This window comes from Homo sapiens, chromosome 12 (genome assembly GCF_000001405.40).
Source record: "Homo sapiens chromosome 12, GRCh38.p14 Primary Assembly".
NCBI lineage: Eukaryota > Metazoa > Chordata > Mammalia > Primates > Hominidae > Homo > Homo sapiens.
Genome location: NC_000012.12, coordinates 50,398,898 through 50,897,807, shown reverse-complemented (window position 1 = coordinate 50,897,807; position 498,910 = coordinate 50,398,898). Strand labels below are relative to the sequence as shown.

The following is a 498,910-nucleotide window of genomic DNA, read 5'->3' as shown; positions in this document are numbered from 1 at the left end:
CAAAGTTGATTTCTGAGTATTAAATCAATCTTACATATCAATGAATAAACCTACTTGCAAATGATGTTTTATCATTTTATTTTTACACTTGATTGTTAATATTTTGTTAAGGATTTTTACATCTGTGTTCATGAGAGATGTTGGCCTGTAGTTTTCTTTTTTTTCTAACATCTTTGGTTTGGTATCTGAATAATGCTGGCCTCATAAAATATGCCAGGAAGTGTTCTCTTCTTTTTTTTCTTAAGGAATTTGTGTAGGATTGTTACTATTTCTTCCTTTAAGAAATTCACCAGTGTAGCACTCTTAGCTTAAAGTTTTTGGTATGAGATTTTTAAATTATATTTAATTTTTTTTAGACAGGGTCTCACTCTGTCACGCAGGTGGGAGTGCAGTGGCATGATCATGGCTCACTGCAGCCTTGACTTCCGGGGCTCAAGCAATTCCCCTACCTCAGCCTCCTGAGTAGCTGGACTACAGGTGCTAATCACCATGCCCAGCTAATGTTTTTGCATTTTTTTAAAGATGGGGTCTTGCTATGTTGCCCAGGCTGGTCTCCAACTCCTGGGCTCAAGTGATCCTCCTGCCTCATCCTCCCAAAATACTGGGATTATAGGCGTGAACCACCATGCCCGGCCTGAGAATGCTTTTAATTACAAGTTTAGCTACTTTAGTAAATATAGGAATATTAAGATTTTCTATTTCTTTTCGTGTCTGTTTTGGTAATTGGTGTTTCAGGAATTTGCCACCCATTGATTCTACATTGTTGCATTTATTGACATAGAGTTGTTCATAACAGCCTCTTATTTTCCTTTTAATGTCTGTAGGATATGTAGAAGTGTCCCCTCTTAAATACTGATATTGATAGCTTGCATCTTTTTTCTGTCAGTTTATCTGGTTTATCAATTTTATTCATTTTTTTTTTCTGTCACCCAGGCTGGAGTTCAGTGGCACAATCATGGCTTACTGCAGCCTTGACCTCCTGGGGTCAGGTGATCCTCCCACCTCAGCCTCCCAAAGGGCTAGGATTACAGGCGTGAGCTACTGCGCTCAGCCAATTTTATAGATCTAGAACTAGACTTGGTGTCATTGATTTTCCTTGAGTGTTTGTCCTTCTGTTTTATTATTTTTTTCCTTCTATTTTCATTGAGTTTAATTTGGTCTTCTTTTACCTTCTTGAAGTGAAAGCTATGATCATTAATATGATCCTTTTCCTCTGTTTCAATGTAAGAATTTGAAGCTACAAATTTCTTACAGCACTGTTTTTGGTGGATAGTTTGATGTGCTGTATTTTCATTTTCATTCAATTTAAAATATTTTCCGAATTTCCTTGTGATTTTTTTCTTTGACTTATGGGGTACTTAGAAGTTGTTTAAATATTTGGGGTTTCATAAGTATCTGCTGATAGATATTTTAATTTAATTTTAATTCTGTTTCCATCACAGAACATACTGTGTAAGGTTTCAGTCATTTGAAATTGAGACTTGTTTTATGGTGCAGAATAGTCTTTCTTGGGAAATGATCCATGTACTCTTGAAAGTAATTCTTTTTCTTAAACTTTTTTTCTTTCTTTCTTTTTTTTTTTTTTTTTAATGGAAATGGTCTCTCACTATGTTGCCCAGGCTGGTCTCAAACTCCTGGGCTCAAACTTGAAAGTAATTCTATTCAGAAGTTGTTAGGGCCAGGCATGGTGGCTCATGCCTGCAATCGCAGCACTTTGGGAATCCAAGGCTGGAGGATTGCTTGAGGGCGGGAGTTCAAGACCAGTCTGGATAACATAGTGAGACCCTGGCTCTTAATATATAGAGTAAGATTTTTAAAAAGAGGTTGTTAAATGTGAATTAGTTATTAAGCCAGAAGTATATTGTTATTTTATGTTTATCTTATATTTGTAACCTGAATTTCACCTGGATGTAATTTTTACATATTGATTCCTCTAAAGTGAATGGTGTTGAGCATCTTTTTGTGTGCTTTTTGGCCAGTTGTATATGTGTTGTTTGTGTGTGCAGTATGAATTAAATGTGAATTAGGTTAAAGTAATCGATAGTGTCATTCAGATCTTCTGTATCCCTATTATCAGTTATTGAGAGAGGTGATACATCTATAATTATTTATAGAGTGTGAGTTTGTTTCTCCTTTGAGTTATTTCCATTTTCGCTTTGTGTATTTCAAGGCTCTGTTAGTAGGCATGAGTATATTTTTATGGTCATAGCTGCCTGATATATTCATTTTTTTATTATTATGTAGTGTCCCTCTTTGTCTTTAGTGATCTTCTGTGTCCTGAAGTCTATTTTGTCTGTTAGGCACTTAGCCACTCTTTATACTTTCTTATGCTCTTTCCAACTTTTAAAATTCAACCTATTTGTGTCTTTATGTTTAAAATGTGTCTTGTAGACAGCATGTGTGATTGGTTTGTGTTTTTTGTTCATTTGTTTTTGAGACAGAGTCTCACTCTGTTGCCCAGGCTGGAGTGCAGTGGCGCGATCTCAGCCCACTGCATCCTCCACCTCTTGGATTCTTGTGCCTCAGCCTCCCGGGTAGCTGGGATTACAGGTGTGTACCACCACACCCAGCTAATTTTTGTATTTTTAGTAGAGACAGGGTTTCACCATGTTGGCCAGTTGGGTCTCAAACGCCTAACTTTAAATAATCCACCTGCCTCGGCCTCCCAAGATGCTGGAATTACAGGCGTGAGTCACTATGCCTAGTCTGGGTCTTGTTTTTTATATCATCTGATAATTACTGGATTAAAAAAACTTTTAAAATAATGTAGTAAAATGCACGTAACATAAAATTTACCATCTTAACCATTTTTAAGTATACAGTTCGTGACATTAAGTACATTCACGTCATCATACTAACCATTCATTCGCAGGACTCTTTCATCTTACAAAACTGAAACTCTGTATCTATTAAACAATAATTCCCCATTCCTACCTACCCCAGTACCTGACAACTACCATGCTTTCTATCTCTATGAACTGGACTTTGCCAGGTCCTCATATAAGTAGAGTCATACTATATTTGTTCATTTGTGACTGGCTTATTTAATTTAATATAATGTCCTCAAGGTTCATCCAGTTTGTAGCATGCGACAGGATTTTCTTACTTTTTAAGGCTGGATAATATTCCATTGTCCATATATCCCATATTTTGTTTGTCCCTTCATCCATTGTTGGACACTTGGGTTGTTTCCATCTTTTGGCTTTTGTGAATAATGCTGTTGTGAACGTTGGTGTGCAAATGTCTCTGAGATCCTGTGTTCAATTATTTTGGCTGTATGTCAAAAGAAGTGGAATTGCTGGATCATATGGTAATTCTATTTTTAATTTTTCTAGGAACTGCCATGCAGTTTTCCACAGCAGCTGCACCATTTTACATTCCAGCCAACAGTGCATAAGAGTTCCAATTTCTCCACATCATCATCAGCGTTTGTTATTTTGTTTCTTTGATATTATTAGCCATCCTAATGGACGTGAGGTTATATTCTCATGGTGGTTTTGATTTTCATTTTCCCAGTGGTTAATGGTATTGAACACCTGTTTTTGTGCTTACTAGCCATTTGTACATCTTATTTGGAGAAATATCTATTCCAGTTTTTGTTTATTTTAAACTCAGGTTTTTTATTGTTGTAGAACTTTTTAAAATATATATTTTGTATATTCACTCTTTATCAAATGTATTACTTGCAAATATTTTCTCCCATTTCGTAGGTTTTCACTTTGTTGAATTATCCTTTGATGAACAGAAGTGTTTAATTTTGATGTAGTTTGATTAATCTGTATTTACTTTTGTTGCTATGATGTGGGTGTTAATTACCATCTTTTTGGAAATGTTTGATCCAATATATTTAATTTGATTATTCACATGCTTAGATTTAAGTCTTCCATTTTGCTATTTGCTCTCTATTTGACTCATCTGCTTTTTATTTCCCCTTTTTTCATGCTTATTTTTGGTATTATTTTTAGCATTTCATTTTAATATCTCAATTGGTGTTTTAACTACATCCTTTTTATTTTATTTTTTATTTTTTCACCCAGGCTGCAGTAAGGTGGCACGATCTCGGCTCACTGCAACCTCCGCCTCCTGGGTTCAAGCGATTCTCCTGCCTCAGCCTCTCAAGCAGCTGGGACTACAGGCACGTGCCACCACGCCCGGCTAATTTTTTTTTTTAGTAGAGATGGCGTTTGGGTTTCACCTTGTTAGCCAGGATGATCTCGATCTCCTGATGTCTTGATCTGCCTGCCTCGGCCTCCAAAAGTGCTGGGATTACAGGCGTGAGCCACCACGCCCGGCCAACTACATCCTTTTTAATTTTTGTGAGTACATAGTAGGTATATATGTTTATGGAGTACATGAGATACTTTGATACAGACTTGCAATGTGTAATAATGACATCATGGAAAATAGGGTATCTATCCTCTCAGGCATTTATCCTTTGTGTTATAAACAATCCAGTTATATTCTTTAAGTTATTTTTAAATATACAATTAAATTATTTTGACTATAATCACCCTGTTGTGCTATCAAATACTAGGTCTTCAGCTACATCTTTTTTATTTTTACTGATTGCTAGAGGTTACAACATGCATCCGAATTTATTACAATCTAATAATCATTAATATGAAATTATTTTAGATAAAAGAACCTTGAAATAATATCATTCCATTTATTCTTATCATTATTATATGTTTTACATCTACAGATGTTATAACTCAACAATATAGTGTCATAATTTTTACTTTAAATAGTCATAGGTATTTTAAGTAATTTAAGAGAAGAAAAGAAATATAGTCCTTTATATTTACCCACTAAGATTTCTCATGTCATATTCCTTCCTGTAAATGCAAGGTGCCACCCTGTGTCCTTTCCCTTCAGTCTGAAAAACTTCCTTTGGCATTTTTGACGATGCAGGTCTGCTGGCAATTTATTCTCTCAGTTTTCATTTATCTGAAAATGTCCTTGTTCACCTTTATTTTTTGGAGATTAATTTTTTTGGATATGGAATTTTGTGTTAATAATTGTTTTTTCTCTGTTAGCACTTTGAATATGTCACTTAGATTTTTTTTTTTTTTTTTTTTTTTTTTTTTTTTTTTGGAGATGGGGTCTCGCTCTGTCACTCAGACTGGAGTGCAGTGGTGCGATCTGGGCTCACTGCAACCTCCGCTTCCTGGGTTCAAGCGATTCTCCTGCCTCAGCCTCCTGAGTAGCTGGGATTACAGGTGCACTCCACCATGCCTGGCTAATTTTTTTTATTTTTAGTAGAGACGGGGTTTCACCATGTTGGTCAGGCTGGTCTTGAACTCCTGACCTTGTGATCCACCCACCTTGGCCTCCCAAAGTGCTGGGATTACAGGCGTGAGCCACTGCGCCTGGTCGTCACTCAGATTTTTTCTGGTTGCCATTGTGTCTGATGAGAAGTCAATCAATAATATCATTATATCGTAATATGTAATTTGTTTCCCCACCTTCTAGTGACTGTTTTCAATATTTTTAAAGCAGTTTGACTATCTAGTCTTTGATAACTTCCATGTTATCAAAGATTTATCTGAGATTTATCCCATATATTTCCTGCCCTAGACCTGAAATCATTCATATCTCTAAGGAGCCTTGGATCGTTTTATAGGGGAATGACATTGAGAGACTAGAATCTGGGTGCTAGGGTACATGTTATTATTGGTTGTTTGTTGCATCTAGGCCTTTCCAGTGGATAGATTAAGGAAATACTATTACTGATTTTAAAATAAATATAATACTCTCAAATTAGGAATGTGGAACAGGAAGGTGGCTAGAACATGTGTTCAGTCTGTGGTTTTGACTTAATTCCTAAAATTTTACTTAAAAAGTACTATGATTTGAATGTTTGTGGCCACCTAAAATTCATGTTGGGAAGCTAATCATCAATGTGATGCTATTAGGAGGTGAGGCCTTTGGGAGGTGATTTCATTATGAGAATGGAGCCCTCGTGAATGGGGTTAGTGTTCCTTTATAAAGTGGCTCCAGAGAGTGGCCTGGCCCCTTTTGCCATGTGAGGACACAGTTTGAAGATGCCTTCTGTGAAGGTGAAAGTGGGACCTCAGAAGACACCGAAATAGCTGGCGCCTTGCCCAGCTTCCAGAACTGTGAGAAATAAATTTCTGTTGTTTATAAGCCAGCATTTTATTATATTTTGTTATAGCAGCCCAAATAGTTTCTGTAATAGTTGTGCTTTTTCTTTATAGTGAACATATACTGTACTTTTATAATCAGAATGAAACAATATAAAATAATGGAATATCTATGCAATAGATTAATAAACCAAAGAAATGAGTGCACAATTTATAAAATAGAACAAATCTGTGTTAAATTTCTTTGGTGTGATGATGGTGTTGTGATTATGTCACTGTTCTTAGGAGATACATGCTGAAGTATTAGGGATGAAGTAACATGATGCCAGCAATTTACTTTCAAATTTTTCAACCAGAAAACAAAAGAGAGAGAGTTTGTGTGTGTATAATATGTCTGTGTAAGTCTGTGTGTGTTTGTGTTTGGAGAGAGAGAGTATGAGTGTAAACGGCAAAATGTTAATATTTGGGGGAAAAAGGTAAAGTATATACAGGTAATCATAGTACTATTTTTCAACTTTCAGTAGGTTTGAAATTTTTCAAAATAGTTGGGGTAAAATAATGTTTAATAAAGGTTTGTAAAAATACCCATTATAGTAACTGAAAAAGGTAGGATTTCATGGCAGCTGTCTTTACATAATAGGGTTATGGATGATTTTCTTTTCATTCTTCTGAGACAGGGTCTGGCTCTGTCACCCAGGCTGGAGTGCAGTGGCATGATCTCAGCTCACTGCATCCTCTACCTCCTGGGCTCAAGCATCCTCCCACCTCCGCCTCCGCAGTAACTGGGACTACAGGCATACCACCACACCTGGCTAATTTAATTCTTTTTGTAGAGATGGGGTTTTGCCATGTTTCCCAGGCTGGTCTCGAACTCCTGGGCTCAAGCAATCTGTCCCCACCTCAGCCTCCCAAGGATTACAGGTGTAAGCCATCACGCTCAGCTGATGATTTTCTTTCTACTTGTCGGTGCTTTCTCAATTTTATTTATGTATTTATTTATTTTTGAGACAGGTTCTCACTCTGTTGCCCAGGCTGGAGTGTAGTGGTGTGATCACGGCTCACTGCAGCCTTGAACTCCTGGGCTCAGGTGATTCTCCTACCTCAGCCTCCCAGGTAGATAGGACTACAGGCGCATGCCAACATGCCTGACTAATTTTTGCATTTTTTGTAGAGACGAGGTTTCACCCAGGAGTCTCAAACTCCTGGGCTCAAGCTATCTGTCTGCCTTGGCCTCCCAAAGTGCTGGGATTATAGGCATGAGCCACCATGCTTGGCCCTTTCTCAGTTTAAATAATAAGGATATAATATTTGGGGAATTATGAAAATTATTTTTAAAATAGCATATTTTAAAATTTGAATTTATAAGCAGAAAAGGATCCTTTGTTTCAGTAATTTTGGGGGATGATATATGAGACATCCAATAGGATAGTGATCTTTGTAATGAGAAAGAGTGTGTGAATGATAGATGGGATATTAATATAATAATAGAAACCTGTTACTGGCATCTTTCAAATGTTAAGAATTTCATATACTCAACTTTTGTAGTCATCACAACAATGTTGTAAATAGGTATTAATAATTATCTAAACTTTTATAGATACTAAATAACAGAGTGAAAATGGAAACAAAGGCCAAGCAACTTGGTGCATGTATGTTATTCCAGTACCTTGGGAGGCTGAGGTGGGTGGATGGCTGGAGGCCAGAAGTTTAAGACCATCCTGGTCAATATAGTGAGACTCCATCTCTATGAAAAATTTAAAAATTAGTTGAGCATGGTGGTCTGGGCCCTATAGTCCTAGCTACTTGGGAGGCTGAGGCCAGAGGATTTCTTGAGCCCAGGAGTGAGCTATGATCATGCCACAGCACCCTAGGCAGCCTGAGTGACAGAGCCTCTTAAAAAAAAAAAAAAAAAAAAAAAGGACACAATGTTAAAACAAAAGTTGAAACAAAGTCTGTCTTAGATTTCCAAAGTTTATACTCTGGTAGTTTCTTGTGATAGAGAGAAATTTTATAATTGGATTCCAGCTGGCTGACATAGTAAACTAAGCTGGGCAAAAAGATAAATAGCAGATAATAGCTCTCCCCGATCAGAAATGTAATCTAATCTGTCATGAGATTAGAATTAAAAGGAGGAAAAAAAAAAAAAAGAATAGAATTGTAAACCTAGGCTGGGAGTGGTGGCTCACCCCTGTAATCCCAGCACTTTGGGAGGCTGAGGTGGGCAGATCACTTGAGCCCAGGAGTTCAAGATCAGCCTAGGCAGCATGGTAAAACCCTGTCTCTACAAAAAATGCAAAAACAGTTGGATGTGGTGGGGTACACCTGTAGTCTCAGCTATGCAGGAGGCTGGGGTGGGAGGGTTGCTTGAGCCCAGGAGATTGAAGCTGCAGGGAGCAATGATTGTGCCATTGCACTCTAGCCTGGGCAACAGAGAGACTCCACCTCCAAAATAAATACATAGATAAGAAACGTAAACCTAAAGAGTAATTAGAAGATGCCTTTAAAGTGAAAAGCAAAGGTTTCTCCTCTAATTCTGGCAGTACATTTTAGAAGAATTTCTTTTTATTAACATTCAGAGCTTTCAAGTGAATCTGAGTGATATTCAGGTAGTATAAATAGGAAAAGACTAGTGCATCATGCTAATTGCTATATAAGCATTACCATCTGTGAGACCTTGTCGATGGATAAACTAGGAGCTCTTTCAAGAAAGAACAACCAACATTCCATCAGTGTTGCTTCGTCTATAAAAAGCATAGTCATATATTCCTTGAGTGGGATAGATAACCCCAATATTAAACCAATAAACAATATCCCAATATTAGCAATATTAACCCAATATTAAATGTTAATATTAAACAACATTAACCCAATATTAAACCAATAAACAATAATCCCAGTGTCAAACCAGTAATGAAAGAAATTAATACATGGGATATTCATGCTTAATTTCATTTAAATCCTGAAATTAGGTTGACACAAAACAACAACAAAGAACACTTGGTTTTAGATGTTGAATGTAAAAAGAAGGATAAGAAAATAACTATTTCTCCTTTGCTAAATGGATTCTCCTAAGTTCAAGGGAAATGAGAGTTGACTAATAGTAGATATAATTCAATCAACATTTTCTTTTGTTTCATTTTTTGTGTGTGTATGATACAGAGTCCAGCTCTGTCGCCCAAGCTGCAGTGGTGCAATCTTGGCTCACTGCAACCTCCACCTCTCGGGTTCAAGCAATTCTCGTGCCTCAGCCTCCCAAGTAGCTGGGATTACAGGCATGCACCACCATGCCTCGCTAATTTTTGTATTTATAGTAGAGACAGGGTTTCACCATGTTGGCCAAGCTGATCTTGAACTCCTGACCTAAGTGATTCTGCCCACCTCGGCCTCCCAAAGTGCTGGGATTACAGGTGAGAGCCACCATGCCTGGCCCTCATTTTCTTTTGTTTCTTTTAATTCATTTTATACATTAGTTATCATAAAGTTTATCCCAGGTTGGCGTCCCTCTTTTACCCGGCATGCTTTCCAGTTGCTGCTCACAGTTAATTCAGAGGCCCCATGGGATACAAAATTTTAGCATGGGCTTCAAGAAAATAAAGTTTAGAAAGTAGGTTATACTCCTGAAAAAAAGTCATAAATTTCTAAATAAAAAGTAAATTATTTGGGGGTGTGTATACCATAGCTCTCTTGGCAGAGGAAATGAAGTACTGATATTAAATAAATGGTTTTAATTAGAATTTAAATAACAGATAAATACTTGTTTCTCTAAATATACTTTGAGAATTGGAAACAAGATTATAATTTAAAAAAATCATACAAACATTTTTTAGAATAAAATCTAAGAAAGAATTTTTATTAATTTAACCAAATGACAGCTTTCATTTTAATTATAAACTATTATTTGGCATTTATACACATAAAATATATGTTTAACTGAATATTTTGTACAAACTCTATGAGTATTCCAGATACAGAATTATGATTATAAAATAATCAAGATATTTCAAGGAGACATGTGATTCAGTGCCAAAATTACAATTGTATATCTGTCACAATACTTATAGCCCATAAAATGTTCACATGAAATCTCTAATGTAGGCAATTAATTGCTAGAAGAATAAATGATGTTCATTATATAGAACATAGAAAGGGACACAATGCAAAATAAAGATATGAAAGCCTTCAGAATTTCTTTATGTTGTTGCTAGTAAGATGACAAAACATAAAGCTATGAGGATCTGGCCACGTAAAATATTTATAGTAAGTATGCCTTGAGTGCTTGCATGGAAGAAATGCTCTGTCAGCCACTTTTGGTAGAAGGATGGCCCAATATAGACACCAGGAAAACCTCTTCGACCACAGCCATGTCCGTAACTGGTAATTCCCATTACAAAAAATCTTTTATATTCTGGTAAGTAGCACATTAATGGTCCCCCACTGTCACCCTGTCAAAAAAGTCCCAAAATAGTGTTTGTTACTTCTAGTATTCTTCAAGCAACAGTAACACTGGAATAAATTATTTACATCAAACATACATTTATATAAATACACATTTTCAATATACCCCCAATTTATAAAGATCACTAGATTTTGAGCTTAAACTTCCAACTCAAACAGGAGGAATTCAATTTTACCCAGGTATTTGGAGGAACCATATAGCTGGTAGATAAATTTCTCATCTGCCTGGTTTTGAGCCAGAATACTATAAATCAAATTGTTTGGATTTTTAAATATAATTACTTAGGAGAAATATAATTTAGGAAGTGTGCAAAATATTGTCAAAACTGTCTATTATTAGAATATTCTCTTGCTGAATACTGCGTGTGGAAAGGATAACTTTAAGATGTATGAAGGATTCTTTTAGGCACGTGTGTGGTTTGCTTGCCAGGGAGAGGAGTAAACTGGCATCTTGCAATAGAAGACAAGTTTCTAAGTGTTGACAATAGCTAGTGCAGGAAAATGAGCATAAATGGCAAAGCCTCTCAGTAGTATTATAAATGACAGGTCACTTTCATAGTCTATACAAAATTAGGAATGCACCCAAATGCTGTTACTAAGGCCTGTTAATGCACTGAAAACAACAAGGACACTGAGATAACTGTTTCCGATTCTCTATATAAGGCAGGCATTGAATAATTATTTTTTGATGATGAGGATGTTTGGCCTAGGAATGCAATTCACTTAGATTGGATTCTTTACTATTTCATTCAGCAAGATTTTTAAGGAAAAGGACACAGAAAAGATAAACTTTAGATTGCAGAAATGAGAATGAGTAGGAAAAGGTGAGAGCATGGGTTACTCAGGAGTGAAGGACTAGTAGCTTTGGAAATAGTGAAGAAAAGAGGAATAAAGGAAGAGTAAAAAAGCATGAGACAAAACAAAAAATGGATCAATTGTACTTCATTAAAAAAATTAACATTTGTGCTGCAAATGATAACCTCAGAAAAGTGAAAAAACAGTCTACAGAATGGGAGAAAAATTTTGTACATTATGTATCTGGTAAGGGACTTGTATCCAGAATATATGAAAAATGCTTATAACTCAGTGATAAAAAGACAACTCAATTTAAAAATGAGGAAGGGATCCAAATAGACATTCTGTAAAGAAGATATATAAATGGCTAATAAATACATGCAAAAATGCTCAACATCATTAGTCATTAAGGAAATGCAAATTAAAACCACTATGAGATACCACTGCGCACCCACAAGGATGGTTATAATAAAAAAGACAGTAACAGGCTGGGCGCAGTGGCTCACCCCTGTAATCCCAGCACTTTGGGAGGCCAAGGTGGGCAGATCACTTGAGGTCAGGAGTTCAAGACCAGCCTGGTCAACAAGGTGAAGCCCTGTCTCTACTGAAAATACAAAAAAAAAAAAAAAGAATGGCCGGGCATAGTGATGTGTGCCTGTAATTCCAGCTACCTAGGAGGCTGAGGGATGAGAATCGCTTGAACCTGGGAGGCAGAGGTTGCAGTGAACAGAGATTGTGTCACTGCACTCCAGCATGGGTGACAAAGCGAGACTATCTCAAATAAAAAAAAAATTGAGCTGTACACTTTTAACTAGGTGAATTATATCTCAAAGGTAATGATTAAAAAAAAGAATTCAAGGTAAATTCTGCCTACTGATGACAGCAGAAACCATGGAATCAGGAACCAAGAAGATTTGGATTGTTGAAATAGTTAAAAAGGAGAAAAAATGATTTATTATTTTTAGGCCTGATAATTAAGACCACCAGAAAGTTATCAAAGGCCTTGTTTGACAAGTTCCCTTCTGGCTTCAGAAAATATTTTAAAGGAAAATTACTTGGTCTTACCCTGCAAGTATCAAAAGCTCCATCTTCATCACCTGCACAAAATGAAGTGTTAGGAATTATTCCCCCATAACTCCTCTCAGAATTACACATCTCTCGAGAAATATAATGCACTTCTGCATCTTGTAAAATATTTGTAGCGTTACCTGTTAACAAAAAATACCAGTAAGTTATCTTGGAGCAGACATTTTTACAGTGATTTAAATGTTAGTGTTTTATGTTTTCTTTCCAAAGTGACTGATGCAATAATTATGTAAAATTATATTCATATATATGTGTATGAATATGTATGTATGCCTAGGAAGATTGTAGAAGAATGTTTACCTAAATGTTTGTTTGTTCGTTTTTGAGATAGAGTCTTGATCTATTGCCCAGGCTGGAGTGCAGTGACGTGATCTCGGCTCACTGCAACCTCTGCCTCCTGGGTTCAAGCAACTCTTGTGCCTCAGCTTCCTGAGTAACTGGGATTACAGGTGTGCAACACCACACCTGGCTAATTTTTTTTTTTTTTTTAATTTTTGAGATGGCGTCTCACTCTGTCACCCAGGCTGCAGTGCAGTGGCGTGATCTCGGCTCACTACAACCTCTGCCTCCCAGGTTCAAGCAATCCTCCTGCCTCAGCCTCCTGAGTAGCTGGGATTACAGGCACTCACCACCATGCCCAGCTAATTTTTGTGTTTTTAGTAGAGATGGGGTTTCACCATGTTGGCCAGGCTGTTCTCGAACTCCTGACTTCAAGTGATCCACTCATCTCGGCCTCCCAAAGTGCTAGGATTACAGGTGTGAGCCACCATGCCTGGCCAGATGTGCCTTTTTATATTCCCACTAGCAAAGTACGAGGGTTTCAAATTCTTCACATCCTCATCAATGCTTGTTATTGTCTAACTTTTTAATTATAGTCATCCTTGTGTGTCATCCCAGCACTTTGGGAGGCTGTTTTAAAATTACTGCTAGTGTATAGAAATGGAGTAGATTTTGTATATGGTCTTATGCTGGCTGTATTACTAAACTCTGTTAATTCCAATGGATTTTAGAGCCTATTTTAGTTACATCATCTGTGACTAATGAATATTTTGTTATTTCCTTTGTAAGTTGTGTGTGTACCTTCTTCTAGTATTAACACACTTGGTAGTACTTCTACAGTATTGAATACAAGTGGAGAAGTTGTTCTTGATTTTAAAGGAATGTTTTACTGTAATGATGTTTGCTGTAGGTTAGAGGTCATTAACCTTAATTAGGTTAAGGAAATTCCCTTCTATGTCTAGACTGTTAAGAGTTTCTAACAATGCTTCTACTGCATTTATTCAGAAAATATTTTTTATCCTTTAACCAATCTGTGATGAATTCCATCAAGAGACTTCTAATTTTATTTATTTATATTATTATTTTTGAGACAGGGTCTTGCCCTCTTGCCTGGGTCCCAGAGTGCAGTGGCACAATTAGCTCACTGCAGCCTCAAACTCCTGGGCTCAAGCAATCCTCCCACCTCAACCTCCCGAGTGCCTGGGACTATGGGCATGTGCCATCATGCCCAGCTAATTGTTATTTTTGGTAGGGATGGGGTCTTGCTGTGTTGCCCAGGCTGCTCTCAAACTCCTGGCTTCAAGTGATCTTCCCACCTTGGCCTCCTAAAGTGCTTGGATTGCAAGCATGAGCCACTGCACCCAGCTGAGACTTCTCATTTTATTTTATTTCATTATTATTTATTTACTTTTTGAGACAGAATCTTGCTGTGTCACCCAGGCTGGAGTGCAGTGACGTACTCACTGCAACCTCTGCTTCTTGGGTTCAAGTAATCCTCCCTCCTTAGTTTCCAAGTAGCTGGGATTACAGGTGTGTACCACCACACCCAGCTAATTTTTAAATTTTTTGTAGAGTTGAGGTCTTGCTATATTGCCCAGGCCATTCTTGAATGGGCCCAAGCAATTCTCCTGCCTTGGCCTCTCAAAGTGTTCGAATTACAGGTGTGAACCACCACAGCTGGCTGACTTCTAATTTTAAACCCTTGGATTCCTGAGATAAACCTAATTTGGTTATGATTAATTCTATTTTTTTTGAGTCAGCGTCCTGCTCTGTTGCCTAGGCTGGTGCCTAGTGTAGTGGCACAGTCATAGGTTGCCACAGCCTCAACCTCCTGGGCTCATGTGATCCTTCTGCCTCAGCCTCTTGAGTAGCTAGGACTACAGGTGTGCACCACTATGCCCAGATAATTTTTTGGTTTTTTTTGTAGCAACAGTGTCTCAGTATGTTGCTCAGGCTGATCTTGAACTCCTGGCCTCAAGCAAGCCTCCTAATTTGGCCTCCCAGAGTGCTGAGATGACAGATGTGAGCCACTGTACCTGACCATCAATTCTATCTATAATATACTTTGTAGATTTAGTGTGTTATTACTAATAATTTGTTTGAAATGCCTGCATTTATAACGTTGGGCTTTCTCTTACTGCGTTTACTTGATTTTGGAATCAATAATATGATTATTTCATACACTGAGCTGGAGTATATTCCTTCCTTTTGTATTCTTTGGAAGCGTATGTATAGGATTTAGATGATCTGTCTCTGGTATTATGGTAGAACTCACTTGTTCTGAGTTCTGGTTTTTTATTTTTGAAAAAGAAATCTACTGATTCAATTCCTTTACACTCTATAGGACTATAGAGGATTTCCATTTCTTCTTTGGTCAGTTTTGGTTAGTTACCATTTTCATATTTAGTCAATTTATTAATTTCAGTTTGGGTTATTTACAAAGGAATTTATTCGTTTTGTCTAAGTACTAAAATTTACAGCATAACATTTTAAAAAGTACTGTGCTATATGTTAGTTCATAATATTAATTTGTATTTGTGCCTTCTTTCCTTTTGTCACCAGTCTTACCAGTGGTTTGTTGTTTTTTCAGAAAACTGGATTTTGGCTTGTTGGTTTTCTCTTTTCTATCTTTATTTTCTGTTCATTAACTGCAGTGCTTACCTTTATGTCTTTTTTTCTGCTTTCTATGGGTTTAGAATGTTCTTTCTTTTTTTAGCCTCCCTCCATAGTAGCTGAGACTACAGACATGTACCACCATGTCTGGCTGTAATATTCTTTTTTTTTTTTTTTTTTTTTTTTTTTAGAGAGATGGGGTCTTGCTCTGTTGCCTAGGCTGGTCTTGAACTCCTGGGCCCAAGCAATTCTCCCACATTGGCCTCCCAAAGTGTTGGGATTACAGGTGTGAACAACTGTGCTTGGCCAGTGCAATGTTTATTTAAACTTTAAAAAAGCTAGACTTTGAATTCATAGTGTTCAGACTTTATTCTTCAATATTAGGTCAAATGTTTGCTCTTCCGTATGATTCAAACTAACTAACTAAATAAACATATATATATATATATATATATATATATATATATATATATATATTTTTTTTTTTTTTTTTTTTTTTTTTTTTTTTTTTTTTGAAGTGGTCTCGCCCTGGGCTGGAGTGCAGTGGCGTTATCTTGGCTCACTGCAACCTCTGCCTCAGGGGTTCAAGTGATTCTCCTGCCCCAGCCTCCCAAGTAGCTGGGATTACAGGCTCACGCCACCACGCCCAGCTAATTTTTTGTATTTTTGGTGGAGACAGGTTTTTTACCATGTTGGCCAGGCTGGTCTCGGACTCTTGACCTCGTGATCTGCCCGTCTCAGCCTCCCAAAGTGCTGGGATTACAGGCGTGAGCCACAGCACCTAGACTCAAACTAAAAATATATATTTCTAAAACTTTAAATTTTATGTTTTACCTCTATCTGCAGCTCTCAAGTTTTGTTATGTACCATATACATTATTGTTCAATTCTAAGTATTTAAAATTATTATGATTTCCTCTTTGACATATGAGTCATTTAGTAGTGTGTTTTGAATTCTCCAAATGTGTGATGTTAAAAAGCTTACCCTTTTGTCATTTTTTTACAGCTTTATTAGGGTTTAATTTACATAACATGAATATCACACATTGTACCAATGCAGTTGAGTGATTTCTGCTAAATTTACACCAGCACCACAATCCAGTTTTAGAGTATTTCCTTCACCTCACAGAGTCCTCCTATGCTCACTTGTAATCAATTCCCAGCTCCAGCCCCACACTTAAGAAATGACTGATGGGCTGGGCTCAGTGGCTCACGCCTATAATTCCAGCACTTTGGGAGGCTGAGGCGGGCAGATTACCTGAGGTCAGGAGTTCAAGACCAGCCTGACCATCATGGAGAAACCCCGTCTCTACTAAAAATATAAAAAATTAGCCAGGCATGGAGGTACATGCCTGTAATCCCAGCTACTCGGGAGGCTGAGGCAGAAGGATTGCTTGAACCCGGGAGGCAGAGGTTGTGGTGAGCTGAGATTGTGCCATGGTACACAGCCTGGGCAACAAGAGCAAAACTCTGTCTCAAAAAAAAAAAAAAAAAAAAAAAAAAAAAAAAAGAAATTACTGATTCCTGTCTCTATAGGTTTGCCTTTTCTTGAAATTTTATATAAATGGAATCACACATTTGTAGTCTTTTGTATATAGCTTCCTTCATTTAGCTATATACCAAGGTTTTCAAGGTTCATCTATATTGCAGGATAGCTTTCTTCCTTTTTGTTGTGGGATAGTGTTCTGTTGAATGGATATATCATGTTTTGTATATCCATTCACTAGTTGGTGGACTTTGAATTGTTTCCTGTTTGGTGTATTATTAATAATGCTATGATGAGCGTTCATAAGTTTTTGTGTGGACATGTTTTCATTTGTCTTTGGTAGATATCCAGGAATGGAATTGCTAGGTCATATGGTAACTATGCTTAACAGGGTAAGTGCATATTTAACTTTCCCAGAAACCGTCAAACTGTTTTCCTAAGTGGCTTTACCATTTTACATTCTCCTCAGCAATGTATAAGGGCTCCAGTTTCTCCACATCCTTACTAACACTTGATTTGTTAGTCTTTTGGATTATCATTCTAGCAGTTGCATAGTGGCATCTCATTGAGGTTTCAAGGATATTAACATAAATATATATTTGAAATGAGGTCTTGCTGTGTCACCCATGCTGGAGTGTAGTACAGCGATCATAGCTCACTGCAGCCTTGAGCTCCTAGGCTCAAGTGACCCTCCTGTGTGTTAGCCTCTCAAGTAGCTGGGACTACAGGCATGTACCACTGTGCCTAGCTAATTTTTGTAGCAATGAGATCTTGCTTTGTTGCTCAGGCTGGTCTCAAACTCCTGGTTGCAAGTGATCCTTTCACCTTGGCCTCCCAAAGCACTGAGATTACAGGTGTGAGCCACTGTACCCAGCCAGTGTTAACAGCTTTTCATGTACTATTAGCCATTTGTATACCTACCTTGGTGAAATGTGTTTTCAAATCTTTTTTGTTTCTGCAAACACTATGGTGACTTATCTTTTCAAATCTTTATCCAATTTTTTATTTTTTAATGTTTTTGTGACAGGCTCTTGCTTTGTTGCTCAGGCTGGAGTGCAGTGACACAATCACAGTTTACTACAGTCTCAACCTCGTGGGCCTCAAGTGATCCTCCCACTTCAGCCTCCTGAGTAGCTGGGACTACAGGCATATACCACCATGCCCTGCTAATTTTTTGGTATTTTTTGTGGAGACGGGGTTTTGCCATGTTGCCCAGGCTGGTCTCAAACTCCTGAGCTCAAGTGATCCACCTGCCTCAGACTCCCAAAGTTTAGGGATTACAGGCATTAGCCTCTTTGCCTGGCCTTAAAACAAATTTTTCCTTAAAAATTCTCGTTAATGATAACAATTTACACATGACTACTTTCAGCCTTCTTTTCTAGTCAGACCCTTCTTAATAAACCATATATTTTGCTTTACATCATTTTGGTTCAGGGAGGCCAATAAAATTACTAATATCATATTGAAATGGAAATGCATGCAACAAAAACGTAATAAGGAAAGGGTTTTCAGAATGATAATAATATGTCAAATTAGCATTTACATTCCTGGCAAAAAGCCAGTTGGTTATGATGTATTATCTTTTTTTATACACTGCTGGAGATATTTGCAGCTCTTTTTCCATTGATTTTCTTAATGGTGGCTTTTGAAGAGGATACATGTTTAAATTTTGATGAAGTCCAATTTATCATTTTTATTTTTATTAATGGTTGTGCTTTTGGTGTCCTAAGAAATCATCGCCTAATCCAATGACTCAAGGACTTTCTCTTTGCTTTTTTCTAGAAGTCTTGCAACTGTAGCTCTTATACTTAGGTCTATGATCCATTTTGAGTTAATTATTTCTCTAAGTCTCTTTGTGCTGCTAAAATATGTCATAGACTGCTTATAAACAGTTGCTTAATAAACAACAGGAATTTATTTCTCACAATTCTGGATGCTGAAATTGAAGATCAAGGCACTGGCAGATTCGGTGTCTGATTAGGGCCATTTTCTGGTTCATAAGTTGTGACTTCCAGCTGTATCCTTACGTGGTGGAAGGGCAAGGCAGCTTTTTGGGGCCTCTCATATAAGGGCACTAATCTCGCTGATGAGAGCTCTGCCCTCTCAAAAGGCCCTACTTCCTAATATCATACCTTGGGAGTGAGGATTTCAACATATGAATTTTGGATGGACACAAACATTCAGATTGTACCACTATTGAATATAGTACGGAGAAAAGCTCCAAGGGTTTTTTTTCGCGGCGTAAGGATATCCAGTTGTCCCAGCATCATTTGTTGAAAAGACTGTTTTCCATTATATTGCCTTGGCACTGTTGTGAAAATCAACTGGCCATAAATATAAGGTTTTTTTTCCCCCTCCATGTTGTGTTCCATTAATCTACAGTCTATCTTTCAAAAATTAAATTAATTTTTTTAGAGATGGTCTCATTGTGTTACCCAAGACTGAAGTGCAGTGACATGATCATGGCTCACTGAAGCCTCAAACTCTTGAGCTCAAGTGACCTTCTTGCCTCAACCTTCCAAGTAGCTGGGACTATAGCTGCGTACCACCACACCTGTTTTTTTTTATTTTTGCAGAGATAGGGGCTCACCGTATTGCGCAGGCTGGTCTTTAAATTCCTGGGCTCAAGCCATTCTCTTGCCTTGGTCTCCCAAAATGCTGGGATTACAGGCATGAGCCACCACTCCCAGCCTCTACAGGTCTGTCTTTATCCCAATGTGTTGATTGCTGTGGTTTTATAATACGTTTTGAAATCAGACAGTCTAACTCCTTCAGTTTTTTTTTTTTTTTCCCCAAAATAATTTTGGCTATTCTAGATCCCTTGCCTTTCCATATACATTTTAGGATCGGCTTGTTAGTTTGCACGAAAAATCCTACTGGCATTTTGATAGGCCAATCTGTGAATAATTGCCGTATTAACAACATTGAGTCTTCTAACCCATGAATGCAGTATGAGTCTCCATTTAGTTTAAGTCTTCTTTAATTTCTCTAAGTGATGTTTTTGTAGTTTTCAGTGTACAAGTCTTACACATCTTTTGTTAAATCTGTTCCTAATTATTCATTATTTTAAATGCTATTATGGGCCGGGCATGGTGGCTAATGTCTGTAATCCCAGCACTTTGGGATGCCAAGGCAGGCGGATCACTTGAGGCCAGGAGTTTGAGACCAGCCTGGCCAACATAGTGAAACCCCGTCTCTACTAAAAATACAAAACTTAGCCACGCGTGGCGGCGCATGCCTGTAATCCCAGCTACTCAGGAAGCTCAGGAGGCTGAGGCATGAGAATCGCTTGAACCTGGGAGGCAGAGATTGCAGTGAGCTGAGATTGCACCATTGCACTCCACCCTGGGTGAAAGAGTGAGACTGTCTCAAAAAATAAAAATAAATAAATAAACGCTATTATGAATGGAATTGTGTTCTTAAATTTTGTTTTCAGATAGTTTATTGCAAGTATAGACATATTGATTTTTGTCTTCCTATAACCTCAACGAACTTGTTTTACTAGATTGTTTTGTAGATTCCTTAAGCATTTCTACATTTACATAATCATGTCATCTGTGAATAAAGTTTCCCTTTTTGATTTCCAATTTGTGTGCCTTTAATGTCTTTTTCTTGCCCATTGCACAGGCTAAAATCCTTGCTTTGTTCCTGATTTTATAGGGAAAGCATTCATTATTTTACCATTAGGTAGGATGGTTAGCTTATTCTTTATAGATGCTCTTTATCAGTTTAAGCTTCCTTCTACTGCTATTTTTTTAAAAAAAGAATTTCAACTTTTATTTCAGATTCAGGGGATACGTGTTACCTAGATATATGCATGATGCTGAGGTTTTGGGTACAACTGATCCTGTCACCCAGGGTATAATTGAACCCATATACTGAGCATAGTACCCCCAAATTAGCTTTTTAGCCCTTGGCCCCTCCCTCCCATCCTCTTTTAGTAGTCCCTGGTGTCTTTTGTGACCACCTTTATGTCCATGAGTACCCACTATTTACCTCCCACTTATAAGTGAGAACATGCAGTATTTGGTTTTCTGTTCCTGTGTTAATTCACTTAGGATAATGGCCTCCAACTCCATTCATGCTGCTGCAAAGGACATGATTCTGTTTTTTTATGGCTGTATAGTATTCCATGGTGCATATGTACCACACTTTCTTTATCCAGTCTTTTTTTTTTTTTTTTTTTTGAGACAGAGTCTTGATCTGTCACCCAGGCTGGAGTGCAGTGGCACGATCTCTGCTCCTTGGAAGCTCCGCCTCCCAGGTTCACGCCATTCTCCTGCCTCAGCCTCCTGAGTAGCTGGGACTACAGGCGCCCGCCACCACACCCAGCTAATTTTTTGTATATTTAGTAGAGACGGGGTTTCGCCGTGTTAGCCAGGATGGTCTCGATCTCCTGACCTCATGATCTGCCCGCCTCAGCCTCCCACAGTGCTGGGATTACAGGCGTGAGCCACCGCACCCGGCCTATCCAGTCTATTGTTGATGGGCACCTTGGTTGATTCCATGTCTTTGCTATTACAAACAGTGCTGCGATGAACATAGGAGTGCATGCGTCTTTTTGGTAGAATGATTTATATTCCTTTGGATAGATACAGAGTAATAGGATTGCTGGGTGCAGCGGTGATTCTGGTTTAAGTTCTTTGAGAAATCTCCAAACTGCTTTCCACAGAAGCTGAACTAATTTCTATTCCCACCAGCAGTGTGTAAGCATTCCTTTCTCTCACAGCCTTGGCAGCATGTTTTTTGGTTTTTTTAGCAATAGCCATTCTGATTAGTGTGAGATAGTATCTCATTATGGTTTTGATTTGCATTTCTCTGATGATTAGTGATGTTTAACATTTTTTCATGTGTTGTTGGCTGCTTGTATGTCTTTTGAGAAGTATCTGTTCATGTCTTTTGCCCGTGTTTTAATGGGGTTAATTGGTTTTGGCCTGTTCAATTGTTTAAGTTCTTTATAGATCCTGGATAGTAGACCTTTGTAGGATATGTAGCTTGCAAGTATTTTCTCTCATTCTGTAGGTTGTCTGTTTCCTCTGTTGATAGTTTCTTTTGCTGTGCAGAGGTTTTTCAGTTTAATTAGTTCCCACTTGTCAATTTTTGTTTTTGTTGCAGTTGCTTTTGAGGACTTAGTCATAAACTCTTTCCCAAGGCCAATGTCCAGAATGGCGTTTCTTGGGTTTTCTTCTAGGATTCTTGTAGCTTGAGCTCTTACATTTAAATCTTTAACCCATCTTGAGTTAATTTTTGCATATGGTGATAGGATAGAGGTCTGGTTTCATTCTTCTGCATATGGCTAGCCAGCTATCCCAGCACCATTTATTGAATAGGGAGTTCTTTGCCCATTGTCTTTGTCAAAGATCAGATGGTGTGTGGCTTTATTTCTGGGATGTCTATTCTGTTCTATTGGTCTATGTGTCTGTTTTTGTAACAATACCATGCTGTTTTGGTAACAATACCATGTTGTTTTGGTTACTGTAGTCTTTTTTTTTTTTTTTTTTGAGATGGAGTCTTGCTCTGTCGCCCAGGCTTGAGTACAGTGGCATGATCTCAGCTCACTGCAACCTCCCCTTCCACGTTCAAGCGATTCTCCTGCCTCAGCCTCCCAAGTAGCTGGGATTACAGGTGTGTGCCACCACACCTGGCTAATTTTTGTATTTTTAGTAGAGACGAGGTTAGAACCATATTGGCCAGGCTAGTCTCAAACTCCTGACCACAAGTGATCCGCCCACCTTGGCCTCCCAAAGTGCTGAGATTATAGGCAAGAGTCACCATGTCCAATGTTACTGTAATCTTATAGTATAGTTTGAAGTTGGGTAATGTGATGCTTCCAGCTTTGTTCTTTTTGCTTAAGATTGCTTTGGCTACTTGGGCTCTTTTTGGGTTCCATATACATTTTAGAAAAGTTTTTTCTAGACCTGTGAAAAAACAACATTGGTAGCTTGATAGCAATATCATTGAATCTATAGACTGATTTGGGCAGTATGGACATTATAATGATATTGATTTTTCCTGTCTATGAACATGAAATGTTTTCGCATTTGTTTGTGTCATCTATGATTTCTTTCAGCAGCATTTTGTAGTTCTCCTTGTAGAGATCTTTCGCCTCCTTGGTGAGATGTATTCCTAGGGATTTTTTTGTATGTTTGTTTTTTGTTTTTTTGGTGTGTGTGGCTATTTTAAATGACATCGCATTCTTGATTTGGCTCTCAACTTGAATGTTATTGATGTATAGAAATGCTACTGATTTTTGTACATTTATTTTGTATCCTGGAACTTTACCAAAGTCATTTATCAGTTCCAGGAGCCTTTGGTGGAGTCTTTAGGGTTTTCTAGGCATAGAATCATACCATTAGTGAAGACAGATAGTTTGGCTGCTTTTCCTATTTGGTTACCTTTTATTTCTTTCTCTTGCCTAATTGCTATGGCTAGGACTTCTTATTGCTATTTCTTTTGAGAATTTTTAAACTTAGAATGGTGTTGGATTTTATCAAATACATTTTCCACATTATTTGCAGTGATCTTGTCATTTTTATCTTTTATTAATATAGGCTTTATTTTATTTTATTGATTTTCAGATGTAAAACCAAACTTGCATTTTTTGAAGAAATTCCACTAGGTAGTGTATATAATCCTTTTTTATATGTTGCTGTATTCAGTTTGCTAACATTTTGTTGATGATTTTTGAGTCTTTATTCATGAAAGCTGTTTCTCTGTAGTTTTCTTGTAATGTTTTTGGTTTGGTGTCAGGATAATAATACTAGGCTTATATAATTATCTGGGAAATACTCCCTTCTCTATTTTCTGAGTGTGTAATATTAGAACTATCTCTTCCTAAAATATTTGATGTAATTCACCTGTGAAGTGAACTGGGCTTGGGTTTTTTTTAAATGGGAAGACTTTAAATTACTAATTATATTTATGTACTTGTTACAAGTTTATTCAGATATTCATTTCTTCTTGAGCCAGTTATAATTTTTTTCCTTTTAGGAATTTATTGCTATTACTAAAATTTGACCATTTATGTGTAACAAATATAATGTTAATCAGTATTTAAATACTTCTCCTGAATAATACAGGGACCTGAAACCAGTTTGACTCTGATCACCCCTCCTGAAATACCTGCCTTTCCTCCACAACTTAGACATTATTTTTATGATTTTAAGGTTTCTGTCTTGCTACTACTGACATTTTGGGCCTAACAATTCTTTGTGTGGGAGATGGGAGAACTATACTATGCATTGAAGGATGTTGAGCAGATGCCAGTAGCAAACTTATCCGCTTGCCCAGTTTTAACATCCAAAAATTTTCTCCAGATATGTTACCAAATGTTCCCTGGGGGCAAAATTATGCCCAAGTGAGAACAACTGTTGTGTACGGAGAATGTTTATTTACATTTACCTATATATTATCCATGTCTTTTTTTGTTCCTTCTTACGTCTTATACTTCCCTTTTAGCATCATTTACATTCTTTCTGATATTTCTTTTACTTCCTTGGTGAAAGACTGTTGGTAGTAAATTCACTTTTTGTTCACAGATATTATTGAATGATAGTTTTGCTGGATACACAATTGTAGGCTCATAGTTACTTTCTCTCAGCATTTTGAAGATATTTCATTGTCTTTTGGCTTTCTTTTTTATTTTATTTATTTTTCCATAGGTTATTGGAGTACAGGTGGTGTTTGGTTACAAGAGTAAATTCTTTACTGGTGATTTGTGAGATTTTGGTGCAACCATCACCTGAGAAGTATACACTGCACCCTATTTGTAGACTTTTATCCCTCGCCCCCCTCCCACCCTTTCCCCTGAGTCCCCCAAGTCCATTGCATCATTCATATGCCTTTGCATCCTCATAGTTTAGCTCCCACATATCAGCGAGAATATATGATGTTTGGTTTTCCATTCCTGAGTTACTTCACTTAGAATAATAGTCTCCAATCTCATCCAGGTCGCTGCGAATGCCGTTAATTCATTCTTTTTTATGGCTGAGTAGTATTCCATCATATATATACGTCATATATATGTACATATATATACGTCATATATATGTACATATATACATCATATATGTACATATATAGTCATATATATGTACATATATACGTCATATATATGTACATATATAGTCATATATATGTACATATATAGACGTCATATATATGTACATATATACGTCATATATATGTACATATATACGTCATATATATGTACATATATACGTCATATATATGTACATATATAGACGTATATATATGTACATATATACGTCATATATATGTACACATATACGTCATATATATGTGCATATACGTCATATATATGTACATATACGTCATATATGTACATATACGTCATATATATGTACATATATACGTCATATATATGTACATATACGTCATATATATGTACATATATATGGCATATATATATATTTTTTTCACAGTTCCTTTTTTTTTTTTTTTTTTTTTTTGAGACGGAGTCTCGCTCTGTCGCCCAGGCCAGACTGCGGACTGCAGTGGCGCAATCTCGGCTCACTGCAAGCTCCGCTTCCCGGGTTCACGCCATTCTCCTGCCTCAGCCTCCCGAGTAGCTGGGACTACAGGCGCCCGCCACCGCGCCCGGCTAATTTTTTGTATTTTTAGTAGAGACGGGGTTTCACCTTGTTAGCCAGGATGGTCTCGATCTCCTGACCTCATGATCCACCCGCCTCGGCCTCCCAAAGTGCTGGGATTACAGGCGTGAGCCACCGCGCCCGGCCTTCACAGTTTCTTTAACCACTAGTTGATTGATGGGCATTTGGGTTGGTTCCACGATTCTGCAATTGCGAATTGTGCTGCTATAAACACGCGTGTGCAAGTTTCTTTTTTGAATAATGACTTCTTTTCTTCTGGGTAGATACCCAGTAGTGGGATTGCTGGATCAAATGGCAGTTCTACTTTCAGTTCTTTAAGGAATCTCCACACTGTTTTCCATAGTGGCTGTACTAGTTTACATTCCCACCAGCAGTGTAGAAGCATTCCCTGATCACTACATCCATGCCAACATCTACTGTTTTTTTTTTTAATTTTTTGATTATGACCACTCTTGAAGGAGTAAGGTGGTATTGCATTGTGGTTTTGATTTGCATTTCCCTGATCATTAGTGATGTTGAGCATTTTTTCATATGTTTGTTGGCCATTTACATATTTTCTTTTGAGAATTGCCTATTCATGTCTTTAACCTATTTTTTGATGGGATTTTTTTTGCTTGCTGATTTGTCTAAGTTTGTTGCAGATTCTGGATATTAGTCCTTTGTCAAATGTATAGATTGTGAAGATTTTCTCTCACTCTGTGGGTTGTCTGTTTACTCTGCTGACTGTTCCTTTTGCCATGCAAAATCTCTTTAATTAAGTCCCAGCTATTTATCTTTGTTTGTATTGCGTTTGCTTTTGGCTTCTTGGTCATGAAATCCTTGCCTAAGCCAATATCTAGAAGGGTTTTTCCAGTTATCTTCTAGAATTTTTATACTTTCAGGTCTTAGATTTAAGTCCCTAATCCATCTTGAGTTGATTTTTGTACAAAGTGAGCGACAAGAATCCAGTTTCATTCTCCTACATGTGGCTTGCCAATTATCCCAGCCCCATTTGTTGAAAGGGGTGTCCTTTCCCCATTTTACGTTTTTGTTTGCTTTGTTGAAGATCAGTTGGCTGCAAGTATTTGGGTTTATTTCTGGGTTCTCTATTCTGTTCCATTGGTCTATGTGCCTATTTTTATACCAGTACCATGCTGTTTGGGTGACAATGGGCTTATAGTATAGTTTGAAATCAGGTTGTTTGATGCCTCTAGATTTGTTCTTTTTGCTTAATCTTGCTTTGGCTTTGTGGGCTCTTTTTTGGTTCCATATGAATTTTAGAATTCTTTTTTATAATTCTTTGAAGAATGATGGTGGTATTTTGATGGGGATTGCATCGAATTTATAGATTGCTTTTGACAGTATGGTCATTTTCACAATATTGACTCTACCCATCCATGAGCATGGGATGTGTTTCCATTTGTTTGTGTCATCTATGATTTCTTTCAGCAGTGTTTTGTAGTTTTCCCTGTAGAGGTCTTTTGCCTCCTTTGTTAGGTATATTCCTAAGTATTTTTTTTTTTTTTTGCAACTATCATGAAAAGGGTTGAGTTCTTGATTTGATTCTCTGCTGTTAGTATATAGGAGAGCTACTGATTTGTGTACATTAATCTTGTATCTGGAAACTTTGCTGAATTCTTTTATCAGTTCTAGGAGCTTTCTGGAGGAGTCTTTAGGGTTTTCAAGGAAAATAATCATATTGTCAGCAAACAGTGACACTTTGACTTCCTCTTTACTGATTTGGATGCCCTTTATTTTTTTCTCTTGTCTGATTCCTCTGGCTAGGACTTCCAGTACTATGTTGAAGAGGAGAGGTGACAGTGGGCATCCTTGTCTTGTTCCAGTTCTCAGAGGGAATGCTTTCAACTTTTCCCCATTCAGTATTATGTTGGCTGTGGGTTTGTCATAGATGGCTTTTATTACATTGAGGTATATCCCTTGTATGTTGATTTTGCTGAGAGTTTTAATCATAAAACGATGCTGGATTTTGCCGAATGCCTCTTCTGCATCTATTGAGATGATCATGTGATTTTTTTTTTTAATTCTGTGTATGTAGTGTTTCACATTTATTGACTTGTGTATGTTAAACCATCCCTGGATCCCTGATATGAAACCCACTTGATCATGGTGGATTATCATGGTTTTTGTTTTGTTTTGTTTTGTTTTTTGTTGTTGTTGTTGTTTTGAGATGGAATCTCCCTCTGTTGCCCAGGCTGGAGTGCAGTGGCACAATCTTGGCTCACTGCAACATCTGCCTCCCGGGTTCAAGCAATTCTCCTGCCTTAGCCCCCTGAGTAGCTGGGAGTCTCCCTCTGTCGCCCAGGCTGGAGTGCAGTGGCACGATCTCAGCTCACTGCAACCTCCGCCTCCTGGGTTCAAGCAGTTCTCCTGCCTCAGCCTCCTAAGCAGCTGGGATTACAGGCGCCTGCAACCATGCCCAGCTAATTTTTCTAATTTTAGTAGGGACAGGGTTTCACCAAGTTGGCCAGGCTGGTCTCAAACTCCTGACCTCAGGTGATCTGCCCACCTTGGCCTTCCAAAGTGCTGGGATTACAGGTGTGAGCCACTGTGCCCAGCTGGTGGATTATCTTTTTGATATGTTGTTGGATTTTGTTAACTAGTATTTTGTTATGGGTTTTAGCACCTATGTTCATCAGGAATAGTGGTCTGTAGTTTTCTTTTTTGGTTATGTCCTTTCCTGGTTTTGGTATTAGGGTGATGATGGCTTCATAGAAAGAATTAGGGAGGAATCTGTCTTTCTCTATCTTGTGGAATATTGTCAAAAGGATTGGTAGCAATTTTTCTTTGAATGTCTGGTAGAATTCTGCCATGAATCCATCTGATCCTGGATTTTTATGGTTGGTAATTTTTAAATTACCATTTCAATCTCGCTACTTTTTATTGGTCTGTTCAGGGTATCTATTTCTTCCTGATTTAAGCTAGGAGGGTTGTATTTTTCCAGGAATTTATCCACTCCTTCTAGATTTTCTAGTTTATGTGCATAAAGGTGTTCATAGTAGCACTGAATGATCTTTTGTATTTCTGTAGTGTCAGTTGTAATATCTCCTGTTACGTTTCTTATTGAGGTTATTTGGATTTTCTTTCTTCGTTTCTTGGTTAATCCTGCTAATGGCCTATCAATTTTATTTATCTTTTCAAAGAACCAGCTTTTTGTTTCACTTATCTTTTGTATTTTTTTTTTGTTTCAATTTCATTTAGTTCTGCTCTGATCTTCGTTGTTTCCTTTCTTCTGCTGGGTTTGGGTTTGTTTTTTTTTCTTGTTTCTCTAGTTCCTTGAAGTATAACCTTAGAATGTCAGTTTGTGTCCTTTCAATCTTTTTGATGTAGGCATTTAGGGTTATGAACTTTCCTCTTAGCACCACCTTTGCTGTATTTCAGAGGTTTTGATAGGTTGCCTCATTATTGTCATTCAGTTTGAAGAACTTTTTAATTTCCATCTTGATGTTGTTTTTGACCCAATGATTATTCAGGAGCAAGTTATTTAATTTCCATATATTTGCATGGTTTTGAAAGTTCCTTTTGGAGTTGATTTCCAATTTTATTCCACTGTGGTCCAAGAGAGTTCTTGATATAATTTTAATTTTCTTAAATTTATTGAGGTCATTATGTGGCCTATCAGATGGTCTATCTTGGAGAAAGTTCCATGCAGTGTTGAATAGAAAGTGTATTCTGCAGTTGTTAGATGCAATGTTCTGTATATATCTGTTAAGTCTATTTGTTCCAAGGTATAGTTTAAATCCATTGTTTCTTTGTTGACTTTCTGTCTTGATGACCTATCTAGTGCTGTCAGTAGAGTATTGAGGTCCACCACTATTATTGTGTTGCTGTTTATCTCATTCCTTAGGTCTATTAGTAATTGTTTTATAAATGTGGGAACTCCAGTGTTAGGTGCATATATGTTTAGGATTGTGTTATTTTCCTGTTGGACAAGGCCTTTTACCATTATATAATGTCCCTCTTTGTCTTTTTTAACTGCTATTGCATTAAAGTTTGTTTTGTCTGACATGAAAATAGCTATCCCTGCTCTCTTTTGGTGTCCATTTGCATGAAATGCCTTTTTCCACTCCTTTACTTTAAGTTTATGCAAGTCCTTATGTGTTAGGTGAGTCTCTTGAAGGCAGCAGATAGTTGGTTGGTGAGTTCTCATCCAGTCTGCAGTTCTGTATCTTTTAAGTGGAGCATTTAGGTCATTTATATTCAATGTTAGTATTGAGATGTGAGGTACCATTGCATTCATCGTGCTATTTGTTGCCTTGTACCTTGGTTTTCGATTTTTTGTTTATGCTTTTTAAACTGTATTTTTGTTTTATAGGTCCTGTGAGATTTATGCTTTAAAGAGGTTCCATCTTGATGTGTTTCCAGGATTTGTTTCAAGATTTAGAGCTCCTTCTAGCAGTTCTTGTAGTGGTGGCTTGTTAGTGGCAAATTGTCTTAGCATTTGTTTGTCTGAAAAAGACTCTATCTCTCCTTTACACGTGATGGTTAGTTTCACGGGATACAAAATTCTTGGCGATAATTGTTTTGTTTGAGGAGGCTGAAGATAGGGCCCCAATCCCCTCTAGCTTGTAGGGTTCCTGCTGAAAAATTTGCTGTTAATCTGATAGGTTTTCCTTTATAGGTTACCTAGTGCTTTTGTCTCACGGCTCTTAAGATTCTTTCCTTCACCTTAACTTTAGATAACCTGATGACAGTGTGCCTAGATGATGATCTTTTTGCAAAGAATTTCTCAAGTGTTCTTTGTGCTTCTTGTATTTGGATGTCTAGGTCTCTAGCAAGGCTGGGGAAGTTTTCCTCGATTATTCCCCCAAATATATTTTCCAAACTTTAGGTTTCTCTTCTTCCTCAGGAACACCAATTATTCTTAGGTTTGGTTGTTTAACATAATCCCAGACTTCTTGGAGGCTTTGTTCATATTTTCTTATTCTTTTTTCTTTGTCTTTGTTGGATTGGGTTAATTCAAAGACTTTGAGCTCTGAATTTCTTTCTTCTATTTGCTCAATTCTATTGCAGAGACTTTCCAGAGCATTTTGCATTTCTGTAAGTGTGTCCAATGTTTCCTGAAGTTTTGTTTTTTCTTGATGCTATCTATTTCCTTGAATATTTCTCCCTCCACTTCTTGTACCAGTTTTTGGATTTCCTTGCATTGGGCTTCGCCTTTCTCTGGAGCCTCCATGATTAGCTTAATAACTAACCTCCTGAATTCTTTTTCAGTTAAATCAGGGATTTCTTCTTGGTTTGGCCCCAATGCTGGTGAGCTAGTGTGATTTTTTGGGGAGTGTTAAAGAGCCTTGTTTTGTCGTATTACCAGAGTTGGTTTCCTGGTTCCATCTCATTTGGGTAGGCTCTGTCAGAAGGAAAGTCTAGGGCTGAAGGCTGTTGTTTACATTCTTTTATCCATTGAGTGTTCCTTTGATGTAGTACTCTCCCCACCTTTCTTATGGATGTGGCTTCCTGAGAACCGAGCTGCAGCGATTGTTATCTTTCTTCTGGGTCTAGCCACCCAGCAAGTCTACCAGGCTCTGGGCTGGTACTGGGGGCTGTCTGCACAGAGTCCCGTGATGTGAACTATCTATGGGTCTCTCGGCCGTGAATACCAGCACCTGTTCCAGTGGAGATGGCAGGGGGTTGAAATGGACTCTGTGAAGGTTCTTAGCTTTGGTGGTTTAATGTCCTATTTTTGTGCTTGTTGGCCTCCTGCTGGGAGGTGGTGCTTTCCAGAGAGCATCAGCTGTGGTATTATGGAGAGAAACCAGTGGTGGACAGGGCCCTAGAACTCTCAAGGGTATATGCCCTTTGTCTTCAGCAACCAGGGTGGGTAGGGAAGGACCATCAGGTGGGGGTGGGGCTAGGCATGTCTGAGCTCAGACTCTCCTTGGGTGGGTCTTGCTGAGGCTGCTGTGAGGGATGGGGGTGAGGTGCCCAGGTCAATGGAGTTGTATACCAAGTGATTATGGCTGCCTCTGCTGAGTCATGCAGGTTGTCAGGGAAGTGGGGAAAAGCTGGCAATCACAGGCCTCATCCAGCTCCCACACAATCCAAAGGGCCAGTCTCACTCCCACCATGCCCCTCAACAGCACCAAGTCTCTTTCCAGACAGTGGGCAAGCAGGGCTGAGAACTTGCCCCAGGCTACCCACCTCCCAGAGTATTTGGGGTGTCTCCCAAGTCCTGCAGGAGCAGTCTGCTTCCTTCAGAGGGTCTGTGGGTTGTCTTGGGATTCTCGATTTATTTCTGCAGTCATTCTGGAGCTAAAATTCATGATGCCAGCCTCCACACGCTGCTCTGTCCATCCACATTAGAGCTGCAATCTAGTTCTGGCTCCCATCTGCCATGATAATCTGAATAATCAGCTCTGCAGTCTGTACAGAAGCTCCATGTTGGAGCTGCAATCTAGTTCTGCCTCCCATCTGCCATGATAATCTGAGTAATCAGTTCTGCAGTCTGTACTCAAGCTATGTTTCTTGAGGGTAGGCCTCAAGAAACCTACAATCATGGCAGAAGGCAAAGGGGAGGCAAGCACATCTTCACACGGCAACAGGAGAGGGTGTCTTTTGGCTTTCATTATTCCTACTGAGAAGTCTGAAAACTAATCTGTAATTCTATTATAAAGATTTTTCTTTTATCTCTGGCTACATTTCAGATCTTCTGTTTTTTTTTTTTCTTTGTTGTTCAACTTCAGTATAATGTATGAAAGGGGATTACGTTTTGTTTTGGCTAATATTGTGCCTATTAATATTTTATCTGGATTCATGTCTTTCATCAATTTTTAAGAAATTTCAACCCAAATCCATTGAATATTGCCTCTCCTCTATCCTCTTTATTCCTTCCTCTCTGGCACTCACATTAGATGTATATTAGATTTTCTCATTCTATCCTTCTTATACCTTATTTCATGTTTTCTCTTTTTTCCCTTCGGTGCTACAGTCTAGGAAGTTCCTTCAGATATATCTTCTGGTTCACAAATCCTCTCTTCAGCTGTGTCTAATATGATATCTAGTTTATCCAATGAGTTTTGTTTTTGTTTTTTGAGACAGAGTCTTGCTCTCGTTGCCCAGGCTGGAGTGCAAAGATATGATCTTGGCTCACTGCAACCTCTGCCTCCTGGTTCAAGTGATTCTCCTGCCTCAGCCTCCCAAGTAGCTGGGATTACAGGCACCCACCACCATGCCTGGCTAATTTTTTGTATTTTTAGTGGATTGGGGGTTTCACCATGTTGGCTAGGCTGGTCTCAAACTCCTGGTCTCAGGTGATCCACCTGCCTTGGCTTCCCAAAGTGCTAGGATTACAGGCATGGGCCACCGCACCCAGCCTATCCAATGAGTTTTAAATACTAGCAATTACGTTTTTCATTTTTAAAGATTCTAGTGCCTAGTCCTTCTAAATAGTCTATTGCTGATTTTTGGCCGGGCCCTGTGGCTCATACCTGTAATCCCAGCACTTTAGGAGGCCGAGGTGGGTGGATCACGAGGTCAGGAGATCGAGACCATCCTGGCTAACACGGTGAAACCCTGTCTCTACTAAAAACACACAAAAAATTAGCTGGGTGTGGTGGTGGGCGCCTGTAGTCCCAGCTACTCAGGAGGCTGAGGCAGGAGAATGGCGTGAACCCTGGAGGTGGAGCTTGCAGTGAGCCAAGATCTCGCCACTGCACTCCAGCTGGGTGACAGAGCAAGACTCCGTCTCAAAAAAACAAAACAAAACAAAACAATAGTCTATTGCTCATTTTTAATTCTACCTTTTAGTTCTTTAAACAATTTACATATTTTTTTATTCTATACCTAAAAATATTAATATCTGAAGTCCTTGGGAGGCTTAATATGTTTGTTGTTTCTGTTGGCTTTCACTATTAATGGTTTGTTTCCTTATGTGTTTGGTGATCTTTGAACTGATATTTGGTTGATTTTAATCTGTGGGATCTTAAGTGCTTCTAAACTTTAGCCCATTGAATTAATTTCAGTTATTATATTTAATTATATTAGATATGTATGTTAAATATATTAATTATTTGTGATCTTTTTATTGTAATCCATTCGATTTCACTGCAACTTTATCTGGTTATATTCTTTGAAGCCTTAGATGAAGTTGGGTTTCTATATAAATAATTTGCATTTGATGTTGTCAGGATCAAATCTTGGGATGTTACTAAGCTAGAACCTGTTTTAAACTAAATTCTCAGCTTGAAGCTTTGTAGTCTACTCAGTGTTACTTTGGATAGCAAATCCGTGTGAGTGGTATTTATAGTTACATATTTTGGGGAGAGGGAATTTCTAGCTTTTCCCCCTTCCATTAGGCAGTTTTCCCAGTAAACATGGGGATGGCGATAGGAGGTGAGGATTTGTTGGTTATATGTGGTTCATTTAAAAAGCTTTTTATTTTAAAATAATTATGGAGTTATTGGTAGTTGCAAAGATAGCACTAAAAAGTCAAGTGTACATTTTATGCAGTTTCCTACAATGGTTACATCTCTGTCACTGAAATACAGTATCAAAATCTGGAGACTGACATTAATACAATGTGTGTGTAGATTCATGAAACCACCACAAAAAAACAGGGCATAGAGTTATTCCATCAGGACAAAAATCTCCTTCATGCTACCTAACCTTCTTAACCCTAGCAACTACTAATCTATTCTCTGTCTGCATAATTTTGTCATTTCATTGTTATATACTTGGAATCATATATGACATTTTAAAATTGGCTTCTTTTCACTCAACATAATGCCCTTGTCCATCTAACTTGTTGCATCTATCAATCGTTCATACCTTTTAACTGCTTAGTTATATTCTATGGTAAGGCTATACTAGTTTATTTAAGCATTCTCCTATTGAAGGACATTTTGGTTGTTTTTAGTTTTTGGCTTTTAAAATAAAGCTTTCATGAACATCTGTAAATAGTTTTTTTGTGTGTGGACATTTGTATTTCTCTGGGATAAATATCTAGGGGTACAATTGCTGGGTCATATGGTAAGTGTATGTTCACATGTATGTTTTTAAGAAACCATATGTCTGTTTTTTGGTGTACACACGTTTAGCATTGCTATGTCTTCTTGGTGGACTGAGGGCCTTTTATTATTATGTAATGTCTCTCACCATCCTTGTAATCTTCTCTGCTGTAAGTCTACTTTATCTGATATTTATATAGCCATTCCTACTTTCTCTTTTTTCCATTCCAGCTTCCTTTTTTTGTCTGGATACAGGGTCTTTCTCTGTTACCCAGGCTGGAGTGCAGTGGTGCTATCATAGCTCACCATAACCTCGAACTCCTGGGCTCAAGTGATCCTCCCACATAGCTGGGACTATAGACATGCACTACCATACCTGGCTAATTTTTTTAGCGACGAGGTCTCCCTATGTTGCTCAGGCTGGTCTCGAACTCCTGGCCTCAAGCAGTCCTCCCACCTCAGCCCCTCAAAGTGCTAGGATTACACGTGTAATCCAGCTTTCTTTTGATTAATGTAGCCATGTGTATTTTTCCCTCCTTTTTTTTTTAACCTACCTAGATCACATTTGAAGTATACTATATATATAAGAACAAGGCGGGTGCAGGGGCTCACGCCTGTAGTCCTAGCACTTTGGGAGGCCAAGGTGGGCAGATGACTTGAGGCCAGGAGTTTTGAGACCAGCCTGGCCAACATGGCGAAATTCCATCTCTACTAAAAATACAAAAATTAACTGGGCGTGGTGGTACACCTCTGTAATCCCAGCTACTGGAGACGCTGAGGCACAAGAATTGTTTGAATCCAGGAGGCGGAAGATGCAGTGAGCTGAGATCGCATCACCACCTTCCAGCCTGGGTGACAGAGCAAGACTCTGTCTTTAAAAAAAAAAAAATTATATGCTGGGTCATGAGTGTGACTCATTTTTAAAGTATAGCCATGGGACAGACTCCAGCTTTATGGGAGTGTCTTCCCTACTTCCCAACTTGGACAAGTTTTATTCTTTAACCATTTCCTTCCAAGGCCTATGAAACCACTGAAGTCAATATTAAAAGTTAACATTTTGGCGAATACCCTCAAGATCAAAGTCAACTTCCGTGTTCCAGTTCCCTGTCTAAGTTTCTATCGTCACACCGAGTCCTTAACCTATGTATTCTCCCTCTTTAATAGTTTTCAGTGGGGAGCTTGGTATGTACATGTAAACTACCATGTTGCTGGAGAACTAATTTAATTCTCAAAACAACTCTCTGATGGGTATCATTGCTCTCACTTTAAAGATCATGAAACTGTATGACATTGTGAAAGATGATATATTAGGCCGGGTGCACCTGGCTCACGCCTGTAATCCCAGCACTTTGGGAGGCCGAGGCAGGTGGATCACGAGGTCAGGAGATCAAGACCATCCTGGCCAACATGGTGAAACCCCGTCTCTACTAAAATACAAAAAATTAGCCGAGTGTGGTGGCACGTGCCCGTAGTCCCAGCTACTGGGGAGGCTGAGGCAGAGGAATCACTTGAACCCAAGAGGCAAAGGTTGCAATGAGCCGAGATTGCGCCACTGCACTCCAGCCTGGAGACAGAGCAAGACTCCCTCTCAAAAAAAAAAAAAAGATATATTAATAATACAGTGGAAATACATGAGATTTGCAACAGGCAGAACTGGGCTTGAATTCTGACTTCATCGTTTAGTTATTTTATTAGTTTAAGCAACTTATTTAACCTCTTTAAGCTTTATTTTACTCATTCATTTTATAGTATTTTCTGTAGTGTTGCTGGGGGTATTAAATGAGATAATGCATTGCAATGCTTAGCATTTTATTAAGTACTGGGCCCTAAACAAACGGTAGTTGCTTCTATTATTGTTCTAATTATTATTAAAGAGTCAATAACATGCCCATGGTCATTCAGCTAGCACAGAGCAGCAGGCTGGGATTCAGAATTAAGTCCGTGAATCTAAAGCCCATGTTCCTTTCCCTACACCATGTTGCTTTCCTTATCTTCTTTAAAAAGTATTCACAGATGGAAAAAAAAAAAAGAAAAATAATAATTCACAGGTCTTTCGTACATTTATCTACATCCTAGCTAAATAATCCACAAATATTTAAATGGCTAGGGCCTGTGGGGAATAGGAAGAAAAAAGAAGTCTTAGTACTTAACCTCATATATTCCTAACAGGACAATGATTCCCTCAAGAGCAGTTTAATATAGTTATTAAATATTCAGGCTTTAGAATAAAAGACTTGGGACTTGGATTTGAGTTCCAACTTCTTAACCTCTAAGATTCTCAATTACTGGTCTGTTAAATGGGGTAAAAATAACATTAACTCCCTTTTAGGAATATTGGGGGCATAAGATAAAGCAGTATATTTAAAACAGGACCCAGGACAGGCATGGTGCTCATGCCTATAAACCCAGCTACTCAGGAGACCGAAGCGGCTAGATTGCTTGAGGCCAGGAGTTTGAGACCAGCCTGAGCAACACAGCAAGACCATCTCTTAAAAACAAACAAACAAAAGCTGGGCACAATGGCTCATACCTGTAATCTCAGCACTTTGGGAGGCTGAAGCAGGAGGATTTCTTAAGACTAGGAGTTCAAGACCAGTCTAGGAAACATGGCAAGACCCTGTCTCTACAAAAAAATGAAAAAATTAGCTGGGCATGGTGGCACATGCCTGTAGTCCTAGCTACTTGGGAGGCTGAGGCAGGAGGATTACTTGAGACCAGGAGGTAAAGGTTACAGTGAGCCATGATCGTGTCCCTGCACTCCAGCTTGAGTGACACAGCAAGACCATGTCTCTTAAAAAACCAAAACATACATCTATACATACATAATACGTTTTAAAAAGCTGGGCGTGGTGGCACATGCCTGTAGTCCCAGCTATTGGAGAGGCTGAAGCAGGAGAATTGCTTGAGCCCAGGAGTTTGAGGCTGCAGTGAGCTATAATTATACCACTGCACTCCAGCCTGAGAGACAGAGTGAGACCCCCATCTCTAAAAAAAAAGTGTTTTAAATAACAACAAGAACAGAAACAGGGCCTGAAACATGGTAAATGCTCCCAAATGGTGGTAGCTCTTATTACCAAAGAGACTGTGTCGTCTATGTTTTTATTCCTCCCATTAGTTGGGTCAGTTAACATTTACTGCCCCTAAGTACACTAAAAAAATATATCGCAATCATCTTGCCTGATACTAAACAAGGCATTAAATTAAAAGGAAACTAAATATGATTCTTCATAGCCAGAAGCTTATTACTTAAAATAGAGAACTCTGCTGCAGAGCTGGCTTCACCATCTGTGAGTTCAAACTACAGAAACACTTGGAACTATCATTCTATCTTAACGTTCAAGTATCTTGGCATGTACAATCAGAGAAAGTCTCTATTTCTGCTTTGGAAAAGAATTTTCTCTCCTATCCCACAAGGAAAAATAGACCCCTCAAAAAGTTGTTTTCAGTGTTTTATAAGAACCTATAATACTTTTCAATCTCATGGCATAAAGTGATAAAAAAATACACAGAGTGAAACACAGTCAGGCATCACTTAATGATGGAGAACATTCTGAGAAATACATCGTTAGGCAATTTTGTTGTGCAACCATGATAAGAGTGCACTTACATAAACCTAGATGGTATAGTCTGCTGCACACCTAGGGTAGATGGTATAGCCTGTTACTTCTAGGCTACACACCTGTTCCGCTGTACTAAGTATTGTAGACAGCTGTGATACAGTAGAAAGCATTTGTATATCTAAACACAGAAAAGGTACAGTAGGCCAGGCTTAGTGGCTCATGCCTGTAATCTCAACACTTTGGGAGGCTGAGGCGGGTGGATCACAGGAGGCCAGGAGTTCGAGACCAGCCTGGTCAACATGGTGAAACCCTGTCTTTACTACAAATACAAAAATTAGCTGAATGCCAGGTGCGGTGGCTCATGCCTGTAATCCCAGCACTTTGGGAGGCCGATGTGGGCAGATCACCTGAGGTTGGGAGTTCAAGACCAGCCTGACCAACATGGAGAAACCCCGTCTCTACTAAAAATACAAAAATTAGCAGGGCATGGTGGCGCATGTCTGTAATCCCAGCTACTTGGGAGGCTGAGGCAGGAGAATCACTTGAACTTGGGAGGTGGAGGCTGCAGTGAGCCGAGATCGTGCCACTGCACTCCATCCTGGGCAACAGAGCAAGACTCTGTCTGGAAAAAAAAAAAAAGGTACCATAAAAATACGGAAAAATAATCTTATAGACCACCATCGTGTGTGTGGTCTGTCATTAACTTAAATGTCATTATGTGGCACATGAATGTATATAAAAGGTTTGACCTTCCTCTGCCCATAATCAGGAAAATGTGTATCAGTAAAATTCAGACCATAATTACCTTCTTCTTTTGTTCTTCCCCAGCCACTTATAAAACACTTTGTGTTTCCGTCCAGGATTTGGAAAACATCAAAAGGTAGGCAAATAGGCTGAATATAGTCATTATACCTCACTGCTTTTTTTAAGTGAAAAAGTGCAATATCATTTACATAAGATTCCAAAATGAAGTTTGGATGAATAATGATTGCTTTAATTTTTATCTTCTTGGTATGAGGATAGCGTCCATGTATATTATTAGTTCCAATCACAGCTGTCCACATTAAAGGATCGCTGAAAGAAAGTAAACATTCTTATTATAAATATCTTTAATTAACTAAGTACATATTCTTAATCTCCCACTAGTTTTCTTCTCATGTTAGATTAATAAAAAACTTTAATTCCAGTTTCATGTGACATAAAATATCAAATAACACAAATATCATGATCTAGGGAAGGAGAAAAAGACCAATGGGACAGAAAATCCAGAAACTGATTCAAGTACATGAGAATTTAATATGTTATTAAGGCAGCATTTTGTACCAATGGACAAAAGAATGAATTATTCAATATGTGGTATTGGGGCAACTAGCTGTTTGAAAAGAGAAATAAAACTAGATCCCTGAAATAACACTAAACACCAAAATAAACTCCAAATGGATTAAATATTTAAATGTACAAATCTATTTAGTAAAGAGTTCCCATCTTTTAGAGATACACAAAGAGATATGTCTGAGTTTTGCTTCAAAATAATTGGAGGGAGAATGGTGAGGGTATAGGTGAAACAAGATCAGGTATCAGTTGATAACGGGAAGCTAGGTGATGGGTACATGGGAGATCGATAAAATATTCCCTCTACTTTTATAATTTTTTTGAAACTTACTGGAATGAAACATTTGGATATTAACTTAGCATGTGAATTAAAAAACTAAACCAGGGCTGGGTGCAGTGGCTCACGCCTGTAATCCCAGCACTTTGGGAGGCCAAGGCAGGCAGATCACGAGGTCAGGAGATCGAGACCATCCTGGCTAACATGGTGAAACCCTGTCTCTACTAAAAATACAAAAAACAACAACAAAAAAATTAGCCGGGCGTGATGGCGGACACCTGTAGTTCCAGCTACTCGGGAGGCTGAGGCAGGAGAATGGCATGAACCCGGGAGGCGGGGCTTGCAGTGAGCCGAGATCGTGCCACTGCACTCCAGCCTGGGCGACAGAGCGAGCCTCTGTCTCAAAACAACAACAACAACAACAACAACAACGACAACAACGACAACAACAACAACAACAAAAAACTAAACCAGAAAAAAATCTAGATGAATATATAACATTGACGCAAGAAAGGATTTGATAAAGCATGACACTAAAGGTAAAAACAAGAAGCAACTCATCGATCTTGGCCATCTTAAAGCAAGCAAGCAAGCAAGCAAAAAACTAAACCCAAAACAATTGAAACAATCAACAATTAAAACCACGAGAGGTTAACAGTAGTTAACTTCTGGAATCAAATTAGGAAGGAAGAACTTTCACTTTATACACTGTTGCTTACAGATAACTTTTCATCCTTCAAATTGGCAATGTTTATGTGAGTGCATGCATATGTGTGTGTGTGTTCGATGATAACAGTGCAGACGAGTTAGAGGAACAAGGGTACTCTTATTCATGGCAGAAAGTGTAAATAGATGGGCAATTTGGCAACGTGTATCAATAGCCTAAAAAAGCTGCATTTGCATTTGACTCTGCAATTCTGCTTCCTAGAATTTATCCCAAGGAAATAAAAGATGAACACAAAAATTTAGCTATAAAAATATTTACCACAGAAATTTTGGCATATCTACAAAGTGGAATACAGGAGCAAAATACATATGTTGACAAGGAAAAATGCTTATGTTATATAATTTAATGTAAAAGGCTATTTCACAGTTTAGCTATATAAGCCTGTTATATAAAATAATTTGCATATATGGCTAGAAAAATCTAGAAAACTATGTAAAAAAAATTAACAGCTATTATTTCTAGGAAGTGTAATAAATGATTCTTATTTTTTTCTCATTTCTGTTTTCTCATTTTCTTACATTAAATATGTTCTAGGCCGGGCATGGTGGCTCATGCCTGTAATCCCAACACTTTGGGAGGCCGAGACAGGCAGATTGCTTGAGCCCAGGAGTTTGAGCCCACCCTGGGCAACATGGCGAAACCCTGTCTCTGTAAAAAAAAAATACAAAAATTAGCCGGATGTCGTGGCACATGCCTGTAGTCCCACCTACTTGAGAGGCTAAGGTGGGAGGATTGCTTGAGCCCAGGAGGTTAAGGCTGCAGTGAGCCATGACTATGCCACTGCACTCAAGCCTGAGCAACAGAGTGAGACCCTGTCTCAAAAACAAACAAGTAACAACAACAACAAAAAAACCACAAAAATGTTCTACTTATTTTTTTTTTAATATAAAACAGCAGATACACTTATCATTTGACAAGGTAGTCTCACTCTTGGGTATTTACAGAAGTGAAATGAAAACCTAGATTCACACAAATGTTTATAGTGGTTTTACTCATAATTGACCAAATTGGAAACAAATATCCTTCAAATAGTAGATGGATTAACAAACAGTGGTACATTCATATGTATTTGGCCATTCTTGCTTTGTTATAAAGAAATACTTGAGGCTGGGTAATTTATAAAGAAAAGAGATTTAATTGGCTCACAGTTCTGCAGGCTGCACAGGAACCATCGTGCTGGCATTGCTTGTGGTGAGGGCTTCAGGGAACTTACAATCATGAGGTAAGGGGAAAGGGGAACAGGAGCATTGCATGATGAGAAGGAGCAAGATAGCAAGTGGGGAGGTGCCAAACACTTTTATTTATATCTTTTCCCTAACTTTTATTTTAGGTTCGGGGGTACACGTGCTGGTTTGTTACATGGGTAAACTGTGTGTGGCAGGGTTTTGGTGTACAGATTATTTCACCACCCATGTAATGAGCATAGTACCCAATAGTTAGTTTTTCAATCCACTTCTCCACCCTCAAGTAGGCCCCAGTGTCTGTTATTCCCTTCTTCATGTCCATGTGTACTCAATGTTGGGCTCCCACTTATGAGAGATAACAACATGTAATATTCGGTTTTCTGTTCCTGTATTAATTTACTTAGGGTAATGGCCTCTAGCTCCAGCCAAGTTGCTACAAAGGAGATGATTTCATTCTTTTTCATGACTGCGTAGTATTCCATGGTGTATATGTACCACATTTTCTTTATCCAGTCCATCATTGATGAGCATCTAGGTTGATTCCATGTCTTTGCTATTGTGAATAGTGCTGCAATAAACATATGCATGCATGTGTCTTTATGGTAGAATTATTTATATTTCTTTAGGTGTATATCCAGTAATGGGATTGCTGGGTCAAACAATAGCTCTGTTTTAAGTTATCTGAGAAATCTCCGTACTGGTTTCCACGGGGACTGAACTAATTTCCATTCCCAACAGCAGTGTATAAGCATTTGCTTTCTCCATAGCCTTGCTAGAATCTGTTATTTTTTTACTTTTTAAGAATAGCCATTCTGACTGGTGTGGGATAGTATCTCATTGTGGTTTTGATTTGCATTTCTCTGATGATTAGTGATGTTGAGCATTTTTTCATATGTTTCTTGGCCATATGTATGTCTTTTGAGAAGTGTCTGTTCATGTCCTTCGCTCATTTTAAAATGGGGTTGTCTGGTTTTTGCTTGCTAATTTAAGTTCCTTATAGATCCTAGATATTAGACCTTTACTGAATGCATAGTTCATAAATATTCTGTAGGTTATCTGTTTACTCTGTTGATAGTTTCTTTTACTGTGCAGAAGCTCTTTAGTTTTATTAGGTTCCACTTGTCAATTTTTGTTTTTGTTGCAATTGCTTTTGGAGTCTTTGTCATGATGTCCTTGCCAGCAGCTTTGTTTCTGGGTTCTCTAACCTGTTCCATTGGTCTGTGTGTCTGTTTTTGTACCAGTACTGTGCTGTTTTAGTTACTGTAGCCTTCCAGTACAGTTTGAAGTCAGGTAGTATGATGCCTCCAGCTTTGTTCTTTATGCTTAGGATTCCTTTGGCTATTTGGGCTCTCTTTTGGTTCCACGTGAATTTTAGAATAGTTTTTAAAATTCTGTGTAAAATGTTGTCGGTAATTTGACTGGAATAGTGTTGAATCTGTAAGTTGCTTTGGACAGTATGGCCATTTTAACAATAATGATTCTTCCTATCCATGAGCATGGAATGTTTCTCCATTTGTTTTTATCATCTATGATTTCTTTCAGAAGTGTTTTATAATTCTTTTTGTAGAGAGCTTTCACATCCCTGGTTAGATGTATCCTTAGATATTTTATTCTTTTTTTGGCTATTGAGAATGGGATTGCATTCTTGATTTGACTGTCAGCTTAGACTTCATTGGTGTATAGAAATGCTGCTGATTTTTGTACATTGACTTTTTTTTTATCCTGAAGTTTTGCTGAAGTTGTTTATCAAATCTGGGAGCCTTTGGCCAGAGACTATAGGGTTTTCTAGGTATAGAATCGTAGTGTCTACAAACAGAGATAGTTTGACTTCCTCTCTTCCTATTTGGATGCCTTTTATTTCTCTCTCTTGCCTGGTTGCTCTGGTTAGGACTTCCAGTACTATGTTGAATAAGAGTGGTGATAGTGGGCATCCTTGTCTTGTTCCAGTTCTCAAGGGCATTTCCAGCTTTTGCCTGTTCAGTATGATATTGGCTGAGGGTTTGTCATAGATGGCTCTTATTATTTTGAGGTATGTTCCTTTAATGCCCAGTTTGTTGAGGGTTTTTAACATGAAGAGATGTTGAATTTTATCAAAAGCCTTTTCTGTATCTATTGAGATGATGTGGTTTTTGTTTTTAGTTTGTTTAGTTCTGTTTTAGTCCAGCATATGTTGAACCAATTTTGCATCCCAGGAATAAAGCCTACTTGATCATGGTGGATTAGTTTTTGATGTGCTGCTGGATTCAGTTTGCCAGTATTTTGTTGAGTATTTCTGCATCTGTGTTTATGAGGAATATTGGCCTGAAATTTTCTTTTAGATTGTGTCTCTGGCAGGTTTCAGTTATCAAAATGATGCTGGCTTTGTAGAATGAATTAGGGAGGAGTCCCTAATTCCAATTTTTTTGAATAGTTTTAGTAGGACTGGTACCACCTCTTTTATACACCTGGTAGAATTTGACTGTGAATCCTTCTGGTCCAGGACTTTTTCCAGTTAGTACTTTTTTTATTACTGATTTAGTGTTGGAACTTGTTATTGGTCTGTTCAGGGTTTCAATTTCTTCCTGGTTCTATTTTTTGAGGTTGTATGTTCCAGGAATTTATCCACTAGGTTTTCTAGTTTGTGTACATTCAGATGTTCATAATAGTCTCTGAAGGTATTTTATATTTCTGTGGGGTTGGTGGTACTGTCCCCTTTGTCATTTCTGATTTTGTTTATTTGGATCTTCTCTCTCCTTCTTCTTTTTTTTTTTTTTTTTTGTTAGTCTAGCTAGTGGTCTATCAATCTTATTTATTCTTTCAAAAAACTTTTGGTTTTGTTGATCTTTTGTATGTTTTTTTGTGTCACAATTTCATTCAATTCAGCTGTGATTTTGGTTAATTCTTTTCTTCTGCTAGCTTTGGGGTTGGTTTGTTCATTTTTCTCATTCCTCTAGGTATGATGTTAGGTTGTTAGTTTGAGATCTTTCTAATTTTGGTGTGGGCATTTAGCACCATAAACTTTCCTCTTAACATTGCTTTAGCTGTTTGCCAGAGATTCTGGTATGTTGTATCCTTGTTTTTGTTAGTTTCAAAGAATTTCTTGATTTCTACCTTAATTTCAGCATTTACCCGAAAATCATTCAAGAGAAGATTGTTTAATTTCCATGTTATTATATGGTTTTGAGAGATGGTGGCATTGATTTCTATTTTTATCACGTTGTGATCCAAGAGTGTGGATGGTATGATTTTGGGTTTTAAAAATTTGTTAAGAATTGTCTTATGGCTGAGTGTGTGGTCTATTTTAGAGTATGTGTTATGTGTGGATTACAAAAATGTATATTCTGTTGTTTTTGGGTGGAGTGTCTGTAGATAGCTATTAGGTCCATTTTGTCAAGCGTCAAGTTTAGATCTCAAATATCTTTGTAAGTGTTCTACCTCAGTGATCTGTCTAATACTGTCAGTGGGGTGTTAAAGTCTCCCACTATTATTGTGTGGTTATCTAAGTCTCTTCATAGGTCTCCAATAACTTGTTTTATGAATCTAGGTCCTCCAGTGTTAGGATAGGTAAGTCTTCTTGTTGAATTGAACCCTTTATCATTATGTAATGCTCTTTTTTGTCCCTTTTGGTCATTTTGGTTTAAAGTCTATTTTGTCAGACTGGGTGTGGTGGCTCATGCCTGTAATTCCGGTACTTTGGAAGGCCAAGATGGTTCACGAAGTCAGGAGTTCAAGACGAACCTGATCAAGATGGTGAAACCCCGTCTCTACTAAAAATACAAAAATTAGCTGGGTGTGGTGGCAGGCGCCTATAATCCCAGCTACTGGGGAGGCTGATGTAGGAGAATTGCTTGAACCTGGGCGGCAGAGGTTGCAGTGAGTCAAGATTGTGCCACTGCACTCCAGCCTGGGCGACAGAGAAAGACTCCATCTCAAAAAAATAAATAAAGTCTATTTTGTCTAAAATAAGAATAGCAACCCCTGCTCTTTTTTGTTTTCCATTTACTTGATAGATTTTGCTCCATCCCTCTACTTTGAGCATATGGATGTCATTGCATGTGAGATGTGCCTCTCTTAAAGACAATGTACAGGTGGGTCTTGTTTTTTATCCAACTTGCCACTCTGTGCCTTATAAATGGGGTGTTTAACCTTTTTACATTAAAAGTTGATATATGCAGATTTGATATTGTCATTGTGTTGTTAGCTTGTTTATGTAAACTTGATTGTGTAGTTGCTTTATAGTGTCAATGGTCTATGTATTTAAGTGTGTTTTTGTGGTGGCTGGTAATGGTCTTTCATTTCCATTTTTAGTACTCACTTAAGGATCTCTTGTAAGGCAGGTCTGGTGGTAATTAATTCCCTTAGCATTTGCTTGTCTGAAAAGGATATTATTTCTCCTTCACTTACAAAGCTTAGTTTGGCTGGATATGAAATTCTTGGTTGGAATTAATTTTCTTTAAGGATGCTAAATATAGACTGCCCCGATCTTTTCTGGCTTGTAGAGTTTCTGCTGAAAGGTCTGCTGTTAGCCTGATGGGGATTCCTGTTGTAAGCAACCTGCCCTTTCTCTCTAGTTGCCTTTAATATTTTTTCTTTTACATTAACCTTGGAGAATCTGATGACTATATGTCTTGGGGATGGTATTCTTGTATAATATTTCACAGGGCTTCTCTGAATTTCCTGAATTTGAATGTCAACCTCTCCAGCAAGGTTGCAGAAATTTTTATGGACAGTATCCTCAAATAGGTTTTCCAAGTTTCTTGCTCTCTGTCCCTCTTTTAGGGATGTCAATGAGTTGTAGGTTTGGTCTCTTTACATAATCCCCTATTTCTTGGAAGTTTTGTTTATTCTTTTTTCTTTATTTCTGTCTGAGTTGATTTGAAGAACTAGTCTTCCAGCTCTGAGATTCTTTTCTCAGCTTGGCCTTTTCTGCTGTTAATACTTCTAATTGTATTATTAAATTCTTGTGAGTTCTTTTTTTAACTCTATAGATCAGTTTGGTTCTTTCTTAAAATGGCTGTTTCATCTTTCAGCTCTTGTATTATTTTACTGGATTTCTTAGATTCCTTGGATTGGGTTTCAGATTTCTCTGGAATCTTGTTTATCTTCATTGCCATCCAGATTCTGAATTCTGTGTCTCTCATTCCAGCCATTTCAGTCTGGTTAAGAACCATCACTTGGGAGCTATTGTAGTCATTTGGAGATAAGAAGAAACTCTGGCTTTTTGGGTTGCCAGGGTTCTTGTGCTGGTTCTTTCTCATCTGTGTGGACTGTTATTCCTTTAATCTTTGAAGTTGCTGTCCTTTGGATGGGGCTTTTTGCTTTTATATTCTTTGATGCCCTTGAGGGTTTGACTGTGTTATAAGTTGGGTTTAGTCAACTGGCATCATTTCTAAGTGATTTTAGGGGGACAAGACTCAGCTCAGCATGCCTGGGCTATAAGGTCTAATCCTGGGGGACTGGGACAGGCTCATGGCTTTGTACTCTGGCCTCTCATGGTCGGGCATCTGCTGCACTGGAAGACCTGAGGTGTTCCTGGTCCACCGGCAACAAGGCTGCAATGAGGGATGCTGGCAAAAGCACTTTGTCCGGGCAGTGGCAGCAGGGTTCATGCTTGTGTGCATGTGCCAGCAGTAGCAGGGCAGCAGTGCAGCTGGGTCCATGTGTGTGTGCACTGGTGGTGGAAGTGCAGTGGAGTCTGCACATGTGCCAGCAGTGGTGGGGCACAGGCATGGCAGGGTCCACATGTGTGCACTGGTGGCAGTAGTGCTACACACTTTTTTTAGACAGGGTTTTGCTTTGTCACCCAGGCTGAAGTACAGTGGAGTGAACATGGCTCACTGCAGCGTCAACCCCCTAGGCTCAAGCAATCCTCTCACTTCAGCATCCTTAGTAGCTGGGACCACAGGCATAAGCCACCATACCGGGCTAATTTTTAAAATTTTTTGTAGAGACAGGGTCTCGCCATTTTGCCTAGGCTGGTCTTGAACTCCTGGCCTTAAGAGATCCTTCTGCCTCAGCCTCCCAAAGTGCTGGTATTACAGGTGTGAGCCAATGCACTTAGCTGGTGCTATCCATTATGAAACAAACAGATCTCATGAGAACTCACTTATCACCAAGGGAATGGTTGTAAGCCATTCATGAGGGATCTGCCCCCACAATCCAGTCACCTCCTACCAGGCCCCACCTCCAATACTGGGGATTACATTCCAACATGAGATTTGGAGGGGACACTCAAACTATATCATCGTACAATGCAATACTGTTCAGCAATAAAAACAAATAGTAGTGACACACATAATAACATGGATGAATCTCAAATGCATTATGCTAAGTGAAACCAAACTCATAAGGCTCCATACCATATGATTCCATTTATATGGCACTCTGGAAAAAGAAAAACTATAAAGACAGAAAATAGATCAGTGGTTGCCTGGCAATGAAGGAGGGAGGGGGTTTACCTGAAAGGGGTATGGGGGAATTTTTGGAGGTGAAGAAATTTGTTCTGTGCCTTCTATTGGTAATCACATGACTGTATGCGTTTGTCCAATTCACAGAACTGTACTTTAAGAATAATGAATTTTACTACATGTTAAGTTATATCTTAATAAAATTATTTTTGTCTTTTTTTTTTTTTAAAAAGGAATGATCTACTGACACACAAAACAGCATGGATGAATTTCAAATGCATTCTGCTAGGTAAACAAGCCAAGCTCAAATGGCTATACATTGCATGACTCTCTTTATATCACATCCTGGAAATGGAAAAACTGTAAGGGATAGACAACAGATCAATGGCTGCCAAGGGCTGGATGCAGGGGCAGGGGTTGGCTACAAAGGGTCATGAGAGGATTTAAGGTTATGGAACTGTTCTAAATCTTGATTGTAGTAATTACATGACTATCTACACTGTCAAAAGTTGTAGAACAGAACATTTTTTAAAAGGTGAATTTTACTGCATGTAAATTATGCCTTAACTTTAAAAAGAAAATAAGTGCATAAGTGAGAAAACTGAGAAAAGAAAAATAGATCCAACAGGTCATTTCTACTAATGTGAGTTAGGACTGGCTGTACGAAAAAGCCTCTAGGTTTTAGTAGATATCAGTGGGCTGCTGGACTACAACATATTCTTTCTCAGTTCCAGTTACATAGAGATAATTAAAACAGTATCCTCTTTCCCTTTTCTAAAAATATCCATTGGTGGCTGTATGCAGTGTCTCATGCCTGTAATCCCAGCCCTTTGGAAGGCCGAGGTAGGAAAATAGCTTGAGCTTAGGAGTTAGAGACCAGCCTGGGCAATATAGCAAAACCCCATCTCTACAAAAAACACAAAAATTAGACATGGTAGCACATGCCTGTAGTCCCAGCTACTGGGGAGGCTGAAGTGGGAGGACCAATTTATCCTGGGAGATTGATGCTGCAGTGAGCCAAGACTGTGCTACTGCACTCCAGCCTAGGTGATAGAGCAAGACCCTGTCTCAAACAAACAAAAAGAAATATCCATTGGTGCTTATATACTCATATCCATATCCTATGCAAGGATGAGTGCCCTGCCCACTCTGTTGTCAAGGTGCTCTCATTTAATACATGACCCCAGATCCCCTGACCACAGCTCTCTGGGAAAGGGGTGGGCCTCTAATAAAGGTTTATTCATAAATTGAGCAATGGTGGTATCACCTGATTGAAAAGCTGGGTTGGGATAATCAGATAATTCACCATGAAAATTGATGAGAAGGCCAGTTGGCAATAGGAGCTGAAACTGAAAGATTATGAGGTAGAATGATAACACATCATATGTAAGTTCATGTTATAAGGAAGCCATTCAGTGAAAGGGAGAAAAAGGGCAGACAAAAAACAAAACAACAACGACAAAAACAATCCCTTCAGAGACACCTAGCTATAGACAGCTCCGCCCCAAATATCATTCCTCATGTGATGAATCTGGCTGCATATCAGAATCCAGTGCTTTGAAAAGGAGTAAAGACCATGACTGGTTCTTAGAGACTAAACCGATTTCTGGGTGGGAAGTGGGGAAGGCAAATCCAACACAGTGGCCAGCAGGAAGTCGATGAGGGAGCTTGAAGATATCTACCAATGTGAAATTAAATACTTTATAATAACAAGCATCCAACTTGATAAATCTCATTTATTGACTTGGCAAGGCTTTTTTTTTTTTTCCTGACAACCTTTTATTTGATAAAGGGGCCTTCAAAATAGAAATCAACTTTCCAACAGAGTTTCCAAACCTGCAAAAAATACTTAAAACATAAAGTTATCACCATAAACTTGATGAAAAAGGACAAGCCTGTCTTCCAGTAACTAGTGTAAAAAACTAGACACTAATAACTAAACTTGGCCAAGTAGTCCCGTACCTCATATTACTGGTGAAAGAACTCAGACCTAAGCATCTCCCTCACGCTGATCTAGTTGAAGAATATATATGTGTATATATATATATATATTTTTTCTCTTTTTTTGAGATGAAGTCTCGCTCTTTCGCCCAGGCTGGAGTTCAGTGGCATGATCTAGCTCACTGCAACCTCCGCCTCCCAGGTTCAAGTGATTGTCCTGCCGAGTAGCTGGGATCACAGGCACCCACCACCACGCCTGGCTAATATTTTGTATTTCTAGTAGAGACAGGGTTTCACCATGTTGGCCAGGCTGGTCTCAAACTTCTGACCTCAGGTGATCCTCCTGCCTCAGCCTCCCAAAGTGCTGGGATTACAGGTGTGAGCCACCACACCCAGCAGGTTCTGTCATCTTATAATACTGTCCTCCAATCCATGAACACAGGATGTATTTTCATTTATTCATTTATGTCTTCTTGTAGCACTCCAGCCTAGGCAACAAGAGCGAAACTCCCTCTCATAAAAAATAAAAATAAATAAAAATAAAAAAAACAAAAGGATGACAGAACCACCCAAAGCAATCTTTTCCCCAATATGGGAAAAAGTGGACTTCCCCATATTGCTCTGTAGACTGTAAACTTTTTAAAGAGTTTTTAGGGGCCGGGCACAGTGGCTCACGCCTGTAATCCCAGCACTTTGGGAGGCCGAGACGGGCGGATCACGAGGTCAGGAGATGGAGACCATCCTGGCTAACACGGTGAAACCCCGTCTCTACTAAAAATACAAAAATTAGCCAGGCATGGTGGGGGGCGCCTGTAGTCCCAGCTACGCGGGAGGCTGAGGCAGGAGAATGGCCTGAACCCGGGAGGCGGAGCTTGCAGTGAGCCGAGATCGCGCCACTGCACTCCAGCCTGGGCAACAGAGCGAGACTCCGTCTCAAAAAAAAAAAAAAAAAAAGTTTTTAGACTGAATGCAATCCCTATCAAAATCCCAATGACATTTTTTTTTTTGCAGAAACAGAAAAACCCATCCTAAAATTCATATGGAATATTAAGAGACTCCAAATAGCTAAAATAATCTTGAAAAATAAGAACAAAGTTGGAGGGCTCACATTTCCTGATTTCAAAACTTACTGCAGGCCGGATGCAGTTGCTCACACCTGCAGTTACCACTTTGGGAGGCCAAACTGGGAAGATCACTTGAGCCCAGGAGTTTCAGACCAGCCTGGGCAACATAGTGAAACTCTGTCTCTACAAAAAAATACAAAAATTAGTCAGACATGGTGGTGCACACCTGTAGTCCCAGCTATTCAGGAGGCTGAGGTGGGAGGATCACCTGAGCCTGGGAGGTGGAGGTTGCAGTGAGCTGAGATCATGCCACTGCATGCCAACCTGGGTGACAAAGCAAGGCTCTGTCTAAAAAACAAAACAAAAAACAAAAACACCACCAAGAAAAAATACTTACTATAGATCCATACTAATCCAAAGAGTGTGTGATACTAGCATAAGGACAGATATATACATCAGTGGAGAAGAATTGAGAGCCCAGAAATACACCCTCTCTATATGATCAATTGATTTTCAATGAAGATGCCAATACCATCTAATGGGGAAAGGACAAACTTTTCAATAGATGGTGCTGGGGAAACTTGATAGCTGCACGTAAAACAATGAAATTGTACCCTTACCTGATACCTTATGCAAAAATGGACTCAAAATGAATCAAAGACCTAAATCTAAGAGCTAAAGCTATAAAACTCTTAGAAGAAAACATAGGGGAAAAGCTTCGTGATACTGGATTTGATATAATGATTTCTTACATATTACACCAGAAACACAGGCAACAAAAGAAAAAAAATAGATAAATTTGACTTCATCAAAATTAAAAGCTTTTGTGTATCAAAGGACAATATCGAGAGTGAAAAGATGACCCACAGAATGGGAGAAAATATTTGCAAATAATGTGTCTGACAACAGATTAATATCCAGAATACATAAAGAACTCCTACAACTCAACAACAAAAAAGCAAAGAGCCCAGTTCAAAAATGGACAAAGGACTTGAATAGACATTCCTCCAAAGAAGATATACAAATGGCCAATAAGCACATAGAAAGATGCCTAACATCACTAGTAATTTGGGAAATGGAAATAAAAGCCACAATGAGCTACCATTTCATATTAATTAGGATAGTTATTATCAAAGTAGTAGTGTAAATATAAGTATGATAAGTCATAAGCTAGGAATATAGAGACTGATATTCTGGATGTACTTTTAATCAGTAGGGAGGGTGGAGGGACAGAAGAAGCAAATGTAAGATACTGCACAGAGAGCCTTCACAGGCCTTGGAGACTACTTGGATAGCTGAAGTGGGAGAAATTAGATAACTCTCTGGGTAATGGAGCTGTTGATGATGCTATCAACTGAGAAAATAGAGAAGAAATAGTATCAGAGGAAAGTAAATTCCATTTTGGACTTATTTAAAATGTGACTCCAATAAAGCTGGAAATATGACTCATCAGGAGAGACCTAGGAGTTGACAGCACATGGTGATTGCTGAAACAGAGGTAGATTAGACATCTCTAGGAAAGAGTACAGAATGACAGAGGGCAGAGGGCAAACTCTAGAAAACACTGCAATGTAAAGGATGACAAAGACTCATCAAAGAAGCAGGAGAAAAAAGTAGAGAATGGTGTCTTAGAAATCAAGAAAAGAGATAATTTCAAGAAGAGAATGTGGTCAACATTGCCAAAGGCTGTAGAGGTCAAAAAGGATGGGAACTGAGATGAAGTCATTGGATTTGGCATGGAAGTGGATCTTTAACAGCATTTGGCCACAAAAATCAGACTGCAGTTGGATTTTATGGGTCAATGGAGATGAAGCAAAGAGAGTCTCTTTTTCAAAGAGTCTAATAGTGAAGGCCAAATCTGGCATGTCTCTTGTTTTCATACAGTCCATAAAGCATGTTTTTTACATTAACAATTTTTTTAAATATAGAGACAGGGTCTCGCTATATTTCCCAGGCTGGTCTCAAACTCCTGGCCTCAAGTGATCCTCCCGTCTTGGCTTCCCAAAGCATTGGGATAACAAATATGAGCCAACATGCCCTACTCTACATTTTTAAATGGCTGAATCAACCACAATATTTCATGACACGTTAAACATATGAAATTCAGATTTCAGTGTTCATAAAGTTTTATTGGATTATAGCCACACTCATTCAATTACTTATTTTCAGTGCTGGTTTTCATGCAATTGTGAGAGAGACCATATGACCTTCAAAGTGTAAAATATTTACTACCTTTATAGGAAGTTTACCAGCCTCTAATTTAAAAGATCCATGATCGAGCATGGTGGCTTACACCTGTAATCCCAGAACTTTGGGAGGCTGAGGCGGGCAGATCACGTGAGGTTAAGAGTTCAAGACCAGCCTGGCCAACATGGTGAAACCCCCTTTTCTACTAAAAATACAAAAATTAGCTGGACATGATGGCAGGCATCTGTAATTCCAGCTACTCCGGGGGCTGAGGCAGAAGAATCGCATGAACCCAGGAGGCGGAGGTTGCAGTGAGCCAAGATTGCACCACTGCACTCCAGCCTGGGTAACAGAGTGACACTCCATTTCAAAAAAAAAAAAGTAAAAAATAAAGGATTCCTGGGTAGGGGGCTAGGGGAGGGATAGCATTAAGAGAAATACCTAATGTAGTTAGATGATGGGTTGATGGGTGCAGCAAACCACCATGGACATGTATACCTATGTAACAAACCTGCACGTTCTGCACATGTACCCCAGAACTTAAAGTATAATAATAATAATAATAAATAAAGGATTCCTTTCAACAAATACACTGTACTATATATAAGGCATTATGGCTATTTGCAAACATAGCTTAGCTGAAAATGGCTGAAGTTAAATGGTCCTCTATCACTTCAAAATATCCCCTAAGAGCATAAAAATAGTTGTGTTCTGAATACGTACCTAGCGTCTTTAGTGCAGTGGGCAGCTGTGAGGACCCACCTCTCTCTCACTAGGGTTCCCCCACATACATGAACAAGAACACGGCCATATTTAATCTGCAGGCTCACCACCCACGGCCATGCGCCAGCTTGTGCTTCGGTGCCCCCTATAATCCGAGACCCTTGCAACACATCCTTAAGCGGTGCTGTTCCACAATCTAAAAATAAAAATGATATATTATTTGGACTGAGCATCTATAGTATGTGTTACTTCCTAAGCTGAACATATTAATGCAATCCTTTAAATTCCTATGTTAAAAACACAAAGCAAGCTAACATACCGGAGACACGCCCATATTTTGAAAGAAACTTGGAGAGTTAAGACAAATATGCCATAATCGATTACTTACAAATAGACATGAAGTCAACACAATTCATTAATTTTAAAACTCTATTCCCCAAAAATATAAAAATAAAAATTTTTGGCCACGTATCACATTCTTCCCTGTGTGAAATAGCAGTTAAAGAGCCTGGGAACGGTGAGTCGAGAGCCGCAAATTCTAATGCTCACCATTTCACTTGTTGGGCTAATTTTTCTCAACTATAGTATGAAATGGTCACCTAATAGCCCTCCCTTTCAACTCTTTATCCCCTGACTTATTAATCTATAAAATGGGGATGATAAAACCCAGAATGTTTTGAGGAGAAAATACAGATTCACAATACAAATGTGTCATTTCACTATTACAACTACTGTTATTACAGCCGGTCTAGAAACTGCTTAGGTATGTAAAATTTTGGTTAAAGGCCATTGGGACAACAGAAAAGGAGAAACCCGAATTCAAAGACTATAGCGGTGGGGAAAAGGTAAGAGAGGCTCCCCAGAGACAGGCACGAACAGGTACTGCCCTCTGCATGCGCCCCTCCCTCCCTCCGCCGCCGGAGCCTCTTGCGGACGGCCTCAGCCTGCTGGGAACTAGCCGCCGGTTCCGGCGAGGGGCCGAGCCTGTGCCTTCCAGAGGGCGAGTAGTGGTCTGAGTATAAGTGAGAGCTCCCCACAAACAACAGCGCCACGCTCAGGAGCCCCAGCCGCATTTTGGAGGCTGGTGAGCAAGATGGCGGCAGGTACTTCCCACCCGCCCTGGGCACGCGGGGCGCACGGCCTGGCGGGGAGGCGCGAGTGAGGCCCGGAGGTGTGGGAGGCGGCCGAGGAATAGGTAGGTCAGTTTAGAAAGAACCCCTCACCCTCAAGGTCTGATCGGCTTCCTCATCCACCACTATCCCCCAGGTGATGTCTGATCACCCTGGCCTGTCCAGCAAGAATCCTGTTAGGTCGGTTAGCCGGAATGCCATTACTCCTGATGCTACCTCTTAGTAATTTTCCATCCACTGACACGTCTCTCCTGCTCCGTGGCTGTAAATTCTCCCTTGGCTCTGCTCTGTTTGGATTTTAGCCCAGTCCCTCTACCCATTACAAAATCCCATTGCCATGGTCCCTATCCCTATCTGGATGGTCCTGAATAAAGTCTGCCTTGCTGTGCTTTAATGAGTATCACTGAATAATTTTTCTTTAACATAACCCAGAGTTTTTAAGAGTGATACCTAATGTTCAGTTTTAAATTGTTCTGTCATTCCTATCTTGACCTATACTGAACTTTGCCTTTGTTAACCCAACACCTTCAGTAATAAGAAGACCGTGTGGGCTGTGGGAAGTTGGTGAGGTGGTGGAGAGTTAACGTAGAGGTCAATAAAAGGACAGTTGCCTTGCTCATACCATCCTTCCGAGGCTGGTGCAGTTGGCAGCATTAGATAAAAGGAGTATATGAGTTTGGGGCTTACACATGGTAACATGTGGGGAAGGGAGCAGAGTCTCAGAGCTGTGCCGAAATTGGGGTGGAGGAGGTGATATTGGAGAAACAAATTGCAGCATGAGCTGATCTCTGAGGGCTGACAAGAAACAAAGTCCTTATTCCCCAGATATTTTAGTGGAAGGTGATATTAGGAGGAGAAAAACACAGTTGGGGTGTGTGTATTTCTGTGTGTGTGAGATGTGGTCAGATTGTGTATGCCTTTGTAAACAAGGCAAGATGACTTTTTTTTTCTTTTTTTAAACCCATAGCCAACGTGATAAGGATGACGGGTCTTGCTATGACAGATAGTAGAGGTTTAACATACTCATAAAGCAAGTATATGCAGCCAAGTCATCAAATAGCAGTGACACAGGCAGTGGGCTGGGCACGGTGGCACATGCCTGTAGTTCTATTATACAGCACTGCTTTAAACAATATATTTTTTAGTTTTACTACTCAGGAGGCTGAGGCAGGAGGATTGCTTGAGCCCAGGAGTTCTGGACTGTAGTATGCTATGTCAACTGGTCAACTAAGTTTGGCATCAATATGGTGACCTTCGGGTAGTGGGGAACCACCAGGTTGCCTAAGGAGGGGTAACTGGCCCAGACTGGAAATGGAGTTGATCAAAATTCCTGTGTTGATTGGTAGTGAGATCATGCCTGTGAATAGCCACAGTACTCCAGCCTGGGCAACAAAGCAAGACCCCATCTCTCCAAATAAAATGAAAAAGGCAGTGGATCAATAACTGCAGAGGTCTTCTTCCTGGATTTCCTCTGCCTTTTCTCCTCTCCTGCATTGTCATTTCCTGTCTTTGGTGGGATCACTCCTATCTGCAGACAAATATCCTCTGGTATGGTAGGTAGCCTACAAAATGCCCGCCAATGAACCCTGTCTCCTGGTATTCACAGCCTTAGTCAGTTCCCTCTCCTTTAGTGTTGGCTGGATTTCGTGACTCACTTCTAGTAAATAGAAAGTAGAGGTGATGGGCTACCACTTTCAAGATTAGGTTATAAAAAGATTGTGACTTCTGTCCTGAGCACTCTCTGCAGTCCTGTTGCTCTAAGGTAAAGCTGCTGCCATGTTGTAAGCTGCCCTGTGGCCCTGTAGAGAGGCTGCCAGCAAGAGCCATTGAGGAACTGAAGTCCTCAGTTGAACAGCCACGAAAAGCTGAATCATGCAACACCGCATGATCTGCTTAGAGGCAGATCTTCCCCGATCACACCTTCAGATGAGACCACAGTGCTGGCTGACACCCTAACTGCAACCTCATGAGAGACCTTAAGTCAGAGACACCCAGCCAAACTACACTTAAAAGTTCTGACCCACAGAAAATACGAGATAAATTTTTGTTGTTCTAAGCTACTGCATTTTGGGATAATTTGTTACGCAGCAACAGATAATACATCTGGTTTCTCCCACCTTAGAAAAATCTTCAATTGACTTTATATCCCCTACTTTCCTCTATAGCAAAATTTCACCCAAGAAGTTGTTTACAATTACAGTTTCTACTTTCCACTTCCTCAACTTTTTTTCTTTTAGTAGAGACAAGGTCTACATTGCCCAGGCTGGTTTCAAACTCCTGGCCTGAAGAAATCCATCCACCTCAGCCTCCCAAAGTGTTGGGATTACAGGTGTGAGCCACCGCACCCAGCCTACTTCTTCACCTTTTATTCCCATCTTTGTTTTTTAAAAATTTTGTTGGTTTTTGTTAATTTTTAAGAATAGAAGCAGGACTTTATTTCTCCTCTCAGAAAAAGAGACCTTGTCCACAGAAGCTCTCTTAGCTTAACCAACTTCATCCCATTACATTTTTTGTTTCTTTGTTTTGAGTCTCACTCTGTCACTGAGGCTGCAGTAGTGCAGTGGCATGATCTCAGCTCACTGTAATGTCTGCCTCCCAGGCTCAAGTGATTCTCCTGCCTCAGCCTCCCAAGTAGCTGGGACTACAGGCATGTGCCACCTTACCTGGCTAACTTTTTTTTTTTTTGTATTTTTTGGTAGAGACAGGGTTTCACTGTGTTTCCCAGGCTGGTCTCGAACTCCTGAGTCAAGCGATCAGCCCACCTCAGCCTCCCAAAATGCGGGGATTACAGGCATGAGTCACTGCGCCTTGACCCCATTAAAATTTTTTAGAGAAAATTAAGTGAGCCTCAAAACAAAACATCCTACCTCTCCTTTCCAAGTGAAAGCTTAAGATCCATGGTTATGGAGGACAAGAGCATTAGTACCAGGGCTTGGGGCCTGGGCTTTGGGGAGGCTTTATCCTCCCACCTGGGGCATGTCTCAGTGCTAGCAATTATGAAAATAAAACTATTTGATTACACAGAATTTAATAACAGTACAAACATCCATGTATACACCACCCCATTCACTACATTTGTTTTACTGAATATTTAATACATATAAAAGGATATTTATAAAATATATGCTCAGTTTAAAGAATAACAGTAGAAGAATACCCATTTAAGAAAAAGAAGATTATTTTTGCTTTTGAAATCCCCTGTGTATCTCTCCCTCATTCTGTCTTTATTTTTCTCTCAGAAGTAACCAATATTCTGGATTTTGTATTTATTTCATTTATTCTCGTTATAAACCTTGCCGTACAGTATGGTAGCCCCTCACCACATGTGACAATTTAAGTTCAAATTTAAATTAAATAAAAATTCAGTTCCTCAGTCACATTAGCCATATTTTAAGTGCTCAGTAGCCACATGACACTTGTTACCATACTGGGCAGCATAGTTGTAGAATATTTCCACCGTTGTGAAGAGTTCTATTATACAGCACTGCTTTAAACAATATATTTTTTAGTTTTGCATGTTTTTGAACTTTATTACTCAGGGTTCTCCAGAGAAACAGAACCAACAGGAGAGTGAGGAAAAAAAAAGAGAAAGAGAGATTTTAGGGATTGGCTCACATAATTACGGAGGCTGAGAAATCCCACAGTCTGCCATCTGCAAGCTGGAGAAACAGGAAAAGCTGGCAGTGTGATTCAGTCTGAGTCTGAAGGCCTGAGACCCAGGAGTGTTGATGTCTGAGGACAAGAGAAGATGTCCCAGCTCAAGAGAAATAATTTGTTCTTCTTTCACCTTTTTGTTCTGCTGGGGACATCAACAGATTAGATGATGCCCACCTACAGTGGCGAGAACAATCTTCTTTGCTCATTCTCCTGATTCCAATGCACATCTCTTACGGAAACACCCTCACAGATACTCCCAGAAGTTGTGATTACCAGCCATCTGGATATCCCTTAGCCCCATTAGGTTGACACATAAGATTAATCATTACATGAGCTTTATATAAATGGAATCATATGATAAATTTTCTTTTGCAGCTAGTTTTTGTTTTTTTACTCAGCATTAGGTTCTTTACATTCATTTCTGTGGTTATCTAACTGCAATTCATTTACTCTCTCCCACACATCATATGCATATGCCACAATGTATTTATCTACTTTGGAATCTATTATTGATGGATATTTGCATTATTTCCAGGTTTTTTCTATTACAACTAATACTACTATGCATATGAGATGAGTCTCTCTGGACTACATACTAGTGGTAGGATTACTGAGTCATAAAGAATACCATCATCTTCTCCAAATAATGCCAAATTGTTTTCCAGAATGTTTCACCAATATTCTCTTCAAGCCAGGCATGGTGGCTCACACCTGTAATCCCAGCACTTTGGGAGGCTGAGGTGGGAGGATTGCATGAAGCCAGGAGTTCAAGACCAGCCTGGGCAACATAGCAAGACCTCATCTCTACAAAAAATTTAAAAAATTAGCTGGGCATGGTGACACATGCCTGTAATCACAGCCGCTTGGGAAACTGAGGTGGGAGGATCACTTGAGCCTAGGAGGAGCTCAAGGCTGCAGTGAACCATGATCATGCCACTGTACTCCAGCCTAGGTGATAGAGTGAGACCCTGTCCCTAAAAATAATAATTATTATATATATACAGATATATACACACACCCATATATACGTATACACACATATATATACACATATACATACTCATCAACTAGCAACATATAAATGTTCCCATTGCTCATGTCTTCACCGATGCTTTTTCTTTGTGTGTGTGTGTGACGGAGTCTCACTCTGTCACCCAGGCTGGAGTGCAGTGGTGCAATCTCGGCTCACTGCAGCCTTCATCTCCCAGGTTCAAGTGATTCTCCTGCCTCAGCCTCCCGAGTAGGTGGGATCACAGCCGCCCACCACCACACCTGGCTAATTTTTGTGTTTTTAATAGAGATGGGGTTTCACCATGTTGGCCAGGCTGGTCTTGAACTCCTGACCTCAAATGATCCACCCGCCTCGGCCTCCCAAAGTGCTGGGATTACAGATATGAGCCACCACGCCTGGCCTTTAGGCATTGTTTTTCTTTTCTTTCGCTTTTTCTATAGGTTCTGCCAGGTTGTAACAAATGCTTTTTAATTTTTTACCTATCTTGTGGGCAGGAGTTGGGAATTGTGGTTTTAGTTTGCGTTTTTCTGATTTTGAATGAGTTTGAGTATTTGAATATCTTTTCATATTTTAGGGAACATTCATTGACTATTTCATGTTGAGTACCAATTTATGTCATTTATTTGCTCATCTTTGTCTTTGCATGTTGATTTCATTGACTGCCTTCTCCATGCCAGACCCTGTTGTAAGAGCTTAGGCTATAACAGAACACAAAACAAAAGTCCTTGCCATCATGAGATTCACATATTGAATCATAAGAGATTTTTATAGGTCCGGATAATAATCCTGTTCCTGTTCCATGGTGAGCAGGTCTATGCAAACCTACCCCCAAAGGCTTGAGGGAGCCAATAGGACAAGGAAAGAGGCTGACAAATCCAGTTTCTCAGAAATATTTAATAGGGACTTAGAAGTAATGTCTCTGGTAGCTGAGAGAGGGCACCCAACCTCCAGAAAGTATAGATAGCAAGCTTTTAGGGTTAAGATGTGCAGCTGGTCACATCTGACTTTCTTATGGAACTTGTGACAACTGGGTAGGTTAGATATACATCTTTATGAGGAGTTATCTCTACTAAGGGTATTGTTTAAAGACATTGCTGCAGAATACCTTGGCATGCAGGAGTCAAATATCAGTCATTATGGTGGTTTTGCTTCAAGATGACATCACTCTTGCCATTCAACAGCTGTTTTCCTACAAATCCTTTGTCAATTTTTGTTATAAATATTTCCTGGCCAGGCCCAGTGGCTGACACCTGTAATCCCAGCAATTTGAGAGGCTGAGGTGGGAGGATCACTTGAGGTCAGGAGTTCAAGATCAGCCTGGGCAACAAAACGAGACCCCATCTCTACAAAAAGAAAGAACGAAAAGAAAATTAGCCAGACATGGTGACATACACCTGTGGTCCCAGCACCATGGGAGGCTGAGGCAGGAGGATCACTTGAGCCCAGGAGATTGAGGCTGCAGTGAGCCATATTCACACCACTGCACTCCAGCCTGGGTGACAGAGCGAGGCATTGTCTTAAAAAAAAAAAAAAATCTACTCTGTAGCTTACCTTTCACATCCTTTATGGTAGCTTCTCATGAAGCTACCATAAAGAATGTGGTATCTTCTTAAGAAATTCTTTTAAATTTTAAATTTATTTTTATTTCAACAGTTTGGGAGGAACAGGTGGTGTTTGGTTGCATGGAAAAGTTCTTTAGTGGTGATTTCTGAGATTTTGGTGCAGCCATCACCTGAGCAGGGTACACTGTACCCAACGTGTAGTCTTTTTATTCCTCACCCCTCTCCCACCCTTCCCCCTGAGTCCCAAACTCCATTTTATCATTCTTATGCCTTCTGTCCTCATAGCTTAGCTTCTGCTTGTAAGTGAGAACATCATGATGTTTGGTCTTCCATTCCTGAGTTACTTCACTTAGAATAATAGTCTCCAGTTTCATCCAGGTTGCAGCAAATGCCATTATTTTGTTCATTTTTATGGCTGAGTAGGATTCCATGGTGTGTGTGTGTGTGTGTATGTATGTATGTATGTATGTATATATATATATATGTACCACATTTTCTTTATTCACTTGGTTGATGGATAGTTAGGCTGGTTCCATATTTTTGCAATTGCAAATTGTGCTGCTATAAACATGCATGTGCAAGTGTTTTGTTGTTGTTGTTGTTGTTGTTGTTGTTGTTGTTGTTTTCTTATAATGACATATTTTCCCCTGGGTAGATACCTCTGGGATTGCTAGACCAAATAGTGGTTCTATTCTTAGTTCTTTAAAGAATCTCCATACTGTTTTCCATACTGGTCATATTAGTTTACATTCCCACCACCAGTGTAAAGGTGTTCCCTTTTCACCACACCCATGCCGACATCTATTATTTTTTATTGTTTTATTAAGACCATTCTTGCAGCAGTAAGGTGGTATTTATTGTGGTTTTAATTTGCATTTCCCTGATAATTTGTGATGTTTAGCATTTTTTCATATGTTTGTTGGCCATTTGTATATTCTTTTGAGAATTGTCTATTCATATCCTTTGCCCAATTTTTGATGGAATTATTTGCTTTTTTTCTTGCTGATTTATTTGATTTTATTGTAGATTCTGGATATTAGTCCTTTGTCAGATGCGTAGTTTGCAGATATTTTCTCCCACTCTGTAGGTTGTCTATTTACTCTGATGATTATTTCTTTTGCTGTGCAGAAGCTTTTTAGTTTAATCAGGTCCCATCTATTTATCTTTGTTTTTGTTGTATTTGCTTTTGGTTTCCTGGTCATGAACTCTTTGCCTAAGCCAATGTCTACAAGAGTTTTTCCAATGTTATCTTCCAGAAGTTTTACAGTTTCAGGTCTTAGGTTTAAGTCATTGATCCATCTTAGGTTGATTTTTGAATAAGGTGAGACATGAGGATCTAGCTCTGTATTAGTCTGTTTTCATAAATGGACTATAAAGTGCTTTATCAGTCCATTTTCATAAATGGACTAAAACAGTGTTATAAAGCACTGCTGGAGACTAGGTAATTTATAAAAGAAAGAGATTTAATTGACTCACAGTTCAGCATGGCTGGGGAAGCCTCAGGAAACTTACAATTATGGTGGAAGGGGAAGGGGAAGCAAAGCACCTTCTTCACAAGGCAGCAGGAAGGAGAAGTGTTGAGTGAAAAGGGAGGAATCTCTTATAAAACCATCAGATCTCATGAAAAGTCACTCACTATCATGAGAACAGCATGGGGGAACCACCCCTTTGATCCAGTTACCTCCACCTGGTCTCTCCCTTGACACATGCGGATTATGGGGATTATAATTCAAGATGAGATTTGGGTGGGACACAAAGCCTAACTGTATCTATCATTCCACCACTGGCCCCTCCCAAATCTCATGTCCCTTTCACATTTCAAAACCAATCATGCCTTCCCAACGGTCCCCCAAAGTCTTATTTCAGCATTAACCCAAAAGTCCAAGTCCAAAGTCTTATCTGAGACAAGGCAAGTCCCTTCTGCCTATGAGTCTGTAAAATCAGAAGCAAGTTAGTTACTTCCTAGATACAATGGGGGTATGGGCATTGGGTAAATGCCACCCATTGCAAATAGGAGAAATCGGCCAAAACAAAGGGGCTGCAGGCTACAAGCCAGTCTGAAATCCAGTAGGACAGTCAAATCATGGAGTCAAATCAGCTCCAAAATGATGTCCTTTGACTCCGTGTCTCACATCCAGGTCACGCTGATGCAAGAGTTGGGTTCCCACATCCTTGGGCAAGTCTGCCCCTGTGGCTTTGCAGCATACAGTCACCTCCCCCACCCTGCCCCTCAGCTGCTTTCACAGGGTGGCATTGAGTGTCTGCAGCTTTTCCAGGTGCATGGTGCAAGCTGTCAGTGGATCTACCATTCTGGGGTCTAGAGGATGGTGGCCCTCTTCTCACAGCTCCACTAGGCAGTGCACCTGTGGGGAGTCTGTCTGGGGGCTCTAACCCCACATTTCCCTTCTGCACTGCTCTAGCATAATTTCTCCATGAGGGCTTCACCCCTGCAGCAAACGTCTGCCTGGGCATCTAGGCATTTCCACACATCTTCTGAAATCCAGGCAGAGGTTCCCAAACCTCAATTATTAACTTCTTTGCACTTACAGGCCCAAAACCACATGGAAGCCACCAAGGCTTGAGGCTTGCACCCTCTGAAGCCACAGCCTGAGCTGTACATTGGCCCCTTTTAGTCACAGTTGGGAAACAGGGCACCAAGTCCCAAGACAGCACAAAGTAGCAAGGCCCTGGGCCTGGCCCACAAAACCATTTTTTCCTCCTAGGCCTCTGGACCTGTGATGGGAGGGGCTGCTGTAAAGACATCTGACATGCCCTGGAGACATTTTCCCCATTGTTTTGACTATTAACATTTGGCTCCTTGTTACTTATGCAAATTTCTGCAGCTGGCTTGAATTTCTTCTCAGAAAATGGATTTTTCTTTTCTATCGCATTGTCAGGCTGCAAATTTTCCAAACTTGTATGCTCTGCTTTCCTTTTAAACATAAGTTCCAGTTTCAAAACGTCTCTTCGTGAATGCATAAAACTGAGTGCTTTTAAGAGCACCCAAGTGACATCTTGAACACTTTGCTGCTTAGAAATTTCTTCTGCCAGATACCCTAAATCATCTCAATCAAGTTCAAAGTTCCACAGTTCTCTAGGGCAGGGGCAAAATACTACTAGCCTCTTTGCTAAAGCATAGCAAGAGTCACCTTTATTCCAGTTCACAACAAGTTCCTCATCTCCATCAGAGACCACCTTGCCTAGACTTCTTTGTCCATATCATTATCAGCATTTTGGTCAGAGCCATTCAACAAGTCCCTAGGAAGTTCTAAACTTTCCCACATCCTTCTATCTTTGTCTGAGCCCTCCAAACTCTTTTAGTCTCTGCCTGTTACCCAGTTCTAAAGTTGCTTCCACATTTTTGGGTATCTTTATAGAAGTGCCTCACTATCTCAATACCAATTTACTGTATTCATCCGTTTTCATACTGCTATAAAGATCTGCCTGAGGTTGGGTAATTTATAAGGGAAAGAGGTTTAATTGACTCAGTTCAGCATGGCTGGGGAGGCCTCAGGAAACTTATAATCATGGCAGAAGGCAAAGGGGAAGCAAGGCACCTTCTTTAGAAGACAGCAGAAAGGAGAAGTATCAAGCAAAGGGGGATACGTCTTATAAAACCATTTTATAAGGGGGATACCCTTATAAAACCATCAGATCTTGTGAAAACTCACTATCTCGAGAACAGCATGGGGCCAACCACCCTCATGATTCAGTTACCTCCACCTGGTCTCTCCCATGACATGTGGGGATTATGGGGATTGTGGAGACTACAATTCAAGATGAGATTTGGGTGGGGACACAAAGCCTAACCATATCAAGCTCAATTCTTCTACATGTGGTTTGTCAATTATCCCAGCACTATTTGTTGAATAGGGTGTCCTTTCCCGACTTTATGTTTTTGTTTGCTTTGTCCAAGGTCAGTTAGCTGTAAATATCTGGCTCTATTTCTGGGTTTTCTATTCTGTTCCATTGGTCTATTTGCCTATTTTTATACCAGAATCATGCTGTTTTGGTAACTATAGCCTTGTAGCATAGTTTGAAGTCAGGTAATGTGATGCCTCCAGATTTGTTCTTTTTGCTTAGTCTTGCCTTGGCTATGCAGGGTCTTCTCTGGTTCCATATGAATTTGAGGTTTGTTTTTTCTAGTTCTGTTAAGAACAATGTTAGAATTTTGATGGGAATTGCAGTGAATTTGTGGATTGCTTTTGGCAGTATCACCATTTTCACAATATTGATTCTACCCATCCATGAACATGGGATGTGTTTCCATTTGTTTGTGTTGTCTATGATTTCTTTCAGCAGTGCTTTGTAGTTTTCCTTGTAGAGACCTTTCATCTCCTTGATTAGGTATATTACTAAATATTTTATTTTTTTTGCAGCTGTTGTAAAAGGGGTTGAGTTCTTGATTTGATTCTCAACTTGGCCGTTGGTGTATAGTAGTGCTACTGATTTGTGTACATCGATTTTGTATCCTGAAACTTTGCTGAACTCATTTATCAGATCTAGGAGCTTTTTGGATGAGTCTTTAGGGTTTTCTAGGTATACAATAATATCATCAACAAACAGCAACACTTTGACTTCTTGTTTACCAATTTGGATGCCCTTTATTTGTGTCTCTTGTCTGATTGCTCTGGCTAGGAGGAAATTCTTAATTTTAACATAATTGAATCTAACAGTATTTTCCTTTGTTTTTTACTTTTTGTGACTTAAGAAATCCTTCTCTAAGTTGAGGTCATAAAGCTATTCCTTACAATATCTTATAAAGGTTTTATAGTTTTTGTCTTTCATATTTCTTTCTTCCATCTACCTGGAATTGATTTTTGTGTATGGTGTAAGGTAGAAATCCAATTTTCTTATTTTCCTATATGAATAACTAATTGTTCCAATGCCATTTAGCTTTTAAACTTTTCTGTATGGAAAATGTCAAATATATACAAAAATAGAATAATAAACCACATGTACCCATCACCTAGCTTTGACAATTAACATTTCATGCCCAATCTTACTACATTTTATCTCCATCTACTTTCCCCAACTTCCAAAATTATTTGGAAGTAAATTCTAAGAATCAGGCTGGGAGAGGTGGCTCACGCCTGTAATCCTAGCATTTTGGAAAGCCAGGGTGGGTGGATTACTTGAGTCCAGGAGTTTGAGACCAGCCTGGCCAACATGGTGAAACCCTATCTCTACTAAAAATACAAAAATTAGCCAAGTGTGGTGGCCATGCTTGTAGTCCCAGCCACTCAGGAGGCTGAGGCAGGAGAATCGCTTGAACCTGGGAGGCAGAGGTTGCAGTGAGCTGAGACTGTGCCACTGTGCTCCAGATAGAGTGAGACTCCATCTCAAAAAAAAAAAAAAAGTTTAGTTCAATCTGTCCTGTCTAGTTCTAAAATATATTGTGTTTGATTCCTTAGTGAAGAAATACTTCATTTGTGCTCTGATTCACTGAAGTAACAACATCAACACTTTAATAGCATCCATTGGTGTAGCTGATGCCAAGCCTCAGATGCTGTTGCCCAGGCTCTTTACCATCACCTCCTGACTGTTTTTGTCTCCTGGTTTCATTTTCATGCTGGCCCTCTCCACATAATGGGTCAACGTCAGATACAAGTCCACATCCTTACCATCCATGACTCAAAAGGGAGAGAGAGAACGTCCTTTTCCAGGGTCCACAAATCAAATCCTATAAAAGGACTCTGGTCTTCCCAGGATCTTCTGCCCTTGCATTGGACCAGTCCCTGTGGAAGAAGGGATGGGAGCCTGTGATTTTAGCCAGGCCTGGGCCATATGCACTGTCATTGATAACTCCTGTCAGAATCACATTGGATGAGTAGTGGGCCTGATCCCCAAAGGAAAGGGGTTTAGAGCAAATAGAAACAACAGATGTTCACTATAGAAAGCAGGAGTGAAAAACATGAAGTGGTTGAAGATTAGCCTTACCATAATTTTATTCTGATCACTTAATACAGTAGAGTCAAACAGGAATCCAAGTTTCCAACTTTATTTTTGGCATTGAAGAATCACAAAGAACCCTAGCTTCTTTATAACTCCACGGTTCACTGGAGTTAAAGCAATGAAGGTGTCGTACAGCTCACTTGAGTTTTTAAAGGTTCTACTAAAAAGTGAGAATTCTACACCAGCATGGGTCATTGTTGCAGAATATCACCGAGGTATGTTTTGTGTGCTCCTGTACACTGGAAAAGGGACAATAATGTTTTTTTCACTAACCGTTTGTATACATATATAAGTAATATAACTTTTATTAATAAAAGTAAATTTGATAAGAAAATCTAAGAATAATATAAGTATTTTAATACTTATTTTGAAAACATAAGATCTTTTAAAAATCACACTATTATACTTTAATATGAATTATAATTATTTAATAGCAACTCATTAAATGAAGCCAGCATTACATTAATACCAAAAATCAAAGACATTACAAGGACAGAAGACTGTAGAAAAATATCCTTTATGAAGAGGGATGCAAAAATCTTCAATAAAATATTGCAGATTAAGTCCAGCATTATATAAAAGGATAATATATCATGACCAAGTAGTGGTTATTCTGAGAATACAAGACTGGTGGTTCAATATTAGAAAATAAGGCCAGGCAGGTAGCTCATACCTATAATCCCAGCACTTCAGGAGGCCAAGGCAGGCAGATCACTTGAGCCCAGAAGTTCGAGACCAGCCTGAGGAACATGCTGAAACCCTATCTCTACAAAATACGAAAACATTAGCTGGGTGTGGTGACACGTGCCTGTAGTCTCAGCTACTTGGGAGGCTGAGGTAGGAGGAACGCTTGAGGCTGGGGAGGTTGAGGCTGCAGTGAGCTGTGATGGCACCACTGCACTCCAGCCTGAGTGACAGCGTGAGACCCTGTCTCAAAGATCTAAATAAATGGAGAGAGGCACAGAGCAAGATGGCAGAATAGAAGCCTAAACTGTTCATCTCCCATCCACTGGAGCACCAAATTTAACAACTAACTGCACACAGAAAAGCACTGTCACAAGAAATAAAAATTGGGTGAGCAGTCACAGTACCTGGTTTTAACTTCGCATTGCCAAAAGAGGCATTAGGAGGGCAGGAGAGACAATCTTGAGTCTAACACCCCTCCAGAGTCCCCTGGCAGTGGCCTTGCAGCGCACAGAGAGCATCTGTGTGCTTTGGGGAGTGACAGTGACTTTACACTGAACTCAGTGCTGACCTGTGAGAGTGGAACCAGTGCCCATGCATAGAGGGGGCATTTGGACCAGCCCTAGCCGGGGCTAGGAAAAATTGCCCATCCCAGCAGTTGGAATTTGAGTTTCACAGCAAGCCTCACCACCGCGGGCTGTAGTGCTCTGGAGTCCCAGGTATACTTGAAAGGCAGTCTAGGACACAAGGACTGCAATTCCTAGGCAACCCCTAGTGCTAGGCTGGGCTTAGAGACAGTGAACTAGGGTGGCACATGACCTCAGGTGACACCAGCTGGCACAGCTAAGGGAGGGCTAGCACCATCCCTCCCCCAGCCCCAGGCAGTACATCTCATAGCAACGAAAGTGAGTCCTTCCTTTGTTTAAGGAGAGGAGAGCGGAGAGTAAAGAGGACTTTGTCTTGCATCTTGGATACCAGCTCAGTCACAGAAGGGTAGGGCACTGGGCAGAGTCATGAGGCCTCCATTTAGGCCTGAGCTCCCAGACAACATTTCTAGACACACCCTGAGCCAAAAGGGAACCTGCTGCCTTGAAGAGAAGGATCCAATCTTGGCAGGATTTATCACCTGCTGACTAAAGAAACATGCTGGCTTCAAGGGAGACCCAGCACATTCCCAGCTGTGGTGGCTATGGTGAAAGACTCCTTGTGTTTGAGAAAAGTAGAGGGGAAAGCAAAGGGGACTTTTTCTTGCACCCGAGGTACCAGCTCGGCCACAGTAGGCTAGAGCAACAAGCAAGCTCTTGGGGTTCCCTGAATCCGGGGCTAGGCTCTTGGATAGCATTTCTGGACCTGTCCTGGGCCAGAGGGGGACCCACTGCCCTGAAGGGTGAGTCCCAGACCTGGCAGCATTGACCACAAGCTGATAGAAGAGCCCTTGGGCTTTAAGCAAACATCGGCAGTGGCCTGGCAGAACCACCCATGGGCCAGTGGTGGTGGTGGCCACAGGGAGAGGCTCCGTTGCCTGTGGAAAATGGAGGGAAGAGTGGGAAGGACTTTGTATTGTGGTTTGAGTACCAGCTTAGCCACAGTAGAATAGGACATCAGGTAAATTGCTAAAGTTTTTGACTCCAATCCCTGGCTCCCAGACAGCATCTCTGGACATGCCTGGGCTTAGGGAAACTTGCCACCTTGAAGGGAAGGGCCTTGGGCAAAGCCCAATGCTGTGCTGGCATCAGGTCTGACCCAGTGCAGTTCCAGTGGTGGTGGTCACAGAGGTGCTTGCATCACCACAGCCCCAGTTCCAGATGCCTCAGCACAGAGAGACAGACTCTGTGTGTTTGGGAGAAAGTAAGGGAGGAGAACAAGAGTCTGCCTGGTAATCCAGAGAATTCTTCTGGATCTTATCGAAGACTACCAAGGCGGTACCTCTGTAAGCCTACAAAAACCACGGCGTTATTGTGCTTGGGGTCCAAGTCCCTTCAAATATCTAGAAAGCCTTACCAAGAAGGAAGGGCACAAACAAGCCCAGACTGTGAAGACTACAATAAATACCTAACTCTTCAATGCCCAGATAGCAAAGAACATCTACAAGCATCAACACCATCCAGGAACACATGACCTCACCAAATAAACTAAATAAATGGAGAGAGAGAGATTGTGTTCATGGGAAACACTCAATATTGTTAAGATACCAGTTCTTCCCAAATTGTACATAGGTTTAAAGCAATTCTAATCAAAATCCCAGCAGGCTTTTTTTTTGTGAATATAGACAAGCTGATTCTAAAATTTATATAAAAAGACAAAGGAACTAGAATAGCCAAGATAATTTTTTTAAAAACAACAAAATTTAAAGAACTTACATAACTGGACTTCAAGACTTTTTATGAAGCTCCAGTAATCAAGATAGTATGATTTTGTTGAAAGGATAAACACATATAAATCGGCGGGATATGGTCTCTGTGAAACCAATCCTTTGAAAATTATTTGTTGAGACTTACTTTATTGTCCAATATGTGGTATGTTTTCATAAACACTCGTGTTTGAAAAGAACTATCTGAAGTTGTGTAGTGTATTCTGCCTCGAATTTCACTGATTATAGGTGCACACAGATCACATTTAAACATCTCTGGAATCAGCATGCATCTTACCACAATGACAATGGCATAGTTTACTTGGCAGTGGTTTTTCTTTCTTAGTGGTATTTAAAATAATAGTGTGCCTTACAATCAGTGGTGCCTTACAATTGATGAAATTCAGTATATCTATTAGGTCAAGTTTACTCATTGTTCAACTCCCCATCTTAGCTGATATTTTCCTGCCTTTTATATCAATTATAAGAGAGCTATGTTAAAAATCTACTAAGATTGTAGTTTTAAAAAAATTTCTCATATTTATTTTGCTTAACATCCAGGTCCTGTATTAGGTGTGCTGAAGTTTAGATGTGTTTTATCTTCTAGGTTAATTGAATCTTTTATTTTTATTTTTAAATTTTTTTTTTTGAGGCAGTTTCACTCTTGTCCAGGCTGGAATGCAATGGCATTATCTTGGCTCACTGCAACCTCTGCCTCCTGGGTTCAAGCAATTCTCCTGTCTCAGCCTCCTGAGTAGCTGGGATTATAGGCATATGCCACCATGCCTGCCTAATTTTTGTATTTTTTATTTATTTATTGTTTTAGTAGAGATGGGGTTTCATTATATTGGTCAGGCTGATCTCGAACTCCTGACCTCAGGTGATCCGCCCACCTCGGCCTCCCAAAGTGCTATGATTACAGGTGTGAGCCATGACGCCAGACCTGAGTCTTTTATTTTTTTTAGTGGCTGATTTTGTCCCAAGTAATTATTTTTGCTTTAAAGTCTATCTTGTTCAATATAGTTATGCCAGCTTGCTTTTGGCTAATATTTGGTATAACTTTTTCCATGTTTTTACTTAAAGTACCAAGTCTTCAGCCCTGCTGTTTCCTTATATTTTAGATTTACCTCTTATAAGTACCATATAGTTAGATATTATTTCCTAATTCAACCTGACAATCTTTGTCATTTAACTAAAATGCCCAGTTTGTTTACATTTATTATGATTATTGATACATATGGATTGATTTCTACCATCTTATTTTGGGCTGTTTGTCCCACCTGTTTCTTTCTTTTTCTCTCCTTTCTTGTCTTTTGGATTGATGAGTGTTTTTACTGGGTATAGAATTCTAGGTGTTTGTGCACAATGATAAAGTGAAAAGTTGAGGGCCCTTTTGTTCTCTTTTGTCATCTCCAGAAGCAGAGTTTGAGCTTGTGAAAAACCATGGTTCATATGTATTTGGCATCCTTCACCTACCACAATACTTAGTACATAGTTAATTCATAGGAATTCCATTTATTTTGATTATCTTTGACTACAGCTGGCAAGATGTGGCCTTTTCCTTTTAAAAAATTTATTGCTAAGAACTCTAAGGCAGTTTTTGTTTAAATGTTTTGTAAACTTAGCCTATGTTATTTGCAGCTTTTCTGAATTAAAAAAAAAAATTGGCAAGCCTTTTCCCCAGATGCGGCATTAAATTCTAAGAGCTGTCAGTTGGGCAAAACTTTGATCATTTTGTTCCAAAATTAATTATTAAATCACCATACCTACGTTCCTCACTAAATTTCCTCTGGTCTACTTGATCGTTCATTTATGGAATGATACAGTATTAAGGTACCATTTATAAACTTCTAAAAAAAATACTGCAATCCAGCATGCATTATTTATGGATCTGTGTAAATATTAAAACAGGGACTGGGCTGGGCATGGTGGCTCATGCCTCTAATCTCAGCACTTTGGGAGGCCAAGGTAGGTGGACTGCTTGAGCTCACTAGTTCAAGGTCAACCTGGGCAACATGGCAAGACCATGTTTCAAAAAAAAAAAAAAAAAAAACAGGAAAGAAAAAAAGTAATTTTGGAGTTAGAGCTGTGTAAATCAGTGTGTAAAACTTCTGTGATTTTAAAATGGAGGGTTGCCATCTAGTGGACACATTTAAATAAAACCTTTAAAGTCTTTCATAATAGGTTATGACGCAATGGAATAAAGTTTTTCAGACTCTTCCACACCACACGTAAGAAAGAAGGTATATTCTGATAGTTAAAACAACTTTGGAGTTTATCAGACCTAGGTATGAACCCTGGTTTTCTTATTTACTGTGTAACCTTGGGCAAAGTTTCAAACCTGTCTGTACCTTAGTGAGTTTGAACTCAGACCTTCATTGATTTAACAAAGTTCCCAACTTACAATGGTTCAACTTACAATTTTTTGACTTTATGATGGTGTGAAAACGATACTCATTCATTAGGAAACACGCTTCAAATTTTGATCTTTTCCTGGGCTGGTGATATTCAGTATAATACTCTGGCAATGCTGGGCAGTGGCAGAGAGCCGCAGCTCCCAGTCAGCCATGTGATCAAGAGGGTTAACAACTGTTACTCTGCAGTCTACTGTGTTGCCAGATGATTTACCTATAGGGTAATCTAAGCATTCTGAGCACGTCTAAGGTAGGCCAGGCTAAGCTATGATGTTTGCTAGGTTAGGTGTATTAAATGAATTTTTAATTTACAATACTTTCAACTTACCATGGGTTTATCAGGATATAACTCCATCATTAACAGTAGAGGAGGTCAGGCGTGCACACCTGTAATCCCAGCACTTTGGGAGACCAAGGCGGGTGGGTCACCTGAGGTCACGAGTTCGAGAACAGCCTGACCAAGGTGAAACCCCATCTCTACTAAAAATACAAAAATTAGCCAGGCGTGGTGGCACGTGCCTGTAATCCCAGCTACTCCGGAGGCTGAGGCAGGAGAATCATTTGAACCCGGGAGGCGGAGGTTGCAGTGAGCTGAGATCACGCCATTGCACTCCAGCCTGGGCAACAAGAGCAAAGCTCCGTCTCAAATAAACAACAGCAACAACAACAACAAAAACCACAAACAATAAAACAGTAAAGGAGCATCTGCATTATGAAGCCCTCCAGTGAACTAGATTAGACTGTGGGGATGGTTTCCTAGACTGTGGGGAGATAGCAGAGCACAAAATTAGACAGTCTCCTCCTAGAGTTTAATAAGGGTTGTGTTAGGGGTACTGGGGAGGGACTACTATTAATATTTTAGAGTGGGCAGTTAGAAATTGGGTTTAAATCTTAGATCCCTTAATAATGCTTATATAACCTTAGGCAAATACCAGTCTCAAGGATGACATTAAGACCTAAGTTCAACACGAGCTGTAACACGGCTTCGTTCATCACTTTTTTCCTAGTAATGCTTGGAATAGAAAAGGCCTTCGATAAGTATCTGCTGAATGTATGAATGGCACTACTTTAGCATTACCTGAACACATTTCCTGGCGCCTAAGCACTCAATAAATTTTAGTATTAAGGAAATTACATGACTATGTATATTATGTACATAGGGAACCTTGGACTTAAAACAATTTTAGATTGATACATAATTTACCAGTTAAAAATTGTTATATACACTTACTGAAGGCAGCAAACTGCTGCATGTAACCCTATCAATATTGAGGGAAGGCCAGGCACAGTGGCTGACGCCTGTATTCCCAGCCAAGATCGCCTGAGGTCAGGAGGTCGAGACTAGCCTGGCCAACATGGCAGAACCGTCTCTAATAAAAATACAAAAATTAGACAGGCATGGTTGCGCACGTCTGTAATCCCAGATACTCGAGAGGCTGAGGCAGGAGAATCGCTTGAACTCGGGAGGCAGAGATTACAGTGAGCCAAGATCGTGCCACTGCACTTCAGCCTGGGCGACAGAGTGAGACTCCACCTCAAAAAAAGAAAATATATATATATTTATATATATATTATATAATTTAATTATATATTTTTATTATATATATAATTAAAATATATATTATATATAATATAATATATATTATATATAATATAATATAGATTATATATATAAAATCTATATTATATATAATATAGATTATATAATATAGATTATATAATCTATATTATATATAATAGATTATATATATAAAAATATACATATATTTATATATTTCCTCTATATAGAGAGAGGAAAAGGATCTCAACCACGCAATGGCAGAGAGATACGGTCTCTAATGCCTACCTATGTCTGCTACAAAAAAATTTACACCAATAAAGGGAGATGGTTATCAGAATCTCTCTCTCAAAAGTGGGAGGAGGGGATGGCAGGCACAGTGGCTCATGCCTATAATCCCAGCACTTTGGGAGGCCGAGGTGGGTGGATCACTTGAGGCCAGGAGTTCGAGACTAGCCTGGCCAACATGAGAAACCTCACCTCTACTAAAAACTACAAAAATTAGCCGGGTGTGGTGGCACAGGCCTATAAACCCCAGCTACTCGGGAGGCTGAGGCACGAGAATCACTTAAGCCTGGGAGATGGAGGTTGCAGTGAGCCAAGATTGCACCACTGCACTCCAGTCTGGGCAACAGAGCAGAGCAAGACTGTGTCTCCAGAAGAAAAAAAAAAAAGTGGGAGGAGGGGGTGTTAAATGGCCTAAACCTCCTCCAAATGACTGTCCCTCAAAAATTCCTGCCAAACTCTCCTAGAACAGCCTTCTGAATTCTACTACCTTGAGGTATGCGTTCCTTCACTTTTATAGTAAAACAAACAGTACTTATTAAAAACAGGCCAGGCGAGGTGGCTCACACCTGTAATCACAGCACTTTGGGAGGCCAAGGTGGGCGGATCACTTGAGGTCAGGAGTTCGAGATCAGCCTGGCCAACATGATGAAGCCCCGCCTCTACTAAAAATACAAAAATTAGCTTGGCGTGGTGACGCACGCCTGTAATCCCAGCTACTTGGGAGGCTGAGGCAGAATTGCTTGAACCCAGGAGGCGGAGGTTGCAGTGAGCCAAGAGTGGGACACTGCACTCCAGCCTGGGTGATAGAGCGAGACTCTGTCTCAAAAAAACAACAAACAAACGACAAAAAAACTCTACTTTGTACAACAGAGTAAATAATGTAATGATTATTATGATTAGGTTTTGATGTACTTCGTAAAGCTATGAAATAATTTTTGTTTTACTATAACCTGTGATTTTTCCTTTAAAGTAGCTGTCAAGCCCTTAGTCTAATTCACTTTTTATCAGCTTTATAGCATCTTTTGTGGGAATTTGAACTGCCATCATGACAACTCATTATATAATTCCAAGCCATAATACACATTTTTTGAGACATGGTCTTGCTCTGTCATCTAGGCTGGTGTGCAGTTGTGCAATCACAGCTCACAGTAGCCTTGACCTCCTGGGCTTAAGCTATCCTCCTACCTCAGCCTCCCGAGTAGCTGAGACTACAGGTTCCTGCCACCTTGCCCAGCTAATTTTTGCACATTTTGTAGAGGCAGGGTTTCACCATGTTGCCCATGCTGGTCCCAAACTCCTGGTGCCACACAATCCCAATGCCTCAGCCTCCCAAAGTGCTGGGACTACAGGTGTGAGCCACCCGCCTGGCCTAATACACATTTTTATATCACTACTGTGACCTCATATTTTAATTGGAGAATGCAGGTTTAACCTAGTAGTTGCAATATAATAATTGCTGAATGAATAAATACAGTAAGAATTCCAAAATGCTAACAAATGCCCATTCTTCCTGCTCTGTTCAATATTAAAGGAATATCTTATATGCCCTATATGTGTTTGTGGACAATAATCTATTTCTATCAATATAATATATAAATGAGTAAATTGATAAGTAAAATAGCAAGTTGAACTAAGGAAATAATTTGATTAGTCTTTTGCATTTTGGAAGTCTAATTTCATGTTTGGACTATAATCACTTAAAAATTTGATAAGCCCCACATTGGATTCCAATTAGAAAAACACCCAGGAAAATAATTTGTTATGCATTTATGGAACCATTAATGGTTTGCCCTGACCTGTTTCATACAGCTAGAGTAAGTAACTGGGTCTAGTTAGCAAGGCCCTACACCAGAAGTCTGAAGGCAGCAGAGTTTACAAATATTTGCAGATGTCCAGCTGTTAAGGCACTAAGAGCTAGGCTACCTCTGTTGTAAACAAGCACGGTGTCTACCCAATAATATATTATCATCTGTTGAAAAAGTCTTTTGACATAACCCAGTGACCTCATACCTCCTCATATTCTTAGGCCTAACGGGCCACCAGTTTGAGATTCTGGCTTTACACAAGGTAGTAAGTGATATAAGTAATCCCCCTGGCGATCAAACTTTTTTTTCTTTTCATAAAGTGCTGCCAAGTCAACAGAGTCCCATTTTAAAAGACCCTTCTAATGAGAAATTTCATCAGGAGGGTCAAACACAAATGTATCAGTTAAGTGAAGATTTCTACGTAGCATTAGGATAATTAACAGCATGGCCAGGAGCAAGCTTATCATTCATATACCAAGCATTATATTTTACATTCAGTAGACTATCAAATGTCCTTTAATTTCACAGACAACAATATGATGCATACTGTGTAAGAGCACACAATAGTTTTGCAGTACAATTTTAAACTGTATACAAATTGGAATATAGATGTTAAACGCTGGTGTACTGACAGTATTTTTGAATTTTAGATAAACTGCATACAAAATTTACAATGCAAATATTAGCCAATCTGAAAACGTCCCATAATATAAAAATGATACTTTGAGATGCAAATTTTACTAAACTATATAAACATTTAAAATAATCATTAAAAACTCAACATTAGAATTTATAAAGATCAGCTATAAAAATATATTGGCAGTCACTTTTCTTATAAAGGTACCACTCACTACATTACAAAATAGTCTCTAACATAAAATTGCCTTAATAACTATACTATTATAGAATCTGATAAACCTTACATTATTAAATTGATTATAAAATCTTCTTGGAAAAACTTTGGTATGTATCTTCAGAAGGTTTTTTAAAAATAATATTTTAAGGGCCTGTAAACATTCCATTCTATTAAAGCACAGCAGAATAAGTAATGGATATTCAACTGCATACAGAATATAGACTCAAAAAAACAATTTATTATGTATTTGTAGAAAATCATTACCAGAGTAAGCAAAAAAACCAACTATTTAAAAGTATCAAACTTTTAAACAGTTCTTTTTCCATTCTGATAAAAAATGTTATAAAATCACCATACTCCATTCATGTACCTTAGATGCCTTTTAGGATAAGACCTCAAAAATAATTAACCTAGTCTCAAAAATCCATTCAAGTCCAATAACAAACTTTTAAAAACCCACTTAAAAAGACTTGACACTAGAACAAGTATACATAATCAGAACATATACTTTATATATTTAGTAATGTACTAGGTTTTCTCTTACCTTTGTAATTTAGAATTTATTGGCAGAAATTACACACACACACACACATATATATAACTAAAAAAAGGTAAATTTCAGCAAACAAATGCAAACCTGTAGGGTAAATGGATTTTTAAAAAAAATTCAGTTTATCAAATTTCATCTTCTCTGCCATTTTAGATTGGCAACTATTGGTTATTTAGAAAATTTAGACTGCTGAAAGTTCATTTCTTGCTCCTTGAATATGTTTAATTTCTACAAAGCTTCCAGTTGTGCCCGTAGCTTCCTTGAGGTCATTTTCCACTTTCTCCTCTGTCACTAGATATCGTGCGTAAGATATTTATCCTTGATTTGGAAAAGCCTAAATAAAAAGCTTCAGTTTTGACCTTTTAATTTATAAAACTCCACTAGGAAATCCATTTAATTTTTATGCATGTCCACAAAAATATTTTCTTTCTTAGGAATCAAACACTTTTATTGGAATAAAGATCCTTCAAAGTTTTTAACTCTTCTATTAGAGTTTTATTTTGATTTTCCAGGACTGCAACTCGGTTTTCCAGGCATTTCACATATTCTTTCTTCTTTCTGCGACATTCTCGAGCAGCTTCTCTAAATATGAGCATTAAAAAAACAATGTTAGAAAAAACTTCACATTCTTTAAATGGTAAATGTTCTTCAGTAATTTTCCGTGGTCACCTTTTTTTCTCTTTAAAGTATCATCTACACACAGAGAATACATAGATCTTAAGTGTAGAATTCAGTCAGTTTTGGCAATTGTGTATACCTGTATAACCCACACCTCTGTCAAGACAACAGAACATTCCCACTGTCCCAGAAAGTTCCCTCATGCCCCTTCCTGGTCAGCCCCCTTCCAAGCAACTATCGTTTTGATTTTTATCACCAGAGATTAGTTTTTTTCCTATTCTAGAACCTCATGTAAGAGTGTCATACACTATGTACTCTGGTGTCCCTTCACTCAGCCCATCTGAGGTTCATCCATGTTGCTGCATGGGGGTTTGTTCCTTCACACTGCTGGACATAGTTCACTGTATGAATATAACCACCATTTGTGTATCCAGTCTCTTGCGATGTTTCTAGGGTTAGCTGCATAGGCATGTTTTTGTGCCAGTCTTTTTGTAGAAAGGTTTCATTTCTCTTGAATAAATACCAAAGAGTGAAATTATGGGTCCTCTGGTTAACTTCTGACACATGACTTCTTTTATTTAAGTTCAAATTACAAACAATGCTTGAGCAAATACTCAGTTCTGTGCATGTCCTCTTAAAACATTTCTGTGAAGTCATATGTAAGTTTATATACATATAGAAATCGGAAGTATTGGCCAGGCATGGTGGCTCATGCCTGTAATCCCAGCACTTTAAGAGGCCAAGGCGGGCAGATCACCTGAGGTCAGGAGTTCGAGACCAGCCTGGCCAACATGGCAAAACCTCATCTCTACTAAAAATACAAAAATTAGCTGTGGTGGCACATGCCTGTAATCCCAGCTACTTGGGAGTCTGACCCAGGAGGATCACTTGAAGCTGGGAGGTGGAGGTTGCAGTGAGCCAAGATCGCGCCACTGCACTCCACCCTGGGCAACAGAGCAAGACTCTGTCTCAGAAAAAGAAAGAAAGAAAGAAACAGTACTATTTTAAGATTTTTATGCTATATATGTAGATACTATTTGCAACTTGCTTTTTAGTACACATCTTTAAAAGGACTGTACAAAATCTTTCCCCTCACAAAAAGACTTTATTTTTACCTTTAAGCTCTGTTTGTTTGTTTGTTTTAAGTGGTTTCCAGTAAACATTCTTTTTCTTTTTTCTTCTTTTGTTTTGAGACAGGGTCTCACTCTGTCAACCAGGCTGAGTGCAGTGGCACAATCACAGCTCATTGCAACCTTGACCTCCTGGACTCAAGATATCCCCACTTCAGCCTCTCAAGTAGCTGGGACTACAGGTGTACACCACCACACCAGCTAATTTTATTTTTGTAGAGATGAGGTCTCAGTATGTTGCCTAGGCTGGTCTCACTCCTGGTCACGGTGTCGGGATTATGGGCATGAGCCACCCACTCAGCCTCCATTCTTTACGTGTATTTCTACACATGTATTTCTTGAAGGATCACAAGCTATATTCACTTAAAGTCAAGAGATAGTGCCAATTTATATTCATTGAAGTACAGAGAAATAAGGGGGGAAAAAAGGAAGGAAAAAAATCCCAGAGTCAAACCAGAAAGAAAAAAGGGAAAAAATGCCAGAATGTCCTCCAGAGTATTTGTACCATTTACATTCCCAGGGGCAGTACATGAGAGTGCCTGTTATGAACATTTTAAAATGGTTGTCAGTCTAGCGGCTGACAAAAAGCGAACCTCACTGCTTTAACATTTCCCTCATTATGCACAAAGTTTGGAATAATTTCATGTTTACAAGGCCATCTTTCACAGACCGGTTTCCTTCTGTTAGGTCTCTTATTTACAGAAATAAATCTTTATATAACCTATACATCTCGTAATTCTTTCTCTTTATATAAAAGTTGCAAATATTTTTCCCAGTTAACAGACTTATTTTTAAGTTTCTTTATGGTATCTTTTGTCACATACAAGTAGAAATGTTGGGGCAAGTAGATACCATAAAACTCCGTACTTCCCTCAGTAATGTATGTGAGGTACCCTTTTCCTTATATGCCCAATGACAGACAGTATTACCACTTTATAATTTTTGCTACGTGACATCTCATTTCTTATTTTTATAGTTGTAGTATATACGTATATGACCCTAAAACTGCTATCATTTATTTTCTAAAATTATAAAATATCATACTTTGTGTATTCTGTTGCAACTTGTTTTTTCATTCAATTTTTCTAAGATTTATTCATGTTGAAATGATTATTCATTCAGTCATTACAAATAAACATTCCATTCTATAAATACAGTCACAATTTATGTACCTATTCTTTTTTCCCCCCATTTTTATGTTTAGGCTCAATATGTACCTATTCTGTTATCAATGAATCTTGAGGTTGTTTCCTGATTTTTTGCTGCTATGAAAATTCTTATACATACTTCCTCCAAGTTCCTCTCAGTCACACAGACTAAAACAGCTGGGTCACAGAGTATACCCACGTCAACTGTACAAGATAAGGCCTAATTTCCAAAATGGCTGCATCAATTTACACTCCTATAGTAGTATCTATGAATTCCTGACCATTGTTCCAAATCCTTGCCAACTCTTGGTTAGACTTTAAAATTTTTGCCAATTGGGTGGGTATAAAGGGTATCTAAATGTGTAGCATTAATGTGTATTTCTTTGATTACTAATAAGGCTGAGTAGTCTTTTATATGATTATTAACTACTTGTGTGTTTTTTTTTGTTTGTTTTATTTTTGAGACAAGAGTCTTGCTCTGTTGCCCAGGCTGAAGTACAATGGCGTGATCATGGCTCACTGCAACCTCTGCCTCCAGGTTCAAGTGATTCTCCTGCCTCTACCACATCTAGCTAATGTTTTAAATTTTTTTTAGAGATGGGGTCTCCCTATATTGCCCAGGCTGGTCTCAAACTCCTGGGCTCAAGTGATCCTCCTGCCTTGGCCTCCGAAAATGCTGGGATTACACGTGTGAGCCACCACGCCTGGCCTGTATGGTTTTTTCCATTAAAATGTTTCTGTGCATATTTATGGAGCACATGAGAAAATCTGTTACATGTATATAATGTGTAGCGATCAAGTCAGGGGATTCAGGGTGTCCATCACCTGAGTATTAATAGGTTTTTGTTAAGGGTGGTCATCCTACTCTGCTATGAAACACTGAATTTATTCCTTTTATCTTACTGTGTATGGGTTTGTACCCTTTAACTCTCTTCATCCTCCTCCTTGCCCCTCACCGTTCCCAGTCTCTGTTACCTATTTTTCCATTCTCTCTTTTTTCTTGAGATAGGGTCTTGCTCTGTTGCCCAGGCTGAAGTGCAGTGGTGCGATCATGCTGCCTCAACCCCCTGGGCTCAAGCAATCCTCCCACCTCAGCCTCCCGAGTAGCTGGGATTTTAGGCACACGCCACCATGCCTGGCTAATTTTTTATCTTTTGTAGCAATGGGTATGTTGCCCAGGCTTGCATTGAACTCCTAGGCTCAAGTGATCCTCCCGCCTCGGCCTCCCAAAGTGCTGGGATTACAGGCATAAGCCACCACGCCCAGCCCTATTTTTCCACTCTCTACTTCCATGTGTTCAAATATTTTAGCTCCCACATATAAGTGAGAATGTGATATTTTTTCTTTTTGTGCCTGGCTTATTTCACTTAAGATACTGACCTTCAATTCCATCCATGTTGCTGCAAATGACATGATTTAATTCTTTCTTATCCATTTATCCACTGATGGACACATAGTTGATTCTATTAGCTATTGTGCGTGAATAGTGCTGCAAGTAAACTTATGAGTACAGGTATCCCTCTGATATATTGATTTCTTTTCCTTTGGGTAGATTTCTATTTTTCGTTTTTTGAGAAGTCTCCATACTGGTTTTCATAGTGGTTGTACTAGCTAATTTTAAATTTTTGGGGGCTGGGTGCAGTGGTTCATGCCTGTAATCCCAGCACTTTGGGAGGCTGAGGCAGGTGGATGGATCACTTGAGCCCAGGTCTGAGACCAGCCTAAGCAACATGGCAAAACCCCACCTCTACAAGAAAAAAAAAAAAAATTAGCTGGGTGTGGTGGTATACATCTGTAGTCTCAGCTACTTGGGAGGCCGAGCTGGGAGGATCACTTGAGCCCTGGAGGCAGAGGTTGCAGTAAGCCAAGATTGTGCCACTGCACTCCAGTGTGGGTGACACAGTGAGACCTTGTCTTAAAAAAAAAAATCACAAAAACCAAATATAACTTTTCTACTTTTTGAACTTTTTTGTTAAAAATTAAGACACCAACACCAACATTAGCCTAGGCTAACTAGCCTAGGGTCAGGATCATCAATATCATTGTCTTCCACCTCCATACCTTATCCCACTGGAAGGTCTTTAGGGGCAATAACACACAGGGAGCTGTTATCTCCTATGATAACAATGCCTTCTTCTGGAATACCTCCTGTAGGGGCTGCCTTGAGGCTGTTTTACAGTTAAAAAAATTTTTTTTTTTGAGACAGAGTCTCACTCTGTTGCCCAGGCTGGAGTGCAGTGGCGCAATCTCAGCTTACTGCAAGCTTCGGCTCCCAGATTCATGCCATTCTCCTGCCTCAGCCTCCCGGGTAGCTGGGACTACAGGCGCCCGCCACCACGCCCAGCTAATTTTTTTGTATTTTCAGTAGAGATGGAGTTTCACCACGTTAGCCAGGATGGTCTCGATCTCCTGACCTCGTGATCTGCCCGCCTCAGCTGGGATTACAGGCGTGAGCCACCATGCCTGGCCTACAGTTAACTTTAAAAAAAAAAAAAAAAAAGTAGAAGGTATACACTTTAAAATAATGATTAAAAGTATAGTAAATTCATAAACCAGTAACATATTAACTTATTATAGTATCAAGTATTATGTTCTATACATAATTGCATGTGCTACACTTTTATATGATTGGCAGCACAATAGGTTTGTTTATACCAGCATTGCCACAAACGTGAGTAATGTGTTGCACTATGACATTAGCACAGGACTTTTTAGCTCCATTATAATTTTATGGGACCACCGTCATTCATTTATGTGGTCCATTGTTTACTTAAACATTGTCATGCAGCCCATGACTGTATACAGTTCCAGTTAACATCTGGTTATGTTGTGAGATTTGTAAAAACATTACCCATTCTGGTACTACGATTTTACTACCTACCTGTTTTTCATTAACCTTATTTCTCTTTTCAATTGGGGGTCATCTGTCTTAGTTGTCTGAGAGGTGAGAGTCACAGGAGATGTCATCACCACAGTTTGTGGCAGAGAAGTAGCTGAAGGTGTAGTTCGGATCTGATATGTTTGCATATCTCCTGATGCAGCTAGATGGTAAACAAGAGTGAATGAGTTAGTTAGTAAGTGTCTCTGACAGTGTTAGGAGACTTTCTGTAGACAGAAAGCATACTTACTTTGTACGACCACCTGATTGCTGGGCACAAGTATCTGCTGTCCATCAGAGGTCTGTGCATACTGAAGAATAGTTGTACCTTGCTGAGTACTGCCTGAATTTGTCATGGTTAATGTCTGAAGTCCCTGTACTCCATCTGTGCCTGGACTTGCCAACTGTAAGGCTCCATTTGGGGCAATGGCAACTTTAATCAAAAAGAGAAAATAGCTATTGTAAGGTTATATAATACACTAATTCAAAGGAGTGGCAAAAAGCCCACAAACACTATTTACTAAAACAGGTATGAATGCACTTCTACTTGGTAACTGCAGACTACTTTACTTTAGGTGAACTACATGTAAAAGGAATAAAACAGCATTTCTTTTTTTTTTTTCTTTTTTGAGATGGAGTCTCGCTCTACCGCCCAGGCTGGAGTGCAGTGGCACGATCTCGGCTGGCTGCAACCTCTGCCTCCTGGGTTCAAGCCATTCTTGTGCCTCAGCCTCCCAAGGAGCTGGGATTACAGGTGTGCGCCACCATGCCCAGCTGATTTTTATATTTTTAGTAGAGACGGAGCTTCTCCATGTTGGCCAGGCTGGTCTCAAATTCCTGACCCCAGGTGATTCACCCGCCTCAGCCTCCCAAAGTGCTGGGATTACAGGCATGAGCCACTGCACTTGGCCCCATGATAGTTAATTTTTAAGAAAAAATAAAAAGGAAACATAAACATAGTTTGTAATTTTGAGTCAAAAGCATTAAAAATATTATTACTTTAAAATATTTCTGAATAGATAACATGCTTATGGAAAAAATTCAATAGAATAAAAGGTTATATAATGAGAAAATAAGTCATCTTTATATGGTTTCTTAGCTTCATTTTCTAGTGGTACCACTGTTAAATGTATTACATGTTATTAAGATATTTACTTAAGTGATAGTTAAGAAATGTAATCTATTCATTTACTTCCTAGTGAAAATCACTAATAAAGATAGCAGAAAGCCACTGTGTAGAAAATACTACTTAGCTCCCCACAAACATTTTTTCACTGAATTATACCTGTGTTCATGCTTTCTCCTCAGCCCTTAAATGCCCATAAGGCATGATCAAATAGAAAACATTTTAGCATTATTCAATTCCCATATACTCTTCAGAATCGAATGCCTCATCTCTGTACCCTCTTTTCAGATTACAGTTATGAAACATTTTTTTTTCCTTTTATGCTTTGGCTACCAGGAAGCCAAAATACATGTATATGTATATGTGTGTGATGGAAAAATATTTTTTTTCACGCATTCATAATTATCCCTCCCCAACTGCCCCAACTTTAATTTATGAGTTTCAAAATATTTTTTTAAATGTTAGATACAGGGATATGTTGGCTATTTTTTTTGAGACAGGGTCTCACTTGTCACCCAGGCTGGAGTGCAGTGGTGTGGTCCTGGTTCACCACTGCACTCTACCTCCTGGGCTCAAGCAATCCTCCTACCTCAGCCTCCCAAGTAGCTGGAACTATAGATGCACACGGACATGCTCAGCTAATTTTTAAATTTTTTATAGAGATAGGGTCTCCCTATATTGCCCAGTCTGGTCTTGAAATCAAGTGATCCTCCCACTTTGGCCTCCCAAAGTGCAGGGATTACAGGCGTGATCCAACACGCCAGGCTGAGATTTGCTGTGAAGTTATATTAGCAATTAGTTTCAATCTTCTTCCCTGCAACACATTATTATATACATATATACACATACACATTTATTTATATAAGTATCAACATAAATAAAATTAAAGGTCCCATTATCTATCTCTATTTCATTTTCCCCCTTTTACCGCCATCCTGAGATAATTATTGTTTTTGGTGCACATCCTTCCCATTATTTTCCTGTGCTTATACAGACTTATATACTTTTGCCATTATGTTCAGTGGTGAAAACTGCAATTTCTTTTACACCAACCTAATATATCAAAATACATACCTGTAGATGCAAATGTTTTGATATTAAATATGTGTGAATACATATTTTCATTTTTGCAACATATCTTCCTGTTCTTAACATGTGTATTTACCTGTTAATGTGCTGTATTTATTCTAAAACTGAGCTGTCTGATAGGGTATTAGCTCCATGTGGCTATTTAAATTAACTAAAATTAAACAAAATTAAAATTTCAGTTTCTCAGTCCCACCAGCCATATTTCAAGCACTCAACAGTCACACATGGTTTAGTGGCTACTATTCTGGGACAATGCAGATATAAACATTCCCATTATCATACGAAGTTCTATTGGCCTATGTTGCCCTAAATACTAGTTTGTACTACACTTATTTCAGTGATAACATGTGAACCTCCCCACTACCTCTGATCTCTGCTCCCAAGCTTCTTTCCTTGCAACCACTGCTCCCAGTTTCTTTCTTTCTTTCTTCTTTTTCTGAGACTGGTCTTGCTCTATTGCCCAGGCTGGAGTGCGGTGGTACGATCACGGTTCACGGTAACTTCGAACTCCCAGACTCAAGAGATCCCATTTCAGCCTCCCGAGTAGATGGGACTAGTCACATGCCATGATGCCCGGCTTTTTTTTTTTTTTTTTTTCTTCATTTTTCTGTGAAGACACAGTCTTGCTATGTTGCCAAGGCTGGTCCTGAATGTGGCTTCAAGCAATCCTCCAGCCTCAGCCTCTCAACGTACTGAGATTACGGACATGAACTACAGTGCCTGGCCCCCAGTTTCTCAAGAGGTATTCTATATATATATTATTTAATTAATTCATAACAAACAACTGAAAGCCTACTATATGCCAGGTCCTATATGTCAAGGATGTAGTTGTGAATGAAACAAAAGGTTCTTTCCCTTAAGGATCTTATATTCTAGTGGGGAAAACAGATCATGAATAAGCTAATCTATAATTACATACATACAATCTATAATTAAACTAATATGTACTGACTTAGTTATATGTAAATGCTATAAAGAAAAATATAGGAGGTTAAGGGAAACTAAAGGGAGGAGCCACATATTTGAAGAGAGTGGTCTCTTTGTGGAGGTGACACTTAAGCAGAGTAGCCACATAAGGATCTGGGGGAAGAACATGCCAGGCATGAGCAATGACAACTCCAGAGATCCTGAGGCAGAAACAAGCTCGTGTGTCTGAGGTACAGTAAGGAAGTCTGGGGTGGTCAGAATGCCACCAAGTGGCAGGAGATGAGGTCAGAGTGGTAGGCAGATCCTAAATGTAATGCCTTGTAAGATCCGGATTTTATTCTAAGTGTGATAAAATGTCACTAGAGGATTTTGGGCAGGAGCGATGTGATCTAGTTGACATCTTAAATAAATCACTTTGGCCACAGTATGGAAAACTGATTATTAGAGCAAGAATGGAAGCAAGATGACCAACTGGATGCCTACTTCAGTAATTAAGATGAGAGCCTAAACCAAGGCGGTGGTGGTTGGAGACGGCAAGAGGTGGTCAGATGGGACATATATTTTGTGGCAAGACTGAATGAAACAGATTAATGTTAGGAGTGGAGGGGGAGATAACAAATGGGCAGCACAAGTAAATTCGTTAGGGTGACAGAACTCAATCTTGATTGGCGGTGTTATACTATTCTACACATTTGTCAAAACTCATAGACTTAAACTCCCCAAAGAGTGAATTTTACTGTATATAAATCAAACAATAAATATTTTTAACGAATAGGCAGGGGCCAGGCGTGGTGGCTCACGCCTGTAATCCCAGCACTTTGGGAGGCCAAGGTGGGTGAATCACTTCAGGTCAGGAGGAGTTTGAGACCAGCCTGGCCAACATGGTGAAACCCCGTCTCTACTAAAAATGCAAAAATTAGCCAAGCGAAGTGGTACACGCCTGTAATCCCAGCTACTTGGGAGGCTGAGGCAGGAGAATCACTTGAACCCGGGAGGTGGAAGTTGCAGTGAGCCGAGATCATGGCACTGCACTCTAATCTGGGCAACAGAGCGAAACTCCACCTCAAAAAAAAAAAAAAAAGCCAGGAATGTTCTGAAAGGAATTATACTAATATAATATACAGCAATTATGTACGGAACTACATAGATATAAGAATGAACAAAATAAGGCCAGGCGCAGTGGCTCATGTCTATAATCCCAGCACTTTGGGAGGCCAAGGTGGACGGATCACCTGAGGTCAAAGTTCGAGACCAGCCTGGCCAATATGGTGAAACCTCCTCTCTACTAAAAATACAAAAATTAGCCGGGCGTGGTGGCACACGCCTGTAATCCCAGCTACTCCGGAGGCTGAGGCAGGAGAATCACTTGAATCGGGAAGGCAGAGGTTGCAGTGAGCCAAGATTGTGCCACTGCACTCCGGCCTGGGCAACAAGAGCGAGACTCTGTCTCAAAACAAAACAAAACAAAACAAAACAAAACAGTATCTAATGTTGTAGGTCTCAGTTCCCTCATACATTGATAATTGCCTATGTCACAAAGTTGTTATAAGGAGTAAATAATGCTGAAACAGTACTTCGCATTATTCCTGGCTGAAAACATCCTTTAATAATCATCACTATCAAAGTATTACAGTTTTCCTAACACCATTTCTTTCTACAGAAAAGTCAGGTTTTGTGTGTTTATAATGTGGAAACTGATTCCTATACATACTGTACTGTCCGCTGCTAGTCTGATAGATGGGAGTTGGAACAGACATAGAAGTGACAGCAGCAGAAACTCCAGAATTTTCTCCGTCTCCTTTTCTGCCCCGTGTATCTTCAGAAGATAAGTCTTTCAAAATTTTTCTGTAAAAAAAACCAGAACTCTATTAAACATTGGTAATGTGAATGACTTCACAAAAATAATTTTTTTTTTTTTTTTTTTTTTGAGACAAGATCTTGCTTTGTCACCCAGGCTGGAGTACAGTGGCGCCATCATGGCTCACTGCAACCTCTGCTTCCCTGGCTTAAGAGAGTCTTGTGCCCCAGCCTCCCAAGTAGCTGAGACCAGAAGTGTGAGCCACCACACCCAGCTAATTTTTGTATTTTCAGTAGACACGGGGTTTCACCATGTTGGCCAGGCTGGTCTTGATCTCCTGGCTTCAAGTGATCCACTCATCTCCTCTTCCCAAAGTGCTGGGATTACAGGCATGTGCCACCATGCCCGGCCACAAAAAGAAATTCCTAAAACTTTTTCAATCTCAGGTAAAAGTTATAATAATCGGGCCAGTCATGGTGGCTCACACCTGTAATCCCAGCATTTTGGGAGGCCGAGACCAGCGGATCACAAGGTCAGGAGTTTGAGACCAGGCTGGCCAATATGGTGAAACCCTGTCTCTACTAAAAATACAAAAATTAGCTGGGCATGGTGGCAGGCGCCTGTAATCCCAGCTACTTGGGAGGCTGAGGCAGGAGGATCGCTTGAATTCCGGAGGCGGAGGTTGCAGTGAGTCGAGGTCGCGCCACTGCACTCCAGCCTGGGCGACAGAGTGAGAGTCTGCCTCAAAAAAAAAAAAAATTACAATAATCTACCAGACACTTAAACTATTACACCAAAGAATGCTTTTATTTAGCATATATTATTATAATGATGTGCTCCAGGCTGATTACATATTAGTTTAAAGAGTAAAGAGGGCTGGGCATGTGGCTCCCATCTGTAATCCCAACACTTTGGGAGGCTGAGGTGGGCGAATGACTTGAGGTCAGGAGTTTGGAGACCAGCCTGGCCAACATGGTGATACCCAATCCCTGCTAAAAATACAATAATTAGCTGGACATGGTGGTGCGAGCCTGTAATCCCAGCTACTCGGGGGGCTGAGGTAGAAGAATTGCTTGAACCTGGGAGGCGGAGGTTGCAGTGAGCCAAGATGGTGCCACTGTACCCCCAGCCTGGGCGACAGAGTGAGATTCCATCTCAAAAGAAACAAAAACAAACAAAAAAAAACAATAAAACAGTTCTCCAAACGAAGTAGGTAAGAAAAACTATAAAATGCACAGCGTATCAATGATGAATAAAATTGCTTATTTTAACAAAAAGAGGTAAATATGATCCCATGGGTATCCCTCAGACTTGGTGAAATGGCACTAATGACAGGAATAAGGGATGGAAAAAGTATTCCTTGCTGAAAAGAAAGGTCTTTCAAGACAATTGGGGATGGGCACAGTGGCTGACGCCTATAATCCCAGCACTGTGGGAGGCCAAGGCAGGCGGATCACCTGAGGTCCGGAGTTCAAGACCAGCCTGGCCAACTTGGCAAAACCCCATCTCTACTAAAAATGCAAAAATTAGCTGGGCATGGTGGCTCACGCCTGTAATTCCAGCTACTTGGGAGGCTGAGGCAGGAGAATTGCTTGAACCCGGGAGGTGGAGGCTCCAATGAGTGGAATTCATGCCACTGCACTCCAGCCTGGGCGACAGAGTGAGACTCTCTCAAAAAAAAAAAAAAAACAAAAAAAAAACACACACACAATTGGGGGTAGAGGAAAGAGTAGGCAATATGCATTGTTTGCTTCTGAAAAAAGAAAAAAGAAATGCTTAAGAATTCTATGTTCACTGTAGAAAAATGAGAAAACTGAAATACTTACGTGAAAACAACAACAAAAAATAATCCACAAAGGAAAAAGAAAGCCCTTAGAATGAAAATGGCTATTTTATTTTATCTATGCCAACTTCCCAGCCCATGGAGAAATTCTCTAACATTCCTGAAAACCTCTACTTCCAGGAAAAAGGCACCCACTATTTCCAAAAAGTAAACCATTCTATTATTGAATAGTTAGAGCCTTTCCTTCTTTGGGTCCAAAACTGGTTCCATCCAGTGAAACTAAAGAAATTTATTTATTATTTTTTTCTTTTCTTTTGAGACAGAGCCTCACTCTGTTGCCCAGGCTGGAGTACAGTGGCATGATCATGGCTCACCCCACCGTGACTTCTCAGGCTCAAGCGATCCTCCTGCCTCAGCCTCCCAAGCAGCTGGGAATATAGGTACACGCCATCATACCTGGCTAATTTTTTATTTTTTTAGTAGAGATGGGGCCTATGTTGCCCAGGCTGTTCTTGAACTCCTGGGCTCAAGTGATTCTCCCACCTAGGCCTCCTTAAGTGTTGGGACTACAGGCATGAGTCACAGCAAGAAATTTAAGCCTAATCCCAATTCTATATCCATGCCCTACTTTGCGATATTTGATAATTGCTACATGTCTTCCTTATTCTAGGCCAAATACTTTCAGTTTTTTCACGTGTTCTTCTATAACATGTTGAAGATCCTTCTCCAGTTTGTCTCCTTTCTGTGGACTGTCGTCCCACCAAGAGCTAATACAACTGTAGACTATATTAAGAGAAGTTCCACAGGAAGCACAATGGAGGTGTCAGTCCTATAGGACTCTGTTTTAGGCATTTCTGTAGAATAGTCAGAGTGCTTCCTAAACCTGCCTATGTAACAGAATCATTCTGGAGAGGTTTGTTGAATCTAGATTCCCATCTGGTGGCCATAATCATTGAGTAAGTAGGTCTAGAGTAGAGCTCCAGATCCATTTAACAAACTGCCTGCATGGTCTTTTTTTTTTTTTCACAAGTACACCTCTGTCCAATGCCTGCATGGTCCTACAGCCAGTCTATCATGAGACTGTGGAATGCTGCACCCATTTATTTTTCCATTTTAAATTATGAAACACTTTGAGTATAAAGAAAAGTACAGGGGAAGATGCTGCATCTGGCGTTGCCGTGGCTGTGCCTTGGCCTGTGCAGCCTCCTGGTGGGGCAGGCAGAGGCCCTGAGCCCCATGGATCTGCTGGAGCAAAGCCCGCCCTGTGTGGTGCTGTGCAGGCAGAACCTGGTGTTGATGGGAACCATTGTCAGCATCCTGCTGATAACTGTCATCCTTATGGCATTTTGTGTCTACAAGCCCATCTGGTGTCAATGACAGCCAAGTAAACAAGTTCTTCAATGAGTACTTGGGAACAGGATAAGTTGTGCTGCGTATGGGCCAATGGAGAGGTTGAAATCAGAACTTTCCTAGCTGAAAATGACCTTTGGTCTGGACAGTTGGTAAATGCTAAATGATTTAGGAAAAAACATCTACTAGCAATTATTTTTTTCTTTTTTTTTTTTTTCTTTGAGACAGTTTCGCTTTTGTTGCCCAAGCTGGAGTCAGTGGTGCAATCTCGGCTCAATGCAACCTCTGCCTCCCAGGTTCGAGCAATTCTCCTGCCTCAGCCTCCTGAGTAGCTGGGATTACAGGCGTGCGCCACCACACCCGGCTAATTTTTGTATTGTTAGTGGAGACGGGGTTTCACCATGTTGGCCAGGCTGGTGTTGAACTCCCGACCTCAGGTGATCTGCCCACCTGGGCCTCCCAAAGTGCTGGGATTACAGATGTGAGCCACTGTGCCTGGCTTTATTTTTTTTCTCAACACTGTAATGCAAATAATTGGCCACCAAGTCTGCTTCTCAGTCTTTCTTTTGATATCTGACTTAAGAGCAAGACCTGAAAACTCCAAATTCAGTGTAAAGATGGGAGTGTTCATAAGGAAGGAAAACATGGTAACCCTGCAAATGTCTGTAAGAACCACACTGGAAAGAACTAATTATTCATGCTTGAAAATATTAATAAGGAGACTTACTACATAGACATTCCCTACCTAAGAACCATTTGGTCACAATGGGTTAAGAATCACAAAAGGTTTTTTTTTTTTTTTTTTTTTGAGACAGACAGGGTCTCACTCTGTCACCTAGGCTGGAGTAAAGTGGCACAATCACGGCTCACTGCAGCCTTGATCTCCCAGGCTCAAGTGATCCTCCCACCTCAGCCTCCCGAGTGGCTGGGACTACAGGCATGCACTACCACACTCAGCTAATTTTTTGTATTTTTTTGTAGTGACAAGGTATCCCTATGTTGCCCAGGCTGGTCTCAAACTCTTGGGCTCAAGCAATCTGGCCACCTCGGCCTCCCACAGTGCTGGGATTACAGGCATGAGCCACCGTGCCTAGCCTTCCTGTACCTATTATTCTACTCTAATTCCAGTATGATCACAGAGCATACTGTGCATGATTTCAGTTCTTTTAAATTTGTTAAGATTTGTTATGACCCAGAATGTGGTACTTTTTGGCAGATTTTCTTCATTCTACAGCTGCTGGGTCAAGTGTTATAAAAATGTCAATTAGGCCAAGCTCATGCCTGTAATCCCAGCACTTTGGGAGACCGAGGTAGGCAGATCACAAGAACAGGAGCTCGAAACCAGCCTGGACAATATAGTGAAACCCTGTCTCTACTAAAAATACAAAAAAAGTTAGCTGGGCGTGGTGGTGGGCGCCTGTAGTCCCCACTACTTGAGGCTGAGGCAGGAGAATTGCTTGAACCTGGAAGGCGGAGGTTGCAGTAAGCCAAGATCGCGCCACTGCACTCCAGCCTGGGTGACAGCGTGAGACTCCGTCTCGGGAAAAAAAAAAAAAAAAGATCTTGTTGGCTTCTGATATCATCTGGCATTAGGTTCTTCTATAATCTTTCTGATTTTCTGACTGTAAGTTCTAATGTATCCTGAGACAGGTTTACTGAAATCATCAACTGCAACTGTGGACCTGTTTATTTCTCTTTTCAGTTCTGTTAGTTTCTTTTTAGAGATAGGGTCTTGCTGTCACCCACACTAGAGTGTAGTGGCTCAATCATAGCTCACTGCAGCCTCCAACTCCTGGGCAGCTGGGACCAGAGGCACACATCACCACGCCTGGCTAACTTTAATTTTGTGAAGAGACAGGGTCTCACTATGTTGCCCTGGCTGGTCTTGAACTCCTGGGCTCATACAATCCTCCCTCCTTGGCCTCTGGAAGGGCTGAGATCACAGGTGTGAGCCACTGGGCTCTGCCCTACTAGTTTTTGATAAATATATTTTAAAGCTCTTTTGTTAGATGCATACACATTTGGATTATGTCTTCTTGGTGAACTCTTATCATTATGTAATGTCCTTTATCTCTGCAGATTTTCCTTATTCTGAAGTCTATCTTATATGACATTAATATAGCCATGTTAGTTTTTTTCATTAGTGTTTTCGTGGTATGTCTTTAACCATCCTTTTACTTTAGACTAGCTATATAATTTTTGAAGTGAATCATTTTTAAAATCCATTCTAATAATCTTTGTCTTTTTAAAGAAAAGTGGCTTTGAGATATAATTCACATACCAAACAATTCATTTAAGCATACAATTCAGTGTTTTTAGTATATTAACAGTTGTGCAACCACCACTATAATCTAATTTTAGAACACTTTTGTCCCCCTAAAAGAAACTTGGTACCCATTAGCAGTCAATCCATTCTTCTGTCCTCTCTCCCAAGCGCTAACCAACCACTTGCCTACTTTGTTTCTATAAATTTGTCTATTTTGGACGTTTCATATAAATGGAATCATACAATATGCAATCTTTTGCAAATGACTTCTTTTAGTTTAATATTTTCAAGGTTTATCCATGTTGTAGCATGTATTAGCACTTCATTGCTTTTTAATTGCTAAGTAAAAATATTCCATTTTATGAATACACCACATTTTGTTTATCCATTCATCACTTAATGGACATTTGGGTTGTTTCCATGTTTTGGCTATTATAAACAATGCTGCTATAAACATTCATGAACAAGTTTTCATATAAATGTATGTTTTTATTTCTCTTGGGTATATAAGTAGCATAGGAAGCAGTGGGTCATATGGTAACTTAGTATTCTGAAGAACTGCCAGACTGTTTTCCATAGCAACTGTACTATTTTTTTTTTTTTTTACATTCTTACCAGCAGTGTATGAGAGGTTTAATTTCTCCATATCATCACCAACACTTATTATTGGTCTTTTTTTTCTATTTTAGTCATCCTAGTGGGTTTGAAGCAGTATTTCACAATTTTGATTTGCAATTCCCTTAACGATAAATGTTGAACTTTTCATAGGTTTATTAGTCATTTGTTTATCTTCTTTGGAGAAATTTTTATTCAAATCCCTTGCTTTTTTTTTTTTGAGACAGAGTTTCGCTCTTGTCACCCAAGCTGGAGCACAGTGGTGCGATCTCGGCTCACTACAACCTCTGCCTCCCAGTTCAAGCGATTCTCCTGCCTCAGCCTCCCTAGTAGCTGGGATTACAAGTGCCCGCCACCATGCCTGACTAATTTTTTGTATTTTTTTTTTTTAGTAGAGACGGGGTTTCACCATGTTGGCCATGCTGGTCTTGAACTCCTAACTTCAGGTGATCCACCCACCTTGGCCTCCCAAAGTGCTGGGATTACATGCATAAGCCACCATGCCCAGCCCCCTCCTTGCTCATTTTTTAATTTGGTCTTAATATTTAGTCTTCTGATCAATCAACATGAGATGTCTTTTCACTTATTTAGATCTTTTTTTTTTTTTTTTTTTTTTTGAGATGGAGTCTCCTTCTGATACCCAGGCTGGAGTACAGTGGTGCATTCTCAGTTCACTGCAAACTCTGCCTTCTGGGTTCAAGTGAATCTTCTGCCTCAGCCTCCCGAGTAGCTGGGACTACAGGTGCGGGCCACCACACCCAGCTAATTTTTGTATTTTTAGTAGAGACAGGGTTTCACCATATTGGCCAGGCTGGTCCCGAACTCCTGACCTCGTGATCTGCCCCACCTTGACCTCCCAAAGTGCTGGAATTACAGATGTGAGCCACCGCTCCCAGCCTTACTTAGATCTTTTAAAATTTCTTTCAACAAGGTTTTATAGTTTCCAGTATATGTATTCTTTTTGAGATGGAGTTTTGCTCTTGTCACCCAGGCTGGAGTGCAATGGCACAATCTCAGCTCACTGCAACCTCTGCCTCCCAGGTTCAAGCGATTATCCCGCCTCAGCATCCTGAGGAGCTGGAACTACAGGCGCGTGCCACCAGGCCTGGCTAATTTTTGTATTTTTAGAAGAGATGGGGTTTCACCATGTTGGCCGGGCAGGTCTCAAACTCCTGACCTCAGGTGATCGCCTGCCTCGGCCTCCCAAAGTGTTGGGATTACAGGCATGAGCCACTGTGCCTGGCCTCCAGTATATGTGTTCTGTTTCTTTTGTTAAATTCATATCTAAGTATAATTTAAATTTATAAATTTAATTTTAAACCTTTTATACTTTGTTATTGTAAATAGAATTGTTTTTAAGTTTCATTTTTGGATTAGTCATTGCTAGTATATGGAAATACAGTTGATTTTTGTTATATTGATCTTATATCCTACAACCTTGCTGGAACTTGTTGATTAGTTCTATTTTAATAATTCTTTAGGATTTTGTATATATAAGATACTGTCATGTACAAAGTGTTTTACTTAGTCCTTTCCAATCAGGATGCCTTTTATTTAATTTATTGACTAATTCCCTGAGTGCAATGTTTAGAAGTGGTGAGAGGGGATATCCACATTATTTTCTTATTAGGATGTTAGTTGTGGGTTTTTCGTAGACCCTTTTTATTAGGTTGAGGAAGCAGCCTTCTATGTATTTGTTGAGCAGTTTTATCATGAAATGGTAACTGGATTTTTGTCAAATGCTTTTTCTGTGTCTTGCGATGATCATATGTTTTTTGTTTTGATTCTATTAATATGATGTATTACATTAATTGATTTTCAATTATTAAACCAATTTTGCATTTCAGGGATAAATCCTGTTTGGTCATGGCATATACTACCTTTTACATGTTGTTGGATTTGGTTTGCTAATATGTTGTCGAGGATTTTTTGTGTCTATATTCATGAAGGATATTGGTCTAGTTTTACAATTGCCTTTTAATTGGTGAGTGTAGGCCATCTTCAGTATTGGCTGATCTTCCACTTTATTATTTGCTTTCTGTTTATTCTGTTTTTAAAATTCTTCTGTGTTCCTGCACCTGCATTATTTTGGATTATTTGAAGACTTTTCAAAATTTAATTTTTAAGCAACTGTATATTTGACTAAATCTTTTTGTGTAGTTTTTTTTTAGTAGTTGCTCTAGGGGTATATAGATACCTAGCTTTTTATAGTCTACATAGAATCACTATTTTACCACTTCAGGTGGAATGTAGAAACCTTACCACCATATTAGAACTGTTTATATTTCCCTCTTTATGTTGTAGATGTCTTATATATTACCTCTGCACACATTAAAAACCCCATCAGAATTTCATAATTTGTTTTCAGCCATCAAATTGATTGATGGATTGATTGAAACAGAGTCTCGCTCTGTCGCCCAGGCTGGAGTGCAGTGGCATGATCTCGGCTCACTGCAACCTCCCAGGTTCAAGTGATTCTCCTGCCTCAGCCTCCCGAGTAGCTGGGATTACAGGCGCCTGCCACCATGCCCAGCTAAGTTTTTATCTTTGTAATAGAGACGGGGTTTTGCTATGTTGGTCAGGCTGGTCTCAAACTCCTGACCTCAGGTGATCTACCTGCCTCAGCCTCCCAAAGTGCTGGGATTACAGGCATGAGCCACCGCGCCCAGCCATCAAATATATTTTAAAGCAGCAGTTCCCAACCCTTTTGGCACCAGGGACCAGTTTCGTGGAAGACAATTTTTCCATGGATAGGGAAGTCAGGGGATGGTTTCAGGATGAAACTGTTCCATCTCAGATCATCAGATATTAGATTCTCATGAAGAGCATGCAACCTAGATCCCTCGCATGGTCACAACACGGTTCACATTCCTATGAGAATCTAATATGCCACTGATTTGACAGGAGGCAGAGCTTGGGTGCTAAGGCTCGCTCACCCGCTGCTCACCTCCTGCTGTGCAGCCTGGTTCCTAATAGGCCACAGACAGGTACCAATCCACGGCCTGGGGTTTGGGGACCCCTATTTTAAAGAATTCAATAGGAGAGGAACTGTCCATTATATTTGCCCAGATATTTCTGTTGCTGTTTCTTCATTCCTTAACTTTCTTTCGTCTTAAGAATTTTCTTAGCAGTTGTTTTACAGCAGGTCTGCTGGCAATTATTTCCCTTAGTTTCCCTTGATGAGAATATTTATTTGACCTCCAAGTCTGAAGGATGTTTTCAGTAGACATAGAATTTTGGGTGCCAAGACCCAGGAGATAATTCTTTTTTCTTTTAGCACTTTAAAAATGCTATTCCATTATCTTCTCACCTCCATAGTTTCTGATGAGCACTCTGTAGTCATTCACAATGTTCTCTTGTAAGTAATGTGCCATTATTCTCTGGCTACTCACAAGATTTCTTTAACTTTAGCTTTCAGCAGTTTGATTATGGTAAGTCTGGGCAATGATTTATTTGTGTTTATCCTGTTTAGAGTTTGCTGAGGTTTTTGAACCTGTAGGTTTACGTCTTTCACCAAATTTGGTAATTTTTCAGCCATTATTTTTTCAAGTATTTTTTCTGCGCTATACTTTTTTCCTCTCTTTCTGAGACTCTAATGACATAAATCTTAGATCTTTAATTATTGTCGCACAGGTCGCTGAGAATTAGATAATTTTCCAATCTCTTTTCTATGTTCAGATTGGATAATATCCATTGAATAATCTTCAAAGTTGATCGTTTTTTCTCTCATTTCCATTCTACTATTGAACCCATCCAATGAGGTTTTATCTCTGTTACTGTGTTTCTTAGCTCTGAAATCTCTATTTTATTCTCTTTATATGCTCTATTTTTGGCCGAGAGTTTATACCTTTCATTTCAAGAAAATTCACTTACTTGTTGGAACAGTTTAATAATAGCTTCTTTAAAGTCCTTGTCATATAATTCCAACATTTGTATCATCTAGGAGTTGGCTTCTGTCAACAGTCTTTTCCCGTGCAAGTTGAGATTTTTCCTTGTTCTTTGATACCAAGTAATTTTGGACTCTTTGAATATTATGCTATCAGACTCTGGGTCTTGTTTAATAAAAAATGTTTTATATTCTTGTTGCATGTGCATGTGTGTATTTGGGACAGGGACTCGTTCTGTCACTCAGGTTGGAGTGCATGGCACAATCATGGCTCACTGAAGCATCAACCTCCTGGGCTCAAGTGATCCTCTGCCCTCAGCCTCCTGAGTAACTGGGACTACAGGTACACACCACCATACCTAGCTAATTTTTGTATTTTTTGTAGAGACAGGATCTCCTTATGTTACACAGATTGGTCTTAAATTCCTGGACTCAAGTAGTCCTCCCACCTCAGCCTCCCAAAGTGCTGGGATTACAGGCATGAGCCACAGACCTAGACTATATTCTTGTTTTAGAAGGTATCAATCTGGTTGTGTCCAGGCCACAAGTTCTGATCAGCCTTCTGTGGGTTGTGGTTCCAATGTCAGTTCAGTTTCCAAAGTCTTTGCAATGCTATTCATATCTATTACACATGTGCACCAGGTAGTGGCCAGTCTAGAATTTGGGCAATGGTGATCTGTCCTATACATAGTTAAGTTCTAAAAGTCTACATATGCTAGGGAAGCCCATTTTTATTCATTTTTGGTAGAAATGTATGAGGTGCTGGATTTAATCAAATACTTTTTTTCCCAGCATTTATTGAGTTGACTGTATTGTTTCTGCCAATTCTCACTTACGTGGTTTATGTCCTTGCACGTTTGATGATTTTTGAGTGAATTCGTATTTGATTTATACTAATCTGTGGCAATCCAGAAAGCTTAACTTTGAGAAGTTTCTTTTCAGATGTTATAGCCTTCCTGAGAGACCCCTACTTAATAAAGAAATCTCAGGTTCAGGCTGGGCATGGTGACTCACGCCTGTAATCCCAGCACTTTGGGAGGCCAAGGTGGGCAGATCACGAGGTCAGGAGATTGAGACCATCATGGCTAACACAGTGAAACCCCGTCTCTACTAAAAAATACAAAAAATTAGCCAGGTGTGGTGGCGGGCGCCTGTAGTCCCAGCTACTCGGAAGACTGAGGCAGGAGAATGGCATGAACCCAGGAGGCGGAGCTTGCAGTGAGCCGAGATTACTCCACTGCACTCCAGCCTGGATGACAGAGCGAGACTCCATCTCAAAAAAAAAACAACAACCATGAAACTACCCAAATTAATCATTATTACTATTGTTCTAAAAAGCCAATGCTAACTGAAATGAATTGTCTTTGTTCACCATACTTTCTCACATTTATATTCCTTTCATTTTCTTCTTCCTGAAGTATACACTTAAGTAGTTTCTTTTTTCTTTTTTTTTAGAGATGGAGTCTCACTCTGTCACCCAGGCTGGAGTGCAGTGGCACGATCTCAGCTCACTGCAGCCTCCGCCCCCTGGGTTCAAGCTGGGACTACACGCATGTGCCACCATGCCTACCTAATTTTTTTATTTTTAGTAGAGATAGGGTTTCTCCATGTTGGCCAGGCTCGTTTCGAACTCCTGACCTCAAGTGATCCACCCGCCTCGGCCTCCCAAAGTGCTGGGATTACAGGCGTGAGCCACTGTACCCAGCCTCCTTAAGTAGTTTCTTAAATCAGTTTGAAAATGATTATTATTTCACCGTCATTTTTGAAAGACTGTTCAGTAGGCACAGAATTCCAGGTCAAAAGTTACTTTCTCTTTGAATTTAAATATTGGAGCCTGAGTACAGTGGCTCATGCCTGTAATAGCAACACTTTGGGAGGCTGAGGTGGGAGGATCACTTGAGCCCAAGAGTTTGACACCAGCCTGGTCAACATAGTGGGACTCTATCTCTACCAAAAATTAAAAAAAATTAGGTGGGCATCATGGCATATGCCTATAGTCCCAGGTACTCAGGAGGCTGAGGAGCTGACCCCAGGAGGTTGAGGCTGCAGTGAGCTGTGATCACACCACTGCACTCCAGCCCAGGCAACAGGGTGAGACCTCCGTCTCAAAAAAACATGTAATAATTTAAAGATAAAAATAAGGATTTTAGTTCATTGTCTTATACTGTACTTCAAAAATCTGTTGTCAGCTTACTGGTCCTTCCTTTCTAGGTAATTGGTCTTTTCACTTGGAAGCTTTTAGCTTTTAAGATCTCAGGTTTATCCTTGGTGTTCTCCAGTTTTACTTTACAACATACACCTAGATGTAGGTTTCTATTAATTTATCTTGTTTGGGACCTTGCTTTCTTATGCTGAGAAATTCATATCCTGGAAATTGCAGTCATTATCATTTTCTCTCCTGGAGAGACTAGAAGCTGGAAGTGCCCTTCCCTCTTCTCTCCTTTTATCTATGTATGTTGTGTACTGGACCTTCTCATTCTGTGTTCTATCTTAACTTTGTCTTTCTGTGTTCCATTCTAGGTAATCTACTCAGAGCTGTATCCTCAGGTTCTCTCATTTTGTCTTCAGTTACGGGTATTAACCCCTTATCAGATAAGTGGTTTGCAAATAATTTTTTCCCAGTCCGTAAGTTGCCTTTTCATTTTGTTGCTTTGTTTCCTTTGCTACACAGACACGTTTTTTAGTTTGACGTAGTCCCATTTATTTATTTTTTTGTAGCCTAAGCTTTTGGTGTGATATCCAAAAAATCATTGCCAAGGTCAATGTCGAAGAGCTTATCGCCTATGTTCTCTTCTAGGATTTTTATGGTTTCAGGTCTTAACATTTAGGTCTCTTATCCATTTGGTGTTGATTTGTGTAATGGTGTAAGATAAAGATTAAATTTACATTTTTTTTTTTTTTTGAGACAGAGTCTTGCTCTGTTGCCCAGGCTGCAGTGCAGTGGCACAATCTCGGCTCACTGCAACCTCCGCCTCCCAGGTTCAAGTGATTCTCCTGCCTCAGCCTCCCAAGTAGCTGGGATTACAGGTGTGCACTACCACACCCGGCTAATTTTTCTATTTTTATTAGAGACGGGGTTTCACCATGTTGGCCAGGCTGGTCTCAAACTCCTAACCTCAGGTGATCTGCCCGCCTCAGCCTCCCAAAGTGCTGGGATTACAGGCATAAGCCACTGCATCCGGCCAAAGGTCCAATTTCATTTTTTCTTGGAGACAGGATCTTGCTCTATCACCCAGGCTGGAGCACAGTGACACAATCACAGATCATTGTAACTTCAAACTCCTGGGCTCAAGCCATCTTCCCGCCTTAGCCTCTAAGTAGATGGGACTACAGGCGTGCGCCACTATGTCCAGCTAAGGTTTGTATTTTTTGAAGAGACAGGGTCTTGCCATGTTGCCCAGGCTGGTCTTGAACTCCTGGGCTCAAGCAATCCTACCTCGGCCTCCGAAAGGGTTGGGATTATAGGCGAGGGCCAACCAATTTCATTCTTAACACTGACGCGTGCTAACTTCTTTAGTGTACTTTGCACAGCACCTCTTGAACTCATTTGGTACTATCATAACATGCAGGGCTTCATACAAGAGAGTACTCACCTGTAAGATGGGCGCCGTGCTAGGATCCCGTGGGCTTTCTGTGAGGAGCCTATGCTGTCGGATGAGTCCTGGGACTCCTCACTTTCTGATAAAGATGATACCTAAAAAAGAACTGGCATTAACATGATGAACAATGCAGGTGGGAAAAGAAACAACTGAATTTTTACTTTTAGAAAAAAATGATCTGTCTCCTGCCACTCCAATTCATTTGTACATTAAATCTAAAGTCTAAAAGAAAGGAACAAAAGGAAAAGGAAAAATGAGAAAGTTTATTCCAGGAGCCCAACCTATTAAAGGAATATCAAATATAGCAGGCCCAGAGCTGAGAATAAAGTCTGTCCCCCAAATGAAGCAGTACTATTTTACCAGAGTTAAAAAGACCAGGCTCTGATGTCATTCTCCACCCTATTTCTACACTGATGCACATTACTTAAAAGTGTTGTTTTATTACTAATCTACCTGACATGCTAAGTTTGAAAAACCTGTTATATATTCAACTGCTGACATTGAGACGAATATTAAATATACAAGCCTGTAGGTCTGGGAAGAGGTCTGGGCTAGATACATAAATTTTGGAGGTCTAGCTTTTTAGAGTCCTTAAAGCCATGAGACTGGATGAGCTCATAGGGGTAAATAGAAGAGGACTGAGGACTAACCTCAGGAACACTAAGAGACTGGATGAAGAGGAGGAACCAGCAAATGAGACTAAGGAGTCACCAGTAAAGAAGAGAACCAAATGATTGAGCTGTCCATGGAAAACTAGTGAAGACAGCATACTGAGGAGAAAAGAATGATCAACCATGTCCAATGCTGTTTACAAGCTGAGATAAAATAAAGACTGAGAACAGACCATTCGATTTAGCAAGGTGGAGGTCACTGGCAATGGCAGGTATAAATATATGCCATTTTAAAATCTGTATGATTCAATTTTATCTCATTTCACAAGTTAATACATGCAACACTTGGCATGCATACAATGTTAATTTTTATAAACTACATCAATATAATATGCAAGTTATAGCAATATTTTACAATTGAGAAAACAAGTTGTTTTCAATTTTTTTTTAAATATTTTTAATTTTTTTATTTTTGAGACAGGGTCTCACTCTGTCACCCAGGCTGAAGTGCAGTGGTGCAATGACAGCTCACTGTAGCGTCGCCTTCCTGGGCTCAAGCAATCTTCCAGCCTGAGCCTCCTGAGTAGCTAGGATTACAGGTGCACACCACCATGCCCAGCTAATTCATTTTTTTTTATTCTGACAGGGTCTCATTATGTTACCCTGGCTGGTGTCAAACTCCTGGGCTCAAGCAGGCCTCCCAAAGTGCTGGGATTACAGGTATGGGTCACCATGTCTGGCCTCAATTTTTTAAGCGTATTAAAACTTTCCAACATTTGTCCAAAGTTAGATTGTGATATCCGACTTCATCTGAATTTTTTTTTTTTTGAGATGGAGTATCACTGTGTCGCCCAGGCTGGAGTGCAGTGGCACGATCTTGGCTCACTGCAACCTCCACCTCCTGGGTTCAAGTGATTCTCCTGCCTCAGCCTCCTGAGTAGCTGGGATTACAGCCACGTGCCACCACGCCCAGCTAATTTTTGTATTTTTAGTAGAGATGGGGTTTCACCATGTTGGTCAGGCTGGTCTCAAACTCCTGACCTCATGATCCACCTGCCTCAGCCTCCCAAAGTGCTGGGATTGCAAGTGTGAGCCACTGTGCCTGGCCGACTTCATCTTAATTTTTAAAAATAAAATAACCCAGGCCAGGCGCGGTGGCTCACGCCTGTAATCCCAGCACTTTGGGAGGCCGAGGTGGGTGGATCACGAGGTCAGGAGATTGAGAACATCCTGGCTAACACGGTGAAACCCCGTCTCTACTAAAAATACAAAAAATTAGCCGGGCCTGGTGGTAGGCGCCTGTAGTCCCAGCTACTCGGGAGGCTGAGGCAGGAGAAGGGCGTGAACCTGGGAGGTGGAGCTTGCAGTAAGCCGAGATCGCGCCACTGCACTCCAGCCTGGGCAACACAGCGAGGCTCCCGCTCAAAAAAAATAAAAATAAAAATAAATAAAAAATAACCCAAACAGGCCTTTAGAAGGGACATAAGAAATCAATTCTCCACATTAGTTACTATCTATAGAAAGCCTTCCCCTAAACTATTTAGACATGAAATTTCCAGAGAGGCTTCTTTTATATGTTATTTCCTTCAAAAATGAGTTCTAGTATATAACTACTCATTTATATTTCATATTAAATCTATATCATTATACAGAAAAGAATTAGTCATAACCCAATAATAATTAAGAAATAACCAATAATTAAGAAAAATCTGTCACTTTTCTTTTCCTCAAGCATCATAAATTTTTTTTTTTTTTTTTTGAGATGGAGTCTTGCTCTTGTCGCCCAGGCTGGAGTGCAATAGCACAATCTTGGCTCACTGCAGCTTCTGCCTCCCGGGTTCAAGCGATTCTCCTGCCTCAGCCTCCCAAGTAGCTGGGTAGCTGGGATTACAGGCACCTGCCACCATGCCTTGCTCATTTTTGTATTTTTTAGTAGAGATGGGGTTTCACCATGTTGGCCAGGCTGGTCTCGAACTCCTGACCTCGTGATCCGCCCACCTCAGCATCCCAAAGTGCTGGGATTACAGGTATGAGCCACCGCACCTGGCCATAAAATACTTCATTTCTAATCTAATTCTTTAACTACACTGTCTGTTCCTAAGCTTACTCCAAAGCCTTCCACTGAACTTAAGAAAATAAATTGTAAAACTAAGGAATTACTTGTAATTAAAATCAAAAATTTATCTTTAATAACAGCACCAGCAAATAAGACTAAAATTTCCATATAAACACTAAAAAAATCCATGCAGCCACCTCCTTTCACATGGGAGTACCACATAAAGATGCAGCTCTAGTTTTTACAACATTGCCATAATCAGGAGAAGAAAGGAGGAATATAGCTTTTCTTCTAGGAGAGCTGCTTCTAAAAACGAGAGATGACCAAAGGTATTCTGGGACTATAAAATGGGAAAAGTAGAAAGAAAAGGAATCTAGGATGGCTCTTTCTTTCGTACTTTTGTAAGGTGTTAATATGAAGGTAGATAAATACAAATAAGAACTTTCCTCTACTACAAGAGAACTCTTTTATTTGACCTCCATAAAGCATGTGGTAGGTAGGTACTAACTCCATAAAGCATATAGAAAATACCTGGGATAAAAGGGTGCTTTCCCTTTAAAAAAAAAAAGTCCCTCATTTCCTTAAATCATAAGCAATAACTTTCCCTAAAATTGTCTTCTATTTTCACTAGGTATTATATACATGAAACTAGAAATTCTAAAACTTTTCTATTTGCCTGATTTGGTCTGCAGTCTAATTTGTAAGACAACTTTATCTTGGTTTATATATTATAGGTACAGCAACTGAAATGTATCTGAAGACTCAGGGTATAAAAGTTCCAACTCTCGACCACTAAGTCTTCAAATTTCTGTATCATTTGCACATGTGGTGGGTGAATTACAGAAGACTGGGCTGTCTGGATGACCCCCTGAATCTGTACTTGCTCTCCAGGAAGACGTATAATTGTCACTGGCGCAGATCCATTTAATGACATCAATAGAACAAATACAAATTCAATTAACAAAATATATATTGTACCTATGCACATAAGATAGCTGAGTTCTTAACACTGGAAACACATTTCAGAGCTGATTATATTTAATCGCATCATTAACCAAACATTAGGTACCTTCTATTGACCAGAGGCTGAACTAGGGATTGAGAGTACAAACTAACTATAACAAATAGAGTAAGAGTTATAATAGAGGAAAATTACAAAGTACTGTTCTGTGGGAGCAAAGAAAGGGTGTTATTTCATCTGGGTTTTGAATAATTAACAATTACCTGAGGGTATGTATGGAGGGGCAGGAGTTAGGGGACTGGAAGGTATTTTAGGCAGAGGAACTGATTGTGCAAAAACATGGAGAATCTTTAGCACATGCTATTCTGAAGAGATATGGTTGAAAACTAACCAAGAAACCAAGAGACAAAAAGTGAGTGAAACACCAACTTCGGGCAGCATCTTGAAAAAATATATATATATATTTCAAGTAAATGACTGAATCATGAAATTGTAATTTATTTCTGTTGAAATCAGATGCGGTTTCATGGAAATACCATGATAAAATGCTAAACTAAGAAAAGTCCACTCATCATCCCTCCAGGCTCACCTCAGGTCCTACCTCTTCCAAAAAGCTTTCTCAAATATTTTCAGTTAACAGAGATCTCATGCCTTCCTCTGGACTACTCTGGTCCATACCATTACTCTTGGATTTAAATCACAAAATAAAATCCTGGACTACTTCTCAGGACTTGAAAGTAAGCTTCCTTCCTGCTCCCCTGTTCTCCTTCTTCACATTGGGCTCCAAGAATACTGCTTTCCCTGTTTTTCTTTTTTTTTTTTTGAGACTGAGTTTCACTCCTTCCCAGGCTGAAGTGAAGTAGCACGATCTAGACTCACTGCAACCTCCACCCCTGGGTTCAAACGATTCTCCTACCTCAGCCTCCAGAGTAGCTGGGATTACAGGCATGCGTGACCACGCCCAGCTAATTTTTGTATTTTTAGTAGAGACGGGGTTTCCCCATGTTGGCCAGGCTGGTCTCGAACTCCTGACCTCAGGTGATCCGCCCACCTCCGCCTCCCAAAGTGCTAGGATTACAGGCGTGAGCCACCGCACCCAGCCTTCCTGTTCCCTTTCTTCTTTCACTGAAAGTTCTTTTCCTCATCCCAAGACTAGATTAAACAAACCCCAGTCTCATCATCCCTCAAAATGCCTAGGGTCATGAAATTCTGTATAAAATTTATCCAGCCACTAAGAACTGTAAACTCCATTTGTAGCACAAACAATGCCATTCTAACTGACCAAATTCTTGACCAATGGCTTTTGTCATGCCAAGGTTGTGTCCCTAGAATGACACCAGAGCCCCCTTAAAACACCTGCCTGAGAAAGTTCAATTCTACCAAAAAATTTTACTGTTTGTTCCAGCCAAAACTTGACTATAGGCCCCATCCTCACTTTTCTTACAGCATTTTAGAAAACTTGCTGTTATGAATCCTTTCTCTGTCCCATGAGATGTAGACATTCTAAAACCTAGAAATCTTTCTTTGGGCCTGTAAATGTAGTAACCAAGAAAGAAAAGATTTGGTCCCTGTCTCCCAGTCTGTGGGAGAGTAGGAGCCAACTTTGACAAGTGCCAATGAGCAAGCAGGACGGCTAATCATAGTGACAATTCCTTCCCTCCCCCAAACATCTTATGTACTTTTCCTTTAGAACACCCCAATATTTAAAAAGCTTTCCATCTGTTTCAGTGGAGCTGAGCTCAGTTTATGTTGGAGTTTCTCTCCTATACTGCAGTAATCTGATAAAATCTGTCTTGCTGCCTTTAACATATGTCCAGCTCTGTTCCTCTTTGACAGTACCCCAATATGGGCATAGAGAAATTGAAGAATAAGAATAAACAAAGAGCTGGGTGCAGGGACTCACACCTATAATCCCAGCACTTTAGGAGGACAAGAGAAGCCCAGGAGTTCAAGACCAGCCTGGGCAACATAGGTAAAATGCAGTCTCTACAAAAAATACAAAAATTAGCCAGGTTTGGCAGCGCATGCCTATCGTCACAGCTATGTGGGAGGCTAAGCTGGGAGGATTGCTTGAGCCCAGGAGGTGGAGGTTGTGGTGAGCTGTGATTGCGCCACTGCACTCCAACTCTAGCCTGGGTGACAAAGTAATAACTGTCTCAAAAAAAAAAAAAAAAAAAATAGAACCCACAAGTCTTGAGAGTCCAGCTCTAGAGTTACCATTACACTTGGAAAACATTAACAAAACGTCTCCCCACCTTTCAATAACTGAAGCCACTCAGCTAATGGAGAGAGCGTATGATAGGATTAATCTACATTTCTAAAAGACTAAGGGCCATCATTCCTCAAAGGTTTCTGGCAATCCATGTGATTTAATGCAGGCTATGGGTCTGTCAGGTTGAAAAGGAAAATAGGCACCAGATTTTGATTTAGCTAGTGGTAGTCCCTATCCCTTATTACTACGGTTCGTCTAACCTCACAAAATGCTCATTACTCAGGGTCTCAAAGTCCTGATTCTCTTCCCAACCCCACTCTCAAACCTGATAATCTAAATATTGAGAGACCTTTCAAAGGAGGAAAGGGAGGACCTGGTCCCCCAATCTTTTTTTTTTGGTGGGAGGGCGCAGGCAGGGTCTCACTCTGTCAACCAGGCTGGAGTGCAGTGGCACAATCTCGGCTCCCTGCAACCTCTGCCTCCTGCGTTCAAGCGATTCTCCTGCCTCAGCCTCCCGAGTAGCTGGGATGACAGGCGCCCACTACTTCCGGCTAATTTTTGTATTTTTAGTACACATGGGGTTTCACCATGTTGGCCAGGCTGGTCTCAAACTCCAGGCCTCATGTGATCCGCCCGCCTCCCAAAGTGCTAGGATTACAGGTGTGAGCCACTGCACTCTGCCAGAACTTCATACTACTTCTCTGTCCACTGGTTCACTTACATTATAAAGATTCTAGATTCTAAATTATCAGTCCAAAATCTAAAATAGAGCAGGAACAAATAAAAATAAATAGTAAACAGGCCAGGCATGGTGGCTCACACCTGTAATCACTTTGGGAGGCCGAGGTGGGCAGATCACCTGAAGTCAGAAGTTCAAGACCAGCCTGGCCAACATGGCGAAACCCCCGTCTCTACTAAAATTACAAAAATTAGCGGGGCATGGTGGCGCACGCCTGTAGTCCCAGCTACCCAAACTGCTTGAACCCAGGAAGTGGAGGTGGAAGTTGTAGTGAGTTGAGATTGCACCACTGCACTCCAGCCTAGGCAACAGAGCAAGACTCTGTCTCCGAAAAAAAAAAACAACAAAAAAAACCTCATTTAATATACATTAACACTGAACTACGTATCAGTCGCTAGCACTGTAACGCATGCCTGAATGAAACTTATCTAACACATGTATTTCCTCCATAAGGCACATCACAGCCTTCTTGCACTTAGAACACAAGATAGCACTTTGTACTACACTTGGGAGTCAATTTTAAATAGCAAAATCACCAACAAAAAGGAGAAAAATGCAAAAAATGTAGTTATACTAACTAGACCGCAAAGAGGCCAATTGTTTATACTATGAGAGCTGATGCAAGAAGACACAGCATCACCTTGTTTGACCTCAGCCAGGAATATAGGAGTGACTCAAATTTTTTGCCACTTTGCACATGTCCATGAATGACCGCAAAAGTGCCGTGAGTGTTTTTGGAGTTAGAAATAAATTTTATCAAGTAGGCAAATTTGCAAATACAGAATCTGTGAATAATAGGAACCAGCTCTAGCTACTCAGGAGGCAAAGGCAGGAGGATCACTGGAGGGCAGGAATTTGAGGCCAAAGAAATATGATCATGCCACTGCACTCCAGCTTAAGCAACAGAATAATACTCGGTTTCCAAAAAAAAAAAAACAGGGCCAGGTGCAGTGGCTCACGCATACCAGCACTGCACTTTGGGAGGCTGAGGTGGGCAGATTATTTGAGCTTAGGAGTTTGAGACCAGCCTGGGCAACACTGCAAAACCCCATCTCTACAAAAAAATACAAAAAGTTTAGCCGGATGTGATGGCACACACCTGTGGTCCCTGCTACTTGGGGAGCTGAGGCAGGAGGATTGCTTGAGCACAGGAGGTCAAGGCTGCAGTGAGCTATGTTCACACTACTGCACACCAGTCTGGGTGACAGAGTGAGACCCTATGTCAAAAAAAAAAAAAGATTGGCTATAAAATAGTTAATTTTTATTCCTCATCTTATTTGACCTATCAGCCACATTTTACACAGCTGACCATCACTCATTCTGATTTCCAATATTTGAGTTACTCTTGATTTTCCTCCTACCTCACTGACAATCCCTCTTCAATGTCCCCAAACTCCAAATGCTAAAGAAGCCCAGATCCATTGACTCATCTCTACAATACTTACCTCTCAGTAATCCCATCTAGTCACATGACTTTGATCACACTACACCTATGTTAAAGAGATATTATTCCACAGTTCTTGGATGCTCTATTTTTCTCCCTGCCCTTTCCTTTGTTCTCTGTTTTCGTTGTGGGTAATTTCTACTGACCTATCTTCAAGTTCACTGATTCTTTTCTTAGCTGTGTCAAGTCTACTAATAAACCCAAACATATACTTCACCTGTGTCACCATTTTTTTTTTTTAGACAAGGCCTCACTCTGACACCTAGGCTGGAGTGCAGTGGTGCGATGTTGGCTCACTGCAACCTCTGCCCACTGGGCTCAAGCAATCCTCCCACTTCAGCCTCCTGAGTAGCTGGGACCACAGGGTGTGCACCACCATGCCTGGCTTTTTTTTTTTCTTTTGTATTTTTAGTAGAAATGGAGGCTTGCCATGTTGCCCAGGCTGGTCTTGAACTCTTGAGCTCAAGCAATCTGTCTGCCTCGGCCTCCTAAATTGCTGGGATTACAGGCGTGAGCCACCACACCATTTTTATTTCTAACATTTCCATTTGACTTTTTCATATAGTTTCTAACCCTCTGCTGAAATTCCCCAGCTGTCTGTGCATGTTTTCTACCTTTCCCACTGGAGCCTTTAACATATTATTCATTCTTATTTGAAATTCACTCTCTGATAGTTCCAACAGCTGGGTTATCCTGAGTCTGGTTCTGTTTATTGTTTTGGTTTTTGACAGTGAGTTGCTTCTTTGTGTGCTTTTGGTATGTGTTTTATAATTTTTGCCTGAATGACAGACATCATGGGTAAGACACTAGAGACTAAAGTAAATAGTATTTATCTTCAGAAATGGGAAAACAAGAGAGTACACCTCTTCACTAGGGTGTGTGTGTGCGTAGGGAAGGGGTTGAGTCATCTATTCAGGAACTGAGCTGGGTTTGGATTTTGTTGTTGTTTGGATTACCTTAAGTGTACTACCAGCTTCAAATTCCTCTAGTATGACTTTCTGCTTAGGGTGGGGCTGGTATGTCAGAGGGTTTTTCTCATTGTTCTTGCCACACACTCAGCCTTAGGCTTCATCTCTGCATCTGCCCCAAAGAGGCTCTTTCCATACTCTTGTCCCTCCCCCAGGGGTAGATTGCTGTTGCTTGACTTGACAGCACCAACAGGGAGGTTCTTTGTTGTCCTGGCCCAGTCTCAGTCTCAGGTAGGCCCTATGTCCCTGGGTTACAGGGGTTGGGGCTTTCTCCCAGTGGCAGAAAAACTCTAATAGTCTAAGCCCTTAACAGTTTCCTGCCGTTCCCTCAGGGTTTGTGGGTTTTCTTTTTCTTTTTACTTTTCCCAGACACAATGGAAAACTGGGTTTATTTCCTTTTTCCCAGCGGCTTAAAGCCTTTTTTTCCAAAGGAAAAAAAGGTCCAAGTGGGCCTGTACCACCTACCAAGGCATTCTCTGGTCTCCCTTGTGTCCCCAGCCCCATTTTTCTCCTAAGCAACTGCTGGAGGTCCTTGGAGAAAAACCTACAAGAGGGTATGAACTGTCTTTGTGTCTGCAGCTCCCAAGGATTCTATACGCTCACGCTTGCCTACACTTGGACTTTAGCAATTCATTAATTTTCCTGCTAGTACGCAGCCCTGCTTATTTTCTGTGCTCTGCCACAGGTGAGCCATGCCCACACCCCACCTCTATGAGTTTATTATTTTATAGAACATACAACTTATTCTTGTTTCAGGGTAAGAGTAACATTCTTTCCAGCTTTCTGCATCTTGGGGGAGTCTGGAAATCATCCCATAATTATAAATACCACCTATATAGCCACAACTCCTAAATTTAGATTTCTAGTCTGGACCTCTCTCCTGGACCCCAGACTCATATATCTAGCTGCCTACTGGATAAATCTACTTGGATGGTCTGCCCAACAGATTTTAGGGTGGCCCCCATGATCTGCAGCTCCTGGTGTTTGGGACTTTGTCTAATCCTCTCCCCTTGAGAGTGGGAGGGACTTGTGACTTGCTTCTAACCAACCTTATTAAGCAAAGATGATGGGATGTCATGTTTTATCACAAGGAAATGGGATGTCATTCCTTTGATTATATTATGTATAAGACTGTCTTGCTAGCAGACTTGCTCTCACTCTCCTGCTGGACTTGAAGCAGGCTGCTATGCTGTGAACTGCATACGGAGAGGATCACGTGGCAGGGAGTTACTGGTGGCCTTTAGGAGCTATGGGCAGCCTCCAGCCAAGAACCAACCAAAAAACTGAAGCACTCAGTCCTACAGCCACAGTGAAAAGAATTCTGCCAACAAACTAAGTGACCTTGGAAGTAGATTCTTCTCTAGTCTAGCCTCCTGCTAAGAACTCAGCCCTAGCCAATGCCTCAGTTGCAGTTTGGTGTGAGACCGCAAAGCAAAGAACCCAGTTAAGATATGCCTGACCCCACACAAACTGTGAGATAATAAATGTGTGTTGTTTTAAGCTATTAGCTTTGTGGTGATTTGTTCTGCAGCACAGAAAACCAACACAGATAATATTACAGACATAACATGCCTAAAAACCAAATTCCTGATTGCCAACATTCCCCCAAAAAGAAATGGAAAACATCATCCAGCATTGTCCATCTCAATAAATGGCAATTATATATATACGTCTGTGTGTGTGTGTGTGTGTGTGTGTGTGTGTGTGTGTGTGTGTGTGTGTGTGTGTATGTATATATATAATTTTTTTTTTGAGATGGGGTGAGTCTACACTATGTTGCCCAGGCTGGTCTGGAACTCCTGGGCTCAAGGAGTCCTCCCACCTGAGCCTCCCAAGCAGAGGGGATTATAGGCATGCACTACCACGCCCGGGTCAAGTAATTTCATTCTTAACAGTTGCTCAAACCAAAACTGTGACGTCAATCTTGGCTCGTTCCTTTATTTAAAACTCCACATCCAGCGGGGAGGGGGGAGGGATAGCATTAGGAGATATACCTAATGCTAAATGATGAGTTAATGGGTGCAGCACACCAGCATGGAACATGTATACATATGTAACTAACCTGCACATTGTGCACATGTACCCTAAAACTTAAAGTATAATAATAATAAATAATAAATAAATAAATAAATAAAAAATAAAACTCCACATCCAATCCAAAAGCAAATACTATTGGCTTTACAACCAATATATATCCAGAATCTAACTTTGTCTCATCACTACCCCAGCTACCACACTGGTCCAAGCCATTGTCATCTCCCATGTACATTACTGTAATGCCTTCTAACTAGTTTCCTGTTTCTATTCCACAAAGCAGTCTGAGTGATTCTTTTAAGATACGCCAGATAACGTTTCTACTCAAAACACTCTAAAGGTTCCCCACGTCACCCAGATCAAAACACAAAAATTTTACAGTGGTATATGGCCTACATTATCTGGCACTCTCCCCTCTTCGCACCCCAACCCTCTCTGCCTCATCCTCTATCCATCCCTCTCCCAACACACTGGCCACCTCAGTGTTCCTTGACCATATCAAGCACATATTAGTCTCACAGTTTTACAACTGTTGGTCCATATAATTGAACAAGTATTTCCTCAGACAAATGTCTCTGTCTACCTTGTATAAAAAGAGAAGTCCCCTGTCCCCACCACCAACTCCCTATCTCTCCTATCCTGCTTTATTTGTCTCCATGGCACATATTACCAACTGATAGGTTTTGTTGCCTGTCTCTCCAAAATTAGAATATAAGATACATGAAAGCTGAGAATTTTGTTCACTGCTATATCCCCAGTTTATACTGAATTATTATAAAATACTGTTTCCTTTACATAATTTTTTTCTTTTTTTTTTTGAGACAGGATCATGCTGTGACCCAGCCTGGAGTGCAATGGTGCAATCACGGCTCACTGCAGCCTTGACCTCTGGGGCTCAGGTGGTCCTCTCCCTTCTGCCTCCTGAGTAGTTGGGACTGCAGACAAACGCCACCACACCTGGCTAAATTTTTTTATTTTTTAGTAGAGACAGAGTCTCACTATGTTGCCCAGGCTGGTGTCAAACTCCTGGGCTCAAGTGATCCTCAGCATCCCAAAGTGCTGGGATTATAGGTGTGAGCCACCGTGGCCAGCCATTTTTTTTTTTTTTTTTTCAGACGGAGTTTTGCGCTGTCGCCCAGTCTGGAGTACAGTGGTATGATCTCGGCTCACTGCAACCTCCACCTCCCCAGTTCAAGCAGTTCTCTATCCCAGCCTCCCGAGTAGCTGGGATTAAAGGTGCATGCCACCATGCCCAGCTAATTTTTGTATTTTTAGTAGAGACGGGGTTTCACCATCTTGGCCAGGCTGGTCTTGAACTCCTGCCCTCGTGATCTACCCGCCTCGGCCTCCCAAAGTGCTGGGATTACAGGCATGAGCCACTGTGCCCAGCCTGCCAACCATATTATTTTTAAAAATCACTATAAAATGATTTACTATCTAGAAATGTATTTATTCCACTTCACCGTAAATATGCTTCTGAGGAAATTTGAAGAGTCACATCTAACTAAAATAACTGAAATATAGATATAAGTAAGCCAACTGAATTAGAACATTTCTGTAAAGTGCTCTATTAACAGAAAAATAATCAAAGAAAGACTCCACCTTATTTTTCTAGCACCATCTGGAGAAGACACTGCTATTCTTCACAGATATAGCCAAATAAGGCAGAAGGATATATCAAGCTTAAAGGACTAACCCCTTTGGGTCACTGGTTTTCAAACCTTTTGGTCACAAATCCTTTTGACATTCTCAAACTTATTGAGGACCCCCCAAAATTATTATTTCAGTTATATTTATTAATACTTACCATATTTAAAATTAAATTTAAAAAATTAGCAGTTCATTTCAAAATACAATAACAATCCATTACACGTTACCATACCTATTTCCATTAATACATTTTCAAAAAAAATTAGTGAGAGAAATGGCATTGTTTTACATTTCTGCAAATTTCCTTAATATCTGGCTTAATAGAAAACAGCTGAAATCAGCCGGGTGCAGTGGCTCATGCCTGTAATCCCAGCACTTTGGGAGGCCAAGGTGGGTGGATCACTTGACGTCAGGAGTTCAAGACCAGCCTGGTCAATATGGTGAAACCCCACCTCTACTAAAAATACACAAATTAGCTGGTCGTGGCAGTGGGCACCTGTATTCCCAGCTACTCGGGAGGGTGAGGCAGGAGAATCACTTGAACCCAAGAGGCAGAGGTTGCAGTGAGCCAAGATCGCACCACTGCACTCCAGTCTGGGCGACAGAGCAAGACTCCGTCTCAAAAAAAAAAAAAAAAAAAAGGCTGGCCACAGTGGCTCACACCTATAATCCCAGCACTTTGGGATGCTGAGGATCACTTGAGCCCAGGAGTTTGACACCAGCCTGGGCAACATAGTGAGACTCTGTCTCTACTAAAAAAAAAAAAAAAAAAAAGGCCGGGTGTGGTGGCTCAGGCCTGTAATCCTAGCACTTTGGAAGGCTGAGGCGGGTGGATCACGAGGTCAGGAGATCAAGACCATCCTGGCTAACACGATGAAACCCTGTCTCTAGTAAAAATACAAAAAATTAGCCGGGCGTGGTGGCGGGCGCCTGTAGTCCCAGCTACTCGGGAGGCTGAGGCAGGAGAATGGCGTGAACCTGGAAGGCGGAGGTTGCAGTGAGCCGAGATCGCGCCACTGCACTCCAGCCTGGGCGACAGAGCGAGACACTGTCTCAAAAAACAAACAAACAAATAAACAAACAAACAAAAAAAACAGAAAAAGAAAACAGCTGAAATCTCTTATCTGATTCTACATTAATTATGTTATCATACATTGTTTTGGTTGAATTATATGAAGAAAATCTGCCCTCACATAGATATGCAATTAGAAAAGATGTGTAGTGTTTTAAAAGCCTTTTCATTTCATTGTATTCTTTGATACAGCAGCAAAACTCAGCAAGTTATAGTTTCTTAAAGGTTATTTGCCATGTACAGTCTGAACTTTGTGTATTGTTAACATTAAAATCCGTTAGTCTCATCTTGCACTTTAAATGGCTCTTACACTCATGCATGATTTTTTTTTTTTTTTTTTTGGAGATAGGGTCTCACTCTGTCACCCAGGCTGGAGTGCAGTGGCATGATTATAGCTCACTGCTGCCTTGAACTCCTGGGCTCAAACAATCCTCCTGCTTCAGCCAAGTAGCTGTTACTACAGGTGTTGTAGTGCCACCACACCCAGCTAATTTTTAAAATTTTTTGGCCGGGCACGGTGGCTCACGCCTGTAATCCCAGCATTTTGGGAGGCTGAGGTGGGTGGATCACCTGAGGTCAGGAGTTTGAGACCAGTCTGGCCAACAGGTGAAACCCCGTCTCTACCAAAAATACAAAAAATTAGCTGGGTGTGGTGGTGGGCGCCTGTAATCCCAGCTACTCGGGAGGCTGAAGCAGGAGAATCGTTTGAACCCGGGAGGCGGAGGTTGTAGTGACCCGAGATCGTACCACTGCACTCCAGCCTGAGCGACAGAGCGAAACCCTGCCTTGAAAAACAAAAACAAAAACAAAGAAAACAACTCTAAATACAGTTAGGCCTCTTTATTCATGGGTTCTGCATCCATGAGTTTCACATCTGTGGATTCAACCAACCACAGATTGAAAATATTCAGGAAAAAAAATTTCTCTATACTGAACATGTACCGACTGTTTTTCTTGTCATATAGTATAACTATTCACATAGCATTTACATAGTATTAGGTATTAAAAGTAATCTAGAAATGATTTAAAGTATACAGGAAAATATGTAGGTTATATATAAATACCATGCCGTTTTCTATCAGGGGCTTTAAGCATCACAGATCTTGGTATCTGTGGACGTCCTGGAACCAGTCTCCCACAGATACTGAGAGATGACTATATACTTCGTTTAAAAGAAAATAAAACTAAATGATCTTGACAAGATATTTAAAGTCCACCTTCTTTTCTTATATTTTAACATTTTATACAGTCTTTTTTGCTTGTTTTTCTATTTTATTTTTTATTTATTTATTTTTATGATATGGAGTCTCGTTCTATTGCCCAGGCTGGAGTGCAGTGGCATAGTCTGTGCTCACTGCAACCTCCACCTCCCAGGCTCAAGCGATTCTCCTGCCTCAGCCTCCCGAGCAGCTGGGATTACAGGCAACCGCCACTGCACCTGGCTAATTTTTGATTTTTATTAGAGACAGGGTTTCGCCATGTTGGTCAGGCTAGTCTTGAACTCTTGACCTCGTGATCCGCCCGCCCTGACTTCCCAAAGTGCTAGGATTACAGGCGTGAGCCACTGCGCCTGGCCTTTGCTTGTTTTGTTTTTTTTTTTTTTTAACATTAATGCCAGGTCTGGTGGCTCACACCTGTAATCCCAGCATTTTGGGAGGCCAAGGTGGGTGGGTTACCTGCGGTCAGGAGTTCGAGACCAGCCTGGCCAACATGGTAAAACCCCATCTCTACTAAAAATACAAAAAATAGCCAGGCGTGGTGGCAGATGCCTGTAGTCCCAGCTACTTGGGAGGCTGCGGTAGGAGAATTGTTTGAACCCAGGAGGTGGAGGTTGCAGTGAGCCGAGATCATGCCACTGCACTCCAGCCTGGGCAACTAGAGCAAAAATCTGCCTCGAAAAAAAAAACCCAAAAAACAAAAACCAAAATAAAACACATTAATAATCAGTCTGAAACGAGATTAATCTGCATATAAAATATTCCTAACAAGCTCAGTATTTTGGCCAGTCCCTCCCTTACCTGTTGAGCAATATGAGAAATGTGAGCTCCCTGAACTGCTGAACCAGGTTGAGGTGCTGTCTCTGACGTGGTACTCTTGTGGGAATCTTCCATAATCAACTATAAGGGGGAAAAAAGTCCGTTAAAATTAAATATGATACAGAATGTTTACAGTATACTATAGAATCATATAAAAATTGATCATTTAGTTGCCTCAATGGAAAAGAACTGGTAGCAATGGTATAGAGATAGAAAGGGGACTGTGCATTTTCTTTAAATTTTTTGAATTTTGGCCCACAAAAACATGTTTAAGTTTAATAAAAGGCACATATAAACATAAATTATGATGACTAAGTTTGCAAACGTTATCCCATTGAAGAATGATGACAGTCCTCCTGTCTATGGACACAAACATATCTGTCTCTAGTCTAGGGAAGTTTCTAAGTGTACATATAGTTTTTTATATAGAGAATTTACTGAGTAAAAGTTGAACAAATAAATAAAACTATACCTAAGGAGGTTCTAAATAAGTTCTAGAAAACTTAGATAATCAACTTCAGGATATGTAGGCTAGGTAAGAATGAGAATAAATGAGCTATGAGAGATCAAATACGGCAAATAGGGAGAGAACCACTAACAAGCTGGTAAAAGATTTAGACAGAATTTAATGTTTTTAAAGGTTACCTGGAAAGGCCAAAAAAAAAAAAAAGAGAGAGGGCTAGCCAGAAAGCTTATGAAAAGATGCTCAATATCACTATTAAGGAAATGCACTGAAAACTACAACGAAATATCACCTCATACATACCCATTAGAATGGGTAATATCAAGACACAGAAAATACTAAGTGTTGGCAAGGATGTGGAGAAACTGGAACCCTGGTACACTACTGTGCTGGTGGGAATGTAAAGTGGTACAGCTATTATGGAAAACGCTATGGCAGTTCCTCAAACAAAAATAGAGCAATTTCACTTGGTGGTGTATATATCCAGAAGAATTGAAAGCACGGTCTCAAGGAGAAGAATATTTGTACACCTATGTTCATGGCAGCATTATTATTCACAATAGCCAAAAGGTGGAAGCAACCCAAATATTCATCAGTGGATGAATTGATAAATAAAATAGTGACTGTACATACAATGGAATATTGTTCAGCCTTAGGAAGAAACTCCTGTCACATGCTACAGCATGGATGAACCTTGAGCATATTGTGCTAAGTCAAATAACCCAGTCATAAAAATACAAAAACTTTATGATTCCACTAACTTGACGTATCTAGAGTAGCAAAACTCCACAGAAACAGGAAGTAGAATGGTGGCTATCAGGGACTAAGGGAAGGAGCAAATGGAGAGCTGCTGTTTAATGGGCATGAAAAAGTTCTGGGCTGGGCATGGTGGCTCAAGGCCGTAATCCTAGCACTTTGGAAGGCCAATATGGGCGGACTGCCTGAGCTGAAGAGCTCAAGACCAGCCCTGGGCAACATGGTTTCTACTAAAATACAAAAAAAATTAGCCAGGGGTGGTGGCAAGCACCTGTAATCCCAGCTACTTGGGAGGCTAAGGCACGAGAATTGCTTGAACCCGGGAGGTGGAGGTTGCAGTGAGTGGATTGTGCCACTGCACTCCAGCCTGAGTGACAGAGGGAGATTGTCTCAAAAAAAAAAAAAGTTCTGGACATTGGTTGTACACACTGTGAATGTACTTAACACTATAGAACTGTATGTTTAAAAATGGTTAATATGGCCAGGCGCGGTGGCTCACGCCTGTAATCTCAGCACTTTGGGAGGCCGAGGTGGGTGGATCACGAGGTCAAGAGATCGAGACCATCCTGGCCAACATGGTGAAACCATGTCTCTACTAAAAATAAAAAATTAGCTCGGCACGGGGGCAGGTGCCTGCAGTCCCAGCTACTCAGGAGGCTGAGGCAGGAGAATCATTTGAACCCGGGAGGTGGAGGTTGCAGTGAGCTGAGATCGTACCACTGCACTCCAGCCTAGTGACAGAGTGAGACTCTGTCTCAAAAAAAAAAAAAAAAAAAAGGTTAATATGGCCAGGTGTGGTGGCTCACGCCCATGATCTCAACACATTGGGAGGCTGAGGCACAAGAATAACATGAGCCCAGGAGTTTGAGACCAGACCTGGCAACATAGTGAGAGCCCGTCTCTACAAAAAATAAAAAATTAGCTGGGCGTGGTAGTATGCCCCTGTAGTCTCAGCTACTCAGGAGGCTGAGGCGAGAGGATTGCTGCAGCCCAGGAGTCAAGGCTGCAGTAAACTGAGATCACACTACCGCACTTCAGCCTTGTCTCAAAAAAAAAAAAAAAAAAGATAGTAAATTCCACGGTACGTATATTTCTCCACAATTAGAGAGAGAGAGGGCAGCTAGGTAGCTGCCAGGCTTCATTGAATTAATAACTGTGGAGTTTAAGCCTACATATTTTCTTCTTCCTTTTTTCTAAGTCAGAAAACATTTTTTTTTTTTTGAGACAGGGTCTCACACTGTTGCCCAGGCTGGAGTGTAGTGGTGCAACCTCGGCTCACTGCAGCCTTGACCTCGCAGGCTCAACCCATCCTTCCACCTCAGCCTCCTGAGTAGCTGGGACTACAGGTGCATACCACCATGCCTTGTTAATTTGGGGGGGGTCTTTTCTGTACAGATGGGGTTTTGCCATGTTGCCCAGGCTGGTCTTGAATGCGTAGGCTCAAGTAATTACTGTCTGCCTCGGCCTCCCAAAGTGCTGGGATTACAGGTATAAGTAAACATGCCCAGCCCAAATTCATTTTTAACAAATGAATTGAAGCTCTTGTTTTTAGTCAATGGAGAAAAGCATGAAATCGCTTCAGACAGAAAGTAGTTTAAATTTTTTTTCCCCTCAAATACACCACTAGTCTTTTTCTTCTTACATGGAAAATACACAATAGAAAGAAAAAAGGATGACAGATATTAATCACATTATTGTCTAATTTCTTTTAGTCTTCTATTTCCACAACTTCTTAAAGTCATAACCATACTACATGTACTACTTTGTATCCTCATATTTTGTATCCTGTTTTCATTTATCATACATATTTTCTAGGTTTTAAATAGAAACATATTTAAAGGCTACATAGGCTGGGCAGTGTGGCTCATGCCTGTAATCCCAGCATTTTGGGAGGCCGAGGTGGGCAGATCATCTGAGGTCAGGAGTTCGAGATCAGTCTGGCCATCACAGTGAAACCCCATCTCTACTAAAATTACAAAAAATCAGCTGGGTATGGTGTCGCATGCCTGTAATCCCAGCTACTCAGCAGGAGAATCGCTTGAACCCGGGAGGCAGAGGTTGCAGTAAACTGGGATTGCCCACTGCCCTCCAGCCTGGGCAACAGAGCCAGACTCCATCTCAAAAATAAATAAATAAAGGCTTTATAATACAGCATCCAGGGAATGTGCATAAATTGTATTTTTTACTAAAACAATACTGTCATGAACATCTTTGGTGCATAAACCTTTCTCTGTAATTAAGATTTTTTTCTGTAAGTTCCAAAAAAGAGAATTACTTAATGTAAGGGAATTGGAAATATTTAAAGTTTTCTGAATGAATTGTAGTTTATCAAAAGCACGTAAGAAAGCAATAGAAATTTTTTTAAAATAATTAATGATAGGTAAAAAATATACATTGTTTCATATTTCTTTAATTCTCCATTAGTTGTATGAGTTATCTGGTCATATCATTTGTCCATCCATTTACCAGAGTCTCAAGTGTTTTCCTTCTTTTTTTTTTTTTTTTTTTAAAGACAGGGTGTTGCTCTGTGACCCTGGCTGGAGTGCAGTGGTGTGATCACAGCTCACTGCAGTCTCAATCTACTGGGCTCAAGTGATCTTCACACCTCAGCCTCCCAAGCAGCTAGGACCACAGGCATGCATCACCATATCTGGCTAATTAAAAAAAAATTTTTTTTTTCTTTTTTGAGACAGAGTCTCACTCTGTCACCCAGGCTGGAGTGCAGTGGGACGATCTCGGCTCACTGCAAGCTCCACCTCCCGGGTTCACACCATTCTCCCTCCTGCCTCAGCCTCCTGAGTAGCTGGGACTACAGGCGCCCGCCACCATGCCCAGCTAATTTTTTGTATTTTTAGTAAAGACGGGGTTTCACTGTGTTAGCCAGGATGGTCTTGATCTCCTGACCTCATGATCCGCCCTCCTCGGCCTCCCAAAGTGCTGGCATTACAGGCGTGAGCCACCGTGCCCAGCCTAATTTTTAAAATTTTTTGTCGAGACGAGGTTTTGGCCTTGAACTCCTAAGCTCAAACGATCCACCTACCTTGGCCTCCTAAAGTGTTGCGATTACAGGCCATCAGCCACACTGGCCAATTCAGTGCTTTTTAATCTACACTAATACAAGGTAATCCCACAGACTAATATAAAAACAGAAAAGACAAAATCATGTACCTTCTGCAAATATCTCTACTAAAAATACCTTTTAAATACTCCACTTCAGAAGACATAAATTAGAATACAGAGCAAAGAAGAAAAAAGATGTAATCCTAAAGCACTGAAACTATAAAAGAGTTTTTATAATCTTGTTAATTACTAGAAATGATACTTTTGTTTTGCTCTGACTCACTGATTTTTTTCCCTCCATAACAATATCCTTAAGAATTCCTACTTCTCCATCCTGGACAATGTAGCAAGACCTCGTCTCTACAAAAAAAAAAAACAATTTTAATTAGCAAGGTGTGGTGGCGCATGCCTGTGGTCCCAGATACTGCAGGAGGTGGGGGTGCTGGAGATGGGGGTGCCCACTGATACTGGAGGATCACTTGAGCCCAGGAGGTTGAGGTTGCAGTGGGCCATTATCATGCCACTAACATTCCAGCCTGGGTGACAGCAAGACCCTGTTTCAGAAAAGTAAGATACATTCCTACTTCTAATAGAAACTAATATGATCAAAAAAAAAACACACATATCAACAGTAAAAGCCACTATAATCAGCAAGTAACATTTTAGACAATAATTATAACCACCTTTCCTACAAAAAAGATAACTAACAGGGTGCATACTTGTAATTCCAGCTACTTAGGAGGTTGAGGCAGGAGGATTGCTTGAGTCCCCCAGGAGTTCGAGACCAGCCTGGGGAACACAGAGACAGCCCATTATCTCAATTAAAAAAAAAAAACAAAAGATAACATATTTTCCATTATTGTATACATGAAGAATCAACATATCAAATAAAGCTCTTGGCCAGGCACGGTGGCTCAGGCCTGTAATCCCAGCACTTTGGGAGGCCGAGGCAGGCGGATCACAAGGTCAGGAGATCGACACCATTCTGTGAATGGTGAAACTCCGTCTCTACTAAAAATACAAAAAATTAGCTGGGCGTGGTGGCGGGCGCCTGTAGTCCCAGCTACTCGGGAGGCTGAGGAGGGAGAATGGCGTGAACCCGGGAGGCGGAGCTTGCAATGAGCCGAGATCAAGCCACTGGACTCCAGCCTGGGCGACAGAGTGAGACTCCGTCTCAAAAAAAAAAAAACAAAAACAAAAACAAAAAACTCTTTTTTCCAAAATAAAAATTTTATAGTTTCATCTCATAAACAACAGTACATACTGTTTTACTGATGTTATCAGAATGTAACCTTTATTTGTTCACTTTTTTAAAGCTATTATTTCTAAAATTAAGGTTAAGATTAACAATGTGTTAAAAACTTGTTCAATACAGAATAAATTTTATATGTACGAATGCATTTTCTGTAAAAATAAAGTAAGCCCCCAGTTAGCATATATAAGCTTAACAGGAGATAACCCAAAGTCAGGCAGAAACAAGGGAGTAGTGAAACACCGCTTCAAAAGCACCATCAATGGGAATAGAAGGAACTGAGAAATGGTGGGCTGAGATCTTGCTGACATAGAGAGAATGTCAGGGAAGGCAGGGCCCTTTTAAGAAAACTTGCAGCCGGGCGCGGTGGCTCACGCCTGTAATCCCAACACTTTGGGAGGCCGAGGTGGGTGAAACACCTGAGGTCAGGAGTTCAAGACCAGCCTGGCCAACATGGAGAAACCCCGTCTCTACTAAATATAAAAAAGAAATTAGCCAGGCATGGTGGCACATGCCTGTAATTCCAGCTACTCGGGAGGCTGAGGCAGGAGAATTGCTTGAACCCAGGAAGCAAAGGTTGCAGTGAGCTGAGATAGTGCCAATGCACTCCAGCCTGGGCAACAAGAGTGAAACTCCATCTCCAAAAAAAGAAAAAAGAAAAGAAAACTTGCAAAGAAAGAAACATTATATGTTAGGCAATAAACTAAGAGCTTTTTAAGCTCAACATTACTGATCATTAGAGAAATGTAAATCAAAACCGCAATGAGATACCATCTCACGTCAGTCAAATGGCGATTACCGGCCTGGCATGGTGACTCACACCTGTAATCCTAGCGCTTTGGGAGATCGAGGCGGGCAGATCACTTGAGGTCAGGAGCTTGAGACCAGCCTGGCCAATATGGCAAAACCCCATTTCTACTAAAAATACAAAAATTAGCCAGGCGTGGTGGTGGGCACCTGTAGTCCCAGCTACTTGGAAGGCTGAGGCAGGAGAATCGCCTGAACCCAGGAGGCGGAAACGATGCAGTGAACAGAAATTGCACCACTGCACTCCAACGTGGGCAAGAGAGCAAGACTCAGTCTCAAGAAAAAAAAAAATAGCTGGCATCGTGGGTGACTGTGGTCCCAGCTACTTGGGAGGCTGCCCAGGAGGCGGAGGTTGTAGTGAGCCAAGATTGTGCCACTGCACTCTAACCTGGGCAATAGAATGAGACTTTGTCTCGAAAAAAAAAAAAAAAAAAAAAAGAATGGCAATTAAAAAGTCAACAGTTGGCGAGGTTTGGAGAATAAGGAATGCTTTTACGTTGTTGGTGGGAGTGTAAATTAGTTCAACCATTGTGGAAGACAGTGCAGCAATTTCTCAAAGACCTACAGGTAGAAATACCATTTGACCCAGCAATACCATTATTGGTATATACCCAAAGGAATATAAATCATTCTATTATAAAGATACATGCCCACATATGTTCACTGCAGCACTATTCACAATAGCAAAGACATGCAATCAACCCATATGCCCATCAATGAGAGACTGGATAAAGAACATGTACATATATATCATGGAATACTATGCAGCCATAAAAAGGAAAGAGATAATGTCCTCTGCAGGGTCATGGATGGAGCTGGAAGCTGTTATCCTCAGCAAACTAACAAAGGAACAGAACATCAAACACTGCATGTTCTCACTTATAAGTAGGAGCTGAATGGTGAGAACACGGGGACACATGGTGGGAGAACAACACACACTGGGGCCTGTGGAGGAGGGTGCGGTGGGGGAAGGGAGAGCATCAGGAAGAACAGCTAATGGATGCTGCGCTTAATACCTAGGTGATGGGTTGTTCTGTGCAGCAAACCATCATGGCACATGTTTACCTATGCAGTAAACCTGCACATCCTGTGCATGTACCCTGGAACTTAAAAGTTGAAGGGAAAAAAAAAGGCTAGGCGCACTCCAGCCTGGGTAACAAAGTGAGACACCCGTCTCTTAAAATAAAAGAGAGAGAGAGAGAGAGAAAAATATATTTAGACAGTTACCTCACCCCAGCTTTAGAAATGGGACAACTTGGCCAGGCACAGTGGGTCACACCTGTAATCCCAGAACTTTGGGAGGCCGAGGTGGGTGGATCACTTGAGGTCAGGAGTTCGAGACCAACCTGACCAACATGGTGAAACTCGGTCTCTACTAAAACTACAAAATTAGCCAGGGGTGGTGGCACATGCCTATAATCCCAGCTACTTGGGAGGCTGAGGAAGGAGAATCGCTTAAATCCAGGAGGCGTAGGTTGCGGTGAGCCGAGACCATGCCATTGCACTCCAGCCTGGGCAACAACAGTGAAACTCCATCTCAAAAAAGAAAAAAAAAAAAAAAAAAGGAATGGAGCAATTCAGGCACAACAAAACTTGCAAAAATATAGCCAAGTGCGATGGCTCATTCCTGTAATCCCAGCACTTTGGGAGACACTTTGTACCCTTAAGCGATAGGATCGCTTGAGCCCAGGAGTTTGAGACCAATCTGAGCAACACAGTGAGACGCTATTGTTACAGGACAGGGTCCCAATCCAGACCCCAACAGAGGGTTCTTGGATCTCGCACAAGAAATAATGGGTCAAGTCCACAGTGTGAAGTAAAAGCAAGTTTATTAAGAAAGTAAAGGAATAAAAGAACGGCTACTCCATAGACAGAGCAGCCCCGAGGGCTGCTGGTTGTCCATTTTTATGGTTATTTGTCGATGATATGCTAAACAAGGGGTGGATTTTTCATGCCTCCCCTTTTTAAACCATACAGGGTAACTTCCTGACTTTGCCATGGCATTTGTGAACTGTCATGGCGCTGGTGGGAGCACAGCAGTGACGACGACCAGAGGTCACTCTCGTGGCCATTTTGGTTTTGGTGGGTTTTGGCCGGCTCCTTTACTGCAACTGTTTTATCATCAAGGTCTTTATGACCTGTATTTTGTGCTGACCTCCTATCTCATCCCGTGACTTAGAATGCCTTAATCATCTGGGAATGCAGGCCAGTAGGTTTTAGCCTCATTTTACCCAGCCTGTTTAAGATGGAGTTGCTCTGGTTCATACGCCTCTGACATTTCCCCCCGTCTAAGAGAACCCTTAATCCTAAGGGTTGCAGAGGGACGAAGATCCATCTTCTATAACTTCTTCAGGCTAAATAGGGCAATGATATTCCTGCCTGCCTATGAGGGTCTCTTGCATTCAGGGTAAAAAGGAGCTCAGTCAGAAAGCATCAGTATGGTAAGGTTCATTCATAACTCAAGTTTCAACAAAAGGTGGTATCTGGAAAATTAGTAAGAAAACGTTCAGTAAGCTTGTCCTGTATTCCTACACAAAAAGTATAACAGCAATATATTCCACAAGAGTAAAGCAAAATAGGCTGGGTACAGTGGCTCACACCTGTAATCCAGCACTTTGGGAGGCCGAGGCAGGTGGATTACCTGAGGTCAGGAGTTCGAGGCCAGCCTGGCCAACATGGTGAAACCCTATCTCTACTAAAAATATAAAAGTCAGCTGGGCGTTGTGATGTGTGCCTGTAATTCTAGCTACTTGGGAGGCTGAGGCAGGAGAATCACTTGAACCCAGGAGGCGGAGGCTGCAGTGAGCCAAGATGGTGTCACTGCAGTCCAGCCTGGGCGACAGAACAAGACTCTGTCTCAAAAAGAAAGAAAGAAAAAAAAAAGAGTAAAGCAAAATAAGTAAAGTTATTCCAAATAAACTAAATTAGAAGACTTTTCATGAACCAGGCAACCACTGGAACTAAGCTGATATCGGGTTGTTAGCTGATTGTAATGTGCCCAGAATCAGAATACTGATCCAGATTTTTAAATTACCCATCCCTCTTATTTCTTCTGAGCAACAATTAGAGATTACTGGTTGGTTTACAAGAATACGCAGGGTTAGCCTAAATTGCAGAAACAAACTTAAAAACAATTAATGAGACCAGAATTTAATAACAAGTGTACCATAGTTTTTGAAACATAGTATTTCTCTCTCCAGTTTCCCATTTTTACTAAAGACAAATTATGGTAAGACTGACTTGCTTTATTATACTTGGCCTGATTGTTTGTATAAAGTGCAGCAAGAATAATAATTTTTCACATAGGCTTTTTAATTGGCTTTGATGGAACTCTGTTTCATAAGGAATCTCAGATAAGACTTTTTTAAAAGCCAAGCCCTGACATGGGTTTGTACCCTTAAATACCTATAACTTGGGTAAATTTCTCTCCTTTTGAGGTCCCAAGATAACTTGGGGCTCCTGGACAGGTGAGAAAGTGACATTCTTTACTTACCATAGGTCAGAAACCCTGTACAGGCACTGTGTAGGCAAGGTATGAGGCCAGTTCCCCAAAGGGCTTTTATTGGCTCTACAAGTCAAGTTTGATTCCTTAAAGAAAAGCACACCATTTCAGTCAAAGCCTTGGTAAAATAACCACTTTCTCCAATTGTATTCTGTTACAAAAGAAAACAGATTCTTATTGCACTTATGCAAATAATTACATTGCCATAAGTTAAGAATACTCACAACTAGTTTCCAAATTCTGGAGAAATCTGATATAGAGAAACAAATATGTTCCAAATTTCGTTCACAGCAGTATACTTTACTCAATTGCTATGAACTGTAAATAGCTCAAATGAAAAGTTTCCTTGACTCTGAAAAACAAAACAAAGGATCAGCAACATTTTAATCAAAGATTACTTCAGTTTTCTATTGGTTCAGTTGATTCAATTAACTCATGTTTCATTTGATATTCATGAACATTCTAGCTCTTCATGAGTTCTGAAAGTTGTTTCCTCTATTCTAATGTTACAATTTCCAAAGTTATTAGAAACCTGCATTTAAGAACACCTGCTAGAGTTCTATAGCTGATTATAAATCATCTTCTAAACAGGATTAAAACAAGACAACAATTGTCTGTGGATGATAAAAAGTTTTAGGAGAGCCACTATTAAAGCCAGAAATGATAAGGAAATTTGGTTACTTCTGTGGCACACAATATTTTGCATAACAATTATAATTATTAATAACATACACTAAATCATATTAGAATTATAGGAGTTTCCCATAACTTTGGAACATATACCAATAATACAGTTATGTAAATATAATCCAAAGAAAGCAAAACACCATTTGACATTTGATAATGCTTCCTGTATGAATTTTTTTTTTTTTTGAGATGGAGTCTCGCTCTGTCACCCAGGCTGGATAGAGTGCAGTGGTGCAATCTCAGATCACTGCAACCTCCCCCTCCCAGGTTCAAGCGCTTCTCCTGCCTCAGCCTCGAGTAGCTGTGACTACAGGTGTGCGCCACCATGCCCGGCTAACTTTTGTATTTTTTGATAGAGATGGGGTTTCACCATGTTGGCCAGACTGGTCTCAAACTCCTAACCTCAGGTGATCCATCTGCCTCGACCTCCCTAAGTGCTGGGATTACAGGTTTGAGCCACTGTGCCCGGCCAACTTAGAATAATTATTTAACTCTTTAGCCAAAAAACCCCACATTTCCATGCCTTCTTATAATCTTTTACCAAAAGTACATTCTATTTTCCTTACTACACACCTTACATGTAAAACTGTCTCTTCAATAGTCTCAGTTACATGTTCCAATTTTAACTTTTAGCGACTTTTACTTTTGGTGAAAACCCTGGTTAGTAAGCAATTTTAATTATGTACTAGGTGTGGAGCCTAGCCTAGGACACACCAGGCAGAAGTGCAGATAAGAGCTGACTCTCCAGCACAGCTTAGGGGCGTGGCTAACTCCACATGTCCCCAGGCCTTATCTAGAATCTAATGGCTTTAAGGTAGGGTAAATTGAACAATTTTTAAAAGTCAAAGAAACAGTTTATGACCTCAAATCATTTAACAAACTTAATATCTGACCTGCATAATTAAGATTAACATTTTTATCAATTTTAAAGATGTGTTTATTTCCTAAAGATTACTAAAGTTACATGAACTAAAAGGCATTAGTTATTTTGCTTTCAAAATATTTGATTTAAATGTTTATTTTTGTTTAAGCTGATTAATCAGAGCTCTTTTATATAAATATTACACACGACACCTATATAGCTACACAGAAAGACAGATGATGATGATAACAGTGGTTGTAAGATTTTTCATTTGCCAGTTTTTAAGTTTCTTAATTGGATTACCGGCTTCAGGGTGGAGCCCTTGGAAGAACAGGGCCACGAAAGGGGTCTCTGGTGCCTCTTGTTTTTCCCAAGGAGTCCAGGCTGTTAGAGCTTGAATATCCACTTTTAATTAAACTTATTTTAACCATAGCACTCTTTAATAAAGTCCTTTTAGAAGTTTTTATGCCAAACGGCTGGTATTTCTGGCTTTTGAATTTTATCAAAGGTAACCTCCCAGGTGCTTAGAAAAAGGAAAATATAAGACAGTTCACAGAGGAGAAGAGAATAGACAAAGTCATGCAGATATTAAACCAGAAACGACTTACTTCCTAGGTGGGTAATTGAACCTGGACTGTTGCCACGGAAGTGCAAAAGCTGGCTGGGTGCGGTGGCTCATGCCTGTAATCCCATCAGTTTAGGAGGCTGAGGCAGGTGGATCACCTGAGGTCAGGAGTTCGAGACCAGCCTGCCCAATATGATGAAACCCCATCTCTACTAAAAATACAAAAATTAGCTGGGCGTAGTGGCACACACCTGTAATCCCAGCTACTTGGGAAGATGACGCAGGCAAATCACTTGAACTCGGGAGGCGGAGGTTGCAGTGAGCTGAGATCGCACCACTGCACTCCAGCCTGGGCGACAGAGCAAGACTCCATCTCAAAAAAAAAAAAAAAGAAAGTGCAAAAGCTTAGCTACTGAGCTACAGCACAGGGCAGTCTCTGTTGACCTTCCCAGAAGGAGTCTAGAGTAGTTAATTTTGAGCTTATAAGGGCTTTTAACTATTTAATATTATTTTTAGAGCTAACTATGACATGAATCCTGAAATTCCTGTTCTCTGAAGGTGGGGACCAAAAGAAAGTACCACCACATGGTTAAAAGGTCAAGCTCCCAAGGACGTAAAACAAGGTGGAGACTTCATCCAGTCTTTTATTTGTTACAGGGACCTGCAGCCAAGTATCTTACTGACCAGCTTGCTGGGTCATCTTGAAAAGCGAGCTTACAGGTGTTCTTTTTTTTCTTTTTTTGAGATGGACATGGAGTCTCGCTCTGTTGCCAGGCTGGAGTGCAGTGGCACGATCTCGGCTCACTGCAACCTCCGCCTCCCGGGTTCAAGTGATTATCCTGCCTCAGCCTCCCAAGTAGCTGGGACTACAGGCGCACGCCACCACACCCAGCTAATTTTTTGTATTTTTAGTAGAGATAGGGTTTCACCATGTTGGCCACGGCTGGTCTCAAACTCCTGACCTCAGGGGATCCACCAGCCTCAGCCTCCCAAAGTGCTGGGATTACAGGCCTGAGCCACCGTGCCAGGCTGATTTTTTTTTTTTTAACCATTCACTTAACCATTTGTACAGTGAGAGAGAAGCCAGAAATCTGACTGGTAATACATTCTTACCCTTTTGCCAGCATCCCAGGCTTCTGGGTTCCCTTTCCCTTAGTGGTCCTAGTGTTCAAGCTTGCAGCATCATTGCCCTGGGGGCCAAGCCGTATCATAAAGGAAAATTATGTTTTTTCCATTCTGGCCAGAGCAAAATACGTGTGATAAAACAAAGACATTAGCCACTCCGCTTAGCACCCAATATCAAACTAGCAAGGCTTAAATTTGCCCCCAGATGGGCCTGTCATCTTTAATTCAACCTCCGACTTGGAGTTTCAACATGTGGCCTCTAGGTAAGATGGTTGCCCTGAGTAATAGAAAAAATAAGAAACGCAAAGTAGATAAGAAAAGTATTGCCTGTGGCAGGGTGGGGAAGCTGAAGAGCTTAGGGAGGCCAGAGAAAAGACCCACTCATTGCAGCCGACAATGAAAACCTCAGGCAGCCGCTTGTACGCAGCAAAGGGACCTTTTCCAGCAGTCCCATCAGCTCTCAAGATTCCCCTTTTATGGGGGGAGGGGGGAGGGATAGCATTGGGAGATATACCTAATGCTAGATGACGAGTTAGTGGGTGAAGTGCACCAGCATGGCACATGTATACATATGTAACTAACCTGCAAAATGTGCACATGTACCCTAAAACTTAAATTAAAAAAAAAAAAGACTCCCCTTTTAGAGAGGAAAAAGCTCCCCATGTCCCACGATCCTGTTCATGCCTAACTCTGTCACCCACAGCCATCAGCAAAGAGCGCAAGGCAGATTAATCCAAAGAGAACAGCAGTTAATATCCCATAGTGCCAAACCTGTTCTTAGCTGAGAGGGAGTTACCTGAGAGGGACTCTAACTCCCTATATCTTAGAAGGGCCTCCAACCCAAGGTCAGTCAAGCTTAAGCGTCCTTGCCTTTTATTAAGAGGGGCCTCGAACCCACTGTCTTAGGAGAGACTCCTAAACATAAATACTGGGTTTCCGCAGTATAGTCGCTTCTGTGGCCACCACAAATACGTTACAGGACCCCAACACTTACCCAAAGGTAGCCGTTGGGTCAGGGTTTCTGCACTATAGTCCCTTTGTGGTCGCCAGAAATATGTTACAGGACAGGCGTCCTGATCCAGGCCCCAACTGAGGGTTCTTGGATCTCGCGCAAGAAATAATTCAGGGCAAGTCCACAGTGCGATGTAAAAGTAACATTATGAAGAAAGTAAAGGAATAAAAAGAACGGCTACTCCATAGACAGAGCAGCCCCAAGGGCTGCTGGTTACCCCTTTTTACTGTTATTTCTCAATGATAGGCTAAACAAGGGGTGGATTAATCACGCCTCCCCTTTTTAGACCATATAGGGTAACTTCCTGACATTGCCATGGGATTTGTAAATGGCGCTGATGGGAGTGTAGCAGTGAGGATGACCAGGGGTCACTCTTGTGGCCATTTCAGTTTTGGCCGGCTTCTTTACTGCAACCTGTTTTATCAGCAAGGTCTTCATGACCTGTATTTTGTGCTGACTTGTCTCATCCTGTGACTTAGAATGCCTTAACTGTCTGGGAATGCAGCCCAGTAGGTTTCAGCCTCATTTTACCCAGCTCCTGTTTAAGATGGAGTTGTTCTAGTTCACACGCCTCTGACACCATCTCTATTTAAAAACAAACAAACAAACAAACAAAACAAAACAAAAACTGGCAAAGATAGCACACCCTATATTTAAAGTCAGAAGGGACTGCCACCTGCTGGTGATCGGGTAGGAATGGACAGATAGCTCACAGACCAAACCTAACCCTAAAAGATAACGGCAAGTATTAAAGAGCTAATACATTCGACTTTAGGGCAACAGTATTGATTCTAATTAAGACACGGAGATAACTGCATATGATAAACTCCAAGAAAAAAGAGCATTTTAGAAGAACGCATTTCTGTTAACAAAAACCTCAGGTTAAAATGCATTCTGAGACATAAATGCCTACGAACTCATCACAGGTGAGGCCAGTTTGACAAAGATGCCTGCCAGATCCACGCCGAGCTTCTGAACCCTAAAGGTTCTCAAAGACTACCAGTTGCCCAATCTCTTCAAAACACTAGCGCCACAACCAGACATTATTTCACATTGCAATCATTTCAAAGCGATTCAGCCGCCAGCTGCACGGCGTCGATCAAAGTGAGAAATGCCAGGCTTCGTTTTTTGACATACAAGATCAAAGAGAAAGTCACCCTCGGCTGGGTCGCCCATCCCAAAGGGTACAGACGCCCTTGTGTCATTCCTAGCCAGGGGTAAAGCCGCCTACTGTCCCCACTCTGTCTCCGCTGCCAGGCGCATCTCTCCAGGACTGTCTGGGGCGTGCGCAATGCCCGTGCGTCGGTTGCCCGCTAGACTGCAAGCTCCAGGAGGGTAAGGGGCGCGCCTCTTCCCTCAGGGTCGCCAGCGCCGACGCGCTTCGAGGACCCTGTCGCGGGGTTAACCAGACCCGGGCTCCGCTCGGCGGACACCGCGCCGAGGCCATATCCGCGCCGCCCTCCGCCCGGCTCCGGGCCCAACCTCGAGACCTCCCACGGAGAGCTAGCGCCTGCGACTGCAAAGGGCGGCTTCTGAGGCGAAAGCCACCCCGCGGCGGGCGGTTTCGGGCTTTACTTTTATTTGGGGGCGAGGGAAAGGAGGAGACGCACGACTGGAAGGGCGCAGCGCAGCTCTGCACCGAGGCGCGGAGGCCGGAAGCGCGGGCGGCCCCTCCCCCTGCCGCTGCGCCCCTCCCCCACCGCCACCACCGCGCGCGACCCCCACCAGGCGCGCGACCCGCGCTGCGTCCCCGCCGGCGCCACGTTCCCGCGTCCTTCCCCGCCCGGGCCACGGGGCACGTCCCTCCCCGCCCCCCACTTACCTGTGGCTGCCGCCTCGCCGCTCTCCGGGGCGGGAACTTCCACTCCCCCCTCCCAGGTAGATCCGAATTCACTACCCACTTCCCCACCCCCTCACGCAGCGGGGGACAAGCCTCCTTCTCGGGGGTCAGGCGGGGCGGGGAGAATCAGTGTCACTTAACAGCCAACTGTCCTAAGCTACCGTTTCCTCGGCAGTCAGGGCCGCTACTGGCGGCATGATCTACACAAGCCTGGGGGCGGGGGCGGGGGCGGGGGAGGGGAGGGGGGCAAAACTGAGCACTAGTGTGCGTTTGGGGTAGGCTATGGCGCTGCCTCCGCGCGGGCCGCCGTCCTGCGTCACCGCGCTGCCCACGTGACGCGCCGCCATCTTGTACGCGGTCCTGACTTGTGGCTAGGGGTTCCTCGGAACGCGTTCCTCAGGCTGCAGCGGGAGAGGGACGGTGCCTGCGGTTCCGTTTCTCCTTAGGAGCTGTACCCCACCCGCCCTACGTCCGCTTCCGGAGGCCATGAGCAGCTGGGTGCTCGCGGGGGGCGTTTTCATCGATTAGTGGCGGCGCTGTCAACTCACCTGCCAATTGACCTTGACCGACGCCGGCCCTGTCCTCTTGGAAGGAGAAATGAAGAGTGAAGGCTTTGACTTCCTCAGCTTTTTTTTTTTTTTTTTTTTTTTAGATGGAGTCTCTTTTTTTTTTCCGAGATTGAGACGGGGGTCTGTGGCCCAGGCTGTAGTGCAGTGGTTCGATCTCGACTCACTGCAGCCTCCAACCCCGGGATTCAAGCGATTCTCCAACCTCAGCCTATGGGGCAGCTGGGACCACAGGCGCGCGCTACCACGCTCGGCTTGAAGAGATGAGGACTCTATGTTGCTCAGGCTGGTCTTGAACTCCTGGGCTCAAGTGATCCTCCGCCTCGGCCTCTCAAAGTTCTGGGATTACAGGCGTGAGCCACCGTGCCCGGCCTTACTCAGATTTTTCTTAATCCCATAAAGTAACAATGAGTTGTGTCCTTTAACCCATGTGGAAGGATTTTCTACAGAAACGGATTTACAATGAGACATAACGATGTGGCCGGGCGCGGTGGCTCATGCCTGTAATCCCAGCACTTTGGGAGGCCCAGGAGGGCGGATCACCTGAGATCGGGAGTTCGAAACCAGCCTGACCAACATGGAGAAACCCCGTCTCTACTAAAAAATACAAAAGTAGCCGGGTGTGGTGGCGAATGCCTGTAATCCAAGCTACTTGGGAGGCTGAGGCAGGAGAATCGCTTGAACCCGGGAGGCGGAGGTTGCGGTGAGCCGAGATCGCACCGTTGCACTCCAGCCTGGGCAACAAGAGCAAAACTGTCTCAAAAAAAAAGAAAAAAGAAACGTAACAGAGTGTTAATAAAATGTTATGCCGTCATTTTAATGCATTACAAAAACTTCAGAATATTTTTGGGTCTACCTCTCTGGAAGGGAGTTATGCCTTATTCTTAATTTTTAAAATTTCCTTGTAAAATGCTGTTTTATGGCTTTAATGATAGTAAACGACAAAAGATAAACTTTTTTAGTATGCTCTTGACAAAAGTTCCGAAAGTTTTCTGAAATTTTACTAGTTTGAGATCCCCAATTTAGGAAACCGATTTAGTGGAGAGAGCTTTGCCTATTTTTGGCCCTTTGGGTCGGAGAATGTGATATAAAGCCGAAGATTTACTCTGCCAGACAGTCTTAAGAGGTCACTAACGTTTAGCTATTGACATTCAGCAAAAATTGTGGATTACCTATTAAATGCTAGACCAGGGGACAACTGTTATTAAGTCAGTGTTTCAGCATTACTGAAAGAAAAGTGGCCTATAAAGGTAAGGGAGAGGAAGAGTTTCTCAGATACCAGCCTTCGATGATTAACAAAGTCCAGCCTCAATCATTCTGGAATCCAGAATATTGATGGCTGGAAGGCTGGTTGTACAAGTTTATTGTTCTTTGGTGTTTGGTTTTTTCTTCCGTGGACCACAGAATGCTTAACAAAAGTTGATCAGTAAAAAGCGGGGGAGGGGCTAGGCGTCGTGGTTCATGACTGTAATTCCAGCACTTTGGGAGGTGGGGGAGGGCAGATCACCTGAGGTCAGGAGTTCGAGACCAGCCTGGCCAACATGGTGAAACCCCGTCTCTACTAAAAATACAAAAATTAGCCAGGTGTGGTGGCACACACCTGTAATCCCAGCCTCTCAGGAGGCTGAAGCATGAGAATCGCTTGAACCTGGGAGGCAGATGTTGCAGTGAGCCAAGATCACGCCACTGCACTCCAGCCTGAGCCACAGAGGGAGACTGTCTCCAAAGAAAAAAAATAAAAACCTGGAAATTTTATTGAAAAATGAAACCTTCAAAATGTGCCTTGACTACTTCTTTAGCTCCTCTTCCTTAGTGCCTTAGGTCTAAATCAAATGTTACGCTCGACCAGTCCTGGTGGCATGCGCCTGTAATCCCATCTACTGGGGAGGCTGAGGCAGGAGGATCATTTGAGCTCGGGAGTTTGAGGATACAGTGAGCTGTGATCATGCCACTGCACTCAAGCCTACATGACAGATGAGACACTGTCTCTAATTTTTTTTTTTTTTTTGAGATGGAGTCTGCCTCTGTCGCCCAGGCTGGAGTGCACTGGTGCAATCTTGGCTCGTTGCAACCTCCACCTCCCGGATTTCAGTGATTCTCCTGCCTCAGCCTCCAAGTAGCTGAGAGATTACAGGTGTGTGCCATCACAGCTGGCTAATTTTTGTAGTTTTTTAAGTAGGGACGGGGTTTCACCATGTTAGCCAGTCTTGGTCTCGAACTGCTGACCTCAAATGATCCGCCTGCTCAGCCTCACAAAGTGCTGGGATTACGAGCATGAGCCACGGCACCTAGCCTCTAAAATAATTTTTTTTAAAATTGTTTAAAAAACAACTCAGGCCGGGCACGGTGGCTTACGCATGTAATCCCAGCACTTTGGAGGGCGCGGTGGGTGGATCACCTGAGGTCAGGAGTTCGAGACCAGCCTGGCAAATATGACGAAACTCCGTCTCTACTGAAAATACAAAAGTTAGCCAGACGTGATGGCGTGAGCCTACAGTCCCAGCTACTCGGGAGGCTGAGACAGGAGAATCGCTTGAACCCAGGAGGCGGAATTTGTGGTGAGCCGAGATCGTGCCACTGCACTCCAGGCTGGGCAACAGTGAGACTCCATCTCAAAAAAAAAAAACAAAAACAAAAAACCACGACTCAGTTGACAGAGGAAAAGAAGAAAAAAAGTTATGCTTGTTCAACACTGCCCCTCAAAAATACTTCTGCTTTTCTTGTCTCTTTCTCATTGAAGTATCATAAACTGTGCCTACCAGTCTTCTGAACTGTGATAACTAGATGAAAAAAAAAAAGAGGTCTTGGTTCTGATGCATGCAGTTTATCTGAATAGTAAGTTTCATAAATCAGATGGACAGATCTTTAATATTAGAAGCAAGGAAAGTGAAACAAAGAAACTTAGAGCCATGGCCGGGCAGGGTGGCTCACGTCCTCCGTAATCCCAGCACTTTGGGAGGCCAAGGTGGGTGGATCACTTGAGGTCAGGAATTCAAGACCAGTATGGCAAAACCCTGCCTCTACCAAAAATACAAAAAATTAGCTGAGCGTGGTGGAGCACACCTGTGGTCCCAGCTACTTGGGAGGCTGCGGCAGGAGAATCCCTTGAACCCAGGAGGTGAAGGTTGCAGTAAGTCGAGATCGTGCCACTGCACTCTAGACTGGGTGACAGAGCAAGACTCCACCTCAAAAAAAAAAAAAGAAAAAGAAAAAGAAACTTAGAGCCGAAAGTAATTTTTTTTTTTTTTTTGAGACAGAGTCTTGCTCTGTCGCCCAGGCTGGAGTGCAGTGGGGGTATCTTGGCTCACTGCAACCTCTGCCTCCTGGGTTCAAGGGATTCTCCTGCCTCAGCCTCCTGAGTAGCTGGGATTACAGGCGCCTACCACTACGTCTGGCTAATTTTTGTATTTTTAGTAGAGATGGGGTTTCACCATGTTAGGCTGGTCTCGAACTCCTGACCTAAGGTGATCCGCCCGCCTCAGCCTCCCAAAGTGCTGGGATTACAGGTGTGAGCCACCGTGTCTGGCCAAAAGTAATTGTTTTTTTTAAAATAAACTGGGCAAGCCTGTGGTAGCACCACTTTGGCTCTTCTGGCACACTTTTTTGTTGTTAGAAAAGAGAGATGTGGCCAGGCATTGGCTCACACCTGTAATCCCAGCACCTTGGGAGGCCGAGGCGGGTGGATACCTGAGGTCAGGAGTTTGAGACTAGCCTGGACAACATGGTGAAACTCCGTCTCTACTGAAAATACAAAAATTAGCCAGGCGTGGTAGTGTGCACCTGTAATCCCAGCTACTCAGGAGGCTGAGGCAGGAGAATCGCTTGAACCTGGGAGGCAGAGGTTGCAGTGAGCTGAGATTGTGCCACTGCATTCCAGCCTGGGTGATGGTGCAAGACTCTGTCTCAAAAAAAAAAGAAAAAAAATTAACCAGGTGTGGTGGCATGCACCTGTAATCCCAGCTACTCGGGAGGTTGAGGCAGGAGAATCACTTGAACTCAGGAGGCAGAGGTTGCAGTGAGCTGAGATCACTCCATGGCACTCCAGCTTGGGCAACAGAAGGAGACTCCATCCCATTAAAAAAAAATTTTAAAAAAAGAGGTTATAATGAAATGGATTTAATAACACTGCCTATCCCATAGGGTTTTGTAGACTGAATTACTTTGATACACGTAAAGTTAGAGCTGTGCCTAGTATATAGTAAGCACTAAATAAATGTTGGATTTTTTTTTAGACGGTCTTGCTGTGTCGCCCAGGCTGGAGTGCAGTGGTGCACGATCTCAGCTTACTGCAGCCTTGACCTCCTAGGCTCAAGCCATCCTCCCACCTTAGCCTCCCAGGTACCTGGGACTATAGATGTGCAGCACCACGCCCAGCTAATTTTTTTTTTCTTTTTCTTTTTTTTTTTTTTTGAGATGGAGTCTCGCTCTGTCACCCAGGCTGGAGTGCAGTGGCGCGATCTTGGCTCACTGCAACCTCTGCCTCCCAGGTTCACGCCGTTCTCCTGCCTCAGCCTCCGGAGTACCTGGGACTACAGGCGCCCGCCACCACGCCCGGCTGTTTCTTTTTTGTACTTTTAGTAGAGACGGGGTTTCACCATGTTAGCCAGGATGGTCTCGATCTCCTGACCTCGTGATCCGCCTGCCTTGGCCTCCCAAAGTGCTGAGATTACAGGCATGAGCCACCGTGCCCGGCCAATTTTAAAAGTTTTCTGTAGAGATAGGGTCCCTCTATGTTGCCCAGGCTGGTCTCGAGCTCCTGAGCTCAAGTTATCCACCTTAGCCTCCCAAAGTGTAGAGATTGCAGGCGTGAGCCACAGAGCCTGGCCAGAACCTTCTTGATGTTGGTCAGAGCAGCCTGCAGGTTTCACACACCTTTCTAAGCCCCCAGGTAGTGATGGTGACTGAAGCTATGAGGGCAGAAGAGTCAAACCCTTACCCAGAAAAAGTAAATCTGTTCACGTGAGAACAAATCACTGGCCCTTCTACTATGAAAGAAGCCCGATGTTGTCAGCTTGCTATGAAGTGGCCTAGTAGTTTTCTGAAGAAACAGTGCAACATTGGGAGCTCACTGTTGGTCTCGGTCAGTGTTTAGTTAAGGTTTCAGAGACAGTAGTTATTAAATCAGTTTTAGGAGTCCATGCGTAGCCTCCACCTCTGCCACTGTGGCTGCTCCATTCATATGCTCATTGTACCAGTTCCAAGAAGTCAATAGGTGGCTGACATCAACCAGCCAAGTCCGGCCCAGGCTGGAGTGCAGTGCTGCGATCTCAGCTCACTGCAACCTCCGACTCCTTGGTTCAAGCAATTCTCCTGCCTCAGCCTCCTGAGTAGCTGGGATTACAGGTATGTGCCACGACGCCCAGCTAATTTTCATATTTTTAGTAGAGATGGGGTTTCACCATGTTGACCAGGATGGTCTCGATCTCCTGACCTCGTGATCCGCCTGCCTTGGCCTCCCAAAGTGCGGGGATTACAGGCGTGAGCCACCATGCCCCACCATGACTTTTCTTTAATTTGGATCTCATTCAATTTCACAGCGTTTTGTGGTTTTCAGTGTATGAATTTGCACTGATTAAATTTATTTATTTATTTATTATTTATTTATTTATTTATTTATTTATTTATTTATTTATTTATATAAATGTTATCCAGGCTAGTCTCCCTTGAGATTCTTGTGACTTAGCCTCCTGAGTAGCTGGGATTACAGGCGTGCACCACCATACCCAGCTGATATATATATATATTTTTTGAGACAGAGTCTCACTCCATTGCCCAGGTTGGAGTGCAGTGGTGCGATCTCAGCTCACTGCAACCTCTGCCTCCCAGGTTCAAGCGATTCTCCTGCCTCAGTCTCCTGACTAGCTGGGATTACAGGCATGCACCACCATGCCTGGCTAATTTTTGTATTTTTAGTAGAGACGGGGTTTCACCATGTTGGCTAGGCTGGTCTCCAACTCCTGACCTCAGGTGATCCACCTGCCTCAGCCTCCCAAAGTGCTGGGATTACAGTTATGAACCACCACGCCCAGCTCTGATTTTTATATTTTTAGTAGAGATGGGGTTTCACCATGTTGGCCAGGCTGGTCTCGAACTCCTGGCCTCACGCAATACACCCACCTCGGCTTCCCAAAGTGCTGGGATTACAGGTGTGAACCACTGTGCCCAGCCTATTTTTTTTTGAATAGCACTGTTACAGAAGAATGTCAGTTTACTCCAGGGCACTTCAGTATTCCTGAGGAATAAACACAGTTTCTCTTTTCCTCCCACTGGGATGTTGTCAGGTGAAGTCACTGCTCCTGCTGTTTGACATATTTTCCATGTAGAAGATATGGACCTGGAAATCATGCTGACAGTTGGAGTAAGCCATTTCTAATCCCATGCCAGAACCGAAGGCTAATGGCCACACTCGTCTTTTAAAGAAGGTAAGTAGGCCGGGCACGGTGGCTCACGCCTGTAATCCCAGCACTTTGGGAGGCCAAGGTGGGTGGATCACCTGAGGTCAGGAGTTCGAGACCAGCCTGACCAACATGGAGAAACCCCATCTCTACTAAAAATACAAAATTAGCCAGGCATGGTGGCAGGTGCCTGTAATCCCAGTTACTTGGGAGGCTGAGGCAGGAGAATTGCTTGAACCTGGGAGGCAGAGGTTGCAGTGAGCTGAGATTGCGCCATTGCACTCCAGCCTGGGCAACAAGAGCGAAACTCAGTCAAGAAGGAGGGAGGGAGGAAGGGAGGGAGGGAGAGAAGGAAGGAGGGAGGGAAGGGAAGGAAGGCTAATTCAAAACTAGTACTTATCATCATGGCCACATCTGCCAGGCACCGATCCCACTTCCTGTCAAGCCTCCACTCCAACATCTCCCCACCCATGGCTCCCTATCTCATTTAATTTATTGAATATTACACTGAAAGTGAAAAACAGAATGGTTTTATGGGTACTCAAAGTATGGTTTCTACTGACTGCATCACTTTTGCACCATTGTAAAGTTGAAAAATTGTTAAGTTGAACCATCATAAGTCACAGACTGTATTTTATTCCTTTTGATGCTATTTCAAATGGAATTGTTTTGTGTATTTTATTTTTGGAAAGTTCATTGCTAGTGAATAGAAATAAAATTGACTTATGTTGCTCTTGTATTCTTCAACCTTGTGAAAGTCACTTATTCCTTTTAGTGTTTTCTTAAATTTTAAAAAATTTTTGTAGGTACATAGTAGGTGTATATATTTCTGGGGTACTTGAGATGTGTTGATACAGGCATCCAATATGAAATAAGCACGTCATGGAGAATGGATATCCATCCCCTCAAGCATTTATCCTGATACAAATAATCCAATTATATTATTTAAAAATATACAATTAAGTTATTACTGACTATAGTCACCCTATTTAAATTCTAATTGTGTATTCTTTAGGATTTTCTATGTACAAGTCATTTTATCTGTGAATAGAGATAGCTTTTATTCCTCTTTTCCTCTGGATGCCTTTTATTTCTTTTTCTTGCCTAATCGCTTTGGATAGACCTTTAGTACAACATTGAATAGAAGAGGTGAGAACAGACTTTCTCTTCCCTTGTTTCCAATGTTAGGGAGAGAGCATTCAGTTTTTCACTATTAAGTGGGGTGTTTGTTAGTGAGTTTTTCACAGATGGTCTTTAACAGATTTAGAATTCACCTTCATCTTTTTTTTTTTTTTTTTTTTTAGAGATGCAGTCTCACTATATTGCCCAGGCTGGTCTCAAACTTCTGGGCTCAAGCGATCCTCCTGCCTCAGCCTCCCAAAGTGCTGGGATTACAGGTGTGAGCCACTGTGTCAGGCCCACCTTCATTTTTGAAGACTAGTTTCACTGGATATAGAATTCTGAATTGACAGTCTTTAACTCCTAGTAGCCTAAACGTATTCTGTGTTCTTCTGGCTTCCATAGTGTTTAATGAGAAGTTGGCTATCATTTGTATCATTGTTATCTGCTATGTAACATGTCATTTTCTCAGGCTTCTTTGAAGACTTTTGCTTTATTTAAAAGTTTAGCAGTTTGCCCATGACTCTGCCTAAGTGATTTTCTTTGTATTTATACTGCTTGCTGCTTCTTGAACTTCTTCAGTCAGTAAATGTATGTCTTTCCAAATCTGGGAAGCTTTTGCCATTATTTCTTCACATATTTTTATGTCCCATTCTCTCTCTCCTCCATCTGGAACTGCAATTACAATATGTCAGACCACTTAATATTTTCCCACAGGTCTCTGAGGCACTATTTTTTTCTCCAATCTTTTTTCTCTTTGTTCTTCAGATTAGATAATCTATTGATCTATCTATCTTAAAGTTCAGTTATTCTTTTTCACCTGAGGTCAGGAGTTTGAGACCAGTCTGGCCAACAAACCTCATCTCTACTAAAAATACAAAACTAGCTGGGCGTGGTGGCGGGTGCCTGGAATCCCAGGTACTCGGGAGGTTCACTTATTTTTCCCTAACTATGCTAGCTATAATCTCATCTGAGACCCAGGCTAGGATAATTCGCAGACTGGGCTCAGCTGGGACTATTGACCAAAGAACCTAAACATAGCGCCTCTTCAGAGCTTGGGCCTCTTACAGTATAGCGCTGGGTTCTAAAAGGGAGCATCAGGAAAGTCAGCATTTTAAGCTCAAGCTGCTGCTCATCCACACCAAAAGTCATGCACATTATTTCTGCCACATTCTATTGATCAGACCATATTTGAGGGGAAAGGACTGTACCTCTTGAGGGAATGTCAGGGTAACATTGCAAAGAGCACATGGGATGGAAGATAATATGTGAAGATATATTGGAAAATACAGTCGTCTCCACATTAGCAAAGCAAACCCAGTGGTGTATAAGAAATAGTAGATGACGATCAAAAGGGGTCAAATCAAGGATGGTTCAATATTAGAATCATCTCTGGCTGCTACAGATACGTTAAAAAATTAGTAAAATCTATTTATATAATACATCTTAACAGCTTAAAGGAAAAAACTATGTGATCCTCTCATAGACCCAGTGGGGAGGAAAAGATAAACTTCAACACTAATGAAAAAAATCCAGCAGGCACGGAATAGACTTTCTTTTTTTTTTGAGACGGAGTCTTCCTCTGTCACCCAGGCTGGAGCGCAGTGGGGCAATCTCAGCTGACTGCAACCTCTGCCTCCCGGGTTCAAGCAATTCTCCTGCCTCAGCCTCCCGAGTAGCTGGGATTACAGGCACCCGCTACCACACCCGGCTAACTTTTGTAATTTTTGGTGGAGACGGGTTTCATCATGTTGGCCAGGCTGGTCTTGAACTCCTTGCCTCAAGCGATCCATCCGCCTCGGTTCCCAAAGTGCTGGGATTACAGGTGTGAGCCGCCGCGCCCAGCCAGAATAGACTTTTTTTTTTTTTTTTTTGACACGGAGTCTTGCTCTGTCGCCCAGGCTGGAGTGCAGTGGTGCAATCTCGGCTCACTGCAAGCTCCGCCTCCCGGGTTCACGCCATTCTCCCGCCTCAGCCTCCCGAGTAGCTGGGACTACAGAAGCCCGCCACCACGCCCAGCTAATTTTGTTTTTGTATTTTTAGTAGAGACGGGGTTTCACTGTGTTAGCCAGGATGGTCTCGGTCTCCGGACCTCGTGATCCGCCCACCTTGGCCTCCCAAAGTGCTGGGATTACAGGCGCGAGCCACCACGCCCGGCCTTTTTTTTTTTTTTTTTTTTAACGATGGGTTCTTGCTCTTGTCACCCAGGTTGGAGTGCAGGGGCGTGATCTCAGTTCACTGCAACCTCTGCCTCCCAGGTTCAAGTGATTCTCCTGCCTTAGCCTCCCAAGTAGCTGGGATCACAGGCGCCTGCCACCAAGCCCAGCTATTTTTTTTGTATTTTTAGTAGAGATGGGGTTTCACTGTGTTGGCCAGGCCGGTCTCAAACTCCTGACCTCAGGTGATCCGCCCACCTTGGCCTCCTGAAGTGTTGGGATTACAGGCGTGAGCCACTGCACCTGGCCTAGAATTCTTTAACTGACAAAGCACATCTATCAACAACATATAGTAAGAAGAATACACAATGGTGATACTTCAGAAGCACTACTAGAAAAGTCAAGACTGTGAGGAGGATGCTCACTTTATATCACTTTCTACTCAGCTGTGGTTTATGCCACTAAGTTGGGGTGGTTTGTTACACAGCAATAAATCACTGAAACACTGAGATTTTTATTTTTATGAGACAGGATCTCATTCTGCTGCCCAGGCTGGAGTACAGTTGCACAATCATGGCTCACTGCAGCCTCAAACTCCTGGGCTCAAGTGATCCTCCGCCTTAGTCTCCTAAGTAGCTGGGATCACAGACGCGTGCTATCATGCCCAGCTATTTTTAATTTTTTTTTTCTTAGAGATAGGGTCCCGTTAAGTTCCCCAGCCTTGTCTCCAACTCCTGGTATCAAGCCATCCTCCTACCTTGGCCTGAAGAGTATAGGTGTGAGCCACCATGCCTGGCCTAGACTTTATCATTTTGTGTCTTTTCTCAAGTGAGATTGATTTAGAATTTTTAAAAACTGCCTTAGTGTGACTTTGGTATCTGCCTTATACTAAGTTGGTAAGATTAGTTGGATGGCTTTTTCTTTTATATATGAAAATAGGATTTTTATTTGCTTTGTGAGTGTGGTGAAATTCAGATTTTCTATTTCTTGAGTGAATTTTCAAAGTTACATAATTTTTAGAAAATTATCCATTTAAAACGGAAATTTACTGAAAAAATAATCCCTTGAAATAGAAGCCCAAGGGCTGTATCTGTAGTTATGTTCCCTTTTGTGTTTCCTACTTTTTGTGTACATGTGCGCATGCCTTTTGTTAAATGGATTTTACTGTGATTAGAATAGTTGTAAGAAATCAGTTTCTGGTTCTGTTGAACCTTTTTCTGTTTTCTGTTTTCTTCCTTTTTTATTAATGTCTGCTTTTGTCTTTGTTATTTCCTTCTTTCAACTTTCTTAGTGGGTTTTATTCTTTTCCTAGATTCTGAAATTGAATACAACTAATTCATTTTGTTTGTTCTTTAATGCATGCACTATGAACTCCCTCTTACCTGCTTCTTTAGTAACCACCATCATTTCCAGAGTCTATGTTCTGCTTTGTCAGGTCTGTCTGACCATGGGAGTTATTTATTTATAGAAATGATCTCAGAAATGAGTGTTCATCTTTGGAGACTGAGAATGGAGATTCAGAGAAGTGAATGAGGTCATCAGGTAGACTTTTATTAATAGCAACTTCTATTAGGATCTTGCTCATACTCAGTTTTATTTGAAAAAGTGTGCTTCCTCCCTTGCTGCCAATCCTTCCACCTGCTCACTGGAGTCCGTCCGCTCCAGCTTCCTCAGTGACAGTGACCTTGCTTTGTCAGTTGTCCCTTACTGCTATATTTAGAAACTTTCCCTCTATTCTGGCTTTTTCTCCGACATGTTTATTTCTTCCATATTCAAAACAGACCCCCCTTGATTTTACATCCTTCTTCTAACTACTGTCCCCTCTTTCTCCTTCCTACGTGCAGTTGCAGATAAAGCCTCTGGAGAGGGGCCTCTGTTCAGTCTCACCTCCCAGCAGTTCTCTCCTGAACCAGTTTTCAGGCTTCTGCCCATACAGCTGCACTAAAACTCTCTCATCAACGCTACCAGGGACTCCCTTGTTGACAGGTCCAGCAGATGCCATCCAATCCCTGTTCTACTCAGCTTTGTTGTGGCCTTTGGGTTGTTGAGCACTCCCTCCTCTTTTAATTTTGTTTTTGAGATGGAATCTCACTCTTTCGCCCAGGCTGGAGTGCAATGGTGCGATCTCGGCTCACTGCAACCTCCACCTCCGGGGTCCAAGCGATTCTCGTGCCTCAGCCTCCCAAGTAGCTGGGACTACAGACGCCCACCACCAGGCCCAGCTGAATTTGTATTTTCAGTAGAGACTGGGTTTCACCATGTTGGCCAGGCTGGTCTTGAACTCCTGATCTCAGGTGATCCGCCCGCCTCGCCCTCCCAAAGTGCTGGGATTACAGGCATGAGCCATTGTGCCCGGCCCTCACGAACCTTTAAATGCTGTTGTTTGCCATGACTCTGATCTTTTTCTCACTCTACATGTTCTTCCTTGACAGTATCATCCACTTTGAAATGTTGTCTCCTAAATCTACAGTTTTAGGCCAGAGCTCTCCTGAGGCAAATACCTCAGTATTCAGCTGTCTGTTGGACCTCTTCTCCTGCATGTTCCACAGCACCTCAAAGGAACATGACCAATATGGAACACAGTGTCTTCTTTCCCAAATCTATTCCTCCTGTTTTCTCCCCTGCCTTGGTAAATGGCCCCACATCCACCTAACCCCCAAGCCAGAAATCTAGGAGTTATTTTGGATTCCCTCTTCCTTACCCTGAATATTCAGCAGTTGGAATCTTTTTTTTTTTTTTTTTTTTTTTTGAGACAGAGTCTCACTCTGTCGCTCAGGCTGGAGTGCAGTGGCACAATCTCAGCTCACTGCAATCTCTGCCTCCCAGGTTCAAGCGATTGTCCTGCCTCAGCCTCCCCAGTAGCTGGGATTACAGGTATGCGCCACCACCACATCCAGCTAATTTTTGTATTTTTAGTACAGATGGGGTTTCACCACATTGATCAGGCTGGTCTTGAACACCTGACCTCAGGTGATCCACCCACCTCAGCCTCCCAAGGTGCTGGGATTACAGGCATGAGCCACCGCGCCCGGCCAGCAGTTGGAATCTTAATGCCACCAAAGTTCTCATGCATGGCCTCTCTTCTCCATTCTTACTGCCTTGAAGTACCCTTGCTCTATGTCTTAGTCTGTTTTGTGCTGCTGTAACAAAGATATCTGAACCTGGGTAGTTTATAAAGAACAGAAATGTATTTCTCACACTTCTGGAGGCCAGGAAGTTCAACATCAAGGCACTGGCAGGTTGGCTTGTATGGTGAGGGCTGCTCTCTTTCCAAGAGAGTGCTGTGTTGCTGTGTCCTCCAGAGGGGAGGAACACTGGTGGTAAAGGGCAGAAGGTAAGCGAGTCAAGTGCTGCTGCATGAAGCCTTTCATAAGAGCTCTAAGTCCATTTGTGAGGGAGGAGCCATCATGACCTAATGATCTCTTAAAACTATCACCTTGGCCATTAAGTTTCAACAGAAGAATCTGGAGGGAACACATTCAAATCGTAGCACTCTATCACTGTGGTTACTGCAAAGGTCTCCCAACTAGTCTTTCCAGTTTTATCTCCTTTTCCCTATCTATTCCTATCTATTTTTTTCTTTTTCTTTTTCTTCAGAGACAGGGTCTTGCTCTGTCACCCAGCCTGGAGTGCCGTGGCGCAGTTGTAACTCATTGTAGCCCTGAACTCCTGGGCTCAAGAGATCTTCCGCCTTAGCTTCCCAAAGTACTGGGATCACAGGCGCGAGCCACCATGCCCAGCCCCAATTTATTTTCTATATGACTGCCAGAATAATCTTCTACATTGTGAATCTGAGCATGTTATCCCCCTGCTTTAAATCCCTCACTAACTCTCCTTTGCCCCTTTGATAAAAGTCCAAAATTCTTAGCATGATATACAAGACCGTCAGTGATCTGTCCCTGGCTCAAGCCTCCATAATTATCTTTTACTTTTCTCCCCTCAAACCTTGTATCCTTATCTTAGTCCTTTTGTGTTGCTACAACAAAATACCTAAGCCTGGATAATTTATAAACAGCTTAAATTTACTGCTCATGGTTATGGAGGCTGGGAAGTCCAAGATTAAGGTGCTGACAGTTTCAGTGTCTGGTGAGGGCCTGGTCTCTACTTCCAAAATGGTACCTTAAATGCTGCTTCTTCTGGAGTGGACGAACACCATGTCCTCGCATGGGAGGAGGGACAGAAAGGCAAAAGGGCCTCACCAGTTCTCTCTAGTACTTTTACAAGGGCACTAATCCATTCACCAGGGCACAGCTCTCGTAACTTGATCACTTCCCAAAAGGCCCCACCTCTTAAAACTATCACATTGGGTCTTAACTTCTAACATGAATTTTGGGCAGACACATACATTCAAACCACAGTAATCCCAATAATGAATTCTAGTTCCCAGAATATGCGACTCTGCCTTCCTGCTCACTATCTTATCTGGCTGTCTTATCCTCTGAAACCCAGGTCAGAGGTTCCCTACTCCTCACTATCCTCCCTTACCATCAGACTATGTGCCTTGCCTGCCTGCTCTCACAATGCATGTCTGCTCTTAACCCTTGTATTGTATTGTGATTGTTATCCTATATCTCCTTGAGAGCAGTGACTTGATATTTTTTTCTCTCTGGCTTCAGCTCTTATCACAGTGCTGTGACATGAAAAAATGTTCTCAGCTGCCAGAGTAGTCTGGATCAATGAAATAATTCAAGGACCACTTTCGGTGTCTGAAAACATGCACAATTTGATGGGCTCCCACCAAGTTTCTTGAAACCAGGAATTGGAAGAGCAAATGAAATCTCATTTTAGGAAAAGCTAAAATCCAGCCTAATTACAGATTAGAAAAAATTCAAATTTAGGCCAGGCATGGTGGGTCACGCCTGTAATCCCAGCACTTTGGGAGGCTGAGAAGGGCAGATCACTTGAGGTCAGGAGTTTGAGACCAGCCTGGCCAACATGATGAAACCCTGTCTCTACTAAAAATATAAAAATTAGCTAGGCATGTTGGCGCATGCCTGTAATCTCAGCTACTGGGGATTACTTTGGGAGAATCGCTTGAACCCAGGAGGCGGAGGCTGCAGTGAGCTGAGATTGTGCCACTGCACTCCAGCCTGGGTGACAGAGTGAGACTCTGTCTCAAAAAATTAAAAAAGAAAATACAACTACCAAATGCTACATGAGTGGGAGGAAGACTAAACTATAATTATTACCTTGAAGAGTCCTGACAACAGGCTCCTTAGTTTTCAAAGTGACACCCTGATTCCCTGACCTAGTATCCTTTAATAGCACTGACTCTGGATCTCTGTGTTCACTTTCCTTAGACTACCCCAGCTATCACTGGGTCTTACCATCTAAAGTTAAATTTAAAATCTATCAATTCCCTAGCCTCCACCCAATGTGTGAAGGATTAAACAGAATCAGGCATCAATATTTATTAACACAAGACAAAGGAAACACATTCAATGAGTTAATAGAACACTGTCCAGCCAGATGTTAAATTTAAAAACGTATATCTAGTCTAACTTCAAATAAATAAAAAAACTTTATACATAATTACACAGTACTGTAGTTTGAATTTGACACGGGTAAATATCTTGACAGAAAGTAAACAAAACAGCATTTAGGACTAAAAAATTATTCTTATATCTTTAGTCTCTTCCTCTGGACAAGTAACATGGCCCAACTACATACACCTAAACCAGAAATGTCGTATGAATGATAAAGAAAAGGCCTATTGTGTATTTGGCGCATTGCAGCTTCTTGCTCCAAATACTCTTGCTTTTACATCAAAGCAGACAACAAAAACAACACTAAGGCATAGATCTTGTTGGAGTTTGAGGATGAGGTGATAACTCCTCATTGCTTTAGACTAAAAGATTCCTGGATATTCAAGGAAAGTAATTTATTTGGCCAAGATATAGAGCACCATGCCTGGGGCAGAGACCTTAATAGAAAACCTAAGGCCTCGGGCCCTTGTTGAGTCAACAAAAGCATTAAGCAAGGATTGCCCAGGGACTAAAGTAAGGAGACAGACTCATGTGACCAAGACAGGCAATGGTCCCTAAACAGCCTGAGGCAACACAACTTCATGAGGAAAGGACTTGGTACTGGGGAGACCTGGCCCTTTATGAGGCAGGAAGTAAAGACTGTGGATTCACTGACACTGATTAGCATGCTGGTCCTTCCCAGGGTCTCACTGAATTCCTAGGATCTAGGAATTTTCCTGAGGCAGCCCCTTCCTGATCTACTTCAGTTACTTCTGCTGAGAACCAGAAAGAGGTTCAGAAACCTTCAGACCAATAGATTTCTCTTAACTGAGACAGAGACTTGTTTAGTTTTTTTCCACAGACATTAAAAACCCAGACAGAATATGTTCCAGAGGATTGGAAAGGCTGTGTTTCTATTAGTAATGGCCTTTCAGGCCTGCCTTAAGAATCAGTTCTACCACAAAAGTGCTACTTAATGTGGATAGAGTAGGAGCACTGTGTCATCAAGAGAACATTTTCTTACTCGAGTCTGTGGCAGAGTAGGCTTTAAATCTGCAGGTGATCCCACAAACACCATCTAAGCAAATGACTGGGCTCTCCTCTCCCTCCACAGGATGCTTTACCAGAGTTACTGATGAAGTTCCTCAAGGACAGTTCTTAGCCTTCCTTCCTCCATGAGCAGATTCTGGCTTTGGGGGACATGCAAAAGATCAATAAAGCAGAAAGCAAAAAATAAATTAGAGGCCTGAGGAACTACAAAACTAGATAATCAGCCTCTAAGTAAATGGGAGTTGGCCACACTTTGAGATTAACAGAGTAATGTATTTGAAGGAATGAGTATAGATCTGCACTGTCTAATATGGTAGCCACTAGTCACATTTGGCTACAAAGACTTGAAATATGGTGATGGTTTGAATTGAGATGTGTTTAATACACACTGAATTTCAAAGGCCTAATATGAAAAAAAGTAAAATAACTCATTAATAATTTTTATATTGATCCTATGTTGAAATGATAGTGTTTTTGAGCTATTGGGTTAAATAAAATATATTTAAATCAATACCATGGGTTTCTTTTTACTTTTAAAAAAATGTGGTTACTAGAAACATTTAAATTACAGATGTGGCTCTCATTATAGTATTTACAGTGGACAGTGCATCTCTAGATGCCTATACCCTAATCTGTGTTAGTAAGAATTATCAAAGCAACCCACAGAATAGCATCTAACCATAACTTTTAGAACTTGGGGATTATAGAGCTAGACTTATTTATATCAGCTTCAGGATCCCCTGCTTTGTTTAGTGGATCATTAAAAATAGTTTTAAGAAAATTAAGTATCAGGCTGTGTTCTCTGCAAACCAAACCATTGCTAGACACTGGGATTTCCTGTGTGCCCCAATGTAAGTGCTTTTTTTCTATCCATCCTAGGACTTCCCTCATTACGTGTAAATTAATTCCATGAAAATGCTGAAAAAGAGATCTGGAACTGGCAAATGTCCTGAGCTCTGCCCTCTGTGGAGGAGTGGGGAGGAAAAGAGGATTACATGAAGGGAGTCACAAAGTGGCTTTTAGTCACATCACAAGACCGTGTAATGGCAGCCCTAGAGCACTGCCACCGCAAAGGAGCTGGTCTTTGCATTATAAACCTTATTTTCAGGGTAATTACAAGTCTTAAAAATTGTTTAAAAACATACTTAGTTTACATGATGTTACAGTGGGGTAAATAATATGTATTATTAAAATAGTCTAAATAAATATTTACACAATAGACCAGAGTGGGTCAAAGAGAACCATTCTGCTTTGACAAGTTAACTCTTCTCACTTTTGAGTACTTTTTCATTTTTAAAAATATTTCTGTTAAGAAAAAAATAATACGATTTAACTATATTCAAATACATGAAGTATCAGACCAAAGAAAGGAAACCGAGCCAGAGGCCAAACTCAGTCTCATCTCATTCTACTTGGCCTGGGCACCAAAGTTATTTCAAAAGAGTTTCCTGCATATGTCAGACTTCCCCGGTTTCAGCATAAGCCTGGCTGCTTTGGCAACCCAGATTGGTCAGTTTTGTGTAGTTATATGGCCTTACAGTTCCATGTGATGGTGGATCCCCACTGCCTTCCTGGCCTATCATTCTTGTTTTAAACCCCCTGCCCTCGTGAACTGGAAGAACAGAGGACACTCCTCAGTTTTCAGAAGAGAAGTTATATGGATAAACTGTAGACACAGTTTACAATGTGCCTGGAAAAGAGGAAATCCTAAATTCTTACATAGTCACTCTAAATCTGAAAGATCGTTTTAACACTGGGGCCAGAGTAAGTTATTGTGGTTCCTTAGAATAGGGTGGGCTCTGATGAATCTTAGCTTTGTGTTAACATTTTGATTTTTAAACTGAGATTTTCAGCTTTTAGAAACAGGCTGAATTCATAGAAGCCTAAGCTGATTCTGGGAATGCGAGCTTTAAAAAGAAACATAGGCAGCTTTAGTTTATAAAATACACCAGCCAACAAAGACATAGAACAATGTGCAGCAAAACCTGCCAACAATTTGCGCTTTTTAGTTACCTAATCAATTACACAACATTAAGAGAATATTGAAATTCTCTCAAAGTAGAAATGTTTCTACTGTGGTTGTTATAACTATACAAGCCAATTCTTCAAATCTCTAGTTGAATTATGTGTATTCTTATGTACATGTTGTAAAACACTGGTCAAAATGTTTTACAGTCAAGAATTATCTATATAAAGTAATTCTCATAGTCAGTGGGTTATCTGATTTGCTTATGGGTTGACTGAAAGAAAGCTGAGTAGTTCCATGTTAACAAACCCCACAGAACATCTAGCTACGGCAGAATGGCAAAATACAGTACGGAGTGGGGAACTGTGTCACTCAGACTACCCCTTTCATGTGAATTCATTAAATTCCCTTAGAAAATTCTAAAATGGCATTAGATAAAAATACAACTATGTACAACAGATGAAAAAAATGCAACATGCATGTAATTGCTTTAGTAATGTGCTGCTCACGCTATGTCAAAGCACATGTCTACCAAATGTTAACATTTTTTTCATTTGCCATCACAGAATTCCCCTTTCCTGTGTTTTATGATTGCAGAATCCCACAGGATGAGATGAAGAATATCATGTAGCCATCTCAGCTTATTTCACATCGTTTGAAGCCTGCTCTTAGCCAGAGGTCTTCTGTCTTTGTGATTCTTCAGAATGGCCCACTGCAGTCCCCACAAGGCTGGTTACATGTTATAAGCCACGTAGATGGGGTCTAACTGGTCAGCTAGGAAGCTATCACGGAGGTGCATCCTCTGCTTCTCTCCTCTGGAGTTGATCGGGATGACACCTGGGTCCACCACAACCACGACGCCAACGATGAGGTAATGCTCTTCCAGGACCACGTTGGTCACTAATGGGACCAGATCTAGGGCTTCCTGTTCAGAGCCGCACAGTTCCACAACCACCACAAGCAAGTTGGTCCATGTGAACACGGCACTGAAATTTCAATGACAATTCATTAACTTGTCACTACATTTTTCAGTTATCTTTTATAGCATCTGTCCCAGACTTAGCCCATTTCCCCGCCTTCTCCCCTCAATCCCAACCAGAACGTCAGCAGTCATGTCTACCATATATGACACCTTTCAATTTTACCTGATAAGACTGAGGGAAAAATTATATAATGAATATATATATATATGAGAGACATCTTGCCCCTGTGAACACAGCTGAGTTGTCCAGAATCTCCTGGGAGTTTGAAAGTGGAATTTAAAGTTGTCAGGCCAGGCGCGGTGGCTCACACCTATAATCCCAGCACTTTGGGAGGCCGACATGGGCGGATCACCTGAGGTCAGGAGTTCGAGACCAGCCTGGCCAACATGGCGAAATCCCGCCTCTACTAAAAATACAAAAATTAGCCAGACTTGGTGGTGAGCACCCGTAGTCCCAGCTACTCAGGAGGCTGAGGGAGGAGAATAATTTGAACCCAGGAGGCGGAGGTTGCAGTGAGCCAAGTTTGCGCCACTACACTCCAGCCTGGGCAACAGAGTGAGACTCTGTCTCAAAAAAAAAGTTGTTAACTGGTCATTTGAACCAGTGACATGGATTTGAATATTCTGGGGTAGCCCAGGGCACAGAGAAGCAGAGAGAATCCCTCTTCAGGGAGGCGAAAAAGAAAGAAGGGAATGCCCATATGGCTCTAGAAAGTAAGGCGACAGTGATTCCTGATGGCCTTACCATTCCCTTGTTTCTACCTTTCCTGAGACCCAGAGTTAGTTTTTTTGGAATGTCTGAGATAGCCAGGTATTCTTTCCATTAATTCTTTCACTTAAGCTTTTTTGAAGGGAGCCTGTTATTTGCCCCATAAGAGCTTTGACTAATAAAATATTCTTTTGTTTTTTAGACTAGTCAAGTGCAGTAGTGAGAAAGAGGGAAAGAGTAGAACGAATAGTTTGATTGATTTGTAATTGACTATTAACAATCAATTAAATTAACTCACTACCTTCAGACCACCCTAAGGCAGTATTCTTAAACCCAACAGGAAGAGTGTCTGTCTGACTCACATGAGTTATTAGTGCCCCACGCAAGTGTCTCCTATTGTATAAAAGAGCCATAAGCCACTTTCCACCGAGTGGTGTTACTGGGTTAGAAGGTAGGGCCTGACTTGGTATGCAGGGCTAAATTGCTTTAAAAACAGATTTCAGTTGGGTGCGGTGGCTCACGCCTGTAATCCCAGCACTTTGGGAGGCCGAGGTGGGCGGATCACGAGGTCAGGAATTCAAGACTAGCCTGGCCAATATGGTGAAACCCCGTCTCTACTAAAAATACAAAAATTAGCCGGGCATGGTTGAGTGTGCCTGTAGTCCCAGCTACCCGGGAGGCTGAGGCAGAAGAATCGCTTGAACCCAGGAGGCAGAGGTTGCAGTGAGCCGGGATCGCACCGCTGCACTCCAGCCTGGGGAGACTCTGTCTCACAAAAAAAACAAACAAAACCAAATTCCAGTAATTAAAAATGTACACAATATTTGGTTCCATTAAGAGTCAAATGTCTAAAATGACAAAGTAACCACAGCACCCAGCTTCCCTGGATGCTTTCCAGATGTCTAAAGATGTTCTTGTCTTGGTCAGAGTCTTGTTCAGGTCTGGGGAGAGACTCCTATGAAAACAAGAGCATCTTTTTTTTTTTTGAGACAGAGTTTCGCTCTGTTGCCCAGGCTGGAGTACAGTGGCGCAATCTTGGCCCATTGCAACCTCCGCCTCCCAGGTTCAAGCAATTTTCCTGCCTCAGCCTCCCGAGCAGCTAGGATTACGGGTGCCTGCCACTGCGTCCAGCTAATTTTTGTATTTTTAGTAGAGACAGGGTTTTGCCATGTTGGCCAGGCTGGTCTTGAACTCCTGACCTCAGGTGATCCACCCACCTCAGCCTCCCAAAGTGCTGGGATTATAGGCGTGAGCCACCACTTCCGGCCGACAAGAGCATTTTTAGACAAAGAAGTATCTGGAAAGCATGAGCAACCATCAAAAGAACTGTGGCTGTTTAGCATGGGGAAAAGTGGTGAAGAAGGACATATTCACTAAAATAGGTAGAAACAAACCGAACGGATTCTGTGTTGGTTAAGAACCCAGAATGAAAGCCAGTAGGTAAACACTACAGAGGTGGTTTTTTTTTTTTTTTTTTTTTTTTTTTTGAGACAGTCTCAGTCTGTCACCAGGGCTGGAGTGCAGTGGCACAATCTTGGCTCACTGTAGCCTCAACCTCCCAGGCTCAAGTGATCCTCCCACCTCAGCCTCCTGAGTAGCTGGGACTACAGGCATGCCACCACACCTGGCTATTTTTTTAATTTTTTTGTAGAGATGGGGTTTTACCATGTTACCCAGGATGGTCTTGGATTCCTGGGCTTAAGCGATCCGCCCGCCTTGGCCTCCCAAAGTTCTGGGATTATAGATGTGAGCCACTGTGGCCGGCCAAACCACAGTTTTAATTTTACAGATTTTAAGTCAATATGTGGTTGGACGATCCTTTATCAGGGAAAATGTAGGGGGAATTCCTGCAAAGAGCAGGAAACTGGATGAGATAATATCAACTACCCTTTTCATCTGCTTACCATTTAATAGTTTACAAAGCACATTCTCATTTGATGCTTCTGATAATTAGGAAGTAGCAGAGAGAGTGTTTTACAGATGAGGAGAGCCTTTAAGCTGGTTCTTTCCACCATATTATGCTGACTTTCAAGAGATCAATGATCTGTTAGTCCCTTCCCATTATGAGAGTCTATCACTAAAAAAGGACTCAGTTCCAGCATTCCACAGAAGGTATCAGAGTATTCCCCAGGGGCCTCATGGCCTCATCTGGCTCCTGTGGATAGGCTTTGTTGGCCACAGCAGATTGCACACCCAAGACAAGAATCAGTCTATTTCCTTACTCCTCCCATGGAGCTCTATGTTTCAAGGTAGGTATGTGGTCCCAATGACCAATTAATTAGATCAGTTGAGATTATGACTAAAGCTGAAGTGGGAAGCACAGTGTATGCTGAGGGAGTTACCATTCAGCAATGCTTCTGTGGATCCGGGACACCGAGGTCTCAATATCAATTGGGTGGTATCGTAATCCTCTCAGCTCCAGTGTTTCATCCAGCGCTCCCACCACATACAATGCATCATGACGCTCTGACAGAAAGAAAAAGAGAGAAATGTGGCTTGGACATATACTGAGTGCAACATAACACTGGAGTCCACAGCACAGGGGTCAGACTGCCTGTCACCTGGCTCTGCCCCTACCAACTGTGTAACTCTGGGCAAATTCCTTAAGGCTCTGAATCCTGCTGCTCCTCTGTGAGATGGGAATAATAATCAATGGCTGCTGTGAGGATTTGTGAGTTAATCCATGCACAGTAGTTAATATGGTATGTGGTATTTTGTAAATGATACCAGAAATTAGCTGTTAGTATTATTACATGTTAGGAACTGTGTTATGTGCTGGGGAGACAAAACTGACAAAACCCAATTCCTTCTCTGAAGATCCTTACAGCTGAGGTGGGGGAAAAGATACACAAAGAGGCATTCCGTTGTAATGTAACAAGCCCAGCGACAGGAGTGTGCATGAGGTTCGGAGGGGCAGAGGACATCACTGAGTCTAGCTCAAAGGTTCAGGGAAGGCACCTGGAAAAGCTGAGGGCAGAGCTGAGCTTTTAAGGACAAACAGGACTGAGCCAGAGGGGAGGGACAGAGGAAAGACAGGACTTGAGAGGGAGAGGAGATGAACAAGTGTCATTTTTTCTAGGTAGCTTCATGGAATACACATATAAGAAGGAGGGTTGTAGAACATGGAGGAAACTAGTCCTGGTTTCTAACAGGCTTGTAATCCAGCTAGGATACAGAAGGAAGGAAGATTATTTTGCAGTAATTTCTGGAAAAACGCAGATTTCTGAAAAATTCAGCAAAACAAAGTGATTGAAGCTGTTGGAGTGAAAAGGATCAGGAGGTGCAGCAGAGGCTCCCATCACCTGGTGAGCTCATGAAGACTGATGACAAAAACAAGAGAAACATAGCAGTGAATGACTAATGGGTGCTTCCTGTGTGCCAGGCACCGTTCTTGGCATCTAAATGCATCATGTCCTTTAATCTCACATCATTTCCATGAGGCAAGAAACACAGTCATCCCCATTTTCTAAGTAGGAAACAGAGGCTAAGTGATTGCTCAAGGTCACCCAGCAAGTGGCAGAGGTGGGCTGCAAAACCAGGGCACCAGGCAGGGATGCCACCCTCTGCTCCCCTGGGTTGCCCCTGCCTCTCCATGAAATCTGGGGAACTATGGATGCTGGTCAGTATGGAACTATGGAGAATTTAGGACTTTAAAATCCAGTGAGTTATATATCTATCACTTCTTCAAGTGCAGGATATAGTCAGTGTTGGGTATTTTTAAATGGCTATAAGTGTCAGTCTGGAAGAAAGAGTGATGGCGGGCAGCAGTGAAGCTGTGACAATCAACTGGGCAGAGGGTGATGGGAGGGAATCCTCATACCAGAGGCCTGGCCAGGAAGCAGGCTGTGTCCAACGCAAGACACTGAGGCACTGCCATGCCTCAGCAAGATGGCTCCTTGGAACTGACGCCCCTCTCAGGGAATAGGGCCATTCCTCCTGCTCCCCAAGTGGTGTGCAGGGTAGAAGAGCTATAAGATGTAATGCTTGTCCCGGATGTGAATCAGCCCTGCAGGGACTGAAAGTCTGTTTAGCCAGGGACGCTCACTTGCCATCAGGCACATCTCTCTGACTCACAGCTCGGGATGCTCCTGGGCTTGCCCCAAGCGCTCACCTCTTAGACACTCTTCATGGGGCAAGGCATGACTCCAAATGAAGAGAGAGTCACTTATGGGTTTAAGAGTCACCGAAGGGAGTAACTAAATAGACACACTCCACAATCCAACGCAGGCTGAAGGAGGTCAGCTAGTGCTACAGAAACACAAAGCAGGGTCAATGGGGAGTTGTTGCAGAAGTACCTCCAGTGGCCGCTGTGAGCTCGGTCCGGCGGACAAAACCAAGGTATCCTGTCCGAGCCCAGAGTGTCTGAGCTGCATCTCCAAAGCTGAGGCGAGTGTTGAAATGATCAGCTTGAAGAGTCTCGCTATCATAGATGGTGTAGTAGCCGCTGGCTGTATGGGGACTGTTCACCCAAATCTACAAGAAAAGTGCTTTGATCACAACTCACTGGGGACACACAACTGTATTAATTCTCTTGGATCAGGTTATTTTGATTTTTTAAATCTCATTTTTATATTAACAACAACACAACTGCATCAATAAAGGCAGCTGACATTTACCACGTGCTCATCATGTACCTAATCTCCATCCATCCTGATATATATGACATGACAACATAGTTCATACAATGTTGTTCCCATTTTACGGATGAAAAAACAAGGAGTTAACTAATTCACCTAACATGCAGAAATGAGGAGACTCGCACCCATGCCCGTGTGGCTCCGGAGGCCGTGCTCTCACCCACAAGGCTACCCTGCCTCCCTGGCTCATTTCTCACTCTCCTCCAGAGTCCCACGAACACATCAGGGATCGTTTCTGTGCTTCCGGGATAACTGTGGAAGCCCACAGGGAAACACCATGGGGTGTTTTGAGTTTATAATATAAACAGAGCGATAGCTAACAATAATGTTACTAAGAATCATTATGTGACAGACACTGTTCCATGTACACTACAGATGCAGGTGTTAATACATTTAATTGTTATAATGATTCTACTCAGGAGGTGAGGTAGGTGCTACTACTAACATTTAAAAATTTTTAAAATAGGCTGGGCGTGGTGGCTCACGCTTGTAATCCCAGCACTTTGGGAGGCCAAGGCAGGTGGATCACTTGAGGCCAGGAGTTCAAGACCAGCCTGGCCAACATGGTGAAACCCCCTACTAAAAATACAAAATTAGCCAGGCGTGGTGGTGTGCGCCTGGTAATGCCAGCTACACAGGAGGCTGAGGCAGGAGAATCACTTGAACTGGGGAGATGGAGGTTGCAGGGAGCCAAGATGGCACCACTGCATTCCAGCCTGGGTGACAGAGCAATACACTGTCTCAGAAAAAAAAAATTTTTCGAAGTAGAGATGGGGTCTTTGCTATGTTGCCCAGTTGGCCTCAAACTCCTGGCCTCAAAGTGGAGTGGCCTCAAACTCCTGCTTCAGCCTCCCAAAGTGTTGGGATTACAGGCCTGAGCCACTGCACCTGGATGGTGCTATTATTATTATTATTATTTTTGAGAGTCTTGCTCTGTCATCAGGCTGGAGTGCAGTGACGTGATCTCGGCTCACTGCAACCTCTGCTTCCCAGGTTCAAGCCTCAGCCTCCTGAGTAGCTGGGACTACGGGCACACGCCACCATGTCCAGCTAATTTTTGTATTTTTAGTAGAGACGGAGTTTCCTCATGTTGGCCAGGATGGTCTCGATCTCTTGACCTCGTGATTCACCCGCCTTGGCCTCCCAAAGTGCTGGGATTACAGATGTGAGCCACTGCGCCCGGCCACCAGTGCTATTATTATTTATGGATGAGGAAACTGAGGCCCCAAGAAATTAACCTGTCCAATACTGAGAAGCTTGTAAGTGGCAGAGCCGAGGTCATCTGGCTCCTGCACTTACAGGACTCCTCCCATTCAGCTACGTAATGAAATATCAGCATCCTTCAAAGATTTGGGGAGGCTGGGCATGGGGGCTCATGCCTGTAATCCTAGTATTTTGGGAGGCTAAGGCAGGCGGATCACCTGAACTCATGAGTTCGAGACCAGCCTGGGCAACATAGTAAAACCCTATCTCTACTAAAAATACAAAAAGTTAGCCAGACATGGTGGCACGTGCCTGTAGTCCCAGCTACTTGGGAAGGCCGAGGCACAAGAATCACTTGAACCCGGGAGGCGGAGGTTGCAGTAAGCCCAGCCTGGGCAACAGAGTGAGACTGTCTCAAATAAACAAACAAAAACAAAGATTTGGGGGAAGAAAAATTAACTATTTTATATAGTTAATTTTTATATACTTATATACAAATAATATGTATTTATATATAAATATTTTTTGTTAAAGGGCTGGGCCTAGAATTTTTTTGTTAATGCAAACATGGATACATTTTAGAATACAATATAACATCTGAATGACCTTAAAAATTTGTAAGTATGTGACTCCTTTCAGTTTCATACCTTAATAGGTGGGAATATGTAGGATTTGCTCACTTTCCTTTCTAGCTAAGGGCATGTCAGTGGACAAATCTGGTACCATTTCCAGTTTGGGTGCCTAAATCTTCCCTGGATCCCAGTTTCAATCTCCCTCTTCTGTCAATTTCAGTCTCATGCCTTACAGAAAAAAATTAACTCCATTCACAACGGGGGAAAGCTAAATCCACAGTTTTACTGATTTCTAAAATGTGAACCCTAGAGATTTTTACTGCTGACTTTTCAGAGTAAAAATGAAAATTATTACAAACCTCTCCAAGGTGAGAGTCTCCAACCGGCCCTTTGGTCTCAGGATTAACAATAACCACTTTCACTCCAGGTAAAATCTAAGAATCAAAGGGAAAATACAAAGATTGAGTTCAGTGAAATCTAATGACCTCCAGGAAACGCACGGTTAGTTACCTGCTGGAGAGGTGAGAGAGGCACACATGGCGAGCCAGCTGTAGCGGCATCACAGCAGCTACCCTGAGGGGATCATGGCAGAGACCTTGTGTCTTGCTCTCACTGAACCTTCCTCAGTTCATTGAAGACGAAAGGTCTAATAAAACTCAGCCTCAAAAATAAAATGGGAGCCAGTCTGCCATCTCTTCAAAGGGATGAGAAATTGCAGATCAGGACCTTAACAGTAGAATTTGTAGAATAACCTTTCCCTTTTCATGTTCTTTCTCATTCACTGGAATGATGGCAGTGAAACCCTTTAAAACAGAAAGGGCAGCAGGCAGGGACAGCCTAAGTCACTCCACTCCAGACTCCAGCTGGTGCTAGAGTTGGAGGAATGTGAAGAGTGACAGAGGACAGCAGCAGCTTTGCAGGACAGAAGGATATCCTTGACCCTAGGATCTTCCTCAGGAAGGAAAAGGAAGACACATACGCTGGCTGAGGGAATGGCTCAGCCATTCTAACAAAAGAAGGGCCTCTCTGGTTACCCATATTCTGCCCCCTTCAAACTCCCTTTTTATCTTGGGTTTCTAAAGTATGAGGTTACTTGAGAAGCCCTCAATAATTATCTGGGTGCAAACATCTAAAACCTCAAGGAAGAGATGAGACGGTTCCCTTAGTCCAGGGTGGGCACAGGCTAATGCTCGTGAGGTGTGCTTGGCTGCTGAGGCAAGTGAAGATGTGACAAGGCAGTGACAAAATCAGCCAAATCCCCCTCTGCTCGCAGATGCAAACGGAAAGTGAGACTGGAGTAAGCGCCCCATGGGGTGATACACCACCAAGTAGGTTTGGCAGGGATTCTTTTTTTCCCTCCACAATTTTTTCACTGCCCTTCAGAATTACTAGACAGGATTCTGAGGTATCATCATTATCTCATCAAAGGGCAGAGAAATTCCCACTTGTCTTGACAATGCATGTGGGTTTCCTATCATCCTTAGTAAATTGCTTCTCACTAAATCTCTCTTTTGACGTTTTATAGCCTCATTCTAATCTAAGAAATCTTACTCCCACAGATGTTAACTCTCAAATATCTTTAATCTCATCCCCATTTTTATTTTCCTTTCAACTTTAAATGCATGTGTGTCTTCCCTGACCTTAAACCACACTCCCATCTCGGCCTCTCCTAGCTTTCTCCTTGTGACGTTTGTAAGATAGAACCGGGCCGGGCATAGTGGCTCATGCCTGTAATCCCAGCACTTTGGGAGGCCGAGGCAGGTGATCACCTGATGTCAGGAGTTCAAGACCAGCCTGGCCAACATGGTGAAACCCCATCTTTACTAAAAACACAAAAATTAGCTGGGCGTGGGGGCAGGTGCCTGTAACCCCGGCTACTCGGAGGCTGAGGCAAGTTCTCCTTGAATCTGGGAGGCAGAGGTTGCAGTGAGCCGAGATCGCGCCACTGCACTCTAGCCTGGGTGGCAGAGTGAGACTCCATCTCAAAAAAAACAAAAAACAAAAAACAAAAAAACAAAAAAAACCATGAAAAAAAAACATAGAACCAGCTCTTCTATCCACCTTTCATACAATGAGCACTGCATTTTGCTGGTCTGTCAATAAGAATAACATGTCAGTTGGATTTTTAAAAATCGATGGAAATTAAGAGAGTTCAAATTTACTATTCTTCTTATCTATGTACCCATATGAATTTGAAAGTATTAGCCAAGCTGAAATTATCTCCAGATTTCAATTAAGGCTTGCCCTGGACACTAATATATTATATGGCTTCTGGTTTCTTTAAACTGAACCACTTCTCCACACAGCCCACCTTCCCCATGGTCAACAGAACAAATTACCTTTCCAGACTCTGAGAGAAGCAAACTCTGAGGGGCGCCACGTTCCACGAGACGAACCCTGCAGAAGAACGGTATTTACTATATATAGGGCTTTTAAGAGGAGAAGTCGCCATGTTCCTGCAGCTCGGTGCTGCCTTCCCACAACCTCTAACTTGTCTCTCTTCCTCATACTACAGAGGGGTTTCTCAAACTCAGCACTACTAACATTTTGGCCAGATAATTTTTTGTTGAAAGGGGCTATCCTGTGCATTGCGGTGTTTACCAACACCTCTGGCCTCTGCCCACTAGATGTCAGTAGCAAGCCCCCTTTTATGACAACCCAAAATGTTTCCAGACATTGTCAAATCTCCTCTAGGGTGGCAAAATCTTCCCAGGTTTCAAACTGCTGCATGAGAGAGATGTTCCACCTATGCAGGCTAGGTCAGTGCAGTGGGGCACTCCAGATAACACATCCAGGGTAGTGGGGCTTGGGAAGAGAAGTCTTAGAGCCCTGGGCCAGCGCTCACTGCCGGACACAGCTAAAATTCCCTTCTGGGCTAAGGAGGCAGGCTTTTACCCATGGGGCTCAGATAAAGTGTTGTTTCAAAAACCCTACTCTGACTCATTTATCTTATCTGTCCTATTATTTTTAAACTCTTAGAGGAAAGAGACTATCCATTTTAGTTTAATTTATATCAAATGTCACAAAATACTTTTATATGGGCAATAACTATTATACTTTAATATTAAAGAACAGTGTAGCAACTGAGAGAATTAAAGCTTTCTTATAAATGTAAATCTTATGTATTAATGATAAAAACAAATTCCTTCCCTCTTCCCATTCCCCTCCTGGAATATATGAACAAAAGGAATGAGGGAAAATGCTGGCTTTGAGGTTCCGAATTTGTTATGCTTAGGAACTAGTAGGAAAGGAGCATTAATAAATCTGTTGTACCTGTCATGTCTTAGTGATTTCAGATCCACATACACAGTAGTCGGATCAGGCCCTGAGGTTCCCTAAAGAAAGACAAATCAATGCGTTGTTTAGAATTTCGATAAACTGTATTTCACATTTTCAAACCAAGAAATAATTTAGCCATATACATGAAAAATCCACACTCTTTTCACCTCTCCTCCCCTTGAGAGTAGGCCCCCTGCTCTCACTCTTATCACGGGGACTGTGGCAGCACTGAAACATTTCCATGCTGAGGAGGGCTTTCATCCCTGGATTCAAAGCAGAGGTGACACAGGTCGGCAACCCAGGGACTTGCAAAACCAGTATTGGCCACAGTGACAGCAAGAGGGCTATGATGGGGCTCAAGTTTAAACCATCAAGACCCTTCTGAAAGAAGAAGGTCACAGAAGACCTGAAATAATCCACCCATGTGTGCTATCTTCTTTCACTCACTTTGTCCATGCCTATATTTGCCTTATTATTTTTTTAAGAGACAGGGTCTCAATCTGTTGCCCAGGTTGCTGGAGTGCAGCGGTACAATCACAGCTCACTGCAGCCTCAACCTCCTGGGCTCAAGCAATCCCCTTGCCTCAGACTTCCAGGTAGCTGGGACTAGAGGCATGTACCACTAAGCCCATCTATATTTTTTGCAGGTGAGTGGTGGGGGTAGGGGAGAGATGAGGTCTCAACTATGTTGCCCAGGCTGGTCTCAAACTTCAGGGCTCAAGCAATCCTCCTGCCTTGGCCTCACAAAGTGTTGGGATTATAGCCATGAACCACCACACCTGGCGCTATATTTGCCTTATTACACATTAATACATAAAATTAGTCTCAGTTCTAGTCCCTTTTCTGTTATTTACCCATCAAGAATAACATGACAAAGTTGCCATCTGGGTAGAGAAGAGAATACAAGGTTATTGTTTGGAAAAAAAAAAAAAAAAAGAAAGAAAAAAAATGGTATAGAATATAGAGACAGAAAAACAGAAGGTCAGACCGGGCGCGGTGGCTCATGTCTGTAATCCCAGCACTTTGGGAGGCTGAGGCGGCTGGATCACTTGAGGTCAGGAGTTTGAGACCAGCCTGGTCAACAGGGCGAAACCCTGTCTCTACTAAAAATACAAAAAATAGCCGGGCGTGGTGGTACACGCCTGTAATCCCAGCTACTCTGGAGGCTGACGTGAGAGAACCGCTTGAACCCAGGAGGTGGAGGTTGCAGTAAGCTGAGACTGCACCACTACACTCCAGCTGGGGTGACAGAGCAAGGCTCCGTCTCAAATAAAAAAAAAAAGAAAAAGGAAAAACAGGTCAGATACAAGTAAAATCCAAATAGGACTCAAATCTTTGTGACTCGTCATCATGACCACACGACGATGACTCAAGTAAACACCAACACTGCGCTCACTGTCAGCACTGCTCCAAGAACTCCGAGTTGGCAGCTCAGTGATTGTGCAAGCTGCCTGGGGAAGCACAGTACTGCTACCTTCACCTTACAGATGAGCAAAATGAGACACAAAGAAATCGAGATTTAAAAGCCCGAAGTTCCAAAGCAAGTAAGTGCGGCTGGGGCCCAAGCCCAGGCAGCCTGGCTCCAAAGCCCATGCTCTGGGATACTCCATATTCCTCTCCCATTTGTCAACAGACAAGATTTCATGAGGGTCACCTGTAAACATATTGCTACATTGACTCTTGATCCAAAAGTGGTGCTGACAGCCCGCGGGGACAGCCCGATGTCTTTGAAGAGCTTAGAGAAGGACTGCTGGAGTGCAACGCGGGGCCTCTCCTCCGCCACCACCACACAGGTCCGGACGCAGGAGAGGTTGATCCCTCTGGTCTGCAAGACACCATTATATGGGAGCCAAGTCAGTAGGATCATAAAAGAACTGAACAGGTAAGGCCACTGTTCTAGCTCCTTGGTCAGGAAAAGCCAAGCAATTGTGTATTCTCACCTCAGGCACACAGAGAAAAAAGCAGCTTTCAGAAAAGAAGAAACGGACAAGGCATCCCATTAAAATCACTATCTGCTGGTAAATTTGCTCATTCTCTAGTTCTTTCCTCTTTCTTCTAAAAATCTAAGGCTCTTCAGCAATGTTTTTATCCCTCCTCATTTCTGTACCTTAGATGTCCCCCTATTTGATGAGACTGAGAGAAAAATTAATCTAGAACTCTGGCGATCTAATCTCATCTCTTTTTGCATTCCAAAGATATTTTTCTATCAAAGAAAATTCAGTATCTTCTGACTTTCTCATCTGCAAGTCAGACAGATCATCATTTGACACACACATGAATCAATGAGTTACCCTTATCTTTGGAGATATTCTGAATTCCTAATATTTTGAGGTTTCAAATTCTATTAGGAAAAAAAAGTATTGGAAGCCACAGTTCCCTTTTATGTTTACATAAAGTCTTTCCAGTTAGCCTCCCAACCAGTTTCCGCTTCTTGTCCACAAAGTAAGAATCATATTAAACTGTGGAAGAGTGCACTAAATTAGGAAGGTGGAAGAGATAAACTTGCCAAAGTTTAAAATACACCCTTTTTTAACTGAGTGACTTGAAAAAGGCAAGCAAACATGTCTGTTAGCCCCTGCTCTGGCCCTGTTACGTCCTGGCGCATTTCTTCAGAACCTTTTGGGACTGGCCACCTGCTGGAGCTGCTTCTTACCTTTAGCACTTCCACTTGGTTCCCAAGACCTTTGGTGCAGAGCTCCATCACTGAATAGGAGCAGAAAGTGTCCCTTATTTTGTACTGGTTGACTGTGGAGAGCCAGAGGAAAAGGTTGTTCTCTAACTCCATAGGAGGAATTAAGACAGACTGGTGGCCTGAATAGACACTGCAGTGAAAGAGACAAGAGCTGGAATCATCAATTCATCCTGGATACCTGATGCTTCAGAACCCCACCAATTCCACAGATATTTACTGAGTGTAAAGGACAGTGTAGGGACATATGAGATATAAAGCTCTAAGAATCAGTCTTGTTCCTATGCAACTCGCAAAAGGAGCAACTATGAAATAAAGCAGACTGTGGTAGGTCACTTAAGTCTACATAACATTCTTACAGCTGCCCTCAAGCTAATTAATATGGTCAAGATGATACTAAACATTCTGGAAAGGTAATTCCTAATAACTAATCTTTAAAACCCTGATGGAGTAGCATTTTTTCCTCTTTCTATTCAGAAACCTTATGTGTGGACTGGATTTTATTCCTATGGTTTCTTTTAAAGATGTTTATAGCCATTTTATTGATGCTCTGAATATGAGATGTGAATCAAGAACACTGACATCACAGAATAAAGAGCAGTTCATTCAAGCTCGATAAGCCAGGGTAGGGGAGTGGTAGTGCTTCACTGAGCTGGTGACACTTGAGCTGCAGCTTGAAGAATGAGTATGAATTTGGCAGTGGCCAGAAGAAGTGGGGACGGTAGTGAGGGTGTTCTAAGCAGAGGAACAACATTTACAAAGGCCGATAATTACAGCATGTTTGAAGCGATCAGAAATATTAATAGTATTCAAGTGGCCAGGCACGGTGGCTCACGCCTGTAATCCCAGTACTTTGGGAGGCCATGATGGGAGGATCGCTGGAGCCCAGAAGGTGAAGACCAGCCTGGGTAATAGAGCAAAACTCATGCCTCTACAAAAAAAATTTTTTTAACAATTAGCCAGGCGTGGTGGCACACACCTGTAGTCCCAGCTACTTGGGAGGCTGAGGTGGGAGGATCACTTGAGCCCGAGAGGCTGCAGTGAGCTGTGATTTGTGCCACTGCACTCCAGCCTGGGTGACAGATTGAGACCCTGTCTCCTTTAAAAAAAAAAAAAAAAGAGAGAGAGAGAAAGAAAGAAACAAAAAAAGAAAGAGAGAGAAAGAAAAAGAAGAAAAAGAAAGAGTATTCAACTGAAATCGTAGCATACAGGGTGAATGGAGAAGTAAGGCCAGAAGGGCTAAGGCCAAACTGTGAAAGGGCTTAACCATCCTATGAAGGAGTTTAGACTTCACCCAGCAGGCAGTCATTGCCACTTTAAGTTGGGGCAACACTGACAATATGGACATACGGAGTAGGGATTGGTGATACGAGCCACTGAAACTTGAGAGACAGTTAGGAGAGGCTGCAATAGTTCAGGTGAGAGGTGATAACAGGCTTGAACCCAATAGTGTATCCCAGGATAAAAAGGAAGGAATGGGACTGGGTGTGGTGGCTCACACCTATAATCCTAGCACTTTGGGAGGTCGAGGCAGGCGGACTGCCTGAGTCCAGGAGTTCAAGACCAGCCTGGGCAACATGACGAAACGCTGTCTCTACAAAACAATTAGCCAGGTGTGGTGGTGTGCACCTGTAGTCCCAGCTACTCAGGAGGCTGAGATGGGAGGATCGCTTGAGCTTGGGAGGTGGAGGTTGCAGTGAGCCGAGACTGCACCACTGCACTCCAGCCTGGGCAACAGAGCAAGACACTGATTAAAAAAAAAAAAGAAAAAGAAAAAAAAGAAAAAAGGACAGAAAGGAAATATGGATCCTCATATCCATATTCAGTCCATCACAGGAAGAACTATCAACACAATGTTTTTTTTTGTTTTTAAGCAAGAAAAAACAGGAAGGAACAGAGTTCCTATCATGTCTCATCTATAGCCACAAAGCTTAAACTCTTGGCTCATACAAAATGGCAGTGATTTTATGCCTAAACCTGTTTATAGATCAGAGTCACTAGAAGCTCAGGAATCCTGTATTTAAAAATACTGGTGGTGTGGTCTCCACCTCTGGAGATGAAGGTTAATAAGTCTTGGGGAGTCCCATTAATTTTTGTTAAAAGACCCCCAGGTGATTCTTATGTACATACAGGTGTAGCACAACCGAGCCAAAGGACATACATTTGATTAGACACAAGACATAAAGATACAGAATCTGAAGATAAGACCCATGTTTCTAGTGTGGGCCCCTACATGGATGATCCTATCCTAACAAAGAGAGAACAGGAGGAGAACGTTGAGCTTGAGCTGCAGGCATCTGTGAAGCATTCATGATGTACACCAAGGAGGTGAAAATGCAGGTCTGAGATGAGGTTCCCTGGGGGAATGGTGAGAGGAGCTGGGATCTGTATTCTGCAAGGAGCAACCTGGCCAGGGCAAATGTGCTACTTTCCATCCACATGCTGTCATCCCATCCCATTGTGCTCCTTCCTGCCAAGCCGAGGGGGTACGTGCTGGCTGTCAAAGCATGACATATTTCATCCGAGAATCATCCTTCTACTTGGCTTTGCTTCTAAAGCAAGGATTACATGGTGGAGCAGAGAGCAAGTAACAGGATCACTGCCATTTTGTATGAGGAATAAAATTAACAGAAAATAACAAAGGGAATACAGACAAAACTGTTTTTAAACAAACTTCAGAGACACAGTAGATCCATAAATTCTGGAAACACTAGCATTTTACTGAAACTTTACCAAATTAAGGGAGCAAAGGGAAGGATGAGATGGCCATGGCCACAAAGTATACCCCCACACATTCTGTCTCCTTGGCTTTTCCATCCCTACCTGCAGAGACACCAGAGCGCGAAGCCAAGTCCACAGTAAGGGTCAAGGCAGATGGCGATCTGCCGAGAAGAGTACAACTCACACTGGAGCTTGATGGCTCGACACAGAGCGTTCACTGCAGAGTGGGACATCTGGAAAGTATGGAAAATGGAACAGGCTGGGACTGTTATCCCACAGGCAGAGTAACAGCTCTGACGACAGCTTTGAGGAGTTTCAATTCCCTAAACTCCTCAAAACAATGCATAATTTTTAGTGCTTCAAAGCCTAATCTAAGACTCCATTAAGGGAACATATTTCTGTTCATTAGTTAATAATGAATTTTTTTTTTTTTTAGATGGAGTTTCACTCCTGTTGCCCAGGCTGCGGTGCAATGGCACGATCTCAGCTCACCGCAACCTCAGCCTCCTGAGTAGCTGGGATTACAGGCACGCACCACCACGCCCAGCTGATTTTCTATTTTTAGTAGAGACGGGGTTTTCCATGTTGTTCAGGCTGGTCTCGAACTCCTGACCTCAGGTGATCTGCCCGCCTTGGCCTCCCAAGGAGCTGGGATAACAGGCGTGAGCCACCGTGCCCAGCGAATACTGCATTTTATGATATCTAAATATCAGATTTCATACATATTTTAACTAAAACTCTTTTTCTTTCAGCTTCTATGCTAGGTTCAGACGCTTAATAATACAAATTCCTTGTGATAACTCATTCCAGAGGAGCCAATGCCTTTATTTAAATAGAGCAGCGACTTAGATCTTCACTCTGCCTACCGGTCTCTGGTACAACCACTTGGCCTCTGCATCTATAGTTTCTGGGGCAGTGGTCATCTCTATTTTTTGGCAGATGTGGCATTTTTCCAGCATGCACCTTACCTTCACTCCTGTAAGCATGCCAGTTGTGGAGACACTAAAATCAAGATATGCCAACATCTCAGGAGTGGGCGGTTTATACAGCTGAGGTAACCTTTTCCTGGGTAAATCATCTGCCATGAAAAGAAAAAACCTGATGTCAATCCAACATGCTGGAACATGAAAATCATTGCTCTTCTGTGGCTTTGCTATGGCCAAATTTAGCTTCGCAGATTTGCTAAAGCTTAGGCCTCTCATATTTAACCAAGTAGCTCACATATGTCATTCTTAGAGGTGGGCTGGGGTTGAGGACAACACTAGACAACACAGGCAAGCAAATCTACATCAGGTAAATGTATCTGCTAGCAGCTTAGTAAGGGGAAACAGAACACAGTAGGAAGCAGACTGCTGTTCAAATGCCAGCTCTACCCTCAGCTACGTGACCTTGGAGTTATTTCACCTCTTTGTGTCTGTTTTCTTTTTCTCTAAAATGAATCTCTAAAATAATACCTACCCTCATAGAACTGTTGGGAAGTTAATTCACATAAAGCACTTTTAAAGCAACTGACTGAAGAAATGCTCAAAAAGCATTAGCTGTTATGCTGGTTTCAAGTTAAAGTTCATTATTTACACTTTAGTATGTGTTATATTAATCATGTATGGATTTAAAAGTTGGAAAGTATTTCTCTAAGTTAAATTAGCAGATTTTTTCTTTTTTTGAGACAGAGTCTTGCTCTATTGCCAAGGTTGGAGTGCAGTGGCTCGATCTCGGGTCACTGCAACCTCCATCTGCTGAGTTCAAATGATCCTCCCACCTCAGCCTCCTGAGCAGCTGGGACTACAGGTCCATGCCACCATGCCTAGCTAATTAAATAAAAATTTTTTTTGTAGAGGTGAGGTCTCACTGTATTGCCCAGGCTAGTCTCCAACTCCTGAGCCCAAGTGATCCTCCTGCCTCAGCCTCTCAGAGTGCTGGCATTACAACCATGAGCCACTGCACCTGGCTAACCTGGCAGAATTTTAAGAATAGTAATCTATCTGGGTGCAGTGACTCAGGCCTGTAGTCCCAGCTACTTGGGAGGCTGAGGCAGGAGGGTTGTGTGAACCCAGGAGTTTGAGACCAACCTGGGTAACATATCAAGATCATGTCTCTTTAAAAAAAAAAAAAGAAAGAAAGAAAAATGGTGGCCAGGTGCGGTGGCTCACACTTGTAATCCTAGCACTCTGGAAGGCCGAGGCAGGTAGACCACTTGAGGACTGGGGTTCGAGACCAGCCTGGCCAACATGGCAAAACCCTGTCTCTACTAAAAATACAAAAATTAGCCAGGCATGGTGGTTCATGCCTGTAATCCCAGCTACTCGGGAGGCTGAGGCAGGAGAATCCCTTGAACCCAGGAGGTGGAGGTTGCAGTGAGCCGAGATCGCGCCACTGCACTCCAGCCTGGATGACAGAGTGAGGGCCCCGTCTCCAAAAGAGAATGGTAGCCAAGAACTGGGAATTCGCTGCTTTCACTCATTTATGATACCTCCTCTGCTTCCCCCCATGTGCTTTATAAGTATGCCAAAACCAGGGATGTCAAAGATTTCCTCTGGCTCCAGCCATACCTCTTCAATGGCTCCTTTGGCTTTCTGGATCAAGAAGGATGTCTGACTCTGAGTTTTAAATCACCATAACATGGGGCACCCATTTCTGGTCAAATGAAAGACTAACACCTTTGACCTCCCTTTGTGCAGGGAAGGGTCACTCCTATGACCACTCAAGTGCCTAAAGAAACCTTCCTGTTGTGATTGAGCCCATTAACCATAGACCTACCAGCATCATTAACACCAACACAATCCATTTGTGATAAATATTGTATATAACTGTGCTTCTATCCTTCAGTAACAAATATTTAAAAAACCCAGTTCAGCATCTGGTACACAATAACCACAAATACATGTCATTCCTGCATTTGAATCCAGAGTTAAAAAAAAAAAAAAAGGGTAGGGAGGACATTAATGGTTAAGAGGCTGGGAATGGAGCCAAACTGGCTGGATTTGAATTTCAGTTCTGCTGCTTATTTAACTTCCCTCAGTTTTCTAATCTGCAAAATGAGGATAAAAATAGCAACTTACAGGGTTATTGTAAGGATAAAATTATATAACACATTAAATGACTGACATATCATAAGGGCTCAATGAAGATTAGATGTTATCATTATGATTACATGCTAGAAGCTTTGTGTTACATCATTTAATCTTTACAACTCCCACTTTATAGACAGGTTAGTACGGATACTCAGAGAGTAGCAGATACAGCAGGACTTAAACCCTACCTGCCTGACTCCAACACCCACACTCTTCCTATACCACAGCTTTTTCAGCTATTCCCTTATCTTATCCCCTTCTTTAATACGAATACTATCTAAAAATTCTGCACTTTATGGCTTTCGAAGTATAGCATTTTCATATTATACTGCATTTCATCTTCTCAATAAATATTCAAGTCAGGCAGGGGTAGGCAGTAGCTTAGGAAAGGGTAATTTCAGTCAAGATTACACAAGCAGTAGGTAATGAAGCTTGAGCCAGAACCCAAATCACCTGACTCCTAGTCCAGTATTGTTTCAACAATATCACATCTCGAACGAAAGGATCAGATTGTCTCAATATTTTACTTGGCCCTACATGTACATAGTCACATGTAGCATAAAAACCTAACCACCTTTTTATGATGCCAAGAGTAACAGCAAAACAATTTTGTTTGGAGAGCTCTTAGCAGACTGTGATCTGGCTCTTTGCATCTGCTGTCAGTGTCTAGTCCTGCACAAGCTTACTGATCCTAGGTTTTGCCTCTGTCTTAGCAGGCAGAAGACATAAAGGCAGGGTAAACACGTCTGGCATGAGAATGGAGGAGATCTCAGGTATTGTGAGCTCTCAGTCCCTCCACCCTCAGAAGAAGTCTCCCTTTCACCTGTGTCAATGATGGTTGGCCAGGTTTTCACATCCACAGCTGCTGCTGCCTCTCGGGACCTCAGTAGCCTCATTAGGGTCTGACTGGTGAGAATACAGGCTGCTTTGCTGACCTAGAAAACAAATGGACAGCAATAAGCATCAGGAGGCTCAGCCCCAACATGGCACCACAGGCCCTGGCTGCTGCTAAAAGCCACTCATGTACCACACTGGACAGGACAGTTTCAAAGAACACATGTGAGACAGACGAGGTCAGTGTTACTCCCTTGCATGTTTCCTTCTGGAAATGTGTGACATTTAATTCTCTCAGAATGATGGACCTGTTCACAATACACTGTATCATTTATAACAGTGATTCTCAAAGTATTTCAGTTATAATCTCAGTATAGATCCCACAATCCCAAGATTTCATGAAGACCACAATTAAATAAAGATGTGGGTTTTGTAGTGCTCAGGAAATGAGAAGAATCGGATAACCATGTTTGAAGGAGACTGCCCCAGTCTCTAGTGAATGATGAGACTTACTACACCTAGCCCATACACTGAACCTAAGGAACCCTGATGCTGATATAAGCTCTCACAGAAACTAGGTTCTCTTGCCCAGCTATACACAGAAATGCAAAGTGACCTATGACCTACTTTGCCCACGAACTGCATCAACAGCAACTCCCCTCCCTGCTTTTCTGGCCCACTTTGTAGAATATAACAAGGGCATTTTGCTGAATTACACTTTGTAATAAAATCATCTATGGTGATCATGGCTTTTATACTGTGGGCTCCATTTTTGCTGACAGAGCAGCAGTTCTCAGAGAAGCAAATGCTACATGAACTGGAATTTTGTAATCTGTCAGCACTGGCCAAGGCTTCCCCTTGCTGTAAACACTAGGATCTCATGCAATACACACTTATCTTATTTTCTTTAACTCTCATATCCTATAAAAACTTCTATCATCTCCAGAGCAAGTTCTGGACACCTTTTAATGCTATACCAAGTAAATTCACAAAAGTAACTAAAATAGAAGTGACTTGACACTGGGGATAATTCAGTTTGGCATTTAAAATCGCCTAGATAATTTTGCAGGAAAAATATCAGACAGCACGTTTTAGACAGAAGGGAGGGGGAAACACTTTTTTTTTTTCTTTTGGCGACAGGGTCTGCTCAGGCTGGAGTGCAGTGGCATAATCTCAGCTCACTTCTAACCTCCACCTCCCAGACTCAAGGGATCCTCCCACCTCAGCCTCCTGAGTCGCTGGAACTACAGGCAAGTGCCACAATGCCTGGCTACCTTTTGTGTTTTTGTTGTAGAAATACTAATGGCTGCTTCACCTCTTTAATGTTCATGATAACTGCACACAATTCTGTATCTCACCAATAACCACTTTCCCCCAGTTCCTTCACTGAATAATGATGACTGCTTTGGCTGGATTAACAAAAAGGAGGTAGTCTCCAGAAGACAAATTTGAATTCCTGACTTAACAAAATTGGAAAATTAGTAAGGATCCTTAGTTGTCTGAATCTGGATTTTAGGAGATGAGGACAAGGCAAGATACAGCTGGTACTTACATCAACAATCATTCGGACAGTGGGCAGCGTGGCCGTGAGGTTCTGAGCATGTGGAGGTCTGACGGTCACAGGTATACAGCCCGCATACAGGCAGCCATAGAAGGCGGCGATTAACTCAATGCCTGCAAGACAAAGGACCCTGTCAGGAGAGTCACTGAACTGCCTAAGAGCACTGAGAAACTAAAAGGCAAATTTTCCAAAACAATTAAATCATGTGCCAGACAGGTTCTGTAGACCATAATTTAACAAAGACCCTAGCAGAAGATATTGAAAGTGAAAGAAGGAAGCATATAAAACTTTAGAAAATATAGAGAAAACAATTAACAAAAAAGGAAGGAAATCAGCAGTAAACTCCTGAAATATTTCTGAAGAAGGTATATTGATATTATTGCTTGATATTACTCAGGAGGAATAACTGCAGAAACCAGGAATGGTTAACTAGGAAAATAAAAGAATGGAGAAAGGAGAGGTGAGGAAGCCCTGAGCTTCTTAAAAATATTTAGAAGGCTGCTCTAAAAAGAGCCATCAGACTTCTTAGATGTTGTTGAAGGGGTATGAGTTTTAGGGAGCAAAGTGTGACTCAGTCTGAGGAAGACTCTGGGCAGAGGCCTCGTCAGGAAGAGCTCAGGTCCTTCCCCGTGGCCTCTCACCGACTGACAGGTGCAAGGCCATCTCCTGGGCATGTAATGGTGGGGACTGCTTTATCACATGATCTTCTACGAAATCTCAGTATCTAGGTAAATAAGGCAGCACATGAGAATCACATAATGAGCCAGGCATGGTGGCACACACCTGTAATCCCAGCACTTTGGAAGGTTGGGGCAGGTGGATCACCTGAGGTCAGGAGTTTGAGACGAGCCTGGCCAACATGGTGAAACCCCATCTCTACTAAAAATACAAAAATTAGCTGGGCGTGGTGGCGTGTGCCTGTGATCCCAGCTACCCAGGAGGCTGAGGCAGGAGAATCACTGGAACCAGGGAGGCGGAGGTTGCAGTGGGTGGCAGAGCAAGGCTCCGTCTCAAAAATAAAATAAAATAAAATAAAATAAAATAAAATAAAATAAAATAAACAAACAAACAAACAAAAAAAAATCACAGAACAATATGAAGTGTGGGGGGATAACAGGCCAAAGAAAGCTGGATGTATGAGTGGATTAGGTGACAGAAATAATGAAGGGAAAACTCCAATATTTCACCCAGAATTTTGAATCTTTACACCAAATTGTCACCAAATAATTCTGAACCCCTCTTACTATGAAGATGAGGTTGTTGAATTAAATCAGAACATGAAAGTAGCAACAACAGAAGAAGACTAAATCGTAATATGAAAACTCACACCCCTTCAAAACTCACACCCCTTCAACAACATCTAAGAAGTCTGATGGCTTTTTATACATCAGCTTTCTAAATATTTTTAAAAAGCTCAGGGCTTCCTCACCTCTCCTTTCTCCATTCTTTTATTTTCCTAGTTAACCGTTCCTGGTTTCTGCAGTTATTCCTCCTGAGTAACATCAATCATAATACGAAAAATGTTCACAGAATTCACGCACAACATTTCTTTGGGGACTGGGTGAAATTGCCCCATTCCTGAACATTCATAGAAACAAAGCATCTGTTTTGAAGGTTTCCAAAAGCCAAGTAGCTGAAGACTTCATTCATTCATTATTTACTGAGTGCCTTTTATGTGCCAGGCACTAATAGAAATCTAAAGGTACAAAAACAGACATGGTCCCAGGAGAGCCACTGTACTGCACAACTTGGGGGGTGAGGATTGGTTCCCACTTTGGCCTGTGTGCATGGTCTTCTAAGTGTTGGGAAGTACACTGCTTGCAAGTCATAGAGAGTAGCTCTGAGTGCCTATCCTTTTATAATTTGTAGTCAGTCTAGTATTGGAGCTTAAACTCTAGTCTGCCAATCCAATGCTTACCAGGTGGATAGAGCAACACCACATTATCTCCTGCATTTAGATGTCCCTTATCACCAAGAACAGATGCAATCCTCTCTGCTCGCTTATGAAGCTGAAGGCAGCTGGCTGTGCATACAGTGGTTCCCTTTAAACAACAGAAAGGATAAGCGGGTCAAAGCTCAGAAAGGAAATAAACAGTAATAAGCACAGCCAATTCAACATCATACCTGAAAGGCTTGTGCTTTTGTAGATTATCCTTAGCAAGTTATCAATTCTAGTGAAAATTCCCTTAGCATCAAAGACGTGTGGGGCTGGACAGGGTGGCTCAAACCTGTAACGCTAGCACTTTGGGAGGATGAGGTGGGAGCACTGCTTGAGCCCAGGAGTTCAAGACAAGCCTGGGCAACACAGCAAGATCTCCTCTCCACTAAAAATACAAAAAAGAAATCAGTCAGGTGTGGTGGTGGCACATGCCTGTAGTCCCAGCTACTCAAGGGGCAGAAGTGGAAGGATCACTTGAGCCAATGCCTGGGCGACAGAGCGAGATTCTGTCTCAAAAAAGAAAAAATAATAATAAAATAAAATCAAACAAAAAGACATGTATGGGACGCTTTTTCTTTCTTTTTTTGTTCTGACATGGTCTTGCTGTTGCCCAAGCTGCAGTGCAGTGATGTAATCACAGCTCACTGCAGCTTGCAGCCTCAAACTCCTGGGTTCAAGCCATCCTCCTTCCTCATCCTTTCAAGAAGCTGGGATTATAGGCATGAGCCACCGTGCCTGGCTGACATTTTTAAATGAAATATGAGAACCCTAATGAATCTGTGGGCTTGAAAAGAAGCTCACTTCATGCAGAGGTGGAACAAGAAAGTCCCCAAATTTTCTGTCATAAAAGTAATGGTTCTTAAGATTTTTAACGACTTTTCAATAAGATGCACAACATATTCCTCTCATTAAGTTCTATTATTGCATAAATTCTCAAAAAAAAAAAAAATCAGATTCCAGGGGGATGGAGGAGATGGGTATACTTTGGATAAGTCCCCTAAGAGATCCAATAGGCACTTCCAGTCTTCCCCTGCTGGGGAGAAATACTACTATCCACATGGTCACAGACTTTGAGCCTGTGACTCAGACATCAACACAAAAATTCAGCTGACTCCCACAGAATGCATAACTTTAAAATACAATATATAGGCCGGGCACAGTGCCTCAAGCCTATAATCCTAGCACTTTGGGAGGCCAAGGCAGGTGGATCCTGAGGTCAGGAGTTCGAGACCAGCCTGACCAACATGTGAAAGCCCGTCTCTAATAAAAATATAAAAATCAGCTGGGCCTGGTGGTGGGCACCTGTAATCCCAGCTACTCGGGACGCTGAGGCAGGAGAATCGCTTGAACCCAGGAGGCAGAGGTTGCACTGAGCTGAGATGGCACCACTGCACTCCAGCCCAGGTGACAGAGCAAGACTCCATCTCAAAAAAATACATATATATATTTTTTTCTTTATATATATTTATATATTATAATGTAATATATATTATTATATTTAATATAATATATATATTTTTTCTTTTTTTATTTTTGAGACAGGGTCTTGCTCTGTCACCCAGGCTGGAGTGCAATGGCGCATTTTCGGCTCACTGCAACCTCCGCCTCCCGGATTCAAGCGATTCTCCTGCCTCGGCCTCCCGAGTAGCTGGGATTACAGGTGCCCGCCACCACGCCCAGCTGATTTTTATATTTTTAGTAGAGACAGCGTTTCACATGTTGGTCAGGCTAGTCTTGAACTCCTGACCTCAAGTGATCCACCCGCCTTGGCCTCCCAAAGTGTTGGGATTACAGGTGTGAGCCACTGTGCCCAGTCCTAAAATACAGTATTATAACGAACCATCCATCAGAAACCAGTAGTTAAATGTGCTCTTTGAGTAATTTTCAATTTGCTTTTTATCTGTTAGCAATAAATCATTTAACTATGTACCAGAAATAACTTAGGGTTTTTAAAATGCTGGTCTAAGGTCATTTTCTTCCTGGCAGAAATCAAATAATTAAAAGTCCCACTGGGTAAAAAAACTGTATGACATAACACATTGTGAACATCTGTGTATCTATGTAATTGCATTGTTGGCTCCATTTCTCCTATCAGAACTGAATAAAGAAGACGTGATTGTACCATAAGAAAAGAAAGTATTACATAGCACTCCAGGAGGTCTCAGTCCAATCTTAAAGTGATTGCACAGTTTACCCTCATATGCCAAAGCAAGGAGAAAGCCATTAACTCCTTCTTCAGAGATGGCAACAGAAATTTTCTGATGAAAGAAAGAGATCAAGAGTGCCTAAGATGGTCCTATAGTAGTCAGCTGATTAGATATACCATTGAATTTTTAATACCTTGGCATTTAACAGCATGAAGAGTACATGGTCAGGAGTCGCCTGGGCTCGCCACTGTAGGATCTCTGCCAGAAACTGGTGCTGAAGTCATAAACCAGAAAAAGGACTCAGGGTCAGCAACTTATAACAAGTCATATAATGCATCCCCCAGCTGCTACCTGCAGTAAGTTCTGTCCTTGACTTGACTGTAAGAAGGTAACACTTCAGGAACACTTACCTTCCTCACCAAATCATTCTCTTCTATTTGTCCCAGATCCCTTCCAGCAGCTTGTGCTATACGTTTTCCAGCAACCAGATTCCCAACCATCACGGAAGCAGGGCCTACACCTGTAAATAAATGCAAAACCCAACTCACTGGAGATGGCGATTCCAACTAAGTATCCAGAGCATTTCCAGACTGACCAAAACTGGTTCAAATATTCATCCAACAATACTGCCTGAACACTCTTCTAGGCACTGGGAACCCAGGAGCAAATAGGGCAAAGAGCCTGCATTCTGAAGAAGGGTAACCAAGAAATACATACACAAATAAATAAACATAAATAGTGCAAAGTACTGGAAAAAAACCAAACAAACAAGAAAACAGGAGGGACAGGGATTGGGGTGGAGGGAAGGAGGCAGCTATTCTAGTTTGGGGTATACAGGAATTTTTCACTCTGAGGAGGTGATAGCTGGTTGCACAGGTTCCTACTAATATTTTAATCTTCTCCAATCATAATAGAACCCTAAAAGAGGGCTTAACAATAAAGAATATCTGGCCTGGAAAGAAATTTGTCATCTACAAGGCCTGAGGGAGTTTATCTAGAATATTAAATTTGTTCAATTAAAAGTGAATAATGGCCGGGAATGGTGGCTCACGCCTGTAATCCCAGCACTTTGGGAGGGCGAGGCGGGAGGATCACAAGGTCAAGAGATGGAGACCATCCTGGCCAACATGGTGAAATCCCTTCTCTACTAAAAATACAAAAATGAGCTGGGCGTGGTGGTACACACCTGTAGTCCCAGCTACTCGGGAGGCTGAGGCAGGAGAATTGCTTGAACCCAGGAGGTGGAGGTTGCAGTGAGCCGAAATCGTGCCACTGCACTCCAGTATGGCGACAGAGCGAGACTACATCTCAAAAAAAAAAAAAAAAAAAAAAGTGAATAATGGCCAGGAACGGTGGCTCATGCCTGTAATCACAGCACTTTAGGAGGCCGAGGCGGACAGATCACTTGAGCCGAGGAGTTTGTGACCAGCCTGGGCAACATGGCAAAACCCTGTCTCTACAAATACAAAAATATTAGCCTGGTATGGTGGTAGACATCTTTAGTCCAGGCTACTTGGGAGGCTGAGGTGGGAGGATCATTTGTGCCAGAGTTCAAAGCTGCAGGCCAGGCGTGGTGGCTCACGCCTATAATCCCAGTACTTTGGGAGGCCGAGGCGGGCGGATCACAAGGTCAGGAGACCGAGACCATCCCGGCTAACGCGGTGAAACCCTGTCTCTACTAAAAATACAAAAAAAATTAGCCGGGTATGGTGGCGGGTGCCTGTAGTCCTAGCTGCTTGGGAGGCTGAGGCAGGAGAATGGCGTCAACCCAGGAGGCGAAGCTTGCAGTGAGCCAAGATCGCGCCACTGCACTCCAGCCTGGGCGACAGTGCGAGACTCCATCTCAAAAAAAAAAAAAAAAAAAAAAAAGCTGCAGTGAGCTGAGATCATGCCACCGCACTCCAGCCTGGGCAACAGTGTTAAGACCCTGTCTCAAAAAACAAAAACAAACGAACAAAAAACTCAGGGAAAAAAATGTCAGCAAGGCCAGGCGTGGTGGCTTGCTCCTGTAATCCTACCAGTTTGGGAGGCAGAGGGGGGCAGATCATTTGAGGACAGGAGTTTGACACCAGCCTGGCCAACATGGCAAAACCCCATCTCTACTAAAAATACAAAAATTAGCTGGGCGTAGTAGCTCACACCTGTAATCCCAGGTACTCAAGTGGTTGGATCCTGGGTGGCAGAGGTTGCAGTGAGCCAGATCACGCTACTGTACTCCAGCCTGGGCAACAGAGCAAACTCTGTCTCAAAAAAAAAAAAAAAAAAAAAAAGCAACAATTCGTAAATCTAGGATAGGCTACATGGGTGTTCCTCACTATACTATTCGTCTAACTTTTCCATAGGTTCGACACTTCAAAATAAACGGGGGAGCCCACTCCCTCTCTAGAAAAAAGTGCTAGGTTGCTCTCTTCATGGTCATCCGCCTCACGGAACTAAGAAGATGGCAAAAAGATGATAAAACAAAGCTTATTGCCAGCTAGGTTTTAAATAGGCTGATGCTATACTGGATTAATATTAAAAATCTTTTATTCTATCAAAATCTGTTGATCCTGAATATACTGAAACAGATGAGACAAAATCACTTAAATCATATAATCAATTTTCAAAGGGTAAATATTTGGGGAAGCTGGGTAAAGGGTGTAAGGAAAATCTTTGTACCATGTGGCAACTTTTTGTTTTGTTTTGTTTTGTTTTGTTTTTTGAGACAGAGTCTCGCTCAGTCGCCCAGGCTGGAGTGCAGTGGCACAATCTTGGCTCACTGCAAGCTCCGTCTCCCAGGTTCACGCCATTCTCCTGCCTCCCGGGTTCACGCCATTCTCCTGCCTCAGCCTCCCGACATGTGGCAACTTTTTTGTGTGAAATTATTTCAAAATGTAAAGTTTAAAAAATTTAAAAATAAAACAGAAAACTCAAAAAAGATAAAGTATTCCAATTGGTGAACAGTTTTAGTCTACAAAGTGTCTACTACAATTTTAAGTAAATATGCAATATTCCTCCCTAAGAAACTTCATGACAAATTATAGATATATCATGTTGGAGACAGCCTTTTAATACAGGCAGGGACTCAGAGTGTATTTATGTAAACTGTGCATTCTGGGATTTACATTATAAAATTAATAAAGGCATATTTTAAAAAGTGAATTTTGCAGTAGTTTAAAACAATAAAACTAATTCAGCAGCAGTTCCTGGATGTTCTTCTGTGTGCATTTCGTGAGTCTATGGGTCTGTGGGTCACAGAGAATGAAAGATACTGAAAGCAGTAACTCCAGGAAGCTAATTGCAGACACTGCTGTACCTGTAAATATGCCTTCTGATTTTCCAATAAAATTCTGTAAACGTCTTATGGCAAAAACTGCTAGTTATCAATTCCAGTATCCTATTCTTCTTCCTTAATAACAGAACCCCCAGTTTTTAGCTGGACACATGCCTGGAATAAAGACTATATTCTTTAGTGTGGGAGGATAATAAGTAAGAGGAAGTAATATGTGCAATTTCTAGAAAATATGTTAAAGGGAAGAGTATCCTTTCTTTACCTTTTCCTCCTACCTGCTGGCTGGGATGTAGAGGTTGGGGAGCCTAATGAGCCCTGGGGCAGTTGCTAATGATGGCTGTGGCCGATTATTTTATTTTCCCACAATCCTTCCTTTCTTTCTTGTCTTAGTTATGGCTGGATGGGATAAGTATACTTCATGGTCTCACTTGTTTAGGACAATGAAATGTTAGGACATGTGACACAAACAGAAGCTTTAAATATGCTCATGTGGCTTGGCTTGCTTTGTTGCTTCTGCCATCTGCCTTGAAAAAAATACGGCCCAGGTAGCTGCTGGTCCCATGATGAGGAGACACATGGAACAGCTCTGAACCCAACCTAAGCCTGGAGCCAAGTCAAGTCCAGTGGATCCCAGCCAAGCCAAGCAGATCCACATTCCATGAGTAAAAAGTAAATGCTTGCTACTTCAAGGCACTGAGTTTTAGGGTTATTTGTTCTGTAGCGTATCTATGACAAGAGGTGACAGACAAAACACCAGAGCAAAAAGATGGGAAGCTAGAAGAACATGATTGAGGAGTGACTATCCTAGCCTTTGGACTACCTAGCTCTGAACTTTTTTTACCTGACAAAAATATGCTTGTTTCTTGCCTGAGCTGCAATTTATGTTTTTCTGCAACCTGCAGCCAAGACTAGTCCTAACAAACACATTCTTTCTTTCTACAATAGCTCCAAAAGCATCTCAAGGATATGTTTGCCTCCGGGCTGCCTTAACACACCTTTTCCATCTTCCCTTTCTTTTTTGTTGAGACAGGGTCTGGTTCTGTCGCCCAGATTAGAGTGCAATGGCGCAATCTCGGTTTACTGCAACCTCCCAGGCTCAAGCCATCCTCTGTCAGCCTCTGAAGTAGCTGAGACTACAGGTGTGCACCACCGGGCCTGGCTAATTTTTTCCATTTTTTTTTGTAGAGACAGGATTTTACCATGTCGCCCAGGCTGTTTTCGAGCTCCTGGGCTCACACGACCCTCCCACCTTGGCCTCCCAAAGTCTTTGTAAACTAATTGTAGAGAAAGAATCACACTGAGAGAACCCAGCTTCTTGAAGTTGGAATTTTAGTGCCAGGTCTTGGAAGCCAGCATATTACCTGGTTGTTTTTGCCGGGGCTTTGGCAAGTTTGTCACACATGTATGGGGGCACATGAGGATGTTGCAAGGATGCAGTGATCCCTCCAGAAAGAGTTGTTTCGTCTGAGATATATGGATTCCTCCTAGTGGAGTTTTTGGCAATGTATTGGCTGGCACCAGAGCAAGACAATAAACCCCCACTTGATGAATGCTATCGATCGCCTAGAAAAATACAAACAAAAATACTCAGTGAGATCACTTCTATTACATTTGACATATTCCTGGTATAATCCATTATTTTACGCTACAATTTTTCTTACTCTACCCATTCTAGATCTAGAATCTGGCAGATCACTAAGATTCCATATATCTAGAGATTTAAAGATAATCATTAAGATAATACACATCTTTCAGCTGTGGCAGAGATTAAAAGAAGAGAGGTAAGATACAATCTAAATGGACAAAGGTGGATATTGACTTGCAACTCAGTATGTTCTCTTTTTAAGTTTTTATTCTTTTTAGAGACAGGGTCTCATTCTGTCAGCTGGGGTGGAATGCAATGGCACAAGCCATGACAGCCCCAAATTCCTAAGCTCAAGTGATCCTCCTGCCTCAACCTCCCAAGAAGCTGGGACTACAGGGATGCACCACTGCGTCTGGCTAATTTAAAATAATTTTTTTTCTTTTCTTTTTTTTAATTTTAAGGTTTTTGGAGAGATGGGGTCTCACTGTGCTGCCTAGGCTGGTCTTGAACTCATGGCCTCAAGTGATGCTCCCACCTTGGCCTCCCAAAGTGCTGAGATTACTGTCATACCATGCCCAGCCAATATGTTCTCTCTTAAGTGATAATGTCAAAAACCTAGAAATTTGTTTTGGTTCTTTTAATCTTTTAGCTATCAGCCAACAAAGCCTAATTAAACAGAAGTAAGGTATTTTTATTATGAACACAACAGCAGCTCTCTAAAGGAGCCCCCACTTAAGTGATTCACCATGTTACCATGCATCTCCTCTGAAAAACATCTGGGGTGAGGCCCATAGCACACCGAGCATTGGAGGCCACAAGCTACCCTGAGCGTACCTGTGCTCGCAGCCATGTAACTGCATGTTTGCTTAAAGTCAGCTGTGTTCCTACACTGTTTGACAGCTGTTCTTGTTGTTTTCACATAATGTAATTAAATATTATGTTAACTGACAAAATACAAATGCAAAAACACAGAAGGAGTTATGCTTTGGAAAGACACACTAAAAGTTAGCTCCTAAAAAACTTCTGTTCATAGGTCAGGCAAGTTAATCCTAAAAGTGAAGATACCCATTCAAGTCATTTTTCAAATACCCACATTCTGGTGCTAACTTACAGAAAATAAAACCAGGCCGGGTATGGTGACTCAAGTCTGTAATCTCAGCACTTTGGGAGGCCAAGGTGAGAAGACAGTTTGAGTTCAGGAATTTGAGAATAGCCTGGGCAACATGGCAAAACCCCATCTCTATATTTTAATTTTTAAAAAAATTTAAAAAGAAAAACCAGAAACTGAAGACAATGTATTTTGATATAGTTTATAGAAGTAAGCCGACCTGGACTTCAGGTTGGTATATTCGTAATCACACTTCTCTACATCAAAGGAATACATACTTAGATATTTTCTATTAAAATTTAATACTTGAAGAATTTCTCATTTTTATGGAACCAATCAACTTTATTTTATTTTTTTGAGACAGAGTCTTGCATTGTCACCCAAGCTGGAGTCCGATGGCGTGATCTCAGCTCACTGCAACCTCCGCCTCCTGGGTTCAAGCAATTCTCCTGCCTCAGTCTCCGGAGTAGCTGAGATTACAGGTGCCCGCCACCAAGCCCGGCTAATTTTTTGTATTTTTATTAGAGACGGGGTTTCACTATGTTGGCTAGGCTGGTCTCGAACTCCTGACCTCGTGATCCACCTGCCTCGGCCTCCCAAAGTGCTGGGATTACAGGTGTGAGCCACCGTGCCCAGCCCTTTTTCGTTTGTTTGTTTTTTTAAGATGGAGTCTCGCTTTTTCTCCCAGGCTGAAGTGCAGTGGCGCAATCTCGGGTCACCACAACCTCCACCTCCCGGGTTCAAGCAATTTTCCTGCCTCAGCCTCCCAAGTAGCTGGGATTACAGGTGTGTGCCACCACATCTGGCTAATTTTTGTATTTTTAGTAGAGACAGGGTTTTACCACGTTGGCCAGGCTGGTCTTGAACTCCTGATCTCAAGTGATCTGCCTGCCTCGGCCTCCCAAAGTGCTGGGATTACAGACATGAGCCATCATGCCTGGCTAAAACTGACCAACTGTTAATACTAGTTAGGAGGTTTCTACCGTATTACCCATAGGTCTTATTGAACAAGAGATACAATCTTAGAAGTAGAATGAACCCACAGTTATAAAGGTCAAACATAAAAAAAGGACAAGGCTGTATGTATGTATGTATGAATGACAGGGTCTTGCTCTGACACCCAGGCTGGAGTGCAATGGTATGACCACAGCTCACTATAACCTCAAATTGCTGGGCTCAAGTGATCCTCCCACCCCAGCCTCTCAAGTAAGTGGGACCACAGGCAGTGGCGTCTAGCTAATTTATTTATTCATTTGTTTATTCTTTGTAGAGCAAAGGGTCTTGCTCTGTTGTCCCAGGCTGGTCTTGAACTCAAGTGACCCTCAGCTTCAGCTTCCCAAATTGTTGGGACTAGAAGCATGAGCCACCATGCGTGGCCAAGGCCTTTTATTAAAACAATTTAAGGAGCCAGGTGCAGTGACTCACGCCTGTAATCCCAGCACTTTGGGAGGCCAAGGTGGGTGGATCTCCTGAGGTCAGGAGTTTGAGACCAGCCTGGCCAGCGTGGTGAAACCCCGTCTAGTAAAAATACAAAAATTAGCTGGGTGTGGTGGCGAGTGCCCGTAATCCCAGCTACTTGGAAGGCTGAGGCAGGAGAATTGCTTGAAACCGGGAGGTGGAGGTTGCAGTGAGCCGAGATCGTGCCACTGTACTCCAGCCTGGGAGACAAGAGTGAAACTCTATCTCAAAAACAAAACAAACAAACAAACAAACAAAAATTTAAAAGGGCAAAAGAATAAACTTGAAAATCACAATCCTCAGACTATCCTACCAACCAATACAGATGACTGGGAAATGGAAAGTCTGGCAGAGTTCCTAAGTTTCTGTGTTTTTTTTAGAATACACAGAAAGTTAGCAAATGTGCTACATGTAGCCTGAATTCCTCATTAAAAACGCATCTGATAAGTCATCTACTAACTGCCTTTCCTTAGAAAGTGCTGAGTTAGGTATTTAGTTTATGTTATACACGGACCTGGAATTCAACAACCTCTGGCCTTTAATCTATTAGAATACATGGCGTCATTTACTGTTCTGCTATGGACTCGAATGCTCCGAGCTGGTAAGTTACAAAGACTGCGAAAAGAATGGCCTGTTATCTCATGCCCAAATTGGAACCCAAGTGACTTTCACAAGAGTTTGGATTAGTAAATTGGCACTGTATTTAATTCCTATAGTTGCTTTCCAGGGAAAAGTAGCAAATATCTTGGGAGATGTCAGGTATACTCACTTTTCTATAATAGAAGAAAATACGTAATTCACCAAAGCTTCTACCATTACATGCCCCAAAGTTCATTCTGAACAAAATAAGGTTTCTGACTGAAAATATGATTGGTATGAAAAATATTCTCTTTGCACGTCTGCCCCTTAGCCATCTTTCAGAGATCTGCCCCGTTCTACCTTCTTCATAGTCTTTCCTGACTAGTCTATCTTCAATATATTTTCTTTTCTGATTTTCTACTACAAATAGCCTACACAGTATCAGCTGATAATTCAGAATTACAGACCCTGAGGATAGAAAGAAATATTAAAAGTCATCTAGCAGCCAGGTGACGTGGCTCACATCTATAATCCCAGCACTCTGGGAGGCCGAGGTGGGTGGATCACCTGAGGTCAGGAGTTCGAGACCAGCCTGGCCAACATGGCGAAAATCTGTCTCTACTAAAAATACAAAAAATTAGCTGGGCATGGTGGCAGGTGCCTGTAATTCCAGCTACTTGGGAGTCTGAGACAGGAGAATCGCTTGAACCCAGGAGGCGGAGGTTGCAGTGAGTCAAGATCGTGCCATTGCACTCTACCCTGGGCAACAGGAGAGAAACTCCATCTCAAAAAAAAAAACAAAACAAAACAGTCATCTAGCAATACCACCATCTCATGCTTGCATTGTTTCTACAACACTGCTATTAACTAGCAGTTAATAAATTCAAATTCCCCAAGTAGAGAAGTTACAGATCTTGGGAAGACTTCCACTGATACCTAAGTACAGCAAGGACAGGCCACACTTTCTTTGGACCATCCACTTAGCCAACAAATATTTACTGAGCCTACTATGACGTTCGCTAGCATAGCTACCGGGCTCTGGGGATCGAGCCCTGAACAAAAGAGACAAAAAAGTCTTGGCCTTGCCTTATATTACAGTGGATGTAGAAAACAATAAATATACAAGATGTTAAGTGCTAAGTAGAAAAATAAAGAAGAATGAAGGGACAGAGAATGAAAGGGAATATTAATTGAGAGGAAGTGGTCCTCTCTAATTGGAGACTATTCTTACAATCTTTTATTTTTTGAGAGATGGGTTTTTGCTATGTTGCGCAGGTTGGAGTGCAGTAGCTATTCACAGGTGCGACCATAGTGCACTACAGCACTGGCTCAAGCGATCCTCCTACCTCAGCTTTCTGAGTAGCTGGGGCTACTGGTGCCTGTCACAGCACCTGGCTCATTATTACTATCATTATTATTATTATTTTGAGCCAGGGTCTTCCTCTGTCACCCAGGCTGAACTGTAGTGGCATGATCATAGCTCACTGCAGTGCTGACCTACTGGGTCAAGTGATCCTCCCACCTCAGCCTTCCAAGTAGCTGGGATCACAGGTGCACACAACTATGCCTGGATAATTTTTTTTTTTTTTTGAGACAGAGTCTTGCTCTGTCCCCCAGGCTGGAGTGCAGTGGCGCGATCTCGGCTCACTGCAAGCTCCGCCTCCTGGGTTCAAGCCATTCTCCTGCCTCAGCCTCCCGAGTAGCTGGGACTACAGATGCCTGCCACCACGCCCAGTTAATTTTTTTTTTTTGTATTTTTAGTAGAGACGGGGTTTCACCGTGTTAGCCAGGATGGTCTCGATCTCCTGACCTCGTGATCCGCCCATCTCGGCCTCCCAAAGTGCTGGGATTACAGGCGTGAGCCACTGCGCCTGGCCTATGCCTGGATAATTTAGAAAAAAACTTTTGGTAAAGATGGATAATAACAATCACCATCATTATTTACTGAGTGCAGGTACTATATACTTCAATTAATTACCTCATTTAATCCTTCCAACAGCTCTATAAAACAGATAATTTTATCCTACTTTGCAGGTTAGGAAATAAACTCAGTGAGGTTAAATGACTTGCCCAAGGGCACATATCTGGTAAGAAGTGGAGCTGGGATTCCAAGTCTATGATTCTAAGTGAAGACTAGGCTCTTGTCATCACTCTAGCCTGCTCCCCACCACAGACATATTGCTTAGACTGTGCCCAAAGCATTCTCCTTCCCTCATGGTTTATCTCACCTAGCATCTCTAGCCCCATAGGAAAGCTCCTTCAGAGTAAAGCTAATAGCTGTATTTTCTTGGATCCCTCACACCATCGGCACCACTTATGACACACAGTAAAACTGTGACTGACTGTTGACAAGTGGATTGATTACTGCCAGAGATGTGTTCCACATATGACAGTTAAAACTTTCACAAGTAGTAAACACTCAGGCATGAAAGAATTTGCTGAGGCAAGTCAATTCCATTATTTTTGGCAACCTGAGCAGAAAAATACCATGTGGTCCACAAGGAGAAATGGTATTAATTATCTGATTTTGCTAGTAGTACCCAGAGTATGTGAGCAATGATTGGCAAGAAGTAAGGTGGCATTACTGGCTGATCGAAGAAAATGAAATGCTTAGGCAGTGGTTGCTGCCACCGCTGACCTGACACAGACCCCAAAGTGTGCTCACCTGCAGCACGCGGCTCATCCACTGGAAACTATCTTCCTCAGAAGCATCAGGTCTTTGTTCCGCAACCACCACAATGCGCTCATCATAAAATACAGACACAGAAAACACAGCAATTCTAAGAGAGACAGATCAAACACATCAGGACTCCCTTCACAACCAGTCCTATTTGTTTTGTTTAACTGGAATTACAGAGAGGAGACAACCCCACCATGCTACCCAAAACGAGTAGCTTAGAAAAGAAAATGTCATAATCATTACTCTCAAAATGAGCATTCATTCATTTAAATAATATGTATTAAGCACAACTGTCATGAATGTTGGGGACATAGTGGTAAATAAGACAAAGTTCTTGTCTTTGTGGCACTTATATGTTAGAGACAGAACAAACAAATAAATACAGAATAATGCCATGTTGCAATATACAGGGGGTGGAGTGGTGTGTAGGGTGGCGTATTACTGAGGGCAGGGTGGCTCGGGGGGCGCCTCCCTGAGGAGCGGACATTGGAGCAGAGACCTGAATGAGGTGAGGACGCGAGCCACGCGAAGATCTGGAGGAAGAGGTTTCCGGGCAGAAGGAACGGAAAGCGAAAAGGTTCTGAGGTAGGGACGAGCTTGGCAGGTTTGAGGAACAGCAAGAAGGCCAGTGTGCCTGGAGCAAAGTGGTGAAGCAGAGACCGGGAGGGAGAGAGGTCAGACCCAGGCCAGGGCAGATCCCAGTGGACCTGAGAGGCCATGGGAGGGAGGATGAAGTTGGTTCTGAGGGAGGTCTCCGCTCAAATGTCCCCTTACTAGCGAGGCACTCCCAGGACACCTCATAGAAACTGGCAGGCCACCCCCACCCCCATGTGTTTTTCTCCATAGCACTTGTCACTGTCTCACATGTTATCTATTGCCCTGTTTATGTGGTTCCTGTCTGTCTCCCACAACAAGCATGTGAGCTTCACAAGGGCAGAGACTTGGCCTGTTTTGTTCACTGCCACAGCCGAAGCCTCCAGGACAGCGGCACAGTGTTGGCACCCAATGAATATTTGTTGAATGAATGCATGAAAGAATGGGAAGGCACCGGAGAGCAGAGTCTGCCGGCATGTCTGCCTGACACCCTCCTTCCTTCCTTCCACATACATTCACCCAACACCTACCAGGTGTCCGGCACTACTGATTGCTGGGATATGACTGTGACCAAAGGCAGATCTAGTGCCCCATGGACTTTACATCTCATAGGAAGCCACACCACTACAAAAAAAACTATACATTTCAGAAACTGTTTCACTAATTTTTTGTACTTCTTAAACTAAAGGGACACTAAGTTTGCCTTAAAGAGACACATCTACGATTGCAAATTGCTGAACAGGACATCAACTACTCAAATATGTAGCAAATATCTTTTCTTACATTAATAAGCAAAGAAAAAAGATATCTAATTGACTTTGTCCATGGAATTTGAAATTATGCACTATGTCAATCCCCACATTAAAACGGTATAATTTAATTAGAAACAAGAGAAACAATTCTTAGATGTAAATGCCTACAGAGTAGCATCTATATCAGTTAGTCTGAATGGCACTACTTTTGCATTGAAGAAATGCAGGAAGTTAATGTTTTAGAATTCTCCTCAGTCCTCAGGATTCAACAAATCTGAAGTTAAATCTGAAGTAAAGGATATAGTTGCATCTTAATCCTCTTAGTTACAGCTGAAGCACCAGATGTTGTAAAATATATATTAAAAGCCAGGCTAAGAAGAAGAAGAAGAAAAAAAAAAGCCAGGCTTATGCAATGCTTAACAAAAACAATCTGATCACTTGGAAAGAGAACCTACAAAATACCACTGAAATCACCATGTGAAGATGTATTTAGATTCCATTAAAAGGTGCTAACATTTGAATTTTGTACTACTCACCTTCCTCTATAAACAGTCTTTATTGATTCTACAGCCAATCCAGTAGCAACAATGTCATCAGCATTATGTCTTCGACCACTAACCATCAGTAAGCCATCCATTTTCCCAACCACGAACACCAAACTACCCTGAAAGGTAATGATGATTTACCTTGATTTCCATGATTTAAATAGTAAAACAGACATCTTTTAACTTCCTGCCTTTAAATAAATCTCATTTAAAAAGTATTAAAAACACAACTGCCATATTTTACGGATTCTAGAGAAAGCATTTCACATCTTGACATCTCTGAAATCAGCTGGGAAAAGAGTGGCATCTTACAGCCAATGAAGTCTCACAGGATACCTAAGAAGGGAATTTACTCATATTTATTTTAGGGAGGAACTTCATTAAGAAAGCAACTAGGATTCCACCCAAGCATAGCTGATTTTCCCAGCCATGATTTATGTGTTAGTTTGCTTATGTTTCTATTCAGAGGATACAGAGGAAGAAAAATGTATTCATTTACTGTTGGAATTAGGAGGAGATTAAAACAGTATAAATAGGAGAATGACCGTCTCAGGTTGGTAAGGGTAATGCTGTTTCCATCCGGCAGTATTAGAAATAGGCTAATAAAGAAAGGTCTAAGGAATGCTGTAGGTGCCTTTCTTTTCCAATAAGAAAACAAAGCAGCAGGGAACTACTATGAAATCCCCAAAAGCATCACTGTATAAATAATCTTCCCAGACTCATTTGCAGCAAATTAACTTTTCTCATTCATTACAGAATTTCTAAATTTCTTAGTCCATTTACATACATTCACCTACCTAGCAGTTATTTCCACGTGAATGTCACTCACTGATTTACTAAGCACAATGTAGTGCCCTACACAGTGACTGGGCCATGTAAGACATAACCCATATCCTCAACAAGCTACTGGTTCAACCCATATGTCAGGAAAAAAGCAGCCATTTCCAACAAAGGCTGAAAAGCCACAGTGTTGGTAAGAGAATGAGACAGTCACTGTCATTCCTTCAATGTCCATTTCTCCATTTCGTTCACAGTAGGATAATTTTTAGCTGGGCATGGCTGACCAAAATAAAGATTGCATTCCAGTCTCCCTTGAAGCTAGGTGTGGCTGCAGGACTAGTTCAGACCAATAAGTGAAAGTGTTGCACAGCAGCTTCAAGGAATCTTCCTTTAAAGAGGAGGACTGCACCTTTCCCTGTTTCTTGGAATACAGATGAAAGGCTTGGAGCTCCATTTTGGACATCAATCATGGAACTGTAAGCTAAAAGGAGGTGGGTCTTTGAGAATTTCCTGGTGCTAAGTGAAAAAGTCAAGACAAAGGTGTAGAGAGTTGATTCTCCTAGATCTATGTCCTCACCCACCCTGCCCCTCCATTAAATGGCAAGGAAGAAATAAAATAAAATTAGATCTCTTATATGACTGAAGATGTTAAGTGGAAAAGAAGACAGGGTAGGAGGTAATTAGAGATGAATGGAGTAATATGGGCTTAGCTAGGAATAATGACTATTACTTACAAAATAAAATCCTACTTCCCATGATGTCATGCAAAGCCCCTCCATGACCTAGATCTCTGCCATCCTCTGGCTCATCAAGTTCACTGTGAGCTCTTTGAGAACAGGCTTTTAATGTCCTGATTGTCTCTAATCTTGTACCTATAAATACTGTGTTCTGAATAACAAACTTTTTTGTTTTTTTTTTGTTTGTTTTTTGAAATGAAGTCTCGCTCTGTTGCCCAGGCTGGAGCATAGTGGCGTGATCTCCACCTCCTGGGTTTAAGCGATTCTCCTGCCTCAGCCTCCCAAGTAGCTGGAATTACAGGTACATGCTACCACACCCAGCTAATTTTTGTATTTTTAGTAGACACAGAATTTGCCATGTTGGCCAGGCTGGTCTCGAACTCCTGACCTCAGGTGATCCGCCCACCTCGGCCTCCCAAAGTGCTGGGATTACAGGCATGAGCCACCACACCCGGCCCAAACTGTTTTCACTCAAAGGATCACTATTACACATCACATAGTGCCAATCATTTACATGAAAATGCTCTGTATACTATGTATTATAGTTTGTCTTTGCTACTGAAGATAACTTTTTCCAGCACTCTTCTAACTTATTGCAACATGTTAATCAAATCAGAGCGAGATAGTGAGAATAAGTGAAAAGAGTTCTTAAAATAAAAAAAGTCTCATCATGTCTTCTGATCTCAGCGGGGAAAAAAAGAAAATAAAAAATGTCTTAGTTTGAAGGAGTCAAATGAACTTGGGTAGTGGAAATGATAAACACTAACTCATTTTATGACATCCTTACAAGAACTGCTTTAAATATAAGTGAAGTGGTTCTGTAACACTCTTGGACTAATCAGAATTTGTTCTGTTCTGTGAATTAAAGTCCAAATATTTGGATCAAATGTAACAAAATCAACATGAAAGCATCACTTACCGGCCCTACAAACCCCAGCAATCCTGATCGGATGAATGGCACATCCCCAACAGGAGAGCCTGCAGAATTCACTGGAATTACCTAAGAGACAAAATGAAGTAAGTGAAAAACTTTGCTTTTTCTTAGAAAGTATATGTGATTTTTAAAAAGTTTTATTAAAATACATGCTCAGTGAAAAAATAATGTAATAGTGAATCCAGTAATTCCATCCCTTTAGAGATAAGAAATAATTACAATTTATTGTTTACCTCTCTAGACTTTTAAGAAGATACATATATAAATATATATATAAAACATATAAAAAATATGTATATATAAATAAATGTGCTGAGTTTTTTTTTTTTTCAAACAGATATTATACTTTTTGCAACTTGCTTTTCCACGAAATATATCTCAGATACCCTTCCAAGTTAGTAAGAGTTGACTTAGCCCACTCAGCCACTCCATGGGGGACAGGACAGCATAGTCGTTGGTGTCAATTCAATTTCTGGCTCTGCCACTTACTAGTAACATAGACTTTAGGCAAGTGCCTGGATTTTTCTGAGCCCTGTTTTGCAGCCACTTAATGGAGTACTCTGTGCCTCTCACAGGCTTGGAGTAAAGATTAAGGAATGCAAAAAGATTTGCAGAAACAAGTACGGTATCTGACCCAGAATCAGTATTCAGGAAATTGTAGCTATTAGAATGTAACCAGTCTTTTATTACAGCTGGATAGGCCATTATAATTTTTCACTATTATAAAGGTGCTTTAATGAATATTGCTGTATTCATTTATGCATCTGTACAAAAGGCACGAGTCTTTTCAATTTTAATTGGCTGGCCTATAAAACTGTCGTATCCATTTACACTCATTAATATCATACTAGAATGTCTGGTTCTTCCCATGTCCTGGCTAGTACTATGTGCTATCCATTTTTCCAAACTTTGCCAATCTGGTACCGAAAAATATATCCTATTGTTAATTTATTAAAAAAAAAATCTTTTTTTTTTTTTAAAATGAGATATAGTCTCACTTTGTTGCCCAGGCTGGAGTGCAATGGTGCAATCATAATTCACTGCAGCCTCAAAATCCTAGGCTCAAACAATCCTCCCACCTCAGCCTCCCAAGGATCTGGGAGTACAGGTGCGGGTTACCACGCCTAGCTAATTTTTAATTCGTTTGTAGAGATGGGTCTCGCTACATTGTCCAGAGGTATTGAACTCCTAACCTCAAACAATTCTCCTGCCTTGGCTTCCCAAAGTGTTGGGATTACAGGAGTGAGCCACCATACTCAGACTTAAAAAAATTTTTTTAAATTCAAGACAGTAGACATTAATCCCATTATTGCTTTAATTGCATTTTATAAGTAATATGTCTGAATTTCTTTTCCTTCGTTTGCCGAGCATTTGTATTTCTTTTGTGAGTAGCCTATTCATGTCTCTTACCTATTTTTTCTACCTGATAGCTGCTCCCCACCCCTCCTTTTTTTTTTTTTTTTTTTTTTTTAAGAGATGAGGTCTCACTATGTTGCCCAGGCTGGAATGCAGTGGCTAGTCACAGGCGTAATAATGGTTCAGTACAGCCTTGAACTCCTCGGCCCATGTGATCCCCCGTGTCACACTCCAGAATAGCTGGGACTACAGGTGTGAACCACAGCACCCGGATAATTTTTTTTTTAAGACAGAGTTTTTTGCTCTGTTGCTCAGGCTGGAGTGCAATGGCACAATCTCGACTCACTGCAACCTCCGCCTCCCGGGTTCCAGAGATTCTCCTGCCTCAGCCTCCTGAGTAGCTGGGATTACAGGCACCTGCCACCACACCCGGCTAAGTTTTGTATTTTCAGTACACAAGGTTTCACCATGTTGGCCAGGCTGGTCTTGAACTCTTTTTTTTTTGAGACAGAGTCTCGCTCTGTCGCCCAGGCTGGAGTGCAGTGGCACAATCTTGGCTCACTGCAAGTTTCACCTCCCGGGTTCAAGCCGTTCTCCTGTGTCAGCCTCCCGAGTAGCTGGGACTACAGGCGCCCGCCACCATGCCTGGCTAATTTTTTGTATTTTTAGTAGAGACGGGGCTTCACCATTCACAGGATGGTCTCGATCTCCTGACCTCGTGATCCGCCCGCCTCGGCCTCCCAAAGTGCTGGGATTACAGGTGTGAGCCATCGTGCCCAGCTGGTCTTGAACTCTTGACCTCAGGTGATCCACCCACCTCAGCCTCTCAAAGTGCGAGGATCACAGGCATGAGCAACTGCTCCCAGCCTCATCTGTATAATTCTTAAAATTTATTTTTTATATAAAATAATAATTATAACAACACTAAATGCTTATCAGTACCAGGAACAGGTTTACTTGCTTTACAGTTAATCCTCAAATTAATCCTATAGAAACAGCATTAGTATTTCCATTTTACAGATGAAGTGAGTTTCACTTGCCTCAAATAGCTAGCACATGGGAGTGATGGAAAATCAACTGTTGTCATACATGTCACAAAAGTTTTTCTCCCTGGTAGCATTATCTATAAAATATTTTTATTTTCTGACTAGTCAATACTAGATCTTGGCCTGGTGTGGTGGCTCATGCCTGTAATCCCAGCACTTTGGGACGCCGAGGAGGGTGGATCACCTGAGGTCAGGAGTTCAAGACCAGCCTGGCCAACACGGTGAAACCCCATCTCTACTAAAAATACAAAAAAACTAGCCAGGCGTGGTGGCAGGCACCTGTAATCCCAGCTACTTGGGAGGCTAAGGCAGGAGAATTGTTTGAACCCGGGAGGCAGAGGTTGCAGTGAGCCGAGATTGCACCACTGCACTCCGCCTGGGCGACAGAGCAAGACCCCACCTAAAAAACAACAACAACAACAAAAAAACAAACCACAAAACAAATTTAAAACCTAGATCTTTTCTCCAGTGAAATGTTAACTACATTGGTAAACTCTCTCAGGATTTAAATTTAAGAAGCCAGTAAGAAAAATACTGGGAACTTTAATTTGGAAAACCCAGATACTAGCTTTGTCCTTTTCTGGTACAATTTTTATTCTACTTCACTATCACTAAATTTATAATGCAGATTTTAAATTTTCTTCAACACTATGGACCTAGCAGTTTGGTATTAAGTCTGAGAATTCTGGCTAGTGAACTGCCTCATTGGAAAGGTAATGAAATAAAATATCAGTATCTTCAAACACTGCTTGAGGCTCTTGTTTTTAGTAAGGAAAAGTCAATGAAGAAAAATTACAGGCGCAACGGCTCATGCCTGTAATCTTTGCACTTTGGGAGGCCAAGATGAGAGGATCACCTGAGGCCAGGAGTTGAAGGCTGCAGTGAGCTATGATTGAGCCACCGTATTCCAGCCTGGGTGACAGAAATAAATAGGGTGAGATTTAAATTAGTTAAATGTATATACACTCAAGGGAGGTAAATCAATCACCTAGGAAAGTAAACCAAGAGACTGGCAGTAAACACATGCTTGAAGAGCTTATGAATGCCCACTCCTGGCATGGTGAATTGCACACAGCTTTTGAAGGCTGGGCAAGAGCACAGTAGTAATAGTTATGAGAAAGACATTTAGTAAGTGATATAAGCCATTTTAGGTTGGGTAAACACAAAGATAAGGTTCAGCCCAGGAGCTCTTAGCCCTTTTCAGGTACCACATCATGGAGAGCATAGATATGGTATCACAGAGATGATACTTTCTCTGAAGTTACATCTGTTAGTATGTAATCACATGCACTGATTTCAAGTGGGACAGTAGATGCCTGTAACCTTCCATCCTGGGAATCACTAGTCTAGATTATAGAAAAAGAAGCTCAAAGAACTGAAAAATAGGAGTGCTTATATAAGCTCTGTCTTGTGTGAAGAGGGATGTGGCTGCCACCTGAATTTCTCTCGTCCCTAAAATGTATCCTGAGACAGGTTAATTCCAATTATTAAATGTAGACAATTAACCGCCCCTGTTCTGACTTCCAGGTTCACTAGGCAAAGTTTCCATTACAACCTGGCTTCGCATGCAGAAGTGCCTGCAGGAAAACCGTGTGCGAGTCTAGCTAGAATGTGCTGGCCCCACAAGAACGTGAGCTCCACAAGGAGTTTTGTTTTGTTTTCTGATGCACCCCAAGCATCTGGAACATTGCCAGACACATTAAAGGTGCTCAAAAAATATTTGTCTGACTGAAAGACTGAATAATATGAGCAACCTGACTCCTGTGAAAGGACAGTCTTCATTTTTAATTAGTAACTGAGCATAATTGGAGTTTACTCTCGAAATTAAATTTGAATTTACAAAGCTCAAACCATGGCAAATTCACCACAGTGAATTTTTGTGAGGCCTCTTACCCTTTTTTTTTTTGGTTTTGTTGTGTGTGTGTGTGTGTGTGTGTGTTTGAGACAGGGTCTTGCTCTGTCCCCTAGGCTGGAATGCAGTGGCATGATCATAGCTCACTGCAGCCTTGAACTCCTGGGCTCAAGGGATCCTCCTGCCTCAGCCTTTCGAGTAGCTGGGACCACAGCCATGCACCACCATGTCTGGCTAATTTTTTCAATTTTTTGGTAGAGATGGGATCTTGCTACATTGCCTTGCTACATTGCTACATTGCCTGGTCTCAAACTCCTGGCCTCAGTAAGAGCAATCCTTCCGCCTCAACCTCCAAAGGTGTTGGGATTACAGGCATGAGCTACCATGCCCAGCTCATCTTACCCTTTTAAAAAATCTAACAGATACACAACAGCACTTCCTATATGCCAGATGCTCTTTCTAAGCACTTTATAAAACATTAACTCAATTAGTGCTCACAACAATCCTATGACATAGGTACAATTATTACTTACATTTTAAAGATAAGGAAATTGGGGCACAGGGAGGTTAACCAACTCACCCAAGGTCAGCTAGTGACCTAAGTTCAGAATTTGAACTTAGGCAAGTCTAGCTCCAGAGTACACACTCTCAACCACATGTTATGCTATGTCCCATCAACCAGGGGATCTGCCCTCGTAACATCCTGAAATCCCCAAACATTTTCCCTGTGAAATGTTAATATCATGTACCTCAAATGTATTTTTTGTCACACCAGCAAGCCCAAAGTACATCATGCCTCCAGTTCTGGAGCTAACACAGATTTCTCCAATTTCATCTGTTTTGCAGAGCTGGGGAGGTCCATCTGGTTTCACAATGCACATCATCCCTAACGTACAGAAAATACAGGTTAAAGGACAAAGATTCTAGAAAACTTTTGTAAAATAACAGCTTCATCCTGTGAACCCAAGAAAGTCCTGCCTTTACTGAGTGGCATTAAGTAAAAATACCAGACAGGAATGCTAAACATAAACCTGAAACTACATAGGTATATTTGAAATGTAAAGCTTGTAGAGACAGTGACATATTAACGATGAATGCAAAGCCCAAATAAACAGGTTAGATGAATGAGGTGTTACCCTTAGGCAGGTCAAACTCAAACACTCTTGGAAGCAGTATGCTCTAATTTTCTGCCAGTCCCAATGGCTTGGCAATTACAGTGAAAACCAGGTAACTTTAACATCTCTCAGTATTTGGCCTTCCAGGTAAAGAAATGGACTTGAAGCATTCACAACTGGTAAGTCATACAATACTGCTGGAAGGTCAGCATAATTATAATGACTTAACTATTAGAGAGGCTCTGAGAAATTAAATGCGTTAAGTACTGAATTAAGGGTTCCTCGTTTGGGATTCTGTATTTTATCAGGCTCTATTATCTCTGATGACAAATCTTTATGAAAAACCAAATGATGCTCCTTGCGACTCACCACCAGGCATTACATGCCCTACATCCTGGACCGTCAGTGCTGAATTTTTATCTTCAGTATTGACCCGTATTACCCCATAGCTCAATCCATTCATTGAGAGAATGGCTCTTCCTGGCAAAGGGGCTCCTGGAACTCCAGGCCTGAAAAGAAGAACCCATCAAGTTTGGTGAATGAAATAACATCAAGGGAAAAATACAAATACATAGGAAGACAAATTTCCTCTGGCTACAATACCAAAAAAATTCTCCATTTTCTCTCCCAAAAATATGCCAAATTAGAGCTGGGTGTGGTGTCTCACACCTGTGATCCCAGCAACTGCTGTGGCAGGAGGATTGCTTGAGGCCAGGAGTTCAAAACCAGCCTGGGCAACACAGTGGGACCCCCATCTCTACAAAAAATACAAAAATTAGCTGGGTATGATGGCACATGCTTGTAGTCCCAGCTACTTGGGAGGCTAAGGTGGGAGAACCATCTGAGCCTGGGAGGTTGAGGCTACAATGATCGTGTCACTGTGCTCCAGCCTGGATAACAGAGCAAGACCCCATCTCTCAAAAATTAAATTTAAAAAAAATGTAGTGTAGTAAACACATAAACCAGCAAAATGGTCATTTATCATCATCATCAAGTATTGCGTACTGGGCCAGGCTTGGTGGCTCATGCTTACAATCCCAGCACTTGGGAGGACAAGGAAGGTGGACTGCTCAAAGCCAGTAATTCGAGACCAGCCTGGGCAACATAACAAGAACCTATCTCTACAAAAAAATTTAAAAATTAGCCAGGCGTGGTGGTACATGCCTGTAGTCCTAGCTACTCAGGAAGTTGAGGCAGGAGGACTGTTTGAGCCCAGGAGGTTGAGGCTGCAGTGAGCCATAATCATGCCACTGGGTGACAAAGAGAGATCCTATCTAAAAAAAAAAAAAAAAAAAAAAAAAAAGTATATCTATATACACACACACACATTCACTGATACTTACATACATAATGGTCTTGAATATACTATAGATATACTATCCATACTTAAGCTACAATCAAGAACAGTCTATTTTTAATCTAAGGTGCTATGGATTCCGAAGAGCAAAATGGCACAGAAAAAGAGCTAATTCACAAATACGAAATGATATCAATTAAATTTTTCAGTTTACTGCATACACTTTGAGCAAGAGTGGGAAAAATGAGATGCTTGAAACTGCTTAGAAAATTAGTTAACATCCGTTGGTCATCACCTGGTAAATACTGCACATTTCATCCAAGTTGTAACATACATCAAGAGCATCTGACATCCTGAACAGTACCTGCGGATTGCTACAGTCATGGCTTCAGCAGACGTGGCGCACGGACAGATGGCCTCAGGCTTCAGTCCATGACTTTGGAACAGACTCAGGAAGGCATCACAGGATGACACGGACCCTAAGGAGTTGGAACAGATCAACCTGAAGCTGAAATTATGCTTTTCATTACTGTAGGAAAATGGTAAAGAATAGAAAGCTGACATACTTATTTCTCATGAGAACTCATATTGTATATTGTTAATTCCACGCAAATATTTTACTGTCCCTGTGAGATGGTTTGATATATTTCAAGGACAAATTAATGCTCATCCAGCCCATAAAAGGTCACTGACACTATTTAAAATTACACCTTGGAATAAGGCTGCTCCTATTAAACTGACAAATCAGTATCAGAGATAACACTGCAGGCAATATGCAGCCAGTTTATAATTTAGCAACTCTTCCTGAGGAACTGTCATAGCCAGTGCAATTTAATATTGGCTTAGCTCCACCTTCTATATGATATTAAGGTCAAGCCCATGTCTGTGTTTTAAACTATGATGATCAATGTGACTACTAACAAAGTCCATTTATGACAAACAGTGTAGTGCTCTACCTGATTCTACTGTGTGAAGGATCAGGATTTGGGGGCTTGTAGAGAAAAGCAGGTAACACAGGAATACCCAGTTACATGATAGAAAGAGGTTATACATGAATGAGCAAAAAAGAATGACTTAAAAGCTTATAGATCCATCAAAAGATGAATGAGTAAATACAATGTGGTATAACTATACAATGGACGATTTCCTGGTAGTAACAAGGAATGCAGAAGTACTGACAGATACTACAACATGGATGAACGTTAAAAACATGCTAAGAAAAAGAAGCCCATCACAAAGACCACATACTGCATGACTGCATTTATAAGAAATGTTCAGAATAGGCAAATCTAGGGAGACAGGCAATAGATTAGCAGTCATCTAGGGCTGGGGCAGGAGGAAAAATGGCGAGTGACTGATAATGGGCATGTGGTTTCTTTTTGGGTGATGAAAATGTTCTAAACTTAGATTGTAATGATGGTTACACAACTCGTGAATATACCAAAACCACTGAATTACACATCTTAAATGAGTGAGTTTTTCAGTATGTGAATTATATCTTAGTACAGGGCGAAAAACCCTAATCTATCAAAACACAGGATATTCCCAGATCCACAATGAAGAAATACTCACAGGGGTTAGCTCCATCAGTCACAATTAACATTCGGAGGGAACTCAAGCTCACGTCTCTTTGGTCCCGATGTGCCATCATAGCCCAGTGCAAGTCCCGACATTTTACTAAAGCTACCTTGGCTATAAATTCAAAAAGGATGAAGTTAACATACACAATAAATTTGGGACATATGTAATACACCACAATAAAAACATTTTTACTTATTTGGGGAATCATGATATTTGCTTGGAGAAGATAAAAACGGTTTCAAAGAGATTGTGCCAATAGCTCAGAGGCAGAAATTATCACATTTAGACAACTGACTGGACCTACAATTGTTTGTTCACTGAGACCCTCTAGGCAGGTCACAGTGTCCCAGCCAAGGAAACTGTGAATACCAAGACAGTCAAATCTAATTCAAGGCTCGCATTTGGAAAAAATTCATCTCAATGCTTAAGAGAGGACATCAGTGAGATGAACAGGCAAGGTACCTAATTCTGTAGTAACTAAACTCTACAATTTGTTAAGGGACAGGGGCATACAAGGGCAATTTGAAAATCTCTGAAATCCCTGAAATCTTAATTCAAACAGTCACATAATTAAAGCTCAGATGTTGCAGGTGACTACCTTTGTGAGCATGTACTCTTTGGACCCAAGAGAGAGGACAGGTTTTCATAACAGAGTAGGGTACGCTGATTGTGTGCATCTTATTCATTACATTCTGAAAAACAAAGAAAGAAGAAAAGTAATCAATACAAAATACATACTTAGTATTTTAAAATTGAGCTGGTATTTTGTTAGCAATTTTAATTATACAAGTAATACTCAAATACACACTCTTTGAAAACAATCTTAAATATTAAATATAAGATTGAAGTTCCTTTAATACCTACCCTCAAACCTGGTTCCCTCCTCTCCTCGCCAGAGATAATCAGTTACAAATTTGACAGATATCCTTCCAATCTTTTTTCAATGCATTTTCATAGATATTTGTTCCCATAGAAATATATAAGTATTTTTAACATAAAAGACATCATATTATACATATATCTGTAACTTGTTTTTTTCATTTAAATTGTTCTAAAGCTAAATCTATGCATATCAGTATAAGAGATCTACATAATTCTTTTTGAACTGCGGCACAGTATTCCATTGTTTGGCTATATCACAATTATTTAGGCATTTCCCTATTAATGACAATTTTTTGCTACTACAAAAAATGTTTCAAGGAGCACATTCCTACTTCCTTCCCTGGACTTGTGCAAGTATTTCCCTATATGGACATGTAGTACTGCTGTCATATGGCATATGCTTTAAAAAAAAAAAAAAAAAAGAGACAGGGGTTTCACTATGTTGCCCAGGCTGGCCTCCAATTCCTGAACTCAAGTGATTCTCTTGCCTCAGCCTCCAGGGTAGCTGGGACTGGTGTATGTATGTATGTATGTATGTATGTATGTATGTATGTATGTATGTATGTATGTATTTATTTATCTGAGACAGAGTCCTGCTCTGTTGCCCAGGCTAGAGTACAGTGGTGCGATCTCGGCTCACTGCAACCTCTGCCTCCTGGGTTCAAACAATTCTCCTGCACAGCCTCCTGAGTAGCAGGGATTACAGGTGTGCGCCACAATGTCCAGCTAATTTTTGTATTGTTAGTAGAGTTGGGATTTCACCATGTTGGCCAAGCTTGTCTTGAACTCCTGGCCTCAAGTAATTCGCCTGCCTTGGCCTCTCAAAGTGCTGGGATTACAGGCCTGAGTCACAGTGCCCGGCTGTGGTATATGCTTTTAAAATGCTAACAGACACTGCCAAACTGCCCTCCAACCCACTTAATGCTTTTATCATGTTCGTACTTGCCACATGCCACAAAGGGGCTAGCTGGGCATCACAAAGCAAGAAATCGAAATGTCCCTGTTTCTTACAGGAGGTCCTGCCTACATCTGTTAATTTTTTTTTGTTAGATAAAGCTGAAGGTGTTGAGGGGTCATGCAATTTAGGGTCTCTCCTGCCACTCTAATCAAGCATACACAAGACACCCTGTCCCCAAACAGACCCAGCCTCATAGAATAACCAAGCCTTCGTATTGAGATTAGCCATTTTGCTCACTCTCTAACTTGCCCAAAGAAACCAAGATACTACTGCAAGATACTGTTTTCTCTCTCCAAGTTTCTAGCTCTGGTGAGAAACTTTTGGTTTCAGGAAAAGGCTGGTGTTTATAACTCAATTCTTCACACATGTCCCTATCTTGCACTTGGTATCACAGAGAAGAGATTCTTCTTACCTCCTCAAAAGGATTTTTAACTTCTGATAAAGAAGAAAATGGAAAAGGTTTCAGAAAAGAGCTAGAAAGTAAATTTACTGAAGATTTCGAGGGTTCTGGGTGAAAAGGGATCCACCTCCTCTTCCCTCATGATTCATTTCCCATGCTTTCCCAGCTCCTGCATTATCAAGAAAGTGAGACTAGAGGCTCTCTGAAGTCCTTTACAATTCAGGTAACCCTGTATTTTTTTTCTCTCTCCACCTATATGGCATGTTACATATAGTAGTTTTGCCACTTGAAATGTCCCCTCTCTCTACCTCTATATCCCCTTACAAAAATCTCTGTATGTCTAAAGCTTACCTATTTTTCAAAGTCCAACTCAGCTGTCACTTCTTCCACAAAAACTGCCTTGAAGCCCAGACCTAGAAGGAAGTCACCTTTTTCTAACACCCATAGTATGCTACCTGTTCCTCTCTGATGGGGAGAATCCCCATCTACCTTGTTACTCTTCTTCAGTTGCAGCATGCAGCTTATGCATGGCAGTCATTCAAAACATTCTGTCCAGTGGAAAGGTTATATAGCCTCTGGAAAATATTACTGACCTTTTGGGGATTTAAATTTCAAACAAGCACTGAGAGATGCTCCAGTTATACAACATGCTGGCCTTATCTCAAGCACAATTTACACTAAGGGCCTTAAATCTGAGTAGCTTACCGCAAACATGCCGTGCCACAGCCCAGCATCCTTCTTAAAGTCTAAGACATTTACTATTGTTTCCCCTAAAATAGAAAAAATAGGAAGACAAAGAAATCATCTTTAGTATTAAGTAGCAAAATTATGTCACTTGCCTCTTATAAACAACTGATTTGATGTTTGTTTGCTTTTTCTTTTAGATGGAGTCTCACCTCTGTCACCCAGGCTGGAGTGCAGTGATGCAATCTCGGCTCACTGCAACCTCTGTCTCCCAGGTTCGATCAATTCTCCTGCCTCAGCCTCCCAAATAGCTGGGATTACAGGCATACACCACCATGCACGGCTAATTTTGTATTTTTAGTAGAGAGGGAGTTTCACCAGGTTGGCCAGGCTGGTCTTGAACTCCTGACCTCAAGTGATCCTCCTGCCTCGGCCTCCCAATGTGCTGGGATTACAGACATAAGCCACAGCGCCCAGCCTGATTTGATGTTTTTAGAGAAATGACTAAAAGTTCTCACGGGTTTTTGAGGGTCTCCTCAAAACGGGTAGAGGACTGCTCATAGGGTAATGTGGTTACAACAGAGCCAAGGAGTTAGAAACTTCTTGTGACTTAGGCATTTCTTCCAAGAGGTATTTTTTTCCTAAATATGCGGAGAATACATGCTTATTTTAGAAACTTGGGAAGTTTGACAAATATAAATTTCCTAAAAGATACTTCCTAAAAAAAAAAAGTTGGTGTGTATATGTATATATCTCTAAACATTCTATCTATACACACACATATACTTCTAGGCATATTTACATCTAGATAGATATCTAATGTGACAAACTGGTATACAAAGCTTGGTATCTAACTTGTTCCTGCTTAATGATACATTGAAACAATTTCTTCATATCTTTAATATTCAAAAATAAAAATTTTAATGTCCCAGCCATTATATGAATGTATTATATATATATATATTTTTTTGAGACAGAGTCTTGCTCTGTCACCCAGGCTAGAGTGCAGTGGCATGATCTCGGCTCACTGCAACCTCTGCCTCCAGGGTGCAAGTGATTCTCCCGCCTCAGCCTCCCAAGTAGCTGGGAGTACAAGCACAAGCCACCACACCTGGTCATTTTTTGTTATTTTTAGTAGAGATGGGGTTTCACCGTGTTGGCCAGGCTGGTCTCGAACCCTTGACCTCAGGTGATCCATCTGCCTCGGCCTCCCAAAGTGTTGGGATTACAGGCGTGAGCCACAGCGCCTGGTCTGAATGTATTATAACTTAATCAATCCTTATTTAAGGGCATTTTGATTGCTTCCATTATGTGTGCGTATATATATATAATTTCATGATAGAACATTGTTGTCTGGTTAAAAATTTTATCATGACCATTTATTAACTTGTTTCATTTTATAAAGGGAAAACACTAAAAAAATTAATATTGCAAAGAACATTCTGAGGCAAATAGTGGTTTATGCAATTATGTATCAACCTATCTAAAGTTCAAAAATATCGAATACATTTTTGTGTTTTAATTTATGCTTTTTGGTAGCTGAATTTCTTTGACTCCAAATGTATAGCTGGTAGCCCACTATACAGGCAGGGGAAGATGGAGATACCTGCCATTCCACAGCTAACAAAAACAGGATTTTAATTAGGGTTTTCTACTGCTGTACTCTAGAAATTATGCTTTACATTTTGGTTTGCCCAGAATTTTGGTTCCTTTAAACTACAGCATATTTTTGAGAAGAAGAAAACAAAAGCAAGCCAAGAATGTGTCTTGGGACATTTCACTCTGAATTCGGTCATTAAATGAGGTCCAATCACTGAGCATTGTGCTCACAGTCACACATCTCTGAAGGTAACAATGAGGGCAGTCATGGGATGAGGTCTGACCTTCAGAATAATTGCAGGCCTGCGACAGAGCTTGGCAGTGAGACAACATTGCAAGCCGGGATACTGTAACTCCCATTACACTCCCTTCTTTGCTTGTTTTATACTAGAAAACAAAAACAGAAACATAAGAAACACAATAAAATGGGTTATTTCAGATGACAAAACTAGAATCCAAAAACAAAACCCAGAAAAACCATCATAATGGGCTGAATTTAACATGTTTAATATGAATATTTAAGGCAATGTACTAGGGTCTCAAACTCAAATCACACAAAGATAGGATTGGAGGATGACAAAGCTCAACAAAAATATATGTGAAAAAGACTTCAAAGTTTAATAGTCATCAGTGTGAAGTGGCTGCTCAAAAGCTAAAATAAACAAGTGATTGGAGCTATATGAATAGAAACACAATATCAAATAAATACAAGTCAAGCACAGCACTGCAGAGTGAAAGGTATGTAAGACGCGGTCTCTGTGCGTTAGAAGCACCCAATTTTGTAAGGAAGAACTAGAAACGAATGGCCTATTTGCTCCTCCAAATCATTCAACTATAATTTTGCTTTTACCCTTAATGTTCCATTCAAGTTGCTTTTTACCAGGACTATCAACTTTCCTTTCTTTCTTTCTTTTAAGAGATGGAGTCTCACCATGTTGCCCAGGCTGGATTGGAACTCCTGGGCTCAAGCAATCCTCCCAGCTCAGCCTCCTGAGTAGCTGGAACTACAGGCATATGCCACTGTGCCCAGTTCAACTTTAAAAAAATTTTGGCTGGGTGCGGTGGCTCACGCCTGTAATCCCAGAACTTTGGGAGGCCAAGGTGGGCGGATCACAAGGTCAGGAGATCGAGACCACCCTGGCTAATGTGGTGAAACGACGTCTCTACTAAAAATACAAAAAATTAGCCGGGCGTAGTGGCGGGCGCCTGTAGTCCCAGTTACTCAGGAGGCTGAGGCAGGAGAATGGCGTGAACCTGGGAGGCAGAGCTTGCAGTGAGCCGAGATCACACCACTGCACTCCAGCCTGGGCAACAGAGCGAGACTCCGTCTCAAAAAAAAAAAAAAAAATTAAGTGTTCCCAAGGTCAATAATGAGAAGGGGAGAAAGAGTAGAATAGGAGTTTGATCTGTACCTGACTGTGAACAGTCAACTGAGATAATTAACTACCTTAGGACCAGCCCCAATTTTTTGATTGTTATATCAAAAGGACATTTTGCATACCTTATCGAACCTTTCTGCAAAATTTGACTACTCTCTTTCTTGATGTTTTCTCCTTCCTTTGCTTTTTTGATACTCCTCTCTTCTAGTCTCTGTCTCTGTGTGTCTGTCTCTCTCCCACTGCTCCTCCATATTCTCCACCCTTATCTCTTTTCACTTTATTCCATTAGGTTACTGCATTCCTAGTAACTCCTTGTTCTCTATCTTCAACCCAGCCTCTCCTCCAGAGAGATCCAGACTGACAGAGTCAACTAATCCCCTGGAATGTCCAGTAATCCTGTGAAACTCATATATCCATCACTGACTTCTTTACCCCCGTCCCTGCCCCTGGAAACTCTTCCTGTTGTATTTTCTATCTTAGTGAAGGATGCTGCCATCAATCCCAGTTGCTCAAGCAAGAAACCTGAGTCTGTCTTGCCTTCTCCCTCTCCAGCATCAGTAACTAAGCCCTGCCTGCTCTATTTCCTTACTGTCTGAAGCTCCATCTACTTTGCTCTCTGCTCTCTACCATAAGCTTGGGCTCACCTGAATAACTGTAAAGCCGGTCTCCTTTTTTTTTCTTTTTGAGACAGAGTCTCGCTCAGGCTGGAATGCAGTGGCACGATCATGGCTCACTGCAGCTTTGAGCTCCCAGGCTCAGCCTCCCAAGTAGCTGGGACTACAGGCATGTGCCACCACACCCGGTTAATTTTTGTTATTTTTTGTAGAGACAGAATTTCGCCATGTTGCCCAGGCTCGTCTCGAACTCCTGAGCTCAAATGATCCGCCTGCCTAAGCCTCCCAAGGTGTTAGGATAATAGGGGTGAGCCACTGCGCCCAGCCCTTATTTCCTTTCTTAACCCAACCAGTCCAGATATATCTTCTTATAATAAATTCATTCTTGTCACTCTCCTGCTGACAACCCTTTAATAACTCCCTATTACCCAGAGATGCTTTAAACTCACTAGTAGAGTCCTGTGGGTAATAGGAGGATCCCAAGCAAGAACTGCAAGTTAATTCAAAATAACAGGCACCTAGAAAGACAGAGGGTAGAAGTTCTAATAAGGCCAGAGAGCTAAGCAAGAGCCACACAATGGAGGACCCTCCACCTTTCGGAGAGCCAATAAAGACAACTGAAGGAATGGCCAATGAGGCAGAGGAACTGAGAGAGGAGTCCAAGAAGCCAGGACTGGAGTTTTAAGGAGGACCGAGTGATGAACCATGTCATCACTGAGACATGACATAGATTGAGAGCTGATCACTAAATTTGGTATTTTTAATTGCTTATTTGTATTTTTTTCTTTTTTGAGACAGAATTGTGCTCTGTCATCCAGGATAGGGTGCAGTGGCATGAACACAGCTCACTGTTGCCTCAACCTCCTGGGCTCAAGTGATCCTCCCACCTTAGACTCCTTGAGTAGCTGGGACTATAGGTGCATACCACCAGGCCCAGCTAATTTTTTATTTTTTGTAGAGACAGGGTCTCACTATGTTACTCAGGTTAGTCTTGAATTCCTGAGTTCAAGCAATCCAGCTCCCTCAGCCTCCCAAAATACTGGGATTAAAGGCATGAGCCATCTTACCTGGCCTATCTGTCTGTCTTTTAAAGATACTTAGATCTGTTTCACCTTTAAAAACAATCATCCTGGCATCCAATAATACCCCCATCACCTCTCAGAGCTACTGGTCACTCTCTTCCTTTTCTTTGCAGTCCTCCTATTTGGCCTTCCAAAGTGCTGGGATTACAGACAGATGTGAACCATTGCATCCAGCCTCTCTAGTGCAGTGGCGTGATCTCAGCTCACTGCAACCTCTGCATCCTGGGTTCAAGTGATCCTCCCGCCTCAACCTCCCAAGCAGCTGGGACTACAGACGTGCATCATCATGCCCAGCTAATTTTTTTTATTTTTAGTAGAAACGGGGTTTCACTATGTTGGCCAGTCTGGTCTCGAACTCCTGACCTCAGGAGCATCCACCTCAGCCTCCAAAAGTGCCAGGATTACAGGCGTGAACCAATGTGTCCCACCCCAGCCTCTCTTTTCTATTTTTTTTTTTTTTTAATTTTACTTTTAAGTTCTGGGACACGTGCAGAACTTGCATGTAGGTTACATAGGTATATGTGTGCCATGGTGATTTGCTGTACCTATCAACTCGTCATCTAGGTTTTAAGCCCCGCATGCATTAGGTATTTGTCCTAATGATCTCCCTCCCCTTGCCCCCCAGCCCTCAACAGGCCCCGGTGTGATATTCCCCTCCCTGTGTCCATGTGTTCCTATTGTTCAACTCCCATTTATAAGTGAGAACATGCAGTGTTTGGTTTTCTGTTCCTGTGTTAGTTTGCTGAGAATGATGGCTTCCAGCTTCATCTATGTCCTGCAAAGGACATGAACTCATTCTCCCAGCCTCTCTTTTCTATATCCAAAATTTTTTGAAGTTCTCTCTACTTATCACCACAGTGTTCAAGGCTAGATGATTTTCCCCCAGATCTTGAAAAAAATTTTTATTGATTTGCCTGTTCATTAACTTAACAATTGGTGAGCATATGTCTCAGGCAGGATGCAGAGTGGTGAAGGCCACAGCTTTTAGAGTTAGACCTAACTCTGAGTCTAGCTCTGCCATTTTTGAGTCATGTGGCCTTTGCTCAGCTACGGAAATTCTTTTAAGTCTTAGTCTCCTCATCTATAAAGTAAGTTTAGTAATAATCCAAACCTCACAGGGTACTTGTGAGGACTACATGAGAAAATGCACTTAAAGCATTCAGCCTGGTGCCTGCTGTGCACTTGGATTTGCTTAATCCATTAATGGGATCATGTTGCCAATTGCATTTCTATACCAACCTCAATATCAAACCTTCCAGCCATTTGTTTATTCTTGCTCTTTATCTTTCATCTACTAATCTGTTCTTTTAAGCAGAGCTATTTTCCCTCCTCATTTCTCCGTTCTCTTACCCCCAACCTCTCTAAATAAGCAGCAGAGAAATTTCTCTGCCAGTACATCATTTCCTAAACGCTTGTACTTCCCTAAAGTCTTTTGTAACTTTCTTACATGAAGAATCCTTTTTTTTTTGCCGTCATTCTCTTGAATGTATACTTATGATCAAAATAATTAGGATAGAAGATCCACTACAAGGCATTTTACAAGCCAAAAGATGGAAATCTCACAAAGCAGGAGGATCTTCTAACATTAACGTTGCAAAAATTCAGTTTTATATTTTGAAAGGTGGCAAGCAAAGCCCAAGGAAAAGCCTGAAAGCATATTTTACATCTTAGGACTTACCTCAATGTATGCCGGTTCTGTCCCAGCAGGTGAGATGTGTGGCTGCCAGTCTTTCGGTGGCTTTGAAAGGTACTTGGAATCTGTTACAACCCATTTGAGCCGGGGCCAACCTAAATCAAACCCAAAGTGAAAATTGAATTGCCTAAGCCATCAGGGAATGAATTCACACTGAACTGGTCATTTTAAATATCAAGAGACCAAATTAAGATCATTTTATAATCAATAAAATACTTAGTTTTTATTAGTTTTTAGTGGCAAATCACCAGACAATTATACCTTCTTTCAAAAGTACAATCGTTCCACATGCTAATTCCAGGCCTTGACATTACCTCAACAACTGGGAGGTCCGTTTGGCAGTGGAAGTCCACTGAGGTTAGTGGTCTATCCTCTGTCTCTACATGTAGCATTTAGCTTTAATGTACAGAGTGGTAGCTTTTTCCAACCATCGGCATAAAGGTTAAGGGTGTGGGCTGTGGAATCAGACAGATTTGGGTTCAAATTGCTGCTCTGCCATTTATTAGCTGTGACTTTGGGCAAGTTACTTAACCTCTCTGTTTCTCAGTTTCCTCACTTGTAAAATGGGGATAATAATGGTACCTACTTCATAAGACTATGAGAATTAAATAGAACATATATGTAAAGTACCTAGCTATTACTAAATTAAAAAGCTAATTAAAGCACTCAGTTTTAACTTTTAACTGATAATTCAGGTACAATGTTACTAACCTTTAAACTGTACAATTTCTCCATTCTGGGTTTTTGGCAGTCCTTTTAGACAAACTTCACTGGTAAGAGCTAAGGCAATACCACAGCTTCCTAGCAAGAAGCCAATCTGCTGACCTCCAGCATCCTGTGGAGAAATGATAATGAACATAGGTAGGGGAGCGAATGTGAGCACACTCATGCCCATATCTGACACTTAGTAATGCTCTGGCATTTTGTTTGATAACATTCATGGAGCCCCACCAATATCTGGCAATTGTCAAAATCCAATCACAATGTGTTCTTCCAAATAATTTCCACAATACAAACATTTCCTGAGCACAAATCAAGTATTTTATTAACCAGACATTACAAATGATAAATCCTACCAGACAAATGTAACCATTTTATTCAAGAGTCAGCAATGATCCTATTTTAGATTAGTTTCCAGCAAATTAAATAAATGCTAACATGGTTATCTTCCCCTAGCCTCACTCCAAAATTCGAGAGAAAAGCAAGTCAGGTATGAACAAAATAAATAATGTAAATGGATACTAAATGTCCAAGCTGACAATGAAAGTCAATGGATGGATATACCAAATCTGTATAATCCTTTTATTTTTCTGTTTTTAAAGGGGGTAGATTTAAGCCTTACACAAAAACAGCAGCAAAAACAACAAAAGATATAGTCTAAAACATTTCCATTAAAATATCATCTTACAAGCATCATTATGAAACCACACAAATTCTGCCAACTTAATAATTTAAGAACAATCATATGATTTCCTGATCAAATGAAGGATACTACATCCCAACAACTAGAGATTAGGGGATGTTATCAATTTGTTTTTTATTCCTTTCAGAAATGCTTTTTCTTTTCTTTTTTTATGAGATGGAGCCTCTCTCTGTCACCCAACCTGGAGTGCAGTGGCATGATCTCGGCTCACTACAACTTCCACCTCCTGGGTTCAGGCTATTCTTCTGTTTCAATCTCCCAAGTAGCTGGGACTACAGGAGCGCACCACCATGCCTGGCTAATTTTTGTATTTTTAGTAGAGACAGGGTTTCGTCATGTTGGCCAGGCTGGTTTTGAACTCCTGACCTCAAGTGATCCACCCGCCTCAGCCTCCCAAAGTGCTAGGATTACAGGCATAAGCCACTGCGGCCCGGCTGATTTCTTCTTTTATTTTTTTGAGACAAGATCTCACTTTGTCAGGCTGGTATACAGTGGCGCAATCTTGACTCACTGCAAACTCCACCTCCCGGGTTCAAGCGATTCTCCTGCCTCAGCCTCCTGAGTAGCTGGGATCACAGGCTTGTGCCATCACACCTGGCTAATTTCTGTATTTTTAGTAGAGATGGGGTTCCACCATGTTGGCCAGGCTGGTCTCAAACTCCTGACCTCAGGTGATCCACCCACCTCGGCCTCCCAAAGTGCTGGGATTACAGGTGTGAGCCATTGTGCCTGGCCAATTTCTTCTTATAAATCCACATCCTCCAACATATTCATCTTTGACATCAGCCCTCAGAAATAAACTGCATGACAAAATTAGCATCAAGTGGCTCATGGAGAAATCACTCAGTCAAACATGGAAATCTGTTACATATGCTTCATTTTAGTTGGGCTGATGTATTGTCAAAGTAAAATCTTATAATCCAGAGAAGTAACATGTCATCACACCATCACTTTCCACCTAATGGAAATCCTAGGTCATATGATACAGTTAGAGGAAATCCCTTTAAAAAAGGTCTCAACTACTATAAATGTGGATTATCTATAGTCTCTGAAGCAAGAGTGGGATTCTTTATAAATGATCAGTGTTGAAAGTCAAGTATGCCCCCATGATATTTTATTTTATATTCTGAAACAGAGTCTTGCTTGCCCTATTGCCCAGGCTGGAGTGCAGTGGCGCAATCACAGGTCACTGCAGCCTCAATCTCCTGGGTTCAATCAATCCTTCCACCTCAGCTTCTCAAATAGCTGGGACTACAGGTGCACACCACCACGCATGGCTAGTTTTTTTTACTATTTATAGAGATGGGGTCTCCCTATGTTGCCTAGGCTGCTCTCAACCTTCTGGGCTCACGCAACCCGCCCACCTCAATCTCCCAAAGTGCTAGGATTACAGGCGTGAGCCACCATGTCCAGTTGCCCCAGTGATATTTATTTATTTTTTATTTATTTATCTATTTATTTTTAGACGGAGTCTTGCTCTGTCGCCCAAGCTGGAGTGCAATAGCGCGATCTCAACTAACTGCAAGCTCCACCTCTAGGGTTCACGCCATTCTCCTGCCTCAGCCTCCCGAGTAGCTGGGACCACAGGCGCCCGCCACCACGCCCAACTAATTTTTTTGTATTTTTTAGTAGAGACGGGGTTTCACCATGTTAGCCAGGATGGTCTCGATCTCCTGACCTTGTGATCCCCCCGCCTCAGCTTCCCAAAGTGCTGTGATTACAGGCGTGAGCCACTGCGCCCGGCCTCGCCCCAGTGATATTTTAAATGATATGCAATACTATACAAACTCTATCTTAATACAAAATATGTTATTTGCATAAAACTTGTGAATATTTAATAAATAATTTTTCTACAAATTTCCTGTTTTTAGAAAGTGAAGCTGAGTACTTCCAAAAATGGTCGAACAGTTTTTACTGTTGTGACTACATCTATCCAAGAACCCAATGCCTGCCATGTCACATCAGGCTACATTCCTCTTAAATTTAGCAATGTTACCTTTCTGGTAAGAGGTACCTCTATAGGCACTGGAATCACTTCTGCCAGGAGGCATCCATAGAAAGCCACCATAAACATGACTGGATCATTGTTGGGGTAAACCAGGGCTACCTAAAATTCATAATGATATTCAGTTTAACAGAGGAATAAAAACATACTAATGCTTTCAATGTCACTGTCTAAGTATGTAATATTTATCATGAACACAATAAATCAAACTATTTAACAGCCATCTGCTCTAAAGGAAATTAAGTTACTGAGATAGAGACACACATCTAAAAAGATCTCCGACATGCCCACGATTATACTACACATTTTGGGAACTATAACGCATTCATCCTCGTCCTCATCACAATTTTTCACTTAATCCTTTTGGTGATTTAGCAACAAACAAACCATCTTAAGCATTAAGTTAATTACTTAGGAAACCCAAGGCAATTTACTTTAGTGTAGGGCTAAGGCAATAAAATAAATGTAATGGATCTCTCCAGATAGAACAGCATATTAAAGAATAAGCCTTACATCTCTCAGAGAGAGCCTACAACTGTAGACTGACTTGATCACCATGTTAGGGCCAATATAAGTTTTCCTACTCTTTTTTTTTTTTTTTTTTTTTTTTTGAGACAGAGTCTCGCTCTGTCGCCCAGGCTGGAATGCAGTGGTGCGATCTCAGCTCACTGCAAGCTCCGCCTCCTGGGTTCACGCCATTCTCCTGCCTCAGCCTCCCGAGTAGCTGGGACTACAGGTGCCTGCCACCACGCCTGGCTAATTTTTAATATTTTTAGTAGAGATGGGGTTTCACCGTGTTAGCCAGGATGGTCTCGATCGATCTCCTGACCTCGTGATCTGCCTGCCTTGGCCTCCCAAAGTGCTGGGATTGCAGGCGTGAGCCACCCCACCCGGCCAGTTTTCTTACTCTTTAATTCATTGTTTTAATCCTTGTTCCCTTACCCAACAATGCAAATGTTCTAGCAGGAGGGCATCTGGTAATAGGTGTAAACAATACTGGTGGAAACCGTATGGATATACAGTTAATTCATTAATAGAACATAAACCGTGAAACCTCTATAGTAAGTTCAAACCTGTGATCTCACCTGTAACACATCACAGAGATAAGTGACTTTTCCTAATTCACTCAAGGAATGCAAAAACGTAAAAGTCACTACCACTGCGGAGTTTCTTACTTGGTTTGGATACTCACAGATTAATATTTGAAACTTAATTACGTCATGAGACTTGTTTCCCCTTCTTTTGCTTTCAAATTCTGTTAACTCACTCCCAAGAGAAGTTCACTTTTGAACTTCTGAATTTTCCTAGGGTTCTGGAAAATTAATTCCACAAGACATTTAAACAACCCATTTCCTTCCTGCACAGTGTCCATCTTGCTAGGGAGACACAAAATCACCTGCTTAGGGTTCAGGAGGACTAGGAAACACTCATGTGTCACATTTATAAGTAAAAGCCATCCTTTATGTGCCCTTTGTCACAATGCAAAAGTATTTTTAACAGGTCTAGTTTAAGAGATTCCATAATCATAAGCCCAATCAAAATAAGTCTATTGTGTAGTTGGTGTTTCATTCTATGAATTCCAAATGAAAAGTAATGGTAAAAAGTAATCATATTTAGAAAGTCATTAATAGGAAAAATATCTTCAAAAATTAAAAAAATAGTATAATGTCCCCTCAAATTAAAGGAGAAATAAAACTCTGTCAATCGGTTTTTTCTTAAAAGTAACATGAATCTTCCTCTCTTTTTACATAAGACCACAGAAAAATGTTTTAAAAGATGTATGAGGCTTTTTTTTTGTTGTTGTTGTTGTTAGGGTCTCACTCTGTTGCCCACACAAATGCAGTGGCAAGATCATGGCTCACTGCTGCCTTGAACTCCTGGGCTCAAGCAATCCTCCCGCCTTAACCTCCCGAGTAGCTGGGACTACAGGTGCATGCCACCACACCCAGCTAATTAAAAAAAAAAATTGTTTGTAGAGATGGGGTCTCACTATGTTGCCCAGGCTGGTCTAAAACTCCTGGCTTCAAGTGATCCTCCCGCCTCAGTGTCCCAAAGTGCTGGGATTACAGGTGTGAACCACTGCACCCAGCCCATGTTTGAGGCATTTTGTGAAGAGGAGGAAAAAATAAAATAAAAAAATCAGAGAGTAAGTTTTGTTGCTGTTTTCTTATTGTCTAAAGATTCAAATATTTATTTCTGGAAAGACTAAGGTTTCTCTTTCTTTTTATTAGCACCTAAAGAGATTACTGATTGGCAGCTACAGGAAAGGACATGCGAATTTCCTTCAACCCAGGAATGTGAGAATTGTCATCTGGCATTGGGCTAACCTGCGTTGGAACCAAACCATTTTTATTTTTCCAAAAATAAGAGTTACATAAATTTTCCTGTTGTATATGAAAACTCCAGAATATTAGAATATTAGCATATTAGAAAACAATAAACACCACCTCCCTAAAACCAAAATCACACCAATTACCCTGTCTCCAGGTTTTAACACAGGTTCATTTTTGGTCCCCAGTTTATTAAGAAGTGTGTAGGCCAACTTTAAACTTCTGCTCCACAACTTTCCTGGAAAAAAAGGAAAAAAAAACAACAGTCATATAGAAAAAAAAACAGGTCTACCTCAATGAAAGAACATTCAGATCATCAGTGTAGTTAATGAGACAATGGCCACTTCCAAATGATGGGTTAGATGAGTGTCATTCACCCCCAACACACAGTAGGCCTCCCCACAAAAGCTTTCTATTCATTCTAGTTTACAAAAGCCAGTCATGCCTTGAAACAGAAATAAAACATCACCAGATGCTCATCCTGGTTTACATAATATTTCAAATTCTTTTCTGAAAGAATCTGCATATCCTTAGAAATAATTTGATGCAAACTGATCATACTGAAAGGGAGGAAAACAATATTTTTAATTACAAGACTGAAAATCAGAAGAATACTTCTGTTCTAAGTTTTTTTTTTTTTTTTTTTTTTTAAGACAGAGTCTCACTCTGTCGCCCAGGCTGGAGTGCAGTGGTGCAATCTCGGCTCACTGCAACCTCTGTCTGTCTCCCTGTTTGAGTAATTCTTGCCTCAGCCTCTCAAGTAGCTGGGACTACAGGTGTGTGTCACCACATCCGGCTAATTTTTGTATTTTTAATAGAGATGAGGTTTCGCCATGTTGTCTGGGCTGGTCTCAAATTCCTGGCCTCAGGTGATCCACCTGTCTCAGCCTCCCAAAGTGTTGGGATTACAGGCATGAGCCAACTGTGCCCGGCCAGTTTTTTAAAAAATTTACAAATATCTTCAGAAATGTTGTAAGCTTTTTCTGAAAAACCACTTACATAGGTGGTATCAGACACTTGAGGAAACTGCAAAGCAAAAACATGACTCAAATGATTAAACATTCCATACTGCTGTAATTTAGTAAAAACAAACATTAAAATGGAAATTATCTGTATGAACATATGGATGTATTCATAGATGTTAAATAAACATGCAAAGATTTGGCCAGCTAAATGCTTTCTTTAAGGGTTATATGAATGAAATGTATATACAGCTTCTGAGGTGAATGTTAAAACAATTTTGACAAAAACAAACAAAAAATGCTTTTCTTTTCCTACTCCCTTCCCTCAACCACTCTTAGAAATTCTTATTTTAGATTATGAGATAAGGGAAATCATGTTATTTTAAATAGCTACGTTATTTTACATACAATTTATTCAGAGGGGCATCCAAAGTTTAAACTATGTCAACCTGCGTAATTCTTTAAATAAAACCTTGTTTTTCCTCAAAGATTATTTTCCATCTAGGTCTATGGACACTGTGCTCCACTTGCAAAGGAGAAAAGGAATCTGTTTGAATAAACTAGTACAAAATCTCATAGCCCAGGGTTGACCCCATTTTTCCTTGAAGTTATTTTAAAAAGAAAAATTTTAGCTAGTATGCAAAATTAAACGGAAAAGTACTCATTCTTTGTTCATTACAGAATTTTGTGCCTATTATAATCAAGAAGCAGGATGGAATAAAGATTTAACAAGTAATCAGTTTCAACTGTTAGATAAAACCATCTGATTTTCACCATACATCAATACCAAATGTTTTTCTAAAATCCTCTTGTAATGTTAAAACATCTATGGATGTACAAAGTCTCTCTTCTTTTTGCTGTCTTTTAAATATTAGCTGGCTTGCAAATGTTGCTTTAGCAAATGAAAATATTTGGCAATAGCTTTACTTAGAGCTTAGGATCCTTTTAAATTATTGAAAAAATCTACTGAAACATAATGGCCAGCAACTGCTAAGTATCTAGATAAAAACACTACCCATGATATTCTGAAGAACTCTCAGGAGAGAAGGATCTGGAATCTTGCAGACTCACCATATGTAAGAGTGTAAACTGGTTTCCCTGTCATGTCCAGTGCAGTCAGACAGGAGCATTTTGCTTGAGTGGTACCCCAGCGCTGCAGGGCAGATTCAAGAGCAGGAGGCCAGTTACAGATGACTCCTAAAGGCTCTCCTTTCACAGGGGTCATCTGCCGTCCCTCCGGCTTGGGCTGGTTGGGGTCTGGCTGAGGTACTGTACCAGGAAAATCCCAATGAGTGAAATGAGTACAAATACCAATGAACACAACTTAGGTCTCTAATCTCAACTGCATCTTCCTTTTCACTTCATATTTACCTGGTTTAAACTCACTTTGAGAAAGGACATGGTTAGAAATGGTGGTCCACAAACTGGGCCTTAATTCAATTTTCCACTTAAATGTGAAATCATATTCGTTTTATGCAATGAACAAATCCTGACCCTGACAAAGCAAATCACTGCATATATAGAATAGCACAAAATATACATTTTTTGTAGCAATTTCACAATTTTTAGCAAATTTGTTTTTAAATCTGTACAGTCTGTGTCCAGTGTGAGACAGCCAGGTTCTACTACAGCAGATTATGTTTAATGAGAAAGCATTATACTGTGAGTCAGAAAGCCCAAGTTTACATTGACTTTTTACTAGTATTACCTTAGGCCAATTGATTTACCTGAGCTTGGCTTTCCTCATCTGTAAAACGGGGATAGTAACAGTTATACCTCAGGGTCATTACTTCACTCAAACAGACAATGGGCATAAACCACAATATCCCATGTCTCCAGACCTCTGCACTCATCTCGTATGGCCAATCCCTTTGCCTCCTGGTGAACTCTTCCTCATCCTTTTCAGGACTTGGCTGAAACAGCACATTCTCTGGGAACCATTCCCAACCACTCCCTGAGGAGACTACTGCTTCCTTAGTGCTCCCACGTTGCCCTTAGGAAAGCACTGAGCATCCTAAGGACTTCTTTTACTGTACAAGTTTTCCCCCACAAAGGCTGATGGCTTCTTGAGGAAAGGGGTGGCTCTTACTCCCCTTACTGGCTGTAGTGCCTAATACTTCACGGTTGTTCAACAATGTCAGCTGAACTGGACTGAATTTGGTTGTGTGTTTAGTGGGGAACTAATTATTAACATGCTTATTCCAGAGATTGGGGGTGAATATTTCATACCCTTTCACAGATAAAACAAAAGTCCTCTTAATTTCTAAAATGAACAAGTATTATTCAAATAATAAAAATCAAAAAAAGAATCCTACATTTCCTTCCCTACCCCCACGACAGAGTCTTGCTCTGTTGCCCAGGCTGGAGTGCAGTGGAGCGATCTCGGCTCACTGCAACCTCCGCCTCCCAGGTTCAAAAGATTCTCCTGCCTCAGCCTCCTGAGTAGCTGGGATTATAGGCGCCCGCCACCACGCCTGGCTAATTTTTGTATTTTTAGTAGAGACGGGGTTTCACTATATTGGCCAGGCTGGTCTTGAACTCCTGAATTCCCACTCGCCTCAGCCTCCCAGAGTGCTGGGATTACAGGTGTGAGCCACCGCGCCCGGCCAAATGCTACATTTTCATAGCAGGAAAGATAATTTACACGTGGAACAAATCACTCTAGATAGAGTGCACCAGGGGACATAAACACACACAGACTCAGCGCTAAGGCTAGGACAACATGAGCAGTGCGTGAGAAGTGGGGCACGTCTCCACCTGGAGGAGGAAATGTCTGAGCTGAGTCTTAAAGGATGATCAGGAATTAGCCAGGTGAACAAGAGATGAGAAAAGAGGCACGGAAGGGAGAAGGGACAGAATGAGCAACAAATCTTAGATGGGCAAATGAAATATGAAATAAATGTTTTATAGCTCAATGACAAATCTGGGGATTGTACTTAAAATGCCTTGATTCATTTTTCTACTAACGTAACATTCATGAAATAGTTTCACTCCCCAATTTGCTGCCTTAGGGTAAATAATAAATGTTTCAACTGCCCTTCTGCTTTGTACATTCCCAGACGCTAAACCACCAGATTAACTAAAAAAAATAAACATGGGTGTTTCTAAATAAGTATTGTATTTGTTTGGACAGACTATGTATATAGTAGGCATTGTTTCCTGCCATGAAAGCTGACATTATCGCCATTATCCATTAGGCTTCAATGCAGATTCTGGGGCATGCTCTTTCAGATTTCCAAAGACCTACTGGTATTTTTCTTTTCCAAAGGTGACAATTACTCAAACAAGCAACTATTGCCTATTTATATTAGTAATTAATGGAAAGTTGTTAGTTCTATTCTGCCAATGCAATTTTTTCAGGTAAGATTCCTGTTAAAAACCGTGACCTTCATGTGCCTGGTCAATACCCAATGCTAAAAACACTGGAAAGGCTATTGCTGGCGTGGACATCTTGAACATCAGTACATCATGAAAGACGTCCACCATTCAATGAGTTTAGTGATTCCTAAAAAAACAGATACTCATCTTAACCTCATATGTCAGGTTGCTTTCTGCGGTATAAATTGGGCTAAGACCAGATCTAGTCTACCAATGTACCTAATTCTATTAACAAGCTGATGTGATCAAAACCTATTACTATTAGTCTCAGGACATAAAAACAGACTACAAAGCTACCAACGCTTAGCTCTTTCAACAAAAGCTTTTCTTAGGTAGATCTATTTGTCTAGATCTATCGTCATCACTCTATAATTATCAAATGGCCATTCTCATTTTATCCATACTCACACTCATTCCCCTTCCCTATTAAATCCTAGATATATGGTTTTATCCATAATTTAAAAATTATTGAATGAATAAATCACTGTTACACTTCCTCTGTGAAGCCTTTCCTAACCCAGAAGGAACTGATTTCTTCCCTTCTCAGAAGTGCCTATATTGGCTGATAGATACTTAATACTTAAACTAAGTATTCACATGGATATATTTTAGCACCCGTCTAAATTGTAAACAACATGAAGGAAATAACTGTATTTTTATAAATCTTTGAACCTTTTCACCATCTAACACGCTGCCTTGTAGAAAGCAGAAATATGTATTGATTGGTTGATTCATAAAAGGATTACATTATATGAAAACAGAGTAGGCAAACTTTTGAGGCTGAATTTGATATCCACATCCGAGAAAATGCCAAATATAAATAACTCGTAAAATCATGTATTTGGGATAGTTCCTAATTTCAAAGAGTTTATTTCCAAAGACAGTTCTATGCTCCATGGTGATCTCTTTGCCTTTCTTCCCTCTTCTTCCTTCCCTCCTTAATTTTCATCTAAGATCTAAAATACAGATAATCATTAGGGAAAAAAGAGCAGAAAATGATGAACTCTTTGAACCAAGAACTGTGTCTTGTTCATTCTTTAACCCTACAGTACCTAACACATAGTAACTGCTTAAGATATATTTATTTAATGAATATATGTTTTTGGTATTTTTACTACTACCTTCCACAATTTCTTCAGAGTCATCCACAAAAAATTCCTTTAAGGGAGGCCTTTTGGGTCGTTTCAGAGTGTTCAGAAGCTGCTGGATTTTTGTAGATACTCTGCTACTGACAGGAACACCTATAAGGGAAAAAATGGTTAAGTTAAAATTCATTGACTGTAAGGATATTTTAGTTCCTCAGTTCCCTCAGGAGCTTTTATTTCTAAGGATGTTTGGCGTTTGTCCAGTTTCCTTCTCTTTCAAGTGGACCAAATATGTACACAACAAGTTTTATGACAATAGAGAACAAATATGGTGCTATTATTAATACATAGCTTAAGGATTTCACCTAATCTTCCTTTTCAGTTATTCTTTTTTTGAGATGGAGTCTCGCTCTGTCACCCCAGGCTGGAGTGCAGTGGCGCCATCTTGGCTCACTGCAAGCTCCGCCTAATTTTTTGTATTTTTAGTAGAGATGGGGTTTCACTGTGTTAGCCAGGATGGTCTCGATCTCCTGACCTCATGATCTGCCCACCGCGGCCTCCCAAAGTGCTGGGATTACAGGCGTGAGCCACCGTGCCCGGCCCTCTGTTATTCTTTTCTTTTTCCACATTTAGGTTTTTGTTCAAAGTATCATCTGGAAGTATCCACTAAGTTCAATTAAGTGGCAATACTGTCACTGTGCAGATGATGGAAAAAAGGTACCCAGGATTAGTTATTAGTGGGCCAACTACAATGCAGTTCTGCAGCTGCTGGGCTAGTTAGGAGCTATCATTCATAATTTGAATTTTTCTAGTTTAGTTTACACTACAATTGAGCTACCAAAAACAACTCCTTACCATCAGCTGTATCCATAAGGCTGGACCTGTTGGATCCTTTGTGCATGCCTTTAACTATCCCCGAGGGGGGCAGGTCAATGTTTGCTGGGCGAATTGAGGAAGATGATGAGGAGGAAGAGGTAGTTGTAGTGACATCAGGAGGAGCAGAGAAATTCTCTGAGAGGAGAAAACAAAGTTTAGAATTATATTAGCAGCAAAACTAAGAACCTTCAAATCTTTGGGGTTTTGTTTTTTAACAAGGAAGAAAAGTACATAAATGGGGGCACTGGCTCTTGTAAAACAACATTTAAAAATCAGAATCTATTAGCAAGACACAATGGGAGAACAGTAAGTTAAGCCAGGGTATATCAGCTTTCCAAAATTATTATTTTGTAAGACTTGAGTAGCCTTAGTAAGATCAAATCTCACATTCAATGTTTCTCAAAACATCATTTTCTACACAGAAAGGCTGGTAGAAATCCAGTGTTATAAAATAATCATAATAAAACTTGCAGTGACCTCAAAATGGAACCAAATAAGATCATAACTGGCTACTAATATTGCAGTCTCTCGAACATTTCTTGATTGTTATAGTTTATCTAGAATGTTTCCCCTTCTACCAAAGACCAAACTCGTATCTTGAAAGTGGGTCAGGCTGCACAAGTTTCCAGATGAAAAAACACTAGATAAAGTCCACTTTTAACTTTTACCTACGGATTATACAATAATCCATAGGTAATTTGGATCATACAATAATCCATAGGTAATTTGGATCTCCTTGACAGACAAGGTTCTTCCTTTGCTCCAGGTAGAGACTAAATAGTGTTATTCTACTCTACCGCACATAGGGATTCTTTTTATTTTTCAGACAGGGTCTTGTGCTGTTGCCCAGCCAGGAATGCAGTGGTGCAATCACAGCTCACTACAGCCTCAACCTCCTGGGCTCAAGTAAGCCTCCCACCTCAGCCTCCCAAGTATGGGGACCACAGGTGCACACCACTACATCAGGCTAATATTTGTATTTTTAGTAGAGATGGAGTCTTGCCATGCTGCCCAGGCTGGTCTCGAACTCCTGGGCTCAAGCAATCCTCCCACCAATGCCTCCCAAAGTGCTGGGATTACAGGCGTGTGCCACCACACCAGGTCTCAAGATTCTTAACATGGAGAAACTGAATGAGTAAACTGGAAAAGATCCCTGTTCAACAGGGACACGTAACGACAACAACAAAAAACACCACATAGTTTTTTAGTGGCTTTCTGTGATTCTTGTAAATCATACATTTTCCTCCCTCTAATTTCCTTCTTCTTACTTCTCCAGATGTTTTCTTCTAAGTTTTTTGTAAAACTTAAAAAAGGAAAAAAGCATAATACAAACAATTTCTAAAATAGATTTGGGGGTAAGGTCTCTATGCCCCTTAAGTCTGTAATTATTAGTTGAATAGTTTTTAAAATTTTAAATATACTAACATGAGTATATTCCGGTATACCTTTCTGTAGGATAATGTGGTAACAAAAAGCATTAAAACAGACATTTTTATTTGGTCCAGCAATTCAAACTTATAGGAATATACGCTAAGGAAATAATCAGACAAATGTACAAAGTTGTGTGTTCAAGCATGTTCAATCCAATAGTTTTTATAATAGCAAAAAATTGGACACTATTTAATAGGGGAATGGCCAAATAAACCAGGGCAGAGAGTCACACAATAGTGTATATTGAAACCATAAAAATAATAGTGTAACATAATGATGTAAAAGATGTTCATCACATACTGCTAAGAAAAGCAGGTTATTAACATTATGTTTAGGACAGTTCATTTTTGTAAAATCAAAACCAAAACCTTACATATGTAAGTAAAATCTAGAAGAATATACACTACAGTAATAATACTAAAGTATTACCCATGGGAGGTAGGATTATAGGTTATTTTACTTTTCTTTTACCTATATTTTTGAATTTTTCTATTAGGATCATGAATTACTCCTGTTACAACAAACATCCAAAAAGCAATAATGTGGATAAAATGGTTTCTGTGAGTAACTGAACCAGTAACTTTTCACAGAGTAGTAGAAGCAATGAAAAATATACGGTTGGATGAGACATCTTGTTAACAAAAATCCAGGTAAAAGTTAACTGGGTATTAGGATAATATATTTAACAAGTAATACTGGTCTCTTTTAGACAGATGTGGAAATAAAACCTCAGCAACCATGGCTCTGTTGCTCCACGACTGGAGAGGTGGTGAATACGCAAATCTTTGTAGCTGCTTCAGGAGGCTCAGGAAATGGCAGGGCAGGGCAGAGCTAAGCGTGCAAGACAAGTCATCAGCTGTTGGCACATGGGTCTCTAAGGAGGGCAATCATACCCTCAAGGTAGCTATTTCTTTAAAAATTATAGTCTTGAATTGAAATTTTTCCAAGTTTTTCTTTTTTTAGAAATCAGTTAACAGAATAAAGATATATTAGGTGATATAGACAGGTCACTGAGATGAAAATTAAGACACCAAAATGCACTGATTGTCAAGAAAAAAAAGGGAAAGATATCACAGACACATAATGTTAACACACATTACTTGGTGTAATTTGTAACAACCAATTAAGCAAAAGCAGAGATCTGAGCTGTATCTTTATCTGCAGATGTCACAACTCTTTAAAAAAACACACACACAAAACATAAAGCAGGGGCAAGCAAAAGCTACACTCTGTATAGTAGCATCTGCAGTGTATCGATAGCAGCTCAGAGTACCAATATCCTCGGCCTGCACACTCCAGTGTAGCAATATCACAGCAGCAAGGACAACAAATCCAGTCAAGACAAAAGTCCTCACTGATATTGGCTCAGTATAGATTTTGCTCAGGTTTAGTGTTTTTGGTTTAACAGAATATAGGTAACAATCCTGGGAAAAATCTAAGATGTTACATATTTTAACCTTTTAATAGATCGAATATTCTTCAGCTGGGATAACTCCACACTGAGACTGGTGTTATATCTTGCAGCTTGAGCATTGCTTATGGAAATAGCTATGGCTTCAGGTGGGCAAAACTACGCACCAATAATGCAGGTGTTATCTATTATTCCTGTGACAAATGTATTGCTGGTGTTTCCATCTTTTCCTCATTAACTGTCATGTTTTCTCTAATTCTTTTTTTTAGGCCATACTGAAAAACCTAACACAAACCATAAACTATTTCCTGGATACTGGGAGCCAAATGGAATGTAATTTGGGCTTCTTGGGTAGATCCAGCTCCTACCTATTCGAGTATTGGCAAATACATCAGCTAGAGACCCACTGGTTCCTTTGACCTCTCCGTGGGACAGCGTAGAAGATGCGGATGAAGAAGTGGACGATCCCTGAATTGAACGGTTGATCCAGGACTCAGCATTCTGTAAGCTCTGTTGCAAGGCAGCAGAGAGCGCAGCTTGGCGTCTCAGAGAGCCCTCATCCTCAGAGGCCGAAGATGTGTCTGTGTGGAATTAGAAAAAAAGAAGTTCTCGATCCTACCTAGAACAGAGACTTTTCAGTTCTTGCTCATTGATCACACATTCAGTTTCGACACCAGCAAAACATTCGCATTCTTAAGGTAGATTAATATGTAAAGTTTCTCAAGAATCTCAAGGAAAAGTCTATGGACCAAAGCCTACAAAAATAAAATAGCCTAACTCCATAGGTAATTTTTAATTGTTTTCTTTTAAACTCTTTCAAAACATTTAAACTTTATTCCCTGCTTTTCTGTTGTAAGCTTAATCAGTATCTAAATTTTTCTAGTCCATCTACTTATGTTCAAATAATACTGAAGTACTTATATGTCTTCCTGAATCTCTTCTTGTGGTATGTTGCTACATTGATTTTGACAAAGTACTTATTAGTCTCTAAGGAAATGATCTTGACAGGGAGACATAAAAACTTAATTCTTGCTAAAAACGTATGTGCCAGGCCGGGCGTGGTGGCTCATACCTGTAATCCCAACACTTTGGGAGGCTGAGGCAGGCAGATCACCTGAGGTCAGGAGTTCAAGACCAGCCTGGCCAACACGGTGAAACCCCATCTCTACTAAAAATACAAAAAATTAGACAGGCATGGTGGTGCATGCCTGTAATCCCAGCTACTTGGGAGGCTGAAGCAGGAGAATCGTTTGAACCTCGGAGGCAGAGGTTTCGGTGAGCCACGATCGCACCACTGCACTCTAGCCTGGGCAACAGAGCGAGACTCCAACTCAAAAACAAAAACAAAAAACAAAAAACATACGTGCCAAACAGTGAGCTAGGTGCTAGGGAATGAAGTGGCGTAAACAATCCTTAGCCTGGACTTATTCATGGCCTTAGTAGGAAAGGCAGCCAGTCAGGGTGCACAGGTAAGCTTTCCAAGCATGACAGGAGAAGGCACAGCATCAGTATTTCTTTCTTTAATTTTCAGCTGGAGAAGAATTGTGAGAAATCCACTTATGTCTGTATTCAGCTTGGCTCTGACTTCAGGAAAATAGGCCTAAATTAGAAAAGCGTGCTGGGTGGGGGGTGGGTAAAAAAACTCAACCAAATATAGGGAAGCAAAAGCCGGGGAAAACAGAAGTCAGGAATTTATTTCAGGGTTCTAAGCTTATGAAGCACGCAGTTAAAGAGGGCATTTGGTCTAATGTGAGATAAACCTTTCTAAATGATTTCTGGGTGTTATGATTTACAACTTGTGGATTGAATTTCATTGTTTTTAAAAATTAAACATTCTGTGGTTAGTACTGCAGAACCCTTTCCGTCTAACTCAGGTGACACTGTAGGTTCATGTTCTGCTTTGGTTCAAAGAGCCAAATACATAACCAATGGGGCTGGAAAACTGCTGGCACCTCACAATGGGAACCTGAACCACAAAAGACTCATCTAATCTAGAAGTCAAATTCTGCAGGTCCAGAGCAAGAGAGAAAGTTAAAATAATGGGCCGGATGCAGTGGCTCAGGCCTGTAATCCCAGTACTTTGGGAGGCCGAGGTAGGTGGATCACTTGACGTCAGGAGTTCAAGACCAGCCTGGCCAACATCGCGAAACCCTGTCTTTACTAAAAATACAAAAATTAGCCAGGCATGGTGGTGCACACCTGTAATTCCAGCTACTCGGGAAGCTGAGGCAGACAAGAATCACTTAAGACCGGGAGGCGGAGGTTGCAGTGAGCAGAGATAGCATCACTGCCCTCCAGCCTGGGAGGCAGAGTGAGACTCCATTTCAAAAACAAAAACAAAAAACCCAGAAAGTTATATAATGACTATACCCTTGCTTCTTGTTCTGTACTACCTCCAACTTATTATTTCATATTGAGGAAGGTCTGAAGCCTGTGACTGTTTTTGCTTTTTAAAAAGTACTAATCACAACATGTGCCAGGAACTATGTCAAGTCCTAGGGGTTGTGAAGTGTATGAGTGCTTATGACACAGTAAGTGCCCTAAAAAGGCTTACAGGAGACACAGAAGCCCACAGATAATTTCAAAAGAATAAAACAGATGCTAAGAAACGGGAGTAATCAAAGGGTTTCGCAGGATGGGAACCAACCACAGTCAGGGATTTCAAGTACTTCTTTGTACATAGAGCAAAGACTTTGAAGAGTAAGGCAAAAAAATGAAAAAAATGAGGGTGGAGAGATAAATAGTGACCAGATCCCAAAGAGATAAAGTGATGAGGTCCATAAAGAAGAATGAGATCTATCATGCAAAAGGGGGGTGATTAAAAGAAAATTTAAAGAAAAAAAGAAGTAATCACATCTGTACCCCTTTAAGGAAAGCATTTTGTGTAATTTTCAGAAAATATTCTAACATTTCAACTGTACCCCGGGACACAAATATTCCTGTCTTAGCAAACATGTTAAAAAAAACAGAGAGGAAGTTGGGATAGGGCCCCTAGGATAGGTGAATTTGACCTTAAGAATAAAGTATTTTCAAGGTAAGTTATCTCAAGATTCCACAATCTCCATTGGATTTGTGGGCTGCTTTTATTGTATCATTTTATTGTATCATTTATATGTATTTTAATTTGTTTAAGTTTAAAATCAGAATAACCCAATTTTAAAAAGACAGTAAAACCAGTATTTTCATGATTAGGTTTATGGAAAATGGGTTTCATTATGTTTCTATATTGGATCAATTATGCAATTAGGTGTATTGTTTCAATTCAGTTACCCTGTTTGTCTGCCAGTCTTCAGTGTTTAATGACTTACAACTATGGGGCAGCTTAGCGTAGTGGAAAAAAACATGGCTTTGGTGTCAGTCTTCCATTCAAACTCTAGGATCCACCTCTTACTAGCTATGTGACTTGGGGATAAAATTACCCATCTGAGAAGACTGTTTACTTATTCGTCCATTTGACAAACACACTAAGCACTACAGTAGTTGGTAGGAATAAAAAGTTGGGCAAGAAGACATAGTCCCTATTCTTATGGGACTGAGATGAGTTAGAGGAGTTCAAGGCAGGCACCCAAGGAAGTAAGACCTAACCCAAGGCCTGATGGCTAAGTAGGGATTAGTTATGAAAGGCCCAGAGGTAGGGAGAGTGCAGCGTCAGGTAGAGGGGGCTGCACGCGAGAAAGCTTGGAGGGGACAGAAAACTTTTTAAAGATATTAAAGAAACAGAGACTAGCCAGAGCACAGATGCAAGACTGATAGTCATGGAGATGAGACTGGACAAGTAGGTAGCATTGGGCCACCAAGGGCCTTGTAAGACAAGCTAAGGAAACTTGCCTTTATCCTAACCATAGCTGGGAGACCATGAACAAAGACACTGTACAGAAAGCACCCATACTGGTGCCAGCCCATAGCACCTGGCCAATCAACATTAATTCCTCTTCTAATCCCCAGGAGAATGGTTAAAAGGAATGTGTATTTCTTTTTGATTTGGAATAACCTGAAATTTTTCCTAAGAGTAATTTAAATGGCTAATTGCTTCCTATAAACATGAAGGGAAAGATAGCAGAAACTGACTAACAGTTGGTAGAAGAAAATAATACTGTGCCAAATGATGCCACCTGAGAAATGAGGTGCTTACTATGAATAACTCAACCTATGGTCACAGATAAGAAACTATCCGGGTAAAGTTAAAAGACGATTATGTAGTGAAGTCTACATAAAATGTAGCACTGCTCTGGGATTGTATCTTTTTAAAAATCAAAACAAGGTCCCTTAAATATTATTTTAAAAGCAATTTGTCACCCAGGAAATTGTTATGAATTTGTAGAAATTTGGGCAAAATTAAATAATAGAAATTTATCATTTCCCTACTGATTCTGCTCTGATTAAAAATAAACTCATGACTGTTATCACTTATAAATAAAACATCTTCCCTAAGCTCTTATATATAACGAATACGCAACAGAAAACAATTCTGAAAACATAGTTTGCCTTTCAGTTTATAATCTGCTGTGATTTTAACAAGGCACCATTGAATACTGGTCACCAGAAGCCTACAATCCATCTATAACCAATTAGTAAACATATAAACAATTAGCATGTTGGCCGGGCGCATTGTCTCACGCCTGTAATCCCAAGCACTTTGGGAGGTTGAGGCGGATGAACTGCTTGAGCTCAGGAGTTTGAGACCAGCCTGGGCAACATGACAAAAACCTGTCTCTACAAAAAATGCAAAACTTAGCTAAGTGTGGTGGTGTGTGCCTATAGTCTCAGCTACTTGAGAGGATGGCCTGAGCCCAGGAATTTGCTAATTCCTTTTATTCTTTTTTTGAGACAGGGTCTCCTGCCTCAGCGTCCCGAGTAGCTGGGACTACAGGCGCCCGCCACCATGCCCGGCTAATTTTTTGTATTATTTAGTAGAGACAAGGTTTCAGCGTGTTAGCCAGGATGGTCTTGATCTCCTGACCTCGTGATCCACCCACCTCAGCCTCCCAAAGTTCTGGGATTACAGGCGTGAGCCACCACGCCCGGCCTCAGGCAAGCTTTTTTGACAGGTTCCTTTTTTCTAATTCACCCAACTGCTAAAGATGCAAGTCCCTCCAGGGATCTTAATTCCAGCTTGCAACCTTAGATGGGCCCAAGGTTTTATCATTATAGTTAACATTAAGGTCCCTGGCTTGCTGATTCTCCTCCCTACAGCCCAGCGGAAGTAAGCACCACCTCACCATTCTGATTTTTCAGTGTTCATCATTCTCCCTTGCTCCTGTATACATTTTTTAAAAAGCTGGTTACATTTTACCCAGTATTTCTAAAAGAACATTTTCTTTCCCCTATCTTTCTAGGAGATAATTTTCAGGTTATCTAACTGATATGTCTAAAAACAGAAGTCTGGGCAAGTTATTGAGCCTCTCTAAACCTGTTTTCTCTTCTGTAAAATGGGGTAGAAAACTGTTGAGTGAACTAAAAATGAAAAAAATATATGTTAAGCACTTAGCCCTTTGACTGGTACACTGAGGGCATGCAATAAATGGTAACCATAACATTACTCTTATCAGCAAACCTTAAATTTTACAATCAGGTATTGAAACAAATTCAACCGGATACAGTGGGTTTTTATTGTACTTTGGCTTAAAGAACACTGGATATTCACTAGTCTCCCAAGTAATTGTGGACCATTGGTCCTACCCCACACCAATCATAAAATACACTATTAAAATGATCTGACTCTATTAATTAGAGCACATTTATTATGGAGGTCTGATTTGCCAACTTTGTTTACTTTGTGGTTTAGGTTAAAATTAGAATATTTAGGAAAGACTCCCCAACCTGGTAAATCAGCAGGTATTCTAAGTTCAAATTAACTGACTGATACATATTTAGGACTATAACCATTCAGAAGACAACAGTTATTTAATTTGGTTGTAAAAATGCTCATTCCAGTACCATGCATACACGTGAGTATCTATTAGGGAAAGAGGAATTTTTTTTTTTTTTTTTCAGTTGAGGTTTCACTCTGTCACCCAGGCTGGAGTACAGTGCTGTGATTATGGTTCACTGCAGCCTTGACTGAAGTGATTCTCCCACCTCAGCCTCCTGAGTGGCTACAACCACAGGCACACACTACCATACCCAGCTAATTTTTAAAATTTTTATTTTATTTAGCACTATGAAGGAATTAAAAAAAATTATTTGTAGAGATGATAACTCTTGCTATGTTGCCCAGGCTGGTCTCAAACTCCTGGGCTGAAAGGATCCTCGGGCCTCAGCCTCCCAAAGTGCTGGGATTATAGGCATGAGTCGCGGCTATAAAGTAAATAGAATTTTCTAAATAAACATGACACTTCAGTGGAATAATGAACACAATCAAGATTTTGAGTTTGACACTTAATTGCTATTTGACCTGGGGCAAATTACTTAGCGACTATGAACTTGCTTATTTCCTTATCTCTAAATCTGCCCTTCCTACTTTACAGAGTATTTATGAGAAACAAATGACACAGGGCGGTCATTAGTATGTGAAAGTTCTTTGCATACCATAATGTACTATAATTCCATGAAGCATTATTAAAGTAGGTTAAAAGGATAATATCCCAATCTGTTGCTGGGTATCATTTTCATATATAGAAATATAGAGCAGGGTGTGGTGGCTCATGCCTATAATCCCAACACTTTGGAGAATCTCTTGAGCCCAGGAGTTTGAGGCCAGCTTGAGCAACACAGTGAGACCCCATCTCCAACTCTACAAAAAATAAAAATATTAGCCGGGTGTGGCAGCATGCACCTGCAGTTCCAGCTACTAGAGAGGCTGAGGTGGGAGGACTGCTTGACCCTGGGAGTTTGAGACTGCAGTGAATTGTGATTGAGCCACTATACTCCAGCCTGGGTGACAGAGACTGTGTCAAAAAAAAAAAAAAAAAAAAAAAAAAAAAAAAAAAACAAAAACCAAAAAAGGAGGGAAATTCTCCTTGTCTTCTGGCCCTATGAATTACTCTAGCTACTCTCAAGCAGAGTCCTGTGTGAGACAGACTTCTAAATTTAAGCTAGTTGAAATAGCTTACTGTGCTTTAGGGTCATTATGTGGTCTATTTGGTCATCTGTGCACTCTCAGAACGCAGCAAAGGGTAAGTCCACAAGGGTGCGGAAAAAGCTTAGAGGGAAAAAATATATGCTGTAGTTTTTGCGTTGTGCTTTTCCGTATGAATGAGTAATAGCATTACACAAAGAACCCCTACAAAGAAAGAGCTGAGGTAATTGCCTCATGACATTAGTAAATGATTTCAGCACATAAAGGGAACTGGATGGCAGTAATTCAAGCAGTCTAAAAGACTCTGAAAAAGGCCACAAGCACTAAAAGAACCATAGATTGCTACCAATTTAGAGAATTTAAATTTTCTAATTCACAAGATAGAAATTAGTGTACATAATTCAATAAGCAAATTTTAGGGTGACTGACATCTTATCAGGTGATTTGTGAACAAAAGACAAATTATTTCCCATGCCAACTATTTACCATATTTTCCAGACTATATGATACTATAAATAAAGCCAAAATATCTGACATATTTTACTCCTTAATCCTTTTTATTAAATCCCTCAAAAAGAGCAGCTCTAAATTTTCATCAGTTCAGTAATTCAAACAGTTACGTATTGAGTGCCTCCCAAAGAAGCTGACTGGCTGGTGCACTCTAGAAGTTATCCCAGAAACCAGGTGCATACAAGACAGCAAGTGCAGAGTGACAGCCTTGACCCAAGATGTGCTTTATGATGTATGCTGTAACATCTCAGGCAGTGTACAAAGAAAGATGCAACTAAATCCTGTAAAATATTAGGCTATTAGGCTAATTTTTCCCTGCAAGAGTGGTACAACTTTTTGTTTGCTTTTTTTTTTTTTTTTTTTTTTAAAGAGATGGGGCCTCACTCTGTCTCCCAGGTTGGAGTACGGTTGATTGATCTCGGCTCACTGCAGCCTTGACCTCTGGGGATCAAGCGATCCTCCCACCTCAGCCTCTCAAGTAGCTGGAACAACAGACATGCACTACCACAGTCAGCTAACTTTTTAATTTTTTGTAGAGATGGGGTCTCGCTATATTGCACAGGCTGGTCCCCTCCTAGGCTCAAGCAATCCTCCCACCTCAGCCTCCCAAAGTGTGAAGATTACAGGTATGAGCCAACACACCTGGCCACAACTGTTTTATTTATTTATTTATTTATTTATTTGAGACGGAGTCTGGCTCTGTTGCCCAGGCTGGAATGCAGTGGCGCGGTCTCGGCTCACTGCAAGCTCTGCCTTCCAGGTTCACGCCATTCTCCTGCCTCAGCCTCCCGAGTAGCTGGGACTACAGGCGCTGCCACCACGCCCGGCTAATTTTTTGTATTTTTAGTAGAGACGGGGTTCACTGTGTTAGCCAGGATGGTCTCGATCTCCTGACCTTGTGATCCACCCGCCTCGGCCTCCCAAAGTGTTGGGACTTCAGGCGCTGCCACCACGCCCGGCTAATTTTTTGTATTTTTAGTAGAGACGGGGTTCACTGTGTTAGCCAGGATGGTCTCGATCTCCTGACCTTGTGATCCACCCGCCTCAGCCTCCCAAAGTGCTGGGATTACAGGCGTGAGCCACTGCGCCCGGCACCACAACTGTTCTTAGGTCACTTTTGTTTTGTTTTTTGAGATGGAGTCTCGCTCTGTCACCCAGGCTGGACTGAATGGCGCGATCTCGGCTCACTGCGACCTCTGCCTCCCGGGTTCAAGTAATTCCCCTGCCTCAGCCTCCTGAGTGGCTGGGACTATAGGAACGCACCACCACACCTGGCTAATTTTTGTATTTTTAGCCGGGACGGGGTTTCACCTTGTTGGTCAGGCTGATCTCGAACTCCTGACCTCCTGATCTGCCTGCCTCAGCCTCCTAAAGTGCTGGGATTACAGGCATGAGCCACCGTACCCCGCTTTAGGTCACTTTGGTAGCTGGCCAGAAGCTCATTTTTTTTTTAAAGACTTTAATGGCAATGATTAATGTAAGTTTTCTTCCTCCTCCCTTCCCTTGAACACAGCCTCGGCATCTTCTAAGCTTCAGTGTTTCTATGGCTATCAGAGTACATATGCGAGATAAAACCTATTCCACATCGCTGGGTTAGGCTGTAACAAGTTCTGGGAGATACTGATGTAGGATTAAGCTACAACTAGGCATTGGAAACAGCCAATTGGTAGCTCTTAAGATCTTGGAGAGAATGGAATCGATTCCTAATGTGGGAACAGCAAATTCTACTCCCTAAAATGAAAGGGGCTAATGGAAGCCTTATGATAAGAGTTCTTCCCAAATTTCCTCACTAGAGCAAAGTATTTGTCTTAGGCATGTGTGTAATTGTTGCATGACAGCATCAAGATATCCCATGTGGGGGCTGTGTGAGAAATCACTATGCAGGGTGCGCTCAATGTTTCCCCTTGTTGTGAGAGAATTCCTCTTCTATTTGACAACACAGATGTCCCTCACAGCACATGAAGCCTTCTCAGATACTACCCAGAGATCCCCAGAACAGGAGATAAATGGGTACAGAACCTTTTTATTACTCTGTTCTGCTGAATACAAGTCTTAGGAGAAAGGATTGTATCTTTGGAATCATGAAATTATTATGTATAAAACATATAATATGATCAAGAACATTAGGCCACAACGTCAAGGCTGCAGACAGAGGAGAACATTAGTGTCTAGAAATACAGAGGCCTATAGTTAATTTCAAAGGACTACAGTCTCATTCAGCAATGAACAGCTGCGATTTGTTTCTAGAGTTCGTGAATTCCCCTCAGGCAGTGACTTTTGTAAAAGCGGATAAAAAAGGTTTCCACTCCTTCTGAGCATTCTCAAGGTCTTTGCTGCATTCTCACATTTCACCCAAAGCCATAAGGGCAGCCTATTTACTCTGAAACTGCATGTCTTTGATACAGCTTTGGAGGGGATTATTTCCAAGAACTACATGTCATGCTGCTCCCTACCCTTTGCCATTTACTGCAACTGAACCCTCAGCCACACTGCAGTGTAATCTGCCAAAAAGGAATAGCTACTAAACTGAGAGCCCCCTTTGTCCATGAGGACCCAACTTGTGCTGTACTAATGTGGAAGGGAAACCATCCAAGATTTTCAATGAGTAGGTTTGAGGTATGCACCATTATAGACACAAACTGTCTTACTGTGATAGCCGGCTAGAGGTACCCTGTGATACATTTTGAGAAACACTTGAAGCCACAGAGCTATTTCTCTTTCAAACATGTTGACACCACAGATGTGAAGAAAAAAAGCACACACAGTAAATGAGCCCACAGCATACCCAAATGCTCTGAGAAGTTAGCCAAAACCGAGAAGAAAACTATTAATATTAATCTGGATCAGGGAATAGGATCAGTATGAACAGCTCAACAACTTGACAGCTGTGAATCAAAGTCAACCATAAGGCAACCTAGGAATCTCCCCAAAGACGTATTAAGTAGTTTAGGCCAAAAAAGTATGGGGAAATTTGTTCTCAAAGATTTCATTACCAGTAACATGAAAGTAGAAAGAGAGACACTATATTGAGGCTCTGAAATAGATTTACTATGTTTAGTCTCAAAGGCCTATATCAAGATCTTGTCTGGGATTCGATCTAAAAAAAATTTTTTTCGAGCTTCCACTAGAGAAGTTCAAAAAAAATTTTTTTTAAGGTTTTAAAAAAACTTTGGGAGAGATTCTGAACAGACAAGACAACTTAGATTGTTTCTAGTTATTCCTCAAATATGAAGTTATAACTCTTTAAATTTACCTTAGGGAGCATAAGGATTGAAGTCTGGTGAACAGGGATGGGATGAAGATACCTAGTTCTCACTGATCTCATGACCCCGTTATAAAAAGTAGATTCTTAAAAAATAAATAAATGTGTACAAAATACATTAACACACACACACATAAACACACTTATATACGTTTTGCAGGTCCATCACAACTTTGCATGATTGCTCTTCCATAATTGTTAATGACACAAAAACTTTTGTCCCAAGTCCAACAATTCTCATGCCTGCTGCAGAGACGAAGCATTTGGTTTAGGAGTACAAATGAATTAGATATATGACTACAAGTAGTATATTGGGTGACAATGAAAGTGGCTATTTAACACAGCAGGATTTTGGCCTAAGCTTTGGCCTGTATTTATGACTACATAAGTCTGGGGATTACAGCCAAAAAAAAAAAAGACTGGAAATTCAGAAGGAAAGTTTTTTTGTTTAGTTTTGAATAGTTTTACTCTTAAGACATCTTTTTGTGTGTTGTTTACGAGATGACAAGCAAAATCTGCCACCTCAGAGTGTTCTCTTACATTCCTCTAATGGCGGGGAGAAGATTCTGGTTCTTACCTCAGAAAAGAAAAAGCAGAACTTATTTCAGGAACATCAAGGTATTAACTGTCAGAGAGAAAAAGCTCTGATAAACCTACCAGGAGGTGTGCAGGCATCTGCAGGAGACTGAACAAATGTGGATCGCCTTTTGGTTGGCATGGGCAAAGCCATCTTCTGTTCTTTATGCTTTGCCAGTGCAGCCTGAACTGCTTCTGTGTGGATATCTGAAAAAGCAAACATTTGCATTTATTAGCTTCCGGCTCTTGAAAGTGTTTACCACTGTGAGCTGAACTATCACTGCCTCAATTGTTTAAAAAAAAAAAAAAAGGTAAAGGGGACGTTCAGATGATTTTTATTTATAATTTGATTAAGACCAATTAGAAATAAAAATCAAAAACAAAAATAAAAGAAGCCAGGGATAATTTTACGGAGGAGGAAAATGAAGTCCAGAATGATGTGTGACTCCTTAACACACCAGACAAAGAGTTGACAGAGATGTGGGGAGGTGGGTGGGGACAGAATACTGAGTCTAACATGCATCTGTGCCAAGCAGGAAATTCTGCCTCAAATGGAATGAGCGCTGTGCAGGTGCCTGGAGAACACTCATTATTTTTCAAGAAAAGAAGCTTAGGATTTTCTTAACTGAAAGAAAATTTCTTTCAAGTCTGAAAGAAAACTTGGTTGAGACCCCTCAGTTCTATGCCACAGGAAGAGAAGGATTTATTTTGATCTAGAAAAACATAAGGGCAGATGTTAATTGTTTGCCACTTTGGGCACAAAAAATTTCAGCTCTCTACTTGAATGTCTAATAGGAATCTCAAAATTAACACATCCAAACAAAACTCTTCATTTTCTACCCCCACTCCAAAGGTCACTCTATAGTTCCACAAAATTGAATCATACTGTACACAGTATTTTGTATCCCGCTAAAAAAAAAAAAAACTCTTACAAAATCTTACTGAGGTAGATAACAGCTGAGGTAGCTTCCTAAGTCACAAAAAAAATAGTTTCCTTTTGTCTAGGAATGGGCCTAATCCACAAACAAACTATCCTTCCATACCGCTCTGTAAAGTAAATATACCCCTTATAAGAGCTAGACCAATGAGATCCTCTTTTTTAAATTTAAACTCTGAATCAAGAAACTGCAGGTCCTAAATGGAATCACTTTAACGACAATGTGACAATGCCCTAGAAAGAAGGAAGGTTTTAAACTTCAAGGTTGAGATTCCCAGAGTTATCTCTCCTTTCTAGGGGTTTTTCAAATGTTGATTTGTTTCTATGACCTACCTCAGCTATTTAAGGTAGCCTATGTAAGTTGACCTGTTTTTTTTGAGATGGAGTGTCGCTCTGTCGCCCAGGCTGGAGTGCAGTGGCGCAATCTCAGCTCACTGCAACCTCTGCCTCCCAGGTTCAAGCCATTTTCCTGTCTCAGCCTCCCAAGTAGCTGGGACTACAGGTACACGCCACCACGCCCAGCTAATTTTTGCATTTTTAGTAGAGGTGGGGTTTCACCATCTTGGTCAGGCTGGCCTTGAACTCCTGACCTTGTCATCTGCCCGCCTCGGCCTACTAAAGTGCTGGGATTACAGGCGTGAGCCACCACGCCCGGCCAGCTTCTGTTTCTTGCAACCAAAAAACCTCCACTAATACAAGGAGAAACACCTCACTGTGTACAGACCAACAACATAACTTTTAAGGGCTGCATAGTATTTCACTGCATGAATGTGCCATGATTTACTTACACAATTCCTTATTATCAGATACTAGGTTATTTCCAAATTTTTGAAATTATTCATAGAAAGAATAATTCAGTATTTTCACCTTAGCACATGTCTAATTATTTTCTTAGAATTAATTACAAAAACTGCTGAGATCAAAGTATATGTACTTATTTCTTCAGAAATGTTTCAAACATATTTCCTAAAAATAAGGAATTTTCTCTTATATAACCCCAGGACATTATTCAAAATCCAGAAAAATTGGCCGGGTGCAATGGCTCACACCTGTAATCCCAGCACTTTGGGAGGCCTAAGTGGGTGGATAACTTGAAGTCAGGAGTTCAAGACCAGCCTGGCCAACATGGTAAAACCCTGTCTCTACTAAAAATACAGAAATTAGCCAGGCATGGTAGCACGCACCTGTAATTCCAGCTACTCAGGAGGCTGAGGCAGAAGAATCACTTGAACCCAGCAGGCGGAGGTTGCAGTGAGCCGAGATCACACCATTGTACTCCAGCCTGGGCGACAGAGCAAGACTCTGTCTCAAAAAAACAAAACAACAAACCCCAGAAATTCTTGTTTTTCTTTTTTTTCTTTCTTTTTTTTTTTTTTTGAGATGAGGTCTTGCTATGTATGCTGCCTAGGGTTGGTCTTGAACTGGGCTCCAGCGATCCACCCGCCTCAGTCTCCCGAAGTGCTGGGATTACCAGCCAAAATACAGAAATTCAACATTGATACAAACTATTATCTAACCCACAATCCATATTCCAACATAGTCTATTGTCCCAATAATGTCCTCTATAGGTTTTCCCTCCCACCTTTTTTCCTGATCTGGGATCTACTGGAGGAAATCCTACTTAGTTGTCCTGTCTCTTGATTCCCCTATAATCCAGAACTGTTTCTCAGCCTTACTTTGCCTTTTATTATCTTGATATTTTTGTACAGACTAGTTATTTTGTAAAATGTTCTTTAATTTTGGCTTGCTTGATATTTCCTTATAATTAATTTCAGGTTATGCAATTTGGCAGAAATACCATAGAAATAATTTGTTGTCTTCTTCTTTTTTTTTTTGTAAAGATGGGGTGTCACTACATTGCCCAGGCTGGTCTCCAACTACTGGTCTCAAGGAATCCTCCTGCTTCAGCCCCCAAAATGCTGCACTGGGATTACAAGCATGAGCCACCATGCCCAGCCAGAAATAATGTCTTTCTCAAAACATGATGTCAGGAGGTGTCTGCTCCACTATGGTAACATAACTCTAATTGCAAAGTTGGTTACTTTGGTCACTATGGTATCTGCTAAATAAACTCACTGTAAACTTAACCATTCTTCCGTTTGCAATTAATAAGTAATTCATGGGAGGATACTTTTGAGACTATATAAATGTTACATACTTTGTCAACCTTTCAACTCACTAGTTTTAGCATCCATTGATAATTCTTGGTGGAATCAACTTTTTTTTTTTTTTTTTTTTTTGTAAATAGAGATGGGGTCTCCCTATGTTGCCCAGGCTGTCTCAAACTCCTGGGCTCAAGGGATTCTCCTGCCTTGGCATCCAAAAGTGAATAGGATTACAGGTGTGGGCCACCACACCTGCCATTTTTTTAAAAAATATTTTTTATTTTTAATGGAACATTTCACGAGTTTGTGTGTCACCTTGCTCAGGGGCCATGTTAATCTTCCCTGTATCGTTCCAATTTTAGTATATGTGCTGCTGAAGTGAGCACGGAATCAATTATGATAATAACAATTACAATATGATAATTTTATAGCTCTACCATTTCTTCCATATTTATTAGTTGGTATTTATTATAAGAAAAAGTTTTCCTGGCCAGCATGGTGACTCATGCCTGTAATTCCAGCACTTTGGGAGGCCGAAGAGGGTGCATCACCTGAGGTCAGGAGTTCGAAACCAGCCTGACCAACGTGGCAAAACCCCATCTCCACTGAAAATACAAAAATTAGCTGAGCATGGTGGCGCATGCCTGTAGTCCCAGCTACTTGGGAGGCTGAGGCACAAGAATTGCTTGAACCTGGGAAGCGGAGGTTACAGTGAGCCAAGATTGTGCCACTGCACTCCCGCCTGGGTGAAAGAGCGAGACTCCATCTCAAAAGAAAAAAAGAAAGAAAAAAAGCTTTCCTTTCTCCCTTAGTTATTTATATCACTATGAGCCCATGGATTCTCATTTTATTCCATGACTATTCTGTTACTATCATTATTTTGATGCTCATATTTTGGCAGACTTGGCCAATAGGAGTCCCTTCATATGGGTTCTTATGTCCTTTGGACACAGTTCCTTAATTTTGAGCAGTTGTTTTATGACATAAGATATTCCATGCTCATGAGGTACTTTTCCTCCTCCAGACCTAGAATTATACCTTTCTTCAAGGAAAAGTGGCTCCTTTTAGTGAAGAATGAATGGTATTTAGAAACCAAATCTTAGAAGCAGGGGTACTCAGTGCTATTGGGGTATCTTTTCTAAGCCCTTTTGGTGGATCAAGAAATTCATATACATATAACTACATCTGTTTCTAACTATATTTAAAATGATGAGTTCATATTAATACCTCCATTTCCAATTCAATATCATTCTAATTTTCCCTCTTTCCACTTATAATTCCCTTCTCTAATAGGATGAAACAACATTTTCAATATATTTTACTCATTTCTTAATCCTACCATACACAGGAAGTACATTTTAAAAATTGTTTATTTTTTATTTTTGGGACAGGGTCTCACTCTGTCACCCAGGCTGGAGTGCAGTGGCATGATCTCAGCTCACTGCAACCTCCACATCCCAGGCTCAAGCAATCCTCTCACCTCAAACTCGTGTGAGTAGCTGGGACCACAGGTGCACACCCAGCTAATTTTTTGTATTTTTGGTAGAGATGGAGTTTCACTATGTTGCCCAGGTTGCTCTCAAATTCCTGGGCTCAAGCAATCCACCCGCCTTGGCCTCCCAAAGTGCTGGGATTATGGGCGTGAGCCACTGCACCCAGCCAAAAATTGCTATCTTACGTCAATATGAAAAATAAATCTTCTAACTAGTGTTCAGTATTTATTTGTAGTCCTTTTGGTCTTTAGACTGAGGACATATAGTTAAAGTATCATGGTCAAAAGCTGTTTGAGTTAGTTCTCATCCTTTCCTGCTTTGATGTGGTTATATAGTTCACATAGTTAGGTTCATTTTTTTGTTTATATTCTATAAGTCTTTCCCAATCTTGCTGATTAAAAGTTAACATGTTCCAAAAGTCAAAACTATACCAAAAAGTTAGCTTAAAGAAGTATTACTACCCGAACAATCACTTCTGCCCCAATCCCACCCACCTTTGCTATAGGTAGTAGATACATACATATTTACTATTGTTTACACAAATAAGCAGACATGTATATCTTTTCATTTCCCTGTCTTTCATACACAAAAGTAAGCATATTGTATTTTTTTGCACTTTGCTTTTCCACTTAACAATATACCCTGGAAATCATTCTCTTTCAGCTCTCTTCATTCTTTTTTACAGCTGTATAGTACACTACTGTACACAGTTTATTCAACTATTATCCTATGTCTGGGCATGTAGATGTTTCTAATATTTTACAGTTAAAAATAATGCAACAAATAGCCTCCTGCAAATATATTTTTACACTAATCAGGGCTTACCTTCAGAGTAAATTCTGACAAGAGAGAATTCTAAATAAAAAAGCAAATACGTGTTAAATTTTGTCACATCTTGAAAAATTCCTCCCCCAAAACAGTTTTTACCACACTGCATTACTACTAGCAATGTACAGGTATACCTACTTCCCCACCGCCTAACCTTCAGAGTGTGTTGTCTAGCTTTTTGATTGCTGCCAACTTGACAGCTAAGAATTCATATCCTAGTATAGTTTTAATTTGTGTTTCCTTGATCATTAATGAGATTAAACATTTTTACAGAGGACTTAAGGGCCATTTTATGTTGTCTGTTATTAAGTGAAGTGAATGTTCATGTCACTTGGCCATTTTTTATATCAGCCTTCTCTGTTTATTTAATTTTCCTTATATTTTCGGGCCAGGTGTGATGACTCATACCTGTAATCCAAGCATTTGGGGAGGCCAAAATGGGAGGACTGCATGAGCCCAAGGGTAAGAGACCAGCCTGGGCAACATAATAAAACACTACCTCTACAAAAAATAAAAAATTAGCCATGTGGTGGCATGTGCCTGTAGGGCCAGCTACTCAGGAGGCTGAGGCAGGAGGATCACTTGAGCACAGGAGGTCGAGGCTGCCTGAGCCATGATCACACTACTTGCACTCCAGCCTGGGCAACAGAGTTACACTCTATCTTTAAAAAAAAAAAAAAAGAAAGAAAGAAATATTTTCTTTCAGTATGGCATCTGTTTTTTTGACATTGTTTATGGCTTTTTTTAAACCATGCAAAAGATGGGTTTTTAAAAATTATTATAGAATTAAGTTCTCAAATCAACAACCAAACTACATCATAAGGAACTAAAAAAAGAACAAACGAATCCAAAATTAGCAGAAGGTGCTGGGCGTGGTGGTTCACGCTTGTAATCCCAGCACTTTGGGAGGCCAAGGCGGGTAGATCATCTGAGGCCAGGAGTTCCAGAACAGCCTGGCCAACAAGGTAAAACCCCGTCTCTACTAAAAATACAAAAAGTAGCCAGGTGTGGTAGCGTGCACCTGTAATCCCAGCTACTCAGGAGGCTGAGGCAGGAGAATTGCTTGAACCCAGGAGGTGGAGGTTGCAGTGAGCTGAGATCACGCCACTGCACTCCAGCCTGGGCAACAGAGTAAGGCTCTGTCTCAAAAACAAACAAAAAAAATAGCAAAAGGAAAGAAATAATAAAGATTACAGTAGAATTAAATGAAACAGAGAACAGAGAAATGGGTGCAAAATCAACAAATGAGTTGTTTTTTTGAAAAGATCAACAAAATTGACAAATCCTTAGCTTTCTTGAGAAAAAAAAAGAAGATTCAAATAACTAAAATAAGAAATAAAAGAGGAGACATTACAACTGGATGCCTCAGAAATAAAAGGAATTATAAGAGACTATGGGCTGGGTACAGAGGCTCATGCCTGTAATCTCAGCACTTTGGGAGGCCAAGGTGGGCAGATCACTTGAGCCTAGGAGGTCGAGACCAGCCTGGGCAACATGGCAACACCTCGTCTCTACAAAGAAACACAAAAATTAGCTGGGCATGGGTGTGTCTGCTCATGTAGTACCAGCTACCCAGGGCTGGGGGTAGGGGCGGGGTTGAGGTGGGAGAACTGAGGCTGTAGTGAGCCATAATTGCACCACTGCACTCTAGCCTGGGTGACAGAGAGTTCTTAAAAAAAAAAAAAAAAAAAGAAAAGAAAAAAAAAAAAGAAAGAAAGACTACTATGAATCATTACCTGGCAAAAATTGGATAATCTACAAAAAATTGGATAAATTCTTAGAAACATAAACCTAACAAGACCGAATCATGAAAAAACAGAAAATCTCAACAGATCTATAACTAGTAAGGAGATTGAATCAGTAACTAAAAACTCCCCAACAAAGAAAAGCCCAGGACCTGACAGCTTCACTGGAGAATTCTATCAAACATTTAAATATGAATTAATGTAAATCTTTCTCAAACTCTTTCAGAAAAACTGAAGAAGAGGATCACTTGAGCCCAGGAGGTGGAGGCTGCAGTGAGCTATGATCACACCGCTGCACTCCAGCCTAGGCAACAGAGGGAGACCCCGTTTCTTTAAAAAAAAAAAAACAGTTGTGTTTCTATACACTAACAATGAATTACCTGAAAAGAAAATTAAGAAAATAATGCCATTTATAATAACATCAAAAAGAACAAAATACTTAGGAATAGACATAACTGAGGAGGTGAAAAACTTGTACATTAAAAACTGTAAAACATCTCTGGAAGAAATTAAAGAAGACATAGGAAAGAGATCCTGTGTTCATGGACTGGAAGACTTTATATTGTTAAAATGTCGTTACTGTCCAAAGCATTTTAAAGATTCAATGGAATCCCTATCAAAATCCCAATGGCATTTTTTTTCCAGAGATAGAAAAAACAATTCTAAACTTTTTACACAGAATCTCAAAAGATTCCAAATAGCCAAAATAATATTTAAAAAGAAGCACAAAGCTGAAGTCTTCATACTTCTTTTTTTTGAAATGGAGTCTCAGTCTGTCGCCCAGGCTAGAGTGCAATGGTGTAATCTCAGTTCACTGCAACCTCTGCCTCCTGGTTCAAGTGATCCTCCTGCCTCAGCCTCCCAAGTAGCTGGGACTATGGGCACGTGCCACCACGTCCAGCTAATTTGTGTGTGTGTGTGCGTGTGTGTGTGTGTGTGTGTGTGTATTATATATATTATATATATATAATATATATATTTTTGCAGAGTCTCGCTCTGTTGCCCAGGCTGGAGTGCAGTGGCACAGTCTCAGCTCACTGCAACCTCCGCCTCCTGGGTTCAAGTGATTCTCTTGCCTCAGCCTCCTGAGGAGCTGGGATTAGAGGTGCCTGCTACAACGCCTGGCTAATTTTTTTTATTTTTAGTAGAGATGGGGTTTCACCATGTTGGTCAGGCTAGTCTCAAATTCCTGACTTCGTGATCGTCCGCCTCAGCCTTCCAAACAGCCGGGATTACAGGTGTGAACCACTGCACCCAGCTAATTTTTGTATTTTTAGTAGAGACACGGTTTCACCATGTTGGTCAGGCTGGTCTTGAACTCCTGACCTCAAGTGATCCACCTGCCTTGGCCTCCCAATGTGCTGGGATTACAGGCGTGAGCCACCGCACCTGGCCTTTATTTCCTTATTTTGAAACTATTACAGGATGGGCATGGTGGCTCACAGAAGTAATCCCAACACTTTGGGAGGCTGAGCGGGGAGAATCGCTTGAGTCCAGGAGTTCCAGACCAGCCTGGGAAACACAGTGAGATTGTGTCCCTATTTTTAAAAAAAATGATTACAAAGCTCCAGTATTCAAAATAGTTTGGTACTGGCATAAAGACCGACAGGAAGACCAACGGAACAATAGAGAGCCCGGAAATATACCCTCACATAGAAGGTCAAATGATCTTCAACAAAGGTGCCAAAACTACACAATGAGGAAAGGATAGTTTCTTCAACAAATGTGTTAGGAAAACTGAATATCCACATGCAAAAGAATGAAAAATGGGTCCTTATTTAACATGATATACAAAAATTGACTCAAAATAGATTAAAGACCTAACCAGCAAGGCCGGAAACTAAACTCCTAGAAGGAAATAGAGGGAAAAAACTTCATGACATTGGATTTGACAACAATTTATTGAACGCGACAGCAAAACCACAGGCAGTAAGAGCAAAAATAGGCAAATAAGACTACATTAAACTTAAAAACTTCTGCACATCACAGAAACAATCAACAGAATAAAAAGATAACCTGCAAAATTGGAGAAAATATTTACAAGCCATATATTGGGTAGGGCGTTAATATCCAAAATAAAGACCTCCTATAACCCAGTAACAAAAAAAATTAACCCAAGTTTCTAAATGGGCAAAGAACTTGAATAGACATTTCTCCAGAGAAGATAAACAACCAACAATCATATGAAAAAATGCTCAACATCACTTTCTTCAAGGAAATGAAAATCAAAACCACAATGAGGTACTACTTCACAGCCACTAGAACGGCCATACCTTACTTACATCCATTAGATTTTTTTTCTATATCAAAAAATCAGAAAATACGTGTTGAAGAGGATTTGGAGAAATGGGAATCCTTGTGCACCACTGGTGGGATTGTAAAATGATATAGCTTCTAAGGAAAATAGTACGGAGTTTCCTCAAAGATTAAAAAAATAGATTTACCATATGACCAAGCAATTCCACTTCTGGATATATCTCCAAATAAACCGAAAACAGGATCTCAAAGAGATATTTGTACACTCATGTTCACTGCAGCATTATTCACAATAACTAAGATGTGGAAGCAACCAAATCCCCATTGTTGTGGAACAGGTAAGTAAAACATGGTATATACATACAAGGAAATATTATTCAGTCTTAAAAAAATAAGGGAATCCCATCTTATGCTACAACATGGATGAAACCTGAGGACACTGTGCAGAGTAAAATAAGCCAATCACAAAAAGACAAATACTGCATGATTCCAGTTATATGAAGTACTCAAATTCACAGAAGCAGGAAGTAGAATGGTGGTTGCTGGAGGCTGAGAGGAGGGGGAAATGAGTTGTTGTTCAACAGGTATGGAATTCCAGTCACACAAGATGAAGAAGTTCTAGAGATCTACTGTACAATAACATGCGTACAGTTACCAATACGGTAACGTATACTTAAAAACTGTCAAAAGGATAAATTTATGTGTTTTTTAACCACAACAAAAATATTTTATGTCATTTTTAAAATTACATCTGCATTCTGAGCCTTCCTATAGGCTGGATTATAGGAAAGTTTTGTGATGTTTTCATTTGGCACTTTTTTTTTTTGAGACAGAGTTTCACTCTTGTTGCCCAGGCTGAAGTGCAATGGCATGATCTTGGCTCACTGCAACCTCCGCCTCCCGGGTTCAAGCGATTCTCCTGCCTCAGCCTCCTGAGTAGCTAGGATTACAGGCACCCACCACCACCCCTGGCTCATTTTTTGTATTTTTAGTAGAGATGCGGTTTCATCATGTTGGCCAGGCTGGTCTCAAACTCCTGACTTCAGGTGATCCACCCGCCTCGGCTTTCCAAAGTGTTGGGATTACAGGCGTGAGCCACAGTGCACGGGCTCGTTTGGCACTTAATATGGTTTCTCTTTTACATAAGATCTCTGATTTTTGAAGTTTATACTTTTTTTTTTGAGACAAAGTCTCACCCTTTCACCCAGGCCGGATTGCAGTGGCACAATCTCGGCTCACAGCAGCCTCCACCTCCTAGGTTCAAGTGATTCTCATGCCTCAGCATCCTGAGTAGCTGGGACTACAGGCACTCATCACCATACCCAGCTAATTTTTTTGTATTTTTAGTAGAGATGGAGTTTCACCATGTTGGCCAGCCTGGCCTCGAACTCCTGACCTCAAGTGATTTGCCCACTTTGGCCTCCCAACTTGCTGGGATTACAGGTGTGAGCCACCACACCTGGCCTGAAGTTTATGCTTATACATGGTGTGAGATATGGAGCTAATTAATGTTTTTCCAGCTGTCCTAGTGTCATTTAAAGTACATTTTTGTCCTGGTGATTAGTAATGTAATCTTTATTGTATACTAAATTCCCAGATATACGCCTGTCTAGCTCTGAACTTGTTATTCCAATGGTCTGCCTTCTAATCTGTGTGCCATACTAAACAGTTTTAATTAGTCTCTATAGGATGTTTTAATATCTAGAACGTGCAGTCACTCCTTGTAGCTTTTCTTTCTCAGTGTTCTCTTAGCTATTCTTATATGTTTATTTTCCCAAATGAACTTCAAAAATGAGTTTTCTAACTCTATAAATAAATTTGATAGCTTTTATCGGCATTAGATTAGATTTGTAAAGTAATTTAGACAGACCTGGCGTCTTCATGGTGTTAAACTGCCCTAAGAACAAGGGATCTCTTTCCACTTATTAGGTCTACTTTTTTGTCTTTCAGGGTTTTAAAGTTTTTTTCATAAAGGTTTTAGACATTTCTTAAGTTTATTCCTAAATATATTTTACCTTTATTGCTTTTGTAAATGAAGTTTGCTCTACTATTGTATCTTTTAACTGCTTATTATTTGCATATGTTAAGGTTGTTGATTTCTGTACTCGCTTTATATCTTGCTGACTAAATTGTTTTAAGTTAATTCTGTCATTGATTCTCTCGAGTTTTCTAGATAAATTATCACATAAACTGTAAATACAGTTTTACTTCTTTTCTAATTCTTACACTTCTTACTGATTTTTCTTGTCCATCTGCACTGGCAAATACCTATGGTACAATTTAAATGTTAGTATCTTTAGGATTAAAAAAAAGCCCTTGCAAGTAAGGAGGGGGGGGGGAAGAACAACCCAACTCAAAAAAAAAAAAAAAAGGGGGCTGGGCGTGGTGGCTCACGCCTGTAATCCCAGCACTTTGGGAGGCCGAGACGGGCGGATCACGAGGCCAGGAGATCGAGACCATCCTGGCTAACACAGTGAAAACCCGTCTCTACTAAAAATACAAAAAATTAGCCGGGCGTGGTGGCAGGTGCCTGTAGTCCCAGCTACTCGGGAGGCTGAGGCAGGAGAATGGCGTGAACCCAGGAGGCGGAGCCTGCAGTGAGCCGAGATCGGGCCACTGGACTCCAGCCTGGGCAACAGAGCGAGACTCCGTCTCAAAAAAAATAAATAAATAAAATAATAAAAAAAATAGGCTTAGGCAATGGACAGGTAGTTTACAGAAGCACAAATGGCCAGTAAACATATCTCCAAATGTCCAACCTCATTAGTAACAAAAGAAATAATACTTTTACCACCAAGATAAGGATAACACTGAAACATTTGTTTTCTCATCTTTCCCAAAAAGACTAAGTGGAATATGTTATTTTTAGTTTCAAAGTAGCTGCTCCTATTCTTTTGGTTTTTGTTTGTTTGTTTGTTTTTTTGAGACGGAGTGTTGGAGCATCGATCTGTCGCCTAGGCTGGAGTGCAGTGGCGCGATGTTGGCTCACTGCAACCTCCGCCTCCTGGGTTCAAGCAATTCTCCTGCCTCAGTCTCTCGCATAGCTGGTACTACAGGCGCACGCCACCACGCCTGGCTAATTTTTGTATTTTTAGTAGAGACGGGGTTTGGTCAGGCTGGTCTCAAACTCCTGACCTCAAGCAATCCACCTGCCTCGGCCTCCCAAAATGCTAGGATTACAGGTGTGAGCCACTGTGCCCGGCCAGCTGCTCCTATTCTTGGCTTATTTTTACAAAGTGGTTAGCATATGATCCATGAGTGGCACACCTGGGCTTTAAGGACCAGGGCCAGAACTCAGACCAAGTGACCTTACTTGTTAGGATTTTTCCATAGACAGACAGATAGGGACAGAGTGACTGAAAAGCAAATGTGTAGGTGGGTTGAGTCATAAAGCAGAGAGGTATTGTTCAAGGAATTCCTTGCAAGCCAACAAGCAGTCATGCCATTTTTCCTTAATTTCTAAGGTACTGACCTCTTGCAGAGGCAGCAACGACTAACTTCTGAAATAGGATATCACAACACTAATTAGGGCACTACTCTGTGCAGGGTGGAGAGGAAAAGGAGGGGATATTTTAATTTTCCATTTCACATTCCCTTGCCTTGATAAATTATGTTTCTTCTGCCTGGAATATCCAAATAATTATCCATCCTTCAAAATGGCTCAGACATCACCACCTCCATTCTGAAGCCCATTCTTGACACTGTATGCCTTCCCGTCTCCCTCTTCTGTGTCACCTCTGAACCTTGTTTTGGGCGGGGGGGAGAAAAACTCCAGCTTAGGCAACATGGTGAAACCCTGTCTCCACAAAAAATACAAAAATCATCCAGGCATGACAGGGTTTGTCTGTAGTCCCAGCTACTCGAGCTAAGGAGGGAGGATCGTTTGAGCCCAGGAGGCGGAGGTTGGAGTGAGACGAGATTGTGTCACTCCATTTCATCCTAGACAACAGAGCGGGACCACAGCGTCCCCCACCCCCCTCCCCCCAAAAAAAGACAAACAAGAAAAACAGAAGAAAAACTCCTGTGTTTTCATCTATGCTTCTCTATCAATCTAACATTTTTCTCAAAATATAGGAAGTCTACAATAAATGCTTGCTGAACTGAATTCAACTTACCTTCTACAGCATGAGGAATATATCAGAAATAAAATGATCTTGGTGTGCCAGTGCCAGCCATCACCAGATCAGAGATTAGATTTGGACAGACAGAAAAGTTCACAATTAGGGTGGCAAAGCGAGTTAGTACTGCATTTAGCTCCCAGCATTAAATCAGAAGAATCCATACTTAGAGTAAAAGTCATTAAGAACAATAACTGGGCCGGGCATGGTGGCTCACACCTGTAATCCCAGCACATTGAGAGGCCAGGGTGGGTGGATCACTTGAGGCCAGGAGTTTGAGGCCAGCCTGGCCAACACAGGGAAACCTCATCTTTATTAAAAATACAAAAATTAGCTGGGCACGGTGGTATGTGCCTGTAATCCTAGCTACTCGGGAGACTGAGGCACGAGAATTACTTTAACCCAGGAGGCGGAGGTTGCAATGAGCCAAGATAGCACCACTGCATTCCAGCCTGGGCAACAGAGTGAGACTCTGTCTCAAAAATAATAATAATAATAGACAAAGCGCAGTGGCTCACGCCTGTAATCCCAGCACTTTGGTAGGTCAAGGCAGGCGGATCACGAGGTCAGGAGCTCCAGACCAGCCTGGCCAATATGGTGAAACCCCGTCTCTATTAAAATACAAAAATTAGTTGGGTGTGGTGGCACGTGCCTGTAATCCCAGCTACTTGGGAGGCTGAGGCAGAAGAATCACTTGAACCCAGGAGGCGGAGGTTGCAGTGAGCTGAGATCACATCACTGCACTCCAGCCTGGGCAACAGAGTGAGACTCCGTCTCAAAAAAAATAAAATAAAATAAAATAAATAAACAATAATTAAGACCTTAAAATCTTAAAACCTATCTTTAAAATTTACAATACACATAAATTTTATTTTACTATAATGAAAGATTGAAAAAATACACATTGCAAAAAGATCTAAACATATATAAAGCTAAAGTGAAAACTTTCCCTAGACCCACCATTTCCCAAAAATACTCCTGCCTCAATAGTTTGGTATATATTTTTCCAGGTCTCCATGTCTATAAACATAGTAGCATATGTTTATATTACTATAACATAATAATGCTATAAATATTACAATTATAAACATATTATTTATAAAAATCAGATTATATGCTACATACTGTCTTGCCTTTATTATTTAAAAAGTATATTTTGGGCTGGACACAATGGTTCACCACTGTAATCCCAGCACTTGGGGGAGGCCAAGGCGGGAGGATTGCTTAAAACCAGGAGTTCGACACCAGCGTGGGCAACAAAGTGAGATCCCATCTCTACAAAAAATAAAATAAGTTAACCTGGCACAGTAGCATGTGCCTGTACTTCCAACTACTTAAGAGGCTGAGGCAGGAAGATTGCTTGAACCCAGGAGTTAGAAGCTGCACTGAGCCATGATTGTGCCACTGTACTCCAGCCTGAGTGACAGAGTGAGACCCTGTCTCAAAAAAAAAAAAAAAAGGATTTTGTACATCCTTCCATATTTGCACAAATACATCTACCTCATTTTAACGTTCATAAAATTCTACTGTGTGAACATTCTATGACTTATTTAACCATTGTATTATACACAATACTACAACAAACATCTTTGTATATGTATGTATATATCTTTGTGCACACGACTGTTTATATAAAATGAATTCCTAGAAGTAGAATTTCTGGATAAAGAACATGACTATTTAAAATTTTAATGATATTGCCAAACTGTTGGGCTATTACTTTTAAGACATTACCAACTTATTTTTAGCTCTGAAATGAAATAATTTTATACTGCATTTATACTGATTATACAATTGTAGTGTCCTTGGAATTTACTTAGTTGAATCACGATTGCATATTTAATTGAATCTATGGTGTCATCTTGTATAAAACATTCTGATTTTAGGTATGTTAAAAATGAGAAAAATGTCCTCCTTATATTAGAAGGAAAAATGATTCCTAGCTGTCTTAAAAAATGATTAATCACTTCTACTGAGAAAGTAACAGACAACAGCAAATCAAATTCTTACATTTATTAATTAAAAAGAGTACATTTCCAAAAGCATTTTTATATATGATATGAAATATGTAATGGCAAACTGGACAAAGCTAGGGAATTACACACATTAAGAAAGCTTTAGAAGGCCTGTAACATTTGGATAATTAGTAATTACAGAGCATGTTTTTCCCTGTCACAGGCATTCACAGCAACAGATTACAAAACGAATCAAGCCACCCAACTATTTTCTAACATGATAAACCTTGACCCATACACCAGTGTCAAAAAGAGATGTTCAGTTATCTATTAGAAAAGACTCTTATTGATAAGAACAGGCAGCTCTCTTAACTGAATTTGACTCACTGAACACCACACAATTCATCTTGATCTTTGATAAAGAAGTCACTTCTGGAGTTCAGTCCCCAGACACAAGTGACTTTGGACATCTCTCCCAGAAGCATGTGGAAGCTGGGTATCATTTTCCAGTATTCATGTTTGAGCTGAATAAGGTAATACGAATACTCCCTTAATGTCCTGTTTTATTTTTGTTGTTTTGTTTGAGGTACCTAACTTCTCAAGAGATTAACATCAAGGGAGTCAGAATGACTTACAATAAGATCACTTTCCATCTCAGGCATTAATTTGTGTTTTCTACATTTGAGACCATACTATGTGTGTGCAGGGAGGTGAATCATGCCTGGATGTGCAGGAAAAAGAAATATACTAATAAGGTAGTATACTTGAAATTAAGCTCCCTCTTGGCTAAAGCACAAAGAATGGAATCAGGTCAGATAATCTAAACTCTGAATAAAGGTAAGTTCTTTATACTGTGTCTGAAATGTGAACACTAAGTCTATTTAGATTTGATTATGATTGGTTGAAATGTTATAGGTGTTAATAAGCCTCCATCAAATAAGAAAGTGTTTTATAATTACACTTACCAGCATTAATATAAAATCCTTCTTACATAGCCATCACTTTATTCTGAATTCTAGCAACTTTTATTAAATATACCCTAAATTCTTCAGCTATTTTTGCACATGACATGTAAATGTAACCCTTTCTATGACTGGCGTAGCAAACAGATATAAGGTCAGCTCCCATCAACCTCCACTACTTATCTGCTCCACCTCTGCAGGGGCTGCGGGTCTCTTCTCAAGCAATCCTCCTGCCTCGGCCTCCCTGAGTGCTGAGATTACAGGCATGAGCCACCCCTGCTGATTTCTTCTTATTCGGAGAAGCCAGAATTCTCAGAGACTCAATTTCTTTCACATCCTGAGCTTTCTTTCGTTATTTAGTTGAGCAATTCCTAATATACTGAAAAATTTGATTTTCACCCAAAGTCTATGCTTGCATCCTCTTTTTATGTTCCCCTCCTGATAGGATTGCAGGACCCTCATAGCTTTCAATATCTTCAGGGTTTTTAAATCACTTTTTCTCCCCTACTTCACCTCGTTCTGGCCTACTTTTTGCTACTATCCTTTAAAACACACACACACACACACACACACACACACACACACACACACACACAGAAAAACTCCCAGTGAGATTAACATACAATTGTTACAAACTCTCTAGTATACCTGCACCTAACCAACAATCTCCACAGTCAGCTGACTAGTATCTGATCCACAGCATACGCTTTCTAATACTTGGGATAATCAAAAAGCAATGGTGCAAAACAGCAGGGACTACAGATCACAGCTGGGTTTTAACAGGTGAAGCTCAAAATTTTATAGTACTAAATGAGCTCACAAAAAACTTTTTTACATTTGATTGGCTTGGATATAGAATATTGAAAATCACCTTTTTGGATCCTTAATAATCCTTTATTACATGCTATAAAAACAAAGAAAAAGGAAGGTTAAAAAAACAAAACGCACACACACACTCACACACACACACACACAGAAACTCCCAGAAGGCCAGGGATGAAAGCTGTGACGGCTAAAAACCCTTCTGGACAGGTTGGAACATGCTGCTGCTGAACCTGGGCTCCAGCCTGAAAAGGCAACACTAGGTGGCTGGAAAATGAGGCTCAGGTGATTGGCAACAAAGGGGTGCACCTGAATGCTTTGCTACTTCCAGCCCTCCCTTTCTCTGATCCATTCCTTAACTAGTAACCACGATGTGTTGTTGTTTTTTTTTGAGACAGAGTCTCGCTCAGTCGCCCAGGCTGGAGTGCAGTGGCACGATCTCGGCTCACTGCAAGCTCTGCCTCCCAGGTTCACGCCATTCTCCTGCCTCAGCCTCCCGAGGAGCTGGGACTACAGGCGCCTGCCACCACATCCAGCTAAATTTTTTTGTATTTTTAATAGAGATGGGGTTTCACTGTGTTAGCCAGGATGGTCTCGAACTCCTGACCTCAAGTGATCCACCTACCTTGGCCTCCCAAAGTGCTAGGATTACAGGTGTGAGCCACCACCCTGGCCTACTAGTAAATACTTCTATTCCCTTCTTTCTGCAAAATATCTGTTTAGCTCTTATATATGGAAGGCCCTGTGCCAGGCACTGCAGTCTACAGCTGGAGTGAGCTACTGGAACAAATACAAATCTGATGATGTTACTGCTCTGCTGAAAATCCTTCAGTGACATTCAAGATCCCACAAGATCTGGTCTCTGGTAATCTTTCTAGCCTCATCTCCCACCTCTTTCTGACCCTTGCATTCTAAGTTCTGAACACTATTTCCCTGGCTAACTCTTGTTTGTCTGCCATGACTCAGCTTGGATGTCTTTGTTCTCTGAGCAAGCCTCTCCTATCACTCAAGACCAGTTTAGGTATAAAATTACAACCTCTATTTTTTTTTTCCCGACTGAACATTTCTCATCCTTTTCTCCTTCTGTGTGTGAAAATATGTATCTAGTAAAATCAGCTCACAAAATAGCTGATGTAGCTCTTCAACTGTGTCCTTTTCTCATTTTCTCTAAAGCAGTTTTTGAGAGGATGTGATATAGACTGTGTTTTTCAGTTCAAGAAAATGTTAAGGCAACCTTGGTCAGTACAAAGAAGACAAAAATCTGAAGAAAATAAATAATATCCCCATTAGTCTTTTTGCTTAATTCTGCCACTTCTTAAAACAAGAAATGTGCTGCAGAGACTACTCTTGGTGCAGCGGACAGGAAGTGGGCATGGGAAGGGCCTGCTGCACCACACGTGCTCTAGGGATCTACCAGTCGTTCCTCTGCTTATCAAAGCCACACACCTGGTACTGGCCGCCAGGTGGTCCCAAGCACAGTACAAGCAGGAGCATGCTCCCGCTGCCATGCAGGCACACCTTGCTCCTTCCCTTCCTGTGGGTACTTCTTGGGTTAGAAGAAATAACTAATTTGAAATTTCATTGTGAGTTTTCTTTCAGCTCCATCAATTAAGAGAGACTAGTTATGCAACAACTCTGGCAAACACAGAAGGGCCTGCCTCTTCCAATAGAATCCACTGAGGTCTCCTAGTACCACCCACAAGACCCAACCCTTCACTTTCTTATTTACTTATTTATTCACATGGCCTTTGTGCTTGTATGCTTGTCTGGTTCTCTTCTTAAACTGTTACATTCCTTAAGGGCAGAAACAGTCTTTATTTTTTTTGAGATGCAGTCTCACTGTTGCCCAGGCTGGAGTGCAGTGGTGGGATCTCAGCTCACTGCAACCTCCACCTCCCAGGTTCAAGTGATTCTCCTGTCTCAGCCTCCTGAGTAGCTGGGATTACAGGTGCCCACCACCATGCCCAGCTAATTTTTGTATTTTTAGTACAGACGAGGTTTCACCATGTTGGCCTGGCTGGTCTCAAACTCCTGACCTCAAGTGATCTGCCCGCCTCAGCCTCCCAAAGTGCTGGGGTTACAGGCGTGAGCCACATCGCCCAGCCGGAAACAGTCTTATGTGCTGTTCCATTTCCAGCAAATTATTGAGTACCTACTATACCTGATACATAGTAGGGTACAAAATAAATGATTGGTGAATGAGTTAATATAAAACTGTTGGTGCCTCATAGGGAAAAAAAAGACAAGTATTAGAAGCTCTCAGGATACACAGTTCATACTACTGTTAGGAAAACGATTCAGCTGGCCATTCTGCAGCTTCTCCTCACCTGATCGATATCGTTCATCCCTGGCTCCCCCAGATCGAGTTCGGTGGTACTTAGAGGGAGCAGAAGTTTGAGCTGCAGATGGAGCAGGTGTCTGGTTTCTAAGTTCTTTCTGTACTGCTGAATCAGTTTCTAAAAAAGGAAGTTTAAAAGATGGTTATCCAGTAACAGTAATAGCTAACATTTTCTAAAGCACTTTAAGCATTCTCACAATACTCTGAGCTAGGTACTATTACCCCATCTACAGTAAAGGGTTAGAGTTTCAATATAAATACATAAATATGATGCAAAGACATCCAAACTAAAAAATATCATCTTAGAGCCTTAAATGTCAACAGGTTGATAGGAGAGGAATAGCAAGAAGACAAATGTAAATTAAAAGGCCATTCCAGAGACTCCAAGGAGAGGCAGTACTGATGGGGAGTTGACTGCATATGATCCCCAATCCTAAACAGTGAGACAACGAATAGCTTGGGGAGCCTTAGCTACCATACCGTCAGTCACTCCAGATAAACATAATACAAGCAAAAACAGGGTGATTATGCAGCACAGCTTCAAGTCAAGTCTATTAGCCCCTCTTCCAACTGGACTCATCACTGACCCTACCCTGTCCCCATACTCTCCCCTCCCAAAATGTACTGTCTTATCAAGAATATGGGGATGGGGTAAATAAACAGAAAAACACTAAGTTCTGATGTTTTCCTGCCTTTTTATCTCAAATGATTAATTCCAAATCTGTTTCTTAAAAAAAATTACAATAAAAAAACTTAACGAGATGTACGTTAACAAAATTTTGAGTGTAAAATACAGTAGTATTAATATCTTATTAGTATTAATAAGGCACGATGTTATAAAGCAGAACTTACTAATCTTGCATAACTGAAACTTTATACCTGCAGAACAGCAATGCCTCATTTCCTGCTCCCTATATGCCCTGGCAACCACCATTCTACTCTCTGCTTTTATGAGCTTGACTCTCTTAGATGTCCCATATAAGTGGAATCATGCAGTATTTGTTCTTCTGTGACTGCTTTATTTTCCTCAGCATAATGTCCTCCAGGTTCATCCATGTTGTCACATATTGCAGGATTTCCTTAAGGCTTAAGTTTCTGAAATAGCACCCGGTTATGCCCAGCAAGGCAGCTTACACATAGCAAATTAAATGCCTAATATATTAAGATGTCACCTACACAGCAAATGTACTGCTCCAGATCCCAGCTGAGAATCAGCCTATAAAGCAAAAAAATTAAGGAAAAAAAAAAAAGACTCAAAGCAGCGGTCTGGGGAGTACAAGCAACAGTGCCACACAGCCCAGTAAAGACTGATAGCATCAGAGTATTACAGGAACTGAGATTCATAATGACAATGTTATATCATTTAAAAAGAAAAAAAAAAGCAGGTAGCATGCTGGAAAGGCCATGTGTTGAGGCTCTAGTCAATAGTTCCGGCTGAGCCCAGCCATCCACCTGCCCTGTCAAGGCATCAAACATGTGAATGAGCCATCTTGGACTGTCCAGAGCAGCCCATCTACTAGGTGAGGGGGAAGACAACCACTGAATGACCTCAGTTGGCAACCATATAGAGCAAAATAATCACCAAAATTAGCCCTGCCCAAATTCACGCCTGTAGTCTCAGCTACTTGGGGAGGCTGAGGCAGGAGAATCACTTGAACCTGGAGGCAGAGGTTGCAGTGAGCCAAGATCGTGCCACTGCACTCCAGCCTGAGTGACAGAGCAAGACTCTGTCTCAAAAAAAAAAAAAAAAATTGTGGAGACTTATTCCCACCTTGGCTCACTTGCAAGGGCAGTGATTTATCACGAATGGGGGCAGAAAACAACATACAGGTTGAACACCCCAAATACCCAAATCCGAAACTTTTTGAGCTCCTGTCTAATGCTCACAGGAATGTTCCTTGAAACATTTCTAATTGCCAATTTTCAGATTTCAGATGGTCAACTGGTATATAATGTAAATATTCCAAAAAAAAAAAATCTGAAACACTTCTAGTCCCAAGCATTTCAGATAAGGGCTACTCAACCCATACCTCAGGCCTCATCAAAAAGAGGTGGGAAGGAGTATGGGGGCATGGGAGGACAGCAGGACATTATTTAACAGCATATGTAATGTCAGCTGGGCAGGCAAGATGCTGCCTCAAGGTGAATCATTCCCTGACCATGGTTTCACACTCCAACTAGATCTCAGAAATTACCTGGGGTGCTAAAATACAGATTCCTGTGTTTTGAATAAGATATACACAGTTTCACTGCCATGGTAAAGAAAAGCTAAAAGCAAAGATGAAACTTAACTACATGTATCAACATAATGAGATACTATATGCCATTACAAATGAAAAATATGTAGACTATGCAGATACTTCAGTCCAAATAAAGTAATGCCAAGTGATAAAAGAACACAAAATATTATGTACACAATATAATTATAACTGTATGTAAAAACTATTTATATACAATTATAAGGGTCAGGTGGGACATAAAAATCCCAAAGGTATTTGGATTGAGGTACTCTATTTCTTTACAATTTCATTGTTCTGCTTATAGGATGAATTACGCATAAAACCAAATTCTAAAAGACAATACAAATACGTGCTGGAATGGAAGCTGCCAGACTCACAAATTAAGTCTTCTTTATGACTTCTAAATTCTAGCACAAAATAAAACAGAGATCCGAAGAAAAAGACAACTTGCTGATTATTACAAAGCAAGAGCTTCAGTTCGGGGGTTTCTGATCTTTCAGTCTGTTATGCAGAATATCCACTAGAGGTCACCATTATGTTTAAATAGTGATGATGTTAAAAGGTTTAGTAACAATAAAAAGTACACATTTTAGGTTCAAAAACATAAAGCCTTCCTTCTCAATGATCAATATGTATGTAAGTTATTGTTCCTTGGCAGAAAAATACATCAGAGTCTAATATGTTTCTATTGTTTGAATATGGTAAGGATGATAATCTGAAAAAAATGGTATTTAGTAGCAAAAAACTACACATTTCCACTCAGGAAGATGGAAGGAAGCCACCAGCCTCCACATGTTATCTTTTAATTCTGCTTATGATTTAACAGATATTCTCACCTGCAAGAGTAACAGAGTGAAACAGGATGGGCTCTGAGAACCAAGGAACCTAATAGTTCAACTTCTGGGAGGTGAACAGAGCAGACATGCCTACTGTTCTTGGTGCTAGTGTCCAGAGAAGAAACACATTAAACAAGTGGTCACCATATGTATACCTTTGACCTTGTGATACATGCTAAGGAGGAAAAGAACAAGGGTCTCCCAGCCCACATAATAAGGATTTAACTTGTATTAGAGTTTCAGGGAAGATGAATGTCTGCTGAAAGGAGACAGTGATGCAAAACTTAACTAGGCAGAGAGAAGGAAAAGCCACTTTATTCAAAAGCATGGTGTTTGTAGAAGCCCAGTGAGGGAGAAAAGCCTTGGCAAGTCTAAGACCAGTGAGGCTAAAGATACAGCAAAAGGGTAGAGTGTTACAAAATGAGACTGGACTAGAAAAGTGGCATCAGGTCACTTGTCCTAAGCCGAGTGGGCAGCCTTTGAAGGGATTTACAGGAAATGACAGAATATCAATGATAATAATATTTCCATGGCTCTTGCCTATTACCATCTCATTATGTCTTCACAACAGCACCATGTGATAGATACTATTAATGAAGCAGGATGCCCGTTACAGATTTTTCCACAGTGAGAGGGAACCAATAATCACCTTGAATCATTATAGGGCCCTCACTCCCACCCCATCCAAGAAGGCTCAATCAATCTAGCCTCTTGATTGAGAGGCTAGAGCAGCTGTGAGTAATTGAGGACAGTCTTCCTTTGAAGGGTCGGTGATTAACCTCACCGCCTAGAGAAGGCAAGAGAGGAACGAGAGTGCTAGTGTCTGGAGTCTGGAAAAGGGGCCACCTGCCTGTTTTCCAGGGGTAGACTCTGTAAGGAGAGCGGGTTGGGAGCTCCAGGTCTGTAAAGTGGTAGGTGTCTGAACAGATCCTGACCCAGAGCTTCCTTGGCCACTTGACATCAGGAAAATGACAGTGCATGAGGCTAAAAGAGCCAACACCAGGAGCTCTGCTCCGGGAGTCCAAGTAGAGTACCTGGCTCCTCCTCCATGATGCATCAGAGTAGCCGATGCAGGGAACAGGCTCAGCATTACTGGCTGGTCACACAGTGAGGACCAGTTATTCAGCAGCACCCTGTGAGATGATGGAAAGCAAACAGCAGACTGTGGGGATCTTTCCCCTTTGGGTGTGAAAGCTGGATCTACTACCTCTCCTTTTGCACTGCCTATATAATCCCTGAGGGTTCTCAGACAATTTAGGAGGAAAAAGAAGCCCCAAGAGGAAAATACTGGACTTCCTTCTGATGAGATATACGGGGGCAGATATAATTGCAATGTGTGCTCCAATTCATAGTGATTCCAATACCATCCAAACCAAACAAATGAAAGCAGAATGGGGATTGGAAAAAAGATTCTATGTTCTTTCCATTATGCTATGAGCCTCATTTGGGAAGGAACTTTTAAATCAAAATGAGACACATAAAACAAAATAGATTCCACTCCTCAAACCCTATGCATACATACATACACAGAGGCACATTGCCTACCGAGTATTTACAATTGGAAATGTTCTGTGGCATTCCAAAATGCTGTTCCTGATTTCAAAAACTGGTTTTAAGTTCACGTCCCTTTGAATTTCCACGCTACTTTGTTTAGAGCTCTCTTACAGTACTTATTCTACTCTCTTTTATGATCCTCATTTGTGTAACTGTCATCTCTCCTGCTATAGTGTAAATAACTTGAGGTCAGAGGCTGGTCTTAAGCATCTTGTATCTCCTATAGTAACTGGTCCTTGGTCTTTCATATTGCAAGCATTTAGTATTTTAATTAAAATAAATAATTAAGATCTTGTCTGTCTCCTCACCTCCACCAATAATAGTAGTTGCTCGGAAAAAATAAACACAAAAATGTTGAGATAGCCATTTAAAGTTTACCTAAAAATCCTGCTTATTTGTGTATCTCCAATTCATATAAGTTGTATGCAAAAATGTGTGCCTCTCATTATCTTCATATACTTACACAAGGACATTAAGGAAAATAGGGTTACAGACTACTCCAGGAGGCATTATTAGAGGCTTGAGAGAGAGAATAAAACACAAGGGTTTTCCTTTGTTTCATTTTAACTTGGTCACACTCGCACCCTTGAACAACTTCAAAGGCAGGACTGAACCTAGAAGAACTGCGATGAAAGGAGCACGAAGCAGCTGCCAAGTGCAGTGTACTTATAGGAACTGGAACACCGGGGACTGCCACTCAGCACAGCAAGCAGCAATCACAAAAGGAAGCCACGTTTGGGAAAAACCTTTGGGTGACCAGAACTTCTTATCAAGGCAAGCTAAAGAACATCAACAAATATTAATAACTATCTTCATAAACTTATTATTTATCCCTAAAAAATAAGTAGGCAGGAATCTGGGGGAAAAACAATGCAGAAACATATAGGTCAAGAAAGAAAATGTGAAAGGTAAGATCTTATTCTGAAGCAGGAGATAAACACAATTCACTTCAAAAATGAAGTGAAAGACGAAGTAAGTCACAGGATGAAGAAAATCAAACACACAAACGTCACAAATAATCTCAAATACAGTAAGACAAAACAGAATGAGCAGTATCCTGCCTCTCCTTTTCTTTCTGCTCATTTCTGTTGTTATAAATCTTGTAGTACTATTTAAAATAGATGTACCAACTTCATTTAAAAATTAAAGAAATGCTAGAATATCATTTGAGAATTGATATACTCTGCACAGCCTCTTGAGGTTTTAGTAGGTCTATATTAAAAGATCTATTGAGGGTGGAAACAAGTTGCCAGGATCAATCTACAAGAGACCACTCTATAATGTGTAGAGTGCCCTGCTTCTTGTATTACCTAACACTTTTATCTTCATAGATGTTTACTCAAGAAAATGCCAGAAATTCTAAATGCTCTTTCTTTTTAGTTGTGCAAACATTTATAGAACATCTACTATATATCAGGCACTAATGCTAGAAACTGGGGACATGAAGAATAAAAAAAAATAAAAAATAATGTTCCTCCAGTAGGTGAATAAGACACACAAACAGGCCACAATCTATGGGATGGCCAAAGACAGCTCTTTTAAAATGCAACTCAGATAATGGAAGTGGGGACTATTTATAGGGCTGGTCAAGGAGGGCCTCTCCAGGACTTCCCTAATTGAACAAACCCCTAAGTAGAGTGACGGAGCAAGCCAGGTAGGTTCTGGGCAGTGTCTTGTCCCATGCTGTCTCCTTGGTGTCGAAACAGTATTTGGAACACAGTAGGCACTCAGTAAATACATACTGTCCTTAGATTTGTCAGTAACCCCTGTAAGTTTAGAATGAACTCTTTTTCTATTAAAGCTAGCTGGAATTATCAGTTACTTGTATCCAAAGTATCTTAAAGATTAGACCACAGGACCAGCACAGGGAAATTGCCTTTCTACACAAAATCTTCCATTTTCCTGCAACTACAAGAGTGGCCAAGAGTGACTAATTTACAGAGAAGTTAGAATGCGTGTGGTCTGAAACTTCAATTCTTTCGGCCACGCCAAAAGAAAGAGTCAATTTCCTGGCCACTTCTCCCTGGAAGTCTGCTAATTGAGACATGTGGGAAGCTTTATACTTGGCCACAGTAGCCTCCAACTACTGAAAGATGTTCTGTGGGCCATTCCTTTCAAAGAGCAGACAGCTCAGAATGAGCAAGAGATGGGAGGTGTGAATCTGCCGTATCTTCATTTCTCTCATGCCTCTCAAAGTCGGAGCGTTTTGAGGACCTGAATTTTTCATCTTTAATCTTATAAATTTTAATTTGTTAAAAGACAGCATGGCCCTTAAATACCAGATAAGGTATGGCTCTTGTTTAACTAAAGAAACAACTGTCAGTTCCAATGCTGGGAGGTTTAAGTGATTTTTTAGGGTAATTTTGAAGCAGATTTTTGCCATACAGTGACTTTAGAACCTAATCCCTATGATGCTACTGAATTAAGTTAGTTTTTCTTATTTTTGGAGACAGGGTCTCGCTCTGTCAACCAAGCTGGCATGCAGTGGCACAATCACGGCTCACTGCAGCCTCAACCTCCCAGGCTCAAGCAATCCTCCCACCTCAGCCTCCTGAGTAGCTGGGACCACAGGTGCGCGCCACCACACCTGGCAAATTTTTTGATTTTTTTGTAGAGATGAGGTCTCACTATGTTGCCCAGGCTGGTCTCAAGTGATCATCCTGCCTCAGCCAACCAAAGTGCTGGGATTACAGGCATGAGCCACTGAGCCCAGCCAGCCATGCTTAATATTAACCAAACTTGTCCATACTAAATTTCTACTACTTCCTTTTTCGGTCTATTTTTTGCATGTTATTCTTCCTTACACAATGACATGTTACTCAGGTCTAATGTTCTAAAAAGATGAAACGCATCATGAATTTGCATGTCATCATTGCACAGGGGCCATACTAATCTCTATATTGTTCTAGTTTTAGTATATGTACTGCCAAAGCAAGCACCCTATTACTTACTATTCAAATATTTTCTTCAAAATTGCATTATCTTCCATATTTCCTGTTACACTGTTAATTTTTTCTGAAGTCCTGTTTTAAAGATTTATGTAACATTTGAGAAAAGAAGTATACAATATACACAAATACGCAACCCAAGATAACTACAGATCAATTCCACACACAAAAAAAATCATTCACAAGGCAGGGAGAGGTGGCTCACACCTGTAATCCCAGAACTTTAGGAGGCTGAGGCAGAAGGATCGCTTGAGCCCAGGCGTTTGAGACCAGCCTGAGCAACATAGCGAGATCCTGTCTCTAATTATTTTTTTTTTTAAGAAAAAAAATCACTCACTAAATTTTTAGGTAAGGAGCATGTGCACACAATAATCCCAGTAATAAAATGTTGTAGTATTAACTTTTTATTTAAAAAGATACCAGTGATTAGACCAGGTGCAGTGGCTCACGCGTAATCTCAGCACTTCGGGAGGAGAAGGGAGGCGGATTACTTGAGGTCAGGAGTTTGAGACCAGCCTGGCCAACATGGTGAAACCTTGTCTCTACTGAAAATACAAAAATTAGCCAGGTGTGGTAGCACATGCCTGTAATCCTGGCTACTCAGGAGGCTGAGGCAGGAGAATCACTTGATCCCGGGAGGTGGAGGTTGCAGTGAGCCGAGATCACGCCACTGCACTCCAGCCTGGGTGACAGAGCGAGACTCTGTCTCAAAAATAATAAAAATAATAATAAAAAATAAATAAAAAGACAGTAGTGAGAATGTTACCTTTTTTTTTTTTTTTTTTGAGACAGAGTCTTGCTGTGTCACCCAGGCTGGAGTGCAGTGGCACAATCTCGGCTCACTGCAACCTCCATCTCCCAGATTCAAACTATTCTCCTGCTTCAGCCTCCCAAGTAGCTGGGATTACAGGCATGCGACACCATGCCTGGCTAATTTTGTATTTTTAGTAGAGATGGGGTTTCTCCATGTTGGTCAGGCTGGTCTTGAACTCCCAACCTCAGGCCCACCTCGGCCTCCCAAAGTGCCGGGAGTACAGGCGTGAGCCACTGAACCCAGTCCAACTCTACTAAACTTTAATAAAGTTTAATAAAGTTTAAATTTGCATTCCAATGCCATTTAAAAAGTCAAACTAGGCAGGGTGTGGTAGCCCACACCTGTAATCCTAGCACTTTTGGAAGGCGGAGGCGGGAGGATCACTTGAGCTCAGGAGTTTGAGAACAGCTTGGGCAACATAGTGAGACCTTCTCTCTATTTAGGAAAAAAAAAAAAAAAGTCAAATTAAATGGCTTCCTTCAAAATTTACAAAGATATATGGGGTAAATATGCCAAAGGGTAATCTCTTCTTTTGACATGGAATGTATATAACATAAATTACCCAACCCTACAACCCACCCCTTTTTGGGAAGGACATTGTTAATGAACAAAATGGTCAAATAAAGTGAAAAACACAAAATGAAAGAATTTACCACTGACAGACCCTCGCTAAAGTATTTGGCTACTAAAAAATGTGCTTTAAGAAGAAGAAAATTTAGCCAGGCATAGTGGCTCATGTTTGCAATCCAAGGACTTTGGGAGGCTGAGGCGGGCAGATCAGTTGAGGCCAAGAGTTCGAGACCAACCTGGGCAATATGGTGAAACTCTGTCTCTACTAAAAATACGAAAATTAGCTGGGTGTGGTGGCACAAACCTGTAATCCCAGCTACTGGGGAAGCTGAGGCACAAGAATCGCTTGAATCAGGGCCGGGCACGGTGGCTCATGCCTGTAATCCCACCTCTTTGGGAGGCCGAGGCAGGTGGATCATGAGGTCAAGAGATCGAGACCATCCTGGCCAACATGGTGAAACCCTGTCCCTACTAAAAATACAAAAATTAGCCGAGTGTGGTGGCAGGTGCCTGTAATCTCAGCTACTCGGGAGGCTGAGGCAGGAGAATTGCTTGAACCCAGGAGGTAGAGGTTGCAGTGAGCCAAGTCTGGGCCACTGCACTCCAGCCTGGCGACAGAGGGAGACTCCGTCTCAAAAAAAAAAAATCGCTTGAACCCAGGAGGTCCATGGAGGTTGCGGTGAGCAAAGATCACAGCACCGCACTCCAGCCTGGGCGACAGAGTGAGACCCTGTCTCAAAAAAAGAAAAGAAGGAGGAGGAGGAAACTGACCGGAGAAAGAGTGAGGCAGAAGAAGGAATAGTAAAGAAATGGATAGTAACTATTGTTAACTACATAAAACAGTAACTGATAGTTGAAGGCATACTAAAATAAAGGTGATACTAAAATGTAAGATAAGAAGTGGTGGATGGCCAGGCACGGTGGCTCACACCTGTAATCCCAGCACTTTGGGAGGCCGAGGTGGGTGGATCACCTGAGGTCAGGAGTTCGAGACCAGCCTGATGAACATGGAGAAATCCTGTCTCTACTAAAACTACAAAATTAGCCGGGCATGGTGGCACATGCCTGTAATCCCAGCTACGCAGGAGGCTGAGGCAGGATAATCGCTTGAACTGGGGAGGCGGAGGTTGCAGTGAGCCGAGATCACGCCATTGCACTCCAGCCTGGGCAACAAGAGTGAAACTCTGTCTCAAAAAAAAAAAAAAAAAAAAAAAAAGAAAAGAAAGAATTCGTGGTGATCAACATCAAAGCATTCTAAAGTCCTTGTGTCCTTTAAGAGAATTAAGATGTCTAATAACTATGTTTAGATTTGTTTTTTAAAGCCTTAGGATAAAAAAACACCATAGGGACAAACACAGTTACTCATGAAAGAAGAAACAATTTACAAGGAAGATTATAATTCTTAATTTGAATGTACCTAATAACATAGCTTTAAAACATATAAAGCAAAACTTGACAGAATTACATGGAAAACTGACAAATCCACAGATCTGTCAGAGAGAGAGAGAGAAGAGAAGAAAGACAAGAGGGAAGGGGAGACAAGCAACATAAAGCAGAAGGTTTACAAACAAAGAGAATATTATAAATAACTTTGAAAACTAAACAAAACAATTTCCTAGAAAAATTGAGTTTGGCCGGGTGCAGTGGCTCACACCTGTAATCCCAGCACTTTGGGAGGCCGAGGCAGGTGGATCACAAGGTCAAGTGATGGAGACTATCCTGGCCAACATGGTGAAACCCTGTCTCTACTAAAAATACAAAAATTAGCTGGGCGTGGTGGCACATGCCTGTAGTCTCAGCTACTTGGGAGGCTGAGGCAGGAGAATCGCTTGAACCTGGGAGGTGGAGGTTGCAGTGAGCCGAGATCGCGCCACTGCACTCCAGCCTGGCGACAGAGCAAGGACTGTCTCATTAAAAAAAAAAAAAAAAAAATTAAATTTACCAAAACTGGCTCAAGAAGAAACAGAAAACTGATAGGGGTTGGTAACAAAAGAAGGGAAGGAAGACAGGGACGTTGAGGATGACTTTTAAGCCTGTAACTTGCTGGGCTTATGAATGTGGGTTGTATTCACTCAAAAGAGAAAACTAGAAGCACAGGAGCAGGTTGGATGTTGTAGTTGGTTTTCTGGAGAATGCATGCAGGGAGGGGTTAGTAATGGTGGTAGAGGCAGGGTGCAGAAGTCATAAATTTAAATTTTGGATATGTTGAAATGGTGATGCCTTTAAGGTATATAAGTGGAGATGTTAAGTATGCAGTTGGATCTATGGATCGGGGGCTCGGAAGAGATCGGGTTGAAGATACATATTTAGGAGTTACCTAAATTCAAATGATAATTAAAGTCACAGGTGTGGCTGAAATAATCTAGAGAGATACAGCATTGGTTCTCAAAGTGTGGTCCCTGGACCACCAAGCTCAACATTACCTGGGAAATTAACAAAAATGCTTATTCTCAGGCCTCACCCTGGACCAGATGAATCAGAAACTCTGAACCTGAAAATGGGGCCCTGCAGTCTGTGTATTAACAAGCCCTCCAGTGATTCTGAGGGCTTGCTACAATTTGAGAACCACTGATATGGAGTGAGAAGGCAAGAAGTCTTGGTCCTTAACTTGAGAAATCTAACATTTAACAGACAAAAATGAGCCTGTAAGAAAGACCAGGAGCAGCAGGAAGTGAAGGGTAAGAAAATAAGAAGAGTAGGTAGGACATGGTGGCTGACGCCTGTAATCCCAGCACTTTGGGAGGCCGAGACGGGTGGATTGCTTAAGCTCAGTAGTTCAATACCAGCTTGGACAACATGGCAAAACCCTGTCTCTACAAAAAAAAATACAAAAATTAGCTGGGTGTGGGAGCTCATGCCTGTAGTCCCAGCTACTTGGGAGGGTGAGGCGGGAGGATCACTTGCGCCTGGGAGGCAGAGGTTGCAATTAACCCAGATCACACCACTGCACTCCAGCCTGGGCGACAGAGCCAGACCCTGCTCAAAACAAAAACAAGAATGAAAGAAAAGAAGATAAGAAGAGAGATTCAAAATAAGAGTTTTGAGAGACAGGGTGCTGAATACTACTGAGATTAGATGGCAATAGCTCCAGAAGGAACTAAAACGGGCTGAGAAGTGAGCATTTGAGAAAATAGTGTTTAAGTATAGACAGTTCTGAGCAGTTTGATTAGAAACAGGAAACAAAGAGGGTGAAAATGGAAGTGGCTGACAAGTAAATGGAGGATTCTTTTTTAAATAGACAGTAATAAGCATGATGAACTGCTGAGGGACGAATATGGCTGAGAGAGTGACTGTACGAGACAGAGAGAATGACTGTACGATAGAGATGAGGACCTGACAGCAACGGCATACCAAGGGGGCAATGCAGCTGTCTGCCTCAGCAGGAGAGGTCTTTATTACAGCATTTAGAATTGCTGCACACAGTGATACTTTTTAGTAAAAAGCAGACCAATTTTTTGTCGTTTTCATCATTGCTTTTTATATTTTTATTTATTTATTTATTTATTTTTGAGACGGAGTCTTGCTCTGTGGCCTAGGCTGGAGTACAGTGGCATGATCTTGCTTCACTGCAACCTTTGCCTCCTGGGTTCAAGCAATTTTCCTGTCTCAGCATCCCGAGTAGCTGGCATTACAGGTGTGCAGCACCACGCCCGGCTAATTCTTGTATTTTTAGTAGAGATGGGGTTTCGCCATGTTGGCCAGGCTGGTCTTGAACTCCTGACTTCATGTGATCCACCCGCCTCGGCCTCCCAAAGTACTGGAATTACAGCGTGAGCCTCCACGCTCGGCCCATCATTGCTTTTTAAGTTCTCTACAGATACTGTGTGCCTTACTGACTGCAACCAGGTAGACTGCTCTCACTGCCCTATCCTTGGTGCCATTGGATAGTATAAGATTTGGGGAAAAGGAGGAGGGGTTGGGATCTAAAGCATAGGTAGAAGGACTGTCCTTGGCCAGGAGGAACAGATAATCTTTTTAACCAGAAGGAAGGAAGTAATCATGGAAGGGGACAGATGTTGGAAGTGTGGCATCAGGAAGTTGAAGGAGTTGTCATCGTATGCCTTCTATTTCCCCTGTGAGGTCACCTGCAAGGCCATCCCTACTGGGGGAGGGATATGCCACATTCTCTTGGCCTACTGCAATTAAACAACTGATTCATCAAATGCATGCTCACTAAGCAAATGATTTGGTTCCCATTATAGGCTTGCCCATGGGGCAAGAATGTGCTGACCATACAGATTTCTCATAGTAGGCCAGGCGTGGTGGCTCACACCTATAACCCCCACACTCTGGGAGGCTGAGATGGCAGTACTACTTGAGCTCAGGAGTTCAAGACCAGCCTGGGCAATAAAGTGAGACCCCAACTCTACAAAAAATAATTAACTGGGTGTGGTGGCGCACACCTGTAGTTCCAGCTACTCAGGAGGCTGAGGCAGGAGGATCATTTAAACCTGGGAGATTGAGGCTGTAGTGAACCATGATCGCACCACTGCGCTCCCGCCTGGGTGACAGAGCAAGAATCTGTCTAAAAAAAAAAAATTTCTCATAGTAAATTAATAAATTGATTTTTGAACATGATTTGGTTTCTGCGTAGCCTGACTACGGATAACAAACTGTGGTCCTTTTTACAGTTATACCTCTTGCTGAGCTATTGCTTTTACACCAAGTGACTCAAGTAAATCTCTGGGCCTTCAGAGGCATGGGCCAGATCCACAATAAGCAGCAAATCAAGGTAACCTCCTCAACCCCTAGGTCATGCCTTGCTCAGCAAAAGCTGGCTTTTCACTAGCTGTCGCTGGCCCAATTTCCACCTCTTTTCTCTCAATTCATTTCTACATACACCTATTCATTGAGATATCTTAAATTAGCTGTCAGTGTATTGACCTACTAGTTTCTCTATGAAGGTATTTCCAAGAACAATACAGGAAATAAAACAAGCACATCAAAGAAATATATTGGTATATCACCATTATTTATTTATTTATTCCACTGTTCATTCAACAAATATTTACAGGCCATAAACCCTGTGCAAAGCTTACTATGAGAACTGTGGGAGATACAAAGTCCTCATGGTATTTATAATTCAGTAAAAAAAAAAAAAAAAAGCCATTAGTTCCACAAAGAACAGGCTTGCAGAAACACACTTTGGTTGAAGGGGGTAGAAAATCAGAAATAAAGACAAAACACCCTATAGTAAAAGTGATATAAGCAGAAATAGGCTGTCAAAGGAAATCCTGCAATCTGAGTAACTTTAAAAATATGATGATTATTTAGAGACAGCCTTGCTTAGAGGCAAAGGTTATGGCAACCCCTTTGGCATTAAGCATGAAATTAATTCAGGACTTTCTGATATATAAACAATGTGCTAGTCTCTCTATAGAAGCAGTAAGTCTGGCTTTGAATTAATCTACAAGTTCATTTAGGGTTTTACCCCCCAATCCTCAAGTATTGCCATTCGATAGGGGATCTGTCCTTCCTTCCTCCCTCTTGCTCTTCTTCATCACGGTTTGTGCACCATCATAAATACGATGTGGTTTTTCCATGGCTTGGAATTTTCTGCCATGGAATCATCTCAGTTATGCATAGTCTTTCACACACTACCACCCAAGTTCTGTGTAAATTATCTGATGACCTTAGGTATTTTTAAAAGTGCCTAGCACACAGCAGATGCTCATTAAGATTCATTTCCTCCTTTCTTTCCTTCCGTTTTTTTCTCTCCCCTGGTGAGGAAGGGAGGGAAAAACAGGAACAAACAAAAGATAGAGGTCTTGTAAGACAGCATCTTTTGGTGTAAAAATACTGAAAAAGTTGAAACCATTTTTTATTGCCTACCTTGTGTCTGCGGGCTGTAAGGAGATAGGAGTTTGGACCTTTTCTTTTCATAGCCCTTCTGGGTGATGTCCCCTAAAATAGCAAGAAACAGAAATAGGTTATGCATTATTCTTACTCTGTGGTTTTCCACTGTAAAAATAAAATTAATTACAGAGTTATAGAACTACCCCATATAGAGGCAGGGGGTTGGGGGGGGGAATGTATGGTTCTTTGCCAAGGATTTTGCTATGTATGATTTCCCACAGGCTTGGAGCTGACTTCCTGTAGAATACTGTAGAGCTTGTCCCAAAACCAATCTTGCATAGCAATATGTTGTATACCATGACAGAGATCCCCAAGTTCCTAGGCATCCCCAGCTTCCTTGGTATTTAAGATATCCCAAAATGGAATGCAGCAAGGCTGACAACGATTTCTCTCTGGAGTTTCAATTTACCAAATGAGTACAACTGGTTTCTGAGGTATTCACTTATACTGCTATACGAACCACATAAAAGTAAGAGAAGACAAAGTTCAGGCTCTGGATGGGATAATTAAAAGGACTTTCTGTACCCTAACACCTGTGCTGGAACCTGGGACTGGAATTCCCACATCCCCTCCCCTTGGTTCAATGCTTTGTCTTATTTACTCATGTGGCTCTCCTTTCCACAAAGTTAAATTTAAAAGTATGTATGATGCACAAATTAGTGCATATACAACAAATGCAATAAGGATAAACTGATAAATACAGGAGAAAATCTGTAGTTGAAGTGGCAAGAAATGGACTAGGTACTAAGGAAACGGAAATAGATAAATGAGTAGAGAGTAGGGTTAAAAGGAACAGGAAATGCAGAGAAACAAGAGGACGTTAAGGGAGAATGAGTGATTTAAAGCTGAGGGATGAAAGATATGTGGTGAGGTGACATGACAGAGCACTGTTTTCTGAAAAAGAACCTTTTAAAATAAGAGATAACTTTATTTACTGTGAAGCCTTACATAGAACCTAATATATAAAACAGGAAAAAAAGTCAAATTGTAGTATTAAAAGTACTTTAAACATTCAAAATTTTAATATCCACTTATTAGGGGAAAAAAGCATGTCTGACGGATACAAATTTGCAATCAAGGGTGATAAATGTCAGGTGCTGTTGGCCTCAGCCTCCAATGCTGCAGTGGATGATGGAGAGGAAGCAGGGATCACTAAAAAGGGCTAGAGCAGAGGACTTAACACTGCACTGCAGCAAGTTCACCCTTGCTGGGAGAATGAGTTGTCAGGAACCAAGACTAAAAGCCAGAAGGAGTAGATGTTGGTCCAGTGCTACTACAGAGATCTGGGTAAGAGTAAGTAGTAGCTTGAATTAAAGACAGTGGTAGAAGGGATGAATGAAGTGAATGAATTAAGAGGAAGACCATAGGATTTGCTGACTGCTTGAAAATAGGGGCCAGGTGCAGTGGCTCATGCCTGTAATCCCAGCACTTCAGTAGGTCGAGGTGGGTGGATCACAAGGTTGGGAGTTCAAGACCAACCTGGCCAACACGGTGAAACCCTGTCTCTACTAAAAATACAAAAAATTAGCTGGGTGTGGTGGCACATGTCTGTAATCCCAGCTACTCAGGAGACTGAGGCAGGAGAATTGCTTGAACCCGGGAGGTGATGGTTGCAGTGAGCCGAGATCGCGCCACTGCACTCCAGCCTAGGCAATGGAGCAAGACTCTGTCTCAGGAAAAAAGAAAGAAAGAAAGTAGGGTGAAGCTGGTTTCTTGCTTGAGGTGTGTGTTTGGTGAGGTCGAAGAAAAGAGTTAAGCTTAGGACAGGCCTGTGGGACACACAAGAAGAGACAGCTAATCAACAGTTGGTTTTATCTAGAACTCAGGAAAGAGAGATTTGGAATCATTGGGATATAGTTGAAAAATAAAATGATACAATCCTCTTAGAGTAATTTGCAAGTTTCTATCAAAATTGATTCAGCAGCTGTACTAAGAATTTATTCAATGATAACATTCACACACGTGCACAAAAATCATTAAGAGTATCCTGTGCTCTACTGTTTACAGTAAAAAAACAAACTGGCAGCAATCTAGATGCTTATATTATAGACCATCTATATCAGTGGCTTTCAACTAGGAGAGTTTTGTCCCCCAGGAGACATGTGACAATGTTGGGAAACATTTTTGTCACCATGGAAGAAGAGGTGCTACTGGCATCTAGGGGATAGAGGTCAGGGATGCTGCTAACAACCTGCAATGTCCCACAACAAAGATTTATCCAGCCCAAAATGCCAGCAGTGCTGAGGATGAAAAACTCTAATCTATATAATAATGGGCAAGTAATCCAAATATATTGCCACAGGAGATGTAATACATTACGTGTAAAAGGCAAGCTGCAGAACAGTAGGTATAACATCATCTGATTCCGTAAAAAATTAAAAAAATTTTTAAAAACAGTAATAGGTATGTTTGCATATACACAGAAAATAATCTGGAAGGCTATATACTAAATTGTTTATCCTTGGGTGAGTGAGAGTGTGTGTGTGTGTGTGTGCGTGTGTGTGTGTGTGTGTCTGGAAGGCTATATACTAAATTGTTTATACTTGGGTGAGTGAGAGAGAGAGAGAGAGAGAGAGAGAGAGAGAGTGTGTGTGTGTGTGTGTGTGTGTGTGTGTGTGTGTGTGTGTGTGTAGATACATATATTTTGGAGGCAGGGTCTCCCTCTATCACCCAGGCTGGAGGGAGTGCAGTGGTGTGATCATAGCTCACGGCAACCTCAAACTCCTGGGCTCAAGGGATCTTCCCACCTCAGCCTCCCAAGTGGCTGGCACGCCACCATGCCTGGCTAGTTTTTAAATTTTTTCTCAAGACAGAATCTCGCTTTGTTGCCCGGGCTGGTCTTGAACTCCTGGGCTCAAGCAATCCTCTCGTCTCGGTCTCCCAAAGTGCTAGAATTACAGGTGTGAGCCACACCTGGCCTGTTTTATATACTTTAGTAGAGTTTGATTTTTAAAAACTAAGCCTGATTTATATTAATTCAAAAGTACACATCTTTCTAAGAACGAACGGTCCATAGGTGTATATTTGCTAACAAGGTGGTTTACACAGTATATTCAATTTTAAGAATGATATTTTTGATAGGTCATTAGATGGGGTAAAAAAAAAAAAAAATAGCTGGGCAAGGTGGCTCACGCCTGTAATCCCAGCACTTTGGGAGGCCGAGGCACGCAGATCACCTAAGGTCAGGAGTTCGAGACCAGCCTGGCCAGCATGGTGAAACCCTGTCTCTGCTAAAAATACAAAAATTAGCTGAGAGTGGTGGCGCGTGCCTGTAGTCTCAGCTACTCAGGAGACTGAGGCAGGAGAATCGCTTGAACACAGGAGGCAGAGGTTACTGCGGTGAGCTGAGATCACACCGCTGTACTCCAGCCTGGGCAACAAGAGTGAAACTCCATCTCAAAAAAAAAAGGAATAATGTGTTTGCACACATGTAAAATTTTTTTCTGTGTATGCACTGGAAAAGTGTGCATGTTTACCCACCAAAATATTAACAGTGGTTAGTTATGGCTTGCAAGATTATGAAGTGGTTTTATAGTTTCTTTTCCTTCTTGCTCTTATTTTCTAATTTTTCTGCAATGAACATTATTTCAAGAAACAATAAATATTTTAAAACTTCAATCATGACTACTTACTACACTATACAAATTTAATCACAATGGTCCTTCATCTGTTTCCCTAGTAAAATACAGAAACTGAATTTTTGTTAAAAAATAATTAATTAAACCTTTTCAAAGCAGCCAACTCAAGACTTCAGGGAATTTCAAACAGTAAATACAGCTAACAGGGGTACAGAAGCCTACCAAGTAAACCGTCATTAGAAACAGGAAACCATGTCTTTTATTGTAAAAGAAATACCAAAGCATTCTTCTGTTCCATTCGCCACTCACAAGATCTCCTACCTCCACCCCCTACCCTGGCACAAAGGCCACTTCTGATGGCTCAGAACACATCTGGCAGAGTGACAAAGTGAAAGGCCTTTAAAAAGCTTTCTTCAGTGCTTAAGTCTCAGTCAGGCAATGTCAGTAAATGATCGTGGGACAATCTGTTAGATTTGGCATCCTGGATATTAATCAACTACTAACCACCTCAGGTTTTGAAAGAGGTCAATCAAGACAGTCTAGTTCAGCCATGCCAATTAGCTCCATCAGATCCACAAACGAGCAAAGAAATTAAGGAGACCTGGAAGAAGCTGAGCTGCAGTGAGAATGCGAGGACTACAATGCTAGGCCTACAGTATCTTTAAAATGCTCCCCCTCCCCGTTTTCTGACTACAAGACCCTGTGCTCAAAAGTCACCCCTCTGTGATGCCTTCCACTACTTCCTCCTAGTGCGCCTACAAATCTGCATACATATCTGTGATAGCACTTAGCACCCACTGGTATTTTAATTATGTGTTTACACCCCATGTCTCCCTACTAGACTGTGCACTTGAGGGCAGGGATTGTGTCTTGTTTATCACTGTAGCCCACCCACAGCCTGGCACAATAGACGCTTGTTGAACAAGTGACTGAATGAATTAATAAAATGGAGGCAGTGAGAGAATAATAAATCAAACAGACATGTGTACTTGGTGGAAAACTAGAAATGGGAGAAAAAGAGTTCTTTAGCAAGAGCTGAAAGGCTCAGGGAATGGAATTTAGTGGACCAGAAGTTTACCGAAACTTGACAGCTAGATCTTAAAGGTGAACAAAAAAGCAATGCTTGGACTGCCTGAAGAGAGGAATAATATATAAATCACAAGGCACTAAAAGCTAAGAACTCCAAGCCAGATATAGATACATCCCTTAGCTAGAGGGCAAGACCAGACAGAAAGAAATCAGTGAGAATCTGTTATTTCACATTTCTGTGGTTGCCACCACTTATAGTCTGTGCTCTTAAATCATCCTCACCACCTGTACTTACACAGATTTTGCTGCACTAAAGCAATGTTTTTCAACCTTGTCCAATTTTTAAGATTCTCCCAAGGAACTTGCAAAAATACGAATTCCCAGACCCCTCCCATGGAGACTCTGATGCACTAAGTCTGGATTAAGATCCAGAAATCTCTACTTCTAACAAGCATCTTCCAATGAGTCCTAAAGCCAGGCAAGTTTGGAAATTGCTGCAGTGAGGAATCCTGTCTGGTGTATGCTGGATGGTTCTGCAGACTGAATGTGAGGAGGGAACTGATTGGGAGGAGGGGGAAGAATGCTGGCTGGGCTATCCAGCCACAAGGGAGAGCACAGAACCTCTGGAGCTCAGACACTGAGTCACACCACAGGCTTTCTTACTCAGAACAGACTTTTTGCCATCTGGCATATAGAACAAAAAGGAGAATCATAATGATACCTATATAAAATTTGCATTAAAATGGCATATAAGGTAAACCTGTTGTTCAAGTTTTTTTGAGAAATAAATACAGGGAGGATTAGCCTTCCCCTCCCACTAGAGTAACGTCTTTTGTCCAGGTGCCTGCAGCGCTTGGCAGGAGTGGAGGCAGGCATAGAGCCTTGTATGAAGACACTGACCTAAACCAACAAGAGAATGGTCGTGGCGAGTCTGCGACCCACACGCTGTGAGACTGTCCAGCTGCATCAGAATTACCACAGTCTTCAGCAGCCAGCAGCAGACATACAGAAAGACACATGTGTGAGGCTGAGTATAAAGGACTTATGTTTCCAACTTCTTTCCTCACCACCTGGGATCAATGAAAACAGCTTGGCACAAGTGGCCCACAAATCATCTTCAAGTTGATTGAGAGAGGGCTGTGAGGAGGCGTGCGTGAGCCTGCCAGCCACCCAAGCCTCCTAAAAGCCACAAGGTGGTAGGGAGAACAGTCGCATAAGTAGTGAGCAGTTAGTGTGTATTTACACCAGTCAGGTGGGTGACACTGCTGTGGTGAAGAGCTCAAGGGTCTGAGCTAGACAGAACCACATCTGAGGCAAAAGGACTCTAGACAAGTTTTATTTCTTGATAAATCTGTTTCTTTCTTTTTCTAAGACAGGGTCTCACTCTGTCACCCAGGCCGGAGTGCAGTGGCATGATCATGGCTCACTTGTGGGCTCAAGTGACCCTCCTGCCTCAGCCTCCTGAGTATCTGGGACCAGATGGGTGTGCTATCACACCCAGCTAATTTTTAAAAAGTTTTTTTTATAGAGACAAGGGTCTCACTATTGCCCAGGCTGGTCTCAAACTCCTGGGCTCAAGCAATCCTCCTGCCTTGGCCTCCCAAAGTGTTGGGATTACAGGTGTGAACCAATGCGCTCAGCAGAGCCTCAGTTTCTACATCTGTGAAATGGGGAACAGTCTCTCCCTTGCAAAGTTTTCATTGTGATTTAAAATATAGGGTCTGGGCTATGGAAAATAACATCAACAAACATTACTAAAAGCCTACCCTACTGGCCAAGTGGGGACAATTATGTCGCAGAGAAGAGGCACAGGCAAACAAACATGACTAACACTCTATAATTAAGCGCCATGGGAGACACGTACACAAATGCAGCACCTTCTGGAACCCAGAAGGAAGCATCACGATCTTGGCCTGAGTAGGGAAAGGAATGCTTCACGGAGCAGACGACATTTGGTTTGGGTCTGGCTTTTCATTCTCTTATCAGAAAGGTGATATAAATTCCTAACGATACAGTCACTTAGTGGTTTGCTAGTTGTACTCTGCTGCTGACTGGCTCTGTATGGGCATGGCCATGTTTGGTAGTTGTTCAGGATTCCTATCTCCCAAGAAATGTGGCAATGCTAAGTAACTTTCATTTATGACCTTGTGCAGTACCTTGAGCAATTAGGGGCTAAATAAACACAACATCTGAAAAATTCTGGAGGGTCATCAAGTCATATGTATAACTTTTTCTATCGGGAGCAGTCTTAATGGACAGAGAGCAAGGGTTACAGCTGCAGCCATAAACTTTCTGCCCCAGTGGAAATAAAAGAGCATATGCCATGCAACCCTGCTTTAAAGTCACAGCTATGCAGTCAGGGGTGGTGATAGAGGGTGGGGGGACTTTGGGAAGGAAAGAAAAGCATTTTTGAGCACTGAATGGATGATATGCAGGTCATTAAACAAAGACAAATAAAATAGTATCTTTGCCTTCAAGGAGTTCCCAGTCTAAACAAATATTACAATAAAAGTACAAGTGCTACACTCAAGATTATTTGCAAAGTCCCATGGGAGCAAGGAGAGAATGGTAATGAAAATTATAATACTCGATAAGAACATATAAGTAAAATAACACTTATCAAGGGCCTCCTATGTATCAGTCTCTGTTCCAAGAGCCTCACAACAGCCCTATCAGGTGATATTATCATCATTTTTCTCAATTTATAGGTGAGGACAGTGAGGCACAGAAGTTTAAGCAATTTGCCTACAGTCACACCTAGTAAGTGCTGTGATCAGGATTTGAATCCAGGCAGAAATGGCTCCAGAGCCCCTGCTCTTAAACACCACCATATATTCATTTTTACAGAGACGCTCCAAATTCTACTTCAGAAAGATTGAGAAAACATCACAAAAGTTGCTCTTGGGTTAGGTCTTGAAGGATGATCGTCAGGAGAGAGAGACACTGAGGGTGAATGCACAGTTTATCAAACCCAGAGTTTGGAAAAGAGTGGCATGCTTGGAACAACAGACACAGAAGCTGTAATTTCAATCACCGATGAACAGAGATGGCCCTGCTGCTACTCCTGCAGCCTAACCTGAGGTAGGACTTGGCCGTTTGTGCCTCACCACGAAATCCTCAGACACTTGACGTTGAGGGTTGATAGTCACCTCATGGACCCATCAATTTACTTCACTCTTCAAAAAATGGCACTATATAACACCACCACCAATCTAACATTCTTTTAAATTTTTTATTCTTTAACTTTTCAAAACATTCTGACATCAATTCATTTGATTTGGCTGAAAACCTTCTTCAATAAACGGAAAAAGCATTACCTTCATGAGAACAAGAAACTGAGATGTGAAAAGTTAAATGTCTTGCCTAAGCTAGACTAGAATCTCTGGCCTTTTTCTTGCTGTTCTTTGTCCATTGTTATTTGTAGGTGGCCCCTAAATCAGATGCAATTTAAAAAAATTAAACCTGTTGTCCATAAACAAACAACATAAGCAATTACTATGAATCACTTCAAAATACAGATGACTTTCGAAAATGTATTAACAATTCTGCTCCTCAACAGGACCCTGGCTGAACTGTCTCTTTTAATCTCCTTCATCTTTTATTTTTTTGAGATGGAGTCTCTCTCTGTTGCCCAGGTTGGAGTATAGTGGTGCAATCTTGGCTCACTGCAACCTCCACCTCTGGGGTTCAAGTGCTTCTCCTGCCTCAGCCTTCCAAGTAGCTGGAACTATGGGCAAATGCCACCACTGCCGGGTAATTTTTGTATTTTTAGTAAAGACAGGGTTTCACCATGTTGGCCAGGCTGGTCTCCAACTCCTGACCTCAAGTGATCCACCTGCCTTGGCCTCCCAAAGTGCTGGGAATATAGGCATGAGCCACTGCCCCTGACCCCTTTCATCTTTTAAACCAGACAGCCAACTGTGGAAACTGTGTCCAACTGGTGTTTTAAAAATAGCAAAAAAGGCCGGGTGCGGTGGCTCACGCCTGTAATCCCAGCACTTTGGGAGGCCTAGGCAGGTGGATCATGAGGTCAGGAAATTGAGACCATCCTGGCTAACACGGTGAAACCCCATCTCTACTAAAAATACAAAAAATTAGCCAGGTGTAGTAGCGGGCGCCTGTAGTCCCAGCTACTCGGGAGACTGAGGCAGGAGAATGGCATGAACCCGGGAGGTGGAACTTGCAGTGAGCCGAGATCGCGCCACTGCACTCCAGCCTAGGTGACAGAGCGAGACTCCGTCTCAAAAAAAAAAAAAAGCAAAAAGATCATTATACATCATTACTAAATATTCATTTACATAGAATATGGCCAACATCTTCAAATCTATACCTGAACCTAATCATCCTATTCTATCCTTTAAATGTAAATTTTAGACCAGGAAGGTGGTTCATGTTGGCTATGGCTGGAGATGGGGAGTAAGACTAGGGTTATCACTACTCATACATGAGGGATACAAGTAGACAAATAAAGAGAAAGAGATAAAAATATAGCTGAGAATGTGAATGAGAGCAATCTTAAAGCAAAGCTGAAAAAGGCAGAGGATGTGAATACTATCCAGGAGAAGCTGGCTAGAAGACAAAAATTTCATTATTATATTTTATCATGTTCTCTTCATAATGATAATTCCATCCAATGCAATATATATAGCAGCTGCCCATCTTCAAATATCCTCCTTCCAGAGGTGATCTAGAAAGGCTCACAAACATACAAAATGAAGCTCACAGTCATACAAAACAAGGACCTTAACAATTAAACCAGCTCCTGGCCTCTGTCTTCCCCTATTTCTCTTGCTGTTTCTTACTGAAAGTGTCCAACAGGACTCCAAAGAATTTACAACCTTGAATTATTTTAAAAACTCTCTGTAGTTTCTTTCTACACAGAGGTAGAATTGATCCTATGATGAAAAGAGTAAAAAGACATAACATTTTCATAGTTTAGCCAGAAATAAAGCTCTGTTAAACTACTACAATCTGTTGAAAGAAGATGAGAATTTTTATTGTATCTAATTTTTTTGGAATAAAATAAGTGGTTCTAAAAGTCTTCAACCGGCAGTCTATAAAAGCTATAGTTTTAACTCAACTTTGCTAATCTTACAAACGGTTTTTCAAGGAAATTAACTCTAGGACATTCAAATTTCCATTCTCAGTAGAGATCCTCTCACCTCATTTAGGACAATGACTAGACAATTTCCATGTCAAGAACTAGAGAATAAGCACAGACTGCTTTCTCCTCAAACACAAACCATAGAATTGCTTTGGCTGCACAGCCCTGTTTTCTAGGTCAAACATATGTGACTTCTTACAAATGGTATTTCACCTAAGGCACCAAGCAAGTTCAAACAAAAAGCAACAAAGTAAAACACTGAGAAAATGATCTGTAAGTCTCATCATCAGGCGCTGGTTAAATTAATCCATCTAATGCAAAAGGTATGTTTATTTGTCCACTTAGAAAAACCATGCCTGCAAAGAAGAAGTTTGCTCTACAAATGACCTGAGGTGTCAAAGGGACAGGAGGAATCCAGGGGATGGTTCAGTCAATAGAAAGAGCACGGGTTCTAGCATGAAACAGATCTGGGTTCGAACGCTGAGTTTGCTGTTTTACTTGCTTCTTGACAAGTTACTTAACAACTCTGTGCCTTAGTTTCCTAATAGGTAAAACTGGAATAACTCCTACCTTGAGTGTTTATGATGAGTCTTCAATGAGAGAATAAATGCAAAAGTCCCTGGCACACAGCACATACTCAACTTGTTTTAGTTGACAACTCCCCAGCCCCAACCCCACCCTTAAGTCCTAAGAATAACTATCTTTAAAAGGATTATCTAGAAAATTCTGGGTTGGTAAATTCTCTTTTAAAAAAATAAGATACAACGCATCAAGTATCACTAAAGTTGCTCCACAGTGCTAGACTCAGATCATGGTACTAGACTCAGCACTAAGAGCCAACAAAGTTAGTGCCTTTGGATGCTAAGGGCCTAAAAGAAGGAAAACTGATGTCTCAAAGAGGAGTATACAAATATCTAAACCAGAAATGAGCAGAGATCAGTTAAAATGCATATATGTAAATGTATGTAAATAAACCATGCTATTATGCACAAAACAGTGCTACGTGCATCTAATTATGAATGTTGCCAAACTTCTAGAAAAAAAAAGAAATGGCGGGGGAGGGGGTGCGGAAAAGTAATTTTCATTATTGCTTCTTCTTTCCCCCTTTATCTTGGTAATTTTTCTCTGAAGATTAGAAAACTGTTTCTAGTGTTAACAGCTAGTTATCTTCCAACTATTCTGCTTTTATTCTTGCATCAATTGGAGCAATTTTTAAAAACCAGGCAATAAGTAATAGTATCTATACCAATCACTGAATCTGAATTAAATGGTGCATGTGCCAGGCATTCTTTATCAATAGTCTAGATAAAATTAACAGTGATCAAAATCTAAGTATCTCCTTTGGCAGGCGCAAAAAAAGTGAAAGCTTTTAAAGAGATGAAGAATTTTGTTGGTAGCCAATTCATACTGCTCTGGAAACCAAAGATGGACAGGGAAAAACACAAGTAAGGAGAATACTGCCACTGCCACAGCATGGGGATCGCAAAAGCAGGTCGCTTAGGCCAAAGTGGAAAAGGGTTTTTCCAATGAGGCAGTAAACATCACCATTCTGTGTTTGGCATAGGTTTATAAACTTGTGTTCAAGTCCCAGTGTCCAGAGACTTAGGTTTTCCTCCCCATTTTGTTACAAACTATTTATCTGATACTGGGCAAGCCACTATACGTCTCTGGGCCTCAGTCTCTTCATCTGTAGGAATAAGGATCTCATGGGCTCTAAGACTGCTTTAGCTCAACGTTGGATGAATGCCATTTGTCTGGCACTGTTACATATGGCAAGTCAAAAACAAGGGAGGATATCCAGCAGGCAACAGGAGAGAGAAACTCTAGAATGGATATATAGATTTTAGAACCATCAAGCGTAGGAGGTGGTAGCTGAAGCCTTGGGTGTGAATGATATCACCCAGAAGGAATGCAGCATGAAAGAAGGCAACCAGAAAAGGAATCCTGGGGTAAACTAACATTTAAAGAACAGGCAGAGGAAATGGAGACGATGATGACACACAGTGGGGAGACCAGGAGAGAATGAGGAAAATGGAGGCAGAGAGGAGAAGATGAGTGCACACTGTCACAAATATAAAATAAGGATCAAAAAATAACTACTGGATTTGGCAGGTAGATCATCAGTAGCCCAGTTAAGAACAGTTTTAAAGGAACAGTGAAGGAAGAAAACAGATTATTTAGGACACTGAAGAATGAGTAAGAGGTGAAATGACAGCAATAGATTTCCTTCTTTCAATGTTTTGTTAAAAAGGGAAAGAGATATGGGGTAGTATTACAGAAGGCTAGAGTCAAAGCAGGTGAGTTTTATTTTTTTCTTTTTCTTAAAGATGGACAAATATGTAAGTTACAAAGACAGCTATTAGAAAGATACCGATTCTACCAACAAACACTAAGAACTTCCTACATACAAGCCACCACTTTAGTGGGACATGGGCCCAACATTTATAGGCATAGTGATGAAGTTTATAGTTTCTTCCAGCATAGACATCTGAAAAGAATTCTATAATTAATGATTTAATTACAAGTTCGATAAGGGTTAGTGTTGTCAGTGGTTAGGGCCAGGGCTTCTCAACATGGGCTGGGAATGTGGTATCTGCGCTGATCTGTGAGTGCTTTATGGGTGTGGAAATGTTAATACTCAGTCCCTTAGGGCAGTTTAGCTGAGCTTCAGGGAACTGAAAGCCTTGGGCCAGTCACCTCAAACAGGCACTCTTTTTACCCCACTGTATTGAACAAATATTATCATTTTCTGTGTTTGTCAGGATGTATCAAAGGTTTAAAGCACTGCAGGACTTTAGAGATACCTTTTCTCTACGAAAAAGGGTAAGGATCGGTAGGGAGGTATAGGTAGGTGCTGGAGCACTGGGAGTGAGGACAGAAGATGACAGGACTCTGGCTTAATGACCTCTAAATTTCTTTCTGCACAGGAATCAGAGTAAAGGTTTTCTTGTCTATTTTCCCTTCTACATTCATTCACTGCCTATTTCGTTCTAGGTACCATTCATCTAAGCAATCACATACATTAATCCATATAGTCCTCAAAACAATTCCATGGAAGAGTATTATGAGTCTCAGTTTCCAGATGGGAAAGTGAGACACAGGGAAATTAACTGGCCTGCACAAGGACACAACACTGTGAGAGACAGCTTCAAAGCAGATGGTCTGGCTCCAGCATCCAAACTCTTACCTACCTCTCAGTGCTGCCTCTCTAAGGTCTTTGTGACAGGAATGAAGAGTTGGAAGAGAGGGTTTGCGTAAAGATATTCAGAGTTGCCACTACAGTAACGGGAGGCACATGCTGTGCTAGGCAGTGCTGAGAGTCAAGGGAGACGGGAGAACAGAATGTTTTTAGTTATGTTCCACAGTTTAGTGACTGTCTCCAGTAGTGCCTGGGAGAAAGATGATGGTTTGAATAACATAGAGCTGGGGTGTAACAGGAAAAGAGGATGGAAGGAAGCAATGATCCAGGCTAGCAAGTATTTATTAATCAGTAATCAACCAATCAGCAATAAATACTGTTGAATAAATAATTGTGCAGTATTATCAGCCTAATTTCTATAACTTTTCAAAGTTATTATGGGAAAGGCTGGGTGTGGTGGCTCACGCCTGTAATCCCAAGACTTTGGCGGGCCGAGGCGGGCAGATCACTTGAGGCCAAGAGTTCAAGACAACCCTGGTCAACATGGTAAAACCCCATCTCTAATAAAAATACAAAAATTAGCCCAGCATGGTGGCGCACACCTGTAATCTCAGGTATTCAGGAGGCTGAGGCAGGAGAATCACTTGAGCCTGGGAGACAGAGGTTGCAGTGAGCCAAGATGGCACCACTGCACCCCAGCCTGGGGGGACAGAGCAAGACTGTCTCAAAAAAAAAAAAAAAAAGTTATTATGAAAAATATACTCAGAATTCATCTTGGGAGGGCAGAAGATGTCACCCTCAAGAAGAAATAACACGATTCCAAAAGGAAAGAATGCTGAAAGAAATCACAGAAGGGCCCTCAGGAGGGTGTAAAGGTTCCTCCTAGGCTAATTCTCCTTGCCTATTTCCCTATCTGCTTTTCTTTTCGAGACAGGGTCTCACTCTGTGGCCCAGGCTGGAGTGCAGTCGTGCAATCACAGCTCACTGCAGCCTTGACCCATTCCCATCTCAGCCTTCTGAGGAGCTGGGACTACAGGGGCATGCTACAATGCCCTGCTAATTTTTTGTAGAGATGGGGTACCACCCACCTCAGCCTCCCAAAGTGCTGAGATTACACATGTGAGCCACCTCCCCTGGCCAAGATATCTGCTTTTTTTTTTTTTTCTTTTTTAGAGGCGGGATCTTGGGTTCAAGCAATCTTCCTGCCTTGGCTTCTTAAAGTCCTGGGATTATAGGCAAGAGCCACCACGCCTGGCCTGTATCTGCTTTTCTTTTCTTACTTTGCACCTAGACATAAAGACAAAAGCAACGACAAGTGATCAAGAATATAGAAGACTGTAAAGAAAATGCTAAAACTGAAGTTTTCTTGGGCATTTCTTGCTAAAAGCCCGAGAGAGGGGCAGAGACTAAATAAATTATTGCTGGTCCAGGGAATGGCTTTGGGGGACATGGTGGTGGTGGAAGTTCAGGGGTGAAAGAGCGACTGAAGGGATCTAGTACTGGGGGTAGGTAAAAAGAGAATAAAACCACTGGAGGCAGTGGTGGGGAGGGAAAGGGAGCTCCCAAATCCACTGGGTCTGCTCTGGATCACACAGTCAACAAAGACAGTCAGCTGCTGCTTCTGGTTCCTCTTTTCCTGGCAAAATTTTAAATAACTAGCTGGTGGTTACTATTTTTAAAGATTAAATAAAAACAACCCACGCCCCTCAATGCAGCCTCAGCAAAAGAATAAATGTTAAACGTTAATAACACTCTTAGGAATAGAGGCTCAAGGAAGGGTGGAGAAGCAACCAAAAAGAATAAAAATGATCTCGCAGCTATAAATTTGTAACAGAAAGCTGTCCAGGGCATTTCGGTAGTACAAGAGCTGATATCCTTTAGCAGGCAAGAAAGCACTTAAAATAGAGTGAAACAAAGAACTATGACAAACTGCCTAAGGATTCTTATAAATGACTTGCAATTTTATAAACACCTATCCGCCAATGTTTAGGAGATAAAACTTTTGACTTGGCTGATAATACAATCCTTTCTCTCTTTAATTTGTGTGTCTATTATCCCCCTAAAGATATTTACATCGGCCAAGCGCGGTGGCTCACGCCTGTAATCCCAGCACTTTAGGAGGCCAAGGTAGATGGGTCACAAGGTCAGGAGTTCAAGACCAGCCTGGCCAAGATGGTGGAACCCATCTCTACTAAAAATACAAAAAAATTAGCTGGAGGTGGTGGCAGGCTCCTGTAATCCCAGCTACTCAGGAGGCTGAGACAGAGAACTGCTTGAACGGAGGCAGAGGTTGCAGTGAGCCAAGATCACGCCACTGCACTCCAGCCTAGGCAACAGAGCGAGCCTCCATCTCAAAAAAAAAAAAAAAGGTTGGGCACAGTGGCTCATGCCTGTAATCCCAGCACTTTGGGAGGCTGAGGCGGGCAGATCACGAGGTCAGGTGATCAAGACCATCCTGGCTAACATGGTGAAACCCCATCTCTACTAAAAATACAAAAAAATTAGCCGGGCATGGCGGCGGGCGCCTGTATTCCCAGCTACTGGGGAGGCTGAGGTAGGAGAATGGCGTGAACCCGGGAGGTGGAGCTTGCAGTGAGCCGAGATGGCGCCACTGCACTCTAGCCTGGATGTACAGAGCAAGACTCTGTCTCCAAAAAAAAAAAGATATTTACATCTCCAATATCACTAAAGAAAATTTTACTTTCCTGAAGTTTCACTTGGAGGAGGGGGGTGAAACAACACATTCCTTATCCTAAAATAGCAAAGACAACAATGCAAGGAATAATACTTCAGAGTTCCAGCAGATATTTCCTGTATTTCACTCATTGTACTAATCACAATCAAAACTAGCAATTAAAAGGAAAAAAACACTACTCCTAGTAACAAAAAAACTCTACCCACCATTCTTTGCCTGCCATCACTCCCCAAACAAATATCACCACACATCTGAATATTATGAAAAAATAACATACTTCCAAGGCTATCAACATATGGAAATGTGATATTAGGCAGTCTAACCATTCCTTAGGGTGACAGTGATAGTAGTAATTTTAAAAATCATTATTCTAGAATAAAAGCTAGAAATAATCAAATGTTGGGTTTGGTCATTTATATTTAGGTGTTATAGCTGTATCTGCAGAATTCTTAAAAACTTTATTAAAATTCCTGCATTAAAAATACTTTGGCATTGTGAATTTGGAATATGATTTACTTACTTCCTTTATTAGTTATAACAAATGTTCTTGTAATGCAGTTTTCTCAGGATGAAGTTTTTGTTCAATTATGAACATGGTGTTTTAACAGAACATGAAACAGGACACATCATTATAAAAGCCAAGCGTAAAAGAAAAAAAGACAACCACAAGCAGTTTGTGTGCCAAGGGATTTGAAGAGAGATAAGTGGTCCATCCTATCTCTTCTTTTATCTTCCACAATAGGATGGTTAGCTGGGCAATCAACTACTCAGAAGACGATGACATTTCCCAGTCCCCTCATAGGTAGGTACGGTCAAATTACTAAGGTCTGGCCAATGTGATATCAACAGAAAGAATGTGTGCAACTTCCAGATCTTGCTCTTAAATGGAATGGGTGTATCTTCCCTTCTCTTTCTCCCTTCCCAATGGGTGAAATGGGATGTGGTAATCAGCTATATTGGACAAAGGGTGAAGAGCCAGACCAGTAGATGATGAAGGAACAGGGTAGAAGGGCCTGTTGCCCAATACCCTCATGAAGCAGAGTTGCTGTACTAGTTGAGACCATGGCATGACCTAGAAATAAACTTCTATCTTGTTTTAAGTACCTGTTATTTGGGGTCTTCACTACATGTACTTAAACCCATTGTCCAACAAATACAAAGCAAATGAGACAATTTTCAGTCAAGTGGCAACAAATAATTGCTGCTACTTGGTGTCTCCACCAGAACCATAAACCATGGTACTAAAACTTTTAAAAGCTAATTTAACTCTTATGTAGAAGATACAAATCCCTTATAAACTTTTCATTGTTAATCCTCTTGATAATTTTTTTTTTATTATTTTTTTTGAGACGGAGTGTTGCTCTGTCAGACAGGCTAGAGTGCAATGGCACAATCTCGGCTCACTGCAACCTCTGCCTCCATGATTCTCCTGCTTCAGCTTCCTGAGGAGCTGGAATTACAGGCACCCATCAGCACACCTGGCTAATTTTTGTATTTTTAGTAGAGATGGGGTTTCACCATATTGGCCAGGCTGGTCTCGAACTCCTGACCTCAGGTGATCCACCCGTCTCAGCCTCCCAAAGTGCTGGGATTACAGGCGTGAGCCACCATGCCCGGCTAATAAATATTTTTTGCACTGCTTCTGCTTACATAAATGAAATTTTGTTCTAGGCTGGATTCTTACAAAAGTAAATATGGTTTACTTCTTTGAAATCAGAGTATTGCAAAGAAACTTTTAAACTAATGTAAAATTATCTAGGAACACGCATTAAGAGTGTTGAACTAGTTGATCGATAGACTGTGCTAGTGTTACTATTTGTTTTCTTTTCTTTTCTTTCTTTTTTTTTTTTTTTGAGACTGAGTCTTGCTATGTCACCCAGGGTGAAGTGTAGTGGCACGAACTCAGCTCACTGCAACCTCTGCCTCCCAGGTTCAAGCAATTCTCCTGCCTCAGCCTCCAGAGTAGCTGGGACTACAGCCACGCACCACCACGTGGACCCAGCTATGTTTTGTATTTTCAGTAGAAACAGAGTTTCTCCATGTTGGCCAGGCTGCTCTCGAACTCCTGGCCTCATGTGATCCAACTACCTCAGCCTCCCAAAATGCTGGGATTACAGGTGTGACCCACCGCACCTAGTGTTACTATTTCTGATAGATGCTGTTTCCACGTAAGTTTTCAGCATAATCAAAATGGCTTTTCTAAATTGCATTTTTGTTTCTTTTTATTCTTGCAGTTAAAACAGCAACCATTTGATATGCTAAGACTTCCCCATCAAGATATTATCTAAATAAACTATCAGTTAAAAATAATTGGTGGACACAAATTCCAAATACTAATTTGCTAATTGTTGAAAGACTACAGCTTATTTGAAAATAAGCAAATTGTGGCCCGGTGCAGTGGCTCACACCTGTAATCCCAACATTTTGGGAGCCCAAGATGGGCGAATCACCAGAGGTCAGGAGTTTGACACCAGCCTGGCCAACATGGTAAAAACCTGTCTCTACAAAAAATACAAAATTAGCCGGGCGTAGTGGCGCACACCTGCAGTCCCAGCTACTCAGAAGGCTAAGGCAGGAGAATCACTTGAATCCAGGAGGCAGAGGTTGCAGTGAGCCGAGATCGTGCCACTGCACTCCAGCCTGGGTGACAGACTGAGACTCCATCTCAAAACAAAACAAACAAACAAATAAAAAACCCAGAAAACAAGCAAACTGTGTGAGGAATGATGTGTTTCCTCTGTTTTCAGACTAAGAGCTTGCTGTACTACAGCTATTAGTAATTTTAGGAAATTCTCCAAGCTTCAACCACTCTGCTTTTGCTGATTATATTCTATTACACTTCAGAGCAAGACTGTGTTTGAACAAAAACCCTGACCTTAGCCGAAAGATCTTAAAACCACTGAATATATAGCTGATAGAGCACTGGCCTTCTTTTCAGTAGTAGAAAGGGGATGCTGTCAAGAAAAGGAAAGGAAGAAAAATCACAGGAAAGACTTGATTTGATAAAAAATAAGTAATGAGATTATCTTCAAAATTTGTCTTAATGTTTAAAAATGTCTAGATCTTCCATTCCATATCTGTGTAATGCTGTGGAAGTCAGAAACATCTAGGTTCCAAACCTGGCTTATCATTTACTAGCTATGTCTCTTTGGATATGTTAGTTAAGTTTCCTGGGTCCTTGTTTTTTTCTATCTGTAAAATGGGGAAATCTGCACTTTTCTCATGGGACTGTTAACAGGATTAAGGAAGATAATCTACGCAAAGCTCCCAACAGAGTACTTGGTCCAAAGCAGACACTCAATAAATAAATGTTAGTTCCCCTCTCCACCCACTCCACCAACAACCATCAAAACCTCAAAAAAAAAAAAAAGAAGCCAAGCATGATGGCCCATGCCTGTAGTCCCAGCACTTTGGGAGGCAGAGGCAGGCAGATTGCTTGAGTCCAGGAGTTCTAGACTACCACTGCGGGCAACATAGTGAGACCTCATCTCTACAAAAAATACAAAAATTAGCAGGGTGTGATGACACACACTTGTCCTAGCTATTCAGGAGGCTGAGGTGACAGAATCATTTCAGCCCAGAAGGTCAAAGCTACAGTGAGCCAAGATAGTGCCACTGAACTTTAGCCCAGGTGACAGAATGAGACCTTGTCTCAAGAGGAAAAAAAAAAAAACAGAAAAAGAAGCCAGGCATTGTGGTATGAGCCTGTAGTCCCAGCTACTCAAGAGGCTGAAGTGGGACGATTGCTTGAACGCAAGAGTTGGAGACCAGCCTGGGCGAGACCATCAAAAAGATTAAATTAAATTAAAATCTCAGAAAAAAATTACAAATCAAAGGGTCCTGATATGAGTTGTATGCCTTTTTGGAATGAGTGAATTTTATGAAGATCAGCTAAAAACCACCTCCTTTGAAGGTGAGAAAAATTTGCACACCCATGTTCATAGCATCATTATTGTAAATGAAAAGTAAAAACAACTCAAATGTCCATCAACTGATGAATGGATAAATAAAACATGGTATATCCTCGCAATATTATCCAGCAATAAAACAAATGAAGAGCTAAGAGTGGTGGCTCATGCTGGTAATCCTAGCACTTTGGGAAGTCAAGGTAGGAGGACTAATTGAGGTCCAGGAGTTCCAGACCAGCTTGGGCAACATAGTGAGACCTCATCTCTACAAAAACTAAAAACACTAGCCAGCCATGGTGGCACACACCTGTAGCCATAGCTATTCAAAAGGCTGAGGTGGGAAGATCACTTGTGCCCAGAACTTGTGGCTGTAAGGGAGCTATGATGATATCACTGTACTTCAGCCTAAGTGACAGAGCAAGATCCATCTCAAAAGAAAGAAAAGAAAGGCCAGGTGCGGTGGCTCATGCCTGTAATCCTAGCACTTTGGGAGGCCAAGATGGGTGAACTGCTTGAGGCCAGGAGTTCAAAGCCAGCCTGGCCAAAATGGCGAAACAATGTCTCTACTAAAAATACAAAAAAGTAGCCGGGCATGGTGGCACACACCTGTAATCCCAGCTACTCTGGAGGCTGAGTTAGGAAAATCGCTTGAACCTGGGGGGCGAAGGTTGCAGTGAGCCGAGATCATGCTACTGCACTCCAGCCTGGGCAACAAGAGTGAAACTCCATCTAAAAAAAACGAAAGAAAAGAAAAGGCAGAGCAGGAAATAAATAAATTAAGAGAAAAATGAATGAAGTACTGATACATGCTGCAACATGACTGAACCTTGAAAACATGGTAAGTGAAAGAAGCCATTCATAAAACACCATACTTTCTATGACTCCATTTATATCAAATATCCAAAATAGGCAAATGCATAGACAAAGAAATAGATTCAGGTTTGCCAGGGGATGAGTAGGGGGAAAGGGAATTGACTGCTAATGAATATGGGATTTCTTTTTATTTTGGAGACAGGGTCTCACTCTGTTGACCGGGCTGCAGTGCAGTGGTGTGATCTCAGCTCACTGCATTCTCCATCTTCTGGGCTCAAGTGATCCTCCCAGCTCAGCCTCCCCAGTAGCGGGACTACGGACACACACCACCCTGCATGGCTAATTTTTGTATTTCGCCATGTTGCCCAGGCTGGTCTCAAACTTCTGGCCTACAATGATCCGCCCACCTTAGCCTCGCAAAATACTGGGACTACAGGCATGAGCCACCTTACCTGGCTGAGGTTTCTTTTGGAGTTCTAAAAACGTTCTAAAATCAGATCACAGTGATGGTTGCATAACACTATGAACCTACTAAAAAACATTCCATTATATATTAAATTGGTATATTGTATGATACGTGAATTATACCTCAATAAAGTTGGGGGTTTTTTAAACCTTACTGCATCTAAAGTTTAATAAATCAAATCGGGGTGTTCAAAAGACACTGTCATCTAGAAAACAGGCTACATTAATGGGTATGTGTATATAAACTTCAAGTCATTTATAAGAATCTTTAAGCAATTCATCATGTTTCTGTCTTTTTACTCATTACATAAAATGAGTATCTTATCTCCTGTGCATCTGAAGTGATACCGGCTACGTACTATCCTTGGGAGAACTGAAGAGGTTCACTCAGTTTTCTGTAGAGGTTATCTGTGGAACTCTCATTGATATATATTCTTTTTAAATAGAACATTTATAGAAATTGACTACATACCAGATCATAAAGCAAGTTATAAAAAATTCAAAGAACTGGTATCAGGCATATCGCTTCATCTGTCAACAATGCAATCAAGCTGGGTGTACTGGCTCATGCCTATAATCCCAGCACTCTGGGAGGCTGAAGTAGAAGGATGGCTAGAGCCCAGCCTGGGCAACAAAGCTAGAACCTGACTCTACAAAAAACTTAAAAATTAGCCAGGCATGGCAGCATGTGCCTGCAGTCCCAGCCACTCAGGAGGCTGAGACAGGAGGACCGCTTGAGCCTGGGAGGTCAAGGCTGTAGTGAGCCATGAACATGCATGCCACTGTACTGAAGCCTGGATGTCAAAGACTTTGTCTCAAAAAAAAAAATGCAATCAAGTTATAAATCAATAAAAGATAACTTCTGTAAAGGTCAGCCACAAAAAAGTCTACTACTGTGCTATTTACTTATAATGTACACAGTGCATGTAATGCATATATATACACAGTCACTTGACAACGTTAGCTCACAAGAAAATGAAATGAGGTTGGATATATGCTTGCATGCTGCCAACAAATTTCCTTATTAAATTTAATACATTAGGTTCTCAAAAACTGTATATAATCAATCATATTTAAGAACATTAAAGAGTTTGCTATTTAAAGGATTCAGAGTAAAACCTTTTGTACTATAATTATTGCCTAACTTGTCTGCTCTCGGTTCTTTCAAAAGCTTATTCTGTATATAGCACAGTGTTGAATGCACTATCACTATCTAGGAGCGTACAATCCATCAGAAGCTTGCATGATGCAAAACAATGCAAGAAAGGAATTTGGTACTCTGGTCAATGCCAAGGTCAGCATTTCCCCAAAGTGTTCTTCTAATTCAGCAAGCCAAGGCCTGGAACCAGGCCATGGCTTTCTCATCATTGTGAATTTATCCTTGAGCAGTTTCTGAAAAAGAACTTCAGCAGAAAAATGAGCTTTAATCACCTAAGGTGAATAAGTAGCTTAAAAACCTGAAAGACAACCAATAATCTTCCTAATAAATAAAATGGTGGGCCAAGTCATACCTCTCCCTTCTCTTCTCTGCACTAAATATCACAAAATGACTTGAGTCTTTTTTTTTTCCAAAGGCAAGGTCTCATTCTGTTGCCCAGGCTGGAGTGCAGTGGTATGATCATGGCTTGCTGCAACCTCGACCTCCTGGGCTCAAATGATCCTCCCACCTCACCCTCCCGAGTAGCTGGAGCATGCAACCATGCCCAGCTAGTTTTTTGGAGACGTAGGATTTCACCATGTCGCCCAGGCTGGTCTCAAACTCCTGGGCTCAAGCAATCCACCCGCCTTGGCCTCCCAAAGTGCTAGGATTATAGGCATGAGCCACCGTACTGGCCAAGATGTTTTTTAAAAGACTCAATTCTCAAATACCTTACTTGCGTAGCCTAGGCAGTAAGATTAAGACTAAACCAAGCGTCCATTTCTTACACTGTGATATTTTTTCTTCCCAGTTCCTCCCACCCTGCCTAGTCTTCTTTTCACACCTGGACACAGTACAGGCAACACTATATTCTTTGCTTATGTGTAAAAAGGGCATGACCTTGCCTACTTTTAACTGTCACCACTCATTTGCTTGAGAAAAAATAGTTATGTGTGAATATTAAATTAAATATTATTATTTTTTTTTTTTTGAGACAGAGTCTCGCTCTGTCGCCCAGGCTGGAGTGCAGTGGCCGAACCTCGGCTCACTGCAAGCTCCACCTCCCGGGTTCACGCCATTCTCCTGCCTCAGCCTCCCGAGTAGCTGGGACTACAGGCGCCTGCCACCACGCCCGGCTAATTTTTTGTATTTTTAGTAGAGACAGGGTTTCACCGTGTATGCCAGGATGGTCTCAATCTCCTGACCTTGTGATCTGCCCACCTCGGCCTCCCAAAGTGCTGGGATTACAGGCGTGAGCCACCGCGCCCCGCCAATTTTTTTTTTTTTTTTTTTTTTTGAGACAGAGTCTCACTCTGTTGCCAGGCTGGAGTGCAGTGGTATGATCTCGGCTCACTGCAACCTCCACCTCTCAGGTTCAAGTGATTCTCCCGCCTCAGCCTCCCGAGTAGCTAAGACTACAGGTGTGCACCACCATGCCCAGCTAAGTTTTGTATTTTTAGTAGAGACGTGGTTTCACCATGTTGGCCAGGATGGTCTCAATCTCTTGACCTCGTGATCCGCCAGCCTCGGCCTCCCAAAATGCTGGGATTAGGCGTGAGCCACCGCACCCAGCCCCCTAAATATTAAATTTTAATTTAGGCTGGACTTAGTGGCTCACATCTGTAATCTCAGCACTTTGGGAGGCCAATGTGGGTGGATCACTTGAGCTCAGGAGTTGGAGACCAGCTGGGCAACATGTCTCTACAAAAAATACAAAAATTAGCCAGCCACAGTGGTGTGTGCCTGTATTCCCAGCTACTAGGGAGGCTGAGGTGGGAGGATGGCTTGAGTCCCAGGGGCAGAGACTGCAGTGAGCCAAGATCACACCACTGCACTCCAGCCTGGGCAACAGAACCAGACACTGTCTCAAAAAAAAATTAATTTAGATATTGATTATATTGCCAAGAGATATGTATGTATTAACTTATACATAAGTATCTTTGGTACAACTATACCATTTGTGAGTGTGCAAGGCCCTGCTACATCTCGTTCTATTAGTAGATTCGTAAGAGGGAAGAGGTGGGAATTACTTCAGTACATTAATATACAAGCTTGAGGTTTGAATTACATGAACCTGACCAAAGCTGACAAGCGGGACTTCCAAAACCCCAAGAGTTCCTTTGTAATTCAACCCTGAGTGGCTAATAACATGAGAAAGAATTTTTGCTCTCTGATCACAAAATGAGAATGTTGAATTATACAACTGGAGCAATAACTATGCACACCAGGACTGGATGGAGCACAGAACACAGGGGTGAAGATGGTGCCTAGCACCAAACTCCCATGCAAACAGACTGGGGTCATTGGAAGCTGGGCATGAGATAGGGTAAGATTTAACAGCTAAAATAAAAACAACAGGTTAAATACAAAGCCAGATATAGTAAGAATGTACAGAAACATTATGAAGGCCAACAAAAACAGCCTAAAGAAGGAAGAGGAGTGTTCACGAACTGGCTAAAGTATAAAAACCAAATACAAAAAAAAAATGTAAAATATTTTACATAAAATATAAAAAGCTGCCGGGCGCGGTGGCTCACGCCTGTAATCCCAGTACTTTGGGAGGCCGAGGTGGGCGGATCACGAGGTCAGGAGATCGAGACCATCCTGGCTAACACAGTGAAACCCCATCTCTACTAAAAATACAAAAGAAAAAAATTAGCTGGGCGTCTCTAGTCTCAGCTACTCAGGAGGCTGAGGCAGGAGAATGGCGTGAACCTGGGAGGCGGAGCTTGCAGTGAGTCGAGATCGCGCCACTGCACTCCAGTCTGGGTGACAGAGCAAGACTCTGTCTAAAAAAAAAACAAACAAACAAACAAAAAAATATATAGATATATATAGCAAACACCCTTTAAATGAAAAGACTTTCCCTGGTCATCATGTTCCACGCACTTTGTACTATACACATAAACACACATTACTACTAATCCCTCATTTGGCCAATGCTGAGGGCCTGCTACGAAAGTCAGGCACTGGTCTAGGCACTTGGGATGTGCCAAAGCAGACAAGGGTCCCCTTGTGGAGCTTAGATTGAAGGAACAAGACAAATTATACCATAACAGATAAACAGATTATATGGAATGATAGAAGGTAGAAAGCACTAAGGAAAAGTTAGAAAAAGAGAGCAGGGATGAGGGCTTCCAATGGGTGAGGCAGGCAATCCAGCAGACCCAGTTGAGAATGTGAGATGTGAACTACACCTGGTGGTGGTGGTGGTAGTGGTGGTGGTGGTGGTGGTGGTGGTGGTGGTGGTGGTGGTGGTGATGGTGGTCATGGTGGTGATGGTGGTAAGACCAGGAGGAGTCAGCCCTACAGATATCTTGGGAAGAGGTTTCCAGGGGGAGCCCTCCAGGAAGAGGAAATAGCTATGCAAATCAATGAATTGAGAAACATAAACATGTTCTAGGCTTTATCACTAAAGCAAATATCAGACTTCTCCCACTCACTCATTCATCTTTAAAAGGTAATTTTTGGAAGGGGAAAAAAATAAGTACCAACACCCAGATTTTACAGAAACCATTCTAAAAACAAGCCACTGATTTAAAAACTTATCTACCTCTTTCAGTAGATAAGTGAATGTTTTCCTGAGCTGTCCAACAGGGGGAAAGATGATCTTGCAGGCAGTAATCCCAGGCCAGGTGCACCCTACCCAGCCTCCAGTGAACAGATTTTCACTCCCAACACCTGAAGTACCTCTAGTTTATGAATAACAGGTAGATTTGTCTTTCTCATTTGCAAAGTATTATTGATACCCACATTTATGCACGCTACAACAAGGACATTTCTGTGGAGAACAGGAATCAATTTATTCTAGTATCAACACAGTTAAATAATTTAAAAAGTGAATTCACAGAAAATATTTTGTCCTCATCCAACACTAGCTGGTAGGGGCCAGGGATGGTTTTGGATATCACTTGAGATGTCAAAAGATGTCTAAATCAACTGTCCTGATTTTATCTATAAAGACTGAGGGGGCAGAGATATAATTCAAACATACATGATTCTTGAATTTACTTGTCTCCTACTCTGAATGAGTAAAAGTTAATTACTTACCATCATGAAAATAGTTCTTTCTGATTCTATAAAGTTGCACCATCTCTGACATTTGAGGTAGCTTACTAATTAAAAACAAAGGTTCTCAATATTTCAATTTTTTTTCCCTGCTCAGTTGAGCTGCAGGAAATGGAAGCAGTTGAATGTGAATATAAATACGGATGTCCTTAGAGAACTGTTGTCATAAATTACATGATCAGGAAAAGAGCAAAACAATACAAAAGATCATAATCTCAAAAATCTCCTATTGCCATCGCAGAAAACAGGTAATTTTTATAGAAATGGTGTTGATAATAGCTGTTACACTAATAAATAACAGTGACTCCAAGTTCCCTGGACAAAGGCTATGATTACACCCTGTCAAGCTTTCTATGTTATATTATACGAATAGCTGGTTAAAATGAAGAAATAATGAAATCAGACCATCCCTTCAGGGGAAACAATTGCAGTGTTCAAGAGTTGTTTTTTTGTTTTGTTTTTTGTTTTTTTGAGACTGAGTCTTGCGCTGTTGCCCAGGCTGGAGTGCAATGGCGCAATCTCGGCTCACTCAACTTCCGCCTCCCAGGTTCAAATGATTCTCCTGCCTCAGCCTTTCAAGTAGCTGGGATAACAGGCATGCACTACCACACCCACCTAATTTTTTGTATTTTCAGTAGAGACAGGGTTTCACCATGTTGGTCAAGCTGGTCTCATACTCCTGACCTCAGGAGATCCACCCACCTTGGCCTCCCAAAGTGCTGGGATTACAGGCGTGAGCCACCGTGCTCAGCCTGTTCAAGAGTTTTTAAATTTTAATTTTTTTTTTTTTTTTTTGAGACAGGGTCTCACTCTGTGGCCCAGGTTGAAGTGAAGTGGTGCCATCTCGGTTCACTGCAACCTTCACCTCCAGAGCTTAGGCAATCCTCCCACCTCAGCCTCCTGAGTAGCTGGGACTACAGGTGCAGGCCACCATGCCCTGCTAATTTCTGTATTTTTTTGGTAGAGATGGAGTTTTGCCATGTCGCCCAGGCTGGTCTTGAACTCCTGGACTCAAGCAATCTGCCCACCTCAGACTCCCAGAGTGCTGGGATTACAGGCCTGAGCCACTGTGCCCAGCCAAGAGTTTTTTTTTTTTTTAATGTTTATATGTGTTGACCCAATACTTCTTCTAGGAATCTACCCAAAAGAAAGACAAAAATGTGTCCACTCAATGGGAAAGGATAGGAGAGGGGGGAGAGGGGAGGGGGAGAGGGGAGGGGGAGAGGGGAGGGGGAGAGGGGAGGGGGAGAGGGGAGGGGGAGAGGGGAGGGGGAGAGGGGAGGGGAGAGGGGAGGGGGAGGGGGAGGGGGAGGGGAGAGGGGAGGGGAGGGGAGGGGGAGGGGGGAGGGGGGAGGGGAGGGAAGGGGATCTGAAGACATCTTGGAAGATGCTGGTAAAGGATTATCATCAAAGCTGCAACTGAAAGAAAGAATAAAAAAGGGAAAGGAGATGTTTTATATTCTCATTAGAGAAAGGAGAGCAGGCTGCTTTGTAAAAGCATCCATTTATAGATGACCAGAGAGATGACGCAGTGGCAGTCACGAGGAATTTGGTGTTGCAAAAGGATACATTTTAGAGCAATGTGAGAAGTAGTGGAAAAGCCAGGTAAAATAATATGTTCCAGAAGTCTCTAAGAGGAAGAGGATGGAATCAGGGGGTTGAGGGAGGGAAAAGGAGGGTAGTGTGAGGGAGGAACAGAAGGCAGGCCAACAAAAGGACTTGTGTTAAGATTCTCCCTAAGGGTGTAAGTCTAGAATTAAAACTACTTAACTTTTTTTAAATATATATATTCAAGAAGGCCACATCTTGTGATGAAGGTTGAATCCAATGTTTCCAAGACAGTATCATCCTTATTACCTTAATTATGTGGCTAACCCAGTTTTTATAAATGATCAGGATTCCTGGTCTCTCCTTCCTCTAAAGGAAAGAGAAAAAGTCCTTTGCTCAGTAATGCAAAAGTGGGGTAGGTGCAAATGACTTGACGGCATTAAAGAAACTAAATCAAACTCATATTTAGAAATTACTTGAGTTATTTCTGAAACTTACATCAGTCAGTCATATGGCTGCTCTGGACCCAACCTGAAGGAATTAAGTGTGACCCCGTTCAGTTCAGCAAGCGTGCTCACTTTATCTCACTAAGTTTGCATAAAGAAAAGGAAATCTGAAAGACTGAAAACAGCTCAGCCAATGAGTAAAACTATCAAAAGAACTTGACTGTTCAGTTTTCATCCTTCTCCTTAATTGTGAGAATTCACTTTAATGCATACTTTATGTGCACAAAGACTGAAAATGTAATTACAAAAAAAGCAGCTCTAAAATACTATTAAAGCACTCTGTTGTTTCGGCTAAACAGGAGTCGGCAGTCATCACACACTTGCCAGTCTGTATCACTTGTGACTCAGTCAAGGACTGAACAGGAAATGTGCATGAGCCACCCTCACTGACTCCCATGTGCTGTGTTCTCCTCCTCTCAAACTCCCCCAGATCCATCAGACAACACGCATCCCATCCTCTGATTCAAAGAAGTGATGCTCGTTTGTATTAACGCTCCTCCATGCATAGAAGGGCTCAGCACCACCTAATGGTGCTATATTAAGGTAACACTCTTATTTTTAACCTTTTCCCTGTTTAGAATAATCAAAAAAGTGAGATAGCTGCTGTCTGCGTACTCCAGTTATTTGCCCAATGGATAAACTAAGAAAATTATTTAGATGAAGTACTATGATACTGACAAAGATCCAAAGATTTCAATATAAGATGCCAGATTTTCAAATGCCTTTTCTTAAAATATTTTTTAAATGATTTAAGTAGTTATGTTGTCAAATAATTAATAGTTTCCCCATTCCAACATGTGCTATTGAGCCCTTAAAAAGAATGAAGTAAATCTACATATGTTGACATGGAAAGTTCTCTAAGATAATTATGTGAAAAACAAGGTGCAGAAGAGTTTGTGTAGTGGAGTGCCTTGGTATAAATGGTGTCTCTGGGTATATATTCTTGTTTTGCCTAAAAGGCCATAGAATTCACAAAAGACTGGGGAAATTGGTAAGTTTCCCTACCTACATAACAAAAAAACTAAATTATTTCTTTTAAAATTTAAATTTCTAAAAGAAGTTAGTGGAAATATTTACTCATATAAATATCTGACTACATTTAAAGTAAATACTAATGATTCTTTCATAAAAAGTAATAACCACCAAGTTTTAAGGAAATATAACTAACCAAGACAAGTGACAGCTATTTTTAAAAACACGTAAATAAGATTTATCTAAATATCTTGGGTTATCCAACTCCTTAGTTACCGAATTCTCAGTCTATTTTTTTCATCTGTTTATTTATTTATTTAGAGACTGGGTTATGAGACTGGCTAAGTTTTGAATTTTTGGTAGAGGTGGGGTTTCGCCATGTTGCCCAGGCTGGTCTCAAACTCCTGGGCTCAAGTAATCCACTGTCTCAGCCTCCCAAAGTGCTGGGATTACAAGTGTCAGTGACGGCACCTGGCCATGAATTCTGTCTATTTTAATTCCACTTGAAAACTGTCTCTTTTAGGATCATCCAAACCAGGTCAACCTTCTGAGAGGTTCCCAGTCCTGGAGACAGGTCAAAAGTGAAGCTCAGACTGGTCTGGCACTTATACAGCCATTAGGAAGAGATGAGCAGAAAAGCTCTAAGATTCCACAGCCCAGACTGGCTATGGATATTAACGACCTGCCTCCAACCATCCATACCTGTTCTTTTGTTAATCTGTTTTTACCACCATGCAAGAGAGACAACCAAACTCATACAGTCAAAACTGAGTCATAAGACCCTCTCCCAATTTTTTATTTTTTGTTTCTACTTATAATTCTTACTTTTATACTTCTAAAACAATTCTATCCCTGTTAAAGACTCCTTTCGATATACTAAGTTTACTTACAAGTAAATTTGGAAACATGGAACTTCAACTACAAAGCACTCATAAATGACCTTGAATTCTTCTTACATGAACCAAAGTCTTACAGCCATGGACTTCTCAGACTAGAATACTACATGAAGATGGGAGCACCTATTGGCAAAGTATGATCAAATTATTCTGCTTTACTGAACATTATAAATTCCTTACATACAGCAGAAAGATATGTTCCAGGAACTACTGGAGATCACAAAGGTACAAAGAAATCCTACTCCTTGAGGGTGATAAGGCAAGACTGAGAGTGGAGGAGGAGACGGTGGGAGCACTTCAATATATTCCCAGGAGGTCACGTGCCAGAGGCTATTTATTTACTTTCTCATACATTTTTACTTGAGTCCATGGGAGATTTTACTTCTATGAATAAATGGCTTATTTTATAATGTAAATCAATACACAGACTTGTTGCTGAATACGTTCAACTGTCACAAAGTAAGAAAACTGTTCTAGAGGAACATGTATGTAGTATTCTCCTCAATGGCCACATTAAATATAATCTTGACGTACTTGATACTTTCTGTTAATAAAAAACTGGCTGGGCTCAGTGGCTCATGCCTGTAATCCTAGCACTTTGGGAAGCCAAGGCAGACAGATTGCTTGAGCCTAGGAGTTCAAGACTGGCCTGGGCAACATGGTGAAACACCACCTCTACAAAAACTACAAAAAAGCCCAGGTGTGGTGGTGCATGCCTGTAGTCCCAGCTACCCAGGGAGGCTGAAGTGGGAGGCAAGTTGAGGCTGCAGTTGAGCTAAGCTGTGATCGGGAGCCATTGCTCTCTAGCCCTGGTGACAGAGTGAGACCCTGTCTCAAAACAAATAAATAAATAAATAAATTTTTAAAAAATGAAAAACCTTACCAGTTTACTCTCCTAGCTAAACAGATTCACCACCACACAAAGGGTCAGAGAATGTACGACTGTGTGCACGACTAGCTTGCAAACACGCATCACCAGAGTCAGCATGGTTTTGCTCTCATTATTAGAGCCAATGGCTGTGAATGTGTTTATTCCTTTTAAAATGCAAGCTTGAGCTTAATTTATATGGCCAATTTAACTTAACAGTAGTATGAAAATCATTTTTAAAACATATCATGTTATTCAAAGTAGATATTTCTTTCAATAAAAAGAAAATGTCAAAGCACATAGTACTACATTACAGTTAAATGCAAAAAGGTGAATCTTGGAATCTGCAGGACAAGCCCATTAAGAGTTGTCATTCAAACCTGACAGTTATTTCACATTGTTAAAATAAGCCAGATAACGCTACCTAAAAACTAGTAATGTGAAATAAAAACAGCAAAACATATAAACTGATATAATACCAAGACAGACTAGCAACGCACATTTTATTATATATAAAACCATAAATATCTTTTAATATGTAATATTAGAGGTGGGTTAAACTTTTTAAATATATTTTGATATTTTCGATGACTTTTTCCTATTTGACAATTAATGTTGAACTCTCAATTAATAATCTGATCATGTAAGCTGCTTCACACTTATATAAATGCAGTATACTGTTATGTAAGTCCTAAACTATATCATATGAGGTAATACACGTACCAAGCTTAACACTAATACGTATTGACTTTACAAAATTAAAGAAAATTCTGCTGAATTCTAAACTGAACCGAAACATCAGCCAAATACAAAAGAGTTTCTTTTCTTGTAAAGGCCTCATCAATAAAATTAAACCTAAAATAATTCTCATAAAATCCCTTGAGGTAAACACTATTCTTATAGGTATGGGAATTCATATCAAAGAGAAAATAGCTAAAGATGTCATGGTTCATATTCAAACTCAGGACATCTGTTTCTGTGCTCTTAATTATTGAGGCAGTGGAGAAGGGTTGGTTGGGCTTTGATACCTCACATTTAAAAAGAAACAAAGGAGGCTGGGTACAGTGGCTCATGTTTGTAATGCCAGCACTTTGGGAGGCTGAGGCGGGTGGATTACCTGAGCTCAGGAATTCGAGACCAGCCCAGCCAACAGGGTGAAATCCCACCTCTACTAAAAATACAAAAAAAATTAGCAGAGCATGGTGGCAAACACCTGTAATCCCAGCTACTCAGGAGGCTGAGGCAGGAGCATCACTTGAACCTGGGAGGCGGAGGTTGCAGTGAACCCAGATGGCGCCATTGCATTCCAGCCTGGGCGACAAGAGTGAAACTCCATCAAAGAAAGAAAAGAAAAGATAAGAAAAGAGAAGAGAGGAAAAGGAGAGGGGAGGGGAGGAGAGGGGAGGGGAGGAGAGGGGAGGAGAGGGGAGGGGAGGAGAGGGGAGGGGAGGGGAGGGGAGGGGACGGGAGGGGAGGGGAGAGGGGAGGGGAGGGGAGGGGAAGGGAGAGGGGGGGGGAGGGGAGGGGAGGGGAGGGGAGGGGAGGGGAGGGGAGAGGAGAGGAGAGGAGAGGAGAGGAGAGGAGAGGAGGGGAGAGGAGAGGAGAAAAGAGTGTATTCCTAGTAGGAACTACTGATTTCCCAATAATGCCCACATCTCATCTCTACTTGTGGCCTTAGGTGATTCAGTAATCTCTGATGGGCTCTTTCTCATCTGCAAAATGGGTGGAATAATTTTTAGGTTGGGACATATCCTTAATGGACTGCTTTGTGTTTCCTTTTTTTTTTTTGTTTTGAGACAGAGTCTCGTTTTGTTGGCAGGATGGAGTGTAGCAGCGCGATCTCAGCTCACTGCAACCTCCGCCTCCCGGGTTCAAGTGACTCTCCTGCCTCAGCTTCCCAAGAAGCTGGGACTACAGGTGCATGTCACCACGCCTAGCTAATTTTTGTATTTTTAGTAGAGACGGGGTTTCACCATGTTGGCCAGGATGGTCTCGATCTCTTGACCTCGTGATCCGCCCACCTTGGCCTCCCAAAGTGCTGGGATTACAGGCGTGAGCCACTGCACCCAGCCAACAAGTTCTACATTTTTAAAAGACTGAACTCCACTCTGGTCTTAAACCAGGACATTAAGTCTAGGGCTATACACAAGTTCTACTTATTGTATGGGTTTTAATTCCAGCCAAGTATATAAAACAATGAGAAAGGCTGTAGAAGCATAAACTTAAGTTTAGCTCAAACTGAAATTTGGTTGCCTTGTGTGCAAATTCAGGAAGTACGGAGAATAGGTCTAATGGCAAGGACTAACACTGACAACTTGTCATATTTAAATTCTCCAGTGAACAGGTCAGCCATCAGTGCCTAGAGAATATGACAATGCCCAACTGCTTTGGAGTTCAAAGAAAGGAAGAAAACCAACATTTAGAAGCACCTATTACTGACAGGCTAGAGGCTTTCAGGTGCACGATCTTATAAAAAAGCATCATACTATTAGTTATGAACCACTAAAGAAAATAAATAATCTGGCCGGGTGCAGTGGCTCACAGCTTAATCCCAGCACTTTAGGAGGCCGAGGCGGGCAGATCACAAGGTCAGGAGTTCGAGACCAGCCTGACCAACATGGTGAAACCCCATCTCTACTAAAAATACAAAAATTAGCCAGGCGTAGTGGCGTGTGCCTGTAATCCCAGCTACTCAGGAGGCTGAGGCAGGAGAATTGCTGGAACTCAGGAGGCGGAGGTTGCAGTGAGCTGAGATCGTGCCACTGCACTCCAGCCTGGGTGACAGAGTGAGACTCAGTCTCAAAAAAAAGAAGAAAGAAAATAAATAATCTAAAAGTTAAGGCCCGGCGCAGTGGCTGATAACTATAATGCCAGCACTTTAGGAGGCCAAAGCAGGAGGACTGCTTGACCCTAGGCAACAACATGAAACCTTGTCACAACAAAAAAAATTAAAAATTAGCCAGACATGGTGGCACTTGTCTGTAGTTCCAGCTACTCAGGAGGCTGAGGCAAGAGGATTGCCTGAGCCCAAGAGTTCGAGGCTGCAGTGAGCTACGATGGTGTCACTATACTCCAGCCTGGACAACAGGCTGTCTCTAAAAAAATAAAAATAAAGATCGGCTGGGCGCAGTGGCTCACGCCTGTCATCCCAGCACTTTGGGAGGCCAAGGCAGATGCATCACTTGAGGTCAGGAGTTCGAGACCAGCCTGGTCAACACGGTGAGACCCCCGTCTCTACTAAAAACACAAAAATTAGCTGGGCATGGTGACACATGCCTGTAATCCCAGCTACTTGGGAGGCTGAGGCAGGAGAATCACTTGAACCCGGGAGGCAGAGGTTACAGTGAGCCAAGATCGCACCACTGCACTCTAGCCTGGACAACAGTGCAAGACTCCATCTCAAAAAAAAAAAAAACACACAAAAATAAAGAAATAAAAGTTAATAAACAATATCGTTTTAGTCCCCTGATACGTAAAATAGCAGCCAGAATGCAAAAACTCTCATTTATACAATGTAGTATAAGAATTTTATCATATGGCTGGGCACGGTGGCTCAAGCCTGTTATTCCAGCACTTTGGGAGGCCCAGGTGGGATGACCGCTTTAGTCCAGGAGTTGGAGACCAGTCTGGGCAACATGGCAAAACCATGTTTCTATTAAAAAAAAAAAGAAAGAAAGAAAGAAAGAAAAAGAAAAATTAGCCAGTGTGGTGTCAAGTGCTTGTAGGATACACTCAGGAGGCTGAGGTGGGAGGATCACCTGAGCCCAGGAGGCAAAGGATACAGTGAGCTGAGATCATGCCACTGTACTCCAGCCAGGGAGACAGAGACAATGTCTCAAATAAATTAAAAAAAATTATCATGCATAATTTGGATCTCACCCCCAAGAATTTTAAAAAAGGAATACAATGGGGAAAAGATTAGGATTTAAAAAAAAAAATCAGATGGGTAAACAAAAAGAAAAATCAATATCATAAAAGGCTAGAATAACTTCAGGTTCAAGAATTGGGCATTAAATTTAGCTTCTAGTTTCTTGGCCTTCAAAGTCCATGGAGAAGTAAAACAGATTATTGAATTCCTGCTCTTTGAAAAAACTGTCTTAGCCTATTTTGTGCTGCTATAACAGAAATCTGAGACTGCACAATTCATAAAGAACAGAAATTTATTATTCACAGTTATGGAGGCTGAGAAGTCCAACAGCAAAGCATCTGGTGTCTGGTAAGGGCCCTCTTGCTGAGTTTTCAAAGGGCAGAAGGCAGAAGGGCAAGCTAGCTGAACCTGTGTGAAGTCTCTTTTATAAGGGCCTTAATCCCACTCCCAAGAGAGAAGCCCTCATGGTCCATTCACCTCTTAAAAGTCCATCTCTTAAAAGTATCACATTGGCAACACCTGAATTTTGGAGGCAACACATTCAAACCATAGCACACAGAAATCTAACTTGAAAGTGGAGTTTCCTAGATGGGTTCTGGTCTATAAATACACTAAAATTTCATAACATCAAATTTTGATCAATCTACACATTTTATATTAAAGTCTAAATTCTTGTTTGTTTTTAAACATGCTTTCACTGGAAATGATCATAATAATGATCCTCTAGTAGCAGATGCTGTGACAATTAAAACAACATTCATGCCAGGCATGGTGGCTCTCAGCTGTAATTCCCAGCACTTTGAGAGGCCGAGGTGGGTAGATCACAAGGTCAAGAGTTCGAGACCAGCCTGGCCAACATGGTGAAACCCCATCTCTACTAAGAATACAAAAATTAGCTGGGCATGGTGGTGCGTGCCTGTAATCCCAGCTACTCAGGAGGCTGAGGCAAGAGAATTGCTTGAACCCCGGAGGCGGAGGTTGCAGTGAGCTGAGATCACGCCACTGCACTCCAGCCTGGGCAACAGAGCAAGGCTCCGTCTCAGGAAAAAGAAAAAAAAAAAATCACTCCTTGGGCCACAACTGTCCTCAATTACTTCTCCAGTGGGGGCCACAAATGGCATCTTCAAAAACAGAGAGAAAGCAGAAACACAAGTGTAATCCCAGAATTTTGGGAGGCCAAGGCAGAAGGCTCGCCTGAGCCCAGGAGTTCGAGATCAGCCTGGGCAACATAGTGGGATCCCACCTCTACATAAAATTAAAAAAAAAAAATTATCCAGAAACGGTAACATGATCCTGTAGCTTCTACTCAGGAAGCTGAAGCAGGAGGATTATCTGAGCCCAGGAGTTTGAGGTCTCAGTGAGCCATGATGGCGTCACTGCACTCCAGCCTGAGAAAGTAAGATACTATCTCAGAGAGAGACAGAGAAAGAGAGAGAGAGAGAGAAACAGGAAATGCCTATCTCCTCTGCCCCCTTACTTTCACCAGTTAAAAGGCAGAGAACAGATAAAAGAGAGAAAGCAGTAAGAGGATCTTGGAAGATAATTAATCCCCGATTAGCATATATTTCCACTGGAATATTCAAATGTCTTCTCTTAACCTCTCTTAATTTTTCTTCCTGATGGTCCTAAATTACTCAGTTGTTTAAAATTTAAGTAACACAGAGGATACACCCTCTGGCCCCCAAGAGCAATCATTATCTGGCCCTGCTTGCCTGTGTCAATGGTCCCGATCTCCCACCACTCTCCTAACTCACTGGACTCACAATTCTTGCAGTTCTTCAGATATACCAAGCTTTTTAAGATCCTTGCACCAATCATTTCCTGTGCCTAAAAAACACTTTCCCTAGATTTTCTTATAAACTGGCTCCCTCTCCTCATTCATGTCTCAGCTCAAATGTCACCTCTTCAGAAAGGCTACTCCTGAAGGATGACCACAAATTTTAAATTAATGGCTGGGCATGGTGGCTCACATCTGAAACCCCAGCACTTTGGGACGCCGAGGTCAGGAGTTTGAGACCAGCCTGGCCAACATGGTGAAACCCCCTCTCTACTAAAAATAGAACAAAATTAGCTGGGCGTGGTGGCGTGCACCTATAATCCCAGTTACTTGAGAGGCTGAGGCAGGAGAATCAAGCCACTGCACTCCAGCCTGGGCAAAAGAGTGGTACTCCATCTCAAAAAAAAAAAAAACAAAGACAAACAAATTTTATTTATTTATTTTTATTTTATTTTATTTTATTTTTTTGAGACAGAGTCTTGCCCTGTTTCCTAGGCTGGAGTGCAGTGGCGCGATCTTGGCTCACTGCAAGCTCCGCCTCCTGGGTTCACGCCATTCTCCTGCCTCAGCCTCCCGAGTAGCTGGGACTACAGGTGCCCGCCACCACACCCGGCTAATTTTTTGTATTTTTAGTAGAGACAGGGTTTCACCGTGTTAGCCAGGATGGTCTCGATCTCCTGACCTCGTGATCCGCCCGCCTCGGCCTCCCAAAGTGCTAGGATTACAGGCGTGAGCCACCGCGCCCAGCACAAACAAATTTTAATTTAATGAGACAGCAATCGTCTCATTCAATCAACTGATTTTAAAGGTGAGCAAATATAAATTCTGGAAATTAAGAGATTTTTCTCTTACATGTCACTTCATCAAACCCCACCTCTATCCTCCAAATTTATAATGTTCTACAGAAAGTTTGGCACAAATCCAGCTAGGCAGTAGGGGCTGTAAATATAGAATCCAGCAGCTGGGTTAAGACGGAATTCTAGCTAACATGGTCTTATTATGGGCATCTGTTCTCCACCCACCAGAGCAACCCAAACCAAGGGGAGAGAAAGGTATCTCATTCAGACAGCATTCCCCAAAAAACATCCTCCTGCTCTTTAGTGAAGTGACTATTAAGGAAATAACTACTACACATCAATTTTTTAAATGTACAGGGGAACCCCCAATCTCGTGTTCAGTACAGTATAAGTACTGATGAATCAGGCCGGGCACGGGGGCTCGTGCCTGTAATTCCAGCACTTTGGGAGGCTGAGGCAGGGGGATCACCTGAGATGAGGAGTTCAAGACCAGCCTGGCCAACACAGTGACACTCCATCTCTAAAAATACAAAGAATTAGCTGGGCCTGGTAGCACATGCCTGTAATCCCAGCTACTCAGGAGGCTGAGGCACAAGAATCACTTGAACCTGGGAGGCGGAGGTTGCAGTGAGCCAAGATCGCACCACTGCACTCCACCCTGGGCAACAGAGTGAGACTGTCTCCAAAAAGAAAAAGAAAAAGAAAAAGAAAAAAAAAAGAAAAGAAGTACCAACAAATCAATTTCTAACACTGTTTCACCAAAGTGTTATTTCAAGGTTGGAGTTCAGGGAAAGAAGTAACAGCATTTAAGTCTAGCTTTGCTTTCACCCATTGGTATTGTATAGATACCAAAACAAATCCTAAGCCTATATATTTTTATAAAAGCAAATTATCTCGAGATAATTTTTTTGAAATTTCCTTGCTATACCTAGTTTTCAAACACAATTAGGTCAGAATTTAAACAAATTTTGTCCTTTTATTCTCTGGGACAGACCCCAAAACAGAAATGTATACAGAACCCCTGCAATACTTGATGAGTAAGTGATAAATTCAAAAGAACCAGTGGGAAGAGTGGAAGAGAGAAGCATGAGTGGCAGACAACATGCAGGTTAATTTTCAGCTTTCAAAAACAAATTGTAAAAGGTTAAAATATTTTTAGGGTTGTTGCTTCCATATAAGATCTCAAAACATAGGAGACACTGAAGGAGGAAGAAAAAAATTGAAAATGGAGAAAGTAGGACTGAAATACTGAGAGAGTATTGACAAATTCCTGGACTATCACAATCTGGCCTTAGGCATTTCTATACACCTCTATGATTTAAAGTATCAAGTTAGTTTTATTTTGGACAGAATTTAACAAGCTGCCTAATGAAAAATGATCCCTCCCCGTCATGTAACCTTTAGTAAGCGCAGGTATCCAAAAACAAGGAATGGCAAAAAGGTAGCTTTGCATTAATTAGTCATCAAGTAAATATCTTAATAAGGTCCATATAGCAAGTGAGGGACAAAACAAGAGGGTGGTCTAAAGGCTGTGTGGAGTCAGTAACAGACTAGCCACAGAATCTAAAAGGACCAGGGAAAGGTTCACAGAAGAGAAAAGGGGACCTGGACTTTGTGGGAAGCTCTGATTTTATCACTATACACTTCAAACTGCAGTGAAGAAAGATCCTGCTTGCCTACCTAAAGTGTAGAGGTATAACAACAAAGTGACTGTATCTGGAAGTGAAAGGAACCTAAGAGCAGACCAACTTAAGTTTTAATTGCAATAGGATACTTATTTTTATAATACACTCACCCATGGTTCAAAATCTAAAGGTACAAAAGAGACACATACAGTGAAAATATCATTCCCTCTTCTGTTTAACAGTCAGGTGATGTCTTGAGAACCCACCCAAAGAAGCATATACAAGCAAAAACATGTTTTCATATGGGCAAATTTTGATCAAAACGTTTATAATAGCTTTTTATTTAAAAAAATTTTTTGCCGGGCACAGTGGCTCACGCCTGTAATCCCAACACTTTGGGAGGCCAAGGCGGGTGGATCACTTGAGGTCAGGAGTTTGAGACCAGCCTGGCCAACATGGTGAAACCTCATCTCTACTAAAAATACAAAAATTAGCTGGGCGTGGTGGCATACACCTGTAGTCCCAGCTACTCAGGAGGCTGAGGCAGGAGAATCGCTTGAACCCGGGAGGCAGAGGTTGCAGTGAGCCGAGATCACACCACTGCACTCCAGTCTGGGCAACAGACCAAGACTCCATCTCAAATAAAAAATGTTGTTTGTTTGTTTTACGTAAAATCACTGTCATTATGCATATGCATACATTACAACAACTTTTCTAAGAAACTCACTTCTTCAAGTTTTTTTTAAAGTATCAGAGTAAAAGTGCTGAACTAGGAACTGGGAGTATAGGTTTTAGCCTCAATTCTGTACAAGTTTGGGAAAGTCCCATCACTTTTTGGGCATTCTCCTTGACTGCCACTTGAGTCCAGGCCCCATGTCATCTGCCTGGACCTGCCTCTCTACATCCTCCAAATAACCCAGGCTCTTGTCTCCTCCAATCCATTCTACTCAGGACTTTAGCTGAAATCACTTTTTAAATGCAAATCTTATTTTTGTTTGAATGCTCACCTCCTTTGTAATTTTTTTTACCATTTTGGTAAAACCAGGAATAGCTATATTGTTGTCCACAGTGAGGCTGGCAGAGCCTTCAGAGACCACCTCCTAGGTCTGATCCCCTTGTATTAACAGAACACATGAAAAGACTAATGCCCTGAGACAAAGTAAATGGGCCACATCTAGGACGCATGAGTTCTCAGAATGCCATGTGTTTGTGGGAACCTCCAGGTCATTCACTCAATTGAAAGTATTCACTGAAAGTGGCACTATGCTAGGTATCAAGAACTCCAGTGAACAGACAGATAAGATCCTTGATTTTATAGAGCTTATAGTGATAGATACATTCATTTTTAGAAAAAAAGTAAATGCCCAGGATAATGACAAAAGTGTTATCCTCTTAGATGACTGCAAGTCACCTTCTGGGGAGTCTCTCTGTGTCTTCTCTTGACCTCTGCATTAATTGCATATAACAGAGTGATCCTTTTAAATGTAAATTAGATCACGTCTATACCTTGCTCAAAACTTCCCACATTCTGAATAAAAACTAAACTCCTTACCATGGCCTGGGAAGCCTTAAGTGATCTGACTCCTGTCTACTTCTCAGCCAGTTCTCTCTGCTCTTCCTCATGCCACTCTGGCCACATACCTACTGACCTAGTCTTCTAAGGCACCTAGCTTGTTCCTCCTTGAGGCCTCACCTGCTGTTCCTTTGCCAGAACACTCTTCCCCCCAACATTCACATGATGCTCTCTCTTCATTGGAGTCCTTGCCAAAATGTCTCCTCCTCTGGCCACTCTGACTAGAAGAGCAGCTACCCCTCAATTCCCTCCATCCCCTTAGCCCACGCTTCATCTGTCTACAAGGCACAGGTCACAGTCAGCACACGATTTATCTGTGGTTTGTCTCCCAACTATACATAAGCTTCCTGAGTGTGTCTACCTTGCCCAATGCTCTATTTCCAATGCCTGGAACAGTGCTGGGCACAGAATAGGCACTCAATCAATATTTGCTGGAAAAATAGATAATGTGACAAAGAACAGATTGAGGTGGATAAGTCACTACTTTGGGAAGGGTGATCAGAAAAAGGCTCTCAGAAGAAGTGTCATTTAATCTGCATCTTGAAGCATAAGGATGAGAGCCAGAAACAGAAGAGTCCATGTAGAAGGAACAGCAAGTGTCAAGGCCCTGGGGCATGAAAGATCCTGCTGTGAAAGAGGACAAGTATAGCCACAGCATAATGAGGGACAGGAAAAAAGGTAGAAACGAAGCAGGAGAAGCAGGCAGGTTCCTGAAGGAGTCGTAATTGATTCTACATGTAATGCAGCCATTAAGGACTAAGCAAAGCGTTAGATGATATGGTTAAACATTTTTGGCCAGGCGCGGTGGTTCACGCCTGTAATTCCAACACTTTAGGAGGCAGAGGTGGACAGCTCACTTGAGGTCACGAGTTCAAGACCAGCCTGGCCAACATGGTGAAACTCCATCTCTACTAAAAATACAAAAATAAGCCAGGTGTGGCGGCACACATCTGTAATCCCAGCTACTCAGGAGGCTGAGGCAGGAGAATCGCTTGAACCCGGGAAGCAGAGGTTGTAGTGAGGTGAGATCACACCACTGCACTCCAGGCTGGACCACACAGTGAGATTCTGTCTCCAAGAAATATAAAAAATAAATAAATAACAAATACATTTTTAATAGAACACTCTGCCTGCTGTGAAGAGAACAGCATACAAGAGACAAAAATGGAAGCACAGAAACCAATCAGGAAATTCTAGCAGTTTTCTAGTTGAGAAATGATGGTGATTAGTGGTGGAAATGCAGACGGAGAGAAGTGAATGCATTTGAGATATGTACTGAGGTGAAACTGATAAAACTGCTGAAGGGCTGGACAGGGGCAGGGAAAAATTTAAGATGGCTCCCATGTTTCAGGCATGAGAAACTAGGGTCCATTTGCTAAAATGAAAAAGGACTAGGGGGAAAAAGTCAGAACTTGCCTCTGTACCTGTGAGGTCTGGGTCACAGGTTACTGATATCAAGGTGGAAGTTAGAGGATGAGCCTTGGCTGTGGATATAGATTTAGAAATCATCCACATAAAGATGGCATTTAAAGCCATGGAAGTGGGTGAAATCACATGGGAGAGAGTGTAAATAAAGAGAAGTGAAGCCCAAGACTGAGCTCCAGGGCATTCCAGCATTCAGAGGTTGGGCAATGGAAGTAAAGGGAATGAGAATAGGTCTGTGAGGCAGACAGAAAATGACTGGATGCCCTCACTGGGGACCTTGGTGCTTCCAACAAGGATGGTTTCAGTGAAGCAGTGAGGATGGCAGCCAGGACTGAGTGGTCTAAAGAAACTGGAAGAGAAGAAATGGAAGAAAGAGTAGACAACTCTTCCAAGAGTTGTGCTGTCATGGGGAGAAAAAAGTGGGTCACTGACTAGAGAGACAGGTTGATTTAATAAAGGATTATTTCTCAAGATGGGGGTACACCAGAGTGTTATCTGCACAGATGCTCTTTTATTTATGATGGGGTATGTGCAGATAAACCCATCGTAAATAGAAAATATCATGAACTGTAAGTGTGTTTTCAATTTACAGTATTTTCAACTTAGGATGGGTTTATCAGTACGTTACCCCACTGTAAGTAAAGGACCGTACTGAATTTGTATCACTTCCACACCTTCGTAAAGTCAAAAAATCCTACATCGGGACATCTGTCTATGATCAATAGGGATGCTCCGGGAGACAAGCAGCACCTGCAGATGGGGGAGGAAAGCAGACCACAGAAGCAGTAAGCGCCTTGGGAAGGTAGGGGTGCTCAGCACCAATGGAGGGACTGAAGCACAGGTGGGGGTTCAGATGAAACAAGTACTCGCCACCACTATAACCAACTGGAGGGACACAATAGAAGAGGAGTCTGGCTGCCAAAAAAAAAACGTGTAGATGTGGTGGAGGGAAGATGAGGGTATCACTCTGGAAAGATTTCTATTTTATCAGAGAAGCATGAAACAAGGCCATTGGCTAAGAGAATAAAGGACATGTGTGTGGGTTTGAGGAAAAGATATGTAATAGTCCTCTCAGAACATGAGGAAACAAATTTACCAGTAGGGCTTCCAGGCAACAATGAAGCCCATTTGTGGCTTGTGGTTATGTCTACATGGAATCCTACTAACACTTTGTGTATACGGTAAACATTTCCTTCAATCAATTTTATTATCTAAATTTATACCAAGAATTAGATTTGTAACATCATCTTTGTAATTCTAATCTAGGTAAATGCCCCCCTGACAAAAAGCAGAATGTTATAGACCCCACACACCCCCAAAATTTGATTACATCATCTGATTATCAGCCATCTTTTAAAAAGAAACCAGACAACTAACTAAAGAAAAAAATGTGCATACCATCAGGGGAAACACGACCACTGACTAGCTTACGTACTTGTAAGTGAAATTATCCGTTAATGCTTGAAATATGTTTTTAAAATAACTGGAGGCTGGGGAGGGTGCAGGAGAAGAAAAGTGGATGGGGCACAGATGAAAGTAGATGGGTCATGTGTTTTCACTGCTGTTGGTGGGTGATGGGTACATGGAGATTCACCATACAGTTCTACTCTGGTATATGTTTGAAAATCTCCGTTAAAAAGGGTAAAAACAAAAATAAAAGAAATCCAGAGGGCTAAGATGGAGCCAGTATTTATTTTATACTTCCAATATAAACTAATATTACAATGTTTCATAGAATTCTACTCTGCTTCCTTAATAACTAATCAGAAAAAAAAGCTATTAGGCCAGGTGTGGTGGGTCACGCCTGTAATCCCAGCACTTTGGGAGGCCAAGGCGGGCAAATCGCCTGAAGTCAGGAGTTCGAGACCAGTCTGGACAATGTGGTGAAACCCCGTCTCTACTAAAAATACAAAATTAGCCAGGCGTGGTGGTGCGCACCTGTAATCCCAGCTACTTGGAGGCTGAGGCAGGAGAATCACTTGAACCCGGGAGGCGGAGGCTGCAGTGAGCTGAGATCGCACCATTGAACCCCAGCCTGGACAAAAAGAACGAAACTCCACTCAAAAAAAAAAAAAAAAAAAAAAAACAGAAAAAAAGAAAAAGAAGCTATTATCCTTCCAAACAAAATTCACTTCATCTAAAAAGTTACTGCCCTTCTCTTTGATCAAGCATGCTCCACCATGCCCTGTGTCCTCTCTGCAGGAGGCCTGCCCAGGTCCAGGGCTGCCTGAGACAAGGGGGCCTAACTCGAGGATTCAGTGCAGGCTCGCACAGCTCTCACACTGAGCTCTGCCTCAATCAGTATTAAAGGCTACATTCTGGCTGCAAAAAAGAAAAAAGTAAAAGATATTTATCTTTTCTTCCCTTCCTCAACAAATTTCTAACTGTATACCTCATGAAACTGCTGCAACAAATGAGCTCATCTTCATTAACTTTCCTTTCAGCCAAGAGTAAGTAAAGTATGGACAGGGCAAGCAAACCATGCCTGAGTCAGCAGGAGTTGAGTGGATATCCCTTGTGCTGCCCGGTGACTCCACTGTCTTGGGCACGATAACGTACACCACAAGTAGTGTTTAAGGTCACCTACCACTGTGGTGAATGTGGGTAGCAAGTAGACGCTATGGAGGAGAAATCAGCACTGAGTAAGGCCCCTCCTAGGGTATATGGTAAATAGTATTTTATTCTACTAGCAATCTCCTCTACCCCCTTCCACATTTCTTTTTACTCTCCCTCTTTGGAAACCTAATTTGTGGCAAACAAGGTCAACTGTACAGCATACAGCCGGAAAGAATCACACTCCTATTGGGCGCCTCCAACCTGATGGTTACCTGACTGGTTTTACTGACAGAACTGGTTGCCCAGGAGGGTGGATATTATTTCTGAGAGCCACAAAGGACATTTTCTTTATGCAGTAGCGGTCTTAAAAGCCTGCCTATTTTTTAGCTTATGAATAAATTCCTGTTTCAATGATTCCCAAATCTGGCTAATTACAGGCATTTCCAGAAGAGTTCTTTTAAAGTCTCAATTGGGCCAGAAATCTGTGTTTTTGAAAGTCATCAAGTAGTTGTGCTCATTCACATGCAGAAAGTAATGATGTGGCATGACCTATAGCACAAATGTAAGTCAGAATTCCAAAGAGTGAGCGACCTCTAAAATGTATTTAGTTATTCCGAACACAAAATAGTTTCTCCAAAATAAAACCACAATTCTAGTTAATATACAAAGTAAAACTGAATTCATAATGCAGCAAAAAACATTAAGAAAGAGCTACCAAATTACAAGGAAGGACTAAAGCCGGGTCGGTCCTTCAAGGCTGGCATTGTTGACATTTTGGGCTAGATAATTCTTTGTTGATGGAGGGTGCTGTGTGCACTGTAGGATATTTCCATCATTTGAACATAAAGTGTGTGAAAGTATTGCTGTAACAAAACAATTAGTAATTCTGCTGACCTCTACCCATTAAATGCCAGTAGCAATTTCATCCCCCAACCCAGAGCTCTGACAACCAAAAATGTCTCTAGACCTTGCCAAATGTACCCTGACGGTTGAGGGGTGCAAAATTGCCTCAGTTCAGAACAACTGAACTGAAGGAACTGGGTTAAAAATAGAAGAAAGTTGCAGTGAGCCGAGATCACGCCACTACACTCTAGTCTGGGCAACAGAGTGAGACACAGTCTCAAAAAAAAAAAAAAAGGAAAAAGAAAAGAAAGGATAAAGTAGACTGGAGTAAAAATATAGATAATAAAATTTCTGCAAAATATAAAGAAAAAGCATAAGGAGCACCATTCTTGGCTATTTTTATTTTAAAAAATAAAATTAAAGGAAATTAGCTTAAATTATAAAAGAGGGCATCTGGAGTACTCATAAGGAAAAATCTCTTAACTCCAAAGGCTTATTAAAGCCAGGAAACTGGAGCCCTTTACCTGGAGATAATTAGAATGAATCAGAATGAAATGACTGTGATATAACTCAGAAGGTTTGGGGCAACAGTGTGTAGTGCTGAGACCTCTGGAGGGCCCTTTTTAGCCTAAGAGTCTCTCCTGTCCTGGAGCCCTAAAGACTTCTTCAGAAGGAAAGTACTTGACTCACAATTAATGTCTCACTGTGGATTCAAGTCCACGTGATATGACCAATTTCTGAATGTACACACAAGCAAGCCAACAAAGTTAGCAAGGTTGGCCCTTCCCTGTTGTTTTTGCCCCACAAGGTCTAGGTTAAGCTAAGAACTGGTCTTCTCCTTTGTGCCCATGGTTATTTCCAGCATTTGTCCAGTGCCTGTGCCAAGACTGCCAGTCAGAAGTGGAGATCTGACCAGGAATTGTATCCATACCAGATCAGCACACCTACCAGGCCAATCTCATCAAAAGTAAAGGCAAAGAGAAGAAATAAGGGAAGTGAGAAGGAAATACAGTTGAGTCAGAAATGACTTTACTTTCAATCTGCAGTTCTCCAAAAATGTGGTCCACAGTTTCTGGGGGTCTCTCCAAAATTACAGGGGTCCATGAAGCTATGTATATATATATATATATATATATATATATATATATATATATATATATATATATATATATATATATATATATATATTTTTTTTTTTTTTTTTTTTTTTTTTTTTTTTTTGAGACGGAGTCTCACTCTATCACCCAGGCTGGAGTACAGTGCCATGATCTCGGCTCACTGCAACCTCCACCTCCCAGGTTCAAGTGATTTTCCTGCCTCAGCCTCCTGACTAGCTGGGGTTACAGGCACCTGCCACCACACCTGGCTAATTTTGTATTTTTTGTAGAGACGGGGTTTCACCATGTTGCCCAGGCTGGTGTCCAACTCCTGGGCTCAAGTGATCTGCCCTCCTTGGCCTCCCAAAGTGTTGGGATTACAGGTGTGAGCCATTGTGCCTGACCTAGATTCAGGTTTTCTAAAATTTTTATTTTTGCTTAAAATCACTATCAGTTCACTGTAACTTATAATTGTCAACAAATGCTGCCAGCAACAGGCTCATTTCATTCATTTTTGAGAAAATATCTGGCTGACATCCAAATCTAAATATATAACCATAGTTTATCTCTCATTTATTCTTTCAAGTAGAAATGATGTTTAAAAAGTCAGCTCACAACTCTCAAACAATTGTACAAATGTTTTTCCTTGACACAACACAGAATTGTACAAAAATGTGGACTCAGGCATTAAGATGTACTAAAATCAATATCTTTTACCGTGAGTGCATGGACTAGGTTGCCACTACCTTGATTTGTGCTGTTTCCAGCAATTTTACTCACCATTGCTTTTGTACCATTAGTATAAATAATTTAAAAGTGTACAGTTTGAGATGCATTGTTGTGGATAAAGAACAATAAATAAAATTTTCCGCACCTGGCCAAAATAAAATTTTCAAATAGCCTTTAACACAGTATAAAAGAGCAAACAGGCCGGGCGCGGTGGCTTATGCTTGTAATCCCAGCACTTTGGGAGGCCGAGGCGGGCAGATCACGAGGTCAGGAGATCGAGACCATCCTGGCTAACACGGTGAAACCCTGTCTCTACTAAAAATACAAAAAAATTAGCCGGGTGTGATGGCGGGCGCCTGTAGTCCCAGCTACTCGGGAGGCTGAGGCAGGAGAATGGCATGAACCCGGGAGGCCGAGCTTGCAGTGAGCCGAGATTGCGCCACTGCACTCCCGCCTGGGCCACAGAGCGAGACTCCGTCTCAAAAAAAAAAAAAAAAAAAAAGAGCAAATAACATCTTAATATCATTATTGAAATATTGTTTAGGGCCAGGCGTGGTTTTTTGATTCTATATAATGAAATATGTCAAAATTTAGAAGGTACGTATAACTATTTTCCAAATAACCAACACATAATCTTCAAACAAACAAACAAACAAAAAAAAGATGTACGGGTAACACATCCATTCGAAGTATAAAACAAGGCCGGCCACAGTGGCTCACGCCTATAATCCCAGCACTTTGGGAGCCCGAGGCAGGTGATACCTTGAGGTCAGGAGTTTGAGACAAGCCTGACCAACATGGTAAAACCCCATCTCTACTAAAAATACAAAAATTAGCTGGCTGTGGTGCACGTCTGTGTCCCAGCTACTTGGGAGGCTGAGGCATGAGAATCACTTGAACCTGGGAGGTGGAGGTTGCAGTGAGCCAAGATTGTGCCACTGCATTCCAGCCTGGCAGAGCCAGACCCTGTCTCAAAAGAAAAAAATAGTGCAACACACATCAATGAATCTAAATGTAACACAGTATGAAAAGTTAACTGATATAGTTTCATAATCTACATTGTAACTAACCTTTAAGAAGTTATTATTTGTGGACTTTTGATGCAGTATCACAGAAGAATAACCACAGTTATCTGATAAGACTATTAAAATGCTGTACTCCTGACTCTTCCAACTACATAGCTGCATGAGGCCAGATTTTTTTTTTTAATTTTACTTTAATTTCTGGGATACATGTGAGGACAGATTTTCTTTATCATAACAGATTAATGAAAAGACATTTATAAGAATCCAGACACTAAAGAGATTCACAGAAAGGTAAAACTGCTTTTCTACCTATTATTTTTTGTTTTAGAAAATATAGTTATTTCTCATATAAAAGTGTATTATATATAAATATAATAAATTTATTATTGTTATTTAGGATAAATATTTTAACATTTCAGTTTTACTTTTTTTTATTTTTTTTATTTTTTAGACGGAGTCTCGCTCTGTTGCCCAGGTTGGAGTGCAGTGGCACCATTTCAGCTCACTGCAAGCTCCACCTTCTGGGTTCACACCATTCTCCTGCCTCAGCTTCCCGAGTGGCTGGGACTACAGGGGCCCGCCACCACGCCTGGCTAAATTTTTTTTGTATTTTTAGTAGAGGCAGGGTTTCACTGTGTTAGCCCGGATGGTCTCGATCTCCTGACCTCGTGATCCGCCCGCCTCGGCCTCCCAAAGTGCTGAGATTACAGGCATGAGCCATGGCGCCTGGCCCTCAGCTTTACTTTCTAATATGGGGTCAACAGGGATACATATAACTTACCTAAACAAAAGCTCTTTGAGCCTCAATAATTTAAGAGTGTAAAGTTGGAAAACCATGATCACAGATAAAGAACAAGAAGTTAAAAATTTAAAGTCTTGACTGGGCATGGTGGCTCACGCCTGTAGTCAGGAGTTCGAGACCAGCCTGGCCAACATGGTGAAAGCCCCCTCTACTAAAAATACAAAAATTAGGCGTGGTAATCCCAGCTACTCAGGAGGCTGAGGCAGGAGAATCACTTGAACCTAGGAGGCGGATGTTACACTGAGCCGAGATTGTGCCACTGCACTCCAGCCTGGGCAACGAGACCGAAACTCCGTATCAAAAAAAAATAATAATAACAAGGGATGTTTGCAGGGAGAGAATTAATAGGACTCGACCTAGAAAAGATGCAGCCTAACTTTTTCTGTAAAGGGTCAGACCGGCTGGGCGCGGTAGCTCACGCCTGTAATCCCAGCACTTTGAGAGGCCGAGGCGGGCAGATCATGAGGTCAAGAGATCGAGACCATCCTGGCTAACATGGTGAAACCCTGTCTCTACTAAAAAAAATACAAAAAATTAGCCAGGCGTGGTGACGGGCGCCTGTAGTCCCAGCTACTAGGGAGGCTGAGGCAGGAGAATGGCATGAACCTGGGAGGTGGAGTTTGCAGTGAGCCGAGATCGCGCCACTGCACTCCAGCCTGGGCGACAGAGCGAGACTTGGTCTAAAAAAGAAAAAAAAGGTGGGGGGCGGTCAGACCGTAAATATGTACTTAGGCTTTGCAGACCACATGTGGTCTCTTTCACAGATATATTTGTTTGTTTTAAACAAGCATTTAAAAATGTAAAAAAAAAAAATGCTGGGTGCAGTGGCTCACATCTGTAATCCCAGCACTTTGGGAGGCCAAGGTGGGCAGATCACCTGAGGTCAGGAGTTCAAGACCAGCCTGACCAACATGGAGAAACCGTCTCTACTAAAAATACAAAATTAGCCAGGCATGGTGGCACGTGCCTGTAATCCTAGCTACTCAGGAGGCTGAGGCAGGTAAATCACTTGAACCCAGGAGGCGGAGGTTGTAGTAAGCCGAGATCACGCCACTGCACTCCAGCCTGGGCAACAAGAGCAAAACTCCGTCTCAAAAAAAAAAAAGTGAAAAAAAATATCAGGGCCAGGCACGGTGGCTCACACTTGTAATTCCAGCTCTTTGGGAGGCCAAGCCAGGCAGATCATCTAAGGTCAGGAGTTTGAGACCAGCCTGGCCAACATGGCAAAACCCTGTCTCTACTAAAAATATAGAAATTAGCTGGGTGTGGTGGTGTGTGCCTATAATCCCAGCTACCCAGGAGGCTGAGGCAGGAGAATCACTGGAACCTGGTGGGCAGAGGCTGCAGTGAGGTGAGATTGCACCACTGCACTCCAGCCTGGGCGACAAAGCAAGACTCCATCTCAAAAAAAAATATTGGCTGCCAGGTCCCTGGCTGGATTTGACCCAGTAGACACAGTTTGCTGACCCCTGACCTAGGAGATAAACAATAAAGGAGGGCCTGGTTGGGCACAGGCACCTGTAATCCCAGCACTTTGGGAGGCTGAGGCAGATCACTTGAGCCCAGGAATTCAAGACTAGCCTGGGCGAAAACAGCAAAACTCTGTCTCTATAAGAAATTAGCCAGGCCTAGTGGCATGTGCCTGTAGTCTCAGCTGCTGGGGACTGGAGTTTGGGAGCTGAGGTGGGAGGATGGCTTGAGCCTGGGAAGTCAAGGCTGCAGTGAGCCATGATCACGTCACTGCACTCCAGCCTGGGTGACAGAGCGAGACCCTGTCTCAAAAAAAAACAAAACAAAACAAAAAAAAACAAGCCTGTGGTGACCCCCAGCTTTCCCTTTCTAGCTTAAACTAATGAAAAGGCTGTGGTATCACAAAATAAAAGGCAAGGGTTTCTGAGTTGTTGTTGTGGGGGTGGCTAGAAGAGAGTTTAGTTTTAGACAGCCCAGATGGAACTGCTAAATAGAGAGCTGGATACAAATATGGAGCTCAGAACAGAGGTCAGGGTTGGAGACAGAGATCTGGTAACCACCAAGATATGAAAGAGTTAAAACTGTGTCCAAGGGGAGAATGTCGAAAGAAAAGAAAGTTAGCTATAATCATGCAAAACACCAGAGAGGGAGGTAAACAAAAGGAGTCTGTGAAGAAAACTAAAAATGAAAGAGATGTAGGCATATTTTAAAATGTTAAAGGACAACAGAAAACTAAGTTGTGGACCTTGACTTATTGCCCAGAAATAATACTAAATCACAGATGTTTCAGAAAGGCAAAGAGGACTGCCTAAGGACAAATTCCCATCGTTCCGATAAACAAACCTTGGCTGCAATTTCCAAGAGGCCAATTGTTACAAGGTCTCTTCCCTAAAACAAAGGTTTGCTCATTGGCCTAGTCAGGCTACTTCTCCTACCCTGGCACCAACCCATTCTTCATAAAAGCCATGCATGGAAGAGGGAACGAAGTACCAGATGGGAACATTCATTCCTCACTTCTGAGGGTTCCTTGCATGAATCGAGGTCCACCAGTTGTAACATCTTTAGCATGTCTTTGCCACTTAGATCATTCTATCCTGGAGAGGGAAGCAACTGACTGACTGGTAAATTTGGGATAAATAGTCTGTTCATGCTCTTCTTCCTCATACGCATAAGCTGTCTGCTGAAGCTGCGTTGAGTGGAGGGTCTGCATACTGCATATGACCTCTCCAATCCAGCACCACTGTGCCCACGGGGTAGGTCTGAATAATGATGGAATTCACTTAGCAAACCAATTTGGCTCTAACCTTAAGCTGCTTCCTTTACCATCACCTTTATCAGTAATAAAAGCAATATTATGGCCCTCATCTGCTAATAGTTTGGTTTTTTGCCATTTATCCAGAACCCGTGTGGAGAAGAGAGGTGCTATTTATTGGCCTTTCTAAATCATAAAATCAGGTTTAACTAAACAACAATCTAATTTTAGATTAATCTAATTATCTATTGTAATCTTAATAAGATAATTCAAGATTTTTTTTAAAGGTTACATTAGTTTCCTGTCTTACTTTTATATGAAAGTTTCTTATCTATTTTGATGGAGAAAGTATTGTCCTTCACATTTGTTTGTAAAATGAAACAGGCAAGACCAACCAACAATAAAGACACAATTGTGACTACAGTTAATTCTGAATGTTCCATTCACTTTCAGATTGCAAGATTTTGGAAAAGATTTCTAAGAACCCTTAATATCATCAAACATAGTCAAGGAAATTATCTTAAATATACTTATCTTGAAATGCCCTCCAAATACTTAAATATGATTCATAAATATTTATCTCTGGTCACTTTTAAAAAGCCTAAGACAAATTATTTGAATAAATGAATTTAGTGATTTCATGCAAAATACTTCCACAACAGCATACATCACACTGTGACATTTTTAGTCTGAAGAAGGGAAAATACACATTCTGCAAAGGGAAGAAATGTAAACAAAATTGGACTAACCATTTTTAAAGACTGCCTCCTGTCTGGGTTCTGTCTGTTTGAACTATGCCAATCATGGGATTCCATTAGAAAAATAAAATTGCCCTGAAACAGTACCTCAAGTGATTAGTGCTACAATGGGCTTTTCTACAAATCATTCCAGACACTGTCCAGGGCTCAGGGCACAGCTCCTCTACTGTTTCCAACATCTATTGCACATTTTAAAAGATAAGGTTATAAGACTGGGTTGTAATAAACACACTGAATGGGTCTGTATCTACACTGAGTTGTAGGTGGCTACAGACCAGGGTAGGCCAGGAAGAAACAGAATTTGGAATGGCAAGGCAGGTGGAACAAGGAGAGCAGCATGCGCTACTAAACTGTAAGCAACTTGATCGATACTCAATCTTATTTGTCTCTTTACAACCTGAAGCACCAGCACAGAGCTTTACACAGTAGGTGTTCAAGCAGTTATTTGTTTAATGGAACTGACTGTTATGGCTGATGAAGCCAGAACTCTGGCTTCTGGATACGTGGCTGTATTTGGGGATTTTATGGTATTTACCTCTTCTGGATTATGACCTGATAGTCTGTGGTAGATTTAAGGGGATGCCTAAAAAGGATACTTAACCATTTAGTTCAGCTGGAATGGAAACACAGAACACCCTCTGCGGCTTTATTTCTTAGAGCTCACGTGCAGAATGGCACATGCCTGATCAGTTTCTGAGTGCCAAGAGTGTTCTCTGTTTTAACAGCACACTCTAGCCAAGATGCTGACACTGGGCATATTCTCCAACTTTCACCTGTCTCCTAGAGCTGCTCAGATCTGATTTAATACTGTCCATGGCGAGTCACAGCTTGAGAGGGGCTGGATCATAATGCTCCATGAAAAGCATCTACTGAAGTAAATGTTAATTTATGGAAGGAGGCACTGAGACACCAAAATGTTTTCTGTTATTCTAAATTCTGTCAGCACAAAGGAGAACCTGTAACCAACATTTTAAGGAAACTAATTTTATAGACTTTTCAGCTTACAGAATTGATAAATTAGAGCTCTAATTTTCATTATCTGGGATATGGCAAAGGTGGAGAATGGAAGAGAAGAGATTCAGAAACAGTCAATGTAGTAACCTGGAAGGCCCTTCAACAAAACTGAGCCTGTGTTTTGTTCATTTTCTTATCCCTCAAAGCATCTAGCAGGAGCCTTTTGCCAAAGGCATTCAGTAAATGTTTTCTGAATCAAGTTGTTGCGAAAGCATTCTCAGCACACACCAATCCAGCATGCCATAAGTTTAGCAACCCTTAACTCTCTCCCTAGCAAATGCTTTCAGTTCCCCTTATTGTGAAATATTTTTCTTCTAGGAAATATATTTTAACTTCACAATATATAAATGAGAAATGCCAGAATCTCCTACAAGATGTAATTTTAAAAGGGAGGAGGGCATGTACTCAACAAAGTTTGAGGAAACTGTGGTCTTAGTCTGGGGATAATATTTTTATATCAACACATAATAGACATTTTAGCTTTAAAGAGAAATGGAACACACATGAGGATAAAGTAAAACCCCCAAATTTGTGATTTTTTTAAAGTTGTGCTTCATTTTTACAAAATGAATGAAGACAAATATAAATATTTTACGTTAAAAAGCAAAGAACAACCTAAGCAAAGCAATATAACTGGAGCTGTGTTGTAACAAACTCTAAAGAGAAGGCTTCGGCAATGCTGTCACACAGCTGCATCCATAAATGTCTTTTCCTAAAGGAATAGTTAAACTAAAAGTTGAACTGGAAAGACAGATGCATCTTTTAAATAAACTTCCAGGCCTGGCTGTATGTTAAAGTTACACAAATAATTAAAATGCCTAGGTCTCAGGCTGGGCGCGGTGGCTCACGCCTGTAATTCCCACATTTTGGGAGGCCGAGGCAGGAGGATCACGAGGTCAAGAGATCGAGATCGAGACCATCCTGGCTAACATGGTGAAACCCTGTCTCTACTAAAAATACAAAAAATTAGCCAGGCGTGGTGGCACACGCCTGTAGTCCCAGTTACTTGGGAGGCTGAGACAGAAGAATCACTTGAACCCAGGAGGCGGAGGGTGCAGTGAGCCAAGATCACGCCATTGCACTCCAGCCTAGGTGACAGAGTGAGACTCCGTCTCAAAAAAAAAAAAAAAAAAAAAACGCCTAGGTTTCAAAGGTCACAGATAATTCGATTCCCATCTACCTATAGCCAAAGCCTTTCAAAAGGCTGCCAATAGGCGGGGTGTGGTGGCTCACGCCTGTAATCCCAGCACTTTGGGAGGCCAAGGCAGGGTGGATCACCTGAGGTCAGAGGTTCGAGACCAGCCTGGCCTTCATGGCATAACCCCATCTCTACTAAAAATATAAATTTTAGCTAGGCATGGTGGCGCACACCCGTAGTCCCAGCTACTCGGGAGGCTGAGGCAGGAGAATCTCTTGAACCCAGGAGGTGGAGGTTGCAGTGAACCGAGATCGTGCCACAGCACTCTAGCCTGGGTGACAGAGTAAGACTCCATCTCCAAAAAAAAAAAAAAAAAAGAGGCTGCCAATAATAACATATTCTCTTTGAGACCTTCCCTACTACCCCATCCTTCCCCAACCCCTCCACTACATTGCGATGGCATTTTCTTTTCATACCTCTATTATCACTTACCTCAATATACAATCATATTTTAATTTCATTGTTATTACAAATTGGTTCTTGATTAGACTATAAGCTCCTTGTGGACAACAGCTGGGTCATAGTAATTTTGCTACATTTAATATCTGCTAAATAAACAGTCAATAAAAGTTTTGTTGAAAAAATGAAGCCAAAATTTCTGAGAGAATAAAACCAAAACTTCTGAAAACCTTGTTTCACAAACTTAAATCTAGTCACTCAAAAGAAGGCTTCAAGTAACCTGAAGTATTGTAAAAAAAATTATTTGTTTATGCATCATATATCCATATATTTAATGCCTATATCTTTATTTTATTGTTTGTTGTTGTTTTCTTTGTTGGGGGACCGAGTTTCACTCTTGTTGCCCAGCCCATCGCAGTGGCGCGATCTCGGCTCATTGTAACTTCTGCCTCCCGGATTCAAGTGATTCTCTCGCCTCAGCCTTCCAAGTAGCTGGGATTACAGGCATGTGCCACCACACCTGGCTAATTTTGCATTTTTAATAGAGACAGGGTTTTACCATGTTGGTCAGGCTGGTCTTGAACTCCTGACCGCAAGTGATCCGCCTGCCTCAGCCTCCCAAAGTGCTGAGATTACAGGTATGGGCCACTGCGCCCAGCCATTTACTGCCTGTATCTTTATACACCAAAATGTCAGCAACTGGCTCATGTAGAACAATGTTCGCACTTAGTAGGTGCTCAAATATTTACTGATCCAATTAATATCGCTAGAACACTCTGGGTATTCAAATATACATATATACACACATACATATATAGAATATACATACTATACACTACAGAATGTAAAAGACAAATCCCCAAGAGATCTAGATATCAAGATTTCAAGATATCAAGATTTTAAATCGGATATCTAAAGGAAAAATCGGAGAACTTCTTCATTTTAAATCAGGGCACGGAAAATGTTCCAGAGTTGATTTTCAGAAGTGATAAAGCAATCATGACACAGCAAAACCCAGTCAAACAAGTGAATCTCTCATAAAGGAATCAGAGCACTTCATTCACTGAAGAGACAAGTTTCTACAACCAAACTGCAAAAGATTTCTGAGTTTAACAACTTGCAACAGATGTCAACACAGAAGTTCAGCTGTTACATCTTGGAAGTTAGATGGGTTTTAGACTTATTAGTTTTACAATAAATATAAAAATGATTAAAACTAAAATATTTTAAAAGACCAGCATGTATCTGATCTCTATGTATCTCTTAAAAATTATAAAAATAATTGCAAAAGCAAAATCTGTAGAGAGGTCAATATTTACCTGATATTTATATAATAACTCTTAAGATAATCATTATAGTTTATTTAAAGGTGCAGTATAGTTTAGTAAAACACAGCAGAATCTCAAGCCACAATTGGTAAAATACTGAGAAGTCAAAAGAAAACAGTCTGGTGGCCATCAGTAAGGCTAAACCATCTCTAACTGCACCTACAAAGGAGTTAAGAGTGCCAGCCATCCCTTAGAGCCTCCCTGCCAACTCACTGGAATTAACTGTGACAAGGCAGCAGGCCAAAGGAAGGAGCCCAACGAACAATTCAGGATGGTGGAATTAACATGCACATTCCCTTCCACCTGCAAATGTTTGGTAGGCTAAAAAGATATTACCAGCCACATAACACGCCCCTGGGTTTTCAGTAACAAAAAGTAATTTAATATGTCACAGTGATATGTTTGGTCTAGAGAAAGGTGCATGCTCTCAAATCTCCCCATAAGATTGAACACATTGATGGATAACAGCTAAATGCTCTCCCCAAACTGAGAGGCAATTCCACAGAAAACACATACTGAGGACCAGATAGTTCTCTGCTTCCACAAATCCATGCCATTAACTAGTTTCTCTATTATCTGATACTTTATGTGCCCTGAAATTAACAAATTATATTCTATCAAAACAAATTCCCATGCATTAAAAAGAGCTGTGGTGAAAAAAAAAAAAAAGACAAAAGAAATTCCACTGGAAAAGCAGAGATTGTGATTAGGAAAAAAAAATTCACCATGCAAATCTGGAACTATTTCAAATTAGTTGAGAGGGGAGGGAAGCACGACTAGGGAAGAGAATTCTTACGGACAAAAAAAAAAATGATGAATAAAGCACTTGAAAACAAAGCTTATCAGTACTTTATTCTAATTTGGAAGAAGCAGGATATGTCCTCTGACATCATTTATACAAAGCTTGGTTCCTGCAACTTTTTTGGAATAATAATTTTTTATCAAAATTTTATGGTTTTAAAAAATGATGCAAAGACTTCTGGTGTCAGCCAAGGAGTAAGCTCCCCTCAGCCTCTCTCCTTCCCAGATTACAACACTCTCAACTAAATAAAATAAGCCACTAGCTGAGGAAGAAGAAGAGTAAATAAACAGCAGGCAAATAGAAGAGGTAAGTCAAAACTGAAAGCTTACAATTCCACTGAGTTTCCTGCCTATTTTCTTTTTTACTCCTTCACCTCCTGGCTTAGACCCAAGGATGGGCCTGGTCCTGGTGGCCCAATTTACAAAACAGCACAGGGAACACACACACTAAAAATGCTGACAGAAATTCCCGTATACTGCTCAGAGGGCTGAAAGAGCCAGGCAAGCCAAAAAGTACAGGCTAAATACCCTTTTCTTCTTTTTTTACCTTTGTTTTCCTCCGCTGGCCCTATCTTGAGGTCTGGACCAGTCACAGGACTATGCTGGGAAAAGAAGCCCCTAGGAGCCCAAGAATGAGGAGATATACCAAACAGGAGAAAGCTGGAAAAGGGGATCCCCAATTCTACATAATAACAAACATGCATCTCAGGCTGACCTCCAAGCTTGCATATGTACAGTAGTTCCAAAGAAGGACAGCAAAAGCTTTGAGAACTGAGCTATAAGACACTCCCAAGTCCCAGACCTGATTAGTGCTTAGGCAGGGTCAGTCAAACAGCAGAGCAAACACTGAGAACTGAACTGACACTGGAATCTACAGAAGGTGAGAACAAACTCGAGATCTGAACTTAACCAAGTTGACTCCATGCTTAAAAAAACAAACAACTCAACATTCTCCAGAGGATTGTAATAGGACCCAAAGTCTCACAATGTAATATTCAATATGAACCACACATAATCCAAAATTACTCAACATACAAAGGACCAAGAAAATATGACCAATTCTTGGGAGAAAGACAATCAACAGATACCCAAACGGAAATTAAACAGATAATAGAATTATCAAAGAATTTTAGGCCGGGCACGATGGCTCATGCCTGTAGTCCCAGCACTTTGGGAAGCCAAGGCGGGCAGATCATCTGAGGTCAGGAGTTCGAGACCAGCCTGGCCAACACTGCGAAACCCCATCTCTACTAAAACTACAAAAATTAGCCAAGCATGGTGGCGGGCGCCTGTAATCCCAGCTACTTGGGAGGCTGAAGCAGGAGAATTGCTTGAACCCGGGTGGTAAAGGTTGCAGTAAGCCAAGATGGCGCCACTGCACTCCAGCTTGCGTGACAGAGCAAGACTCCATCTCAAAATAAAAAAAAAGATTTTTAAAGCGGTTATTATAGCCATGCTCCATGAGGTAAAGGTAAACACTCTGAAAGACAGATGTTTTCAGCAGAGAAATAGAAACTATGAAAAAGCTATAAATGGATGATGTACAGTTCTGTAGTTTGTGGCAGTAGTTACATGAAGCTACACATGTGCTAAAATAGCAGAAAACTATACACACACACATGCAGGTATACATGGAAAAATCTCAATAAAATCTGTGGATTGCACCAATGTCAATTTCTTTGTATTAATAATGTACTACAGTTATGCAAGATGTTAACACTGGGAGAGGCTGGGAAAAGGGTTCATGGGATCTTTCTGTACATATCTTTGCAACTTCCTATAAATCTGTAATTATTTCAAAATAAAAGTGTTTTTTAAAGAACCAAATGGAAATTTTACAACAGAAAAGTGTGTCAAATAAAAAGATCACAATACAAGCTAAATCGAATAATTGTGATAGCAAAAAACAAACAAAAAAAAAGTCAGTGCACATACAGATCAATAGAATGATTCAATTTCTTTCTTTCTTTTTTTTTTTTTTTTTTTTTGAGACGGAGTCTCGCTCTGTCACCCAGGCTGGAGTGCAGTGGCGCGATCTCGGCTCACTGCAAGCTCCGCCTCCGGGGTTCACACCATTCTCCTGCCTCAGCCTCCCGAGTAGCTGGGACTACAGGCGCCCGCCACCACGCCTGGCTAATTTTTTGTATTTTGTTTAGTAGAGACGGGGTTTCACCGTGTTAGCCAGGATGGTCTCGATCTCCTGACCTTGTGATCTGCCCATCTCAGCCTCCCAAAGTGCTGGGATTATAGGTGTGAGCCACTGCGCCCAGCCATATGATTCAATTTCAAGAACAGAAAAAGAAATCAAAAAATCTAACAGAGCCTCAGAGACCTGTGAGACACTATCAAAAGACCTAACATTCATGTCACTGGAACCACAGAAGGAAAGAAGAAAACAAATTATTGGTATAGAAAGAGTAATTGAAAAAATAATGGCTGCAAACTTCCAAATTTATTGGAAAACATAAATTCACAGATTGAAGGAGAATCTCAAACAAAAAAAGACACATTATATGTAATGAAACCAGAATTAAAATAAATGGGCTTTCTTGTCAGAAATCACGGAAGCCAAAAGACAGTGCAAACAATATTTTTTAAATGCCAAGAGAAAAGTACTATTGGCTGGGCATGGTGGCTCAAGCCTGTAATCTCAGCAGTCTGGGAAGCCAAGGAAGGCAGACTCCTTGAGCCCAGGAGTTTAAGGCCAGCCTGGGCAACATGGCAAAATTCCAACTTTACAAAAAAACAAATTAGCTGGGCATGGTGGCATGCACCTGTAGTCTCAGCTACTCAGGAAGCTGAGGTGGAAGGATCACTTGAGTTCAGGAGGTTGAGGCTGCAATGAGCCATAATCATGCCACTGCACTCCAGCCTGAGTGACAGAGCAAGACCCTGTCTCAGAAAAAAAGAAAAGAAAAAGTACTGTCGATTCAGAATTCTAAATTCAGTGAAGATTTTTCTGTAAAACTAAAATTTTTCTAAAATAAAAATTTCACTGTTTAAAAAAAAAAGATGAAATGGATAAATTTCGAGACATATAAAATGCCCAAATAGGCACACACACAAAAACTGTGAACTACTTAGATTAAGCAGTTAACAGGACCCCAAAGGGGTAAATCAATTTTGAAAATGACTTTCATTTTTCCATTCAAATTTTAGAATGTTTGCCAAATTCCTTGAGAAAATAGATGAAATTTAATTGGGACTACATTGACTTTTTAAGATTAATTTGAGGGTGAAATGATGCCTTTTTAATTGATGTATCCTACTAGATGTGAAGACACAACACAAAGCAGAGTAATAAAAACAGCTGGCATTGACGTAACAAACATAACTACAGTTATCTATATCCAATAAAACAGACCAGAGCTCTTAGAATGCCATGGAAATATGGGAACATGATATATAAGAGTAGTGGCACAGATCACAAGGTCAAGAGATCGAGACCATCCTAGCTAACACAGTGAAACCCCGTCTCTACTAAAAATACAAAACAATTAGCCGGGCGTGGTGGCGGGCGCCTGTAGTCCCAGCTACTCAGGAGGCTGAGGCAGGAGAATGGCATGAACCCAGGAGGTGGAGCTTGGAGTAAGCCGAGATCGCACCACTGCACTCTAGCCTGGGCAACAGAGTGACCCATCTCAAAAAAAAAAATAGTGGCACCAGCTGGCATGGTGGCTCATGCCTGCAATCCCAGCACTTTGGGAGGCTGAGGCAGGCAGATCATTTGAGCCCAGGAGTTCAAGACAAGCCTGACCAACATGACGAGATCTCATCTCCACAAAAAAATAAAAGCAGGTGTGGCAGTGCATGCCTTTAGTCCCAGCTACTCAGGGGGCTGAGCTGGGAGGATCACTTGAGTCGGGAGGTCAAGGCTATAGTGAGCTGTGAGTGCACCACTGCACTCCAGCCTGGGTGAAAGAATAAGCTCTGTCTCCAAAAAAAAAATAGTGGCACCACAAACTAGTTCATGTGGTTAGGAAAATGGCCTCAATACGTGCAGAAAAATAAAACTGGATTACTATTCTATGTCATATATAATGATGGACTCAGGTGGAAGATCTCATGGGAAATGCTGACTTATGAAATACATAATTAAAAATGCAGAATATCTTCATATTTCCAGAAGACCATAAAGTAAAAGATTATGGACTTCCTATATCAAAATTAAGCCCTACTCAGCAAAAGGTACCAATGACAAAATTAACATACTATGACAGATGAAGAAAAGGCAAATACCAGGCTAATATTCTAAACTCTACAAAAACACTCTGTAAATCAAACAGGAAAAGACAGAAACTCTAATTAAAGAAGTGGGCCAGGGATATGAACAGGTAATTCACAGAGGGGGCGTTCATATGGTCTTAATGGTATATAAAGAAACGCTGCCATTCAGTAACTGGAGAATACAAATTAAAACAACATTAAGATACCACTTTACCCCATCAGATAGACAACAATTAGAAAGCTGGATAAACAGCTTTCTGTTTCCTATTTCTGAAGAAATAGGAAATGTTGCACAATCTGAAAAAGTGCCCAAATTTGGCAGTGCTTAATCAAATTAAGTACAGCAATCTACTCTTATGCATACATTGAAAGAAATTCTCCCACCATAACAGAACAAGCACAACAATGTTCATCCCATCGTCTGCAGCAGTGGGAAGTTGAAAATAATCTGGTGTCCATCACCGAAAGAACAAATCATTTAAGGAAAGGCAGATGGTGGTTAGATTAGAAACAAAGAACTAGGTATATACACAGCAACACAGTCCCTAAATAGTACCAAGAGAATACAGTACCATTTAGGTAAGTTTAACAAATCACACACACACACACACGCAAGAACCCAGCACTACATATTTACAAAACTGCATACAAATATAGGGATACTTACCAAATACATTACAACAGTTTAACTATGGGGAAATAGGAACAGAAGTGGAAAGTGGAGGTAAAAAAGAAATTAATTAATCTGAAGAGCTAAGAGAGAGGACTTGCACAGACCAATGCTGATGCTATGTTATGAAATGTGATGTCATTAGCTCAATCCTTACCACCTGAGGACTAAAAAAATAAATCCAGCAAATATCCTGCTAAAATTTCAAGAATGAAGGATCAAAGAAGTTAAGGTACACAGAATGAGCTTTTAAAAAAAAAAAAATTAGGCTGGGCAAGGTGGCTTATGCCTGTAAACCCAACACTTTGGGAGGGAAAGGTGGCAGGCTTGCTTGAGCCTAGGAGTTTGAGAGCAGCCTGGGCAATATAGTGACACCCCATACCCATAAAAAGTTTAAAAATTAGCCAGGTATGGTGGCCCACACCAGTAGTCCCAGCTACTTGGGAGGCTTAGGCAAGAGAAGAGGATCACTTAAGCCCAGGAGTTGGAGGCTAGAGCGAGCTATAATCACACTGCCTCACTCAGCCTGAGCAATAGAGCAAGATACTGCCTTTAAAAAAAAAAAAAAAAAAAAAAGGCCAGGTGCAGTGGCTCATACCTGTAATCCCAGCACTTTGGGAGGCCAAGGCAGGCAGATTGCTTGAGTCCATGAGTTCAAGACCAGCCTGGGCAATATGGCAAAATCCAGCCTCTACAAAAAATACAAAAATTAGCCAGGACTGGTGGCATGCACCTATAGATCTAGCCACTCAGGAGGCTGAGGTGGAAGAATCGTTTGAGCCCAGGCGGGGCAGACTGCAGTGAGCCAAGATCACGTCACTGCACTCCAGCCTGGGCAACAGAGAGAGACCATATCTCAGAAGAAGAAAAGAAACAAAGTGGAAGAAAATACATCTCAACAAAACTTAAGCATATGTTGGAAATAGATAACCAGCAGCTCCCAAATGACTCAAACAAATGAAAACTGATGAACAGGTCTTCTGTTGGTTCCATGAGTAAGTCAAGCTGTGGTTAATAATCTTCAAACTTTTAGCAATCGTTCTACACTAATTTTATTAGAGTATTATAGGTTTTTTGTGGCAGCTAAGCCAACTGAGATATTGGTTTTAAAAGGTAGCTAGAATATATTTAGTGGTACGTAAGAGTTAAAATTATTCTTTTGGCACTGACACAGCTAAATTATTTGCCTTATAGTATTGTATTACAATCAATCAGTCTCTCTCCCTCACACACAAACACACATCACAGCCACAAAGTCATATGTACTGTATTTAGGTGATAATTTAGTCTGACCATAAAAAAGCCTGAGAATTTTTTTTTTTTTTTCTGAGTCAGGGTCACTCTGTCACCCAGTCTGGAGTGCAGTGGCATGATCTCAGCTCACTGCAGCCTCGACAACTTCCCCAGGCTCAGATGATCCTCCCATCTCAGCCTCTCCAGTAGCTGAGACCACAGGAGCACATCACCATGCCTGGCTAACTTTTTTATTTTTTGTAGAGAGGGGTTTTGCATGTTGCCCAGGCTGGTCTCGAACTCCTGGGCTCAAGCAATCCACTGCCCTCGGTTTCCCAAAGTGCTAGGAATGCAGGCATGAGCCACCGTGCCCGACTAGAATTTTTTTTTTTTAAAGAAAATTAACTCTGTAACTTTCAAATATATAAATGGCATTGCTGAAATAAGATAGGAAAGCCCTGTTCTATGCTTTTAAGCATTTGCTCCAACCCTATATACGGAAGAGACCTAAATAACCTCCCCTCTTATTCTTATTACCATACACACTCCCTCACTATGCTATATAACCTTCTGTATTCTAGAATCAGGTATTACCATTATCTAAGACTTGCTAGGAAATCTGGAAGAACAGCTTGTTACCCTTTCTCTACCGCCCTTCTTCTCCACCTCTTTGTATTCCAAAGCCTGCTCCTGGCAGTCAAGGTCAGGGAGATAACTAAAATAATTTACTGTCACTTTAGAAATTGATTTCAAATATCTGAATGATACCTTATTTATTCTCTTTAAATTCAATCAACAGCCACTTATAAGCCTGTCAATACAGAGATAACAAACATGATCTTATTCTATCTTATTCTACTACTAGAATAAGAACCCTTCAAAGAGAAGCAGACCAATATTTATAAAAGAGATGGTAGAACAGGTCAGGCATGGTGGTTCATGCCTGTAATCCCCGCATTTTAGGAGGCCGACATGGGTGGATCACTTGAGGCCAGAAGTTCGAGACCACCCTGGCCAACATGGGTGAAACCCAGTCTCTACTAAAAATACAAAAATTAGCCAAGCATGGTTGCACACGCCTGTAATCCCAGCTACTCAGGAGGCTGAGGCACAAGAATCACTTGAACCCGGAAGGCAGAGGTTGCAGTAAGCAGAGATCATGCCACTGCATTCCAGCCTAGGCAACAAAGCGACTCTGTCTCAATCAATCAATAATACAACAAATTTATATATGCAAAAATTATAGACAGCATCTTCGGGAGTATCGTTTCCATAAATTAAGGTGTTCTGTTATCTGAGATGCAATGTGTTTATGGATGTGCTACTTTAACTGATAGTACTCTGAATAGTTTCACAGAAGCCCTAAGACAGATTTGTAGCTCTCACTTAAAAAAAAAAAATTAACTAGGTGAAAGCCATCACCTAAGATGGAGGTAGTGAATAAAGGTCTGCATTCAGAAACATTAGAAAACATCTACAAAAGATTCCTGTACCTTTTAATAACTCTGGAAATATTATGACAAATGTAGACTACATAGTATATAAATACACTCAGCTTTAAGAACCTGGAAATGTCTCCCCTTCTAAATGATGGCCTCTAGCACAGTTAATGAAGAATGATCCATAGAAATAAAACTTAAATATTCACCCTTGGCTGCATGGAGGAAGGGCAAGAAAAGGTAAGTTATCTAGCTTTCCTTAAACAATTGATATTGAGTAAACAGAGGAGAAAAGGCCTGTGATTCAAATATAATTTACTGCCAATCTAATGTGCATAGGGGTTAGAGGAATGCACTCTTATATAGGTTGCTATTTCCTAAAGTTTTATTCTATGGAATAAATTTAAGAAATATTAAGTTGTAAAAATGTGAAAACAGTTTATTTGCCAGACACTTCTCTAAGCCTTTAACATGTTACTGTTTAAGATGACTGTCAAAGATAAGAAATTAAACCACTAAATTTTATAAATGAACTATCTCACTGAGATTAGTGATCATCAGGCTGTAAATTGAGAAAGATCATTCTCTGATCATCAGAATATAATTTGAGAAAGACTTTTTTATTTATTTATTTTTTTTTGAGACAGGGTCTCACTCTGTCGCCCAGGCTGGAGCGCAGTGGCGCAACCTCAGCTTACTGCAACCTCTGCCTCCCGGCTTCAAGCAATTCTCATGCCTCAGCCTCCCAAGCAGCTGGGATTACAGGCATGCACCACCACGCTTGGCTGATTTTTGAATTTTTATTTATTTATTTTTATTTGCTTTCTCTTTTTAGACAGAGTTTCACTCTTGTTGCCCAGGCTGGAGTGAATTCAGCTCACTGTAACCTCCGCCTCCCAGGTTCAAGTGATTCTCCTGCCTCAGCCTCCCAAGTAGCTGGGATTACAGGTACATGCCACCACGCCCAGCTAAGTTTTTTGCTTTTTTTTTTTTTGGAGATGGAGTCTTGCTCCGTTGCCCAAGCTGGAATGCAGTGGCTGCGATCTCGGCTCACTGCAAGCTCCACCTCCCAGGTTCACGCCATTTTCCTGCCTCAGCCTCCCGAGTAGCTGGGACTTCAGGTGCATGCCACCACACCCGGCTAATTTTTTTGTATTTTTAGTAGAGACGGGGTTTCACTGTATTAGCCAAGATGGTCTCGATCTCCTGACCTCGTGATCCACCCGCCTCAGCCTCCCAAAGCGCTAGGATTAAAGGGCTAATTTTTTGTATTTTTAGTAGAGATGGGGTTTCACCATGTTGGCCGGGCTGATCTCGAACTCTTGGCCTCAAGTGATCCACCCACCTCGGCCTCCCGAAGTGATGAGATTACAGACATGAGCCACCATGCCTGGCTGAGAAAGATCATTCTCGATTGTAAACCCTATGAGGGTAGGAAACAAGATATATTTTTAAAAATCTTTACACGGCTTATACTTGTACACAGGCACACAAGAACAACGGTTGTATTAAATTTGGTGTGCTACATTTCACCCCTCTACAAGGGCAAAGACTAATTTTAAATATCTTTGTATTCCATCCCCACTCCCAAGGCCAAAACATCTATGATACCTTGTAAGTGTTAAAGACCTATGGTACTAGAAATTGTGTGTGTGTGTGTGTGTGTGTGTGTGTGTGTGTGGTTTCTGTCACTGAGGCTACAGTGCAGTGGTGCACTACAGCCTCAACTTCCTGGGCTGAAGTGATCCTACCACCTTGGCCTCCCAAGTAGCTGGAACTATAGGGATGCACCACCACACCTGGCTAATTTTTTGTGGAGACCAGATCTTGCTATGTTGCCCCAGCTGGTCTTAAACTCCTAGGCTCAAGCAATCCTCCCACATTAGCCTCCCAAAATGCTGGGATTACAGGCATGAGACACTATGCCCAGCCTAATAATATTTTTTTTAAGGACCAATTGTTGGTTAGTCAAACTGTTGAGATAAAATTGGTATAATACCAAAGAAAATATCTACCCTTGAATCTTTTAAACGTCATTATTTTGTTATGCCAGCCCAGCAAAAAAAAAAAAAAAAAAGACAAATAATTACACCATCTTCCTCTTTTCTGTGAAGATTAACTACTAAATTACAGGAGAAGAAAGAAAAGGAAAAATAAAATGTCACCCAAAGGCCTTAGTGATGTACTCAGTGGAGAGGAGTTAATAAGAAGTCTGTCCCTTGGGGAAGTACTGGGGTGATCACCTAATCACCCATGTTCTGAGTTTAGAACTGAATCCACCTTGGTACATGCTACTGGGTATGGAAAGAATTATATACAAATTGGAAGAGCTTGACAGTATGCTCTCCTTGCCCTCACCTGCACCTGGTGTTCCCTATTCTAGAGACTCTCTATTTTCCCCTTGCAGAAAATAAATCTCCAGTCTTCTGCTAGGGTAAGGAAAGGACATTCTCTTGGCTTCATAGAAGAAGAGGGAGGCTCTGGAGTCTTTTCTTAAACTTTCAGTGAATCCTTCTCTTTGCAACCCACTTTTGCCCCCATTTCCAGAGGGAACTGGTGCACCCACTCCTGAGCCTTCTGGGTTTTCAAAGTGTAAACGGCCTTGCTCCCCCATTGCCACTAAGTCAGTAATCGTTCATCTACCCACTTGCCAGTTTCCAAAATTGTGTTGCTGTTCTCTCTTCTGCAGTTCTGTTTTGTTCTTCTGAGTTAATGCTTTTTCTTACTGTCATTTAATGAGGTATGAGGAAAAAACAGGGGCTATTAGAGATATTCATTCTACCATCTCTGACTGATAGCTCCCTCAATTGTTTTTCATTTCCACTTTTTGCTACTTGAGATGTTAGAATACAAGTTCAGAAATACAGTGCTGCAAACAGTGTGGCCTCAAGAAAACCAAGTCACCTCTCAGTACCTCCATTTCCACATCTGTAAACAGTGTTAGAATAGAGGGTTCCTAAGGTTCCCTTATATATGATTCTCAATTATTACCCCTGGCAGGAACACAGAAACTTAAATCACCCAGACATCTTCAACCAGCACTGCTGCATCTAGACCTATTTTGTTTTTCCTATTACTTGTGCTACCCCTAAGGGTACAGGAGACTGATCAAAACAATGTCATATCTAAAAAGTTTCTGAACTAGATCATATAATAAAACTCCATAAATCTTGAAATTTGTGAATATTTTTTGTAGAAACGGGGTCTCACTATGTTGCTGGTCTCGAATTCCTGGGTTCAAGCGATCCTCCCACCTTGGCCTCCCAAAGTGCTGGAATTACAGGCTTAGGACGCTACCGCGCTCAGCTGAAACGTGATAATTTATATTGCATTGTGTTGACATTTGTTCACTTTTTACCATCTATAACACTAACATTTATGTATGTATTTTCCTTATTTTTTGTTTTTTATAGAGATGGGGTCTCTCTGTTACATAGGCTAATCTCAAACTCCTGGGCTCAAGCGATCCTCTCACCTCAGCCTCCCAAAGTGCTGAGATTATGGGTGGGAGCCACCACGCCTGGCATTTTTCCTTGTTCTGGAAGAAATGATTCAACAATCAGTAGTGCCAATCATATGGCAGAAAGGCAAGTTCAATCTGGGAGAAACAACAAGAACTGCAGAATCCATTTACTAAGCCACCACTAAGCTTATGTAACCAAAATTCCTCTAGAGCTAAGTGGTTCATGCATACAGATGTAGTCACAATAACAGTAACAAATTTTTGCTGGCTTTTGCCTGCCATGGGCTCCAGCAGATCCCTCAGGCAATATCCCCCCACCCAGCAGCCCATTAGCCACAGTTCAGCAGGTGGCAGCCACCATCATCCACTCTTTGTAGATGTCCTCTGCCTAGGAAGGCCCTGCCACTGTTGTGAGAACATTAGTGTGTAAAGTAAGAATGTACAGCCGATGCTTTATATCTAACAATCTAAGAAGACATGGAGGGGATGGTGCCCGCCCCAAAGTGGAGAGATCATCCAAGCCATAGTAGGTCCTCTGGGAATCTACTCACTCCTGCCTGTGTCCATGCACCACACACAGGAAAGCAGCAACCAGACCACAGCCTGGACCATCTATGGAAGGCAAGGTGTGTGGGGCACACAAATTAAAAATCATTTCAGAGCTTCCCACTTTCACTCACCCTCTCCCATTTGCTTCTTCAAGTCCTATAAAGTAGGAAGAGCTTATTATCTCCATTTTATAGATAAAGAATCAAGGCTCAGTGATTCAGAAAGTCTCACAATACCGACCAGGTGGCTCAAATCTGTAATCCCAGCACTTTGGGAAGCGGAGGCAGGCAGATCATTTGAGGTCAGGAATTCAAGACCAGCCTGGCCAACATGGTGAAATCCTGTCTTCATTAAAAATACAAAAAAATGCACCGGGCGCGGTGACTCATGCCTGTAATCACAGCACTATGGGAGGCCGATGTAGGTGAATCACCTGAGGTCAGGAGTTCAAGACCAGCCTGACCAACATGGAGAAACCCTGTCTCTACTAAAAATACAAAAATTTGCTGGGTGTGGTGGCGAATGCCTGTAATCCCAGCTACCTGGGAGGCTGAGGCAGGAGAATCACTTGAACCTGGGTGGTGGAGGTTGCAGTGAGCCAAGATCACACCACTGCACTCCAGCATGGACAACAAGAGCAAAACTCTGTCTCAAAAAAAATACAAAAAATTAGCCAGGTGTGGTGGCATGCGCCTGTAGTCCCAGCTGCTGGAGAGGCTGAGGCAGGAGAATCGCTTGAACCCGGGAGGCAGAGATTGCAGTGAGCCACTGCACTCCAGCCTGGGCGACAGGGCGAGACTCCATCTCAAAAAAAAAAAAAGTCTCACAATACATAGTGTCATTTAAGTCAATAAACAGCCCTTCTAACTCCCAGTAAAACGGCTGTTTTACTATTAGTAATATTTATTTTACTTAAAAAGTAAATACCTGTCTTCATAGTGGCAAAACACTACAAGGAATATGATGTATCAATAGGTGAACAGTTAGTAAAAAGATGAGGAGTCGGCCGGGCTCGATGGCTTACGCCTGTAATCCCAGCACTATGGCTCATGCCTGTAATCCCAGCACTTTGGGAGGCTGAGATGGACAGATCACGAGGTCGGGAGTTCGAGACCATCCTGGCCAATGTGGTAAAACTCCGTCTCTACTAAAAATACAAAAATTAGCCAGGTGTGGTGGCAGGCACCTGTAATCCCAGGTGGCTGGGAGGCTGAGGCAGGAGAATTGCTTGAACCCAGGAGGCAGAGCTTACAGTGAGCGTCGCGCCACTGCACTCCAGCTTGGGTGACAGAGAAAGACTCCATCTTGGGGGGAAAAAAAACAATGAAGAGTCAGAGATGTGACACGGGACAATAGATAGCAAGAAGAAGAGAAGCAGGACATGCTAAATCAACAAAGATTTAATTTCTAAAGATTGGTGTGTGGTTTTTGCTGCTGTTCAGAATAGTTTCTTGAGCTGCTACACAAACATGGCCAGGCTATCCTTTGATATGTGTGTTTCGTATATCAGTGAAGCAGAGAAGCACAGGAGAGATGGGAAACTGACAAGAAGCAAAAGGAAAGAAGGGGCCTCCCTACTCTGCTCAGGGAGGCCCCTAGAAGTAAGAGGAGGACATGAGGCGCCAAACAAGCATGGGGTGAAAGGAAACAAGAGGTGAGAGGCCCAATGAGATGGAAAAAGTAAGTATTAAAGATGACTGGGCTTGGAACAAGATGAGGGTAAAAGTCAGAAGTCAGAGGCGACAAATAGATAAAAGGCAGATAAAAAGTGAGAAGAGAGGAGATAAAGGGCAGCTCGGGCAACTTCCAGTCAGAGATAGCAGAATGAGTGCACAGCCTCTGTTCTTTCTCATACCTCACTGAATGAGTAGGGAGGAAAACATAAGCATTAACCATAAGGACAAAAAAGAACCAAAGTGATAGCAGCGACAAAATTTGAAATTTGGAAAGCAGGTAGATAAGCAATACATGTCTCAGCAGAGCCAAGAAAGCTGAATCCTAAGTGGCAAACACAGGGTAGGGATGGGAAGGTGGTGAAGAGACTTACACTATGAAAATACATAGGAAGGGGAGAACCAATTCCCTCTGGAAATGGTGGCAAAACGTTATAAACAGGAAGATAAGAAAAGACTCCTAGATCCTCTCTCCTCTTCCAGGAAGCCAAGAGAATGAATGTCTTTTCCTCACCCTACAGAAGACTGCAGTTATTTTCTAGAAGGGCAAACAGAGGGTCTCTAGAATGGGGGACACTAGGAAGAGTTGAGGGCAAGAATATTATATTCCAAAAAAGAGATAAAAAATGGGATATGTCAGCCAGGCGCGGTGGCTCACGCCTATAATCCCAGCACTTTGGGAAGTTGAGGCAGGCAGATCATGAGGTCAGGAGACAAGAGACCATCCTGGCCAACACGGTGAAACCCCCATCTCTACTAAAATACAAAAAATTAGGCAGGCGTGGTGGCGCGCGCCTTTAGTTCCAACTACTCGGGAGCCTGAGGCAGGGGAATCACTTGAACCTGGGAGGCAGAGGTTGCAGTGAGTCGAGATGGCGCCACTGCATTTCAGCCTGGTGAGACAGCAAGACTCCATCTCAAAAGAAAAAAAAAGGGGCGGGGGGGGAGCGGCGAGATGTCTTTCAGAGATGCACTCAACCAAAGTGAAGAAGTAAGCTCAAAAAGGTAAAGACACGAGACACAGAATATACAGGATGCAATACACAAAGCAAAGGAAATCCCTAAGAAACTAGAGACGGCTGATCCATTCTACCGCCATGCCACGCACCCAGTGACCAATCCATCTAAGCCAAGGCATTTCAGAAGATTCCAGGAACAACCTATTCAAGGTGAAACTGACAGAATACCTGATATGAGCGATCATATAGAGGCAGATTCATGCAACTAAGAGTATAGAGACATATCAATGACAAATACATAGAAAATAAGCAAATAAAACATCTTGCAATTACAGAGAAAACAAAATCTAAGCAGAAAAGAAAAAAATAAAAGTATACCACATGATTTAGCTATCAACAGCATTTACATAGTCATAACTTAAGTATTAAATATCAATCTAATATTTAATCAAAATTATGCTATAACTATATGGAGGGAAAAGTGGTATGGAAGCATGGGTGGGTAGCTAAGGTGGGAAGCCAGTATATGATGCAAAAGTACTGAAAATTAAGAAGAAATGTATGCATGTTGCTTAAAGATATGAGGGTAAAACCAAAAAGAATCAGTTAAGGAAGTAAAAGAGGTTATCTTTGGGGAAGAGAAAATTGGGTAGAAGAGGTAAGCAGAAGAGCTATCTGTTGTGACGACTTATAAAATTACTTGCCTCTTTCAAATACGTGTGTGTAAAACTTTAATAGAAATAAAATTCTATTAAATAAAATTTCAGTAAAAAATTAAGAAAAAAGGAAAACAGCCCAAGCGCACAGGCTGACACCTGCAATCCCAACACTTTGGGAGGTCAAAGTGGAAGGATCAAATGAGCCCAGGAGTTCAAGACCAGCCAGGGCAACATAACAAGACCTCATCTCCACAAAAAATTTAAAAAATTAGCTGGGCATGAAGGCACATGCTGTAGTCCTAGCTACTTGAGAGGCTAAGGTGAAAGGATCACCTGAGCCCAGGAGATCGAGGCTGCAGTGAGCTGTGATCATAACACTGCACTCCAGCCTGGGTGACAGAGTGAGAACCTGTCTCAGAACGAAACAAAAGAATAAAGGAAAAACACAAATGAACCAAAAGTCCTCTTTTAGGGAGACTAAACAATACTTTATATTGGCCGTCAGAATCACATTCCTGTTTAGACAAAACTGTTAGTGCCTCCAGATGCTTAATTCAGTCGTACCTTATAACACCTGGCAATATTCCTTAAACTGACCTGCAACATACAGGCTGTCTCTTGTTACATTCAGGATTGCTTAATGCCTTTATTCAATAAATGAATACAGGGTGCCTGTGCTAAGTGCCAGGCACTGCGCTAGGTACTGGGATACAACAGTCAGCAAAACAAACACAATCTGTCGTTCATGGTACTTCAACATACTGGGAGAGATATTCAAATGATCACACAAAACAACATGACAATTTTAATAACAGCTTACATGAAAGGGTGCCAAGACCACTCAATGGGGAAAAGGCAGTCTCTTCAACAAATGGTTCTGGGAAAACTGGACATCCACATGCAGAAGAATGAAGATGTACCTTTATCTGACACCATATAGAAAACTAACTCAGGCCGGGTGCAGTGGCTCACACCTGTAATCCCAGCACTTTGGGAGGCCGAGGTGGGCAGATCACCTGAGGTCAGGAGTTCAAGACCAGCCTGGCCAATATGCCAAAACCCCGTCTCTAATAAGAATGCAAAAATTAGCCGGGCATGGTGGCGCACACCTGTAGTCCCAGCTACTCGGGAGGCTGAGGCAGGAGAATGGCTTGAACCTGGGAGGCAGACGTTGCAGTGAGCCAAGATTGCACCACTGAAGACTCTGGGAAAAAATAAATAAATAAATAAAATAACTCAAAATAGATTAAAGACCTAAACATAAGAAGTTTATTTTAAAAAATTTAAAAAACGTTTAAAAAAGAACTTTAAACTCCTAGAAGAAAACATGGAAGAAAAGCTTAATAATACTGGATTTGGCAAGAATTTCTTGGATATGACGCCAAAAGGAAAGGAAACAAAAGCAAAATAAGATAAATGGGACTATATCAAACTTAAGAATTTTTGTGCATCCAAAGACACAATCAACAGAGAGAAAAGTTAACTTACAGAATGAGACAAAATATTTCCAAATAACGTATCTGATAAAGGGTTAATATCCAGAATATAAAAAGAACACCTTTGGGAGGCCGAGGCGGGTGGATCACGAAGTCAGGAGATCGAGACCATCCTGGCTAACACAGTGAAACCCCGTCTCTACTAAAAATACAAAAAATTAGCCGGGCGTGGTGGCGGGCGCCTATAGTCCCAGCTACTCGGGAGGCTGAGGCAGGAGAATGGCATGAACCCGGGAGGGGAGCTTGCAGTGAGCAGAGATTACGCCATTGCACTCCAGCCTGGGCGACAGAGTGAGACTCCGTCTCAAAAAAAAAAAAAAAGAACTCCTATAACTCAACAACAACAACAAAAAACCCAATTAAAAAACGGGCAAAGGATCTGAACAGACCTTTCTGCTAAGATGGCCAATGAGCATATGAAAAGATGCTCAACATCATTCATCATCAGAGAAATGCAAATCAAAACCACAATGAGACATCGCCTCACACCATTAGGATATCTATTTTAAAAAACAACAAGTAATAACAAGTGTTGGTGAGGATGTGGAGAGCCCTTGTGCATGCTGGTGGGATTGTAAAATGGTGCAGCCACTATAAAAAACAGTAGGGAACTTCCTCAAAAAATTAAAAATAGAGCTACCATATTATCCAACAATGCTACTTCTGGGTATACATCCAAAAGAACTGAAAGGGTCTTGAGGAAATATCTGCATACCCACATTTATAGTAGTACTATTCCAATCATCATGTGGCTGAAGCAACTTAAATGTCCATCTACAGATGAATAAACAAAATATGAAACATACATACAATGGAACATTATTCAGCTTTAAAAAGGAAGGACATTGGGCCAGGTATGGTGGCTCATGCATGTAATCCCAAGACTTTGGGAGGCCAAGGCGGGCAGATCACGTGAGCTCAGGAGTTCAAGACCAGCTGGGGCGACATGGCAAAACCTTATCTCCCCAAAATATTCAAAAACTAGCTGGGCGTGGTGGCATGTACCTGTAGTCCCAGCTACCTGTGAGGGTGAGGTTGGAGGATGGCTTGAGCCTGGGAGGCACAGGCTGCAGTGCACCGAGATCATGCTACTGCACGCCAGCCCGGGAAACAAAGTGAGACTCTGTCTCAAAATACACACATACACACACACACACAGATTTTTTTCTGAGATGGAGTCTCGCTCTGTTGCCCAGGGTGGAGTGCAGTGGCTTGATCTTGGCTCACTGCAACCTCTGCCTCCCAGGTTCAAGCGATCCTCCTGCCTCAGCCCGCCAGTAGCTGGGATTACCAGCACGTGCCACTATGCCTGGCTAATTTTTGTATTTTTAGTAGAGATGGGGTTTCGCCATGTTGGCCAGGCTGGTCTCAAACTCCTGACCTCAGGTGATCTACCCTCATCAGCCTCCCAAAGTGCTGGGACTACAGACATGAGCCACCACGCCCGGCCTCAAATCTGGTCTTTAAAATACTTCATGTTCTTTCTTTCTTTTTTTTCTTAAAGACAGGGTCTCACTCTGATTGCCCAGGCTGGAGTGCAGTTGTGCAATTTCAGCACACTGCAGCCCTGACCTCCCCAGGCTCAGGTGATTCTTCCACCTCAGCCTCTCAAATAGCTGGGGGTACTACAGGCAAAGACAGGGTTTTGCCATGTTGCCCAGGCTGGTCTTGAACTCCTGGACTCAAGCAATTCACCCACCTCGGCCTCCCAAAGTGCTGGGATTATAAACGTGAGCCACTGTGTCGGACCATCTTTCTGGAAATACTACTGATAAACCTTAAATCTGTAGCTGAATGGAATTCCTAGAAGAACAACATGTTACTAGCTTTAAGATTTATGTCCGCAGTATCTGCCACTGGGCTACAGTAGTATTTACTAACTGCAGAGAAGCGGGCTGCCTCTGGAGTAACAGCCTCCACAAGCACTGACTAAGAAACCACTCCCTTCCCACTGAAGCAACACTGTTTCGAATCTGGTTCTACCAGGCCTATTCGTTTCCTTCTGTTTAAGATAATTTTCAATAGAGTAAAATGAATCATGAGGGATGGAAAAGTCTGTTAGGTTATCTAGACCATTCCCCTCAGGACCCTAGAACATGGAAAACTTTTATAGAGCTATTAATAAACTAATGGTTATGAATATCTTAGAGTCTAATCGTTCTTTTAGACTGGGTGCCTCTCAAACATTCATAGTTAGATTCTGAGTACTTCAATTTCTCAATTCAGTTGTGAATGTCCTAGCCTCATGAAAAAGATGAATGAAAAAAAAAATCAATGAAGAAACTGGCCAATAAAATGCAGGAAGCTTCAATTTTCAAAATTCCAGCTGGCCCCACGAGTACACTGTTAGTAAGCCCTGAATTTAAAACCCAAGAAATCACATGGAAATTTTAAAAACTTAACGTTATCCATTACATACAAAACTAATCAGGTCCAAAAAGCAAAATTCACAGTTTCTAGGCGTTTCATTTTCCTTCACTGGACAAGGCACTAACACAGGGCAAAATGGCTGCCATCCCGCTGGTTAAAGCAGGAATACTCAAGGCTCAGATTTAACTTGCAAACCCCAGAGCTCCTAGAAAATCAAAAAGTGCCAATAACACAGAAGAGAGGGTTAAGAAAATTTCCAAATTTCATACAACTAGGTACCTTGATTGTTAAATTTGGAATAGGACTTTTCCTTAGTTATATAAGGAACTTAAATCTCTATCTAAAAAAGAAAAAAACAAAAAATTTAACAGAATGAAACATAATTTTGTGCACACAGACTTAAGCTATCTATTTATAAGTGGCCATGATAAAATGAAGTTAAACAGGCTACCAATGTCATATTAAACAAAAAATGCAGAAATCATGAACAACCACATGGCTTTTTTTTTTTTTTTTTTTTTTTTAAGATGGAGTCTTGCTCTTTCACCAGGCTGGAGTGCAGTGGCACTATCTCAGCTCACTGCAACCTCTGCCTCCCAGGTTCAAGTGATTTTCCTGCCTCAGCCTCCCAAGTAGCTGGGACTATAGGCACACGCCACCACACCTGGCTAATTTTTATTATTATTTTTTTTGAGACAAGAGTCTTGCTCTGTCACCCAGCTGGAGTGCAGTGGCGCGGTCTCAGCTCACTGCAAGCTCCACCTCCCAGGTTCACGCCATTCTCCTGCCTCAGCCTCCCGTGTAGCTGGGACTACAGGCACCCGCCACCATGCCGGGCTTATTTTTCGTATTTTTAGTAGAGACAGGGTTTCACCGTGTTAGTCAGGATGGTCTCAATCTCTAATTTTTGTATTTTTAGTAGAGACGGGGTTTCACCATATTGGCCAGGATGGTCTTGATCTCTTGACCTTGTGATCCACCCACCTCGGCCTCCCAAAGTGCTGGGATTACAGGCATGAGCCACCGCGCCCAGCCCTTTTTTTTTTTTTTTAAACCAGCCCCCACTTTCGTCCCTGACTCTTGCTCAATAGAAGAATTCCAATTTGTAGTCCAAAACCGAAGCAGCTGTACTCAAAGTTTCACTACTCCGGAATAGTTTCCTCACTTAGTTTCAAAGGTCACATAGGTGGCTAATTACATAAAATTTAAACTTTAACTCGGGGTTATGAATAAGCTGTAACCTGTGTGAAGGAAACCTGAACACACATTACTGCAACACTAGAAAACTGCACATTTTCTGAACAAATCCTGTCACTTCTTAAAGAATTTAAGAACTGTACCTTGTGATGTGCAGAAAAACACCTCTTAGTATCTTACACTTTAAAAGTGCAGGCCAAGGCCAGGAGCAGTGGCTCATGCCTGTAATCCCAGAACTTTGGGAGGCCAAGGCGGGGAATTACCTGAGGTCAGGAGTTCAAGACCAGCCTGGCCAACATGCCGAAACCCCATCTCTACTAAAAATATAAAAATTAGCCAGTCGCAATGGCAGGTACCTGTAGTCCCAGCTACTTGGGAGGCTGAGGCAGGAGAATCCCTTGAACCCGGGAGGCAGAGGTTGCAGTGAGCCGAGACCGTGCCATTGCACTCCAGCCTGGGCAACAGAGCAAGACTCAGTCTCAAAAAACAAAAAAATTAATTAAAAAATAAATAAATAAAATAAAAATGTATGCCAATACCATGCATTCTGTAGCTTAATTGAATGTCAGACTGCAGTTACTCTGTATTTTGTGTGTCTGTGTATATATACACATATACACAACATACATGAGTATGCATACAAATACAAACATTTTTAAAGGACATCGTTGTTAAAAGTTAAAGTAGCTAGCTGGATCCTTATCTCCCTTTTCCTGCTCTCCATTAATTTTTAGTTTTTTCTTAAGATCATTTTATTTGAAAAATATCAGAAAAGCATACACAAAAAAAGTATCACTCATAATTATCACTTTTTTTGGAAGTATACCTAATAAGAAGTAAAAGTTCCTTACTCTAACCCCTCTAAACCCAATTCTAGATGAAATTGCCACTAAAATCAATGCGTTTTTCCTATGTATAAAAATATATACACATTTTATTTATTTTTATTCTTTAAAAGGCAGGGTCTTGCTCTGTTTGCCCAGGCTGGAGTGCAGGAGTGCTGTCCTAGCCCACAGCAGCCTTGGACTACTAGGCTCAAACAATCCTCCCATTGCAGCCTCCCAAGTAGCTAGAACTACAGGCATGCACAACCATCCCTGGCTAATTTTTGTATTTTTTGTAAAGATGGGGTCTCACTACATTGCCCAAGTTGGTCTCGAACTCCTGTCCTCAAGCAATCCTCCTGCCTCAGCCTTCCAAAGTGCTAAGATTACAGGCATGAGCCACTATACCCAGCTCACACCCTTTTTAAAAAAAGAAATGAAATCATGCTATACATAGTGTCACAGCCTATTTTCACTTAATATATTACAGATATTTTTTAGCTCAGTACATTTATAGCTCTAGCTCTTTTAGTAGACTTATTTTTTTTAGCAGTTTTAGGTTCACAGCAAAATTGAACAGAAGGTACAGAGATTTCTCTCATACACTCTGCCCCCACACACTCTAGCTCACTTTTTTAACGGAAGAATAGTAAGAATAAATCATAATTTCACTATTTTTCTATTGACAAGTGTTTAAGTTGTTTCCATCTTTTGTTCTTACAAATAATACTTCGATTAATATCTCTCTACATATGTTTTTACCATTCATCCTATTGAGGGACAGATTCCTAGACATATAATGTTGGGTGCCAGGTTACACAAAATTAACCCTGCTTTGAGTTACTGTTAAATTAGCTTCTAAAAAAAGATGGTATCAATGAATATTTCCACTAAGTATTTTTAAATTACTCTAGTGTTGTACAGTCATCATTCAATTACTTCCCAGAAATATTTCACTGTTTTAAGCCAAACTTTAATTTGTATTACCAACTGAATCAATAATCAATCATCAAAGTTAAACATACAAGTTTATTGCCTCTATATAAAGGGCCCCTGTCCAGTAGAAAACGAAATTCATTGTTTAGAAAGTGATGTTTTCACTGAAGCCAAGGAAAGAAAGGATTTCACCAAAGTTGGTGGTTAATAGTACCACGAAGGTCAAAAAAGAAGGGAGTAAAAATAAGGAGGTAAGGTGAACCGAACCTCCGAGTAAGCAGTTTCAGAAAAGTAGTAAATACAGCCAAATAGAGTGGTATATTTTTTAATTGTTTTGTATTATAGGTAATGTGTTTCTAAATTATTTATACATAAAACCAGTTATAACTTGACAAGAGATGTCTCATTTATTTTTCTTTCTTTACTGCCTCCTACATTGGCCCTGAAAAGTGAAACATGGGGCTGTGATAAGTTCATAATACGTTTTAAAAATATTCCTATTTAAGAACAGCCCACTCCCTCCTCGTCCCTCCTCTCCCATACAAAAAAAAGGGACAGAACTAACATTTACTGGGCACCTATTATCTATCTGCAAGGCAATCAGGAAATACTTTGCATGCATTAATGTATTTAATCCTAGCAAGAATGTGACCTCCTATTTTCCAGATAAGGACATTGAGAGGCCCAGAGAACAAAATAACTTGCCCAAAAATAAGTGCTAGAAAATCTACATTGGTCTGGTTCTTCACTCTGCTTCACTTACAGAAGGTAAATATGTGGAACATATGTCACCCCTGCAACAATTACTATTCAGTGACAGGACTTCTGAATCACTGATCTCAGGCATGGCCTCAGAATTCTTCACAACTCATGTAACAAACATTTACATGTACCCCCTGAACCTAAAATAAAAGTTGAAATTTTTTTAAAAAAGAATTTTTCACAACACGGAACTCCCACCAACAGGGGAGGAATAAGCATCTAAAACTATATGCTGTACCTGAAGTAAACCATGCCGCCTCTCACTTGATACTAGTTAACGATATTTCTGAACAGCAGGACCAACTTTTGCTATACTTATGCATATTTGCACATGTGTGCATATACAATAAGCTGTCTCCATCTTATGTGAAGAAGGAAGTACATCTGGTTGGCAGGGATTAGAATAAGATAATACAATCAGTGCAGAATGGAAACAAAGTTGACAGGCACTGCCACCTGCTATATTCAGTTGTACTCATTTCCACAGAAAGAACTGTAAAATGAAGAGAAGGAATTCTGCTTTTATTTCTACCATGCTATACACAAGTCCTCAATAAATCTTATTTTAGGCCGGGCACAGTGACTCACAGCTATAATCCCACACTTTGAGAGGCCGAGGCGGGTGGATCACTTGAGGTCAGGAGTTCAAGACCAGCTGGCCAACATGGTGAAACCCCGCCTCTACTAAAAATACAAAAAACTAGCTGGGCACGGTGGCACACGCCTGTAATCTCAGCTACTTGGGAGTCAGAGGCAGGAGAATCACTAGAACCCAGGAGGCAGAGGTTGCAGTGAGCCCAGATAGCGTTATGAAAAAAAAAAAAAAAAGTCTGCCTCCAAAAAATAAAAGTTACAGGTGTGAGTAACCATGCCTGGCCCAAAATGTTATCTTCAGCAGAGGAGCTCAAGACCAGCCTGGCCAACATGGCAAGACACTATCTGTAAAAAAATTTTTTTTAATTAGCCAGGCATGGTGGCACATGCCTGTAGTCCCAGCTACTCGGGAGGCTGGGGTGAGATGATCACTTGAGCTCAAGAAGTCAAGGCTGTAGTGAGCTGTGATGGCGCCACTGCACTCTAGGCTGGGTGACAGAACGGAGGGGAGGGGGAGGGAGGGGAGAGGAGGGGAGAGGAAGGAAAGGAAGAAAGAAAGAAGGAGGGAGGGAGGGAGGGATGAAGGGAGGAAGGGAGGAAGAGAGCAAGCAAGCAAGTATTGGTAAGTACAGGAAGAAATGGAACTCTCATACGTTGCCAAAAGGTCTGTAAATCGGTATAAACACTTTGGAAAACTGGTAATACCACTGAAGCTGAACATTCGCATACCCTAAGACCAAGCAATTCCACTACTAGTAATTTTATCTAAAATATGGGCACCACAAAACATATACAAAACATTCGCAAAAGCCAAAACTGGAAACAAACCAAATGCTCACCAACAATAGAATAAATGAATGTGGTACAGTCATACAAGCTGGTCTTGAACTCCTGGGCTCAAGTGATTCTCCCATCTTGGCCTCCCAAAGTGCTAGTATTACAGTCATAAGAAACCACACCTGGTACTACTCCAGCTTTTAAGAAAGTTATTCAGCCAGGCGCGGTGGCTCACGCCTGTAATCCCAGCACTTTGGGAGGCCAAGGCGGGCAGATCATGAGGTCAGGAGTTCGAGATCAGCCTGGCTAACACAGTGGAACCCCTTCTCTACTAAAAATACAAAAAATTAGCCGGGCGTGGTGGCACGCACCTGTAGTCCCAACTACTCAGGAGGCTGAGGCAGGAGAATTGCTTGAACCTGGGAAGTGGAGGTTGCAGTGAACTGAGATCACGCCATTGCACTCCAGCCTGGGTGACAGACTCCGTCTCAAAAAAAAAAAAAAAAAGAAAAAGAAAGTTATCTGAGGCCAGGTGCAGTGGCTCACGCCTGTAATCCCAGCACTTTGGGAGACCAAGACAGGTGAATCACAAGGTCAGGAGTTTGAGACCAGCCTGGCCAACATGGTGAAACCCCGTCTGTACTAAAAATACAAAAAATTAGCTGGGCGTAGTGGCAGGCACCTGCAATCCCAGCTATTTGGGTGGCTGACGCGGGAGAATCGCTTGAACCCAGGTGGCGGAGGTTGCAGTGAGCTGAGACCGTGCTACTGCACTCCAGCCCTAGTGACGGAATATCTGAATAGAAAAGTGACTGGAAGGGAATTTACTTAAATACCATTAGTGTTTACACTTGGGTGTTAGGATTAAGGAAATATTCATTTTCTTCTTTAATTTCCTTTTTTTTTTTTGAGATGGAGTCTCACTCTGTCACCAGGCTGGAGTGGCAGTGGCATGATCTCACTGCAATCTCTGCCTCCCAGGTTCAAGCGATTCCCCTGCCTCAGCCTCCTGAGCAACTGGGACTACAGGCGCGAACCACCACGCCTGGCTAATTTTTTGTATTTTAGTAGAGACGAGGTTTCACCATGTTGGCCAGGATGGTCTCGATGTCCTGACCTCGTGGTCTGCCAGCCTCCTCCTCCCAAAGCGCTGGAATTACAAGCGTGAGCCACCATGCCCAGCCTCCTTTTTTTTTTTTTTTTTTTTAAAGGCTGAGTCTCACTCTGTCGCCCAGACTGGAGTTCATTGGCACTACCTCAGCTCACTGCAACCTCTGCCTCCCAGGCTCAAGTGATTCTCCTGCCTCAGCCTCCTGAGTAGCTGGGACTACAGGCGTGTGCCACTATGCCCAGCTAATGTTTGTATTATTAGTAGAGACAGGGTTTCATCCACATTGGCCAGGCTGGTCTCGAACTCCTGGACTCAAGTGATCCTCCCACCTCAGCCTCCCAAAGTGCTGGGATTACAAGTGTGAGACACCATGACCGGCCCAACATGTGCTATTTTTATAATGAGGGAAAAGCTATTTTTGAAACATTAATAGGCTGAGAGCGGTGGCTCATGCTTGTAATCCCAGCACTTTGGGAGGCCGAGGCTGGCGGATCACCTGAGGTCAGGAGTTCGAGAACAGCCTGGCCAACATGACGAAACCCCTTCTCTACCAAAAATACAAAAATTAGCTGGCGTGATGGCGGGTGGCTGTAACCCCAGCTACTTGAGAGGCTGAGGCAGGAGAATTGCTTGAACCTGGGGAGCGGAAGTTGCGGTGAGCCAAGATTGCGCCACTGCACTCCAGCCTAGGTGACAGCGAGACTCTGTCTCAAAAATAAATAAAAAAGGGGGAAAAAAAAAAACTTTAACAGCTTGGCATAAGACATTGAAATTGTCTCTTAACCTTAATTAATTTACCCATGACTCTATCTTGGTGGAGGATGTATATGTAGCATTGACACCTCTGGGACAGGCACGGTGGCTCACGCCTATAATCCCATCACTTTGGGAAGCTGAGGTGAGTGAATCGCTTGAGCCCAGGAGTTTGAGACCAGCCTGGGCAACTTGGTGAAGCCCCATCTCTACAAAAAAAGACCAAAAAAAAATTAGCCAGGCATGGTGGCACACATCTGTAGTCCCAGCTACTTAGGAGGCTGAGGTGGGAGGATAGCTTGAGGTTGGGAAGCAGAGGGTGCAATGAGCCAAGACTGTGCCACTGCACTCCAGCCTGGGCAACACAATGAGACCTTGTCTAAGAAATAAAAAAGAAAAAGAAAAGAAACCTCTGAACAGAATAAACAACACAAGAAACAACTAGAAATTTGTTTTAGTTATTGTGTCATATTCTTTGGCCAAAATGAGAAACAGTTTAATCATAACGAGAAACAGTGTAATCATAAGTCTGATTAAAGCTTTGCAATTGTTCCAGCACCTGTTCAATTTTGCTGATGAACACACATATGACATACTAAAATCCAGACAGGATTTAACAAGTGAGATATATCAAACACAGGCCCTGTTGTTGTCAAGGTTTCTAGGTGTGGTTGCAGCTCAAGTATAATAAGATCATTTACATCTGAGTCAGTCACCCACTCTCCTGTCTGTGTCTCTCCCTCCACATCAGACATGGGCATGAACATAATACTCTATATAGCACAGGTCTGAGTAAAACTGAGATTTCAGGAGAGTGATGACTCAGGAATATCAAATCTTTTCCTTTTATGAGAGAAAATTAAGACAGGAAAAAACTATTACAGAAATATGCATCAACAAAGATGAAAAAAATTTTTGAATACATTTATAAATTCCAAGACAAATGCAGCCTTTTCCCATTCTCTTTATGAGATTTTGAGATTTTCTTTTTTCTTTTTTTTCTTTTTTTTTTTTTTTTTGAGACGGAGTCTCACTCTGTCACCCAGGCTGGAGTGCAGTGGCCCAAATCTCGACTCACTGCAAGCTCTGCCTCCCGGGTTCACGCCATTCTCCTGCCTCAGCCTCCCAAGTAGTATTTTTAGTAGAGATGGGGTTTCACTGTGTTAGCCAGGATGGTCTCCATCCCTGACCTCGTGATCCGCCCACCTCAGCCTCCCAAAGTGCTGGGATTACAGGCGTGAGCCACCGCGCCCGGTCTCTTTTTTTTTTTGAGACAGAGTCTCTGTCACCTAGGCTGGAGTGCAGTGGCGCAATTTCGGCTCACTGCAACCTCCACCTCCCGGGTTCAAGCAATTCTCGTGCCTCAGCCTCCCCAACAGCTGGGACTACAGGCATACGCCATCACGTCTGGCTAATTTTTGTATTTTTAGTGTAGACTGGGTTTTGCCATGTTTGCCAGACTGGTCTCCAATTCCCGGCCTCAAGTGATCCACCCACCTCGGCCTCCCAAAGTGCTGGGATTACAGGCATGAGCCACTGCATCCAGCCTCTTTATGATATTTTCTAGTTTGTCTTAATAGTGTGTGTGTTACTTTCTTTCATATACTATGGGTTAGCAGAAGAAATTAGATTCCAGACAGTTCCAAATCTAGAAAGGTGTCAGACATCTGGCAATCATATATATCCCCAAGTTCACAGAATTTTGGAGGAAATCTAGTCTAAAATTCAAGGGAATATGAAGAGCTACAGTAAGCCACAATACAGGATTAAACATTTTCTATCTCTGTTTCTCTTAGTCTATCTTTCTCTGTTCTCCCAACAGAAGTTGATGGTGACTATGGATTTAAAAAAAAAAAAAAAAAAAGAATGTTCTTTGTCCTTGGATTCCAAAAGTTTTTGATAGGTCTCCTTTATCCTATGTAATGCTGACAAAGGAAATTTGAGTGACTGATATTAGATAAAAAATAAATAAATAAAAGAAGCTTAAAAAGTTACAAACTTCACAGAAACACTACAATTCAAGACTGGAAGAACTTACAAATAGGCTTATTTGATACATATGGCCTTGTCAATGATTCTACAAAATCATTAAGCTTCCAAAAATTGTAATTAACACATGCAAGTTACACTGATTCTTTCTACATTTATTAATGCAAATCTCTCATGTGACCCTTAGCTTTTTCTATATTCTCCAAAGGAAAAGAGTGTTAATGTAAGTTGATTTTTTTAAATTCTAGAATATAAAACTAAGTGCATTGAAGAAACTATGGAAAACACAAAGACGTCTATAAAAGAATTTTTTAATCATAATGTCCTATCCAGAGATTCTGCGCTACCTCATTTGAGACTGCTATATAGGCATCTTAAAATCTATGACTAAAGATGTAAATATATTTTTAATATGAATAACTATATAAAAATGTTCATAGCTGGCTGGGCGCGGTGGCTCACGCCTGTAATCCCAGCACTTTGGGAGGCCGAGGCGGGCGGATCACGAGGTCAGGAGATCGAGACCACGGTGAAACCCCGTCTCTACTAAAAAATACAAAAAATTAGCCGGGCGCCGTGGCGGGCACCTGTAGTCCCAGCTACTCGGTAGGCTGAGGCAGGAGAATGGCGTGAATCCGGGAGGCGGAGCTTGCAGTGAGCCGAGATCGCACCACTGCACTCCAGCCTGGGTGACAGAGCGAGACTCCATCTCAACAAAAAAAAAAAAAAAAGAATTTTTTTAATCATAATGTCCTATCCAGAGATTCTGTTCTACCTCATTTGAGACTGCTATATAGGCATCTGAAAATCTATGACTGAAGATGTAAATATATTTTTAATATTAATAACTATATAAAAATGTTCATAGCTGGCTGGGCACGGTGGCTCACGCCTGTAATCCCAGCACTTTGGGAGGCCAAGGCACGTGGATCACGAGGTCAGGAGTTCAAGATCAGCCTGGCCAAGATGGTGAAACCCCGTCTCTACTAAATATACAAAAAAAATCAGCCTGGTGTGGTGGTGGGCACCTGTAATCCCAGCTACTCGGGAGGCTGAGGCAGAGAATTGCTTAAACCTGGGAGGTGCAGGATGCAATGAGCCGAGATCACGCCACTGCACTCCAGCCTGGGTGATAGAGTGAAACTCCACCTCAAAAAAAAAAAAAAAATGTTCATAGCTATGATATTTGCAATAGCAAAAAAAAAAAAAAAAAAAAAAAAAAAAACACAGAAACAACTAAACTACCTGCCAGCTGGTGAATGGATTAATAAATTGAGATGGATTCATGTAATGGGATGCCATAGAAGCTGGGGGAATAAAGAACTACAGTAACTTGCATCAGCAAGAATGAATCTCATAATGCAGAAAAGACAAATCAGAAGAATTCATACAGCATGATTCCACTCATAGAAAATTCATAGAAAAGCTTGTAAAACTAAATAATATATTATTTAGGATTATACAAACTACAAAGCAAAACTAGAGAATTAACAAAATTCAGGATGACAGTTACATCTAAGGGTGAGAGAAAAGTAATAGAAGAGGCCCACGGGGCCTTCAGAGGTGTTTTAAGCTTTTAGTTCTCAAACTAGATCATGGATCTACCAGTGTTCAATCTATTATTCTTCTTTAATCTGTGGATACTTTTTTTTTTTTTTTTGAGACAGAGTATTTCACTCTTGTTGCCCAGGCTGGAGCGCAATGGCATGATCTTGGCTCACTGCAACCTCCGCCTCTCAGGCTCAAGCGATTCTCCTGCCTGTCTCCTGAGTAGCTGGGATTACAGGCGCCTGCCACTACGCTCAGCTAATTTTTGTATTTTTAGTAGAGACGGGGTTTCACCATGTTGGCCAGGCTGGTTTCAAACTCCTGACCTCAGGTGATCCACCCGCCTAGGTTTCTCAAAAGTGCTGGTATTACACCACACCCGGCCTGTGCATACACTTTATATATATTCTTTTGTATGTAATATTCCATAAGAGATAGTGCCACTGCACTCCAGCCTAGGCGACAGAGCAAGACTCTGTCAAAAAAAAAAAAAAGAAAAAAGAAAAGAGCGAGCTACCTAGAGCCAAACGGGATGAAAGAGAAAAGACACATGCCTAGACACATCCTAATGAAATTTCAGAACTCCAAAGACAAAAAGCAAACCCTAAAAGCTTCCGAAGTATTCAAGTGGGCTACATTCAAATGACAATCAAATGAGACAAAGACGTTTTTGAAAGGCAAGAACTTAAAGCTCAACACGCATGCATCCCATATTAAAAACAGTAACTATTCCAAGTTTTTAAAAAATACAAGAAAAATGACAATTTAAAGTATAAGAAACAACAGCAGTTGAGTAAGACCTAAAAGGAGCATAGAAAGCTGGAAAGAAATTGAAAGAGGATTCACTAGATCTTGATGATTGGGCCATTCTCTTTGAAGCAGTTTGGTAATAAAATACTATGTTTGCTTTTCCCAGTATTCAACAGCACCTCTAGATTCCAAAGTAAATAATATTTACTTAATAATATTGCAAAAACTGTATGTGTGGAATATGTTTAGGCTTAATTTGTACATACAGAGTGAAGACTAATTTTTGTTATACAAAAGAGAATATAAACATTATTTACTTTGATAACAGAAAAATAGTAATATTATTACAAAAAAAAACTCAGGAAGAAAAGAGTACAAGAAATGGGTAAATTTCTCATGGTTCACAGAAGGGGATCAAGAGACACTGTTGACTGCAACATATTACTGAAAGTTACACTATTAACTACAGGAACTACAAAACTGACTTTAGAAAGTAGCTACATTTTGGGAAGTGGGACTGGGCACGGAGGTGGGGTGGGGCTATTTTCCATTTCATACTTCTGTGTCCACTCCAAATTCATGCTGACTATCGGCAATGCTTTCAGTGTTTCATTAATTCCTCTCACACTCCCCGATGGCTGATGCACTTGTTCTCTTCACATTTCTCAAACCCTTAAGCTTTCACCTTTCTGAACCTTTTCCCTTTATCCCCACACCAACCTCCCTCTGAGGTGGAATTTTTCACTCATCCTCTTCTTCTTATTAGAGAAGGAGAGAACAGCAGCCCTGCCCTCCTGTTCTCAAGCAGCTCACCTCTTCCACACATCCAGAGATCTAACCTATGCCCAGCTCTCCCACACCAACACAAGCTTTTCTTTCCTCTGTCTCTTTCCCTTAGCCCTATGAAGACTCCTCGGTATCTATTAAGAAGTAATAGTAAAGTAAAATAAATAAGTACTCTTTTGAATCCATCCTTGTTCTTTATTCCTTTTTCCCAACTTCAAAATAAGAAGCCTGCGCTCACCATTTCTATGTCCTCATTCCCGTTTTCAATCTAGCCTCTGATTCTGCCACAGGACTGTAACTGACAAATCCAGTCCTTTGTATTCTCTCACTGAATTATCCTAAGCTCTCCATAGGTTTAACATTACTATTTGTCTCCACAGAAGCACCACACCACCCACCCCAGTCCACCTCCTACTTCTGTGACTGATCACCCCTGTCATTTTGGATGACTCTTCTTTCTCCTCTAGCTTCCTAAACAGAGGCATTCCTCATTAGCTTCATTTTTTACTTTCCTTTTCAAAGATCTGATTCACCTGATGAATCACATGAAGATGATGCCCAAATCCTTCAACAGCTCCAGGATATAATTCACCACTTCTAACTGCCTATTGAACAGCCACTCGAATGTCCTCCCAATGCCATTTGTTGACTGGGATGGTCTTCCCACATTGTCATAGACTCCAACATGTCCAAAATTAAACTCTTCACCCCAAACCGGCAACTCAGATGTTTGTATATATAACACACTATCACTCGCCTGGTCACTCAAACTCAAAATCTGGGCCATTTTTTACTCAATCCCTACCTATTCCCTCACATCCTACCGATTTCCTTCCCTCAATGTTTCACAACAGGTAAGGTAAAAATGAATAAGACATGGTTTCTAGCCTCTGGGAAGAATAGAGAAGTGTAAACAAACAATTATAAAGCAATCTGGCAGGTGCAGTGGCTCTAGCCTATAATCCCAGCACTTTGGGAGGCCAAGGCAGGTGGATCGCTTGAGCTCAGGAATTCAAGACCAGCCTGGGAAACAAAGTGAGACCCTGTCTCTACAAAAAAAAAAAAAAAAAAAAAAAAAAATTAGAGAATAATAAACAAGCAATCTGGTAAGTGTGACCAAAAAAATTAAAAAAAAAAAAGCACAGGATAATGAGTTTGGGGGTAGGGGAGAAAGGAGATTAGGAGAAGGATTCAACAGGCTACAAGGTGTCAGAGTCAGAACTAAAGTCCTGTCCCCTAATCCTCACTAGGCCAAAACAACAGCACACACTCTGAATAATTAAGCATATGCCTTGCATTAAGACAGTTCAACATTAAAAAAAAAAAATACAATTATTGTGGCTCACACCTGTAATCCCAGCACTTTGGGAGGCCGAGGCAGGCAGATCACTTGAGGTCAGGAGTTCGAGACCAGCCTGGTCAACTTGGAGAAACACCGTCTCTACCAAAAAATACAAAAATTAGCTGGGCATGGTGGCATGCAACTGTAGTCCCAGCTACTCGAGAGGCTGAGGTGGGAGAATCGCTTGAACCCAGAAGAGGGAGGTTGCAGTGAGCCAAGACCACGCCACTGCACTCCAGCCAGGGTGACAAAGTGAGACCCTGTCTCAAAAAAAAAAACAAAACACAATTATTATTTGTCAATAAAATTTTAAAAAGAATATTCAACATGTAACTTTTGACTGAGTATAAATTAGGGAATGATGGTTCTCACTATACATGAATTGATTTTTTCTTCTTTCTTAAAGACATAGGGTCTCATTCTGTTGCCCAGGCTGTGGCATGATCATAGCTCACTGCTATGATCACTGCAGCCTTCCCTCCTGGGCTCAAGCAATCCTCCTGAGTAGCTTGGACTACAGGCTCACGCCACCATGCAGCCTGGCGTATGTATGTATGTATGTATGTATGTATGTATGTATGCACGTATTTAGTAGAAATAAGGTCTCACTTTGTTGCCTGGGATGGTCTCAAATTCCTGGGCTCTATACCCAAAGGACTATAAATCATGCTGCTATAAAGACACATGCACACGTATGTTTATCGCGGCACTATTCACAATAGCAAAGACTTGGAACCAACCCAAATGTCCAACAATGATAGACTGGATTAAGAAAATGTGGCACATATACACCATGGAATACTATGCAGCCATAAAAAATGATGAGTTCATGTCCTTTGTAGGGACATGGATGAAATTGGAAATCATCATTCTCAGTAAACTATCGCAAGAACAAAAAACCAAACACCCCATATTCTCACTCATAGGTGGGAAATGAACAATGAGAACACATGGACACAGGAAGGGGAACATCACACTCTGGGGACTGTTGTGGGGTGGGGGGAGGGGGGAGGCATAGCTTTAGGAGATATACCTAATGCTAAGTGACGAGTTAATGGGTGCAGCACACTAGCGTGGCACATGTATAGATATGTAACTAACCTGCACATTGTGCACATGTACCCTAAAACTTAAAGTATAATAATAATAAAATAAAATTTAAAAAAAAAAATTCCTGGGCTCGGCCAGACGTGGTGGTTCACATCTGTAATCCGAGCACTTTGGGAGACCGAGGCAGGAGGATCACTTGAGGTCAGGAGTTTGAGACCAGCCTGGCCAATATGGTGAAACGCCATCTCTACTAAAACAAAATACAAAAATTAGCCGGGCATGGTGGTGGGCGCCTGTGATGCCAGCTACTTGGCAGGCTGAGGGAGGAGAATTGCTTGAACCTGGCAGGCAGAGGTTACGGTAAGCCTCGATTGTGCCACTGCACTCCAGCCTGGGTGACAGCGAGACTCTGTTTCAAAAAAAAAAAAAAAAAATTTCCTGATTCCTGGGCTCAAGCAATCGTCCTGCCTTGGCCTCCCAAAGTGCTAGGATTACAGCTATAAGCTACCAGGCCTGGCCTGGATTTTCTTTAAAAAATAACTGCCCAGTTAATTTATTTTTTCTTCTTTTTGAGATAGGCTCACACTCTGTCTCACAGGCTGGAGTGCCGTGGCATAATCACTGCTCACTGCAGCCTTGACCTCCTGGGCTCAGGTGAGTCTCCCACCTTAGCATCCCGGGTAGCTGGGACTACAGGCATGCACCATCACACCCGGCTAATTTTTTAATATTGTTTTGTAGAGACAGGGCTTCACCATCTTGCCCAAGCTGGTCTCAAACTCCCGAGCTCAAATGACCCACCCACCTCAGCCTCCCAAAGTCCTGAGATTATAGAAGTGAGCTATCACGCCAGGCCCTGTTCCAGTGAATTTAAAATAGGATCTCCTTTTCATATACTTTGATAAACAGATCTAATCATAGGTCATCTCAGGAACTAAGAGCTAGGAAGAACTAGATTCTCTCATCTAGCCACTTCATCTCCCAAAGGATAGGAGAGGTTAAATGACTTGCCCAAGGTCACAAAGCTTATAAACAGAAGTGAAACCCAAACCCACAATCTTTTCCATGTTACCTCACTGTCTCTGACATTCTCCTAATCTCAGAATGCTGTCCAGTTGATTTCTCTAAAAACCAACTGAGGCCGGGCATGGTGGCTCACGCCTGTAATCCCAGCACTTTGGGAGGCCGAGGTGGGTGGATCAGCTGAGGTCAGGAGTTCAAGACCAGCCTGACCAACATGGCGAAACCCCATCTGTACAAAAATTAGCCGGGCGTGGTGGCTCATGCCTGTAATCCCAGCTACTCAGGAGGCTGAGGCAGAAGAATCACTTGAACCTGGGAGGTGGAGGTTGCAGTGAACCGAGATTGCGCTACTACACTCCAGTCTGGGCGACACAGTGAGACTCCGTCTCAAAAAAAAAAAAAAAAAAAAATGAAATGAGAATGTGTAAAAAGAGTCCAGTCATTGGGTTTCAAAAGTCTTGAAAGTGTTTTTTTAGACACACATACATAATATAAATTCCCAGAAAATAAGGATTTGGCTAAAACTTGGTTCTCCATGAAAATGAGAAATGAGTCCTCAGCCTGTTGATGCCAACTTGACCAGATGAATCTCTTGTCCCTGAGTTCCCCAAAATGCTGATAAAGTCATATTTTATTCCCCAGAATACATGCCTAATTGGAGTTCTAACTAGTTGACTAATGACTAAAAAATTTAGAATCATGGGGAATGAGTTAGAGTAAGGAGATGGCTTAGAAAAAAATGAATTCTAAGTATTGATGAATTCTAATTATGATAATACCAAGTTCCAACTATCATACCTCAAATCTCTGATTTCACCTTCTGTCACAGGGGGGAAAAAAGTTTCTCCCATCTCCAAAAAGTAACAGGTACTTTTTATAATATAAAGTTAGGCCCGGCTCAGTGGCTCACTCCTATAATCCCAGCACTTTGGGTGGCTGAAAGGCAGGCAGATCACTTGAGCCCAGGAGTTCAAGACCAGCCTAGGCAAAGTAGTGAGAATCTCTGTCTAAAAAAATTTAAAAATTAGCCAGCATGGTGCCCACTTGGGAGGCTGAGGCGGGAGGATTGCTTGAGCCCAAGAGGTAGAGGTTGCAGTGAGCTGTGATCACACCACGGCACTCCAGCCTAGGCAACAGAGCAAGATCCTGTCTCAAAAAAAAAAAAGGAAAAAAGTTGTCTTCCTTGATAGGGCAGTTAAAAAATGGTTAGAATCCACAACTTCCTGTAGGTGAAATCCCTTCTTACCCTTGGAATCTGCTCCCTTTCTGAAGGATCCTCTGCTCACTTTACAGAGAACACATGCAAACACACACAAAATGCAAAACAGCAACAGCCAAAACTCTAGTTCGACGCTACCCTCACCCTACACAACTTGTCAGGGGTTGACCTGCAGTAATGGCTGATAAGGCTGACAGCAAAAGAAAAACAATCATCTTGGTTGGGTTATTTAATTTCAACTGAAGACTAGAAGACTACAAGACTCATCCTTACTACTCTCCTCTCCCTTCCAGAAAGGTCATGAGAAATATGTAGTCTTGAATTTGATGAGACTGAAAACAGAGAATTCCAAAGCATGAGAACTTATTACTAAACAACTGCTAATTAAAACAAAATGGACACTTTAATATTCTTTAAATTAATTCTATGTAAAACCTGATGAGGTAAACAAATATGGTCATGTCTTGTTCTTTATGACTCACTGTGACTCTGTCACATCCTCCTTCTCACTACTACCTTTGCTGTTAAGCACACAAACCATTTTAGATAACAGCTTGTAAAAGTTGGGAAAGCAGTTTCCTGTCAAATGAATCAGAAATAGATCACTGAAAAACCAGCCCGGTGAGGGCCAGAGGAGTCACTAACAAAGAGTTACTCTAATTCACTCAAGGCTTAAGTTTCTCTGCGTTTTTTCTCACACAGGAAAGAGTAAGACTTATACACTGCCCTTTCTTCCCCCACTTCCCTGAGAGCCCAAGGACAGCGCCCTGCTCCTTCTAGAGGAAAGGGGGTTACCCACACTCCCTTCTCTCAGGTCAAACCACACCCTACATTCCCAGCTGAGACTAGAGACCTCTTGTCTCACCTACTCTTACTCATCTTCTCTGGCACATCCTCACCTCACCTACCTTTCATGTCACTGACCACAGTGACTTTCCACAGAAGCACAGCTGCTTAAATGCTGGTGGGTTTTTTTGTATGTCTTCACAATGCATGTTCCAAGGATACATATATTACACTCTTATTTTTATTTGTTTTTTGTTTTTTGAGACAGAATCTGGCTCTGTCGCCCAGGCTGGAGTGCTGTGGTGCGATCTGGCTCACTGCAGCCTTCACCTCCCAGATTCAAGCGATCCTCCCACCTCAGACTCCCAAGTAGCTGGGATTACAGGCGCATGCCACCACACCTGGCTAATTTTTGTATTTTTAGTAGACACGCGGTTTCACTATGCTGGCCAGACTGGTCTGGAACTCCTGACCTTAAATGATCTGCCTGCCTCAGCCTCCCAAAGTGCTGGGATTACAGGCATGAGCCACCGCACCCGGCCAACACTCTTATTTTTAACTCAGAGAATACTCATAAGGCCACTAGGCAAGAACTCCCTCAGCTTCCTCATCCATCACCTATGAGTATCTGCCTCTGCTCCCATCCTTTCCTTCTTCCCTTCTGTTTCAGCAGAAAAGGAGTCATTCCTGGCATCCTGAATGATCACTCCAGCAGCACTTAGGGTCTCAAGCTTTGCTGACTCAGGGAGACCTCGTTCCATCACATCTTTCTACTCTAGACTTTCAATTCCTCCTCCCCAAGACCTCTTACCCCTCCACCAACAAATGAACACACTCAAGTCTCTACCTTCTTAACATAATTCATTTGTTTGGCCATCAAATATTTGTTGAGTGCCTACTACAGGCCAGGAGCAATTTTTTACTCTGGAGATAAAGCAGTGAATAAAACTAAGTTCCTGCCCTCAGGCAACTTATTTTCTAGTGAGGAGAGAGACAAAGAACAGATGAATGTGTATATATCCTAGCTACTTCCTTTCTCTCCACCTCACACGGCCAGGCTTGAAACAGCAGGGTACCCCGCCTGCCTCTACTTCCACTTCCTCTCTGCTTTGCATTCCTTATCCACTTTCAACAGGCTGCAGTGCCCCTTCCTTGCCCCAACCCTGTCCCTAAACCCTACTAAAACAGCTTAGGCAAAGGTCACCACCAATGACCTCTGCTTGTAATCTCAATTGCATTTTCTCAGTCCTAGTCTCAAACTCTATGCAACAAGAGACACTTAATACTCCTTGTTGTTTTGCTCTTCTCCCTCTGGTCACTCATACCCCTCTGACCTCTTTTCCAGGTTCTTTTTTTCAGCTTCCCCCTTAAATGGTGGTGCTTTCCAGTTCTGTGTTTAGCCTCTGCTCACTCAATATGCTCTCCTTGGCTGGGTGCAGCGGCTCACACCTATAATCCCAGCACTCTGGGAGGCCGAGGTGGGCGGATCACAAGGTCAGGAGATCGAGACCATCCTGGCTAACATGGTGAAACCCCATCTCTACTAAAAATACAAAAAAAAATTAGCCAGGCGTGGTGACAGGCATCTGTAGTCCCAGCTACTCGGGAGGCTGAGGCAGGAGAATGGCGTGAACCCAGAAGTCAGAACTTGTAGTGAGCTGAGATTGCGCCACCGCACTCCAGCCTGGGCGACAGAGCGAGACTCCATCTCAACATATATAATATGCTCTCCTTGGACAATCTCAATCATGCCCACTGCTTCCACTATCAGCGATACATGCTAAGGAATACTGAATGTATATCTTCAGGACAGGCCTTTCTACAGAACTCCAAATCCACACACCCAACTGCTGCTACAGATCTCCATTTGCATGTCCCCAAAACCTCTCAAATTCAGTAAAACTGAATTTTCTCTCCCCCTACACCCTAAACTGTTCTTCTGCCTCTATTCCCTGTTTTAGGAAATGGTGCCATCTTTCTCTCAAGATGCCTAAGGAAGAAACTTACCAGTCCGCCTTTCTCCTATCACACCTACAAATCTCTGTGCACACCTCCTCCTCCTCCATACTAGTCTCGTAAATTCTCCCTGCTTAAATACTTCTTTTCATTCCCTCTTCCCTAATCCTACTGCAGAGACAGCTCATTTCAGTAGCCTCCTGTAAGTCTTCCTGCCCTGTCTTACCTGCTCTTATTTAAGGCTATTTTGCACTTTTTCTATGTAAATAGTATCACTTGGTTGTGTGACACAGCAACCTGAAACTATTCTCCTCTAAGGCGATCTCCAACAAACACAGATGTCATCCACTCCTGCTTACAATACTTCAGTGGCTTCCCATGAATGCTCTTCCCAAAGATGCTATATGATGCTCTTTCCCCTGAAGAAAGTGATGGAGGAGGCAGGGCACAGTGGCTCACGCCTGTAATCCCAGCACTTTGGGAGGCTGAGGCGGGCAGATCATGAGGTCAGGAGATTGAGACCATCCTGGCTAACACAGTGAAACCCCGTCTCTACTAAAAATACAAAAACAAAATTAGCCAGGCGTGATGGCGGGTGCCTGTAGTCCCAGCTCCTCGGGAGGCTGAAGCGGGAGAATGGCATGAACCCAGGAGGCGGAGCTTGCAGTGAGCCGAGATCGCGCCACCGCACTCCAGCCTGGGCGACAGAGAGAGACCCTGTCTCAAAAAAAATGAAAGTGATGGAGGAATGGAAGGCCCAGAAGAGGCACAGCCTGAAGAAGCCAGCCACTAGAGAACAATGCATTATTTTTTAATGTTAAAATTTATGTTTGATCTTAATTTTCAATTCATGCTTTACTATAGCAATAATTTCCCGTGAAATTCAATTTAATGGATATTCTAAGAAGGCACGCTATGTTTACCCTGTAGCTTTTTTTCTTTTTTCTTTTTTCTTTTTTTGAGACAGAGGCTCGCTCTGTCACCCAGGCTGGAGTACAATGGCATGATCTCGGCTCACTGCAATCTCTGCCTCCCGGGGTCAAGCGAGTCTCCTGCCTTGGCCACCTGAGTAGTTGGGATTACAGGCACACGCCACCACACCCGGCTACTTTTTGGATTGTAGCTCTGAGTACCCCTGGAACATCAATACAAATCCCCATTGGGAAGCAAAGACCTACAGGATAAAATGTAAGATTCTATGGGTGTGGCCACAAGGCACAACCCACCCCTGCCATGCTGTCAGCCCTAACCACTGTCCTGGCTCACTGGACTTACATTCCATGTTCTAGCAGTGACTAAATCATCACAGTTCCTCAAACACGCTTCAATGATTGACAAATCTAAAGCAGCCTCCTCCCCTCATCTGTCAGCCCACCAAACTCCTTTGGTCCATTGGACAGTCCTTCCCAGAATACTACATGTACACTAATGCCCTGCACCTAAGCACCTTCAAGTACTTGAACATGTCTCCCTTATGACATTTATTATGCAATAAAGATACTGTTTACAGTTTTTGTTTGTTTGTTTGAGACAGGGTCTTACTCTGTCGTACAGGCAAGAGTTGCAATGGTGCCATCACAGCTCCCGGAGCCTCCATCTCCCTGAGTTCAGGTATCTTCCCACCTCAGCCTCCTGAGTAACTGGGACTATTTTGGGACTACAGGCGCATGCCACCACACCTGACTAGTTGTTTACAGTATCCTATCTTCCCCCAAAATAACTATAAGAAAGTACTGCCATGTCCTGCCCCTCCTAACCACAGTAAAACTCACTAAAAGTTGTTTTGTTTTGTTTTTGAAACTTACCCATTTCCTCCAAATCACTCCTTAACCCATTATAATCTCTGGCTTCTGATCCTCACACCACAGCATTAAAACCACTCTCACCAAGTTCATAATCACAAATCATTTTGTGGCTAAACCTAACAAATCCACCTTAATGCTTAACCATTCTTTTGTTTGCAGCAATATTTGATCATTCTCTCTTGTCTTCCTGGCCCCCAACTCTCCTGACATCCCTTCTCTAGATTTCTTGCTAAACCTCCAGCCATGTCTTTGCAGTCGCCTCTGCAAGCTTTCTTTTCCTCTGTCCATGTTAGCATTTCTTAGGATTCTATCAGAAATACTCTTCTCTGTTCACTCTAAGCCCTCTTTCCTGGGTGAACTCATCTATTCTCATGGCTTAAACTATCATCCTGCTTTAGATAAAGCTGGAAAACACATTTGGGTCCATATGCCCAGTTTAGATACTCTGTTCACTAATCACAACTTCTGCATGGATGGACGTTTGGAAATATAAAATAGCACAGCAGCATAATAGACTTATACTGCTTCCTGTGTGCCAGACACTATACTAATCACTATACTTTTCCTTTTTTTTTTTTGGAAAGCAGGTCTCATTATGTTGCCCAGGCTGGTCTTGAACTCCTGGCCTTAAGAAATCCTGCCGCCTCAGCCTCCCAAAGTATACTTTTATATAGTAACTGATTCAGTGCTCACATCAATCCTACAACGTAGATACTATTATCATCTTCATTTTATGGATGAGGACACTGAGACACTAAATCTGACTACCAAAAAAAAAAAAAAGAAGGGTCAGGCACAGTGGCTCACGTCTATAATCCCAACACTTTGGAAGGCTGAGGTGGGCAGATTGCTTGAGTCCAAGAGTTCAAGACCAGCCTGGACAACATGGTGAAAGTCCATCTCCACAAAAAATTTAAACCTAGCTGGGCATGGTGGTGCATGCTTGTAGTCTCAGCTACCTGGGAGGCTAAGGCAGATGGATCACCTGAGCCTGGGAGGTCAAGGCTGCAGTGAGCCGTGATTACACTACTGTACTCCAGCCTGGGTGACAGACTAAGACTCTGTCTCCAAAAAAAAAAAAAACAGAAGGAATTTCCATCTCTAATGAAAAGCACTTTTTTCCACAACTGAAATTGTAAGAAAAAGAAGATAAATCAAATTCAGGATTCTGAACAAATACACTTCTGACAATGGTGATTTTCTGTTAATTAACATTTTAATCATTTTAATCATGTTTTAACACTTAATAATTATTTTAATCATGTTTCTTCCAATTTGTACTGAAAAAGGATAATCTTTTCTTTAAGATGTGGTCTTGCTCTTTCGCCCAGCCTAGAGTGTAGTGGCACGATCATAGTTCACTGCAGCCTCAACTCCAAAGCAGATGAGACTACAGGTGCACATCACCATAACCACCTAGGGACAGAGTCTCACTATCTTGAACTCCTGGCCTCAAGCAATCCTCCCGCCTCGGCCTCCCAAAGTGCTGTCGGCCAAGGATAATCTTAGTTATTAAGATGTTTCACAAGTTTTATCTCTCAGCCATAAAGACAAACCTGAAGTTCACAATATAATAAGTAAATAAGATTTTTGTTATTTTCCTATGTGCAAAATTACAATTAATTTAGTGTTTGAACAGTACCTTAGATATAGGTAGTCAAAGAGACCTGAGATAACGTGGGTAGGACCTAAGAGACAAATACTCTGTGTGTACAGTTGGACATGTTATGCACAGCCCATGAACGTCCTTGGTAGTTGGCCACACTGTTTGCATAAACTAGAATAAACTGACCAAAGGTCTGACTTGGTTCAACAAAACCAATATTTGCCATATGGCTAATTATTTCACTTCCATGGTTTTCCAACATTTTGCCAAAGATGGAATGTAGCCAAGAAAAGACGTTGAAAAACCAGGCATGTGAAATATTCAGTTTTTTTCCAACCAGGACCCATTAAACCAAAACAAAACTGATTTTGGTTTTATTACAATGTCTGGTCTACAGAAAAACCCACCTAATTAACTTATGCTTTAGATCAGATCCTACGGATATTACATTTGGTTAAGACAGAGGAAAAAAGGCCGGGTGCAGTGGCTCACGCCTGTAATCCCAGCACTTTGGGGGACCGGGGTAGTCGTATTACCTGAGGCCAGGAGTTTGGGACCAACCTGGCCAACATGGTGAAACCCTGTCTCTACTAAAAATACAAAAAGTAGCCAAGCGTGGTGGCACAGGCCTGTAATCTCAGCTACTGGTGAGGCTGAGGCAGGAAATCGCTTGAACCCGGGAGGCAGAGGTTGCAGTGAGCCGAGATCGCGCCATTGCACTCCAGCCTGGGCAACAAGAGTGAAACTCTGTCTCAAAAAAAAAAAAAAAAAAAAAAAAAAAGGCAGAGGAAAAAGAGAATCAATGCATGTGCAAAGTACACAAAAAAATGAGAAGTGTCTGCCTCCTGTTCAGGGAGCACAGTGGCGTGGCTCCAGCTCTCACCCAAGCACTGTCCCAGGCTTGGAGCTGTGTATTCTGAAAGTATTTGCATAATAAATACCAAATGAATTGGATAAGCAAAGTAGTCAGGCAGACTGAAGAAACGGAAAGTTGTCACATATCACCCAACTGTAAAAGTCAAGTGTAAAAATCAGAGGGTATATAGTGAGGAAAATAAGGGAAAAACAAACAAGCAAACATTAAAAACCAAATGCCAGGAAACACATAGGCCCCTGAGGGGCAGCTCTCACCAGCTTCCACAGGGGTCCCCATCCTTCCTGGCAGAGACCCTGGGGACAGAGCCTACACTTCTTTACTCTTTAAAGCTGCCACCATCTAAAGAATTCCATTGGAATCTTCTCCCTGCAAAGTCCATTTGTTCACTGAACAAGTGTCTATTGAGTCTTCTATTCTAGGCACTAGAGAGACAGCAGGGAACAAGACAGTAAAATCTCTGCACTCAAAAAACAAACATTTTACTGAGGAAGAATCCAATCATATTAATATATGAACAAGATCATTTCAAATGTTGGTATTAATTAGAAAATTTTAAACAGGAAAAAAAGAAAGTAAAAGAGAGTGGTGAGATGAAGAATGATGGGAGGGGTTGCTAATTTAACCTTGGAGGTTCTCTAAGGAGGTTAACTTTGAACTGAGACTAAGTTGGAGCAGAACATTCTAGGAAGAAGAAAAGCAAGGAACAAGACATAGAGGTGGCCAGGCATGGTGGTTCACACCTGCAACCCCGGCACTTTGGGAGGCCAAGGTGGGAGGATGGCTTGAGCCCAGGAGTTCAAGACAAGTCTGGGCAACAGAGTGAGATCCTGTAGCTACAAAATATAAAAAAATTAGCAAGGTGTGATAGTGCAAACCTATAGTCTCAGCTACTAGGGAGGCTGAGGTGGGAGGATCTCTTGAGCCTGGGAGGTCAAGGCTGCAGTGAGCTCCATGTACACCACTGCACTCCAGCCTGGATGAGAGAGTGAGACTCTGTCTCAAAAAAAAAAAAAAAAAGGGGACCTAGAGGCAGCAACATGCATCACGGTTGAGTTCAAGGAAGAAAAGAAATGCCTATTTTGTTCAAAGTATCATCTCATGATGACCACCCTCTTTTAAATTGTGCCCAATAACCCTCTACCGGTATTCTCTGTATTTTTTTTTTTTTTTTTTGAGATGGAGTCTCGCTCTGTCGCCCAGGCTGGAGTGCAGTGGCCCGCTTTCGGCTCACTGCAAGCTCCGCCTCCCGGGTTCACGCCATTCTCCTGCCTCAGCCTTCCAAGTAGCTGGGACTACAGGCGCCCAACACCACACCCAGCTAATTTTTTTGTATTTTTAGTAGAGATGGGGTTTCACCATGTTAGCCAGGATGGTCTCAATCTCCTGACCTCGTGATCTGCCCGCCTCGGCCTCCCAAAGTGCTGGGATTACAGGTGTGAGCCACCGTGCCCAGCCTTCTCTGTCCCTCTTGATGCTTTTTCTCCATTGAAATTTTTACCAAATGGCCAGGCACAGAGGCTCACACCTGTAATCCCAACACTCTGCAGGGCACCAAGGCAAGAGGATTGCTCGAGCCCAAGAATTTGAGACTAGCCTGGGAAACATGGCAAGACCCTGTATCTACAAAAAATAAAAATTAGGCGGGCATGGTGGCACAGGCCTGGAGTCCTAGCTACTCAGCAGGCTGAGGGGGAGGATCTCTTGAGCCCAGGAAGAGGAAGCTGCAGTTGAGCCATGATCACACCACTACACTCCAACCTGTCTCAAAAAAAATAACAATAAATTTTTACCATCTAACAAGCAATACATATTACTTGTTATTCTCTGTCTACAGCTACAGATGTAAGCCCCCTAAGGGGAGGGGTGTTTGTCATGTTAATCACTGCTGTATCACCTGCACCTATGTGGCACATAGTAGGCACTCAATAAACACCAGATAAATTAAAAAAAGGAAGAGGGAAGCGGGAGGATGGAGGGAGGCAGGGAGACAGGTGGAGAGGAGAGGGAAGAATAGGGAAGGAGAGAAGGGAGGAAGGAAAAGAGAAAGAAGAGTCAGCCAATGTGGCTGAAGCACAATGGGTGAGGGGAAAAGATGAGGGGTCAGGGCGGTGTAGGTCTTGCAGGCCATGGAAACGTATCTGAATTATATTTTAAAGACAAACTGAATTCATGGAAGAGCTATAAAGCGGGGAAGTAATATGACCTAATTTGCAGTTTAAAAAGCTCTCTACCTGCTATGTGGAAAATGGGTTAGAGAGAAGAAAGCTGGGACACCACCAGGTAAGGAGCTAAAGAAGCAAGAGATGTGATGACATGGGCATGATTAACAGTGACTCGGCATGGAAAGAAGTAGATTTAGAATATATTCTCAAGGTAGTACCAAAAAGGCTCACTGATGGACTTGATACAGAGAGGTGGCCTGAAGGAGAGGAATCAAGGATGTGTTATCAATTTATGGCCTTTCAGCTCCAAATATACCCTCGCTGCTCTGTGAAAACTGAGATGGGCCCTTTAAATATTTTTCCTTTGACAGCTGCCATGATGTTAAACTTTGCCTGTCCATAGAGGGCACTGGAAAGACATTGCAGGAAGAGGCTTTTCTTTCTAGCTCCAGTGTACTCCTCCTGACAGGATAAACAGAATATCAACAAGTTCTCTATTCTGATGTCCTATGGAGTCCTAGTAAATTTATTTTAAAATATTTTATAATTTGAGGAAATTGGGAAGACAACTGAACTAAGCTAATACAACTTGTATGTTTTCACACGTAATTGTTTTCCTATATATATAAGAATTTGGGCATAGTATTCTGTCCATTCATCCTGTTTTAAAGCTAATACCATACTGCTTTGAATACAGTAACTTTAGAATCTGTTTTAATATGTGGTAAGGCCAAGTATCACCTCACTATTCCGTTTCTAAATTTTCTTGGCTATTCTATTTATTCTTCCATGTGAACACTAAGATCATTTTATCTAATTCTCCATTCCCTAAAGAATCTTCCATTGGAGTTCTAATTGGACTCCCATTAAATTTATATATATCAGTCTTCTCATTCAGGAACACAGTACAGTTGGCCCGTCCATATCTTTGGGTTCCACATCCATGGATTAAACAAACCTCTAAGTGAAAATAGGTGGAGGAAAAAAAGCCATCTGTACTGAACATGTACAGATTTTTTTTTTCCTGTCATCACTCTCTGAATTATAAAGAATAACAACTATTGACATAGTATTTTCACTGTATTAGGTACTATACAAGTATATAAGTAATCTAGAGTTGATTTAAACAAGAGGATGTGCTTACGTTACATGCAAATACCATGCCATTTTTTAGCAGACTTGAGCACCCTTGGATTTTGGTAACTGAGGGGAGTCCCGGAACCAATCCCCTACGAAGAAAGGAACAACTGTATATATTTCCATTTTTTCAGATTCTGCTTTTATATCTTTAAAGTTTTACAATTTTCTTCATACAGATCTTATGTCTTTCTTACAATATTTAAGTATTGTATAATTTTTCTCTTTTTCCCAAATATATTCCAGGAAATATTTTATAATTTTTAACACTTTTATAAATAAAATATTTTTCTCCTCACCAATGCAGTTAATTCCCATTCTTCCCCTGCCAATATCCCAGTGACATCAAATAATGCTTTTACTTACCACCTATCCACCACATTACCCTGTCCAACATCTGAGTTCTGCTGAAATCACTGGGAATGTTTCTTTCAGACGACTAGGTTTTCTCTTGCAATATGTTTCTTCTGGATTCTTACTTAGCATTTATATCACACATTCCTTGTCATTCTCAATATATACTATGTATATACAAGCAGGACCTGAAGTAACCTTATTTTACTCAATGTTATGTTATAAAGAGGCTGAAAAGAAAAACAAAAAAATCAATTCCCAGCCAGGGCCACTATCTGTGTGGCGTTTGCACGTTCTCCCCATGTCTGTGTAGGTTTTCTCCAGGTACTCTAGTTTCCCCCATACCCCAAAGATGCATCCATTAGGTGAACTGGCACATTTAATTGTCCCAGTCTAAGTGAGTGTGTGTATGTATGTGTGCGCCCTGCAATGGAAAGTCCTTTCCAGGGCTGGTTCCCGTCTTGTACCCTGAGCTGCTGGGATAGGTTCCTGCCTTCCCAGACCCTGAACTGGAATAACCAGATAAATAATTATCCTGTTGTTTTTATTAATCTTTCTTTCCATTTTTCAAAAATGTGGCCGGGTGTGGTGGCTCACACCTGTAATTCCAGCACTTTGGGAGGCCAAGGCGTGTGGATCACTTGAGGTCAGGAGCTCGAGACTAGCCTGATCAATATGGTAAAACCCCGTCTCTACCAAAAATATAAAAATTAGCTGGGTGTGGTGGCACATACCTGTAATCCCAGCTACTCAGCGGGCTGAGGCAGGGGAATCACTTGAACCCCGGACACGGAGGTTGCAGTGAGCCAAGATTGTGCCACTGCACTCCAGTCTGGGTGACAGAGCAAGACTCTATCTTAAAAAAATAATAATAAAATATACAATAATAAAATAAAAAATAAAAAATAAAATAAATTAAATAAAAAATGTTTGGGGGCTGGGCGTGGTGGCTCATGCCTGTAATCTCAACACTCTGGGAGGCCAAGGCAGGTGAATCCTTGAGCCCAGGAGTTCAAGAAGCCTGGGCAACATAGCAAAACCCTATCTCTACAAAAAATACAAAAATTAAGCCAGGCACAGTGACTCACACCTGTAATCCCAACACTTTGGGAGGCCAAGGGCGGAGGGGCGGTTGGAGTGGATCACTTGAGGTCAGGAGTTCAAGACCAGCCTGGCTAACACGGAGAAACCCCGTCTCTACTGAAAATACAAAAATTAGCTGGGCGTGATGGTGACAGGTGCCTGTAATTCTAGCTACTCAGGAGGCTGAGGCACAAGAATCACTTGAACCTGGGAGATGGAGGTTGCAGTGAGCTGAGATGGGGCCACTGCACTCTAGCCTGGCAACAGAGTGTGAGACTCCATCTCAAAAAAAAAAAAAAAAAAAAGAAAGAAACCTGAAGTCTAACTGAGAAGGTAAAAATAACATAAATGAAACAAACAGTGGCAAATTAAGAGTTAAAACTGTTGCTGAGCTGGGCACAGTGGCTCATGCCTATAATCCCAGCACTTTGGGAGGCTGAGGCGGGTGGATCACGAGGTCAAGAGTTCAAGACCAGCTTGACCAACATGGTGAAACCCCCTCTCTACTAAAAATACAAAAATTAGCAGGGTGTGGGGGTGTGCGCCTGTAATCTCAGCTACTCAGGAGGCTGAGGCAGGAGAATCGATTAAACCCGGGAGGCAGAGGTTGCAGTGACCTGACATCGCGCCACTGTACTCCAGCCTGGGCGACAGAGGGAGACTCCATCTCAAATTAAAAAAAAAAAAAAAAAAAAAAAAACTGTTGCTGAATATAACAATAGTCTAAAAATAGAAGAGATTAATATGGACTAAAGCAGTCAGCAGGTTTCATGATGAGAGGAACGTCAACCAGGCCTTGAAACAAGGGTTGGATTTTAATAGGAGAAAAAGCAGTCCTGACAGGGAAAATACTCGCTACAAATGCAGAGACAGGAATGAGCTTGCCAAGAAAGAGTGAGGAAACCCATATGATTGTAATAGAAGAGTGTCAGATACTAGTAAGAAAAAAGGTAGATAGGGAGGCTGATGGCAGAATCTAGATTCATTCACTAGCTGAACCGAAAAGCATTTTCACTAAAGAACACTGCATGCTGTCCTCATGCAGCTTACTTAGGGGAGATGAGAATATTTATGCAAATAATAATTTCCTAACTTTAAGATAATTTTAAAAATAGCTATGATATAGGGGTAACATTAGAAATCAGAGCTCAGAGAACCGACAAATGGAGAAGTTGTTTTTTTAACAGGATGTTCATTTTCTAGTACTTCTCTTGGTCTTCTTGAAGAAAAACAAGCAAAGAACTATGGAAGGAAAACTCATACCACTGCTTGTTCTACATGTTCAACTTAAAAATGAAAGTTTCTCCAAACCAGAGAGGAAGTCAAATAAATCATGAATGACTTTTTAAAATTTTAAGACAGTGTCTTTGCCTTTGTCACAGATTTACTAAACAAGAACTATCAGAAGCTTCTACCTAACAATTCCTTGCTGGGTTGATTTTTTTTAAAAGGAGATTCAGGCCGGGTACGGTGGCTCACGCCTGTAGTCCCCGCACTTTGGAAGGCCGAGGCGGGCAGATCACGAGGTCACGAGTTTGAGACCAGCCTGGCCAACACGGTGAAACCCTGTCTCCACTAAAAATACAAAAATTAGCTGAGCATGGTGGTGCACACCTGTAGTCTCAGCTACTGGGGAGGCTGAGGCAGGACAATGGCTTGAACCCAGGAGGCGGAGGCTGCAGTGAGCCGAGATCATGTCACTGCACTCCAGCCTGGGTGACAAGTAAGACATTGTCTCAAAAAAAAAAAAAAAAAAAAAGGAGATTCAATGACAAGACTGGTCAGCACTATAAAATTTATTCATATCTGAACTGAATTAAAAGCCATAAGTTCTGGCCCATGATTAACTTACAACAATATGATCTTAAATTCTTAGAAAGAAAAAGAAAAAAAAATCTTGCAGATGCTTTAATGTATGCCTAAAAGCAACAGTCCTCCAAAAATAAAGGGTATTAGAGCACTATTTCTTCACCACAAAAAAAAAAACCTCCAAGAAAAACCAATTAAAGTACATGTCATTCACAGAAGCATCTATGTTCATTTATACATTAATTTTTACATTAAACATTAAATATCCTGGGGGAAAAAAGACTAAAAACTCTTTCTGCATCACCATGTAAGTACAACCCAGAATCAATAACCCAGAAGCTCGAGGCCTGTTCACAACACAGACCTTTCAAAGATGCTAGGCTAGACCTGTGAATTTTCATTTAGGGCTGTCCCATGTAGCATCCAAAATATTATCATCCTGGGTTTCCCCTTTCAGCTTCTCATCATCTCCATCTCAATTCAAGGAAGAAAAAGTAACTTCACAACAAAAGACAAGTACATAAAATTACCTTTCACTTTATAGATGCACTTCATATTTTTCATTCTTTTAAAAAAAATAAAAGAGGCTCAGCATAGTGGCTCATGCCTGTAATCCCAACACTTTGGGAGGCCAAGGAGGGAGGATCGCTTGAGCCCAGGAGTTTAAGGCGAACCTGGGCAATACAGTGAGACCCCATCTCTAAAAAAATTTTAAGAAATAAGAAAAGAAATAAAAGTCACATCTTGCCAGTAGTTATACTGGTATGAAGGAAACCCTCCAAATATAATCTACAGAGTGTTAACCCCTTTAGTTCCTGCAAAGCATGGTAAGAAATAACAAATTACACCCCTATACCTTTTTCTCTGAGAATAAGATAGAACATTCCCATTCTTCTCCCTCCAGGGAGCCCTACCCCCCAAAAAAATAAACGCAGAAGCTGTGGCCAGATGCAGTGGTTCATGCCTGTAATCCCAGAACTTTGGGCAGCCAAGGCAGGAGGACTGCTTGAGCCCGGGAGTTCAAGACCAGCCTGGGCAGCAACAAAGTGAGACCCCTGTCTCTACAAAAAATAAAAAATTAGCCAGGCATGGTGACATGGACCTGTAATCCCAGCTACTTGGAGGATTGCTTGTGTACAGAAGTTTGAGGTTGCAGTGAGCTAAGATCATGCCACAGCACTCTAGCTTAGGGGACAGACCAAGACCTTGTCTCAAAAAAACAAACAAAAACAAACAAAAAAAGACAGAAGTTGTATCCTAAGGAAAATGAGACATACCAGTTAAGATGCAGGAGAATTCTGCTGAAACTACTTGAAACAAGATTCAGGGAGATGGAGGTCAAAATGGCTGTGTGGAAACACCACAGGGCTTAGAACCAAACAGACTTGGTTTCCAATCCCAGCACACTGTACAGAAACTGCACACCTATCTCTAGGAGTTGTTAAGATTAGAAACACATTTCAAAGACTTGCCCAAGGGCCGGGCGTTGTGGCTCACGCCTGTAATCCCAGTACTTTGGGAGGCCGGGGTGGGCGATCACTTGAGGTCAGCCTGGCCAACATGGTGAAAGTCCATCTCTACTAAAATACAAAAATTAGCCGGGCATGGTAGCGGGTGCCTGTAATCCCAGCTACTCGGGAGGCTGAAGAAGCAGAATCGCTTGAACCCAGGGGGCGGAGCTTGCAGCGAGCTGAGGTCGCACTATTGCACTCCAGCCTGGGCAATAAGAGAGAGATTCTGTCTCAAAAAAAAAAAAAAAAAAGTTGCCCAAGACCATATGTGAACCCAATTCAGCATGACTCCTAAATTCAGTGCTCCTTCCCAGTGCCATGCGTCCAGAATGCTACCTTATGGGAAATGTGTAACCACAGGTGGGAAGATACATTGTATGCAATGTTTAGGTGCTTTTTGCTACCTCAGTTCCCTCATCATCATTATGCTAATAGGAGCTATGTATTCAGCACCTACTTACTAGCCAGGCAAGGTATATGAAGTGCTAAGCACAGGACCTATTACATCATAAGCTCTCAATAACTGATGACTACTTATACAGAGATTTAACTTCTTAAAAGAGCTTAGAAAAGGAAACTGGAACGAAACAGAAGTTAACTGGAAACTCACAGGAAACTGAAACAGAAGTTAACCGGGCAAAAAAAGGGGAAGAACATACCAGAGTGGACATTTTAGAGAATGGCAATGTATACAAAAGCATACAAGTGAAAAAAAGCACAGTGCATTCATGGAAGTGCAAGTCATCTGGCATGGCTAGAGAGCAGACAACAAATATAGACAGAGCAGGAAATGAGGGTAAAAAGGCAGGCAGGTCTTGGTATACAAAGAAAGATGCTTAGAGTTTATCCTGTGACTGAGAGAAGCCAAGGAAAACTTTTAAACAGGGAAGAGAACACAATTAGGTTTGTGTTTCAGAATGATCAATCAGTGACAGGGTAGAGAAAGACCTACTGAAGGGAGAAGAGACCGAGACAGGCTGATGAGTTAGGAGACTACCTCATTAGTCTAAGCAAGAAATAAGTGCCTGAACTAACACTGGAATGATATGGAGAACAGGAAGTAGAAACAACAAGACTCAGTGATCCATTAGAATATGGATCACTGGGCAAGGTGGCTCACACCTGTAATCTCAGCACTTTGGGAGGTCAAGACGGGTGGATCACCTTAGCCCAGGAGTGAGATCAGCCTGGGAAACAATGCAAAACCCCATCTCTATTTAATTTAAAAAAAAAAATCTAATTAAAACAAATTTTTTGGTCGGGTGCGGTGGCTCACGCCTGTAATCCCAGCACTTTGGGAGGCCAAGGCAGGTGGATCACGAGGTCAGAAGATCGAGACCATCCTGGCTAACACGGTGAAACCCCATCTCTACTAAAAAAATACAAAAAAATTAGCCGGGCGTGGTGGCGGGCACCTGTAGTCCCAGCTACTCAGGAGGCTAAGGCAGGAGAATGGCGTGAACCCGGGAGGCGGATTTTGAGACAGAGTCTTGCTCTGTCGCCCAGGCTGGAGTGCAGTGGCACGATCTTGGCTCACTGTGATCCCTGCTCACTGCAACCTCCGTCTCCTGGGCTCAAGCAATTCTCCTAACTCAGCCTAGCCTCCTGAGTAGCTGGGATTACAGGCACCCGCCACCACACCCAGCTAATTTTTGCATTTTTAGTACTGATAGGGTTTCGCCATGTTGGCCAGGCTGGTCTCGAACTCCTGACCTCAGGTGATCCGCCCACCTTGGCCTCCCAAAGTGCTGGGATTATAAGCATGAGCCACCGTGTCCGGCCAAAACAAAATATTTTTAGAATATAAGGATGACTCTCAATTTTTTTGACTTTGGTAAGTTACTATGGTCTGAATGTCAGTGTCCCCCAAAAATTCCTATGTTGGAACTTAATTCCCAATGTGATAGTATTAAGAGATGGGGTCCAGGCACAGTGGCTCACAGTCATAATCTCTGCACTTTGGGAGGCCAAGGTGGGAGTATCATTCATGGCCAGGGGTTTGAGACCAGTCTGGGAAACATAACGAGACCCCATCTCTACAAAAAATAAAAAATCAGCCAGGTGTGGTGGCACACGCCTGTAATCCCAGCTACTTGGGAGGCTGAGGTGGGAGGATCGCTTAAGCCCAGGAATCCAAGGCTACTGTGAGCTATGATCTCGCCACTGCACTCCAGCCTTGGTGACGAGCAAGACTCTCTCGATATAGAGATAGAGATAGAGATAGAGATAGAGAGAGAGAGAGAGAGAGAGAGAGAGAGAGATGGTGCCTCTAGGAGGTGATTAGGTCATGAAAGAGGAGTGCTCATGAACAGGCTTAGTGCCCTTATAAAACAAGCTTGAGGGAGCCTGTTTGCCCCTCCCACCATGTGAAGATGCAACAAGAAGGTGCCATCTTTGAAGTAGACAGCAGGCTCTCATCAGACAATAAATCTTCTGACTTCTTGATCTATGACTTCCTAGCTTCCAAACTGTGAGCAATAAATTTCTATCATTTATAATTTACCAAGTCTAAGGTATTTTGTCATAGCAGCAGAAATGGATGGAGATAGTAAGTGGACATTCTGAAATACAGTTATCTGTGAAGCAGGGAGGTGGGGGCAGGGGTGGAGGAGGAAGTTGAAACAGAGTTGTTTTAGACTTACCAAGTTAGCATGGGGGAACCAATGGAATGTCTAGAGCAGAGGCAAGTCAGGGCTACAGATACAGACTAGGGAACCACGTGCACAGCCATGACAGCTGAAGCCCTGGGCACAGATAAGATTACTTATCTCTGTATGTAAAGTGAGGTGAAGAACAGACACAAATCTGAGGAATACCCTCATCAGGAGAAAGAAAGAGTAGAAGAAACCCCAGAGAGAGCACGAGGAAGGTTAGGAAGCCAGAAGGAAACTATGCCACAAAGGTTAGGAAGGGGAGAGTTTCATAAAGATACCAGTCCACAGTGTAGGGCTGGGCATGGTGGCTCACACCTGTAATTCCAGCATTTTGGAGGCCAAGGCAGGCGGATCACGAGGTCAGGAGTTTGAGACTAGCCTGACCAACATGGTGAAACCCCATCTCTACTAAAATACAAAAATTAGCTGGGCGTGGTGGCAGGCGCCTGTTAATCCCAGCTACTTGGGAGGCTGAGGCAGAATTGTTTTAACCCGGGAGAGGGGGTTGCAGTGAGCTGAGATTGTGCCATTGCACTCCAGCCTAGGAAACAGGGTGAGATTCCATAAAAAAAAAAAAAAAAGGTCCACAGTGTACAATGCTGCAGAGAGAGATGCCATATCCAGCAGGTTCTCTGCAGTCTGAAATTAGGAGTCAGTGGTAGCCTTGGAGACAGTTGTTTCAGAAGCTTAATGAGGCAGGGGAAATGGACTGAGCACTAAGCAAAGGTAAGAAATAAGAGGAAGGAAATGTAGGCCACACCTTTCAGGCTCGAGAGAGGGAGAGAGGGCCAGCACATGAAAGCAAGCATATTCTCATGCAACACTGTGGCAAAGTTTTGTGTGTGTTTTTTTTAAAGCTGGAAGGCTGGGCATGGTGGCTCACGCGTGTAATCCTAATGTTCTGGGAGGCTGAGGTGGGAAGATTATTTGAGCCCAGGAGTTCAAGATCAGCCTGGGCAACAAAGCAAGACCTTGTTGCTACAAAAAACTTAAAAATTAGCCGGGCATGGTGGAATGTACCTGTAGTCCCAGCTACTTGAGAGGCTGAGGTGGGAGGATCACTTGAGCCCAGGAAGTCAAGGCTGCAGTGAGCACCCCACTACACTGCAGCCTGGGCAACAGAGTGAGACCCTGTTTCAAAAACATAATGTATAGGCTGAAGGCAAAGAGTCAAGGGCCAAGTGTTAAGTGAGAGGTTGAAGATGAAAGAAACAAAGAGAGACTGTAAATGAACAGATCAATCAATAAAGTGAGATCCCAAGATCTCAAAAGAGAAGAGATGAGAGTAAGAACATGGAGGGACAGACCTTCGAACAGGAAGAGGACAGTTCCTCCTCTGAGAAAAGAAAGGAGATACGGGTGGAACTGATACAGATGAGTCTGCCAAGTGTTAGGGAGGGAAGCTGAGGGAGTCTGGTCTTCCTTATAAACTAGTGAGAATGAAAGGTGATAATGCAACCGGGTGCAGTGGCTCACACCTGTAATCCCAGCACTTTGGGAAGCAGAGGTGGGCGGATCACCTGAGGTTGGGAGTTCGCGACCAGCCTGACCAACATAGAGAAACCCCGTCTCTACTAAAACTACAAAATTAGCTGGGCCCAATGGTGCATGCCTGTAATCCCAGCTACTCAGAAGGCTGAGGCAGGAGAATCGCTTGAACCCGGGAGGCGGAGGTTATGGTGAGCTGAGATCATGCCATTGCACTCCAGCCTGAGCAACAAGAGCGAAACTCCGTCTCAAAAAAAAAAAAAAAAAGACAACTGAGTGACAGAGCTTTAGATTTAGCAATGGTTTTAAATAAAAGTAGTATTTTTAAAAGATGAAAGATCAATCTAGAGCTAAAAAGAGACTACAATCAGACCAATTAAGTCTGAGAGGACTCACGGAGGCTGGTGGTAAATAAACTCTAGGGAAAAGAAGATCAAGAACACTTTTTTTTTTTTTTTTGAGACGGAGTCCCACTCTATCTCCCAGGCTGGAGTGCAGTGGCATGATCTCAGCTCACTGCAACCTCCGCCTCCCAGGTTCAAGCAATTCTCCTGCCACAGCCTCCCGAGTAGTTGGGATTACAGGCGCCTGCCACCATGCCCGGCTAGTTTGTGTATTTTTAGTAGAGACGGGGTTTCACCATGTTAGCCAGGCTGGTCTCAAACTCCTGTCCTCAGGTGATCTGCCCACCTCAGCCTCCCAAAGTATTGGGATTGCAGGCGTGAGCCACCACACCCAGCCAGAAAACTTTTGAAAGAGGAACTAAAAGGAAGGATATGTTCACTGAGGACAAGTGAGGGATATGAAACGGAAGAGTAAAAACCATCGTTTCTGAAGGTTCTAAACATCCATATGTCCCTTTTCATAGCTTGTAGATGCTAAGTCTCAGAAACCAAGCTTATATGTCACAGGCATTTGCCTGAATCTGTAGGCTCAGAAATGTACATATGCGAGATGTCTGTATGAAACAGACCAGCAAGTCTTCTGCTCTAGTCAACTGCTTGCAGTGACCCAACATGTACTGGACTAAGGGTATAGGGTATAGGTGCCAACAGGAACAACTGATGATGGAGTGAAGGCTTACTTTCAAAAAATTTATCACAAATTGATTCCATTCATCACTTCATATATAACCTTATTCTACTAAGTAACACAAGATATTAAAAACTGCCAAGTCTCCACGCATCCATTCACTATCAGCAGCAATAAAGATTACATGTGCTGAGTGCTCACCGCACGCCATACTATACTCAGCTTTTCTATTATCTTACTTTAAACCTCCTTACAACTCCAAGGAGGGTGTCATTCCTTTTTGTTGTTGTTGTTGAGATGGTGTCTCGCTCTGTCGCCCAGGCTGGAGTGCAGTGGTGCGGTCCTAGCTCACTGCAACCTCCGCCTCCCGGGTTCAAGCAATTCTCCTGCCTCAGCCTCCCGAGTAGCTGGGACTACAGGTGCATGCCGCCACGCCCGGCTAATTTTTTTGTATTTTAGTAGAGACGGGGTTTCACCATGTTGCCCAGGCTGGTCTCGAACTCCTGAGCTCAGGCAATCCACCCGGCTCCGCCTCCCAAAGTGCTGGGATTACAGGCGGGAGCCACTGCACACCACCGTCATTCCTTTTTAAATGTTGATGAAACTCATACCTGGGAGGTTAGACAGTTTGTCCAAAGTCACAGAGCTAATAAATGGTACAGACAGAACTTCAACCCAGGCCCACCAGATGTCAAAATATGTGCTTCTCAAATGATTATACAACACTACCTTATGTCAAAATCAAGTCCCCAAAACTGAGACTTTATTTTTCAATTCAAATTGAAGTGACCAAAAATTTATCGTATTCCTAAAACAATATAAGAAATAAATAGTTGTGAGTTATTTAAAATAAATTTCAGATACAAAGGACCTCTCTACAAGAGCATACATTGACGCTGGGTGCAGTGGCTCAAGCCTGTAATCCCGGGACTCTGGGAGGCCGATGCGGGCAGATCACCGGAGGTCAGGAGTTTGAGAGCAGCCTGGCCAAGATAGTGAAACCCCGTCTCTACTAAAAATACAAAAATTAGCCGGGCGTGGTGGCACAAGCCTGTAATCCCAGCTACTCAGTAGGCTGAAGCAGGAGAATCACTTGAACCCAGGAGGTGGAGGTTGCAGTGAGCAGAGATCACGCCACTGTACTCCAGCCTGGGGGACAGAGCAAGACTCTATCTCAAAAAAAAAAAAAAAAAGAGCTTACATTGAGCTAAGGCGAGACTTGGTGGCTGGCTCATACCTATAATCTCAGCACTTTGGGGGAGCCAAGGTAAAAGGAGCTCAGGACTTTGAGACCAGCCTGGGCTGAACATAGTAAGACCTTGTCTCTACTTTTTTTTTTTTTTTTTTTTTTTTTGAGACGGAGTCTTGCTCTGTTGCCAGGCTGGAGTGCAGTGACGCGATCTCGGCTCACTGCAACATCTGCCTCCTGAGTTCAAGCAATTCTCCTGCCTCAGCTTCCCGAGTAGCTGGGACTACAGGTGCAAGCCACCACGCCGAGCTAATTTTTGTATTTTTAGTAGAGACAAGATTTCACCACGTTGGCCAGGATGGTCTTGATCTCTTGACCTTGTGATCCGCCCTCCTCGGCCTCCCAAAGTGCTGGGATTACAGGTGTGAGCCACTGCGCCTGGCCTCATTTCTACTTTAAAAAAAATTTTTTTAAGAGATAAAATGAAAAGCAATTTAAATACTTAGAAAATACATGATTGGCCCGGCCTGGTGGCTCATGCCTGTAATCCCAGCACTTTGGGAGACCAAGGCAGGTGGATCATTTGAGGTCAGGAGTTTAAGACTAGCCTGGCCAACATAGTGAAACCCCGTCTCTACCAAAAATATAAAAATTAGCCAGACGGTAGTGACATTTGCCTGTAGTCCCAGCTATTGGGGAGGCTGAGGCAGGAGAATCGCTTGAGCCCGGAAGGCGGGGGTTGTGGTGAGCCAAGGTCGTGCCACTGCACAGTCTGAGCAACAGAGTGAGACCCTGTCTCAAAAAAAAAAAAAAAAAAAAATAGAAATCACACTGGTCAGGGATAGGTTTACAAAAAAGGTGGTACTTGAGCCTGGCACAGTGGCTCACACCTGTAATCCCAGCACTTTGCGAGGACAAAGCAGGCGGATCACAAGGTCAAGAGTTCGAGACCAGCCTGGTCAACTGGTGAAACCCTATCTCTACTAAAGACACAAAAAATTAGCTGGGCATGGTGGAGGGCGCCTGTAATCCCAGCTACTTGGGAGGCTGAGGCTGGAGAATCCCTTGAACCCAGGAGGCAGAGGTTGCAGTGAGCCGAGATCATGCCAGTGCACTCCAGCACGGGTGACAGGGAGAGACTCCGTCTCAAAAAAAAAAAAAAAAGAAAGCCAGGCGCAGTGGCTCATGCCTGTAATCCCAGCACTTTGGGAGGCCGAGGTGGGCGGATCACCTGAGGTCGGGAGTTCAAGACCAGCCTGACCAACATAGGGAAACCCCATTTCTACTAAAAATACAAAATTAGCCAGGCGTGGTGGCACATGCCTGTAATCCCAGCTACTCAGGAGGCTGAGGCAGAAGAATCGCTTGAACCCAGGAGGTGGAGGTTGCGGTGAGCTGAGATCGTGCCATTACACTCCAGCCTGGGCAACAAGAGTGAAACTCCGTCTCAAAAAAAAAAAAAAGGTGGTACTTTAGCTGAACCCTTAAAGATTTGCGAGAAACTGTGCATATAAGCAAGAAGGAGCATTTCAAAGAGTATCCCTGAATTAGTCACATGAGAGAGAACCATGGAGAACTCTAGTAATTAGAATACAAATATAGTATGAAGGCCCTTTTTAGCCAGTCATATGAACTTTCAACCCTGAAGTGCTAAGTCTTAAACAGGCTAGGACAGAAAGTTGTAACCAAGGGCTGAGCTAAGCGTGACATATTAATGATTTATCTTATTCAAAAATCCAGCTCAATGCCATGGGGCTGTCAAACAAGATTAATTTTTCAAAATACACACCAGAACAAGGGTATCCATAAAAGCTACTCTTTTCAATAAGGTGAATCATTCTTCCAGTGAATTTGTCTGTAAATTCTCTTCTGGAACTGCCCTCAAAACCAGTTTACAATCATTCTGATTTTTTTTGACAATCACAACTAAAATCAGTTTATAATCACTCTAATTTTTTCAGTCACAACTAGTTTGGGTTCTAAAAGAATATTAACCAGCTTTTCTCTACTTGATTCCAAGTGACCTATAAATGAAACTTTACCCTCAAAGAATTGAAATCTGCCACCATGAGGATTTTCAAAGGAATGTGTCACAGGCTCTGACAGTAATTCTGAAGATGAGCTCCTGCCCACCAAAAACACACATGCAAGTTCTGGAGGTAGATTACTTAGATAATGCCCATTCTTGGTTATTTAAAAATCTACATTCCTGCTTTCCTTAATACTCCTAGCATCAGATGTTACAACTGCTTAGACAGAACTTTGATAAAGGTGTATCCTACGAATCTATGACTAAGCTACGGATTTTGGGATAAGTGGCCCCGTTTCCCATGATAGGTAAAGCAGGAGGAATTTACCAGTTTTATGGTGGCTTAAGTCTAACTGCCCCCTTCTGAGACTGTAAAATCTTTATCCAACATCTCCTTTTTCCTCTTCAACTCTCCCACCTCTTCCCCATTAAAAGTCACTGCAATTCCTAGGAAGCAGTCTTCTCTTATCCCTTTGCCTTCGTGGCAGACCCTGTGCCATGCTTTAAGGACCACAAAGCTACGTGATGAAACAGACAGGAGAAAGGGAGGATGGGACTATGTTTACTGTTTGTACTCAGAGAAGTGTTCAAACAAGAAAAGGGAGGATCCCTTCCTGTGAGTGTTATTTTATCTTAAATACCTTTCCAGTTGTCATCTTTGGACTGTTCTCAGACACTGAAAGACTTGAGCTCCTTCCTGCATGCCACAGAAGTATAGGAACATTCTTCGCGTTGCACTTATGGCTGAACTGCACAGGCTAAATTATAGCCCGCTCTACTAGCCACACAATCCAATCTCGTATTTATAATTCTCTTCTATCTCTCACAACGATAAAGCAGATAGCTTCCTCTTTTCTTAGAAGGCAGCCTCTGTACATAACTCCACCATGGTCATGCACTGTTTTGTTGGCAGTTTTCAATGATTTCCCTGGCAGACTCAGAGCTTCTTAAAAGCTACCAGGGTATCCTGCTCATTTGCACACAGTAGGCACAAAATACACATCTGCTGAACTGAATGCATAAGTGATGGATTTGAAAGAGATTTCAGAGAGAGAATCAACACTGTGGTATAGAACTGTTTAGGGCCAGGTGCAGTGGCTTACACCTGTAATCCCAGCACTTCAGGAGGCCAAGGCAGGCAGATCATCTGAGGTCGGGAGATCGAGACCCACCTGACCAACATGGAGAAAACCCGTGTCTACTACAAAATTAGCCAGGCGTGGTGGCGCATGCCTGTAATCCCAGCTACTCAGAAAGGCTGAGGCAGGAGAATCACCTGAACCCGGGAGGCAGAGGTTGCAGTGAGCTGAGATCGCACCATTTCACTCCAGCCTGGGCAACAAGAGAAACTCCATCGCAAAAAAAAAAAAGGTAGCATTTCCTTAGAGAAAAAATTAGTTAACAGCTTGTGCAATGACAGCACAAATATTTAAATCATTCCAATGTCATCGTCACATGACAGCTTAGGATAACGACACTTATTAGGTATGCAGCTTTAGACAAAACAATCTTTCTGAGTACAAGTTTTCCCTTCTGTTAAGCCACAAAAAAGAAAGGGGCGGTGGGTGGTAACAATACCTATTCTATCTAGTGAAGTTTAGTAAAGCTCAAATGACAATGTACAAAAAGATCATTACACAAATATAATGTATTATTGGACAGATTTAAGCAAATTAATTCTCCCCATTAGTGCTACTTTATGTACATACACTTGACTAGACCATATACATAAGTCCAAACAACAGAGCTGTCAAGCATATAATAAAATATGTGGATCATTAAAAATTTCAGTCACAGAAATACTTGCAGAAACCTTCTACCTATTCAACTCGTCTATAGAAAAGCTCATCCTTATGTGGAAATTCAGTTTTTAAATGATTTCCAGGCAGTTTCAGCCTGTTCTTTTTGTGACAGAAGCAGGTTTTAACCAGGAAGCTGCCTGGTGACCTGCCTGAAGCACCAGACACATCACAGGGCTCTGCAACACGCTCTGCAGCAAAGAGCCCAAAGCAGGCACAAACCTGCATTTCAGCACAGAGTTGGCTGATCTATTACCAAAGCCTGCAGCTGAAAATACAGGCAAGCACAAAGAAAATTCTTTAACAGCATACAGCTCAGATTATTGCTATGATTAGGACCAATGACAGGCTGAACCTTAAAAAAAAAAAGAGAGAAAGAAAGAAAAAATGAAAATAGAGAAATGAGTGCACCAATGTCAGCAAGGCATGATAAACACACAGTTAAAAGCATCTTTAGCGGTGGCTCACGCCTGTAATCCTAACACTTTGGGAGGCTGAGGTTGGTGGATCATTTGAGGTCAGGAGTTTAAGATCAGCCTGGCCAACACGGTGAAACCCGGTCTCTACTATAAATACAAAAAAAATTAGCCCGGCAGTAGTGGCGCTTGCCTGTAATCCCAGCTACTGGGGAGGCTGAGGCAGGAGAACTGCTTGACCCTGGGAGGCGGAGGTTGCGGTAAGCTAAAATCGGGCAACAGTGTGAGACTCCATCTCAAAAAAAACAAACGAAAGAAAAGCATCTAAAACAAAAAAAGACAAAGTACTTATGTTAGAGCAGAGTAACTGTAGAGAAAATGCAAAACGAACAAACCTTAGCTCCAAATATGCTACAGGCATCACAAATAACACCATACTACACAGATATGGGGACTTTTGGATTATTTTAACTTCACTTGAATTCCTAATGTCTATCCACTTCTCCAGCCAACCATCCCCTGTACTTTAAGCAAGAAAGATGACCAATATGCTGACACTGCAGGCCCAAGTTTTTCAATTGTATTTTTTCCAGTCATCCATTGCTAAAACAAATGAAATACAAGAAGTGTAGTATATCTATAAGAAACAAATTCAAACCAAGTCAGATGCCAACCAAAATAATCCTTCATTGGAAAGCAAACCATGCACTTGTCCTTAAAATGTTTAAGCCTTGGCATTCACAATTTGTAGAAGTTTCACACCTTTCTGAAGGAGAGAGAGGTGAGCTAATCAGTGTGGGTCCTAGAAATAGTTCCTCAGAATGTTTCTAGACATTCTAGAGATGTCTAGAAACACCCAGAGATGTAAACAACAATCAGCTGGAAGCAGATATACCCAGAATAAGGAGCTTCCAGGATTTCCCTCTCCGTGTGAAAGCAATCAACTCCTATTTTTAATCTCCCTCTGACGCAAGCATCCAGGCAAACCTCTCTCTAATCAAAGCTAGATGATTTGTTACTTTCAAATAGCAGTTTTAAAAGTCAGATTTTAATGCAAGTCAACACAGATTTAATGTCAATGCTTTAGTCTAGGAGAAGAATGAGTTATCTTGAGAGACAGAATTGATGGTAATGCAAAAAGCTCCTCGATTTTCGAAGCGGGGGGAACTTAAGGTATAACTGGGCAGACAAACCCAGAGGATTCCTATCTTCTTAAACACTTCACAGAAACAAACTAATCTAATACCAGTGATTCCCGGGACTGGCCGAAGAATAACTTGAAAATTGGATTAATTGAAAAATAACATGTTGATAGTTAAGTACAGGTAAAAACAGCACTTTCCTACACATTGGGTTATTAAAAGGGTTATTAAAAATAATTATTTCCTTCAGTGCCCAACAGGATTTATAACATTCAACTCTATTTTTGGTTTTTCATTGTAAAGGATTCTCAGAGGGGAGGGAACCATAATGCCTTAATAAGTAAACAATAAGTAATGTTTAATAAGCTCCTGGGAGTTGGTCACATTCTTCTTTTCCAATCAAGAGTTTTTGATCCACTTGAAAAATGCTAGTGAAGAGGGCCTTCCACAAGGAACTCAGTAAGAATATGCAACTCTGGAGACACAATCAAAGTACTGGTATCAAGCTTGGAGAAAATGCTGCTTTTGTCTCAGGGGCAGCCAGTGATAAAAACAGGAACTTTACACAGAACTGATCACAACTGCCCCAGAAGCCTGATCACATGCCCACAACGGAGCACTGTGTTTCTCTCATTGTTGTACAAGGAGTTCTCTAATAACAGTGGCTTGATTTATCCCATTTTTTTTTTTTAATTCTGAAAATAAATCGAACCCTCCCTGTCCCAATCCATTGTCAAAAGAAAGAATGCCAGCCAGGATTTGCAAGTAAACGGTAGCCTCCTCTCCTTCCTTCATCAAAGACTCCAAAAGGTGACCAGATGCGGAAAATTCGGCCCGAATAACAGGCACCAGGAAAAAAAAAAACTTCTTATGACAAAGGTGGTCTAAAAGCAGCACCGTGTGTCTCTCTGGGTTAATGCCATTGCTTCTTATCTTCCTAGGACCCTAAATGGCTCACCCGCTTGTGTCTCACTCCTGTCACTGGGGAGGCATCGCGCATTGTTAAAGGAAAGAGAAGAAATGATGCTGCGGATTTCCCATGTGTCTCTTTTTGAAAGGGGGAAGGGGGGGCTGGAACAAGGCGTGGAGCCCTCCACGAAAAGGGGAGAGGAAAGGAGAAAGCTGTCAGCCACCCTCCTCGCAGCCCTACCCCTCACCCCACCTGGGCCAGACGCCTGGGCAGAAGCGGGAGGGCGCAGCTTTGTCTCGGGTTTTGGGGGGCAGGAAGCGCAGAAGCAGTGTGGGCCCGGGAGGACCTTTCCACAAGCCCTTACTTAGTCCCCTCCATGGGAAAACAATGAAAGCCACAGGAAACCACTTAATGGGGTGGGAGAGGAGGGAAAACGGTCGTGGAGCGCCAGGCCAGGTTCTCTACACCCTCGTCCCCCTCGCCGCACGGCCGCCAGAGCGCGCGGCGGGGACCTGTCTCCCAAGTCGCCGCGATCCGCAGGGCCCCGGGCGCCCTCTCCCCGGCCCGGCTCCTACCCTCCGAGAGCTCCAGCTCCAGCTCCGCCAGCTGCGCCCGCACTTCAGGCGGCAGCGCCGCCACCGCGGCCGGCGACGGCTCCAGGCCTCGTTCCGCCATCCCAGCTCCGCCAGCCACACTCCGGAAGACAAGAGAGGGGGCCGAAGGAGGGACGGACAGACACGGGCCCACACCCGGCTACAGGATCCGGCTCCGGCCGCCGAGCACCACCAGCACCGCCGCCGCCGCCGCCGCCGCCATGAGCAAAGGTCACGTGAGCGCGACGGCCCCCGCCCCCCGGCCAGGAGGACGCACCGCCTCTCCAGCCCAGTCAGGCTGAAGACGCATATGCTTACGGCGCCCTCTACTGGGAAGCTACCAGAACGACGGGCCCAAGCCCACCACTCGAATTTCCCTGCGCGAAATGGGCTCATGGTATGGACTGTCGGCTTTACCACAGTAGTGTGGACACATAGCATTTACCTTTCACTCTCGAGCAAGTTTTTAGGGGTCCCAGGCCTTACTTTTTCCAATACTAGACTTAGCAATGTATGTCTATCGTGTCCTTTACTCCATTTTCCCTGATTAATACCTGCCCATTTATAAAAACCTAATCACAGGCCACCTCCTTCGCTGTGGCTCCTGGTCCTATCTGCCAGGAGCTCTGTTTCCGTTTCAGTTTTAGCTTTTAAAAAGACAGGCGCGGTGGCTCTCGCCTGTAATCCTAGCACTTTGGGAGGCTGAGGCTGGTGGATCACCTGAGGTTAAGAGTACCAGGCTAGCCGACCGGGCGCGGTGGCTCACGCCTGTAATCCCAGCACTTTGGGAGGCCGAGACGGGTGGATCACGAAGTCAGGAGATCGAGACCATCCTGGCTGACACGGTGAAACCCCGTCTCTACTAAAAGTACAAAAAATTAGCCGGGCGTGGTGGCGGGCGCCTGTAGTCCCAGCTACTCGGGAGGCTGAGGCAGGAGAATGGCGTGAACCCGGGAGGCGGAGCTTGCAGTGAGCCAAGATCACGCCACTGCACTCCAGCCTGAGCGTGAGCGCGAGACTCCGACTCAAAAAAAAAAAAAAAAGAGTACTAGGCCAGCCTGGCCAACATGGTGAAACCCCGTCTCCAATAAAAATACAAAAATTAGCCGGGCGTGGTGGCGGATGCCTGTACTCCTAGCTACTCAAGAGGCTGAGGCAGGAGAATCACTTGAACCCAGGAGGCAGAGGTTACAGTAAGCTGAGATCGCGTCATTGCACTCCAGCCCGGGCAAGAGAGCAAACACTCCGTCTAAAGAAAAGAAAAAGACAATAGAGAGCAGGTCCACTTCTTTCTTTCTATACTTCTAACTACTTACAAGGAGGGAACTTACTTTAACTCATCCTCCTCACTCTGTGGCCTAATAGGTGTTCCAAAAACATTAATTTTAATTTAATATGAAGAGGGTCCAAGGCTAGGTGCAGTGGCTCACACCTATGATCCCAGCACTTTGGGAGGCCAAGGTGGGCGGATCACCTGAGGTCAAGAGTTCGAGACCAGCCTGGCCAACATGGCGAAACCCCGTCTCTACTAAAAACACAAAAATTAGCCGGGAGTAGTGGCACATGCCTGTAATCCCAGCTACCTGGGGGAGCTGAGGTAGGAACGTCGCTTGAACCCGGGAGGCCAAGGTTACAGTGAGCTGAGAACATGGCGGCTGCGCTCCAGCCTGGGCAACGCAGTGAAACTGTTTCAAAAAAAAAAAAAAAAGTCAAGGCCGGGCGTGGTCGCTCACATCTGTAATCCCAGCACTTTGGGAGGCCGAGGCAGGCAGATCACCTGAGGTCAGGAGTTGGAGATCAGCCTGACCAGTATGGTGAAACCCCGCGTCTACTAAAAATACAAAAATTAGCTGGGCATGGTGGCATGTGCCTGTAATCCCAGCTACTCGGGAGGCTGAGACAGGAGAATCGCTTGAACCCGGGAAGTGGAGGTTGCGGTAAGCCCAGATTGCACCACTGCATTCCAGCCTGGGCAACAAGAGCGAAACTCCGTCTCAAAAAAAAAAAAAAAAAAAAAGGAAAAACTGGATGAAGCATACACAGGAATTATCTGTACTATCTTTGCAACTTTTCAGTAAATTTAAAACCATTCTAAAGTAAAACATTTATTTAAAATTATAGAAGCTTAGAACAAACTTGAGAGATCCTCCTACCTCAGCCTCTCAAAGTGCTGGGATTACAGGCATAAGCCACCTCATCCAGCCTTTACTGCATTCTTCCACCAAATTATTCTACCTTTTTGCTAGATTATTCCTTATATTCTCTTTATTTCTAATTGTTTATTCTTTACCTTAATCTTTTTGTCTAGATATTATTGTTGTACCAGCCTTTTTAATTACTACTTGCTGACTTTTTTTAGTCTTTTATTTTCAACTTTTGTCTGTGACTCTGGTTGTAACAAATTAATTAAATCCATTTAAGTTCATTTAATATAATTACTGATATATTAGGACTTATTTCTTCATTCTTGTTAAATGTTTTCTGTTTATCAATCTCTGTCTTTGCTTTCTTCCCCCCCTTTTTCTCCTATTGTTGAATTAGTAAAGTGTTAGATAGTACTTCTTTGTTCTTCTGGTTTGGAAGGTACAGATTATACTGCTATTCTTTCTGTGACTATTTTAAAAGTTTAACATTAAATTTTTCTCCGAGGCCAGGTGTGGTGGCTCATGCTTTTGGAGAAAAACTTTTAAAAATTAACAAACAAAAATATACTATGTTTATACTGTGTCACCGTTTTTTTTTTTTTTAGACAGAGTCTCGCTCTGTCACCCAGGCTAGAGTGCAGTGGCGCAATTTCAGCTTACTACAACCTCTGCCTCCCGGGTTCAAGCGGTTTTCCTGCCTCAGCCTCCCAAGTAGCTGTGATTACAGGCACCGGCCACCATGCCCGGCTAATTTTTGTATTTTTAGTATTTTTAGTAGAAATGTGGTTTCACCATGTTGGCCAGGCTGGTCTCGAACTCCTGACCTCAAGTGATCCACTGGCCTCAGCCTCCCAAACTTCTGGGATTACAGGCGTGAGCCACCGCACCAGCACCTTTACCAGTGCTGTTTATTTCTTCGTGTGAACTCAGGCTATTGTCTAATAATCTTTCATTTCAGGCTGAATGGCTCACATTGCGGGGCAAGTGACAAATTCAGTTGTTGTTTATCTAGGAATGTCTGCATTCTCCATCATTTTTCTTTTTTTCTTTTTTTTTCTTTTTTTTTTTTTTTTTTTTTTTTGAGACGGGGTCTTGCCCTGTCACTCAGGCTGGGGTGCAGTGGCACCATGTTGGCTTGCTGCAACTTCAATCTCCTGGGCTTAAGTAATCCTCCCACCTCAGCCTCCCAAGTATCTGGGATTATAAATTCATGCCTCTACACTCGGCTGATTTTTTACTTTTTTGTAGACATGAGGTCTCACTGTGTTGCCCAGGCTGGTCTCAAACTCGGGCTCAAGTGATCCTCTCCTCGGCCTCTCAAAGTGCTGAGATTACAGGCATGAGCCACCACACCTGGCCTCTCCTTCATTTTTGAGGTATAGTTTTGTGGATATGGAATTGTTGGTTGACAATTTTTTTTAGCATTTTGAATGTCTTTCCACTGCCTTCTGGGCTCCATGGTTTCTTTTTTATTATTATTATTTTTGAGATGGAGTTTCGCTCCTGTTGCCCAGGCTAGAGTGCAATGGCAAGATCTCGGCTCACTGCAACCTCTGCCTCCCAGGTTCAAGTAATTCTCCTGCCTCAGCCTCCCGAGTAGCTGGGATTACAGGCATGCCCCACCACGCCTGGCTAATATTGTATTTTTAGTAGAGATGGGTTTTCTCCATGTTGGTCAGGCTGGTCTCAAACTCCCAACCTCAGGTGATACACCAACCTCGGCCTCCCAAAGTGCTGGGATTATAGGCGTGAGCCACCATGCCCAGCTGGGCTCCATGGTTTCTGATGAGAAGTCAGTTATTAATTTTGCTGAGGATCCCTTATACATGATGAGTTGCCTTTTTTTTTTTTTTTTTTTTGCTGTATTCAATGTTCTCTCTTTGTTTTTGTCTTTTGGCAGTTTGACCATAATGTGCCTAGGTGTGGATCTCTTTGAGTTTATTCTTCTTGGAGTTAACTGACCTTGAATGTGCACATTAATATTCTTTATCAAATTTGAGAAGTTTTCAGGGATTATTTCTTCAAATAAGCATTTTTTTTCCTTTAGAGACAGAGTCTCACTGTCAGCCAGTCTTCAGTGCAGTGGCACAATCATAGCTCACTGCAGCCTCAACCTCCCGGACTCAAGCCTGACTAATGTTTTTACTTTTTGTGGGGACAGGGGTCTCCCTATGTTGCCCAAGCTGTTCTCAAACTCTTGGGCTTAAGCAATCCTCCCACCTTGGCCTCTCAAGGTGCTAGGATTACAAATATGAACCACTCTGCCCAGCCTCTAAACACTGTTTTAAATACAAAGAAATAGTTCTTGTTTCTGCATGTCATAGCTTTGTAAGTTTACCTTTTTCTATTTTATCTAATATTGATGTATACATAGGAGAAAGGGTACTTCAGAACATGAATTTTAGAGCAATCTACCAAGTCTCATGATTACAATAGTTGAAAATTTGGAAAAATTGTCTACCCAGAAAATGCAACAGAATCAACTAAAATAACATTATTCATTCATTAAAATAAATATTAATGGCTGGGCTCAGTGGCTCAAACCTGTAATCCCAGCACTTTAGGAGGCCAAGGCGGGCAGATCACAAGGTCAGGAGTTCAAGACCAGCCTGGCCAACATGGTAAAAACCCCATCTCTACTAAAAATACAAAAATTAGCTGGGCGTGGTGGCGGGTGTCTGTAATCCCAACTACTTGGGAAGCTGAGACAGAGAACTGCTTGAACCTGGGAGGCAGAGATTGCAGTGAGCCAGGATCGCACCACTACACTCCAGCCTGGGTGACAGAGCAAGAGTCTGTCTCAAAAAAAAATAAATAAACAAAAAATATAAATAAAATATATATTAAGTTAATGTGACAGGTTAGGCATTGTCTAGGTGCTAGGGATACATTGTTTAAATAAGGTCCATATTCACATAGAGTTTAAATTCTAGTTCTAACAGACTATTAATGAGGGTTGTATAAGGTAACTTAAAATTAGGTAAATATATAAAAATAAATAACTTTCCTGTCTTATAGTAATTGCCATTGAAAGGTGAAATCGGCCGGGCATGGTGGCTCATGCCTGTAATCCCAGCACTTTGGGAGGCTGAAGCGGGCAGATCACGAGGTCAGGAGATCGAGACCATCCTGGCTAACACGGTGAAACCCCATCTGTACTAAAAAATACCAAAAAAAATTAGCCAGGCATGGCGGCTGGCGCCTGTAGTCCCAGCTGCTTGAGAGGCTGAGGCAGGAGAATGGTGTGAACCTGGGAGGCAGAGCTTCCAGTGAGCTGAGATCATGCCACTGCACTCCAGCCTGGGTGACAGAGTGAGATTCCGTCTCAAAAAAAAAAAAAAAAGAAAGAAAGAAAGGCAAAATCCATTCATAGTTATAACAAAACATAACATAAATAGGAATATCCCTAGCAAGAAATGTACAGACCTATATGAAAAAAAAAAACCTCTAACAGTAACTGATCTGAAAGAAGACCTAGCTGAAAAACAAACAGAAAAAGAAACCTAAATGAATAATTACCCATTTCTAGAAGACTCAATATCATGAAGGTATCAGTACTTTAAAACTTAATCAGTAAAAATCAATGCAATATTTATCAAATCTCGGCCAGGCACAATGGCTCACACCTGTAATCCCAGCACTTTGGGAGGCCGAGGCGGGTGGATCACAAGGTCAGGAGATCAAGACCATCCTGGCTAACACAGTGAAACCCCGTCTCTACTAAAAAATACAAAAAAATTAGCCGAGTTTGGTGGTGGGCGCCTGTAGTCCCAGCTACTCAGGAAGCTGAGGCAGGAGAATGGCATGAACCCAGGAGGCAGAGCTTGCAGTGAGCCGAGATCGCACCACTGCACTCCAGCCTGGGCGACAGAGCAAGATTCTGTCTAAAAAAAAAAAAAAAATTTATCAAATCTCATATTTTTTTTTTTTTTTTGAGACAAGGCCTCAATCAGGCTGGAGTGCAGTGGCACGATCTCGGCTCACTGCAACCTCTTTCTCCCAGGTTAGGTTCAAGCAATTCTCCAGCCTCAGCCTCCCTAGTAGCTGGGACTGCAGGCACCACCACTACACCCAGCAAATTTTTTTTTTTTTTTTTGAGACTGAGTTTCGCTCTGTCGCCCAGGCTGGAGTGCAGTGGTGCAATCTCGGCTCACTGCAACCTCTGCCTCCCAGGTTCAAACGATTCTCCTGCCTCAGCCTCCCGAGTAGCTGGGACTACAGATGTGCACCACTGTTGAGAGCAAGCCTCCCCCCAAATCTGGCCAAAAACTGGCCCCAAAACTGGCCATAAACAAAATCTCTGCAGCACTGTAACATGTTCATAATGGCCCTAACGCCCATGCCGGAAGGTGGAACACCCATGGGAATGAGGGCAAGGAACACCTGGCCCATGCAGGGCAGAAAACCGCTTAAAGGCATTCTTAAGCCACAATCAATAGCATGAGCAATCTGTGCCTTAAGGACATGCTCCTGCTGCAGTTAACTAGCCCAACCTATTCCTTTAATTTGGCCCATCCCTTCATTTCCCATAAGGGATACTTTTAGTTAGTTTAATATCTATAGAAACAAAACAATGCTAATGACTGGCTTGCTGTTAATAAATATGTGGGTAAATCTCTGTTCGGGGCTCTCAGCTCTGAAGGCTGTGAGATCCCTGATTTCCCACTTCACACCTCTATATTTCTGTGTGTGTGTCTTTAATTCTTCTAGTGCCACTAGGTTAGGGTCTCCCCGACCGAGCTGGTCTCGGCAAGTGGCGCCCAACGTGGGGCCTCGCATCCAAGTCGAAGGGTCGCCAGAGCGACAGTTGGAATGGAAAACTAGCTGGAGGACACCTGAGTACTCTTAAAGCAATCCCCATGGTGACCAAGAAGGGGAGCTTGGAAGCGTCAGGGTAACAATGGGACAAGTTTGGGGTCTGGTTCATTCCACCTTGGAACTTTTTCACACTGATGAGGAGGAGGAAGGAGAGTATAGAGAAGTAACAGAAGTGGTTACAGAGCATGTTTATTTTCTAGCTAAAGCTAAAGTGGCAAAGGAGGGAGAGGTTCATCCCTACCCTTCTGCACCCCCTCATTATTATTTTGAAGAAAAAGACCCTCCGGATCCTTCTTTTCCGGAGGACATTGGGTGAAAAGTAGTTGCCCCAGTGACTGTTCGAGCAGCGCCTTGAGTGACCACTCTTAGTTCTATTCAGGCAGGAATTCAGCAAGCTAGACAAGAGGGTGATTTAGAGGCTTGGCAGTTTCCTGTTAGAACACACCCCCCAGATCAACAGGGAAATATTACAGCTACATTTGAGCCTTTTCCTTTTAAATTACTCAAAGAATTTAAACAAGCTATAAATCAGTATGGACCAGGTTCTCCTTTTGTAATGGGACTGTTAAAGAATGTTGCTGTTTCCAGTTGGATGATACCTACTGACTGGGACACTCTTACTCGAGCTTGTCTAACTCCTGCTCAGTTCTTACAATTTAAAACTTGGTGGGCAGATAAAGCTTCCATTCAGGCTGCTTGCAATGTCCAGGCCCAACCTCAACTTTCGGGGGTTGGCAGCTGGGCTGGTTTAGATGCACAAGTGGTCATGCAGGATGATGCCATAGAACAGTTTAGCAGAGTGTGCATTAGAGCTTGGGAAAAAATCACTTCACATGGAGAAAAATACCCTTCCTTTAGTGCTATAAAACGGGAACCAAGAGAACCATATGTTGATTGTATAGCTCAGTTACAGGAGTCTCTTAAAAAGATGATTGCAGATTCGGCTGCTCAGGATATAGTGTTGCAGTTATTAGCTTTCGACAATGCTAATCCTGATTGGCAGGCTGCTCTGTGACCTATTAGAGGGAAAGCACATTTAGTTGATTATATCAAGGCCTGTGATGGTATCGGAGGTAATCTGCATAAAGCTACTTTGTTGGCACAGGCAATGGCAGAACTGAGAGTGGATAAAAGAAATACTCCATTTCCTGGAGCTTATTTTAACTGTGGGAAGCATGGTCATACTGAAAAAGAATGTAGAAAAAAATCAGCAAGTCAGGCTGCCAGATAGGGGAAAAAAGAAAATTGCTGAGCCTGAAATATGTCCAAAGTATAAAAAAGGAAAACATTGGGCTCCTCACTGTCACTCTAAGTTTGATAAAGATGGGAACCCGATTTTGGGAAATGCCATCAGGGGCCCGTCCTGGGCCCTGTTCTAAACCAGGGCATTTCCAGCTCAGGCCATTCCCTCACCCCGTACAATGTCTGTCCCCCGCCACAGCCAGTAGTGCCACAGTAGGTTTATGCTGCACAAAAACTGTGAGCCTTCTGCCTGGGGAACCCCCGCCAAAGGTCCCAACAGGAGTCTGTGGACCCTTGCCAGCAGGGACAATAGGATTACTTTTAGGAAGGTCTAGTTTAAGTTTAAAAGGCGTACAAATACATACAGGAGTCATTGATTCAGATTATAATGGGGAAATTCAAATTATTATATCTACTTCTGTTGCCTGGAAAACAGAGCCAGGAGAGTGCATAGCACAGCTCCTGATTGTGCCATATGTGGGAATGGGAAAAAGTGAAATCAAACGAACAGGAGGATTTGGAAGCACAAATAAACAAGGCAAAGCAGTTTATTGGGTAAATCAAATTGATAAACATCCTACCTTTGAAATAACTATTCAGGGAAATAAATTTAAAGGTTTGGTAGATACAGGAACGGACATTTCAATCATTTCTCTACAGCACTGGCTGTCTGCGTGGCCAATTCAACCCGCTCAATTTAACATAGGTGGAATTGGTAAAGTCACTGAAGTATATCAAAGTAGTTATATTTTGCATTGTGAAGGGTCCAATGGACAACCTGGGACTATTCAACCAATTATAACTTCTGTACCTATAAATTTATGGGGAAGAGATTTATTACAACAATGGGGAGCACAAGTTCTAATTCCAGAACAATTATATAGCCCTCAAAGTCAACATATGATGCATGAAATGGGGTATGTCCCTGGTATGGGAGTAGAAAAAAATTTGCAAGTTTTGAAAGAACCACTTCAAGCAGAAAAACAAAGTTCCCACCAAAGATCAGGAAATAATTTTTGATGGCAGCCATTGTTAAGCCTCCAGAACCTATACCTTTAAAACAGTTAACAGATAAGCCAATTTGGATAGAACAATGGCTACTAAGTAAAGAGAAACTGGAGGCTTTAGATAAATTACGTTACTGAACAATTAGAAAATGGGCACATAGCTCCAACATTTTCTCCTTGGAATTCTCCAGTTTTCGTAATTAAGAAAAAATCAGGTAAATGGAGAATATTAACTGACTTAAGAGCCATCAATTCAGTTATACAACCTATGGGGGGCATTACAGCCAGGATTGCCTTCTCCTGCTATAATTCCAAAAAATTGGCCTTTAATAGTCATAGATTTAAAAGACTGTTTCCTTACTATCCCTTTAGCTGAGCAAGACTGAATGGTTTGCATTTACAATTCCTGTAGTAAACAACCTGCACCCTGCTAAGCGTTATCATTTGAAAGTGTTGCCCCAGGGCATATTGAACAGTCCCACAATTTGCCAGACTTATGTGGGGCAAGCAATTGAACCTACTCGTAAAAAATTTTCACAGTGTTACATTATTCACTATATGGATGATATACTTTGTGCTGCCCCCACTCGAGAAATATTACTCCAATGTTATGATCACTTGCAAAATTCGATTTCTCGTGCTGGCTTAATTATAGCTCCTGACAAAACTCAGACTACTACTCCTTACTCCTACTTGGGGACCTTAGTAAATGACACTACCATTGTGCAACAGAAAGTAACCATACATAGGGATCAACTGAAAACATTATATGACTTTCAAAAATTACTAGGGGACATTAATTGGATACGACGTGCTCTAGGCATTCCTACCTATGCCATGAGTAATCTGTTTTCTATCCTTAGAGCAAATCCTAGTCTCACTAGCCCTCAGCAATTAACAAAGGAGGCTGAGGCAGAGTTACAACTGAGAAGCAAGTCCATAAAGCTCAAATAAATAGATCCAGAGAAGACTCTAGATTTGCTAATTTTTTCCACTCAGCATTCACCTACTGGTGTTACTGTCCAAGAACAGGACTTAGTAGAGTGGCTTTTTCTTCCACATACTAATTCACGGACTCTAACTCCTTATTTAGATCAAATTGTTACAATGATAGGGATTGGGAGAACTCGGATTGTTAAATTACATGGATATGATCCTGGAAAAATTATTGTCCCTCTCACGAAAGCACAAATACAGCAAGCTTTTATAAATAGTCTTTCTTGGCAAACCCATTTAGCTGACTTTTTGGGTATTCTCGATAATCATTTTCCTAAAATGAAGCTGTTTCAGTTTTTGAAATTAACTAATTGGATTCTCCCTAAAATAACTAAATTTAAACAAATTGAAGGTGCTGAGAATGTTTTTACAGATGGGTCTAGTAATGGTAAAGCTTCTTATTTTGGCTCAGAAAGTAGTTTTCCAGACGTCCTATACTTCAGCTCAAAAAGCGGAGCTTGTCGCTGTAATTGAGGTATTGACTGCTTTTGATATGCCTATTAATGTGATTTCTGATTCTTCATACGTGGTTCATTCCACACAGTTAATTGAAAATGCTCAGTTATGATTTCATACAAATGAACAACTGATGACTTTATTTACCCAATTGCAAACAGCAGTTAGAAGTAGAATGCACCCTTTTTACATCACTCACATTAGGGCTCATACACATCTTCCAGGACCTTTGACCAAAGGGAATCAAATGGCTGATCACCTAGTTGCTAATGCAATATCTAATGCTAGACACTTTCACAATTCAACCCATGTTAATGCCTCTGGTCTCAAATGCAGATACAGCATTACCTGGAACGAAGCTAAAGCTATTATCCAGCAATGTCCAACTTGCCAAATGGTACATTCCTCATCTTTTACAGGAGGAGTTAATCCTTGAGGACTGGAACCTAACTCTCTTTGGCAAATGGATGTCAAACATATTCCCTCGTTTGGGAGACTAGCTTATGTACATGTACGTGTGGACACCTTTTCTCACTTTGGGCTACATGCCAATCAGGAGAGTCTTCTGCCTGTTTTAAACATCACCTTTTGCAGTGTTTTGCAGTGATGGGCATTCCAGCTTCTATTAAAACAGATAATGCCCCAGTCTATACTAGCCAAGCTCTAGCTACATTTTTCTCTATGTGGAATATTAAACACATTACTGGTATCCCATACAATTCTCAAGGACAAGCCATAGTGGAAAGAATGAATCTCTCCCTAAAACAGCAGTTGCAAAAGCAGAAATGGGGAGACAGGGAATATGGAACCCCACAGATGCAACTGAACCTAGCATTATTAACTTTAAATTTTTTGAGCCTGCCTAAAGGACAAATGTTATCAGCAGCTGAACAGCATCTACAGAAACCAGCTGCAAAGACAGAAGCAAAACCATTGGTTTGGTGGAGAGATCCGATAACAAAAAGTTGGGAAATAGGTAAAATAATAACTTGGGGTAGAGGTTATGTTTGTGTTTCTCCAGGCCAAAATTAACAGCCGATTTGGATACCATCGAGACACCTGAAACCTTATCATGAGCCAGATGCCGAGGAAGAGATTCCAGAAGGATCCCGAGGACCCCCTGGTTGCAGCCATGTCGAGACCGATGCTGAGGAGGACCCCAACTGTCACGAGCAACACCTTTTGAACACAGCCACCCACCTGGGGACAGATCAAGAAGCTGTCACAGATGGTGGAAGAAAACCTGAGGAGAGTGGGACAACCAGTAACAATGAATAATTTAATGGTAGCTATGATAGCGGTTATCACCACTGCCGTGAGTATTCCTTCAATAAGGGCTGACACAGAGAACAATTATACTTATTGGGCATATTTATCAATCTTGGCTGGCAATAATGCCTAGATTTAATCACTCTATGACACAGTTACACATGCTTTCTGATCTCAGTATTGACCATAATAAATCTGTTCTTATAATTGAGTCATACTGCCCTCAAAAACCTATTTGTAAACAAAATTGAACCTGGCCAGAAAAAATGAATGTACTTGTTTAGGAAGATTGCGTTGCAGAACAGGTAGAGGTGCTGCACAATGATTCCTATGGAATCATTATTAATTGGTCCCCTAAGGGGATGTTTAGCTTGAATTGCACCTCTCAGTCTGCGTGCCATGGCCACACTATGTTCAGCTGGTCTGAACAAAATGGTCAGATGGTAGAAATGATAAGAAGTACAGCAAGAGTTCCTATTATCTGGAATCATGGTGGTATAGTGGCATCTCAACCTCAAATGATATGGCTCGCTGTAGGAGCTAAACATAAGGATTTGTGGAAACTATTAAATGCTTTAATAAGATCAAAATTTGGGAAAGAATAAAAAAAGCATCTAGAAGGACACTCTACAAACTTGTCTTTGGATATTGCAAAATTAAAAGAACAAATATTTAAAGCATCCCAGGCATACCTGACCTTAATGCCAGGAACTGGAGTGCTTAAAGGAGCTGGAAATGGATAAAAACACTTAGAATCTCTGTAATTTCAATGATGATTGTGCTTTTAATCTGTGTTGTTTGTCTTTGTATAGTCTGCAGTTGTGGATCCTGACTCCTGTGAGAAGTAGCTCACTGTGACAAAGCTGCCTTTGCTTTTATCAATTTGCAAATCAAAGAAGGGGGACATGTTGGGAGCAAGCCCCCCAAAATCTGGCCAAAAACTGGCCTCAAAACTGGCCATAAACAAAATCTCTGCAGCACTGTAACATGTTCATAATGGCCCTAGTGCCCCACTGGAAGGTTGTGGGTTCACGGGAGGAACACCTGGCCCGCCCAGGGCAGAAAACCGCTTAAAGGCATTCTTAAGCCACAAACAATAGCATGAGCGATCTGTGCCTTAAGGACATGCTCCTGCTGCAGTTAACTAGCCCAGCCTATTCCTTTAATTTGGCCCATCCCTTCATTTCCCATAAGGGATACTTTTAGTTAATTTAATATCTATAGAAAAATGCTAATGACTGGCTTGCTGTTAATAAATATGTGGGTAAATCTCTGTTTGGGACTCTCAGCTCTGAAGGCTGTGAGACCCCTGATTTCCCACTTCACACCTCTATATTTCTGTGTGTGTGGCTTTAATTCCTCTAGCACCGCTGGGTTAGGGTCTCCCTGACCGAGCTGGTCTCGGCACACCACCACTCCTGGCTAATTTTTGTATTTTTAGTAGAGATGGGGTTTCACTATGTTGGCCAGGCTGGTCTTGAACTCCTGACCTCAGGTGATCCACCTGCCTCGGCCTCCCAAAGTGCTGGGATTATAGGCATGAGCCACCACACCCGGCCTCATTGTAATTTTTAAAAATCATAACTTGACAAGCTGATTCTAAAGTTCAAACAGAAGACTTAATGTTCAAAGAAAGTAAAAAAAAAAAAAGATAGAAAAGGGGGCTTTGCCTGACCTGATATCAAGACATACTAAAAAGCTACAAGTCTAAAAACCAAGAAATCAGAAGGGAAGGCTGGTTAATGTAAATAAAACTTAAGTCTGAATGATGAATGGTAATATAAACATGCATGTTTTTTAGTGGCAAGGCTCAATATTTTATCAAATCAGTTGTCCTAAAATTTCCATGGCTGGGCACAGTGGGAAGCTGAGGCAGGCAGATCACCTGAGTTCGGGAGTTCCAGACCAGCCTGACCAACATGGAGAAACCCTGTCTCTACTAAAAATACAAAATTAGCCAGGCATGGTGGCACATGCTTATAATTCCAGCTACTCAGGAGGCTGAGGCAGAAGAATCACTTGAACCCGGGAGGCAGAGGTTGCAGTGAGCCGAGATCATGTCATTGCACTCCAGCCTGGGGCAACAAGCATGAAACTTTGTCTCAAAAGGAAAAACAAAAAACAAAAAAAACTTCATATAAGTGCAATGCAGGTTGGGCGCAGCGGCTCACGCCTGTAATCCCAGCACTTTGGGAGGCTGAGGTAGGTGGATCACCTGAGGTCAGGACTTCGAGATCAGCCTGGCCAACATGGCGAAACCCCACCTCTACTAAAAATACAAAAATTAGCCAGGCATAATGGTGCACACCTGTGATCTCAGCTACTCGGGAGGCTGAGGCAGGAGAATAGCTTGAACCTGAGAGGCGGAGGTTGCAGTGAGCTGAGATCACACCACTGTACTCCAGCCTGGGCAACAGAGTGAGACTCCATCTCAAAAAAAAAAAAAGTTCAATGCAATATTCATAAAAATCCTAACAGAATACTTCTTAACAAAATTCAATAGGTGATTCTAAAATCCACATTGAAGAAAATAATTCACAGGAGTGGCCAGGCATGCTAAACAAGAATAGTCATAGGAGCAACTTCCTCATTCAAACATCAAAATACACACACAAAAAAGATGTAGAATTTAAGGCAGAAAGCTATTAGGATAGGCATAGAATTGATAAAAGGCATTGGATAAACAGTGAAGAAACAATAATGCAGGAATAACTGAGAGTTTCCTTTGTGATAAAGGTGGCACCTCAAATCAGAGAGAAAGGATACAGTTTTCAATAATGGTTTTGGAACAAATGACTATTCAGAAAAAAATAATGCACCAAAATAAACTCTGAATATATTTAAAAGCTAAAATTCAGGCTAGGCATGGTTAATCAAGCCTATAATCTCAGTACTTTGGGAGGCGGAGGCAGGCTGATCACTTGAGGTCAGGAGTTCAAGACCAGCCTGACCAGCATGGCAAAACCTCATCTCTACTAAAAGTACAAAAATTAGCTGGGCACAGTGGCAGGCACCTATAATCCCAGCTGTTCAGGAGGCTGAGGCAGGAGAACCACTTGAACCCAGGAGACAGAGGTTGTAGTAAGCTGAGATCACGCCACTGCACTCCAGCCTGAGTGACAGAGTAAGATACCATCTCGAAAAAAAAAAAAAAAGCTAAAATTCAAAAACCAAAATTATTATAGTATTAGAAGAAAATACCAGACCCTACATACAAGTTAAAGAAATTACAGGCAAGAATTTTTTTTTTAGTGTATTTAACAGATAGCAAAATATTCAGAATATATAGAGGCTTGCCAGTAAACAAAAACTGACAACCTCATGGAAAAATAAGTAAGAAATAATACATGGCTAACAAACATATATAAAAAGATTTAAAAACTCATCAGAGGCCTGGCACAGTGGCTCATGCCTGTAATCCCAGCACTGTGGGAGGCCGAGGCAGGTGGATCACAAGGTCAGGAGTTTGAGACCAGCCTGGCCAACATAGTGAAACCTCATCTCTACTAAAAATTACAAAAAAAAATTAGCCAGGTGTGGCGGCAGGAGCCTGTAGTCCCAGCTACTTAGGAGGCTGAGGCAGGAGAATCACTTGAACCCGGGAGGTGAAGGTTGTAGTGAGCCAAGATTATGCCAATGCACTCCAGCCTGGGCAACAGAGCAAGACTGTCTCAAAAAAATAAATAAATAAAATAAATAAAAAAACAAAACACAGGCCGGGCACGGTGGCTCACGCCTGTAATCCCAGCACTTTGGGAGGCCGAGGTGGGTGGATCACGATGTCAGGAGATTGAGACCATCCTGGCTAACATGGTGAAACCCCGTCTGTACTTAAAAAAATACAAAAAATTAGCCAGGCCTGGTGGTGGGCACCTGTAGTCCCAGCTACTCGGGAGGCTGAGGCAGGAGAATGGCATGAACCTGGGAGGTAGAGGTTGCAGTGAGCCGAGATCCTGCCATTGCACTCCAGCCTGGGCAACAGAGCGAGACTCTGTCTCAAAAAAACAAAAACAAAAACAAAAACAAACAAACAAAAAACTTCATCAGAAATCAAGGAAATATGATTTTACCAATAACAGATACAGGATCCCTAAATTTTGATATATAGATGCTAAGAGTATCATGTCTCCTAATCTCTGGAGCGCACAGCTATGATCATCATAAAAGCCTGAAACTGCTGAAGGTAATCTGTCCTGTGAAGAGATTTGCTATATGGAAACTGGGGAAGAGAATTATTTCCTTATCTGGAAGTGTCTGCAAGGACTGTGTAAACATATAACTGTTACTCGCCAGTCTTTCCTGTCACATGGAGAGATCCCACTTAAGAAACAAGCCAACACACAGCTAACAGACTGGGCATAAGAGGGATAAATTGGAGAGAAGAGGAGAGATGGAGAGACAGGGTTAGGGTAAGAAGATGGATTACAAAGACTATACTTTCAGTCCGGTGCGGTGGCTTACGTCTGTAATCCCAGCACTTTGGGAGGCTGAGGCTGGTGGATCACTTGAGCCCAGGAGTTTCAGACCAGTCTGGTCAACATGGCTAAATCCCGACTCTAAAAAAATGCAAGTTGAGGCGGGAGGATCACCTGAGCCCAAGCGAGGAGGTTAAGGCTGCAGTGAGTTGTGATAGCGCCACCGCACTGCAGCCTGGGCGACAGAGTGAGACCCTATCTCAAAAAAAAAAAAAAAAAAAGAAAGAAAGAAAAAAAGAAAAGCATAAAAAGACTATACTTTCAGGGATCATTTCCATAGTTTGTTACTAGAGAAGTTTCTCTGAGCATGTGGAGCACTGAAATATCTAAGACTTCAAAAAAAAAAAAAAAAATTGATTACACACTTGAATCCAGCTCTATCACTGAACATTTAAAGTAGGCCTCTGGCTTCCCTCCGCTTATTTTCTAACCTCTTTTCAACCCTACATAATCATGCTTCCACTCACACTCTAGTGAATCAGTTTGGTAATGGTTACCAGTAACCACCTAATTGTGAAATCCAATGGACTTTTCAGACATCTCACCTATGTGACATTTATCATGAACATCCTCCAGCAGAGTGGTACATTTATTACAAATGATGGACTTACATTTTTTTTTTTAAGACAAGGTCTCTCCGTACCCCAGGCTGGAGTGCAGTGGCGTGATCAGGGTTCAATAAAGCCTCGACCTCCCTGCCTCAAGCAATCCTCCTGCCTCAGCCTCCCAAGCAGCTGAGACTACGGGCACAAGCCACCATGCCCAGCTAATTTATTTATTTATTTATTTTTTTGAGATCGAGTTTCTCCCTGTCGCCCAGGCTGGAGTGCAGTGGCTCGATCTCAGCTCACTGCAACCTCCGCTTCACCAAGCTCAGGTGATTCTCCTGCCTCAGCCTCCTGAACAGCTGGAATTACAGGTGCCCACCACCACACCCAGCTAATTTTTGTATTTTTAGTAGAGACAGGGTTTCACCACGTTGGCCAGGCTGGTCTCAAACTCCTGACCTTGAGTGATCCACCTGTCTTGGCCTCCTAAGTACTGGGATTACAGGTGTGAGCCACTGCGCAGGGCCAATTTTTGTATTTTTAGCAGAGACAGGGTTTTGCCATATTGGCCAGGCTGGTCTCAAACTCCTGGCCTCAAGTGATTCCCTCACCTTGGCCTCCCAAAGTGCTGGGATTACAGATGTGAGCCACCGCACCAGGCCCTGGCTAATTTTTTTTGTATTTTTTGTAGATACAGGGTTTCACCATGTTGCCCAGGCTGGTCAGGCGTGATTGCAGGCATGAGCCACCTTGCCTGGCCTGATGAACCTACACTGACACATCATTATCATTCAAATAACATAGTTTACATTAGCCTTCACTTTTGGTGCTGGCCATTCTGTGGGTTTGGACCAATGTCTAATGGTCCAACATGTATCCGCCATTATAGTATCATATATAGTTTCACTGCCCTGAAAATCCTCTGTGTTCCACCCATTCATCCATCCCTTGCTCTTCACCTTTGGCAATCCCTGCTCTTTTTGCTGTCTCTGTAGTTTTATCTGTTCCAGAATGTCATAACTTGGAATCATACAGCATGTAGCCTTTTTAGATTGGCCTCATTCACTTCATAATATGCATTTAAATTTTTTCCATGTCTTCATGGTTTGATAGCTCATTTCTTGTTAGTGCTGAATAACACTAACTGGATGTACCACAGTTTATTGATCCATTCACCTACTGAATGTTGCTTCTCAGTTTTGATAATTTTGAATAAAGCTGCTATAAACATCCATGTACAGGTTTTTGTGTGAACATATTTTCAACTCCTTTGGGTAAATACTAAGGAATATGATTGTTAGATCCCATGGTGACATGTTTAGTTTTGTGGAGAACTGTCAAATGGCTGTACCATTTTGCATTCCCACCAGCAATAAATGAGAAGTCATGTTGCTCCACATTCTGCTAGCATTTGGTGGTGTCAGTGTTCTGAATTATAGCTATTTTCATTAGGTGTAGAGGTATCTTGTTTTAATTTGCATTTTCTTCATGACATATAATATGGAGCACCTTTTTCAGATCCTTATTTTCCATACGATATGTCTTTTTTGGCAAGATGTTTGTTAAAGTCTTTGGTTCACTTTTTAATTTTTTTTGAGACAGGGTCTGGCCCTGTCACCCAGGCTGTAGTGGACCACAGCCTCAAACTCCCAGGCTCAAGTGATCCTCCCACCTCACTCTCCCAAGTAGCTGGGACTACAGGTACACATTACCACACCCAGCTAATAAAAAAAAATTTGTTTTAAGTTCTTTGTATATATTAGCGAACAGTTGCTTATCAGATATATCTTTTGCAATTTCCCCCCCAGTCTGTGGCTTGTATTTTATTCTCTCAACAGTCTCTTCTGCAGAGCACATTTGCTGTTGTTGTTGTTTTGAGACAGTCTTTCTGTATCCCCCAGGCTGGAGTGCAGTGGTGGGACCTTGGCTCACTGCAATCTCCATCTTCCAGGCTCAAGTGATCCTCCCAGCCTCCAGAGTAGTTGGGACTCCAGAGTAGTTGGGATTACAAGTGCACACCGCCACATCCAGCTAACTTTTGTATTATTAATTATTATTTTTTGATAAGGAGTCTCGCTCTGTCACCAGGCTGGAGTGCAGCAGTGCGATCCTGGCTCACTGCAACCTCTGCATCATGGGTTCAAGCAGTTCTCCTGCCTCAGCCTCCCCAGTAGCTGGGATTACAGGTGCGCACCACTATGCCCAGCTAATTTTTTTGTATTTTTAGTAGAGACGGGGTTTCACCATGTTGGCCAGGATGGTCTCGATCTCCTGAGCTCGTGATCCACCCGCCTCGGACTTCCAAAGTGCTGGGATTACAGACATGAGCCACTGTGCCTGGCCAGTTTATTCAGTTTTTGACTTGTTAGGATGAAGTGCCAACCTCCAAGATTCTCACATGCCAGACTGGAAACCAATGTCCCCTTTAAGCTTTTAAAAATTATTTTTATTTGAAACTATTTCCAAACAGATAATTAAACCTGCGTATACATCTCATCATCTAGATTTAAAAACTAGTGGCTGGGTGTGGTGGCTCACGCCTGTAATCCCAGCACTTTGGGAAGCTAAGGCAGGCGGATCACCTGAGGTCAGGAGTTCAAGACCAGACTGAGCAACACGGCAAAACCCTGTCTCTACTAAAAAGACAAAAATTACCCGGGCGTGGTGGCACGTGCCTGTAATCCAACTACTCGGGAGACTGAGGCAGGAGAATCGCTTGAACCCAGGAGGCAGAGGTTGCAGTGAGCCAAGACCGTGCCATTGCACTCCAGCCTGGGTGACAAGATTGAAACTCCATCTCAACAACAACAAAACAAAAACAAACAAACAAATTACCTGCCTGAATACACCAGGACCAGTTGCAGAGCTGGCTATGGTACACCTATAATTTCCTTCAAGGTGGGCAAAAAGGCCTTTTTTTTGAGACAGAGTCTTACTCTGTCACCCAGGCTAGAGTGCCGTGGCATGATCTCGGCTCACTGCAACCTCTGTCTCCCGGGTTCAAGCAATTCTCATGCCTCAGTGTATCAAGAGTAGCTGGGATTGAGACACATGCCACCATGCCTGGCTAATTTTTTAGAGACAGGGTTTCACCGTGTTGGCCAGGCTGGTCTTGAACTCCTGATCTCAAGTGATCCACCCATCTTGGATTCCCAAAGTGTTGGGATTACAGGCATGAGCTACCTTGACTGTCAGGGCATGGGAAAAGCCTTGATAGACATGCAAATTCCACAACCTTCAAGACATATTTATGGGTTTATTACTTCTGGACACAACCGGTTTGCTTAAGCAGACATGAATTATCAGTCTTTTTTGGATCCACAGAAAAATGACAAATTGATAATGAAGAAAAAAATTTTTAGGAGGTAATAAAGTCATGACAAACAATGCTTTTATTCGTCTACAGTACGTGGGAGACCTTATTGGTGAGGACTGGAAACATTAAGTCTTGAATGATATCATATGCTTAGCACAATAGTGGTGACTTGGAGACTCTCCAGGTGGGAAAGAGAATGATGAATAGGGTTAAGGACACAACAATCAAGGTAGAAAAAAAGGGGTGGATATAATGTTTAGCCCTGTCCGTAGCAGTCACGTTCAAAATTGGCTGTAAGTTTAATTTAATTAAAACCACCCTATACTACAGATTAACTACTGGATTTAAAATGATTGGTTTTGAAGGATGGGCAGGGTAGTGCATGCCTCTAATTCCAGCACTTTGGGAGGCTGAGGCGGGTGGATTGCTTGAGCCCTAGAGTTCAAGACCAGCCTGGGCAACAAAACAAGAGCGTGTCTCCACAAAACAAACAAATGAAAAAAAAAACCCAGGGCTGGTGACAGTGTGCACTTGTGGTCCCAGCTACTCAGGAGGCTGAGGTGGGAGGATCACCTGAGCCCAGCCTGGGTGATGAGACCCTGTCTCAACCAAAAAAAAAAAATGTATTGGGTTTGGTTCAGTATTATTTTTGTCCCCCCATTTTGGAAAGGAGACTTTTTTTGAGACGGAGTCTCATTTGGTTGCCCAGGCTGGAGTGCAGTGGCGCAACCTCGGCTCACTGCAAGATGCCCTCCCGGTTTCAATCAATTCTCCGGCCTCAGCCTTACAAGTAGCTGGGATTACAGGGGTGTGCCAACACGCCCGGCTAATTGTTGTATTTTTAGTAGAGATGGGGTTTCGTTATGTTGGCCAGGCTAGTCTCAAACTCCTGACCTCAGGTGATCTGCCCTACCCAGCCTCCCAAAGTGCTGGGATTACAGGCATCAGCCACCCCACCTGGCCGAGTCCCCCCATTTTGCCATGGTTAGGACTATAAAACATCTTCCAAGAGCTATAATATAATCATTATCATCTAAAAACTGTACTCATAGGCGGGGCACAGTGGCTCATGCCTGCAATCCACTTTGGGAGGCTGAGGTGAGAGGATTGCTTGAGCCTAAGAGTTCAAGACTAGCTTGGGCAACAAAACAAGAGTGTGTCTCTACATAAAAATAAAAAAATAGGCCTGGTGGCAGTGTGCACTTGTGATCCCAGCTACTCAGGAGGCTAAGACAGGAGGATTGCCTGAGTCCAGCAGGTAGAGGCTGCAGTGAGCTGTGGTGGCGCCACTGCATTCCAGCCTGGGTGACAGAATGACACCCTGTATCAATACCACAATGCACACTTCAGATCCCAGTAGTTTGGCTCTTACCTACTTCTGCAGCCTTATCTTAGAAGATGGAACAATATTCCCCATGCTGTAGCTGTGGGGCTTATAATTCTTCCATAAAGTAATATAGATTGTTCCCTCACATCTAAGGGCACCCTCTACCTGCTCATATAATTGACTCCTACTCTTTCAGATGTATGTCCTCAGTTTCTCCAAGCATTCGTTCTTGCACCATCCTCTACTCCAATCTCATAGACTGTCAGACTACATCTGTCATATTTACTATTGTTCTAAACTTGGCAATTATTTATGACTTTTTCATGCTAAGCACCATAAGGGCAGGAATCCTATCTATTTTTGCTGCCTAGCACCGTCTGGAACATAGCATACAATAAATACTAATTAAATGAACACTCCATCATGATTAGCTCCAATGCTGTCAATAACCTCAGTTTTGAAAAGATGATAGTTATTTTAGGCATAACTTAGAATGCAAAATAGCAGAATTAGAACTTAATCAAAGACCTGCAGAACAGCTGCCTTAAAAAATGCATTTTAAAAGCTAAACTAGGGCCAGGTGCAGTGGCTCAACCTGTAATACCAGCACCTCGGAAGCCAAGGCAGTAGGATCGCTTGAGCCCAGGAGTTTGAGACCAGCCTGGGCAACACAGTGAGACAATTTCTACAAACAAACAACAACAACAAGTAAGTGAATAAATAAATAAATGTCAGCTGGTGTGGTGATGCACACCTGTAGTCCCAGCTACTTGAGAGGCTGAGGTGGGAGAATTACTTGAATCCAGGAGGTCGAGGCTGCAATGAGTCATGACTGTGTCACTGTACTCCAGCCTGTGCAACAGAGCAAGACCGTCTCAAAATAAGTAAAAAACTAAATCAAAAAAATTTAAAACTAGCCAGGCATGGTGGCATGTGCTCCAGCTACCGGGGAGGCTAGAGTGGGAGGATTGCTCGAACCCAGGAGTTTGAGGGAATAGTGAGCCATGACTGTGCCACTGCAATCCAGCCTGGGTGACAGAGTGAGACCTTCTCTTAAACAAAAAGTTAAGAAACTGGGGTGCTTATTTGGAAACAATATTAAAAAAGTGAAAACATTCCAATTCCTTAAAATTCTCAAACTAAAGACACTATGGTTTTAAGAAAATTCGTAATTCTTTACTAGTAACTGTTAAGAACTTTTCATTTAAAAACTTCCAGGTATATCAGAGTATGATGGTGAATGAACAACAACAAAAAAAGAAAATAAAAAACTTTCAGGTATATAATTAAAACTTGAAGGCATAATATTTAGATTAATATTTTCTAACAAGAAGTGTAGTTAAATATAAGGTATCTGTAATGAAACTCTTTGCAAAATCACTCATTTTAAATACAACACGAGAGCCTACCTGAGTTTACCAATTTGGTTTTGGGTCCACTATAAAGAATACTGTGCTCTTTATATAAAATTTAAGTTATGCACCCCTCATATCTTGGCCAAATAAACATACTAAAACACTGATATAAGCCCCCTAAGGCTTTGTTAGAACTTAACCCTCATAAACCTGTCATTACCAGCACCACTTTGCTCACTGACATTAGCCATCTTCGTTAAGATAAATAATTGTTCATTTGCAAATTAAAGGCTTAGCTAAAGAGCTAATTATTAAAGTGAATGCTCATAATTAAATCTGTTACCTTAAGGTGTATCTACATACATATCCAAATTACATAACTTGGCAGAATAGTAAATATTTCTGAGAATATAATTTGAAATTAGGCCACATTTATTAAGAGTTCTACCACTGGCCAGGCGTAGTGGCTCACGCCTGTAATCCCAGCACTTTGGGAGGCCGAGGTGGGCGAATCACTTGAGGGCAGGAGTTCGAGACCAGCCTGGACAACATGGTGAAACCCCATCTCTACTAAAAAGACAAAAATTAGCTGGGTGTGGTTGCATGTGCCTGTAATCCAGGTACTTGGGAGGCTGAGGCAAGAGAATCGCTTGAACCTGGGAGGCGGAGGTTGCAGCAAGCTGAGATCCCACCTATGCACTCCAGACTGGGAGAGAGTGACTCTATCTCAAAAAAAACCCACAAAAAATTTCCACCATTAAAAAAAATTCACTTAAGACAATTCAAGAATAAACTGTGGTATAATAGCCATGAAACACCACTCCATTTTTTTTTTGAGACAGTCACTGTCGCCCAGGCTGGAGTGCAGTGGCACGATCTCTGCTCACTACAACCTCCGCCTCCTGGCGATTCCCATGCCTGAGACTCCAGAGTAGCTGGGATTACAGACATGAGCCACCACGCCGGGCTAATTTTTGTATTTTTAGTAGAGATGGGATTTCACCATGTTGGTCAGGCTGGTCTCAAACTCCTGACCTCAGTTGACCTGCCTGTCTCAGCTTCCCAAAGTGCTGGGATTAGAGGCGTGAGCCACTGCGCCCGGCCACTCCATTATTTTTAAGGTGTCACAATAATTTACAGATACCTGTTAAAAAGCCAGAGATTGACTCAGCTTTTCCATTTTTGCTTTGAAATGAAGCATTTTAAAAAAATCAAAACTCGGGCAGGGAGGCTGAGGTTGCACTGAGCCGAGATCGCGCCATAGCACTCCAGCCTGGGCAACAAGAGCAACTCGGTCTCAAACAAACAAAAAACACAAAACAAACCAACAAAAAAAACCCTCATTTAAATTCCCTAGTCAATTTTCCCTCTGAAAAGCCCCAAATACTCTAGGCTGGGCTTGATATGCACATACTCAAATCAAGCCACAATCGTTCCATGAAGGTACTCTTTAAGCTACACATTACCATGATTCCTGTCCCCCAACCACTATTTTTTTTTTTTCATGGGGTCTTGCTCTTTTGCCTAGGCTTCAGTGCACTGACACAATCATAACTCACAGCAGCCTTGAACTCCTGGGCTCGGGCAATCCTCCTGCCTCACCCTCTAGGTTGTTACATTGCCCAGGCTGGGCTTGAACTCATAGTCTCTAGTGATCCTTGCACCTCGGCCCCCTGAAGTGCACCCTGGGATTACAGGGCCACTGCAGTCTTTTCTCCCCTTTATTTATTTTGAGACGGAGTTTCATTAGTCAGTCACCCAGGACAGAGTGCAATGGCGCGATCCTGGCTCACTGCCATGTCCACCTTCCAGGTTCAAGCGATTCTCCTGCCTCAGCTTCCCAAGTAGCTGGGATTACAGGTGCCCACCACCATGCCTGGCTAATTTTTGTATTTTTAGTAGAGATGGGGTTTCACCATGTTGGCCAGGGTGGGCTTGAACTCCTGGCCCCAGGTGATCCGCCCGCCTTGGCCTCCCAAAGTGTTGGGATTACAGGCGTGAGCTACCGCGCCCAGCCATTTTTCACCCTTTAATAACTGCTTCTGATACTAAAATAACTAAAAGAATACCCCAGGATCATAAAGCTGTATCTTGTCTCTCTGCCCTTGTTTTAAGTGAAACACCATTACTTCCCACTGCCCTCATCATCCAAAAAACAACTTAGACAATAATAATAATAGAATTAGCGAGGGCAACATATAATACTGAAAGGTAGACAGAAGTAGTCATTAGACATACACCACCTAGAGAAAAGGAAACCAGTCCTGCTTTTTAATAATTTTATTTTTTTTCTAATTTTGTTAATTTCCCATAGCACCTTGGCGATGTTGAAAACAAATACAAATACAAGGATGTACTCATTTTAACATTTTATGCATGAGCATGTGTCACACCAATTTTGGGGGTAACAGTTTTGACAACAGGAACAAATCTAAGCAATCGACAAAACAGAAGCCGGATAACTGGCTCTGACCCCCACCCCCAACATTTAAGAGATGCAAAGGACACCTGAATTAGGTTAAAAAAATCAAGTTGATATGGATATTTCAACAGTGTTCTGTGCTGCAAAACTGAAAATAAAACCATTTAATACACAGCCCATTAATATCTGAGTTACGCTTTTAGGAACTGTCAACTCGAAGATTCATAAAAAGTTGTCAGCTTTTAAAAATAAACTTTAAGTTATCTAATAATCAGGTGAATTTCAAAGGAGGATTTACTCACAACTTGAAAATAAATTCTCTTTCAACTTCTTAAAATATCCTCATTCAGCTAATGAAAAGGGAAACATATATGTATCTTTTCGGAAGCTCAGACTAGCATATGCCCAAAAGCCTAAAGTTAAATTAATGGCCACCAAAATTGTAAGGAAATATAAAAAATTAGGAAAAAATCCATCATATATTATAGTTAATAATTTATAAAAGCCCCTCAGAAGGAATACACTGTTCTCTTTTGAGTTTTATCTTTTCTGTAAAAACAAAATTGGTACTTTTAAAATATGGTTAATATATATATTGCCAGCCTAAATACCAGAGACTTAACCCCAGTGTTGTTCAACTGTGTCAAAGTAAAACCAGTGGACATTTAAGCCAAGAGACTAATTATTAAGGCCATAACTAAGAAAACTAGAGAAGTGTTCATTAACTTTTAAATACTATTTTACGTTCCAGCAACATTCTTTTTGTTCTTCTTTACCCTAGTGAAGATGCTAACATTCCATCATTAAGCCTTTCCAAAGCAAACCTGTTTATTTAAAAAAGAAAAAGGAATGTGAAATAATATTCAAGCTATCTTAATTTTAGGAAACAAAAATAAATCAGAATTCTGCACAGCATCTGATCATCTGCAAATTCAGCACATAAGACAACTACAACAAACCTTTATCATTGAAAGCTCTTATATTCCTCAAAACCCAGCTGAAAAAAATTTAGATGGATCACTATTTTAAATGTCAGTGTATTTGGCAAAATTAAAATTACTCAGAGACAGGCCCTAGGTATTATGAAAACCTTAATTATCAGGATAGCAAATGGAGACAGGTTTTGCAATGTCTCTATGTACCTTCTCTATGAAGTGCAAAGTGGTGAACTTGTGTGACTCTTGTTCTCTTCATGCAGTAAGAACTATGGCAGAGTATCACTATACCCAACATTCAATATCATTTATACCTACTTTTAGCCTCCAACAGATCAAGGAAATGTCAAGTCATAAAGGTGAAGAGAAAAATTTGATTTTTTAAATTCCTCCATCTAAAGAACCAAATAAATAAACTACAATGAACATCCACCCTCATTAGTTACAAAGTAACGTTGGAAAAAAGCCAAGAGCTTCACACAACTCATAGGCATTATTTAGATACAAACTTTAAATCTGCTGTAATAAAATAAATGCTAAATACATACTGTGAATATATATAAATATTACACACACATACACACACACACACTCTCTCACTCTTCCCTATACATGCCATCAAATGGGAACTATTAGATGTAATGAGGCAAATTAAATTAAAAACATTGTCTTAATGAGAAAATTTTTAAAGGTTATATCTACAAATTAAATTTCTACTTTAAATAACATTTGAAGTAAAAGCAAAAATATACTTGCTTTCTTCTAAAAGAAGGCTCTTTTCTTGTATTTCAATTACAACCTTTAAATTTTTAGAGCTGGACTAACAGTAAGTCACACAAGCATACAAGTAATACAGACCTACATTTGTGACACATTGTTTAAAAAAAGTAATGTTTCATTTTAAGTGCAGTAATTAAGTTTATAATCCTTACCAAGTGATTTTTACAAAATGTTTATTCTCTGAAATCCAACGCATTCAAAGGATGTTAACACTTAAAACGTTTATCATTTCCACCAACTGCATTATCTTAGTAAACCAAAATAAGCACTTTTATCATAGATGTAGTCAATGATTAATATGTTTTTTTAAAGGACCTAAACTTCCCCCAAATTTCAGCACAGGTAGTTTTATTGTTATGTTTCACCTAGTAGGCAATTTTTAAAAATAGTGTGTAGAAATGAATAGTTTCAAACTGAGTAAATATAGTAGTATACCATGTCATAAAACAATCAAATCAAAAGCAACTGCCAAGCTAATAATAAGTCAAAGAAATAGTAATTCTGGCTTGTACAGATATGTGCAGTGTTTTCAAAGCTCTTAACAGTTAACCACTAACATGTATCTCCAAAGCTTAACTTAGAGTTGGAAGATGAATTTCACAGTAATGTAATTTTAACCACCATTTACATTCACTTTAATATATTACTAAGATGTTTACTCTATGTCACAATGGTGCTTTCCAGTGTTCACAATTTACAGTTTCAATTTGTACATATGTAATTTACTAACATATGGGACAGTTCTTACTATTACAAACTATCCCTTAAAAGAAAAATAAAACCCACCTTACATAGAACTCTGAACATGGTATGACTTAAAACAGATTAACACAACACGGTTTTTAATATTTTAGTCATTTTCTAAATAACAGCATGTAAACTTGTCTATTTAGTATATGAGAGCTACAACTTTATTCACTGAGAAATTATGCACTAATTTTCTTCAACCATCTTTCTCATCTTTACTAAAAAATCTCATGACTTGCTGGTACTGTTTCAGTGAATTCCAAACTGTATTTTGTTGGGTGTGGGGGGAGAAGAGGAGGGAAGGAAGGTAATACACTGTAAACAGAAATAAGTCCCCCCTCCCAAATTAAGCCTTTAAAAAAAATTTTTTTACTTCTACATTATTTAACACTTAAGAGTCAGTTACTATGCTTAATCTTTAACACTAACGACAAATAAATTACTGTACGGTCAGTCTGCCCTACCATCTTGGGAGCTAAAATTCTAAATGTGTGAACAGAAGAGTTAATACTTCAATGTTCAATTCTGAAATTTAGAACAATTTATATGATTTGACTAGACTGCTCAAAGCAATTACAAACACACAATTGAGTAGGTAGTTGGTTATTTTGCTTTTCTGTGGGTGGGCAGTCAAAGAACAGAGAGTAACAAATGGAGTAAGAAAAAAAATTTTGTTTCTCATTTTGGGGGTATTCGGGGGAATCACAGGGAAGTTTAAACCTCTGAAATCCATTTGACCTATGCACTGAGGTCCAAGATGAAATTTTCAATTTCTTGAATAACCCCCTTTCCTTGAGTATCAAACTGATTGGTAGTCACATCTCTAAGTACAATCAGAGTTTTACAACTTGTTAAATGAAATATTAGTAAGGTCAAAAAGACAGACTAAATTTCAAACTAGAAAAAAAAATCTACTCAAGTATTACATTCAGTTTTCAAATCATTTACTAACATGACAACAGATTTGGCTTCAATCGCTCTTGTACACACTCACACCCACAACAGGCACCCCAGCCACTGATCCGCTTTGCAATACAAGGCCATATAGTCAGAGATGGCATTCTTCAAGCCAAACTTTAAATAGATTAAAAAAAGTAATTTCTAATTTTACAGAAATGCTTCTTCAAAAAATATTTTCTCTCATTCCCTCATCTCCTATACTGAAGGATGTATGTTTCTTTTTTTTCTTCCAAGCTAAATCTGAACCCTCAAAATTGATTCCTGGCAGCAAATCTCTGCAAATTAAAACCAAAAACAAAAATAGAAAAATTATACTTTTTATATATGTGTGTGTATATATATATATATATTTATATTGATTGGAATCCTCCAGCATTTAAAAACCACATTAGAGATGAATTTTGGGATCCTATCACTCACAACTCCAAAATCCATAATGAAATGGACGTACTTTCTCTTGTTTCCTTCCTGGCTACCCCCTCCCCTCCAAAACAGTTCAATATAGCCACAGTTCAAGTTTAATGGGAAGAGAGTGAAGTTTTTGAATAGTTTTGTTGTTTTTTACTTTGGTGATCTGGGTGGCACATATTGCTCTTTGCCATTACGTCGAGTCACTCCCTGAGGTATAGCCCTATGGCTAAACTGGCGTCTCTGTTCCCTGATTTTTCCTGCTGCTCCCCTGGGGATTATATTGCCTCGGAAGCCAGAATAATCCTTACTAGCCCTTGCTTCTGGCTTCTCATGTGGTTTCTCAACGGAGTTCTCAGGAGCTCCATTGTCTTCATTTTTGGTGGGAGACACCACATTGGAGCGAAGTTCCCGTAGTGGCTGCACAAGAACTGAAGATGGCTCTTTAGGGGGCTTCTGGCACACTTCAGCATAACTTAACTTTCGGGGTTCCTTTGAAGTGATGATAAAAAAAAACATTTATGGTACACATTCTTTAAATTATAAAGTATAAAAATGATTGTGTTAACCATAAGAAAACCACAGATTATCTTCCAGAAAAGGGCAACAAGCACTCTCATATATACTGCTTAGAGTACACTGGTACAATCTTTATTTATTATACAATAATTTCACGTAAGGAATTTAACTGAAGGATGTTCATGTCAGCGTTGTTTATAATGATGGGAGCGACCTAAATGCCTAACAAAGGACAGATTAGATGAATAATGGTATAGCCATATGATGAAATAAAATGGTTCTTTCTGCTCCTGTTTCCTTGCTACAAAGAACCCCAAGAAAGATGACAAAAGAATCCCAGCAGAGCAGTTAGAATCCAATGGTATAAAAAGACTCATTAAAAGTCTTAATTACCTCAACTGAAAAAGGTGGAATAGAGGTATTGTGAGAACAGAATAAAACATGTAAAGTCTTCAGCACTAGTCCTAATAATATATAGTAAGCATTCAAATGGTAGCTATTATTTTAGTATTATTACTATCATTGAATGAGAAGATAGTCTTCTAAATCTATTTTTAAAAGTGCTGTACTAAAATGCTAGGGATTATAGGTAAATTTTGTGTTTTGTTCTGCTTTTCTGTATTTTCCCAATTATATAACTATAAAACAATTCTGGAACTTGATAAATGGGAGTGGCCTCTCAATGGCCACTTATAGACTTGTTAAGTATCACATATACAACCAAAAGAATATCAAGAGGCACAAGGCCTCTTTATGTTAGCCCCAAAATGATAAATTCATCCTAACGTGGGTAAGGAAGAAGCTTCACTTAACCATATGAACAGAAAAAAAGCAATCAAAAGAAACAGAATGGGCCAGGCGCGGTGGCTCACGCATGTAATCCCAGCACTTTGGGAGGCCGAGGCGGGTGGATCACGAGGTCAGGAGATTGAGACCATCCTGGCTAACACAGTGAAACCCCGTCTCTACTAAAAATACAAAAAATTAGCCAGGCATAGTGGTGGGCACCTGTAGTCCCAGCTACCCGGGAGGCTGAGGCAGGAGAATGGCGTGAACCCGGGAGGCGGAGCTTGCAGTGACGCGAGATCGTGCCACTGCACTCCAGCCTGGGCGACAGAGTGAAGACTCAGTCTCCAAAACAAAACAAAAAAAAGCCTAAAACTTTCCATCTCTTTGCAGTGACCCTAACACTCCTTAAGCTTCTTTCTGATAGTCAGCCCCAACTTGGGCTACTTCCAAATGACTCTGTTCTAACAAAGTGTTACGTGAAAAAAAAAAAAAAATCTAATCTATTGTATTTTTTTTAACATAAACTAAAATCTTCAAGTTACCTGTAGAGCCACAGCTGTAGCTGCATTTATGTTATTATTACATGGTGAAGCAGTACTTGCCCTCGATGGCTTTGTAGTACTTGGAGGAGAAACTGGTATAGTTGTCTGATTGAGACCATCCTTCTGAACAGAGGAATCTTCTATTAGATCCTTTTCTTGCTGAGTTGTGCTAAGGAAAAAAGAGCTTGCAATTAGACTCAGAATAGCATATAGGAACAGTTGAGCAACTAATCAGAAGAAAACGTAATTTTTTTTTTTGAGACGGAGTCTCACTCTGTCACCCAGGCTGGAGTGTAGTGGCATGCTCTTGGCTCACTGCAACCTCTGCCCGCCCCGCACCCCCCACCCCCCCCACCCCCCCACCCACCCCCACCCCCCGGTTCAAGCAATTTTCCTGCCTTAGCCTCCTGATTAGCTGGGATTACAGGCACCTGCCAACACGCCCAGCTAATTTTTGTATTTTTAGTAGAGACGGGGTTTCACCATGTTGGCCAGACTGGTCTTGAACTCCCGACCTCAGGTGATTCACCTGCCTCGGCCTCCCAAAGTGCTGGGATTACAGGTGAGAGCCACCACACCCGGCCAGAAAAAGTAATTTAATGTTGAAGATCTTCTATACTATAACTTGTACCTTAATGCAGTAAGCTCAGCAGCACATGGAGAACTGGTACTCATATTGAGTTGCTGGGCAGAAGTGCATTCTGTCTGCTCATCTGCAGGCACTGGGCAACTAATTGTCAACTCTTCATTATCCTTAAAGTAAAAAGATTTTTCAAAATTACACTTAGACCTTTTTCCAAAGAAGATATACACGTCTAATAAGCACAAGAGAAGATGGTCAACATCATTAGTCATCATAAAATGCAAAGCTAAACCACGGTGAAAAATCACTTCATACCCACAAGGATGGTTATAATTAAAAAAAAGACAAACATTAACAAATGTTGGGGATGATATGGAGACATTAAAACTCATACATAGAGGGTGGCAATGTAAAATGATGCACTGCTTTAGAAAGCAATGTAGCAGTTCCTTAAAAAGTTAAATAGGCTGGGCGCAGTGGCTCACACCTGTAATCCCAGCACTTTCGGAGGCTGAGGCGGGTGGATCACAAGGTCAGAGTTCAAGACCAGCCTGGCCAACATGGTGAAATCCCATCTCTACTAAAAATACAAAAATTAGCTGGGCACGGTGGTGCATGCCTGTAATCTCAGCTACTTGGGAGGCTGAGGCAGAATTGCTTGAACCAGGACCTGGGAGGCGGAGGTTGCAGTGAGCCAAGATTGCACCACTGCACTCCAGCCTGGGCTACAGTGCGAGACTCCGTCCCAAAAAAAAAAAAAAGTTAAACATAGGGATGGATGCAGGGGCTCATGACTGTAATTCCAGCACTTTGGGAGGCTGAGGCGGGAGGACTGCTTGAGCCCAGGAGTTCAAGACCAGCCTTGGACAACATAGCAAGATCCAGTCTCTACAAAATAAAGTAAAATATTTAGCTAGGGTGGGGGGTGTCCATCTGTTGTCCCTGCTACTTGAGAGGATCACGTGAGTCTGGGAGGTTGAAGCTGCTGCAGTGAACCATGATAGTACCACGGCACTCCCTCCTGGGAACAGAGCAAGACCGTGTCTCAAAAAAAAAAAAGTTTGTAGGCTACATTAAAAAAAAATTAATGAAATCTTGACTCACGCTCAACATGAATGAAAGCTGAGGATGTTAAGTAAAATAAACCAGTCATAGAAAGACAAATACTGTATGATTCTACTTATATGAATTACTAAGAGTAGTCAATTCAGAGACAGAAAGTAGAATAGTGGCTGCTGAAGGATAAGAGAAAGGAGGAACAGGTAATGGTTTAATAGGTATAGAGTTTTAGTCTTGAAAGATTGTAAGTTCTGGAGCTTAGGTGCACAACCATGTAAAGGTACTTAATACTACAAAACTGTACACACTTAAAATGGTTAAGATGGTAAACGCTGTTATGTGTATTTATACTGCTGGCATAGAATTTAGAAAAGAGCCCTAGAAATTAAAACCGATGGATAAAATAAAAATTTCAACAGGTTTAGAAAGTAACATTCAGAAAAACTTGGTAGAAAATATAAATAAGAACATGATCTGGAAGCTAGATCATTTCCTAAGCATGAAATAAAAACAGCAAACTATAAAGAAAACACTAATAGGACCAGATTAAAATTAAGAACTTGTTTCAACCTATAGGCACTAAAGACGGAAAAGAAACCACAGAAGTGAAAGATTATTTCTACTACGTGTAACTGACAAAGGATTAGTGCACAGAATGTGTAAAAAAAATATATGAGTCTGTTTCTTCAAAACTTGAAACACTGACCAGGCGCAGTGGCTCACACCTGTCAACCTAGCACTTTGGGAGGCCGAGGTGGGTGGATCATCTGAGGTCAGGAGTTTGAGAGACCAGCCTGGCCAACAAGACGAAACCCTGTCTCTACTGAAAATACAAAAATTAGCCGGGCATGGTGGCGCGCGCCTGTATTCACCATTCAGGAGGCTGAGGCACAAGAATCGCTTGAACCCTGGCAGTGGAGGTTGCAATAAGCCAAAACCATGCCGCTGCACTCCAGCCTGCGCGACAGAGCGACACTCCATCTCAAAAAACACTCGAAAGACTTTAAAACTTTAAAAGAACACAAGCTGATGTATAAATCCTAGAAAAGTTCTTGCTCACATGAAGATTTATAATGGCAAAATGTCCATTAACAGTACAATGAATAAATATTTTACTTCCTACAATAGAATATCACATAATAGTTCAAAATGAACAACAATCATCTGTATTAACAGTGATCAATCTCAAACCATACAGAATGAAAGAAGTAAAAGAATACATACTGTACAATTCCATTTATAACCTTTCCAAAAACAGGCACCCCGTTTTATCACCTAGCGCAAGGGTTGGTAAACTAAGACCCGCAAGGCCAAATCCAGCCTTCAACTTGTTTTGGTATGGCTTACAAGCTAAGAATGGTTTGTAAATTATAATTATTATTTTTAAATTATTATTTTTTTAGAGATGGGGGTCTTGCTATGTTGACTAGGCTGGTCTCAAACTCTTGGCCTCAAGTGATCCTCCCACCTCAGCCTCCCGAAGTGCTGGGATTACAGGCATGACCCACCATGCCTGGTTTGGTTTTTAAGTTATTAAAGGGTTGTAAAACAAAGAATATGTGACAATACATGGCCCACAAAGCCTAAAATATTTACTATTAGTATCTGGCCCTTCACAGAAGAATTCTGTCAATGCAGAATGAGGCAAGAAAATTGCTATCACAAAGTCAGAATAATGTTTATATCTGAAGGGGAAGAGTGGGGCAGAATGACTATAAATAGTGGGGAGATACACATGTCACTGCTAAGATACTAGGGATATTTATGGGCCATAATTGTGTGTTGGGGTTATAAGGAGACGTACACTTCATGATTATTCTTTAAAAATGCATACATGGCCGGGCACGGTGGCTCACCTGAGGTCAGGAGTTCGAGACCACCCTGGCTAACATGGTGAAACCCCATCTCTACTAAAAACACAAAAATTAGCTGGGCATGGTGGCAAGTGCCTGTAATCCCAGCTACCTGGGAGGCTGAGGCAGGAGAATCGCTTGAACCTGGGAGATGGAGGTTGCAGTGAGCCGAGATCGCGCCACTGCACTCCAGCCTGGGCAACAAGAGCAAAACTCCATCTCAAAAAAAAAAAGAAAGAAAGAAAGAAAGAAAGTATATATGTGTGTTTGTGTATCATCTTCTGAAATCTGAGATGCCATTATTTGTTGAACTACACCATTATTTTATGTACCAATAAGGAAAAATAAAAATAAAACCACTGGATAGAAGCAGACCTTAAGATGAGAAGAAAATAAAAATACTGCACTTAAACTAAAATAGCTTCTGATTAAAGATAGTCTTTTTTTTTTTTGAGACAGGTTGCTCTGTCACCCAGGCTGGAGTACAGTGGTGTGATCACAGCTCATCATAGCTCTGATCTCCTGGGCTGAAGCAATCCTCTTGTCTCAGCTTCCCAAGTAGCAAGGACTACAGGCATACGTCACCATGCCCAGCTATTTTTTTTTTTTACTTTATGTACAGACGGGACCTCTCTATGTTGCCCACATTGGTCTCGAACTCCTGGGCTCAAGCAATCCATTCACCTTGGACCCCCACAGTGCTGGGATTACAGGTATGAGCCAATGTGCCTGCCTATTTATTTTTTTTCTTTTTCTGTTTTTTGAGACAGAGTCTTGCTCTTGTCGCCCAGGCTGGAGTGCAATGGCACAATCTCGGCTCACTGCAACTTCCACCTCCCGGGTTCAAGCGATTCTTCTGCCTCAGCCTCCAGAGTAGCTGGGACTACAGGTGCGTGCCACCATGCCCAGCTAATTTTTCTATTTTTAGTAGAGACGGGGTTTCACCACGTTGGCCAGGTTGGTTTCAAACTCCTGACCTCATGATCCACTCTCCTCAGGCTCCCAAAGTGCGGGGATTACAGGCTTGAGCCACTGTGCCCCGCCTTTACTTTTTTTTTTTTTTTTTTTTTTGATAGAGTCTCGCTCTGTCGCCCAGGCTGGAGTGCAGTGGCGCAATCTCAGGTCACTGCAAGCTCTGCCTCCCGGGTTCATGCCATTCTCCTGCCTCAGCCTCCGGAGAAGCTGGAACTACAGGCACCCGCCACCATGCCTGGCTAATTTTTTGTATTTCTAGTAGAGACGGAGTTTCACCATGTTAGCCAGGATGGTCCCGATCTCCTGACTTCGTGATCTGCCTGCCTCGGCCTCCCAAAGTGCTGGGATTACAGGCGTAAGCCACCGCACCTGGCCTACATTTTTTAAAAAATAATTTTTAGTCTGATTTTTGAAGGTGATAAAACATGGGGGGAAAAAAGTGTATCTTAGAACTTATGAAATAACTACTACGTGTCACAATATTTTTTTAAAGAAACAAGACAGTGGAATAATACCTTCAAAGTTCCAAGGGAAAATGATTTCTGATAGAGAATCCAATACAGAAATAAACTACTGATCAATTTGAGAGCAGAAAAACATTTTCAGAATGCAAGAAATTTATACTTCATGACCATGGAAGATATGAACCACCCTAACATGGAAGAGTGAAACAAGAGTGAGAAAAAAAGGGGGATCGATAAAGAAGAGTAAGGAAAATTGCCAGGGTGACGGTAAAGAGAAGGCCCAGGAACATAGCTAGGCAGTAGGACACCGAGAGTGCACACAAAAGGAGAAACAATCATAGTATATTATGTTTGAGTCTCAGCCCTGAAAAATATCTGTAATACTGAAATGTGGCTTACAAAGGATGGTGTGTCCTAGCATAACTAGCAACATCTTTTACTTTCTTAGAGATATGAAAATAATGGATGCCTTATAATTGATGATATCATATATAATGAAGTACAATATATCAGGAGGATAGGAAAAGTGTGAGTATGTTGGCTTAAGAAAGCTAAATCTTTAGCTTCAGAAAGTGAAGTTAACAGACACTGCTGAAAATGGAAAAGCCAAGAGGTTACAATAAAAAGATGTTAATTAGGCAGGGCGCGGTGGCTCATGCCTGTAATCCCAGCACTTTGGGAGGCCGAGACGGGCGGATCACGATGTCAGGAGATCGAGACCATCCTGGCTAACACGGTGAAACCCTGCCTCTACTAAAAATACAAAAAAAAAATTAGCCGGGCGTAGTGGCAGGCGCCTGTAGTCCCAGCTACTCGGGAGGCTGAGGCAAGAGAATGGCGTGAACCCAGGAGGCAGAGCTCGCAGTGAGCAGAGATCGCACCAATGTACTCCAGCCTGGGCTACGAGCGAGACTCTGTCTCAAAAAAAAGAAAAAAAAAGTTAATTAGAAATACAGGGCCGGGCGCAGTGGCTCACGCTTGTAATTCCAGCACTTTGGGAGGCCGAGGTGGGCGGATCGCAAGGTCAGGAGTTTGAGACCAGCCTGGCCAACATGGAGAAACCCTGTCTCTACTAAAAATACAAAAATTAGCTGGGTGTGGTGGCACATGCCTATAATCCCAGCTACTCATGAGGCTGAGGGAGGAGAACTGCTTGAACCCGGGAGGTGGAGGTTGCAGTGAGCAGAGATCCACCACTGCATTCCAGTCTAGGTTACAGAGCAAGACTCCATCTCAAAAGAAAAAATAAAATAAAAAAATAAAGAAATACAGGAATAAAAGTTGGGAGAAAAACTAAGGAGCTGAAAGTAGTTGCAGGTTTTTCATTAAAAGCCTAGATATACTATAGACATGTACTGTTATAATTAAAAAAAAAACTGAATTAGAATAAAGGTAGAAAATGAGAAAAACTTGTGAGACATGAGGATTTCTGATATGGAGAGGTCTACACACCAAATAATCATAAGATGAGGCATCTCAGCCTCTAGACATCTACTTTCCATTGTTTGAAAGAATTCATTTCATCACTAGTGAATTATAGGCACATAAATGGAAATGATACCTTCCATTTAGCTTGCATTAGTCAGTTATCAGTTCTAACAGGCTGAATTGACTAACAGGAAGACATGCAAGGCTGGGCGTGGTGGCTCATGCCTATAATCCCAGCACTTTGGGAGGCCAAGGTGGGCAGATGGCTTGAGGTCAGGAGCTGGAGACCAGCCTGGCCAATGTGGCGAAACCCTGTCTCTACTAAAAAAAAATACAAAAATACAAAAGTTAGCTGGGCATGGTTGCGCATGCCTGTACTCCCAGCTACTTGGGAGGCTGAGGCAGGAGAATCACTTGAACCAAGGAGGTAGAGGTTGCAGTGAGCTAAGATCATGTCTTTAAAAAAAAAAAAAACAAAGACATGCAAAAGCCAAGAAACATTTTATTGCCTTTGTGCAGCTTCATCATGAATCTTTAAAAAAACACTCTAAGTATGCTGAAAACTCCATAAATAAAAACTATGATAGAAATGTACACTAAGTGCAAGTAAAATTTTAAATAACAACACTGCAAATAAAGCCTAAATATGGTCTCATAAGGTAAGACTCAGATGCTGGGTGTTTACCTTTTCTTTGTAGACACCTTTAACAACATCAGACATCCTATTCTCCAAAACGAGTTCACCTGGCATTCTTGATGAACTTCCAGGTAAAGGTGGAAAATTTGAGGCTAATAAGTCAAACTTTGGTGTTGGAGCCTTTGATTCAGCTGTTGAAGGATGAGGTCTCTAAAATGAACAAATAATAAAACAGGTCACATGGCTATCTCATTCCCTAATCCTGTGTCACAGAAGCTGAAAGGTGCAAGAAAAGAAAAAGAAGCAAACAAAACCTCTATAATGCACAGAACTGTATCCCTACATAAATTCTTGGTTTGACATCTCACTTGAGCTCTCATCAGTCTTTATCAATTCTACTTTTCTTTAGTCACTTCTCTCACCTGTTTCTTTTGTAAACTTTGCCATACTCCTTAAGCCTTCTAACCAGTCTTTACTATTCATTTCATAATTTGCTATGCCTTCTTAACAAAAACACCCACTTTACCTAAATTTGCTATCAACTCTTTTTTTTTTGAGACAGGGTCTTAGTTTGTCACCAAGGCTGAAATGCAGTGACACAATCATAGCTCACTACAACCTTGACTTCCTGGACTCAAGTAATCCTCCTGCCTTTTTTGCCTCCAGAGTAGCTGTGCGCGCCACCACACCTGGCTAAATTTTTATTTTTTGTTTTTTAGTAGTGACAAGGTTTCACTACGTTGCCCAGGCTGGTCTCAAACTCTTGAGCTTAAGTGATCCTCTCTCCTTGGCCTCCCAAAGTGCTGGGACTACAGGCTTAAGCAACTGTGCCCGCCCATCACCATCTTTCTCCATCTATTTATCTCAAGAGAAAACAATATCCCTCCTCTATATAACATATATGAAAAATCTCATGCTTCCCTCCTGTCTAACACCCTATATATCCTCTGACAAGCCTCTTACCTCTTACTTGTATCTCCTCCACTTTGTCATCACTCCACTAAAATTATTTTAGGTGTCACCAATGCCTTCAACAATGCAAAACCTGACAGACCCTTTTTCCTGACCTCTCATTTCCTGACATATAGCATTTGGTGTGTTAACCATCCTTTCCTTGGGAACACATTTTTCTCTTAGCTTCTGTGATACCTTTTTTGTTTTTTAGATTTGACAGACATGTGCTCTTTTTCCCCTGACCATTTCTAAAATTTTGATGGTTTCCATTTGGTTATTACTCTTTACTTCTCATATTCTCCTTGAGTGATGTCCACTATCCATGGCTTCAACTACTACCTATATGCAAGCAACTGTTAAAACAACCTGTTTTGCTTTTTGGTGGTGATGGCGGTATATCTCTGTAAATTTACAAAAATATCATTGAATTGTAGGTTTTAAATATTTTCAGCCTAGGCCTTTGCCTACAACCGAGATAACATTTGTCCATTACCCATGTCCATTCAGATTTTGCTTGAATACTTCAAACAGCATGCTGAATAATCTCATTTTTCAACCCAACACTGCTGCTTTATTCCCCAAGGTTCCATATTAGACCACTTTCACCACTCTATGGAGAGTACTCTGCATGAGCTTATCACTCCAATTACTATGTGAAGGCTTACAAATCCAAAATTTTATTCCCAGCTAAGATCTCCCTCCTGCAAAAGAGCTCCTCTACCATGACCTACCTACTGGAAGTCATGCCTGTTTCTTTAACCCCAATGTTTAGTCCTCCATCATGACATTTACAACATATTGAATAAACCCCAAATCTAATCTCTCTTTTTTTTTTTTTTTTTTGAGACAGAGTCTGGCTCTGTCGCCCAGGCTGGAGTGCAGTGGCATGATCTCAGCTCATTGCAACCTCTGCCTCCTGGGTTCAAGTGATTCTCCTGCCTCAGCCTCCTGAGTAGCTGGGACTACAGGCACCCACCACCATACCCGGCTAATTTTTGTATTTTTAGTAGAGATGGGGTTTCACCATGTTGGCCAGGATGGTCTTGAAATCCTACCCTCAGGCAATGCACCCACCGGGGCCTCCCAAAGTGCTGGGATTACAGGCGTGAGACACCACGCCTGGCCTGAGCCACCATGCAGGGCCTAATCTCTTATTCCAAATTGTTGAGGGCCACTTGAGAAGTCATGTGGACTGCTACTATGGAATGCTAAGAAAGAATTGTTGGGCTGAGTGCAGTGGCTCATGCCTATAATCCCAGCACTTTGGGAGGCCGAGGCAGGTGGATCACCTGAGGTCAAGAGTTTGAGACCAGCCTGGCCAACATGGTGAAACCCTGTCTCTACTATAATACAAAAATTAGCCAGGCACGGTGGCGAGCGCCTGTAATTCCAGCTACTTGGGAGACTGAGGCAAGAGAATCACTTGAACCCAGGAGGCAGAGGTTGCAGTGAGCCGAGATCACGCCACTGCACTCCAACGTGGACAACAAGAGCGAAACTCTGTCTCAAAAAAAGAATTGTTGGTCAGGCACGATGGCTCACGCCTGTAATCCCAGCACTCTGGGAGGCCAAGGCAGGTGGCTCACCTGAGGTCAGGAGTTCGAGACCAGCCTGGCCAACATGGTGAAACTCCGTCTCTACTAAAAATACAAAAAATTAGCCAGACGTGGTGGCAGGTGACTGTAGACCCAGCTACTCGGGAGGCTGAGGCAGGAGAACTGCTTGAACCCGGGAGTCAGAGGTTGCAGTGAGCTGAGATTGTGCCATTTGCACTCTAGCCTGGGTAACAAAAGCATTTAAAAGATTTAGTATACCCTAAAAACAATTCTAAGTTATAATGGAACATATTTTCTTCTTTGAAAATGGGTTTCTTCTCTCCTACTTCTGCCATGTATAAACTGTGTGGTCCCCATTTGCCTTCAGCCATGATTGTAAGTTTCCCAAGGCCTCCCCAGAAGCTGGGCAGATGCCTGCATCATGCTTCCTGTACAGCCTGCAGAACTGTTAGCCAATTAAACCTCTTTTCTTTATGAATTATCCAGTCTCAAGTATTTCTTTACAGCAATGTGAGAACGGCTTAACGAAAATTGGTACTGAGGAGTGGAGCACTGCTATAAAGATAACTGAAAATGTGGAAGCAACACTGGAACTGGGTAACAGGTAGAGGGTGGAAGAGTCTGGAAGGCTCAAAAGAAGATAGAGATGACGAACTTCCTAGACTGGCTTTGGAGCCTCTGACTCAATTTCAGAGGATGTATGGCATCCTCTGAAAGAAACTTATACCAGCCTGGTATAAGTCCAGACAGAAACCTGCTCCAGGGGCACAGATCTCATGGAAAACTTCTACTAGGGCAGTGCAGAGGGGAAATACGGGGCTGGAGCCCTCACATCAAGCCTCCACTAGGGCACTGCATAGTGGCAGAAGAGGGCCACCGTCCTCCAGACTCCAGAACAGGCATAGAAAAGCCACAGGCATTCAACATGGGCCCATGAGAGCAGCCTCCAGGGTTGATCCCTGCAAAGCCAAAGGGGTGGAGCTGCCTAAGGCCTTGGGAGCCCAACCCTTGCATCAGTGTACCCTAGGTGTGGGACATGGAGTCAAAGGAGATTATTTTGTTTATTATTTTTGAGACAGAGTCTCACTCTGTTGCTCAGGCTGGAGTGCAGTGGCACAATCTGCACTCCACCTTCTGGGCTCAAGGGATCAGCCTGCCTCAGCCTCCCAAGTAGCTGGGACAACAGGCGTGCACCATGGTGCCTGGCTAATTTTTTTTTTTTTTTTTTTTTTTTTTTTGGAGAGATGGGGTTTCATCACCTTGCCCAGGCTGGTATCCAACTCCTGAGCTCAAGTGATCCGTACATCTCAGCCTCACAAAGAGCTGACATTACAGACTTGAGTCGCCATGCCTGGCCAAAGGTGAGTATTTTGGAGCTTTGAAGATGTCCTGACCGTTCTGCTTGGTTTTGCACTTGCATGGGGCCTGTAGCCTCAAGTGATCCACTGACTAAGCCTCCCAAAGAGCTGAGATGACAGGCACGAGCCACGGTGCCTGGCCCGCAAGACCCCGACTCGAGAGGAGGATCACTTAAGCCTGGGATGTGAAGGCTGCAGTGAGCCATGATTGTACCACTGCACTTCAGCCTGGGTGACAGAGCAAGACCCGTTCCTCCTCTGCCTCTCCCTAGAAGTCCTTAATCTTGTACCAAGCACAGTGGCTCAGGCCTGTAATTCCAGTGCCCTGGGAAACAGTAATATCCTGTGTCTTGGAAAAGAAAGAAGAAAGAAAAGGTAAGGAAAGTTAGAAAGACTTCGTGTTTTTATTTAAAAATCATGTGAATACATTAGATCTTCAAATAATTTTTTTAAGCAAGCAACACAAGCGAAGCTCCTTACTACATGTGTGCTAGAGGGTGGGTATATGGGTGGTGGTGGTAAAAATTTCAGGGTTAAATTTAGGCTCTATTTACCTTTGCTGAAGACTACAATCAATAAAACAAAAACCCAGAAAGGAAAGACCGAAAGTCAATGCCATAGTAAATCACAGAAGAGAAAAAAGTCTGAATAAAAGTTTTAAAAAACTTACTGAGATCCTGTCATCTTCTCGTCGTCTTCGACCTCTGAAGAGAGTTCTCCTTTTAATAAGAAAAAGGTGGGGGTGGGGTGGGGTGGAGGGACAAGTCATAAGTTTCTTCAGATATATACATTCTATCAAAGCCGTACACATTTTTTTTTTTTTTGAGATGGAGTCTCGCTCTGTCGCCAGGCTGGAGTGCAGTGGCGCGATCTCGGCTCACTACGAACTGCCTCCCGGGTTCAAGCAATTCTCCTGCCTCAGCCTGCTGAGTAGCTGGAATTACAGGCACGTGTTGCCACACCCAGCTAATTTTGGTATTTGTAGTACAGACAGGGTTTCACCATGTTGGCCAGGATGGTCTCGATCTCCTGACCTCATGATCCGCCTGCCCCACCTCCCAAAGTGCTGGGATTACAGGCGTGAGCCACCATGCCTGGCCAGCTGTATACATTTCAATTTAAACATCTTTCTACATTTGGGGCTAGTTTTCTCTATTACTAAAAGATAATATATTATTCTGAGGGATCTTGAGCCAATTTACTAAAAACTTTACCTACTACCACACCATAAAGTAAGATGAGCCCATTTGTTAGTAGTGATCCCTTCAAACCAGAACCATACTATTGTTTAATTAGGCAAGTTGGCAATATATAACCTCACCCCTATAGTTTATTTATATTTTGAGACAGAGTCGCGCTCTGTCACCCAGGCTGGAATGCAGTGGTGCAACCTTGGCTCACTGCAACCTCTGCCTCCTGGGTTCAAGTGATTCTCCTACCTCAGGCTCCCAAGTAGCTGGGATTACAGGCGCCTGCCACCATGCCCAGCTAATTTTTGTATTTTTTCATAGAGACAGGGTTTCACCATGTTGGCCAGGCTGGTCTTGAACTCCTGACCTGAGATGATCCTCCCACCACGGCCTCCCAAAGTGTTGGGATTACAGGTGTGAGCCACCGCACCCAGCCACTTCTATAGTTTAAAAGCTGGAAGAAATTAAAACCATAAGGCAAATGGATATGTTAATTTTCTAAGCTATTCTTTCTTATATGAGCTATAAGGAACTTCAGAATAACTTTATAAACCTCTGATTCAGAGCTATATTCTGTATGGGCACTCTATTTCTTAATAATTATAAAAAGCAACCAACTCATGTTCTGAAAATAACGTATTTATTTAATATAACCATATACCAATAATTAAATGCTCATTTAATTATTATGAAGATCATGTTCTTCAATTATTCAGGATGATCACATTATTATCAAAGGTTTTCAGGTACTTTATTTTCTTACCTGCCCCTACCATAGTCCCCATTCTGTTCCACCTGCAAAGTGGAAGTCTCCTTCTGAAGGTAAGTTTGCTCCTGATGCCCAGTTACTGTGGGGTTATGCCGTTCAGCTGGAAAGTTTCTTGAACTATATCTGTTCAACTGTCCATCCCCCAAGGATACAGAGCCCTCTGTTGAGTGTTCTGAACCACCAGATGACCTAAACTGAGGCTTCACACTATAGGAAATACAAAATGATATACACAAAGCAGTAAATCGAGACAGAAAAACATCTTTCCTTAGGTAAAAAATTGGCTCCTGTTGTACTGGGGTTTTCAAAAAATTAAGTTAAACACAAAAGAATAATGTTGTAAAAGTGTTGCCCCTTTTACATTCCAGATGTTATTTTAAAAAGTGACGTAAACTTTTTTGAGATGGAGTCTCGCTCTGTTGCCCAGGCTGGAGCGCAGTGGCACATCTCAGCTCACTGCAAGCTCTGCCTTCCGGGTTCACGCCATTCTCCTGCCTCAGCCTCCCAAGTAGCTGGGACTACAGGCGCCAGCCACCACGTCCAGCTAATTTTTTGTATTTTGTTTAGTAGAGATGGGGTTTCACCGTGTTAGCCAGGATGGTCTCGATCTCCTGACCTTGTGATATGCCTGCCTTGGCCTCCCAAAGTGCTGGGATTACAGGTGTGAGCCACCGTGCCAGGCCAAAGTGAAGTAAATTTTACATTAAAAAATGTTGTGGGCTGGACACAGTGGCTCACGCCTGTAATCTCAGCACTTTGGGAGGCTGAGGCAGGAGGATTGTTTGAGATCTGGGGTTCGACACCAGCTGGGGCAACACAGCAAGACCCCATCACTGCAAAAAAAAATTAAAATGTGCAGTGGTATGCACCTATAATATGCCCAGCTACTTGGAAGGCTGAGGCAGAAGACTGCTTGGGCCCAGGAGTTTGAGGCTGCAGCGAGCTATGATTGCACAACTGAATTCATGCACAGGCATCAGAGAAAACCCTATCTCTAAGACAATAATATACATATATTTTAAGTTGTGTTTGGAGAGACGGGGGAAAATCCAAAGTTCTTTGAAAGAAACTTACTTCTACCTTAATACTCAGAATTAGGATTTTAGCTAATGTCACTGGAGGCACTCTCGACATGTTTAAATCAGCCAGGTTTTAAGCTTATGAGTCTATGCAATGCATTCTTCTTCTTCTTTTTTTTTTTTTTGGTGAGATGGAGTCTTGCTCTGTTGCCCGGGCTGGAGCGCAGTGGTGCAATCTCGGCTCACTGCAACCTCTGCCTCCCAGATGCAAGCGATTCTCCTGCCTCAGCCTCCCAAGTAGCTGGACTACAGGCATATGCCACCACACCCGGCTAATTTTGTATTTTCAGTAGAGACAGGGTTTTGCCATGTTGGCCAGGCTGGTCTTGAACTCTTGACCTCGTGAACCGCCCACCTTGGCCTCCCAAAGTGTCGGGATTACAGGCATGAGCCATCACACCTGGCCTATAACACCCTTTTTTTTTTTTTTTTTTTTTTTTGATACGGAGTCTTGCTCTGTCGCCAGGCTGGAGTGCAATGGCGCGATCTCAGGTCACTGCAACCTCCGCCTCCCGGGTTCAAGAGATTCTCCTGCCTCAGCCTCCCGAGTAGCTGGGACTATAGGCACGTGCCACCACACCTAGATAATTTTTGTATTTTTAGTAGAGATGGGGTTTCACCATGTTGGCCACGATGGTCTCGATCTCCTGACCTGGTGATCTGCTCACCTCGGCCTCCCAGAGTGCTGGGATTACAGGTGTGAGCCACCAGGCCCAGCTATGCATTCTTAATGGAAGCAAAACCACGCTAATGGGAGTAAAAACGGGGGCGAAGGAAGGGCAAAAAGTAATCATTTTATGTATAAAGCACAGATACATACATTACATACATACAGACATACAATAATCTGTAGTAGTAAATTTTCACAGGCAGAAACTAGGAGGAAAATGCCTAAAAAGGCTGTTTAGGGGAGTAATAATGAAGAGAGTAAGAAATATTGGAATATAATTAAAATCCTAGCCTCAGCCGGGCATGGTGGCTCACGCCTGTAATCCCAGAACTTTGGGAAGTGGAGACGGGCAGATCACCTGAGGTCAGGAGTTCTAGACCAGCCTGGCTAACATGGTGAATCCCCATCTCTACTAAAAATACAAAAATTAGCCTGGCATGGTGGCAAACACCTGTAATCCCAGCTATTCAGGAGGCTGAGGCAGGAGAATCTCTTGAACCCAGGAGGTGGAGTTTGCAGGGAGCCAAGATCACACCATTGCACTCCAGCCTGGGCAACAAAAACAAAACTCCGTCTCAAAAAACAAAACAAACAAAACCTAGCATCTTACTAAACATCCATCACCAAATGAGATTTATCAAAAGATCCATATGTAGGACAGCAAACTAGGAAAATACCAATGCACCCAATAGCATGGCATGACTGCATGAATTAAGGTATGCAATGTGGTTAAACCAACCAATCTGCTTTTAACAAAGGGAGTTTTTATCTTGGATGATGGGTATAAGCACCCAACTTCCTAAAAGCTTACAACAGATGAAGCTAAGGTTGACTAATATAAAAAGAATGTAGTTTAATCAGTAGCAAAAACACCTAAAATCTCAAGCAACTGAGGATCTTGGATCTACAGATTAAGAAGAGTGAGATTTATGTTTGGCCCATTATTTGCAGTTTATATATCTCAGTTTTTGTAATCTATTTTCATAGTTATAAACCAACAATATAAATCACATGTTGCCAATTCCTGACTCTAGGAATAAGGATTTAAAACCTCTTGAATAATTATAACCCCACCAATTAAACGTAAATTCCCACAGCATCTCTAGTTGTCCTGTTTTATTCTTTACAGACCATAAAAAATTACCATTATTAAAACTTAAAGTAGCTGGGTGTGGTGGCTCACACCTGTAATCCCAGCACTTTGGGAGGCCAAGGCGGGTGCATCACGAGGTCAAGAGATCAAGACCACCCTGGCCAACATGGTGAAACCCTCTGTCTCTAACTAAAAATACAAAAACAAACAAAAAACAAAAACAAACAAACAAAAACAAAGATAAAATTATCAGGCTGGGCGCAGTGGGCTCAGTGGCTCATATCTGTAACCCCAGCACTTTAAGAGGCTGAGGTGGGAGGATCATTGGAGCCCAGGAGTTTGAGACCAGCCTGCACAACATGGCAAAACCCTGTCTTTACAAAAAAAAAAATACAAAAACTTAGCTAGGCATGGTGGTATGCGCCTGTAGTCCCAGCTACTAGGAAGGCTGAGGTGGAGAATTGATTGGGCCTGGGAGGTCAAAACTACAGTGAGCCATGATCATGTTACTGCACTACAGCCTGGGTGACAGGGCAAAACACTGTCTTAAAAAAAAAAAAAAAAGTTGGGTTGAGTTTCACATAAAGTGACACTTTGCCATAGAATTACTTTATATTACAAACTAGATTTCTTAAATAGCAATGAAAATAGTATGTCACTTAACAAAAAGTAATTTTTTTTTTTTTTGAGAAAGGTCTGGCTGTGTCACCCAGGCTGGAGCGAGGTGGTGCGATCTCAGCTCATTACAACCTCTGCCTCCTGGGCTCAAGCTATCCTCCCACCTCAGTCTCCCAAGTAGCAGGGACTACAGGTGCACACCAGTATGCCTGGCTAATTTTTATATTGTCAGTAGAGACGAGGTTTCACTCTGTTGCCTAGGTTGGTCTCCAACTCATGAGATCAAGTGATCTGCCTGCCTTGGCTTCTCAATGTGTGGGGAATATAGGCATGAGCCACCCCACTGGCTATAAAAAGTAATTTTAAAAATAGTTAGGCCAGATGCGGTGGCTCACACCTATAATGCCAGCACTCTGGGAGGCCAAGGCGGGTAGATCACCTGAGGTCAGGAGTTCGAGACCAGCCTGGCCAACATGGTGAAACCCAGTTTCTACTAAAATACAAAAAATTAGCTGGGCGTGGTGGCATGCGTCTGTAATCTCAGCTAATTGGAAGGCTAAGGCAGGAGTATCGCTTGAACCCGGGAGACGGACGTTGCAGTGAGCCGAGATCCCGCCATTGCACTCCAGCCTGGACAACAAGAGCAAAACTCCGTCTTTAAAAAAAAAAAAAAAAAAAAAGGCCGGGTATGGTGGCTCATGCCTGTAATCCCAGGACTTTGGGAGGCCAAGCTGGGTGGATCACGAGGTCAAGAGATTGAGACCATCCTGGCCAACATGATGAAACCCCGTCTCTACTAAAAATACAACAATTAGCTAGCACATGCCTGTAGTCCCAGCTACTCAGAAGGCTGAGGCCAGAGAATTGCTTGAACTCGGGAAGCAGAGGTTGCAGTAAGCAGAGACTGCACCACTACACTACAGCCCGGTGACAGAGCACGACTCCGTCTCAAAAAAAAAAATTTATATTACCTGTTACATCTTGAAAATGAACTGATATGATAGATATGGTATTTGCATATGTTTAGAAAATGTCCTTCATCCAACTTTCACACTACATTTCAATATGCTTAAGGGACAACTTACTACATTTATACAGCCCTCAGATCTCATAATCTTACCCTTCACTGAGAGGGACTTAACAATCTCGATCCAGGCAAAAGAGAGAAAGAATGAAGAAAGAAAGAAGTGATAAAAGACAGAAAAGAGAAGTAAAGTGAAAGAAAGATAGTATGAAAGGTAGAAAAATGCCTGGATTTCTGAAAGTTAGTCCTATTCTCTCTAAGTAGGAATAGTGATCATCACTGGGCTGTCACAGGTTAATATAAAAATTGCAAAAGGCTCTCTAAAAAAGACTTTGTCCTTAGCTGTTAACATTAATAATAATAATAAATGCCTGGCAGTAGTCACTTTTTAGAAGTAGTCACTTTTTAGAAGCAAGAAGGAAACAAGGATTTGGGTTGCTGGTCCAGAAGGTCTTTATTTGCATTTTTAGAAAAAGTATTCACTAATTATTTCTGTAATTAAAAATTACCAACCTGTATTGGTCAAATATATGGAAAAGAACTGTACACAAGTGGTTTTAAGTAACATGCAAAAATGTACTAAACACACCATGTATTTTCAAAACCATAGGTATACTTCCTTATAAGTAAAGATAACTTGACTGTCATTCCTGGCTGTCACCAAAAAGATGCAACGGATAAAAGGTAACAATAAAGAAATAACCATGGAGCCAAGTAAAGTATTTCAGAGTCAAGCAACTGCAAATATCAGTACCTTTATTTTTTGGAGGGGGGAGCGGGGAGGGGTGAGAGGGCGTGGCTGCAGGGAATAACAGAGTCTCACCGTCACCCAGGCTGGAGTGCAGTGGTATGATCTCGGCTCACTGCAACCTGTGCTTCTCAGGCTCAAGCAATTCTCGTTCCTCAGCCTCCTGAGTAGTTGGGACTTCAGGCATGCACTACACCACCACGCCCAGCTAATTTTTGTATTTTTGGTAGAGATGATGTTTCGTCATATTGCCCAGGCTGCTCTTGAACTCCTGAGCTCAGATGATCCACCCACCTCAGCCTGTGTTTATGTTTAGTAGTAAAATTTTTCTAACACTTGAAAATGATCTTCAATTGCTTTAACCAATTGTGTCTGTCAAGAATAGTCCAAAAACTCTGACTATTAAAGAGTAGTACACAATGTTTCCAGTGAGAAGAATATTTTTTCATTCTGTTGGGGCTCATTTCTCCAGTAAAACAAGTTTCAGAAAAACCTGTCAAAAAAGGACTAAGTTCCTAGAAGTCATCTTGGAAAAACATACTCCAGATGGTCTCCTTTCCAAAAGAAATAATTAGAAGAATCGAATCTGGCAAAAGACTGTCACTGAAAATAAACCATTAGGAAAAACCCTCAAAAACCAAGAGTCTCACAAAACAGCAAACGAGAAGTAATAAATGTGAAACTATTAAATAAATCGAAATGACTATATGTCAGTCCTTTATTCTTTGGTTACTCATACTGTGTTAAAAGCCATAGTATCACGCCTGTAATCCTAGCAATTTGGGAGGCCAAGGTGGGAGGACTGCTTTGAGCCCAGGAGTTCAAGACCAGTCGTCCCAGGCAACATAAACAGACCCTGTCTCTACCCCCACAACAACAACAACAACAAGCCATAACATACACCAAATATTGAGATTATCTGTTGATGTCTACATAAAGAAAAATACCTCAGACATACATCTCAATCTTTATGATAGCATATAGTTTCTATGATTCTTAATAATTTATCCTGAACATAGTGCTTTAAGTGCGGGCTTTGGAGTTGAACTGCCTAGGTTCAAATCTTAGCTCTACCAATTACTAGCTGTGTGTTCTCAGACATGATATTTTACATCTCAGATTCCTTATCTGTAAAGTAGACATAAGTGCACCTATAAAGGGTTCTGAAAAAAGTAACTGATAAAATATGTAAAGCCCTTAGGAACAGAGTTTGTGATATTAAATGTGCAATAAATGTTAGCTACTGTCTGTTGTGCACTGTAGTTCTTGGGTGTCATTTCAAAAATCCTTTAAAAACCTGAATAACATACATCCCAACATTTATTACACAATTCAGTTAACAACATTTATATCTTCAAAGAATTCATTCTCTAAAATGCTACCCATTTAACATACTAAATGGAAATTAGTCACCAGATTTGTCAGAGACTGGTGTCATGAAATATTTTTTCTATTCTCTTTTATTATTAAAAAAAATCTGAATCCCAAGTCTGTTACATGCATTACCAACTCAAAGGTCAAAGTGTTTTTACGAATTCTAGATTAAACTGTTCATATACACTTAGTAAAAACAAAACAAACAAAAAATCCACCAAACCTTATTACTGAGCCTGACAACAAACATTGCTATTAATGCCTTAAGATCCATTAGGAATTGTTTAAAATACATTACAGCTATGGTTTTTATCTTACCGATTTTTTTGGAATGGTCGACCCATATTCATAGCAGCAGCATTTGTTTTATAAGATCCTGGCGAATTAAAGCCATTCACAAAACTACCATTGGGAAAGGGAGCCTAGAAAAAAATGTATGTTTAAACAATATTAATGGCAAAGGTAAAATCTGGTGTGAGGGTCACAAGAACCTTAATGAGCTTATGAATTTATCTTTTACAAGCCAAAAATATCTTAAAATATTTTACTGATTCATTTCTGCAATATTCACTTCAAGTACCACTGGATTTATGAACAATTCATAACTTAGTAAAGAATGTCTGGTCTGACATTTCGCAACACTAAAATGCATTTAAAATCACGCAAAAGTTATCCAGTCTCTTCTTTCAATTCACTCAGCAAATTTTATGGAATAAAATTATGCGCTCTAATAGCTCACCTCTTAGTCATATGCATTTATTTGGTATGGAGAATTAGATATCCATATCACTGTTTAAAAGCCAAAAAGTGGCCGGGCATAGTGGCTTGTAATCCTAGCATTTTGGGAGGCTGAGGCGGGTGGACTGCCTGAGCACAGGAGTTCGAGACCAGCCTGGGCAACATGGCAAAATTCCATCTCTACGAAAAATACAAAAAATAAAATAAAATAAAGGCCAAAAAGTCATCAATGTCAACATAAATGAGCTCCCACTCCAACTGATTTCTTCAAATTTCAGCTCAAATTAAAAATATTATTATATTTTATTGTAAGGATCTCACTTACCAGTGGTGTTTCAAAGTAAGGTGTAGGATTTGGAGACCAAGACTGAGGCACAATACTATAGACCGAGTACTGTTGGTGAGGATTATATACAGGCTGCATAAAGACTGGGGAGGCATACTGTGCTTGAGTTTGAATGGGGTGACTATAGATACTAGAATCCATTAATCGATAACCATTCTTAGCAAAAAATGTATTGATGGCTTTTATCCTTGCCTAGAAGAGGAACACATTATAGCAACAAAGAATTAAGTGTATATTTTAAAAAATACATTTAATTTACATTTTAACATATATTTTACATGACTATACTATTTCTGCCTACAGTAGAATCAGTAGAGCAAAAGAAAAGAAAATGACAGCTTTAATTAATTAATAAATAATAAAAACGTTTTCATGGTATAAAAACCATAGTAAACAAGGTAAAACCCCCCCCGCCACACACAAACACACGTCAAAATAACCAGGTGTGCTGGCTCACACCTGTAACCTGAGCACTTTCAGAGGTCAAGGGGGTAGGATCGCATGAGCCCAGGAGTTCGAGGCCACCCTGGGTACCACAGTGAGACCCATCCCTTACAAGGAAAAAAAAAAAAAAAAAGCTGGGCATGGTGGCATGCAACCTGTAGTCCTAGCTGCTTGGGAGGCAGAGTGGGGAGGACTGCTTGAGCCAAGGAGCTGGAGGCTGCTGTGAGCTATGATCGCACTACCACACTCCAGCCTGGGCAACAGAGCGAGACCCTGTCTCTAAACAACAACAACAAGCAGAGTAAAAACCTCCCAAAAAACTAAGTCAAAACAGTAAATTGTAGCTCATCACAGGCAAGGGTACTAGTATCTCTAATACACGAATTGTAAAAACAGACATGAAAAGGCCCAACAATGCTATGAACAGCGTTCACAGAACAAAAAAAGGCAAACGGCTCTTAAACATATGAAACAGATGCTAAACTCACTCATAAAAGAAATGCAGGCATATGTAAAAATGCTCAAAATCACTAATCATCAAAGAAATGTAAGTTGAAATCACAAGATAGCATCTCACATCTATTAAAATGGGTGCAGCAAAAAAAACAACAGGAAGTGTTAGAGAAGATATGGAGAAAAGGGAACTTTTGTACACTGTTGCTGGGAAGGTAAATTAGTATAGCCAGTATGGAAACTAGTATGGAGATTCCTCAAAAGTTAAAAATAGGCCAGGCTCAGTGGCTCATGCCTGTAATCCCAGCACTTTGAGAGGTTGAGGCGGGCAAAGCACTTGAGGTCATGAATTCCAGACCAGCCTGGCCAAAATGGTGAAACCCCGTCTCTACCAAAAACACAAAAATCAGCTGGGCATGGTGGCACACGCCTGTAATCCCAGCTACTTGGAAGGCTGAGATTGCAGTGAGCTGAAATTGTGCCACCGCACTCCAGCCTGGGCAAGAGCAAGACTCTGGGTCAAAAAAAAGTTAAAAATAGAAGTACCGTATGATCCAACAACCCTATGTATATCCAAAGGAAATGAAATTAGTATGCTGAAGGGTATCTGCACTACTGTCTGTGTTGCAGCATTACTTATAGTGGCTAACATATGGAAACAACCCGGTGTCCACAGCAAATGAATCGATGGAGAAAACGTGGTGTACACACACACTGGAATACCATTCAGTTGTTTATTTATTTATTTTTTTGAGACAGAGTCTTGCTCTGTCGCCCAGGCTGGAGTGCAGTGGTGCAATCTTGGCTCACTGCAACCTCCGCCACCTGGTTCAAATGATTTTCCTGCCTCAGCCTCCTGAGTAGCTGGGATTAGAGGCACCCACCAACACGCCCGGCTGATTTTTGTATTTTTTTTAAGACACAGAGTCTCACTCTGTGGCCCAGACTGAAGTGCAATGACACGATCTCAGCTCACCACAACCTCCACCTCCTAGGTTCTAGCAATTATCCTGCCTCAGCCTCCAGAGTAGCTGGGATTACAGGCACATACAGCCATACCCAGCAAATTTTTTTGTATTGTTAGTAGAGACGGGGTTTCACCCTGTTGCCCAGGCTGGTCTGGAACTCCTGAGCTCAGGCAATCCACCCGCCTCAGCCTCCCAAAGTGCTAGGATTACAGGCATGAGCCACCGCGCCTGGCCTTGATTTTCATATTTTTACTAGAGATGGGGTTTCACCATGTTGGCCAGGCTGGTCTTGAACTCCTGACCTCAGGTGATCCGCCTGCCTTGGCCTCCCAAAGTGCTGAGATTACAGGCATGAGCCACCATGCCCAGACCCATTCAGTCTTAAAGAAGGAAATCCTGTCATTTGTGACAACCTGAATGAACCTAGAAGACATTATGCTAAGTGAAATAGGGCAGGCACATAAAGACAAACACTGCATGATCTCACTTGTATTTGAAATCTAACAAGGTGGAACTCATAGAGACAGTATAATGGTGGTTACCATAAGCTAGGGATAGGGGGAGGCAGGGACTGGGGAAATGTTTCATAGGGTATAAAGTTTGTGTTAGAAGAAATAAGTTCTGGAGAGCAGGGTGATGATAGTTAATAATAATGTATTATGTAATTCAAAATTGCTGACTTTAAATGTTTGCAATACCAAAAAGGCATGTATACAATTTGATTTGCCAACTAGAATAACTTAATAAAGCTGTGGGGAAAAAATATACCCACGTGACTATTCACTAACACTAATTGTAAAAGGTGAGGAAACCTATGGGCCCCAGAAGCAACCCAACAGTCCATCACCAGTTGAACACAACGTGTACATCCAAACAACTGAGTATCATAAACGTAAAAAAGAACTGAAAAAATGCTCTAAACACCATTATGAAGTGACTTCCAGAATACACTATTAAGTCAAAAAAAAATTAACAGGAGACAAGGCAGCCAGGCACAATGGCTCATGCCTGTAATCCTAGCACTTTGGGAGGCCAAGACAGGTGGATCACCTGAGGTCAGGAGTCAAGACCAACCTGGCCAACATAGTGAAATCCCATCTCTACTAAAAAAATACAAAAAATTAGCCAGGCATGGTGGTGCACACCTGTAATCCCAGCTACTCGGGAGGTTGAAGCAGGAGAATTGCTTGAACCCAGGAGGCGGATTTTTTTCCGAGATTTTCATATGGGAAAAAGGAGAAACAGACATGAGGCAGAAGAAAGGAAAACCATACAGCCTGAATTTAAATTGTAAGCATCAGTACAAACCTACATTTTTGTCTTAAAACATAAAAACTAAACAGCTCTGTCTAAAAAAGCTTAGAAACAATGACAAAACCAGTAGACACAAATACTACTTGTGTCTAGGCAGTGGTCCACAAAATACCATTTCCCCATAAAGTAGCCTAAGGATTTAAAAGAACTGGTTGACTCCAGTCCTTTGGCATGAAATGTGTAAGAGCCTGGAACATCTTGACAAACTGCACAGCAAGGTAACCAGTAAAGATTGCTACGGCTGGCCAGGCAGGGTGGCTCACGCCTGTAATCCCAGCACTTTGGGAGGCTGAGGCGGGCGGATCACGAGGTCAGATCAAGACCATCCTGGCCAACATGGTGAAACCATGTCTCTACTAAAAACACAAAAAATTAGCTGGGCGTGGTGGTGCACACCTGTAGTCCCAGCTACTTGGGAGGCTGAGGCAGGGGAATCGCTTGAACCCAGGAGGCGGAGGTTGCAGTGAGCTGAGATCGTGCCACTGCACTCCAGTCTGGCAACAGAGCAAAACTCCATCTCAAAAAAAAAAAAAAAAAAAAAAAAAAAAATTGCTATGGCTGTATAACAAAAGGTCTCAGGAGTCAATTCAAAGAGGCCAATATCAACACGAACAGTAAACACCCCAAATATGTTTAAATATTCAAAACCGAAAACAGATAAAAATTGGCTAAAAAATCAACACTTTTAAAAACTGGTAATAAAAGCCAGAGTCAAGCATGTAACATGGATTTCACATAGAACCTGTAACTCAGGGTAATGAAGATGAGTAAGAGTTTCTAATAAATGAAAAATAGATAGAGAAATACCACAATTTTAGCAATCTCTAATGAATTAACAGACCAATGAGCATAGCAGCTAGCTTTTGTATCCTCTCTATTGCCCCAAAAATCAAACCCTTGCTACCAAGGTAGCAAGGCATCATGCCTCTTGCTACCAAAATGCATGAAATATGGGAGACAGATCAGTATCTAGCTACTTTCCATGATAGCCATGTCTTTAAAAAACAGAAAAAGAAAAAAAGATCTAGCGACCAATTTGCATGAAAAACAGGAGAGAAAGGACAGAGAATCATGTTAAACTGCACTCAAGAATAAAGGCAGCAAAATCTATATTCCAAGAAACACTGCAAGACAGATAATGATTATCTTACCCATAAACTTCCAAAAGAAAAAAATACAAAGTTATAGGAAAAAACTACAGATTTTTATTTTTTATTTTACTTTCTTTTTGGACACAGTCTTGCTCTGCCGCCAATGTTGGGGGTGCAGTGGTGTGATCTCGGCTCACTGCAACCTCCTCCTCCAAGGATCAAATGATTCTCGGGCCTCAGCCTCCCGAGTAGCTGGGACTACAGGCATAAGCCACAAAGCCTGGCTAAATATTTTTGTATTTTTAGTAGAGACAGGGTTTCACCATGTTGGCCATGCTGGTCTGGAACTCCTGGCCTCATGTGATCTGCCTGCCAAAGTGCTGGAATTACAGGAACGAGCCACAGTGTCCAGACCAGATTTTTAAAGAGGAAAAAACGAGAAAGAAGGGGAATCAGGAAAATATGAAAAGTGACTAGGTACTTGATAATGTTCAAGACATTGTTCATTTTTAAAAGTCTAATGATGATATTGTCGTCATGTATTAAGAAAGAATCTCGGCTGGGTGCAGTGGCTCACGCCTGCAATCCCAGAACTTTGTGAGGCCAAGGCAGGCAGATCAACTGAGGTCAGGAGTTTGAGACCAGCCTGGCCAACATGGTGAAACCCTGTCTCTACTAAAAATACAAAAATTAGCCAGGCGTGGTGGTGGGTGCCTGTAATCCCAGCTACTCAGGAGGCTGAAGCAGGAAAATTGCTTGAACCCAGTGGGGCAGAGGTTGCAGTGAGCCAAGACCACACTTCACTCCAGCCTGGGCATAAGAGCAAGACGCAGTCTCAAAAAAAGGGAAAGAATCCCTCTTGATAGAGATACAAATCTTAATTTATTTATGGATGAAATCTGAAATTAAGGTTGAAATTTGCTTCAAGATGACTGGGGTTGTGGAGAGAAATGAGTGGGAATATAGAGGAAACAATGGCCATTTTCTACTAACTGTTAAAATTGGGTAACATTTATAGAGTTTCAGTCTTATAAAAAGAGTTCTGGAGATAGATGGCAGTGATGGCTGCAAATCATTGTGAATGTATTTAATAGCACTAAACTGTACACTTAAGAACAGTTAAGATGGGGGGAAAAAGATAAAACAAACAAAAATAAGAACAATTAAGATGGTATATTGTATGTCCATTTTGCCAAAATTTTAAAACTGGGGGCTGGGGCCAGACCTGGTGGCTCACTCCTGTAATCCCAGCACTTTGGAAGGCCGAGGCGCGTGGATCACAAGGTCAGGAATTCAAGACCAACCTGTCCAAGATGGTGAAACCCCATCTCTACTAAAAATACAAAAATTAGCTGGGCGTGGTGGCAGGTGCCTGTAATCCCAGCTACTCGGGAGGCTGAGGCAGAGAACTCCTTGAACCTGGGAGGCAGAGGTTGCCATGTGCTGAGATTGCGTCACTGCAGTCCAGCCTGGGCAACACGGCAAGACTCCGTCTCAAAAAAAATAGAAAAAAATGGGGGGGGAGTGGTGCGGAGCTGGGCCCAGTGCCTGACACCTGTAATCACAACACTTTGGGAGACCAACGTGGGAAGATCACTTGAGTCAGGAGTTTGAGACCAGCCTGGGAAGACAGCAAGACCCTGTCTCCACAAAAACAAACAAACAAACAAAATAATTAGCTACTCTGAAGGCAGAAGGATCCCTTGAGCCCAGGAGTTCAAGGTGGCAGTGTGCTATGATCACGCACACTGTACTCCAGCCTGCGCAACAAAGTGAGACCCTGTCTCTTTAAAAAATAAAATAAAATAAATAAAACTGGGGGAAAAAATTGGATAATGGGTAAACAGTAACTAATTATACCATTTTATCAATTTATATGCTTCAAATTCCTATATTACTTTTAAAAAGGAAAAAAATGCTCTAACACTTGGTAAATTTATAAAGCAGACCATTTTATGCACTGCTTGTGGCTGCTTTTGCCCTGCAAGTTGCTGCAACAGGAATTACATGGCCATCAACATCTATAATATTTACTGTTTGGCTCTTCAAAGAAAATGTTTGCTGACCCTTTTAATAAAACCACAGGCTGAGTATGCCTTACCCAAAATGCTTGGTACCAGCTTTTTTTGTATTTAGGAATATTTGCATTGTATTTTCCAGTTGAGTATCCCAAATCCGAAAATCCAAAAGGCTCTAATGAGCATTTCCACTGAGCAGCATGTTAGTACTCAAAAACTTTTCGATTTTGGAGCAATTCAAATTTAGGATTTGGGATGCTCAAGCTACATAATATGAAGATATAAGAAGGTTAGATTAGAAACCAAAGGCACACCAAGTTGCTGGGAATATCAAATGAAATAACACATGTGAAAGCATAAAATTACCACTGCAATGAATGTATGAAAGATACATTTTATGATCCTTACAGCCATAGGCCAGGAACCCTCCTCCACTCCTAAAATTGCAATCAGTCAAACAATAAGAAATCAATTATGGCCAACCTTGACAAACTGATTTTAACAAGACCTAAAAAATAACTATGGCTATTGCTTTTACCTAAGTAATGTCATACATTATAGTACACTTTAATGTTAAAATGTCCCCTAAGGAACTAAAATCAAGTAAACAGCATTATTTTAAAAATACAGTCCACTAGGCCGGGTGTGGTGGCTCACGCCTCCAATCCCAGTACTTTGGGGGGCTGAGGCGGGCGGATCACAAGGTCAGGAATTCGAGACCAGCCTGGCCAACATAGTGAAACCCTGTCTCTACTAAAACTACAAAAATTAGCCAAGCATGGTGGCATGCGTCTGTAGTACCAGCTACTCGGGAGGCTGAGGCAGGAGAATCGCTTGAAACCCAGGAGGCAGAGGTTTTGGTGAGCCAAGATCATGCCACTGCACTCCAGCCTGGATAACAGAGCGAGACTCCGTCTATAAAAAAAAAAAAAAATATATATATATATATATATAGAGAGAGAGAGAGAGAGAGAGAGAGAGAGAGAGAGAGAGAGAGAGAGAGAGAGAGAGAGAGAGAGAGGGAGAGAGAGAGACCACTAGTCAAGAAAACAGCAATTGGTCAGGCGCGGTGGCTCACACCTGTAATCCCAGCACTTTGGGAGGCTGAGGTGGGCAGATCATGAGGTCAGGAAATCGAGACCATCCTGGCTAACATGATGAAACCCCGTCTCTACTAAAAAATACAAAAATAAATCAGCCAAGCGTGATGGCAGGCGCCTGTAGTCCCAGCTACTCAGGAGACTGAGGCAGGAGAATGGCGTGAACCCAGCAGGCGGAGCTTGCAGTGAGCCGAGTTTGTGCCACTGCACTCCAGCCTGGGCGACAGAGCGAGACTCCGTCTCAAAAAAAAAAAAAAAAAGAAAAAAGAAAAAAAGAAAACGGCAATGAAAGAAATATTTCAGGGCATGGAACTGCAGGTGAAAAAGAATCAAAAAAAGGGAGGGAAAATAAGGACTCCAAGATGACCCAGATGTCAGACTGCAGACAAAGTTTTAATACAGCTCTTACAAGTACATATATTCATGGATAACATTTATGTTTCTAATAAATTGAAATTAAGGGGAAATCACAGCAGAGAGAGAAGAAATATTTTGAAAAATGGAAACTCTAGAATACAGCATCTAAAATATTCACTGGACAGTCCTATCACATTGGGGACAGCAAAAGAAAAGTTCAGTGAACTTGAAGATGAACCCAAATCCACAGAAATGATCCAATCTGGAGAACAACAACAACAACAAAAATAGGTTGAAGAAAAATGAACAGAATCTCAGTGACATCAATCAGTCCAACATATGAAATTGGAGTACCAAAAAAAGAAAGGAGAAGAGAGGGCAGAAAAAATTTTTGGCAAGTATTTGGAAATTCCCCAAATGCAGTAAAGAATATCAACATACAGAGCCAAGAAGTTTAGTATTTCCCAAGTATAATAAGTAAAAGCATACTAGACACACCATAGCCAACCTACTGGAAACCAAAAATAAAACATCTTGACAGCAGGCAAAGAAAAAGGACACATCATATACAGGGGAAGAACCATGTGAATGATGGTGAACATCTCATCAGAAACAAGAGTCCAGAATGGTATCTTAAAAGAATGGAAAATAATTTTAGCTGTCATCCCTGCATTCTGTATCCATGGAAAATACTCATCACAAATGCTGGGCGCAGTGGCTCACGTCTATAGTCCCAACACTTTGGGAGGCCTTAGTGGGGGGATCGCTTGCCCTCAGGAGTTAAGAGACCAACCTGGATGACACAGCAAAACTCCGTCTCTACCACAAAAAAAGTAGAAAAATTAGCTGAGCATGGTGGCATGCACCTGTAGTTGCAGCTAACTCGGGCCGGGGGTGGGTGCGAGGCAAGAGGAGGCTGCAATGAATTGAGATTGTACCACTGCACTCCAGCCTGGGTGATAAAGCAAGACACTGTCTCAAAAAAGAGTGTGAAATACCAGACATTTTTAGTTAAGGAAAAACTAAGAGAATTCGTTGCTGGTTGGTACTGTAACAAACACCAATGGAAGTTCCTTAGGCTGAAAGGAACTGATACCAGTTATTTTCAGGCATAGAAATCACAATTGAAACAGAATGAAGCACTGCCTCTTAATGAAATCATCAATAAATTAGGAAATGAGTGGATAAACATTATCCACTTAATGTCCCTTTCCTCCAACGTCATCACTTCTAAATCACAGAACTTTAGAAATGAAGAGCATGGACACTACAAAGAAACAAACCAGAACCTTACAGGTTGGCCTGACATACTCAAGATACAACAGCTGGTGGCAGAAAGCACCACCAGGATTGGAGTATAGCATTCCTTGCTTCTGCACCTGTCTTTCCAGGTGTTAGGTCATTTGATTTTAATAAATGGTATAAAAGTTAATGTGAATTTTCTTGCAACTTATGTTGCTATGTGATGGCTCATCAAAAGAAGCATAAAGAAAAACTAAAATGGCAGAGAAAAACATTACTTATAATAAAATATTTGTGTTTTTACTACTATATCTGAGACCCCCAGCAAAAGCAATAGAAATAAGAAATGGGAGGTATAAGGAATAATCAAAATAGTGATTATCTGTAGACATTAAAACATTAAAAAAAATCAGTAAGACACCAAGAAGAAAAAGCAACCAAAATTATTTTAAAGTAGTAAAAATGAATTGAATTAACAATGAAATACATAATAGTTACCATAATAATGAATAATGTAGGCTAAAACAACCAGCTGTCCCCAATTTAACCAATAAATTGAACAGAATTCCATTAATTCCATTATAGATTTTGTTTGGCTGTTTGTTGGAACTAGACAAATATTCTAAAATTGTTTGAAAATGTAATGATCTAAGAAGAGCCAACACAATCCTGAAAAATAGGGTCAAGGACAAAGAACTAGCAGAAATAAATAAGGATATTATAAAATGATGATAATTAAAACAGTGATATCTGGCCAGGCAAGGTGGCTCACACCTGTAATCCCAGCACTTTGGGAGGCCGAGGTGGGTGGATCACCTGAGGTCAGGAGTTCGAGAGCAGCTTGGCAAACATGGCAAAACCCCGTCTCTACTAAAAATACAAAAATTAGCTGGGCGTGGTTGTTAGGCACCTGTAACCCCAGCTACGCCGGAGGCTGAGGCAGGAGAATCGCTTGAACCCAGGAGGTGGAGGTTGCATTGAGCTGAGATTGTGCCACTGCACTCCAGCCTGGGTGGTAAGAGTGAAACGCCATTTCAAAAATAAATAAATTAAGAAAATAAAATTAAATTAAATTAAACAGTGATATCCAGGAATGCAATCATGGTGTGGTGGCTCACATCTGTAATCTCAGCACTTTGGGAGGCTGAGATGGAAGGACTGTTTGAGTTCAAGAGTTTGAGACCAGCCTAGGCAACATAGACCCCAACTCTACCAAAAATTTAAAAATTAGCCAGGCATGATGGTGTGCACCTGTGGTCCCAGCTACTTGGGAGGCTGAGGTGGGAAGATCACTTGAGCCTGAGAGGTCGAGGCAGCAGTGAGCCGTGATCATGCCCCTGCACTCGAGCCTAGGTGACAGAGAGAAAGAAACCCCAGTCTCAAAAACAAAACAAAACAAAACAAAACAGCCATATTGGTTCAGGGAAGCAGAACTCAAAGAAAACAGAGAATCTGAAACAAATCTCATAGCTGCAGAAGTTGCAGAAGAATAGAAATGACAAAAAATTAAGTGTTGAAATAAATGTCTTTCCATATATGGGGAAAAATAGAACTAGATTCCTATCTTATACTATATATAAAATTAATTCCAGATATACCAAAGACCCACTTCTGAAATACTTTAAAACTTTAAAGCTATTAAGAAGACTCAGGAGAATATCTTTATAAAAGCCTCAAAGCAGGGAAAGATAAAAGGGAGAAGAACATCATAGACAGAGGAAGTAGAATGACAGCTAGAAAACAGCCTCATCTGTAATATGGAAACTAATAATCCCACCTACTTCACAGCAATTATGAGATTTAAATATGGTAAGTTCTTAGAACCTCTTAATAAATGTAAGTCACTGTTATCCTAGTTCTTCCACTTACTAGTTATGTGAAACTAGGTAGGTTACCCTCGTGTCTTATTATCCTCACTAGGAAACTGAAGAAAACAAAAGCACTATCTCATTAGGTTCCTGTAAGGATTAAATGAGTCAATACATGTAAAGTGCTTAAAACAGAAAGTGACACACAGAGTTCAACACAGAGGGATTAGTAAGAATAATGTATTACATTTACAAATAAGAATAACTATAGCACACAGGGAATGAGGATCAAGTCGAACTAAGTGTATGTTACTGGATTATGGTTTAGAACACTAGCTCTGGTAGCAATGTGAAGAACAGATTGTTAAGGGGGGGAAAAACTGGTAACACAGCAGTTAAGAGGCTACTCCAAGTGTTCAAGCCTAAACAATGGGAGATTTTTGGAAAGCATTTTCACAGGACCTGAGAACAGATTAGACATGTAAAGACAGGGATCAAATGTGTCATCAGTGACAATGCCTAGGTTTCCAAATGGTTGTATTGATGGTACGTAGTGATGCAGTTAATTGAGATGAGGTTGAAAGTACTGTGAATATTTTTCATCTGTTACTAAAAATTATTTCTATTGCTCATTTTGAGATCTGGAATTATCTCATATGTTGTAAATCAGCATCTAATTAAACCTCATGCTATTTGAAGTTACCCCTTTGTAAAGAATTGCTGTACACAAAGTATTTTTATGGCTTATCAAAGGATTTTCTGAAGTAGCACATAATACAAGCCAGAAAATTTGTTGTTGTTGTTTTTGAGACAAGGTCTTGCTCTGTCCCCCAGGCTGGAGTGCAGTGATGCAATCTCTGCTCACTGCAACCTACGCCTCCCGGGTTAAAGCAGTTCTCCTGCCTCAGCCTCTCAAGTATCTGGAACTACAGGCGTGTGCCACAACACCCGGCTAATTTTTTCTATTTTTAGTAGAGATGGGGTTTCATCATATTGGCAAGGCTGGTCTCGAACTCCTGGCGTCATGCTATCCACCTGCCTTGGACTCCCAAAGTGCTGGGATCACAGGTGTGAGCCACCACGCCTGGACCAAGCCAGAAACTTTTTGAAAGTCACTATGGGTTTTTATAAAATATTATCTGTCTGTATTTTTTAAATTCTCATACAGAGAACCAAAACCTGTTCTGGTTTCACACTGATCTCTATTTCTTACCATAATTGGCTTGCCCTGAAATGTTTTAACTTCTTCTCTTAAGTATTTAAAAGCCTGTTAACAAAGCACAAAAAAAACTTTCATTAGCATTCAAACATTTCAGTAAAGTTATCTTTATTATGTTGAGAGTTTAGTATTAAACTATAAAAACAAAATTATGTAGGTGATTCCACTGTGCAGGTGGACAGGGAATGAAAAAGTAAAAATGTAACGCCTTCTCAATCACAGTTCATATTTATTGTAGAAAAGCCACCATGGATTACTGCAGACAAAATGCATTAGGATTGAAAACAGACCCAAAATATCCCTAGAAACCAATTTAAAAATGATCAACTTTCTAATAAATTGTTTTAAAAAATAAAAATCTGTGAGTGATTTTTAAACACCCTTATCATAGATATATTTGTGTTTCAAAGGATTATTTCTCTTTAAGACATGTTAACAATTAAGAATAAAACCATCACCGGGTGCAGTGGCTCATGCCTGTAATCCCAGCACTTCGGAAGGCTGAGGCAGGCGAATCACGAGGTCAGGAGTTTGAGACCGGCCTGACCAATATGGTGAAACCCCACCTCTACTAAAAATACAAAAAATTAGCTGGGTGTAGTGGCGGGTGCCTGTAATTCCAGCTACTTGGGAGGCTGAGGCAGGAGAATCACTTGAACCCAGGAGGTGGAGGTTGCAGTGAGCCGAGATTGCGCCACTGCACTCCAGCCCGGGCGACAGAGTGAGACTCCGTCTCAAAAAAAAAAAAAAGAATAAAACCATCAAGTCAAAATTCCAAGAATTTTGTTTATTGCAGACCTATTATGTACTAAAAATACCACTAGGTACATGGTTCTCGATCCCTATGTTAATTTTAAAACTGTTATGTTAATATTCTTATCGACAGAAAACAAACTTCCTAAATCAAAACTGAAAAACTTTAGGAAGATGATCAAAAAGGAAACCAATTGAGCAAAAGCAAAAGGGTGACCAAGGTACTCACTAGTCTTGATAAACATCAGTGTAAACACACATTTTCTCAATTAAAATATACCACTACTTATTTTGCCACTAGGATGGACTTGTATCAGAAAATGTTTTCTTCTTACCTGTTGTGCATCTGTGTCTGACTGGAAAGTGATATACCAGTTGCTATTGTGTGCAAACTCACAGCTTATCACTTTGGGGCAGTTTTCACTTTTGAACAAACCTTTCACTTCCTAAAAAGAAAAAGAAAATTAGTTAACTCTAAAAAATACATCAATAATTGGCATTTTTTGTTGGTTTGTTTACTAGTAATGTTAAGCCTATCTTCATGTCTTTGGTCCTATCACTTCACTTAACTTTTGCCCATTTTTCCACTGAGGATGGGCTGTTTCAAAACAAATACAGAGTTAATAGGAGATATATTTGAGTCTGGTCTCAAACTCCCGGATGCAAGCGATCCTTCCGCCTGAGCACTCCAAAGTGCTGAGATTACAGGCACGAGCCACTCCACTTGGCCAGGAGATGTATTTTGTACATGATTTTGGGATGATTTATTTTACAATAAGCAAAGCGTAAGTATTTCACTTCCAGTGGCAAGCTAAATGCTTAGTGAAATCTCCCCTGTCCTTTTCCTGCCTGGCCTCCCACAGGACAAGTGATATCTTTCATTAACATTTTCTAGGCAATACAAATTTTCACGCATTCTCATTTAATCCAGTTGCTTTGCTTACAACACATACATTAGTTAATGTGCAAACATATCTTCTCTTTTCCGTAATTAGTATAAATGTAAACAGAAACTCCAACAGCTATATGGATTCAGAAAAAGGGTGACTACCAAAACTCAAAATGGTAAAACTGTTAATGGATTGAAAGAAGCTTATTAAAAAAAAAAATTAAGTGAACATTAAGTATCCTTAAGAAGTAACAGAAGGAAAGAAAATATCTACTGAAATAGCAAAGGTCAAATGCAGCCTGAGAGCTCAGTGGCTCACTTCTGTAATCTCAGCACTTTGGGAGATTGAAGTAGGGGAATTGCTTGAGCTCAGGATGAGCCTGTACAGCATAGCTAGACACCATCTTTACCAAAAAAAAGTGAAAATTGGCTGGGCATGGTGGCTGGCTCCCGTAGTCACAGCTACTTGGGTGGCTGAGGTAGGAGGACTGCTTGAGCCAAGGAGTTTGAGGCTGCAATGAACTATGATCGTACCACTGTACTACACCCTCAGTGACACGGCAAGACCTGTCTCAGAAAACCATTGATTGAGGAAAAATTTCTTAACATGAAAAAAAAATTTTAAAAGCAAAAAACAAAAAACTCCTCAAAAACCCAACAAAACATTTGGTACCTTGTTTTATTTACTGTTTTTCATGTGTATGAACTCTTTATGTATTCAGAATATGAATTGTAATAACCGCAAAAATGATAATGAAATGGGGCACAGTGGCTCACGCCTGTAATCCCAGCACTTTGGGAGGCCAAGGTGCACAGATTGCTTGAGCGCAGAGGCTTGAGAACAGCCTAGGCAACATGGCAAAACCCCATCTCTACAAAAAAGTACAAAAATTAGCCAGGCATGGTGGCATGTGCCAGTAGTCCCAACTACTCAGGAGGCTGAGATGGGAGGATCGCTTGAGCCCATGAGGTCAAGGCTACAGTAAGCCATGACTGTGCCACTGCACTCCACCCTGGGTGACAGACTGAAACCCTGTCTCAAAAAATAAAACAAAATAACACTCTGTTCTAAATAGCTAATCAATTACAATGTCAGTTACTAATTATCCTCATCTTCTTTAATGTATATCACCTTATCATGGCAACTTAACATGAAGCTCTGTGGCACAGTGATTATGAAACATGGGCTTTAGAATCAGAGAGATCATGTTCAAACCCAAACTCCTGTCATTTAAGAGCCCTTGTATCCTTGAGCAAGCTACGTAACCATCCTAACTGTCAGTTATTTCATCAGTAAAACAGGCAATAAAACCTTTGGCTTTAAATAATTGCAAAGTAATAACTGGGAGAATCTAATTGTCAAATTGATTATAATGTATCATTCAAATATTATTTTATTCCGGTACGTGTACCATACCATCTTTATGACTGCAACTTTGCTTTATATAATATTTCGCTGAACAATAGGGTTAGTCCTGCCTCCTTAATCCCTTTTTTTTTTTTGAGACAAAGAGTCTCACTCTGTAACCCAGGCTAGAGTGCAGTGGCTTGATCTCAGCTCACTGCAAGCTCCCAGGTTCACACCATTCTCCAGCCTCAGCCTCTCAAGTAGCTGGGATTACAGGCGCCCACCACCATGCCTGGCTAATTTTTTGATTTTTAGTAGAGATGGGGTTTCACCATATTAGCCAGGATGGTCTCCATCTCCTGACCTCACGATCCGCCTGCCTCAGCCTCCCAAAGTGCTGGGATTACAGGCATGAGCCACCCCGCGCCCAGCCCTGCCTCCTTAATCCTTAATCAAAATCTAGTTTTTCATTCATTCTTACAGATGAATTCTCAAGTTCCCAAAATAGCCTATTTATATATTAGTTGCCATTGAATCAATCTAGTAAATTCAGAATGTTTCACTGCAATACTTTGTCTACCCTTCTAAGAAAATAGAACTATATCTTTTCCTTTCTCTATACCATCCTAGTACTTCAGAATTAATGAAACAAATTAGTATTTAACCTTTTCACAGTAACTGATGAAGGCACTGACTTATGCTTTGCTTGTGTACCTCTTCCAATTTTTCTTCTTTGCCACGAAAGGCAGAAGAAACCTCTTTTAATTTAAACAGAGAACATTTAGTGTTAACAATTATTAATAATTTACCTCTATTGGTGTTGTTTCAGGAATCTCTCTAAGAATTACAATACAACGCTTATGACTTGGTCTCACTTTCTCACCCTTCTCATCAACTTGTACCATGGGAGAAGCTGAAATTTAAAAGAAAGGGTATCACTCAAACGTGACAAGTAGTGATATTATTAATGCCATTAAAGAAACTATTCATTTTAATTTCCAACTGAGTAAATTTGCAGAGGCTGGGTTAATATCCTAAAGAAACTAAGTTGTAGAATCAAAGATTATAGGTATGACAATTTTTTGGAGATTTGTATGTAAAGAACACTGTCAAATGTTATTCATTGAAAAAACATTCAGAGTACTTAACAGAGTAAGTTTGGCACTGCCTTCAGGGAGCATACAACATATATCTAATAAGGCAAATTTCTTGTATATAATAACCAAATTCTTCATTGAGGAGATAACAAATGGATGTTAACAGAAATTAGTGTACTTTCATTGGCCAAACACTATGTTGAGGAGTATAATGAAATCTGATATATGAAGAAATTCTTCCTAAGATTAAAGTTCAAGAAGCCCTTAAACTAAGAACTATATGCAAATTATAAGCTATCCAGGATTTCAACTTACTTAATCTTGCATACTACTACAGAGACCCAAAAGCCATCTTTTAAATGCTGATTATGAGGAAATATTATACTAAATATAGTAGCAAATAGTCCCTTCATGGAGTTAATATACCAGATCTCCATGAACAGGTAAGTAGAATAAAATAAGCAGTTAAGTGTGATGGCATAGGTATAATAAGTGCCAAGTTCCAGCCTAAACAGGTGGGAGATTCTGCCTCTCTTTGCCAACTTTTAATGCAGACAAGATTGGGTCATTTTAAGAAATGATGTCTCTACAAACCAATGAGAGATTCCATAAATGTTTGTAATCCTCTGTAATGTTCCATAAATGTTTGTAATCCTCTGTAATGTTCCATTAATGTTTGTAATCCTCTGTAATGTTCCATAAATGTTTGTAATCCTCTGGAAATGGAAATCTATTCCACTGTAAGTCTATTATCAGACTTGCTATATTTAACTTTTAAACATGTTCAACACATCTCATATAAAAGTGAAGATCTGCCTTATTCAGTCAAATAGTTAACAAAACCCACTCTTAAGAGGTTACCAAGAAATACTGATACAAGACACAAAATCCAGCAAAAATTCTTAAAGCTTCAATCAAGAAATAAAAATTCATTACCAAACTTCAGAGCAGTATTTGTCAAACTGCCCACAGCAACTCATTAGTAGGTTGTAAAATTAGAAACAAGTTTGTTACAAATATTTCGGTCAGGTGTAGGTATATGGTGTATATTGAACTGTCACGAAAAATGTACTTCTTATTTGGGTTTAAAAACTTGAAAGAGATTGTCTTAAAGGTTGTGTGATAACGATACATATCTAACACTCCAGAAAAATGAGACTTAATTGCTTATACTTCTTAAGTGGGCATGATGATAAACAACCAAGGTGCAGAATTATTACAGAAGCTGTATATAGGCCGGGGGTGGTGGCTCACGCCTGTAATTCCAACATTTTGGGAGGCTGAGCAGGATATATATATATATACATACACACATATACACACACACACACCCCCACACACCAGTCAGTAGCGGGATATATATATATATATATATACATACACACACACACACACCCCAGCGGGATATATACACACACACACACACATATCACACACACACACACACACCAGCGGGATACACACACACACACACACACACACACACACACACACACACAGAGTCAGTAAAAATGGGAAGCCAAGGTGGGAGGACTGACTCAGCCAAAGAACAAAGACCAGCCTGGGGAACATACCAAGACCCCACCTCTATACAAAAATTTAAAGATTAGCCAGATGTGGTGGTGTGCGCCTGGGGTCCCAGTAACTTGGGAGGCTACGAGGTAGAAGGATGGCTTGAGCCCAGGAGTTTGGGGCTGCAGTGAGCTGTGATTTGCACCATCACACTCCCGCTTGAGTGACAGAGTGAGACCCTGTCTTTCACCACAACCCCCGAAAAAAAAAAACAAAGAGAGAGAATTCGGAACAAAACAACAAAATAAGGGTGTGGGGAGGGGGCAGTAAAAATAATTCCCTATATGATCAGAAGTCGAAATAACATTTTACGTTTAAAAATTAAAAAAAAAGCTAAAAGGTATTTTTACATACATCTTAACACTTCAAGAATTAGATCAGGGTCTGTAGTCAACTTTTTTATTTCTTCCATGTTGGCAACTGTCCAAATTGGGATGAACTGATCACTATCCATTTGAGATATCAAGTAAAGATCCTTTGACAAATTTTCTCTGAAAAAACAAAATAGTCCTATAAAACAAGCAATTATTAAAAAGCATCTAACAAGAGGTATCTTACTCACTTTTCCTACTTTTTAAATGCATGGAAATAAGATTATTCTATCAGAAATAACATTAAACTTTTCAGTGAACTCTAAAAAGTTGTTAAAAGTTCAATTCAAAAGATACTAATGTAATATATACATAAACATTAGTTAATATAACTTTTACAGTATCTCAATTCCCAAACACATCTAGCACAACATTGGACAATTATACTGATACATAAAGAGGTTTAATATTACAAGTAGCACTTTAACAAAACATTACATATAGCAGAGTTCCATCTTATAAATACTTCATCAGTGATATTAGAATATGCATGATAAAAACTGTAGCTGAACTGTGAACTGACTCAAGAAGGATTTTCCATTTCTGTTTCTTTTTTTCCTGAGACAGAGTCTTGCTCTGTTGCCCAGTCTGGAGCGCAGTGGCGCAAACTCGACTCACTGCAAGCTCTGCCTTCCGGGTTCAAGTAATTCTCCTGCCTCAGCCTCCCGAGTAGCTGGGACTACAGGCGCCCGCCATCACGCTCGGCTAATTTTTTTTTGTATTTTTTAGTACAGACGGGGTTTCACCGTGTTAGCCAGGATGGTCTCGATCTCCTGACCTCGTGATCCATCCGCCTCAGCCTCCCAAAGTGCTGGGATTACAGGCGTGAGCCAGCGCACCCTGTCCAAAATACGTGTTTTAAATTATTTAAGTCAAACATGCTTATATAAATACACACATTGGCTGGGTGCGGTGGCTCATGCCTGTAATCCTAGCACTTTGGGACGCCGAGGCGGGTGGATCATTAGAGGTCAAGAGCTCAAGACCAACCTGGCCAACATGGTGAAACCCCGTCTCTACTAAAAATACAAAAAATTAGCCAGGCTTGGTGGTGGGTGCTACTCGGGGTGCTGAGGCAAGAGAATCGCTTGAACCTGGGAGGCGGAGATTGCAATGAGCCGAGATCACGCCACTGCACTCCAGTTGGGGCAACAAGGGCGAAACTCCATCTCAAAACATAAACAAAAAAAAAAAAAGAAAAATAAAAAATATATATTTAATATTAACACAAAAGATTCTTTAAGGTACATTAAAAAAAGAAGATGCAAACACTTGCATCTTACACATAAAATCTTGTTTAATAAACTTAGGTAAAATCAAATTCACACCTTGCTATTCACATCAAATATTCTTTGAAGCAGTCTGGCTATAAATAGCTGGAAGTTTTTGCTTATAAGGCCCCTTCTCAAAGAGTACTGTTCTGATCACCCTATTTAAAACTGCAACCACCCCAGCATTCCTGATTCCTGTCCTTGCATTTAATTTTTTTCCCATAGCACTTATCTCCTAACATACTCCTTATTTATTATGTTTGTTTTGTGTTCTCACAGTCAGAATATAGGTTCCATGAAGGATCGCTGCTGTTCAATCAATAATGTATTTCAACTGCCTAGTGCCTGGCAAGGAGCAGGCTCAAAGGCCCTTACTTTTACATTCTATTAAAATAGAGGCCAGGCATGGTGGCTCACACCTGTAAACCCAGCACTTTGGGAGGCAAAGGTGGGTGGATCACCTGATATCAGGAGTTTGAGATTAGCCTAGCCAACATGATAAAACCTCGTCTCTACTAAAAACACAAAACTTAGCCAGGCACGGTTGTGCGTGCCCGTACTCCCAGCTACTTGGGAGGCTGAATCAGAAGAATCGCTTGAACCCGGGAGGTAGAGGTTGCAGTGAGCCGAGATCGTGCCACTGCACTCCAGCCTACGCAATAGAGTGAGAACTCCATCTCAAAAAAAAAAAAAAAAGATATTCCTTAAGAATCTGAAAATAAGACAACTATAAACATAATTTTTGCAAAACTAAAAAGCTGTAGCCTAAATGAACTCTGAAATTTAGCAGGTCTATTCTTAAACAGTGATTCAACTCTTAGCTAAAGAAACTGTACCTTGTCAGAAGTAAATCAAATTAATGGATATAACATCTAAGATTTGATTATTCATGAGTAATACCTGATATGTATTAATGGCAATTTTGCTGAGCTACAAATGTCAATTACCCAGCTGGTTCGAACTATATCACAGTCCTGAGTAGGATGTGATGGATCATGACAAGTAGGAGCTTCCACTGCAACAACTAAAAAAGCTGGGATAAACTACAAAAAAAAAAAAAAAAAAAATCACGTTTTTGGAGATCTGGGAAAGCTGTGGAAGCTTCAAGCACAAAATGACTAAAATGCCCCAAAGAAGATCTTTCCTTCCTGAGAGCATTTGCAGATCTTGACTCAGACTCTCCTGGACAATAGAGAAACCAGCAGATCTCCAGGCAGTTGTGTATAAGTATGTGGTAAGTGTAATGGGCAAAGAACTAGAATTATGAATGGAAATTATGGGAGCCACCAATACAGCTGATTTTCCCCATAAGATGTTTCCTGAGTTTTAAGGAGGAAGATGGGAGATTGAGAGTCAGGCTGAAAAGACAGTAAAATCTATGTGGTCTCGTGATTAAGTCCCAGTGCAAGCAAAAATGCGGCAAACGCAAGTCTCCCCGATAAGACACTGCCAGCTTTTCTTTTTTTTTTTTTTTTTGAAACGAAGTCTCGCTCTTATTCCCCAGTCTGGAGTGCAATGGTGCGATCTCGGCTCACTGCAACCTCCACCTCCTGGGTTCAAGCGATTCTCCTGCCTCAGCCTCTCGAGTAACTGGGATTAGTAGTGCATACCACCATGCCCAGCTAATTTTTTGTATTTAAGTAGAGATGGGGTTTCACCATGTTGGTCAGGCTAATACTGAACTCCTCACCTCAGGTGATCCGCCTGCCTTGGCCTCCCAAAGTGCTGGGATTACAGGTGTGAGCCACTGCGCCAGGCCAAGACACTGCCAGATTTTCAAGCAGTATGGGGTAGGAAGTTAAAGAGCTAAATCTCAAACCTCTGTATTAGAGATCTAAATCTCCTTGGTTTTGTAAGATTAGGGTGACACAAAACTGCCAAGCTCTAAATCAAAAGCCTGAAAGGGCCATGTAGAAGGAATAGAGCTAAATCAAAGGTGAACTGAGTCCATTTAAAATTGTTGCTCAGCCCTGACCTAGCTCAGTTCCTGATTGGATTGAAGCAATCAACATATCACTCTCTGCCTAACAGAAAAAAAGCTCAAACTCTGTCTAGAGTTATATCACCTACATCTTCTATGGTTCTGTTGTATGTAATGTACAGCATAAAATCAAAATTTACAAGACATACAAAAAGGCAGTAAATTATTACAGATAATTCAAGAGAAGAAACCCAGACAATAGAAGCAGACCCATAAATGATCTAGTTAGTAGGTAAAATTCACCCAGGCTGGAGTGCAGTGCTGCAACCTCGGCTTACTGCATACTCCACATCCTGGGTTCAAGCAATTCTCCTGCCTCAGCCTCCAGTAGCTGGAACTACAGGGCCACGCTACCACACCCCGCTAATTTTTGTATTTTCGTAGAGATGGGATTTTGCCATATTGGCCAGGCTGGTCTTGAACTCCTGACCTCAGGTGATCCACCTACTTTGGCCTCCCAAAGTACAGGCTAAAGTAAATATTACATGAATGTTTTTGTTTCCTTGTTTTTGAGGTGGAATTTCGCTCTTGCCGCCCAGGCTGGAGCCCAGGAATAACCTCAGCTCACTGCAATCTCTACCTCCCCGGTTCAAGTGATTCTCCTGCTGCCACCTCCCGAGTAGCTGGGATTACAGGCGCCCACCACCACACCTGGCTAATTTTTGTATTTTTTATTAGAGACAAGGTTTCACCATGTTGGCAAGCCTGTTCTTGAACCCCTGACCTCATGATCTGCCCACCTTGCCCTCCCAAAGTGCTAGGATTACAGGCATGAGCCACTGCGCCTGGCCCATTATTCTTATCTGTAAATAAGACTTCTCCAAATGTTTGCCTGAAAGGATTCCTTATTTAAGAGAAGACATTGGCAATATAAATTATCTGTCCAACTCCTTACTATTTTGCCAAAAATGACTCTATGATTAACATTACAAGAATCAACTATTAAAACATGCATTAAGAAATAACTTTTTGTCAATTCCAAAATTGAGTATGTTCATAGAAAAAACATCCAATGCAAACTTCATTATCTTTATATTAAGAATAGATCCTCTGCATATCAGACTGGAGACTACACTTTTTCTTTTTTGAGATGGAGTTTCGCTCTTGTTGCCCAGGCTGGAGCGCAATGGTGCGATCTCAGCTCACCACAACCTTCGCCTCCGGGGTTCAAGTGATTCTCCTGCCTCAGCCTCCCAAGTAGCTGGGATTACAGGCACGCACCACCATGCCCCGCTAATTTTTGTATTTTTAGTAGAGACGGGGTTTCTCCATGTTGGTCAGGCAGGTCTCGAACTCCCAGCTTCAGGTGATCCAGCCACCGAAGCCTCCCAAAGTGCTGGGATTACAGGCATGAGCCACAGCGCCCGACCCTACACTTTTAAATCTAGACAAGGGGCCGAGTGTGGTGCCATACGCCTGTAATCCCGACACTTTGCAAGGCAGAGGAGGGCAGGTCACATGAGGTTGCATGTTTGAGACTGGCCTGGCCAACATGGTGAAACCCTGTCTCTACTAAAAATACAAATATTAGCTGGGCATGGTGGCTGCACGCCTGTAATCCCAGCTACTCTGGAGGCTGAGGCACAAGAATCTCTTGAACCCTGGAGGCGGAGGCTGCTGTGAGCCGAGATCACACCACTGCACTCCAGCCCAGCGACAACATGAGACTCTGTCTCAAGAAAATAAAAAAAAAAATTAGTTAAATAATAATCACCATCCTTGCGCTCTATTTCACACGTATTTTACATCTACTAATAAAATTCAATAAAGGGGAAACAGCAATACCGTGAAAAACAGAATTCTAATTGTTTCTTCAGACATTCTTTTAGGTCTTCTGTAGAAACTGCTGAATTGCTTTCTCCTGATGGTAGAAAAGAAGAGGGAAAAAAAGTTAATAGCATGTTAGTAGAGGTGATAAATCTGACATACTGTTGTACTCAGAAGCCACAAAGTATCTACAATCAAAATTCACCACAAAGCTATTGTTTCAGAGAAACAGGGTCTCCCTTTGTTGCCCAGGCTAGAGTACAGTGGTGTGATCACAGCTCAGTATAGCCTCAACCTCCTGGGCTCAAATGATCCTCCCACCACAGCTTCTTGAGTAGCTAGGACCACAAACTTGTGCCATGATACCCAGCTAACTTTTTATTTTTATTTTTTTGTAGAGACAGGCTCTCATTATGTTGCCCAGACTGTTCTCAAACTCCTGGGCTCAAGCAATCCTCCTACCTTGGCCACAGGCATAAGCCACTGTGCCTGGCCCAAACTGTATTTTTTATTATTTTTATAATTTGGACAGTTCAAAGTCTAACTAATTTCTGTCAATCTAGATATTCTTTCATCAGATACATTTCATATTAGTTTAAGGTTATCTTTATCAAAAAATTAACAATGCACAATACTAAAAGCACTTAAAGGCCGGGCATGGTGGCTCACGCCTGTAATCCCAGCACTTTGGGAGGCCAAAGGCAGGTGGATTACTTGAGGTCAGGAGTTTGAGACCAGCCTGGCCAACATGGTGAAACACCATCTTTACTAAAAATACAAAAATTAGCCAGGTGTGGTGGCGCGTGCCTGTAATCCCAGCTACTCGGGAGGCTGAGACAGGAGTATCACTTGAACCCAGGAGGCAGAGATTGCAGTGAGCCAAGATCACGCCACTGCACTCCGGCCTGGGCAACAGAGCGAGACTCCCTCTCAACAACAACAAAAAAACAACAACAAAAAAACACCAATTGCTTACCATATCACTTCAACTCTATGTTCAAAGTAGGCAGTTGTTTATATATAGACACACAAAATTTTTTTTTCAGACACAGTTTCACTCTGTCACCCAGGTTGGAGTGCAGTGGCATGATCTTGGGATTATAGGTGCATGCCACCATGCCCAGCTAATTTTTTTTTTTCAGTATAGGACAGTGTTTCACCATGTTGGCCAGGCTAGTCTCAAACTCCTGACCTCAAGTGATCTGCCCGCCTGGGCCTCCTAAAGCGCTGGGATTACAGGCATGAGCCACCCCGCCTTTTTTTCTGTTATCTTTAATTTCACGCTTTCCTTTAATAGAACCCTCATAAACAATCTTAACATTACAAAAGTCATGTTATCTGAAAACAATGTAACAATCAACTAACATTTCATTAACGTAACCTTCTTTTCAAATAAGAAAATAATGCCATAGGTTTATCAGAACAAGTATAAAGAGACCATGGGTGGGGGGTGTCCTGTACTGAATTCTCATTTTAACAATAAAACCATAAAGTTTACCGGAAACATCATATATTTGGTAACTCAGATCTTCTGGTCCTAAAATCATCCCATCAGTTGATTCTTCAATGCCTGTAGTATTTCTTGTGGTTTCACAAGATGAAGAATACATTACTTCATATTCTTTACATATATCTTCTGAGAGCTCTGCATTACCTGTATTAAAGACAGACACTGAAAGTAAATGGGAATTATTTAAATTCTATTCTCAGGAACTCTGGGCAGTATGTCACCTATAAAAAGATTTTAAGGATTTCTACCAGTTTGAAATATGTCCGCATGGTTTTAAGCAAGAGTTATCATTCCGAGGGAGATAAGTTTTGACAATTACAGATAAACTAAAATGATCAACAATTGCTAAAACGTATATAGCATTATCCATGTATCAGACTACTCCATGCACTTTATTCATTTAATTATCAGAAAATCCTGTGCTGTAATTAAGATTGCTTCTGTTTTACAGATGGAGGGAAAAAAGCATAGAGAAATTAAGTTATTTGCCCAAGGTCGAACAGTGAGTAAATAGCAGAGTCAATGATGGTAGATAAAAACTAATTTATAAATATAATTATTATAGATGGGTTGCATGCTGGACCCAAAAACACGGCTACTACTTGAAATTAGTGGCAATCTATTCATGTTAGATATAAATGAGAATTATATACAAACTACATGTTAAACATTTATAAATGCTGGATGCAGTATGTTTAAAGGAAGAAAAATTGATAAATATACTTAATCAAATAATCAAAGGATATATCCTGGCCAGGCATGGTGGTTCACACCTGTAATCCCAGCACTTTGGGAGGCCGAGGCTGGTGGATCACTTGAGGTCAGGAGTTCGAGACCAGCCTGGCCAATATGGTGAAACCCCATCTCTACTAAAAATACAAAAATTAGCCGGGTGTGGTAACCGGGTGTGGGATTACAGGCATGAGATAAAGCCAGGCGCCTGTAATCCCAGCCACCCGGGAGGCTGAGGCAGGAGAACTGCTTGGACCCGGGAGGTGGAGGTTGCAGTGAGTGAAGACTGCGCCACTGTACTCCAGCCTGGGTGACAGAGGAAGACTCTGTCTCAAAAAAAAAAAAAAAAAAAAGAGATGTGTCTCAAGTTCAGTAAACTTGCTTGGCCATACATTTAACCAAACTGTGATTTTTATGACCAAATATTTAAGACTTACCCTCAGGATGAGCACCTGATGTAGCTGCTATTTCATGCCAAGAGCTTTCAGTTCCATGAGTTACTGGGGTGGCATCAGTATTTCCAGGAGCAATTTCTTGCCATACTTTGGCATTAGGATTTAAACCAGTTCCTTTAGATGCTACCTGCTAAATAATCGAAGGATCTATTTGTAAATTTTTAAAATCAGAGCATGAAAATTACAGATTCAGATAAAATCACTTTTCCATTACTTAAAAGTGGGGGAGAAACCCAATAATTATATTTAACAAATAATAAATAATATTAAAGTTTTGATCAACTTGAAAATGTGAGACATCTATATAAAATTTAGCTTCCTATATAATAAAAAATAGGTATCTCTAAATATTAAAACAGAAATACTGCCTAGGTGCAATGGCTCACGCCTGTAATTCCAGCACTTTGGGAGGCTGAGGCAGGAGGATCACATAAGCCCAGGAAGTTCGAGGCTACAGTGAGCTATAAACACACCATCACTCCAGCCTACATGACAGAGGAGACCCTGTCTCAGAAAAATAAATAAAATAGAAATGCTGCTTTACCCCAACCTACCTGCAAATGTCACAAAATTTAAACTATTTACATAACTTTTGAGACACTTGTGTATTTTTTCATCTACAGCAAATTTTTTAGTTATCTACAGTAATTTTCCAGAATATTATAAAATTTTATTGCCATCTAAGCTGTGATACTTTAGAGTCTGAACAATTCTATAACTAGAAATTTTATCACAAGATAAAAGCAGTGATGTGCTTTATATTGTAAATTTTTTTCCATCTGTCCTGCAAGTGTATGTTCTTAAAGTCCACAGCATAACTACTTTAAATAGTGCCATTTAAGGTAATCTCTTGAGGCAGGGCACGATGGTTCATTCCTATAATCCCAATACTTTGGGAGGCCAAGGCGGGCGGATCACTTGAGCTCATGAGTTCGAGACCAGCCTGGGCAACACAGAGAAACGCTGTCTCTACAAAACATACAAAATTAGCCAGGCGTGTTGGTGGGCGCCTGTAGTCCCGGCTACTTCAGATGCTGAGGTTGAAGAATGGCTTGAGCCTGGGAGACAGAGGTTGCAGTGAGCTGAGTTTGCACCACTGCACTCCAGCCTGGGAGACAGTGAGACTCGGTCTCAAAAAAGAAAAAAAAAAAAAAAAAAACCACACACACACACACACACACACACACACACACACACACACACACACCCCAAACATAATGCCCTGTTCCATGCCTAGGTTCATTCATATCTTGAGAGCAGGGGCTGAGCCTTGAAATGGTGGAAGTAGTGAGGAGTATTTTATCACTTACACGCTTTAGAATTTCTAAGTGTAGGATAACAAGCGTATACCTTTCAGTCATCTTTATTATTGTTTCAAAATTCTCTACAGAAAATACACCTGTTTTGTACCCACAGGAGAGCAGTACTCTCCCACCACTCTGCCTTTGGTAGCCACTGATTTGAAGCTGAATTGATTGATGAATGTGATGTGGGAATTTAGGTATCACATAATTTATTTGTGTGTTGGGGAGGGGGATAATCTATTTCAACAAAACTTGCTATTCATATGTACGCCCTAAAAAATAAACATTACAGCATAATAAGACGTACAACTAAGCATTCCACTGGACTGGAGGTGGGATGCCTACCCACCAGCAAGCCCACCCTAGTGTGCCATCTGAGGACCTGCAGAAAGGACAGTGGGAAGGAGACAGCAGCCTCAGCCCAGAGATCTCCCTATCCTCTTCCCTCAGGGAAGGGGGATCCTGACATTTGATCCTGACATTCAACACTTCCTGTCCTCCTCCTTGGTCAGGAAGACAATTGGGTACAGTGGGTGGAGGCGGGGAGGAGGTACAGAACCGGATGCAATATGAGAGTAGAGAGATTCTAGAGAAGGGCAAACTAGGGTGGGTAACTATGGAATTAAACGGAAGAAAGAAGCCTCTATTTGTAACCCTGGAATCCGGCAGGGGAAGAAGGAGGAAATGGGCAAGGGGAGGTTGGAAAGAGAAGCTGAGGAGGAGGGAACTTACTTATTTCTCCCTGCCTCTGCTGAACAGTTCCACTCCTTTATGTTAATCCCATTCTGAGACAGGCCCAGAGAAGTTCCAGTGACAAACTAGTAGTTTGTGTCCCAGGGGAACAAATGATCTAGGAAGTGAATTGCAGAGCTGGCAGGCAAAGCTGGGGTCCACCTCACTAAGACCCAGCTCCTGGCTCCTAGAGAGCTTTGGCACGGATGCCGTAGGTGACAATAAGAGATGATGAAGATGCTGAAGACCACCCCTAAGGGTGATAAACTCAAGCTCTTTGGGTACAGCATAATTTTTGACTGATAGCAGAACAGAACTCTGAGTAGCTTGTGATAGCCAAGCTCTCCTGCCATGTCAACAGTATTTGACATTAAGCATTTTTCAATAGGAGAAAATGCATGTATTTACATACTTATTCTCTCCCTCTCTTTCCTCCATTCTGAGAATACCAGATAGGTGCCTACCCAAGAAGATGGCAAATGGTAAAGGTACAGCTCTCAGAAACAGAGATCAAACATTAAATCCGAATAAATACAAAGAGTACAATATTGATCTGGTAAATAAGATCTATACATGAAAAAGATACAGTGAAAGGGCCATACACCTATTAGAAATACCCCTTACTCATAGAGTTGCTATGCATAGTAGTTATGTGGCTTTAGTAAAGCAAAAACATCATTTCAAGGTAGTTTTTTTTTTCTTCCTTTTTGAGACGGAGTCTCGCTCTGTTGCCCAGGCTGGAGTGCAGTGGTGCAATCTTGGCTCACTGCAACCTCCTCATCCTGGGTTCAAGCTATTCTCCTGCCTCAGCCTCCTGAATAGCTGGGATTACAGGTGCCCGGCACCACGTTGGGCAAATTTTTGTGTTTTTAGTAGAGACAGGGTTTCACCATGTTGGTCAGGTTGGCCTCAAACCCCTGACCTCAGGTGATCCACCCACCTCGGCCTCCCAAAGTGCTGGGATTACAGGAGTGAGCCACTGCACCTGGCCTCAAGGTAGTTTAATAATCATTATCTAAACACACAATGATTGAGATGCTGGAGTCACTCCTGAATCCAAAAACAGCTCTAATATGAACTTTTTATTATTGTGTGATCTTGGCAAAATTTCTTAACTCTTCTGAGCCTCAATTTTGTTAACTGTAAATTGGGGTAAAACATTCTTATTTTTATTTTTATTATTTTTAAAGACAGGGTTGGCTGGGCATGGTGGCTCACGCCTGTAATCCCAGCACTTTGGAAGGCCGAGGTGGGTGGATCACCTGAGGTCGGGAGTTCGAGACCAGCCTGACCAACATGGAGAAACCCTGTCTCTACTTAAAATACAAAATCAGCTGGGCGTGGTGGTACATGCCTGTAATCCCAGCTACTGGGGAGGCTGAGGCAAGAGAATCGCTTGAACCCCATAGACAGTGGTTGCGGTGAGCCGAGATCGGGCCACTGTACTCCAGCCTGGGCGACAAGAGCGAAACTCTGTCTCAAAAAAAAAAAAAAAGGACAGCCAGTTGTCCAGGCTGGAGTGCAGTGGCGTGCCCATAGCTCACTGTAGCCTCAAACTCCGGGGTTCAAATGATGCTCTTGCCTCAATCTCCTGAGTAGCTAGGACTACAGGCCTGGAACACCATGCTCCACTAATTAAAAAAAAATTTGGCAGAGTTGGGTTTTCATTATGTTGCCCAGGCTAGTCTCAAACTCCTGGCCTCAACAGATCCTCTCAACCTCAGCCTCCCAAATCACTAGGATTACAGGCATGAGCCACTGCACTGGGCCAAGAAGTCCTTATTTTAAAAATTACATGGCCGGGTGCAGTGGCTCATGCCCGTAATTCCAGAACTTTGGGAGGCCAAGGCCTTGGGTGGATGACCTGAGGTCAGGAGTTCAAGATGAGCCTGGCCAACATGGTGAAACCCTGTCTCTACTAAACAATACAAAAATTAGCTGGGTGTGGTGGCGGGCGCCTGTAATCCCAGCTACTACTCGGGAGGCTGAGGCAGGAGAATCGCTTGAACCCAGGAGGTGGAGATTGCAGTGAGCCGAAATTGCATCATTGCACCCCAGCCTGGGTGACAAGAACAAGACTCCGTCTAAAAAAAAAAAAAAAAAATTACAGGCCGGGGACGATGGCTCACGCCTGTAACCCCAGCACTTTGGGAGGCCAAGGCAGGCAGATCATGAGGTCAGGAGTTCAAGATCAGCCTGGCCAATATGGTAAAACCCAATCTCTACTAAAAATACAAACATTAGCCGGGCGTGGTGGCCTGCACCTGTAATCTCAGCTACTCTGGAGGCTGAGGCAGGAGAATCGCTGGAACCCTGAAGGTGGAGGTTGTGGTGAGCCGAGATTACGCCACTGCACTCCAGCCTGGGCAACAGAGCAAGACTCCGTCTCAAAAAAGAAAACACTGCATAGATTTTTTTATAAAGCATGTCAGTTTTGAATGGAAGGCAATTCTGCTGTCTCACCCTCAAAAGTATACTACACAAACACCGACGCATTCTATCAAAATAACTGTGTAAGTGAAGTTAAATGTAAACTATTATGTCATAGAAAATTAGCTTTGAAGAAACATAAAATTACAAAAGATGACTATAGAATGCTATAAAACTGAAACCTAAAAAACCTAAAAAGACTAAGAAAATAAAAATTTTTTAAAGGAAAAATGCATGGATGTAAATAGGAAAATAAAGTACTATTTATATTTACTAGTTTGGCAAAGCCCTTAAGAATAATTTTCCAGCCAGGCGCGGTGGCTCACGCCTGTAATCCCAACACTGTGGGAGGCTGAGGCGGGTGGATCACCTGAGGTCAGGAGTTCAAGACCAGCCTGGCCAACATGACGAAACCCCGTCGCTACTAAACATACAAAAAAATTAGCCAAGCATGGTGGCAGGCATCTGTAATCCCAGCTCCTTGGGAGGCTAAGACAAGAGAATCGCTTGAACCCAGGAGTCAGAGGTTGCGGTGAGCCAACACTGCCCCATGGCACTCCAGCCAGGGCGACAGAGGGGGACTCGTCTCAAAAATAATAATAATAATAATAATAATAATAATAATAATAATAATAATAATAATATAATTTCCCAACTGGCATAGAGTTGGCGAAAATCCTTTTATGGAGACTATATAAAATGATTCAACTCATATTTCTACATATATTAGCATTATTTATGAATGCTAAGAAATGCAAATAACCCTGTTTAAACAGATGAGGAATACAGGAAATGATATACTTACTAAATAAAGTATTACACAGCAATCCAAAATTATAAAGATATCACATTAACACATCTTATAACTCAGATGGATACTAATATCACAAAGAAAAAATTGCTGTTTATTCAGCTATCCTACATCAAATATTTTAAGATTTACCCCAATTTTCAAAGTTAAAATGTGCAAAAATATGCATCTCAGGGTTGATTAAATATGGAAATGTATGAAAACTGGAAAATGCTTTCACATAATAGAGTGGAAAAAACAGCTGTAACTGCTATAATAACAAAAGCAAACGTGTTAAACTAATTCTGTGGGCTAGGCACTGTATAGAATGCTTTATATGTATCATCTCCCCTACTTTTTAGAACAATGTAGGTCGGGGGCAGTGGCTCAAGCCTGTAATCCCAGCACTTTGGGAGGCCAAGACAGGCAGATCACTTGAGGTCAGGAGTGTGAGACCAACCTGGCTAACATGGTGAAACCCTGTCTCTACTAAAAAAAATTAGCCAGTCGTGGGGGTGGATGCCTATAGTCCCAGCTACTCAGGAGGCTGAGGCAGGAGAATCACTTGAACCTGGGAGGCAGAGGTTGCAGTAAGCAGTGATCACGCCACTGCACTCCAACCTGGGTGACAAAGCAAGACTCCATCTCAAAAAAAAAAAAAAATCCAACCAATGTAAGTATTAATATCTCTTTTATAGATTATCCCATTATGAGAGGTACAGAGTAATAACAAACCCAATTAAAGACATAGAAAGATGAAATATGAAGGAAGGATTCAAACCCAAGGCAGCCTGACTCCAGAAACAAAGGATTAACCACACAATGATTACAACTCACAGATTATTACAATTGCAAGAAGTACCTAAGCATGTGGTTATAGGCGGGAAGGAAACATGACCTGCTATAGTAACCAGACCAGATTGGTGTTCTCCCCACTTACAAAGTATTATTTATTTATTTATTTATTTATTTATTTATTTATTTATTTATTTTGTGATGAAGTCTTGCTGTCTCCCAGGCTGGGCTGCAGTGGCAAGATCTTGGCTCACTGCAACCTCTGCCTCCAGGGTTCAAGCGATTCTCCTCCTGCCTCAGCCTTAAGAGAAACTGGGATTACAGGCGTGTGCCACCATGCCCGGCTAATTTTTGTATTTTTAGTAGAGACGGGATTTCACCATATTGTCCAGGCTGGTCTCGATCTCCTGACCTCTTGATCCTCCCACCTCGGCCTCCCAAAGTGCTGGGATTACAGGTGTGAGCCGCTGCACCCAGCCTAAAGCATTCCATTAAAATGCTGCTTTGAGTCATAAAAAAATATGAAACTTAAGATTATTGCATCTAGTACTGATTTTTTCAAACCAGAGCATATTACAGTACGTTAAAAGCCGGCTGGGTACGGTGGCTCACGCCTGTAATCAAAGCACTTTGAGAGGCCAAGGCGGGCAGATCATGAGGTCAGGAGTTCGAGACCAGCCTAGCCAACATACAGCGAAACCGTCTCTACTAAAAAATACAAAAATTAGCTGGACGTGGTGGCATGCACCTGCAGTCCCAGCTACTTGGGAAGCTGAGGCAGTAGAATCGCTTGAACCCAGGAGGTGGAGGTTGCAGTGAGCCGAGATAGCGCCACTGCACTCCAGCCTGGGTGACACAGCGAGACTTCATCTCTCCAAAAAAAAAAAAAAAAAGCAAAGGTTATTCTGTACCTTCAAATATATTAAATACATAGTATTATTTTAGATTTATACCTGTCAACATTTACTTAAATTTACATGATGAATGTTGACCATTTTCTTTGTTCATCGTTCTTTCTTGCATCTCGGAGTTTTCTTCGGAATCATTTACCGCCTACCCAAAGGATATCATTCAGAACTTCTTAGTAAATTCTCTCAAGTTGTGCTTTCTCTGAAAATACATTTTTAACCATCCTTGCCATATACAGAATTATCAATAGGCATATAACCCCTTTCAGGCACTTTAAAGACATTCCTGTACTTTCTGGTTTATACTATGGCTAACAAGCAATCAGCCATCAGGTTAGCTGCCATTCTTAATCTCTCTTTACTCTCTGATTTGTTAATGAGGTTTTACGATCATTAAAAGTCTAAGTGTGAAATTGTTTTTTATCTGATATAACTGGGATCTGCTGAACTCCCTGAAATCGTTCATCAATTCTGTAAAATTCTCAGCCATTCTCTCTTAAAATATTCACTCTCCACAACTGCTCTATTATTCTCTTCTGAAACTCCAATAAAATATATGCTACCTTGTCATCATATGTTCCATGTATCAAGTTTTCCTATTTTCCATTTTGGTCTCTCTAGTTGCATTCTGAACAATTTCTTACGATCGTTCTTCCAGTTCACTGATTTTTCTCAAGCTGTTTCTAACTTGCTGTTCAACTTGTCTAGTAAGTTTCTAAGCTCCCTTTTTATATTTTTCATTTCTTAAAGTTTCTTTTAGTTCTTTCCTCAAATCTATCTGATCAACTTTTTTGTTTCTGGATCATCTTTTTTCTTCTTTTAAGCATATCAAACATTTTAATTTTATAGTCTACACTTGATGATAATTCCAATATTTGTAATTTTGAGGACTTTATTTTGTGACTTGTTTTTTCTGCTAAATCATGATCCTAATGACTTACATCCTTCATAATTTTCTACTGTAAGGCTATTTTTCTTAGAACTTTGTAAGAATTTTATTAAAGATTATGTTTAAATGGGCTTTTTTTAGACAGGGTCTCACTCTTGTTGCCCAGGGTGGAGCGCAGGGGCGTGATCACAGCTCACTGCAGTCTTGAACTCCTGGGCTCAAGCAATCATCCCACCTCAGCCTGGTGACCAGCTAGGACTACAGGTTTGAGCCACCACGTGGATAGGTTGTTTTTGTTTTTGTAGAGATGGGGTGTGGCTATGTTGTCTAGCCAGTCTTGAACTCCTGGCCTCAAACGATCATCTCACCTTGGTCTCCGAAAGTGCTGGGATTATAGGCATGACTCACCACAACAGGCCTAAATGGGCTTCTTAAGGAGATAATTTATTTTACTTCTGCTAGATGTCTGCCTAGGAAGACTACCAATCTGGACTAGATTTAAATTTTCAACTTGAGTTTTTTGGAAATAATAGGTAGTGCAAAATCTAGCCATACTCTGGTATCAAAGAGGATCTGTGGTTAGAATCATCAAAGACCTCTCCTGCACCAACCCAGAGCCAAGGCTAAAACTGTCAGTGTGCTTTTCTCTGGGAAAGTCTTTTTTTTCCCTACCTGTTTTGAGACAGGGTCTCACTCTGTTGCCCAGGCTGAAGTGCAGTGGCACCATCAAGGCTCACTGCAGCCTCAACCTCCAAGATGAAGCAATCCTCCAACTTCTCAGCCTCCCAAGTACCTGGGATTACAGGTGAATGACACCATGCCCAGCTGATTTTTTTTGTATTTTTTACAGAGATGGGATTTTGCCATGTTGCCTAGGCTGGTCTTGAATGCCTGGGCTCCAGTGATCCTCATGCATCAGCCTCCCAAAGTGCTGGGACTACAGGCATGAACCACCATGCCCAGCCTCATTTGCTTTTTTACCAGCTTAAATCTCTGCTTTAAAAAAACTTTATATGTGTTGAATTGAAAAACTTTATATATACACCTGTAATCCCAGCACTTTCAGAGGCCAAGACGGAAGGACTGCTTGAAACTACAAGTTCAAGACCAGCCTGGCAACATAGGAAGACCACCCCCCTCTACAAAAAAGATTAAAAACTTAGCCAGGGTGGTGGTACACATCTGTAGTTCCAGTTACCTGGGAGGCTAAGGCTGGAGGATTGCTTGAGTCTGGGAGACTGAGGCTACAGTGAGCCAAGATCACATGATTGTACTACAGTCTGGATGACAAAGCGGGACTGTCTCAAAAAACAAAACAAAATGGGTCAGGCATGGTGACTCATGCCTTTAATCCCAGCACTATGGGAGGCTGAGGCAGGCAAATCGCTTGAGCTCAGGAGTTCGAGACCAGCCTGGGCAACGTGGCACAACCCTGTCTCTACAAAATACTTAAAAAATTAGCGAGGCGTGTTGGCACATGCCTACAGTCCCAGCTATTTGAGAGCCTGAGGCAAGAGGATCACTTAAGTCCAGGAGGTCAAGACTGAAAAGAGCCGTGAGGAATTCTCAGAACAGCTAATTCATAATATTTCAAGGAAATAATACCAGTATTTTTTCTTAAAGCTAAATTAAAGAGTAATTCCAAAAATTGAGACAATTATGGTATAACAGAAAAACTTTATTCTGCCACCCAATAATTATGTAATCCTTCCGCTTCTCTATTTTTAAGAACATAACGCCTAGGCCAGGCACAGTGGCTCACGCCTGTAATCCCAGCACTTTGGGAGGCGAAGGTTGGTGGATCCACTTGAGGTCAGGAGTTCAAGATCAGCCTGGCCAATATGGTGAAACACTGACACTCTCTAATAAAAACACAAAAATTGGGCCAGGCGCAGTGGCTCACACCTGTAATTCCAACACTTTGGGAGGCCAAGGCGGGTGGATCACCTGAGATCAGGAGTTCAAGACCAGCCTGGCCAATGTGGTGAAACCCCGTCTCTACTAAAAATACAAAAATTAGCCGGGCGTGGTGGTGGGTGCCTGTAATCCCAGGTACTTGGGAGGCTGAGGCAGGCGAATCGCTTGAATCCAGGAGGCGGAGGTTGCAGTGAACCAAGATCGCGCCATTACACTGCAGCCTGGGTAACAGGAGTGAAACTCCGTCTCAAAACAAGAAAAAAAAATGAGCCAGGCATGTTGGCATGTGGCTGTAGTCCCAGCCACTTGGGAGGCTGAGGCAGGACAATCACTTAAACCTGGAGGAAGAGGCTACAGTGACCCAAGACTGTGCCACTGCACTTCAGCCTGGGTAACAGAGTGAGACTCCATCTCAAAATATAAATTATTAATTAATAAGTAATTAAAGCAGAAGTCTTGCTATGCAGTGCTTCTTGGCTTTTGGTTTCATGGCTGCTAGAAGCTTTTACAATAATAGCAAAACCAGTAACAAGATAACAGCCCTTACAGGGGAGCTAAAGCATCTCTGAAGTAGCACCATGAATAACTATAGCAACATCTTGGATTAGAGATGTTAATTCACAACTTCCTCATATCGTAATTAGCTCAGGGAGGAAGACAACTAGTTTTCAAACAGCCCCACCAGGAGAAGTATCAAGGTATTATTTAAGAACGTATAAGTAGCAATTTTCTTTTTTTTCTTTTTTTTTTTTGAGACAGAGTTTTGCTCTGTCACCCAGGCTGGAGCGCAGTGACACGATCTCGGCTCACTGCATCCTCTGTCTCCTGGGTTCAAGCAATTCTCTGCCTCAGCCTCCCAAGTAGCTCGGATTACATGCGCCCATCACCATGGAGTGTCACCATCTTGGCCAGGCTGATCTTGAACTCCTGACCTCGTTATCCACCCACCTCGGCCTCCCAAAGTGCTGGGATTATAGGCGTGAGCCACCATACCTGGCATAAGTATCAATTTTCAAAAGCAAGACACTTTCATATTTGCCACTATATATACATGCAAAAAGTGCTTGCTGTACCAAAAGTATCTCATCAAAGTTTTTAAACAATCAATCACTATTCAAATCCACTCTGGCTAAATTAAGCAGAAGAGTTTTGTTTTATTTTTGAAACAGGATCTCACTCTTTTGCCCAGGCTGGAGTGCAGTAGCACTTCAGCTCACTGCAGCTTCAACCTCCCAGGATCAACCAATACTCCCACCTCAGGCTCCCAAGCTACAGCTGCATGCCACCACACCTGGCAAATTTTTGCACTTTTTGTAGAGACAGGATTTCATCATGTTGTGCAGGCTGGTCTTGATTTCAGTCTATCAGCCTGCCTCAGCCTCCCAAAGTGCTGGGATTACAGGCGTGCACCACCATGCCCACATTGAAAGGTAATTATTTTTTGAGATGGGGTCTCACTCTGCGGCCTAGGATGGAGCGCAGTGGTGTGATCTTGGCCCACTGCAGCCTCTGCCTCCCAGGCTCTAGGGATCCTCCCACCTCAGCCTCTTGAGTAGCTAGGACCACAGGCATGTGCCACCATGCCCAGCTGATGTTGTGTTTTTGTTTTTGTTTTTGTTTTTAAGTACAGACGGGGTTTCACCATGTGGCCCAGGCTGGTCTCAAACTCACAAGCTTAAGTGATTCACCCACCTTAGCCTCCCATCCCAAGTGCTGGGATTATAGGTGTTGAGCCACGGCACCCGGTCATCTGAAAGGTGCAGTAGACGCTCTGATTCTCACTAGGAGGGGTGAAAAAACAGATGCAAAGATAAGATCACCCAAAATAATGTTGCACAAGGATCTGGTGAGGAAACCACTATCCCTGTCACCACCAGGCACTAAATAACAAGATTCAAATCCATTATAACCTTTACTACTGCCAGCACCAAAGCCACTCTCTATTAGGAACTCAATCTGCAACTATTACCTCCACTTAAAGCTGACCAACCCTGCTGCCATTCCTAACTGCAAAATGGAAGTTATAAACAGAACCTTCACTTCCTTCCATTGTGTACTTTCAAAGAGAAGTCATCTGAGTGTGTCTGTAGGTCACATGCCTGCATCCAAGAAAACATGGAGGGTGGGGGCGGTGGCTCACGCCTATAATCCTAACTCTTTGGGGGTCCAAGGTGAGTGGATCACTTGAGCTTAGGAGTTCAAGACTACCACGGGCCACATGGCAAAACTCCATCACTACCAAAAAAAAAAACAACAACAAAAAAACAAGAATTAGCTGGGCATGGTGGCTCATACCTGTAGTCCCAGCCACTTGGAGAGCTGAGACAGGAGGAATGCTTGAACCTGGGAGGTGGAGGTTACAGTGAGCCGAGATCGTGACACCGCACTCCAGCCGGGGTAACAAAGTGAGCCCGTCTCAAAAAAAAAAAACAAAAAAAAGAAGCTGGGAATTTGAGTTTTCACTAGTACACATACTGAGGAGGCCTGACACATAACATGGGCAATTTTGCAAATGTAGACATATAACAAAAAATTGGAAGGCTTCGGACATGACAAATATTCACCATATGAGACTAAGGCTAATATTTAACATACAAAGTATGTCATATATAATTAATTTATAAATATCCAAATATCGGAGGATTATGCTCAAAAACCTTTTCTCCTGATGGGGTACGCTATTTCACTAAATATTTAATAACTGATCAAAATCATTAATAAATATATTCCCTTCAGCAGTACACTACCCCAAAATCTGATGTGTCCCTGATAATTAATGGTGCTAAGAATACTCAAAGTGTAAGATCTAAAGACATTACACTCTAATGGCATAAAGATAAGCAGTACTTCTGGGCATATTTATATCTTTCATCAGCCTAGTTAAGACTATACATTTTATTTTATTCATTCATTTATTTTTTTGAGACAGATCTCCTGCTCTGTTGCCCAGGCTGGTAATGCAATGGCACGATCTCGGCTCACTGCAACCTCCACCTCTGGGATTCAAGCGATTCTCCTGCCTCAGCCTCCTGAGTAGCTGGGATTACAGGTGTGCGCCACCATGCTGGGCTAATTTAAGTATGTTTAGTAGACACAGGGTTTCACAATGTTGGCCAGGCTGGTCTCGAACTCCTGACCCCATGATCTCCCTGCCTCGGCCTCCTGAAGTGCTGGGATTACAGGCGTGAGCCACTGTACCAGGCCAAGACTATACATTTTAAAAGCCACTGATGCACACAAGAAGACATATAAAAGGTTGTATAGTACAGTATTGAACCCACAAGTGAAAAACTGAAAACCACCTAAATGTTCACCTATAGGTGAATAGTTAAATATGGTCTATCTCTTAATGTGGAATACTATAAAAGTTTAAGAAAACCAAAATAGGACTACATTCACCAACATGGAAATTGTTCCAATGCATATTGTTCAGTGAAAAAAGTAACGCTGCAAAACAATAAGCACTTTATATTATCATTTCTATTAACAAACAAAATCACTGTACAGATAAATATATAGGTATAGGCTAGGCACAGTGGTGCATGTCTGTAATCCCAGCACTTCTGGAGGCTGAGGCTGAGGGATCGCCTAACCCAAGGAATTCAAGATCAGCCTGGGCAACACAGTGAAACCCTGTCTTTACAAAATCACAAGAATTAGCCAGGCATGGTAACATGCACCTCTAGTTCCAGGTACCCAAGAGGCTGAGACGAGAGGATGGCTTGAGAATGGGAGGAGGAGGTTGCAGTAAGCCAAGATCATGCCACTGCACTCCAGCCTGAATGACAGAGCAAGACCCCGTCTCAACAGAACACAACAACAACAACAACAAAACCCAGAAAAGACCTGAAAGGTTACAATACTGTTAAACAAGAGAATTACAAATTACCAAGATTGTTTGCCGAACAGGGAAAATGTGCAAAGGACAGACTGGAATAGTTTATCATAAAATATCATTTTTACCCTATTCAACGGCCCAGATTCAATACTATTTTGATAAGCATGAAAAGGAAAAATCAGTTCATTGCTATAATTTATATAACTCTTCTGAAGAGTTGGCAATGTTTATTAAAAGCCTTAAATACACAATTTTGATCCAAAAATTCTACTTGTCAGATTTACTCAAAAGAAACTGAGATATATAAAAACATGTAAGTACAAGGATGTTTGCCACACTAATTTTATAAACATCCTACCATAGAGGTGAACTGTAGTTCATCTATAAAATAGAATATACCAGATCCTTAAAACCAGATTTAGGGAAAACTGTAAAAATCTGAGTAAGGTCTGTGGACTGTATCAATGTTAATTTGCTGCTCATTATACCATACTATAGTTACGCAAGGTGATACTACAAGGAGAAACTGAGCAACAACTTCACAGGACCACTTTGTACACTGTTTTGCAACTTCATGAATCTATAATTACAGTCATGTGCTGCATTAATGACATTTTGATCAAGCACAAACTGCATGTACAACAGTGGTCCCATAAGATTATAATAGCCATACCATATAGCCTAGGTGTGTTGTAGGTATACCATCTAGATTTGTATAAATATTTTCTGATGTTCACATAATGAAATCCGTAACACATCCCTCAGGATGTATCCCTGAACAAGGCAAGATTGAATTATCTTTAAAAAGTTTTGAAAAATGGAGAAAAAATCTTAGAAAGTATGGGAAATGTTCACTATCTGTGATACTGTAAAATATATATTTTACAGTGTATTTCAGTTGTGTATGATAGTATCCACACACAACTAAAATCCTTACAATCTCCAAAGTGATGTCTTTTTGCATGCTAATAAGTTAACTGATGGCTGGCAGCCCCTAAGTCAGTTTAGCTAGAATAAAATCTATCTTTTCATTTAGACTCTAGACAGCCAATTTTTTTTTTTTTTTGAGACACAGTCTCACTCTGTCGCCCAGGCTGGAGTGCAGTGGCATGATCTCAGCTCATTGCAACCTCTGACTCCCGGGGTCAAGGGAGTCTCCTGCCTCAGCCTCCTGAGTAGCTGGGATCACAGGCGCCCACCACCACGTCCGGCTAATTTTTTGTATTTTTAGTAGAGACGGGGTTTCACCATGTTGGTCATGCTGTTCTCAAACTCCTGACCTCGTGATCCGCCCGCCTCAGCCTCCAAAGTGCTAGGATTACAGGTGTGAGCTACCACGCCCAGCCAATAGCCAAGTTTTATTCATCTTCTCACCACAGTTTAGACCGCCATCAAAATCTTGATCACTTCCACAGGATTAGAAGCCCTTGAGATTACAGTTTTATAAATATCTACTAAACGATGTAAACTGTCCAAATGCATGCTAAACTATCTGCCAACATATACATAGTATGCAAGCACATAGATACTCAACAAAAAGATCTAAACTATCTGTAAAACTGATGCTTCAATCACCACCCTTATTTCTAAGCAATATGTCATCCCCAAATAAGCCAAAGGCAGTCCTGATTATTGTCCCATTTAATGCTAAATTCTACCTTCAGAGAGATAAAAATGAAAGGAAAAAGAGAACCATCAAATTCTTGTGAAAATGGTATCCTCCTGTCCTAAGAAATTACAGACCTAAGGTAACAGAACCATGAGTTAGGAAGAAAATCACCATAAATATGGTAAAACCGTCTCTTCGGACATACATAACCTTTTGTTTTACTTACCTATTTACTATCAGAAACAGAAATCCCATGCCACTTAACCCCATAAATGCTGTAAAACAGAAATAAAATGTATAAATTGATTAAATGTATTTTGCCCCATCAATCATCCAGGTTCAATTTTTACATCTCCAATACTGAGAGGGCTACTACTAAGTTACAAGTACTTAGGGGGGGAAAAAAAAACACCTGTCATTTCTTCCAAAGTAACTTCAGAATCCTACCAGAAGATGCTTAGGGCTATTTTACAAAAAGTAAAAATGAAAATTAAAGTGGGAATTCTTCACTCATTCAGAGAATAGTAATTACATTTATGGAACATCTAATTAATCTTCATAACAATCTCAGTTAAGTCCTATTATCATCCACATTTTACAGACAAGGAAAAAGTTACTTTACTTCAAGGTAAAGTAATCTGCCCAAAGTTACATAGCTATTAATACAAAACCAGGATTTAAACCTAAGGAGTCTAGGGGCTGGGCACAGTAGCTCAGGTCTATAATCCCAGCACTTTGGGAGGCCAAGGCGGGTGGATCACCTGAGGTCAGGAGTTCAAGACCAGCCTGGCCGACAAGGTGAAACCCCGTTTATCTACTAAAAATACAATAATTCAGTGGGCATGGTGGCGTGTGCCTGTAGCCCCAGCTACTCGGGACGCTGAGGCAGGAGAATCACTTGAACTCGGGGGGCAGAGGCTACAGTGAGATGAGATCACGCCACTGCACTCCAGCTTGGGCAACAGAGCGAGACTCCATCTCAAAAAAAAGAAAAAAGAAAAAACAAAAATGAATATAGAAAATAGCCGCCAGATTACAACTAGGGTCCCTAGGCTGGGCTCAGTGGTTCACATCTGTAATCCCAGTACTTTGGGAGGCTGAGGCAGGCGAATCACCCGAGTTTAGGAGTTCAAAACCAGCCTGGCCAACATGGTGAAACCCCATCTCTACTAGATGGGGTTGGTGGTGCACGTCTGTAATCACAGCTACTCGGGAGGCATGAAAATCACTTGAACCCGGGAGGCAGGGGTTGCCGTGAGCTGAGATTGTGCCACTGCACTCCAGCCTAGGCAACAGAGCAAAAATCCATCTCAAAAAATAAATAAAAATTTTTAAAAATACAAAAAGGCAGGTGCCTGTAATCCCAGCTACTTAGGAGGCAGAGGAGAGTCACTTGAACCAGGGAGGCAGAGGTTGCAGTGAGCCAAGATTGCGCCACTGCACTTCAGCCTGGAGAACAGAACAAGTCACTATCTTCAAAAAAAAAAAAAAAGAATCAACTAGGGATCTTGATAAAATGCAGACTGATTCAGTAATTCAGGGGTAGAGTTTCTACTGTAACAAACCCCTGGGTTAAAAGGAGCTTACTACTATCTACGGATAACACTTTGAACAGCAAGGAAACTGGACCACCCTAAGTTGTTTCCACCAACCTCCCGAAGTTGTCAAAAATCAGAATTCACTTGCCCTCTACTGTGGAAGAAAATCTGAAGTTTATTCATCAATATTATCATCAGTATTATTGCTGGTACTCTAGTACCAGTGGAAAAGACAGGATTTATATCCTAAAATTCCCACTATCTCAATCAGACAGTATCTGTCATTCATCAAAAGAACCTGACGCCACCATCGATTAGTGGCACTTAACCTTTTGGGGGTCACGAATCACTCTGAAAATATAATCAAAGTTACAAATTTCTCCCTAGAAAGTTCAACATGAGATTCATGAATATTTTCATTAAAAATAAAGAATTCTAGGCCGGGTACCGTGGCTCACGCCTGTAATCCCAGCACTTTGGGAGGCTGAGGAGGGCGGATCATGAGGTCAGGAGATCGAGACCATCCTGACTAACACGATGAAACCCTGTCTCTACTAAAAATACAAAAAATAACCAGGCGTGGTGGTGGGCGCCTGTAATCCCAGCTACTTGGGAGGCTGAGGCAGGAGAATGGCGTGAACCCAGGAGGTGGTGACTGCAGTGAGCAGAGATTGCACTACTGCACTCCAGCCTGGGCAACAGCGAGATTCCATCTCAAAAAAAAAAAAAAAAAGATAAAGAATCCTGTATTAATAGACGTCTAACAGACTGGGTGTTGTGGCTCCTCACACCTGTAATCGCAGCACTTTGGGAGGCCAAGATGGGAGGATCGTTTGAGGCCAGGAGTTCAAACCAGCCTAGCCAACATAGCAAGACCCTGTCTCTATTAAAAAAAGGTATCTAACATTTAGTATTTAATCCTCAAAATACTAAGCCATTACTTCAATTAGTCAGCTGATAAAGCTAATGGCTAACTACACAAACGAACTTAAATATACCTCAACCTCAAGCATCAATATTAAATATCAAAATAGTTCTTTTTTTTTTTTTTGCCGGGCGTGGTGGCTCACACCTGTAATCCCAGCACTTTGAGAGGCTGAGGTGGGCAGATCACCTGAGAGCAGGAGTTCGAGACCAGCCTGACCAACATGGAGAAACCCCGTCTCTACTAAAAATACAAAATTAGCCACGCATGGTGGTACCTGTGTGTAATCTCAGCTACTCAGGAGGCTGAGGCAAGAGAATCAATCGCCTGAACCTGGGAGGCGGAAGTTGCAATGAGTCAAGATCGCTCCAGCCTGGGCAATAAGAGCGAAACGCCATCTTAAAAAAATAATAATAATAATAATAATTCTTTTTCTTTTCTTTTTTTTTTTTGAGACAGAATCTTGCTATGTCATCCAGGCTGGAGTGCAGTGGCACAATCTCAGCTCACTGCAACCTCCACCTCCTGGGTTCAAGCCATTCTCCTGCCTCAGCCCTCTATGCAGCCCCTTACAGGCATGTGCCACTATACCCGCCTAATTTTTTTTGTATATTTTTTGGTAGAGATGGGGTTTTGCCATGTTGGCCAGGCTGGTCTCAAACTCCTGACCTCAAGTGATCCACCAGCCTTGGCCTCCCAAAGTGCTGGGATTACAGGCATGAGCCACTGCACCTGGCCCTGGTTGGGTCTTGAACTCCTGGCCTCAATCAGTCCTCCTGTCTGCCTCCCTAAGTGCTAGTATTACAGGTGTGAGCCACCACGCCCAGCCTACAACTCTAAATGTTTTATTCTGTCAATCTTCTTAACATCCCTACGTGATAGATATTAATATTACCCTCCCATATTATTGTCCTCAATTTACAGATAAGGAAGCAGAGAGATTAAACAAAAAGTGGCTCAGTCTCAGCAGAGATTTAGACCCAGGCAGGCTGGCCCCAGAGTCCATGTTTCTAGACATTGTTTTCTTCTTGCCTGCTGGTCAAAGAAAAAAAAAATCTTTTATGTAACCTTGTATATAAATGTATCTTAATTTTACTCAGTCACTGCCCTCCTATTTTTTTTCTTCCTCCAACTCAAAAGGCAAAAATAATCCTATTTTCATTATCTTGCTCAACTGCAACTTTCTGCCCTATAAATTTACATTTTCCACAGCCAATATATTTAAAAAAAAAATTTTTAAGACATGGGGTGTCACTATGTTGCCCAGACTGGTCTTGAACTCCTGAACTCAAGTAATCCTCCCACCTCAGCCTCCCAAAGTGCTGGGATTACAGGTATGAGCCACGCCCACCCAGCCTGCCATACCCAATGTAACAAATATTTCAGTACCCACTTACGTGCATTATGTTACTTTGTTAGTATAGCAGGAAAGAAAGTCTTGCCAATAAGCACACAGTAAACCTCTAATCTCTTCTGAAAATTTACAAGTTATTATACAAACCAGAATACTTTTGAGAAGGAAAAAGGGTAAAACATCTGTCACAGAAAATATTTGTATGCTGTGACCTTCCAGGGCAAAATAGCAGGTAAGATCATCTTACCTGCTAGTCAGTAGTATGAAATACTATCGAACTATTTGTTACACAAACCCTGCATTACTGCAGACTTTTCTACCCTGCATTACTGCAGACTTTTCTACCCTGACGAGAAATCCTTTTCTCGCCGGGTGCGGTGGCTCATGCCTGTAGTCCCAGCACTTTGGGAGGCCGAGGAGGGCGGATCACCTGAGGTTGGGAGTTCGAGACCAGCCTGACCAACATGGAGAATCCCTGTCTCTACTAAAAATACAAAATTAGCCAGCATGGTGGTGCATGCTTGTAATCCCAGCTACTCAGGAAGGCTGAGGTAAGAGAATCACTTGAACCCGGGAGGCGGAGGTTGCAGTGAGCTGAGATCACACCATTGCACTCCAGCCTGGGCAACAAGAGAGAAACTCCAGCTGGAAAAAAAAAAAAAAAAAAAAAAAAAAGCAGAAAATCCTTTTCTCTTCTCTCAGTACATACAAACCCAATAGAACTTAACTCAACTCATCCCTGGAGTTTGGCATTTATGAATGCAGTTCACATCCTACCCCTAATAATATTCATCTAAAGCACTCTTCTGTCTTTGGTTTAGAGCCCGTCATTTAAAAACAGTAGAGATATTCTGTGAACCAAAGATTGGTTCAAGTGGTGGGACAAGGACACAGGTAAGACAGGAAAGATGAGTACATACTTAGATGTTTCTTTTTCTTACATTTACTTACACTTTTACATTATAATTTTTTTCAAAAGAGTAAGTGCAAAGTGCCTATTTGCATTTTAACATTTGTATTCCTTTAATTAATTTTCCTTTTTTTGAGACAGTCTCACTGTCACCCAGGCTGGAGTGCAGTGACATGATCTCGGCTCACTGCAACCTCTGCTTCAAGGTGTGCCTCAGCCTCCCAAGTAGCTAGGACTACAGGCACATGCCCAGATAATATTTTTATTTTTAGTAGACATGGGGTTTCGCCATGTTGGCCAGGCTGGTCTCAAACTCCTGGCCTCAAGTGATCCACTTGCCTCGGCCTCCCAAAATTCTGGGATTACAGGCATGAGTCACCCCGCCCAGCTGTACTCCTTTAAATGCTGCAAGTAAATGTGTATTTTAACATACTGCCATCTTCATTCCTCTTTTAAAACTTTTATTTGCCCAACCAAAAGTATACTCTCCAACTATAAAAAAAACTTTAAATAATTATAAATTGTTTGACTTGCCCTAAATCAGAGTATGTTAGTAACAAGGCTGAGATGAAAACTTAGAAGTTATACTTCTCTTAAATTAGTTTAAACCTTAAAGAAAACAAAGCTTCGGCCAGACGCAGTGGCTCACGCCCGTAATCCCAGCACTTTGGGAGGCCGAGGAGGGTGGATCACAAGGTCAGGAGTTCGAGACCAGCCTGACCAATATGGTGAAACTCCGTCTCTACTAAAAATACAAAAAATAGCTAGGCGTGGTGGTACGCGCCTGTAGTCCCAGCTACTCAGGAGGCTGAGGCAGAAGAATCGCTTGAACCCAGGAGGCGGAGGTTGCAGTGAGCCGAGATCATGCCACTGTACTCCAGCCTGGGCGACAGAGCAAGATTCCATCTCAAAAAACAAACAAAAAAACTGTTAAGATGGGCTGGGCGCGGTGGCTCAAGCCTGCAATCCCAGCACTTTGGGAGGCTGAGGCAGGTAGATCTGAGGTTAGGAGTTTGAGACCAGCTTGGCCAACATGGCGAAACCTCGTCTCTACTAAAAATACAAAAATTAGCCAGCATGGTGGCGTACGTCTGTAGTCCCAGCTATACTGGGGAGGTTGAGGTGAGAGAATCACTTGAACCCAGGAGGCAGACATTGCAGTGAGCCGAGATCATGCAACTGCACTCCAGCCTGGGCAACAGAGCAAGATTCTCTCTCAAAAAAACAAAAAACTGTTAGATGATACTTTTTAAGTTATATGTATTTCACAATTAAAAATATTTTTAACTGGTGGCATGAGCCTGTAGTCCCAGCTACTCAGGAGGCTGAGGCCAGATTGCTTGAGCCCAGGAATTTGAGGCTATGGTGTGCCATGACTGTACCTGTGAATAGCCACTGTACTCCAGCCTGGACAACACAGTGAGACCCTGTCTCTTAAAAAATAATAAAATAATAATTTAAAAAAATTTTTTGAGGCAGGGTCTCACTCTGTCATCCAGGCTGGAGTGCAGTGTCATGAACATGGTTCACTGCAGCCTCGATCTCCTGGCTCAAGTGATCCTCCCACCTCAAGTGTAGCTGGGACCACAACACATGCCACCAGGCCTGGCTAATTTTTTAAATTTGTTTGTAGAGGTTGGGGGTGGGGGTGGGGGGTGTCTAACTTTGTTGCCCAGGCTGGTCTTGAACTACTGGGCTCAAGCTATCCTCCCACCTCGGCCTCCCAAAGTGTTGAGATTACAGGCATGAGACACGTTACCCAACCTAAAATATGTTTTAATTATTTAAGAGTTATTAAAGCGTCCTAGGTCGTATGAAACTTAACTGCTACCTAAGTAAGTAAGTACAGTTGGCCCTCCATATCCATGAATTCCATATCCATAGGTTCTGTATCAGTGGAGCAATCAATCACAAATCAAAAATACTCAGAAAAAAAAATCATTGCATCTGTACTGACAATGTAGAGACTTTTTTCTTATCACTCTATAAATAATACAGTATAGCAACTATTTATAAAGCATTTACATTTTAATAGGTATTATAAATAATCTAGAGATTATTTAACATATACACAAAGATGTGCATAGGTGCTACGCAAATACTATGCCTTTTTATGTAAGACTTGAGCATCCAAGGTTTTTGGCATCTACAGAGGGTCCTGGAACCAATTTCCCACAAATACTGAGGGACAACTGTCTTCATTTTCAGGGAAAAACTCAAACAGAGACAGAAACCCAATTTCAGTAGTCACTGCATACCCACCCTTCCCAGTCTCTAGTTTTAATTTTTTTTATTTAAACAAAAATTTCAGCTTGAGCAAAAAAGCAAAACCCTGTCTCTACAAAAAATACCAAAAAAGAAAAAAATTAGCCAGGCATGGTGGTACATGTCTATAGTCCCAGCTACTTTGGAGACTGAGGTGGGAGGATCACTTGAGCTGGGGAGGTGGAGGCTGCAGCAAACGAGACTGTGTCTCAAAAAATTAAAAATTAAAAAAAAAACTGTAAATAAAAGAGAGAAATGAAAAAATTTTTTTAAATTACTATCTGCCTCCTTAGGGCTCACAAGTTTTAAGTAACTTGATAGCATTCAGATGAAGGTAGTACACTGCAGTTTCAAACTTACAAACAATTTGTTGTAAAAGAATTCATGGCAGGTCATGTTTGATGACTTTGTGAATCATCCAAACTTTTACCTCTTTCCAGAGAGGGACATTGTTTGTTTCTCCTTCAGAACAGAGGTGGAAAAAAAATCTGCCAGGCGCGGTGGCTCACGCCTATAATCCCAGCACTTTAGGAGGCCAAGGCGGGCGGATCACTTGAGGTCAGCAGTTCGAGACCAGCCTGGCCAACATCGTGAAACCCGTGTCTACTAAAAATCAGGAAAAAAAAAAAAAAGGCCAGGCATGGTGGCACATGCCTGAAGTCCCAGCTACTAGGGAGGCTGAGGCAGAACTGCTTGAACCCGCCAGGTGTGGTGGCTCACGCCTGTAATTCCAACACTTTGGGAGCCCGAGGTGGGCGAATCATGAGGTCAAGAGACCGAGACCATCCTGGCCAACATGGTGAAACCCCATCTCTACTAAAAATACAAAAATTAGTTGGGCGTGGTGGCATGCGCCTACAGTCCCAGCTACTCGGGAGGCTGAGGCAGGAGAATCACTTGAACCCAGGAGGTGGAGGTTGCAGTGAGCCGAGATGGCGCCACTGCACTCCAGCCTGGGCAACAAGAGTGGAAACTCCGTCTCAAAAAAAAAAAAAAAAAAAAAAAACTGCTTGAACCCAGGAGGCGGAGGTTGCAGTGAGCTGAGACTGCGCCACCCTCTAGCCTCGGTCTCAGAGCGAGACTCGGTCTCAAGAGGAAAAAAATAAAACAAACCAATAATCTACTGAAGTCAATATAGTTGGTCTTGCTCTGTCACCCGGCCTGGAATGCAGTGGCACAATCACGGCTCATTCCAGCCTTGACCTCCCATACTCAAGCGAAACTCCTGCCTCTGCCTCCCTAGTAGCTGGGACTACAGGTACATGCCACCACATTGGGCCCAAGGCCAGGTTTTAAAAAGTTGCATCTAAGTATTATTTACATAGGATTGATTCCTTGTCTGCAATATATTCTACTCCAATACAAGTAGGTGGTTGATGAGTTCTAATACAAGCTTCCATGTTCACTAGCTGTATAAACTTAGGCAAGTTTAAATTATATGTGCCTTAGTTTCTTTTTTTTGAGACAGAGTCTCACTCTGTTGTCCAGGCTGGAGTGTAGTGGTGCCATCTCAGCTCACTGCAACCTCTGCCTCCCAGGTTCAAGCGATTCTCCTACCTTAGCCTCCCGAGTAGCTAGGATTACAGGTGTGTGCCACCACCTCTGGCTAATTTTTGTATTTTTAGTAGAGATGGGGTTTCACCATGTTGGCCAGGCTGATCTCAAACTCCTGACCTCAGGTGATTTGCCACCCACCTCAGCCTCCCAAAGTGCTGGGATTACAGGCATGAGCCACTGCGCCCAGCTGCCTTACTTATCACTAAAATGGGGATACTAACACCTCATAGAGATATTGAGACTTAAGATGTACAGATATCTATATATGCAAAAACATCAAACGTTCCTGACACAAAGCACGATACAAGTATATACTACTACTGTTGTTATTGTTATATTGCTATTATCTATCCTACTGATTCTAGTGGGATAGTTAAGCTGGAATCTCTCCAGAAAAATACACATAAGTAAAAGGTATTGAACACAACTGCAGAGGACCCAGGGATCCCAGATTAACCCTGCCAAAGATGATCCACAAGCAAGTTGGTTTAGTAAAGCAGTTCTTAACCTCTTCTGTGACACAGACCTCTTTAGTAGTCCAATTAATCTATGGATCTCTTCTCCGTTTTTTTACATTTCTAAAATATATAGGATCACAAAGTAAACCAATTATATTGAAACGCAGTTATCAAAATATTTTAAAATGTCTAATATAGCAATACGTTAACAATATTTTTGACATATAGCAAGTAATGAGCATAAATATTTCAAGATAACTGCAAAAGCTGTAATACATGTAAAAAAGTGATTTGTCTTGGTGACAAGGTCACATACACTGTTGCTGCCATTAACATTTAAAGAATTTTCACTTCTTTTCCATTTAGATTTCAGTTAGAAGCTAGAGAAAATAAACACGCAAATTTTTTTCCTCAACCAAGCTTAGGTACTTACTTCCTCAATTCTATCCAAAAACCTAGATTAAGAACCTTTGACTTATGGGAAAGTACAAAAATAATTTTGAAGCCAGAAATTTATGTTCTAGAAGTCAGACTTCAGACTTTAGCCCCCACATTATTTACACTTGAATGACCTTAGACATCTAACTTCTGAGCTTTGGTTCTCTCACTGAGAATAATTCCTCTATCATGAGGTTACAGGGATCAAATATTAGTTAACAAAACGCCAAACGACCAACATGTTGTTTTTCACTGATTTTAATACCACATATTCAGCCCCAAATATTTAAAGACAGTTAATTTTCAATAAAACTCATATGAGAAAATGAAGAATGACATAGTGACTCACAAAGAAAATGATTAATGGAGATACAACTTTTAAACACTAGTTTGGCGAGAGATACGATAGAATTTGTCTAACCTGGGGAGTCGGACAGGCCTGAATTGCTAACATCCCGTCCATGATTTGACATCAGCATGACCTGGATCTAAATCCCAGTTAAACTACTTTACTTTTACTAAGTAAAGTTACTTTAACCTCTGGGGCTCGGTTTTGTCATCTGTAAAACATATTAAGTATCGCTTTAGAGACAGGAGAAGACCTAGTTTAAACAATAAATGGAGCTGTTATTAAAACTTACATTTTAATAAAGCCAAAGGAATCAATTTGGAAGTCAAAAGTATATTGTGGAGTTCCTGTCAATATAAACTTCACAATCTTTCTTCTGCCCAGCAAAACACACACTTAAAACCTGTGGTATTTACATAGCATAACATTCCTTAAAAAAACTGGCTGGCACTGGCTTAAAATCTTATCTGATTTCTTATTCTGCCTAAGGAAAACAACAATGAGGACAGAAAACAGTAAACAGAATGAGTTCAGTAATTTTAAGTCTTTTCATGATTTCCCCGGAATGTTCCAATGAATGTTTATTATGAATGTTAGATACACTCTAATGTAGCAGTCTTTTAAAAAACTAATTTAAAGATATCAAGCTTATCGGCGACACAATATCAGTTAGTTTAAAGAGAAAAAAAAACCGTAAAATCATTTATTTACTTTATGCTGGAATATTACGGAGTAAGATTTTCCCACAACCCGGAAAAAAAAATCTGCCATAGGCTGGCCCCGGCTCCTAGATTCATTATACAACCCGTAAATTCCTTCCCTCATTGAAAAGATTCTTCTTATGGGCATAGTTAACAAATGCCAAGTTGCGAAGTTGCAGCTTTGCTGGTTTGACGTTTTCACAATGTAAGAACAATATGATCTGGAATCTACTCAAAGCATTAGCCAGGCAGTCAGCTGACGCTCACTGCACACAAGAGGACAGAATTAAGGGAAATTAAATTTCGTATTTCTGTAAGGCAGGTATCCAACTCTATCTTGAAAACTAAAATAGGCCAACAGCAGACGTTCTAGTTTAAGTAATAAAAGTGTCTCATTGTTCAAATAACATTACAAAAAACGGCTTTTCCCGGAATAAGTTTCCCTCATTCTTGGAATTTTCCTTGTAAAGGGCTTTTAATCGGTTCATAGAACCAACCCTTCATCACGCAGCTGCTGCTTGAGTAACTTTTACAAAAGGTCAAAGCGGTGCCTTTCAAGGCTTCCAAACCCTACTGGCTTCTCCTCGATTCAAAGTAACTCGCTTTCACCCACAGAACGTTCCAGAGACCTAGGGACGGGGCCCGGGCAGAATTTGGTGGAAGTTGCTCAAAAGAACTTTTCAATTTTCTTTTCAAAATACTTACCGCATTTCACCTTTCTCCATCCGTGGCCCCACATGTTGCTCGCCTCCCTCCCAGAGGGGCCCCGCGAGGCCGCGCTCGGCCCCCGGAACGCGCCCACCTGATTACCCTCTCCTCCCTCAGACTCCGCCCCCCAACCCCCCAATGCTGCCTCCTTTAGGAGGTCCATATGGGACACTTTCCCCTTCCTCTGAACCTCACCGCCACACCAGAACAGCCCTCCGTTTTTCTCCTTCAATTCTTCTCCACTACGGGCCTCACCTCCCATAGCTTCCTAGAGTGTTGTGAGCGCGCAGAGGGAAGCTGCAGGCCTGCTCGGCCCAGGTGCTGTGTCAGCCTATCTGCCGGTTCCGCGGCGTGTACGGCCCGGAAAGTCACATGGCGGTGGGACCGGCCGGCGCCTCTACACTCCTGCTCTCCTAAGAGCAGGACGAGACTAGCATAATGCACTCACCTCCACGAAAAGCAACATGTCGTCCTCTGCTCAGCCCAATCGTTCCCGCCGCCGCAACTCCAACTGGCTCACAGGCCCGCGCCCCAATTGCTAGGATAAGGACACACACTCGCCTTGCCCCTCCACCCGGCAGTGGACCCGGCTCCTCCCCTGCCGTCAGCCGCTGCGGCCTGACCCGCCCAGTCCCACCTCCCTTGAAACAACAACTGCTTCCGGGTCTAGGGAAAAATTGTTTCCGGGAGAAAAGAGAGCCCTCGGCGCGCTCAACTTTTGCACTATCTTTTCCAGCAGCAGTGTGGGATGTACTATCATCTGTCGGGGGGAACGATTAGAAGGAGACGCCATTCTGTGGCACGGGGATGTGTAAAAATCGTAATGACACATTTTATCACTTGTCAGATAGCTACACAGCACTGATAATTCCGCAGTTTTCATAGTTCACAATCTAGATTTGATTTTTAAAGCCGACCTTGGCGAAGTGTACTGAACAAACCAACCCTGCCGAAAAGTGGTGGCTCACAGAAGAAAAGTAGACAAGAAAAAAAAAACAAAAAACTATGATACTAGCAAATATGTTAATAGCAGCTAATGTATATTAAATGCTTACATTGTGTTTGGCACTATACTAAGCATTTTATGTTAATTGATCTTAAAACAATTCTATGCAATAAACACTATTATTATCATCCCCATTTTACAGTTGAAGAAGCCCTCTAGGAGGTCGGGTTTCCCTTTAAAGAACTTTGCCCCAGGCTCATTTGAATTAATTACCCATGTCACCGCTTAATATACCAGTAATAACACTTAATCTGGACAGTGTCTTCTTTGACGTTCTGTCATTAATTCAAACGAAATACAATAAAAACAAAATTTTTAAAATTATCTATAATTTTTGTTAGATGGTCCAAATTCCTTATTGTCTTTAGCAATATGTAGTAGGATAGATCGCTCCCACTTGTATGTCCTAGTTCAAACACTCATCTTTTGAAATAATCATGTCTTGGCTGGGAAGGGTGGCTCACGCCTATAATCCCAGCAATTTGGAAAGCTGAGGCGGGCGGATCACTTGCGGTCGGGAGTTCAAGACCAGCCTGGCCAACATGGTAAAACCCCATCTCTACTAAAAATACAAAAATTAGCCAAGTGTGGTGGTGCACACCTGTAATCCCAGCTACTCGGGAGGCTGAGGCAGGCGAATCGCTTAAACCCAGGAGGTGGAGTTAATAGTGAGCCAACATCGCGCCACTGCACTCCAGCCTGGGTGACAGAGTGAGACTCTGTCTCAAATATAGTAATAATAATAGTAACGAATAAAAATTGGCCGGACACCGTGGCTCACGCCTGTAATTCTAGCACTTTGGGAGGCCGAGGCGGGTGGATTGCCTTAGCTCAGGAGTTCAAGACCAGCCTGGGCAACATGGTGAAATGCCATCTCTAGTAAAATACAAAAAATTAGCCAGGCATGGCAGTGTGTGCCTGTAGTCCCAGCTACGTGGGAGGCTGAGGCAGGAGAATTGCTAGAACCTGGGAGGCAGAGGTTGCAGTGAGCCAAGATCACGCCACTGCACTCAAGCCTGGGTGACAGAGTGTGACTCTGTCTCTAAAAAATAATAATAATAAATAAAAATGAAATAATCATGTCTTGATCTTTTCCAATGGATTTTTCCATTCTATTATTTAAAAAATCTTCCCAAAGTGAAGGTTTCATTTTCACCAAACCACTGTTACTTGATTTCAAGACTTTGCCATTCTGATCTCATGAAATCCTCCTTGCTTTGCCGCAAATGGAATCTCCTCAGATACCAAATTAATTCCACCACCAAATTGCTGATATCTGTTATCTCAGGCCCACCCTAATGTGGTCCTCAGTAAATTCCCGTGAAGTCATCTCAGTGATTAAACCAATCTCCTTACTTTCCCCCTAAGATGCAAACTCATTAGCACTCACCGCCAAAGCCATGGCTCAAGGTGTTGCCCCTACCTGGATTGCCTCCATTTGTCAATCAACCTTCTCTCTCCATAAGGTTTTCTCAAAGATTCTGCTTCTACAGATCTCTTCTTCGTGTCCCTTATTAGCACTTGATTATTATATTCTATCTTAAATCTTTTCTTTTTTGTTTTAGTTTCTTCA

General features: G+C 41.5%; 4 protein-coding genes, 1 long non-coding RNA gene, 1 other non-coding gene and 4 pseudogenes across 95 annotated transcripts, besides 33 other annotated features; 3 read left to right on the top strand and 7 right to left on the bottom strand.

Moving 5' to 3' along the window:
• Positions 1-9,923: 9,923 nt before the first annotated feature.
• On the bottom strand, positions 9,924-54,882 carry TMPRSS12 (transmembrane serine protease 12). Its single transcript, NM_182559.3, has 5 exons — positions 54,657-54,882; positions 53,771-53,966; positions 38,755-39,023; positions 12,420-12,562; positions 9,924-10,546 (listed from the first exon to the last, which is right to left on the bottom strand). Exons 1-5 carry the CDS (start codon positions 54,841-54,843, stop codon positions 10,295-10,297), a joined length of 1,047 nt encoding a protein of 348 aa, NP_872365.2. The 5' UTR covers positions 54,844-54,882; the 3' UTR covers positions 9,924-10,294.
• Positions 39,359-39,858: an enhancer, noted in NCBI's record as "H3K4me1 hESC enhancer chr12:51251733-51252232 (GRCh37/hg19 assembly coordinates)". NCBI's record gives its function as "activates a minimal SCP1, AML or CMV promoter by ChIP-STARR-seq in naive H9 embryonic stem cells {active_cell/tissue: H9 hESC(naive)}" and the evidence as "EXISTENCE:reporter gene assay evidence [ECO:0000049][PMID:30033119]".
• Positions 39,859-40,360: an enhancer, noted in NCBI's record as "H3K4me1 hESC enhancer chr12:51251231-51251732 (GRCh37/hg19 assembly coordinates)". NCBI's record gives its function as "activates a minimal SCP1, AML or CMV promoter by ChIP-STARR-seq in naive H9 embryonic stem cells {active_cell/tissue: H9 hESC(naive)}" and the evidence as "EXISTENCE:reporter gene assay evidence [ECO:0000049][PMID:30033119]".
• Positions 56,023-56,310, top strand: RN7SL519P (RNA, 7SL, cytoplasmic 519, pseudogene; annotated as a pseudogene).
• ATF1 (activating transcription factor 1) lies at positions 76,646-134,349 on the bottom strand. 29 transcript variants are annotated; one of them, NR_182081.1, is made up of 8 exons: positions 133,501-133,707; positions 117,570-117,668; positions 101,799-101,899; positions 88,219-88,352; positions 83,616-83,798; positions 83,369-83,528; positions 81,868-82,965; positions 76,646-78,173 (listed from the first exon to the last, which is right to left on the bottom strand). NR_182081.1 is itself a non-coding variant. In NM_001412971.1 (8 exons), exons 5-8 carry the CDS (start codon positions 88,262-88,264, stop codon positions 78,029-78,031), a joined length of 534 nt encoding a protein of 177 aa, NP_001399900.1. In that variant the 5' UTR covers positions 88,265-88,352; positions 101,799-101,899; positions 109,483-109,600; positions 117,570-117,668; positions 133,501-133,707; the 3' UTR covers positions 76,646-78,028. The 29 variants fall into 29 exon arrangements, 28 of the variants coding, with proteins under 28 accessions (NP_001399900.1, NP_001399909.1, NP_001399903.1 ...); NM_001412971.1 differs by lacking the exon at positions 81,868-82,965 and adding an exon at positions 109,483-109,600; NM_001412980.1 differs by lacking the exon at positions 81,868-82,965 and adding an exon at positions 85,945-86,187.
• Positions 109,749-110,678: an enhancer, noted in NCBI's record as "H3K27ac-H3K4me1 hESC enhancer chr12:51180913-51181842 (GRCh37/hg19 assembly coordinates)". NCBI's record gives its function as "activates a minimal SCP1, AML or CMV promoter by ChIP-STARR-seq in primed H9 embryonic stem cells {active_cell/tissue: H9 hESC(primed)}" and the evidence as "EXISTENCE:reporter gene assay evidence [ECO:0000049][PMID:30033119]".
• Positions 127,900-128,400: an enhancer, noted in NCBI's record as "H3K4me1 hESC enhancer chr12:51163191-51163691 (GRCh37/hg19 assembly coordinates)". NCBI's record gives its function as "activates a minimal SCP1, AML or CMV promoter by ChIP-STARR-seq in naive H9 embryonic stem cells {active_cell/tissue: H9 hESC(naive)}" and the evidence as "EXISTENCE:reporter gene assay evidence [ECO:0000049][PMID:30033119]".
• Positions 128,401-128,901: an enhancer, noted in NCBI's record as "H3K4me1 hESC enhancer chr12:51162690-51163190 (GRCh37/hg19 assembly coordinates)". NCBI's record gives its function as "activates a minimal SCP1, AML or CMV promoter by ChIP-STARR-seq in naive H9 embryonic stem cells {active_cell/tissue: H9 hESC(naive)}" and the evidence as "EXISTENCE:reporter gene assay evidence [ECO:0000049][PMID:30033119]".
• Positions 132,844-132,943: an enhancer, noted in NCBI's record as "active region_6364". NCBI's record gives its function as "activates an Ori minimal core promoter by ATAC-STARR-seq in GM12878 lymphoblastoid cells {active_cell/tissue: GM12878}" and the evidence as "EXISTENCE:reporter gene assay evidence [ECO:0000049][PMID:35858748]".
• Positions 133,364-133,453: a silencer, noted in NCBI's record as "silent region_4455". NCBI's record gives its function as "represses an Ori minimal core promoter by ATAC-STARR-seq in GM12878 lymphoblastoid cells {active_cell/tissue: GM12878}" and the evidence as "EXISTENCE:reporter gene assay evidence [ECO:0000049][PMID:35858748]".
• Positions 133,674-133,753: a silencer, noted in NCBI's record as "silent region_4454". NCBI's record gives its function as "represses an Ori minimal core promoter by ATAC-STARR-seq in GM12878 lymphoblastoid cells {active_cell/tissue: GM12878}" and the evidence as "EXISTENCE:reporter gene assay evidence [ECO:0000049][PMID:35858748]".
• Positions 135,244-136,112: an enhancer, noted in NCBI's record as "H3K27ac hESC enhancer chr12:51155479-51156347 (GRCh37/hg19 assembly coordinates)". NCBI's record gives its function as "activates a minimal SCP1, AML or CMV promoter by ChIP-STARR-seq in naive H9 embryonic stem cells {active_cell/tissue: H9 hESC(naive)}" and the evidence as "EXISTENCE:reporter gene assay evidence [ECO:0000049][PMID:30033119]".
• On the top strand, positions 140,158-154,232 carry LOC124902932 (uncharacterized). Its single transcript, XR_007063306.1, has 2 exons — positions 140,158-140,506; positions 152,833-154,232. It is a non-coding gene; the product is annotated as an uncharacterized LOC124902932 (long non-coding RNA).
• Positions 148,268-148,901: an enhancer, noted in NCBI's record as "H3K27ac-H3K4me1 hESC enhancer chr12:51142690-51143323 (GRCh37/hg19 assembly coordinates)". NCBI's record gives its function as "activates a minimal SCP1, AML or CMV promoter by ChIP-STARR-seq in primed H9 embryonic stem cells {active_cell/tissue: H9 hESC(primed)}" and the evidence as "EXISTENCE:reporter gene assay evidence [ECO:0000049][PMID:30033119]".
• Positions 148,902-149,536: an enhancer, noted in NCBI's record as "H3K27ac-H3K4me1 hESC enhancer chr12:51142055-51142689 (GRCh37/hg19 assembly coordinates)". NCBI's record gives its function as "activates a minimal SCP1, AML or CMV promoter by ChIP-STARR-seq in primed H9 embryonic stem cells {active_cell/tissue: H9 hESC(primed)}" and the evidence as "EXISTENCE:reporter gene assay evidence [ECO:0000049][PMID:30033119]".
• DIP2B (disco interacting protein 2 homolog B) lies at positions 149,151-392,823 on the bottom strand. The gene is made up of 38 exons (NM_173602.3): positions 392,568-392,823; positions 271,761-271,832; positions 256,956-257,084; positions 237,489-237,614; positions 226,410-226,622; positions 223,179-223,334; positions 222,360-222,479; positions 218,932-219,129; positions 217,045-217,136; positions 214,560-214,670; positions 211,852-211,975; positions 211,126-211,235; positions 206,657-206,759; positions 204,795-204,859; positions 202,448-202,541; positions 201,841-201,960; positions 200,633-200,747; positions 199,341-199,480; positions 198,606-198,742; positions 193,588-193,668; positions 191,143-191,270; positions 189,246-189,360; positions 183,212-183,413; positions 178,990-179,099; positions 178,773-178,853; positions 176,412-176,535; positions 174,485-174,606; positions 172,922-173,033; positions 169,996-170,105; positions 169,130-169,260; positions 166,271-166,439; positions 165,272-165,442; positions 163,612-163,673; positions 162,678-162,735; positions 160,698-160,772; positions 158,222-158,399; positions 156,269-156,392; positions 149,151-153,221 (listed from the first exon to the last, which is right to left on the bottom strand). Exons 1-38 carry the CDS (start codon positions 392,665-392,667, stop codon positions 152,969-152,971), a joined length of 4,731 nt encoding a protein of 1,576 aa, NP_775873.2. The 5' UTR covers positions 392,668-392,823; the 3' UTR covers positions 149,151-152,968.
• Positions 179,656-179,846: a silencer, noted in NCBI's record as "fragment chr12:51111745-51111935 (GRCh37/hg19 assembly coordinates)". NCBI's record gives its function as "represses an EF-1alpha promoter that drives an FKBP-Casp9 reporter gene in an ReSE screen in K562 erythroleukemia cells {active_cell/tissue: K562}" and the evidence as "EXISTENCE:reporter gene assay evidence [ECO:0000049][PMID:32094911]".
• Positions 236,345-236,404: an enhancer, noted in NCBI's record as "active region_6363". NCBI's record gives its function as "activates an Ori minimal core promoter by ATAC-STARR-seq in GM12878 lymphoblastoid cells {active_cell/tissue: GM12878}" and the evidence as "EXISTENCE:reporter gene assay evidence [ECO:0000049][PMID:35858748]".
• Positions 240,736-240,835, bottom strand: RNU6-238P (RNA, U6 small nuclear 238, pseudogene; annotated as a pseudogene).
• Positions 257,077-257,126: an enhancer, noted in NCBI's record as "active region_6362". NCBI's record gives its function as "activates an Ori minimal core promoter by ATAC-STARR-seq in GM12878 lymphoblastoid cells {active_cell/tissue: GM12878}" and the evidence as "EXISTENCE:reporter gene assay evidence [ECO:0000049][PMID:35858748]".
• Positions 264,432-264,535, bottom strand: RNU6-769P (RNA, U6 small nuclear 769, pseudogene; annotated as a pseudogene).
• Positions 277,005-277,194: an enhancer, noted in NCBI's record as "active region_6361". NCBI's record gives its function as "activates an Ori minimal core promoter by ATAC-STARR-seq in GM12878 lymphoblastoid cells {active_cell/tissue: GM12878}" and the evidence as "EXISTENCE:reporter gene assay evidence [ECO:0000049][PMID:35858748]".
• Positions 285,311-285,810: an enhancer, noted in NCBI's record as "H3K27ac hESC enhancer chr12:51005781-51006280 (GRCh37/hg19 assembly coordinates)". NCBI's record gives its function as "activates a minimal SCP1, AML or CMV promoter by ChIP-STARR-seq in naive H9 embryonic stem cells {active_cell/tissue: H9 hESC(naive)}" and the evidence as "EXISTENCE:reporter gene assay evidence [ECO:0000049][PMID:30033119]".
• Positions 285,811-286,312: an enhancer, noted in NCBI's record as "H3K27ac hESC enhancer chr12:51005279-51005780 (GRCh37/hg19 assembly coordinates)". NCBI's record gives its function as "activates a minimal SCP1, AML or CMV promoter by ChIP-STARR-seq in naive and primed H9 embryonic stem cells {active_cell/tissue: H9 hESC(naive and primed)}" and the evidence as "EXISTENCE:reporter gene assay evidence [ECO:0000049][PMID:30033119]".
• Positions 317,627-317,826: an enhancer, noted in NCBI's record as "active region_6360". NCBI's record gives its function as "activates an Ori minimal core promoter by ATAC-STARR-seq in GM12878 lymphoblastoid cells {active_cell/tissue: GM12878}" and the evidence as "EXISTENCE:reporter gene assay evidence [ECO:0000049][PMID:35858748]".
• Positions 318,227-318,366: an enhancer, noted in NCBI's record as "active region_6359". NCBI's record gives its function as "activates an Ori minimal core promoter by ATAC-STARR-seq in GM12878 lymphoblastoid cells {active_cell/tissue: GM12878}" and the evidence as "EXISTENCE:reporter gene assay evidence [ECO:0000049][PMID:35858748]".
• Positions 322,248-322,347: an enhancer, noted in NCBI's record as "active region_6358". NCBI's record gives its function as "activates an Ori minimal core promoter by ATAC-STARR-seq in GM12878 lymphoblastoid cells {active_cell/tissue: GM12878}" and the evidence as "EXISTENCE:reporter gene assay evidence [ECO:0000049][PMID:35858748]".
• Positions 346,988-347,282: a silencer, noted in NCBI's record as "tiled region #12282; K562 Repressive DNase matched - State 5:Enh". NCBI's record gives its function as "represses a minimal TATA promoter and a strong SV40 promoter by Sharpr-MPRA in K562 cells {active_cell/tissue: K562}" and the evidence as "EXISTENCE:reporter gene assay evidence [ECO:0000049][PMID:27701403]".
• Positions 364,797-364,866: an enhancer, noted in NCBI's record as "active region_6357". NCBI's record gives its function as "activates an Ori minimal core promoter by ATAC-STARR-seq in GM12878 lymphoblastoid cells {active_cell/tissue: GM12878}" and the evidence as "EXISTENCE:reporter gene assay evidence [ECO:0000049][PMID:35858748]".
• Positions 367,076-367,576: an enhancer, noted in NCBI's record as "H3K4me1 hESC enhancer chr12:50924015-50924515 (GRCh37/hg19 assembly coordinates)". NCBI's record gives its function as "activates a minimal SCP1, AML or CMV promoter by ChIP-STARR-seq in naive H9 embryonic stem cells {active_cell/tissue: H9 hESC(naive)}" and the evidence as "EXISTENCE:reporter gene assay evidence [ECO:0000049][PMID:30033119]".
• Positions 367,577-368,077: an enhancer, noted in NCBI's record as "H3K4me1 hESC enhancer chr12:50923514-50924014 (GRCh37/hg19 assembly coordinates)". NCBI's record gives its function as "activates a minimal SCP1, AML or CMV promoter by ChIP-STARR-seq in naive H9 embryonic stem cells {active_cell/tissue: H9 hESC(naive)}" and the evidence as "EXISTENCE:reporter gene assay evidence [ECO:0000049][PMID:30033119]".
• Positions 379,767-380,056: an enhancer, noted in NCBI's record as "active region_6356". NCBI's record gives its function as "activates an Ori minimal core promoter by ATAC-STARR-seq in GM12878 lymphoblastoid cells {active_cell/tissue: GM12878}" and the evidence as "EXISTENCE:reporter gene assay evidence [ECO:0000049][PMID:35858748]".
• Positions 380,117-380,206: an enhancer, noted in NCBI's record as "active region_6355". NCBI's record gives its function as "activates an Ori minimal core promoter by ATAC-STARR-seq in GM12878 lymphoblastoid cells {active_cell/tissue: GM12878}" and the evidence as "EXISTENCE:reporter gene assay evidence [ECO:0000049][PMID:35858748]".
• Positions 380,227-380,276: an enhancer, noted in NCBI's record as "active region_6354". NCBI's record gives its function as "activates an Ori minimal core promoter by ATAC-STARR-seq in GM12878 lymphoblastoid cells {active_cell/tissue: GM12878}" and the evidence as "EXISTENCE:reporter gene assay evidence [ECO:0000049][PMID:35858748]".
• Positions 381,999-382,048: a silencer, noted in NCBI's record as "silent region_4453". NCBI's record gives its function as "represses an Ori minimal core promoter by ATAC-STARR-seq in GM12878 lymphoblastoid cells {active_cell/tissue: GM12878}" and the evidence as "EXISTENCE:reporter gene assay evidence [ECO:0000049][PMID:35858748]".
• Positions 386,907-387,026: an enhancer, noted in NCBI's record as "active region_6353". NCBI's record gives its function as "activates an Ori minimal core promoter by ATAC-STARR-seq in GM12878 lymphoblastoid cells {active_cell/tissue: GM12878}" and the evidence as "EXISTENCE:reporter gene assay evidence [ECO:0000049][PMID:35858748]".
• Positions 392,411-392,520: a silencer, noted in NCBI's record as "silent region_4452". NCBI's record gives its function as "represses an Ori minimal core promoter by ATAC-STARR-seq in GM12878 lymphoblastoid cells {active_cell/tissue: GM12878}" and the evidence as "EXISTENCE:reporter gene assay evidence [ECO:0000049][PMID:35858748]".
• Positions 392,755-392,806: a tandem repeat, named in NCBI's record as "fragile site, folic acid type, rare, fra(12)(q13.1)".
• Positions 392,784-392,804: a repeat instability region, noted in NCBI's record as "repeat instability region; expansion of the (CGG)n trinucleotide repeat is associated with intellectual disability". NCBI's record gives the evidence for it as "EXISTENCE:polymerase chain reaction evidence [ECO:0000082][PMID:17236128]".
• Positions 408,705-408,905: a silencer, noted in NCBI's record as "peak1730 fragment used in MPRA reporter construct". NCBI's record gives its function as "represses an SCP1 promoter by STARR-seq MPRAs in K562 erythroleukemia cells {active_cell/tissue: K562}" and the evidence as "EXISTENCE:reporter gene assay evidence [ECO:0000049][PMID:32103011]".
• On the top strand, positions 409,242-409,324 carry LOC124903127 (uncharacterized; annotated as a pseudogene).
• An 8,479-nt stretch (positions 409,325-417,803) lies between these two features.
• On the bottom strand, positions 417,804-496,923 carry LARP4 (La ribonucleoprotein 4). Of its 62 annotated transcripts, none has more exons than XM_047428212.1 (18): positions 496,780-496,923; positions 485,355-485,403; positions 481,374-481,462; positions 469,899-470,046; positions 468,718-468,873; positions 467,238-467,313; positions 462,184-462,320; positions 459,970-460,073; positions 457,259-457,369; positions 456,165-456,218; positions 444,136-444,348; positions 443,391-443,494; positions 436,461-436,673; positions 435,178-435,226; positions 430,688-430,849; positions 424,272-424,393; positions 423,641-423,809; positions 417,804-422,282 (listed from the first exon to the last, which is right to left on the bottom strand). In XM_047428212.1, the coding sequence occupies exons 5-18, from the start codon at positions 468,827-468,829 to the stop codon at positions 421,944-421,946; spliced, it is 1,965 nt and encodes a 654-aa protein (XP_047284168.1). In that variant the 5' UTR covers positions 468,830-468,873; positions 469,899-470,046; positions 481,374-481,462; positions 485,355-485,403; positions 496,780-496,923; the 3' UTR covers positions 417,804-421,943. The 62 variants fall into 62 exon arrangements, with proteins under 62 accessions (XP_047284168.1, XP_047284169.1, XP_047284166.1 ...); XM_047428213.1 differs by having other exon boundaries at positions 469,899-470,043; XM_047428210.1 differs by lacking the exons at positions 481,374-481,462; positions 496,780-496,923 and adding exons at positions 494,995-495,133; positions 496,587-496,659.
• On the bottom strand, positions 441,022-441,237 carry SNORD133 (small nucleolar RNA, C/D box 133). The gene has a single exon (NR_132753.1). It is a non-coding gene; the product is annotated as a small nucleolar RNA, C/D box 133 (small nucleolar RNA).
• Positions 496,924-498,910: the final 1,987 nt, after the last annotated feature.

What these genes read in the sequence shown, in the direction of transcription:
- TMPRSS12 (NM_182559.3), bottom strand. Translation starts at nt 54,843, where the DNA reads ATGCGGCTGGGGCTCCTGAGCGTGGCGCTGTTGTTTGTGGGGAGCTCT. An exon ending in GGGAGGGGCGCATGCAGAGG is followed by an intron (nt 53,967 to 54,656) that starts GCAGTACCTGTT and finishes TTTTATTTTTAG; the next exon opens with ATTGTGGAACAGCACCGCTT. An exon ending in CACTGCACTAAAGACGCTAG is followed by an intron (nt 39,024 to 53,770) that starts GTACGTATTCAG and finishes ACTTTCTTTCAG; the next exon opens with CGATCCTTTAATGTGGACAG.
- ATF1 (XM_047428878.1), bottom strand. Translation starts at nt 105,459, where the DNA reads ATGTGCATAGGTACAATATATATTTTGTTAATTGAATTTGTATTTGTT. An exon ending in GCACGGCGCCCATCTTACAG is followed by an intron (nt 88,353 to 101,798) that starts GTGAGTACTCTC and finishes TTTTTTTTACAG; the next exon opens with AAAAATTTTGAAAGACTTAT. An exon ending in ATAAGGTTAATGAAAAACAG is followed by an intron (nt 78,174 to 83,368) that starts GTAGGTAGTAAA and finishes GCTCATATTTAG; the next exon opens with AGAAGCTGCTCGAGAATGTC.
- DIP2B (NM_173602.3), bottom strand. Translation starts at nt 392,667, where the DNA reads ATGGCGGAACGAGGCCTGGAGCCGTCGCCGGCCGCGGTGGCGGCGCTG. An exon ending in GGATGAACGATATCGATCAG is followed by an intron (nt 237,615 to 256,955) that starts GTGAGGAGAAGC and finishes TTGCTTTTTCAG; the next exon opens with ATATCCACACAGAAGCAGTT. An exon ending in TGTTAAAACCTGGAGACAGG is followed by an intron (nt 214,671 to 217,044) that starts GTAATTGGTGTG and finishes TATGAATTTTAG; the next exon opens with GTAGCCCTGGTTTACCCCAA.
- LARP4 (XM_047428202.1), bottom strand. Translation starts at nt 495,036, where the DNA reads ATGGACGGGATGTTAGCAATTCAGGCCTGTCCGACTCCCCAG. An exon ending in AGGCCTGTCCGACTCCCCAG is followed by an intron (nt 470,047 to 494,994) that starts GTTAGACAAATT and finishes TCGATTATTTAG; the next exon opens with CAGGTAGCATCTAAAGGAAC. An exon ending in CTGAAACAACACCAATAGAG is followed by an intron (nt 457,370 to 459,969) that starts GTAAATTATTAA and finishes TTTTCTTTTTAG; the next exon opens with GAAGTGAAAGGTTTGTTCAA.